This window comes from Phacochoerus africanus, chromosome 6 (genome assembly GCF_016906955.1).
Source record: "Phacochoerus africanus isolate WHEZ1 chromosome 6, ROS_Pafr_v1, whole genome shotgun sequence".
Lineage (NCBI taxonomy): Eukaryota > Metazoa > Chordata > Mammalia > Artiodactyla > Suidae > Phacochoerus > Phacochoerus africanus.
The window spans coordinates 125,206,921-125,783,636 of NC_062549.1; the positions used below are offsets into that span (position 1 = coordinate 125,206,921).

The 576,716-nt window shown below is 45.9% G+C and overlaps 6 protein-coding genes, 1 long non-coding RNA gene and 2 pseudogenes across 15 annotated transcripts in view; 3 read left to right on the forward strand and 6 right to left on the reverse strand.

Annotated features, from left to right (window-relative positions):
* Positions 1 to 4,904: 4,904 nt before the first annotated feature.
* BTBD8 (BTB domain containing 8) lies at positions 4,905 to 96,069 on the reverse strand. Its single transcript, XM_047785317.1, is given in 21 exon segments — positions 4,905 to 6,645; positions 7,924 to 8,137; positions 8,139 to 10,108; positions 10,111 to 10,233; positions 12,077 to 12,216; positions 12,633 to 12,720; positions 13,145 to 13,847; positions 19,254 to 19,315; positions 21,734 to 21,863; positions 22,866 to 23,003; positions 23,671 to 23,853; positions 32,405 to 32,507; positions 32,938 to 33,026; positions 38,114 to 38,210; positions 39,773 to 39,853; positions 51,079 to 51,168; positions 71,276 to 71,289; positions 71,291 to 71,394; positions 77,782 to 78,008; positions 88,498 to 88,692; positions 95,755 to 96,069. Coding segments are annotated over 21 exon segments (5,355 nt in total). The 5' UTR covers positions 95,889 to 96,069; the 3' UTR covers positions 4,905 to 6,175.
* Positions 96,070 to 103,116: 7,047 nt separating this feature from the next.
* On the reverse strand, positions 103,117 to 104,655 carry LOC125128748 (lysophosphatidylcholine acyltransferase 2B-like). The gene has a single exon (XM_047782918.1). It carries the CDS (start codon positions 104,653 to 104,655, stop codon positions 103,117 to 103,119), a length of 1,539 nt encoding a protein of 512 aa, XP_047638874.1.
* A 2,060-nt stretch (positions 104,656 to 106,715) lies between these two features.
* Positions 106,716 to 136,931, reverse strand: EPHX4 (epoxide hydrolase 4). Of its 2 annotated transcripts, XM_047783089.1 has the most exons (7): positions 136,599 to 136,931; positions 134,331 to 134,416; positions 125,314 to 125,471; positions 123,263 to 123,391; positions 117,430 to 117,533; positions 111,660 to 111,808; positions 106,716 to 107,383 (listed from the first exon to the last, which is right to left on the reverse strand). In XM_047783089.1, the coding sequence occupies exons 1-7, from the start codon at positions 136,827 to 136,829 to the stop codon at positions 107,152 to 107,154; spliced, it is 1,089 nt and encodes a 362-aa protein (XP_047639045.1). In that variant the 5' UTR covers positions 136,830 to 136,931; the 3' UTR covers positions 106,716 to 107,151. The 2 variants fall into 2 exon arrangements, with proteins under 2 accessions (XP_047639045.1, XP_047639047.1); XM_047783091.1 differs by lacking the exons at positions 123,263 to 123,391; positions 125,314 to 125,471; positions 136,599 to 136,931 and having other exon boundaries at positions 106,775 to 107,383; positions 134,331 to 134,394.
* Positions 136,932 to 148,880: 11,949 nt separating this feature from the next.
* On the reverse strand, positions 148,881 to 194,382 carry BRDT (bromodomain testis associated). Its single transcript, XM_047783092.1, is given in 18 exon segments — positions 148,881 to 148,949; positions 154,737 to 154,908; positions 155,423 to 155,568; positions 155,570 to 155,629; positions 159,873 to 159,973; positions 166,187 to 166,358; positions 169,111 to 169,172; positions 178,799 to 178,945; positions 179,626 to 179,739; positions 179,837 to 180,126; positions 180,479 to 180,651; positions 181,742 to 181,930; positions 182,623 to 182,751; positions 184,832 to 185,188; positions 185,743 to 185,915; positions 190,541 to 190,655; positions 192,820 to 192,957; positions 194,194 to 194,382. Coding segments are annotated over 18 exon segments (2,796 nt in total).
* Positions 194,383 to 233,954: 39,572 nt separating this feature from the next.
* Positions 233,955 to 251,041, reverse strand: LOC125128749 (prefoldin subunit 4-like; annotated as a pseudogene).
* A 631-nt stretch (positions 251,042 to 251,672) lies between these two features.
* Positions 251,673 to 452,464, forward strand: TGFBR3 (transforming growth factor beta receptor 3). 2 transcript variants are annotated; one of them, XM_047785319.1, is made up of 17 exons: positions 251,673 to 252,020; positions 278,680 to 278,859; positions 337,131 to 337,315; positions 382,188 to 382,325; positions 401,721 to 401,904; positions 406,290 to 406,458; positions 408,433 to 408,580; positions 413,210 to 413,399; positions 415,512 to 415,846; positions 416,251 to 416,403; positions 419,292 to 419,432; positions 419,584 to 419,742; positions 424,786 to 425,085; positions 428,256 to 428,376; positions 436,541 to 436,582; positions 439,164 to 439,271; positions 449,098 to 452,464. In XM_047785319.1, the coding sequence occupies exons 2-17, from the start codon at positions 278,772 to 278,774 to the stop codon at positions 449,214 to 449,216; spliced, it is 2,580 nt and encodes an 859-aa protein (XP_047641275.1). In that variant the 5' UTR covers positions 251,673 to 252,020; positions 278,680 to 278,771; the 3' UTR covers positions 449,217 to 452,464. The 2 variants fall into 2 exon arrangements, with proteins under 2 accessions (XP_047641275.1, XP_047641274.1); XM_047785318.1 differs by having other exon boundaries at positions 251,719 to 252,020; positions 436,547 to 436,582.
* LOC125130034 (60S ribosomal protein L37-like) lies at positions 337,416 to 359,469 on the forward strand (annotated as a pseudogene).
* Positions 452,465 to 516,692: 64,228 nt separating the features above from the next.
* LOC125128957 (uncharacterized) lies at positions 516,693 to 519,144 on the forward strand. The gene is made up of 2 exons (XR_007135358.1): positions 516,693 to 517,548; positions 518,749 to 519,144. It is a non-coding gene; the product is annotated as an uncharacterized LOC125128957 (long non-coding RNA).
* Positions 519,145 to 576,645: 57,501 nt separating this feature from the next.
* CDC7 (cell division cycle 7) overlaps positions 576,646 to 576,716 on the reverse strand; it is a 25,806-nt gene continuing 25,735 nt past the window's right edge. For all 7 annotated transcript variants that reach the window (XM_047785322.1, XM_047785327.1, XM_047785325.1 and 4 more), the window contains one exon: positions 576,646 to 576,716. This exon is cut by the window's right edge and continues 838 nt beyond it. The gene's annotated coding sequence lies outside the window, so the exon portion shown is untranslated.

The following is a 576,716-nucleotide window of genomic DNA, read 5'->3' on the forward strand; positions in this document are numbered from 1 at the left end:
TATGGAAGTTCCCAGAGCCACAGCTGAGATCTATACCACAGCCACGGCAATGCCAGATTCTTAACCCACTGAGCAAGGCCAAGGATAGAATAGGCATACTCAAAGAGACAATATCACATCCTTAGCTACATGTTGAGCCACATTGGGAACTCTGATTTTTTATCTGTTTTTGAGCCTGTTTTGATAATTTATATTTCTCTAGACGTTATTCATTTCATCCAGGTTTTCTACTATATTTGTGTGAGTTGCTCAATATACTACCTTATTAATTTCTGGAGTTTTTTTTCCTACCTGATATTGTATATTTATGCTTTTCTATCCATTAAGCTAGTGTATGGGTTGTTTTTGAGTATCAGCCCTTAGATTTATCAGTTTCACTCTTCTGATTTCTTCTGGCCCCCCCCCCCTTTTTTGGCTGCTCCTGTAGCATGCAAAAGCTCTCAGGTCAGGTCAGTGAAGGAACCCATGCCACAGCAGCCACCTGAGCTGATGCAATGACACCAGATCCTTAACCCGCTGAGCCACACAGGAACTTCCTCCCTCTTCTGATTTCTAATTAAGTTCCACTATTGCCTGTATTAATTCCTTTCTTTTACTTTTTTTGATTCAATTGAATGTTACTTTCTAATTTCTTGAATTTAAATATTCTCTATAATTTCTTCAGATCAAAAAACTGTAGAAGTGTTGTTGACTTTCTTAGCTTTAAAAGTAGATTATGCGTGTTTGAGAGCTGCAGAGATCTAAGTAAAAGGACAGTTTTGTAAAGTGTTAGACATCTTCTTCCCTAAACCTGTAGTTTTTTAAACACAAGTGCATTTCTTTTTAATTTTTTTCCAGCTTTCTTTCCAGACTAAAATTGAGCATAAATTGAATGAAAAGGTAAACCTCATAACATTTTTATGAAACCTTTTAGGGAAAAATACTGTCTTTTTTGGTGTGAAATACTTTTTCCTGCCTTCCTGATTTGGAAATTCATTAATTAATTGGGTAATGTTATTATAAAATATAGAATCAGAATAGAATTTAAATTCTCAGATTAGAATTAACATTCTTGTGTTAACATCGGCTAAATTTGGAATTAAGAAACCACTGTGTGAAAGATGAATCCCAAACACTCCAAGTAGCTTGTGTAATATTAACTTGTATACTTCTCCTATCTAACGAATCTGGATTCAAAATAGTCTTGGTATAAGAATTTACAGTATAAATAATATAAATGTCACTGGAAAAGAGTATGTAGATAATTCCAACACCAAAATAACTCCTGCAATAAATCATTAACCTGAGCCAAACCAAGTTCCCTCCTCCTTCCCCCAAAAAACTAGTAGGGAATGGAGTAGGGATTGGAAAGATTGTAGTTTGTTGGATGTACCATAATTTATTTAGTTTTTCTTCTACAGTTGACATGTAGCTAGTTTTCAATTTTCACTCATATATCTAGCTCTTATACACATTTTTGTAGAAAACTTCCTTGTTTCAGATTCTTACTTCTTTTTTTCTTTTTTTTTCTTTCTTTTTTTTTTTTTTTTTAGGGCTGCACCCAAGGCATATTGGAAGTTCCCAGGCTAGGGGTCGAATTGGAGCTGCAGCTGCCGGCCTACACCATAGCCACAGCCACGCAGGATCTGAGCTGTGTCTTCGACCTACACCACAGTTCATGGCAACACCAGATACTTACCCACTGATCTGAGGCCCGGGATCGAACCTTCATCCTCATGAATACTAGTCAGGTTCCTTACCACTGAGCCACAAGGGGAACTCCCAGATGCCTCTTATTTCTTAAGGGTAGATCCCAAGTGGGGAAAGGACTAGCTTAAGGATATGAGGTTATAAACATTCTTGAAATAGATTTGCCTAGTTACTTCTTGGAAAGGTAGTTTACATCCTGTAGCAACATACAAGGATCCCAAACCCATCTATCAATCTGCTAATGTTGAATTTTTTGTGTGTGTCTGTCTTTTTGCCATTTCTAGGGCCACTTCTGCGGCATATGGAGGTTCCCAGGCTAGGGGTCTAATTGGAGCTGTAGCCGCCGGCCTACACCAGAGCCACAGCAACGTGAGATCTGAGCCGCGTCTGCAACCTACACCACAGGTCACAGCAACGCCGGATCCTTAACCCACTGAGCAAGGCCAGGCAGGGATCAAACCCGCAGCCTCGTGGCCCCTAGTTGGATTCGTTAACCACTGAGCCATGACGGGGACTCCTGCTAATGCTGAATTTTTTACAAGCCTTTAAAAACTCTGCCAACCTGACAGGTTAATGTAGAATCCTTGCCTCGATTTGCTCTTCTCTGATGAGCGTTGATTACACTTTCATCCCTGTCTCCTCTTACCCTTGGCTTCCCGGCTCTCTTATTTCTGAATATTCCTTTTCAGTCTCTTTCTCAGGCTTTTCTTTCTGTCTGTTCCACAGTGTTTTGTCCTCAGCCTCTCGAATGTCCCACAGGCACCTCAAACTCAGTGTATCCTAAATTAAACCCGTCCTCCCTCCTGAGCTTGCTTCACTTCGGGGCCAATGATCTCATCGACCACCCAGGCACGCCCGTCAGAAACCAGACTCATCTCATCCCCACATCAACCACTGTGTTTCTCTGACCCACATCTTAAATGTCTCAAACATGTCCACTCCTTCCTAGCTCCACGGCATTGCTCTAGACCAAGCCTTTCTTAACCCTCGTGACCAGACGCCCTGCTTCGTGGCCCTGCTCCCCTCAGGCATACACGCCGCTTCCAGAGTGATCTTTCTCAAACACCGTCGGACCATCTGACCCTGTGGACTCGACGTCGCTGTCCGGCTTCATCGCTTGCCCTTTCCCATCCATTCCCTCCTCCTCTCCAGCCACGTGGCAAGAATTCCCCATGGCTTCTAAACTCTTTTTCCGCCAAATGTGCCTCTTCCTTTGTTTTGTAAACTCCTACTAGTCCTAAAATAAATACTAAAGCAGCCCATCTAAGTATCATTCCAGCATCTCCCTCTCCCGTATGCAGTGATTACACTTCATACAGGTCTTTGACAGAGCATCACAATTAAATCTTTTTTTTTTTAACAATTTCTCTCTCATTAAGCTGAGGTGTTCAAGAACACATACTACGCCACTCACCTTTTAATCTCTAGAATTATTACAGGCCCTCCAACAGGTGCGGAATAATTTTTTTTTTTTTTGGGGTCTTTTTGTCTTTTTAGTGCTGCACCTGTGGCATAGGGAGGTTCCCAGGCCAGGGGTTGAATTGGAACTGTAGCTGCTGGCCTACACCACAGTGACAGCAACGCGGGATCCGAGCCACATCTGCGACCTACACCACAGCTCACGGCAACACCAGATCCTTAACCCACTGAGCAAGGCCAGGGATCCAACCCACAACCTCATGGTTCCTAGTCGGATTTGTTAACCACTGAGCCACGATGGGAACTCCCCAGATGTTATTTTTGATAGCAATTAAACATTCCTTTCCATCTTCTCTCACCATCTAATCATTTACCAAGTTCTAAAATCTCAATCTACTTAACGTCTCTGTTACCAAGTCCTCCTCCAGTCCCATTTCTAAGGTTAACAAAACTCCTGTAATTGCATCTTGAGACTGGGGTGCTTCTCCACACCAGGCCGTCTTCACTATTGCTGACAGTTACCTTTCTAAAACATACCAGGAAATTCCCCCTGTGGCACAGCAGGATCTGAAGCGTCGCTGAGCATCAAGGTCGCAGGTCCCATCCCTGGCCCAGCACAGTGGGTTAAAGGATCTGGCACGGAAGGATCTGGCATTGCAGCAGCTGCAGCGCAGGTTGAAACTGCGGCTCAGATCTGATGCCTGGCCTGGGAACTCCATGTGTCACAGGGCAGCCAAAAAAGAAAAGCAGAAAAGAAAACATACCATGTTAAAGCTTCCTAATAACTTAAGAAACAAGTTTCACGGCTGTGACTGTGGGTAGGCCGGCAGCTATAGCTCTGATTTGATCCCTAGCCTGGGAACTTCCATGTGCCTTGGGTGAGGCCCTAAAAAAGCAAAAAAAAAAAAAAAAAAAAAAAAAAAGCAAAAAAAAAAAGTTAGATAGCTAGCCATTTTGAGTTGTAACTGGCTGTTTCCCAAGAATGTGTTAACAGATTGTCCATGGAGAGTTAAAAATAAATAAAATAAATGAATGCATAATGGAAAGAGATAGGAGATAATGTCTTGGGTTGCTGCATGCCTCAGGTGCAGCCAAAAAAAAAAGAAGAAAAATCAAAGTATTTTCTATACAAGTGCAGCTTCAAGTCAAATTCCCTGGCCTACACGTCCAACTAGATTGCAGCCACTAAGCCCCTCGTTTATAAAAAGTCTGAAGCAGTCAGTGACTATTACTTGTCCTAAGAAGCTTTCTCTAACCTTCTCCTCCTGATGATCTGTTCATAGCTTTGCCCTCTAAGCTTTTACAACTCCAGCCAAATACAATTATCTTACCAAACAACAGTACAGGGCGCTATTTCTTTTAGATTCTTCTAGGGTAGCTCATCCAGGGTAAGAATGCTCCATCAGTTCCCTCATATGTAAAATAAAGATAAGATGACATATAGAACTGTTGTGAGAATTAAATGTGTTAATGCATATTTAAAGCACTTGGCACAGTGTCTGACATTTAATAAGTGCTGAATAAATGTTGGCAATTATTTTCAATACGTTTGTTGAATGAAGAACTAACCCAAAGTCCCACAGGAAACAGACGGGTGGATGTATTCTTCAAAAAGGGCATGACAAGAAAACATGGCCTTGGAAGTGTCTCACGGCACAGCAGGTTAAGGATCCAGCATTGTCACTGCGGGGGCTCTGGTCACTGCTGTGGCATGTGTTCAATCCCTGGCCCAGGAACTTGCTCATTCTATGAGTGCAGCCAAAAAACAAAAACAAAAACAAAAACAACAAACAAAGAAAAGCACAGCAAATTTATGGCATAAAAGGTTAGTAGTTAATGTTAACATAACCATGTTGTTATATAAGAATAACAAATGACTATACATTAATATGAGTTGATATTCAATATAGTTACAGATTCTCACTGTTGGTGGTCATTTACTGAAATCTTTATTAATGTAGAAAAGGAACTCTAAACCAAAAGGTTTCCTTACCTCCTCTGATGTATCTTAGAGAAATTATGGGTTAGTTACAAAGCTTTGAGAAATGCCAGTTGTACTAAATGCCATCATCCTAACGGCAACATCCACCAAAATCAAGGAGGCATCTATGTGTTTACTCCCCCATAGGATTTTGTATAAAAGATGCTTCTCTTTGCCTTTCTAACAAAATTTCAGACTGAAAGACAATCTGATCAAGGAAATAAAGAACGAGAGCACACAAACAAATGGAAAATGCACCCCCACACACAATTTAACTCAAAAATTCACCTGCCTCATGTACTCATTTTCAAGTTAATATTTCGTGTAGGCTTACTGCAGGTGCAGTCCCAAAACATCTCTAACATGGGGTGGAAAATGGAGAGTGACCACCTAACTATGACAGAAAACCAGACGGATAACGCAGGCGGACAGTTCTCCTCCTTTTTTTGAACCGGGGCAGGAGCCTCTCTGGATATATCCGAAAAAGAGTTAACAGGAGATTCCGCTTTTCCTGTTTTAGTAAAACTGTCAATGAAATCTGAGATGCATTTACTTGACAATTTCCTGGATCTGACTTTGTTGGGAAAGGGAAGGCTTTTTTCTAATATTAAGCTATCAGCCTCAACCGTACCAACCTGAGTTTGGATGTTACTCATAGATTAACTCTACATAAATGGACACAAGCACAATAAGGGTTTTTATTGTTGAATTGCTATTTTACCATATGCAGAGCGAAAAGCAAAGGGACTGTTCTACTGGTGCATTCACGTTTGAAATTCTTGGATGATAAACAAGTAAATGAATGATTAGTTAGGAAAAGAAAAACTGAAGCAAGGGTTTCCTTACAGGTCTTCTAATTTCTCTAATTAGAGAAAACATGCTCAAAACTTTTAGAAGAACACCTTTTTTTTTCCTACATGTGATATCACATTAATAAGCAACCTATGTTTACTTCCGTAAATTGTAAAGAATCTCTTCATAGTAAGGATAGACTATCTCTGGCTAATGCAATTATCATTTGAATATAATATAAGCATCAAAAAATAAAGGAGTGGCATAATTTAATTTTCCAAAATGTTAATACTCTTAATGCTGAGTTTCCAGTTCCAGAATTGTCCATTCCCCTTGGGGTGAACAATCTTCAGAGGAAAAACTAGCCATGGTGATGCTTGCGGAGGAATCATCGAATGGAGATGTTACTTCGCTCCATTTGTTCAAAGTGTCAACATGTGCTTTACCCTGAGGTTTTGAGCTGTCTCGTGCTAAAAGCAGTGTCTGATTGATGAGATACTGTGCTAAATTTAAGTCTTCAGGAACAGAACTTGTAATATTTAAGTCTGAATCCTGTTCAGAGAGCAGCTGCTTTAAGAGTGTCCAATCTTGTTTTGCAAAGTGTTGCTCATCTTCAGAATCCACGTCTGTAACGTGTGTTTCTGATTCCATTTTCTGCTCAAAGGCTTCTGTTACATCCATCTCATATATTGGAGAAAGGGTTTTTGAAGGCCGGTGGTCATACATGTGGGTTTGTGCCACTGTGTCATAATCATCTATGTCTCCTGAAATAATTCATAATACTACACAATGTAAAAATTGCACATGTTGGTACCCCCTCAGAGTTTTGCAGAACAATATTAACACAATATAACAGTTATAGTCAAAAAAAAAAAAAAAAACAGAATGGGAAAAATAACATTTATACAAATTGACAAGATATTTGAAGGTATTTCCTTTTCTATGTCTTAAAAAAAAAAAAACCTCAAAAGTAATGTTTAGCAGCAAAATCAACATAGGCAACTAACAGTAATTCTACATAATTTAATTTGAAAACTTGTGATACAGAAAACAGAAATTATTTAAACAGAAACAGAACGTGCACATATATCTAATTCACTACAATAAAAACTTAAAGAGAAACCAGGCAGGGTTATCTGATGGTGATTTTTAAAGGTAAGACAGTTTCAAAAGGGGAATAAATACATTTTTATCTAAAGGCTTATTTGTATATTGCACATGCAAAGGAGGATGCAAAAGCAAAGACAAAAAAGTACAAATTTAAAGAGCTCCCTCTTCTCGTGATTTTGTTGAACAGGGACTATGGATCAGTATTTTTCTTAGTTCTGATATACAATAGCTACTCAGTCAGCCACTATTGCATATGTTAAATGTGGGTCATAGTTCGAATTACTGTAATAAGGGAGACAAACACACACAACAATTAGACAGGAAACCATCCATACATATGAAAGAAGCCTGGGCTTTTTTCATATGTTATCATTGCTTCTAAATATAATCTCTTTTAGGAAATTTATCTTTTTACTTGAAAATTTTAGAATAGAACTATAGTGATCCCGAAAGTCTTAATCTCTGTAAAATGTATATAAATTTTAATAATCTAGTTAAAATAGTTCAGTGCTTTTAATTACATATTACTATAGTTATTGCACAGCCCTCTTAGATATATATTAGCAGAGTCCACAAGTCACATCCAACGTATGATAAAATTTCTAATAGTCAATTTCTATGTTAAATTCGACATAAATAACTAAATAAGAGCAGACTAAGTTTTTATTCTTTCATGTAAATCTCTTAGTACGTTGGCACTAATAAACAACCAAAGTTTTTATTAGATATTAACTTTTCACTAAGGTTTGAACGAACAGTTGAGTAACTAGCTAATTTCGTTTATTATGAAATTTCAGCTTTCGTTGAAAATTTGAATCTGTGGCTTAAGCAATTATTCTGTCTGACTAAAATATACCACGAAGGGCTACCTACAGCTTTAAAACATAAGCTCACTTTCTTATGGATTTAGCATTTCTATTTCTGTACATTACCTGCAGATAAAGCAATACTGGCTTTTTCGGGGACTGCAGAATGGCTCTGTCTCTCTTGACCTTCCTGAGGCAGAACTTGACTCCGACGGGAGCCCACGGATTTCGCGCAACTGTTCTTTGGCATGTCAGAGGCCGGTTCTCGCCGATGAAGTTCCAAGTGACACGGTCTTTCGTGACACCTTACTTCACCATCTGAGAGTCTGCCGTGTGTCTGAAAGGCGCCCCCCCCCGCGGCTTCCGCTGCCCACTCTCTGATCTTCGGGAGGAGGCTGGCTGCCTCCTTGCGGCAGGACCTCTGCTGGGCTCTTTCCGTCTGCGGCTGAAGCACGCCGTGCATCTTTCCTTAGAGAGTCAGTGCTACTGAGACCCAAGGGAGTGCTTTTGCTTTTAAATACACTGGTGCCTTTATCTTGCTTACCTTCGAAAATACTACCTCCGTGTCCTTGCGAGTAGCCGGTGCAGCTGGTCCTTCCCTGAGGTTCCTGAGAAACCCCATCGAAAACATCGGAAGGGGAGGCCGAATCCACGGGAGGCTGAAAGGGAGCGTGGGCTTCCCCTTCGTCGGATCCGAGTTCTTCACACTCATCTACTGAAAGCAAAACGGACCTTTTGAAATTTTTGCTTGCACGAAACTGATTACTTTCGTTTTCAGTCGCATCTTCAAAAGCTAAATTAATTATCCCCTGAAACTGCTGAAGAGCCGGATTAGCTGTAGAGAAATTTTCTGCCACATTTTCAGCTTCGGACCTTTCGTCTTCCGTTTCATCTGCTGAGGAGGACACCGGATCCGCTTCCTGAGCGAAGGGAACCCCGCCTCGAGGAAGGTGTTCCTTTTCCCTAGGGTGGACCCCTGACGATCGAGACCAAAGGTCTGGCCTTTTCCTAGGAATCTCATCATCACTTGTCGAGTTAACCTGGAAGAGATCACTGCCACTTTGCTTTTTCATTTTCACCTCAATTCTTAAGTTACTGTCATATATTTTTAATTCTTCAGGAGTACTGGTATCGCTGCTGCTTCTCCCCAGAAAATCGTGGCACAGCATGGTGCCGCATTTAGAAATACCCCTGTCATTGGACCCATCATCATCCTGAGACCCTCCTGCGTCATAGTCCTCAGACCTGGGCTTTATGTCATCGGACGATGTGGTAGCGCTGCCACTGTCGGATTCAGGGCTCTCTCTCTGATGGAGAACACGGGTGCTTAAGTGCCAGTGACTCACGAATGGAGCTTCTGGGGTGTCTGTTGTTTCCGAATCTTTGGGAGAATTCTTCCCGGACGTTGGTTCCAGGAAGCCCGTGGAGGAAGTAGTTGAGTCTCCCGTAGCATGTTTGTCCTCATTCACGGCAGAGTCATCAGACACCTGACCAGGGCCTGTCTGCTCTTCGACCTGAACTTGAGGTTTTCTGTCATCGGGGCCAAAATTTAAGGTGCCATTTGTCTTTTCAGGCACATAAGGGAAAACATCATTCACACATTTACGGTTTAATTTTGTGTTCGCATCTCTTCTCCCTACCTGCTTCTCCCTGTCTGAGACGGAATGGACGTGCTCTTCATGCGTTGGGTCCAAGTCACCATCTGGAGTAGAGGTCAAAGGGTTTTCATGTGGATTTGAAACCATGGATCTTAGGGCAGCGGTGCTAGAAAATTCTGGATCAACCTTATCACTCTCGTCAGAAGGACAACGTATTCTAGCTGCGTTGCAATGATCTGGTTTTGTGTGACCAGAAAAATTCGTTTCACTTTTATCCGAACACATCTGTCTTGAGTCCAGTTCATGTTTTATTAATTCATCCAGATGTGAAGTGTTTTGGCATTCTAACACCAACTTCTCTTTTGCTTGATTGTTTAGTGGCTTTTGTGGGTCAAGTATGCGTGATGGCTGGACTGCTCCTGTACCACTGATTTCGGCGGCGAGGCTGGTGAGAGGGTTATGCGGCGTCTGTTCAGAAACACTGCCTTTGCTGCTATTATCACATACGTCATGAAGCATAGTTTTCTGGACAACAGATGGCTCACTTTTTAAAGGTCTTTGAGAAGACTGAGTCTTCAAAATAACCTGTCCAGGAAGCGTTTTCTGTTTTGAATCTTTATTATTCAAAGTTTCACCTTTCTTAGCTTGATTTAAGTTTTTAGGCATTGCTACTATTTTTGCATTAACCTTAGGCAAAGTTGTTTGTCCTTGTTGATAATTTTTTTCTTAGGTGTTTGTTTATCTGTAGCGGTACCGTGGTCCAATTTTTTCACATTTTCATCAGACTGCCTTGAAGAGACGGAAGATTTTACTGAAGTTGGTGACTCTCCCTGGGATCCTAAGAAAAGAAAGTTCAAAAATATAATATACCTTCCAGTTTGTGAGTGACACTTCAGTATTTGTTTTTAAATCCCTTTAGATGAAATAAAAAAGATAAAAGCAATGAAATGGTAACATAGGATCAAATGGAAGTTACAAATTAGGAGTTAGTGACATGATAAAATAAAAAATATTTTACATTACAAATATAAAAAATACAAATAAACCATTCCAGCATCTTAGAAAAATTATTAAAATAAGATTTCTCTTCTTCAAGTAAAGAGACTTTGATCCTTATGCCAGAATTGGATTTGCATAAATACATGGGGGTAGAAAAATCTGATTTTCTTTTATCAAAAGAGCAGTAAAGTCTTCCCTCTGAAGTTCCGGGGGGAGAAGGGGGTTGGTGGGGGGCAGGGGTGGATAGAACACAGCTGAAAAGGAGAATCAAGCTAAACATAAAATAGAAATGTTGAAACTGCTGCTGTTTTTTTCCCCTCCAACAGTAACAAAACTGATTTATTTCTCATAACCAGATCGTTACTGTTGTAGCTCATTAGGGTTAACAACTTAGACCTGCAGTTGACACTAAAACTGCTAAGTGGAAAGAAAGAAGATTAATTTTGGGAATTCATTTGTTTTAATGGTTGAAGCCCTAGATGATATTTTGAGCATTTAAATCTGTCAAATAAAATTACCAAATCTTTTTAAATGTTTCATTTTTTCAGCTCTTATTAGAAGATGGATGATTTTTCTCTGGCTTATTTGTAAATTTACTTTTCAGTATTAATTCATTATCTACGTCAAAATTATGTTTAGGATTTTGCAAACTGCTTTTACCTATTGGAATGCTTAATGCATAATGCAAGTTCATTTTTAAGATCAATTACAGTAGGAGTTCCCGTCGCGGTGCAGCAGAAACGAATCTGACTAGGAACCATGAGGTTGTGGGTTCAATCCCTGGCCTCACTCAGTGGGTTAAGGATCTGGCATTGCCATGAGCTGTGGCATAGGCCAGAAGCTACAGCTCCGATTCGACCCCTAGACTGGGAACCTCCATATGCCATGGGTACGGCCCTAAAAAGACAAAAGACAGAAAAAAAAATCAGTTACAGTAACAGATTTTGCAATCTGATCATTATTCCGCTCTTTCTTACTAGATGGAAAAACAGCAGGCACAGCCCAGAGTGCGGATGGAAAATTCTCCCTCAGTAGTACAGCTTTCCAGACTGTACCATCACTTTTTTTTTTTGGCTTTTTGCCTTTTCTAGGGCCGCTCCCTCTGCATATGGAGGCTCCCAGGCTAGGGGGTCGAATCGGAGCTGTAGCCACCAGCCCACGCCAGAGCCACAGCAACACGGGATCTGAGCTGCTTTTGCAACCTATACCACAGCTCACAGCAACGCCAGATCCTGAACCCACTGAGCAAGGCCAGGGATCGAACCTGCAACCTCATGGTTTCTAGTCGGATTCGTTAACCACTACGCCACGACGAGAACTCCGTGTACCATTACTTTTTAAAAAGCTCTTTAGTGCTGGTTTTGCAGGTGAGATTCTCACCGTTATCACCGATGCTTCGAAGAAACACAGGCATAATATAAAAGGACCAGAAATGCAGATGACCTAGTGCCTCCTTTAACCATTTTTCTCACAAAAGATAATAAAAGCTAAACTCACACCCCCAAATACCAAAATACTTGTCTGAAAGGAAGAAGAAAATCTTCCATCCGTAGTAGGAAGGGAATATGCCAGATGAGTGAAACCAGGTTCTAGTTTGCTTATGTGCTGCTCAAGTTCCAAATCTGAGTTCTGCTTACGCAGTTTAGACAGGGAAGTGATGCCTGGCACAATCACAACTCTACCTGGAGTCCTCACAAGATTAGCTGCGGCGCTCTTTGTCCTCGGCTGCGCTGTGGCATGGCCCGTGCCATTTCCTCTTTTCTTTAAAATGGCCTGTGGTACTGGATCACCGTGTCCTTTGCTGGTGACCTTCCTTAGCACACTAGGACAAATTACTTGGGTTCAGTATGACATTGAGATTCCAGAACATAAATTTTTAAAAGGCCCAATCACGGAACATGCTTTTTTTTTTTTTTTTTTCTCACAGAAGTAAAAAAATATATTCTCTTTTATGAAAACAAAAAAACCGTACGTCGTAAATATTTAAGTTTATAAAATTGTAGATCAACTCATACAAAGCAAGCCATGTATAATCAAGGGCCACGAGTATGCATCATTCTTCTATCACTCTGCATAAGTCATCATTTTGCATAATCAACAAGAAAGGGTTTAAAATATCATTATGTACGTACATTTTCTAACAAAGGAAAGATGTTTTCAACAATACTTGGCCACAAGTTATATATAATTAACTTCCAGAGAAAGCTAAGGTCAGGTAACACATGAATGAAGACTTACCTGTTATTTATATCGGTTTCTTTTTCATGAATACTTTTTTTATTGGGAGTTCCATTGGTAACTTTTGAAACGGGTCGAGGTTTTACTGCTGTAAATTAAGGAAAGTGAGTCATGAGCTAGAACACTGACTATGTCACAATTATGTATAAATTCACTGGTCATACCCTATACACAAAATCAGACATTAATGTGGGAAAAACTGTGCTTTCTCTCAGTTTGCATGGATACATGTAAATACTTTTTACTTATTGAAACTTATTTACTTTTATTTAAAGTCCAAATATAGGGGGTTTTTTTTTGTTTGTTTGTTTGTTTTTTTTCTGGGAACTTTAACTGCTCATTAAAAGCTCCTCAAGAGCTGTTAAAAATGAGAGTGCTGGAGTTCCCTGGGGCTCAGCGGGCTAAGGATTCGGTATAACTGTGGTGCAGGTTCTATGCCTGGTCCGGGAACTTCCACATGTTGTGGGCACAGCAAACAAACAAACAAACAAAATTAGAAGGCTAAAACCCACCTCGAGCGGGAGTTTTGATACTTTCTACGCTGTTTTTCACAGTCTGTGCTGGAGAGTCACAAACGGAAAGCCTGTGGCCAGAAGGCTTCTCCTGCATTGACCCATTTTCTTTAGGTTCATCCAGACAGTCAGCGCCAGGCAACACTTCCACACTTGAATTTGCAGACCTGCTGGCGGGGCCTGCGAGCCCGGGGCATGGAGAATCTCTGCCTGTCACTTTCTTCCAAGGCTGTGCTTTGGCTGGCACAGGGGAGTTCGCAGCAGGTACCTTGGGTCTGGCTCCTGCGACTTGCCCCTCTGGATGCCTCACTCCTTTTCCATTTACTGAATTCTTCTGTCCATCGGCTGCTGCCGACCTTTCCACAACTTGTTTGAGGGACAGGCTTGCTGACTTTGCATTATCACCGTTTTCTGTCTTGGGCTTTATGATAGCTTTGGGCTTTCCAGAAACATTTTTTCCTGCAGTTTTTAATTCTTTTGTACTTGTGGATGCTGTTTTTGTACCATCCTTTTCTTTCAAATCATCATGCTTCAAAGTTTTATTTATATAATTTCTATTAGTACTTGATGAATGTCCAGATGCTCCTAATGCATCAGATTTCATCTTTTGATTAGTAGAGGGATAACGCCAATACTCTTTCTTGTTACTTCCTCTCCAAGATTTGGTTTTTATAACACCAGAGTCAGAAGCTTCTCTCCTTTGCTACAAAGAAAAAATAAATACTTTATAATTTGACTAAAGTCTTCGACACATAATACTTTGTTTCAAAAGCCAGTTTTTCAAAGAGGTAAAAAGCAGCAAAATTCCTATGATGATTTAGAATCTCTTAAAACTTGAATTATCTTGGATCATTTTAATGTGTCTTTGATCACATTGCCTTAAATAAGTCTGAAATACAACATAAAAAATTAACAGGAAATTCTACTTTTTGGCTTTGCCTGCAGTATGCAAAAGTTTCTGGGCCAGGGACTGAACCTTCCCTACAGCAGTGACCCAAGCCACAGCAGTGACAAAGCCAGGTCCTTAAACCTGCCGAGCCACTGGGGAACTCTCAGGAAATTCTACTTTAAGAGGCATATACCCCTTAACTTATGAAGTTACGGTAGAGATTAACACCTAATGGTATCAGGATGCCTTGGGAGAATGACAGCCATATCCAACATTTTTTTGAGGGCCCACTCCCAGGTTCTGTGTTAAAATGCTTTTCAAACATCATCTCACTCAATCCTCACACTAATTCTGTGAGATAGCTCCTGCCGCTCTCTCCATTTCTTACAAGAAACTGGGGATTAAAGTTGGCATGTGATTTACCCCAGGTCACATGCTAGTAAGGGACTGAACTAGGACTTGAGCTCAAGATTTACTGTTTTAAGCAGGTAGTCCTATATATGGTCAGCTCTGAGGAGCATTATAAAGATTTTCACCAAAAATTCTGCCTTCAATCCTAGCCCAAATGCCAGAAATTTCAGCACTAAAGATTTAATCCTGGGGTTGGGAGAGCTCCTGGGAAACAACACATTCCATTTGCAAAGTCTGATTTTTGTTTTGTTGTTTTGTTATGCCCATGCCATGTGGAAGTTCCAGGGAAGGGCCAGGGGATCAAACCCATGCCATAGCAGTAACCTGAGCCACAGCAGCGACAACACTGGATCCTTAACCCACTAGGACACCAGGGAACTCCCTGAAAAGTTTGGTTTGGGGGGGGTGGAAATAGTAATACAGTATTGGCTGTCTGGAGAAAGGAAAAGCAGTCCTTAAAAATAGGTGAAATAGGAGTTCCTGTTGTGGTTCAGCAGGTTAGGAACCTGACATGGTGTCTGTGAAGACACAGGTTTGATCCCTGGCCTTGATCAGTGGGTTAAGAACCTGACGCTACCTTAAGCTCCAGCGTGGCTGCAGATGCAGCTTAGCTCCCATGTTGCTGTGGCACAGGCCTGCCACTCCAATTCCACACATAGCCTGGGAACTTCCATATGCTTCAGGTGCAGCCTTAAACAGGAAAAAAAGTTATGTGAAATAGGCAAAAGGGGAAACATTGAAGGTCACTGAAGATAATGCACCTATTTTATCATTTGGGTTAGAACCAACCTCGTATGGAAGGGAATAACAAAATTTCATTGGTGGGAATTATACAATAAAAATGTAAGATATATTGCCCTTCCTTATGTAAAGGCTCCCCCCCCCCCACCACTCCTTTGAAAAGCTGTGGGAGATCAGAGCGTATGAGGCAGAGCCGGCGTTCATCTCTGCACCCCTGTGCACTGGGTACTCAAAACACGTGATGTTGGCTGTTAAACCTGAGCCTATACTGAAACACAGTTCCAGGTCTGGCTATTTCTAAATATAGAAGGCTTCTAATTACAATTACAATTTGTCTAAGATAAAAATAACATATATGTAAGTATGTGTGCTATATATTCACACACATACATAAATAGTAAATAACCTACTTAAATTTAGGAAAAAGCAAGGTATAGTAATAAGGAATCATCAGATTCTTGTCCTAGTTCGCCTTCTGACACAGGATATTTAAGAAGTTATTATTAACACCTCTGGACCTCAGATCAGGCATGTCTAGAGGGTGGAGGCTGGTCCTTTTAACTGCAATGTTCCAGGATTCTAAAGTTTAAATCGGCTTGGTCCTCATTTTTTTATTTTCCTGATCAAATCTTAGCTCAAAAAAAAAAAAAATAGTAGCTCTCTATTTTTAATATCTAAAGCCAGAGAGACTCCGATGACCTGTTTCCACCCCTAAAACAAAACAACTCCTACTTAGGAGCTTCCTGGTTGCCTAGTGGTGAAGGATCCGGTGTTGTCACTGATGTGGCTCAGGTTAGATCTCTGGCCAGGGAACTTCTGCCTGCTGTGGGGAGGGCCGAAACAAAAACGAAACAACTCGGGAGTTCCCGCTGTGGCACAAGGGGGTTGGCAGATATCTGGAGCACTGGGATGCAGGTTCGATCCCCTGCCTGGCACAGTGGGTTAAGGATCCGGCCTTGGCAGCTGTGGTGTATGTTGCAACTTGGGCTCGGATCTGACCCCTGGCCCAGGAACCCCATATACCACAGGGCGGCCAAAAACCAAACCAAACCAAAGACAACTAATCCTATGCAAGGGGTGAGATCTATATAGTTAGTATGTGGGGCAACCACAGTCTTTTAGAAAGTTCACCTGAACACGGTGTTAACATGGTGGGTATCCGATGTGCATGTATTTTGAGGCAAATCCATGACTTACATCTGCGAAGTTTACACGTTTCTTGTGTACAACTTGTATGTTTCTTGTAAACTACATGCTACCGACAAAAATGAAGAAAAACCCTCAAAAGCTTCCTCTTCTACACACTTTTGAGTCTAGTACGATTCCTTTTTGTTGTTGCTGTTGTTTTGTTTAACTTTTTATTATAGAAAAATTTAAACATAATCAAAAGAAGACAGGAGAGTATCCCTATGTACCTGTGACCCAGTCTTGACACCTACCAACTCCTGGCCGATTCTGCTTCATATGTAAGTGCCACCATTTGATTTTGAGGCAAATCCCAAACATGATGTAATTTTAAGTATGTTGCCATCAGCACGCTTCTTAAACCTTTCTATCTTATTTCATTAACTTACTTCCCACATCCCAAAGCTCTCATCTCTTTCGGAAGAACCATTTATTCATTCCACACTTCCTGAGCATGTCATATATACCAGATAACTGTACATCAATGACTCAATTTGCACAGTAACTTGGCTGGTTTTGATGGCTCCATTTTACAGGTAAGCAAACTCAGACTCACAGATAATAAATGGGAAGTCAAGATCTCTTGAAGTCTTCCGGTTTTCTGTCCGGCACCTGTTTTAGTACCCCACTGCCTTGCGGAGGGAAGCGTACTGGCCTGTTTCTTTCCCACAGTGGTTAGCAGTGTGAACCTCTGGACAGCCCAGAAGTCAGGAACTAAGGAAGGGCCATGAGGTTTTGTTCCATTTTGCTGTAAGGCCAGGAAGGAGGAAAAGCCTGGTAGACAGCAGTTAGTGGAACAGGGGAAAGGCAGGCAGGCGGACTAAGTCCTGGTGGCCTTAAAGTACATGCACACTGCACACACCTGCACATGGGAGAAGAGGCAACGGAGCGCACAGAGAAACAAGTTCTAAGGTGCCATGAGCTAGCGCATGTCCTGCGGTGCCATGAACTAGCCTATGTCCTGTGGAACTATATAATATGCTTAGAAGGGGTTAGAAGGGAGTCTAGTAGTTTTCCAAGGTTACAAAACTTGAGGAAATTCAGGGGAAAACAAAATACGAAAGTGTCCTTTGGTGTTTCTCCGCGATCTGAGGTGCACATGCGCATCAGGAAGCTCTCGGAGGGGCACGGGCAACAATTCTCAGACGCAGCTGACACCAGGTGTTCTCAGGTGAAACACATGACGGAGCTGGGGTACCGGGGAACTCGCTCGGGGCAATGGTCCTAGGAAGTTTCCTAGCACAAAACCCCAGCATCCCCCAGTTTCTCACTGAAGACATCTGGAGCTTGACCTCTGCCTCAAGCCGTGAGAGCGCTTGGTTGTGGCTTGGTTGTGGCTTGTGAGTTCCCATCTACTGGCTGACAAGGAAGAAGAGATTCCCCGTTCCACCCTGCGAGGGCAATATCGCCTTCGCAGTCCAGACTGGAACGCGCCAGTCTGTCCGGAGTGCGTGTCTCCACAGCATTGCAATGCATGTCTAGGTTATTATAATTTTGCACTTCAAATATATTATTAAGTGACCATCTATCTTGGAATGCTATAACCATCCTTAATAACACTTTAGGGGACAAAAAATTATTTCACATTACAATGAATATACCAAGTAATGTGTGTGTGTGTGTGTGTGTGTGTGTGAAAACAAATGACATAAATTTACCATCTTAACCTTTTTTACGTGGGCAGTACAGTCAGGTTAACTACCTGTGCCTTGTTGGGCAGCACATTTCTAGAACTTTATCATCCTGCAAAACTGAAACGCCAACCCCCACTGATCAATTATTCCCTCTTCTTGTTTCCCCAGCGCTTGGCAGCTACCATTCTACTCTGGTTTTAAGAGTTTGACTATTTTAGATACTTCATATAAGGACACCAAGTAACTTTTAAAGTGAACAAAACTGAACTTCTGGTATTCTTTGCCTTTTTCCCACCAAAAGTATATTATGTGAATTAAAATCTTAGTATGGAGAAAACTGGGACAATTAAAGTCTTCTTTTGTAAGAAGTAGGTTAATTAGAACATCGAGATGCCATTAGATTCAGAATTCTAGACAGTTTCTGATCTGGAATAGTTCCAAAATGCTAGTTGCCAAAAAGGTTTTCAAGGAAATTAAAAAGGTAGACAATATTTCACTGCCCGTGCCAGCCTGATTTCAAAAATACACATCATTTAAAAATTTACAAAGGTGTTCCCGTAGTAGCTTAGCTTGTTAAGAACCTGGCATAGGAGTTCCTGTCGTGGCTCAGTGGTTAATAAACCTGACCAGCATCTGTGAGGACGAGGGTTCGATCCCTGGCCTCGCTTAGTGGGTTAAGGATCCGGTGTTGCCGTGAGCTGTGGTGTAGGTCACAGATGCGGCTACAGCTCTGATTAGACCCCTAGCCTGGGAACCTCCACGTGCCGCAGGTGCGGCCCTGGAAAAGACAGAAAGACAAAAAAAAAAAAAAAAAAGAAAGAAAGAAAAAAAGAAGAAGAAAAACCTGCCATAGCTTCTCTGAGGATGCAAGTTCAATCCCTGACCTTGCGCAGTGGCTTCAGGATCTAGCGCTGCTGCAAGCTGCCTCGTAGGTCGAGGTCACACGTCGAGAGGTGGCTCAATCCGGTGTTGCTGTGGGTGTGGTGTAGGCTGGCAGCTACAGCTCTGATTTGATCCCTAGCCTGGGAACTTCTGTATGCCACAGGTGTGGCCGTAAAAAGACAAAAAAAATTATAAAATGTTCACTTGATTTAAAAAAAAAAAGACTCAAAATTATTTTCACCCAGAAACAAACTTTAGTCAATGAAAGAACAGATTTTTAAAAATTATTCTGAAATATAAAATAATAAAATGTGAATTCTTTGGTATCTTTTTTTCCCTATGGGCCTGTGAAATTGTAAAAGTTTACCTGAGAGCTACTGAATACAGGTTTTTTGCCAAGTCTTCGATCATCACCTTTGTCAAATGCAGCTGTAGGAAAAAAAAAGCAATTTATTTTTATAGTAAGCATTATTATGACCATAAAAGCAGAGGGAAAATAGTACAGTAGCAGGAAAAGGTGATATTTTGATGGAAATAACTTTTAAAAAGCTGGAACCAACCTAGTACACATAAATAACTTCCTATTATATTTTAGAATTTTTTTTAAAGAACCTCATTTTGAATTGATTTTCTTATCGCTATGGATTTTATATGATTAAGATTAATAATGAGAAACATCTAGTCTCCTCGAGAAGATTTAAACACTTACAAAAGCCCAGAATTTTCTCAAGCTGTGAAATTTTAGAGAGAACTTTCTTTTAGCTAGTTTTCCAGATTTCAAAAAAATTACAGATTGTGGCAAATATAATATTTTATAAACTATTAAATATGAGAAAGTATTTATCCTAAAAAGTATAGAAAAAACTGTTTAAAAAATCTCATTTTGCATGTATGTCATGAGGAAGGATAAAGAGAAAAAAATAAGGATTGGTGAAAATAAAACCAGTTCCTTTAATCTGTTATCATTTTTTTAGAATTACATGAAAAATTCATTCTATAGATTAGGTTTATATGGGAATTACTATGGAACTCATGTGTATATTCTTCATATACGAATTTAAATGATGTCAGGAAATATATAGGAATAATGGTACGAGAGCTATAAATATAGTTTAGCTAAATGTATTTCTTCCCTTGGAAGGTTATGCGGCTTTAAAATATATTCTGAAGAGACAGATATGTCATTTCCAAAATTTATTCTATTTTTATTAAAACAGCTGATGAAAAAGACATTAGATTATCTGCAGGACCTTGTTACTTCCTCTGTTCTGTAGGAACTGTGTTAGAAGACAAAGCAGGATACAAGAAATAGCAGTACAAGGACTGGCTTGTAGTTAGCAAATGACTTTGCACAAAAATATACAGGAAGAAATGAATACGCGATTCCCCCCAAAGATCAGTAACTCACACTAGGACATAAGGAATGTTACAACAAAGACGACCCAGAGTCACTCCTTTCTCTGGGGTTTCCCAGCGCAGTAATTATGCATAAGTCAGGACTCCCTGTAATTCAACATATCTATGATTAAAAATGTTTTTACGCTGATATAATAGATTGAAAGGTTCTTTATGACAATTAGTTGAATTACCAACAACATCTTGTTCTAGATGTGTGTGTGTGTAGGTATGTATGTATTAACACGTATTTTAAATTAGGACTCTGAAGAATTGAGTTAAAGAACACTGTTTGGGGCTCAACTTAACTCTGAAATCCTCTAAAAAGATGGAGAAAAACAAAGTTTACTCTCAATCAGAAGAGAGCTGAAGGACACCTACTGATGGAATGCTGATCTTATTTTTTCACACTGTATAGATTTTGTAATACAGATGAACTGTCATCTAACAATCAATACAGAAATAGTAACAAGGAAAAAAATGCCAACTTCTAAAGACCGTCTCATGACTTCTGCTGCTCCATGGGTTTTGCTGTATTACTGTTTTGCTGGAATTTCCTAGAAAAGTCATCTTGAGATCACATCTAGCTACACTACCATGCTAGACTCTTAACACAAGACAGAACAAATCATATTCTGACTAAAAAATTTAACATATCCATGTACTGGCGAGAAAATAGTCTATTACGTATGGCTTCCACGTTTTACTGTTCACAAATGCCTGCCTCATAAAATATAGTCTCTTCACTGAAAATGGTTTTAAAAGTATACTTGCTGAATCTGTCAATATTTTTCCTGAGGTACCTGCTTTAACCCAAATATAGCCATGAAGCCATTTTTAGTTCCACAGCCTCAATGTTATATTTTGATATTTTTGAAACAAATACACATTTTGAGCAATATACATCTTTTGTTGAAAGCTCGTATTTCAAATGGTACCTAGTAAATGTCAGAGACCAGTGTGCGGCTCCTGAGGGACACTCCGCAATAGCACACATCATATCACTGAACCGATCGATTGTGAAATAAAGCCATCTAATCTGGGCAAGACCACAAGAAAGGATATCCCCTACAAAAGACGGAAAAGCTTTACAGAAAACTATATTTAAAAAGGGAGAGAAAGTACGTTTGGTGGTCTGTTCTATCTGGGTTACATTTTCCTATACTTCTAATCTCTAATTCTTGTAGAATGCTTTTAAGCAAATTTGCCCACGGCATTGTTGCTAATATAAAGTAGACTCATGTATATTTATATACAAAGGAAAAGAGTTTTTTTTCCCTAAGAACAGAAAAAAGCATGATTTATTAAAACTGCCTAACCGTACTATCAATAGTTTCAATTTGCAAGCTATTACTGAACAGAGGCAAACAAACATTAATCCTGCCACTTACTAGAATTCCCTCGAAATACCTGTCACCGTTATAAGAATAAAAAACCTCCAGGCTAACGTACCTGCTTGGATTTTCTGTTGATCATCTGTGCTCATCAGCTTCCAGCTTTCTGTGTGACGAACAGCATAGAAAGACTGAACCAGGAAGATCCACAGCTTATCACGCAGAGCCTGGATCTTGCACGTAAAACCCTGTGTTCCAGCAACAAATCAGCAGCTGGTGAGAGCCACATTGTCATAGCAACCAGTCATTATTCCTTTCCCAATCTACTTACTCCTAAGCTAGATCAATGATGTCACCACTTAGATTTTTAAGATCGTCGGGTACAAGTTATTTATGAAGGCTTACTGTTCAACAACAGAATTTTATAGTGAACATGAACCCTATCCTGTCAGCTTTGTCCTTCTAACGAAACATTATTTTAAACCGCCTTTACGTAAATACCTTCCGCAGCCTTTTCATTTTGACATTACAAGGTCACTCTCTGCAGTAATAAAAATTACGATGAAAGTTTTTTATCATCCTGTTGAACAGAGACAATTAAATAATTTGCAATGATCTTATTAATTACCATTGATTCACTGCATTTAAAAATAATAAATATTTGAATTTTGCATTTTCCAAGTCAATTCAATGTTAAATGATTTTTTTCTAAAGACAAACAAGAATTAGGGATATAGCATAAAATCACAGAGTTCCTTTGTGATACAGAGGGTTAAGGATCTGGTGTTGTCACTGCAGCAGCTCAGGTCACTGCTACGGCGTGGGTTTGGCTTGGGAACGTCTACATGCCATGGGTGCAGTCAGAAAAAAATTAAAAAGTGAAAAGACACTGATGATTAAAATCTAAAAAATTCTTTAAGTTTTACATTTAGGAAATTTAATAGAGTGACTGGGGAGAAATACTAAAGCTATGCTGTACCAATTCATATTGCTAAGTATCAAACTATGTTTAGAGAATTAGCCAAACATCCAAATTCTAAACTTTCACAGTAAGCCCACCTGGAGGTAAATAAAATGTTAAAAATTTTGAATTATGAAAAATTCCAAATATACATGAAAGTAGACACTCTAACTAACCCCCACGTATCAAACACTTCATTTTAATGAAGTACGCAACATCTGAAACATGCACGTGCTGAAAAAAATCTTAAATACCATATCATTTTCATGAATTTTATTACATTCAGTACCATTTCCTTTGCACTGTCAGAGTTCAGCAGTGTGTCCAGAGCCATAAGAAGAGAGCAGCTCTTCTCAGTGGTGATGTTTTCTTCAATTGCTTTAAAAATTTTGTCCAACAGATCAGCTGTGCTACTCATTGCTTGGGACTACGAAACACAGAAATTGATACTGAATAGGAATCTATGTAAATGTGTAAGAAATGTGAAAGTTGGGTAAAGCAGCAGAACATCCCTCATAACTGGCTGTATGAAGTCGATGAGAAATCTTATTGCCTCTGTTAGTAATAACACACTATTTATTATAAGTATTGTAAGTATTATCATCATTCTATTCCTTTCCTCTGTTAAAAATATTTCATACACACATGTACTATTCTTAAGAGGCAAAACAGTCCTAAAACAGAGCCTAGAAATAAGTAATAGAAGTTCTTTATTCAATTACTAAATTTAGAGAAAGTGGGTCTCCAGTAAGACAGAGAATGTCACATGCACCATGATTGTATTGCTGACCAAAACATTATCTTTATAGCTTCGGTTTCTAAAACACGGCTTATGCTGTTCGAGGGCTAGAGTTGGCCAGAGTTACAATGTGCCTTGCCAGGGCACTCAAACCTGTCCCCTCCTCCCTTCATTATCTTATGAGCCAAAAATCCTGTCCATCACTGCTCTAAATCCTATGCAAACATGCCATCTGCTTTGGAATTTAAGTCATACTAATTTAATCAAAGGCAACCTGCATTTGAAAACGCTTACATAATTACAATCAGAACACAAAGATGGGTCTAAACATAGGATATAATTTTAGACATTGTACCTGTAGGAAAAGAGCAAAATTTTCACTGTGAATGATCCTGGGGAAATTTTCTATAATAAAGGCAATACATTCCTCTTGGAGCTGAGACGCCATGGTCAGTGCTGCTTCTGTCCATCTCACTCTGGGTAGACTGATGATCAGCCTGTCACTCTCCATCAGAAGAAAAGCAGCATTCTCATCATTCTTATGATTTTAAAAATATTAGGGGAAAATAGTTAGATTAGTCTTCATAAAAGTAACTTTCTGAGACAAATTAAGTATTTTGTTTTCTTGTGATGCTTTCCACAAAAAAAACAAAATTCTAGGTAGCTAGTATTTTTGTCATTACCTTTACATATTTACTCATTTGTTCAGAATTATCAAAAAGAATGAACTCTGAGCTGGCAACAAATCACCTTTAAAAGATAGCTAGGACAGGAGTTCCTGTCGTGGCTCAGTGGTTAAAGAACCTGACTAGTATCCATGAGGATGTGGGTTCGATCCCTGGCCTCGCTCAGTGGGTTAAGGATCCGGCGTTGCCATGAGCTGTGGTGTAGGTCACAGACGTGGCTTGGATCTGGCATGGCTGGGGCTGGGGCTGGGCTGTGGCGTAGGCTGGTGGCTACAGCTCCAACTGGACCCCTAGCCTGGGAACCTCCATATGCCACGGGTGTGGCCCCAAAGACAGAAAGACAAAATAATAATAAGTACGAAAAAAAGGCTTGACTTCTCTGAGATTTTCACTACTGACTTAAATTTTGTGCTTATAGATATCATTAGTAACTGCATGGTTATACTGACACAGCCTTAATTCTTTTCTAACTATAAAATACATGCACTTTATTACCAACTTAGAAAGGCTAAAAATTAGTTATAATCCCAGGTGACTATTTTCTTCCTCTCTAATTAGGTAAGGCTCTTCTTTTAACATTTTATTTATTTAATAAGGACTCGTTTTTACGCCATAGGAAAAAACATTCATGAATACTGCTCTCTATGAAAAATGGAATGACAGTTCACAAATAGCATGTGCTCCAAGGAGAAGAGGGCAACTTATAAATTTCTGTATTTTATTCATGTTCGATTTCTAATTCTTAAAAAAGGCTTAGGAAATAACCATTTATTAAATAAATAAATTTACTACAATCAATAAAAAACTACAATCAATAACTGAAAAACATGGTCACGAATTCTTTGCAGCTCCAGTCATCAACAGGTGACATCTATTTCCTCACCCCTTGAATAGACCGGCCTTTTCACTTGCTTGACAAACAGTGGTGGGTGCAAATTTCAGAGCCTAGGGCTCAAACAGCCTTGCAGCCTGTCTTTGACCTCTTGGGTCTGGGACCACGAAGCCACAAAGGAGGTAAGAAAGACCCTGAAAGCAGCCACAGGACTGAGTGTGGCTCAGTGGGTTAAGAACCCAATGGAATGTCTGTGAGGATGCGGGTTTGATCTCTGGCCTCGCTCAGTGGGTAAAGGATCCTGTGTTGCCACAAGCTGAGGCACAGGTTGCAGATGCAGCTCAGATTAGGTGTCGCCACGGCCGTGATGCAGGCCAGCTGCAGCTCCGATTCAACACCTAGCCTGGGAACTTCTGTACGATGCAGGTGTGGCCGTAAGCAGAAAAAAGAAAGTTTCTGGGTCAACACTACTTGTCTTATTCTGGGTTTTGCCTAAAAACCGAGCCTGAGAAACAGGCTTGTGCTCGAGTGATCCCAAGATGATCTGAAGCACTGGGAGCGAGAAACAGGGAAGGCGGGAAAGCCGGTGGAAGCTAAGTTTCCCAGGTCCTTCCTCCTCAAAGTATGACCCACGGCTTTCTACCATCGAGAGCTTGTTAGAAATGCAAACTCTCAGGCTCCAGCCCTAAACTCACTGAATTAGAATCTGCAATAAGCCAAGATCATTTAGACATTCAAGTCTGAAAAGCACTGACACAGCATGTGCTATTGTGGGCAACTGGGCATCAGCCTTGCTGGGGACCCTCTGACAAGCGACCGGGAACACACTTTGAATTAGTCACCAAAGATTGGGAAACATTTCACCACTTAACCACTGGTTCACGTCTCCCATTGACTAAGGTTTGTCCCCTGAGATGTGAATTCCCTTTCACTCCCGGGTTTTTATAGCTGTAGGCAGCCTGTGTGGAGTAGCAGTGACGCCTCAGGACAGAAAGTGATAAGAATGTAAGAGGTGCTCCCAGATCACACCCAGGTGCAGCGGGATGCTGCAGCAATGGCTGGAGCACACGCCAGGGCCAAGAGGACAGGAGGGTCCCCAAACGTTGCCAACATTGTTCAAAGGAGCCCCGTTTTCCAAACCGTAGTTTTTTTCCCTCCCAGAGAAGTATATTTAGTGGCTTATAATCAACATTAGAAAGAAAACAAAAAGGAAGAAAAAGAAAAGAGAAAATCTCAGAACACCCCAGGCATAATGGTAAGTTTTCTTTTTCCAAACTCGTTTCAGTTCTCTATGTGTGAGTGTAGTGGGTTGTAACGTGAAAACAACTTGCTTTGGGTCACAGTCAAAAAAGCTTGAAAAACACAGCAACAGTTGTGCCAGTAAAACCCTTCCTAGGAATGAATACGAGTACTTATCCCCTACATCCTTGTCAACATAGTACGGATTACTTTTTTTTTTTTTAAATAACAAAAGATAGAAAATGGTCTGACACTGTAATTTTGAACATCCATTTCTTTTAAAGAAATGAAGTTAAGGATTTGTTCATCAAATTAAGAGGCATTTATATTTTCTTTTTCGTTTTGTTTTTTTTTTTCTTATTTTTTTAGGGCCGCACCTGCGGCATATGGAGGTTCCCAGGCTAGGGGTCCAATCAGAGCTATGGCTGCCGGCCTACGCCACATCTGAGCCATGAGCCATGTCTGAGACCTACACCACAGCTCACGGCAATGCCAGATCCTTAACCCACTGAGCATGGCCAGGGCTCAAACCCGTGTCCTCATGGATACTAGCTGGGTTCGTTAACCACTGTGCCACGATGGGAACGCCAAGAGGCACTTATATTTTCTTTGTGAACTAGCTAATCTCACTCTACGTTAGCTATTTTTTTTTTTAATTTTATGGCCACACCCATGGCACATGGAAGTTCCTGAGCCAGGGACTGAATCTGAGCCACAGCTGCGATCTACGTGGCAGCTGCAGCAATGCTGGATCCTTTAACCCAAAGCGCCAGGCTGAGGGAGTGAACCCACACCTCTGCCGCAACCTGAGCTGCTGCAGTCGGATTCTTTACTCACTGTGCCCCATCAGGAACTCCCTATGTTAGCTATTTTTAAAAAATCGGCTTGTAGGAAATACTATATTAGAAAAGTTAGAGTATGATGTGAGTTGTTATTTGTCCTCTGACTCTGCTGATGGTAATTTTTACTACATAGACATTTTGCATTTTTATGTAACCAAATTCTTTCCTGGCTTCTAAATTGTGTATCCCCTCCTTCCCTGACAAGGTTATAAAATAATTCTCCAGGGCTTCTCGTCATCTTTTTAATGGTTTCATTTTCTTTCCTTGCAAACCTTTGATCCGTTTGGGATGTACACAGGCCTATCAGGAGGGATGTAGGGAACCAAGTTAGATTTTTTCCAACAAGCTTCCTGGTTGTTGTCTAACACTAGGTACTGGTTAAACAGTGCACTTCATACGATTTAATCCTCATGATCTTCCATTATCTTTGGGCCTCAAGGCTGATAAAGAGCACAAGTATACACGACTCTAGTTTTGCTCCAGTGACTATCCTCACAGCTGCTTGTGTTGTAATTGTCCTTCCTATATTTAAAACTATGCACACCTTCTGCGGCCCCATACCCCAAACAAACAACCCTTTCAAAAAAGGGGCAGAAGATCTAAAACTATTCATAATCTGCTTTTTTAAGAGGACTTACACAAAACATCCTGAAACAGAAAATTTTAACCATGTTTTGAAATAGTTCAAGTAATTACGAGTCCTAACACCCCTCCCTCTTGCACACACCCTCTGCCCTGCCCTCTCCTCCTCCCAAAGGCAGTGGTTTGTCCTTGGTGGAGGGAGTGGCCGTGTCTTGCTGAACTGCTGCACAGTGACCAACAAGGAGAAAACCCTCAGTGTTCCCCATATTAAAATTTTTAAAAACTCTCCATATATAGTCCGATGCAGCACTTGAGCTCCCTGGCTATAAGACAGTGTTGGGCGTATTACTGGAATAAAGCACCCCGCCACAAAACATGTGGGTGAACTGAACTAAAGCTAAAGAAGACTTAAAAAGACTGCTCAATCTTTCTTTCATTGTTTTGGACAATATATTTCAAGTTTTAATTTAAAAAGTTAAAAATATTCTATTTTTATTAATAAGGCAACATATAGCTTATTTGCTTAATAAAATATAAAGAATGTATTAGTGTTTCTTAAAACTTGAATATCCACGAATAAAGACAAAACCCTCAAGTTTTCATTATAATCACCACAAGGCCAAAAGGCTCCTTTTCAAACTGAGTGTCTTGTTCTGATATCCATCTTTATATGTTCATTCATAAAGCTTAAAACGACCTGATTAGAGCTATAAGATCAAAATAAAATATTGTAGGAGAGAGAGAGAGACATCGTATGACGGGCTTATTCTTCAGTTAAACTCACTTACCACCTGTAAAAAAACAAATCAAACTTGTTGAGACACTGTTAAGAACCTTTCCAGCCTGGCCTTAGCCTCTCCTCAGACTCATCTTCTCTTAGGATTCCCGGAAAAGCAGAACTGGCACTGCCCAGTGTCCAGGTCCTTGGTCACATTTTAAAAAGTCTGTCAGGTATGCCCTAACATACTTCTTTATTTTGAAATTGTCCTCTATCTCCAGGTTCATCTCAAATTACTTCTCTTATCCTTCCAATCAGAATCCATTTTTTTAATATAATGATTTTTATTTTTTTTCCATTAGAGCTGGTTTACAGTGTTCTGTCAATTTTCTACTGTACAGCAAGGTGATCCAGTTACACATACATGTGTACATTCTTCTTTCTCACATTATCCTGCTCCATCATAAGTGACCAGACATAGTTCCCAGTGCCACACAGCAGGATCTCATTGCTAATCCATTCCAGAGGCAATCGTCTGCATCTATGAACCCCAAGTGCCCCATCCCTCCCACTCCCTCCCCCTCCCCCTCGGCAACCACACGTCTGTTCTGCAAGTCCATGGTTTTCTTTTCTGTGCAAAGGTTCATTTGTGCTGTATATTAGAGTCCAGATATAAGTGATATCATACGGTATTTGTCTTTCTGACTTCCTTCACTCAGTATGAGAACAGTATGGAGGTACCTTTGAAAACTATACATAGAACTACCACATGACCCAGCAACCCCACTCTTGGGCACATATGCGGACAAAACTTTCCTTAAAAAAAGATACATGCACCTGCACGTTCACTGCCGCACTATTCACAATAGCCAAGACATGGAAACAACCTAAATGTCCACTGACAGATGACTGGATTAGGAAGGTGTGGTATATAGACACAATGGACTACTCCTCAGCCATAGAAAAGAACAAAATAACGCTATTTGCAGCAACATGGATGGAACTAGAGACTCTCATACTGAGTGAAGAATCAATCGTTTTAACTTCTGTGATTTCATGCATATACTTGAATTATAAATTATACTTACTCATGCATTTATTTACCTATCCCTATACACTAAGTGCCTAGTATGTGCTCAGCTCTGCCCTAAGGCTGTACAAAGGGAAATAAGACTGATGAGGAATTTAATGTCAGTATCCGTTGTTGTCTAATCGCATTTTTCGATGGTTATTTGCCTGCCTGTGCCTCCATCAATTGGTGAGTTCCTTCAAGTCAAGGACCACACTTCCTAAAATCTTTGCCCATGTTAAGCATCTATTCTATCACCTTTGGAGCGGCAGCAACGGGTTTTAGGACCTGGCTTTGTCATTTACTGACACCGTGCCCTCAAATAAAGCATTTACCTCTGTGATTCTCTTTTCTCATATATAAAATGGATAAAATAGTACATGTGTTGCACACAATTTCAAAAATAAAAAGTATCTTTTGAACCATAAAAGTCTTTAAAAAAATCCACTCAATAATAACAGCTGCAGGAGTAGCTTCTATTGAACTGAATTACAGCTAGGCCATCTGTGTGCCTCCATGAACAGAGAGGAGCTAATCAATGACCGAAGAAACTAATGCAAAATAGTAAGTGACAAAACTATCAAGTCCTTCATGAGCATAAACCCACATACTTAGATTTATTTTTTTTACAATGGTATCTCACCAGCTGATGGCAGAAACTTATTTTCCTCGTTGGATTTAGGTATTATCTCTATATAACCCAGTCGGACACATCATTCATGGTTCAGTCAGAGAAACAGGGCCACCAGAAGGCATTTACATATCTAAAGGGCTTTGTTAAAGAGATGTGACTTTCTGCGATTATGAGAGCTGGTTAGAGTGACGACGTGGTTTGAAGTCCACGGGGAAGGCAGTGCAGAAGGGACGAGGACGAGCTGGCACCCAAGGCACAAGCTGTTACCCACAAGAATGAGCTCATTTCATGGGAGTTTCCACGGTGGCTCCGCAGGGTACAAACCCGACTAGTATCCATGAGGATGCAGGTTCGAGCCCTGGCCTCCGTGCGTTGAGAATCCAGCGTTGGGAGCTGTGGTCTAGGCCGGCAGCTGCAACTCCAATTCGACCCCTAGCCTGGGAACTTCCATGTGCCGCTAGTGTGGCCCTAAAAAGCCAAAAAAAAAAAAAAGAGAGAGAGAGAGAGAGAAAGAAAATGGACTCATTTCAGGTCTCACTGCCTCTACCTACATGAAATGGGGGTCCTTCAAGAGATGCTAGCACCCACCTTTATGGAGCTAAACACACTCCTGGCCCAGGGGTAAGAAAAACTAAAGAGGACACAGGTCAATGCAGAATGGTACAAAGAAGGGAACTGTGGGAAGCACAGTTCACCCTAGCCATGTGACATGTGGCAGAGATGCCTCAGCCCGTAACTTAAATACAGAGATATAAAGTTAACTGTTATTAACATATTTTATATTAAATGGTAGTGGGAAAAACAGAAATACTTGGGTTAATATATATATAAAAGCATTCATAGGAGTTCCCCTTGTGGCGCAGTGGTTGACGAACCTGACTAGGAACCATGAGGTTGCGGGTTCGATCCCTGGCCTTGCTCAGTGGGTTAAGGATCCGGCGTTGCCGTGAGCTGTGGTGTAGGTCACAGACACGGCTCGGATCCTGCGTTGCTGTGGCTCTGGCGTAGGCCGGCGGCTACAGCTGCAATTACATCCCTAGTCTGGGAATCTCCATATGCCGTGGGAGCGGCCCCCTAGAAAAGGCAAAAAGACAAAAAAGAAAAAAAAAAGCATTCATATAAAGAAGGGAAATGAATGTGTTTATATCTTAACCACTACAGTGCTCACTTCTGTAACTGGTCACCTGGTCATTCTTAGTACTTATAACTACCATTTTCCATAACCACTCCCCGTTCCCTTTTCCCTCAGCAAGTACCTCTGCTGTTCGTAGTTCTTCGTCTGGTAAGGCAGCCCAAACTCTCATGCCTGAAGGGTCTGGGCCATTATCAGTGCTGCTTAAACTGCATCCCAGGACATGGAGCCCCTCGCTCCAGATGTACGCCCCTTCCCCCACACTGCATTTCCCCGTGACAGCCATGCTCAATCTAGTAATAACTCCCCTTCTTCGCCTGTTGATTTACAAAGTGGGCAGAAGGAGGCAATCCCGACTTCCAGGCCATGCGACTGTTGTGTCCCCGAAGTAGAAGCATTCTCCCTTTGCAACTATGACCTCTAGATTGGGAGATCCTAGAGTTACGAAGATAGGAAACAAAAATTTTGCTAGTGGATCACTAGGAGTAATTATACATGGAGCACATCCCTTTCTACACCTTGATTTCTGGACCCAGGGATCCTGGTTATGGGAGAAAGAGCTCCGTCAATCAAAAACTGATACAGAGCATGTACAGCCCCAGTTCCACAAGGCATTGCCACTGAGCTGCACTGTAACCACGTCTCCAAAAGGCCGTCGCTAATAAAAGTTCCTATCATGAACAGTAACAACAAAAACTACTTCAGGATGACAGGAGGCATGGAAGGACAGGTGAAATCAGTAAGCATGGGCCCACCACCATACCTCATTTGCTGGGAAGTGAGTTTTTTAGTCAAAGTGATGGGGTGTGGAATATTATGATGGTGGAAAAAAGCCAGTAGGTCCACAGACAGTGGTTTTCTTAGATACAGTAGGAGTAAGGAAGGCAAATCCGTGTCCAGAGCAGATGTCCATTCCTCTGAGAACCAAGCACTGTCTTTTCCGTGATGAATTCCAATGCAATTCACCTGCCACCAGGTAAATGGCCGGTCCTCTTGGAGAATGGTGCCACTGTTTCGGGGTTGTACCCACACCCACCTTGGTGAGTGGAGGTCCGTGTTCCTGAGCCAATCAATGCCTAACTAACCTTGGCACATGCCCCTTTCATTCGTGAGCCACTATAGGCTTTCCGGTGATTGTGCTCCTCTGACTGCTTCCTGACCACTGCATTTGGTACAGAAGAACGAGGCAGTCTGAAAGACAGGTTCTATGGCTTGGTTCTGGGTTATCTCAAATTGCTTCTCTCATCTTGCTCTTATAATTCTAAGTTGGTATTTAAAACTCAGAAATTACTTACATAAAATTTAAAAAGCTTTTTGATGACAAACACAAACAAGGGTATCCAGCTTATACTTACTAAGGACTGAATCAACATATTAAGACATTTTTTCTGAATCTCAGGGGGTACATTTGCAAAGCTTCTTTCAGACCAAAACCTTGCAAAATGCTTTACAATCCACCTGTTAAAATCAAAGGACCTCAAGTTAAAGAAATGAAAATATTTTTCATAACATTCAGAAACATTTTGTTTTCAATGGTATAGATTTTACATATATGTTTTGACTAATCTTAAGAGTTAATTTTGTGAGCACCAATAATGGACCTAACTGTGTCCCCTTTTCAACAAACACATATTTTAAATCCATTTTGGGCTATGTGCGTGGATTTTAACATAAGTAACCATGGTTCAGCTAAAATAAAATCGAACACAAGCATCTTGAGTAGTATCTAAATCAATACTTCTCCTCAGCTGTTGCAACTAGTTAAGCATTAAGCTATTTACATTGTGCCCAAGAAAAGAGACCAAGTCTAAAATTCCCCACAAAATTCGGAGAATGGAAGAACAAAATCCCTAAATCAATAGTATCAGCACTACTTCAGATCACTTACTTCATGCAGTCAGCAAAAAGACTCTCCACTCCAACTGAGTGAGCAATGATCAAGCATTCCAGTACAGACGCCAACCTTCTGGGAACAGGCTAAAATGGAAAGAAAACACTGCATTTATTCCTTTGCTACGTACAGAGGCTAGAGGACTTGGTTCATAAAAGTGATCTCACTTACATACTTAAGTTGTGGAACAAATACGCGTAACTCAAAGGTCTGTTACTCTTTTAAAAGGATCACTGATAAACTTTAGTTTTTATAGAACAGCATTTGAGTTCTTTAAGCTGCCAGGCTGCATACAGTTCTTATTCTAATTTCTCTTCACTTAAATATTTTCTAGATTAAAAGCAGTGTAATAATTTCTAGCACATCACATTACAATACACCCTATGGTTTAATCTGCTCCCTCAAGTATAAATTTGACTTTAAGTACATGTGCAGAGGTAGAGCCTACACTGACCTTAGACAAAATGACAGCATTTAATTGGATCATGAGTATACAAACATATTCTTTAAAAGCACATACACAGAAGTAATGAACTAAAGTAATAAATAAATCTAGATACAAGTAGTGAGAAACAACTCACTGCTTTTAGGGTTGAGCTTCAATATATGCTACCTATTGCCTGTGCCATGTTCTCAGTTTTTGGACTATGCTCCTAGGCATATCTGTTGCCCATTAGGATGAGAGAGTTCAATTTCTCTTCGTACATATTCATGAGTTGTGATTTGGGGTTGATTCGCTTAATAGAGACCAGCAATCAGCCTACGTGTACAGTTAGTGTCTAATGCGTGCATGCAGAAAAGAACAAGTTTCTTTGGAAATGACTCTAGTACAGTGCTTCAAATAAGATCAGCGACTTCCAACTTTTAAAAGTAAGAACTGCTATTCATCTGATTTTCTAACGCTCTTCTAAAAGGTATTACATAGTATTCAGAAAATTGAATGTAAATATCCTGTTTTACCCATCAACAGTTTAGTTATTCCCTTTGAGATAACCAGAAGTACACTAAATTGTCCTAAAATCAGAAATGGCTATCATTATACAAATTACACAATGATAATTCTACTAAGTTAAATAATTTGGTTTTCTGACCTACTGCAGAGAAGATCAGACTGGTAGGAGAGAAAAGACGACTGGTGTAGACATACGTGACAAAATCTAAAAGCAGCCAGAAGCATTAGAAATTACAACAAGAGAACAAGAGTTAAGAAATCTAGCAGCCTAATTCTATTTAGGAATAACCCGACCTCCACAACAAAAATTCCACTCCTTGGTGTATAACTTAAGAATAATCTCCATGAAAAAGTATGAAAATGCAAAATAATATGCTGCTTAAAGCCAGTGGGTCAAAAACAGGCCCCCGCTGCTTTTGCATAAAGTTTTACCGAAACGCTACCATACTGCTCCACTTACACACTGTCTAGACCTGCATTCGGTCTACAACAGCAAAGCTAAGTGGCTGTGATAGAGACTATGCGGCCCACAAAGCCGAGAATATCAACTACTTAGCCGTTTAGAGAAAAAACTGTAATGACCTCTGGCTTAGTCACTTTCGTTTTCTGAGAATTTTACTTACATGGAAATGCTGATTTCCTAAATGTTTTTATAACAGGACAACTGACCTGTAGTCATATTCAAAACCTGCTTGTAAATTTTGGAAAGACATATTTAAATCATTACCCCAAATATATTTTAAAATCACCGGGGGAAAAAAACCATAATGTAAAGCCCACTCTAGTCCTACAAATGAAGTTCTAAAATTTTAATTTTGTAAAAGGCAAGATTATGAAATTAATGAAATGACTGAAGCTAGCTTGCCATGAGTTCTGGGGCCAGTTACCTCAGAACTGTGAGTGTGCTATTATAGATTTACTATATTTAAGTCACTGCCAAGAAACTGCATACTTGAGGTCTAGAAGTTAAAAATTATACATTCAAAAATATACTTACAAAAATATACGTTGTTAGGAGTTCCTGTTGTGGCTCAGTAGTTAACGAACCCAACTAGTAACTGTGAGGTTGTGGGTTCGATCCCTGGCCTCGCTCAGTGGGTTAAGGTTCTGGTGTTGCCATGGGCTGTGGTGTAGTTTGCAGATGTGGCTCAGACCCTGTGTTGTGTGGCTGTGGTGTAGGCCAGCAGCTGTGGCTCCAATTCGATCCCCAGCCTAGGAACCTGCATATGCTGCAAGTGTGGCCCTAAAAAGACCAAAAAAAAAAAAAGAAATATATATATATATATATATATATATGTATGTGTGTGTGTGTCTTCTTAGAAAATGTAAAGCAAAAATTTAATGATCAGGTCAATAAAAACAAAAATTGTTCTTAAATATCTGTTACCACATAATACAGACTATATTAAAATAAAGCAAAAAAATTTTTCAACAAGATGCCATATTGATAAGTAAAGAGAAATTTCATCTTCTATTGTCTTAAGGGAAACAAATATACCTTTCGTCTTTTAAAATTAAGTGGATTACTGAAAGTAAAATAAAAGAAGCCGCATATAACCTCTGTCTACTCATGAACACAGTAAAAAGGAGAAGCAACTGTCCAAAGAGAATCCATCAAAGATTATTTTTAAAATGTGTGATGTAGGAGTTCCCGTCGTGGCGCAGTGGTTAACAAATCCGACTAGGAACCATGAGGTTGCGGGTTCGGTCCCTGCCCTTGCTCAGTGGGTTAACGATCCGGCGTTGCCGTGAGCTGTGGTGTAGGTTGCAGACGCGGCTCGGATCCCGCGTTGCTGTGGCTCTGGCGTAGGCCGGTGGCTACAGCTCCGATTCAACCCCTAGCCTGGGAATCTCCATGTGCCTCGGGAGCGGCCCAAGAAATGGCAACAACAACAACAACAACAGACAAAAGACAAAAAGACAAAAAATAAAATAAAATAAAATAAAATAAAATAAAATAAAATAAAATAAAATAAAATGTGTGATGTAACTGGTTTATTGAGGCGTCTCAGGAAAAAGGAGATACTAACTTCAACGTTTCCCCCCGGTTGGAGTGGTCAAGGATGTTGTGTCAAATTCCCCTTTTTTCCCATCCTTTAATGATTACAGGAAAATCCAGTACCTCTGGTTCCTTTTGGTATTGAAGTGCAGTGTGGTACTGTTTAAACACCCATTTCGGGAGTTCCCATCATGGTGCAGTGGTTAACAAACCCAACTAGGAACCACGAGATTGTGGGTTTGATCCCTGGCCTTGCTCAGTGGGTTACGGATCCGGCGTTGCCATGAGCTGTGGTGTAGGCTGGCAGCTACAGCTCCAATTCGACCCCTAGCCTGGGAACCTCCAGATGCTGCGGGTGCGGCCCTAAAAAGGCAAAAAATAAAAAATTAAAAGAATAAATAAATAAACACCCATTTCACAGCCTATGTAAATCTTTCACTCCGAGTCGCTGATGACACTTAGAGCTGGGGAGATCTGGAGTGGACAGTAGGGTGTGGACTCCTGCTCCTCCCCTTTGTGGGTCTAACTCCTTGGAAAGGGGCTATGAAGGGCCAGGGTCGCCTTCTGTAACTCACGAGGGACTAGCATGGTAGCAGAAGGGTGTCCTTGACCACTGTAATTCAGATGCTGGTGGCCTCTGCTAACGTGGTGGCTCACCAAGGGACAGACGGACCTGTACCCTAGCCTCTCAGTGATATTCTTCCAGGGTTGACAGCGCTCAGCGCCTCCTACATGGGACGCAGTGTCATCTGCCCCTGTGTTGGTCTCTTCTAACGTCCACGGCATCACGAAGGTCCTTTTCCTCCATGTCTAGCACGCGTAACTGGGCTGTGGAATGGACTCGCCATCATCTTCTTCCATCTATGACAATAACCTCTGTCTCTAGTCACCAGGCTAGGCCTGGCTTCTCCAGCAAGCTTCCTCCTCCCTTGGAAATCTCCATAACCAAGTACACTCTCACTGGCTCCTGAGATATATTCCAGGCTCTTTCAAGGACTCTCTTAGTACTTTCTTTTCTTCTTTGATGGAACCTGCCAAGTGGGCTGGCTATGCAGATACGATGCTGTCCGCCTGGGGGGCGGGAAGGCATCATCTCCTCATTGCAGACAGAGCCACCCCCTCTCCAGCCTTTACTGGGAGAGTCTTGGATCTTCCTCCTCACTCTCACTTGGCTGGAAGATGGGGGAAGAAAGAAAGGGAAAAATCTTTCACCGGGCTTTTTCACTTCCTACAAAACTAGGGACACCACAGCCTCTGCTCTTCTTCTAGTTTCCTTACTTACAGAGGCTGGAATGCTCAAAGGTTGCTGAGGTGTTTCACTGTTTTTCAGTAAACCTTGAAGGACTGAGAGTGGTTGTAGACCCAGTTCATGACTCTATTTTAGCACATCGGGTGATTCTGTCTTACAGAAAGACAGGAAAAGTCCTATCCAACACAAAAATCTACATTTAGATATTATTAAAATCATTAAAATTACCTAATTACAATTTGTACAGTGCCTTTTGTTGCCTCAAGTAGTGAATAAGAGGGAAATACTGATGTAAACAGTTCTTTTAAGATTGGGTTTTTGTTGATTATAAAAGTAATATAGGACCATTGTCGAAAATTTAAGAAATGTAGAAAATCATAAATAAGAATATAAAAAATAATCTATAGCCACAGAGAACATTTAAACAATGGAGAACCTAAGACTAATGTATAAAATGTCTTTGAAAGGCACCATAGAGTATCTTTCTGTAGACAGTACATTTGCATAAACTAAAATGAAAACGTCTGTGTTCTTACAGCACCTGGGGAGAGAAACAGAGGAGAACTCTATCCCTGCTCAAGTTCATCCGTAAAGAGCAGTGGCAGGGAGGAGGAGAGTCCTCTCAGGGTCAGGAACTGAAGAGGCACTGGGTAGAGCCCTTTGCCAAGTGGGAAGGGAACCCCAGATTCCAGCTTCCTTCCTCTTAATTCCAAAGCCCGAGTCCTGGCTTTACCCTCCACCTCTGAATTATGTAGGATATTTCTGTATCTTTTCAATAAATCCCCACCTCAATTTTATTTTAATTAGAACGATCTGAATTAACTTCCATTCTCTGCAAGTATATCCAGAGAGTTATTTCTCAGCTAGAGTTCCCATTAGTTAAAACAATGATACTAACAGAGTTAAAAATCTAGTAGGTAATAACGGGTGACTTTAAACACTGGGTAAACGATTTCCAAGACTCCATAATTACCTTCTGAAAGAAATTACAGTAATCTCTTCTTAAAATATAGATTGCTACTTCTTTTAATCCTTCTAGTCCATACATATCAGCCATATTGAGTATCTGACTAAAATAAAAAATAGATGCACTGTTAATTCTTCAATTTAAAAATCAAGGCATAGTACACAGTAATTTCTTGATAATATATAGTTTGTTTAGAAAAAAGAATAATCTGAATTATTTTCATTCTCACTTTCTACCCTACATAATAGGGTACATAATAGATACTCTGCACAGATTAAAACAGGCCATAGGTCAGAAGTTGAAAGCACTGTCACTTGATTTGATGAACAGAGAGTAACAAGACCTAAGTGTGGCGGTGTTTCAAATTACCCTCCTGTTCTCAGTGCGTATACAGCGAAGCCCAGAAAACTGCTTCAAAGCCTATAAAAGCTAACAACTCTTCACAACCAATACGAACGATAAAAATTTGAGAGGGAGGGCAATTAATGGATGCTCATCATGTTGAAAATGCCTACAGCAGCTCTGATTGGACCCCTAGCCTGGGAACCTCCATATGCCGCTGGAGCGGCCCAAGAAATGGCAAAAAGACAAAAAAAAAAAAAAAAGAAGAAGAAAGAAAGAAAATGCCTTAAAAATGACTACAATATTGGAGACAGCATCTAATGGCCCAGAGGGGTGCTTCCTTCAGTTGGCAGGGACTCTGAGCACAGGCAGGAAACCTACAAGCCATGACACTGTGATGAAATTTCTCGTGGGTTTCCAGGGGCAAATCCTTCGTACCTGATCCCTGCGACTCACTGTATTTCTCCCCCAAATCCTACTCATTCGGTTTGTAACTAAAGGAAGCAATGCATATTTAAAATTAAAAGAGCAACTTTCATTTGTCTGATGTTAACACAGCAAGAGAAGGAGAGAACAACCAGAAAATTAGAAGAGCGAGATAGGATTTCACTCTCCAGTAGGATTTTAGCAGCGTAGATGGCATTTCACGACAGAGTTCTAAAGAATCATACCGTTTTTCATCTACAGGATACCTACATCCTCAAATTAATTTTAGATTGTTTTCTCTTCTTCTGACACCGAAAATGAAAAAATAAAGTAGTAAAAAATACTCAAAATTTGAAAAAAAGTTTAATTTTATTTTATAAAAAACATGTCATTTATTTTCCAAAACAAATATGGGATTTTCCCGACATAATGTACGTCTAATAAAGGCTTTTCCTAATCTTATTACTGTGAATTGCAACTGTTTCTGGACATTTCTCAAATACACACAAGATATGGCAAAATAGGTAATGAAAGTGAAGCTTCTACTTCACTGACACTTTGAAATATAGCTCCACAAAGCAGAAGCCGCAGGAGTTCCTGCTGTGCCTCAGCAGTTAACGAACCTGACTAGTATCCATGAGGACGCAGGTTCGATCCTGGGCCTTGCTCAGTGGGTTAAGGATGTGACATTGCAGTGAGCTGTGGTGTAGGTCACAGATGTGGCTAGGATCCAGCATTGCTGCAGCTGTGGCATAGGCTGGGGGCTATAGCTCTGATTCACTCCCTAGCCTGGGAACCTCCATATGCCTCAGGTGCAGCCCTAAAAAGAAAAAAGAAAAGAAAAAGCCACAAATATTAATATTTTTATACTTAAAATCATTAAAAAATAATACATACCCAACATTAGCTTTTTCTGGGAAGTCCAAAGTTCCTCCATATATAAAATGCATCATAATGTTCATTTCCACATGGCTTATTCTGAAAATAAAAGAAAACTAAACTCAAATTCAGGAATAATTAAGGTTTAATTGATACCAATGATACATTCTACTTTCCCGTAAACTTTTAGCTAAGATAAAGTTTTGTTTTTTTGTTTTTTTGCTTTTTAGGGCCGCACCCGCAACATACGGAAGTTCCCAGGCTAGGGGCTGAATCGGAGTTACAGCTGCTGGCCTACACCACAGCCACAGCAACGCTGGATCCCTAACCCACTGAATGAGGCCAGGGATCGAACTCATGTCCTCATGGATACTAGTCAGGTTCGTTGCTGCTGACCCACCAAGGGAACTCCAAGATAAATTTCTAATCTCATTTTTATCTAAAGAATCTATTCTTCAAATAACATCCATGCAGGTATGGCACTGATTTAAAATGAAGTATAACTACAGGTATGAATTTTTTAAGTTATAAAATGTTATTAGTATGTTATAAAATCATTGATTATTTGTTGAGCATCTTCCATAATAGACAAAGTTAGAAAGGACCTTAGAAGTCATAGTCTAGTCTCTGGCTCATTAAGAAATCTCTCCTCGAGGGTTTGGAGAAAAGGGAACTCTCCTACACTGTTGGTGGCAATGTAAATTGGTACAACCACTAAGGAGAACAGTATAAAGTTTCCTTAAAAAAAACAAGAATAGAACTACCATTTTGATCCAGCAGTCCCATTCCTAGGCATATATTTGGAGAAAATCATAATTCGAAAAGATTGATACACCCCAATGTTTACTGCAGGGCTATTTACAATAGCCAAGACCTAGAAGCAACCTACATGTCCATCAATGGACGAATGGATAAAGAAGATGTGATTGCGTGTGTGTATACACACACACACACATACATATATATACATAAATATATATAAATAACAGTGGAACATTACTTGGCCGTAAAAAAGAAAGAATATTGCCATTTGCAGCAATACGGATGGACCTAAAGATTCTCGTACTAAGTGAAGTAAGTCAGAAAGACAAATGAATTTATTTATAGAACAGAAACAGACTAATAAACTTAGAAAGCAAACTTAGGGTTACCAAAGAGGAAAGGTGGGGGGGATATAAACTAAGAGGTTGGAATTAACATATACCTACTACTATATACATAATAGATAACCAACAGTAACCTACTGTGTAGCACAAGGGAACTCTACTCAATACTCTGTAATAATCTATATGGGAAAGAATCTGAAAAAGAATGGATGTATGTATATGTATAACTGAATCACTGCTGTACACCTGAAACTAACACAACATTGTAAATCAACTATACCCCAATATAAAATAAAAATTAAAAATAAAAGAAGAGGAGTTCCCATCATGGCGCAGTGGTTAACGAATCTGACTAGGAACCAGGAGGTTGCGGGTTCGATCCCTGGCCTTGCTCAGTGGGTTAAGGACCTGGCGTTGCCGTGGGCTGTAGTGTAGGTTGCAGACATGGCTCGGATCCGGTGTTGCTGTGGCTCTGGCATAGGCTGGTGGCTACGGCTCCGATTAGACCCCTAGCCTGGAAACCTCCACATGCCACAGGAAGTGGCCCTCGAAAAGGCAAAAAAGACAAAAAAAATAAGTAAATAAAATAAAGAAGAAAGAAATCCTCTCTTAGCATCTCTGACAAATGGCCTCCGGTCTTCTTCTTCTTTTTTTTTTTTTTTTTTTTTTGGCTGCACCCATGGCTTGTGAAAGTTCCTGGGACCAGGGACTGAACCCATGCCACAGCAGTAACCGAAGTCACTACACTGACAATACCAGATCCTCAACCTGCTGTGCCACAAGAGAGCTCTCAGATATCTTAATTTGTACTGTCTCTCCAGGGGCTCTGGATCTGCCAACATCCTTGTCACAGAGACTTAAAAGTAAGGCTGTGACTTCAGCAGTGGTCTGGAGTGATCATCTCCACGTCTCACTGACCCCTGGACCTCCAACTCCAAATTCATGACCTTCTCCTTCTTAACCTCTCCCAACATTCTGATTTAGTCTTTTTTTCTGTTGTTATTATCTTATTCAAAGCACTGTTACAGGGCTTCTTGCACCTTATCCCACCCTCTTCTTTCTCTGTACCAAGGGGGGTGAAGTATCTGGTTGGACAACCACCACTGGCTGTTGATGGAGAGAAACAGGAGATGAGAGGTAACCGGACTCCTTCTCTCCTTTCCTCTCTGCTGAACCCGTGGTAAGAGGTAATCCGCAAGAGGTGCACCTGCTGTCCAGATTCGGACTTTCTCTCAGGGGGGCTGTCGCAGAGCAGACATGGCAACCAAATCAACTTTGGCTCTTGCGTTAAAACACAATTTATGGGCTCGAACGGTTTTTTATCAAAAGTTCCCAGGCCAGGGATCAAACCCGTGCCACAGGAATAACTAGTAACCAACCCAGTAACCAGAGCCACAACAGTGACAATGCTGGGTCCTTAACCCACTGAGCCACCAGGGAACTCCAAGGAAAGGTTTTCTAAATTCATTTGCTGACTCTTCTGTCTTACTTGAGCAGGAAGAAAGTGTGCTATTTGTTGGGCCCACTTTAAAACTCCACCAAATAGCAGAGACGGACGGCAGATGCCCTCCTTCTCCACCACCTCCTCCCGTGGGTTCGGCAGAGAAGAAAGCAGAAATCCAGGCACCTCTCATCCAGAGATGGTCCTGACCAAGCTCCAAAGGCTGTTGGATAATTCACAACAACAAAACAGGAATAACAGGAAGAAGAAGAATCTAGATGCCTAAGTTAGGGCGGAAGGTTCATCTTAATCTTCCTCATTATATCCTGTCATTTTATACTTTCATAATTTCTTGAATTCAGCCTCTGCTGTCTCTTTCCCCCCTCCCACTGCCCTGGGCTAGTCTCCCAGTTTCTCTCATCCGTACTCTAAGGATCTGCTCATGCAGGCTTCTTGCCTGAAATCATCTCCTCGCATCGCATGTCCCACACTGCTTTGGAGTGACTTTGCTAAAATGTAAATTTGATTTAAGTCCCTGACTTTGAAACCCTTCAACACTTCTGCATAGCATAGGGGAAAGAAACCCAAAATTCCTTAGCTTGATGTATAATGTTCTTTATCATCTGATCTCTGGTTCTCCCTCTCTAGTAGCTGTTCCAAGATAAGTAAAAATAACATTTCCTATACCTAAACTAAACTACTTATAATTCCTTATACATCCATGCCTTAGCACATACTGTTCGCTCTGCTTAAAATTCTCTCCCTACGTAGATGTGTTTCATCTTTTAGACACAAGACATGTGGCTCTTTATCTCTGATTGTCTCCTTAATACTCTCAAAGGAGAAAAAAAAAATCACTGAATGTTAAACATAAATAATAACATCTATTGAGCATTTATGTTTTGAGTGCCATTAACTCATTTAATCCTAACAACTCAATAGTATATATTATCATTTGTCTCATTTTATAGAAGAAAAGATTGAAATTAAGTAACTTGCCCATGGGGGTGGGTGCTGGGGGAAAAAAAAGTAACTTGCCCAAGGCCAAATGGCTAGTGATGGCACTGGAATTTAAATCCAGGCAGGCTGGAGTTCTCGTTATGGCTCAGTGGGTAATGAACCCCACCAGTACCAGTGAGGATGTGAGTTCAATCCCTGGCCTTGCTCAGTGGGTTAAGGAATCCGGTGTTGCCAAGAGCTGTGGTGTAGGTTGCTGATGCAGCTTGGATCTGGCATTGCTGTGACTATGGTGGAGGCCGGCAGCTGCAGCTCTGATTGGACCCCTAGCCTGGGAACTTCCATATGCTGCAGGTATGGCCCTAAAAGACAGAGGAAAAAAAAATTCTAGGCGGATTGCACTGGGATTTTGGAATCTAAATCCAGACTCCAAAGCCTGGGCGCTTAAGCAGTATCTCACCACCACACACACACACACACACACACACTCGTTATCATATCTATCAAACTGACTTGTAATATCTTCATTTACATATTTGTTTCTCCTTCTGAACTGGGCTCTGTAAGAGCAGGATTCATGTCTCATTACCTTTGCATCTACTACCAGCAGGATGTCAGCACTGATCTGTACCCCAGGATGAAAAGAATCTCTTTCCCCACATAATATGGAGGAAGGAAGCAGGATGGGGACAGTGCTGATAAGACCTTCACAGTTTGTTAGGCATCGTCTCTAATGTCTGCTAAAGGAACAGAAGAAGGATGGCAGGAAGAAAAAAAAAAAAAAAATGGAGTCCCACAGGGAAGGACTGAGAAAGGTGTTTGCTTTGCTTCTTTGGCTTTAAATAATATATGCTCAATAAATGTCTAATGAATATTTAATGACTGACTTTTTAGGGTCCTTACAAGCCTCTTCCAAACCTTCAGAAGGAATAATGAGTTAAAAACATATAAATATTTCTCAATTAATTTAATAAAGATTTACTGCCCCCTACCATGGCTAAATACTGGTTCCTGCTGATTCAAAACTCTACATCTTTAATACCTAGAGGAAAGTCAAATCTCTAAATCTTCTCATTTATATACATGGATATGATAAGCTTTGATCTCAGAATAATTGCCTTATTATCTGTAGTCTATTAATCTGAAACACTGGCACAATTGTTAGACTCCATATACTTTTCTCAAAATTTCAAGAGCCATTTGTATCAATGTTAATGAGGATTGACCATTTAGGTCGAAAGAATAATTTCTGCTAAGACTTGACATACTTAAGCAAAGGATGATAAGGACTAAGAAAAAATAACAGTAGCTTTATTAAAATAAATAGCAAAAGCTAGACATTTGAGCTCATTTATCAATATGTATGATAGCTATAAAATCAGCATGAAACTGTTCTCCTGCTGTCTTGATAGCTGTTTTAGTAAACTGCACTCTCACTGTTGTTGTCATTTGTATTCTTACCAAAAATGTTTATAAAGACATGATCAACTGACCTGAAAACAAACAAAACCAACAATGGATTACTGCAATAGCCCATAGTTTCGATGGAAAGATTTAAAGCACTATTCCCATTTAAACGTAATTCAAATAAAGTTTGCAGATGGCATTACATACACTTGGAGTTAGAAAAAAGAAAAGCCTATGAGCGGACAGAGCGCTAAGATCAGAGATAACATGCACCCAGTCTAAAATCTGTGCTTCACATGTGCTTCCTAAAGTTTCAGGTTCCTGGGGCGGGGGGCGCTGGCTAAGGTAAATAGAGACTCATTCACTCATTCAGTTGCTCATTTACACTCTCTCTCTCTATATATATATATATATTTTTTTTGGTCTTTTTGCCTTTTTTAGGGCCACTTCGCGCAGCATATGGAGGTTCCTAGGCTAGGGGTCCAATCGGAGCTGTCGCTGCCAGCCTACATCAGAGCCACAGCAACACAGGATCTAAGCCACGTCTGCAACCTACACCACAGCTCATGGCAACACCGGATCCTTAACCTACTGAGCAAGACCAGGGATCGAACCCACAACCTCGTGGTTCCTAGTTGGATTCTCTAACCACTGAGCCATGACGGAAACTCCTACAGCCAATATTTATTGAATGACAGGCTCTATTCTAGACCTTGAGGATACAAGAAGCTTACATCCCAGAGAAAAGACATGGACAATAAATTCATCCACAAATGCACAAAGAAGATAATTTTAAAAGTGAAAAGCATCATGAACACAATACAACAGAATAACAAAGAAGAAGGTAACTAGGCAATTGGGCTGCAGCTACTTTAGGTGCGATAATCTGGGAAAAGCCTGTGTGTGGCCAGGTCATACCAAATCATACAGGTTCTTACAGACTATGATAAAGATTTGGGTTTAATTCTCACTATGATGGGAAGGCACTGAAGGATTTTAGTCAGAAGAGAAATGTGCCCTGACTTCTAGTTCAAAAGATCATCCTGAAGGTTCAGAGCAATCCCAGAATCTCCCAAAGGAGATGAGAAAATCCAAATTTACGCTCCCAAGCCCAAGCCACCACTGAAAGACTTCTGTTTCTATAGAGTGGAAACATGTGGGGTTTCTTTACAGAAATAGGGGCTGTGGCTCAACTTCCAGTACAGGATGTGGAAAATTTCCCCCTTTCCTCACCAGGAGAACTTCCTTCCAATGCTCTCCCTCACTTCCCAACTTGGGGCCGGGGGTTATAGGACTGGCCTCCTAGGATTATAGGACTCTACCCCCTCCCTCAGCTTACTGAAGGCTGTGCCTCTTAAAAATACCATGTGCATTACATCTTTGAGCTACCAACTCATTAAACACACCGAGTTCTTTTCTGTAAGGACAGACAGGATTTTTTTTTTTTTTTTGGTCTTTTTGTCTTTTAGGGCTGCAGCTGCAGAAACGCCACAGACACAGCCACAGCAATGTGGGATCCGAGCCCCGTCTGTGACCTATACCAACAGCCTACGGCAACGCCAGTTCCTTAACCCACTGAATGAGGCCAGGGATCAAACCCATGTCCTCATGGGTGCCAGTCAGGTTCAGTAACCGCTGAGCCATGATGGGAAGTCCCAGGATTTCAATTCGAAGCTACTGCACTAAACACTCTGCAGACCTGCAACAGGGACGCAGTCCCAAGAGAGGGTGCTGATCAAGCAAAGCGGGCCCTGCTGTCCTGGTGCTGATAACAGCCCTCACCTGAACCCTTTCTCTCTAGAAAACGAGAACATTCTAATCTAGGGAGAGAAGAAAAATGACAAATACTAATGAGCACTACATACTAGATGTACTAAGCATCACGTCAGGTTTTTCCTTACTCTGTCTCATCCCCTTACTGTTTCTCACATCTTGGGAAGCTTAGGAAGGTAAGCAATGCCTCCAAAATCATGCAAAATTTAGGACTGGATATAGGACTTCCTATAAGGACACCAAAGTCCCTCATCTTTCTGCTATACCACACTGCCCCTGAAAGCGTCTACCCAGGCTTATGACATAAATTAATGTGAAAAGAGAAATTGTTTTGCAGATTATTTTGTAACAACATAAAAATTCCTATAAGATGTGTTTTTTTTTTTAAAGTAAAATTCCTAAATCCCCTTTAGCCTTCCGATAGCTTTATACACCATGATACCAATAACATTTGAGGTGATAATTTGACAGTCGATTTGATACGTGATACGAGTGGGAAAAGCAAAACATTCCATGTGATGATAACAATAAAGGCTGGAGATAAAACCCAGAATCTGTCAGGACATACTCTCTTCTTTCATTTCAGTGTTAGAAAACCTTGCTTTATCAAGCAAGATAAAAAAAAAAAAAAAAGTCAAACCAAAAAGAAATGTGTCCTTATTTCCAGTGTGGCAGCATTAGACGTGAATAAGCCGATTAGGAGTGAGCCTCCACTGCTGAAACAGCAGCTCTGGGTAAGATGATCCATAAGGCGGAGAGCCTTGCCCACAACAGAAGGAAAGGAAAATGCTGGGAGGGGAGTGAGCTTGCTCACGGCTGGCACTGCTTCAATGTACAGTCTACTTACTTGGAATCGTGGTTTGAAACAAATGTGGCTACTTCTATTTGGCTTTCGCTTGAACAAACCACTCAAGTTAGTCAGCAGCAGTCAAACCGTATTATAAGGGGAGATATGCATCCGTGGGCGCCGTCATAATGACAGAGGGACAATTACAGGTGGCAGCACAGAGACCAGCAGGTGAGCGGCTACTCCTTTCCCATCTACTGACGTCCTTCTAAACAGACTCCACCTTTAAAAGCCTGTGTGTTTTGAAGGCTGACTCTGATCACTCGTACGTGTGGACTGCAGACTGCCTTTATTCCTGGAGCTAGAGCCAGAGGTCCTCCTGAGCCATACAGGACGGATAAAAGTTGAGCACCTCTGGTTGAAGACACGTCCCTTCCCAAATGGCCTTCTCCTCAAGCCCCAACCCCATGCCATATTTCCCCTCACATTCCTGCCAGGAACTTTAGGGTCCTACGGGAAAACCACTGGCTCAGACAGTGGAGAGGAGCAGTGTGAGCCAGCTCAGGAACACATGTCACGGGACACTTCACATTTCCTCCCTGACGACAGTGGAATGGATTTAGAATGAAGAATCAGCAAACAAACATTCAGCATACGCACCTATTTACCCGGGAACCCCAGGACGACATTCAACTTATCTGACCTCAGTCTTCCTCATCTGTGATATGTGAACACACCTGGGCTCTCAAGGACTGATTCTGAAAACTCAAGGGGATCGTGAATGTGGAAGAAGCCTAGGAAGTCTATGTTATTGTAAAGGTATTATCATCGCTGAGGACAGACTCTATTTGGAGAGAGGAATAACGGTATACGTGATAGAGGTAAAACTGCCACGAAACCTACAAGGCACTAAGATTTCTTTTAGGAAATTAGCCATACGATTGCTATAAATTACCTCCCCCTGCTGTGGAATAATATCCTATGATCACGTACTTTAACCTTTATCTCACTGCACAGAATCACATGATTTATTTAAAATGACTTTTATTTTTTCCAGTACAGCTGGTTTACCGTGTTCTGTCAGCTTCCTACTGTACAGCAAAGTGACCCCGTCACACACACACATTCTTTTTCTCACCTTACCCTCCATCGTCAGTGACTAGATACAGTTCCCACTGCTATACAGCAGGACCTCACTGCTTATATATTCTGAGGGCAATAGTTTGCATCTATTACATGATTTTTAATAAATGCCAAAAAGTTGCACTCTGGGTCAAACTAGGTTATTTCTCCATTTAAATATTTATTGAATTCAGTTCTAATGAGAGTACATTGACATTTTTTAAAAATTATGTCTAGGAGTTCCCGTTGTGGCACAGCAGAAACCAATCCAACTACTATCCACGAGGATGTGGGTTCAATCCCTGGCCTCACTCAGTGGGTCGGGGATCAGGCGTTGCTGTGAGCTGTGGTGTAGGTCGCAGATGCAACTTGGATCCTGTGTTGCTGTGGTGTAGGCTGGCAGCTGTAGCTCAGATTCGACCCCCTCGCCTGGGAACTTCCATGTGCCGTGGGTACAGCCCTAAAAAGAAAAAAAAATTATGTCTAAAATATCTGAAACAGAGTTCCTGGGCACGTTTCTAAGGCTACTCTAGAGAGACTATCCCTAGGATTGACTTACTTCGAGAAATTCTCACCTCTGCCAGTACCATCCCTAGTCTTATATTCAGCAGATGTGTATACACATTTGTCTTTGTCCTTTTACGTCTACACTGCGGCACATGGAGGTTCCCAGGCTAGGGGTGGAATCGGAGCTGTCGCTGCCGTCCTACACCACAGCCACAGCAACACCAGATCCGAGCCACGTCGTCAACCTACACCACAGCCCAAGGCAACACTGGATCCTTAACCCACTGAGTGAGGCCAGGGACCAAACGTGCAACCTCATGGTTCCTAGTTGGATTCGATTCCGTTGCACCAGGACGGGAACTCCGCTTCAGCAGATATTTTAATCACTACAAAGGAAGAGATTATTGGTAGGATACACACATCTTTCGGGTTGTTTTTCAACAGTGATGATAAAATTTCACCAACTGCTTCAACTACACATTCCTTTTACCCTCCGATTAATAAGCTGCGTGACGTGTAAAATCTTCCACAACCAGAAGCAACCTGGTGGTTGCCAGAAGCAGGGGGAGGAGGGGTGGGCAAAATGGGAGACGGTATCCAAAAGGAACGAGCTTCCGGGTGTGAGATAAATCCTGGGGTGCAATGCAGAACACGGTGCTAGAGTCAGCAAAACCGTAGTGCATATCTCAAAGCTGCCAAGAGGACAGACCTTGAAAGTCCACGTCATAAGAAAAAAAATTTTAACTGTGATGATGAATGTCCATTCATTTATTTGGTAATCAATGCACAATACATGTACGTAATACATCCAATCTTTACGTTACATGCCTACCACTAATACAAATACTATGTCAATTATATCTGAATTTTAAAATTTAATAAATAAAAGAGGAGCTCAGATGACAGACAACGGCGTTACTCAGATGCAAATGTTACTTTTTTTAACACTGAAGCAGTTCACATTATGCTTTGATGCTATATTGTGGGAGACTGAAAAAAAAAAAAGAAGAGGAAAAATAAACCTTCCATGTATGTTATGCATGTGGGGGACAAAGAGAGAGGCAGCCTATTTTAGGAGCAACATCAAGGGAAAACTTGGTGATTATGGGCAATTTTACATCCTCCACTATTTTCTCCTTATTACTATTTCATTAGCCTGGTCTTTTCTCCCCCCGTTTAAAAAATACACTGTTACAAAGGCATCCATATAATTCCATGGATGCATAACCGAAATCACTAGTGGTGGCAGTTGCTGAAACCATACCTAAGAGATAGGCAGCAAAACACAGTGTGAGGTGTGCTGAAATTGTGGTAAGTACTGTAACTAAAATGGAACTCTCGAAAAATCCTGGAATGAAAGATAAGGGGTTTACATTCCTCTGCATATGCATTTCATTTCTACTAAATAAATGAAATATGAAAAGACAGAATAAAAACACATTCTATATCCTGATATTTCAGTTTTCCATTTTTTATGGAGTTAGAAATTACAAAATGCAAGGCATTTGGGGATGCTTTTAGTTAGTAGGGGAACCAGACCGTTGTAACCTAGAAGGCTTAAGAGAATAGGCCCATCCGAAAACCAGTCGGAACTTATCAGGCCTTTCCGTGCCTCACTGTTGAGGAATCAGCCCTCTCGCCATTCCACACCCAAGCCTCCAGCCTAGAACGACCCGAAGAAACAGGAGCAGCGAGGAGGAGGCAGGGCTGAGAGGCCCCCTCAACGCCCAGGCAACTTCCTACGAGAAGGTCCTCCCCCACGTTGCCCGCTAGAGCTGCTCACGGGGACCGTCTAGGACCAGAAAACACTCCAGCTCACCATTTCATCTCTGGGGGAGAGTTTCAGCAGTTCCCATCAACTGCCACCAAGTGTGAAGATTCACCACGGCTCGATCGCAGGGCACTGTCCTCTCCACAACCCGAGGACCCAGTGCCAAGGAAAGAGCTCTCACTACTCATGTTGCTGGTACCTGGATCTTGCAGAGCTGTCAGCAAACGAAGTTCTGCTGTTTAAAGCATCCAGGCGGTCTGAGAAGACCAACACTCTCTATGACTACACGCTCCCACATACTCTCCTTTTCCGAGTCTGTACCCTGCTGAATTCCACCACATGAGAAACACTTCACTGAACACACAGGGAAATCAGACTCATGAGAAGTGCTGTGTATGAGGTGTTACTCGCAATCGTTTGCAGGCGAGCTTGCCTTGTAAAAATTATGCTTACCCTTGAAGAGTGATGCACTCCTGGGAGCTTTCGGCCCAACAGCCACTCAGCATGGCAGCAAAATAACTAGATCTGGCACTTAAAATGGCTCTGGAGGGAAAAGGGGAAGAACACAGGCAAACGTTTATGCACAATGGGAGACTCTTCATCGTTACTCTTAAAACATGGTAACGAGCTCGCTTGTTTGTATTCCTGGTATATTATTATGATACAAACTGTTAAGCCTATATTTATAACTAAGTATTTTGATTGCTGGATTAAAACATTAATTCCAATGTCCTTTCCATCTTTTAAATTTTTTTCTCTTGAAAGCGCTTAAATTTTAATAACAATTTCCATGAGTAGCAGAGAGGTAAATCATTTACAAATAGAGAAATAGGGGAGTTCCCGACATGGCGCAGTGGTTAACGAACCCGACTAGGAACCATGAGGTTGCGGGTTCCATCCCTGGCCTTGCTCAGTGGGTTAAGGATCCGGCGTTGCCGTGAGCTGTGGCGTAGGTCGCAGGCGCGGCTCGGATCCAGCGTTGCTGTGGCTCTGGCGTAGGCTGGTGGCTACAGCTCCAATTTGACCCCTAGCCTGGGAACCTCCATATGCCGCAGGAGCGGCCCAAGAAAAATGGCAAAAAGACAAAAAAAAAAAAAAAAACAAATAGAGAAATAAAGACCAAAAGATGTTACTTGATGTCTTGAGGAAGTATCAGTAAGAAACTAGACTCTAAAGGTCCTGAGTTCCAGTTCGGAACTTGCCCTAACCAAGCTCAACAACAGCTCTCTCTGAAGTTTGAGAAAATGACAGGAAAGATACTTATTTCTGAATGTCATTCTATCTTTTCAGAGAGAATGTTACTTCATCTTTTTTTTTTTTTAATTTTATGGCCACACTCGAAGCATATGGGGGTTCCTGGGTCAGCTGCTGAATCCAAGCTGCAAGTGTGACCCACGCCACAGCTGCGGTGCTGGGCCAGGGATTGAACCTGGGCTTCCACAGCAACCTAAGCCGCTGCAGTCAGATTCTTAAGCCACTGTGTCACGGCAGAAAACCCATATTCATCCACTCTTTCTTTCGACAAATATCTACTGACTTCTATTCTGTGCTAGGCACTCTTCTCAGGAATATAACAGCAAACGAGATAGAGAGAAAAATGTGACTATTCTAGCAAGGTTAGGGTACCAGAGTGGAGGCGGAGAGGAAGAAGAAAAAGACCCTTCTGGTAATAGTTTCCTAGGTTTTCTCAGACCAACCCTCCTGCTGAAAATCGCTTGGAAATATTACACACACACACACACACACACACACACACATTAAAAGGAAGAAAGCATGATTTGAAGGCATCAGAAAGCTACCATCGTGGTGGCTTTTGAGACAAACTGTAAGAGGTAAGACAAACAAAGTGATCCAAGTACATGAGCTAACTTTTCCACCGAGGCAACTGCCAGGTCTGAAAGCAAAACCCATGGTTTAGAGGCTAAGAAATGGAGCATAGCTTCTGGCAATCTTCACAGGCTTGGAGGCACACGAATTAGAATGCGGGGTCCAGCCAAGAGGGGAGGATTTGGTGGGTGCCCCAGGATTTCAGTCGGACTCTGAAGGGCTGTACCACTGGAGAAGAATGACTAGGAACCAGATAAGCCCTAGTTAGAACTGAAGTCCGTCTCTGAATTAGCTCCATCCCTGACTGAATTAAAGTGATCTGCACTAGCCTAAATGCTGGCCAGAAGCAAGAGGACACCCTGTCTTCAGTAAAATTATACCGCCCGGAGCATCAAATCATTCCTATAAATTTCCAACGAAACGTCCAGAGGTAATCAAACACAATAACGAATATCTAGAAAAGGAAGGGAAAGAATCTCATTTGCACTATTACCAAAAAAGGTCAAATATGCAGGAACAAATGTAACAAAAAAGCACAATTAAAAGCCATAAGACATCGCTGAGATAATTTATAAAGACCTAAGAGAGACAGCCGAACTGTACTCAGGGATGTGAAGTTCCAAAACTGTTAACGTATCTATTCTGCCTGCGTTAATTTCTAGATTCAACACCATCTTGCTCGGCTTTTTTAGTGTCAATAAGTTGATTTTAAAATGTATATGGAAATGCAAAGGACCCACAATAGACAAATAGCCATCAAACAGAAGAAAAACAAGTTGGAAGACATGAATTCAAGACTTACTATAAAGCTATAATAATCAAGACAATGTGGTATTGATGCAAGGATAGAAAGATCACCGGAATGGAACTGAGAGTCCAAAAACAAAACCACACATATATGGCCAACTGCTTCTCAACAAAGGTGTTAAGGTAACATCGGCATACAGGGAAAAGACAGTCGTACCAACTAAAGGTGCTAAAACTGGGGGTCTGGCGGGAAATATGAACCTCGACAGTCAACCTCACACCATACATAAAAATCAACTCAAAAGTGGAGTTCCCATCGTGGCGCAGTGGTTAACGAACCTGACTAGGAACCAGGAGGTTGCGGGTTCAATCCCTGGCCTCACTCAGTGGGTTAAGGATCCAGCATTGCCGTGAGCTGTGGTGTAGGTCGCAGACACAGCTCCGATCCCACGTTGCTGTGGCTCTGGCGTAGGCCGGCGGCTACAGCTCCTATTAGACCCCTAGCCTGGGAACCTCCCTATGCTCTAGGTGTGGCCCTAGATAAAAAGACAAAAAGAAAAAAAAATCAACTCAAAATTGACTAAATCTAATACTATAAAATCTCTAGAAAAACAGGTGAAAATCTTTGTAACCTAGAGTAGGCAAAGATTTCTTGGGACGCAAAAAGCATGAACCAGTTTTTAAAAAACACAAACATTTAAATTTTAACAAAAAATTTTTCTTTCTTTTTATGGCCACACCTGCAGCATGTGTAAGTTCCTGGGCTAGGGGCTGAATTGGAGCTGCAGCTGCAGGCCTACGCCACAGTCACAGTAGTGCCAGATCCTGGACAAATCTGTGACCTTACACTGCAGCCTGCGGCAATGCTGGATCCTTAACCCACTGATTGAAGCCAAGGATCAAACTCCCATCCTCCTGGACACTATGTCAGGTTCTTCACCTGCTGCGCCATAATGGGAACTCCATTTTTTTTTCTTTTTATGGAATTTTAACAAATTTAAAACTTCAATCCTTTTAAAGTCATTTTTAAGAAAATGGAAAGATGAACAAAATGTTAGGAGGAAATATTTGCAAAACATACACATGCCAAATAACTTTAATCCATAATATGTAAGAACTACCACAACTCTGTATAAGAACATACGCAACCCAACTAGAAATGAGCACATGCAAAAAAGTATAAGGTAAAAGCCAATTGACATAAAAAGGTTTACCATAAAACTAGTATTTATAGCTAGTTATAAAGAATAACATCACATCAGGAGTTCCCTGGGGGCCTAGAAGTTAGGGATTTGGTGTTGTCACGGCTACGGTTTAGGTTTAATCCCTGACCTGGGAATTTACGCATGCCCCAGGGATGGGGAAAAAAAGGAGTAACATGACATTAAGTTTCAAGCATTAGATCAGAATTGAGAAAAGCTATGGTCAGAACAGCACATATTCATTTTAAAAGGAAAAAAAGTACATGTCTGTCTCTCAATAGCTTCTGTGTAGTAAAATGTAAAACAAAATCACCCTCTTTAAGAGGGCTTTAGCTATATCCAATCTCTTGGGCTAGAACATGACAGAAGACAACATGAGAAAACGTATGTCTACGTGTATGACTGGGTCACTTTGCTGTACAGCAGAAATAGGCACAACACTGTAAATCAGTTATGCTTTAAAAACAATGCTTTAGGAATTTTCTGGTGGCTCCGTGGTTAAGGATCCTGCATTGGGAATTCCTATTGTGACTCAGCCAGTTAAGAAGCTAATATTCATGAGGATGCAGGTTTGATCCCTGGCCTTGCTCAGTCAGTTAAAAATCTGGCATTCCCGTGAGCTGTGGTGTATGTGGCAGATGTGGCTCAGATCCAGTGTTGCTGTGGCTGTGGTGTAGGTCTGCAGCTGCAGCTCTGATTTGACCCCTAACCTGAGAATTTCCATATGCTGCTGGCCCTAAAGAGACAAAAAAAAAAAAAAAGGACCCAGCATTATCACTGCTGTGGTTCGGGTTTCATACCAGGCCTGGGAACCTCCACATATTGTGGGCATGGCCAAAAAAAAAAAAAAAAAAAAAAGGGTAACATACACTAACCACATGACCTGGCAATTCCACTCTTGCATATTTACCCAACAGAAATGAAAATACATATTCACACAAATACTTGCATGCAAATGTTAATACTAGCTTTATTAATAACAGCTAAACACTATAAACAACCAGTATGTCCAAGAGGAGAGTGACTAAATAAATCACGGTGTACCCATACAACGCAATATTACTCAGCAATAAAACTGAATGGTACCAACATCATATGCTATCACTGACATGTGGAAGCTAAAAAAAGGACACAATGAACTTCTCTGCAGAACAGACACTGACTCACAGACTTTGAAAAACGTATGGTTTCCAAATGAGACAGGTTGGAGGGTGGGGGGGATGCACCGGGGGTTTGAGATGGAAATGCTATAAAAATCGGGTTGACGATCACTGTACAATTATAAATGCAATGAAATTCACTGAGTAGGAGTTCCCGTCACGGCTGAGTGGTTAATGAATCCAACTAGGAACCATGAGGTTGTGGGTTCGATCCTTGGCCTTGCTTAGTGTGTTGAGGATCTGGCGTTGCCGCGAGCTATGGTGTAGGTCACAGACACAGCTCAGATCCCGAGTTGCTGTGGCTGTGGTGCAGGCTGGCGGCTACAGCTCCGATTAGACCCCTGGCATGGGAACCTCCATATGCCTCAGGAGCGGCCCTAGAAAAGGCAAAAACTAAACGAAACGAAACGAAACGAAACTCCATTGAGTAATTAAAAAAATACTCATACACCTAATAACCAAGGATGAAGCTCAAAAACATGCTGAGTAAAAGAAGCTCAAAAATATGTCTGAGTTCATTTACATGAAATTCTATGACAAGTAAACTATAACTTGGAAAACACAGCAGTAAGAAAACAAACAACCCAATTTAAAAATGAGCCAAAAAGGTGAAAAGTCACCAAAGAAAGCAGATGGCAAATAAGCAAACTCGGTTTCTGCCTGGGGTTGGGGAGAGGGAAGGTACTCATGGCAAACGGGCAGAGGGACTTCTTCAGCTGATAGAAATTCTCTACCTTGATTACGGTGGGAGTTACGCAGGTTTATACTTTAGTCAAAACTCATCAAATCGGACTTTCAATTGTGTGCATTTGATTGCACGTGAATTTTAATTCAATAAATTTAACTTTTAAAAAAGGGTGAAAATTAAACAATAAAGAAAATAACAAGTCAAGATGATTTCCTCAGTGAATTCAAATAAATATTTTTTAAAAATACAAATTCAGTCTTACTCAAATATGTTAAAAAAAGAATAAGATAGGAAAAGCGAAGCAAAGCTACCTCCTAACTCATTTAATGATGTCAACAAAACTTTGAGACCTAAGCCTGACAGGAATATTATTTTTTAATTTAGGCCAATCTATCTCATGAATGAATGAAAAAAACCTTAAAATGTTAACAAACTGAATCCAGAAATGAACAGAATAAATAAAACATCACAACACAAATAAAACATCACAAGAAATTATTCCAGGAATGCAAGATTGCTTTAAAATCTCAAAATCAAGCAATACGATTTAGCACATTAACAAAATAAAAGAACAACACATTAAAAAAGGTGAGAATGTACAATATAGAAAAAGACAGCCTCTTCAACAAGTAGTGCTGAGAAAACTGGACAGCAACATGTAAAAGAATGAAATTAGAACATTCTCTTACCCCATGCACAAAAATTAACTCGAAATGGCTTAAAGACCAAAATATAAGGTTGGATACTATAAAACTCTAGTGGAAAATATAGGCAGAACACTCTTCGACATAAATCAAAGAAGAATCTTGTGAAAAACACTATGGAGATTCCTCAGAAAACTAAAAATAGAGTTACCATTTGACCCAGCAATCCCACTCCTGGGCATCTATCCAGAGGAAACCATGACTCGAAAAGACACATGTACTCTGATGTTCATTGCAGCACTATTTGCAATAGCCAAGACATGGACACAACCTAAATGTCCGTTGACAGAGGAGTGGATCAAGAAGATGTGGTACATATACGCAATGGAATATTACTCAGCCATTACAAAGGAACGAAATAACGGCATTTGCAGCAACGTGATGGACCTAGAAATTATCGTGCTAAGTGAAGTCAGTCAGACAGTGAGACACGGACATCAAATCCTATCACTTACATGTGGAATCTGAAAAAAGGACGCAATGAACTTCTTTGCAGAACAGATGCTGACTCACAGACTTTGAAATATGGTTTCCAAACGAGAGTTGGGGGGTGCGGGATGCTGGAGTTTGGAATGGAAATGCTATATCATTGTACAACTATAAATGTAATAAATTCATTGAGTAATAAAAAAAGAACAATCATACAATCCAGCAATCCTACTCTTGCACATAGATACATGCACCCCAATGTTCACTGCAGCACTGTTTATAATAGCCAAGACACAGAAGCAATCTAAATGTCCATTGACAGGAATGGATAAAGAAGACGTGGTACATGTATACAATGGAATATTACTCGGCCATAAAAGAGAATGAAATATTGCCATTTGCAGCAACATGGATGGACCTAGGGACTATCATATTAAGTAAAGTCAGACAGAGAAAGAACACATATCATATGAGGTCACCAATATGTAGAATCTAAAAAAAAATGATACAAAAGAACTTACTCACAAAATAGAAACAGACTCCAAGATTTTAAAACCAAACTTATGGTTACCAAAGGGGAAATGATGGTGGAATGGATAAATTGGGAGTCTGAGATTGGCATATACATACGACTAGACACAAAAGTGCTAAGTATCAAGGACCTACTGTATAGCACAGGGAAATCTACTCAGTACTCTGTAATAGCCTACATGGGAAAAGAATTTGAAAAAGAAAGGAGGTAGATATAGATATAGAATACCTGAAACCACCACAACATTGTAAGTCAACTATACTCCCAAAAATGTATTTAAAAGAAAAAAAGGATCAAACACCTTGATCGATTTAGATTAATTCCAGGTCACAAGAATGGTTCAACATTATCCAAATTGGAAGGGAAGAGGTAAAACTGTCATGATACACAGATGACATGATACTCTTTATAGAAAAACCCAAAGACTCCAATCAAAAACTATAAGAATCGCTAAATCAATTCAGCAAGGTAGCAGGAAACAAGATTAATACACAGAAGTTTGCGGCATTTCTTGTACTAACAATGAAATATCAAAAAGAGAAAGGTGGAGTTCCCGTCATGGCTCAGTGGTTAATGAACCCGACTGGTAACCATGAGGTTGTGGGGTCAATACGTGCCTCACTCAGTGGGTTAAAGGATCCAGCATTGCAGTGAGCTGTGGTGTAGGTGGCAGACACAGCTCGGATCCCGTGTTGCTGTGGTTGTGGCGTAGGGCCAGAAGCTATAGCTCTGATTAGACCCCTAGCCTGGGAACCTTCATATGCTGCAGGTGCAGCCCTAAAAAGACAAAAAAAAAAAAAAGAAAGAGTGAAAAAAAAAAAAAAAACCCTGTTAAAAACCACATTAAGGGAGTTCCTGTTGTGGTGGCTCGGCTAACAAACCTGACTAGAATCCATGAGGACGCAGGTTTGATCCCTGGCCTCACTCAGTGGGTTAAGAATCTGGTGTTGCCGTGAGCTGTGGTGTAGGTTGCTGATGTGGCTCGGATCCCACATTGCTGTGGCTCTGGCGTAGGCCGGCGGCTATAGCTCTGATTGGACCCCTAGCCTGGGAACCTTCATATGCCAGGGGTTCGGCCCTAAAAATGAAAAAAAAAAAAAAAAAAGACAACAACAACAACAACAACAACAAAACCATTAAAGGAGTTCCCTGGTGGCCTACTGGTTAGAATTCAGTGATTTCATTGCTGCAGCCCGGGTTCAATCCCTGGTCTGGGAACTGAGAACACACATCAAGCTGCTGTACACTGCAGCCAAAAAAAAAAAAAACCAAAAAAGAAAAAAAAAAATCCCATCAAAAAACTCCAAAAAACCTAAGAATACACCTAACCGAAAAAAATAAATACCTAAGGAATGACCTTACATACACTATAAAACATTTAATAAGAAATTAAAGGACATGGAAATATATCTATGCTTTTGGATTGGAAGAATAACATTAAAATGGCCATAATATCCAAAGCAATATGCAGATTAATGCAATCTCTATCAAATTACCCATGTCATTTTTCACAGAGCTAGAACAAGTAATCCTAAAATTTATGTGGAACCACAGAGACCCATAATTTCTAAAGAAACCCTAAGGAAAAAGAACAAAGCTGGAGGCATAACCCGTCCAGATTTCAGACAATAATAGAAAACTACAGTAATCAAAACGGTGTTGCATTGGCACACGAGCAGATGTACAGATCAGTGGAACGGAACAGAGAGCCTGGAAACAAAGCCACATACCTACGGTCAATTGTTCTATAACAAAGGAGGCAAGAATAAACACTGGAGAGAAGACACTCTCTTCCGCAAGTGGTGCTGGACAAGCTGGACGGTCCACGCAAATCAATGAAATCAGAACACCCCTTCACATCATACACAAAAAGCAAACCCAAATGGCTTAAAGACTTAAACATAGGACACGACACCATCAAACGCCTAGAAAAGAACAAAGGAAGACTTTCTCTACCATAAACTGTACAGACGGTTTTCTTAGGTCAGTCAGGCTCCCAAGGCAACAGAAATAAAAGCAAAAGTAAACAAATGGGACCTAATCACACTTTTGCACAGCAAAGGAAACCATCAACAAGATGAAAACAAAACCTATGACTGGGAGAAAATATTTGCAAAGAATGCAACCAGCAAGAGCTTAATTTCCAAATATACAAACAGATCATAAGCTCAGTAACAAGAAAACAAACAACTCAATGGATAAATGGGCAGAAGACTTGGATGTTTCTGCAAAGGCTTACAGATGACCAAGAGGCATGTGAAATAATGCTCAACATTGCTATCGGACCCTAGCCTGGGAGCTTCCATATGCTGCAGGTGCGGCCCCAAAAAGACAAAAAAGAAAAAAAAAGACACAAAAAAGAAAGAATGAAAAGAAAAAGGACATTAGGCAAAAAACTAAGGAATATGGTCTTTAGTTAATAACAATGTCTTAATATTGGGTCTTTGTTTTTTTGTTTGTTTTGTTTTTGTTTTGTCCTTTTAGGGCTGCACCCGCCACCTATGAAGGTTCCCAGGCTAGGGGTCGAATCGGAGCTGTAGCTTCAGGCCTAAGCCTGAGCCACAGCAATGCCAGATCCAAGCCACATCTGCAATCTACACCACAGCTCACGGCAACGCCGGATCCTGAACCGAGTAAGGCCAGGGATCAAACCCGCAACCTCATGGTTCCTAGTCGGATTTGCTTTCTGCTGCACAACAAACGGAACTCCAATATCGGGTCTTTAATTGTAACAAATGTACAATACTAAGACGTACACATAAGATGTTGATAACAGGGGACGTGACTGTGGGGACACATGAGAATTCTCTGTAAATGTGATTCTTCTGTAAATTTAAAAACTGTTTGAAAAAAATAAAATAAATTCTGAAAAAAATGAGGGATTCTGCTCTGACCCATGACAGATAACGGTTATGGGACTGGCCTAACCTCCATGAACAAGTAGAAAAGTGAATGAAATATGACGCTGAAAAAAAGGCAGTATGGGACTCTGACCCCTAAGGGAAAGAAAACAAATCAGGTAAGCCCTACAGTCAAAATACTTCTTCCAGGAAACAAGAAGATCATGTCACAGGGAGACAAACACCAGCAGAGCCTGCTATCTTGCTGAGTTAAGAAGTCAAATGTGGGAGCACAGGAAAATGAGTCAACTGGACTGCATGGGGCATAGTACAACAGAAGAGGAAGTTACGAAGAAAAGGAGCTCCAAAAATTAGAGGAGGGAACCCCCTGAGCCTTTGTCTGCATATAATCTGAGCAGACATAGGGTGAAATTCCATAAAGCCTCGCAAAGAATAAAGGCCAGGGAGCTTATAAGCCTGTTCATTCTGGGCTGCCAGACATTCAAGGTCCTGCCAGCCAGGACCTGAATACTGACTCCAAATCCCAGAAAGTCACACCTCAGTGGAAGAACTGTACACCCTTCCGAGTAAAGGCTACTCTAGAGCCACCCTAAGTTGGCTAAAAACAAATATAAAAAGATAAAGATGATCCACAGTAACTTAATCACCTACTAAAACAAACATCAACACTTTTTTTTTTTTTTTGGCCAGACCCACAGCATGTGAAGTTCCCAGGCCAGGGATCAAACCCATGCCACAACCACGGCAGTGACAATGCCAGATCCTTAACCTGATGATCCACTAGGGAACTCCAAACTTCAACAGTTTTTAAAGAGAGACAACAACACTCAAATACTCAATAGCATAAGATTCATAAAGTCCAGCATCTAATAAAAAAATTACCAGGTATGTGAAGTAGCAAAACATGAACTATAACCAGGAGAAAAATTAGTCAATAGAAATAGACCCAGAAATGAAAGAAATGATGGAGTTAGCTGACACAGCATTTTAAAAAGCTATCATAGATATGTTCAAGGATTTTTTTAATAAGGAACATAACGAAAGAGAGATGAAGATTTTAAAAAAACTCAGACTGAACTTCTAGAGATGAAATACACACTATCTGAAATGGAAAACAATTATGAATGGACTTAAAAGATTAGTTATCAAAAAAGAAAAGGTCAGTGTACCTGTGGACATAGCAACACAAATTATCCACATAAGACAGAGGGAGGGAGTTCCTGTCATGGCTCAGTGGTAATGAACCTGACTAGTATGCCTGAAGACGCAGGTTTGAGCCCTGGCCTTGTTCAGTAGGTTAAGGATCTGGTATTGCTGTGGCATAGGCCAGCAGCTGCAGCTCCGATTCAACCCCTAGCCTGGAAAGTTCCATAAGCTGCAATGCGACCCTAAAAGAAAAAGAAAAAAAAAAGAAAGGGAAAAAAATAAATTAGGAAAAAAAATAGCTTAAGGAGTTCCCGTCATGGCGCAGTGGTTAACGAATCTGACTAGGAACCATGAGGTTGTGGGTTCGATCCTCAGTGGGTTGACATCCGGCGTTGTCGTGAGCTGTGGTGTAGGTTGCAGACGCAGCTCGGATCCCGAGTTGCTGTGGCTCTGGTGTAGGCCAGCGGCTACAGCTCCGATTAGACCCCTAGCCTGGGAACCTCCACATGTTGTAGGAGCGGCCCAAGAAATAGCAAAAAGACCAAAAAAAAAAAAAAAATAGCTTAAGCAAGCTATTGGGCTAACAACATAATTGGAGTCAGAAAGGAGTTATGGAACAGAAAGAAGAGGAGAGCAAGACAATTTCTAAAAATAATAGCTATAAAATTTCCGAATTTCATAAAAACAACAAACCCACTAAGAAGCTCAATAAACCATAATCAGGATAAACAAAAGAGCAAAGTATATCATAATCAAATTGCTGAAAAACTAAGTACAGAGAAAAAAATTACAAAGCAGCCAAAGAAAGAAGGCACATCAAATACAAGCAAAGCTACATATGATCAAAGGCTTCTTGTCAGAGAAAATGCAAGTCAGAACAACAATGAAATTACATTGTTAAAGCACCAAAAGAAATGAAAAATTGCCCAATTATAATTTAGTATCCAGCAAAAATATCTTTCAAATATGGAAGCTAAATGAAGACTCTTCTAGGCAAACAAAAGCCGAGACGGAGTTCCCATCGTGGCTCAGTGGTTACTGTACCCAACTAGGATCCATGAGGATGTGGGTTTGATCCCTGGCCTCACTCAGTGGGTTAAGGATACAGTGTTGCCGTGAGCTGTAGCGTAGGTCGCAGACATGGCCCGGATCCGGTGCTGCTGTGGCGGAGCCTTAATCCACTGAGTGAGGCCAGGGATCAAACCTGCATCCTCGTGGATACTAGTCGGGTTTGTTAACGGCTGAGCCACAATGGGAACTCCAAAAATTACTTAAAATAATTGTTTTAAAAAATAATTACAATTATAATTTTGAATATATATAGAAGTGAAATGTATGATAGCAAGAGCACAAAGGACAGAAGAGGGGTAAGGTACTAACAATACATATGAATGAGGGTGTGTGACACTAATTGAAGGTAAATGACAATAAGATAACAATGCATATTGTAAATCCTAGAGCAATCACAAAGACACAAAACAAGATAGCTAATATGCCAAGAGTGGAGATAAACTGAAACTTTAAAAATTTTAACTCGGTTGATACGAAGAAAAAGTTTGGAGTGGATAAGCAATGAGATCCTGCTATATACAGCACCAGGAACTATATCTAGTCACTTATGATGGAGCACGATAATGTGAGAAAAAAGAATGTCTGTGTGACTGAGTCACCTTGCTGTACAGTAGAAAATTGACAGAATACTGTGAACCAGCTATAATGGAAAAAATAAAAATCATTTAATAAAGAAGAAAAAAAGGAAAAAGGGAACAAAGAAAAAATGAAAACAAGTAGCAAATGCTAGGCTGAAATCCCAATAACATTAATAACTACATCACCATAAGAACTCTAACTTCCCCAATTAAAAGGAGAGATTATGAGACCAGAGAGTAAAAGAGCATGACACAACTACATGCTGTCTTCAGGAAATGAATGTTAAACCCATTTTAAACATAAAGACTCAGAGAGGCTAAAGGTAAAAGCGTAGGGGAGTGAGGGGTGAGAGATGGGCACGTGCCGGAGGCCGCGAGCGCGTTCCCGGGGTGAGCTGCCAAGTGAGGGTCCTTGGCTTCCCGCAGGAAATAACTGAAGACTGAGCCACAAAAAAGAGAAAGCAAGTTTATTTAGAGACATACACAAGCCATAGGCAGAATGTGGGTCTGTCTCCAAAGGCGAGAGCAGCGCTGGGCAGTGGGGGTGGTTAGCTTTTATGGGCTGGGGAATTTCATTTGTTAACGAGGTGGGAGGAACATGCTAACTATTTTGGAGAAGGGGAGGGGATTTCCAAAAATTGGGCCACTGCCCACTTTTTGGCTTTCTGGCCGCCCTTGGCACTGTCATGGCACCTGCAGGTGTGTCCGTTGGCTGGCTAATGCATTACAATGAATGTACAATGAGGCTGGAAGTCAGATCTTCCACCATCTTCCGCCTGGAAGGTTCTAACCAGTTTCTGTCATATCCTCAAAAGCTATTTCATTCTTTTAAAGTTTGTGCCCTGCTCCCTTCCCCTGTCTCAAAAAGATGGAAAAAGCCCATATAAACTCTAACGTAAGAAAGCTGGACTGGGATGCTAACTAGACTTATTGTGATACTCATTTCCTTATGTTATACGCCTGAAACTAAAGTGCTATAATGCTATATGTCAATTGGACCTCAATTAAAAAGAAAGCAAAAGAGTTCCCATTGTGGCTCAGCAGGTTAAGAGCCTGACATAGTCTTCTGAAAACTTGATATGGTCTCTGTGAGGATGTGCATTCAATCCTTGGCCTCGCTCAGTGGGTCAGGGAGCACCTCGAATCTGGTGTTGCCGTGTCTGCGGTGCAGGCCACAGCTGCAGCTCCAATTTGACTCCTGACCTGAGAATTTCCACATGCCACAAATGTGGCTGTAAAAAGAAAAAAAACAAGCAAGCAAGCTGGAGTGGCTCTGTTAACATCAGACCAAAGACTTCACAACAAGGAATACTGCTTGGGGAAAATAATATTTCACAATGAGAAGGGGGTCAATTCATCAAGAAATAGCACTCCTAAACGTGTGTGTACCAAATAATAAATCTTCAAAACATATGAAGCAAAAATTGATAGAACTGAAAGGAGAAACAGACAAGTTTACGATTATACTTGGAGACCTGAACATTCTTCTCAGGAATTACCAGAACAAAAGCAGATCGAAAAATCAGTCAAGGGTATGGAAGGCTTGAACCGAACGCAGTGTGCTATCATTTCCACCTAAATATGACTAAAAGTATCTATGGCTCGAACAGCTATCCTGCCCTTAAGACAGAAACTTAGAAAACATTCCTATTTAATGCAGGGAAGAGCCTCAATTTAAAAAATGATGCTGCACATCGCATGGTGTTTTAAAAACCTTTGCTGGATTTTTCATTTTCTAACATGCCGAAAACTCTCTTCTCCTTTTGACTGAATTTAACCTCAACTGACGAGGCTGCTTCTGGCTCTGCAGAGATGCCCTAGTTTCTCCCTTGGTCTTGCTCTCGCGTTCACTGCCGGCCACCGCTTCCTGAGGTTAACTGAACTAGATTCACTACTCCAGGCAGAATGATGGCCTGGATTACTCAGAGGAACTCTAAATAAAGAATTTTTCACTCAGTCTATTTTTTCAAGTACTCTTGCTCCAAGAATTCTTTTTTTCCCTTTAGTTCCACATAAATGAATAAGGGTTAGACCCAGAGCAGTGAATACAAACTTTTTGGAGCTGTCACTATTAACCATTCCATTTCTTTGGAAATGTTTTAGAAAACCTAACTTGAAAAAAGGTACACCCCCCCCCTTTTGGGGTCTTTTTTTTAGGGCTGCACCCAGGGGATATGGAGGTTCCCAGGGTCGGGGCAGAAATAGGAGCTATAGCCACTGGCCTATACTACAGCCACAGGAATGCTAGATCTGAGTTGCATCTGTGGCCTACACCACAGCTCACAGTAATGCTGGATCCTTAACCCACTGAGTGAGGCCAGGGATTGAACCCGCAACCTCATGGTTCCTAGTCAGATTCATTTCCACTGAGCCACAATGGGAACTCGAAGCATCCCTTTTAACATACACTGACTACAGCTTTAATAAGACTAGCCTTTCCTAAGTTAAAAAGTGAGTTATATGAGTCTTCTGGTGGCACAGTGGATTAAGGATCTGGCATTGCCGCAAGCTACAGAGCAGGGTGCAGATGCGGCTTGGATTTGGTGTTGCCGTGGCTGTGGCATATGCTATAGCTACAGCTCTGATTCAGCCCCTGGCCTGAGAACTTCCATATACCACGGGTACAGCCATTAAAATAAAATAAATATGCATTCATTCACAAATCTTTGACCATAAGGCCAATCTTAATTTTTTTAATGTGGGTTCGCTGATTGGAGCCTCATATTTCTTGCAAAAACTATACCCATAAACACTGTCCATGATTTCCAGTTCAAACTTCTCTAAAGTGAAGAAATTTAAAACTTTTATGAAGCAATCTGAAGTACAGAATCATTTAAGATTTTTATAACTTCCCCTCAAACTTTTATATTATTTCATCCATACTGAATTCGATAGCAGTTGTGAAAGAGACTCTCCCTTGTCAGTCTTTCCAAAGCATTCACTTTGGTCTTCGCTGGAACAGCAATTCTTCTCACACTTCGTGTATCACAGGTTTATACGATGCGTCATTAAGACAAGCCGTCAAAGGAATAAATTCAAAGGCATCAAACAGGTTTGGGAATAAACCCAAGTGACTCTTAGGAGACAAACTCGATTTTAGGAATGGCAACGTGGTAGGTTCACTAGAGAATGGCCTCCCAGCCTTGAGAGTTCTGCCTCAAATGTCAGCACGATCTACAGAAAACCTCTGAAGAGCAGGTTTAGTCAAGTTCGCTTAAGGAGCTTCTACTCTGGGTGGTTTGTTCCCTTCCAGACACCCAGCGGGCTTTCGGGCCCCATCGCAACCTCCTGCAAGGCCCCCCAGATCTCACCCCTTTTCTCTATATTTACCGCACATCTAATTTTTACTTTAAACCTTTCAAGTGGACAGGGAAGACCATTTATCACTAATAAAGTAATCATAATTAAGATGTTAGTAACCCACTTTATTGCATGGTAATTTGGAATTTTACTATCATTATGTCATTAAAGCTTCCTGGCAGTCCTAGTGAGATGGGGACAGCAAACGTTTTCTGTAAAGGGCCGGGTTGTAAACACGAGGCTTTTCGGGCCCCTGTTGCATATTCTCTTTGTTTTCTGTTGTTTTATACAAAAAGAAGCCACTGGCCGACTCTGGGCCATACTGCCAACATCCGCTACAAGAGGAGGCCGAAGAGACACCCACATGCTTCTTCCTAGATTAGGTAATACACACAGAGGCAGGCTGAAGCTGACAGGACGGCCCCACGCACTGACAGTATTCACCTGGTGACTGAGAGCAGGTGAGGCAGGACCGTCACAGAGTCCACGAGAGCAGGGGCCCCGGCGCTGGAGAACCCCAGGAAGCCACACTCAGAGAGGCCGCAACTAACTCTCCGACGGGATCCACGAGCTCTAATGGCTCCTTTGATTATAACCTCTCTCCCCCCACGTAAAATGAACTTGTTTCTCCTTTGAGCAGAAATACTGGAGATAAGCAAAACAAAGATGTAGGAACAATGAAGTTATGCTTTGGTGAGTGAAAGGCCTGGGCAGAGGCACACCAGTGCTGTAAACGTGACTTTCCCTGGAGGCCCACTACTATCCCACGCCTCCTTGGATCGGAGAGAAATGCAACGGATTCAAATCACGTTTCTCGACTTGTCCCATATAAGGAACGGGCATGCAGGCGGTGGCCGCCAGCCACACAAAAGCTCGCCTCAGAGGCCCGTCACCTGGATGATGACGGCAAACACTGGGATGGTACTTCCTGTGTGCCGGGCACGGTCAAAGTGCTTTAAATACGGCAAGTAACTGCATCCTCATAACCACCCTATCAGATGGCTGCTGTGTAACTGCATCCTCATAATCACCCTATCAGATGGCTGCTGTGTAACTGCATCCTCATAATCACCCTATCAGATGACTGCTGTGTAACTGCATCCTCATAATCACCCTATCAGATGGCTGCTGTGTAACTGCATCCTCATAATCACCCTATCAGATGGCTGCTATGTAACTGCATCCTCATAATCACCCTATCAGATGGCTGCTGTGTAACTGCATCCTCATAATCACCCTATCAGATGGCTGCTATGATCATCTCCATCCTCGCTGAGGATGCAGGAGCACAGAATGGTTAGATGACTTCCCGAGTTCCCAGAGCTAACGTTGGTGGAGCTGGAATTCAAACCCAGGCAGACAGGTTACACACCGAGCCCACATCCTCCAAACTATTCCATTATAGACGACGTCTCTGGCTTAGTCGTGCCACCTCAAGCAATGATTGGCATCAGACTGTCTTGCAGAATATAAAGGGTTCCAGGTATTGGGCCAGGGGTCAAGGTAAGGCTGGACAGAGTAACTAGCCACGGAAGACATAATCTTGGAAGACCAGGGATTTTTTTTTTTTTTTGTCTTTTTGCTATTTCTTGGGCCCCTCCCCGCGACATATGGAGGTTCCCAGGCTAGCTATGGTGGAGCTGTAGCCACCAGCCTATGCCAGAGCCACAGCAATGCGGGATCTGAGCCGCGTCTGCAACCCACACCACAGCTCACGGCAACACCAGATCATTATGCTAACCCACTGAGCAAGGCCAGGGATGGAACCCGCAACCTCATGGTTCTTAGTCGGATTCGTTATCCATTGCGCCATGACGGGAACTCCGACCAGGGATATTTTTGAGGAAAGAGCTTGACCATGAGAGGAAGACAGTAAATGGATGAAAGAAAGAGAGAGAGAGAGAGAGAGAGAGAGAGAGAGAGAGAGAGAGAGAGAGAGAGAGAGAGAGAGAGGGAAGGAAAATACCTCTTTATCACATCAATTTGTACTTTAAACTGACAAACTGTTCTAAAATTTGAGACCTAAACTGAACATAATTCGGACCATAAATCCTGGTCTCTGTATTTGCATTGCTCATTAAATACATGGTATATACAATTAAAAATCCAAGCAGCCATTTTACAAACGGACCTTAGCCACACCACTGGACTACGTGCTGGCACTGGTCATCTAGAGCAAGAAGTAGTGCAGAAAGTTCTGATGCTGGGCTTCAGATTACATCGCATGAGTACAGACAGACCTGCCTCGGAGACATCGTGGGCTCTGGTTCCAGACTACCACAGTAAACGAGTCCCGTGAATTTTTTTGGTTTCCCAGCGCATATAAAAGTCACGTTCACACTATACTATAGCCCAGTGTGCAACAGCATTATGCATATGCCTTAATTTAAAAAGACTTTATTGCTAAAAAATGCCAACCATCATCTGAGCCTTCAGCCAGTCGAAGCAGTAACACCAAAGATCACGGACCACAGACACCCCAACAAATGTAAGAATGAAAAAGTCTGAAATACTGCAGCAATTACTAGAACGTGACAAAGAGACAGGAAGTGAGCCAATGCTGTTGAAAAAGCAGTGCTGATAAACCTCCTCGATGCAGAGTCGCCCCGAACCTGGAATTTGTCAAAAACACGCTATCTGTGAAGCACAATAAAATGACTTATGCCTCTGCTTTCTGAGCTACTGACATAACATTCTCTGACCTGATGAATAAAATTAATAGCGACTAAGCAGAGAGCGGTTTAAGTCTGGACCAGGAGGGTGACCTTGGTTTGCCATTTTAACTCACATAAGGGTACTAACAACAAGGTAAACTTAAGCCAGATCTTCCAGAAACAGAGTCTCAGGAAATGGCCTTTCTAGTGAGTATAAATTTAATGGTTATGGCTGGGTGGACAAACTAAGCCAGAAATGCAAGCAAGAGCTGTCCTAAAATACAAACCTAATATTCAGGATACAGCTCCAAAAAAGCCCACCGTCAGGCAGCACACAGGGAGAAGCCAAATGCAGACACTGTGTGAGGACATATTGCAAATGGTCACAGAGTCCTGCTTTCCCCGTATGACAATACCCTTAGGCTCCGTTAGGTAGAACTTTGGTAGGATGCTCATATGGTTTCAAGAAAATAAAATCAAAGTAAAGTAATTTAAAAAATAAAATTGTGTTTTATTTTTTAACCAAAAAGAAAGAAAGGCACACCCGTGCATGTGTGCGCACACACAGCCTTTGGTGATACCTATATTCCTGAATATATACTCATGGTATCAGTAAATACATACTCATGATTTGGAAAATATATTCCTCAATCTGTATTACACTCTCTTTTACTATTCACAATGCAGATTTCATAAAAATAGGAAAATGTGTACATGCACATATTTAGAAAAGTTTGAATTCTGAACGGCAGTCTATAGAACTGGCAATCCTACTGGAGTTTACAAATGTACGACGATCAATTAGCTGGCAAAACCAGTATGACTTCTGAGAGCACAAACATCACTTTATTTGGTTTGGCGGATTTCTGTAATCTAAACCCACTGCTGATTTCACTAAGGGCTGTGCCCCCCTGAACCCACAGACTGACTGTGGACACTGCAGTCTGGTTCCTCCTCTCCAGCAGCACCAGAATAACTGAACATTCTATTCGAAACACAAAGACGCACGCGGGGAGAACTCTCTGGGCTCCAGTTTCCTCCTTCCAGATCTAGCCTATTGTGAGGCCCAGCTGTACCTCTCCCCTTTCAATTCCAACAGAAAATCTGTATTTCTTATTAAATGTTTTTAAAGCAGATCTCAGTTACTTGCAAAAAAGAGCCTGACCAAAACAGGCAGAAGGCTTTAATTTAAGCTCTCAAAGCCTGGAATGTCTAAGCGACCCAATTCTGCAGCAGAATAATGGTTTTTAAAAAGTACATTGAAATATTAAACCTCCTAATCAATGCTATTCATGAGACTCATCTATTTTGAATCAAAGACTTGGAGCCAAAACGCATTCAGAGAAAATACACGTCATTCATGTAGAAATAATCATTTTCAATAACACAATGCCTGTGAAATTAAAAACTGCGCTTAATTACATTTTTTGTGACAGTGGCTTTCAAAGCTATTTTAGGCAAGAGTCTATTTTCTTCTAATGAAATCTCAGGTTCATGCGCAACGCGCAGCACAGATCAGCTCCTGCTGAACATGGGCACCTGTCCGGGCAGGGTCACCTGTGCATAAGTGAGGCTGCAGGCGGAAATCCCTGTCTGATGCCCAAACGCCTCTGCCATCAGAGACCTCCTGAGGCCTCGCCCTGGAACCCTTGTGGCCTACATGAATCAGAGCTTGAAAATCACTGTGCTGGAAAAAGACAGCCACCCTTTACCCTTCACTGTCACAACAAGACACCAGATTAATCACATACCTGTGAGCTTTAAAAACGCTTTCCGTCAACATAAATATCAATATCTGGGCAACACCGTTTCTGGTAAAGTTTCAGGAAATCTTCTCCCAATTCAGATGCAGGCTCCAAGTCATAAATATCTTTAAAAGAGAAAAACAAGACTAAAAAATTTATTATAATATTACATATATTCCAAATTTTCTGAATTCTAATGCCAGCAAAATGTTTTTCCACACAGTTATCTCAATTAGCTACTGAAAGAGAGTAACAGTGGCTGGAATATTTAAGGGGCAAATTCAAATAAAATAAAATTAAACTTTAAAATCATCTATACTTCCTGCTGTGAAATATATATTTCTAACTTCTATTTAAGTATAGATATAACTTTAAATATATATATACGCATTTAAATACAGGCAATATCACAAAATTATACACTAAAATTCAAGCCACTTCATGAACGTCGACAAAGCTAGAAAATTTTCCAACTTTGATATTCTTTTTCACTACCTAATTTCTTCCTATTCCCATTCATGAGTTTATGGCTAGGATGATCTGCAAACCAACAGAAACTCAGCTAAAAATCAATGGGATTTATAGAGTATTTACTACATATGAGTTTAGTACTAAACACAAATATAGAGAGGTATAGAAAATAAACACTTTAAGAACGATCTACTTTAAAAGAGTCACAATTTGGGCAATGGGAAGTGAAATATAAAACTATAAATATATAATATATAAAAGAGAACTACCATACTGTATATGTACAAATTTATATATTTATAACCCAGAATGCCAGTCTCGCCTCTACTATCAAGAGAAATCCAGAATCCAACCACTACTCAGAACCCCCCACTGCTGCCACCCTCACCCAACCCCCAGCATCTCTCATCTGGATTTCCGCAGTAACTTCCCAACAGGTCTCCACCTCTTAAACCTCCCACAGCCTACTTTTAACAGTTCATTCAGAGGTATGTTTTTTAAAGCAGAATTCAGACCATAGCCCGTCCCAGTTCAAAACAATATGGTTCTCTCCATTTCTCTGGGAGTAAAAGCCAGTCTTCCAATGACTGACCAAGCCCCACATCCGGCTCCTCACTACCTCTCTAACCTCACTGTCTCCTCCTTCGCTATTTCTACACTGAACTGTCCCTCTCATTCCTCCAGATGGCAAGTTATCTCCCATGTTAGGATATTCGCACTGCTGTTTCTTCTGCCTTGAACACTCGTGTCCAGGTATCCACGTGGCTCGCTTCCTTACTACATTCAAATCTTTGCGTAAACATCACCTTTTGAAGGAGGCTGACAATGACCACCCGTCTAGAATTGCGATTCCCATCACTGACGTGGTCCACACTCACAGGTTGGAAAAAGAATTTTCCAGATTCATAGTGGGTGAAAAGAAAGAAAAGTTTATTGAGAAAAGAGACGCTGCTAATGTTACAGGCTTCAAGTCCCCTTCGAGCCTGGCCATGTCTCATTGTCATGGCTCTTCCCCTACCTTGAGCAGCCTGGGCTTGGGAAGGGGTTGGCACCCATTCCTCACCTCACCACTCTAGAACCTGTTCCCCATGCAAATAAGGTACCTTGTCCAAAACCAATCAGAAGATCAAATATGCCCCATACAGAGATCAAACAACACTCAGCCCTTATGCACAGCACAGGGGCTGGGGCAGGAGAAATCAGGTCTCCACTCAGGTCTGTGGCGTGGGGATATAAAAATGATGGTAAAGCAAGGCGGGCCCTCTTCTTACCCTGTGCATGCACGTGTGCGCTCTCTCTCTCTGAAAAGGTACTTCCACTTCAGTAAATTTGTAAAATGCCTGCTGCTACCATGCTTGGCTGTGGCAGGGTGGGGACCAAGGGAAACTGCAATTCTATCATTCTGGAACACATTCTATCACTAGCACAGAGAGATGACTTCCTGATAATCAGGGAGGGCCGACCCTGAGTGCATGGTCCCGTCAGTTTTGACGGGCCAGAGAGAGGAGAAGTCTTGCAGCACACCTAAAGAGGGGTCTTACGATACACTTGCTCGTTGGTTGGGGGCATGTGAGGCCCCTATAGGGGCAGGGTGAGGAGTGGGCCACATACCTTTCCTATTAGGGGGCAGGTTGCTCAAGGTGGGGGAGGGGCATTACACTGAAAGGGCGGGGCAGTGATGAGGGTCTGGTCATTTTCGTCTTGGCCAGAGGCTTTGCGCTCTATCTCCTTGAAGACACCTTGAAGTCCCACAATCACTAGCACTCCCCATCCCCTCTTCTCTGTCCTATTTTACCATAACATGTCACCTTCTAACTTCTTTATTACATTTATTGTCTATCTCCACCCTCACCTTACCGTCTCTAAACAGAAGCTAAGTTCCAAAAGGGCTGGAAGTCCACTTTAGTCTTAAAGTACCCCTTAGACTCAGAATAGTCCTGACCCATAGATCCTCAATAAATGTTTGTTGAATAAATTAATGAATTGAAGACTACCTAATAAAGATTTTTCAAGGAAAAACTTAAAACTCCAATGGGTATAAAGCAGGTGAAGGAGGAAGATACTATTTCTACATATTCCTATAGAAGATTTAGAGCACATAAATTAATGGGAGATATTCAGCAGACACAGTCTTCATTTTGATAATTCAAAGATCACAGTATAATCTTTGACACAAAGGGGAAAATCTAGAAATTTCGAAAGACCATCAAAGTAACTTGATAGGTGATTACCCATCTCAACTCACATTTATGTTCTCACATAGCCTCCTGAACTTATGTCAGGGCGGTACAAAAAAGATACATATATTTGGGTTTTTTCCCTTGTTCCTGGCACAGTGCTCCTAAAACTCACGAAATTTCCTAAATTACAAGGAGTGTCTTTTGATATTCATAACTAGCCATTTTCAACCACACCTGAGTTTATGCTAATGTGGTGACTCAGGGTAGGGCCCCTAAATAGCATCATGATGGGGGCTGGTCACCAGAAAGAACAACGTGATTAGAGAGTGGGAACTTTCAGCCCACTACCACCCCCAACCTTTAGGAAGGGCAAGTAGGCTGTAGACTGAGTTATAAAAACTCTGGAACAATGAGATTCAGGGAGCTACTGGGTTGGTGAACACTGACATGCTAGGAAGGTGGCACACCCCGAGCGGGCAGGGCTGTTGTTCTGTATACCCGCCACCCACTCCCTGCCTCGTCCTAGGCATCTTTTGCATTTGTACCTGGCTGGTCCTGAGTTCTATCGTTTATAATAAACAGGTAAACACGAGAGATGTTTTCCTGAGTTCTGTGAGTCATTCGAGCCAATTATTGAACCTTGTAGGAGGTAATCATGGGAACGCCTGCATTTGCAGTCTCTAAACACGAGTGTGGGTAGTGAAGGGCACCGGAATATGTCACCCCAAAACATGCCACTTTGGCATGAGGATTATTTTGAGCTAAAGGTACGTGAGAACTAGCAGATGCAGGAAAAGCTATTTACATCTCTAACTGCCTAAAAATAGAAGTACACATTTTCCCTTTTGTAAAGGAAATTTCCATTTGGAAAGACACCTCCTTACATGAAACTACTGTTCACTTGACTTCTAGCTGCGTAATCAGACAACCCTTGTTCACCACACGTTTCCTCCCCTCTCCTCCCGAAACTGGCTTCTCCTACCGAGCAGCAGCTCCACACCCCTTCCCCTCGTTTAGCCTAAGACAATACCTAAGCCTCAATCATATCACCACTGTCTTGAATCTCCTTTCCTTTCTTTTCTTTTCTTGTTAACTTTTTTGTCTTTTTAAGGCCGTACCTGAGGCATATGGAGGTTCCCAGGCTAGGGGTCGAATCAGAGCTACAGCTGCTGGTCTACACCACCGCCACAGCCACACCAGATCCGAGCCACAGCTCACGGCAACGCCAGATCCTTAACCCACTAAGCAAGGCCAGGGATCAAATCGACATCCTCACGGATACCGTTTGGGTTCTTTACCTGCTGAGCCACTACGGGAACTCCCTTGAATCTCATTTCTTTGTGAAACTGAAAAGTACCAATGGAGGAGACTAAGGAGTGGCCAAGAGGGAGAATCAAGAGTGCACAGCATCAGTGAAGACGGAGGAAGGGTCAAGGGGGGTGGCACTGACCGCATGGAAGACTGCAAAGGAGCTAACAAAACGTGGACACACAAGTGTCTGTTAAACTGGTGGACACGAGGGGGTTTCCATGGAGTGATGGACATAAAGCAGTTGAAAGGCAAGGGGGTGAGGAGTAAATGAGCCCTTTTCACTTCCACTCACAACGGCTTGGCTGCTTTAATAGGCTGCTGTGGGGCCATGGCAGAGCTCTAGACGAGAGGCAGGAAAATGGGTTTCTAATACCAGCTTTGCCAACTGCACTGTCTGTATAGCCCTGGGAAAGGCCCTGACACTCTCTGCGTCTTAGAGTCCTCATCTACAAAATCAGTCTGTAACAACTTACTTCTTAGGGTTGAGACCAAATGAGATAAAACACACAAAAAGATCTACCTCCAACCTAGAATGGGCATTCATTCGTTCACCATAAGGAGATACGGTGAACACATGCAAAAGAAATCTGAGCTTAAGTCAGTTTGTTTTCACTGTTGTTGCACTAAACATCAGTAATAAAAACCTTTAGTTAGTATTTTCATATACACTTGTTCAACTATAACATCTGTTTTGAAAACATGCATTTGATCTGATGTATTAGGGAATAATTTGGGCACAATGAGAGTTGTTCCTTTGCTTGATGCAAGTTAATCCACAAGAAACACTAGATCAACGCAAAAAAAACTGCACCCAGCTGAACTGAGCCACATAAGAGCACACAAAGCACACACAAACACCTAAACATCTACCATACCTCAGTTCACGGGCCCCCATCAGTTTCTGGTGTTACAAATTTCCATCTGATTTCAGATAACAATTGTTGGGAGGCCATTTTCTTTTTCTTTTTTAGGACCACACTTGTGGCATATGGAAGTTCCCAGGCTAGGGGCCAAATTGGAGCTACAGCTGCTGGCCTACACCACAGCCACAGCCGCACCAGATCCGGGCTGTGTCTGCAACCTACACCATAGCTCATGGCTACACCAGATTCTTAATCCACTGAGCAGGGCCAGGGATCAAACCCACATCCTCATGGATACTCATCGGGTTCGTGAGTGCTGAGCCACAACAGGAACTCCAGGCGGCCACTTTTTTTGTGTTTCCGTGTGGTCTGGCCTTTCTGAGCAGGAGCGCTGGCGAATGTGATGATTAAACAACAAACATGCCATGGAAGTTAGAGATAATGGGGTGCTTCAGAAAGATTCAGAAAGTATCCTCCCCTCAAAACCATTTCCTTACACTCCAGGGCAGTGAAGCTACCGTCCCCTCCCCGGACAAAGATTTATCTACCCTCCAAAGTAAAGGTCTTGCTCTCTCCGCAGAGAAGGATCGGCAGGTCTCAGCAGCCTCCAGAGGTCTCAGAATGTTGGTTTCCTCTCCTCGGGTGCAAGGCCACCGCACGTGCACGGAGGTAACACCGGGCCCTCTCCACCCAGCCTCGGGGGGACTGGGCGTGGGGCACTGGAGCTGAGACGCTCTGTAAGTGGCAAGCACTCTGTTCTCGGATACGGGGGGTCTCGAGTTTCCTGTGAGAATATCTACCGTATCTACGTCCTTAATATCCTCCTTCCACCAATTCACAGGAATTCACAAGCTCCGACTCTTCTGACACCCACGTCTACAAACAAACTACAGGTCTTTTCAAGATCAAATGACATGTTTACTGAAGTAGTTATGTATTTCTGAACCATTTAACGTGGGTAAAACTATGCTACCATTTTTATTATTTTCCTATCTTGAAAAAAATGTGTCATGACAGGAGTTCCTGTTGTGGCTCAGGAGGTTAAGAACCCAACTGGTATCCATGAGGATGTGGGTTTGATCCCTGGCTTACCCAGTAGGTTATGGAACTGGCATTGCCACAAGCTGTGGCATCGCAGATGTGGCTCAGATCCTGCATTGCGTGGCTGTGGTGTAGGTTGGCAGCTGTAGCTCCTATTTAACTCCAAGCCTGAGAACATCCATATGCCTAGGGTGAAGCCCTAAAAAGACAAAAAAAAAAAAAGTCATGACACAAGTTTCAGTAATTCTGTGTCATGACAAAATGTACTTGTGATTTTTGTGTTGCATGGCGTTTTTAAAGCAATGCATGTATTGTGTCACAACAGAATTGATGCTATAGTATGCTAAAGATTTTATTGTTATAGATTAGAATAGGACGACAATATGTGGCAAATTAAAAGGAGAATTGTGAATTATGCTACCTTTATTAATAATAAGCCCAAATTACTCAGGAAAACTGGGAGCTGACCATACTGTTATTTCAATTTACCCATAAATTATTCACCTCCATTTATTTTTATACCATTAATTATTTTTTTAAAGAAAGATCAGTAGAGCTGATTTTTGAAGTAGGAGAGTATTTTTCTAATTTATCAGAACTATCTCAGGGCTATAAAATTTTATAAAAATCCACAAAAATACCTCACCAGTAGAAATGAAACTGTCCTCTTTGTTGCTGATGTCTTCTGGAATTTCATGCTTCAGAAGAGACTGACCAGGTGATCTTTTACCTGCAGATGACCTTCCATCATTGTCAGCACACTTTCCAACACTGAAGTCACATCCCCTTGGTGGCACTCCGCTCTCCACCATCGTTTTCCTAAGCGTTTCTTCTTCGTAGTTTTTTATGTTTCTGTTTGAGGAGTACACAATCCTGAAAGACAAAATGCAAGATATTAATAAAAGGAATGTCAGGGATTTTTAAAAGCTCATTTCCCAACATGCTATTTTCATAGATAACGACTATATGGTTTTAAATCTTTTGAATCTGGACTAACTGGAGATAGGTCAATCCAAAATAGCAGAAAGTTTGCAAAGTAGTCTATAAAAATTTAATATTAAAAAGGAATATATGGGAGTTCCCGTTGTGGCTCAGCGGTAACGAAACTGACTAGTATCCACAGGGATGCAGGTTTGATGCCTGGCCTTGCTCAGTGGGTTAAGGATCTGGCATTGCCATGAGCTGCTATGTAAGTCACAGACACAGCTCAGATTTGGCATGTCCATGGCTGTGGTGTAGGCTGGTAGATGTAGCGCTGATTAGACCCCTCGTCTGGGAACTTCCATATGCCCAAAGTGCAGCTGTTAAAAAAAAAAAGGGAATGTACAATGACAACAAATCAGATAATCTAAATGAAAGGGGTAAGTCCCAGGAAGGGCACACACTACCAACCGTGATTTAAGAAAAAAGAGAGTATGTGAACAGACAAAAAGCAAGTGAAGAAATTGAAAGAGTAATCAAAAACTTCCCACAAAGAAAAACCCAGGGCCTAGTGGCTTCACTCGTGAACTCTACCAAATGTTTAAAGAATTAATGCCAACCCTTCACAAATCTTTCCAAAAATTTCAAGCCACTACACTTGCCAACCTTGAGGCCAGTATCAGTGTCCTGATACAAAAGCAGACAAAGACATCACAAGAAAAAGAAAACTACAGGCCAACGTTGCTTATTAATAGAGGAAAATGTTGGAACAATAGCAAAGTAAATCCAGTAACATTTAGAAAAGAATTATACACTATGACCAACTGGGCTTTATTTTAGAAATTCAAGGGTAGCTAAACATGAAAACCAATGTTATACTCCATCTGTTATAGTCTGAACATTTGTGTCCCTTCAAAACCTCAGTGTCCAGAACTGTGAGAAACAGATTTCTATGGTTATAAGTCACCCGGTCTGCAGTATTTTGTTACAGCAGCCTGAATGGTCTAAGACACCATATCAATAGGACAAAAACCTCTTGTTTTTGCAGAAAATACACCTGACAAACTCCAACGCCCAGTCATAATTAGACATTCAGGAAACTAAGGATGGATGGAAACACCCTCAACGTGATAAAGCATATCTATGAAAAACCCACAGCTGACGTCATACTGAATAATAAAAGGCTGAAAGCTTTCCTCCGAAGAGCAGCCAGGGTGTCTATCTGCTCTTATCACTTCTATTTCACATTTAACTAGAGATTTTAGCCAGGGCAATTAAGCAAGAAAAAGAAATAAGCTGGACTGGAAAGGAATAAGTACAGCTATCTCTATATACAAATGACAAATCTGTATACAGAAACTACTTGGAAACCTGCCCCAAAACTGTTTGCTAAACAACTTCTGCAAGGCTGCAAATATACGATCAATATGCAAAAATCAATAGTATTTTTCTACACTAGTAATGAACAATTCAAAATGAAATTAGAAAATAATTCCATTTATAACAACTTCATGAAAATAAAATACTTAGGAATATATTTTGCAAAAAAGTAAGACATATGCTGAAGACAAAATTAAACTTCAGCATTCAAGTACAGCACACTTGTACTACAAATACTTTACACACACACTTGTACGAGCATACACCAGTACAACATACAGCACACAATGCTGAAAGCAAGTAAATAAATGGAAACACTTTAACATAGCAATAGTCTCTGAATTAATCTACAACTCAGTGCAATATCTATCAAAATTCAGCTAATTTTCTGCAGAGATTGAGAAGCCAACTCTCAAATTCAAACACTGCAAGGAACCTAGAAGAGCCAAAACAATCTTCACAAAGAACAAAGTTCTAAGATTCACACTTTCTGAATTCCAAGCTTCCTACAAAGCTATAGTCATCAATACTGTGTGGTACCGAAATCAGGATAGATATAGATCGTGGAATAGAACTAAGTGTCTAGAACATACACTTATGAGCAAGGATTTTCTACAAGGTATTATGATACTGCGATTTCTAATATGAACTATATAGTTGGTCTTTGTCCACTATTTCCAGCACATTCCTTCTAACACTGCTGTAATTTCCCACGTAGAAGCCATAGGACATCTTTTGTTACAGTGCAGAGTTTTGTTTCCAGGTCCTAAAGAGCTCCAGAAGGGTAAAGGTGAAATGGATGTCTTCCGTTATTCACAGAAAGCCCCTTCCAGCCATGCCAGAGTTTACATGAGCGAGGGAGATGACCTTTAGAAAGCCCTACAGATGGGGATGCACTGCCAGAGGAACCAACCGAATGATGAGAAGGCGGGAATCGCCCTCCACCTCTGAAGAGGGAAAAGGTTGGATTAATCAATGGCCAATGACTTCACCAACCATGCCTATGTAATGAAGCCTCCATGAAAACCCTAAAGGATGGGGTTTGGTGAGCCTCTGGGTTGGTGGACACATGGAGATGCTGGGAGAGCAGTGAACTGAGAGAGGGCTTGGAAGCTCCTTCCCACATACCTTGCCCTAGGCATCACTTCCATCTGGCTGTTCCTGAGTTCTTTCCTTTTGTAAGAAATCAGTAATCTAGTAAGTAAAGCGTTTTTCTCAGTTCCATGAGCTGCTCTAACAAATCAGCTGTTCCTGAGGAAGGGGTCATAGGGACACACATTCACAGAAGCTTACCTGGGGCAGTCTTGTGGGACTAAGCCTGTGGGGATCTGATGGTATCTCCAGGAAGATAGTGTCAGAATTGAATCTGGGAGCTGAATTAGGGAGGAGGCCACATCGAGAAGGTAGGAGGGGCGATTACATGATATAAGCAACCCCACACCCACCAGGTAGGTGGCCCGCAAACTGGAAAGTAACTATATCACAGAGGTTCACACACCAGAGTGAGAGTTCTGAGCCCCAGGTAAGGTTCCCAAGCTTGGGGGGTCTGGCATTGGGAGGAGGAGCCCCTGGAACATTTGGTGTTAAAGGCCAAAGGCTCTGGTGTTCACAAGAGCTCCACGGCACTCGGGGAAATGGAAACACTATTCTTGAAAGGTGCACACAAGCTTTCATGAGCACTGGGTCCAAGGGCAAAGCAGGGACTCCACAGCAATCTGGGTCTGACCTACCTGGGGATCTTGGAGGATCTCCTGGGAAAACAGGGGGTGGCTGTGGCTCACGGTGGGGGAAGGACATTGGAAGCAGAGGTCTTGGGAATAAGCACTGGCATGATCCCCTGGAGGTGGCCCTTTTGGAAAAACCTGGCCCCACCAAACAGGGTGAGAAGGGCTGAGAAGCCCCAGATCAAAGAGCAAACAGGGTGGGAACACAGCCCCACCCGTCAGCAAACAGGCTGCCCAAAGGCCAAGCCAGGCACACAGCTGCCTCTAACCACACCCAGAGACACAGCCCCACCCATGAGAGGGACAAAACAGCTCCACCTACCAGTGGGCAGGCACCAGTCCCTCTCATCAGAAGGCCTGCAGCAAGCCCCCATACCAACTTCACCCACCAGAGGGGCAGACATCAGAAGCAAGAGAGGCTACAACTCTATTATCTGCAAAAAGGGGACCACACCAAGCAAAAGCTAAGAGAATTCAGCACCACTAAACCTGCTTTACAACAAATTCTAAAGAAACTTCACTAAGCGGAAAAGAAAAGGCCACAATTAGAAACAAAATTACAAATGACAAGGCTCACCAGTAAATGCAAACATACAGTAAAGATAGGAAATCATCCACACACAAATACACTACCAAACCCAGAAATCACGAGCAGCGTACAAATGCAGGATACTGGAGATGCATTTGCAATTAAGTGAACAGCAAATTAAAACAATCTTGTGTATATATATAGATTCCCACATCAAAACCTTATGGTAAATGCAAACCAAAAATCTACAATAGACATACACACAAATGCCGGGAGACATGTTTCTACAATCTTTTCTTAGCCTCTCTGTTTCTATTTTCCACGCTAAAAACTCCATCTTGTCCCGCTTTACCTTTACCCTATATTCCTGCTTGAAAAACAGTCTCGGTGCTGGCAAATGACTTAAGCTTAAGAACAAAGACCAAAAGGCACAAGTTATTCATATGGTCAGCTGAATGAGGACATGATGCGTTGGTCTAGGCACTGCAGGACCCGTGCAGATAGGCGTGCCATTTGCACAGCATGATATGTCCTCTTAAGAATAAAAGGAAGATAAGCCTCATGGCCCCAAGGGGTTTATGAGGGGGTCGTTAGCAGGATATGCATGAGCAAGGAGAATGAGGTGCAAACCTAGACACCACAGATAGGCATGCGGAAGCACAATGATTCTCTAGATGCTGTGCATAGACAGCTGACACCAGGCTTCCTGGATGCTAATGACTGTTAAATGCCTAAAGGTCAGAATAAAAGCTTAACCATCTACAAGCTATGTGACTTTTAAAATAATAGAAGAACTTTTAAAATAATAAAAGAACTATATCCTGCATCTACAACCCCCTCACTTGATGTCATCCTAAAGAGCACAATAAAAGCAGAGAGCTTTCTTGACGTGGAGCTCTTGGTCCCTGAGACCTTGAGTCCCCCAGTTCCCACCTTTAATTAAGATAAATGTCTCTGTGTCTTGTTTTATGTTAACTTTTTCTTAAGTTTCTTCAGCCCTCACCTGCTGAGCTGGTCTGGCACACAGATAAGAAAAAGCAATCCAAACACAGCACTAAAGATAGTCATCAAACCACAAAAGAAGCTAAGAAAAAAAACCAACAAAAACAAATCCAGGGGTGTTTCCATCGTGGCGCAGTGGTTAACGAATCCAACTAGGAACCATGTGGTTGTGGGTTCGATCCCTGCCCTTGCTCAGTGGGTTAAGAATCCGGCTTTGCCGTGAGCTGTGGTGCAGTATAAAGATTCGGCTCAGATCCCGCGTTGCTGTGGTACTGGCATAGGGCAGTGGCTACAGCTCTGATTAGGCCCCTAGACTGGGAACCTCCATATGCCACAGGAGCAGCCCTAGAAAGGGAAAAAGACAAAATAAATAAATAAATAAAAACAAATCCAAAGCCAATTAACAAAATGGCAATACGAACATACATATAAATAATTACCTTAAATGTAAATGGACTAAATGCCCCAACCAAAAGACACAGACTGGCTGAATGGATGCAAAAACAAGACCCATGTAGATGTCTTCAAGAGACCAACTTCATTCTAGGGACACGTACAGACTGAAAGTGAGAGAATGGAAAAAAATATTCTATGCAAACAGGAATCAAAAGAAAGTGGGACTAGCAATACTCATATCGGCCAAAACAGACCTTAAAGAATGTTAGAAGAGACAAGGACATACATAATTAACAACTGTAAGTATATAAGCACTCAACATAGACACATCTCAATACATAAGCCTTAAAAAGAGAAATTGACAATAACACAATAATAGCGGGGACTTTAACACCCCACTTACAGCAATGGACAGATCATCCGAACAGAAAATCAACAAGGAAACACAGGCCTTAAATGATGCATTAGACCAGATGGACTTAATAGATATTGATAGAGGAGTTCCCGTCGTGGCGCAGTGGTTAACAAATCCGACTAGGAACCATGAGGTTGCGGGTTCGGTCCCTGCCCTTGCTCAGTGGGTTAACGATCCAGCGTTGCCGTGAGCTGTGGTGTAGGTTGCAGACGCGGCTCGGATCCCGCGTTGCTGTGGCTCTGGCGTAGGCCGGTGGCTACAGCTCCGATTCAACCCCTAGCCTGGGAACCCTCCATATGCCGCAGGAGTGGCCCAAGAAATAGCAAAAAGACCAAAAAAAAAAAAAAAAAGATATTGATAGAATAGTCCATCCAAAAGCATCAGAATACACATTCTTCTCAAGTGCCCATAGAACATTCTCTAGGATAGATCACATTCTGGGCCACAAATCAAGCGTCAGTAAATTTAAGAAAACTAAAATCATATCAAGCATATTTTCCAACCACAATGCTATAAGACTAGAAATCAACAAGAAAAAAACTGCAAAAAAACACAAACACATGGAGACCAAACAACATCCTGCTAAACAACCAATGGATCACTGAGGAAATCAAAGAGGAAATTTAAAAATATCTAGAATCAAATGACAACAAAAACACAACAATCCAAAACCTATGGGAACACCCATTCATGATAAAAACTCTTACCAAAGTGGGTATAGAAGGAACATACCTTAACATAATAAAAGCCATTTATGACAACCCATAGCAAATACAATACTCAATGCAGAAAAGCTGCAAGCCTTCCCACTAAAATCTGGAGCAAGACAAGGATGCCCACTCTCACCATTTTATTCAACATAGTGCTAGAAGTCCTAGCCACAGCAGTCAAACGAAAGAAATAAAAGTATCCAAACTGGAAGAGAAGAAGTAAAATTGTCACTCTATGAAGATGACATGATACTAGGTATAGAAAACTCTAAGGACTCCACTCAAAAACTACCTGAACTGATCAACAAATTCAGCAAAGTAGCAGGACACAAGATTAACATTCAAAAACCGGTTGCATTTCTGTATACTAACAATGAAATATAAGAAAAGGAATATAAAAACACAACACCTTTTAAAATCACACATCCCCAAAATTAAATACCTAGGAATAAACCTGACCAAGAAGGTGAAAGACTTATATGCTGAGAACTATAAAACATTCATCAGAAAACATTATGGAGGTACCTTAGAAAACTATACCTAGAACTACCATATAACCCAGCAATCCCACTCTTGGGCATCTATCTGGACAAAACTTTGCTTGAAAAAGACACAGGCACCCTCATGTTCACTGCAGCACTATTCATAACAGCCAAGATGTGGAAACAACCTAAATGTCTATCAGCAGATGAATGGATTAAGACAATGTGGAATATATACACAATGGAATACTACTCAGCCATAAAAAAGAACAAAATAATGCCATTTGCAACAACATGGATGGAAGTAGAGACTCTCATACTAAATGCATTAATTTAAAATGCATTTAGGATGGAACTAGAGACGCATATTAAGTGAAGTAAGTCATAAAGAGAAAGACAAATACCATATGATATCACATATCTGGAATCTAATATATGGCACAAATGATCCTTCCCACAGAAAAGAAAATCATGGACTTGGAGAACAGACTTGTGGTTGTCAAGGGGGAGAGGGAGGAGGGGGGATGTACTTGGAGTCTGAGGTTAATAGATGCAAACTATTGCCTTGGGAATGGATAAGCAATGAGATCCTGCTGTATAGCACTGGGAACTATATCTAATCACTTGTGACGGAACATGATGGAAGATAATATGAGAAAAGAACAAATATATATATATATGACTGGGTCACTTTGCTATACAGTAGCAATTGACTGAACACTGTATATCAACTATGATGGAAAAAATAAAATCATAAAATAAAAAAATTTTTTAAAAACCTGTGGGATGCAGCAAAAGCAGATCTAAGAGGGACATTTATAGCAATACCTCAGGAAACAAGAAAAATCTCAAATAAACAACCTAACTTTACACCTAAAGCAACTAGAGAAAGAAGAAAAGACAAAACCCAATGTTAGCAAAAGGAAGGAAATCATAAAGATCAGAACAGAAATCAATGAAACAGAAATGAAGAAAACCACGGAAAAGATTAATAACACTAAAGCTGCTTCTTTGAAAAGAAAGATCAAAAAAATTGATAATCCCTTAGCCAGACTCATCAAGAAGAAAAAACGACTCAAATCAATAAAATTAGAAATGAACAAGGAGAAGTTCAACAGCCCAGAATAGGAAGGATCATAAAAGACTACACGAGCAATCAAATGCCAATAAAATGGCAACCTTGGGTACACACACACACACAATGGAATACTACTCGGTCATAAAAAGAATGGAAGAATGGTGCATTTGCTGCAACATGGTGGACCTAGAAATTACCATGCTCAGTGAAGTTAGGCAGTGAGAGACAAACATCATATACTACCACTTACATGCGGAATCTGAAAAAAAGGATACAAATGATCTTACTTGCAGAACAGACACAGACTCTAGACTCTGAAAAACTTATGATTGCCAAAGGGGACAGGTTGGGGGATAAGGATGGACTAGGGGTTTGGGATGGAAATATTCTAAAATTAGGTTGTGATGATGCTTGTACAACTATAAATACAACAAAATTCACTGGGGAAAAAGATCTTTTATAACTCAATGCTATAAAGACAAATAATCCAACTGAAAAATGGACAAAGGATTGCGTGGATAGTCCTCCCAAGCAGATATACAAATCACAAACACATGAAAATACGCCAGACTCAGGGAAGCACAAATGAGTCGCGAGCTAGCCCTTCACATTCCTTAGAATAGCTATAATAAAACACAGAAGGTAACAGCAAGTGTTACAAGGATGTGGAGAAACGGAAACCTTTATACATTGCCCTTAAGAATGTAAAGTGGTAGAGCGTCTTTGGAAAAAGATTCTTGCAGTTCTTAAAAAGTTGAACAAAGAAATACCATACGATTCAGCAATTACACTACTAGGTATATACCCCAAAGAAATGAAAACATAGATTCACACAAAAATTTACATAGGCATTTTCATAGTAGCATTAGTCATAATGCCAGAAGTGGAAACAACATAAATGCCCACCAACTGATGAAGAAACAAAATATGGTATTGCCATAGAGCGGAATGTTATTCAGCAACAAGAAGAAATGAAATACTGATATAGGCAGCAACCGGATGAGCTTTGAAAATATTATGCTTAGTAAAATAAGTCAGTCATCAAAAAACCACAATTGTATGATTCCACTTACAGAAGAAGTCCAGAAGAGACAGAAGGGAGATTAGTGTTACCTAGGGCAGGAGAGGGAATGCAGAATGACAGCTACTGGGCATGGGATTTCTTGAGAGGGTACTGAAAAGGCTCTAAAATTAAATTGTGATCTTGGTCGCATAACTCGGTGTAAATGCTAAAACCACTGACCTGTACACTTTAAATGTGTGCATTATATCTGAGATATGTGAATTACATCTCGATAAAGACGTTTTTTAAAACTGGTAACTGACAAATTGGTCGTACTATAGAATGACATAACTGCCAGAATTGGCTTCAAACCGTAGTTACGTATTTACTTAACACATGCAACACTGAAATCAAGAATCACTAGGGTACATAGCTAGCCCTTCACGCAGGGCTCTGCCCATGACAGGGCCAAATAAATATGCTGAGTAAGGGTAGGTCTTGGGTGGGGTGACAGAACAACACTAACTTCCATATATTAGACAAAGGGAAGAAATTTTGGGAGGGCATCATTCAAATTAGTGAAATGAAATACAGTAAACACATCAAGATTCACGGGCAGAAGAAACCTAGTGAACAATGTTTATGGTGCTTGTTGTGGGCCAGGCCCACAGGGATGAAGTTGGAGGCACGCAGCCACCAGACGGCAGAGCAGGCATTCGAATCCAGGCACTCGAGCCCTAGAGTCCGTGTTCTTGAACTGTAATGGGTTAAAGACCCTTCTAAAGTCATTTCGGTTTTTCAAAAGGATATATAATTTTGAGTGATTACATTAGAAAGTACTTCCCTCATGGATACATTGAGCAAAAAGTGAGTATCAAATATGGCAGGTAACAGTAAAGCATTGAAAAGGATTTCTATTCAATTAGAATAGGGATTAATTTAAACCAGTTTCTCCCATTATTTAGTCAATAACAATTCTCTAAGTTCGCCAAACCTGAGTGTCCCAGATTACTAACAAATTCAATGGTTGTCCTATTCAAAAATTTTGCCCCCCCCCCAAAATTTGACCACACATAAGCCATGAGAATAAAGTTATGATCTCTCATTTTTATATACATAATTTATGTAAAGCTTTGCATACCAAAATACAGGATGACTTACAGTATATAGCAATGGTTCCCAACAGGCAGCAATTTTACACCACACCCCGGCCCCCAGAACGTCTGGCAAGGCCTAGAGACATTCTGTGTGTTGTAACCTCCAGGGGCTGGGGGGTGGGGGCCTCAGGAAGGCTAGGAAGAAGTGCTACTGACATCTAGTGGCTGGAGGCCACGGACACCACTAAACACCAAAATGCACACAGCACAGTCCCCATCTCCCACCAACAAAGAATTATCCAATTTAAAATGCTGACAGTGCCAGTGTTGAGAAATTCTAGCATAATTGATTCAAATTACTGGAAAGCATGCCATTTCTCCTCCCTCAGGGTCAATCTCAAGTTACAAATTAGCGTCTCTTAACACGAAGCCTCGAATAGTCTAATACTAATACTTAGCCTCTCCTAACATTGATTCCTAAGACAATGTGCAATTTAAATGAGTGGACCTCTTAGGAGGCTGTGAAACAGATATGAAAACACACGAGATACACACATAAAATGTTTTCAAAATAAACAATTACACTAGATTTAAATATAAGAGAAAAAATAAAGAAAGCACTTACTGTAAAAATGTTCCAAATTCTGAAGCTTCAAAGTTCTCTACAGCAACAGGATCATGATTTGTTAAGTTATTTGTCTGTCCAACAGTATGAAAATAGAAATCAGGAACCCTTGCTAAAAGGACTGCTTTGTGTGCTTTGAACAAGGCACAACCTATACAGAAAGTAACATCTGTATGGACTTCTTCTCTTAGCAGCCTATAAGGAATAAAAAGGAACCACAGCTTAATTAGCGATGCTTAGAAATATACTCATTTTATTTATTTACTTATTTATTTATTGTGGCCATGTGAAACTTCCCAGGCCAGGGATCGAACCTACATCACAGCAGAGACTGGAGCCACAGCAGTGACAACATGAGATCCTTAAACCACTGAGCCACCAGAGAACTCTAATAATATACTCATTTTAATTAAATAAGTTTTTAGAACAACACATGAAGTAAAAAATATAGACATAACAAAATAAGTTAATATGAAAATGAGTTTGTTCTCAGTTCATCCAAAAAGCATTGTTTAATATTGGTTTACAATGCAATTTTCTAATATTTATAATTAAAACAAGGGGAATAACACTAAAAGAGTAAGACTACTTTTTTGAAAAATAACTTTTCCTTTTAATTCCTTTTAATAATAAAATGTATCTTCTGCTACTTACACTGATCTTTCTTTAAAATGTACACACTTTAGATTTATTCTGGAAAGCGAACCTAAAGTAATGCGATTGTTGACTATTGAATCAATTTTTAAAAACCTTACTAAAATTGAAACAAAAGAAGTAAACAGTCAACACCACCAGCAAACCAGATGTGACAAGAGGACAATCCAGTCTAGAAACTGGGAGGCTTTGTCTGACGGCTGTTCAATACCAGGTCTGAAACGCAGGCCTGACTATCAAGAATGTGACACTTGGGCCCTTTTCCTCTCCCCACCCCCGAGATGGAATGCACCCTCCTCAACTCGGTTATGAAAACGATGGACTCGTGTGAAAAGCCCATTCAAAAGCCTGCTGACTTAGTCGCGGTCAGGCTCACACGCAGCGTGACGGGAGAACAGAAGGCTGCATCTTGCTAGAAACCGGCATCATCTTTGTGCTGTGCGGTAACTGTAGCTTTACTCCATACACATTAAATAACACTTGATATCACGCCAACTATCACCAGCAAAGCAGGGACGCTCAGAGGCCTCTGGTACCACGGGATGCAGGGGATGCAACCGGCGGTCACGCTAGGGCACCGTAGGAGCTCGAGGGTGGACAAAGACATCGGGTGCGGCTGGCAGCTTGGGCCGTTGCTCTTGACAATCCCTCCCCCAAGACTCTGCGAACTGCACCTTCCGCTGGTCCCTGGGTGACAGCTTCGGTCATTGCATCATCATTATTTTTATCAACCTTTCCCCCCTACCAGACAATGAACCCCCCAAAGACAAAAACTGTGTATCCTTAGTATACAGCAAGAGTTCAACGCCTGGTTTTGGATTCTGTGGTATTTTGGCCTGAGGATAACAAATGCTTCAGAGCACAAAGCTCTCAGAACCTTGGAAACAATGAGCAAACTGACGCATTTTAGTCACTACTTTTACCAATAAATTATTTTCATAAGTGACTGTTAAAGTTATGCAATAATGTATTGATCTCCCCAAATTAGGTTTTTTTTTTTTCCTTTTACTGTCTCCTTCCCTAACTTGAATCCTAAAATCAGAGGAAATCAACAATTTTTTTTTTTTGTATTTTTGTCTTTTTAGGGCCACACCCACGGCACATGGAGGTTCCCAGGCTAGGGGTCTAATCGGAGCTGTAGCCGCTGGCCTACGCCAGAACCACAGCAACTCCGGATTCGAGCTGCATCTGCGACCTACACCACAGCTCACGGCAACACCGGATCCTTCACCCACTGAGCAAGGCCAGGGACCGAACCCGAGTCCTTGTGGATGCTAGTCAGGTTTGCTAACCACTGAGCCATGACAGGAGCTCCTGATCTCCCCAAATTAATAAAAGCTCAAATTGTCACAACTACTCAATTTATCACTCCTTCCCACCCCGCCTCTACCCATCCCCCACTCTTCCCCAAGTGAATAAACAAAGCATTGCAGCTGGTCAACGAGTGTCACTAGGGAATCTTCCCTGTTTATAATAGATGCTCATGAGTATTTGTCAAATAAAAAAAAGTTAATGTGTTTTAAAAATCATCAATGTGAAAATACAGTGCTTTTTATTTTATAAAAACCACCTGTATCAGTTACAAGTATATTTTTTTATCTGTTACAGGCAACAATATTTGAGTCAGACTTACTGAAACATTAAGGAGGGTTATTGGCTCATCTAATAAAACACTAGAGGAAAGACAGGTTGGAGCAAAGGCCCAAGGGTGTCAAGGCCCAGCTTCTTTTCCTCTTATTTCTCTGTCGAATACTGTATTCACCTATCTAAAGCATTTAGACCACCGACGAAACAGTTCTCACTAAAAATGTATTGAGCATACATTCAATAGAATGAACTAGCAAATTTTTTTCAGGGACAGACATAAGAAAAGATCTTACAGAGGTGGTAAAAACCCAATGGAATTTTAAAGATTGAAGATGAGCTGTTAGGGAAGCAAGGCCTGGGGGGGGTGGCGCCTGCCTCCACGCTCCTTAAGAAGGAACACGTGAGTATGGAGTTACAAACTGGTCAGCAGCGTGCTGAGGGGATGAGAAGTGGCAGATGAGGCTGAAGGGATACAGATGAATAAAAGGTGGGAGTTCCCTGGTGGCACAGTGGGTTAAGGACCTGGTGTTGTCACTGCAGCAGCTCAGGTTGCTGCTGTGGTACAGGTTCAATCCCTGGCCCTGGAACATCTACATGCTCTGGGGGCAGCTCCCCCCAAAAAGATGAATAAGCGGCAAAGAGCTTAACTCTTTATAGTTGCCGTTAAAGGGAAATGACCAAATAGTTTGAAACATGGGCAATTTCTTTTTATTTCTTTTCTTTTTTTGTTTTTGTTTTTTTTTTTTTTTTTTTTTTTTTTTAGGGCCGCACCTGTGGTACATGGAAGTTCCCAGGCCAGGGGTCGACAGCTGCTGGCCTACACCACAGCCACAGCCACAGTGGATCTGAGCTGTATCTTCGACCTACACCACAGCTACGGCAATGCTGGATCCTTAATCCACTAAGTGAAGCCAGGGATTGAACCCACATCCTTGTGGATCTCAGTTGGGTTTGTTACCGCAGAGACACAACAGGAGCTCCTCGTTTTTAAAAATATCATGTTAGTTGTATAAAAGAGCTATTGGGGAAAATGAGATGGGGGGAAACTACTGCACAACACAAATTAATGATGTAGAGGCCTTGATCCAAGAGAGAATCAATGGTGTAAAGAATAAGAGATTAGGAGTTCCCGTCGTGGCGCAGTGGTTAACAAATCCGACTAGGAACCATGAGGTTGCGGGTTCGGTCCCTGCCCTTGCTCAGTGGGTTAACGGTCCGGCGTTGCCGTGAGCTGTGGTGTAGGTTGCAGACGCGGCTCGGATCCCGCGTTGCTGTGGCTCTGGCGTAGGCCGGTGGCTACAGCTCCGATTCAACCCCTAGCCTGGGAACCTCCATATGCCGCGGGAGCAGCCCAAGGAAATAGCAAAAAGACAAAAAAAAAAAAAAAGAATAAGAGATTCACTTAAAATATGTTTAGGTAATAAATTGGCAGGAGTTGGTGGCTGGATGTAGATGGTTAGGGGAACGGAATAACCTAGTACCTCTCTCATAGGTGGCTTAGACAACTGGGTGCTAGTACCAGCCTGTGACCTCTCTCCACTATGCCAAGCTCCCTGCTAAACTCCAGCCGTATGGTCAATTGTCTCCTGGATGCGCCGTGAACATTCACCAGACTCCTCCCTTTCAAGTAACCATCCTCTGGTTTAGCACCATCTTCTATGCTTCTCTTTCCCTGCGTTGTGTGTTTCCGAACGTTACCGGTCACCATCAATTGCAACTGGGACTCCCTTTCATCGTCTCCCTTTTCACTGCCACTATGCATCCCTTGATACATATGATACAGGATATACAATATTTTACATTTTAATATAAATTTTAATGTATTATGTTTTAATATATTATAAAATCTCCTAGCTGTTTTTATTTTTTCCCAATTTCTTCCCTCAATTCAAGATCCAATTAAGACTCTCTTTAAAAAACACCAGTGACTTCCCACCGCTTCCAGAATACATTCCAAAATCTTCACTGAAGAAAGAAGGCCTCTAGGATCTAGGCTTTTTTTTTTTTTTTTTTTGGCTTTTGTCTTTTTAGGGCCGCACCTGAGGCATATGGAAGTTCCCAGGCTAGGGATCCAATAGGAGTTACAGCTGCTGGTCTATGCCACAGCCACTGCAACACTGGATCCGAGCCATGTCTGTGACCTACACCACAGCTCAGGGTAACACCAGATCCCTAACCCACTGAGTGAGGCCAGGGATCAAACCCACCACCTCATGGTTCCTAGTCGGATTCATTTCCCTTGTGCCATGACGGGGAACTCCCAGATCTCGTCTTAATTTACCCATTCACCCTCATCTGTTGTCACTTTGTCTGCCACACCCATAATCCCCTCCCAATTATAGCTACCGAATTGTACCAGATGACTGTGAGGCACACCCGAATGGACAATGGACTGAGCCAAGGTTAACCATCAGCCAATGTGGTAATTAAACAAGCAAACTCTAGCAAAGAGGTTCTATAACAATCAAGAGCCAACTGGTGGTACTCTGAAGAGTTAAAAGAAAATCCAAGGTGAAAAGAAAAAGGAATGGGTCAGGAGAGACGCAGAAAAGAAGGAAAAAAAGTTACTGAAGCTCAGTCTGCATAACTATTGTACCTTAGAGAAGACAGACTGACTGGATCCATAGTCTGGTCATGTGACCTTGGACAGGCCATTTGAATGTCCCTGGAGCCAGACTGCCAAGGTTCTTAGTCTAACTCTACCACCTGTCTCTAATGCTCAGTTTCCTCATCTGTTAAATGGGAATAACAAGAGGTACCTCATAGGGGAGTCAAAACACTGGATGTCAGACCAGCAGTGTCCAGCTAACAGCAGCACAGCAATAAGCATTCGGTTTTTTAGTTACAATGGTCTTGAGCAAGGTCCATCTCTTAATGAGGTCTTATCACCCAGCAGCTGTCATACCCCAAGCGCCTCTCCAATTCTACACCAGATGTGCCTTTTTGATCATTGAAACTGTTCCCTATTTCTCACTTTTCCACATATCCTATTGTCTCTGCTCCTTTCTGTTTGCAATGATCCAATACAACCTGCTTTCCCCAAATAAATCGAGCTCTTCCAAACCGCTATGCCCTTGTAAAAGCCACCCCCCTTGTTTAGATACTGTGACTTCTCACTTCCTAATCTCTAATCAATTTTTAAATCAATCCCCAAGAGATCACTCAAGTATCATACCATCCTATAAAGCCTTCCCCAAATAACCCTGACCCCCATTACTCTGGTTTGACTATTCTCTCTCACTAGAGTGCAAGCACAACACCAAAGTCATGTCTGATTGATCTTTGATTCGTCCATACTAGGTACATGGTGGGTGCTGGCTACTTCCTTCATATTTGTAGAATAGGAGTTGCTGTCGTGGTTCAGCGGTTAACAAACCCGACCAGTATCCCTGAGAACTCGGGTTCCATTTCTGGCCTCAATCAGCGGGTTAAGGATCCGGCGTTGTGGTGAACTGTGGTGTAGAAGCTGTGGTGTGGGTCACAAACACCACTCAGATCCCATCCCCACCCCGAGTTGCTGTGGCTGTGGTGTAGGCCGGCGGCTACAGCTCAGATTAGACCCCTAGCCTGGGAACCTCCATATGCCGTGGGTGCAGCCCTAAAAAGACGAAAAAATAACAATAATATTTGTAGACTAAATCAATGATATTGCTGTGGTTGAAGATTAATTTAGTCTAGAATTTTAAGGTGGCTGGGTGCGCATATGAAATTCTTGTTGTTTAAAAATGAACAAACAAAATACCCTTTGCTTCTAACAAGAACTTGGGCGTTCAGGATCCTATCCCTAATTGCTGCTCGGATGAGGATAAACGGCTCACCTGCTCTACTGTTAACCTCATTTTCTTTATATAAATTAGATGTATTATCTTTCTTAAATTCATAACACTTCAAGGCTCACAATTAGCCAGAAGAATAGAGCCACTGAAGAGGAGCATCTCATCCTTAGAGACTCATCCTAGAAACAGAACCTCACTCTTATTTTTTTTACGTCAATTCCACAGTGGAGGGCACAAAGCAGACTCTCATTGACAGATAGGCTCAAAATAGAAGGAATTTTTTTTTTTTTACTTTATCAAGTTCAGTTTACAGCTTCTGGAGCCTTAAGGGTGGGGAACACTAAGCACTTTCTAAAGGTGGAATACTGCATAACCCTTAGTGATGAAGTGTCATTATGTTCACATGAGTTCAGTAGTCCTCAAAGGGTGACCCAGGCCAGCAGCATCAGCATCCCCTGGGCCCCTGCCAGAAATGCAAACATCTCAGGCCCCATCTCAGACCAGCTGTTACCAGAACTGTCCTCTGGGCCCCAGGAAACCTAAGCCCTCTTCCTGATTCTGATGAACCCTAAAGTTCAAGTGCCAATATTTTGGTGGAAATGGAAACCAGCTAGGGAATATTCCTAAGCTTCATTTTATTCACCACAGTTTTGAGTTAAACTTCACAACGACCCTCCATTTGCCCGAGTTCTCATGGGAGCCGGGAGTTGCTGTGGCTGCTGGGGGTGGCGGAAGAGTCTAGGAGAGGGGAAGCCAGGTTGCAATAAGGGAAGATTTCCATGTAAGCACTCCTGCTAAATCGTTCAAAGAGAGCTCAGCAGAGACCTCCAACGTTCCAGGAATTTGTTCATTTTTCACTCATTCTAAGCAGACATTCACTCCCTCTTCTACTTTTACCATGTTTCTTAGTTGTGTTTAAGCTTATTTAAAAACTGTACGTTTCAAGACCACGAAACCTGAATCCATCTCGACAGGAGCGAAAGTCTTCCAAGACCCAAGCCTGCCCGCGATGGAGGGTTCTGGCAAACGCCGGTGCTGCACAGAGCTAGAGGCATGCCCGTTGTCTTTGTGAGTCCGGTGTGTGCTCTCCGAGGTGCTCCGGGTCGGTGACACAGGGCGAGCGAGCCCGCTTTGCGGGGAGGAAACAGGGGAAGGGGAGGGATGGAGAAACGGCGCGGGCGCCGCAGCTTCTGGGGCGGAGGTGGGCGCCTGGGGCCCCGGAGTTCCCGCCTCCTCCTACCTGAGCAGGTCCTGGCTGAGCTGCTCCGCCACCGCCGCCTTCAGCCGGCGCCGCTCGCAGGGCCCCTTCCTGCCAACTCCGGGGGACCCCAGGGGCACCCCGGGGGCCGCGCTACCCTCCCCACAGCGGGCCATGTCCCACCTGGCGCGGCGGCACCCGCGGGGCCCAGCGCCCGGCCGCCCTTCCCCGCCTCTGGGACGAGGGGGCGTTTCCGACCGGACGCTCGGCTCCAACCCGAACCCGCCCCCTCGCCTCCCGCCAGGGGGTGGACGGCCCTCCGCAGCCGCCGGCCCGCAGCCCCGGGGAAGCTCGGGGGACGGCCCGCGCCCACGTGACCTGGCGGCCGTGCGCAGGCGTGCTGGCTCTGTTTACCTCCGCCGCAGGCGCTCTGCCCCCTGCTGCCCGGGGAGCGAGCTGTCCGCTGGGACCAGCCGGGTCTGCTCTGGATCCAGGGCCCTCTGGCTAAGCGCTCATCTCCACGGATGCTTTATTGGGAGCCTAGTTCAGCTCCACCTGTGCAGCCTTCCCACACCTTGTCGTCCTGGGATGCCAGCGCTTTTCTTCCCCAGAGAGACAGGTGCCCTAGACGTGTCACACTCCCTCCTTAACTTGCTTTGGGCAAGAAAAATTGGGATTGTGGGAGTTCCCACTGTGGCTCAGCACCACCTAATCCCACGAGCATCCAGGAGGCCCGGGATTCCATCGCTGGCCTCGCTCAGTGGGTTAAGGATCCCGGGTTGCCATGAGCTGCCGCTTAAGTCAAGACACCCCTTGGATCCCGCCCTGTTTGGCTGTGGTGTAGGCCGGGAGCTGCAGCTTGCGTTCCATCCCGGTCCTGGGAACTTCCGTATCCACAGGTGCGGGCCTGAATAAAAGACCAAAAAAAAAAAAAAAGAAAGAAAAAGAAAAAAAATTGGGATTGTGAGGAATGGGGAAGAACTTCGTAAAAATCAGCAGAGGTCACAGCACTCCTAAGTCCCCTGCAAAGGGTGTATACAGCATCTAAAAGATTCCTTCTCCTTCTAATCCAGGAACTGGTCCTGAGCTTTAGCTGAGAAGTGTCAATGATACTCCAGAGTTTGCATATAAAGCTATAAAATTTATGAGGAGGAAGAAAGGAAGTTGGATTGTACGGGCAGAGCCTTTAATTGAGCAGGAAAGTGGGTGGATTGATGAGCCATAGAATTTCGAATATGTTAACATGAAGAAAAGAGATGGAGAAAAATCACTTTAAAAGTCTTTTTATATTTTTGTATTTGATGACTTCTTCCAAAGGAAGAAGGCTCAGTTACTCCGCTTCATTCAGAAGCTCTGCACAAGGAAACAAATACATGCTAATTGCTTGGAAAATATGTGGATCTTGTACCCTAAGATTGGCCAAGAGTAGCCATTTCTCCAAATAATGACCTCAATTTTTCAGACACCTTAATTCTAAAAAATATGATGGATAACTGATTCTTAATTACTCCTGTAGAATAGAGGAATGTCAGAAATAACACAAAAGTTAATATTTACTGAGAGTTTTTTTAGGCGAGAAAACTGATCTACCTGCTTTCTATGTATTAACTCAATCCTCATAACCACCATTTAGGCAGGTTCTACTATGGGCCCAATTACAGATGAGGAAGTTGAGGCATGAGGGGGTAAGTAATCTGGTCAAGGTCCCCCCGGCCAGTAGGTGATGGTCTCGGTATTAAAACCCAGGCAGTTCAGCACCAGATTCTTTCCCTTCAAGGTCCTGTAAGATTTCTACCAGGCCCCTTCAGCAGCTGGTGAAGAAGAAATTAGGCTCCTCTTCTGGTTGGGAATGGATGACAGATGGTTTCTGGCCCGTGTGAATTTAATTCTCTTAAACTGCCTTAAGTGGTATAGACATCTAGGTGAAGTAATTAAGGAAAAAATACTGTCTTAAAAAACAAGAAAAATAATGTTAATGGTCCTTACTGTTCCACCATTAGAGGTTTTTTTTTTTTTTTTTTTGGTCTTTTTGCTATTTCTTGCGCTGCTCCCCCAGCATATGGAGGTTCCCAGGCTAGGGGTTTAATCGGAGCTGTAGCTGCCAGCCTATGCCAGAGCCACAGCAACGCAGGATCTGAGCCGCATCTGCAACCTACACCACAGCTTACGGCAACGCCAGATCGTTAACCCACTGAGCAAGGGCAGGGATCGAACCTGAGACCTCATGGCTCCTAGTCGGATTCGCTAACCACTGCGCCACGACGGGAACTCCTCATTAGAGATTTTTTAAACTTAAAACATTATTTCTATTTTAATTAATTTATATCTGTAGTCATTTACACCTTAATGTTCGTGAAATACTAAAAAAAAAAACCTTTCTTCAAACATTTTATGATAACGAAGGCTAGAAAGTCCTGAGGAACTAGCAACAGGAGCTCTGAAGATAAACCTTGTTAAACCCATCATTTTGTTGCAGGTTGGCCTTAATTGTGATCCTCGTGTGTGAAAAATAAGTTTAGGTAACACTGTCTTGGAAGGCAGAGAACTCTTCTGAGCACTACAGTTTCATGGCAAAGGTGATTTTCTTGAATGTATTTTTTTCTTTCTTTAAAAAAGTTTTCAGAGTTCCCATTGCAGCTCAGCGGAAACAAACCCAACTAGAATCCATGAGGATGTGTGTTCAATCCCAGGCCTCACTCCGTGGGTTAAGGATCTGGCGTTGCCTTGAGCTGTGGTGTAGGTCGCAGACCTGGCTCAGATGCCGAGCTGCTGTGGCTGTGGTGTAGGTCGGCAGCTACAGCTCCAATTCGACCCCTAGCCTGGGAACTTCCATATGCTGTGAGTGTGGCCCTAAATTAATAAATACAGTAAAAATGTTTTCGTCAGAGTTCTTTTGTGGCACTGTGGGTTGAGGTTTCAGCGTTGTCACCGCAGCAGCTTGAGTTGCTGCTGTGGCTCCGGTTCGATCCCTGGCCCAGGCACTGCCACATGCCACAGGTGTAGCCAATACAATAAAATAAAATAAAAATGTTTTCATATGAAACGTTTCAAACGTGCAAAGATGTAAAGAGATGTGCCATGAACCCTAACATACCCATTACCAAAACGCGACAATTATCAAGATTTGGGCATATATGCCATATCAAGTTTCCTTTCCTTTCCTTCCCCTTCACTCTTTCTTCCTTTCCTTCAAAAAAAAATTTAAAGCCCCAGACATCATTTCATTTGACTCCTACGTACCTCAGTCCACATGGCTAAAAAAATCTGTGCATTTTCTTACCTGACATATTCCTTATAAATTGACAGTGATTGTTTACCATGTATCCTATTGTAAAACTTGGTTCTTAGATCTTCTGAGTCTCTTCTGATCTAGAGCGGTTCCCTCTCCTGTATCTTCCCTCATGACACTGACATTGGAGCAGAAGCCTGACAGATTTCACCTACAGAGTATGTGCCACCTTCTAATTTTCCTCTGAGAGCATCCCTGACCCTGTTCCTCTATCCCTTAGACTTGCGGGAAATGGAAGTTGCTTTTATTTTTTTAATTTTATTTATTTATTTATTTATTTTTGTCTTTTTGCCTTTTCTAGGGCCACTTCCCATGGCATATGGAGGTTCCCAGGCTAGGGGTCGAATCGGAGCTGTAGCCGCCAGTCTACGCCACAGCCACAGCAACGCGGGATCCGAGCCACGTCTGTGACCTACACCACAGCTCACGGCAACGCCGGATCCTTGACCCACTGAGCAAGGACAGGGATCAAACCTGCAACCTCACGGTTTCCAGTCGGATTCATTAAGCACTGAGCCACGACGGGAACTCCTAAAGTTGTTTTTAGAGGCTTGATTAGTTTCAGGTTCAATTTATTTTAGCAAAAAATATTTTATAAGTAGTCTCAGTTTTCTATTGCTGCTTAACAAATTATCACAAAATTAGTGGCTTGAGCACAGTACACATTTTTTACTTCAATTCTGTCAGTTAGAAGTCCCACATGGATCTCACTGGGCTAAAATCCAGGTTTGGGCTGGACTGCATCCCCTTCTGAAGGCTCTAGGAGAGACGTTCCTGGCTTTTCCCACCTTCTCAAGACGACCCACATTCCTCAGCTCTTGGCTCCAGTTCTCTACCTTCAAGACTAGCAGGTTGGAGTCCTCCTCACATTGCATCATTTTGAACTCTCCTCCCTCCTTCTTCCCTCTTTTAAGGACTGTTGTGATTACCAGGGACCAAGAGGATAATCCAGGATAATCTCCTTGTTTTAAGGTCAGCTAATTATCAGCTTGAATTCCATCTGCATCCTTCATTCCCCTTTGCCAGGTAACCTCACATGTTTCACAGATTCTGGAGTTCGGACATGGACGTCTTATGGGGGAGCAGCCGTTATTCTGCCTTCCACAAGCACTAATTCATTTTGAATCATAATCAGAAGGTGCATAATGTTTGCTTATCCCAGTTTAATGTTGCTAAAATGTATCATTATTTTCCATCTAATGGTTGTATCTATTATGATTCTTTTTTAATGATTCTTTATAATCAGTTAGCTAGGGATTGCAGAGTGATATAATTCTATCATCTTTCTACGTTTATTTACACGAAATCTGTAAAGAATTTTCCCTCATCAATTAGAAATACTGGATATCCGGAAATACACTTCACACTGCAAAAGCAGGGTAACTGCCTCATTCTCTTATTTAAATTGTCCTTTTTTGTTTGTTTGTTTGTCTTTTTAGGGCCGCACACGTGGCATATGGAAGGTCCCAGGCTAGGGGTCAAATCAGAGCTACAGCTGCCAGCCTACACCACAGCAATGTGGGATCCAAGCCACACCTTCCACCTGCACCACAGCCAAAGCAACGCCAGACCTTAACCCACTGCGCAAGGCCAGGGATCGAACCCGCATCCTCCTGGATGCTAGTCAGGTTTGTTAACTGCTGAGCCATGATGGGAACTCCATAAATTATGCTTTTTCAAAGGCCCACCCATAGTATAGAAGGTAATGTGCTTTACTCGGGGTCTACTCATTTAAATATTAATCCCATTAAAAAAAAAAAAAACCTCCACATCTAGAATAGTGATTGACCAAATATTTGGGTACCACAGCCTAGCCAAGCTGACATATATTTAGGAAACACTCTTCTCTTCTTGTGTGTCTCTCCATCACTCTCACACTACTACCATGTTCGCAATGCTTCTCATCAGCTGTGGTGTAGGTTGCAGGTACAGCTCGGACCCTGCATTGCTGTGGCTGTGGTGCAGGCCAGCAGCTGTAGCTCCAATTTAACCCCCAGCCTGGGAACTTCCATATGTCATGGGTGTGGCCCTAAAACACAAACAAAAAAACCAAGAAATAAGTCCAAAGTCCAGAGAATATCTGAGTAATAGCACCGTTCTTTGAATAAAGGTCTACCTTGGTAGCAATTTTGATGTGAAAATCTCTTATTTAAATGAATAATTTCCAGTAAATTTTAAAAAATCATTATATTGGAATCACATGTGTATGCATTGTTATCACAGAACTGTCAAGCTGGGCGGATGCTATAAACTGAATATTTGTGTTCTCCCCAGATTCACCTGTGTAACCTAATCTCCAAGGTGATAGTATTTGGAGGTGGGCTTTTGGGGGATGATCAGGTCTCAATGGTGGAGCCCTCATGAAAGGGATTAGTGCCCTCATAAAAGCGACCCCAGAATGCTCCCTGGTCCCTTCGGCCAGATAAGCACAGTGAGAAGACACCTGTCTATGAATCAGGTAGCAGGCTCTCACCAGACGCCAAATCTGCCAGTGCACCAGCATAAGACCTCACAGCCTCCAGAACCATGACAAATAAATTTTGGTTGATTAGCCACCTAGTGTATGGTACCTTTGTTATAGCAGCCCGAACAGACGGAAACAGTGGGGATTATGATATATCACTTATCTATCTCATTTCCTCAGGTCATGGAAATTATTTCAAAATGACATCTGATTTTTTTCTTTTCCCTTTCCTAAAGCTTTCCCCATCTGCTCACCTTCCTCCCCTCTCATCTCTTCTTCCCCTTTACTCGTGCAAAATGCCAGGAAGCTAACTAATCGTATTTAAGTGCTAAGGGCCCACTCGCACAAGCCCCTCGAAAAGCTTTAGTGGGGGCCCTAAGAATGTGTCCACTTGAGTATGTTTTTGCAAGGTTCGCAAGAGTCAGAGACTTTGACCGCAAGTGATCAAGACTCTCCTTCCCCATGGTCACATGTCCCCTCATATCTGGTGGCATTGAATGGCTATGGGCATCTGGAGGATTCAGCCACGATGAAACTGAGTTGGCGGTTGAGTAGTTTGGGTTAGCAAGGTACATTTATTGGTTGAAATCACTTCCACATCTGGATAAGTTGTTGCTCCCTGTCCTGGTGTAGGACTGGCTTCTGGGAGTACGTCACCGATTCATCCCACAAGGTGACATGAGGGGAGAGGGCTCAATGTCACATCACGATGTGAACATGTCTTAGGGCAAAGGGTGCTGGAAGCACGGGGATAGTGAAGGAGGGACAGGACTGTAAGCAGAAGCTTCCGTTCCCATGGCCCCCAGGCAGAACTAAAGGAATGGTCTCCGTCTTACAGAACATGCAACTGTAAATACAAATTTTCCCCCTGTGGTGAGCATCATACATAACAGAATTTATCGGCTAAGCCATCTATAACTGTTTCAACGGTATTTCTAATACTACATCTTCCTGATGTTTATTTTTATTTTGTCTTATAAAGTAAGAACATTTAGGCTACTTTGAGAAAAAGCAAAGACGCATTTATGCAGCAGATCCTTTTCAGAGAGAAGAATAGTGATAAAGTATTTATTGCCAATAGAGTTTTTTTTTTTTTGGTCACATCCATGGCATGCAGAAATTCCTGGGCCAGGGATCGAAACTGCCCCCCACAGCACCAACCCAAACCACAGCTGTGATAATGCCAGGTCCTTAACCTGCTGAGCCATCAGGGAGCTCCCCCATAGAGCTCTTAATGAGACATTTTCTCTGCAAAAATGAGGGAGAGGTGATGGGCTATCATGTTTCTCTGGCCTGACTTTAGCAAAATAAGGCACTTTATTTCACTTATTTATTTTCTCACTTACTTTAAGCAGAATAAAGGCACTCACTAGAACCATGCTAGGTGAACAAGATTATATGTAGACCTCAAATTTGTCTATCTCTAGGTCACGCTGAAATAAACATACTTTCTTGGGAAGAAAATCAGAATAAAATCTCATTGAAGTATGTATTCCTTAAGCACGTTTTAAATACATTAAGTGCCCAGGCCACGTAGAGTCAAAACTATTATCCTAGTTTCCTCAGGATCATTTTTATTTCAATCACAGTTTTGACCTGGAGGTTTCTTTCCCCATGTTCAGGGCTGATTTTAACATCCTGAGTACAGCCATCAAGCAGTGACTTCTTCTGGTAATGAATATACATAGGCTGCCTGGAGGTCTAAGTACGAACTAAATAACGTGGCGTATTCGGGGTGCTTCAGGGCAAAGTTCTTAAAGGTCATGTAAGAAACGTACTCTGAGTTCTGCCCAGCCATCTCCCGAAAGAGTTGAGAAACATCAAGGTCGGGCACTCCAAAAGCTGCGCGAAGTAGAGCCGCCAGCTCCTGTTCCGTGATGAACCCGTCATTATCAAGATCGAAGAGCCTAAAGGACATCTGCAGAATCTTTTCAGTGCGGGCAGGATTGCACAGCACACTCAGCCCGATCACATACTCTCGGAAGTCTATGCTGCCGTCGTTATTCCTGTCAAAGAGGGCAAAAAGTTGTCTCAAGGGCTCGGAAACTGGGAGTTTTAGATAATCTGCAAACTCTTTAATGCCTATCTTCCCTCCTCTTGTGGCAGCCGCCATCGTAGCATATTCATCCAGGTGCTGATGAATATGATCCCAATCTAACTTCAGCTTCCGGCTAATTTTTGTAAATTCCACCAAACCGGCTTCCATGGGGAGTCGAAGGTTACCTGCGGAAATCATCAGTCTGCAGTCCTCATACGTGTGGTCCGTCACGGGCACCCCAAGCGCATTGGCCATGATGACTCTCACCGAATTGGCAAAAAGGACGGGGTCTCTTCTTTCTCGGTCATTTGGGATGTAAACAGGCATAAACTCAACCTCCACCCTGGTGAAGAGCTGACTCAGGGTCAACACACAGGCCTGGAAGCCTGTAAACCCCTGCCAGGTCCAGGTCACTGTGTCCAGCGTGTTCGGATACCTGAGCAGAACCGGCTGCACAGGAACGCCGGGCGAGAAGGCCCCCAGTTTGAAAGTGACCAGACAGGTGCGGTTGGTACACACGCCTTCGGGGAAAATTAGGATCTGTGGCCACTTCCTATCAGACGTCACTCGCTTCAGGATTTCCTCCCGGGTGAGCCTCCTGGACTCGGGGTCGTCTCGGCTCACCAGCACCGGCTGCATTAACAGTAAGACCTTCCCGGCCACGGGGATGCGCGCGTTCTGACTCGCAGAGACCACCGAAGGCAAGCCCGCCACGACGCACACGATCGCGTCGAAGAAACTGGAGTGCGGCGCGGCCACGAGGATGCGCGCCTCCTGCCGGGGGGCCTTTTCCCCTTTCACTGTAACCCGGAACCCGGCTACAAAAAAAAGCGCCTTCAGCAAGAGCTTGAGGATGAGTCGCGCCAGTCTTCTTCCGCAGCTCCTGGCGGGCGTGTTGGCTCCAGCTCGGCGGCCGAGGGTGGGAAGCAGAGCCAGGGGCCAGAGGAAGATGAAGAGGAGCGCCATGCAGGACACCCGCAAGGGCACCAGGACACTCCCCAGGAGGATGATGGTGGCCCAGCGCCCCGCGCTGATGTGCGTCTGCTGCAGGAAGGGGTTGGCCACTGCCGGCGGGTACAAGGACCTACGCCTTTCCTCGCTGAAGCTGGCGCCCAACGCCCAAGACTCGCCTTTCGAGGTGGGCTGTGCCATAACGTCAAGTTTTCAGTAGTCCCGGGCTGCACCCCTTCCCCATAATGAAGGGCTCTTTCCGTTCACACATGTCGAGAGGCAATTGTGGGTTACTAGGAAATGATGTATTACCTTTAAAATCAGAAAAATCAAAAGTGGTAAATGAAGTCACAGGAGAGTGACAATCTCTTTTGCTTTTTGTAACTAGCCTCCTTTTGACGTATGTAAGCTTAATAAATGACTTTCATGTAACAGTTTCTGACATAAGCGAATATTAAATAGATGGATATTTATGACTCACAACTTCTTAATGCAAATGCCATTACCAGTCAGGTTTACTGTAGGTGAGATGCTTTGGCAGCTGCTAAGTCCGATTCATTTGCTCTCCCTCCAGACTGATTTCTACGGAGAGAGTACTATCTCTTTATGTTAAGAGGTTTACTGATGGCACCGGGAGCCTTTCTAGCTGTTCCAAGTCCTCTTCTACATCCACTGAAAATTAGAAGACATCCGTTATTGTGGGTCAGGATTAGCCATGGCATGTTCGACTCATATTCCTTTTTTTTTTTTTTTTTGCCACACCCTCAGCATGTGGAAGTTCCTGGGCCAGGGATCGAACCCAAAACACAGCAGCGACACAAGCCACAACAGTGACAACGCTGGCTCCTTAACCCATGTGCCACAAGGGAACTCCTTGTATTAGTCTACATGAACTGATCAGCATTCCAAACTAACATAAGGAACAACAGCAGCAAACCTTCAAGCCGCCTTTGTCAGAAACAAGTTTTCATTAAACTAAGTCGGGATTACTTTATTGGGTCACCACGCCCGGTCAATAAAGTCCTATTCCTTCCTTCAGCGCTGCCCTGGGACATGACCAAGAGAGATGCGTAATCAAGCTGGTGTGAACCTGGTAGCCCTTGCAACCCTGATACCCCTATATCGAATATGCCCGTCCTTGCTGATTGCTAATTTACATTCTTTCTCCCAGAAGTCAAAGTCAAATGGCAGATGTTTGAGAGATGTTTCTATTTATTGGAACGCACCAAGTTGCCCAGAAAACAGGAGGAGCCGTGTGGATACCAAAGCCTGTTACACAGAATGTGATCTAAGCGGAAAGATTATGGACTTCACCACCAGATGAATCCAGGTCAGCTCCTGCTTCCAACCCTTCTGCTGTGGGCACTAGCTAACCTCGTTTTCACCTCCATAAAGGGTCACATCACATCCCTACCTGGCGATGTTGTTATGAGGCACGAGTAAAATGTATATAGAAAACTGAGCTTTTATTGGTAAATACACGTTGCTAGGATATAACGATGAGCATTCTTAGGGACATTCCACCTTCTTTTGTCACCATCGGAACTATGCTTAGTGGGGGAAACCTTCCTTTCATCAACTGAGTGTTCTTTGGGAACTCTCTCTAAGGAGCCGTGACTTGGCAATGTACCTGGTGATCTTCCATGCCAAAGGAGAGCAGACCAAGGGCATGAGTAGTAGTTGCCCGAGCTGGTCTCATTCTCTATTCTGTCATTCGTTCCACTCTTCTTTGTAAGGTCCGTTATTACTTTGGAACCATTGTTTAACTTAACTGTGTTGTGTCCGCTTCTTAAGGAAATGATCAATCCTACCATGTCATCTTTCAGATTTCCCCTGCAATGCCCAGCAGTGTAGCAGATACATTATTTATTCATTAAGCAAATATTTTGAGTTCCTGCAATGAGTCACACTCTTATTCTAGATGCTGGATATATGTCAGTTCCTAAGACAAAAATCTCTGCCCTGTGGAGCTTAGATTCTAGTGCACAGAGGAAGTACAGTATTCAATCCTTGTTGCATTAAATGGGTCAAAAGAACATTCTGATCCTTCTTCTAGATCTCTCACCAATTTAGTTGGGGAGTTTTGGCAAGTTATTTAACAGATGTGCTTCCCTACAATGTTTAATGTATGTATACATAAGAATCTTCATGTCATCTCTAGTAACTCTTCCCAGTGTAGGTAGTATTTACGGCTATTTTAAGAATGCACATTCATCTTGTCATATTTGCCTTCAAACTAATACTGTAAATCCGAGAGACAGGATAATAGACTTTTTTAATGGTTAAAAAAAATAGTAAAAGGAACTTTTGAACTACAAAATGAAAATTTATACCATTGCAGGTCTGCCTTTTAATATGGCATAGCTAATCTTTAACAGACATTTGTAAAAGGCACCATATGTTAACAGGGTAAAGAACGCCAGACACCACAACTGAGCAACTTTCCCCAGCTTCCTCTTTGTGTATCAAGCAGTGTATCCACTTTAAGGCAGATGCTTTTCTGTGCAGAGTACAACAGAAGATCCACATTCTGCACAAGTTCACACATTCTCGGATTTTTTTCAATGTCATTTGTCAGGATATTTGTTGACGATAAAGCCTTTGAAAACAATCTTTACCTAATGAAGCTTAAAGAAGTCGATAAACAAATTTTTAAAATCATTTAGAGATTTCCTTTCAGACCCTTCATTGAAAAGGTCAATCTTTTTTCCTTGTTTCTTCTTTTAAAAATGTCCATATCAATTTGTTCACTATGTCAGGTTGTTCTTGCTGGAGCCAGTGACTGGCTTCTGACAAAATAGTTAGCCTGAAATAGTTTTGAACATAAATCTTGGTGACTTCAGCCATCTCAGCCTCCATAAATGCGTCCTTCTCTCCCCACAGTAGTAGTGTTGGCGTGATCACCATGGGATGTTTGAGAGGCAGGTAGCTATAAAAACAAAACAAATGGGCTTGAGATTCATTGTATAAGTTAAAATAACGTCTTCCCCAAAGGTTTATTTAGGCTACACATTTTTAAAGAGGCCAGGGATCGAACCCAAAACCTCATGGTTCCTTTCCGCTGTGCCAAGATGGGAACTCCCCAATAGAAGTTTTAATTGATAAAATATTTCTGATTTTAAAAGTCTTAGTAAAGGAGTTTGCATCGTGGTGCAGCGGAAATGAATCCGACTAGGAACCATGAGGTTGCAGGTTCGATCCCTGGCCTCATTTGGTGGGTTAAGGATCTGGCGTTGCCGTGAGCTGTGTGGGTGGCAGATGTGGCTTGGATCCAGTGTTGCTGTGGCTGTGGTGTAGGTTGGCAGCTGCAGCTTTCATTTGACCCCTAGCCTGGGAACCTCCATATGCCTCTGGTGCAGCCCTAAAAAGCAAAAAAAAAGAAGTCTTAATAAATATAGAAACGATATGCGAAATCTAAGAAACTAACAAGTAGTGATAATTACCACTCTATATTATTAATCACTTAACCTATCAAAATGTATTTTACCATACCTATCAATCTGAAGTTACTATGTTATGCCTCCACTCTGAGTTATCAGATGATCTAAGTATGAAGGTAGCAATTTCCAGTGTTCTATATTCCATCATTACTTTGTTTATGAAAATATTTCATTCCTTTGATTAAAAATACAATGGAGAAAACAGTAACACCCAATACCCACCAGTCAGCTCAAGACATAAAACCCTATAAGTGTAATTGCATCTTTCTGCTGGTCTTTCCTTGATGCCATGACTTTTCCTCGCCTCGCCCTTGGATCTCCAAGTGTGGCTGCCAAACTAGCAGGATCATCATTGCCTGTGAACTTGGCAGAAATGCCAGTTCTTAGGGGTTCAGTCTGTGGCTCAGCGGTTAACAAATGCAACTAGGATCCATGAGGATGCGTGTTCAATCCCTGGCCCCACTCAGTGGGTTAAGGATCCAGCTTGCCATAAGCTGTGGTGTAGGTTGCACACAGAGTTTGGATCCTGTGCTGCCGTGGTTGTGGTGGAGGCCGGCAGCTATAGCTCCGATTAGACCCTTAGCCTGGGAACTTCCATATGCCACCCGTGCGGCCCTAAAAAGACAAAAAAAAAAAAAAAAAAAGAAGAAGAAGAAGAAAAAAAAAAGAAAAGAAAGACATGCCAATTCTTGGGCTCCATCCCAGGCTGACTGAACCAGAAACTCTAGGGGTGGGGCCAGCCAATCTGTTTTAATAAGCCCCCGAGGTGATTCTGATACAAGCTAGAGTGGAGAGCTGCTGTCTTAGGAGTGATGGCTAGGTTGAACTGGGTTCTTACCATCCTCATGAACATCCTAAGGCTTTTTTCATTCGTGTTAGGATACCTCATGGATCCTAGTTGGGTTCATTACCACCGAGCCACAGTGGGAACTCCCAATGCATTCTATTTCTATTATTTTGCTAGAAAAAAAATTACTGCATATATATTATATATGAGTGGTTTCTAACTGTATTTACTTATCTATCATTTCTCTATATGATTTCTAATACTATCATCTTTGTCAAATATAACCTGTCCTTTGTATTTTCACTTCTTTATATCTCTAAGCTTTATTCTAGGTAATGTTTTTCAGATCTATCTTCCAATTCCTAACTCTCATCAGCTTATCTGACCTGTTCTTTAACATACTTGTGAACTTTTATTTAAATTTTGTTTAAATTTTGGCTGCGCTCATGGCACGTGGAAATTCCCAGGCCAGGGATTGAACTCACGCCACAGCAGCAACCCAAGCTGCTCCAGGTGACATCACTGCATCTTTAACCTGCTATGCCACAAGAGAACTCCTTACTTATGGACTTTTATTTTTTTAATTATTTTTCTTATTTTTTTTTTGTCTTTTTGCCTTTTCTAGGGCCGCACCTGCAGCATGTGGAGGTTCCCAGGCCAAGGGTCGAATCGGAGCTGTAGCTGCCAGCCTACGCCAGAGTCACAGCAACTCGGGATCCGAGCCACTTCTGCAACCTACACCACAGTTCTCGGCAACGCCAGATCCTTAACCCACCGAGCAAGGCCAGGGATCGAACCTGCAACCTCATGGTTCCTAGTGGGATTCGTTAACCACTGCGCCATGACGGGAACTCCAACTTATGGGCTTTTAGATTTCAGCAACATACTTTGCATTTCTAGTTCTTTTGGTTCTTTTCCAGCTCTTCCCAGTCTAGATATTTTCTTATTCTTTTCTCATATTTTTTTATTCGTTCATATATTTAATAATTTAAACTTACTTTATAGTTTCGGTTAGTTCTATTATCTGAAATTTGTAGGCATTCTGCTGCAATTGTACTCTGACTCATTAGTGGTGGGTTGTTAATTTTTTTGTCATTTGGATTATCAACTCATCTTCAGTGGACTTTCTCTGTGGAAACACTGTGAGTCTGAGTTGAGAAGTATCCTCCAGAGAGATTCTGTCTTTGCTTCTGCCAGGCTTCTTAGAAAGTGTTACCACTAAGACGAAGTGAAAATAGCATTTTCCCCCTCAGAATGCCAGTGTTATGGAGGGAGCAGACATTCAAGCCCCTAAACCAGGCTATGGCTACTAATTCTCAAGGGAAATGTTTTTCTCCTACGGAGCATCCAAATCCAGACAGACACATCTCATCTTAATCTTTCACGCTATATTTTCTCCCTGGACAAAATCTTCGGAGACAAATGCTTGGTTGTCTCTGTCAGTGACTCCAAGATTTTACAGACGCTCATCCCAGATTCTCTCCTCTGTTCCACAGCCTCGTAGTCAACTGCCTTTTCGTTTTGGTTTGGTTTTGGTTTTGGGTTTTGTTTTTTGCCTTTTAGGGCTGCACCCACGGCATTTGGAGGTTCCCAGGCTGGGGGTCCAATCAGACCTGTAGCGGCCACAGCCACAGTCACAGCAACGCCGGATCCGAGCCGCATCTCTGACCTACAGCACAGCTCACGGCAAGGCCGGATCCTTAACCCACTGAGCGAGGCCAGGGATGGAAGCTACAATCTCATGGTTCCTAGTTGGATTTGTATCCGCTGCGCCACGATGGGAACTCCTCAACTGCCTATTGGAATATCTAATGCATGACTTCCAACTCAACTCGTCTAAGATCAACGAAATCCATGACCTCCCCTCCAAACAAGCTCTAGTATTTTCTGTCTCAGTGAACGGCAGGACCATCCATACGGTTGTTTAGGCCCGGGATTGGGGAGCTATCTTTGACATCTCTCTTCTCATCCAACCCATCACCAACCCCTGTCAACACACCTCTTAAAGAGCTCTTAAATCTGCTCACTCTCCCCATCTCTACTGCCTTCCGATTTCTTCAAGCTACTGTCGTCTTTAGCCTTGACGGCTGCCGTTTCCCAGAGTCGCTTCTCCGGGACACCCTCCATACTGAGTGAATCCATCCCAGTACAAACTGGGTCATTTTTCTGCTTCACTGGCTTCACATTTGTAGCTTTTAAGTCTTTGATGTGGTCTACTGGGCTCTGCCCAACCAGTCACTGCCTGCCTCTCGGACCCATTCTCATGCCATTCTCTTCTCCGCATCCTCACCTCCTGTGCTCCGCCACGTTGGCCTTCATTGTGTCGCTTCAAACCACATCCCTCCATGTCCCCACACAGCTTTGGAAGACGAAGTTTCCTTTTTCTGGAATGCCAGTCTCCCTGCCCCCACCTTTATCTAGTCAATACCAAACTCATCCTTAACTTTTTGGTCAAATATCCTTTCTTCCATTCTCATCCTTTTCTTTCAAGGTCTTCAGGTTAGTTGATAACCATGTATTCCTTAGTGCGGTTATTTGTCTGCATGCGCTGTCCCCACACAGCTACAAGTTTTGTGACATTAGGGACCTTGTCTGGTTTTGCTCATTACTGTATTCCGCGTGCTAACATAGCTCAGAACATAGAAAGTGCTCAATAAGTATTTCTTAAATGAATAAACGACCATTAAAATATAACTGAAAATATACATCTCTTCAAAATAATCCAAAGGGACAGAAGAAGTAAATAGAGTTATGGCTAAAACAAGTAACAACCACACGGGGGATCCATTATATTAGTCTCTCTGCTTTCCCGTATGTTTGAAATTGTCAAAATGATTGTCAAATTGTCAAAAATGATTATGCAACTTCCAAAATCAAAATAGTTTGAGTCTTTGGATAAGCGGTGGACTTCAACTTAAGATACTGGCTCTGTATGGAATGCCTATTTTGTTTAATTAAAAAGAACAAATTACACTGACCTGAAGATATTTCGGTAATGGTTAATTGGACCGCTTAATGCTCCAGGCTGAGAAAAAACATAAATACAAGCTTCAAGATCTTCTGTTGTTAATGGACATCCTTTCCTTCCAGGGCCAGTGCTGTGACCAGTAAACAGATGCCTCAAAGCCTAATAAGTGGGAAGAGAATAATTAAAATGTTTCAGTTACCTACTAGTAACTCGAGTTGGCTTTTGAAAGAGAATGATAGCGTGCAGTGACAGCTTCCGATTTCTACTCTATCAGGTGGAAGACCTCGTGGGTTTTTTTGGTTTTTGTTTTTTTTTTTTTGCTTGTTTTTAGGGCCACACCCAAGACATATGGATGTTCCCAGGCTAGGGGTCCATTCAGAGCTGTTGCTGCTGGCCTACGCCACAGCCACAGCAATGCCCGATCCGAGCCACGTCTGCGACCTACACCACGACAGCTCATGGCAATGCCAGATCCTTAACCCACTAATCAAGGCCAGGGATCAAACCCGTAACCTCATGGTTCCTAGTCGGATTTGTTTCCACTGCACCGCGACAGGAACTCTGAAGACCTCATGGTTTACAAGCACGTTTCATGCATTTCTGCTTTCCCAGCTTTATTTTGACATCCTTCCCTTCGAAATCCCCATGCACACCTCACTCTTATGAAAAGCATCCTGTCTTCTTGGTGTCTGGTCACAAGCCACAAGGCTGAGCTCAAGATCTATCCCTACCCTTAAGTCATCCCAACGTCCTACTGACAACAGTTTCTCTGGTTACTGACGGCCAGTCCGCCCCCACCCCCAAAGCTGTCCCAACTTCTTTTAGAGTAACAGACATATTTCACAGCCTGATCCGGACCGTATCTCTACATACGTGCTTCTGAAACAAAAGGTTAAAGAAACAGCCTTTACACTTAACACAGCATGTACTATTTCTCATTCCATTCTGTTCTACTTTATTTTTATTTTTATTTTTTTTGTCTTTTTTTTTTGTTGTTGTTGTTGTTGCTATTTTTTGGGCCGCTCCCGCGGCATATGGAGGTTCCCAGGCTAGGGGTGGAATCGGAGCTGTAGCCACCGGCCTACGCCAGAGCCACAGCAACGCGGGATCCGAGCCGCGTCTGCAACCTACACCACAGCTCACGGCAACGCCGGATCGTTAACCCACTGAGCAAGGGCAGGGACCGAACCTGCAACCTCATGGTTCCTAGTCGGATTCGTTCACCACTGCGCCACGACGGGAACTCCTCTACTTTATTTTTAAAAATGGAAATTGCAAGCCACTTTACTAAATTGTAAAGCTTATTTCATGACTCATTAACGGGTCCCCACCGACAACATGGAAAACGCTGTTCCAGACCAGCACTTCTCAAAGTGCGTACCTAAACCATCTGTATCAGAGTGAATGGAAATCTTGTTTAAAATGAGACCCCTCAGCCCTAAAACCACACTTGCAAAAATATGAAGTGACAGGTGAAGGAGGTGATCCACTGCAACATTATTCTTTGTAATAGAACAAGAATGGGAACAAATGTCCATCGATGGGGGCTGGTTGAATAAACCATGCGCCAGCCACGCGATGGCGCATCACATGTTTTAAGGACTCTGAAAAAAGACGGAGACAATCTCTGTGCTGACGACGGAGTCATGTGCAGGGCATCCTGTTAAGTGAAACGAAAGGCGAGTGTGGAAAATAGTGTTTATGGCATATTACCTTTTGTGTAAGAAGGAGACAAATATATATATGACATATATAAATAAATATATATGACATATATAGTGTTTATGGCATATTACCTTTCGTGTAAGAAGGAGACATATATATATAAAATATATATATAAATATAATATAATATATAAATAGTGTTTATAGCATATTACCTTTTGCGTAAGAAGGAGACAAATATATATACACATTTTTTCCATTACAGGCCAGGGATGGAATCTGCACCACAGCAGAGACCTAGGCCGCTGCAGTGACAAGGCTGGGTCCTTACCCTGCTGCACCACAAGGGAATTCCATACATATTTGCTGATATTTTTGACTTGGAACCATATAAATGTTTTATAAAAAAATCATAGAAGTTAAGTGAAAATGCCTTTGGAAACATGAATAACATAATTTTTTTTTGCCTAAAAAAATGTATGGCCAAATTCTGTCCCATGGAAAGATCTAGAAGCAATGAAAACTCAGTAGCAATGGGAGTTTCCGTCATGGCGCAGCAGAAACGAATCCACCTAGGAACCATGAGGTTGCAGGTTTGATCCCTGGCCTCACTCAGTGGGTTAAGGATCTGGCATTGCTGTGGGCTGTGGTGTAAGGTCGCATACGGGGCTCAGATCCCACTTTACTGTGGTGTAGGCCGGCAGCTATAGCTCTGATTCGACCCTCAGCCTGGGAACCTCCACATGCTGTTAGTGCGGCCCTAAAAAGCAAAACAAAGCAAAACAAAACAAAACCCTCAGTAACAACGATCACCTCAACACCCAGCTTGTGGTGTCTAAATACTATTTCCTAGTAACAGGAGCTGGAATTCCTTCAATAAATGACTAATTCCAGATCTGGAACAAGTAAAACATGAACCTAGGACATTAAAGAAGCAAGCTATCACTCACTGAAGGGCTTATGCCAGGAGGACAAGGGAGCCAACGTCAATTTGTTCACATGTGATAGAAGCAAGCTATCACTCACTGAAGGGCTTATGCCAGGAGGACAAGGGAGCCAACGTCAATTTGTTCACATGTGATAATTAGGGCATCAAAGAGAATAATGATTGATACATATCAAGTTTTTTTTTAATCATGAGCTCATAAAATTATATATATACACAAATACCTAATTGGAGGTTTCTAGGGCACCAACTCATTGGTTGTTTATAAACAGAAATAATGAAGCATTTATCTTATCATTCTTGTGAGAATTGTATTTCTTTTTTTTGCTTGTTTGTCTTTTTGCCTTTTCTAGGGCCACACCCACAGCATATGGAGGTTCCCAGGCTAGGGGTCTAATCGGAGCTGTAGCCGCCAGTCTACACCACAGCCACAGCAATGCCAGATCGGAGCTGTGTCTGTGACCTACACCACAGCTCATGGCAACGCCAGATCCTGAACCCACTGAGCAAGGCCAGGGATCGAACCCGCAACCTCACGGTTCCTAGTCGGATTCGTTAACCCACTGAGACATGACGGGAACTCCAAGAGAACTATATTTCTTTAGAGAAGAATTCCAGTTAATAAGGCAGAAAGAATAATAAAACTAGAAAATCACGATCTTTCTAAAGAAATAATGAACGTAGGCAATGATGATCAAGGCATGCTAAAATTATTTGTTGCAAGGTTGCTAGGAAATTTGGCTAGGCTGACAATTTGTGAGCCCACTGGGTGGTGTTAGCATTACTGGTTAGTGTTAACATTACTGGTTGGTGTTAGCATTACTGGTTAGCATTACTGGTTGGTGTTAGCATTACTGGTTGGTGTTAGTATTACTGGTTAGTGTTAGTATTACTGGTTAGTGTTAGCATTACTAAAACTGGGACAACTAGACACTATGTGCTTCCCTGATGTGATGCCTTAGGACATACACAGCACTACCTATAAAACATTCCTGTCAAATTAAACCTCAGTCTAGTCAAGCCTCTAGATCAGCGGCACTGATGAAGTAGGAGAGACAAGGGTTAGAGGAACAAGTTAAATAACAGCATGATAAAGCAGTTAGTCCAATCCAAAATGTGGACCACTCCTCAGGACAAATGACCAATCTCTTCATTAAAAAAAAAAAAAAAAAGATGTTAAAAAAAGAACACAATTTCATAGATTTTTTTTTCTGTCTTTTCTGTGCCACGACGGGAACTCCTTTCATAGATTTTAAAAGCCATGACAACAACAAAATAGTAGACCAGTGAGTAACCTTGGTCTACTACGAAAAGCCATACAACAAATGTTTAGACCTTGTTTGGTTCCTCATTCAAAAGTATATAAAGACAGTTGAAATGGGAGCTCCCATTGTGGCTCAGCAGGTTCCAAATCTGACTAGTATCCATGAGGATGTGGGTTCGATCCCTGGCCTTGATCAGTGGGTTAAGGATCCAGAGTTGCTGTGAGCTGCGGTGTAGGACACAGATGTGCCTCAGATCCCAGGTTGCTGTGGCTGCCGCACAGGCCAGTAGCTGCAGCTCTGGTTTGATCCCTAGCCTGGGAACTTCCATGCGCTGCAGATGCAGCCCTAAAAAGCAAAAAAAAAAAAAAAAAAAGAAGAAAAGACAGTTGAGACAGTTAAGGGAATTTGAATGGGCACTGAATGATATTAAGCAGTCGTCATTAATTTGAATGGGCACTGAATGATATTAAACAGTCGTCATTCATTTTGTTAGGTTTGATAATGGCCTTGCAGTTATGTTTTTAAAAGGTCCTTATCTGTCAAATAAGAACATCTATATATGTATATGAATATCTGTATATGTATATGAAGAAGTATTTCTAGGTAAATTAATATTTTATCTCTTTTTAGCCTCCTAAATATCTAACCACCATGTTGGACAAACAAAAAGCAACCAATTAACTTTAGAAAGAAATGAAACCTGTGACTCCTGGTGTCAGTGTGTATGATACCTCAGTACTGCCATGCTTAACTTTGTTCTGGAGTATTTGTTAACACACTTCCAAGGGCTTCTGCTCCTGCCATTGTCAAACATTCTCACTTGGCATTCATATTCCCTCATCTCCCCATGGAATGTTCTCTAGAAAGAGGTATGCTTACAGGCGCACAAGCTGTCACAAAAAAAACTGAATTAACGGGTGGGCCCTCAAATATATAGAGAATGTAAAAATAAGTAAGCCTGCAGATAAAGCCTTAGGAACATTTATTAATGTTTAGCATTTGTCTGGGTTTTCTTCCTTAAGGATGGATTTTAATTTTAAATATTTTATTAATAATAATACATTATTTGTTTGACTTACCTTTTGTTGGCATGGGAGGAAATGCTTAACACAGTGAATAGCACATAACAGATGTACAATAAATGACTATTTAAAACAAATCAGAACAACATAAACAGGACTGGTTTTGTTGGGGTTTTTTGTTTGTTTTTAGTGCTTCAATCTATCTTTATTTTTTTACTTTTTATTTTTATTGTTTTATGGCCACACCTGAAGCATATGGAAGTTCCCCAGCCAGGGATTGAATCTGAGCTGGAGCTTTGACCTAGGCAGCCACTGTAGCAATGCCAGATCCTTTAACCCACTGTGCCAGGCTGGGGATTGAATCCATGCCTCTACAGTGATCTGAGCTGCTGCAGTTAGAGGTTTGTTTTTTTTGTTTTTGTTTTTTTTGTTTGTTTGTTTTTTTGCTTTTTAGGGCTGAACCTGTAGCATATGGAGGTTCCCAGGCTAGGGGTCGAAATGGACCTGCAGCTGCTGGCCTACACCACAGTCATAGCAACACGGGATCCTTAACCCACTGAGCGGAGGCCAGGGATCAAACCTGTATCCTCATGGATCCTAATCAGGTTCATTAACCGCTGAGCCACAAGGGGAACTCCTGCAGTCAGATTCTTAACAGATTGCTCCACAGTGGGAATTCCTCTTTCTTTTAACTTCCTAATTTTGTCATCCTTTTGGGTACCAGTCTTTCTTTTTTAATTGAAGTATGATCGACTTCTGTAACATTACATTCACTTTAAGTGTACAACATAATGATTCAATGTTTGTAAACACCACAAAATGATCACGATATAAGATCACAGACAAAAATCTGGTTAACAACCATCACTACATTTGACTTACCTTGAAATCATTTATGGAGAACATAAATTCTGGAAACCACGGTATTTGGAAGAAGTAATAATAGCTCGATTTGAATAGCTGGGCAGGGTGTCGTAAAATATATTCTGAAATTAAAATGTTGTGTTAGGCCTTATCCAAGGAATATGAATTACTTACTATTGAAATAACTTCTTTTTAAGGTAATTTCACCTTTGAGATGATTCAATAAAAGAATCTACAAATAAGGCTTCTGTGTACTTCTCCTTGGAACAATTTCTGTGTTCTTTTATTTTGACTATTTCTGGTATTGTAAACCCTTTAAATAAAACAGCACTTTAGGAGTTCCCATCGTGGCTCAGTGGTTAACGAACCTGACTAGGGACCATGAGGTTGCGGGTTCGATCCCTGGCCTTGCTCAGTGGGTTAAGGATCCAGCATTGCCGTGAGCTGTGGTGTAGGTCGCAGACGTGGCTCGGATCTGGTGTTGCCGTGGCTCTGGTGTAGGCTGGCAGCTACAGCTCCGATTCGACTCCTAGCCTGGGAACCTCCATATGCCATGGGAGTGGCCCAAGGAAATGGCAAAAAGACAAATAAATAAATAAAAATAAATAAATAAATAAATAAAATAGCACTTTAAATAAAAAGAAAACTTTATGAAATGTTGACTCAAAAAGGAACAGAAAACTCAAAAAATACTGCCTTTTTTGCAATATCATTATCAGCGACCTAATGCTTTCCTAAAGATACAGGGGGAAGTAATTTTCTGTTGTTTGAAAATTTTTTCCTCACAGGCTGATTTGAATATCTTATCCTTTCGGCCTCAACAGAAAGTAAGCATTTTCTTTAAATTCATTCATGTATCTCGAAAATCCCTTCATTCAATGAATCTTTAAATATCCACTGTGTGTGAGGGGATTTAGCAGTGAACAAGAAACAAGTTCCCATTCATGAGGAACTTACATAAGAAGTAAGTAGTGAATACTTAAAAGACCGCTTTAGTTAGCAAACATACCATAAAGAAAGTAAAACAAGGTAATTTGATTGAAAAGAATTGTTGGGGAGTTCCCACTGTGGCGCAGCGGATTTATGATCTCGAGTTGTCTCCGTGGCAGCGCAGGTTCAGCCCCAGCCCAGAGGAGTGGGTTACGGATCTGGTGTTGCCTTAGCTGTGGCTCAGATGCAGGCACTGGCCCAGGAACTTCCATAGGTCACAAGGGTAGCTGGAAAAGAACAGAAGCAAGAGAAAAAGGAGTCACGGCTGGTGGTGTGGAGAGACTGTAACTTCACAGAGGTGGTAGAATGGGCTTCTCTGGGGATGAAGGATGAGTGTTGAATGCAAAGAGCATCAAGGAACAGAAAGTAGGTCCTGGGCTTGGCACACTCAGGAAGCAGAAAGAAGGCCAGCGTGGCTGCAGTGCCGTGAACGGGGGAGGGGGAACAGTATGTGATGAGTCAGAAAGAAAAAGCAGAAACCCAGTCATGTAAGGCCAGAATGAGAAAGATTGCAAGTGCTTTGGGAAGACGCGGAGGTTTTAAACTCGGGAGTAACAGAATCATGCACAGTAAATGTGCATACTTGTTATATATCATGCACTGTACTTTAATTCTCCTTGCTTTATAGTTGCGTTTTTTCTTCTTCTTTCTTGTTTTTTGTTTTTGTTTTTTCTTTTTAGGGCCACACCTATGGCATATGGAAGTTCCCAGGCTAGGGTCCAACTGGAGCTGCAGGTGCCGGCCTACACCACTGTCACAGCAACTCTGGATCCCAGCCGTGTCTGCAACCTACACCGCAGCTCACAGCAATGCTGGATCCTTAACCCACTGAGTGAGGCCAGGGATGGAACCCAAATCCTCGTGGATACTAGTCTAGTTTGTTACCCGCTGAGCCACAATGGTAACGCATTCTTTTTTTTTAATGGCATGTGGAAGTTCCTGGGCCAGGGACTGAATCCAAGCCACACCAGATCCTTTAACCCACCGCCCTGGGCTATGGATCAAACCTGCACCTCCACAGCGACTCAAGCGGTTGGAGTTGTATTCTTGCTTTCTTTCTTTTTGCTTTTTAGGGCCACACCTGAGGCATATGATGTTCCCAGGCTAGGGGGTGGAATCAGAGCTCCAGCTGTCAGCCTACACCACAGCTCATGCAATGCCGGATCACCGACCCACGGATCCAGGCCAGGGATCGAAACTGAATCCTCATGGATACCAGTCGGATCCGTTTCCACTGCGCCACAACGGGAACTCCTGCAGTTGGACTCCTAGCCCACTATGCCATGGTGGCAGGAACTCCTTTGTTCTTCTTTCTGATTTTGTAACTCTATTCAGCAGAGTTGGAGATTGTAGGATTATAATTCTCAGGTAAGCAGAGCACTGTTGGATGCTGTACTTCCTGGGAAGTCATCATCGAATAAGCCCTGAATTAAGAGACAGCAATACCATTAAGGGAAAACACAGTCATATGAATTGAACCAGACCTGGGTTGAACCTGTTACTGATAAGCTAGTTCCGGAAACATCCAAGGATCTTCTTACTGAATTGACCAATTACATTTTGTCCATATAGCAGCACCACTCAAATAACATTTACCCTAGGGCCCTGCCTGATCAATTGAGCAAGCATGTAGCACAACTTCTCCTGCCTGACGCAACTGAGAGAAACACCATGAACCTCAGCTTGATATCTGAATCCTAAGCACCCATCCTGTTACCTCAAAGGAGAAGGAACATGGGATATATATCTACAATTAAACTTCTGCACAATATTTATGTACATTGTATACATGTATGTTCCCTTTCTTCCTCCCCTACTTTAATTTTGAGGAAGAAATAGAAATACGTTGCTCTGAATTTTTTGTTCCCTAGAGAGCTGCTGTGGGTTGTAATAGTACTTAGGCTCAGAAAATTTGACAAGGGTAGTTAAAGAGGATAAAATTATAATTTTTGTCAAAGCCAAATAAAAATGTGCCAAGCCATTGTTCAGGGGTTTTTTGTTTTTTCTTTTTAATCACGCTTAAGATTTTAAGAGTTTCCTTTATAGCAGAGATTCTTAAAACATAGTCCATGTGCGGAGTTTCCATCGTGGCTCAGAGGTAAGGAACCCGACTAGTATCCATGAGCATGCAGGTTCGATCCCTGGCCTCGCTCAGTGGGTTAAGGATCCAGCATTGCTGTGAACTGTGGTGTGCTAGGGCTGTGGTGTAGGCCGGTGGCTACAGCTCTGATTCAATCCCTAGCCTGGGAATCTCCATATGCCTCTGGTGTGGCCCTTAAAAAACAAACAAACAAACAAACAAACATAGTCCATGTGGACTCCTGAGGCCCCAAGACCCTTTCAAAGAATCCAGATGGTCAAACTATTTCAAAACAGTACTATTAGCTCTTCTCATTTTGTTGACATTTGCACTGATGGCACAAAAGCAACAGAAGATAAAGCCATGGCTGGCAGAGCATAAACCAAGGCAGTGGCACTAAACAATCCCAACAGCCATTGCAGTCTTCACACCACACTCTTGCTAGAAACCAATAAATACAGACATGCATGAAATTAAATGCTAGTTTCACTTAAGAATGTCTGTGATGGAGTTCCCATCGTGGCTTAGTGGTTAATGAATCTGACTAGGAACCAAGAGGTTGCGGGTTCGATCCCTGGCCTTGCTCAGTGGGTTAAGGATCCAGCGTTGCTGTGGCTCTGGTGTAGGCTGGTAGCTGCAGCTCCGATTGGACCCCTAGCCTGGGAACCTCCATATGCCACAAGAGTGGCCCAAAAAATGGCAAAAAGACAAGGAAAAAAAAAAAAAAAGAAGAATGTCTGTGACGGAATAGCAAAATGAATAATTTTATTGAATTTCTATCTTTGTGTCTTTTTAACATTGTGGTGAAATAGAAAGTACACATATTTTCTATTTGAAATGATTTTTCTATTGAAAACAATGATCGCCTTGAGGAAAGGCGCTTCTGCAGTTGTTTGAGAAGTTTAATTGGCTGCATTTTTTTTTTCTTCTTTTTGCCATTTCTTCAGCCACTCCTTCGGCATATGGAGGTTCCCAGGCGAGGGGTCGAATCGGAGCTGTAGCTGCTGGCCTACACCAGAGCCACAGCAACGCGGGATCCAAGCCTCGTCTGCAATCTACACCACAGCTCCACCACAACGCTGGATCCTTAACCCACTGAGCAAGGCCAGGGATCAAACCCGTAACCTCATGGTTCCTAGTCAGATTTGTTAACTACTGCGCCACGACGGGAACTCCAAATTGGTTGCATTTTTAATGGAACGCCATTTTTACTTTAAGGTATGACAAACAAACAGAAAATCCATCAGAACTGGATATTTAGTGGATAATCTCTTGAAAATGAACAAAGCCACTTGAAGGAACACAGTCAACAGTGTTTGCTGCCAATGGTAAAGTCCAAACTTTTGAATGAAAATTAGAATTTTGGAAACTTGTGTCTGCCACCGTGAGCTTGACAGCTTTGCAACCTTTAGAGGCTTTCTGGATGAAATTAGGGTGTATTAATGAGTGTGATTCTTTGATATCATATAATGAAATGTGTCAACTTATGGACTATTTGCATAATAACTCAATGAACCAATATTTTCCAATGCACAGTGATGCAAAATCATGTGTAGGTTTAAAAACATCCAAAGTGCTAGATAGACTGATGGATTTTAATGTAGCAGAGTACAAAAAGTTCATTAATATGACATCAGATCCCACACTGTTACTAACCTTTAAGCAACCACCAATTTTTGAGTTTGGTGTAGTATTAAAGAATATCCACTGTTATCTGAAAAGGCTATTAAAATACTCCTCCCTTTTCCAATTACAAATCTGTGCGAGGCCAGATTTCTTCATATACTTCAAATATTTGCAACAGATTGAATGGAGAAGCAGATCTGAGAATCCAGCTGTCTTCTATTAAGCCGAAAATTAAAGAGGTTTGCAAAAATGTAAAAACCATGACATTCTTCTCACTAAAATTTTGTTTTGGAAGATGTAGCTAGTTTTCAGTCCAATGTTATTTATGTTAACATGTACTTGATTTATTACTTAAAAAAATGAATTAATACATAAACATTTTAAATTTTCTCATTTTCAATTTCCAATACTGTGAACGTTTATAGGTATAACCCATATAGACAAAAGCTCATTGGGGTCTTTAACAATTTTTGAGAGTATAAAGGAGACCAAAAATTTGAAAAGTGATGCTTTAAAGAATGCTGCCACTCCTGACAGCCAAAGCAGTCAGGCAAGAGGAAATTTATTTCTAGGCTGTCAAGATTCATTACTGTTCAAGTAATGTTACTACTGCATTTCCCCCTTTAATCAAGTTAGCACTAAAATGTTTTCTTTTCTTTTTTTTTTTTTTTGGACATTTTAGGGCCACACCTGTAGCACATGGAGGTTCCCAGGCTAGGGGTCCAATGAGAGCTGAAGCCATTGGCCCATGCCACAACCACAGCAACACCCGATTCGAGCCTCATCTGCAACCTACACCACAGCTCACGGCAATGCCAGATCCTTAACCCACTGAGCAAGGCCAGGGATTGAACCCTCGTCCTCACAGATACTAGTCAGTTTTATTAACCACTGAGCCAGGATGGGAACTCCCTAAAATATTTTCTAAAAAGAAATAAAATTATGCAAGCAAATATAAAGCTACACTTCCTTTGACTCTTCAGGAATATTTAAAGCCAAGGTATGTGACATTATCCTGTGCTAATAGCATATTTTAGTCATTTAATTTTAAAAATATTATGTTAATCAAATTTTGCTGGTTTTGATCCAAAAGGGTCCATGACAATAGTACGTTCTCATGTTACCAAAGCTGTTTCAGTGGAAATTGAAACTCACCTGTAAATACATTTGGATGAGGGAAGTTAAGAACAATAAGCTTCATTACCATTTCGGGGTAACAGATGGCTATCAGCCAAGCAATCATGCCCCCCCAGTCATGGCCAATAAGAACACATTTGCTGTACCCTGTAATTGAGAAATGAATGCTGGCATCATCGCAAAGAAACAGGTGGGTGCATCATTACCTCACATAAAATCAGGATGCTTTGCAAACTCATCCTTCTACTCTCCTACCTGATTTATGCACTTTGCTCAGATACTCAGTGTGGTATTTCCAAAACCTGCATGTCTTTTTTCTTAATTTTTAAATGATTTTTATTTTTTTCATTAGAGTTGGTTTACACAAAACCTATATGTATGAATCACCTAGGACAGTTTTTTAGAAAATTTGAGATGCCCGGGGTCCATTCTAGACCTAGAGATTCAGAATCTCTCTCAGAAATTTACATTAAAACAAAAATCTGAAGTAGGCAGCTCTGCTCTGGTCACATAAACCTGAATTTGGAAAACCATGGTAAAGACTGTATATAATTGGGTCATAAGCAAGATTACATTATCGATTTGACTACAAAATTGCATGGTAACAAATTTAGGCCCAGTCTGACTGAATGACCAAGAAATATGAATGAAACATGGCTGTTGGAAATCAGTTATCTCTGAGTCTATTTTATTATAATCACACTAAATTAAAATACTGCATGGGCACCTCCAAGCCTCATCCATTTTTTTTCTCCTCTAAGAATATTGGCCGGATGTATGCTCTCATTAGATTATTGAAGAAATGGGTCTTTAATTTGATTTCATGGGTTCCTCATGATGCTGGATCTATTTTTTAAATTTAATTTCATTTAAATTTTAAATTTATTATTATTATTACTTTTGCTTTTTAGGGCTGCACCCACGGCATATGGAAGTTTCCAGGCTAGGGGTCGAATGGGAGCTACAGCTGCCGACCTATGCCACAGCCACAGCCACAGCAACACCGGATCTGAGCCGTGTCTGTGACCTACACCACAGCTCACAGCAACACAGGATCCTTAACCCACGAAGCGAGGCCAGGGATTGAACCCACATCCTCATGGATGCTCATAGGGTTCCTTACCGCTGAGCCACACCGGGAACTCCTGCTGGCACTATTAACATACCAATGGCAGCAGCTGGGTTTTAGTCAAAAGAGATGTAGTGGATCAGATTATTGCTAAAATATAATTTCACCTTCCTTCTCCCCACTGTCTTAGAGGGCTTATCCTTTGCTGCTCCTTTACTGTGAGCCCTGGCAGTATGATTTCCCCAGGAGCTTCCCCCAGGTAGCTACTCCCCTTTAGCTGGGAGCCAGCCCCACTCACAGTGAGAAGCCAGTCCCAGCTGGACCTGTAACCTGCGGCAACGACCCAAGGGATCCAGTCTACAGTTGAGCTGCCGGTCTAGGAGCACAGGAATAAAGGCCTGTGGCTGGTCGCCACTGCATTTGGGGTGGTTTGTTACACAGTATTATTGTGGCACTAGTGGATCAATACAGGAAAGATAATGCAAGTGTTTCTGCATCTGACAACATGTATGTACTTATTATTATTATTTTTTTTTCCCCTACTGTGCCCGCGGCACACAGAAGTTCCTGGGCCAGGGATCCAACACACCACAGCAGTGACCCAAGCCTCTGCAGTGACGCTGGATTCTCATCCGATGCACCACAGGAGAAGTCCTTCCATGATTATTTCGGTGTGAGTTCTGAAAACTTAAAACTTAAATTTTCCGAGAACAAGAATCAAATTTCTAATAGTTCTGTAAATAATAAATAGTATACATTAAGTCAATTTTTTAAAACAAATTTCAAGAGTCACTTTTGACCGGCAGACTGAATAGTTACTTTGGATGTATTATTTAAATTCTCTCTATAAATATTTGGAGCTATATATGCCAAGGTGACAGGATCCAGATTAACAGCTCAGGGTGATGGAAAGGCACCCTCCCCAGAAACAAGGTTGGCAAGTCACAATTTGCTGCGTGTTAGTCCCTTAGAAATAGTACTGTTTTTTTTTTGAACTTACCTAAAAAGTCTAAAATATCCTTTATATCTGTAATTAGACAGTCCAATTTGTAATTCTCGCGATGAAGGGGAGCATCTGTTTCTCCGTAGCCTCTTAAATCCAGTGCTACAACTCTATAGTTGCTTTTAAATTCCCTCAGCTGGTAACGCCAAGAATACCTGCAGGAAATAAGAAGCGTTAAAAATACCACAGTATCCAATACAAAGAATAACATTAGAGATTTTTTCTAAATGGAAAATGGTAAGAAACTTATTTTTGGAGAAAGGTTATACAGCTGGGTGCAGGCAGGAAAGAAAAAGACCTGTATGAGAAAAAGTACTGACATTCTTTATTAAAACTATTCTTTTACCTTTTTTTTTTTTTTTTTTTTTTTTAACCAGCTCCAGTGGGAGTGTTAACAAAGGGTCAGGATTTAAGGAAACTACCAAGTATCAGATACGAAAACTTTGAGAAATGTACTTAAGTCAATTTTCTAAGCTTTTCTTAAATAATGAATCTGCACCTACAAATGCCTTTCTCTACAGAATCATTTGCTTGTCTCAAAAAATTTTGCGAGATGGAAACATAGTTTCCTAAAAGGGAGATTTTACTCACCTTATTCCACTGTCAAATAGGACTCAATTTTTTTTTAAGTAATAACAACAGTTTATTCATGGATGAAAACGTCTGATGATTTAAAAAATGACCATCACTGAGAGAATGCAATAAAACTACTTAAGATACACCTCTGCTTGCTAAAACAAAATTCTTCTGGGGACAAGATCCTGAATCATGAGTACAAGCAAGTGTGATATTAAAAATATTTAAGTGACTGCTAATAAGTACTGATTTGGGGGTGATGAAAATGCTCTAAAATTAGACGGTGGTGATGACTGCAATATTCTGTGAAAATATCAAAAATGACTGTATGCTTTGAAAGGGTGGATTGTATGGCCTCTGAATTATATTTCCATAAAACTTGCAATAAAAACTTGCATGTATGCATAGAAATGTATCTGGAATGATATGCACCAAATGTGTGTGATTTTAGGTGATTTGTAGCTTTTATACATTGCTTGGATTTAAAAGTAAAGACCATCAATACATTTAAAAAAAATATTTAACAACCGGGGAGGTATAAATTAGGAGCTTGGCATTAACAGATACACCCGCCTCTGTATAAAATAAACAACAAGGATCTGTTGGATAACATCTTGTCATAACCTGTAATGGAAAAGAATCTGAAAAAAAAAGTATAACTGAGTCACTCTGCCGTACACCTGAAATGCTAAAATCTGCAAACTGTGCTTCAGCTTAAAAAAAGAAAAAAACCCATGGGGGCGGGGGAAGCATTAATCAACCAAAATGTCCCGGGTGCTGACCAACTAGAATGGCCATAGGGACGGCCAGGTTCTGGAAGGCTCTACTGGGCCAGGTATTCCCCCAGGGCTTGATAATACAACTGCAGAATTAATTGAAAAACAGAGATCCATGCTATTTTCTTCCATTATCAAATGGAAAAAAAAAAAAAAAAGACATGGATTTTTCCAAGTGACTCACCATGTTATAAAACTCAAAATATGCATTAAAAAAGAAAAAAAGCTTCTGCATGCACATCTGTTCATGGAAGCACAGTGTATCATTACCTGACCCAGGCCAAAGGGGAGATCGCAGTCAGAAAGATTTTTAGGATGCAATGGTGAGTGACAGCGGGACCTGGGATCAATACACCAAGAGTGCAAGGGGGCTGCAGTGCGGGGCGACTCAGAGCAAGGAGGACAATGAAGCAAATCCACCACCTTGCTCACATCTGCAGACAGGTTACCAGGGAGGGTATCAGACACACACACCTGGAATTGTGAATGGATACAGAATCTTTGATCTGTACGAGGATATGTGTGGTTTATAAAAATCTGCAAAACATTACCAATTAAGGTGGAGGTGGAAACGTTAACAAAACACGTCCTTCTGAGCAAGGCCATAGCAATCTTGATAATCTTGCCTCGGGGTTGTAATAAACAAATGAAGCAGTTTGACTCCTCAAAGATACTCATCTGTCCAGCCCTCTGATTTTTTTATTTTCTCCTAGCCATACTTAAAATTTTGAATTGATGGTTTTATGTCTTTCCAACTGAAGCCCAGCTCTTCCCTCTTTTAAATCCCTCGTGCTCCATCAATGAAGTGAGGTAGACTTAACCTCTTAAATATTTATTGAAACACTTTTCCCGCCTATCCCTGCTATCACCACCTCCATTTAGGCAGCAGCCTGTTGACTGCTCTAACAGCCCTGATTTCATCTCCCTTGGCTCCATCTTCTACAAAACCAGAGTGATGAAGCAAAAACATAAACCCTCTCGTGTCATTTCCCCGCTTAATGTCTCTTTTCTCTTTTGTCTTTCTTTTCTCTTTGTCAGAAATGTTTTTTTAAAAACATTGCCTCCTGGAGTTCCCATCATGGCACAGTGGAAACGAATCTGACTAGGAACCATGAGGATATGGGTTTGATCCCTGGCCTCACTCAGTGGGTGAAGGATCCGGCGTTGCCGTGCCTGTAGCTTGGATCTGGTGTTGCTGTGCCTGTGGTGTAGGCCAGCAGCAACAGCTCCGATTGGATCCCTAGCCTGGGAACCTCCATATGCCGCAGGTGCGGCCCTAAAAAAAAAAAAAAAAGACAAAATAAAATAAATAAAAATATTGCCTCCCAATATTTGTACGGCCCCCCAACTTGAGTCCAGGAAATAATTGCTCCGTTCTTCCTCAGAAAATAAAACCTATTGTTTTCTTTTTAAGGCTGCACTTGTGGCACATGGACGTTCCTGTTGAGCCCCCACGGGAGCTCCCACTTAAGGTCTCTCCTTGACTCTCTATTCCTTACAACGTGACACCCGAGCATGTAATTCTGGCAGACAAAACCTCCATGATTTGACCTGCCTAATGGTCCTGCCCGACTACTTCACACTCCCTGGCGCTTGCTATATAATAAAGCCAGCGAGCATCTCTATCAGTCTTATTACACGCCGGGCACAATTCTAAGTGCTTTACACATGGTGATGCTGATCTTCAAAACGGGACTAGGAAGGAGGCTCTATCATTATCCCCATTTTAGAGATGAAGAAACAGAGGCACAGACTGGCTCGTGGATGTGCTGAAGGTCAGAGAGGTAGCAAATGGCAGGATCAGGATTCAAAGGCAGGTGGTCTTGCCTGAGGACCCCTGCTCTGCTGCCTCGGTGGCACTGAGCTGCTTGCAGTGAATAAACACGAGTTTTACTTCTCGCATCTCTGGATGGCTTTGCTTATATATTTTCCTCTGTCGGCAAGGTCATCCCTCTCCAGCACCCCCTCCCCACAGTCCCTGTCCTTGCGTCATTGACCTCTTCACGCTAGGAGATCCCCCCGGCTCGCTTCTTCGCAGGGTTGCGGGGGGGTCCTCTACTCTCTCTCACTGTGTGCACACCCTACCAGGTCCTTCATCAGACCCTCAGCCCACTGCACTGGGCTGGGGATCAAACCCGAGCCGCCTCAGAGATGACACCGGATCCCGAACCCTCTGTGCCACAGGTGCTCGCTATTCTGCCAGACGGTCTGGTGGAATAACAGGTGCTCAATAAAGATCTGCTAAGTGAAACAGTGACCAAATGAGAGCCCTGAATCATGATAGCGCTAGTGGTACCCGTTGTTCAAGAAAATTCTGCCCCAGTTCAAACCTTGAGGCAATGACAACTGAAGCGCCCAGATTCCTATTGGAGAATTTATATTCCGTTTCTATTTAAACGTGTATTGTTTTCATGTCTTCAGGATGTGTGTCTTCATGTAATTAGAGACTTCAGGGTAGAGATATGACTCAGAATAAAGTGTATAATCCTGTAACATTTTACCTTTAATGTATGAGAGATTATGCAGACATACTATCTGCATATTTCATTATCTTGTTATATCTTGCTAGTAATTTAAATGGCCTTACAAATAAATTCAACTATTGCTGTGATCAATGAGTGGGGCTCAATAATGTCTTAAACATTTCTAAGAATGTTGAAGGGTTGTGACAACTTAATAAATGACAAAGTAATTTTTAATGTACTCTTCCTAGAGTTCATAAATAAAGCGTGTTCTATTTACACTTTGCACTGAAAAAGAAACCTCCCCAGTGGGGTTGGGTGATGGGAATGTCATTCCCACGAATGCAACAAAAACCACCACCTTGATTCAGAAACGAAGCCTTATAAAGTCAGTGATCCCTGACAAAAATCACAAATAAACAAAATTAGCTCTTGTCATCCATGTTGCCCCCCTGCTTGCCCCCCGCCCCCATAGCTTTAGGTAACAGCAGAGGACACTTCAGCCAAAAGCAACCTCTTTCTCAGTTGATCATTCTTAACACAGCTCCTGATTTACCAGGCTAGCCTCTTTCAGATATAGAATATCCTCCTTCTCTTCCCAACAGAGAAAGAGCGGCAGCCCTCCGCCTCTGTGCTCAGCTGTATGTATGAAAAGCCATCACTTGCCTCAGCGCTTGAGTAATGACTGCATCCCCTACAGCTGCTGTATTGCCTGCATCAGCTCAATATATTTTTAAAAGCAATGCAAACTGAGGTGGAGAGAGAAAGGAAGAAAAACTGTCTCTGACAAACAGCCTTATTTTGGGCTAATTGAACTAAAGCTCTCGTAGATGTCTATCTTGTTTGATGGTTCCTTTATTTTTAAGAAAGGAAACATCGGATTTTATTGTTTCTGTGTAATATCTAATAGTATATATTAAATGTCACCCCAATTCTCCACAGCTTTCTTAGTTAATGATGATAAATGCAAATAACGCCTTGCATTTGTATAGTGCTTTTCTGCTTAAAAAGCACTTTTATACACATTGTCAATTTGTAATGATTTCGTTTTCACTGTATCAAATAATCTTACCTACTTGGTCTATACAAACAAGCTTACAATTTCATGAGTATCAGTCAAAATTTCATTAGTAGAGGAACAGTATTTATCTTTTTGCCTTTTCTAGGACCGCTCCCGTGGCATAGGGTAGTCCCCAGGCTAGGGGTCCAATCGGAGCTGCAGCCACCGGCCTACACCACAACCACAGTCACACCAGACCTGAGCCGTGTCTGTGACCTACACCACAGCTCACGGCAATGCCAGATCCTTGACCCACTGAGCAAGGGCAGGGACCGAACCCGCAACCCCATAGTTCCCAGTCAGATTCGTTAACCACCGAGCCACGACGGGAACTCCAGGAATAGTATTTAAAATTGAAAACTGCAATTGTAGATTGCAATTGGTTTGAAATGCCAGACGTAAGGTTCTCTTTGGCCTTTAAAGAGGGGAGCAGTGCAAGGGAAGGAGCTTTTGGAAACAGAGAAGGGAAAGCCCAAGACAGCCTTGAAATGGCTTAACCAAAAGAGCTTTATTCTAAATGCTGATTTGAATTGACTTTTTCCTGAGCGGAGCACCTGAATGGACTTGCCTAGGTTGTATAACAAGTGCCAGTGGTAATTTGGAAGGCATGACAAGGGTGCATGTCGACAGAGAGGTCTTGGTTTAGGGTCTGACACACTCAGAGAGAAATCTTTGAGTACCAGCGAGCTCCGTGTAGTCGCTCTAGCACTCTCCCTGACCAACCGGGCAGCTTCCAGATTAAAGGCTAGCAAGGCTCAGGGAAGACAATTGGTTCTATGTGAGCAACTGCGTGATCAGGTTTGCTGCTGTTTAAAATTACAGCAAGCCTCGGAGTTCCCGTCGTGGCGCAGTGGTTAACGAATCCGACTAGGAACCATGAGGTTGCGGGTTCGATCCCTGCCCTTGCTCAGTGGGTTAACGATCCGGCGTTGCCGTGAGCTGTGGTGTAGGTTGCAGACGCGGCTCGGATCCCACGTTGCTGTGGCTCTGGCGTAGGCCGGTGGCTACAGCTCCGATGCAACCCCTAGCCTGGGAACCTCCATATGCCGCGGGAGCGGCCCAGGAAATAGCAACAACAACAACAAAGACAAAAATAAATAAATAAATAAATAAATAAAATTACAGCAAGCCTCTTGCTGGAGTAACAAACAGTCCATTTGGTGAAGAGAAGGGGCCTCGGTCCCTGATCTGTATGTATTTCCTCATGTATGCTCCTCAGAAAAAAAAATATCTCTAGCAGTTTTCTCAAAACTAAACCCTTCCTCTCAATGATCAGATCCCTTTTGGACACAGCCAAGACTTGACTTTGCTGGACAGAATGGGTCTGATGTCCAGCGACCAGGGCCGGCCTGGGCCCCTCCGAAGCTGTCTCATCCACTGAAGATTCTAGGACATGGACAAGAAACACAGGTGCTTCTGTTTTGCAAAAGGGATCTTGTGAAGACTAAATAATGGGACGTTGCTGTGAAAATGAGCAAAAGCATCATTTCTCAAAATACGACAGAGAGCATCTACTGTCCTACATTAAATGGGTATTACTGCTATTTTCGGGGACTCCTTAAAACAATGATTAAGTGGTTGAAGTGGTGACCAGTTCATCTTTATCTTTGTATAGATTGTTCCACATGGAAAGAAATGAAGCACCAGGAGGAAAAAGAGCATAGACATGTATTGGGTTTGGTTTGATGCATTGAGAGAGAATAGCCTTTAAGTCTTTTCCTTGTAAAAAGTTAAAAGGTATTTTTATTTTTTTTTCTTTTGTCCTTTTAGGGCTGCACCTGCGGCATATGGTGGTTCCCAGGCCCGGGGTCTAATCAGAGCTGTTGCTGCTGGCCTACGCCAGAGCCACAGCAACGCCAGATCCGAGCCGTGTCTGCGACCTACACCACAGCTCACTGCAATGTCGGATCCTTAACCCATGGAGCAAGGCTAGGGATCAAACCCGCAACCTCATGGTTCCTAGTCGGATTCATTTCTGCTGTACCACGAAGGGAACTCTTCCAAAAGTTAAATATCGGGAGTTCCCTTGTGGCTCAGTGGGTTAAGGAGGAGGCATCACTGCTGTGGTTCTGGTCACAGCTATGGTGCGGGTTTGACCCCCTGGCTGGGGATCTTCTGCATGCTGTGGGCATGACCATCACTACATATTTCTCACTTCATTTTGAGTTCTAGAGATTCTGTGTCACCCAAAGTCCTGATTTCAAAAGGGTCTAGCTCTGAAAGAGGTGTTACCTTCATACACTTTAGCAATACTGTGCCAGTGAAAGGCTTTTTCTAATAAATGCACTGAGAGCTGGCACATGGAGCTCCCCTGTGGGAATGAAGGAAGAAAATGCACATCGATGGGGTACTTAGGGGCCATGAGAAAGGCCTTGAGCGTATTTTGACTCTCTGTATCCTCACGAGTCTGCTGGGTTCCTGGGGATGACTGCTCAGAGTCCATCAACTGGCTGAGGCAGTTAGTTCGTGCTGAGCCAGAATCAACTGCCCACGTTACTTTATGCAGATGCGACTAATGCTTCAGACTGACACTTTATTTGTGAGCCAATCATGTCACAGACCTTTTCCTTCGGAAAAAGGAGGAGCTAGATGGGTTTTTGCCATCCCCCATTCTTTTCTTCAATGCCTGATACTTCCTAGCGCACTGGTACGCTCAGTGCATTTATTAATAAATTCCCTCTCACTTGTAAAGTATTAACTAAAGTGTACTCAGCTAATATCTCTTTCTGAGCTAGATGCTTTTTATTTTTTTGTCTTTTTGCCATTTCTTGGGGCACTCCCCCGGCATATGGAGGTTCCCAGGCGAGGAGGGGTTGAATTGGAGCTGTAGCCGCTGGCCTACACCAGAGCCACAGCAAAGCAGGATCCAAGCCTCGTCTGCGATCTACACCACAGCTCACGGCAACGCCAGATCCTTAACCCACTGAGCAAGGCCAGGGATTGAACCCGCAACCTCATGGTTCCTAGTCGGATTCGTTAACCACGGAGCCACGACGGGAACTCCTGAGCTGGATGCTTTTTAAATCAGGACTTTGGCTGACACAAAATCCTTTAAAAATCTAGAGGAAGAGAGGAACAGACAATGATGGAATTCCGGGTGTTAAGAGCGATAATAAGGGAGAAATCTGGGGACAAGTCATTATCCCAGAACTTTAAAAACATACCACCTATTTTACATTGGAATCAGTTCAGAGAATACGCCTTTTTTTTTTTTTTTTTTGGTCCCTTTAGCCATCTCAAGATCATAGCCCTGAGCTACCAAAAATCTGATCTTCTTTTTACCACCAGACCATCTTTTAAAAATAAATCTTTTTTTTTTTCGCTTTGTTTTTTGGCTGTGCCCATGGCATACAGAAGTTCCCAGGCTACGAACTGAACCCACAGAAGTGACCTGAGCCACTGCAGGGTCAATGCCAGATTCCTAACCTGCTGTGTCACAGGAAGCTCCAAAATGATAGCCATTTTTTTAAAAGTTTAATCATATGTTATTTTTATCTGCACTAATTTTGGTCTGTGGGGTTCAAGGAAGAACAGAACATTTGCTCATAGGTAACCAATATCTGTGTATTTTGACTACAGGTTTTCTTTTCAACATGAAACATTTGGGTCCATAATCTGTCCTTCCATCATCTGAGCCTGTTACTACGTGCACAGGAAGGAGTTCTTTTTCAGTTTCCACGTGTCCTCTTTTCCCTCGGCCTTTCCCTCACCCTCAGCCTCACCAAAAGCTGCCAGGTAACAGCACTCTAAATTCTTTGATTTCTTTCAAAGCTCCTTTTCCATCCAATGTTGCATTTTGTCCACAGTAAGCACTCTTTTGTAATTGACTATTTCAGAAGTTGGAAACACTAAAAGACACTTCTTTTAATTCTCAAAAAAATAATAAATTTAGGATGATAATATGCATATTTCTTTAAAACAAGAGGAACAGCCGTCCTGTGACTGAGGAACATTTAGGAACAACTTAAGCCAGCACCTGATCATAGAGTAGGGTCTATTAAAAGTCATTATACAACTACAGATGTGATAAATTCATTTGAGTAATAAAAAATTTTTTAAAAATTAAAAAATAAAAGCCATTACAAGAAAATGACACTATGATAAGCCCAGTCTTTAGAAAAGGTTAGTTGGTAAGTTTACCAGAATTCTGGAAATCCGTGGAGGAGCAGCATAAGTGGTTTGCCTCTTTCTCCAGCAGCAACATAGTGAAATCTTAACCCTGAATCCTGCAGAAGGAAATAGAGGGCATGAAATTGATGTTTTGTGTTGACTATCAACGTAGTACATTTAGTAAAACTCGCTGGCATTATTTTTAACATCAAAAAATAAAATAAGCATTATTAATTTTCAAAAGAAAAGATACTCATGATTCATCACCAGGGGAAATCGACAGATTTGCTTCTGTTGACATTCCCTTAGAGTATCTTCCTTTCTCCTTCTTCTTCTCAGGTCCATTTATGTATTCTGAGCTTCTGAGACAATGTCCCAATTTTCTGAGCCATGCGTCCCATCTCATCTCATTCAGATTCTGCAGGATCTGTATATAATGCGGATCGGCATCTGTAGTCCTGCCGCATTTACCCCCCTCGTCATGTACTTTGCTCAAGCTTGCTCGTCAAGAGCTGTGCCATCGCTTATATAATTCACACCTCCTTTCCTTATTTTTAGTTCTCTCCTTCCCACATTATTATTTTAAGTAGCGAGTTGCATGTACAATCTCCCTGGCTGCCTGCTCCTCACGCCACGTCCGCGTGTCCCTAACAGCCGCATGCGCGGAGCGCTCAAGCCTTCACTGCACATGCGCGAGACAAGGCTGCCCAAGGAAGACAAGGAGAAATCAAACCAAAACAAACCAAACCGAACCAAACATCCATGGGACGGAGACCGGAGAACAGCAAATCCAAAGCAAACCCAAGCGAGGAAAGTGGAGGGAAAAGCAGGTGGAAAAACAAAACCTCAGAAGGAAGCGAGGAAAGAAACCAAGAACCAACACCAGATAAACCAAGCAATTGGGTTTTCAGGTGTGAAAAAAAAAAAAATCATAAAGGTCATTTTTGCAGAGTTAGAAACTGAGGTCCAGAGATGTTAACACAGGTCATAAACGTGACTGGGAGCTGGGCTGTGGCTAGAACCTCCGTTTTGTCCTACCTCCCAGGACAGTGCTCTTTCTGCTCCTTGGTTCGACGTCTCTAGGGAAACTCTCTACGTGGCCAGAGGCAGAAGGAGGGCATTGTGAGGGATTCCAGATGATTCTTACACTGCTTTTCCTTCTCAGGTTGGATGAAGCTAACTCTGACTTTCCCCCCAACTGCAGAATGCCTTTCTGGAAGTCCAATAACTTCTTTATTGGTGGTGAGTCAGGGAAGATGAAATGCTGTGGATGCTTGGCTGGATTTCGTGAACAAATACTTTCTACCTCACTTACTGTGTGCCAGGGGCTGTTCTAAGTGTTTTCGTTTTGCTTTGCTTATGTGTCTTTACAAATATTAGCTCATTTACTAATTCTCATGTCAACTCCAGGCTGAAGAAGGGTAAGACAGGCAAGCCCTTTGGCCTTCTAAATGCCATCTGCTGGGCAAGCTAGCTCCTACTAGGAATCCCAAACCTGGTGACAAAAATATTCCTTCATGTAGGCTGTTTTTGAAAAGCCTGTGAGTCAGACTGTCGGTGCATCATAAGAAGCCATCTCCCTTCACCACCTGGAGCCTCAGGAAATAGAATACCCGTGGGCTGTAAGAATGCTTAGGACAAGCATGGACAATTAACGAGTCTGCATGCAGAGTTGACATTTACTTTTTATGCCATTCCTTTTGTCTCTAGCGTCAAAAAGCAGCCTCCTTCGCCACTAATGTACCCTATTTACTTATTGTTTCATGCTGCTTGGGTCATCTGCAGATCAGAACAAACTCCTGATTTCCAATGACTTACTCTACTCATGGTTAACAGTCTCTAAAATGTGGGCAAGGGCAGCCCCCGAGTCAGTAGGGCGCCACCAGGAACAATTCCCTATAGCTTATCTGAGCTCTAAAGGGCAAAAAGGTGACAGGAGACAGGAGCTTTCCCAAACAGTAGGAGAGGGAGCAGAATTATTCTGGGTTGTAGCGGTGGAAGAGGGCTCAGTAACATAACAGGACCCTGATTGTAAGAGAAACTCCACATAACTCTCTCTCTCTCACACACACACACACCATCGGGGACCATAGAGACACGCAATCCCTCTCCCTACCCCGCCACCCCGCCTCGTCCCTCCGGCACCCCCGCCCCCCGGTCCCTTCCCCGTCCCCGCCGCGCGCCCTGGGAGCCCCGAGGACACTAGGGGACGCTGGGCCGGGCGTCCAGCAAGGAGCCCCCGGGCGCCCTCCGCCTCGCAAAGCCTCGCCATAGGGCCTGGCCCGCGCCCGCCTTCACCTTGATGCGCACGTAGCAGTGGGTCCCCAGCGAGGGGTCGTTCAAGCCCGCGGGAGGGTGGTCCCGGGCGGCCCGCCGGAAGGTCTGCGTGGGTCCCGTGCCGATGCTCCACAAAAGTTTGAGCAGGTAGAAGGAGGCGCAGAGCCCGCAGTAGCCGTAGACCAGGGACCAGAAGAGCAGGGACCGGATGGCGACCAGCAGGCGGGGCAGGCGATCCCGCAGCGGGGCCATCGGGCGGCGGCGGCGGGCGGCGGCGGCGGCTGCGCTTCCGCGGCGCGGGGGCCGCGGCGCGCACTGCGGCTCCGGAGCGGGACGAGCGCGGCGGCGGCGGCGCGTCAGGCCCGCCAGCCGCTCCGCCGGCGCCGGCTCCGCGCGCGCCTCCCCGCGGGGGCCCCCCGGCGGCCGCGCCCCACCGGGGCCGGGGTCACAGCCCTGGCGCCGCCGCCCCCGCGCCGCGGGGCTCCGCCCCGGTCCAGGCGGCGGTGGCGACCCGGCCTCCCGCCGCAGAGCGCGAAGCCCCGCTGCAACACGGCCGACCCGGGGGGGAAACGAAGGTGAGACACTCCACGTCCATCCCAGGTTCTTTGGAAGGAAGAGCTGCTCACAGTGACCGGTGTTCAAATCCTCCCGTTGCCCCCCCGCCCCCCCGTTAGGCCTTTTTCTGGATCACGGATTTATGGGGCGCGTGGAGGGGGAGCACCAAACGATTTTCACACCGCCTGACATACGTCATTCCTTTCTTTCTTTCTTTTTTTAATAGGCAAGAAATAGATTATTACATAGGACCAGGCGAGGAGGCTCTGCCCAAACATCATTTCTTTATTCATTCCCAACAGTCTTCTGAGGGTGTTGATATCCTCCAGCTGGGTCCAGAGTCATCTATCTGCCCCGCCAGCGATCTGTGGTTCTAAAATCAAGCTTCTGGAAACCCCTGGTCTTTTTTTTCTGTCCCTCTGAGTTTTTCCTTTGCAAGAATATTGTACAAATAGAATCACGTGTGTGTAAGAATATTGTACCTATAGAATCACGGGTGTGCAACCTCTGGTTTCTGGCTTCTTTCACTTAGCACAATACATCTGAGATTCACCTGCACTGTTAACGTGTATTGTTTCTCTGTTTATTGCTTAGAGCTTTGGTGAATGGATATATGATAGGTGTTTAGAGAACAGTCCCCAGTTGAGGGATATTTGAATTTTTCCAGTTTTTGGTGGTTATGAATGAAACTACTCATGTAAAGTTTTTAATGTGAACATAAGTTTTCATTTCACTTGAGCAAATATTTAGAAGTGGGATTGTTGGATCAGGTCGGAAGTGTGCATTTAACTTTATGGGAAATGGCCAAACAGGTTCCCAGAGTGGCTGCAATATTGAATTTGCACTAGCAATGTGTAAGAGTTATGGTTAGGTCATATTCTTGCAAGCACTTAGTGCTGTCAAAAAAAAAAATCCTAATTTTACCCATTCTAAGAGTTGTATAAGTGATATCTCATTGAAATTTTAATTCACATTTCCCTAATGACTAATAATGTTGGGCATCTGTATGCACTTGTGTGCCACCTGAATATATTCTTCTTTGACAAAGCATCTGTCAAAATCTTTCACTGAGATTCTTTAAAAAATTGGGTTGCTTGTTTTCTTACTGTTGAGTTTGGGAGTTCTTTGTATATTTTCAGTACAAAACCTTTACCACACATCTTGTGATTTGCAAATATTCTTCCAGTCTTCCTTTTCATTCTTAGGGTCTTCTGAGGAGCGGAATTTTCTTAATTTTGATGTCATCCAATTTATCACTTTTTTCTTTTATATGCAATACTTTTGGTCTTGCATGTATGAAATCTTTACCTAACTCAAGGTCAACAATGGTCTTTTCCCCTATGTTTTCCTCTAGAAATTTTATCGTTCTATTTTTTATATTTAGGTCTGTGATCCATCTCCAGTTAATTTTTGCATGAGATACAAAGTATGGGTTTCCATTTATATTTCCCATGTGGATATCCAGTTGTTTTGGTGCCATTTGTTGAAAAGAATATTCTTCCCCGATTGAATTGCCTTTTTACCTTTGTTGAAAATCATTCGACTTGTGGGACTCTTTCTGGACTGTCTAGTCTGTTTCATTGATCCATAGGATTATATTTTCTCCAGTACACACTTGTCAAGACTACTGAAAGTAGTATAGTGAGTCTAGAACTCAGGTGGTGTGCGTCATTCAAATTTGTTCTTTATCAAAATTGTTTCATCTATTCTAGTTACTTTCCCACACACATTTTAATATTAGCATGTCAATTTTAGCAGAAGTTATTGATTGGAATACATGGAATCTATTAATTTTGAGAGAAGAGATTTTTTTAACAATATTGAATTCAATCTATGAACATGATATAACTTTCCATTTATTTAGATCTACTTTGACTCATTTTATCAATTTTTATAAATGTACAGATATTGCATTACTTTGTAAGATGTAAACCTAAGTATTACGTTTTAAATTTTATTATAAATGCTACTTTTTCAATTTCCAGTTACTTACTGATTCCAAATGCTCACATGATTGTTTTTTGTTTGTTTTTTGGCTCGGATATGGAGACCTTGGTAAACTTGCTTCCTTGGGGGAAAACCCCACGTGCATTTGGTGACGGGAAGTGAGGTGTCTGTGTCAATAGTAAGGGAGACACACAGGAGGAAGAACTGAGGGTTTTCCCTGCTCAGGAGAAGAAACAATGGAGGGTTTTCCCCCAGTACAAATTAATTTTGGAGAACGCTCACCTAGTATCCCTTCAAATATTTCCCAGTCCTATCTCTCTTTCTTGTTTTTCTGAGATTCCATATTCTTCATTTTCTGGCATTTCCATTTGATTTTTTCCTATAGTTTCCATCTCTGTTGAAATTACTCATCTGAGAACAGTTGTCCATCTTTCCTCTACAACTTTTAATACATTAATCCTAGTAATTTAACATTCTTTAACTTCCTGCTGTGTGTCATCTTAGAGTCCGTTTCTGTTGATTGCTTTGTCTCTTGACAGTGGGATTTTTTTTTTTTTTTTCCCCTCGTTTCTTTGTATGCCTCATAATTTTTGTTGAAAGACATTTTCGTGTTAGACAATAGACAAAAGTGTATGTTTTTATGCCTGGAAATGGACACATGTTTTCTTTTGTTAGGCCTTTAGTGTAAAGGTTGGGTTAATCTAGTCACAAGTTGAGCTGGATTTGGATTTATTTCTGCTCTGATTGTCTTTGGCACACCACAGATTTTAAATTTCTTTGGAGTTACTGTAAGAGTGGGTCCTTGTTTCCCAGTTAATTTTTCTCAAAAGCTGCTACATGTTTATCTTTCTTTATGCTTAAGTCTTTCTTTATGCTTAGTGTTACAGAGATGGTCTCTTTCCAAGCTCTGCTCCTCTGATTGGAGTAGACCATTTTTACTTGTTATTAAATACATTTTACCCTGGTGATAACAAGTGCATGACAGAGAGGAGCATTCTCTGCTGTCCTAATTCAGCCTCATCAGCAGCCAAAATGTCTTTGGATATCAGGGTAGGACCATCTCAATTTTCCTTGCCCCCAGTGATAGGGGGACTCTGATGGTCTAAACTCATCGTGTATTTCCTGCCTCTCTCCCATGATTAGAAGTTTTATTTCTATTTCCTTCCCCCAGCTTTAGTGGGTCTTCATTTTTGCCCTAAAGTTGATAGAGTTTGCTGTTCTTCCTCCAGAAGCTTAAGGCTTGTATTTTGTAGAGAAGATAGGAGAAGGATGGGGGCAGGAGGCTTTGTGCTTTTCCTATATCTGCTGCTCCCTCTTCTAGGCCTGTATCAAGAGGATGGCTTTCTCAGAACACTCATCCTGCTTCCCCAGGTCTTTCTTGTAAGAACTGATGAGGTCTGTGGAGAGGAGCCTGAAAATAGTTTCAGATTCCTCTTGTGCTCCCGAGTTCTGTATTCTCAAGGTAGCCTCCATCCAGCTTTTGGCAATTTGTCACAAGTGTTTTATGATTTTTTTTGTTATTATTGTTGCCAGATGATATAGCATTTGGTGGTATTTTCTCAGATAAACCAGTGCTAATGTCATTTGTCTGCATGACATTTGATGCATTTGTCCTTTCTTAGATTTCAGGTTATTTGGTTATCCTGTAATGTCAGTCCTCAGAAAAGTTGTGAATTAAATGTTTTCTGGAGTTCCTGTCGTGGCACAGTGGAAACAAATCTGACTAGGTACCATGCGGTTGCAGGTTTGATCCCTGGCCTTGCTCAGTGGGTTAAGGATCTGGCATTGCCGTGAGCTGTGGTGTAGGTCCTAGACACAGCTCAGATCCCGAGTTGCTGTGGCTGTGGCATAGGCCGGCAGCAACAGCTCTGATTAGACCCCTAGCCTGGGAACCTCCATATGCTGTAGGTGTGGCCCTAAAAAGACAAAAAAAAAAAAAGTTTCCTGCCTTTTTAATTTATTGTAATGGTAGGAGCAACGCTTTTTCCAGCTTTCTAGATCCCAAGTGGAAGCCTGATTCCCTAATTTTAAAAAATTTGTATATAATGACATATTGTATTAGTTTTAGGTATAGAACATAATGATTTGCTATTTGTATATATTGTGAAATGATTACCACAGTAAGTTTAGTTCTTTTTTTTTTTAGTTTTTAGCTTATAATATTATTGTATATGTAGTTTTCTGTACTCACCACCAGAGTCACGAATACAAAATATGGAATACCTCCATTACCACAAGGTTGTTGTCCTGTAATAACCATACCCACACCTTGTCCCTAACCTTTGGCAGCCACTAATCTGTTGTTTCCAAAATTGTCATTTCAAAAATGTTATCTAGGAGTTCCCGTCGTGGCGCAGTGGTTAACAAACCCGACTAGGAACCATGAGGTTGCGGGTTTGGTCCCTGCCCTTGTTCAGTGGGTTAAGGATCCGGTGTTGCCGTGAGCTGTGGTGTAGGTTGCAGATGTGGCTCGGATCCCGCGTTGCTGTGGCTCTGGTGTAGGCCGGCGGCTACAGCTCCGATTTGACCCCTAGCCTGGGAACCTCCATATGCTGTGGGAGCAGCCCAAAGAAATAGCAAAAAGACAAAAAAAAAAAGTTATCTAAATGAACTCATAAGTATATAAGCTATTCAGGTGTTTTGTTTTGTTTTTTTTTTCTACTCAGCACAATTCCCTAGAAATTGAAGTTATTGAATGTATCAATAGTTCATTCCTTTTTACTGCTGTGTAGTATTGCACAGTGTGTATATGCTACAATTTGTTTAACAATTTACGTATTAAATAACATCTGGGCTGTTTCCAGTTTTTGACTATTACTAAAAAAGCTGCTATGAACATTGTGTACAGGTTTTTGTGTGAACATAAGTTATCATTTATGCTAGGCCATATGGCCTTATATGTTTTGTTTGTAAGAAACTGCAAACTGGTTTTTAGAGTGGCTGTAGCATTTTATGTGTCTACCAGCAATGTGTAAGTGACAGTTTTTCTTTACTCTTGCCAGCATTTCATGCTATTATTTTTATTTTAACCTTTCTAATAGATTTACAGTGATATCTCATTGGGGTTTCAATTTAGTTGTCACTGATGGCTAATGATGGTGAACATGCTTTCATGTGTATATTTGCCTTATGCATATTCTCTTTGATGAAATTTTGTCCATGTCTTTTGCCAATTTTCTAATTAAATTTTTTACAGTTTTGAGAATTCTTTATATATCCTATATGCTGTTTCTTTATCAGATATGTGGTTTGCAAATGTTTGTTCCTAATCTGCAGCTTATCTTTTTTTTTTTTCTTTTTACAGATACACCTGCAATGTATTGAAGTTCTTCAGCTAGAGGTCAAATCAGAGCTGTAGCCACCAGCCTAAGCCACAGCCACAGCAACACCAGATCCGAGGTGCATCTGCAGCCTCTACCACAGTCTGTGGCAAGAGTGGATTCTTAACCCACTGAGCAAGGCCAAGGATTGAGCCTGCATCCTCAGACACTATATAGGGCTCTTAACCTGCTGAGCCATGATGGAAACTCCCCTAATTTATAGCTTATCTTTTCATTAAGCAAATTTTAATTTGAAAAGATCCAATTTATCAATTTCTCATTTATGGGCTCATTCTTTTAGTATAAAATATAAAAATCTCTTTGCCTAGCCTCAAAACTTATGGATTTTTTTTGCCATAATTTTTTTTTTTTTTTTTTTTTTGCTGCACCCATAGAATATAGAAGTTCCAAGGCCATGGGTCCAACCTATGGCACAACAGCGAGCCAAGCCAAAGCAGTGATAACACCAGATCCTTAACACATTGAGCCACCAAGGGAACTCTTTTAGATAAGATTTTTGTATGTTTTGGATTCTGTCATTGCTCAGCAGAAACAAATCTGACTGGCATCCATGACGATGCAGGTTTGATCCTTGGCCTTGCTCAGTGGGTTAAGGATCTGGTGTTGCCATGAGCTGTGGTGTAGGTCTCAGACATGGCATGGATCAGATCCCATGTTGCTGTGGCTGTGGCATAGGCCGGCAGCTATAGCTCCTATTCGACCCCTAGCCTGGGAGCCTCCATGTGCTGCAGGTGCGACCCTAAAGACAAAAAAAAAAAAAAAAGAAAGAAAGATTTTTGTATGCTTTGTATCCTGTGACCCCACATAAATCACCTATTATGTGTAGTTTTTTGGATTTCTTGAGATTTTGTGTAGAAAATTAAATGCAAAATTTTAGCAGCTAATCCTTAAAGCAAAATTAATAGTCTATGATGAAATCCTGCAACCATTTACTTTAAAATTAGAAATGAATAAAACTTTTGTTTTTGGTGTTATTTCTTTAGCTATAATTTCCCAAAACAATGCTAACTAATGGAAGCAGTAGAAGTCATTCATGTTTCTAATTCCTGTGACTTCTTTTTTCTTGCCTTATTACATTGGCTAGAATTTCTAGTACTGCATTAAATAAGAGTGGTGAGAGTGGGTATCCTTGCCTTGTACCAAATGTAGGGGGAAAGCATTCACCAAGTATAACTTTAGCTGTAGATTTTTTTTGTTCCTTATCAATTTGAAGTAACTTCCTGTATTTTTTATTTTTTTATAATTCAATGAATTTTATTACATTTATATTTGTACAACAGTCATTACCAAATTTTATAGCATTTCCACCCCAAACTCTCAATGCATCCCCCTACCCCCTAAACTATCTCATTTGGAAACCGTAAGTTTTTCAAAGTCTGTGAGTCAGTACCTGTTCTGCAAAGTTCATTCTGTCCTTTTTTAGATTCCACATGTAAGTGATAGCATTTGAAATTGGTGTCTCATTGTCTGATTTCACTTTGTGATAATTTCTAGGTCCATCCATGTTGCTGTAGATGCCATTATTTCTTTTAATTTTAACGGCTGAGTAATATTCCATTGTGTATACATACCTCATCTTCCTTATCCACTCCTCTGTCAATGGACATTTAGGTTGTTTCCATGTCTTGGTTATTGTGAATAGTGCTGCAGTGAACATACGGGTGCATGTATCTTTTTCAAGGAAAGTTTTGTCTGGATATATGCCCAAGAGTGAAATTGCTGTGTCATATGGTAGTTCTATATTTAGTTTTCTGAGGTACCTCCATGCTGTTTTCCATCTTGGTTGTACCAATTTACATTCTCACCAACATTGTAGGAGGGTTCCCTTTTCTCCACACCCTCTCCAGAATTTGTTATTTGTGGACTTAATGATGGCCATTCTGACTGGTGTGAGGTGGTACCTCATTGTAGTTTATTTGCATTTCTCTAATAATCAATGATGTTGAGCATTTCTTCATGTGCTTGTTGGCCATCTGTATATCTTCTTTGGAGAAATGTCTCTTCAGGTCTTTTGCTCACTTTTCAGTTGGGTTGTTGGTTTTTTTTGCTTTTGAGTTGTATACGTTGTTTGTATCAAAGTGTATTAATTCTTTTCATAATACATTGTGGATTTGGTTTTCTAGTATTTTGTTGAATTTTTATTATATCTAAGTTCTTTAGAGATGACGGTCTACCAGGTTTTTTTGTTTGGCTTTTTTTTTTTTTTTTTTTTGATACTCTCTTTGATTTCAGTATCAGGGTAATACTGGCCTTATGAGGTGGGAAGTGTTCCCTGTTCTCGCTGATAAAATTTGTCTTGTTGACAAAAATTAGAGAATAGGCCAATTTTGGGATGAGGCATTTTCTGGAATAGATTTTTTTTTTTTTTTTCTGGAAGAAACTATTTTAGATTGATGTTAATCCCTCTTTGGTATAACTTTCTGGTGAAATCATATAGACTTGGAGGTATTCTTCCATAAGCCACTAAACTGTGAATTAAAGCATTTTTAGTGGTGCAGGTCTATTCAGATTATTTCACATCAATTATGCGTCTTGATGGTTTATGGTTTTTGAATAATTCCATTTCTTCAAATTTATGGGTGCAAAGTTATTTGTAGTTTTCCCTTTTATCTTTTTAATGGTTCTGGGGTCTATAGTGATTTGTGTCTTTTTCTTTTTGTTACTCTTGCCAGAAATAGATGTCTCTCTCTAAGCAGTTTCAGGGGTACTGAGCAGCCAGTCAGATTAATAAAGATGGGAGTTTGCCAAGTGGAGCCAACAAAGGACGGGGCAATGGATTAAGAGTATATGCAAGGGGAGTTCCTGTCATGGTACAGTGGAACCATGAGGTTGCAGGTTCGATCCCTGGCCTCGCTCAGTGGGTTAAGGATCTGGTGTTGCCATGAGCTGTGGTGTGGGTTGCAGACGTGACTTGGATCTGGCGTTTCTGTGGCTGTGGTGTAGGGTGTAGGCCAGCAGCTACAGCTCCGATTAGACCCCTAGCCTGGGAATCTCCATGTGCTCTGGATGCAGCCCTCGAAACGACAAAAAGACAAAAAGACCAAAAAAAAAAAAAGAGTATATGCAAGGGAGTGATTATACATAGTAATACACTATGGACTCTAGATAAGGAGAGCAGTGAGAGTGGAAGGGGAAGGTACTGTGAAAAGGCACGGGGACTAATGGATTGTGAGATCTGGAGCAAACTAGAAAAAGACAGAAGTAGTGAGAGACTAGGATGCTTGAAACTGAGACTAAGGAAGAGTTGCTGTTATTGGCAATGACAAAACGGATGGCTAAGGGTGATGAGACTTTAAGATCATTAGCAGAGATCAAGGAACTGCAAAGTGTCGATTAGAGAAGGACTGAAACGCACACTGAAACCTCTGAGCAACAGGAGGATTGAACTTACTGCTGGTAAACAGTCTCATGATCATGAAGAACTGGCGTACTGAGGAAGGGAGAGAAGGGTCTGCAAGTAGCCCTCCAAAGGTAAGAAAACATCAGTGAAAAAAACAGGCACTAAATGAGAGCTTTCAGGAGAGAGCTGGGGTTCAGTGAGACCAGTGGTTCTCAAACTTTAGTAAATATTAGAACCACCTGGAGGACTTGTTCAACTATAGCTTGCTGGACCCCACACCCAGAGGTTCTGATTTAGTTTGGTCCGAAGTCTGATAATTTGCATGTTCCCAGGTGATGCAAGCTGGTCCAGGTACCACACTTCCAGGACAACTCAAGAACAAATAGAGGTGGGGGGAAAAGCAAAAAGGTTGATTATAAAGGGAATGAAGTAAACTTCAGGCAAGAAGTTAAGAGAAACCAAAGAATTTACTAAACAATAATGCATAATATAGGAAGGATCAGTTATCAATCACTATTTTTTCTGCAAAACTGATTTGAACCTACCACAATTTTGTTGAGTATCTGCAAAATGCCAGCCCCCTCACGGACTGAGCAAAGGTTAAGGTGTTAAGTTGCGTAAACTGAACGTGGATGACCATAACACAGTTCTCTCTAAGGGCTGCTCCAAATGCTTATAGGAAACTCTCAAGTAAGCTGCTTAATGTAAATAAGGCTGAACTTTTTTTTTTTTAAGATGTAGACAAAGCAGTCATTGAGCAGTTTTATTAGTTAAAGGCAGTTGTTGAACAATGTAATGTGATTTGACAGAAGTAACTTCTTTTTTTAATTAACGTATAGGTGACTTAAATGATGTGCCAATTTCTGCTGCACAGTAATGTGATCCAGTCATGGATATGTGTGTGTATACACACACACACACACACACACACACACACACACATTCCTTTTCTTCTATTTTCTTCCATCCTGGTCTATCCCAAGAGACTGGATGTGGTTCCCTGTGCTGTACAATAGGACCTCACTGCTTATCCATTCTAAATGGAATAGTTTCCATCTACCAACCCCAGACTCCCCTCCTCACCCTTGTCAACCACAAAGTCTGTTCTCTGTGTCTGTGAATATGTTTCTGCTTTATAGATAGGTTCATCTGTGCCATATTTAGATTCCACATAAGTGATATCATATGGTATTTGTCCTGACAGAAGTCAGTTCTTTATTTTAAGTAAATTCTAATTTTCTATTTTTATTGTCTACAAAATAGAAACTTTCCCACAGATCTTAAAAGCATTACATAATATTTAAGTGAATTAGAAAATACTGCGAAGTCTACAGAAATGAAACAAACAAAACCCCTGTAATCCCATCACCTAGAGGTAACCACTATGCATTTCTGATATATCTAAGATTGTATATACATATATATGGAGTTCCCACTGTGGCTCAGCAGAAATTAACCCACCTAGTATCCATGAGGATGCAGGTTCAATCCCTGGCCTTGCTCAGTGGGTTAAGGATCCAGTCTTGCCATGAGCTGTAGTGTGGGTCACAAATGCAGCTTGGACCTGGTGTTGCTATGGCTGCGGCATAGGGCAGCACTGCAGCTCTGATTCAATCTCTAGCCTGAGAACCTCCATATGCTGTAGGTGTGGCCCTAAAAAAAGACTATATACTACATAAATATAGATCAGAATATATACATAATCTATATATGTTTCTGGCTATATTTTAGCCACTAGTTAATCATGTTTTTAAAATGGTTGATAAGATATTTTTAAAAATTAATCATATTAATTAGATAAACAAATGAAATCAAGAAAACTTTCTATCATACACATCTACTTTGAATTTTTACTTTAGATGATACTGTAATAGTGCCTGAATGTTATACTTTAAGAGCCCCCAAATTTTAAAACACATGAAACTGATACACATGATTTATACACATAGTTGCAACTTGAGAATGATGAAACAAAAATATTTTACAGATTTAAATACTTAGTATAGTTATGTAAAAATTTAGACATCCATTGCTATCACATATGCATATTAAGAAATGTATGGGTTCTTATAGAAATTTACATACATAATTAATAATTAATGTTAGTCATTTTGCCTCAAATTCAACATCTTTCAAACCATAGGTAATATTTTCTTTAAATTTTGGCATAAATTTTGAATATAGAACCAACAGAGAATCTTACGTAACCCGACACTCAACAAAACCAAATGTTATTTGTTTAGAGGTTCTAGATATTTTTCGAAGGCACATAAAATATTTGTTTTAAAAGTTAAAAACTTGTGATCATTTTGTACTGTAGATATACTGAATCCCTATGTGGTGCTCCTGGAACTAACACAGTGTTTAGGTTAATTCTACATCAATTAAAAATAAAGCAAAAAAAATAAAAAATAAAACACTGCACGTAAGCAGAAGTGTGTTTCATTTAAAGAAAGCCACAACAGAATCATGGCTCACTGAAATATTATTTGCATTACAAAAGGACCCTTCACTCCATAAAAGGAGTTGTCTGAACTCCATTAAATGACAACCCTTCAAAAAAAAAAACCCCAAACCAAGAAAAACCTTCCAAAAAACAAAATCAGAACATTTACGAAGACTCATGGGGTTGTCTGGCCATGCCTGTGGCAGGGGGAAGTTCCTGGGCCAGGGATGGAACCCGTGCCACAGAAATGACCCGAGCCATAGCAGTGACAATGCTGGATCCTTAATCTGCTGAGCCACCAGGGAACTCCAACAAGAATTGTATTTTTGATACCCTTATATGGTCTTCTTTTTTTTTTTTTTCATACAAGAAGGGACCATTTCTTTAGGATTTTTATTTCGTAGGGCCTATATAGTATACTATTTGTAAAATGAACAACATTTGGGAACTGATTCAATTTTTAGAGATCCAAAGCTATAAAATTTATGTAAATTATGTCATAAAAAATGAACATATAGCTATTAAAAATGGAAGTGAAAAATTGTTTAATCATTTTAGAGCAGTCAAAATACAATATAAGATTGGTATCTTGGTGTCCGAAAGCAATCATTTTACCATATGCATTTTAATCTTTTGTATTATTCACTTTCAGTTGATGGTTAATGAAGAAAGTTTTAATCGAAGTTGTTTTCAAACATTGTCATAATGTCGCTTTGAAGATTCATATCAATGGTACCAGCCATCTGTAGAAAAGAAAGGAAAAATGTAAATAATACCTTAAAAGTTTATGCCTTCATTATATCTACATAAAAAATGATTATACAACATGTGGAACATACAAAATGAATGCAATTTATTTAATAACACATTTGTACATATTTTTTTATTTCTGTTTAAATACAATCTTATTTTTTTGTTAAAATATTGTTTACATGATAAAACCTAAAACTTTGAATAACACAAAAAACAAATTTAACCTAAGAGAGAAAGTTCTCAGTGTTAATATTAACATAAACTAAGATTACATGGTTTCATGTATCTCTCTAGCCAACATAGTGCTAGAACTTAAAATTATTTTCTGAATGGACTAGTATCTTACCTATGTGAGACCTATAATATTAATGTTAAAGCCATGGACTTTCCATGATTCTGCCAATTACTAACTGTGTATGTAACCTAAGGCAAATTATCTCACCACGTTTATTTTATATACAGATTATTTATGAAGATCAACCAGATTGCTTATTAAACATTAAAAATCTATTTAAAGTAAGCTAAAGTACATGGCAGGCTATTTAAGACAAAAGAAACAAAATGTTTCCTTACTCTCTGAAGCCTTCTCTAAATGCCCATGATATACAAGTTAGTCTTTGCCACATCTGAAATGATACCAACTAGGAAAGTTCACAACATGTTTTGTTTTTTAAAAATTAGTAACAGCGGGAGTTCCCGTCGTGGCGCAGTGGTTAACGAATCCGACTAGGAACCATGAGGTTGCGGGTTCGGTCCCTGCCCTCACTCAGCGGGTTAAGGATCCGGCGTTGCCGTGAGCTGTGGTGTAGGTCGCAGACGAGGCTCAGATCCCGCGTTGCTGTGGCTCTGGCGTAGGCCGGGGGCTACAGCTCCGATTCAACCCCTAGCCTGGGAACCTCCATATGCTGTGGGAGCGGCCCAAGAAATAGCAACAACAACAACAACAACAAAAGACAAAAAAAAAATTAGTAACAGCCCAGAGTGGAGGTTGAAGTGCCAGTCTGCAACCAGTTGCTTGACTCCCTGGAAAGGAATCTCTGGCTCTGTGGGAGAAGATTTTGGAATTATGATGTTATCTACCAAAAGCATATTAAAAAGTTATGTGTGACTCTTTGAAAATTTCTTTAAAGATGCCTTGGACAAAAAAGGATAAGTTCTTTTTTTTCTTCTGTTTTAGGGCCGCATTCTCGGCACATGGAGGTTCCCAGGCTAGGGGTCTAGTCGGAGCTGTAGCCGACGGCCAACACCACAGCCCCAACAACGCCAGATCCAAGCCCTGTCTGCGACCTACACCACAGCTCACAGCAACGCCGGATCCTTAACCCGCTGAGTGAGGGCAGGGATTGAACCTGCAACCTCACGGTTCCTAGTCGGATTCATTAACCACTGAGCCACGACAGGAACTCCAAGTTCTTGAACCTTAACCGAGACTAGACCTGCACTTGTGGAATCATTACTAGTACAGAACTGATTGTTATTACCCATAACAATCAGTTATTAACCCCGGCAATCAGTAGTTAACCCCGGCTACCACTAGTGAAATACTAACTAGTAACTAAGGCTCTTGGCCGCGGACACCACAAGCTTTCCTTTCTCAGTGGTCCTAATATACACATTTCAACTGTTCAAATCTAAGATCAGAAGCAGTGTCAGGGGAACTGGCCTAAGGGGAACTCTCGGGGACTCTGCAGAGGTGTCCATTCACCGCAGCTGTTCACAGTGTGCATCTGTCGTGTAGCAGCAGCCTGAATGTTTGGGGGGTCAAAAATGAGAGTAGGTTGTTAATTGCTAAGCTGCTAGAGGTGGCATTTGTAGTCATATTTCAGTGGGTTCCAGAAAAATGCTTGGATTTTATACATTGCACTGGGTTGCCTAGTTGGGTAGTTAGGTGGCAGGTAGCTTGCTGAGACACCTATCACTTGCGGGTGAATGGAGTGAGGTCCTCGTGAGTATCAAAAGGAAGAATCTCTAGATCACTAGAAAAGTACTTCTGGTAAAATACTAATGGAATTTCAATAAAGAACTCCTAAAAAACAAAAACCCAGACAAATTAATTGAGATTAAAATAAAAAATTTAGTTCCTTAGTTGCATCAGCCACATTTCAAAGGCTCAGTAACATGTGTGGCTAGTTATTGTATTTGATTGCATAAAGCACATTCCTATCACTGTAGAAAGTTTCATAAGACCATGTTGCTCTAAAGTAAATCCCACCATATGGTACAACACTGCTAAATGCAATTTGTTTCTGCCTTCATACTGTAAATAAGAAGCTTTGTATATTATTTCCCAGGAAATTCATTTCTAGCCAAAGCCAATGGCTTTTTTCTTCTGGAACTAATGTTCCTTTAAGTCCTATGAATGCACATGACTTTCCTAGGATTACCAAAACATCCAGCACTCAACATGGTAAAATTTACAACCTCTGGCATCAACGGTTACCAGGTAAGCAAAGAAGCAGAAAAAACATTATCTGTAAAGGAAATTAATCAACCAATCAGAGCCAGTCGAGAAGCGACATCAACGTCAGAATTAGCAGAGAAGCCTTTACCCAGTTATGATAACTGTATTCCATTTGTTCACAAATGTAACAGAAGTACTAAAAACATGGAAAAGACCCAAATCAAACTTCTAAAGGTGACAGCTATAATGTCTGAGATGGGATGACTTCAAGTGGCCTAATATAAAAGTAGCTGGAGTCACTAAAAGCAGAAAGAGAGAAAACAAAAAATATGAAGAACTAATGGCCAAAAGTTTTCTAAGCTTGATAAAAGCTATAAACACACATCTCCAATAAGCTCGAAAAAAGCACACGAAACCGGAAGAACAATTACTGGAAGCCCAGTGATAGATAAAAGTGTTAAAAACGGCCAGAAGAAAGGCATGTTTTATACACAGGAACAAGGACATTAAATTTCTCATTAGAAACAAAGCAAGCAATGAGACACTGAAGACATCGTTAAAGTACTAAAAGAAAAGACACTGGAGTTCCCATCATGGCCCAGGGGAAACAAATCCAACTAGGAACCATGAGGTTGCGGGTTCCATCCCTGGCCTTGCTCAGTGGGTGAAGGATCCGGCGTCGCTGTGGCTGTGGCCAGCAGATGAGGCTCTGATTCGACCCCTCACCTGGGAACCTCCACATGTCATGGGTGCAGCCCTAAAAATACTAACAACCTAGAATTGGATATCCAGCAAAAACATTTTTAGTAACAATAAGTTAATAACATATCCACACAAAAAACCTGCACGCAACTGTTCACAGCCACTTTATTTTAATTGCTGTAACTTAGAAGCAACCAAGATGTCTGCCAATGGATAAGCCGTGGCACACTTCTACAATGGAGCATTGCTCAGCATGAAAAAGACAAGAGCTACCACTCTACGAATACATGGAAGATGCTTAAATGTATGTAACTAAGTGAGAGAAGCCAATCTGAAAAAAGATTGAGCGATTGATCGATCTAGCTAGCTAGCTAGCTATATATATATATCTCTATATATAACGATTCCAACTATATGACATTCTGGGAAATAGCAAAACTATGGTGATAGTAAAAAGACCAGTGGTTGAGAGGGGTTCGGGAGGGAGGCAGTGAACAGGAGGCGCACAGGGGACTTTTAGGAAAGGGAGTGTCTTCTGGTATTACCATAATGGTTGATATGTATGTCATTATACATTTGTCAAAACCTACAGAAAATGCAACACAAAGAGTGAACCCTGCTGTAAACTATGGACTTTGCTTGATAAGCTAAGCGTAAGGATGATGTGTCAATGCTGGTTCACAGACTGTGTAACAAACATACCACACTAATAGGGGGTGTAAACGGTGGGGACGTCGTGTAGTGATGAGGGGAGAGAGGGATGTGTGAGAACTCTTTATACTTTCATTCACTTTTGCTGTGAATCTCAAGCACTCTAAAAATAAAGTCTATTCATGAAAAGTGACAAAGATATTTTCAGGTATAGAAGGGCTGGATTCATTACCAGCTGACCCTGTACCGTAAGAAATGTTCGAGGGAAGTCCTCTAGGGAAAAGGAAAATTCTATCAGAAACCTAGATCTAGACAGATGAATGAAGGGTACTGGAAATGGTAACTACATAGGCAAATATAAGATTTTTTTCATATCGCTGAACACTTTTAGAGATAATTTCACTGCTTAAACAACCGCCTAAAGGCTGGGAGGGGAGAAACAGAGGCTCTTCTACTACATAGAACTTCAAAGAGGACTGTGACAAGCTAAAGTTTATGCTGTAAACACGTCAACAACCACTAAAGGAACAAAGGGTTACTGGATAATGAGCCAATAAAGGAAATGGAATGGAATCATAAGAAATACTTGATTAATCTAAAAGAATGCAGGGGAACAACCCCACAAGAACAGACCACACACACACACAGCAAGATGGACTAAAACTTAAACATATCAGTAATCACACCGAAAGCGTGAACTCCTATAAAGGGCAGAGGTTGGATTTTTTTTTAAAGGGCAAGACTATACTATATGTTGCCTGCAAGAAAATCACTTTAAATATAAAGCACAGGTAAGTTAAAAGGATGGAAAAAATTTTTGCACCATGCCAACACTGGTCATAAAAAAATGAAGTGGTTATATTTCAGAGCAAATAATGTTACCAGGAATAAAGATAATTTTGTAATGAAAAGGGGATCAATTACCCAAGAGAATATAACAATCCTAAATGTTTATGCACCTAATAACGGCTTCAAAATACGGGAAGTACAATTGATAGAATTACAAGGGTAAAGACGTCTGTAATTATAGTAATTAGATGCCCACACCCGTCTCAGTATTTGATGGAACAAACAGACAGTGATGATGGTTGTACAACCATAAATATAATAAAATTCACTGAATTAAAAAAATAGGCAGAAAATTTAGTAGACTTGAAAAACATAAAAATCAACCAACTTGCCGTGTTTAATATTCTACCCAACAGTAGCGGAATTCACATTCACACAGAATATTTATCAAAGTAGATCAAAAGTGGACCATGAAGCAAGTCTTAGTGAATTCAAAGAATTCAAGATAGTGTATGTTCCCTGACCACAATGGAATTCAATTAGAAATTACGAATTTTCTATTATTTTCACTAGCCAGAAAATTTCCAAATATCTGGGAACTAAATAAGACACTTCCAAATAATCCACAGATAAAAGAAGCAAGTCAGTTCTGCTTTGTAAAACATCACTTTCTATATATTGAAGACTCCCTAAACACAAGTCTCTTTTTGGTTTCTTCGTTTCCAGTTTTGTTAAGACATAATTGACACGTAACTCTTCATCTAGTGTTCAACTAAATAAATAGAGATGGCATATCTTGCGGCCACAATTCATAGGTGGTTTACAGATTTTTCAAGAATAACAACTGTGATCTTTAGCTGCCTATGGGCCAGGCATTTTCAGATCCGCTTAACACCTGTCACTTTAGTTCACCGCTTCCCGTTCCTATCCCTACTTTACAGAAAAGGAACCTGAGGCACAGGAAGGTTAATAACCAGCCCAGGCCCCAAAGTCTAGTAAATGGCAGAACCAGGACGTGAAACCAAAGCTGGCAGTTCCAGGATTAGATGTTCGATTATTGTACTACGCTTGTGACTTTTGACTATAAAATCTGAATTTTACTCTGATTTTAGAAACTGATCCTTAAAGAAGTAACTGTCACTGAAGAACCGCCCAGAATACGTCTCTGAACATGCAAAGCAAGTGCTGTGCCAAGTCTTTCCTTTGTTAGAGTTCACACACAACGTTCACTTACTGCTTCTCTTCTCCTCCGCGCCTGCTCCTTCTCCCTTGCCAAATTACGGTCTTTGAGCCAGAGTTTGCATTTATCTTGAGCTTCCAGTGACAGCTGATGTTCTTTCTGCTCTTCTGCAAGACGCTTGTTTTGCATTTTATTTGGAAAAGATTCTTGAGTGAATCCATGAACCCTTAAAGAAGTATTAAAAAGTTCAAAGTAGGTTTCAAGCTCCTTAACAGTTTTCATTACAAAGGGACCGCATTAAATGACAAATATAAAGCAATGTTCTAGATACCCTTTTTCACGTTATGACATTATTTTTAAGATTTCTGATATCAAGTTGCGCATCAGGCAATTTATGTTAACAAAGAAAAGGTTTTGGAAAACTATGGCCAAGGTTTACCACTGTATCCTTGCATATAGAATGGAAACAATATTAAGACATTTCTAGAAAATAACTGTCTTTTTAATTTAGTGATACTAGTATCTTTAAGAGCTTTCGAATCACTTGAATATTTCTATCATTTTCAAAACAGGTACTACTACCTACCAAGAAAGATAAAAAAAATAACTTTTTGCAACTATAATCTTCTCTGTGGTCTACTGAACAGCTGAATCATGATCACTTACAAGCATTCATTTAATGTATTTAAAGTGTATGTCTATTTCTCCCAAAGTCTCCACTATTCCAGTAAATTACAGACCTCTGATTTTCTTGAAGTATTTTTGGTTCCTTTGTATTCTGTTCCAGGTGTTTCCGTATTAGTTCCTGTGTCCGAGCTCTTACTTCCTTTTCTATTGCTGCTTTTCTAAATTGGTTAAAAAGTTCATCTGATGATTTCAGTACCCCCCGATGTCTTGGCTGGCTTGCCTAAACTTTTCCAAGAGTCTGCATTCTTGATCTTTATATCCTACAAGAAATATGTGATTCAGTTTATGTCTGAAGATGTCAGCTAAATTTTGGAAGAAAAGCAGTAATTTTTGATACAGAAATAGATAAAAAATAGTGTGAGCCATGGTGTAGGTGAGCTGCGGTGCAGGGTTGGATCCCACATGGCTGTGGTTGTGGCCTAGGCCGGCAGCTACAGTTCCAATTTGACACCTAGCCTGGGAACCCCCATATGCCATGGGTGTGGCCCTCAAAAGACAAAAAAAATTTTTTTAATAATATATTTCATTTCGCCAAGTATATCCAAAGCATTATTGCTTCAAAATGAAATCAGGATAAATTGGTATTTTACATTTATAGTTAATTTCAATTCAAATGCTAAATTTTGATTAGAAACCATTGATCTGTAATTAGACTTCATAAAACTTACAGTTGAAAAGTAGATATACATGATCAAACTTTCCAAATACCGTTAAGTTTTCCAGTAACTGAACTGAGTTGGAAAATATTAGAAAATATGTTCTACCTAGGTTCTCAGTTGCACTAGACATTTAAAAGGCTCAATAACCATATGTGGCTAGTAGCTACCATATTGGGCACTGGATTTTACATGCCTCGATGGCACTTTGAGTTAACTTGCCATGTTCTCCAGAATAATGTTACACTACAAAACAAGTCTTGATAAATTTAAGAAGACTGAGGTCATATCAAGTATCTTTACAAACCACAATGGTATGAAACTAGAAATCAGTTATAAAAAGAAAACTGGTAAATTCACAAATATTGAGATTAAATAACATGCTACTGAACAACCAATGGGCCAAAGAAGAAATCGAGAGAAAAAAACACCTTGAGACAAAAGAAAACGGAAATACAACATACCAAAAGTATGGGATGCAGCAAAAGCAGTTCTAAGAGGGAAATTCATAATGATAAATGCCTACACCAAGGGACAAAGAGGAAGTTCCCATTATGGCTCAGTGGTCATGAATCCGACTAGTATGAGAATGTGGGTTCAATCCCTGGCCTCATTCAGTGGGTTAAGGATCTGGTGTTGCAATAAGCTGTGGTGTAGATTGCAATGCAGTTCAGATCTGGCATTGCTGTAGCTGTGGTGTAGGCCAGCAGCTGCAGCTCTGATTCAACCCCTAGCCTGGGAACCTCCATATGTCACAAGTGTGGCCCTAAAAAAGCAAAGAAGGAAAGAAAGACATCTTACATAAACCTAATTTATACCTCCAGGAACCAGAAGAACAAATGAAGCCCAGAGTTAGTAGAATGAAGGAAAAAATAAAGATCAGAGTAGAAATAAATGAAATAGAGGCTAAAAAGAAACAGAAAAGATCAATGAAACTAAGAGCTGGTGTTCCGAAAAGATAAGCAAAAATAGATAAACCTTTAGCTAGACTTATCAAGGAAAAAAATGACAAATTAATAATATCAGAAATGAAAGAGGGAGTTCCCATCGTGGCGCAGTGGAAATGAATAGAACAAGGAACCATGAGGTTGCGGGTTCGATCTCTGGCCTTGCTCAGTGGGTTAAGGATCTGGTGTTACCGTGAGCTATGGTGTAGGTCACAGATGCGACTCCAACCTGGTGCTGTGTGGCTCTGGCGTAGGCTGGCAGCAACAGCTCCGATTAGACCCCTCGCCTGGGAACCTCCATATGCCAAGGTGCGGCCCTAAAAAGACAAAAAATAAAATAAAAATAAATAAATAAATAATAAAAGAAATGAAAGAGGAAATATTACAACTGGTACTACAGAACTATAAAGGATTGTAAGAGACTTCTATGAACAATTATATGCCAACAAACTAGACAATCAAGAAGAAATAAATGCTTAGAAACATACAACTTATCAAAAGTGAGTTATGAAGAAACAGAAAATCTAGACGGATCAATTACTAGTAAGGAGACTGAAGGAGTAATCAAAAACTTTCCAACAAAGTCCAGGACCAGATGGACTAGTAAATTCTACTAAACATTTAAATAAGAATTCTACTAAATATTTAAATAAGAATTAATACCAACCCTTTTCAAACACATCCAAAAAACAGAAGAGGAGGGAACATTTCCAAACTCATTTTACTAGGCCAGAATTATCCTGATACCAAAACAAGAAAAGAAAATCACATGCTAATATCCTTAGTGAACACAGATGCAAAAATCCTCAAAAACATACTTCAATTCAACAATACATTAAAAGGATGATACACTGTGATCCAATGGGATTTATTCCAGGGTCACAGAACAGTTCCACAGCAACACCTGCAAGTCAATCAACATGATGCACACCACATGACCAAAACGAAGGTTAACAATCACATGACCATCTTAGTAGATGCAGAAGCAGCATCAGAAAAGGGTGATTCTCCTCTGCTCGGGGATGACATCTGACAATATCAGTAAAGTGTTTGGTTGTCACATGGTAGCAGGGGGTAGGGGTTAGGGTTCCTGCTAAACATCCTACAATGTACAGGCCTGCTCCCAATGAAAACTTATCCAGCCCCAAATGTCAATAAGGCCACAGATGAGAAAGCCTGATTTAAAATGTAAACAGGCAGCAGGGAAATAAGACAGAAGGAATAATAGAGACTATAGAGATGGCAGGAGAGCTCCACAAAAATCTGCTGAATGAAAGCAAAGTAAGGGAGCAGAGATGGATACGTTTCTGCAGGAAGGGACAGCTGTTCTTGAGGAAGAAATACGTGAATAAGAAAAGAACAAAGCTAGTGCTTCTGAGTAAAACAAGAGGGGGGGGGTTGTTGCAATGCTGTATTTTAACATCAGCTCTTCTTCAGGCAAGATGCTTGGACTGTCTGGACCACAGTTTATTCACAAAGACTAATTCTCAAAGCTCTTGTCTAGCACCAACATTCTGTAGCCTATCTCTCCTTTTTTTTTTTTTGGTCTTTTTGCCATTTCTTGGGTCACTCTCGCGGCATATGGAGGTTCCCAGGCTAGGGGTCGAATCGGAGCTGCAGCCACAGGCCTACACCACAGCCACAGCAATGCGGGATCTGAGCCGAATCTGCAACCTACACCACAGCTCATGGCAATGCCGGATCCTTAATCCACTGAGCAAGGCCAGGGATCGAACCCGCAACCTCATGGTTCCTAGTCAGATTCGTTGACCACTGAGCCACCACAGGAACTCCTGTAGCCTCTCTCTTTTGTGGTAACACTGCTGACAGCGAGTGAGCAAGGATAGGAAACAGTGTCAAGAATGAAAAGAAACAGTTGTTGTAAAGAGAAAAAGCCGCTCAATCCCACTCCTCCTTAAGCTTTCACTTCAAGATTTCAGTTCTTACTATGTGCTAAGCATTAGGAATAAACAAGAGTATTTTGTCACTTTTATGTCATTTTTACCTTGAGCATAAACTTCAAGGGTATGGCGTATACTTGATGTCTTGCTGCATATTTTTGCTGTAATCTCAATGCCCTTTTGAAAATTTTCTTACTGTTTTCAAACTTTACTGAGTCAGCCAACATTACAGTTTCGTTAAATTAGAAACAAAGATATTAGTACACAGTAAACCTCATACTTGAGAAACTCTGCTGCACTATTCTTTGCATCCTAAAGGGGACATAGGTGACACTTCCGTTGTTCAAACAAAAAAATGTAAAAAATGTATGTTGGATATCAGAAAACACACTTTTTAAATGGCTCCTGTCAATCACAAAAGATTCAAATTAAGCATGGGTCATCTTTTCTGAGTAGCAGAGCATTATGTAAGAAAGTCAGAGATTCTAAGAATAAGAAAACACAAGGGCTAAAGCAGTGCGCTTCTCGTAGTGAAAAAGAGTGCCCAAACAGCAAGCTGTGTCCCTGGAAGTACTTAATGAACAAGCAAAGAATGGAAGGAAAGGCAGGAGAGAAACAGGGGGGCCCATATGTGAGGACCTCACTCATGGTCGGGTTCTGAGAACTACTGGGTTCAAATGTCTGGAATGGTACCTGATGTATCCAGTGTATCTCAAACATCCAGAATACTTGTTGGAAGCATGACATGGCACGTGGTTTGAGATTAAGTGCACAAAAGACTCCATAAGGAAATCTCCGACAGCAGAGTCTGACAGTTTTATAACATGTTTTAAAATCAGAAGAGCTGACAAATACCAACATTACAGAATTTACACAGGCAAAAATTAGGCTTAGAAACCCAAAATTCACTCAAGTTAGGGCTTAAAATACTTGGGCCACTTGTATATCCAGGTTTCAATCCCTTCAAGATCGGTGAGAAAAAGTAATACCCGCTCTTACCTTTGGCACAGGAACCTGACGTTCTGATTCTAACACCACTGTGTCATTGTCACTGGACGGATGCATCACAGCCAGGTCATTCAGGGGTTGGTCGGAATCATCTAGATGCACACATTTGTAAAACAGTACAGTCAAGATACTTCATCTTGATTCTCCAGAATTTGACTCCGCCCCAACCCCTCCAGGTCAGAAACTATGAAAACAAAATAATTTTTTATGCTCCTTAATTTTGGAATATTCTTGGTTGGGGAATTATTATACTGTAAAATAAACATTTTTCACTTGAAATTTTACCTCATTTCTTTTCTTCTTTTTTATCAGTGTAAAGTATGGCTGAAATTGTGGCTCACCTACCAAAATCTATTTTATCTGTCCCCGTGGTAGAGGGGTCCTTCAGCTTGTAAACTGACCTGAACTCCAGAGATGCGTCTTCATTGACCAAACCAATCACAGTATCCCTACCCCCCACCAGCGAGCCATTCAGAAAAGAGCAACCTAAGCTGCTGTAGGGCTTCCAGGAAGGATGCTTCCTGGTAGCCAGACTGAGAGCAAAGACAATACAAAGAGTGGACAAACTGAGACACCAGACACCTGGGATACAGTGAAGGGAAAGAAGTAAGCAATGCACATGCTGCCTTGACGAGCCAAGTGGAGAGCAAACTCTGCAGTCCCGTTAACTGTAAAGCTTTCATGCAATATTCCATTACTACAGGTGACGATAACCACGGAAAGAGAGTCTAAGTGACGGACCTCCTCTTGGATGGCTCGCATGTGTGCTAACATCCTGGGTCGGCCAGCTTGGGCTGAGTTTGCTGTCGTTGATGACCAGAGTGTCCTGGTGTATGAAACTTCATTAGGTCATTTCTCTTTTGGTTTTCCCCGGTCCTTGAGTTGCTCTCTTTAGCTGGCTCAAGCTCATAAAATCCTGGCGACTTAGAATTATAGGAACTTAAATCCAAGCTTCTACCACCTATCAATTCTGGCTAAATCACACTAGCTGAAGCAGAGCCTTGAAGAAGGGAGTTACATTACAGGATAGGGGTGAGCACAGGAGGCGAACAGACAAAACGGACAGTGGATGCGTGAACGAAAGAACAGTTCAAACTGTATGTTCCTACGGGGCCCCATGTACCTGTTTTCTCAGTCCAACAAGGAATGGGAAAAGAGTACATACAAAACTACATGCCTTTTCTGCCGGGTCAGATATTGATTAAGCAGTAGAAAGAGTAGGTATGTCAAGAGAAAGAAATTCTAAATGACTCGGTCTGCCGACTCTAAGTAAGTGGCGACAGTGCTATCATCAAGATTAAAGAGCTCCCCTGTGGCTAGTCAGGTTACTTCAGTGGCGCGGGTTCAGTCCCTGGCCTGGGAACCGCTGCATGCCACAGGTGAGGCAAAATAAATCAATTATTTTAAAAATAAATAAAAGAAAGAAATTTTTTAAAAACCCCAAAGCAAAACAAAAAAATAATTAAAGAGGAAAGACTTAAACGTGGGGATTAAAGGGAGAAATTCAGTTTTGACGAGCTGTTTGACATGCCTTTGTGCTCTTTAGGGTAGTCAGGAGAGTTACATAAACTTGTCTGGGGCTTGAATGCCGGAGTTGTGAAAATGAGACTCGAAGTCATAGACGCCAAGAAGATGATTCAGGAAGAATGTACCGATCGCGGCCTTCCAACCTTGTGTATGCCATAAGAAGCAGAAAACGAAGCATGTATGGCATGGCACAGCTGGGTAAACGGGACGTCTGCCCCAAGCCTATGGCTAGGAGAGTAAAGGCCTGGAGTAAAGGAAGAAGAAGCTTAAGGATATGACTCGGAGTATCACCAACATTTAAAGGTAGGCAGGTGAAGATCTGTAAGGAACACACAAAGATGGAACAGTCAAGGGAACAGTGTCACAGAGGCCAAGGACAGGCACGAAGTGTACCAAGACTCCCCGAACAACACTCACACGGATGCCCTCCGGCACCTCAAAACACTGCACAACTCACCCTCCTCAGCCACCCGGCCTTCACCTGTGCTCCAGTCTGTCAGCCCGGACCAGTATCCAGCCCTTATCCTCTGAGCCTCCAAAGCGTACACCCCTTTGTTATCAAAACCGAACATGTCTTCATCTTTTGCAGATCTGCTCACTCCACCTTTGTGCTATCTTTCCACTTTTCCCTTTCTTTTTTTCCATCGCTTTACTTCATTTGTTTCCTATTCCTGTAACAGCTCAGTTGGTCTCCTCCTCCTCTGGTCTCTGTGGCCCTCCCTCCCCCTGACCTCCACCAAACCGCAGATACACGACATCGAAGGCCACGCTCTGTTCAGAAAACCCTCATGGCTCCCCACTCACCATACGCTTAAGTTCTAAGTCTCTAGATATTGATGTTCTTTATGACCCGAACCTGCTCCACTTTTTCAAATTTATTTCCTTGGATTCTTGTTTATCCAGCCAAAGTTTTGATCCTAGTCAATTACTGGGCCCTCAACATCCTCACTTGCGGCGTTGCCTCCGTCCAAAATGCCCTTCCGCCCGTATACATAAACACGCATCTCTAAAGAGACGGCTAATGCTGCCTTCCTCACCTCCTTAAATTCCATTTTTTTTCTTTTAGAGCACATTATTTTTACTTTATATACCAGATGTTTCTTTCTCCTACTAGGTGGCAAACTCCATTTACCTACTCTTTTGCTATGCTAATGCACATTGCTGTTACACAGCAATGTGTGTTATAAATTTGGGTTTTTTTAGTTCTTAATATAACTGAATGAAGAGTTTCATGAGCTTGGGAAAGGAGAAATTAAAGATAAGTTTAGTCATCCTTGTGACTAAAAACTTCAACTTATTTTAAGGGAAAAAAAAAAAATCAGACACCTCCCAGTTCCTATGGAGATAATGACAGAGGTTTTGAACAAAACTGATAATACTTAAAACTTCAATTGCTTAAATATTTATCTACTCTCAACACTTACGTCAAACTCTAAGAAAGCTTCAGTGAAAAATGTTCTACTTTTTTTTCTTAAAGGTTTAAGCAAAAGGTTCCACCAAGATTAAATTCTAGAAAAGTAAAATTCTACATACATGGTATGGCATAGAAACATTTGCAGTCTCCCTTGGGCATAGTGCCACCTACAGTTGGCAAATACAAACCACTTTGGTTCTGAAAAGTTTGCTAAGTGCAGTAGAATACCTACTCTCATCATTCAAACTTTCCTTTTACATAATATGATCACATATAAAGAGAAATTGAAGGAATGTAAGAAACTGATCCTGATCGAAAACTTAAGACCAAAAAAGGAGTTCCCATCGTGGCACAGTGGAAACAAGTCTGACTAGCAACCATGAGGTAGAGGGTTCAACTCCTGGCCTCGCTCAGTGGGTTAAGGATCCGGCGTGGCTGTGGTGAGGGCCGGAGGCTACCTCCATATGCCGTAAGTGTGGCCCTAAAAAGACAAAAAGACAAAAAAAGAAAAGAAAAGAAAAGAAAACTTAGATACTTAAAGCCTGACTGTTCATTGATGTTTTCTTAAAATTGGAACAACAAAAAAAAGACTCCTCTTGACTGCATTCTTTCCATTATTTTTCTTCCGGGCAATGACTACCATTCCTCTATTAACTTACTATAATGAAAACAGCAACTTTTCCCAACTCTGGTTCTCTCTGATCTACCTTCAAAGATGTTCAAATCTCTTCCATTTCAAAATTCAAAACAAAACAAACCACTCTCCCACTCCGACAAAAATTAAAAAACCTATCTTCCTGTTAAAGCCACAGCTATCTTCCCATCCTCTTCACCAACAAACTCCTTGAAAATCTGCTTACATTCGGGTTTACTTTCAGATTCTATTACTTCTCAATTGACAACCACCTGCCTTCTGCCCCAATCACACTAGCCACAAAAGAAGCTTTTGTAGGAGTTCCTGTCGTGGCTCAGTGGTTAATGAATCTGACTAGGAACCAAGGGGTTGTGGGTTCGATCCCTGGCCTTGCTCAGTGGGTTAAGGATCCAGTGTAGCCGTGAGCTGTGGTGTAGGTTGCAGATGCGGCTCGGATCCCAAGTTGCTGTGGCTCTGGCGTAGGCCAGTGGCTACAGCTCTGATTTGACCCCTAGCCTGGGAACCTCCATATGCTGGGGGTGCGGCCTAGAAAAGACAAAAAAACCAAAAAACAAAAACCAAAAGAAGCTTTTGTAAAACAAAGAAACCTGTCACGCTGCCCGCTGTGCTCCTCTCCCGCGTTCCTGAGGGCGCGTGACTGCTTCGTGTGAGGACATATGATGCTTGTGATGATTTCCTTCTAGACACACATCTCCTGCGCCTACTGCACCATTTCCCGTTTCCTCTTAGCTTTGATTACCTCTTCTTTTAACTTACTAATGTTTTCTACTTGTACTGAGGGAGGTTGGCTACCTAGTATTTTCTCTGACCTTTCTCTTCCTGCTCTGTACATTTTACTGGGTGTTTTCATTCATTCTCGTGGGTTCAAATAGCTTCACATGGGTAATTCCTAAAAATAGTTCTTGTGATACCCTATTAGTTCCAGAAACTTATTTCTAGGTGTATATTTCCAATTAGAATTTCTCCACATCTTAAACACGTCCCAAATAAGCACTGCCTCTATTTTCAATCCAACTATTGGATAATACTCTGGCAAGACTGGTATCTAATGACGTAGGAATTCTGCCCCCAAAGTCTCAGACTTAGCCTCATTTTCTGTTTTGGGCCTCATCATCTCTTTCCTGGTCTACGGCACTCAGCGTTCTTACTTGGTCCCAGCTACATCAGAGCACCTTCATCTTTGCCCCACCCCCTATAAAACAAGCAGCAATCTCTTCCTAGTGTAAAATCTGATTTGTTATGCTCCTGTTTGAAGCTATGTGTTGTGTACAAAATAAAAGACCCAAATGTAGCACTGGTATTTAAGGTAATTTCTAACCTAGAGCACTGCATCTTCAGTTAGTCTCCTGAGTATCTTGAAAATATTTTTCCAGAAAAGGATGGATATTAGTTTTTCATACTTTGGGTCTTTGTTTTTCTTCCTTGGATGCCTTCTAATGCTGCCTCAGATATGTTCTCTCTTGACCTCCGCAGTCAAGAGCTAAAACTCAAGTTCAATACAAAACGGACACTCATACACACAACAGTAGGAGCTTGTACGGGAAGCGATAAAAGAAGGTCAGAACTTCTCTGTGTCCCTAATTTGGGCTGCAGCAAAACAGCTTAGAAACTCCTCCTGCTTCGGAGAAACGCCTGCCCTTGGAAGCCCTAGTGGAAACCAAGGAGCAGTCTAGAAGGAAGGGGACACAGAATGGAACATTGACACCTTCACTGGCTTTCTAGTCTGGGCTTGAATACGCCAGCGCCTCGAGGTTCAGGCACTCCCTGAGCTGAGCGTCCGTATCAGAGCAGCACCCTCCTGTGCCACGCATCCACAGGGGAAGCCGGCTGAGAAGGACAACAGCTTCACTTCTAATCCCTAACAGTTAAGACATTTATAAAGGCAGGAGTTCCCGTCGTGGCGCAGTGGTTAACGAATCCGACTAGGAACCATGAGGTTGCGGGTTCGGTCCCTGCCCTTGCTCAGTGGGTTAAGGATCCGGCGTTGCCGTGAGCTGTGGTGTAGGTTGCAGACGCGGCTCAGATCCCGCGTTGCTGTGGCTCTGGCGTAGGCCGGTGGCTACAGCTCCGATTCGACCCCTAGCCTGGGAACCTCCATATGCCGCGGGAGCGGCCCAAGAAATAGCAAAAAGACAAAAAAAAAAAAGACATTTATAAAGGCAAATGAGTCTAGCAATATAAAAAATTCCAGTTTGGGAAGGTAGGTAAGTAGGAATTTGGTAAATAAGAATCACCAGCAGGGAAGAATTTTTAGCCCAATTTTCCAATTTTCCTTAACTGTAAACTGTTTTTAATGCTCTAACTTCATTTCTCTGCCGACAGAATCCCTGCGTGTCTTTCCCCTCTTCTCTCCTACCTCCCCGACCCATGTGCACATCACGGAAATTACAGTAACATTTACCAAGCCTGCTCAGAGCTTGCTTTGAGCTACGGCGGTGACGGGTTTTAGATATGGCCCACATGTCAGTTTATATAATCTCTATGAAAGTATGCTGTGTGTGAACCATACATATAATTTTCTTTTATTCAAATGTAATGAGTACCGTTGTGTATAAAGCAATAGGCTTCAGTGATTACTTCTAACCTGGAATTTACTAGTTATGATTTTCAGAATCCCAGACATGTAACATTTAAGATTATCTCGGCACTTTCATACACAGTTTAGAAGTCACTTGTTCAAGCACAGTCATTTGCTTGTTAATTTCTTACCTGACAGAGGCAGAATTTGTAAAGGTGAACTGTTTTCCACACTGTGTAAATATTCGGATTCTTGATGATTAAATACCACCTGGTGGTGACTTGGTGGTACCGCACCTGGGCATATAGTCTGATGAACCTGGGTGGTTTGCCCAGAGACTGTATCTTGCACAGAAGATTGTATCTGTAAAGTTAAACAAGACTATCTTTAGAGCTTTAACCATCAGGAAATATGACTAAAACAACAGAAACATAAGGGGATAGAATATAATTTAATACTACCTTTGAACATGATATTACGTCACAAAAACAAAGTATAGTTAACCCTATCTTACAAATGAAAAAACTAAGGTGTCGAAAGATTAAATAACGTGGCTATGATAGAGCTTGTAAGTAGAGTTAGTCAAAGCCGATGACTGTAGTTACTAGTACACATAAGACTTATCACATGATGGTTGACCCAAAGACTATCAACAAATTCTGGAGTTCCCGTCGTGGCGCAGTGGTTAAAGAGTCCGACTAGGAACCATGAGGTTGCGGGTTCGGTCCCTGCCCTTGCTCAGTGGGTTGGGGATCCGGTGTTGCCGTGGGCTGTGGTGTAGGTTGCAGACGCGGCTCGGATCCCGCGTTGCTGTGGCTCTGGCGTAGGCCGGTGGCTACAGCTCCGATTTGACCCCTGGCCTGGGAACCTCCATATGCCGCGGGAGCGGCCCTAGAAATAGCAACAACAACAAAAAAAGACAAAAAAAGACAAAAGACAAAAAAAAGATAAAAAAGAGAGACAACCTTCCTCCTCCATGTAGTAAAGGGTTAGACGGGGTGAGTAGATAAGGCAAGTATACGAAAGCCTACGCCAGCCTGAATGAGACTCAAGGCCACAGGAATGTTACCCCAACAGTTATACACACCCAAGTCCTGAGACTAAAATCAAAGCTGAGGTTTTAAATCCACAAAACGAAAACTTTCTGAAACACAAAAATATGTGCATTTATTCATTATCCTATAAATGTATTTCCTCTTTTGTCATAAGTGAGCATTTGTTTTTTAGTGAGCGACACTGAAAAGCCTAGCCACAAACAGAACATAAAAGACAGCATTCTACAAACTACACATTGGGAATTATTCCAGAGTTTGTTCACAACTTAGACACAATTTTCTGATTCCACTAATACCTATGGCAAGACAGATCATCTGGATCTTCTGGCTGCTCAAAAACCGTTGCGGGCTCTCTCCTACCTACCAAGGTAAATACTACCACTTCACCTAGGAGTACAAAGCCTCCCTATTAACTCTCCACAGCCAGCTAATCCCTTAGCCTCTGCTACCGTACTTCCCTGAACTCACCGCCTGCGGGTTTTTTTAGCCCTCTTCATGCTACTACCTCTGTTTAAAAAAGTAAGTCTCTAATCAGCATGTCAATATAGTAACCATTTCTTCCCTTTCCCTGTAATTTAAAATGTACTTTATGGATGAAAATTATTGCTTTTGGAATGGATTAGCAATGAGTTCCTACTGTTATAGCACTGAGAACTATGTCCAGTCACTTATGATGGCACATGATAATGGGAAGAAAAAAGAATGGACATGTATGTGTAACTGGGTCACCATGCTGTACAGTAGGAAAAAAAGTTGTATTGGGAGAATAACAATAAAGATAAAAATAATTAAAAAAAACCCCCTACTTTAAGCATTACCTCCTTCAAGCAGTGTGTGTGTGTAATGAGTTTATACTCACTCACAGTGAGGATATTCATTTTCTCACTAAATCATGAACATAGATGATTACAGCATTACTCATACAACCCCGCGTGATTCCACCTCTGCTCCTTCAAGATGGTGTTGTTTATGCTGTATCCCCCTGACTTGGAGAGTGAGATGCTGTTAAACAAGTTTACCATTTAACTAATACTACCTTAATAATTCCTTAATTCCGTATTTGGGATGGGTACAAGGGATTTAAAATTTTTATAATGAAGATCACCTGAATTAGTAGTAGAAGATATCCAGCAATCCCACTCCTGGGCATCCACCCAGAGAAAACCACGACTCGCAAAGACACATGTACTCCAGTGTTCATCGCAGCACTATTTACAACAGCCAAGACATGGAAACAACCTAAATGCCCATCGACAGAGGAGTGGATCCAGAAGAGGTGGTACATATACACAATGGAATATTACTCAGCCATTAAAAAGAACGAAATACCAGCATTTTTTGCAACATGGATGGACCCAGAAACTATCATGCTAAGTGAAGTCAGCCATACAATGAGACACCAATATCCAATGCTTTCACTGACATGTGGAATCTGAAAAAAGGACAGACGGAACTTCTTTGCAGAACAGATGCCATCTCACAGACATTGAAAAACTTATGGGGGGTGGGGGGATGTGCCTGGGCTGTGGGATGGAAATCCTGTGAAATGAGATTGTTATGATCATTATACAACTACAGATGTGATAAATTCATTTGAGTAATTAATGAAAAAAAAAAGTAGTAGAAGATAACATTACTTTAATCCTTTTCAAAGCATGTCAACTACTAATCAAACGTAGGTGTGCTAAAATGAGCTGTTGGTAATTATAAGCTTTTATCTTCAGAAACCCTGGTGACCATTCCCTACTACCAGTCTTTGAGAGGTCCCCCCTCACTATGCACACCTTACTGTGTACACATGGACATGGGGGCACCAAGACCCGCCCCTGGTATTTCAACTAAGCTGAAACTTGTATCATTTGTTCCACTTAATTGTATGACTTAAGTTAGTTTCACCATTCAGTCTTCCTTACGAAGAAATCTTTGAACATTTAGTTCATAAATTGAGTAATAACTCTTCATGTAAATAAACATTTTTTTTAAAAAGCTTCTACTACACCAGTGAGTTATAACCTACATAATTTTAAAATTCTAAGGTTAAAAAGGAAGAATAAACCTACCTGTACTTTCTCTTTAGAAGGAGAATCACTGTGTTTTACTCCGGTAAACATAGGAAGCATTTCTGCAAATGTATACAAATAAATATTTTAATATTTGCTTATGTAAAAACTCACCATCATCTAAGTTACATTTTTTTTTCATATTAGAAACAGAATAATGGTTAAGAAAACAGTCAGCTTCTTAAATCAAGAAATTCTTATATTTACCAGGTTTTTGCTCTCTTGGAATCAGTCAACATTGCTAAAGGGATACTTGCTTTGAAAAGGGATATTTTCTTTTCCACATAATGGAATAAATATCCCCTCACAAATTCCAACTTGGAGTATGAGGCAAAAAGAACACCATGTTACTTCTGAGTAAAGTGATAGTCTAAAAAAAAAACAAGTTCCAGCAGAAATAAGGGTTTAAACAAGCAGTGTTAATTGTACTAAACATCTTTCAGCAAGGAGCCATAAGAGGCTTAATTAAGATAATTAGGAATTTACAAGAGAAGGATATGTCATTATCTGAGAGGATACAGTCTTTTATTAAAAGTGAAGCTATCTGATTATCATGCTAAAGTCTGCTCTACTTGCTAAGCATTAATAATAAAGGTCTCGTGGAATTAACACATTAATACTCTATTTACTTCCGGGTTATCTGTAGCCTCAACTACAGAGCAAGAAATGGGTGTGGTAGTACCTGCTTTACCTCTAGAAATACCGCAACAGCTGACACTGGCGGTAGAGTAGGTATAAAAAAAAAGCTGTGGGAGTCCCGTTGTGGCTCAGTGGTTAACGAGTCTGACTAGGAACCATGAGGTTGCGGGTTCGATCCCTGGTCTTGCTCAGTGGGTTAAAGATTCAGTGTTGCCGTGAGCTGTGGCGTAGACGTGGCTCAGATCCCGTGTTGCTGTGGCTCTGGTGTAGGCCGGTGGCTACAGCGCCAATTAAACCCCTAGCCTGGGAACCTCCTATGCCACGGGAGTGGCCCAAGAAAAGGCAAAAAGACAAAAAAAAAAAGAGCTCTGACTTGGTGCTCACCAGGTTACTCTTTCTTTTTTTTTTTTTTGTCTTTTTGTTGTTGTTGTTGTTGCTATTTCTTGGGCCGCTCCTGCGGCATATGGAGGTTCCCAGGCTAGGGGTTGAATCGGAGCTGTAGCCACCGGCCTACGCCAGAGCCACAGCAACGCAGGATCCGAGCCGCGTCTGCAACCTACACCACAGCTCACGGCAACGCCGGATCGTTAACCCACTGAGCAAGGGCAGGGACCGAACCCGCAACCTCATGGTTCCTAGTCAGATTCATTAACCACTGCGCCACGACGGGAACTCCCAGGTTCCTCTTTCTTGATGCTACAGTTGGTTCTGGTGCTACCCTCCCAATCGCAAGCCTAAGTCAGTGTGGCAAAGCACCAAACTGATAGTTAATGCCTGGATCCATCACTCCAGGCCAGCTTTCATGAGCCACTTGAGCATTATATTTGCTTCAAGCTTCAGGGCACCATGGCTGGTCAACACCAAATCTTATTCAACTTAAAACATTCTAATTTTAATAATTACCTTCTGCCTCCTGAAATGCCATCTGTTTCCACTGGATGTGTTACTGTTCTTTCCTTTCCTAAAATGTTTGATGCTGGACATTGTTAAAATTGCTAAGTGCCACTCAATGACATGCTTTAAGTATTTAAGATGACACGTTCCATCTTAATGTCACTCCACTAAGTATTACTTAAGTGTTGAGGGTTAGATGGAAGGGGAAGGGAAGAAGACAGATGACAAAGATCGAGGCTATCGATCCAGGTAGCTTTCACATTTAGGAAAGAAATTATGATTTCAGCTTTGAACAAAAATAAAAACAGACTTCATTAATATGATCATATGATATACATGCATCTATACATCTAAATTATTCAAATATTTACCTAAACTACATTATTCTAAGATATAAACTCTTAACTATAATTAAAAAATGACATACGGAGTTCCCGTCGTGGCGCAGTGGTTAACGAATCCGACTAGGAACCATGAGGTTGCGGGTTCGGTCCCTGCCCTTGCTCAGTGGGCTAACGATCTGGTGTTGCCATGAGCTGTGGTGTAGGTTGCAGACGCGGCTCGGATCCCGCGTTGCTGTGTCTGTGGCGTAGGCCAGTGGCTATAGCTCGGGATTCAACCCCTAGCCTTGGAACCTCCATATGCCGCAGGAGCGGCCCAAAGAAATAGCAAAAAGACCAAAAAAAAAAAAAAAAAGACATACCACATTAGTGTTTTGCTGAAAAATTCAAGGGCATTATTTTAGTTTTGTAACATAAAACTGAAGCTCAAAACTACTAGAAAAATTAGCACTTCATAACTTAAAAACAAGGAGTTCCCATCGTGACTCAGCTGTTAATGAATCTGACTAGTAATATCCAAGAGGATGCAGGTTTGATCCCTGCCTTGCTCAATGGGTTAAGGATCCGGTGTTGCTGTGAGCTGTGGAGTAGGTTGCAGATGCGGCTTGGATCCCTAGTTGCTGTGGCTGTGGTGTAAGCCAGCAGCTATAGTTCGGATTCGATCCCTAGCCTGGGAACCTCCATATGCCATGGGTACAGCTCTTAAAAAAAAAAAATAACAACAACAACAAAACTAAGAACACCAGCAAAAGGCAAAGAATTTTAATTAAAAAAAACTGAATATAGTATGCCTCATAAAAGTCTTACAGACTATAGACAGATAAACAATGACAACCTATTTCTCATTCTACTCTTTTTTTTTGGCTGTGCCTGTGCCATGAAGTTTCTGGGCTAGGGATCAAATCTGTATGAGCAGTGACCTGAGCCAGTACAGTGACAATGCCAGATCCTTAACCCTGCACCACAAGGGAACTCTGCTCAATATAAAGGTTGATTAGAAAGTTTTCATTTCAGACTAAGAAAAAACATCAATCGTAGACTCAAGAGAAAGAGAAAGATCTGGAATCCAATAATTGGTCGAGTTTGTTAATACTCAGCACCTACCGAAGCACTGAGATTAGTGTGCCAGACACAGCAATGATCAGCAAGGCAATGGTGGCCAGAGCCCTGAGTAACTGAATAGGACTGTAACACCAGAATGCAAAACCAGAATGTAACGCCAGTAGAGCAGGAAGAATTACTGAAGATTTTTAAATCGGAAAACCAAATCACACTTCCGCTTACAGGACAGGTACAGCAAAGTGATTGGAACTCGCAGCCTTACTTTATAGAAAAGCAAGCCTGTCTGGAAATGTTAAATGATTTGCCCAAATTATCACCTGACGTTCTCTTGATAAAAAACCAAGCACTTTGAATGAAAAAAACCTGCCCCTTGAAAGAATGTTTTGGTAACTTTCATTTAAGTGTGTGGAACTTATTTTAAATTTTTATTTTTTATTGATTTATTTATTTTTAGGGCCGCACCTGAGGCATGTGGCATCTGAGGCATATGGAGGTTCCCAGTCTAGAGGTCAAGTTGGAGTTGCAGCTGCCAGCCCGCACCACAGCCACCAGCACCACTGAGCCACGCCTGAGACCTACACTGCAGCTTGTTTGTCACGGATCCTTAACCCATTGAGCCAGGCCAGGGATTGACCCAACCAGCAGAGCCACAATGTAAACTCCGTGTACTTATTTTAATACAGAAGAACAAACCGATTATAAACTGCCTATTCCTTTTACCAAAGTCATTTTGATAGTGTTAGAAAGTGGAAACAGGAGTTCCCATTGTGGCTCAGTGGTTAACGAATCCGACTGGGAACCATGAGGTTGCGGGTTCGATCCCTGGCCTTGCTCAGTGGGTTGAGGATCCGGCGTTGCCGTGAGCTGTGCTGTGGGTTGCAGACACGGCTCAGATCTGGTGTTGCTGTGGCTCTGGTGTAGGCCGGTGGCTACAGCTCCAATTCAACCCCTAGCCTGGGAACCTCCATATGCCACAGGAGCGGCCCAAGAAATGGCAAAAAGACAAAAAAAAAAAAAAAAAAAAGTGGAAACTAAACAAAAAACCCCAGACTGATGGTTTTCAAACACGTTGGCAATGAATCACAGGGTATGTTACGCTCTGAACACAGCCTGTACCGGGCTTCACTCTCCATTCAGTTCAGATTTGGATGCTATTTTTACCATTTTACAGGTGATTCTAATGTACTGCCAACATTGAGAAACACTCTTCTAGACAGCCTATTTAAGAAGACTCATTTTCAACAGATAATTTTTAAATGCACATGACAAAATTTATCCCTATTTCTAAGACTCACAGCTCAAGTAAGGACCTCAAAATATGCAAGTTTTTAATCAAAACTGTGTATTGGAATTTATTCTTCTTGGGCTTTAAAAACACATTAATTGATGAAAAACTAATGAAAGTTTAAAAAATTTAAATGATGAATGCTAATTATTTCTCTTAAACCTTCTAGCTTAAATGGCAAAATTACTCCAAAACTATTATTTCATACTTCCTACATTTACTGTATCATCCTCCCCCTTAAAAGGTAAAATAAAATCTAAACTTGAATCAAGGCTGTCCTTTTCCCCTTGCATGAAAAAAAAAATGCAACACTGTCAATTTACGGAAGGCTTGGGCTGTAGTGCCAAAAAGAAACTATTTTATTTCTATTTTTAAGTCATTCGTAATTAAGAAAGTTTAACAAAGCAACTGCCAAGGAATTTGATAAATTTCTCTTTCAGAACATTACACTGAAGCCAATAAAGACAGTGTAAAGCGTGAAGTGACAAATTCACTTTGTCTTAACCAAGTAAAGGACTGATGCCATAACCATAGATTTTTGTGTGTGTATAACTGTTTTTTGGGGTTTTTTTTGTCTTTTTTTGTCTTTTTGGCTTTTCTAGGGCCGCTCTCAAGGCATATGGAGGTTCCCAGGCCAGGGGTCTAATCGGAGCCGTAGCCACTGGCCTACACCAGAGCCACAGCAACTTGGGATCCGAGCCGCATCTGCAACCTACACCACAGCTCACGGCAACGCCGGATCCTTAACCCACTGAGCAAGGCCAGGGATCGAACCCACAACCTCATGGTTCCTAGACGGATTCACTAACCACTGAGCCACGACAGGAACTCCTGTGTATAACTGTTTTAACAATTGAACTGATAATCATTCCTATAAAGTATTTTCTCCCACACTCATCAAGTATCTTATATTTAGACAATGCCTAAGTTATTAGGTACAAGGTTAAAATCAAGAGCAGTCTTACTTAAGAGCTGCTCCATCAGATTGTTTCTCAGTAATATTATTAGTCACAGGACTAATCTGTTAATTATATTCCTCTCTGTTATATCACTCAAGAGAGCCAACCTTGCTAGGCACTAGAAAATTCACTTGCTTGTGTGTACATCCCAGCTCAGCTTAGCTAACACAGGATCTATGCATATGGAATTTATTTCATTGTCGAACTTCAATTTCATCTTTGATCAGCATTTAATGATATTTTGGGTTATGAAAAAAGTTTAGAAAGGTTTTATATTTATACCAATGTTTAATTATTGTTCTTATCAACACACGAAAATCTGTATACCTAATGTCAGTCCAGAAGGTAATTTAAATGGCAAGATTAAATCACACTGAAATTTGCAACTAGGTACTTTTTCTAGCCTACAGATTTCTTTATTTTTTCAAAGATTCAGGATTTCATTATAATTCTATCTCGGGACTGATCTGATATCTTGTTTGAAATTATAATTAAAGAATTTGTAAAATACATCTTTCCTTGGAACTTACTCCTTTGCCATTTAATTAATCCTGGGTTTTTTTTTCTTTTTTTTTTTTTTTTTGGCCATGCCTGCAGCATGCAGAAGCTTCCCAGGCCAGGGATCAAACCCATGCCACAGCAGTAACACAGTGGCAACTCCAACTTCAATCCTTAACCCAACCTGCTGAGTCACCAGGAAATTTCCTAATTAATGCCATTTAACAAAGCAGAATTAGTCCATATTTTTCAAACATGCATAAAATAAGGTCTAAGATTACACAGACGATAACAATTTATAAACAGCTCTTATACTATTTGCAATACTTAAAATATTTTTTACCCTTAAAACATTTTAGCCTACCTAAACAGAATAATATTGCAGTAAAGAGAGCAACTCATTATTAAGAATCAATACTATTAAGGAATTTAGAAAAGTTAATTGAGAGATCTGTCCTTGATAATAGAAATTATGAAAGACTGTGACTTGGTTAGGAAAACTGCATATGGTCAAACTGCTATAAAAATTTAGGAAGATAGGTATCAAAAATAGATTAAGAAAAAATTACTGAAGCTCAACATCTTTCTATCAGAAAAGAATTTCTTTTTTTTCCTGCCTTCTTTTTAGGGCTGCACCCATGGCATATGGAAGGTCCCAGGCTAGGGGTTCAATCAGAGCTACAGCTGTCAGGCTATACCACAGCCACAGTGATGCAGGATCCAAGCCGAATCTGCAACCTGCACCACAGCTCACGGCAACACCAGACCCCCAACTGAGCGAGGCCAGGAACTGAACCCAAATCCTCATGCATTCTAGTTTGATTCGTTTCTGCTGCACCACAGAGAGAACTTCAGAAAAGAATTTCTCACAGAAGCTTTCAGAAGAGAGTCCACTATTAAAATTTGGGTGAGGAGTTCCCCTTGTGGCTCAGCCATAAGGAACCTGACTAGGATCCATGAGGATGTGGGTTCAATCCCTGGCCCTGCTCAGTGGGTTAAAGGATCTGGTGTTGCCGTAAGTTGTGGTGTGGGGGTCACAGAGGTGGCTCAGATCTGGCCTTGCTGTGGTGTAGGCCGGCAACTGTAGCTCCAATTTGACTGCTAGTCTGGGAACTTAGATATGCCCCAAGTGCAGCCCTAAAAAGCCAAGAAGAAAAAAAAAGAAAAAAAAAAAAAGAAGTTGAGGAGTTCCCGTCGTGGCCCAGTGGTTAACGAATCCGACTAGGAACCATGAGGTTGCGGGTTCAGTCCCTGCCCTTGCTCAGTGGGTTAACGATCCGGCGTTGCCGTGAGCTGTGGTGTAGGTTGCAGACTCGGCTCGGATTCCGAGTTGCTGTGGCTCTGGCGTAGGCCGGTGGCTACACCTCCGATTCGACCCCTAGCCTGGGAACCTCCATATGCCGCAGGAGCGGCCCAAGAAAATAGCAACAACAACAACAACAACAACAAAAAGACAAAAGACAAAAAAAAAAGAAGTTGAAAAGTGTAATTATATGTGTGTCTCCTACCTCGAAGTCTTATTTAATCAGAATTCTGGTTACATAAAGATATTCAAACTATAAGTCTCAGTTCTTAACAAATCAAAATAAAAAGTTACAAAATCTTATTTTCAGTTAATTTTTACTTACAAAACAAGGAATTTGCTAATATACCCAATCTTCACAAATTACATTTTTTCTATAGTCCCATTTCCCTTCACTCTAAAACTAGGACTTGGAGACAAAAAAGACCAAAAAGAAAAAAAAAAGAAGGGGGGGGAGTTCCCATCATGGTGCAGCTAGGAACCATGAGGTTGTGGTGAGGAGAGGTGCCTGGCCTCTCTTAGTGGGCTGAGGATCCAATGTTGACACGAGCTGTTGTGTAGGTCACAGATGGGGCTCGGATCCTGCATTGCTGTTGCTGTGGCCGTGGCACAAGCCAGCAGCTACAGCTCTGATTGGACCCCTAGCCTTGGAACCTCCATGGGCCAAAAGTGTGGCCCTAAAAAGCAAAAAAAAAAAAAAAAAAAAAGGCAAAGAAAAAAGAATAGTAGATGCTTTGCTTATTTTAAAAATAGGTTTAGCTGATGACAGAGTCACAGTTTCTAGTCCTTTTATCAGTTTTTGTGGTTCTCAGAAAAGTTACATATATACGTAAACTGTATATATATGCAGTTAGCTTATACACTAGAAATCAAGAACCTTACAAACCCAAGAACCTCATGTACTTTAATGGGTACAGCTGATGTTAATAGGAAAAACTGCTTCATTTACTAATTTATTTTAATAGGCAAGGACAGAACTGTTTTTTTCCCCGTTAAGCATTGCACTTGCAACTTATACAGTGTTTCGCCAATGAAGTAGGTAGGTGGTTCATAAAACGATGAAAATTTCAAAGATAAAAGATAACTCATACTATCCCATCATTTAGAAGACAAATCGACCTTAGTGCCACAAAACTATACACCATGCCTGATGTAGCTGAGAAATAAAAAATCTGCTCCTTTGATTTTAACAGTTTTTTAAAAAACGGCCTCTGTTACTTGAAAAAGATGACACTAAATAAGAATGTCAGTCATAAAATAAAAATTCAGCAGTTTTAAAATTAGAATTCTGAGGCTGAGTTGTTCTCCTAGAAAGTTAGGAAAACACAGTAGATGACAAACATTCTTTCCTTCAAGCAACATACTGGAAGATTCTATCAGAAACTGATAATTCAAATTAAAATTAAGGTACTTTATTGAAGTACTTTTCCTCTTAATACTCAAGGTAGTTATTGCTCAGTAGTCAAAATATAATTAGATAATTCAATAAGAGTTCTATCCTACAAATAAAACACAAAGGGCTCTAACTTATTAAGCCACAAATGCTTTATTAGATGAAATTACAAATGCTAGTCACAATTTAAAATACTAACTGCAACTTAAGAGTTTTTCCAGCATTTTTTATGCTAAAAGTCAACTATAAGGAAATAATGTATCATCTGAGTCTTTATTTTTTCTTCCATGACAAATTTCAACACAAATAAAAATTCTGCTCATTCTAACAAAAAATGTTTACTACTTTAGAAATGTAAAAACAAAACGCAGCCATCAGGGCCACAAACTAAAGAGAATCAAAAATCAAACAATGCAGGGCAAGGGCAAGGCAGCAGCCCCGACGACCAGATTGAAATAAGAGGTACATGCTTACAAGTGCTAAGAATTCCTGATGTGACAATATTCTGCGTGAGGTGTTCTAAAGAGAACTGAATCTCATGGCAAACAAAAAAAATCTCATTTAAAAATAAAGCAAAATTTTAGGACCCAAAGCGCCCTATACTTGAATTTGCCTTTTGGTGATCAACGATGGAACGCCTCTGCCAAGTCTGTATCCTGGGGGCAGTGACCACCTGTCAACTACATAACCAGCAATGAAAGAGCACCGAGGAAATATGAATGAGTTAAGCTTGACAGAGTTGATGATAAACTATATAAGGGAATCTGGTACTTTAGCATAACTGAGAATCTGAATTTAAAGTACATTTTTCTATAAATGGAAGATAATATATTATAGCGAAGATAACACTGAAGTGGAAAAAAAATCTGCTTTATACTGTTCCTGGGATGGCTGGTTTCTTAATTCAAAAATGATTCTTCAATTTAAAATATATTGTCACAACAGCACATACTTTGAACCTGAGGATGATCTGATGTATCCGACTAAAGTGAAAGATGTCTTCAAATCCCCTTTTACTTTATTAAAAGAGTGAAGATGAGCATTTTATGATTTGACTGTTTAGTTATTAAAATTTCACATTATATATTGAAATGACCCCACTATTTAGTACATTATTTTCGATATTACGTATAATGTGAAGTTTTCTCTTTTAAGAAAAATATTAAGATTGTCAACATGCAATGAAATAAGTAAGTGTGGCATCCAAACCATCGATTCTGAGGAAGTAACAAACATTTCTTCAAACTCTAAGTCTCAATATTATAAGAAAAATCTCTTCCCACAAGCAGAGGCACGCTTAAGGGGGCGGCTAACCTGATTCAGAATCGCTGCTGTCTGAGGAGCTTGAAGCACTGCTACTGCTTTCAGACTCCGATGAGCTACTGCTGCCGCCGCTGCTGCTGCTACTTTCACTCAATCTGGAACCACTTCCAACAGCCACGGGTGACTGAGTCTTTTCAGCTGCAAAACAGGGCAAGACATTAAAATGGCAGACATCAAACAGTCACAGAACAGTCCAAAACTGCTACTGGAGTTCCCGCTGTGGCTCAGTGAGTTAAGAACGAGAAGTAGTTGAAGACGCTCTGACCTAAACTGCAGCAGTATCTTCTCAGATCCACCTCCCAGAGGAATGACGACAAAAACAAAAATAAACAGGAGTTCCCGATGTGTCTCAGTGAGTTAAGAACTAGCAATAGTCTGAACATGCTCCAGACTTAAACCACAGCAACAACTTCTCAGATCCACCTCCTAGAAGAATGACGACAAAAACAAAAATAAACAAATGGGACCTAATCAAACTTAAAAGGATAGAAATGCTATAAAGTTTGGTTGTGATAATTACTGCACAAACTGTAAATGTAAAAATTCATTGAGTTACAAAAAAAAAGAACTAGTAGTAGTCTCCACGAGGATGTGGTTTGACCCCTGGCCTCGCTCAGTGGGTTAAGGGTCCAGCATTGCCACAAGCTGCAGCCGTAGGTCGCAGATGCGGCTTTGATCTAGCTCTTGCTGTGGCTGTAGCCTGGGCCTGCAGCTGCAGCTCCGACTGGACTCCTAGAATGGGAACTTCCATATGCCACAGGTGAGGCCTTAAAAGAAAAAAAATTGAAATTTAAAAATAACAAAAAACTGCTACCTACATTTTGTTTGCCGTTTTCGGGAATTTAACTGATTATTGACATCCAGCAACCGCTTTTCCAACGCTTCTTTTTTCTGTGAATGAAGTTCTTCTTTGGACTTCATTATTCTCTTACCTGTGTGATTTAGGAAGAAAAAAAAAAAAAGAGTGAGTATAACCCTGAACTAACACAAATACCAGACTGATTGCTACTCACAGAGAGAGATACGTACCCTGCGGTTTTAGTGGTCTTTTTCTTAGACATGCAGCAACATATTTCTCCAGTTCTCTCAGTGTTGATGCTTTCAGTGTTTCAAAGTCTATCTCTATCTCATCAGGGTTGGAATTTCTCAGGGAAGGCTCTCTGGACTGTATTATGTGAACAACCCGCCCAAGTTTATCCCCAGGGAGTTTGTTTATATCCAAACTTAACTGCCTTTTCTCATCATAGTTCATAGGTTTAGCATTATCTTCGTCTTCAGATTTCACAGCAAAAACCTGTGGTTTCCTCTTCTTGGGCTGACTGTAACACAAGTTAAAATTAATCAAATGTATGGACTTCCCCTGTGGCCTACAGCATAACTACACAGAACTGTCTCTGCAAAGGCTCTGGTTTGATCCTTGGCCCTGGAACTTCCACATGCTGTGGGTATGGCCAAACACTTAAAAAAAAAAAAAAAAATCACTCCTTTTTTTTTTTTTTTTGGCCAAACCTGCGGGATGTGAAGTTCCCAGGACAGGAACTGAACCTGTGTGATGACCCAAGCCACAGTAGTGACAATGCTGGATCCTTAACCTGCTGAGCCACACGAGGGAACTCTTCATGGGTTTCAGGCAATGCAATTTTAGCAAAATGCATCATAAAAGATACTTACTTGCATTTGGACTTTTCCTTTAACTTCATTTGCTTAAACTTTTTCTTTGGATTTTCATCTCTGTTTTCGGTCTTGTCTTTTTTCTTTTCCCTTTTAGCCTTCTCCTTCTTTCTCTTCAGCTGACGCAAAGGTACTTGGGACAGAACCTGTAGCTGTTGATGAACAGCTCTGAGCTGATGAAGGAAAAATTCTTTAAACATTAACGGCTCTAAATAATTAAAGACAGTAGGAAAAAAAGAGAAGGCACTCAAAAGTCAAGAGTATCCTTTGTGAAATTCCCTTCATAAATCTGCTATTTTGAAGGGCATACTTCAAAGACTATCGTGTGCTCAACTTAAACTTTTATCTAAAAACAGACCAACAATCATTCATCTTGCCAGGTGGTCTTAAGTCTTAAATCACTGATTTGTTAGGACTGAGCTCCAAGCAAGTCAACATTTTATTTTATTTTCGTCTTTTTGACTTTCCTAGGGCCGCTCCTGCGGCATAAGGAGGTTCCCAGGCTAGGGGTCGAATCAGAGCTGTAGCTGCTGGGCCTACACCGGAGCCTCAGGAACACGGCATCTGAGCCGCATCTGTGACCTACACCACAGCTCACGGCAACACCGGATCCTTAACCCACTGAGCAAGGGCAGGGGCCGAACCCACAACCTCATGGTTTCTAGTCGGGTTCGTTAACCACTGCGCCACAACGGGAACTCCACAAGTCAACATTTTAACACAAAGCATTGCAAATGCTAAAGATCTCATTCATAAAATATCTCAGGTTATGTCATATAAATTGTCTCAATGAGAATCAACTATTGTGGTTAGGAATATAAGTAATATAGTTTTAACATGTATAAATTATTGGGTAGGAAAAAAGACTATTACACACTAAAAATATGCCAATAAGTAAAGTCACACTTGCTAAGTGATCTAAATACAACAGCTTTTAACTGCAAATAGGATTTTATAATAAATCAGCAGCAGCTCATAGAAAGAAGATAAAACCTTGTATCATGGTACAGCAGACACAAATCTGACTAGGAACCATGAGGTTGTGGGTTTGATCCCTGGCCTTGCTCAGTGGGTTAAGGATCCGGCATTGCTGTGAGCTGTGGTGTAGGCTGGTAGCTGCAGCTCCAATTAGACCCCTAGCCTGGGAACCTCCATATGCCTTGGGTGTGGCCCTAAAAAGACCAAAAACAAACAAAAAAAAACAAAATAAACAAAAAAACACAAAAAAACCCAAAAAGCCCTCATATCAATATAATCAGCTACCTGCTCCTGAAGCTTTGCAAGGCGCTGAACCCGTTCATCTTCCGAGTCACCAGAAGAAGTATCTTCAGAGGAAGCTTCACTACTGCTTTCTTTACCAAGGGTTTTTGTGGTGTCTGTTTTGACGTAGCATACAGGCATACTCCCAACAGGTTCATCTGGGATCTTTGCAAAATGCATTTCGAATACATCCTATAGTGGAAAGTCAGACTAGTAAGGTCTTTCACATTTCTAGTTTAATGCATCAGTAACACCTTTTTTAAAAAGGTACATTTTCAGTGTTACAGTTTGCTGAGAATTCGATTTTTCTTTGTGGTAGTCGTTGCACAGTATATACACGTATATACACGTATCAAATCACATTGTACAGTATCAATTATATCTCTAAACTGAAGGAAAAAAAGACTTTCCAGAAATACAGTAAGACTCAAGCTTCCCTGCCTACCAACCTGGGCAACTTTCTTCCTTTGCCAGGTAAGATAGGCCTCAGATTACATAGGGGAGCTTCTTGCACCACCTCCTGCCTTGTGGAGATGCATCATTCTACTACCTGCCTTCCAGGGGCTCAGCCTCAAAAGTCCTTGAGCCTTCCCTTCAATGGAACACTGACCCCAGTCTTCTCAATCTGAGCTGTCTACTGTCCTCTCCTCACTATTATTTCCCCAACGTCTTCTCCACGTAGGGCAGCTTCACTAAAAGCTTTACTATCCATGGATGCTATACCTCAGGAAACAAACAACCCCCCACAACTTTAAGAGTATAAATTATGCTTTAGTACTTGGTGTATAGGGTGGGGTGTATTCTTTATCTCTTGAGCTACGGTTCTAAAATTTTTAAACTATGTTCAGAGGAAACTCACTTTGAGAACATAAGTAAAAACTCACCTGAAGCATTCTTGCCATTGTCACTACTTCGTGATCTGGAGGGTTGTATTTGTAGCAATTCATGAACATTAATCTGACATCTGCAGCAAATTCATATGCATCTTTATATTCTTGGTTGTCCATTTTCCCCTTAATTCAGGAAAAATTACAGGATTCACAAACAACATCATTTAAACACCTATACTAAGTGTTTCTATTATGAAATAATTCAAACATACAGGAAGAATAATCCAGATAATACCAAAACCAGATACCCACCATCTAGATTTGACAAATGTTAAAATTCTGCTACATTTGTTTTGCATTTTTAGATTTTGAAAAAAAATTCCAATGAATTTTGACAACTAGAGATGGAGGAGGGCATTCCAAACAAAGAAGGAACAAAATCACAAAAGCAGGGGGAAAAAATGCTTCCAGATAACCTTGGATAGATCAGTTTGATTGTAAGAAAACAGTGAATAAATAAATTCCCTAAATCAGCCTTAACCATCTAAATGAAAGGCTTATATTAAAATTATCCTGGAATGAAAAGACATTCAAATTTAAACAGAAGAGAACCATCAGGATGGTTTATATGTTCAGGTAGCTGCATATCAAGTGGTAGAAGAGTGCAGAGAAGCCAGCAGACAGCTGCTTCTATCCCCTGGAGTCCTGTACGAAGCCTCCTACCCTAGCCGCCACACTGCTGCTGAAGAAATCATTATAAGGGTCAAGTGTGAGTATGTAATCCTCAATCCTCACGTTCGAGGCCAGCTCTCGGCCTCTCCAATGAGCGTCTTTCGTGTTTAAGCCCGTTTCCCTCCCGTCTCACCTTCGCCTAGTCCTTGCTTCATATTAAGGGTTTCACGTTGGCTTAAATATTGCGCTCTGGATGTTCTTCTCACCTACAGGGCCTTCGAGTTGCTCCCCCTGCCTAAAATATCCTATAACTTACTAAGTCCTATTTATCCTTTAAAACTCAGCTCAAGTTTCCTTATTGCAGGTCATGTTTCATGACCTCTCAGTCTAAATAGTGTAAGAAATTAGGGGAAAGTAGAAAAGCGTATTATGAAGAGATAACGGGTAAACTTCTTTCTTTCAGAACATAAAACATGACAAACTTTGGATTGAAAGTGCTAATTTCTAATCAGGATGAATAAAATTAAACGCACAACTAGAAAAACAGATTACCTACAGAGGACTGACAAGAAGACTGACAGCAGGCTTCCCAGTAGCAACAAGAGACACCCAAAGATGTCCTAGTGCTGAGGGAAATACCTGTCGTTTTAGAATTCCACTGTGTTTAAAAGAAGAACCAAACTTCTTCTAGACAACAATAAATCATAGAGGAATCCCCTAGTGGCCTAGTGGGTTAAGGATCTGGCGCTGTCACTGCTGTGGCGTGGGTTTGATCCTTGGCCCGGGAACTTCCACATGCCATGGATGTGGCCAAAAATAAATAAGTAAAGAATATAGAGAGTTCAATGAGCAGTCATTCAGAAGGAAGAATAAGATAAATTATTTTGTAAATGCTATTCTTTTAGTAGTTTTCTGTAAAGTAAATATACATAATTAAATTTTCCAATAATTTAAAGCTTACAAATCAGCAATGACAAAAATTTACCAATCCAGCAGAAGACCAAAAGATGCAGGGAGGATTGGAAAGCACATAAATGCCTTACCAAAAGACCTTTTTGTATTATAATCATGCAAGTTAGAAGTATTTTTGAATATATAAGAAAATATCCACAAAGAGAAAATTCAGGATACAGAGTTTTATTACCTACTGTAATCCAAACATTGTGGTAGAGTCATGAATGTGTTTGAACTGAACGTAAAAATACACATTTTTTATTTTTTATCTTTTTTACTTTGCTTTTTATGGCTACACCCAAGGCATATGGAAGTTTCCAGGCTAGGGGTCTAATCAGAGCTGCAGCTGCCAGTCTACGCCAGAGCCACAGCAACCTGGGATCCAAGTCAAGTCTGCAACCTACACCACAGCTCATGGCAACATGGGATCCTTAACCCACTGAGCGAGGCCAGAGATCGAACCCATATCCTCAAGGATACAAGTTGGATTTTTAAGCCACTGGGGCACAACAAAAACTCCAGAAAGATACATTTTTAAATGTACACATGATTTACTTCAGGTGGTATGACTACTGGTGATTTTAATTTTGTTATCTTTTTCTGAATTTTAACTTTCTTTTCACAAGGCAACATTTACCTTGATGGTTCCAAGATCCATTGGGTTTTTCACAATATCATAGTAGTTATGTAGTCCCAAAGCACTGGCATCGACAGGATTGTAAAAGGGCCATGCATATGACAAGTGTTTCTTTGCAAGCATTTCTTTAAGAATCTCACTACAGTGCCTTAATTGTTCCGTTACTTTAACATTCTTTCCGGTTTTACACTGCTGCTGAGAATCTGGCAAAACAGTCTTTAGTGCATTTTCTTTCATAGGCGGCATTTTCCCTAATTTTTTTTCCGTAAAAAGCTTTGGGGAGGATTCACCACTTGCTTTAACTACAGAGGTCGTAGGCGTTGTTGTATCTGCTTTCCTCTTCACACCCTTTGTAACCTCAAATGAAACAAATTAGCAACAAAAAACAGTAATTAAGGTGACATTCAGAGCAAGAGTTTTCAAACTTTGAGCACCACCCTTATCAGTTTAAAAAGAGAACCAATATTGAGCAACAAGTCTTATTTGTAAATATCAAAGTTAACTTTATTTAATAGTTCAAATATTTCCTTCCCACACCGCAAAGAATTGTCTTGTGCAAACCTCTGAGACCAATGAAAGATGGGGGGGCTATTTCTGAACATTTGAAATCAACTAGGATAACCAATTTTACAAAGAAAATTATCAACTCATCAAGTTGTGAGCCATTAAAAGCTGCATCTCACACACACACACACACACACAAACAAGCTGGATATTAATACTACAAACATACCAAGACAGTTGAAATCTGTCCTTTAGAAATCTCTAAAATTTGGTTCACATCCCAGGTCACTGTTCACAAAGACAATGACTGCTGTCTGCTGAGGACCAATTTTCATATAAATTTTTAGAAAGAAAGAGACATCACAACAACCTTACACTGAAATAGTTTAAAGCTATAGGAAACTTACCTGGGCCACTGTCTGTGAGGTAGAGTTGAGCGAAGCACCTTGTACCACGTTTGAAGGAGAGAGAGTTGTTTCAGGACATACGGCAGGAATCACTTGCTGCTTAAGTAATGTTTCCAGTGCTTTGGGGGATTGCTTTCCTTTAACAGAAGAAATCGCTACATTCTGTTGAGCACCTAGTAAAGTGTGAATGAGGGTCAATATTTGAGTAAAACATAGAACTAATACTATTTTTCTTAGTATTCTACTTTAATACATTTAGTTCAGCTTTTTCTGGAGTTCCCGTTGTGGCTCAGTGGTTAGCAAATCTGACTAGGAACCATGAGGTTGCGCGTTCGATCCCTGCCCTTGCTCAGTGGGTTAAGGATCCGGTGTTGCCGTGAGCTGTGGTGTAGGTCACAGACACGGCTCAGATCCCGCGTTGCTGTGGCTCTGGCATAGGCTTGGCAGCTACAGCTCTGATTAGACCCCTAGCCTGGGAACCTCCATATGCTGTGGGAGCAGCCCTAGAAAAGGCAAAAAGATGGAAAAAAACAAAACATTTAGTTCAGCTTTTTCAAATATAAACACAGTACGCTTCCATTCCTCTCTAAAATCCTCCCAGTGCTAACAGTGTTAGACTAATTTAGATATAATACTGGAGACTCTAAACCTGTTATTAATGGTAGGCTTATTCACTAGTCAAAAAGGTGCCTGGCTTAACCTCAGATCAACAGCTCTGTGACTTTAGTTTCAGGTAGCTGTAAACTCAAGCAAAAGTTCTGGACACCCTGGAGACAACAGTATGCTCTTCATAAATATCCTAGGACAATTGTTTCATGAGTGGTGTTTTTTGTCTTTGGGGGTTCTTTGGCCACACCGCCTCATGTGGAAGTTCCCAGGCAGCAATCCAAACCATGGCAGTGACAACGCCAGATTCTTAACCCACTGCACCACAGAAGAACTCCCCCTAAGACAACTGCTTCAGATGGCCCATCGCTGGCTGACACTGAACAACAGATGTGAACATGATTTTCTTGTCAATGTAGCCTTCAGGGTGACTTTCCCAAAGGAATATGTGTGCATGTTCTTTTGCCCTGTTTGTTCCCAGAGTGCTAGGACTGGAGGCAGCTGGATCACATTGCCCTGAAACCTATTACATTCAGCACTCGGTATCCACAGGTTCCGTATCTGAGGATGCAACCACCTCAGATGCAGTACACAGTTACAGAGGACCACTGCACTATGCCACTTTATATAAAGAACTGGAGCACCCAAAGATTTTGGTATCCATGGTGGGGTCCTGGAACCAGCCCCTCGGGGATTCTGAGGGATGGCTGTATTTCAAAAGCCCATCCTTCCATCAGGGCACCTTCACTCTTCTCTAACTGCTCAGGCCAAAAAAATCTTGGAGTCACATCTTCAACTCTACTCTCACACCCAATATCCAATCCGTCAGCAAATATTTTCGCTCTATCCTCTTACCTAGAATCCAACTACTATTACTGATGATAATAACCCACAATAGCATCCTAAGAGGCCTTCCTTTCTTCTGCTTTTTATATTCTATAGTCTATTCTCAAAAACCACAATAAACATGATCTTTTAAAATTCAAATAAGAACGTGACACTTCTGCTCATTGCCCAGTGGCTTCTAATCTTCTCTCCAAGTAAAAGCCCAAATCCCCACAAAGGCTTGTGAGGACATATGACCTCTCTACTTTTGCCCCACCTGTGCCCGCCTTCCAACCACCCTCGCCCTCACTTATGTCACTCCAGACCACTGGCCTGCTGTCTTCAGGTTGGGGAGGCACAAGCAGACCATTTGCTCTGCCTGGCAGAAGATATCCTCATGGCTCAGTCCAACACGCCCTTCAGGCCTTTACTCAAAAGTCACCTTCTCAAGCCACCCTGTTATAAAACAACCTTCTCTCTCTACCCCACCACTCTCTCGTTCTCTAATTTTTTTTCCCCACATCTTTATCATATTTAACATACAACTCTCCAAATTCTTGCTAAACAAACTCAGGAACCAAACAGATTTGAGTGTGTTTTAAGGTAGAGCTGATATTCCTCAGTCTCCAAATTCTCACCATGAGCTAAAACTTAGGAATCAAATACATGCAGATAACCTCATATCCTTTGATATCCCCAACTAACTCTCTTTGAACTCAGGAGCTAAAAAGATGTGTAGAATGAGGAATACTTACACTGACTTAATTTTACCTATTTCTCCGACTAGAACAGAAAGCTGTGAGGGGAACAGGACTGTGTTTTGGTCTCCACTGTATCTCTTGAGCCTGAGACAGTACTTGGAACCTAAGAGGACTCAATCAATATCTACTGCATGCCTGTTACACGTCAGGCTACCGTTTCAGGTGCCAGGGCACAGTGAATGAATAAGAGAGCCTCAGTCTCTATCCCTGTAAGCATATTGCCTAGATTTAAGAAACAAAAATAAATAATCAAATTGATTACAAGTGATGCTAAGTGCTAGGAAGGATATAAATAGGATGCTGACTAGATTAAGGCAGAGACCTACTAGGAGAAGACAGCCAAGGAGTTCCTGTCATGGCTCAGTGGTTAACGAGTCCGACTAGGAACCAAGGGGTTGTGGGTTCGATCCCTGCCCTTGCTCAGTGGGTTAAAGATCCAGTGTTGCTGTGAGCTATGGTATAGGTTGCAGACGTGGCTCAGATACCCCATTGCTGTGGCTCTGGTGTAGGCTGGCGGCTGTAGCTCCAATTGGACCCCTAGCCTGGGAACCTCCATATGCTGCTGCAGGAGCAGCCCTAGCAAAGGCAAAAAGACGAGAAAAAAAAAAAAAAAGAAGAAGAAGAAGACAGCCAAGGAAGTTCTACAGAGATAGAGGGATGGATAGAGACTGAGGCTCTCTTATTTATTCCTTGTGCCCTGGCACCTGAAACGGTAGCCTGACGTGTAACAGGCATGCAGTAGATATTGATTGAGTCCTCTTAGGTTCCAAGTACTGTCTCAGGCTCAAGAGATACAGTGGAGACCAAAACACAGTCCTGTTCCCCTCACAGCTTTCTGTTCTAGTCGGAGAAATAGGTAAAATTAAGTCAGTGTAAGTATTCCTCATTCTACACATCTTTTTAGCTCCTGAGTCCAAATAAGTAAGATGTTACTAGAAAAGCGGTGGGCAGTCAGAGGCTAGGGAGCAGTAAAAATGCACCCCAAGACCATCAGCAGGGGGGACTTCAGTTGGGTGAGAGGAAAGCAGCTCAGGATGAGAATGGAGAATTGCAAAGGAAGTTAGACTTTACTCTACCATGGGAAGCCAAAGAGAGGTTTTAAGCAGGTGAATGACACATCCTAGTTTATTTTTGAACAGATCACTTTTGCTGTCATGTAGAGAATAGATGGGGCAGGATAATCAGAATCACAGGAAGTAAAAAGATAGTTGCCTAGACTGGTATGGTTCCAAGACAATTTGGGGGCTGACTCCAAATGACTTATTAATGAACAGAATGTGTGAGAGAGAAAGCAAGCAAAGAACCCAGGACAATTTTCTAGTATTCTGGCTTGAACAACTGTTGTCTGTACCATCTTCTTTCCCTAGGAATAATCTGGGGAAGATCAGTGTTTAAAGATGAGATGCTCGAGTATGTTTATAGAGTCATAAGACTAACCTGATGGAGAAGGAAAGATTAGTGATGAATGAAACAAAGGGGCTAATCAAAGGAATACAGTCCTTAAGAAGGTAAGAACCCTGGTGGCCTAGGGGTTAGGGATCTGGCATTGTCACTGCTGTGCCACAGGTTTGATCCTTGCCCCAGGAATTGTTGCATGCCGTGGGCACAGCAAGATGCAGGTCATAAATGAAGACAATGACCCAAAACAACAGAAGAGAGAAGGATCCTGTTGTGGCTGTGGCGTAGGCCAGCGGCTACAGCTCCGATTAGACCCCAGCCTGGGAATCTCCATATGCCACGGGAGCGGCCCTAGAGAAGGGAAAAAGACCAAAAAAAAAAAAAAAAAAGCAAGCTATGATCCATCTTAAAGATTTACTGTCAGGAAAAAAGTACATCGTGTGATCAATAAAAACCACCTCCATCATCTCTTGAAGTGGTGCAAGTCTCCTGTGTCCTAGCCACTTATCACATACTTCACATTCACAACCATGGACGCTATTTTCCAGATATTACAGATGAGAAAACGAACGTGGAATGATTAAAGAACTTTACTAAAGTTTATGGCTGCAGTGACCCAAAGATAAACCAACATTTGACCTATGACAATCTTGGATAACCCCTACTATAAACCCATTTGAATAATTAAGATTAATTTTACAACTCAATATTCAAACTATGATTATTAGCTGTAAAGTAAGTGGTTTTTCCCCCTAAATTTTTGAGATAGGAGCTAGAAAAAGAGAATCTTCAGATTCAACAGTAACATTTCATTCTTAGCTCTGGGATCTTCTGGTACAGACAGCTGGCAACTTTGGCCCTTTATTAGTGTAGCACAGATACAACCGCTACAATAGCAATAGCAGCACTGAGCTACTGGATGCTCACTATGTCAATGGCACTGTGCTATGGAAAACCCGGCTCAAGGCCATAATCTACACAATTTTCCCTAATCTTGTATGACAGCCATCCTCATGCTCAAGGCTCGGTTTTAGCCACCTGTTTAAATGGACATTTTACATCAAAAGAACAGGATGCAGAAGGACTTCTGGATGTCTCTCTCCTTTCAGGGATTTACTATTTAGCTCTAGCCATTATGCTTCCTCAGACACGCACACATGTAGACCCAGAAGAGAGCAGAAAGAGAACACAAACCTTTCCTCGCTTACCTTTCTTTACTCTTTCCTTACCACCCACAACTTGCTCTTCTTGCGGCATCTGAGATAATTTCTGCCTGAACAGCTTTTCCAGAGCTTGTGCCATAAGAACAATGTCATCTCCAGGCTACAAAATATATAAAATGTAACATAAATTTGCATATGGTCATGTTTCAAATTTCTGTGATTCAGGCTGTCTTAGAGAAGGCAGTGCCCTAGTATGCTTACATAGTATTTCCTAAATAATAGTTATTGCTTCTAAATTAAATTTAGAAACTAGTACAGCTGCTCACATTTAAAATTCTAATATCCTACCCCTTTAATTTCTAAAAAGGACTTATGATGCCTTTCTGAACACTAGAGGGTTTTAATCGAACTAATCCTACTAATACAAAAATACATTAGAAATTAGAATTTCTACCTTACAAATAGGTTAAAGCAAAGTACCTCATGGTTTGACTTGATGTGATCCAATCTTCAATTAACTAAGCAATAAAGTGACACTATAGGGCTAAATTTTTAAGTCTTAACTCTGCTTAGAAGTCTTCATTTTGCATTACCTGACTACCGAGAAAAAACTAAACTACAAAGCAAAAAACTAAGGCAGACACTTTTCTAAGTTAAGTAGTTCAGCGAAATTACTGAACTTTGAAAAATTAAATGTAAGAGGACCCTCTGGAATTGTTAAATTAAAATGAATTTGCCAATGGTACTCCCAGATTACCACTAGTTCTTGAGGGGAGCCGAGAAGATACAAGGAGCCAAGGAAGGGAGCTTGCCTGAACAGTACAAAACTGAGGGCAGGCTCCTAATCAGAAAAAGGGGCCTGCCTGAACAGTGCAAGCTATACAGACAGGCTTCTATCCTGACCAGAAGCCCACATTCAGCTTGCACTGTTCAGACAGGCCCCTTTTTTTTGTACCGTTCAGGCAAGCTCCCTTCCTTGGCTCCTTGTATCTTCTCGGCTCCCTGCAAGTTCTGATTTTTAAAAATGTTATGTTGGCTAATAGTCTTATTTATTTATTTATTTTGCCATTTATTGGGCCGCACCTGTGGCATATGGAGGTTCCCAGGCTAGGGGTCTAATCGGAGCTGTAGCTGCCAGCCTACGCCAGAGCCACAGCAACACAGGATCCGAGCCTCGGCTGCGACCTACACCACAGATCACGGCAACGCCGGATCATTAACCCACTGAGCAAGGGCAGGGATCGAACCCGCAACCTCATGGTTCCTAGTCAGATTCGTTAACCACTGCGCCATGACGGAAACTCCTAATAATCTCATACATAAGGTGGCACCGATGGTAACCTTGGGAACCAAACCAAGGTTTCTATTACATTTCAGTGTCACTAGTGATTTTGAATAAGTGGATATAAGCTATAAAATTTTTAAATATCACACAACACCTAGAAAAGGATACAGTACTTAGGGACACAGGAATCTACATGGAGGAACACTACTACACAAATTCAATTTGACAGATGAAGACAAAAGTGAAGATTAATTTCGCATATGTTACCATACAAGCTAAAGTATTAACATAGTACAATTACTACCACTGGGGTATAAAAGAATGTATCTGGTCTTTAAATTAACTTGTATAAAGTTTAGAAGTATGTCATCTGTTTGGCTTCTTAGGTTATGGTCAGAGAGTCAGATATAAAAATTTAACCAAGATGAGTGTATAATAAGATTTATCATTCATCTTATAAATAAAGTAGCAGATATGTAGTAGAGAACATTTTATAGTGAAAATTTAGGAGTTCCTGTCGTGGCCCAGTGGTTAATGAACATGAGTAAGAACCATGAGGTTGCAGGTTCAATCCCTGGCCTTGCTCGGTGGGTTAAGGATCCAGCGTTGCTGTGAGCTGTGGTGTAGGTTGAAGACAAGGCTCGGATCCCAAGTTGCTATGGCTGCAGCATAGGCCGGCGGCTACAGCTCCAATTAGACCCCTAGCCTGGGAACCTCCATATGCTGTGGGAGCAGCCCTAGAAAAGGCAAAAAAGACAAAAAAAAAAAGTACTCACATAAAGCAGCTATCATTGGCATTTTGTTTTTTAAAACATAATAAGCCATGATAACTATTCAGACGAAAACATAGCAAAAAATATGGCAACATGAACAAATATTCATATATAAAAATTAGAAAATTAAGTAAAAAATATTATCTTTAAAAATATGTAATGCAACACAAATCAAGATTTGAAATCTGAAATGAGCACACTTTGTTAAACGCATCTCCTATAAGTAAGAGCAAAGAATGAGCAAGTATAACAGAAGAATTACACACCTTGTTGTATAAATAACAATTGGAGAACATTGTATTGAAGTCTTCTACACATTCTGAAGCCTTCGCATAATATTTGTGTTCCAAGCGCTTCTTAATTGTGTTTAAATCCATTGGGTTTTTTATAATGGTATAATAATCCTATGGTATAAGAAGAAATTTTAAATGTTAGTAGTAAGAGTGAATTTACTACAACAATTGGTACACAAAGAATTTTAAGAAGCCATATACCTATAACCAGAGAGAGCAACTGATTGCCTTTAGAAAGCCATAATATGGAAACCAAAACCTTTAGCAATGAGAAACAAAGCTGACTGCCATGGTATTTTGGTATTTTTCTTGAGAGAGAGAGAGAGAACACCAATAAATAAAGAATGGTAAAGACAAGAATATAAGAGTAGAATCATCCTGGAAAATAACAAAGGGCGTGAAGAAAAAAAAAACTATATAATTTATGGAGTCTGACAGATCAGAGTATAATTCCAGCTCCACAGTTTACTAGTTATATTAGAAATTATTTAACCAATCTTTCATCAGCTAACTAAAAATTCCTAGCATAAAGACCTAAAGTTGAACTCCACGTGAAGCATCTTAGTCTGTCAGGAAATGTCAACAGTGACTTCTTGGAGAGACAATCTTGACAAACATGCATCAAAAAGTAAAGGGAGGAGTTCCTGCTGTGCTGCAGGGGCCAAGAGTCCAGCTGCAAACACTGTAAACGAGCTACACTTTAATAACAAAAAAAAAAAAAAAAAAAGGAGGAGGGAGTTCCCATTGTGGCTCAGTGGAAATGAATCTGACTAGTATCCAGGAGGACGAAGGTTCAATCCCTGGCCTTGCTCAGTGGGTTAAGGATCTGGTGTTGCCATGAGCTGTGGTGTAGGTCACAGGTGCGGCTCAGATCCCAACCTCTAGCCTGGGAACTTCCATGTGCCATGGGTGCAACCCTAAAAAGTGGGGCGGGGGTGGGGAGAAGAAAATCTGACTGCAGCAGCTGGGGTGGCTGCAGAGGCACAGATCGACCCCTAGCCTGGCACAGTGAGTGGGATAAAGGATCCGGCTTGCTGCAAGTGCAGTGTAGGTCCTAATTGCAGCTTAGATTCAATCCCTGGCCAGGGAACTTCCTTCCATATGCCTAAGGTATGGCCGCAAAAAAAAAAAGAAAAAAGTCAAGGAACATATACTATACACAAGAAAATCTATACTATAACAAACAGCTAAAACGAGAATTTCAATGCTCAGAAAAATGAGGCTTTTAGCCTAGGAAAAAAAATACTGAGATATTCTTTAGTGCCACCGAAAAAACTGTTTATTAAATATATATTTCATAATATTTCTTGCAGAGGAAATTCACAGGGTTACATAAGACATACTTACAGGCAACTTTAGTTTGACAGCATCCACAGGCTGCTGAAAAGGCCAGGAGAAACTATGTTTCCATAAAGCCTTCAGGACAATTTTTTGTAGATATTGTAGCTGATTTGTCAGTCGCCCATTTTTCTTCGAATTGATGTATTCTGGCGGTGGAGGGTTAACAATAGCTGTCTGTCGACTTGGCAGAGACATCCTCAACTGCTTCAAATTCTTTTATTCTAATGTCTATAAGAACATGTCCTAAAGAACAAACCAAAAAAAGCAAAAAACATAAAAACTAAGTTACTTTCAAGGCACCTTTAAAATGGTTTTTATAGGAATTGAAGTTTTCTTCAAGAGTAGATTTCATAGGAGTTCCTATGTGGTACAGCGGGGTTAAGGATCCAGCATTTCTGCTGTTGCTGCAGCGGTGGCACAGGTCACAGCTGCAGGTTGGATTTGATCCCTGGCTAGGGAACTTCCATATGCTGAGGGTGCGGTCATTAAAAAAAAAAAAAAGTGGATTTCATATTTTAAAGTATATTATGATTAAGACAGCAAAAAAAAAAAAAAAGGCCAAATGATAATCCATCTGTAAACAAATACAAACCTTTTTCTATATAAGTACTAAAAGCTGTTTCATTATGTATGCCTTTGTTTCAGATGATCTGTTGTTCCAATCTTTTACAGTAACTTCTTTCTGCCTTTCTTAAACACAAATTGAGGTCTTAGCAGGAAAGGCTATAAATTCCTGGTTAAAAAAAAAGTAACAGGGAATGTTAAAGATAATATGAGTATATAGTTATTCTACAATCATTAATCAATGAAAGGAGAAAGGCAAAGGGATTTTTCTGGCTAATTTAAATAAAGTATTTAGTTTAATTAATTAATTTATTATTATTACTATTTTGTCTTTTTAGGGCCGCACCCATGGCACATGGAGGTTCCCAGGCGAGGGGTCTAATTGGAGCTGTAGCCGCCGGCCTACACCACAGCCACAGCAACAACGGGGCAACAACGGATCCTTAACCCAGAGAGGCCAGGGATCAAACCGAAACCTCATGGTTCCTAGTCGGATTTGTTTCCGCTGCGCCACAACGGGAACTCCAAAGTAATTTATTTTAAAAGCTAATTATTAAAAAAATAAAATGCTACTCTTTGCATATTACTACACCTAAATAAAAGTTTAAAGCTTCACAAGTATTTTAGAAAGATGGGATCTAACATTTCTAGACAGCATTATTACCTTAAGGATAAAAGAGCAAAGGTTCTACCTAGTCTATCAGCAAAATGACAAGTATGATTGTTAAACTGTTCATTTTTAGAGACCAGTATTAACAATGAGCCAGTATATCCTTTTTCTTTTTCTTTTTTGCATTAAATCAGTGTTAGCTCTCAACTCCTGTTGCATAGTAACCACTTGTGGATCCCTTCTTTAAAAATGTGGCAAAATACATACAGCATAAAATTTACCATTTTAATAATTTTTAAGTGTACAGTTCAGTGTTAAGTATATTCATATTTTTGAGGAACTAACCTCCAGAACTTTTTCATCTCGCAAAGCTGAAACTCTATACCTATGAAACAGCTCCCCATTCTCCCCTCTCTGCAGCCCCTGGCAATCAGCATTCCATTTTCTGTTTCTAGGAATGTGACTGTTCTATGGGTCTCAGAGAAGCAGGCTCATACAGTTGTCTCTGTGTGACTGGCTTATCCATCTCAGCCAGAAGGTCCTCCAGGTTCATCCACTCCTTACATCCACATATAAGAACTTCCTTCACTATATTCCGGTATATGTATACACATTTTGTTTATCCATCCATTCACTGACGGGCACTTGAGTAACTCCTGCCTCTTGCCTATTGTGAACACTGCTGCTCTAAAATCCTAAGTGTATAAGCATCTCTTCAAGATCTTGCTTTCAATTTTTTTTTGTCCTTCTAAGGCCGAACCCTTGGAGGCATATGGAGCTTCCCAGGCTAGGAGTCGAAATCAGAGCTGTAGCTGCCGGCCTACACCACAGCCACAGCGATGCGGGATCCGAGCCGCATCTGCAACCTACACCACAGCTCATGGCAATACCGAATGCTTAACCCACTGAGCACTGAGCGAGGCCAGGGATCAAAACCGGTATCCTCATGGATGCTACTCAGATTCGTTTCCGCTGAGCCACGACAGGAACTCCTTGCTTTCAATTCTTATGGATATATTCCCCGAAGTACAGAAACGGAACTGTCAGATCATATGTAATTTTATTTTTAATTTTTTGAGGAATCCCATACTGTTTACCACAGGACAGCACCATTCCTATTGTCTACGGGGTTCCAGTTTCTCCATACCTCAAAGCACTAGTTATTTTCTGTTTTGTTTTGTTTTGTTTTTGTTTAATAGCAGCCATCCTAGCGGGTGTGAGGTTTTGTGGGTCATTTAAAAATTACCAATGCCTAGGCCCCAACCTCTAGCGATATGGCTTGGGAATCAGTTTTGCTTCTTTTTTAAGGTCCCTGGATAGTGTGTGTCTAGCCAGGTTTGGAGGACCATCACATTAAAATGAATTAACCTGGAGATGATTACCAACCTTATAATTTCGCCTCAGCATTTTCACTTATCTCCTAGTCTTATACAAATATAAACTAGAACCCAATAAAGTCACTGAGAAGACAGGAGATGTGCTAGTATTGTAACTGTAACGCGCTCTTATCCAGGCTTTGCAATTAACTTAAAGCCAGACTGTCCCAAGGTTGCACCCTCCCTTCTCCACAAAGACCACATTGCTATGATGACTTCTATGTCCATACATTCAACTGGGAATGTTTTTGGAGTTTTACATATAGTATTAATTACTACATATTACATCGTGTCTGGCTTCCTTTCACCAACACTGTCTATGAGATTTATCCATGTTTTGCCTATGCTGTTTGTTCGTTACTGTATAGTATTCCACTGTAAATTTATACTATATATCATGTATTCCTACTGGGACTTTTGAGTAAACAACGTTCCAAAATGTACTAATTTATATGCACACCAGCAGTCTAAGAATTCCAGTTATTCCACGTTCTTGTCAATATTTGGTTAATTATCAGTGTCTTCCGTTTCAGCCATTCCGGTGGGTGTATGATGGGATCTCACTGTGATTTTAATTTCTATTTCTCTGATTCGGCCTCCAAAATAAATCTAAATTCTCACTACTTCCAACCCTATGTCCCTAGCCCCAGTTGCCACCTCCAAGAAGAACTAATGCCATCATCACCTCCCCATGGATCTGCAACCTTTCAGGGTCTGGTTCACTGTTTCTGCCACCTCCACTCCTCTCTCTCACGTTCCTTCACACCAGCCACCCTCCCCTCCAGTTCTCTGCATCAAGCCAGTTCTAGCCTCTGGGCCTTTCCACTGAGGCTGAACGATCTACTCTAAACCGTCAGGGAGACGGCCTTCATTTTAAAAGGCGTATTTATCCCCTTCTCCCCAGTTCCAATCCATCAGACGTCGCCCTGCTCCACCACCACGCTTGTATCTCTTGCCTACCTGTTTTCTGTGTGTCTCCCAACCCACCCTCCCCAAAGGCCAGAGGGTAGACTCTACGCCAGTCATGGACCTTGTTAGTACTGACCCAGGGCCTAGGATAGGGCCTGCATAGGCTGAAGGAGGATGTCTGGTGCAATTTTACGTTAGAGATAGAGGAGACGTGGCTTGTTTATACAGGGGGAAGTAGGGAGAAAAATAAAGTACGTTTTAATTCTGAGTTTCCGCTGCTCAGGAATCTGCCTTCAAGAAAAAAGAATGAATGAATGTACATCAATTATAATATGCTTTCTCCAAACCTGTTCCACGCCTCAAAACCTCCGCCCCCACCGCACCCATTTGCAAAAGATCTCATCTTCACTTATAAGAGAAACTCTTTAGAAGTTAATGTCTTAGCTTATTTCCTTTTCTATTTCCTCTTGTTTCATAAGTGCCCCACCTCTTTTCCACAAAGCCCTTCTTTCCCTTTTTACACAATCCCATCCTTTCATTAATTACTCCATTCTCTCCATTACTGTACTTGGTTTATAAGGTTTTCCTCTACTTAAGAGTAGAACACATGGTTCTATCTCCTTGTATGAAGATTTCATTTTCTACACCTGTTTATCTGTAATTAACTTCTGCTGCTATCTCTGCCTATAGACAGGTTCTAATCGGTGACTTAAATTATTTTTTCTTTTTCTTTTTCCGTTTTATGGCTGCATCTGCAACATATGGAAGTTCCCCGGCTAGGCATCAAATAGGAGAGGCAGCTTGTGGCAATGCCAGATCCTTAACCCACTGAGCCAGGCCAGGGATTGAATCTTCATCCTCATGGACACTGTCAGTTCGTAACCCACTGAGCCACAATGCCAACTCCTAATTTAAAAAACAAACAAACAAACAAACAAACACCTTTCAGAGTTCCCACTGGGACTTTTGAGATGCTTCCAGCTCAAGTGTGAATTTGAGTAACTCATGTCTCAGTGGGTCACAATCCTGACTAGCATCCATGAGATGTGGGTTCAATCCCTGTCCTCATTCAGGGGGTTAAAGATATGGTGCTACCGTGAGCTGTGGTGTAGGTCGCAGATATGGCTCAGATCTGGCACTGCTGTGGCTGTGGTGTAGGCCAGCAGCTACAGCTCCTATTCGACCACTAGCCTGGGAACGCCCGTATACTGCAGGTCTGGCCCTAAAAAAGCAGAACAATTAAAATAAACACATAAAGACACCTTTCCACACAAAAACTTGCATGCGGATGTTTATAGCAACTTTATTCAGAAAAGTCAAAATCTGGAAGGAACAAAGGCAGGACGGGTTAACTGTGAGCTATGTCCAGACAACGGAACATTAGCTAGTGCTAAAAAGCAATGAGCTATACAGCTATAAAAAGACACGAAGGAACACTAAATGCACATTAAGTGAAAGAAGCCCATCTAACAAGGCCGCATATACTATATGATTCCAACTATACGACATTCTGGAAAAGGCCAAACCATGCAGACAGTAAAAAGATCAGTGGCTGCCAGGAGATGGGGAGAGGCAGCATGAAAAGATGGGAACACAGCGGATTCCAGGGCAACGAAGATACTGATACCACAATGATGGACACCTGCCATTGCACATTTGCCCAAACCCTTAGAAAGTGCAACAGAGAGTGAACCCTAATGCAAAAAACAGTCTTTAAGTGGTAACGTGGTGTCACTGTAGGTTCACCTACTGTGACAAATGTACCATTTCGGTGGGGGATGCAGGTAAAAAGGGAGACTATGCATGTGCTGGGGCAGGAAATACATGGGAAATCTCTGCACCTTTCTAAGTTTTTCATGAACCTAAAAGTGACAAAACAAAGCAAAACAAACACACACACACACACACAACAAACCTCTTGGGGGCGGAAAGATTTTGTAAAAGTCAAATGCATCCATCTGATTTCTCTTCTGAAACTGCTCTCCCCAAAATACCTTGAAATACCTCAAACCCCTCACTGCTTTTCCTCAGTCATCTTCCCAGACGCCTCTGAGTATCCGAAAGGGCTACAACACTCTTAAAACTGTTCTCCTCCTTTGCACCCCACCCATCCTTAGCTACCCCTTATGACTGTTGGATTTCAACCACCCTTGTCCCCACTGTCTTGCTTCTGGTACTTTGACCAAACATCTGCACCAGACTATTCAACCCAAAACTGAGATTTCTGTAGTATTTAGGAAAACCATACTAACTAGTAAGAACTTAAAATAGCACGTTAGGATAAAGTACTATGTATGTATATATGTCTCCTGACAAGACAAAAATCAACCCATGTAGCATCTATAAAGGCCTTTTGCCAAAAATATGGTACAAGCTTCTAGATTTAACTTTGATGTAACAGAAAATTCCAGGGCTACAGCTGCTCTGTCCAATGTGACTGCCTCTAGCCACATGTAACTGTACGGTTTGCTTGTTTTGTCTTTTTAGGCCACACCTGCCATGCATGGAAGTTCCCAGGCTAGGGGTCGAAATGGACTTGCAGTTGCACAGCCACAGCAGTGCCAGATCTGAGCCACATGTGAGATCTACACCACAGCTCATGGCAATGTCAGATTCTAATCCACTGAGCAAGACCAGGGATCGAACCTACGTCCTCATGGATGCTAGTCAGATTTGTTTCCGTGGAGTCATGCTCCTAGCCACATTTAAATTTAACCGTAATTACCAAAATTAAAAACCGAGCTACACTGTAAGTGCTTCATCTTGCCACATGCCTCATGCGTGCTGTATGGGACAGTGCGGCTACAGAACACTGCCATTGTTGCAGAAAAGTTTTACGATGGTGCTCGAAAAAAATGAAACAAAAACCCTAAGGAAAGAGACAAATGTAGAATACGGAATATTCCGTAAGATGAATGGCCCACCTTTGCAAGAAGTCAAGATTGCTAAAGAAAATGAGGATCTGCCTGCTCTGAGTTAAGACATAATAACCAAACTCCATTTGCCATCCTATATCAAATCTTGGTTTTGAGATCAGCTATTAAAGGCATTTTGGGGGACAACTTGGGAAATTGAGAGATTGTTCGTTTGACAGGTGTGAGAAGAGGAGGGCAGTTGTGTAGGGAAAAAAGTTTATTTAAATATATGCTCAGAAAACTTGGTGTGAATAGCCACATCTGTGAAATATGTTTAAATGGTTTTGGGGGAAAATGTACATTGACAAACATGGCAAAATGTTGACGACTGTTGGTAGTTGGTACAATTGTTGGTAGTGTGGCAACAGAGGACTGGGAATTTTTGCTTTTATAAAACATTCTTTGAAATTATCCAAGTCTTACTGTTCAAAGTATTTTAATCTGTTTCTTATTTACAATTTTTTTAAAAGGAGCTTATGTGGCTTTAAAAGATACTTGGCAAATTTGTTAGATAGCTGCCAATTTCACTATTTTATTTACATTCTCTACAGACTTTAGTTTTAATTTTAGCTTTTACTCTTAATAGGAAACTGAAAATGCCAGCATAATGGCCCAGCAACATACCCTCTCAAAGATTTACCCTAACTTGACATAATGGTAGGTCGCAATTAGTAAGCTGTCAGAGAAGTAAGCTGTCCTGCAAAAAGAGTGCTTACTTCAAGGTTGTCACTAAAATCATTGACTTACACTTCAGCAGGACGAACTGGAGTTCAAGTATATCACCAACGAGGCATAACTCAGTCTATACTGCCTATGTGAAAATCCTTTCTGTTTTTCTCTTTTTTTTTTTTTTGCTTTTTATGCCCATGCTGTGGCACATGAAGTTCCCAGGCTAGGGGTGGAATCAGAGCTGCAGCTACTGGCCTATACCACAGCTCACAGCAATGCCTCATCCTAACCCACTGAACTTGAGGCCAAGAGAGGCCAGAGATCAATACCCTCTCCTCACAGAGACAATGTCAGGTTCTTAACCCTGCTGAGCCACAGTGGGAACTCCCATAAATCCAATTGTACCTAATGTTTATGATGAGTTGTCATTCTATTGTTATTTCTGCTTTCAAAACGTTGTTTTTACCAGTGGATATATTTCTAAGAAGAAAGAGAGCATGGAGGGATGAAAGAGAATGTTATTTAACAACCACCAGTCACAATTGCTCAAAGACAATGTATCCTAAATGATTGTGAAAAGTTCTGGTTTACTTTGATAATCACATAATGTAGCAGCACCTTGTCTATCACTCTATGGTTCCACGAGTTAGTTGCCTGAAAACTAGATTCCTTTTGTCCTTATTATAAAATAATCTTGGGGATTCTGAAGAAATTCTTAAATACATCATTTACGGAGTTCATAAAAATGAACAAGTTTATTTGCATTTTAACATCCACATGGTTTGAATGGTATACAACAAAGCCTCCTTTCTCACGCCTGTCCCCCAGTCAGCCAGATCCCCTCCTTTCTCTTAGCGATTTCTTGTGTATCCTTTCAGAATAGGATCTTGTATATTTTCACTTAATTCATCTTAGAAAATGTCTGTAGCATGTAGCCTTGAGGATGTGGCCATATGGCTATTGTATACAATGTTGCAACGAACATCCTCATTCATAAGTAGACATATCATCGCACACATACACCAAAACCTACTGAATGCATTTCCTTTTCTCTTTTTCTTGGCCTGGCCCACTGAATTTATTTCTATTGACCATTTCTGGGCCAATGCTTTAAAATTTTGTTAGATGTTTAATTATTCCCCATAGGTTACTCCAGCTTATATTTCTAATATCAACGTACAAAAATTAAATTTTAAACTTCTAACAGAGCCTTTGAGGTGGTTGAGAATATTTCAGTCATTCTGACAAACACATACAGACCAAAGATTTCCTTTTGAAAGGCATACAAAAGCTAAAAAAACTGTTTCCCAAATCTTGTAAGAAACACAAGTTCACCACTAATACAATAGATGCCCTGGTAGATCAGGAAGAGTCTGATCTCTTTGACAAAGGTTTCTTTCAAAAAGATCAAGACTCATCAATTTTGGGCATTTGCTAAGAAAAAAAAGTTTAATTCTTCAAATATTACTACCTCAGTGGTTCCAGTACTAAACTATATTGCCCTGTATTTAAGTCTCAAGGAATTGAGCTGATTAAAAAACAACAATAATCGAAGTTATCATATCTTTAGCCTAGAAGGCTCAATTTTATTTATTTTATTTTTAGGTTTTAGGGCCGCACCCTTGGCATATGGAAGGTCCCAGGCTAGGAGTCAAATTGGAGCTGCAGCTGCCAGCCACCACAATCCAAGCCACCTCTCCACTGCATCTGCAACCTACACCACAGCTTTAGCTGGATCCTCAACCCACTGTAAGGCCAGGGATTGAACCTGCATCCTCACAGATACCAATCAGATTTTTCTGCTGCGACATGCCAACACCAGGAATTCCCAGAAGATTCAATTTTAGAGTTGAATTTTTTTGAGGTATTGAATTTTGAGACAGCTTTGGAAATATTTTCCATCCATTTTGATAAATGTCAGGGAATAAGTTAGTCTGCTGTGTCGTGGCACTTCTGGTTGCTTTCACTGTCTATCTTACACATGCAGGGAAGCAGTACAGCATAAATTAAGGAGTGTGAGTTCTTTAAGTGTTCTCATCACAAGAAAAAAAATTTGTTTCTATTGCTTTAATTCTGTACTTACATGAGGTGATGGATGTTGACTAAATATATTTTGATAATCACTTCCTGATGCATGTAATCAAATCATACCTACACCGTGCTATATGTCATCATTATCTCAAAAACACTGGAAGAAAAAACAATAAAAAAACCTACTGTCTAAGAATCTATTGATCTTGTCTGATTTTCTAATTTCAGTTTGGTTCCATATAATTAACAGTACCTGAAAACAACCTTTGCATACATATTTTAAATAATTTTTGCTTATGGTGTTACATCCCTCAAAGCATTCTATTTTTTTTTTTGTATTTATGCTTTCTTTTTTTTTTGGCTTTTTGCCTTTTCTAGGGCCGCTCCTGCAGCATATGGAGGTTCCCAGGCTAGGGGTCTCATCAGAGCTATAGCTGCTGGCCTACACCACAGCCACAGCAATTCAGGGATCCGAGCCTCATCTGCAACCTACACCACAGCTCACGGCAACGGGGGATCCCTAATCCACAACCCACCGAGCAAGGGCAGGGATCGAACCCACAACCTCATGGTTCCTTGTTGGATTCGTTAACCACTGCGCCACGACGGGAACTCCAATGTGCTTTATGTCTTTATTATGTTTGTGAAAGACTGCTTAATTCTCAATTTGTCAACGACTCTTATCTCCTATATATCCAATAAAAGTGGTGATAGAGGTGGGGGAGGGAGGTTTGGATTTTGAATATCAGATGCCTCTAAAGGCTCTTCTGAGTAAAGTAATTTGCCCTGTGATGAGCTCTATAAATAGACTCCAAACCCTCAGATGAGTCATCTCCAGTTCAAGGGAGAAATATAATCAGGCTTCATACAAGGTCAAACAGGTACTTGGAGAAAATGTATATATTCCTGACAATGATTCAATCTTCTCTCATCTGCTCCTCCCTCAGATACTCTAGATAATACTCTTTGCTCTTGTGCCTGTATCTTCAATATTTCTACACTAGCTTACCCTCAACTTTCGAGTCTTCTTAAAAATTCATCTCTCGCTCCTTTTGTCTCCTTGTAGCCTTGATTTTTCTCTTCTGTACCTCACACCAGAGCATCCTAAAAAATGACAGCGTCTTTGGTCTTCCCTCACACATGACTTTTTCCTGCCTTTCCTCTGGAACTCCCCTTACACTAGGGTAAGTGCTTACCATACTTAGTGGTTAAATCCAATGTATTTATTTATTTATTTATTTGGATCTTATACCCTACTTGACCAACCCCGCAGCTATATCTGTCGCTAGGCTATTGCGACTCTCTTGAAACTCTTTTCTGGTTTCCAGGATACCATTTCCCCCCATCACCAGATTCTGTTTGTTCACTTATTAAATATTTGCAAAGCTCCTACAACGGTGGAAAGCTAGGAATTGGGGATGCAATTATCTCTTTACAGAGACTTATAAATAGACAATCACAAAGGATACCTATAATTACTGCTGTCACAAGGTAAGAACAAGGTGCTAAGGAAACAAAGAGGTGGGTCAGATTAGAATTCTAGAAGAGTCCATAATCTCATCTTCTGCTAACCCATTAATATCCCCCAGGGTTCTCAATTGTCCTCCTTTTACTACTCCCTTTTTGCAGAACTCAGCCACTCCACTCAAATACCTCTACACAACTGACTTCTGAATATAAACTTACATATTCTGAATATTTACGGTGTTCCTAATCTCGGGGACCACGCCTCTGGTTCAGTCACTTGCCACTTCCCGTCGGAATTCATGCAATGGGGGATGGAGCTGCACCTCCCCCTCAAGTGCTGATGTTTGTTGGGCAACTTAAAATCATACCCTTCAGCTATGCCCTTCATGATATACAAATAAACAAACCCTTTCTGGCCCCTTTGCCTATCTCACTAGACTTATCTCTTGCTACTCTCCCAATCTGGGGCCAGCCACATTCAAAATCTGCCTTTCTCCACTGTCCCACCCTACAGGGCTCACACAAGTCCAGGCCTTCGGAAAATTTACATATTCTTTGGGAAATTTACATGTAGTCCTCAACAGAACTCCCCTCACTCTTTCGACCAATTTGACCTGCCTCTAGACCCAGCTCGGTTATCACCCACCCAGAAGCCTCCTTTGCTCCCTTCCAACCACCCAGGTCCTCCAGAGGTCCCAAAGCACCCTGGACACACCCCATCTTAATTCTTAACACAGGCAGCGCCTTGGGGCCAGGCCCACCTCCAGATTCTGCAACACCCAATGGAGGATTTAGTGTGTTCCAAGGGCTTAATAATGTTAGATGACCGGAAATTTCCTGTCCCAAACGATGATGCCCAGAATACACACAATCAAAATGCCAGCTACAGCTAACGCTCCGTGCTGTCTCCTGCATTCACAAAACTACGGTACAAGCAGCGATGCACCAACCCAAGACCTAAGAGAACCACAAAGACCAATGAGTGTTTTTCGAAACGGGAGGCAGTTGCACAACTGGACCCCCCCACCCAACTTCCCTCTTCCCACCCTTCCTTTGAGAAAAAAAGAAGAGAAAAGAGAACCATCAAGCGGTTAAGAGCAAAGCCAAATAAAACTTTAGGCAGTCCACCGTGACAACAAGCGTGCATCTGGTAAGGCCGAAGGAAAGCCCCTGGCAGCTCACCTGGGCTGCAGGGCGCACGGCCGGGTGGCCTCTAACCGCCTTTGCTGTCGCACAGTGTGGAGGGGGGAGGGGGGGGAGGGGAAAGCGGTTCTTCCCCACCCAGGGGACAGCGAGGGCCCGGATCCCAGGGTGGTCCTCCCGCAGGGACACCCTTACCCCGTGTCGAAAGGGCCTCCTCGGATCGCCCTCGGCGGCGTGCACAGACGAAGCGGGCCGGCGGCAGCTCCCGGGCCGTCGCCGCCGGCTCTCACCCCAATGGCGGCGCTAGCGGGCAGCGGCAGGCGCCTTTATGGGAGCCCCGCCGCGGGCCGCCCGCCCATTGGCCGCGGCGCGTCACGTGGCCCGGCCGCAGTCCCAGCGCAGGAACCGCGCGAGGCCCCGGCTCCGCGGCCCCGGCCTGGAGCGAAGGTGGGCGGCCGTTGACTCCCTCCCCCGGTGCAGGGCGGCTGAGCGCTTCTGCGGGCCGGCCCGCCCGGAGCCGAGGATTAAAGGTAGGAGCCCCGCCCCGCGGGCGTTGACCCTCGAAATAACCCGATCAGTTGGTCTCGTGTGGTTCTCCGGGTTCTCGAGTTGGGGCCTGCGCTGTTCTCGCTGTTCTCGAGTTTTCTTGGCTTTCATCCTTTCTCCCGCCCTCCCCAAAGCTCCATCTCTCCAACGCCGGAGTGCTTTACGTTAGGTAGTGGCTGCGGTTGGGGCTGACCTGAACGCACTGGGTTTAAAATGGCACTTAATTTGGACCTCATCAAACTGACAAACTTTTGCACAGCGAAGGAACCCGAAAAGAAACCAAAAAGACAACTTACAGAATGGGAGGAAATCGTTTCAAACGATGCAACGGACAAGGGCTTACTCTCTAAACTATACTAGCAACTTATACAACTCAACAGCAGAAAAGCCAACCACCCAATGGAAAAAATGGGCAAAAGACCTGAATAGACATTTCTCCAAGGAAGATATACAGATGGCCAACAAGCACATGAAAAAATGCTCAACATCCCTGATTATGAGAGAAATGCAAATCAAAACTACCATGAGATACCACCTCACACCAGTCAGAATGGCCATCATTAATAAGTCCACAAATAACAAGTGCTGGAGGGGGTGTGGAGAAAAGGGAACCCTCCTGTACTGTCAGTGGGAATGTAAATTGGTACAGCCACTATGGAGAACAGTTTGGAGACACCTTAGAAATCTATACATAGAACTTCCATATGACCCTGCAGTCCCACTCTTGGGCGTATATCCAGACAAAACTTTCCTTAAAAAAGATGCATGCACTTGCATGTTCATTTCAGCTCTATTCACAATAGCCAAGACATGGGAACAACTCAAATGTCCATCGACAGATGAGTGGATTCAGAAGAGGTGGTATATATACACACAATGGAATACTACTCAGCCATGAAAAAGAACAAAATTATGCCATTTGCAGCAACATGGATGGAACTAGAGACTCTCATACTGAGTGAAGTAAGTCAGAAAGAGAAAGACAAATACCATATGATATCACTTATAACTGGAATCTGATATACAACACAAATGAACGTTTCCACAGAAAAGAAAATCATAGACTTGGAGAATAGACTTGTGGCTGCCCCCCCCGGGGGGGGGGAGTGGGAGGGATGGGGAGATTGGGGATAATGGATGCAAACTATTGCTCTTGGGATGGATTTATAATGAGATCCTGCTGTGTAGCACTGAGAACTATGTCTAGATACTTACATCGCAGCATAAAAATGGGAGGAAAAAGAATGTATACCTGTATGTGTAACTTGGTCCCCATGCTGTACAGTGGAAAAAATAAAATAAATAAATAAAATAAACTGGCACTTAAGGTCTGTTTCACCACCCATGTGGAAGGAGGATGAGTTTGGATTTTGAACATCTTGGCCACCCCTTCCTCGTTATTTATTTATGGACGTGAATTACTCAGCACAGTGGTTGTCTTTTGGATCCAATGGCAGTGTTTCTAGATGGCAGGATGGACGAGGGAGGAGAGGACAAAAACCGCCCATGAACGGCTTCATAAACCCCTCGAAAACCAATCAACTTCCAGTTTCCTGAAGCACAGATCTGAGGGTCATTAACCTGCTTGGGTGGCTTGATTCCATCGTTTTTATGTGAGAGTGAAGGTCCTCAGGACCAAGGGTTTATAAGAAAGCCAGGCACAAAAAAAGAAAAAAGAAAAGAAAGCCAGGCACTACTAGAGGTCAACATAAATAACAGCTACAGGCATTTTTACATTAGAAAGGCTCTTACTTTGCTTTAGTCAAAGAAAGAACTAAAGGCCTTTATTTCCGAGTAACCCAATAACCAAGAATTGTATGGAAGGAGCTCCCGCTGTGGCACGCAACGGGATGCGGGTGGGGGCCTCTTGGGAGCGCTGGGACTCAGTTTCTGGCATAGTGGGTTAAGGATACAGCTCGAATCTGATCTCTGGCAGGGGAACCCTGTATGCCGTGGGGCAGCCAAAAATAGGGGGAAAAAAAGAATTGTATGGAAGTCATACCATAGCATTGCAACCATGACGTTGCGGGTTCGGTCCCTGCCCTTGCTCAGTGGGTTAACGATCCGGCGTTGCCGTGAGCTGTGGTGTAGGTTGCAGACGGGGCTCGGATCCCGCGTTGCTGTGGCTCTGGCGTAGGCCGGCGGCTACAGCTCCGATTCGACCCCTAGCCTGGGAACCTCCATATGCTGCGGGTGCGGCCCAAGAAAAAGCAACAACAACAACAACAACAAAAGACAAGAGACAAAAAAAAAACCCTTTCATTAAAAAGAAAGAAAAAAGAACACGAGAAAAGAATAATGTATTTTTAAAAAGCTAAATCTCATCAGGTTAACACCTTTAAAAACTATTTATTTCTTTCTTTATTTTTTGGCTTTGCCCTTGGCTTTCAAAAGTTCCCAGGCCAGTGATGAAACCTGCGCCACAGCAGTGACCCAAGCCACAGCAGTGATAATACCAGAACCTCAACCCACAAAGGCACCTGGTAACTCTTCCATTATGTTTTTAACTTACAGTTGATTTACAGCGTTGTGCTAGTTTCTGCTGTACAACAGTGATTTAGTTATAGAGATAGATATGCCTTCTTTTAAAAAATTGCCTTTCCATTATGGTTTGTCCCAGGAGATTGGACATGGTTTCCTGTGTTATGTAGTAGGATCAATATTTTAAAGATGGAGGAATTGACTTGTGTCGAAACCTGTTGAGGATCTGGTTAAGGATCCCCTGGGTTGTCACTGCAGCAGCTTGGGTAGCTGCTGTGGTGTGGCTTCCATCCCTGGCCTGGTGCTGCAGGCGTGGCCCAAGAAAATAAATAAAAAGATACAGATCGAAACCCTTGGAGTTCCCTTGTGGCTCAGTGGTTAACGAACCTGACGGGCATGCATGAGGATGCGGTTCCATCCCTGGCCTCGCGCAGTGGATGGATTAAGGATCCAGCTTGGATCCCACGTTGTTGTTGTTGTGGCTGTGGTGTAGGTCTAGGTCGCACACGCAGCTTGGATCCCGAGTTGCTGTGGCATGGGGCGTAGGCCAGCGGCCGTAGTTCCAGTTGGACCCCTAGCCTGGGAATCTCTATATGCCGCAAGGACAGAATCCTTGAGGATGAGCTACAAGGCGGGGCATGATTTATCTACAGCTCCAGCCACCCACCCACAGAGCTCCCACTCACCTTGGGCTGTCCCAGTGCCTGTCCTCTCGCTCTGCCTCCATGTCGATGTCGGGATCTCCTTTCTTTTCCTTCCATCCCACACTCAGTTATCAACCCAAAGTCACTTCCTTAAGGAGGATCTCACTAGATTAGATCTTCCTATTAGGCACTCTCATTGCAGCCTAATTACATAGGCTTATTATTGCGATTGTGCTTATATAGCCAGGGCTATATTTACGTCTGTTTCCGCCACTTGACAGTAAGCACCGTGAGTGCAAAGTATCAAAAACCTCCAAAGTGTATTATCACTTAGTACATTATCTTTTGATCCTCCTGAGTTATAAGGACTATGATAAATCAGATTTGAATTAAGGGTGTGGATGGGTGGGGGGAGCAAGAGTGATAAAACCAGATGTGAGTTTGTTTTTTTTTTAAGTTGCAAAATAAACATGGAGAATGGATTTATTTGGGAGCAGACTCACCAGGATTTGGCATTAAATTGGATGTAAAGATGATTTGGGGTTTCTGCTTGAGCACTGAGAGGAAGGCACATTTACTGGGAAGGGAATTGTAGGAGGAGAGCAAATTTGGGGGGCGGGGGGAGAGCATTTGTCCAGTTTTGAATATGATGAATTCAGGGTGCCTGTAAGGTTTCTGGATAGGTTTCCGCTGTGGCACAATGGGCTCAGTAGTAGCATCTCTGCAACACCCCGATGCCGTTTCCATCCCAGGTGGGCACAGTGTTGAAGGATCTGACGTTGCCGAATTTGGGCATAAGTCTCAACTGTGGATGTGGCTTGGATCTGATCCCTGGCCCAGGAACTCCATATGCCCCAGGGCAACCAAAAAAGAAAAAAAAAGATGTGGGGGGAGTTCCCATTGTGATTCAGTGGGTTAAGAATCTGACTAGTATCCAAGAGGATTCGGGTTCAATCCCTGGCTTTGCTCAGTGGCTTAAAGGATCGGGCACTGCCACGGGCTGTGGTGTAGGTGACAGACTCAGCCTGGATTTGGCAGTTGCTATGGCTGTGGTGTAGGCCGGCAGCTGCAGCTCCGATTCCACCCCTAGCCTGGGAACTTCCATGTGCCACAGGTGCGGCCCTAAAAAGAAGAAAAAAAAAAGATGTCTAGATAGAGATTTTGAATAGGGAGCTTATTATACAGTTCAAAATACAATCTAGGCTGAAGATGGGAGAGAAGGGCCAGAAGGAAGTCAGGAGAGTGAAAAAGTTTTAAAATAATGATGGCGAACAGGAGAAAATGCTGACCGAGGCAAGGTGTTGGTACTACACCTTTGAGACTGTTGAGACCCAGAAATTGGAAGTAAGATAGCTGCTTTTATCCAATATTCAGATTTGCCAGGGCTGCGCGGCAGAAAGACAATATAAAGCAGCTTCTAAAACATTGACAAGAAAGTGGCTGAAGACCAGTGTGGTAACACGAGGATATCACAGGACTCTTCTATGAAATGTGGAAATAGTTCTAATTACATTTTGAAGAAGAGATCGTAGGTCCATGAAATACATGTTTTAGTTCAAATCAAGATATCACAAGAACAGGAGTTCCCGTCGTGGCGCAGTGGCTAATGAATCTGACTGGGAACCATGAGGTTGCGGGTTCGGTCCCTGCCCTTGCTCAGTGGGTTAACGATCCAGTGTTGCCGTGAGCTGTGGTGTAGGTTGCAGACGCAGCTCGGATCCCGTGTTGCTGTGGCTCTGGCGTAGGCCCGGGGCTACAGCTCCTATTCGACCCCTAGCCTGGGAACCTCCATATTTGGGAGCAGCCCAACTAAATAGCAAAAAGACAAAAAAAAAAAAAAAGATATCACAAGAACATAGCTCAAAGAACATTTTAAAATTTCCATCCTTCATTCCAGCATCAGATTCAACAAGATTACAATAAAGATCACAAAATAGGAGTTCCCATTGTGGCCCAGCAGACGTGAACCCGACTAGAATCCTGGGCTCACTCGGTGGGTCGGGGATCTGCTGTTGCCTTGAGCTAGGGTGTCGGTCGCAGACGGAGGCTTGGATCTGGATCCCGTGTTGTGGTGGCTGTGGCCTGCAGCTGCAGCTCCGATTTGACCAACCCCTAGCCCAACCCCTAGCCTGAGAACTTCCATTTGTCACGGGTGCGGCCCTAAAAAAGCAAAAATAAATAAATAAATAATAAAATAAAAATTTACAAATAAATAATTTTGGGAGAATGGGCAGTAAACAGGGGCTCCATCTGTGAAGAAAGAAGCCGTAAATTTTGTGTAGTGCTGCCACAAAGCTTGAGAATTTAATCAGCTTAAGAAAATGTATTGGTAAAATCCTGCCCCATTGATCCTGCATAGCAAGCTTATGTAAAATAGCAAAATAACGCTGGAAAAACACTAACCGTTAATCTTGCATCTAGGATGGTGAAACTATAGGACACATCGGGTTCCATAGGACTGTCTCTGTGAAGGTGCTGTAACCTAAGCTGGAGGTCTCAGAAATTCCTGCCCCGGTTGAATCAGCTGGGTCATGACTGGGGGTCGTTTAGCCTTGAGTGCATTTTCAGGCACCTCCTGAGAAAAGGAACCGTTTCGGAGGCGTGTCTGGATTCCTCCCGGGCTGTTGGTGAGCCCCCCCCCCTTTAAGAATGGAGAGTCCAGCTCCAGTGGACTCCGATTTCCACCCTGGAAGAGAATCAGGAACTCACAGGACCCGTCAGTCCTTCGCCTCCCTGGGATCGTGGATCGTCCACCTTTTCCCTCTCCCTCACCTGCTGCTGGGCCTCCCTTCCTTTCCAGCTTGAATGCTGCGGTCAGCCAGGATCTCCCACCTGCCAAAGTAAAAAGTAGGTGACGGTGCCGGCCCCTGGGCCTGGGAAGAGGCCCCGGGGTCCCTGACAGGGCTCTGTATTGGCTGCAGAAGAGAAGACCTCGTTCTGAGGAGGGGTTCGGGAGCTCCTAAATACTTTCTGGGGTTGCCCAGCAATTTCAGCGGGAACCAGCTTTCAGATATCGTTGAAAATTTTAAAACTCTATGTAGCTACACTTCTGTTATTTGGCTGGAAATCGGCAAATATATTCTCTATTGTGTTGAAAAAGCAAACAAACCGAAGGAAAAATTTACACGTGGAGCAATGACTTCATCTTCTGATTGCCTTTGACAATCATACTCCATGCCAGCGAACTGAGGAAGATTCTTTCAGGGGTGCAGTGAGTCTTTCTTGTGTCCGAATTCTTTGATCAGAACCCAAATAAGTGGCTCATAAAAGGGAAAAATCCCTCTGACCAAATCAGAGAAAGAGCCAAGATAGCAAAGTTAGTTACAATGTTTAAAACTAATTTAGGGAGTTCCCAGCGTGGCACAGTGGTTAACGAATCCGACTGGGAACCATGAGGTTGTGGATTCGGTCCCTGCCCTTGCTCAGTGGGTTAACGATCCGGCGTTGCCGTGAGCTGTGGTGTAGGTCGCAGACGCGGCTCGGAGCCCGCGTTGCTGTGGCTCTGGCGTAGGCCGGTGGCTACAGCTCCGATTCAACCCCTAGCCTGGGAACCTCCATAGGCCGCAGGGGCGGCCCAAGAAATAGCAAAAAGACAAAAAAAAAAATTTTTTTTTGACTGTATTAAATATGATAAAATTACTTGATTGAAAAATTTTTGTAGGAATTCCCTTTGCAGCTCAGCAGTTACATATCTATTGTGGTGCAGGTTCGATTCCTGACCTGGGAACTTCTACATGCCGCGCATGGGAACAAAAAAATTTCAAAAACTTCAAAAAAATCTTAGAATTCCAGATGGGAGGTTTAGCTTTGAGGGCTTTGGATCATGTCCCTGGGCTGTGCCCATGCCAGCACGTGTGTCCTGGGAACACTGGAGACCTCCAACCTGACCCTGCAGGGGGCTGAGCACAAAGTAATGAGGTCACTGAGGTCGCTAGCATGAAGGACGCTGGGCTCTGAAGCAGCTGGAACAGAGTTCTCGCACCTTTCCCGGTATTCGATCCCTTCCAGGCAAAGAGCAGGGAACAGGGAACTGGAAATGAGGCTGTGCCCCTGGGAGGATGGAGGAGAAGGGCCGGGGGCCGGAATGATGGGCGGGGGGAGCAGTGCAGTGAGCTCGAGGGTGCAGGGAAAGGCCCTCGGAGGTTCTGGGGGCCATGCAGTTCTAAGTGAGGACAGGGCCACGTGGAACAGAAATGCCCCCCCCCCCTCACCTCTTGTTTGTAGAAAAGTTGTGTCTCCTAGGCCTTCCCTGATTTTTAAAGAACAGCTTTAATCAGAGAAATGAGAAAATAGAGAAACCAAGGAGGAGAATAGCCAAGCAAGGCAAAATAGTAGTTTAGCCATTTAAAAAAGTCAAGGGGAGTTCCCTTGTGGCTCAGTGGGTTAAGGACTAGCATTGTCACTGCTGTGGCTCAGGTGGCTGCTGTGACATGGGTTCAATCCCTGGTCCAGGAACTTCCACATGCTGTGGTCACGGCCAAAAAGAGTCAAGGACCCTTAGTTCTTCCTCTTGGGCTATAGATAACATCCAAGGGCCATATCTTTGAGTAGTTTTGCCGTCACTAAATCCCCCACCAGGTGGAAGAATTTAACTGCATGTTGACCACCAGCCCTTAGACCCCCAAACAGCTGGAAGCAGAAAGCTGATGACAGATTCCTGAAACATCACCCTGTAACCTCGCCATCAGCCAGAGAATTGTGTGCAAGCTGATCACCTACCCTGTGACCCTGTCCCTCACTCTGTCTTGAAAAACCCTCCCCTGGAGCTCCTGGGTCACTCAGTGGGTTAAGGACCCAACATTGTCTCTGCGAGGATGCAAGTTTGGTCCCTGGCCTTGCTCAGTGTGTTAAAGATCCAGTGTTGCTGCAAGCTGTGGTGTAGGTTGCAGATGCGGCTCGGATCCAAGTGGCTGTGGCTGTGGCTGTGGCTGTGGCCGGCAGCTGCAGCTCCTATTTTGACCCCTAGCCCAGGAACTTCCACATGCCTTGGGTGTGGCTATAAAAAGGAAAACAAACAAATAGGCCCTTCCCTGAGGCCATTGGCCAGTTCGGGCCTTTTGAGCCCTAGCTGCTCCTTCCGGGCGGCTCACACGCAGCACCTCAAAGTCCTCACTATGCTTGGTTTGGCCGCAGCCCAGCATCCGTAGGTTGGCTTTGCTGTGTATCAGGCAAGTGGACTCAGATTCGGTTTGGTAACACCGGGTGGATAAAAAGCAGTGGGAATAAAAGTCTCTTTTAGGAGATTCAGAAACTGGGAGGTGAGAGTGTCCTGTGGCAGGGCCATCTCTGCTGTTCTCCAGAGTCATTCATCTCCCTCCACCCATGGCTTCTCCGTCTCTACTCTCTCCCACTTGTCTACTTCCTTCACGAAGGAGACGAAACCCCTAAAAAGTTAGCGGGTAGTTACGTCCAGGTTTTCACTAATGCAGGTTTTATTTCATTTTTGTCCTTGCCCATGGCATGCAGAAGTTCCTGGGCCAGGATGGAACCCGTGCCACAGCAGGTCCTTAACAGCTAGGCCACCAGGAAACTCCTACTAATTCTGATTTTAACTTAACGTGAAATCTATGTTGAAAGCCTGCAAAGTAATGGACTCAATTATGGAAGCATTTCCCCAGTGACCTGAAGTACTTCACAAACAGCATTAAATAACAGGAATCTCATGGTCTTAAAATTATTTTATCTTGATTCTCTTTCAGTCCCTCTGTCTATACCCGGGAGAATATCGCTCCTTGGGGCTGTTTGTCTTAAACACGAGCTTCCGGCAACAGCGTTTAAGGAAGTTCCCGGGGGACTGTGATGCAGAGGGCTATGGCTGGCCCTGGAAACCCCCGGCTTACACAAATCCAAAATGTTTTTTCTTTATACCCCATGGGTAAAAATAAGTTTAGCAAAGTACACCCACAATATGTAATGTACTGGGTGATATAGTGAAGGCAGGGCAGCATTTACATCTATTTTCCTTCTTTCTTTTTTTTTTTTTTTTCATTTTTGGCTGCCCCTTGGCATAGGGAATTCCCAGACCAGGGACCAGATCTGAGCCACTGTTGTCACCTAAGCCACAGCTGTGGCAACTCTGGATCCTTAACCCACTGTGCCAGGCCAGGGATCGACCCTGCGTCTCTGTGCTCCCAAGATGCTGCCAATCCTGTTACCCCATAATGGGAGCTCCTACACATATTTTCTATTTTAAAAAAATGTCTTGGTCTGGTATCCATGAGGATGCAGGTTCAATCCTTGGCCTCGCTCAGTGGGATAAGGATCCAGCATTGCTGTGAGCTGTGGTGTAGGTCACAGACATGGCTTGGATCTGGTGTTGCTGTGGTTGTGGTGCAGGTCGGCAGCTGTAGCTCCAATTGGACCCCCAGCCTGGGATCCTCCATATGCCTGGGGTGCGGTCCTTAAAAAAAAAAAAAAAAAAAAAGTCTTGGTTAACTCTTTCTGATGAAGATTTAGTTCAGTCTGCTTTGGTATTTAGCTTTAAGGACAGCCCTAGCTGATAAAGATATCTCACCAAGATAGACAAAATCAAATGGGAAAATACAGGTATTGGAGTTCCCGTCGTGGCGCAGTGGTTAACGAATCTGACTAGAAACCATGAGGTTGCGGGTTCGATCCCTGGCCTTGCTCAGTGGGTTAAGGATCCGGCGTTGCTGTGAGCTGTGGTGTAGGTTGCAGACGCGGCTCGGATCTCACGTTGCTGTGGCTGTGGCGTAAACTGACGGCTACAACTCCGATTCGACCCCTAGCCTGGGAACCTCCATATGCCACGGGAGCAGCCCTAGAAAAGGCCAAAAGACAAAAAAATAATAATAATAAATAAATAAAAATACAGGTATCCATATTTACTGAGTCTTTTTTAAAAAAGTAATTAATTTTTTGGCTGCACCACAGCATGTGGAAATTCCTGGGCCAGGGATCGAACCCGAGCACAGCCGTGACCCAAGCCGCTCCATGGACAGCACTGGATCCTTTACCCACTGAGCCCTGAGGGAACTCTTGTACTTACCTAGTCTCGATACTCTTTCTTTAATTAAGTCCACTAATTTTGCAGTTTTTATTAAAAACTGCCCAGTAAATTTCTTTCTTTTTTATTGTCAATCAGTGGTTTTTTTTGTGAGCCAGGAGATTTTGCATTTTTAATATTTTAAACAAATAGGTTCAAAACGCACTGAAGTTTCCAGGCCAGTGATTGAATTACGCCTCCAAGGTGAGACTCTAGACAGTTACTTCGTTGGAGGAACGAAATTACCAAACAATGGAAGTCATTTCCCCCATCCGTTTTCAAAATGTTCTTTCAGTAGCGTGAGTTTCTTTTACAAAGCTGATATCTTCTTATTCATTGGATGACTGTAATATCTAATTAGATTGTCACACTCTTGCCTGGTGATGGAGAGCTCATAATATGTCAGTTTTGTCATATTCTTACTCTCTTTGTGTTATTTTCAATATGTCTTTGAATCAAACCAGTTAACATGCTGTGTGGGTTTTTTGACATTTAAAAAAAACAATTATCCAACTTTCCAAAACTAACCGGGTTTCCAGTAATTGAATCCAATTCTGACATTAAACTGCCCAGCGTTAGCACGGAACTCACAGGTGAAAGGTTCTGGCCCATCGGACTGTCCCTACATCAGATGCCATCCGTGGGTAGGTTACCGGGGCTACCCCACTTCTGCCCAGGCTGCTACAAATCTGGGGGCTCCCATGACCCCTGCCTGAGATTTGCAGTTCACCAGAACAACTCACAGAACTCAGAAAAATGTAGAGTACTTACGTTTAAAGCTTTATTGGAGGCGACAACTCAGGGACCATCAGAAGAGATGCCTAGGGTGAGAGACAGGGAGCAGTGGCACTCGTGGCACAGCCTCATGCCCCCTCCTGGCCGCCGTCTCCCCGGCTCCAAGACTGTGGACCACCAGCGGGGAAGCACTCCGTGTCTCCGGTTTAAGTCTCCAGGGAATTCCATCCTAGGCCCTCCTCCCCTCCCTGGAGGGCAGGGTGGGGGGAAAGTTCCAGCCCCACTTGTCAAGGGTTTGGTCTCTCTGGGAAGCAGCTCCTATCTACCTAAGGGGCCCTACCCTGAGCCACCTCATTAGCATAAACTCAGGTGTGGTCCCGGGGCCTCTAGTGAAGAAAGTTCAGGGGTCAACCGCAGGAGCTCTTGCGAGCTGTGTGCGCCGCGGGATACCGTCTCTGCAGTCACGTGGGCTCCCAACCAGCCCGTGCGCGATGTGCTGAAATGGATGAGGAGCCGGGTCGCGAGCCGCTCGCTGTTAGCTTCCACGTAAACCCAGGATGTCCCACGGCATCAGTTAGGGTTTCTTTCCTTTGAGGGCCCCACCCGAGGCTTATGGAAGCTCCCGGGCTAGGGGTCGAATCAGCGCTGTAGCCGCCGGCCTACACCGCAGCCACAGCAACTCAGAATCCGAGCCGCATCTTCGACCTACACCACAGCTCACGGCAACGCCAGATCCTTAACCCACTGAGCGAGGCCAGGGATCAAACCCGAGTCCTCATGGATACTAGTTGGGTTCATTATCTCTGAGCCATAATGGGAACTCCCTGAACACAAGACTTTTTTTAAAAAATTCTCATTTTTAAAAGTTCTATCGAAGTATAGTTGATTTACAAACTTGTGCCAATTTCTGCTGTACAGCAAAGTGTCCCAGGAATGTGTGTGTGTGTGTGTATTTCCTTATTTTATTTATGTCTTTTTAGGGCCGCATTCGTGGCGTATGGAGGTTCCCAGACTAGGGATCCAATCAGAGCTACAGCTGCCAGCCTACACCACAGCCCAGCAGTGCAGGATCCGAGCTGTGTCTGTGACCCACACCACAGCTCACGGCAACGCCAGACCCTTAACCCACTGAGCGAGGCCAGAGATCGAACCCGCGCCCTCACGCGTACTAGTTATTTGCCAGCACTCTCCACGGAGGAATTGTAGCGGGGGCGGGGTGGGGGGGGGGCAAGTGAATCTGTGTGTACCCCCCCTCTTCCGCCCGCCCCCTCCCCTGTGACCTGACCCGGACCGTCTCTTGCTGAGCTCTTCCGCCTCCCGTGAGAGCCTGAACCCTGCTCAGGTTTGCAGGGTCAGGGCTGCTCGCCCCTGCGCGTTTCAGACGCGTAACGTCCATGCCTCAAACTGCTGCTGGGCTGCTCCCCGGAGGCCGGGGTGAAGGGCTCCGGTGCCCAAGCCCCCCTCCCCTCCCCGGGGGCGGGTGGGGGCAGGGCTTCGTTCGGCAGCTGTGACACCATCTACCTGGAAGCAGCGTCGCCTCCGCGGTGAGCGCTCGGTCCTCCGACGCCCCCTCCCTCCACCCGTGAGCTCGGAAGCCAGTCGTGAGTCCAGGTTGTCACCTGTACCTCTGACAGACTGACTGTTAGATTAATCTGAGGTTCCCACCATCCCCTGCTTGGGTTCGACGGATTTGCTACAGTGACTCGCAGAACCCGAGGAACCCGTTTACCTGGCTTTAAGAAAAGTGTTAGGATAAAGGCAGCAGACGGCCATCCTGATGGACGAGATGCCCAAGGTGTGTGGGAAGGGGCTTCTGTGCCCTCCCCAGGGGCCCCGCTCTGCCAGCCCCTCCTCTTCGCCAACCCAGAAGTTCCCTGAACCTATACTTTGGGGATTTCTTACGAAGGCCTCATCACACGGGTGTGACTGATCATTAACTTCGCTTTCAGCCCTTTTCTCTTCTCCAGAGAATAGGGGGTGGGCCTGAAAATTCCAAGCTTCTAACCACGGCCGCTTCTATCTGGGGACCTGCCCAGGAGGCTGTCCGGGAGCCCACTCAGAGCTGCCACATGCCTCAGGAAATTGTAAGGGTGTCAAGATTCGGGGTCAAATATCAGAACAAAAGATGCTCCTAGGGCTCTTGGAGTTCCCGTGGCAGCGCAGCAGAAACAAATCTGACTAGTATCCATGAGGATGCGGGTTCCATCCCTGGGCTCCCTCCGTGGGTGAAGGATGTGGCATTGCTGTGAGCTGTGGTGTGGGTCGCAGACGCAGCTTGGATCCAGCGTTGCTGTGGCTGTGGTGTAGGCCAGCAGCTGCAGCTGCACCCTGGCCTGGGAACGTCATCGTCTTCTTCTTCTTCTTCTTTTTTTTTGCTTGTTGGGGCCGCACCTGCGGCGTATGGAGGTTCCAACGTGTATTTTCCATTATCTCACATCTAGTTTCTCCTTTCCACATTGCTGACCACCCAGCCCCAGGCCTGCATCTTTCCAACCACTGCAATGGCCATGTTCCCCTGGTCCCAGGAGATGCTAGTTCAGCTTCGTTAGTAATCCGGGGAATCCCGTAGGCTCACTGTCATTTTCCTGAGGGTGACGTGTCCAAAAGCAATCAACAGTTGCCTCTGTTTTAGGTCCAGCTCTGTCACAAACCAGTGGGATCTTATTTTTTTACTTTGTCCACCCTGGGGCATATGGAGTTCCCAGGGCAGGGATCAGATCCAAGCCCCAGTTGCAACCTAAGCCGCAGCTGTGCAATGCCAGATCCTTAACCCACTGTGCCTGGCTGGGGATCGAACCTGGGTCCCCATATTCCCAAGACACTGCCCATCCTGCTGCACATGTGGAAGTTCCCAGTGACCCGAGCTGCTGCACTGACAATACCAGACCCTTAACCCACTGTGCCCCAAGGGCATTCCAGTGGGATCTTAATTAATCTGACTTTCCTCTTTTGTAAAACAGGAGCACCAGATTCAGTCATCTCTGATTTTCCTTACAGTTCTTTTTTTCTTAGAAAAAAAAAAAAAAGATGTATAATTGGCATGTGACATTATTTCAGTTTCAGGTGTAAAACACAATGATTCAATATTTGTGTGTATTGCAAAAGGATCACCCAGTCCATCACCGTACATAGTTACAAAATTTTTTTTTTCTTATGACGAGTTCCTTTCAGACCTAAAATTGAGTCAGTAATCCCAGGCCTAGCCTCTTGCCTTTCTGGGCCATTGTCCTAGAGCCAGGCCACCTCCCCTGTCCCTGCCCCTGTCCTGTTTTCCTGCCTCAGTTACTGCTGAGGATGCAGGTTCGATCCCTGGCCTTGCTCAGTGGGTTAAGGATCCGGTGTTGCTGTGAGCTGTGTCATATGTAGGTTGCAGATGCGGCTCAGATTTGACCCCTAGCCTGGGACCTTCTATATGTGTGTCCCTCTCAGGGTCATACGTGAGTTCAGCCTCTTCTTCCAAGAGCTGTGGCCTTGGCCCCAGCTCTCATGCATTTACAAAATGCCTTGTGCTCTCTTTTTACGTGCATGCATTTTATCTCCTAAGGTGTACCTTAGATGTTCTTAAGGATAGAGCTTCAGAGTTCCTGCTGCGGCACAATGGGGACTCCGTGCATCTCTGCAGCGCCAGGTCACACGTTCGATCCCCAGCCCGGTACAGTGAGTTCAGGATTGGACTGCAGCGAGGGTGGAGGTTACAACTATAGCTCGGATCCGATCGCTGGCCTGGGAACTCCGTATGCCACAGGGTGGCCAAAAGGCAAAAGCAAGCAAGCAAACAAAAAGCCAGAATTAGAGCCTCAATTTATAATCCAAACCGACCTTTCCATGTCACCTGCCTATAGCGGACATTCAGTAAATATTTATTTCTTCATTGAAGGGTGTCTTGAGAACTTTTATATGCCATTGTTACGCAACCTTTTTTTTAAAGACAGTCTTGAGTAAAAATAGCGTAGCTTTGGTTTGCCTGACTTAACTTGTTTCAGTGTAAAGATGCTATGCATTCTTCCTCTCTAACCCTCCCTGTGAGTCCTCTTAAAAGAGCTCTTTTTATAAACGTTTTGAAAAATTTATGTTCTTATGGGAACCGTCTCTCCCCAGGCATTCCATTAAACTCGTCTGTCAGGTTATTTGGTATTTTACATTGTTTGTCAGGGAGTTACTCAGAATTATGAGGTCATTCCTCTACTTAAGCCCTCTAGTGCCTTCCCGCCTCACTCAGAGATCCCGGTGCCAAGGGTAAATTCCTAACCAGGGCCTGTGCCGAGCTGGCATCCTCACCACCTCTTCGACCCTGCCACCCACCACCTCCTTGCCCTCTGCTCCCCTGGCTTCCTCGCTGGTCTTCAATCACACCCAACACATTCCGCCTTCAGGACTGGGTACTTCCTGTTGCTGCGGCCCGAAACACTCTTGACCCCCAAACAGCAGTATGTTGCCTCTTCACTTCCATCAGAGGTTTTTGTTTTTTTGTCTTTTTAGGGCTGCACCTGTGCCACATAGAAGTTCCCAGGCGAGGGGTCAAATCCAAGCTGCATCTGCAAACTACATATGCCACAGCTCACAGCAACTTCAGGTCCTCAACCCACTGAGCGAGGCCAGGGATTGAACCTGCATCCTCATGCATACTAGTGGGTTTTGTTACCACTGAGCCGCAACAGGAACTCCCTCCACCAGGTGTTTTTGTTGAAAGGCCTTCCCTAACAACTCTGTCTGGAGTGGAACACACATCGCCTTGCTGGTCTCGCAATCCCCGCACTCTGCTTGGTTTCTCTTCACAGAATTCATCATCCAGCCCTATATTCATCAGTGATTGTCTGCCTCTCCCACCGCAGTGTAAGCTCCATTGAAAGCAGGAACTTTGCTTGGCTCTCTGCTGTCGAGAACCAAGAGCTCTGGCACAAAGTAGCGCCCTGTAGTTACTCTCTTGTTAAATGACTATGTGCCGGGGAAAAAAACAAACCCTGATCTAACTTGAAAAAATGGATCATAAATTTTCATTCAAGTAAATTATAGTTATGTAATTATATTGCTCGTGCTGGTTTCTTTTGGCTGCATCAGTGATATAACATGGATCAAGTCAGTAAAAATTGATTAAAATATGGCAAATCCAGAGGATTGGTTCCATGTGGCTAAAGATATTAACAAGGTTCATTTCATTAAATGTATCTTAACATTATCATAGTTTAAAAAGATTTCTTTGTGCGGCCACTAGGTGGCAGAGTGCACACACACATACTTGGCACATGGACGGCTGTCTCAGGTTCCCCTTGGGGCTGCACTGATAGGAAGCCCCTACACTTGAGGAGTACTTTCTAGTAGACAAAACACTTTCCCAAAAACTGTCACAAAGCCCCTGTGAAATAGGTCAGAGGTGTTTTTTTTCCGTTTATTTTTAATCTGTTCTCTTTTAAAGAGGAAAACAGCTCAGCGTTTAAGGGATTTGGCCGAGGGAGGAAACAGCAGAGCTAGGACGAGAACCCATACCCTGGGCCTCCTAGTCCTGGGCTCTTTTCACAGTTCCACTCGAAGAGGGGAAAGTGACCTTCCTGGAAATTTGCTCTTGGGTCTAAACTTGTCATATGCAAGAGCCTGAAAATACGAATGTTTTTTAGCTTTTAAAAAGTAAATGGACCATTAAAATCTTCCCAACTTTCCCTTTTGACTTGGGATCGATGCTGAAATGCATCTCTTTTTGGCTCTCCCCAGACCTCAACGTATGTGTAGGGGAAAAAAATAACATCTGGTATGAAGCAGAAGTCTCCGTGGGTAGCAGGGTGCCCAGGGCCTGACACTTGGAAGGGTCTGTCTCCTAAATGGTTGAGTGCCTTGGGGGGAGCTTTCTTTGTGGAGCTGAGGTGTGGGATCCCTCTCAGTGGCAGCGGCAACTGCAGGTGCTCTGAACCCGGTGGGCGCTGGAAGAACCCTCAGGTGGAATCGTAGAAGAATCACCCGAGGGAGAAGTAAATGCATTCACCATTGCTCTTGGGTTTTCTAGGTTTGTCAAAAGCAACCACTTGGCGTACCTTTAGCACAGAAATGCGGTAAACCAGAGTTCACTTTATTCACTGCATCTTGCCATCGTGCCAAGTATTAGAAATAAGGTAGGCTTTGAGGCAGAATTCTGGGGTGGGGTCCTCATTTAGCTGCCTAGGGTTGTGTGCTCATCAGCGAGTGATCCCGCCCTCTGAACTGGTCTTTCCTTGCGTGTAGACTGAGTGTAATAATACCTGACTCACTGAGTTGGTATGAAGATGAAGTGAGAGAGCAATTAAAAAAAATAAACCGCACTTCTTATGTACAGAGTGATTGGTTTTGATCAGAGAGGTGGAGGGAAAGCACATGTTTTCGTTTGTTTTGTTTTTGCTGTTTTTACTTTTCTATTTTTTTGAGCTGGAGCTCCTGGGCTTTGTCACTGCTAGCTGTTGACCTTGGGTTACTTTATTCAAATTGCTGAGCCTCAGTTTTCTTGCCAGCGTGAAAAATACGAAGTAATCAGCAACTCATTTGTTGAAGACCAAGTGTCCAACATGTGTCTAAGTTCCTTATATAATAACTGACTGACTCTCTACATTTAGTTCTGAAATAGGTTTGTTAAAATTAGTTATTAAAATCTTGGTATTGCAGAGTTAGAGAAGGCTTTACTAGTAATGGTCTAATCCTTTTGTTTGGTCCATGAAGAAAACGAACTCAAGAGTTGAGGTTGAGGAGTTTCTGTCGTGGTGCGGTGGTTAACGAATCCGACTAGGAACCATGAGGTTGCAGGTTCGATCCCTGGCCTTGCTCAGTGGGTTAAGGATCCGGCGTTGCCGTGAGCTGTGGTGTAGGTCGCAGACATGGCTCGGATCCCACATTGCTGTGGCTGTGGTGTAGGCTGGTGGCTACAGCCCCGATTACACCCCTAGTCTGGGAATCTCCAATATGCCATGGGAGCGGCCCTAGAAATGGCCAAAAGAGACAAAAAAAAAAAAAAGAGTCAAGGTCGAAGTGCGTGAGCTCACAGGGCTGGTTATGGGTGGAACCAAGACTAGAAACTAGCCAGTGGCTGGTTTCCAGGCAATTTCATTGTCTCAATTCCTGTAATGTCATTTCGAAGAGGTGTGAAACAGAGGGTTTTTCTTTTACTTTTCAGTCCTGTTGGAAGGGTGAGTGGGGTGAATTGGGGAGCAGCTGGGAGAAGCAGAGTAGGGAGAGAGGATAACACAGGTGGAAGTGGTCTTGGAGGGCTTCCTGGAGGAGGAGCGATTTGAACTGGGTGTGGAAAAACAGCTGAGAGGTGGGAAACAAAAGGAGGAAGTAGATACTGGGGAAGAAGACACTGGCAGAAATCAAAGCGCAGAGGAAAATAAGAACACAGGATTTACAGGCAGCAAAGCTCCCCGTTAAGGAGAACGTACAAGTGAGAACGTACAAGGAAGGCTGGTAGGTGGGAACCAGAGGAGAGGGACCTGGGCCACCAGGCAAGGTTTGCTCTTCGCTTTTTTTTTTTTTTTTTTTTTTTTTTTTTTGCTTTTTAGGGCAGTACCTACAGCATATGGCAGCTCCCAGACTAGGGGTCTAATCGGAGCTGCAGCTGCCGGTCTACACCACAGCCACAGCAAGGCGGGATCTGAGTCGCATCTGCAGCCTACACCACAGCTCAGGGCCACACCAGATCCTTAACCCACCGAGCGAGGCCAGGGATCGAACCTGCGTCTTCATGTCCTCTCTTCAGGTAGAACCCAGGGAGATTCGGGAGCCGGTGCACACAATGGTTTGGTCCACCTGTGGGAAACCGCTCAGTCCTTTCCTTGCTGTTTTTTTCTTTTTCTCAGCTCTGCTGCCCATGTGTTGGAAGAGAGGCAAATTATAGGGCAAGCATGACTGACTGGGGAGGTTGTGCCATTTCAGGGTCAAACACTGCCAGTTTGCCTCCCAAATACTTTCTCTGTTGGCTGCCTTTCCTGATTTGGGGGGGGGGTGTTAAAACATAAATGTTCATGGGGAGAAGGCATTCACCACGTTCTCTTTACCTCTCAGTGAGCGTTTATCAGATGCTGTCCCCAGAGCAGGTGAGGACGCGTGGTGGTGGCAGGAGTGGGAGAAGCAGAGCGTGAAGCTGGGAGGAGCAGCTGGGCAGCTGAGCCCAAACGGGCAGAGCCCTCGGGGACCCCAGGCCAGGGCGGGTCTGCCCCCCTGCGGTTGGAGCGGCACAAAGCGCTTCCTCCCTTCGGGCCAGGCAGGCGGTGGAGGAGGGAGGAAGCGCGAGGGCCTGGAAACCTCCTTCCCTTCCCGCCCGCCGAGGGCCACGCGTGGCGTCTGAGCTGCCCCTCCCCGGAGTGAGAGGGAGCGTCAGAGAAGCACGAGTGGCGCGCGGCAGACGGCTCTGCCCAATTACACAACCGCGAGAGGAAACGTCTTGCATGGGCTTCGCAGGGTTCGGAGAAGGGCTCGTCGGAAGGGTCTGCTCGCCAAGGCGAGGGGTCCGTTCACCCGGCGCGGGCGGCTCCCGTCCCTGCGCCCCCGCCCGCCCCCGCGCCGCCCCGGCCCCGCCGGGACCTGGCAAGTGGGGCGCAGATGCTCACACCCCGGCCAGACGCCCCGCAGCCCCTCCACCTGCCGGGAGCCCCCTGCCGGCCCTGCGGCCAGGCGGCGGGTTTCGACAGCGGGCATGCGTCTCACCCGTTCCGTGTCTCCCCTCGGCTCCTGGGGTGAAAAACTGTAAAGCTGGAGGCAGCTAGGGCCTATGCTTCCGGCTTCGAGCCCTCGTCCCTCCCTACCCGCTTTGCTCGCTGGGATCCGGCGGTACCGACCCTCAGTCCGTTTTTCCAGCTCCATAGCCCTCTCCTTGCTGCTCCCTGGGTCTGGAATGTTCTTCCTGCCTCCACCCCCACCATTCTCTTCCCCTCTCCCCTTCTTCACCCCCCCTCCCCGTACAAGAATCACACACTTCCTTAGGGACGCTGTCCTGACGTTGCCCCTGCGCCCCCATCCTTCTCCCCTATTTTCAGTGTTACAGCGCTGTGTACGTTCTCTGCCTAGTCCTTCTGAGAGTTGTGATGGTATATGTAATGATTTTTATTTTATATGTTTGCGTGTATACACACACACACACACACAGTTAGTGGGATTATTGGATTAATTTCCCTCGCTACTCAGCTTCTATCATCCTGTTCAGGTGGTGTCCTTAGCACCCAGCCACCCTTGGCCTGTGACAGGGTCCCACTGTATGTTGGCTGAATAGACGAAATGAGCGGACATATGTTGCCACCAAGAGCAGAGCCGCCAGGTGAGGTCTAAAGGCTGTGGGGATGGGTCTCTCCTATGCGGCTCCTCACGGTTTCACACGTGGTTGGTAATGACATTGAGTCTGAGTGGCCCCCCTGCAGGATGCTGATTCCCAGAGCACAGAAGGGGGAATAAGAGTCCCTCTCATTTTCGCTTGTGAACGTCATACCCCCAAACAGGAGAGGAATTCTTGCCAGCCCCAGGAGAGGTGGAGTTGCTTTGGTGACAGCCACTGGCAGGCTGGATGTCTCTGAGCCCAGAGAAGGGTTTCTAGAGTATCCCCAGCCCCCACACTCAGGCCTGAACCATGCGCACTGGTTACTTGAGACTGTGTTTGGCCTTCCTGAAAGAAGCCACTTCTAGGGGTTAAGCTGGGTGAACTACCAAAAAGACATTATTTTAGGGAAAGCCAGTAACTTGTCTCAAATGTGGTTCAAATGTTTTTTTCTTTTGAATATGAAGTCTCCAGTACGTGTCTCCAGTCCTCAAGAGTGATGAAAATATGGTGTACATCTGTACATTTGTCTTCTCATGGCTTGTGTTTAATTATCCACAAAGAAAAAAATTCACAAAATGTTTCATGGTCTTCTCTTTTAAGTGCCAAAGCAGGAACTTCTGAGGCTTTGATAGAATTGGTTGCAATCCCTTTGAAAGTTTTATTAATGTAGCCAGAATATGTTTTTAATCTTTCATATTCTGATCACTGAAATGTATTTTCTATGTTCACGCATGTTTGTTTCTACCATATTTTAAGTAAAGAAGGAGTGAGCAGGTCTTACCTTGTAAAATATATTGATTTTTTTTACAGTGCAGAACAATGATGATTGATTGATGAACAAACTATTAAATCAGAGGATTCTTTGCCTAGGACAGAAAGGAAGTTTGAGAACCTTTGTGAGATCAGTATCTGCCTTCATTTTAATGTAAACATCAAAGACATTCCACTGTTGACATGTATGTTCCTCTAAAAAAATCCTGTATATGGACACTGTATTTTCTGTGTATTTGTGGATGTAGAAATATAAATAAATGAAATTGCTTACGTTTTGGTCTCAACTAATATTTTGAATTGACAGTTGAAATTTCAACAAGTGTTTTGTTGCTGTTGTTATCGTTGTTGTTTTAGCTGCACGCATAGCATATGGAATTTCCCAGCCCAGGGTTTGAATCTAGGCTGGAGCTGTGACCTGTGCCACAGCTGCAACAATGCTGGATCCTTAACCTACTGTGCTGGGCCAGGGATTGAACCGGCTCCTCCACAGAGACAAGCTGGATCTTTAACCCACTGCGCCACAGCAGGAACTCCCTTAACAAGTATTCGTAGAAGAATACTTTAAAAAATAGGAGTTCCCGTCGTGGCAGGAATGAATGGTTAACGAATCCGACTAGGAACCATGAAGTTGCGTGTTCGATCCCTGGCCTTGCTCAGTGGGTTAAAGATCTGGCGTTGCTGTGAGCTGTGGCGTAGGTGGTAGACACGGCTCAGATCCCGAGTTGCTGTGGCTCTGGAGTAGGCTGGTGCCTACAGCTCTGATTTGACCCCTAGCCTGGAAACCTCCATATGCCGTGGGTGCGGCCCCAGGAAAGACAAAAAAGACAAAAAATGAAAATAAAAATAAAATAAAAGTGTGTATGAGGTAGTATTTAATTCTTACTAGAGCAACTCTGTTATAATTGTCTTTGTTATTCATGTTTTTTAAAGATTCATTTTGGTTCCTTGGATCTCATTGTTTGGGGCCAGGTTAAAGTATTTGGAGGATAAATAACTGCCTGAACAGAAAAACAAGATGTCTTGTCTTCTGGATGAATTTGTAAGAAGAGTTTATTTCAAATGAAATAGAATTCTCGGGTCAACAGTCTCAAAATAGACATAACTAAAGTGGATTTAATGCAATGCCCAAACAAGAAGGTACTTAGTGAAACTGAAAGCAAAATAGTTGATTGCATAAAGGGTAATGCTATCTTTTTAAAACCAAACGTTTATTTTTGAATTGGTTGTTTTGACTTTGTAGAATCAAAGCCTCAGATCTTTGTTTCTTTATTGTTGTTAAAAATCACACTATAGGAGTTCCCGTCGTGGCGCAGTGGTTAACGAATCCGACTAGGAACCATGAGGTTGCGGGTTCGGTCCCTGCCCTTGCTCAGTGGGTTAACGATCCGGCGTTGCCGTGAGCTGTGGTGTAGGTTGCAGACACCGCTTGGATCTGGCGTTGCTGTGGCTGTGGCGTAGGCCGGCAGCTACAGCTCTGATTAGACCCCTGGCCTGGGAACCTCCACATGCCGTGGGTGTGGCCCTAAAAAGACAAAAAGACATAAAAAGAAAACAAACCACACTATAATCTGTACACACATGAGTTTGTTTTTAATGTACATGAACAGGAGTTTCCATCATGGCTCAGCGGAAACAAACCCGACTAGGAACCATGAGGTTTCGGGTTCAATCCCTGGCCTCGCTCAGTGGGTTAAGGATCCGGCATTGTTGTGAGCTGTGGTGTAGGCCGGCAGCTGCAGCTCTGATGCGACCTCTAGCCTGGGAACTTCCATATGCCGCATATGTAGGCCTAAAAGGAAAAAAAATCCCTAGATTTCATCATGGATTGAGTTCATGTATACCTATGGGATAAATATTATATATACCATAATCCGTTACTTTTCTTGATTTAAAAATGTATGAAATTCATCCTGTTAGCTCACTTGAAATTTACCATATAAGTGATTCTCCATGATTGAATTTATATACATCTTGGAAAATTATGCTTTTCTCTGTATTTCACCCAGTTTAAAGTTTAAGGTTACCCCGTGAGTTAGTGGCAGATTTTGATGTTGTAGCTGCTACCCTTTGATCTTAATAATCACTTTAAATTTAGAACCTTATCAGAGTGATCAGCTCTGACATTGATGAAGGAGCTGCTAGGAGCCCGGTACTTGACTTATGTGGAGAGGCAGCTGTGATCAGAGATAATTCACAAAGGAGGAGACTTTTCTTTTTCTTCTTCTTTTTCTTTGTTTTTAATTTTATGACTGCATCCATGACACATGGAAGTCCCTGGGCTAGGGACTGAATCAGAGCCACAGCTGCAGCAACGCCAGCTCTTTTAACCCATGGCACCAGGAAGGGGATATACACCTCTGCTGTGACCCCGGCCACGGCAGTTGGCTTCTTAACCCACTGTGCCACAGTGGGAACTCCAGGAGGAGATGTTTCTGAATGCAAATAGATAATAGGTAACAGGACAGAAGTTTGGTAAATGTATAGCTAAATGAAAACCTCACTTTCCTCAGCCATAAAAGAGGGATAATAATTGTTGCTGTGAAGATTAAATGATACATTCCATGTAAAGTATCTAGCACAAGACTTAATAGTTATCAAGAGTTCCCTGGTGGCCTAGTGATTAAGGATTAGGAGATGTTACGGCATGGTGAGGGTCACTGCTGTGGTGCGGGTTCAATCCTTGGCCCAGGAACTTTCATGTGCCGTGGGCATGGCCAAAAATGAAAAAAAAAAAAAAATGCTTAGAGAAGAAACTTGATAATTCAAATCCAAATCTAACAGAATTATCCAGAATAGAATACATATCTCTCTTGTGCTCTACACTGCAGCTGTGGCCACAGCCGAATGCATCCTTAACCCACTGTGCTGGGCTGGGGAGTTAACCTGTGTCCCAGCTCGAGAGACACCGCAGATCCTGTTGCACCGCAGTGGGAACTCCTTATCTTAACTATATCAACTGAATAAATTGCCCAGTCTGTCTTTCACATTGGTTGTATAGATATTATCACTGAAGGATAATACACTTCTCCCCTGTTTAGGTAAATAAGTTACTAAAACTCTCAGTAAATATTTTGAGACTATTAGATGGGAAATTAGATTTTAATAGAGGGAAAATTACATTTTGATAGGGTGGTTCTCGTTAATTACTGTGTATGATAGGGGATACTATGTCCGTTGTCCTTCAGAAGAGCTCTGGATATAAACCAACAAGGCCTCGACAATTTTTCATTTCTTGGTGTCAGCTTATTACATATTAATTAATTAGTTAATGTTTGAATATGATGCTTCCAGATGAGATTTCTTTTTTCTTTTTTTTTTTTTTGGGGTCTTTTTGCTATTTCTTGGGCCGCTCCCGTGGCATATGGAGGTTCCCAGGCTAGGGGTCAAATCAGAGCTGTAGCCACCGGCCTACGCCAGAGCCACAGCAACTCGGGATCCGAGCTGCGTCTGCGACCTACACCATAGCTCATGGCAACGCCGGATCCTTAACCCACTGAGCAAGGGCAGGGACTGAACCCACAACCTCATCGTTCCTAGTCGGATTTCGTTAACCACTGCGCCACAACGGGAACTCCCAGATGAGATTTCTTTTATGCAATGTCATAGCGGTTTAGGAAGGCGCTTTCACGTTACCAGGAGTAAGGTTTCAAACTTTGGATGTGTCACTCTTGGAAAGATATCTTCAGATGGCTCATCTCATTTGTTTTTGCGTTTCCATTGCAAAAGGTGACTTTGCTTTTTTCTAACTTTTTCCCCATATTCTGTGACTCTTCCTTGCTCGGGTTGTGTACCCCTATATGCCAAGTTCAGAGAGTTTATATATATATATAGCACAGATTTCTTTGTTTTTTTTTTTTTTAAGTTTTATTATGGATCTTATGTAAATATTTCCCTTTTTCTCCTCCCCTGATCGTAAACTTGCCCTCGCTCCTGGACCTGGAACATAACCAAGCTGAAAGATGAGATCATGTTTGCACAGAGCACAGTGAGGTCTTAGCAAGAATTTTTTTTTTTTTTTTTTTTTGGTCTTTTAGAGCCGCACCCGAGGCATGTGGAGGTTTCCAGGCTATGGGTCAAATCGGAGCTGTAACCGCCGGCCTATACCACAGGCACAGCAAAGCCGGATCCTTAACCCACTGAGTAAGGCCAGGGATGGAACCCGTATCCTCATGGATGCTAGTCAGGTTCCTTAACCGCTGAGCCATGACAGGAACTCTCCTCAAGAATCTTCTAATTTGAGAGTATTAGTATTGTACCCACTCATAACAGCAAGAATGAAATCAGGAGTTTAAAAGTTATTGTCAGTGTTGGGACTCAACAAAGGAGATAAGATTTTCCCTTTTGGTTTTTTTTTTTTTTTTGTCTCTTTGCCTTTTCTAGGGCCACTCCCGTGGCATATGGAGGTTCCCAGGCTAGGGGTCTAATCGGAGCTGTAGCCACCGGCCTACACCACAGCCACAGCCACGCGGGATCCAGGCCGTGTCTGCAACCTACACCACAGCTCATGGCAACACCAGATCCTTAACCCACTGAGCAAGGCCGGGGATCGAACCCGCAACCTCACGGTTCCTAGTCAGATTCGTTAACCACTGAGCCACGACAGGAACTCTTGTATTTTTTGATATTCAAGATAACTTATTTTCCCTGGCAAATATAATTCTGTTTCACTTAGAAAAACTGACTTGAGGTGGGGTGGGTGGGGAGATGGGCTGGGAGTGTGGGATGGAAATCCTATAAAATTGGATTGTGATGATCCTTGTACAACTATAAAGGCAATAAATTCATGGAGTAAATAAATAAAATAAAATACATAAAATCATATTATAAAAAAATTGACTTGATAGGAATTCGCTAATGCAAATAATGATGTCTTCCTTTAACTGTATTTTTAATATCATGTACGTTGGTTATAGAATGTTAACCCTTTTGTTCTTATTTTTAAAATTGGCAAATTTTTAGGCTATTATTTATTAATTGCCTGATTTGCTCTTTTAACACGGAGACACTTTCACCTTTGTTTCCTTTTCGTGTAGTGGTGCGTGATTATTATTTACGAATGGTCTTATTTGTTTCTTCAATATGGAAAGACAAGCTCCCCCCTTTTTTTCATGTAGTTACACATACTGCTTAAGATGCAGAACAAACGAGGATAACTATCTCTTTTTTTTTTTTTTTGCAGATGTTTACCACATGTGGAGATGAGCATGAAGAATAAGCATGAGTCAAGAATGTCCCACCCCAGTGCCCCTTTGAAACATTTTTATGTGGTTCCGTGAAATAGTGCATGTTTTAATAGTTGCCATGAGGCCACGCTGAGGTTTTTGTTCTTAGACAATCAGACTCAAAACATTTACTGTGGGCATCGAGCGGTTTTACCTACTCACTCCTCCGTCTTCTTTTATCACGAATCAGGTCTTGATTTTCTTCTGGGCATTGCCTCTCCCCAGGCCCTGCAGTCCAGTGAAATGATTTACAGTGTCCCACCTACTCTGAGATAAGATCTTCTCTGCCATTAGGTTCTGGAAGATTTATAGCTCCCCGGAGGGAGAGAGCGGAGCTCCTTTTCTCTGGGCTCTCACGCTGAAGGAACCACCCATGCCTGCAGCTCACGGTTCTAACCCCAGGGCTCATGGCAGTTCTTTGCAAAACGATGCCAACACACAGAGAGAACGTGAGCTCTGGCGGCATTTTGCATCATTAGAAGCTAGATCAGCCCTCAAAGTTCCCAGTTCCTGCAGCCGAAGCCTTCCCTTTTGCTTAAGCTACTTTGAGTTGTATTTTTATCATTGTCCATCAAAAGAAACACTTACTGCTTATCCAAAAGAAGCCAGAGGTGAGAATGACCAACTTGGTGCAAACGAAAGTAACTCATCAACAGTTCTGAGTAATAGAAAATCCTAACAAAAATCTCTTTTGGATAAGTAGTAAGTGTTTGTTGGTTTGGGATCCTAAATTTAGACAGCTCAAATAACTAACATTTTCTTGTACCCTAGAGACAAGTGTTAAATAAACTGACTGATCCCAAGGATTGTTCAAAGATGTAATTTCAGGGTATGTCTGAGTGTGATTATATATTCAACTTAATCACCTACATTTCCAGCATTAATAGGATTATTCTACAGGAATCGATGCCAAGAGAAATGATCCTAAAGCTTGGTGCTAATAATAGCTGCAACATATTGCCCCATTCTCTGTGCCAGGAGGTGTGTAAAGCCTGCATTATTTTACACATAATCCTCACAGAAATTCTAAAAGGTGGGTGTTTCCGTTCTCCTTTTACAGATAAGAAACCTTAGAGAAGTCCAGCAATGTCCTCAAGCCCAGGTCTAATTCCAAAGCCCAGGCTTTGAACCACTTTTTTCTCTCTAAGTTTCCAAAGTTCCTAAGAATTCTGCAGTTGATTTTTTTCAACACATTTTAGAGATACACCTGGCTCTTGTAGTCATCATATGTATGTACCCAGATGTACTAGATAATATACAGGGGATAGCTATGGGTTCTTATGAAAAAATATACGTATACACACACACATTTTATATATATATTCAGGCTACCATGAGCCAAGTATAAGAATTTCTTTTTTTTAAAACAATATTCAAGCTTATTAAACAAATTTAAAAAGTATCATAAAATGTTTAGCTTTCAGCAGCTTCGAGGTTTGTTCCTCCCAAATTTAGCATATAACTGAACTTTCAAATCTGCTAACACCGGCTGAATTGATCCCACTTTGGATTCTAAGGCATCCGTTTCTTCTGACCGATTTTTTTGTGCTTCTTCTAACATTTCTTGAGTTTCTTCTTGAGAATGGCTAATGACAACATCACCAATCTGAGAAGGTGTCATTACGCGGCCCTCATCCGCAAGCACAGTGTCCTCACAAGCATCTTCTGGATTGTGGAGTTGTTTCTTTTTGACTTCCATTTCTCCTGCCGGCTCTGTGATTCTTCTCGGATTCTGTGCAGACGTGTTTCTCTTTTGTTGATCCTCAGAAATAACGGTGACATCTTCCGCAGCACGCCTTCCTCACGGTGGCCGCCGTCTTGAGCCAAGGATAAGAATTTCTCATTCACCTGACAATCCTATTGCAAAACTCTTACGGATAAACGATTCCCTATCTGCATTTTAACTTCTTTCTCGCATAAGAGAAAGAGACCCCACCGGCATTAAAACCAAAAGCGAAGCAGGTCCTCCTGCAAACAGCCCGCAGAAATTGGGGGGTGCTGCTTTTTCCAAAAATGCACCAGCCCTCGATGGTTCTGGAAGATCCAGGGCCTCTCTACCCATCTGTGAGATCCGGGCACAGCAGGCAGGAAGGCGCAGGGCAGCATCGGGCCCTGGCGGTGTCCCCACCCGTCTTTCCTGAGCCGAGCCGGGGGAGGGGTGCTTCTGACCCGCACCTGGCCGTGTCCAAACAGCTTGTTTGCACGTGGAAGGTCAAGGCTGGGAGCTGTATTGGCACTGCATGTTTGTTTTCACCTCCCCACAGACACCGCATCCAAAATGTAATTAATTGAGCCCTTATTTGGAAAAAAAAAAAAAAAGTTTCATGTATTTAAAGACCTTAAAAAGATGTTAAAAATATTTTCAAAACTAAACGAATTCAAATAGAACTATGTTTTCTAATGGGGTGAAAACAGAAAATAGGGATTTAGAGCCAGAACACCTCACTTTGTGTTTCAGTCATAACCACTGGTTAAATACATACCTTTGGGCAGAGTGTGTAGCTCGGCTTTTCAGTAATAACACATGGCCCACAAAGATGCTGGGAAGATCAAGTGCACGCTGGCACTTCGTGGGTTTTAAAACCTTAACTGAACGTTGTTATACATTAATAGACCTTCTCAATATTGACAGGAAGACTTCCTAGAAATCCAGGTATCAGGGAATACACACCATTCATCATGATGTGTTTATGTCCGTAAAATCTCGTGAACTGTTGAAAAAATGAGTCGAAATTTAATATATTTGGAGTTCCCATCATGCCTCAGCAGTAAGGAACCTGACGAGGATCCATGAGGACGCGGGTTCCATCCCTGGCCTTGCTCAGTGGGTTAAGGATCCAGTGTTGCTGTGACGCTGGTGTAGGCCAGCAGCTACAGCGCCAACTTGACCCATAGCCTGGGAACTTCCATGTGTCACTGGTGTAGCCCTAAAAAGACAAACAAGTAAAAAATAAAATTTAATATCTTTAAATACATTACAATGCAGCATACCATAGTGTTTTGCAATGTTTGACTGTATAGTGCTATTATGTAAACAAATAGCTAAGTACTATTAAAAATAAGTTTAAATCCTTGTCATCTTAATCACATAAATGGTCAGGCAATTGCAAAAAAGATTAACTTGTTTCATTCTGATTTTTTTTTTTTTTTTTTGGCCATGCCTGTGGCATGTGGGGGTTCCTAGGCTGGAGATCAAAGCTGCACCAGAGCAGCGACCGAGCACAGCAGTGACAATGCCGGATCCTTGATGTGCTGAGCCACTGGGGAGGTCTTCATTCTGAGTTTTGGGTGTAGTTTCCCTTTTTTTTTTGTCTTTTGTCTTTTTTGTTGTTGTTGTTGTTGCTATTTCTTGGGCCGCTCCCCTCGGCATATGGAGGTTCCCAGGCTAGGGGTCGAATCGGAGGTGTAGCCACCGGCCTACGCCAGAGCCACAGCAACGCGGGATCCGAGCCGCGTCTGCAACCTACACCACAGCTCACGGCAACGCCGGATCGTTAACCCACTGAGCAAGGGCAGGGACCGAACCCGCAACCTCATGGTTCCTAGTCGGATTCGTTAACCACTGCGCCACGACGGGAACTCCTAGTTTCCCTTTAATTGTCTATTTGTAGATCCTGGCTCTTATTGTGCTTTCTTTCAATGCTGGAGAAACAACTTCTCTTTCTTTAGAGACCACAAGTATATGTTCCAGGTAATGAACTCTTTAGATTGATGAAGCGCTATTAGATATTTTGTGCATAATTAGCACCAATAAAAATGCACCTAATAAAACTATATGTAACTATGAAAAAAGCAAAATAAGTGTGAACATGTGGAGAAATTGGAATCCTTGTGCACTGTTAGTGGGAATGTAAAATTGTGCAGCTGCCATAGAGAACAGTATAGAGATTTGTCAAAAAATAAAAAATAGCATTGCCATGTAATCCAGCTGTTCCACTTCTGGGTGTGTATCCAAAGGAATTGAAAGCAGGATCTCAAAGGTTGTTGCACACGCGTGTTCATTGCAGCGTTATTCACAAGAGGCATGAGGCAAGAGGCGGAAACACCTCAAATGTACATCAATGAGTGAATACATACAATGAAATTACTCAGTCTTCAAACAGAAGGAAATCCTGTCACATCCTACAGCATGTATGTATGGGCCTGGGGACGTTAGGCTACGTGAAATACGCCAGTCACAAAAAGACAAGTACTGGATAATTCCATTTTTACGAGGAACAGAGAGTAGCCAAATTCACAGAAACAAAAGTAGGGTGGTGGTTGTCAGAGGCTGAGGGGAGGGAGAAATGGGAGTTATTATTCAGTGGGTGGAGAATTTCAGTTTTGCAAGATGAAAAAGTTCTAGAGAGCTGTTTGTACAACAGCGTGAAAGTCCTCATCACTGCCGACCTATAAACTTCAAACATGGGTAAGCTGGTAAATTCTATGCTAAGGGGTTTTTAATCACAATTCAAAAAGCTGTATGTGAATGCGGTTTAATTTAGGAGATGACTCCTGTATTATCTTTCAGGCCTGACGGTAATTCCTCTTCACACTGGGGCTCAGGAGAAGCCGATTACAAGGGATAGAGGTACAGGGGTCCTTGAACCCAGTGTTTGCCTCAAGGGAGGGGAGTGCGGGGGTAGGGTCGGGACAGAGGGTTTCTTATCAGTTCGTAAGGCCACTTGTAGTGGGGAGACATGGGGAGAGAAAAGGACCCCAACTTTGGTCTGGAACTCTTTCTCTGAAGCAGGTGAGCCAAGGAAAGCATTCCAGAATCAATAAAGGAAATATTTGCTGATGAAATACACTGATGAAATTCCTCGTTTAAATCCAATAAGAAATTGTATTTGTTATTATACATGAGTTTCCCAAATTGTTCTGTAGAACATTAGTTCTGTGAGTATTACATTTTATTGTATCTTTTGGGGGGGAGCACACCTGTGGCATGTGGAAGTTCTGGGGCCAGGGATTGAATCGGTGCCACAGCAGTGGCTTAAGCTGCTGCAGTGACAACGCCAGATGCTTAACCTGCTGTGCCACGAGGGAACTCCATGGGTATTACATTTTTAAAAAGTGTTCTGGGGTCAAAATGTTTGGGAAATGTAGGGTTAAAAAATGTAATTTTTTTTTTCCCCAGAACTTCTCAAAGGCTTTACTGTGTCAACATTCATGATAATGTTATTATACCAATATTAGAAGTAAGATTTAATGTTTAATATGTTGAGATTAATGTTAATGTGTTAATACGTTTAATATTTTTTTCTTTTTTGTCTTTTGTCCTTTTAGGGCTGCACCTGCAGCATATGGAGGTTCCCAGCTAGGGGTCTAATCAGAGCTGTAGCTGCCAGTCTACACCACAGCTCACAGCAACGCCAGATCCTAAACCCACTGAGCGAGGCCAGGGATCGAACCCGCAACCTCGTGGTTCCTAGTTGGATTCGTTAACCACTGAGCCACGACGGGAACTCCTAAATACGTTTTATTAATACATCTTTCCTAATCCCATATCCAAGGAAGCATTTCTCAGCCCACTAGGGTGAGAATACTGTCTTATAAAAGTTACAATATTTTTGTCAACTGCTTTCCTTAAGATAGTGACTTTCTTTCATTTCTTCTGAATTTGCTGTAAAGCCCATCTCCTACCCCAGGAGCTCCCCTGGAGGATGCCCAGAGAGCAGGGAAGTAGTCATTTTAGTATTTATTGTTCTGAGATACTGTAGAGCTTGATGATAATTCAGCTTTTCTGTAACTTCAGCTATTTTCCAGAGCATTCATCTGGGACAACCTTGTCAATTTTGCACAAGTATCAACAGAACAGAGTGAGTCAGGGAGAATACAATTGGAGTTCCTGCTGTGACACAGTGGGTTAATCATCAGCCTTGTCTCTGTGGAGGCACAGGTTTGATCCTCTGCCTGGTGCAGTGGGTTAAGAATATGGCACTGGTGGAGTTCCCGTCATGGCGCAGTGGTTAACAAATCCGACTAGGAACCATGAGGTTGTGGGTTCGGTCCCTGGCCTTGCTCAGTGGGTTAAGGATCCTGCGTTGCTGTGGCTGTGGCATAGACCGGCAGTTACAGCTCCGATTCGACCCCTAGCCTGGGAACCTCCATATGCTGCAGGTGCAGCCCAAGAAATGGCAAAAAGACACACACACACAAAAATTACTATTACTGAAATGATGATAGCTTAGAAATGTCCCACTTAACAGTTAACAGGTTAAAATTAAGCTTAGTATGAATGGAATAATCTCTAGCGGGAATATATTTAGGAATCTTAAAAAAAAAAACCCACTACAAGTATCTACACAAAATTCAAGTCAACTGAACAAGAAGAGAGTCAAAGCTCTTTCATGATATTGTGAGAAACCTGATATGTGTTACTTTTTTTCAGCTGAAAACTCAGGTTGCTACAATTACAGGCAATTAATGTTTGTTTTATTCGTAGTCAAAACCAAGGACACAGCATCAGAGGGAGGGCAAGAAAGCCTTGTGTGTAGAACTTTGACGGCGAGTCCCTGATAAGAGTCAGCTTGGCTAAGACATTAGCATTAGAAGCATTTTATTTTGACCCTGAAAAGTGGAATCACGGATCTAGGTCACTACAAGAGCAGTGTGACTAGTATAGTGACTGTGTATTTTTAAACTTTTTTTTTTTTAGTGTCTAGCTTTATCATAGCTCTAGTTCTGAAATGCTCCTGAAATTACCCTTTGCCCCACACTTTTTGTTATTTAATTTAGCAGGTATTGATTGAGCACTACTATTTGCCAAACATTGGGTTGAGTACAGAAGATATTTGTTTGGCTCTCATATCGAAGAAGCATGTTTTTATTTGCATTAAGAAAAATTAAAATAGGAGTTCCCTTGTAGCACAGCAGGTTAAGGATCCAGCATGGTCACTGCTGTGGTTCAGGTTGCAGCTGTGGCTCTGGTTTGATCCCTGATCTGGGAACTTCCACATGCCTCGGGCATAGCCAAAAAAAGAAGAAAAAAAAAGAAAAAAAGAAAAAAGAAAAAGAAAAAAGAAAAATGCTCACTCTTTCCTAAACAAAGTCTTGAGGATTATGACATGCCAGAATCTTGGAGAAGAAGACGTGAATTATAAGGTAGAGAAAGGTAGATTGGGAGAAATTTACCCAATTCATGATCCAGTGACTTTCTGGAGAAAAAAAAAAAAAAGTCAAAAAAGCTTATTCCCCATGATGCACTAAAATGAAAACAAATACATTGATACCCATTTAAACATTAACTTCCCCATGATGCACTAAAATGAAAACAAATACATTGATACCCATTTAAACATTAACTACCTAGGAGTTCCTGTTGTGGAGCAATGGAAATGAACCTGACTAGTGCCCATGAGGATTTGGGTTCGATCCCTGGCCCTGTTCAGTGGGTTAAGGATCCAGCGTTGCCATGAACTGTGGTGTAGGTCGCAGATGTGGCTCAGATCCTGCATTGCTGTGGCTGTGGCCAGCATCTACAGCTAGATTCAACCGCTGGCATGGGAACTTCCATATGCCACATGTGAGGTCCTATGGGGAAAAAAAAAAAAAAAAAAGCCTCCAAAACATTAACTACCTATGTGTCAAAATTTTTAGTATGGTTGGTTTTTAAGAGACTGTTTTTCAAATTTCTTTTAAGATTTGTTTTGTCTAGGAACTGATCACGGATCACAGAGGAGGAAAAACCTGAGTGGTTAAACATGAAACCATGCTCAACTTTACTAGAGCCAGAGCAAAACAAGTCACTGTTCATATTTAAGCAATTGGACAGTCTGATGGTGTCAACTATTGGCAGCAGTGTGGACAAGCAGAGTGGCCCGTTCCATCAGTGAGAATCGAAATTAGTACACTCCTTACAGAATACACTTTGTTAAGACCTATACAATTTTAATTGTTTGTACTCATCAACCCAACAATTATACTTCTAGTTATACATCTTAGGCTAGAGAAATTGCACATCTGTGAACTGGGAGACAGATACAAGAATCTCTTGTTCATGAAACATTGTAATAAATAGAATAGAAACAATTTCAACAGGAAACTTGAAATTTAAATTTAAAATGGGATAGGAAGGGGTTCCTGCTGTGGCACAGTGGGCTAAGAATCCCATTGCAGGAGTTCCCGTCGTGGCGCAGTGGTTAACGAATCCGACTAGGAACCATGAGGTTGCGGGTTCGGTCCCTGCCCTTGCTCAGCGGGTTAACGATCCGGCGTTGCCGTGAGCTGTGGTGCAAGTTGCAGATGCGGCTTGGATCCTGCGTTGCTGTGGCCCTGGCGTAGGCCGGTGGCTCCAGCTCCGATTCGACCCCTAGCCTGGGAACCCTCCATATGCCGCAGGAGCGGCCCAAGAAATAGCAAAAAAAAGACCAAAAAAAGACAAAAAAAAAAAAAGAATCCCATTGCAGCAGCTTGGGTTTCCGTGGAGGCATTGGTTTGATCCCCAGTCCGGTGCAGCAGGTTCAAGGATCCAGCGTTGCCGAAGCTTCAGAGTAGGTCGCAGCTGTTGTTTGCATTCAAAACCCTGGCCCAGGAACTTCCATATATCACAGGTGTGGCCATAAAAAATGTTACCTATGAGATAGGAACTAAGTCCACACATACCACAAAGATGGATTTAAAAATTATAACATGGAAGGAAAAGGGCAAGTTGTAGATTAGGTGGTTACTTTTTAAAATTTTTTGTCTCTTTGTCTTTTTTCTGGGGCCGCACCGGCGGCATATGGAGATTCCCAGGCTAGGGGTCGCATTGGAGCTATAGCTACTGGCCTACACCACAGCCACAGCAACACCAGATCTGAGCCGCGTCTGTGACCTACACCACGGCTCACGGCAACGCCAGATCCCTATTCCACTGAGTGAGACCAGGGATTGAACCTGCAACCTCATGGTTCCTAGTCAGATTCGTTTCCACTGAGCCATGACGGAAACTCCAGATTAGGTGTTATTTATGTAACATTTTAAAATGGACAACATATTCCCTCATATTGTAAAGAACTGTACTCTTTCTATATGTATTTCTATGTGTATATATATATTCATATGACTATCAGATGTACATACACACATATGTACATGTAAAAGTATAACAAAACCCACTAGAAGTATATACACTATATTCATGAAACTGGTTTCCTCTGAAGACACTGAGAGGGTAATTGATTTGAACTGGAGTTGGGGAAGTCAAGGGGGACTCGAATTTTTTTTTTTTCTTTTTAGGGCCACACCTGTGGCATATGAATTTCCCGGGCTAGGGGTCAGATCAGAGCTGCAGCTGCCAGCCTACACCACAGCCACAACCACACAGGATCTGCAGTCTTTGACGCAGCTTGTAGCAACGCTGGATCCTTAACCCACTGATGGAGGCCAGGGATGAAACTGGCATCCTCACGGATACTCGTAGGGTTTAGGGTACTTAGCCTGCCGAGCCACATCAGAACTCCAGGGACTTGAATTTTATCTGTAATGTTTTGTTTCTTCTATAGAAAGACCAAGAATTTGTCAAAATGTTAACAGTGATCAATTCTGGGTGTTGACACATATGGGTGTTTATGAATTCTCTGTGTTTTTCTGTGCTTTGAAAATTTCTTATAAACAAGATCTGTCCTTCTACTTTGTGCCTAGCTTTGGTAAATTGTGCGTGTTTCAGCCCATGAAATGGTAATGAATGAGCCTTGGAACGAAACGTATATAATCCTTTGCACAGCTGCCCAGCACATTCGCACCAAGCCAGCCTAAAAATAACTGAAGAGTAAAGTAATTGGGAGAGAGGGCCTCTCAGTTGACCTTTAGGACTTTTGGATGGTCCGTTAGTTCATCTTGTCACCTTCATGGAATTAAGAGGTTGGTTTGAGCTTAACGAACCCCTGTATACAAGGAAAGTGCGCTGTCACCAGAACTGTGCATGGCAAAGCCCTTGGGACAGGATGCTTTCTGGTGTTTTCACATGAGGTTTTCCTAAAGATAACGAAGCCTTTGAAAGCTTGCTTTTCAGGGGATCTCACCCTTCCCTAAGAATCTGCCTCCTTCCCAAGCCAAGTTGTGTTTTCCCCCAAAGAGGGGGTTGCTGCAGTGTCCTTTACATAAATACCCCCGAGGCACACCATAACCTAGCAGGCTCCAGTTTGACAGGACAATGCCTTGAAAAGCAGTGGGGCTGCAGAATTCTATTGAAAAGACCATTATATCCTTCCCTGAAAGAGAATCTCATGAGCTGAAATACCAGGAAGGTGAAAGAGGAGGCAGGCAAGGATGCAAGTGCACTCAAGCGACACTCAACATTCCAGCTGAATTGAACTTGGACTTCGTTAAGAAAAGTCACATATCTGAAGAACCAGTTCGGGAGCCTCAGTGTGTCTTTTTTTTTGGTACATACCACTTAGCTCTCCGAAAAAAAAGTTGAAAGAGGTTTCTATCTAACAGAATGAAATCTGAAACTGGAATCTCAGGTCAAAGGAAAAGTTATAACTCAGATTCCCAGTAAGTTTTCTTCCCTCCAAACTTTGTATTTTGAGAAATTTCAGGCCTTGAGAAAAGTTGAAAGAATACAGAGTGAGGTTTTGAATGTATTCGGCACAATGAGAGACTAGAAAATAATTCGTATGAGAAAAAAAAATCTATAAAATTTATTAATTCATGTTTATTTTTATAAATGTGCGCGAACTCTGCAAATGGATGTGCTTTGCTTATGCATTTACATTTAGTTAAATTACATTTACGGAAAAGCAGAAAACTTGGCAAAGAAAAGAGAAGAAAAAAGAGGTAGGAACGAAAAGCCATGTAGAATGCACAGAAGCCTATGAAACTTTTGATTTTTAAACAGAGCCTGAACAACCGGTTTGTCTGATTTTTAAAAGCGTTGACGCTACTTTAGGATCCTATAGAGGACACTGTAAGGCAAACTGTGTAAGTCTGGGACCGATGGCAAAAGAAGGAAGTACATGGTCCTTTCTCAAAGGGCAAAGTGAGTGCGAAGGCTTCCTGCCTTCCTCTCTTACTTCAGGAGAAACACCTGCTTCTTTCTCCTTTGCTCTCCGTGCCTGTGTCATTTCAAGATGGCCAGTGTTTTCCAGCCACGATAACGGCAGTGCAGATGTGACTTTGCAAATCTCTGTCAACACAGGAGAAAGGTAAGAGGGGTGTGCAAAGCATTGCACGTGATCTCCTCGGCCGTTGGCGGCTCCTGGCCCTCTCCTTTCTGCACACTGAGTCAGCAGCCTTATTTGGTCCAGGCGGAGGGGCTGGGTTCAGCACTCTTTGTTGACGGGTCTGGCTGTGATGAGGAAGCGCCTCCCTCAGGCTGACCCTGTGGCATCCAGGTCAAGCTTCATTCGTGTTATTGGTACCACACTCTTACTTCCTGCCCCCGGGGAAATGGGTGCCAATTCTTCTGGTCGGTTGTATTCTGCCTCCTCCTGAGCCCTGGCTCTCATAACACCCAAAGCCCTTGGGTCAGTCTCTTGGTGAGTCTCCAGAGGGGCATCAGTCTCAATGGTAGTTGCAGACTTCCCACTACCCTCCATCTCTGACTGTGGCGTGAAGCCATTCATTACTCCAATGATGTTTATTGGATTCTGGGTAGAGGCTAGGACCACTGCCTTCTGCTGGGAGCTGGGGATACAGTGTTGATTAAGACAGCCGCGGTCTGTGCCCGCATGGGTTTTGGATCTAAGGTGAGCTTATACCGAAAGCCTGCTCCAAGCCTGATGTGACCTGTGCATAGAAAGTGCTGATTAAGTACATGTGTGCACACGTGTGTGTATCAGTGGGTGGGAGGCAAGATTAGAAGCAGAGGGCTTGGCGATATCACAGTCACGTAGGTGAAAAAATTGCATCGTTTAGATGGTATTGTGGCGGCAGTGGAAAGAGACGTGGTCATCCGAAGGAGAAGCCAGCAGGACTGGCTGATGGATTTGAGAGACACACAGGAAGCAAGGAAGACCCATCTGGTTTCGAGCTGGACCACTGAGTGGCGGGTTGAGCTATTTACTGAGCTGAGGAGAGAAAAGATGTGTTTACGGGAATCAGTTCAGTTTTTGACATGTAACATTCGACTCTCCTATTGAATGTATAGAGCGAAGATGCTGGGATGTCAACTAAAATACCTGAGTTTGGGGTTCAGGGGAGAGGTCCAGGCCGGAGAAAAAATTTTATAAGTTTTGGAGTTCCCGTCGTGGCTCAGTGGAAACAATCCTGACTAGGATCCATGAGGATGCAGATTCGATCCCTGGCCTCGCTCAGTGGGTTAGGGATCGCGTATTGCTGTGAGCTGTGGTGTAGGTCACAGACGTGGCTTGGAGCTGGCGTTGCTGTGGCTGTGGTGTAGGCCGGCAGCTGTAGCTCTGATTCGACCTCTAGCCTGGGAAGCTCCATGTGCCTCGGGTGCAGCCCTAAAACACAAAATAAAGAAAGTTGAGACTAATCATGGTTGCAAATGGTAAAAAAAAAAAAAAAAAAAAATAGGGACAACGGATTAGAAATCCTGGTGAGGTCAAAGCATTGCTGGAATCAGGACACTAGAGGCAACCAGTTGGATCAGTAGAGACTGGTGGTCAGAGAAGAATACTTGAAATTGAGATTTGGGAGGCTGGAGCAGTTATTTCTGAGGACAACAACCTGGGCAGGATCACGGCTGCACGTGCTTGAGGTGGAAGGGAAGAACGGGTGGGTCCCTGGAGGGGAGACAGTCAAGGGACCGCGATGCCAGAGTTTTCCAGAGGTGGAGTGTACAAGGGATCTTCCTGGTAATTTGTCCTACGTTCCAGAGGTGGAAAAAGGGAGGAAGATTGCTGAGGTCAGGGGCGCCCAGAGCCACACGGTCGTAAGAATGCAGGTGAGCAGCAGTGACGTGGAAGGCTCGGCTTTCTCGTGGAGATGGGAGGGAGCGGCTTGAGGGGTCCCCAGAGCTCCTCCTGCGAGGTGAACAGGCTGTTTCTACTCTCAAGTCCCACTGGGGACCAGTCTCTCAGGTGCTCCTGCTTTACAGCCATAGGGTCCCTTTGCCATTGTCCAGAATGTTCTTTCCATCCTCCGCGTCTGCAGAAGACCCGGCTGCCTTCTTTTCTTGCTCTGATCATCCAGAAAGGACCATCTCACTTCCAGCACTCACAGTTACATTGGATGCTTAACATATACCGCGTTCTGCTCTTTATCTTTTTATTATATCTTCTGTACGTATCTTTCACCTCTTAATATGGCTTAGCAAATGTCAATGAATATCGGTTGGTTTTTCACGAAAGAACTAACATCTCCCAAAAACTATACAGGGGACGACATCGTGAAGGAAATTTTAATTAAAACTTTGTAGCAAAATTTTCAAACGTTAACACTGTAAGGACTATTTTTTTAAGAAAAAATTCTTAGGCACTTCTGGAAATGTTTCCCACTTTGAAAAGCATGGACTTAAGAAACTAAATAATCTTTTATTGGAGTTCCCGCCGTGGCTCAGTGGTGAATGAATCCGACTAGGAACCATGAGGTTGCGGGTTTGATCCCTGGCCTCGCTCAATGGCTTAAGGATCCGGCATTGCCGTGAGCTTGTGGTGTAGGTCACAGATGCAGCTTGGATCCTGTGTTGCTGTGGCTCTGGTGTAGGCTGGCAGCTACAGCTCCTATTCGACCCCTAGCCTGGGACACTCCATATGCCACGGGAGCGGCCCCAGAAAAAGGCCAAAAAAAAAAAAAGTCTTTTATTTATTTTTAGGGCCACACCCAAGGCATATGGAAGTTCCCAGGCTAGGGGTCTAATGGGAGCTGCAGCTGCTGGCCTACACTGCAGCCACAGCAACCCAGGATCTGAGCCTTGTCTTTGACCTATGCCGGATCCCTAAACTACTGAGGGAGGCCAGGGATCAAACCCACATCCTCATGGATTAGTATCTTAACCCACAGAGCCACAGAGGGAACTCCTAAATAGTCTTTTATTATGAAAAGGTCCTTGCCTTTTACTTATCTGTCTCCCTTCCCCCCAAAAGAGGGTAAAACCCTGTCCTTCAAGATTATCATTAAAGCAAAAATCCAAAATGAAAATGAATTTCCTATTGAACTCATGACTAAACTCTCAAGCCTACCTCTGGAGGACCTCCTCCTTAGATTACATGTTCAAAGCACAGTGGATGGGGAACCTGAAGAAACATTGTAGCAGGTGATTTTAACAAATACATGGAATTATTCATTTTCAAAATATGTTAGGAAATACATTTTATGAGGCCAGACTTATAACTAGAGCTCACTGGAGTAAGTGCTCAATAAAGGGCACTAACAACAACAGCAGGGGGTCGATAACGACAGCAATAACGATTCTTCAGTTGGGGTGTTTTTTACAAGTGGAGTTTCAGTATTTCTTGTATTTGTTAATTGCAGGCAAAAGCTTTGTGACATCTGCAAATAATATCCTAGGTGCTCCTGGTCTTTTTTGGGGGGTGGAGGTCCCTCTGAACCCAAAATAACATGTTGGTGATTTTTCTTTCCCTCTTCCCAGGCCAAAACAAAAGTTCCCTGTGGGGCGGCTGTGGAGGCGGGGGTGGGGGTGGGGGTGGGAGAGGTGGGGGGCAGGGCAACACCTCCCCCCGCAAAACCCCTCCTCCTGAGGCTCTGCTGCCGTCCCTGCAGAGGCTAAGACCACAGCCATCTCAGGGGGTTTTGCTGTTACTTTGAAATGGTGTGAGGTTTCCTGCTTTGTCAGAAGACCTGCTGAGGGGGAAATTGAAGGTGCACTGTGGAAACGGCCTTTGGAGGCTCTGCCCAGGCACAGGAAATGACAAGTTTGCAGGAACCGGGCCTTCCTGTGAGAGAATTGGCTTTGGATTTTTATTTCCAAATTCTCTGGGGAATTCCTCAGGCCTGCATCAGGTGTCTGTTTGGGGCTCTGCTCTGCAAACAGGTTCATCTGAGAGTATTCTGCTCCTCATTAATTTGAAATTTGACAGCTGCAAATTTTATCAGTGGAAACACCCTATTGTAATCTTGCACAGAGACGCAGACCATGTGCCTTTAGATTATGGTCTTGGCTTATGGCGATGCAGAAAACACCTCCAGGTATGAATTGGAATCTTTATGGGCAAATTTTTGAAATAAAGTGCTAAATCTGTCTGTGACGATAGGTCCACCGAGTGGAAAGTAGGAGCTCGTCCTGTAATTTGTAGGCAGGATCGTGTCCCAGCAATTTCGGAGCATTTGGTTCATGTTCTGTCACACATTCTTAAGACGAGTTGTGCAATTGCCTTCAAGATGTTGGTTGTTTTAGACAAATTTTAGTGTCTCTTCTCTTCTCTCTCCTGGGTGAAAAGACTCCCCTTCTCTGTGGGGGTGGTGCGGTGATATTTCTCCTCAACACGTTTTTGTTTTCATCTTTTGAAACGTTTAAAGAATTGAGCTTAAAAAAAAAAAATTAGACTTTCTCTCCAAGGGGAAGGGGGCTCCATCTCGCCTGAAGCAGCACCAAGCGGAGATCCAGACTCTGGAGATGAAGGACCTGGCTGTGCCACCTGCTCAGACTTTGGGCAAGTTACTTAACCTCTCTGGGCATCATTTTCTAATTGTGGAATGAGGATGATAAAGCTGTTATGAGCGTTTAATGAGTCGGGAATTGTAAAGTGGAAAGCGTGTGCTCAGCACTATATGAGGACTTATTCAAAAAGAAAATAACCAAGTGGTTTCCTTCCTTCCTCCCTCCCTCCTCGTTTCCCCTTCTTCCTTCCATCCTTTTCTTCTTCCTTCCTTTCTTTCTCTCTCTCTCTCTTTCTTTCTTTCCCTCTACCTCCCTCCCTTCCTTCCTCTCTTTCTTTCTGCCTCATCCACGGCACATGGACATTCTCGGGCCAGGGATTGAATTGTCACAGCTGTGACATATGGCACAGCTGTGGCCATGCTGGATCCTTTAACCCACTGCACTGGACAGGCCTCGAACCTATGCCTCGGCAGCGACCTGAGCCACTGCAGGTGGATTCTTAACCCACTGCACCTCTGCCGGAACTCCATGCAGATGATTTTGTAATGATACAGTCTTTCCGAAATGTGATGTGTTTGCTTCTGTAAGGATCATAAACAGATTATTTGGAATTTGTTCAGTTGTCTGCTGATCAACAGACTCTAGATAGGCACACGCCCTGTCATGAAGAAGTGGGCCCACGCTGCAGAGTGGTGCTTTGTGAGACACACAGCCTCAGTAAGTTTGACGCTCTGCGGTCGAATGTTTTTACGCAAGGAAGATAGAGGGCATTTCTTAATCTCACACCCTATCCTCCTTCACTTGCACTTGTCTTTGAAAAAATTTGGAACAAACCACCAAGACACCACCTTGAACCAAAGAAAGCTTGTATCTTACAGCAACAAATACTATAACCTGAATGAAGTCCTAATTTGTAAAAAATCAATGGGCAGATTCATCCCCCTAGAAATCAGTTAATATCCAATTATTAAAATTTAGGGGAACCATTTTTCTGGAGCTTTGCTAAGGAGCAAAAGTTTTTATTTTAAATTGCTGTATGCTTTGGGTATCTTTATTTCTGCAAATAATAAAAATAAATATCACATTGTGAGCATAAAGATTTAGAGAAAACACCCACGTAGACATTGTTAGGGTTTTTGTTGTTGTTGTTTTGTCTCTTCTAGGACTGAACCCACGGCATATGGAGGTTCCCAGGTTAGGGGTCTCATTGGAGCTGTTGCTGTGGGCCTACACCACAGCCACAGCAACGCAGGATCCGAGCTGAGTCTGTGACCTATACCACAGCTCACAGCAATGCCAGATCCTTAACCCACTGAGCGAGGCTAGGGATCAAACCCGCAACCTCATGGTTCCTAGTCGGATTCGTTAACCACTGAGCCACGACGGGAACTCCTAGACATTGATAGTTTTTCATGGACTGATATAATTTCTTGTGTTTTTCCGTATCATCTATGGAAACTAATTAAATAGCCTTGAATGTTAAAGATGGTTTGCAGAAAAAAAAAACAAAAAACAAAACCTAAAGGATCAAACTCCCCAAACTGTTCATTTTGCAAATAATGTAAAGCTTTTGGTGACAGGTGGTATGTCCTGGTGGTTGTTGGGCTCAGAGCTAAATGGTTTTGAGTTTGAATCCTGAGCTTCCCACCTATCAGCTATGCTATCTTAGCAAGTTATAAGGCCTTCATGTATAGGTAGCTTTATACATAGGCCTGAGTTTGTATACAGCTTTATAGGCTGTGAGAAGTAAGTGCGTTCATATGTATAGACGATTCAGGACTCTTCCTGGCACAGAGGAAATGCTCCATAAATGTCGATGGTTACACTTTTGAGAATCTGACTATTGTGAACAGTTAGCTCATCACTCTTTAAAGAGAAGACACTCTTAATTTATCTAGGACTTGCTTTTCTCACTCTGCTTCTATGCCATTTTATTTAGAAGTTAAAAAGCCTTGGAATTCCCATTGTGGGGCAGTGGAAATGAATCTGATTAGGAACCACGAAGTTGTGGGTTCAGTCCCTGGCCTCGCTGAGTGGGTAAAGGATCCGGCATTGCCATGAGCTGTGGTGTAGGTGGCAGATGTGGCTCAGATCCTGCATTGCTGTGGCAGTGGTGTAGGCCGGCAGCTATAGCTCCGATTTGACCCCTAGCCTGGGAAACTTTACATGCTGTGGGTGTGGCCCTAAAAAAAAAAAAAAAAAGAAAGAAAGAAAGAAAGAAAGAAAGAAATTAAAAAGCCTTAACAGGATTGATACATTTAAATGTATTAAATAGTCACACCCAGGTCAAGTGTTCCTGTCTACTCTTGAAAGGAAAAACTTGATAATTTGAGGCATGTATACGCTGTAATTTGAGTCTGTGCCTTACCTCTAGAGAGACTTTATCACAGCCAAGGCTAACTCCAGCTAGACTGTGTGTTTCTCCTAGGCCCAGCTCCAGCCTCTCACACAGTAGGCGCTCAGTAAATACTGGTCAGAAATGACTGGTTCATTGAGGAGGTTTTTGCAGCCATCCAAGGAATCCAGATGACTTGACTTTTGGGAAAAATATCTCCAGTTGAGTGGGTTCTCTATGTATCCCTACAAGAGAAAATGGGCAAGAAACACCGCCTCTTCTCTCAAAGTAGGGACCCACTCCACTTTCCAAATAACAACAGTGCGGACGTAACAATCTAAGACACCTCTCCACTCCACTTTGTACCGTTTTAAAGGCCTAGGACCATAACATTTTAGAGCTGGAAGAGGTCTCCTAGGCCACGCTCCTCATGTCACAGAGGAGAAAACAGACTTGGAGCGCTTAAGCCAGTTGCCCAAGGTTCCACAGCGAGTCCAAGGCCAGAGTCACGACTGGAAGTCTGGCCTCTGACACCGGTCAGCCCAGAGTCACTTCACCAACCTGTTGATTAAACCGTGTCCTGTGTTTGCAGCCTGTCTTTTAAGAGAAAAACCACTTCTAAAAAAGGGGTATCCAAGCGGTGTTCCGAGGTCCGCGTTTGGCACCTCTCGCGGCGACCAGCTCACCCGCACACAGACACAGGGAGTTGCGCGTCGCCAACACCTCCGCGGACATCGCGCCGACCTTGGGGTGAAGCCAGGAATGCTGCCCGCCTCCTTTATTTGTAAGAATTTACTTGGGGGGGGGGCGGAGAGCGGCTGGGGACCGCGCTCTCAGCTGTTCGCAGGAGGGAAGACCGCGGTCAGAGCGCATCTGGAGAGCGCACCAGGGACAGCACGAAGGGAGGTGGGGGGGCTTTGCTAGGCGGTGGGCAAGGGGGGGTGACCACACTGTTGGAGGTTTTACATTTTTGGACCAAGACGCAGGGAACCAAATAAGCCAACTTCGCCAGGAAGCCCTGGAAAGCTGCAAGGACTTCGTAGGAGGGAGGGAATCCTTGCAGCTCGCGCCCACGTTGCCCCCTCGCCCCCATCCGGCCCTTCCCAGACCCCCGGCCCCCTCTGTGTTCGCTGCCCCAAGCTGGGCGCGCGGCAACCCGGCGGTTCCCGGGGCTCCGCGGCTCTCCCGCCCTCCTCGGTCCGAAAGGAAACGCAGGCTCCGGCAGCGCGCGGGGTTCATCCACCAGCCGCAGAGGAAAAGGGGGAGGAGAGAGAGGAGGCGGGCGGCGGGAGGAGGAGTTTCTGGGCGGCCGGGAGTGCGGTGGGGACCGCGGAGGAGGAGCGCCCTTCCCCCCGCGCGCTGATTGCTGTGGCCTCCTGCCCGTCCCCGCCCGCGAGTGTGGGGGGGAGCGGGGGCGCGGGGTCGGCCCGATGGGGGTAATCGAGGGTTTCGGGGACGCCGAGTGGCGCTTTCCTCTTCCCAGCGAGTGACGGAGGGAAGTCGGCGGCTCGGGTGCGCGGCCACTTTCCCTGCGCGATTCCCCGAGCTCCCTGCAGGAGGAGAAAGTCCCCGGCGGGTCCGGATGGCGTAGTTGCGCTGCGGCGCAGCAGCTGCCGGAGCTTCGCGGCCGCCGGGCGCTGGGCGGGGAAACTTCGCTCTGCTTTTTCCTCCAACTTGTGGCGGGTGGATCTCCGCTGGACACGCCGCCTCCGAGGTACGTGCCGGCCGGGCCCCGCGGCGCTGCAGCGGGCGCCCGGACGCCCTTGGCCGCACCGCTCGCCCCAGCACCCGTCCCCTCCGGGGGCTCTGCAGGCTGCGCGGTGCCTGTCGGCGCTGCGCGGGGCTCCCTGCCCGTCTCCCGGCCGGGATCGCTCGGGCCACCGGGACCCCCGGGCCGGTGGGGGCGGCCTCGGTCGGGTCGGGCGGTGTTGACGCTGGAGGTCGTGGGGAAGCGGCCGCCCGGGCTGGGCAGCGCGCGGGGCGATGCGCGGTGCTGGGGAAGACATCTGTTCCGCTCCTGCCCTCACTCTTCCTTTCCGCGGTTTCTTCTGACCTCCGCGGGGGCGCGCTGGCCACTTCCCACCGGGCGCGTGACAGCGTTGGTGGGCAAGATTGGTGGTGGGTTTGCACTCAATTGCCGTTGCAGAGGCTGCGGGCCCGGGACTCTGGCACCGACGTGAGCTGCGCGCCCCGCGGGCCGCGTCCTCGGGGGGCTCTGCCGGCCGCTGCAGCCCGGAGCCCCGCGGAGCATCCGCCTCGCCCGCATTAACTTGTTAGCCACCTTACCCAGTTTATTTTGAAGGCTTCTCCTGGCGCCTTCATTTGGTTAGAATAAGCTAGGAACTCACGGGCTGTCGCTAGGAGAACGTGCTTGCAGTCTTGTTCTTATTAGGGCATTTGCCCCACTTTCCAGAATCACTTAAGGGTAGGAACGGGCTTGTCAAGCGTGAATTACCTTGACAGAGTAGAACTTAGTGGATTTGGTGTCTACAGAAAGAGCCGAGAGACGAAAATCGCTCACATTTCCTTCCCTGTGAAATGGGAATACTAATAAATAGTATTGGCCTCATAAGGTTACTTGAGGATTGAATGCTTTAGCATATGTCACGTACCAGAACGATCGATGCCTGGCGCCCAGCAAAGGGCGGCTGGGCTCTTAGCGCTGCTTGTCCGAAGCCCGGCGGCGTCCGGAGAAGGCCGTCGAGGATAGGGGGTGGTAGGAATGACAGACCGAGACCGGGCGGCAGGCTTTTTCTGAGTCCACATCCCTTCTAAGACAAGTAAGCGAGTGGTTTGGGAGGAGAGAAGGCTCTACAAGCAGCAAAGCATCTGTCAAGTCCTTTTCATTTTCCCGAAATGGTACTTTAGGTTGCCAGCAGGTACCTGTGGGTGAAAATAACTATTTCTTTCTGGTGATAATGATAGCCAACGTTTATTGGGCGCAAGCTGTGTGCCAGTTACTGTCCTCGAGGCCTTATGGACACTGAACCGGGACCCCAACTCTGGCAAAAACACTATTAGTGGACCGATTTTTTTAGTTAAGACTCTAGAGTTTCGTTACTTGCCCAGGCTATTACACAGCTGTTCTGACTTGGAAAGCCCGGCTCAGACACTCAGCCGAGAACAGCAAGTGCAGTGCGATTCGTGTGCAGCAAATCCCAGCATCTTCTCCTGTCTTCAGCTCCTTTAAGGTGAACCCATTGCTTGGAAAGCACATCAGGTGTCTGAGATTAATTTAGGTGAGCTACCCATGCCGGGTGGGGTCAAATTCTGGCGCCCCTGAAACTGACTCCAAGTAATTATAAATAGAACTCTGATTTGGAGTAATTAATTTGGATCTTTAATCTTCTTTTCTTTCATTAATTCTCCAGACATTGTTGGTCAGTGTTACTTGGCTTCCTTAGGAAACAGCTTGGGGTTGGCACAGAAGGCAGGGAAATAATTCTTACCCCCTTAAGGGCTATTAAAATGAAATTGATTTCATGCCATTGTGTCAGTTAAAGGATGTTGCTCTGTTTCTTGATGTTCTCTGCTTTTGGCTTTCATTCTGCATTGTTTAGTGTTTCAAGGCTTCAGCATAGTTTCAGCCCTTTAGTTTGTCTTTGTCATTTGTCAACTTTAATTTTTCCTGTTTTGATGGAATCTGACCATCACATGGCAGCTTTGCCTCACAACTGTTGATCCAGCTCATGTTTTTAAGCATTAAAATCACCAACTTACTTGTGAACCCCAGCTCCTCAAAGGCAACCCCTGGGGAATTCATTGTTATTTTGAATATTAGCCAATAGGGGGAGCATAACACATTACCTATTGATATCTGTTAGGCACCCAAACCAGTTTTTATAGAGTATTAAACATACATTTCAGAAGGGGAACCTGTTGTGGTTTTATCTAGCAAAATGACCAAGTTGCCTTTTGAGTTGACTTTGGAGAACTGGGTGTAATTTCAACTCATTATCGTAAGAATGACTTTGAGGACAGAGCCTACGTGGTGGATATATGTCCAGAGCTCTGGTGCCGGGACAGATGTTAAATACACATACCGTTTATTTCCATTTGTTTTCCTTAGGAGGTGTAGGTCAAATAATTTTGTGTCCTTTGGGTAATATTTCAAATTATCTTGGAGAACTGGGAGTCCAGAGAGAGCCTTCGTAACTCCTTTTGCAATGGCCCTCGTTGGTCTCGTGTAGAAAATCGGATGGCGTGAGGTTGTTCTGGGGAGGTGGAGGGTGGTGGGCTCACCATCCTGTCATTATCATTTTTCACTAACATCTGATTGCAAGACACTAAGGGATTGTTATTTTGAGTAACAGCCTGTCTACTCCTGTGCCTTCTTCACAGGCTTATATTTTAGTGTAGTAACAGGTCAGAGGTATCATATTTGCTTAGTATGGATGCATGTCTACCGATAAAGATATAAACAATATTTAGGAATGAGCATGCTTGGAAAAACAGTTAAATCGGCTTTTAAAAAAGGTTTTCAATCTTTGTCTACAGTTTTGTAGGCCAGTTTCCTTTCTTGTTTCTAGAATATCAGGTAGTATGGATTTGAGTTCCATTTACCAAGTGAGAGTCAAGTGGATCCTATGTTAAAATAACTTTCAAATTGAGTCTCTTCTTTCTTAACCTCAACATGGCACTTATACATCCGAGTGGCATTTTATTTGGGGTCTAATTTAGGCTTCCATGCTCTCATCTGGCTTGCTTATTGAGCAAACATTTATCAACCCCCAACACCTTAATAGGCTTAAGGGCCCCGGTCTTGGGAGTTTGGCACATTAGCAGCCCTGTTCCAGGCCCCTGCTAGCAGCTGGCTAAGATGCCTTAGGGCTTAGGAAAGCCTTTACACAGGGCCAAAATGGGTTTGCTTAAAGGAAAGTATTGTCGGCGATCCCACTGTGGCTCAGTGGTTAATGAATCAGACCAGGAACCACAAGGTTGCGGGTTCGATCCCTGGCCTTGTTCAGTGGGTTAAGGATCTGGCGTTGCCATGAGCTCGAATCCTGCGTTGCTGTGGCTGTGGCGTAGGCTGGCAGCTACAGCTCCGATTGGACCCCTAGCCTGGGAACCTCCATATGCTGCGGGAGCAGCCCTAGAAAAGGCAAAAAGACAAAAAAAAATTTTATATATATATATATAATTTCCTTTATATATATATATATATATATATATATATATATATATATATATAGTCTTTTGGAGACTCGAAGGAATTAACCTTTCTTTTTTACATGCAAACTTGATGGTATCTTGTAAAAGTCCGGGGGCTCTGGCTTTTCTGAGAGCCTCGTCTGGGCGTAAGCACCCCAGGAACTCAGATGTCCTTTGAGCACCAAGAAAGAAGGCGATTGCTGCTGACTTCCTTAGTGCCTAAGTTCCTGGGATCATAAATTTGTAGAAATTTCTGACTCTACATTGTAAGCTTCACAGACAGAACAGGTAACATTTAGGGGATGACTGGTAAGTATTAACATTTTTTGCTGTAATATTTGTCCTGGATGAATTTGCTTTGTGGTCATTTTGAATTACCCCTGTTCTTGAGAATCCAATTTGAAACTGTATTTGTTTTCTTCCATTGCTGTTGGACAGAGACTAATTATAACTGTCAGGTTCATTAGTTAATGAGGACAGTCCTCATTTTTTTTTTCTTTTTTGTACTCTTAACAGTTATTTAAAAGGTGATTTTATTGCTGTTTCAGTCCGTCCCCTGGAGTGTTTTTCTTATAATTTTAAACTTCTTTTGGAATTGTGGAACTTAAAAAATGTTAACTCCGTTTTGAACTTTGCATGATTCAAGTTAGATAATGTTTTTTAGGCGTCTTTAACTTCAAGGCAGTCTTGTGTTGCCTTTAGGCACATGTATGGTTTGGAATATAAAAGAGTGAATCTAGGGCACTGGGGGCCTTGGAAGGAAATTAGTGCACCAAGACCCATGGCAGTAATTTCTATGGTGCCACATCTTCAGAGGAACTCTTGGGATGATGGCATTGTCTTTTTGTAGCTTTGCATAAAGCACAAGCTATTGTTAATTTGTTGGGTCTCTAGTCAAGCTGAAATAAGTCAACACAGCTTGGAAGTGCCTTACGAAATAGGATTTGGGTCCGTTTCCTGGGCTCTGTCCATTTCTAAAGTTCTTGTTTTAGATCTTTTGAAATAGCACATTTGTTTGTTAACTGACATGGAGATTTATTTTCTCTGTTTGCAAAGTCTTAAGATTGAGCACAGATTTCCAAGCAGAGCATTCTTCCTTCTCTTAGAGTGCAATTGCTTTTATCTCTCAATCAAAACGTGTGCAATCTTGAACCTTGAAGCAACATTCATGAAAGTTCTGCATGAGGCCACACCCACTCGGACCTTATCGTGTGAACAGCAAGACCTAATGGGGAGTTCCCGTTGTGGCTCAGTGGAAACGAATCTGACTAGCATCATGAGGACATGGGTTCGATCCCTGGCCTCGCTCAGTGGACTAAGGATCCGGCATTGCCACAAGCTGCAGCGTAGGTCGCAGTTGCGGCTCGGATCTGGTGTTGCTGTGGCTGTGGTATAGACCGGCGGTGGTAGCTCTGATTGGACCCCTAGCCTGGGAACTTCAGTGTGGTGCAGGTGTGGCCCTAAAAAGACAAAAATAAATAAATAAATAAATAAAAGACTTCATGGGCTGACATTTAGGGGGATAAGGGATGGAGACCCTGTTTAAAATTGAGATTATCCCTGAAGGTCTGAGCTTGGGCTTCAGAAGCTGCCCTCAGGCTGTCCTCATATCTCCTGCTCAAAATAATTATAGGAAGAAAAAAAATAATGTCTCTTTTTTGGTGCTGGTGATTCCTTTAATGCTAAAAGTTTCAGGTCTGGGACTGGGACTCTGAGTGATATGTAGAGCCTGGTAGAGTTAATTTTTAGGATTTAATGTTAGATTGTTGCCACGATAACAATTTAGAATTGAGTCTGAAATGTCAGCTCTATCTTCACTTTAAGAAAAAGGATAGTACTATGATATCACTTATATGTGGGATCCAAAATATCATATAAATGAACTTACAAAACAAAAACAGACTCACAGACATAGAAAACAAATTTATGGTCACCAAAGGGTAAAGGAGGTGGGAGATCTTGGGATTAGCAGATACAAACCACTACAAAATAGATAAATAGCGCAGGGAACTATAGTCAATCCCCTGTAATAAACCGTATGGAAGAGAAAATGAAAGAGAACACACACACACACACACACACACACACACACACACACACACACACACACGCACGCGTATATATAAAACTGAATCACCTTTTGCTGTACACCAGAAACTAACCCAACACTGTAAATCAACTATACTTCAATAAAAAGAAAAAGGATGAAATCCAGAAGCATATACTTTCCCTCTCTCTTAGACACTGGACTCTGGGAGAAAGGGGACCTCAGGGTTGGTTGCTGTTTGCAGAAGAAAGAAGCAGCACCTGCTTGTGTGTCCTTCCAAGCACAGAATTCATTTTCCTGGTACATGCTGAAGGTCAGGTTTTTGTGTCAAATTGCAGATGGACCATTTGTAAAAACACATTTAAGTTGATTAGTCCCTGAAAAAAAAAAAAAAGATCTTTAGAAAGTCCTTGAGCTTTCCTGTGATCAGATCACCCCGGGAGGAGAAGGTCTGGAGTGCACAGGCGTGATGACTAACCACAAGTGATGGTAAGAACACCAAACCAGGTGGCGAGTCTAGCAGAATTTTGGGTTTCTTTTGTATTCTTATTATACTGTTTTATTAGTGGAAACTTGATGAATACTTAATTCTGTTTGGGGTGTGAAAAGATTCCATTTTGGGAATATAATTCTGTTAGCCTTTTTAGTGATTTATGTGTTTTGACATGTGAAATTGGTCATTGGATGCAAAAATACACTGGTGGCTATTTGCAGATTTCATTTCATCATTAACTGCATGATGATTGCTGGAACAGAATGTTGCTTTTTTTTCTTTTATACTTGGAAGGGTATTTGAGGTGAAATACTTAGATTCCAATCTCAAAACCATGTGTTCATGTGCTACCTTAAAAACTTTCGTGTGATAATCCCCTGTGTTGACTTATTGCTTTTCTGTTTTGTTTTGTTTTTTTTTTTCTTTAAAATAAAACATGCTCAAACACAAAACTCTCCTTCTGAGTGTCCATAAAGAAAATGTCTCGGAGTTCCCATCGTGGCTCAGTGGTCAACGAATCTGACTGGGAACCATGAGGCTGCGGGTTCGATCCCTGGCCTTGCTCAGTGGGTTGGGGATCCGGCATTGCCATGAGCTGTGGTGTAGATCGCAGATGCGGCTCAAATCCCGAGTTGCTGTGGCTGTGTCATAGGCTAGTGGCTACATCTCCGATTCAACCCCTAGCCTGGGAACCTCCATATGCCACGGGAGTGGCCCTAGAAAAGGCAAAAAGACAAAAAAAAAGTCTCATTGTGTTATATTACACTGTGCAAATGAAATTCAACTTGAGGGAAAGCACCATTGACTCATTAGATATATTTTGCATCATTGCAGTGTATGGTCTTCCCTATGTGTGTGGGAGAAGTTTCTCATCTTCTAAATGGGCATGTTTACCATTGGTGCTCTATCTTTTTTTTTTTTTTCTTTCGGTCAAAGCCTTTCCAAGCAGACGTTCCTCTTAGTTTTCTTATGTTTGTGTCTTTATAGAGATAGTAATGTGTATTCTTTATTATATGTGTGTGTGTAGTTTACTTACAATGTTGTGTTCGTTTTTGGTGTACAACAAAGTGAATCAGTTATGCATATACACACATCCATTCTTTTGCTTATTCTTTTCCCATATAGGTTATCGCAGAGTATCGAGTAGAGTTCCCTGTGCTATACATAAGCCCTTGTTGATTATCTTTGTGTGTTCTTGTTTGTGTGTTTGTTTGCATTTTAGGGCCGCACCTGTGGCATATGGAGGTTCCCAGGCTAGGGGTCCAGTTGGAGCTGTAGCTGCCAGTCTACACCACAGCCACAGCAATGCGTGATCCAAGCCACATCTCCGACCTACACCACAGCTCATGGCAACGCCGGACCCTTAACCCACTGAGCGAGGCCAGGGATCAATCCCACATCCTCACGGATCCTAGTAGGGTTCGTTAACTGCTGAGCCACGGAGGGAACTCCATCTTTTTGTGTTCTTAAGATGCCATGAAAAAAATGTGTGGACTAACAGCCCATTTTGTGAAGACGCACCTTGCCTTTCTGAGTCCTTCATACCCATCCCTTACTACTTGGCAGCACAACCACTGGATGCATCGTGTGTTTGACCCAGGAGCCTGGGGAAGGATGCCCTACTTGCTACATTTCATATTTTTTTTGGTACGAGGCTTTTTTCAGTTTGCGGCATCTTTATTTCATTGTCAGAGTGGCTGCTCTCTTAAGTATTCAAAGTTTTAATTTCATTCAGTGTGTGGGCTCAATAGGGAGGTTTCCTGTAGAAGCAGTTCTACTAAATTAGAGAAGGAAAAAAAAGCTTCCAGCAAGTATCGCACAGACATGCTTTGCTGGGTGAGACTGGCAGTGTTCAAATGGGAGATAACGGAGCACAAAGCAGGATTCCACTGAGCTTAACTGGGTAGGGAGGCTGGGAGAGAAGGGCAATGTCTAATTTGTTAGGAGAAAATTCATATTTGCATAATACCAAGGCTTTTAAATGTTTTCTTTGGAATCGATATATACAGATTTTAAGTAGGTATATAGGTAAGAGATTTGCAAAAGCAATTCTGCTAAGGTTGAGGTTCTGGAGTTGGCAGTTCTTACAACCCGAAGATCCTGTTCTCTGAAGCCAGGAAAAAGCGGTCTGTTTCCAATTATAAATCACAAAAATTGGGAAATTAGGCCAAGGAAAATGATTATTTGGGGGTTGGGTTGCTTTTTTTGCAGAGGGTAAAGGAGAGCAAATCATAGACACACATCTAAAAAAAATCTGCTAGTTACTCTGTTGGCTTTCACATTTTTTTCAAGTGTTCTAGTTTGGAAATGAAGACTCAATTTAGGATTAGAGACTCTTGGTCCTTCAGCTCCTTTTGGTTTCTCAGTGAGCAACTAGAGGAGCAGTGAGGCAGCCTCCACTGACACTAAGGGGCTTGGTGCCAGTCTTTTGGGACATGGCTGGTGTGACTGGTAAACCTTTTCCTATCAGAAGGGTGCCAGGTTCTGGGCTCCCAGCATCATCCTAGGTAGTTGGTGCTGTTTTTGTTTGTTTGTTATGCTCTTTCCCATGCTCGCAATGGAAATGCAGCCCCCGTGGCTTCCTATTGTTCTGGGGGAGAAAGACACCGGACGCTAGTGTGGGAAGAACTGGAGGCGAGAAGCCTAAGGGAGTTGGATGATGTGTGGGCGAACGCCTTGTCCTCAGCACTTGTCGGAAGCAGCTAGCCTTTCTGAAATAAAGCTGCTGCTAGTTTCAGGATTAGTGGTCCCCCGAGACCCAGGTGTTCACTGCGACTCTCCTTTCTACCCCCAGAAGATCACCCCCAGCAGATGCTCCTGTTTCTCACACCTGACACCTCCAGAGCGTTGAATAAGACTTTCCTGGTGGCGCCGAGCCTTTGAGAACAACCAAGGCCGCCGGCGCTGGCGGCGGTTAGCTGCTGGCTCTTTCCTTTTCACCGCGGGTTCGGGCCTCCACCTGCAGCCGCGGGGCTCCCACGCCCCCCCACTCCCTGCACCCCACGCTCGGCTAGAAAAGGTGCGAAGTGCCAAACCGCGCGCCCGTTTTCAATCGGGCGTCTTCACCGTCCGCTCGTCCCCTCGCAGGTGCCTCTGCCACGCCCCCTCCCTTCCCCTCCCCCTCCTTATTTGTTTCCTGGAACTGCTGCTCCTGGTTTTGCCCCGTTTCCAGCCCCATCTCTCGGTTTCCAGGGCTCCTCCCACCCTTCCCCGTCTCGCCTCCCCATCCCCCATCATTGGGTCCAGGCCTCCGTGGCCACGCCCACTATGCTACTTTCTTTCTTTTTTCTTTTTGCCTTTTTTAGGGCCGCACCTGCGGCATGTGGAAGTTCCCAGGCTAGGGGGGCACATCGAGCTGCAGCTGCCGGCCTACACCACAGCCACATCCAAGACCTACACCACAGCTCAGGGCAAGCCAGATCCGTAACCCGCTGAGCAGATGGAACCTGCGACCTCATGGATACTTGTCGGGGTCTTCATCCCCTGAGCCGCAGGGGAACTCCCCTGTTTTCTACTTTCTACCCTTATTTCCAGCGGCCACTTGGCTATTCTGCAGGTTTTTCTGTTAAAACGAAGTCTCAAACCCAACATACCATTTCTCTGTGGTCCCCAGTCTCAACTCCTTTATTTCCCATGTCAGTAAATGGCACCAGTTACCAAGCTAGTAGCCTCAGACGCACCTCACTGCCTTCTGCATACCTCCCCCGCGAGTCACCCGTTCCCGGATGTCTGAACTTTAGCAGGTGTCAGCTGGCATTTTTTCCCCTTGAGTTCCAGGAAACCTTATGGACATGGAAGTTGGAACTTCATATAAGTTTCACAGATCACATATTACTCCTTTGACTTTCCTCCATCATTTTGACACGTAAACACCAGTCTTAGGAATCTGCACACTAGGCCTGTAAGTCACATCCTACAATTGGCGTTTTCTTCTCCTTTTCCAAATCACCATCTCACCAGGGCTATCACAGGCATTTGCCAGTTGGTTTTCCCGGCGTTGGCATCTCCATCTCTCTCTTTCTTTTTTTAATTTTGTCTTTTTAGGGCCAGGCTAAGGGTTGAATCAGAGCTGTAGCTGTCGGCCTACACCACAGCCACAGCGACGCCAGATCCGAGCCGCATCTGTGACCTACGCCACAGCTCACGGCAACACCGGATCCTTACCCCCCTGAGCAAGGCATCCTCATGGATACTAGTCAGATTCGTTTCTGCTCAGCCACGGTGGGAACCCCAGCATCTCCATCTCAAATTGTTCATCCATTAAGATTGGGACCTTCGAAAACATAGACCTGTGTTTCTTTCGTTAACGCTTGGGGGAGGAGTTCTCTTGTGCTGCAGCAGGTTAAGGATCCAGCGTTGTCACTGCAGTGGCTTGGGTCACTGCTGTGGGCGCAGGTTCGATCCCGGGCCCCAGAACTTGGTGGTAAGATTGCGTTTACAATTGATACAAATTCTAACTGTAGAAGAGATAAAGGAAATCGACTCAGAATCATAGAGTTTAGGGTTAGATTGGGGCTTAGGAAAACTTCTCTTCAGGTCCCTCTAAAGATGAGGATGCAGAGAGCGCAGGTGGCCGTCCCGCGCTGGGGAGCAGGGCCTTCCTCTGCCGCGTTCTCCGCCCAGTAGCCAGAAGGGCCCTGATAGAACCTAAGTCGATGCTCTCATTCCTCTGATGAAAACCCTCGACTTGATCCTGTCTTTCTCGGAGTAAAAACCCCAATCTTTGTAATGAGCCCTAAAGCCCTACGCAACCAGCCCTGCCTCCCTGGCCTGGGACCGCCTTGGTCTCACCCTCTGCTCTCTGGCTTGTTCCCTTTTCCAGAGGCTTCACCTGCTTTGCCTTCCCTGGACGCTCGCTCTCAGGGTCTGCGCAGGTGCAGTTTTCTTTGATGGGTGGGTTTTTCTCCCAGATATCTAGCCGTCAGTTCCTGTAGGTCCTTACTCAGAACAAACAAAAACAAGCAAACGAACAAAACGAACCAAAGACCCCCCCCCCAAGTACTTCCTTTCTGTCTTCTCTGCTTTGTTTCCTTAGCATTTATCTCTGCCTCATATGTTCGTATATATTTTGTTTACAGTCTCTCGCCCCTGGCTAGGATGTACACTCCACAGAGGCAGGAATTTTTACATGTTTTATTCCCTCTGGAGCCCCCACGCCTAAACAGGCCCTGGCACGGCCTGAGCCGGCATGTGACACAGGTTTTGTTGGCCGAATAAATGAATGAGAAGAAGCAAGATTGTGTGGGGTTTGTATAGATCCAGTTAAACATATACGAACGGCATTAAAAAGGAGAAAGTGTCAGGTATGGCTGGGAGAATCCGATTTTTTTTTTTTTTTGTCTTTTTAGGGCTGCACCCACAGCATATGGAGGTTCCCAGGCGAGGGTTTGAATTGGAGCTGTAGCCGCCGGCCTGCAACACCAGATCTGAGCTGTGTCTGCAACCTATACCACAGCTCATGGCGACACCAGATCCCTAACCCACTGAGCAAGGCCAGGGATCAAACCCGTAACCTCATGGTTCCTAGTTGGATTCATTTCTGCTGCGCCACAGTGGAACTCCAGGAGAATCTGATTTTTAAAAACCCTCATTCAAGACCCGTCAGACTAGATCACTGACCTCTCTGTAATTATCTGCCTTGAAGCAGCACCAACCAGGGCCTCTCTTTAGCCTTGAAAGTGGTTTGGGAAAACTCCCATTTTTCCTCTGACGGGCTAGGGTTGGCTGTGGTTTCTCTCTGCCTGTGGTTTGCCCTTTAACCCATGAGACTACTGAGATGACAAGTAAACCCAGCACCACAGAAAAGACCAGAGTTTCCTTGTGGCCCTGACGTCTTCCTTTGACCCTGGGCCCATTTGCAGGGCCGCTCACCGTACCTTCTAGAGTTGCTTCGGGGCTGGGTTGAGGAACAGTCTGGATCTGCTGGGCCAGACTCTTGAGTTTTGCTCTGCTGTTCTGATTTCTGTGAAAAGAAATGTTTCGTTGAGACGAAGGGGACATGGGAGAAAGGATGCTTGGGGAGTCAAGGCTGCTGAGATCTGAAATCAGTGACTTCAATCCGAGGGGCAGTCAGTACCCTTCTGAAGAAGCATCTGATTCTTGGGGCTGGGGGCTCAGCTGCATGTAGAGCTAATTTATACGAGTGTCATGAGATGGTACGGGCCTGGCCTCTCTCTCTTTCTGTGGTACCATCAGTGGGGTTCCTGTGCAGCCCTCCTCATCGGGGCCGGGAAGAGAAGCCAAGAGGCTTGGAAGGATGTTATTGGCTGTGGACAAAGCAACAGCGTAATTTAAGGCCGGCTTTCAAAAACCATCGAACTGAAAATAAATTGTTTTGAATGGAGCTGTTGCTAATGGCCTCGTTAAACATCAAAGCTGCCATTTCCTAAACCCTAGGCACGTGAGTATATTCAGTGCTTTATATGTTATCAATTTACCAAATCATCATAACAGCCCCATTAGGGGAAGAGAATCATTCTGTCCACAGACGAGGCTTGGAGGTGGTTAGTAAGCGGCCCGCAGTGAGCCCCTCTCCCGGCACCTCTGGGTTCACCCACCCAAGCTCCCTAACCTCATCCTTTTGGCTTTTTATGGAGGCTTCTTCCCAGAGACGATTGAGTAGATCTTTGGCCACCAGTGATTGAGTTGACCTCCAGCCCCTCTCCCTCCTCCAAGGGTGGGTAGGGGTGGGGCTGAAAGTTCCAGCCCTCTGATCCCAAGGTTGGTTCTCCTAACAAAAACTCCCCCTCCTTAGGTGGGATCTAAAAGTCACCTCATCAACATAACAAAACTACTGCGGTCCCTCTCCCCAGTTAGGAAATTCCAAAGCTTTTAAGAGGATTTTGTGCCAGAGATGGGATGGGGGTGGGGTGAGGTCGCGAAGACCACATGTATTTCTTTCTTTTCTTTTTTTTTTTTTTTTTTGTCATTTTTAAGGGCCACATCCACGGCATATGGAGGTTCCCAGGCTTAGGGGTTGAATCTGAGCTGTAGCCACCGGCCTACACCAGAGCCACAGCAACTCAGGATCCAAGCCGTGTCTGTCACCTACACCACAGCTCATGGCAACGCTGGATCCTTAACCCACTGAGCAAGGGCAGGGACCGAACCCGCAACCTCATGGTTCCTAGTCGAATTCGTTAACCACTGCGCCACGACGGGAACTCTCCAAATGTATTTCTTATAATTCTCAATCTCACACATCCCCGACCACCCCATCTGAAATCATATCTCTTATCATTCCTTCTCCTTCACCTGCTTTATTTGTCCTTCACTGGATTAACCATCACTTGACACATTTTCTGTTGTCTGTCTCTCCCCTTAGAAGGTGTCTCCATGAAAACAGTGCCATGTTTAGTTCACTGCTGGGTCCCCAGCTCCCCAGGCAGTGCCTGGCACATGGTGGGTGCTAATAAGAAATGAATGAAGGAAAATTGATGATTAAGCCTTGTCGCCATGGTTTCAAAACAAAATAATGCATCCCTTATGTCGGGTCCAGCAAGTGACGGCAGGATCTGGTTGGCGTCCACGGAGGAGGAGCTCCTGGTTGAGGAGTAAGGAGCTCGGGCTGCTCGGTAGTTGGTAATTGAGCTGTTTTCTGGGGTCAGAGGAAGAAGAAAGCAGGGTGTTAGCCTCTCCTAGGAAGGGGAATCTTGTAGAAACACATGAATGACCGCAGAGTAATTACAAAGCAGCCTATGGACAAGTCTTGGCTGTGCTCTCACTAGCTGTGTATTGGTGGCCCCGTCATTGAGCCTTGCTAATTCTTGGTTTGCCAATCTGCAAAATGAAAGGGTCGGAGTGGATGTTATCTATTTCCAACATTCTCAGTTGGCTCCGAAGAGAAGATGACAAGGAACAAATTATACCCAAAATGTTAAGGAGACAGAGTATAGTGGGATGGAATTAATCCGAGGTGGCTTTTGGAATGTGCTGAGGGGTCCCGAGTAGAGTTCATGGGTTTGAGGGGTAGAATAAATATGGCAGTTTTGATGCGGTGGGCAGATCTGACAAAGTTCGGGTTTTGTGGTTGCTTGCAAGACAATTCATTTAAATATTTTTTGTCTATACCGATTTTGTGTTAAAAATAGCTAATAGCATTAGTATTTTGGTCACACTTAAATTGTCCAGTTGAACGTTTTTCGGGGATAATACCTTCCAGGTTTGTTACCATTCCAGCCAGCCATCACAGGAACATGCATTTCAAATTGCCACCAGCGTGTTTGCAGTCTCAGTGTATGGGAGGGATTCAGGATTAGTTGCTAGCCCTTAGAATGACAGGCATAAGTAAGGGCTCGCACTAAAGATTTTCTTGGTTCATCTCTTCATACTAGAGATGAAGAAATTGAGGCCCAGAAGGCGGTGACTTGTCTGAGCTTGTAAAACAGGTTGGTCCCAGAACTCCTGCCTCTCTTGTTCCTTGGAGGGTCTTGCTTTCTGTTTTAGAACATTATTTTATTAGGGAGTTCTTGCAGTGGCTCAGCAGGGGAAGGAGCTGACTAGTATCCATGAAGATGCAGGTTCGGTCCCTGCCCTTGCTCAGTGGGTTAACGATCCAGCATTGCCGTGAGCTGTGGTGTAGGTTGCAGACGCGGCTCGGATCCCGCGTTGCCATGGCCCTGGCGTAGGCTGGTGGCTACAGCTCCGATTGGACCCCGAGCCTGGGAACTTCCATATGGTGCGGGAGCAGCCCTAGAAAAGGCAAGAGAAGAAGAGAGGCTTCCTTAAAGACGTAGTGCTTATGCCAAGACCTCAGGCCTTGGAGGCGTTGGAAGTTAGCTGTGTTGGGGCCCGCAGAGGGCCACTGAGTTCCAGCACGGTGGCCATCGCTCCCCGGAAGCAAAGGGCCTAGACCTTTTGTAGAACTGAATTAAGGCGAGTGGAGCTGGAGCACACCCATGAGGAGCTTGGACGAAGCTGACAACGACCAGCAGCCACACAAAGAGTTTTGGTCTTTATCTTGACAGCATCCACGGGCAACCATCTAAAGGTTTTAACTCAGTGTTTCGCATGCCTGGCTGCTCAGCCCCCTCCTTCCCGAGTGATATCAGCTAAGTGATTGAAATTTGTCTGTTGAAGAGTTCCTGCCGTGGCTCAGTGGTAACAAGCCCAACTAGTATCCATGAGGACACAGGTTCGATCCCTGGCCTCGCTCAGTGGGTTAAAGGATCCGGCGTTGCCGTGGCTGTGGTGTAGGCCAACAGCTACAGCTGCGACTTGGCCCCTAGCCTGGAAACTTCCATATGCCATGGGTGCGGCCCTAAAATGACAAAACCAAAATAAAATAAATGAAATGTATCTGTTGAGGGATGACCCTCCCCCAAGAGAATAATTGTGTATTGGAAATCGGTGACGTGAAAAAAAAATGTGCTTAAGTGTGATTAGCAAGAGTCTATTTTTGGAGTGTTTTAGTCAGAATTCCTGTATTTGCAGAATCCCTGTGAATATAAAGATGTGACGAAATCGTTTAGTAAATTAGCATGTACTTTGGGCAGTGGTGTCTGTTGGGGGTTAATGATGTAGAGCTTCCCCAAAGCTTTTTTTCACGGCTTGGTGCTTGCAAGGGCCGGAGAATATTCAGCTGTGCTGACTTTGGCTGGAATAATCGCAGCTTCGTGATTTAACGAGCCCTTTTGGTAATAGCTGATTCCTCCCTCCAGCCAGCTGGGTTGGCTTGGTGGCAGCGAGTGGCAGGCTGAGCTCTGCAGCCCCCTGGCTAAACCCCAGAAGCTGATTTGGGACTCAGGTAGAACTGAGGAGGGCCACGTGGCCAGATGGGGGTCACTTGCACCAGAGCTGGGGAGCCAGCAGCTTGACCACCCTTTTAGGGAATAGTATTGGAATATTCTGACTCTTTTCGCGTCTTTTTTTTTTTTTTTGTCTTTTTGCTATTTCTTTGGGCCGCTCTGGCGGCATATGGAGGTTCCCAGGCTAGGGGTCCAATTGGAGCTGTAGCCCCTGGCCTACGCCAAAGCCACAGCAACGCGGGATCCGAGCCGAGTCTGCAACCTACACCACAGCTCACGGCAACGCCGGATCGTTAACCCACTGAGCAAGGGCAGGGACCGAACCCGCAACCTCATGGCTCCTAGTCGGATTCGTTAACCACTGCGCCACAACGGGAACTCCTCATTATTTTTTGGTAATGGGAATCTTTGAAGTTCTAGATGACAAAGTCCAGTCCTAAGGCGAATACAGTTACTTTGATGTAAAAACTGCTACTTTTGGGGGGCTGCAACTGCGGCATCTAGAGGTTCCCAGGCCAGGGACTGAATCCGAGCTGCAGCTGTGACCTGCACCGTGGCTGTGGCAGCACCAGATCCTTAACCCACTGTGCTGGCCTGGGGATCGAACCTGCACCTCAGCAGTGACCTGGGCCAGGGCAGTCATCTCCTTAACCCCCTGTGCCACAGTGGGAACTCTGTCAACTGCTATCTATAATATCTTGTTACTGGTAGTTTGCTTGGTTTTTGGAAAGTCTACATGTACTTTCACCGCAAAAAGTCCAAAGACTATTATTTTTTAAAAACGTCCTGGGCAGGCCAGGTCTTCTTTTAGGTGTCACGCCCATATTCTCATGTGTTACAATCAAAATACCATTACTCTTTTACAGAGGAGGGGTGATGGAGGCCAAATGACTTGTCCATCCTAAGCCTTCTGGGTGAGCCTGATTTGGAAACCCCGAGAATAGTTCTCTATTAAATCTCGCTTAAAATTATAAGTAACTGAAATCTTTGGAGGCAGAAATATTAAATATGAAAGGTGGTTCTTGGAACACTGCGGAGGTGGGTGAAAATCTGTCCTGTTTGTGAACTTGAACAACACCTGGTCTTTCACAACCGTGGGAGAAGGATCCATGCCCACACCCCTCTTTTTGCTGTGTTTGGTTGGGCAGTGAGGTCTGTTGTGCTCAGGATAGACGGAGGGCTTTTAAGGACAGACTGAAGGTCAACCCTAAAAAGGCTAAGGATGTGGGGGCCAGAGATGTGTTGGCTACACTCTCAGCCAGGAGTGCGGGTGGGCCAGGCCCTGCAGGAGCAGGGGAGACTGGAGCCCAGCTTCTCTGCACATCCTGTACCCTCTGTGCTTCCTGCCTCCCTTCCTCCTGGGTCTTCACGTGGAATTGTGACCCACAGGTTCAGGTGGCTCAAGAGTAAGCCTCGTGGGGTTCCCGTCATGGCGTAACGGAAACGAATCCGACTAGTATCTGTGAGGATGTGTGGGGGTGCGATCCTTGGCCTTGCTCAGTGCGTTAAGGACCCGGCGTTGTTGTGAACTGCGGTATAGAGTGCGGACGTGGCTTGGATCCTGAGTTGCTGTGGCTGTGGTGTAGGCTGGCAGCTGAAGCTCTGATTCAAGCCCTAGCCTGGAAACCTCCAGATGCCACCCGTGTGGCCCTATAAAGCAAAAAAAAAAAAAAAGAGAAGTAAGGCCCCTTTTTTTCCCTACCTTTGGCCGTCGTGGCATATTGGAGCTTTAAGTAATCTTCAAGATAATAATTCTCTTTGGCAGAGACAACCTGTTAATGATAAGAAACCACAGCTTTTATGCTCTTAATGTACAGTTTCATTAGATTCTTGTAATGACCCTGTCATGTAGGAAAGGTTCGTTTATTTTCTTACAATTGAAGAAACTGGGGCTCCACCCTGATCTAAAGAAATCTAAAGATCTCTTGTCTTACCTGCTGAAAGAGGCTTAGCTGGTCATCCAAACACAATGGGCTCCCCTTGTCTATGCTCCACGTGGTGCCCGGGGAAATCTTTATTTTTTTTAAATTAAGGACATTTTTTTTTTCTTTTGAGGGCTGCACCTGCTGCCTATGGAAGTTCTCAGGCTAGGGGCCAGATCCGAGCTGCATCTTTGACCTGCACCACAGCTCATGGCAACGCTGGACCCTTAACCCACTGCGTGAGGCCAGGGATCCAGGGATCGAACCTTCGTCCTCAGGGATACTAGTCAGATTGGTTGCTACTGAGCCACAGTGGGACCCCCTGAAATCTTTATTTTTAATTTTAACTTTTTTTCAGTTTTCTTATATAGGTCACACATTACATTGCGTAAAATACAACATACTGCTTTTGTGTGTGTGTGTATTTCGAAGTGATCACTGCAGTAAACTTGGTGAATGTCCATTGCCTCGCGTAATTGACGATTTTTTCTTTTACTTGTGATAACTTTTAAGGTTTACTCTCTTAGCAATTTTCCGGTATATAACACAGAACTGCTAATTGTTGTCACGTTGTGCAGTATGTTCCCGGAACTTATTTATCTTGTAACTGGAAGTTTGTAACTTTTTATTTTTTAATTTTAATTAAATTTTATTTTTTGGCCCTGCCTGTGGCATGTGGAAGTTCCTGGGCTAGGGATCAAGCCCACACCACAGCAGTGGACCTGAGCCACTGCAGTGATAATGCGGGATCCTTAACCCGCTGGCCACAGAAACTTCTGGAAGTTTGTACCTTTGGACCACCTTCACCCATTTCTCCCCCTCTGGTAACCACTGATCTGTGCTGTTCTGTTTCCACGAGTTCAGTTTTTTAGATTCTACACATAAGTGAGCTTATACAGTATTTGTCTTTTCCTGTCCAACTTATTTCACTTAGTGTAAGGCCCACAAGGTCCATATATGTTGTTGCAAAAGGCAGGTTTCCTTCTGTTTTTATGGCTAATATTCCATTGTGTATGTACCATATTTTCTTTTTCTGGTCTTTTTAGGGCCACACCCACGGCATATGGAGGTTCCCAGGCTAGGGGTCAAATTAGAGCTGTAGCTGCTGGCCTACACCTCAGCCACAGCAACTCAGGATCTGAACCACATCTGTGACCTACGCCACAGCTCACAGCAACACCGGATCCTTAACCCACTGAGCGAGGCCAGGGATCAAACCCTCAATCTCATGGTCACTGGTTAGATTCGTTTCCGCTGCGCCACGACGGGAACTCTGTGGATGCTTTTCCTTTGGAGTTCTTATGGAGGCATGGAATTACATATTTATGATGACTTGTTGGTCTGTCTCACCATACTCTGAGCCCATGAGGGCCAAAGAAGAAGTCTGTTTGCCTGGCTATTATATTCCCATTGCCTGGCACAGAGTAAGCTGTAAATAAAGATTTATTGAAGGGAGAAATGAAGCCCGGGAAATGAAATATCTTGCCTAACATAATAAATGGTGTTACTTTTACTAGAATATAAGCACCATAAGGGCAGGATTTTTGGCTCCTTTTTCACTGCTGTATCCTTGGTATCTTCCGTGGTGCCTGGCTCTTGGTAGTAAATATTTGTTGATATTGATTGTGCTTGGATGCGAGTCCAAAGATTTCTTATCCAAATTTAGGACTCTCTCCCTCTTTGTGCCAATTCTGTCTGAAAATGGGCATTTGGCATTAGCCAGTTCCTCTGAGCCGTGCCGCTGCGACTCAGCGAGGTGGCTTTGCTTTCTCTGTGTCCAGGTCTTAAAGCGCATCTAGATGTGGTCAAACAGCCCTGCATCCTGTACACCCCTTTTACAGGCGGCCAAGCTCGATGCTGCTGTCAGCCTTCCCGCCTCTTTTCTAAATCCCTTGAACAACAGGCTGAATATCCATCAGAACAAGTCCTCTACCAGCTTTTATTTAACTGTTTGCAGACTTAGTCTACTTTTCTCCAAAAAATTCACTTAAATGGCGGACGAATAACCTTTTAATGATCTGCTAGAAACCCATTTCCTGTGGAAGGTGCCAGAAAGCCAGGTGTTACTTACTATTTGAGTTTAGGCAATGGTCATTATTATTATTATTATTATTATTTTGTCTTTTTGCCTTTTCTAGGGCTGCACCCGCGGCATATGGAGGTTCCCAGGCTAGGGGTCGAATCGGAGCTGTAGCCGCCGGCCTACCCCACAGCCACAGCAACGTGGGATCCGAGCCACATCTGCGACCTACACCCCAGCTCACGAATGGTCATTATTTTTATTCCACTTGGTCGTTATTACCTTTACCTTTGTTGACTGTTTTCCTGACCGTGGGCTGGACCGTCTCCACGTGAAGATACCACGATGCCCCTCCTTCCGTCGATGGCTTCGGAAGCCGGGAGGGCTGGGAACATGGTGTACCCTCTGTGCCAGCTGGGCAACCCCCAGCTCCGGCCCTCTCCTGCCAATTTCTTCATCCGGCTGGTGTGGCCTGGCCTGGCCCAGCCCGAGGGTACCGTGCCGTTCTGGGTCCCCACGGAGGTGACCAGGGTGGACCTCAAGAATGACCCAAGTGCATTTACAACGTGCCCGTGACCGCTGTGTGGACCGGGTGCCGCAGGTTCCACCCGGGGGCGGGACTACAGAAATGTCAGGATAAAGAGACTGGGCTCCCACGTGGCACCCGGTGCAGAGGCAGACCTTCCTGTTCCCAGAACTCTTTCTCGAGAACAAAATCCCTGCAGGCAGTTCTGTGGACGGCGACCTCCGGGACCCGCGCCTGGAGGACCAGGGGCGGAGGCAGAGCCGTGACCCTCTCAACACCCGGCCGGGTTTGGTCTCTGATCGGCGGCTGAGACAGTTTGAATAAACGCGCTGCGGGTGGAGACAATGACAGCAGAAAGACAGGACAACGCACAGATGTGTGCTTCGTCTTCAAAGAACTTGTCCGCAGCATCACCAAGGACGGTTGATTTATTATCAGCTATGATGACCCGCAGTCCTGAGGTCAGGTCACAGTGTGTGGTCAGTAATGACTTGTGAAGAGTACACGTGGCAACGTGGAAGTACCAATATCTCGTGGCAGCCGGGGCAGGCATCCCCCGTTTTCGGGAAGAACAGTCTCTTTCCAGAGACTGACTATCGAGGGGGGAGAAAATGGATTCTAGTTTGTGGCCACAGACCTGGAACTGGAGGTAGACTGCTGGTCGTGGAAGGAGCTGGATTCTCGTCTTGACTCCGCCATGTTATTTTGGGCAAGTGTGGGGCTCGGAGATTAGGCTCCTCTTCATCCATGAATTCTGTGGACCTCTTCTAACTTTGGAAGCTGTTCATGTCATCTTTGGTAAAATTTATTTTGGCTGTGCCTGTGGCACGAGGAAGTCCCCCAGGCCAGGGAGGGAGCCTGCACCAGAGCAGTGACCTGAGCCACCACAGTGACAAGGCCAGATAATTTACCCACGAGGCCACCAGGGAACTCCAAAAGATGCTCATGTTACCGTTAGCATGCCGATTCTTTTCATTGGCTGCAAGTTAATTGTAATCGTAATTGTGATTCTGATTTTGAATAATCTCATGTATTTTACCAGTGTGTTCGCCAACTAAGAGGAAGTCAGTGGTTTTTCTTGCTGGCTTTCGCCTACTGCCAAGACACTCTTTCTCTACATTTTCCTTCTAAGATAGAGTAAGATGTGCTTTTTAAAGAAACATCATGGGCGTTCCCATCGTGGCTCAGTGGTTAACGAATCCAACTAGGAACCATGAGGTGGCGGGTTCGATCCCTGGCCTTACTCAGTGGATTAAGGATCGATCCATTGTTGCCGTGAGCTGTGGTGTAGGTCGCAGACGTGGCTCGGATCCCCCATTGCTGTGGCTCTGGCATAGGCTGGTGGCTAGAGCTCCGATTCGACCCCTAGCCTGGGAACCTCCATGTGCCACGGGTGTGACCCTAGAAAAGACAAAAAAAAAAAAAAAAGACAAACAAAAGAAACATCATGGTCTGGAGTTCTCTTTGTGGCTCAGCAGGTTAAGAACCTAACATAGTTCAATCCCTGGCCTTACTCCGTGGGTTAAAGCATCTGGTGTTCATGAGCTGTCCCAGATGCAGCTCCGATCCCGTGTGGCTGTGGCTGTGGTGTAGGCTGGTGGCTGTAGCTCCAATTTGACTCCTAACCCGGGAACCTCCATAGGCTGCAGGTGTGGCCCTAAAAAGGAAAAAAAAAAAAAGAAGGAAACATTCTGGTCCGTTCAGGGAGCATGGTTCCCAACCAGTTCCTTTTGAACATTGGTTTAATCCATGGTGGTTTTCAGGGCACGTTTGGGTGGGGGTTTTCAGCGAATCCTGGTCTTTCTCTGTGAACTCTGTTGGATCACGAGAGACTGTGGGGCAGCCCGCTTAGTCTAATGGCCTTAAAATAGACACAGGGGAAATTAGAAGAATTAGCATCACATTCCTTTCTTTTCCAATCCATTAAGCTCTCAGAATTATTTTTCTGTTCATTCGTGAATGCTAAAATTCTGGTACCCTTTGGTGGAATATGTTACTTTGTTGTTTTTTCATTTTTTCACAGCCTTTCTTCTGTAATTATCAGGTTTTAGAATTCAGAGTCTGTTGTTATAACACAACAGAGTTATAACAGAGTAAAATGGAGTTCACTTTCTCAAATTCCAACATATGCAGTAACCAAACAGTAAAATAAACAGGAAACCTCCTTATAATACATCAATCCAAAGAAATAACTATATACCATGACAGGTATGGAATAAGTTCCTTTGAAATGTGGGCAGGGAGTTGCCTTGTGGCACAGTGGGGTTAAGGACCTGGCATTGTTGCTGCTGCGGCTCTGGTTGCTGCTGATGCCAGGTGGATGCCTGGCCTGGGAACTTCTACCTGCTATGGGTGTGCCCCCCAAAAAAAAGGAAAAAAAAAAGAAATGTGGGCAAAATGATTATTACACAGTAGACCCCAGATTGTTGTTTCAAAACTGTAGAGTATCTGTTTACATTTCTAAAGGAAGCATCTAGTTCTGCAAGTCCAAAGAGACACAGTGAGGTCAGAAAACCAGGGTGGGAGTCCCTGGTCTTTGCAAATTGGGTGTGATATGATTTCAGAGAAGAAGCGTTTGTATTTCTGTAGTTTTATTCCGGATCTGCGACTTTTCCGAAGCCTTTGATCCCGCCGGGTTCTTCTCGTTGGGGAACCGATTCCTAAGCCGTGTGTTAAGGCGCTGATGTGTGTGCATCTCAGCCAAAACTGGAGCTCCACTGAGGGGAACGGCTTGCTTCCCTTTTCATCCTCCTCTGCCTTAGGATCCTGTCACCACGTTGGGAAGATTAGACAGAAACTTTCTGCAGTTTATTTTCCTTTTGAACAAGTTACATTCTGGAGGGACTTTGTTACATTCTGGAGGGACTTCTTTTAGAAGAAAAGCTTTGTGAGAAGCGGCCGTGTGTAAGTTTCAACTTGTCGCGGACTTCCTCCTCCGAGATGTTTTAAGTTCTGGTGTAAACTTGCCGTGGTTTGCCTTCGGGCATCCAGCTGTTTAGCTTGGCTCTATTATATCTGTAATTGCTGCATTTTAATAATTGCCCAATATTCTTGTCAGCAATTTGCTGTCTGTATTTTTAACAGAACCATCTGCCTTTCTTTGCCATGGGTTCATTCTGACGTGGTTTAAGCCCCGGATTAACCTGCGCAGCAGCCCCATGACCCTCTGTGGCTGCGGGCAGGGGGTGGGTGATACAAGCTTATTACATGTGCCCACGTGCCTTGTGCTAATTATACAGTCGGTGGGCACCATAAAAATCCTCTGGAAAGCCATCCTTTTCTGAGACCTCCTTACAGGGTTTTGCTTTGTACAAATTGCCCTTAGTATTTGCTGAAATAGCATATTCTTTTAGAGAGAGTTTTCCTTATCAATCCACTCAGGAAATCTAATTTTCTGAAGGGAGAAAACGGGGACACATCACCTTGGCTGTCACTGACTTTTACGTTGGCAGAGGTGACTTCTGTTACAGCTGAGAGGATGGAGGATTTTGGTGGCAGAAGTCTCGGATTTCCGGGGATGGCGGAGGTCAGTTTCATGGTGTCCAAAATCATCTCTTGCCCTTCAGTCTGTTTTTGACATGAGACCATTGTGTCAGCAGTGAATGGTGCCTCAATTTGGCGATTTTGTTCTTTTAGGGAGTCCACTCTTGATCTCCTTTTTGTGTCTGTTGTAATGTTTATTTTGCAGTCAACAAAAGATGAAAGCTCAGAATTACAAAAATAACCACACTCTCATTCTCCACTTTATGGGTATAAACATACTTCGAAAGGCATGGGCAAGTAGTGATACTGATAGCTAATATTTATTCACTGCTTCTCCTGTGTCAGCCGCTATTCTAGATAATGTATATCTATTCACTCATTTAATTCTCACACTAGCCCATGGCTAGGTTCATGTGTAAAGAATAATCTGCTCAGGATCACCCATTTGGTAGGTGGCAAGTGGGTTCAAACTAGACAGGCTTTTTTTTGTCTTTGTCTTTTTAGGGTCTCACCCCGACACCTGGAGGTTCCCAGGCTAGGGGTCTCATTGGAGCTGTAGCCGCCGGCCTACACCACAGCCACAGCAATGCAGGATCCGAGCCGTGTCTGCAACCTACACCACAGCTCAAGGCAACGCCGGATCCTTAACCCACTGAGCAAGGCCAGGGATTGAACCCACATCACCATGGTTCCTAGTCGGGTTCGTTTCCTCTTTGCCATGATGGGAACACCTGGGCAGGCTTTTGACTGCTGTCATAATCCATATTTCACCCATACTAGGCTTTTAATCACTACCATATACCAGGATTGAACCACGGTGCCTCCTGCATGTGAAACAGTTTCGTTTCAAAGCATATTTAAACTTTAGTTTTGGCAATTAGAACTTTATTATGATTTCTGGGTAGGTAACACTTAAAAAAACCCAAATGGGAGTTCAGTGGAAAGGTTCCCACCCCTCCTGCAGCTGGTCCCCAAACCCCCCTGTGTCTCTTCCGCTTGGAGACATTAGTATTTGCAGCTCCAGGGAGCCGTTTACAGTATCTTTCTTTTAACACTTGATGCAGTGAACTAGGACCATTTAATGAGAAACTCACTTTGCCATTGCTTTTATGCTTTTGTACTGAGGTTACAAGTGCCCAAACTGGCTTTATCTCTGAAGGTGGCTCTGGGGATGCTCTTTCCTGGGTGAGGGCAACAGGCCTGCCATCTCCAGTGATTTGAGGGGGCCCTAGACGCTCCATGATGCCTGGGGCTTAGATCAGGCAGCGTCTTTATACTTTTATCCGGTTGTTGGGTAGCTTTTCCTCCAGATAAGAGGAGCCATGTTCTTCCTCGATGCCGGGAACATAGTAGGTGCTCAATAAATGTTTGTTGACGTGAACAGCTTCTGTGGGTTGTGTCAGGCTCAGGGAAATAAGGCTGGAAAATATCCTTTGGAGTGTCTGATCTTTAGGGCCACAGGACGGATATTCAAGGTAAGCAAACCATCACGCTGCTCATCATTCAAGCCTCTGGGCAGGAGAAGCTTAGAAAGGACCTGCTAGGTTCTCGAGTCAAGTAACCAGATGGAGTCTCAGATGGGGTCGAGAGACAGGGAGAGACAACATTTTCGCCTGTTAAAATGTTGGCAAACAGTTGAAATAAGAATCTTTGTGTTTAGTGGTTCTTTATTTTTTCATATTGATTCTAACTTGATTTTTAACTTGATCCTTGTGATAAATCTGTTACTGTAACATTGGGTTGAGCTTCTAATCAGAGGTGTTTGTGTTTTCTTCCTGGCACCAGGGAGCTTGTGTATCAAATGTCATTGAATGCTAGTGCTCCAGTGTAACTGGTGATGCTGTGTGATCAGTGTACCTTGGTTTTCTTCTGTATTCTTGAAAATGTTATGTAAAAGCAAAGAATTAAAATATTGAAAACCGGGAGTTCCCGTCGTGGCACAGTGGTTAACGAATCCGACTAGGAACCATGAGGTTGCGGGTTCGGTCCCTGCCCTTGCTCAGTGGGTTAACGATCCGGCGTTGCCATGAGCTGTGGCGTAGGTTGCAGACGTGGCTCGGATCCCGAGTTGCTGTGGCTCTGGTGTAGGCCAGTGGCTACAGCTCTGATTCGACCCCTAGCCTGGGAACCTCCATATGCCACGGGAGTGGCCCAAGAAATGGCAACAAGACAAAAAAAAAAAAATTGAAAACCAGTATGTGTCTGCAAAAGTATTTGCTATACAAATTTTTATTAGGTAACTACCGGAAAAAAAAAAAAAAAAAAAGAGGAATTCCCGTTGTGGCGTAGTGCTTAACAAATCTGACTAGGAACCATGAGGTTTTGGGTTCGATCCCTGGCCTCGCTCAGTGGGTTAAGGATCCGGCATTGCTGTGAGCTGTGGTGTAGGTTGCAGATGCAGGCTCAGATCCCACATTGCTGTGGCTGTGGTGTAGCCTGGCAGTTGTAGCTCTGATTAGATCCCTAGCTTGGAACCTCCATATGCAGCAAATGAGGCCCTAAAAAGCAAAAACAAAACAAAACAAAACAAAAACTTAATTAGGTAACTACCATCTCCACCCCCTACTCCCACCCCAGCCCTCAGTTTGTTTGAGTTGCTGCCTAGGCATATTTTATTTTATGTTAAGTTATTTTGGGGGGGCTGCACCCTCAGCACATGGAAGTTCTCAGGCTGGGGTCAAATGGGAGCTGCAGCTGCTGGCCTTTGCCACAGCCACAGCAATGCAGAATCCGAGCCTGTCTGCAACCAATACCACAGCCCAGGCAACGATGGATCCTTAACCCACTGAGCAAGGCCAGGGATCAAACCCGCCACCTCAGGGTTCCTAGTCGGATTCATTTTCGCTGCACCATGATGCAGCAAAACTCCTATGGGCATCTTTTCATTTTATCCAATACTTTTTAGAAATTCATTTCACTTTAATGTGTATTTATGAAAAGAAATTCCTGCATTAAGTTTTCTTCTTAAAATGTTTATTTTTACAGGCAACTTGAAAATTGGAAAGAAGGACTTAAAGGCCATTTCTGATTTGCAAAAATTGTCTACGATCTGAAGAACTACAGGCTGAGGTGGCTGAATGGGACACCCTTTTGGAGAAATAAAAATGACTTTTCATTGTGTGGTTGCCCTGTTTGCCCTGATAAGTTCCTGTTTAGCAACAGCAGGTAAGTTGCAGCATATAAATTGCTTGTTCATTATATTCTTCTGGATATAGTTTTCTTTGATCTTTGCAGTCTAGAAAAATCTAGGCTATGTAATGTTTATGCAAAACTCGAGTATTTATATTCTTCAAGGCAATAAAATTATTGGACTGCTATAGATATATTTGCCTCTATTATATTTTACTAGGCTGCTGCTAGACATTCTCATGCATAGGTTACATTTACTTTCTTATCCTGAGTAAGAATTTCAAAAATGCTTTTTTGTTCTTTATTACAAAGTAAATAGATGTTTTACATACAGGGGGTGGTCCTGGCATAGGCTGCTTGGGAGATCCATCATTTTGCCCATTTCAGGTATTTTAATATGTAACTTTTAAAAATGTACAGAAATGCGGAGTTCCCGTTGTGGCTCAGTGGATTCAGGACCTGACATTTTCTCTGTGAGGATGCGGGTTCGATCCCTGGCCTGGCCCAGTGGGTAATCCACTGGGCCAGCATTGCTGTAAGCTTCGGTATAGACGGCAAATGCAGCTTGGATCCAGTGTTGCGGTGGCTGTGGTGTAGCCCCCAACTGCAGCTCCAATTCTTCTCCTAGCCTAGGAACTTCCATATGGCAGGAAGGTGGCTGTAAAAAGAAAAAAAAAAACAAAAAACCAAAAAACCAATGGGAAATGCATTGTGCTTCCTAGAGGCCATCAGAGCATGAGGCGGGAGATGAGAAGAAGCAGGTGATTTGGTTGAAACATCATTGCTTAAGTAAGAGTCTCAGATCCCCCCACCCCAACATCTGTCTTAGTGTTGGCAGCCAAGCTTACTTCACAAATCTGGAAATTTAATTTGCTCTATTGTGTTCTAATTTGCTTTGTGTCTCTTCTCGCATGAGCTACATAGAACTAATTTGTTGGGCCAGTTCTGGAAACGGGCTGGCCTCAGGAAGAAACACATTGACTTAAAAAATGATCAGCCTCCTTGTTTCGGCTGTAGAATTGCACCTGCAGGTGACACGAGAGTGATCCCAATGAGCGCCACGTATTGAATGTGCACTCTAGCAGGTGCCGGGTACCTGAGCTAAACACCAGTGGACCAGGGCCATGACCTTGGGAGCAAGGATGTCCTTATTTCAGGAGCTCACTTAGTCACGACGCTGAGGGGGGTGTGGTTGTGTTCCCCATTTTACAGATGATGAAATGAGATGTGTAGAGAGCCGGTGACCTGTCTGGCGTCACGGGGCTGGGGCACGGAGGGGCTGGGTTCCCCATCTGTACAGACACTTCGCCTCCTGGGAGATGCTGAAGATGCCAGACCACCGTTAAGTCTCTTGTCCACTCAGACCAGGAGTCCTTGGTAGCCACAGACCAAATGAAAGCCAGTTTGCAGAAATGAGTTTATGAGACTGGAAAGCAGAACGTCCCCCTGCTTGCAAATATCTTGAGAGAAAGTTGCTACTTTTTTTTTTTTTTTTGAATGCCAGTGTGTGATTTTGAACTGCCCGTTCTCTCTGTCAGCAGTTTCATTTTGTCTCATGATTGAAAAGTTATTTGCCTTTGAGCCTGTGCATTGAAACCAATCTTAATTAAAATCTCATTGAAAAGTAATAGCAGAGAGACTGAGAGAGCGAGAGAGAGAGAGAAACGGGGGTGGGCTATGGCTTGACGGAAAATGGGCTGTTTGGATGATAAAAGATGTATGGGTTCGAGGCAGAATTTTCATCTTTCATTGATGAGAAATGTAACTGAAGAAGGTACTTCATGGGCACGTGGTGAGTCTGGGGGCTCTGTCTGTCGCCTTGATGTATTTGACAGTGAACCCATTTTGCTTACGGCTTCCCTTCCTCTTTCAAGCTAGGGGTAAAAGGTATGTATTTTTTGAGTTGTGCGTACCCTCAAAGCTTTGCTGAGCTGTACAGTAAGGTCGAAGGTACAGAAGAATGAACAGATTATAACAACTGGAGGCAACTGATGAGCGGGACAGATGTCGAGGTGCTTTTTTGAACAACGTCATGGGCCGAGTGAGTGCAGAAGAAGGGAGAAGTGTTTTGTATGTACTGGCATCCAGGAATTTTCTGTGTCAACTCAGCATACTTTACAAAATGCTATTGTAGGGCATTTGGGATGAGTTGAACTTCAGAAAGCTAGTATAATAAGGAACAGTTTAATTACTGTGTGCCAGGCCCTGTTCAAAGTGCTTTTCCTTTCCTTTTTTTTTCTTTTTCTTTTTACAATTGTACCTGCAGCACATGGACGTTCCCAGGCTAGGGGTCAAATTAGAGCTACATTCGCCGGCCTCCACCACAGCCACAACAACACCGGATCTGAGCCACGTCTGGGACCGATGCTGCAGCTTGAAGCAAACACCCGATCCTTAACCCACTGAGTGAGGCCAGGGATTGAACCCACATCCTCATGGGCCCTATGTTGGGTCCTTAACCTGCTGGGCCACAATGGGAACTCCTCAAATACTTTAAAGGTATTATCCCATCACTCTCTTAAGAAGTGTAGGTTCTTTCTTATCTTCCTGTTGTAGATGAGGAAACTGAGGGGCAGACAGGTTAAGCAACTTCCTCAAGGTCCTGCAGCTACGACGTGGCAGATTCAACCATCAACCTACCTAGCCTGGGTCTATAGGTCGAGCCTTTAGTCGCTGCAGTAGGAGGGAGGATTGCTCAGAGAGGTGGTTGTTGTGAAGAATGATGACGGCTTTGTTGGTGCCACCCGTGTCCTTCAGAAGCATCAGGCGTTCACTGAGTCCTGCTAAGTGCACAGCCCAGTACTAGTCACTTAGGGACATGCAACGAAATAGAAGATTCATCCTTCTTTTGTGCTGCTTGTACTTTAGTTCGGCCTATGAAATGCCACCATATAGCAAAACAATCAAGGCGCGTAGGTGCTGTGTTGACGCCGGAAGACCTCAGGGGGTCGGGGGTGGAGGGTGAGGAGCAGGGGCGGCCTTTGTGGTCTTGAGCTTGGTTTGGAAGACCGGGCAGGACCTCGGAAGGGGAAGGCCCTGGGGTGAGCTGATGGGAAAATAGGATGTGGCACGTAACTGCTTGATGTTGTCTTCAAGAAACGGATGGCGCGGAGAACTGGCTGGGAAGGTAGGGGCGTGTGTTCGCGGAGGATCTTAAAGGGCAGGACGAGGCTGTGGGTTTCATGCTGAGATGTGGATTCGCTCTTTCCCACCCCCTTGTAGCCACAGGCACGCACTGTTTGATTTAGGATTTGCACCGGGGCCTCAGAAAGTGAGGCCTCCTCCTCGGCTGCAGAGGCGGCCTCCCTGGCACATAGGCTGCCAGTCACCTTGCTCTTGCCCTCTGCCCGCTGATGGATTGTGTCTTTCTAAGGCAACCCTGCGAGGTGGTCTTTGTATTATGATCACCATCTGCATCTTATATGCAGGGAAACTGAAACTCCGTAACGCATAAGGGGCAGAGCTGGGACTGGAACCCAGGCAGCGTGGCTCTAGAATCCAGCCTGTCAGTCACTCTGCTGGAGCCTCTGTGGGGCAGGCCCTCCGTGCAGAACGAATGATTGTGCTTGCTGATGGATGCAAGGGCAGATGAGTAGCTGCCAGTGGGATGCCCTGGAAGCACATTACCGCCCCACCCCAGCCTCAGAAGGGACGTGTGTAAGTCGTCAGAGTGGAGGGACCCCCAAACATGGGCCTTGTTTATTGCATGCTTATTTCCCTGATGCGGCTCCGAAGCTCCGCCGTGCGGTTCTCGGCAGCAGACGGGCTGAAGGCCTCGCTTGGCTGTGTGGCCCGAGAGAAGACGAGGACAGCACAGCACAGCGCGTAAAACCAGCCCGGGTTAGAGGAGGAGGAGCAGCCTGCGTATGGGCCTTCAGTGAAGGCCTTTCTTCTGGGCTTGTGGCTCGGGGTGGGGTGGGGGGCACAGCCGGGTGCGTCCCAGGGCTGGTGGTGGCTTTGGCAAAACTCACACTCTCCCTTCCCCCCTCGTTCGGGGGGGGGGGGTCGCCCAGCGTCACAGGGAGGGAGGGCCACGCTCTTGGTGAACAAACAAGAGCTGGGCAAGGACCGGAGCGCCTCCTGCTGAGAAATTACCATTGGTGTTTGCGGCCGTGTCTTGGGTCCTGTCACCCGCCTAACACAAAGTGGGAAGTTTAAGAAGTAAATGCTAGCTAGCTCCGATGGGCTTCAGGCTCATGAAGTTTGCCCTTTAAAAACTGTTCTGCTACACATCTTTTAAAAACCTCAAGTGCTGCCTCTGAGGCTTTTGCCAGCGTTGCTCAGGGCCGTGTTCCTAGGAGCCGTGCAACGAGAAAAAGAGGCACACCTGGAGAGTTCGGGGACATCGGTTTAGAGAAAGCGAGGGACCTGTCTGGGCTCCACTGGCCCCTTGCGTCAAGTCAAAGGGTGCTGCTGGCGCCTGTGTCAGCCGGGAGGTGAAGGGGGGGGGGCTTTTCCTTCCGTGGGTGCCACGCAGTGCCCAGGTGCCCAGGGGCATCCTTTTGGAGGGTGGCCCATGGCCTGCACACACACATCTGTTGAGGAAACGCATTTCTTTTCCTCTTTATTGAATGTACCTGGCATTCCAGGTAGAGTCCACAGGAAGATAGAGATGTTTTTACTTGGAGCTATTTTTCTGCTTCAGAAGATCTGAACCCTTTGGGTCCAGAGATACTCGCTGGTTCATTCTGGCTTTGGGACGGGACGAGCTCGCAGCCGTGTGAGGAGGCTAAATGAATGATAAAGTCATTGTAGTTTTATATCGTTTTCAAAATGCTTTCATGCCTCGTGTTCATTGGCTTCTACTGGCATTTCCCGGGTCGACGGGCTTGTGTTTTTCATTTGTGGAGTGAGAGTGTTGTGGCTTTAGAGAAGGTAAGCAATTAGAACGCTGGTCCACCTCTTGAACTTGAACTCAACATGCTTCTGCAGACCAGCTGCACCGACAGGCCATAGGGGCTTTCTCCTGCAGTGCCCCCTGCCACCCCACCTCTCAGAACAGTGCCAGCCGGGCCCTCTGCTGGTACTTTGCACGACTCAGTTTATTTCATCCTGACAGAAACCCGCTGAAGTAGGCATTTGTCATTATCACTGTTTCTGTAATTATTATGACTGCCACCACTCCTGCCACGAGTACTGTTATCTTGATACTGATTTTACAGATGAGGAAACTAAGGCTTAGAGAAGAAAAAGGTCACCTTTGAGAAGTTAAAGTGGCCCTTTATGTGGTAACAGTCAAAGGACAAGTGGCAGCAGAGCCAGAGTTCTCGCGCTTTCTGCAGGGCTGCCCCGGAGGGAACAGGTGCTCTTGCTCTTGGCCTTGAGATCAAAGGCCTGAGGACCACAGGGTGGTCCTGCCACAGCGTCGCCCTCTCTGCCAGCAGAGGACCCAGAGGCTGTAACTCGGAATGGCAGGAAGGCGGGGAGGGTGCCGGCGGGACCGCCACCTGGGGATGTCAGGGTCAAGGGCGAGAGACGTGAAGGGTCGAAGCGAATTCACAACGATCTTCTCAGGCGAGCCCCTGAGTCCCGGGACACAGCTATAGTGGATTCGGTCTGTGATGATCAGATCTGCTTTTAGGTGGTCATTATAACCGCCTCTGTGTTTAATTCCACTTTTGGATACACAGGGAAAAGATACTGTCCGTTGTGATGCCAGCTCTCCCTGGGTGCCAACCTTCGATTTATTTCTAAGAGCAAAGAACGGTAGTTCAAAGACCCAGAGCGAGTAGAGTGGCCTGCATTTTAGGTTGTGGTCCCTTGGGGGAGACCCCGCACGGCCAGGCGTCGTGAGGTCCCTGGCTCCCTTTCCTTAAGTTTTTACACAGAAACAACACAGACGCACAGACACACAGACACTTACCAAGACAAACAGACAGACAGACAGACAGACACAGTTGGGACAGTTAACTGTAGTCCAGGAAGAGATGAGTTCATTTCTCGAAGATGACCTTGCCCTGCGCAGAACCCAGGTTTTTCTCTCCTTGGCGTCCTTTTCCTAGACTGTGGAAGAGCCGCCCAGCTGTCTGGATTCTTGATTTATTGGGGTTATTTTAGGACACCAGTGATGGTGCGTTTTGTACAGGCCGATTGACTTTTCCATCAGGGCAGAGCTCTGTCTGTGGCCGTGAGGCTGCAATTGCTCAAGGCGAGTCCTCTCACACGTCCGAGTCTCGGCTTGTTTGCTTTGATAACTGAGCCCTCCTCCTCTGGGGCCGCCTCGAGTCCCGGCGAGAGCTCGGAGCTCTGAGGGCGGGTTTTGGAAGTGTGCTGGGAACAGGGAGCGTCCCTCAGGACTGGCCCCGCAGGTGGGGGGTGTGGGGACATCTCTCCTGGCCCGGCCTCCACCTGCCTCCACGAGAACCGCTGACGTTCATTTTCTTTAAAACGTTCTCTGCCAGAGTGGCCTGAAAAGATTGACCCTGCAGTCTGATATAGTCATATGTTTGTTCTCTGAGAGGACACTGTAAATCAGGCGGAATTCTAGAGGCTGAAAAACACACTCGCTCTCAAAATATTCCTTCCAAGGACTAGCTAGCCTGCAGGTGCTCTGGGGCCAGAGGCCCGGCTCTTCTCCTGCCCTGTCCTGCCAACACATGGAAGTCTTACAAAATAAAATAACATAAAGAACTAGAGTGGAATGTGGACAATCTCACTGCCTTCAGAGGAAAATATTGATTAAAAAAAAAGTTATTCTCTCTGTCGGCAGTGAAGGGAGCAGGGTCGTGGTAAGTGGCAGTTCTGGCAAAAGGAGAAGTCCCAGCACGGCTGCTCTGAGTTCCTGGCGTTGCCTCCCTCTGCGCTCATGTGCCCAGTAACAGTCCTGGTCCGGATGCCAGACCAGTGTGCTGGGAACAGGGAGCGTCCCAGCTCCATCAAGAGTAACACCCCCCCTTCCTCCCCTCCCGCCCCATCCAAAGGCTTCTGGGGAGCAGAGGCCTCAGGAGAGAGCAGAGCACTGTTGCTGGAGGCCGTCCCTGCCCTGTCGTTTCCGTCACGGTGCCACCGAGCTGCAGTGCTTTCCTGCGACGGCCCAGGCTGGCAGGACCGTCTGTGCCGCTGGCTCCGGCGGGTGGTGGCTGCACCGTGAAACAAAATGCCCCGTGGTTCCCTCGCGCCCTTTCTTTTGAGTTAGAGGGAAGAACCACTTACCGTTTCACCTTTTCTTTCACCTTTTCAATCCTGCCTTGTTTAGATGAGAGCTGGTCTTCTGGTGAATGAGCATCTTTTGTTCCTTTTTAGGGCTGCACCTGCCGCATATGGAAGGTCCCAGGATAGGGGTTGAATTGGAGCTGCAGCTGCCGGTCTATGCCACAGCCACAGCCACACCAGATCCTGAACTCAGTGAGCGAGGCCAGGGATCCAAGCCACATCTTCAAGGATACCGTTTGGGTTCTTAACCCATTGAGCCCCGGTGGGAACTCCTGGTAAACGAACTTTGAGGGCTACCAGGTCCCAGGTACTTGGCCAGCTTCCGAGGCACAGGAAGGGGGACTCCGATGATGCACAGTGAGTTACTTCTACCTTCTACGTGGTTAAGTTTCCTAACGTGTTCATTGATTTATTCAGCAAGCATCTGCTGAGCGTTCCAGATGCTGTTCCAGGTATTGGAGATACAGCAGTGAACAAAACAGTCAGAAATCCTCGTGCACCCGAAGCTTACATTCTAGTGAAGAGAGAGAGAGACCAGAAACAAACCAAAAAATTACAGGTATTTTAGCAGGTTCAGTGGAGGAAAAGCAAAGGGGCTATAGGAATTTTTAGTAGGCAAGTATGATTTAAAATAAGGTGACTAGGGAGTTCCCGTTGTGGATCAGTGGGTTATGAACCCAACTACTACCCTTGAGGATGCAGGTTTGATCCCTGGCCCCTCTCTGTGGGTTAAGGATCAGGCGTTGCCACACGCTATGGTATAGGTTGCAGGGGTGTCTTGGATCCTGCGTTGCTATGGCTGTGGTGTGGGCCAGCAGCTGTAGCTCCGATTCATTCCCTAGCCTGGGGACTTCTGAATGCTGCAGGTGCCACCATTTAAAAAAAAAGAAAAGAATCCAACGCAGTGGCTCTGGTCACTGCAGAGGCACAGGTTCCTCCCCAGTGCTGCAAAGTGTGTTAAAGGATCTGGGGTTGCCGCAGCTGTGGCTTGGATTCAGTCCCTGGCTCGGGAAGTTCCATATGCCACCCCAGCGGGCATTAAAAAAGAAGTAAGGTGATGAGGGAGGGCCTCACACTGGGAAGGTGACCTTTGCGTGACCATCTGAGGGAGGTGAGCTAAGCGGATAACCGGGCACACTGAGCACTCCAGGGGGAAGGAGAACATGTGCAAAGGTCCTGAGGCGGCCGCTTGTCTCAGGGGTCAAGCCATCCTTCCAAGGCAGGTGGCTGTTGGGTGGAGAGTTGGAGGGTTACCTGAGGGGCAGGGGTGGAGCTGCACACAGCCTTGTGCGCCACTGTCAAGTCTTCGCTCCGAGTGAGAAAGAGGCATTGGAGGATTTGAGTAGCAGAGCGATATGATCTGAAGGGTAGTTTAGATCCTATCTCTGGCCGCAGTGCTGAGAATACCCTGTCGGGCGAGGGTGCGTGCGGGGACACTGTTGTAGCAACTGAGCCACGAGCTGATGGTGACTGGGATCTGACTTGGAGGGAAAGACCCTTGGAAGTAAAATGCTTTTGAAACGAAGATGATTTTGTGGTTTTCTTTCAATCTGTTCCTTTTTTGGGGAGAAAAGAGAATAAAGACTTACACCTCCTATCAGTGGAATACCACGCTGCAACCTCGTGGTAAAGATAGTTACTTCCAAGTAACAGCAAGTGCACCCCACACCCCAGACCGTCCAAAGAAATCTCAAGGAGTGTGCCTGTCCTTGAGAAAGCGCGGTCGTGAGGCCCTGGATTCTCTCGTCCTGACTTATCTACCATCCCGATTTCCAAGTCGCATCCTTTTCAACCCCCAGGGGGTCGGTCTGCTTTTTAGGATGATGGAATCCGAGGGTCTTAACCACCTTTTGCAAAATTGCTTCTCATAGCAAAACTAGTGTTTCAGAGAAATGCGGTTGCATCCAGCTTTATATAATAAATATGCTGTTGGTAAGCTCATTTTTATAAGTTAAATTCCATATTAAGTGTAGCAAGGAGCTGGATACTTACAGCAAACTTTTTTTCTGTAAAGCCAATAGTGACTTTAAAATATGGAGTTCCCGTCGTGGCGCAGTGGTTAACGAATCCGACTAGGAACCATGAGGTTGCGGGTTCGGTCCCTGCCCTTGCTCAGTGGGTTAAAGGATCCGGCGTTGCCGTGAGCTGTGGTGTAGGTTGCAGACGCGGCTCGGATCCCGAGTTGCTGTGGCTCTGGTGTAGGCCAGTGGCTACAGCTCCGATTGGACCCCTAGCCTGGGAACCTCCATATGCCGCGGAATTGGCCCAAGAAATAGCAACAACAACAACAACAAAAAAGACAAAAGACAAAAAAAATAAAATAAAATATGCTTCATAATATGGACATTCATATTGCTTTTTGCTTGAGAGTGGAATAGCCATCTTGCTTTTGCAGTTGGAAGTTCTAAACAGAACTGAGGTGGCAGGCTGCAGGTGTGGTGCACCTGCAAAAACCAGGTACGTGCATACAAACCACCTGGGGAGCTTCTTACCATGCAGGTTCTGTTTTAGTCAGTCTTGATGGGTGACAGACTGCATCCTTTTTTTTAACAGGCCCATATGGTGTTGATGCTGCTGATCCGAGAACCCTGTTTGCAGCATAGATCGTCTGTTTTCTCAACGCACAAACTGTAACACAGAACCTGCACACACCTTCTAGAAAAGTCTTACTGTCGCACAAGGAGGTTGATTTTAGCATGGCTTTGAAATAGGTGCCTTAAAGACCTCTCGGTGAACTCATGTGTGGCAGAGAGACCTCTGTGCTGGAGGAATTGCTTTGAGGGAGTGAGATCCACAGACACCTTGAGTTGTCCAGCTGTAGGTATGGTGCACCTGCAAAAACCAGGTGCATCTTTTGGCTGGGGCCACACCTTGACATAAGGATCATAGCTATTACGAAAAGGAATTTCCGGAGTTGCTTTACGTTACATCGAGCTAAGGATCCAGCGTTGTCACTGGTGTGGGTTCGATCCCTGGCTCAGGAACTTCCACAAGATGCAAGCATGACCAAAAAAAAAAAAAAAAAGAGAGAGCGAGACAGAAAGGAATTTCCCCCCGGTTCTTTATAATGTGCTTCTTTTGCCTTTTTGCATTTCTTGCTTTGTGACTTAGTAGACCAAGTTCGGAGACTTGTGTTGATCCATTGATGGTGGGGACACTGGTACAGGCAGCTATGGCTGAGAGAGGGACCAGCTGACTTGTTAAAAGGGGGAGTTGAGGTAGGTTGACAAGGGTGTTCAAAAAAGTTACTGTTAGGAGTTCCTGTCATGGCGCAGTGATTAACGAATCTGACTAGGAACCATGAGGTTGCAGGTTCGATCCCTGGCCTTGCTCAGTGGGTTAAGGATCCGGCGTTGCCATGAACTGTGGTGTAGGTTGCAGACGCGGCTCAGATCCCGAGTGGCTGTGACTGTGGTGTAGGCTGGTGGCTACAGCTCCGATTGGACCCCTAGCCTGGAAACCTCCAAATGCCTCGGAAGTGGCCCTAGAAAGGGCAAAAAGACAAAAAAAAAAGAAAAGTTACTGTTAAGTGAGGCATATACCTCGTTTCTGTGGAGCTGTTCTAAGTCTTTATCTTCAGCCTCCTCACTGATTCCTGTTTTATCCCTGTCATCAGATTCTAGGCTAGAACTTGAAAAAAATTAACATTTTCCATCAGGGAAAAGAATTCCCCAGAGTTTTTATTGATATTTATTAAGCATCCCGACATCATATTTATTAAAAATTGGGATAAGATGCAGAAGATTTTACCTCTGTGCCTAAAACATTGTCGACTTCTAAAATAACTTCTGTTTATGTATTTTGCCAGTGAGGAGTTCCTAAGTTTTCCGATGTGCCTTCTCAGATCTCATCTCTGTCAGGAGGAGAGTCACAGCCCTGGCACTGGCCACAGCCCCAGGTGGTGGCCGTTGTGTTTTTGAAACTGGAACAGAAAAGTCCAGAGGAATGCAACAACGTTTTTATTACTTCTTGCCCCCTGCCAGCTTTTTTCTAGGCCTCCCCAAGATGTGTTTGTCTTGCTGACCATGCGTGTGGAGCAGTCTGGAATTCTGTTTGGCATTAGATAGCTGAAAAAAAAAAAAATAGATGTCCCACATGATTGAGGCTATGGGAGTGAGAGTCTTTTTTTTTTTTTTTTTGCCTTTTTGCCTTTTCTAGGGCCGCTCCTACGGCATATGGAGGTTCCCAGGCTAGGGGTAGAATTGGAGCTGTAGCTACCAGCCTACGCCACAGCCACAGGGACGCCAGATCCGAGCCACATCTGTGACCCACACCACAGCTCATAGCAACGCTGGATCCTTAACCCACTGAGCGAGGCCAGGGATCGAACTTGCATCTTCATGGATACCAGCCAGGTTCATTACCTCTGGGCCACAACGGGAACCTTCCCGCCCTCCTTTTTCTAAAATGCCCCACCCCCATGGCCTATGGAGATTCCCAAGCCAGGGATTGAATAAGAGCTGCAACTTTGACCTGCAGCTGCAGTAATGCCAGATCCTTTAATCCACTGTGCCTGGCCAAGGATCGAACATGCACCTCCACAGCAACCCGAGCTGCTGCAGTTGGATTCTTAACCCACTTTGCCACAGTGGGAACTCCCTTTTTTTTCTTTTTTTTTTAAGTGTTATTATCTCTTATTTTGTTTTATTTTTTTGGCTGCCCCCATGGCATGTGGAAGTTTTTCCTGGGCCAGGGGTCAAACCCTACAGCAATGGCAATGCTAGGCCATCAGGACACTCCAAAATTTTAAAGTATCAAATTAAGAATTCCCACTCCGAAGAAAAACAGTATCTTTAGGGTGAAGGAATAATTTGAACTTTCAGAGCCTGAGGATTTTACATAATTTGAGAGCAGCGTCTGAGGACCCCAGCGGCCCTCCACCTCTGTCACCCCAGGATCTTTGGCAAGGATGGTGTCACTGTCACCAGGCTGGTCTCAGCCTGGCCGTCTCCGGTGGCTGGGGAGTCTGTGTCCTCTGGTTTGCCACATTTAATTAGCTCTGGAAATACGTTATCAAAGGCTGTCTGGCAGTGTTTCATTAGTGGTACGGGGTGAATTCAAAAGCACTAATTAATTGTTTTAGATTATTTGCAAAGCCCATGCTGAAAAACCTAATGACTCTATGAGAAAGTTGGCAGAGAAGCCGTTCAGAGATTAGCCTGGACCTTCCCCGGCTCAATTGCCTTTTGGAGTTGGGCCAAGGGGAGTTGTTTTTCTTTTCGGAGACGTGCTCGTGGCCGCATTGTTCCCTAAATTCCCAGTTTACTGCTTCAGGCTCGTGGCTGGTGGAGCCCATGCGGACCTTGCCGAGCAGAGGAGCTCAGAGAGCATCTTCTAGAAGTTTTGTTTGTTTTCTGTTTTGTGAACACAGTTACTTGACATTCATTAACTAAATAAATACTTCCCAAGGGCCTCTTCTTGGAGGAAAAGGAGCTCTAAGTTTGTTATGAAACAATTCAGGTTCGAAGCGTTCAATGTTCAAAAGCACCAGGATCAGCCCTTGAGTCGGGCCCCCCCCCCCCCGCCCCCGCTTCTCAAAACAAAACAAATCAGATTCCTCATTTCCTCGCTTCACCTGGCCCGGGACAGCAAACTGCTACTGCATCTGGAACGTGGTGTTCAAAACCCTCAAATCAAGGGCACACACCATCAATTCGGAGTATACTGTATGTACGAAGGGGAAAATGGCCTTGTGTAGTTTTGCTGCATTTGACGTAGGGTATAGAGTAATAATAACACCCAGACTCAGCTCAGCCTGACGAGTGCTAGGGACATAGTGGAAGTCCCTGCCCTCAAAGACGAGAGCGTTGAGGCTTGCGGAGCCGAATGCCAGTCCTGGTGACGCTGAGGGCAGGGGAGACACCTGAGGGTGACAGCACAGAGTATTTCAGACTTATCTCCCAGCCAGTCGAGTGTTGTGTCAGGGAGCTCTTTGGCAGGCCGTCCGTAGCTTTGCTGAGCGGCCTTCCTGCCGGGACCTGGCAGGTCTCGGGCCTGGCCCCGGCCTTCCCTCCTCCGGACAGGCCTCCGCGCCTTCTCCCGGCCTGGGCTCCGGCCGCCTGTGACCGAGTAGTTTCGTACGATGCCGAGGCCCAGCGGAGCTTTATTAACATGAATCAGGAGAAAAGAATTCTAGTGAAAAATACCAGAGGACGGTGCTGAGTTGTTTTGTGATATTGTCAGATCTTCTTCCTGAAGTCCTGCACGGCCCGAGGAGATCTGTTAGTTCTGTTGATTCCTCGACTTGGAATCTCTTGGAAAAAGCTTTGCATGAAAACCTCCGGGGAGCGTGTGCTGGTGGAGGAACTTCTTGGTCCACAGCGGCCTCTGTTTACTCTGTGTGAGGCTGGCCATCCTGAGGTTTCCGGCCGGCCGGGCGACCCACCACCAACCGGCCTCCTCCTCCGCCAGCAGGCCTGCTGCAGGAGCAGCTTGGCCTCTTAACCCTTTGCGCAGGTGCTCCCCAGGCGACGGGATGGAGGGGACACGAATGCAGATCTCAGAGCTGGGAGGAATCGTGAATGATATTTTTGAAGTTGAGACTAAAGCTTTTGAACCCATAAATGACTGTGATTTTTTTTCTTTGCTGCTTTATTTTTTTTTCAGTCTTTTTACACTTTTATTTTAGAAAGTAACGTTAGGCTACAATGTCAAGACTTACTGGTGTAGCCTAGTTAAGTTGTTAAGACATCATGACTAATGTCACAATGAATAGTTAAGTTGATGACTTTTTTTAAAAATCTTTAAAATTAAATTTTTTTGAAAGGATTAGAGTTGATTTGCAATGTTCTGTCAACTTCTGGTGTACAGCAGAGTGACCCAGTGTATACGTGTGTGTATATTGGAAGAGAATACGAGATAGAAGATGATATATATACATATACACACACATATGTGTATATATATTATTTCTAACTCATATTCTCTTCCATCATGCTCTATCACAAGTGGCTGGACATAGTTCTCTGAGCTCTGCAGTAGGACCTCATTGCTTATCCATTCTAAATGTAATAGTCTGCATCTACTCACCCCAAACTCACAGTCCATCCCACTCCCTCCCCCACCCCCTTGGCAACCACAAGTCTGTTCCCCATGTCTGTGAATCTCTTTTTGTTTTGTACATAGGTTTGTTTGTACCAGATTTCAGATTCCACATGTAAGTGGTATTGTATGGTATTTGTCTTTCTCTTTCTGATTTACTCCACTTAGTATGAGAATCTCTAGTTGCATCCATGTTGAGGCAAATGTCATTATTTTGTTCTTTTTATGGCTGAGCAGTATTCCATTGTGTATAGGTACCACATCTTCTTAATCCATTCATGTGTCAATGGACATTCAAGTTGAGGACCTTGAAGAGTGGTTTTCTTAAAAAAAGACAAAATTCAAGTTGACCCCAACTGTGGTTATTTGCATTTAAATGGATTCGAGTGGGAGAGAGAGGCGTTAGGATCCCCATCGATAGAATGAAAAGCACACACCTTTTGGAGCAGGTCGTAGCTATTTTGCTATCCATGAACATGGTATACGCCTAGGTTTGTTTAAGTTTTCTTTAAATGCTTTCAGTACTCCTTTGGAGTTTTCAGAAATTTATTTTGAAGACTGCAGTGTGTCCAGATGTGAACAGTGTTCATTATGCATGTCTGTTTCATTAGAATTAGGATTGAGAGCCTCTGTTTTAGAGCTATAATTGTATCTTCTTTAAATTACTCTTGCTTAGCAGTGATAAAAACTAATACTCCCTCTGGCCATCTGGAGAGTGAGCTCAGCCTCAGATAACTAAGACCATCTGCTACAGTGAGTTATTGGCCTGGCTGGCTTTGCTCTAAGTTGCAGGATCTCAGAGCTCAGTGTGTGCTATGAGAAGTATGTTCTTTTGCTGAGGCTCAAGCTGGTGTTGCTGACCGAGGAGACCTCACATCTCTTCCCTGTGGTCAAGTGAGCATCCTTGTTCCTTTGGATGGTCTCAGAACCGAAAGATGGAAAGTTGTACTCTTTTGCCAGGCCCTTGGCTTTTCCCAGCAGATTTTTGCTGAAGCATAGTCACCGGTGAAGCTTTATTTGGGACCTGTAACTAAAGAGTTTTGTAGAAATTTTACCCTCCAAGTGTGAGGAATGCTCGAGGAGTCCCGTTACACTCTCACACTTTTATGTAGGAAAAGTAGTTCTACCACAGTGTTCACTCTTAGCAAAGGTGTGTTAAAGTCAGAGTCAGGATCCTGCAGTAGTTGTGACCTTGGGCTTTGGATTCAGACATAGGTTGAGGCCCAGGCTTTGCTATTTGCAAGGCCATAGCCTCAGTATCCTCATATGTAAATAGAGATACTGATTATGTCCACTGCACGGTGTTCTTGTGATGATTATAAATGAGATACTGCATGTAAATCAAATGGTCATGTTTATTTTATTTGAAATCATTGAAAATAGTGTTCTTTGAAAAATAGCATGGTGAGAATATTCACCCAGCCTTTTAGGTTGAAAGCCTAAATTTAGGCATATTTTTAGTGCAAAAATCAGATCTGACTCTGAAATACGATGTTGAGATAAGGCAGCCCGGTTTCATTTTTCCTTTCCTTTCCTTTCGTTTTCTTTTCTTTTCTTTTCTTTTTCTGTCTTTTTAGGGCCACACTCATGGCCTATGGAAATTCCCAGGCTAGGGATTGAATTGGAGCTATAGCTGCCAGCCTACACCACAGCCACAGCAATGCCAGATCCTTAACCACTGAATGAGGCCAGAGATCGAACCCACATCCTCATGGATACTAGTTGGATTCTTAGTCCGCTGAGCCACAGTGGGACCTCCTGTGCTCAGTTTCTTTATTTTCTACGTGTTCTGTGCCAAAAGGTACAGTGAGACTAATGAAGTTGGGAGGAAGTTGTGAATAAAAAGCTTTCTTCTTTTTTTTCTTGTTTTGAAGATTTGAATTTGAGCCCCAAGTTTATGCCTTTCAGAGCTTCTATTGCCGTATCTATAGATGACTGCTAATTATTCTTACTCTGTTGCTTGTTAGGAGAATGGAATATCATGTAAAGCAGCCAGCGTTTTATGGCCCATAGTAGGTCTTCATAAAGTCATTCCTTACTTAGAGAATCCGTGTGTTTAGAAAAAGTGAGAGGGCTAGCGCAGACCTGATGGACAGAATGAATTTGCCATTTAGCTGTGTGCTTCCAACAGAGAAAACACAGATCAAGGTATTTCTCTGGGGGACGGCTGATTTGCTGTTGGCTGAAGCAGGGCTCTGGTGGCTTTGAAATGAGAAGAGTTAAATCTGGGGCCTGGATGGAAAAGACTTGATTCCTCTTGAGGGAGTGACTTGGCCTTTCGTTGGAAGTTGGAGGGTAAGTGTGGACCTTCAAGAAAGGCAGTAATGGGAGTTCCTGTCGTGGCGCAGCAGAAATGAATCCGACTAGGAACCATGAGGTTGCGGGTTCGATCCCTGGCCTCACTCTGTGGGTTAAGGATCCAGCGTTGCCGTGAGCATATGGCTTAGATCCCACATTGCTGTGGCTCTGGTGTAGGCTGGCAGCTGCATCTCTGATTTGCTCCCTTACCTGGGAACTTCCATACACTGTGGGTGTGGCCCTTAAAAGAAAAAAAAGAGAGTGACAATTTTGCTAAAATAATAAATCTGAATCTTAATGTAGGTATTCTCTCTGGGGGGGATGTCGGTGTTAGGATAAAGGCTACTCCATGAAGAATGGGGGGAGGAGTCCCTTTTTAAAAAATTTTTGCTTGTATTTAGTATGCATTGTGTGCATTGTGTGCATTTTATTTTATTTTTTATTTTTATTTTATTTTATTTTATTTTTTATTTTTATTTTATTTTATTTTTTATTTTTGCTTTTTAGGGCCGCACCTTAGGCATATGGAGGTTCCCAGGCTAGAGGTTGAATCGGAGCTGTAGCTGCCGGCCTACACCACAGCCACAGCAATGCAGGTTCGGAGCCGTGCCTGAGACCTACACCACAGCTCCTGGCAGTGCCAGATCCTTCACCCACTGAGCGAGGCCAGGGATTGTACCTGCATCCTCATGGATCCTAGTCGGGCTCGTTAACTGCTGAGCCACGAAGGGAAATCCCTTTTTAAATTTTATTTTAAGTTGAATTTTATTTAAAACAATTTTATTGGAGTATAATCGACTTACACTGTTGTATTAGTTTCAGGTATTCAGCAAAGGCAGTCAGTTACACGTATACCTATTCTTTTTTCCCATATAGGTTATTACAGACTACTGAACAGATTTTTTTATAACAGTGAGTGACTTGTCGTTGATTTAACGACAGATGCTGGCTCTTTCAGTGGGTTGTTATGAGTCTTTGACAGCAAGAAGGTATTGTTTCTTGGCAAACATTCTATAAAACTTAGCAACAGTACTCTACGTATTGGCTAAAATAGTGATGGTATATTTTATTTAGGAGCTGCACGTGAACTCAATAACCCAGGGGTTCTCAACGTGAGAATTGTGGATCTGAGACCTTTTCAAAATTTCTGGGAGGTCAGAACCATTTTTATAATAATTCTAAGATACTGTCTTTCCATTCGCAATGATGGTATAAAAGCAATATTGGAGAAAACGGTGGCGGCTTCTCAGGAATTGAGGCAGTGCTTCATTGCCGCACAGCAACTTTGTTTGAAAAGACTCCTGGTGAAGCAGTAAAAACCCTCCCACACATGTCTTTTTCATGTTCTGTCTGATGGAAATGGGAAGGATGCGTGTAGCAGTTCGACAATGCAGCGTGCCGTGGTTGTCTTGCGGAGAAGCATTTGTGTGATTGCCTGACTTATTAGCTGGACTGGTCTGTGTTTCATCGAATACCATTTTACTGGAAAGAACAACTGACAGACAAATGATAGTAATCCAGACTTTGGTATCTGGCAGACATTATTCAAAGATAAACAGAGGAAGCATGCACGTCAAGGAAACAACTGACAGTATTTGTTGCCAATGATAAAATTTTACTGTTCAAGAAAAAATTAAAATTTTGGAAAATTTATACCCGTCACCATGGCCATGGCAGTTACTCAATAGCTAAAGCTTTTCTGATGAGATTAATGGAGGTACTAATAAATGTGATTTTTTTGATACTGTATAAGAAATATCTCAACATTGGCATATTTGCATAACTCAGTGAAGCATTATTTTCCAGATGACCAATACATGATATTGTAAAACCATGTGTGGGTGACAGATCTCCCATCTTGGTAGTTATAAGATAGAACAATTGATTTTTTTTTGTTTTCAGTGGTCGCAGCCGAGACATGTGGACGTTCCCAGGCTGGGGTCGGAATCTGAACTGCAGCTGCCACTTATGCCGCAGGTGTAGCAACTCCAAATCCTTAACCCACTGCTCCAGGCTGGGGGTTGAACCTGTGCCTCTGCAGGGACCCAAGCCGATGCAGTTGGATTCTTAACTCACTATGCCACAATTGGAACTCCAGAGCAATTGTTTTTAAAAAACTTTATATTTTGAGAAAATTTTAAACTCACGGAAAAGTTGCATTAATACTGCAGAGAGTTCTTATAAACCTTTCACCCAGCTTCACCTCTTAACACCTTGTATACTCAGAACGATTATAAAAACCAATAAATTAATCTTGGTACAATATTAACAACTGAAGTATAGAGTTTATTTGGAGTTCGCCCACTTTCCCACTAATGTTCTTTTTCTGTTTGAGGATCCAGTTCAAAATCTCCCATGTCATTCAGTTGTCGTGTCCCCCTAGGCGCCTCCCGTCTGTGGCCGTTCTCTGTCTTTCAGTGACCTTGAGACTTTTTCAAGCATACTGGTCAGTTTTGGAAAATGCCCCTCAATTTGGGTTTCTGTGATGGGCTCTCGTGATTGTGTTGCGGTTGTGTGTTCTCGGGAAGAATTCGCAGAGGTAGTGGTCTCCTCTCGGGGCGTCAAATCAGGGCTCCATTCTGTAGATGAGTCTTATTACTGGTGATGGTAAACCTTGATCTCGGCTACAGTGGTGTCAGCCAGAAGTCTCTGCTGTGAAATTCCTCCTTTTCCCTTTGTCATCGCTCAGTATTTGGAGAAGAACAATGGATTTTTTTTTTTTTTTTAGTTTTTGGGGCTGCGCCTGTGGCATATGGAGGTTCCCAGGATAGGCGTTGAATCGGAGCTGCAGCTGCTGGCCACATCACAGCCACAGCAAGCTGGATCTTTAATCCACTGAGCGAGGCCAGGGATTGAACCCGTGTCCTCATGGATACTTGTTGGGTTTGTTACTGCTGAGCCACAACGGGAGCTCCGGAACAATGGACTTTAATGTAACAAGGTGTGCAGACTTCATTATGTGACTCAGAGTTCCCTGAGTGCGTCTGTTCCCTGAGTTTAGGTATAACACCAAAGAAGAAGTAGCCACAAGTATATGAAAAAACAACTAAGATTTGCCTCTCCTTTCCAACGACATATCTGTGCGAGGCCAGATTTCTTCCTATCCTTCAACCGGAACGTTGTATCATAACAAATTGAATGCAGAAGTAGAGCTGAAAGCCCAGCTGGCTTCTATTAAGCCAGACTTTAAAGAGATTTGCAAAGATGTTAAACAGTGTCACTCTTCTCACCGAAGGATGCTTTATTTTGGAAAATAGTTATTCTCCATTAACGATACTCTTTATGTTAACATGCAGTGGGTTTATTATTATTGGTTTTAAATAAACGAATAAATAGTTTCAAATCTCTGTTTTAATTTCTGCGGTGGTAAATGTTGACATGTGGAGCTCATATCAACACTAGCTCCTTGGCGTCCTGAGTAACTGTAAAGCATAAAGTATCCCGAGACCCCAAAGGTTCAGAATTGCCGTTTCCTGAATCCTAAAGAGGAGCTATGGTGCTGGGGGCCGGGGTGGGGGTGGGGTGGCAGGTGGGGGGTGTGTCTGACCGATTGAGCAAGTCTTGCGGCCCAAGTGAAGATACACAGAAGAGCTGCACTAGGAGACAGGCCTTTACGGAGGTCACGCGCTGAGCATCTCGAGAATCCGTTCCCCCACCTGGCAGATGAGGGCGAATGGCCTAAGGATTGCCTTGTCTCTTTCAGCTCCCAAAGTGTGGCTCCGGGTCACGGTCACTGTCAGAGAAGCCACGCCAGCAGGGTGGGTATTATGGAGCAACACAGATAATGGCTAGACATTCAGAAGGTTAAAGACAAGATCTCTAGAGGATGTGACCTAGTGTTGTTTCTGAGGCCCTTGTTCTGACTTTCAGGGCCTGTTACATTGTTGCTTTCACTATCCCATTCAAAAATTTATAGTTTTATTGTTGAATTTTACTATGGGGAGTAAAGGAAAGATTTTACATTATTGCTGAAGTTTTTTTTTTTTTTTTTTTTAATCTTTTCTAGGGCTGCTCCCGCGGCATGTGGAGGTTCCCGGGCTAGGGGTCCAATCGGAGCTGTAGCCACCGGCCTACACCACAGCCACAGCAACACCAGATCTGAGCCGCGTCTTCACGACCTACACCACAGCTCACCGCAACCCCGGATCCTTAACCCACTGAGCAAGGCCAGGGATTGAACACTCAACCCCATGGTTCCTAGTCGGATTCGTTAACCACTGAGCCACGACGGACGGGAACTCCATTGCTGGATATTTTTGTTCATTTATGTATATCACAAATTAAAAAGTAAATGTATGATTTCCTAGAATCTTGCGCCACAAAGTGGTCTGTGTGTGTGTTTGTGTAAACTTTTTATGTATGAATATTTATAAATACATAAATCACCTTTATTTGTTATTGGCTCTAATGTACCACTGATTTCTATACTGAAGCAGGCTCGGATTGTATATGCGTTATATACTTACTTATACGCTTCGTAAAGTTCATTAGTTATGTTGGTACTTTGGTTTTTTTAAAAAAGTGGTTATTAGGACTCTTTAGATGTCATTGACATTTACAAATAAAGACTTAGAAAAATGCCAGGTGGACTGCGTTAAGAATCTCAAACTTTGGAACGAACGCTTTTCTTTTTTAGTTTAAATGGAAAGAGTCTTGATGGCTTAGTTTTCCTTTGTTGTTGGCCACGCCCATGGCACGGGGAAGTTTCTGGGGCAGGGACTGAACCCAAGCCACAGCTGTGACAGCAGTGAGTCTTTAACTGCTGGGCCACCAGGGAGCTCCCTTGAAGGCTTAGTTTTTAAAGATGAAGAAACAAAAAGGAAGAAGCCAATAGTGAATTGTCATATTAAGTATCAGTCTACATCAGATTTTTAAACAGGATCCTGCATTCCTGTAAAGTGGATTTTGTTATGGAAACTGCCACAGTTGAGGGCCAGCTCTGTCATAATCACCAATTTGGGCATCTCTGATGTTTAGCAGAAATATAAATATCCAATGCAGCATGTGTTTGTTACACTGTCATAGGAAACTTTTGTAACTGATTTTGAGCCAGATTCTTTTAGGGTTTAAGCTACTATTTGAAGTCAGATTTGGAACCCAAACTAACTTTCTGAGCCCTTCTATAATTTAGCAAATTAGAATAAGGTAAATTTTAGTATGTATGCTATCTAGAACAGAAATCTCTGATTATCTTCGATCCAAAAAGCTTCATTCCTCAGACTTCAAAGTTTCCTTTAAGTAGCTATTTTAGGGTATTTGTGTCATCCAGGCGAAGAGGGAAGTGCTCCCCGGCTCCAACGAGCCAGTCTAGTAGAGAACCGTGCTTCACGCCATAGACCTGAGGCCTGCTGTCCAGATGCAAAGCCGAAGTCTGTCATTAAGTAGCTGTGTCGCCTCAGTTTTCTTCATTTCATCTGTAAAATGGAGCTAATGATAGCACCCATCTCACTGGGTTGTCTTGATGATGTAATGCAATGCGGTGCTTCCAATGCTCAAACCACTGCCTGGCACTTACAAAGCACCAATAAGCCAGAGCTGTTAGTATTTGTGTGCTTTGAAATTATTGCTTAGTGGAGGGAGTGGGATGGACTGGGAGTTTGGGGTTAGTAGATGCAAACTGTTGTATTTCGAATGGATAGACAATGAGGTCCTGCTCTAGAGCACGGGGAAGTAGGTCCAGTCACTTGTGATGGAACATGCTGGAGGGTGACATGAGAGAGAGAGTGTGTGTAGGTGTGTGGGTCACTCTGCTGTACAGCAGAAAGTGACAGAACAGTGTACACCAACTATAATAAAAATTAATTAAAACATAAACGGTAAAACAGTAAAAAAATATTGCTTAGTTAATAGACGGTGTATTTTAGGTTGATTATTTCTTCATGACATCTAAATTTTTATCTCATTAGCAACATTATCCTCAAGTAATGGTAATGTTTTTTGTTTTGTCTTTTTAGCCACAGCCACAGCAACGCCAGATCTGAGCCTCATCTGCCACTTGCACCACAGCTCATGGCAATGCCAGATCCTTCACCCACTGAGTGAGGCCAGGGATCGAACCTGCGTCCTCATGGATCTTAGTCAGATTCATTTCCACTGAGCCACGACAGGAACTCCCTCAAGTAATGTTTTAGGATGAGGTACATCTGAGAAGATTTTCCATTCATAGGGCACACGAGAGTTCCAGCTAGATTTGTGGTACGTCGCTGGTATTTTAAGGATCAAATTTAAGGACGAGAGATGATCTGGTCCAACTCAGCTTCATACATAAATCGTCTGTGTGACATTCTGTTGACTGCGCCCCTGGCCTTTGCTTGAATCCAAATATCTCTGACTCTCGGGAAACTCTTCCTTGTGTTGTGTGGTCCACCTGGCTGTCACCTCCATTCTCTGCCCCAAGTTTTGCCTGGTAGAAATGTGTAGAATTTGGCTAACAAACAACCCATCCGAACAGTGACCCTGAAGCAGAAGAATTCTGGGCAATTCAGGGTTGTCTAGAATTGACCAGATAGGGTTGACCAGATAGCGGATGTCAAAGCTGAGGGGCCCAAGGGACTTTGCTCCCTGTCGGTGGAAGAAGGAAGGCTTGTATTTGTGGATGGAGTGGCCCTGAGCTGGCTGGGACACCTTTGGCGTAGAAGTTTGTCCCACGGAGCTGGGGCGTGGCTGTGAACCAGACGGGAAAGGCAGGGTCTCTGGGCCCCACTTGCACAAAACACCCCCGTGCATTGCTGTGCCTGTCCCTGCCTGGAAGTGGAGCTTCTTTGTGTTTGAAAAACTTGCTCTTCCATATTTTTTTTTATTTTGTCTATTTCTCCTCCTACGTAGAAGGGAAGCTCTGAAAACAGGAGAAACAGCTTCTCTTGGTCACTTGCTATATCTCTAGCAGCTCCAAGACCTTGGAATATAGTAGGTGTTCAGTATTCAAGTGATGGAAGTAAAGCTCGAACACTCAAATGTGAATATATTTTCAATTTAAGGCAGTAAGAAAAAAAGTCATTCATTTCATACCACCGCCCACCCATTCTTTGGGCCTGAGCTGAAGGAGAGCCCATCGGAGGATAGGAATTGAGCTCTCAGGAAAAATATCTGTTATTATTATTTGCAATTTTCAGATACGCCCAGAAAAAAGTATCTTTTCTGTTTTGATAGGTGAGGATTTCCCAGAGAGTAAAGGTTTCTGATTTTCTCAAAGCCAGAGGTGTCCCTGTGCTATCAGAATTGGGTTTTTAAACCAGCCCAGCTGGATAGCAGCTTTAAACTGTAGCCGGGGCAATGACATATGAACTTAGTTCTACTTCGAGTGCTAATGAAACAAATCTGCCAGACACATGAATTGTAAAAAGCCATCAAAACATTACAATGTAGAAGAAAAATGTCATGAAAATTCCAGCATGTAATGTCCAGATAGTTCCTTTTTCTGAACGCTTTGACATTTTTCCTTAGGTAATTTGCAAAGACTATGTGAGGTTGTAGAAAATAGATGTAAAATTAAAGTGACATTAGTGGAGAACTTCGAATAGAAAATTTAAGGAAATCTGAGCTTCCTCTTCTCTTTGGTGTTTGTATCTCTCTTTAATGTGCCAGTAGCTGAGTTTTCTGTAGCTTGAAGATAATTATTTAGGTCCAAACACATTGGCATATTCCTTGGAATACTTTCTTTTTTTTTTTTTTAGGGACGCACCTGCGGCATATGGGGGTTCCCAGGCCAGGGGTTGAGTTGGTGCTGCATCTGCGACCTACACCCCAGCTCATGGCAACACTGGATTCTTAACCCACTGAGCGAGGCCAGGGATCCAACCTACATCCTCATGGATACTAGTCGGGCTCCTAACTTGCTAAGCCACAACGGGACCTCCTCCTTGGAGTATCTTGATTCAGCATCTTCTCTGGGAAGAAATGCCCCTGGATTTTGGGACCAGGAGGCTGGTTCCTGCCTCCTGGCCCAAGTGCCCTGAGCCCATGCTGGTCTTGGCTTGGTCATTTGACTCTGTCAGTAACTTATGAAGTCAATAATCAATAACTTTGTATCTTCGAGGGAGATGTTCTGTCTGTAAAGTGGAGGCAGTAATAGTATATCTCAAAGGTGTTGCAAGGAAAACACACATAAACACATGTAAGGGCCTTAGAGGGGAGCAGGATATCCTAAATACCCCATAGGTCATAATAGCGTGGTTGTCAAAGGTGCTATTTTGAAGGTAATACGGGGGAAAATGGCTAAAAGAGCTTTGGAAATTTAAAATCTCTATACACATTCAAAGGAATATTATTTGTCTCGACCTCAGTATTTGCAGAGTTATTTTACATTTAGGGCCACTCACTGTGTCGCCACTTCCATGTCTCTTTGTGGGACTTGGCGTTAATGTCTAGGTGCCCCTCAGTCCGGAACTAGGAATGCTTTGAGGCAAAGAACATTAAGTATGGACGAGTCAGAAAATGAAATACCTTTGTATTTTCTGAATTATTTCCTTGACGTGCAATTTTAATATCGTGGAATTTCTCCGTAAGGGGATAAAACCTACTCTTTTCCATTCTTAGCATCCCAGTGTTTACAGGAAAAATGGAAAAAGTAGATAATATGAGGAGAAAAATGACAATTTTAAAGGGAAACCTTTAAAAAAATAGTTGTCTACATTAATCAAATTCCATAGACGTTGTATCTTAAGCATCATGTCATCTGTGCAGAGAAGGGAGTGGATTTTGAACCTCCTTTTTTCCTTAAAGCCTATTGGCCATTCTATTGAATAGGAGGCAAAGGAAGCACATTGCTTCGTGTAAACAGCGGTTAATGCGGAGTCTTTGAAGCCTACATTGTTGAACGAGTTGCCTAAGGACAAACTTTGTATCTGTTTACATTTCCTCTGGCCTGCAATAAACCACAGGGGTGGGAAGAGCACAAAACCATCTTACGTGTAAAACATTTGGGTCCTGTTTGCAAAGCGGGTTTGATCCAAGTTTTCAGGTGTATCTGTGCATTACGTGGACGGAATTAGGGACCTTTCATCCCATTTTCCTCCCCTTGAATTGGTCTGATTGGCTCATCGTGGACAGAGACAGAAGCATCTGTGTCTGGGAAAGGTAAGCCTTCGTTTGTTCGAGTTTTAAATGATCACTTGCCTCTGGAACTGGCACTGCGACCAAAGGCTGCTATTACTTCCCAGTTGTTAACAAGCGAAGGATCTGAGAAACATTAAGTGAGGCTCCCATCCAATTCTGTGCTATGGCTTCTTGGGCCCCAGCCAGGGTGACTCGGTTTTGTCAGAACCAAGAAGACCTTCCTTAGTGAATACATTCTGTTTTAGAGCAGTTTTTATCGGAAGTCATCGACCTTGAGGGTAGAGCAAAGGGACCCACCCCTGGGGGAGGTGGGCGGGGGCACATGGGTGTGCCTCCCACCTGCTCTGCTTGCGTCACTGGTCCAGCAGATCTTGTGGCCTTTGGATAAGATTGCCTTGGGAAGCTGGAAGTACAGAGTGTTGCTTCTAACTTAGAAGGACCTCTGGCACTCCAGGCCAGAATCTTGTTTGAGCTGTGTGTGTGCCTGGTGGGAGGTAGGATGTGTGTCCTGCTGTGGGGGTGGGGAGGATGGTGTCCCCCCCCCCCCCGCCCCTGCCCCCCGCCTCTTGGGGAAGGGAGAAAGCCTCTGATTGGTCCACGGGATTCTGAAACATCCCTTCTCAACTGCACATTCACTTCCCCAAGACCCTCCTCTTTGCCCTGAGCTGGGGCCCTGCCCTCTTGCACAGCCCCAGGGACCCTGGAAGCTGCTGGGAAGAAGTCGTCACGCTTTCTGCCCTTTACTCTTCCTCCCCCCCTCCCCAGGGGCTGAGATCTGTCAGGTGGGTCTGGGCCCCACCCAAAGTCCCTTGTGTTATTTAGCAGCCTGCTGGGCAGTTCCCTCTCCAGGAGGACTCCTATCTGAAGTCCTGGCTGGCGTGGCTGCAGCTCCTGTTGACCCACTGTTCAGGAGGCCTAGGAACAGATAGACCCAGACTGTAGAACCCAAGGAAAGTTCTGGGTGACCTCTGCTATTTAGCAGCTGCTCTTAGCACCGGTCACTGTGGCAACTGGGCTCTGTTTATGAAAATGAACAAGGACCTCAGGCCCGGGGCGTCCACACCATGGACAGAGCTCCCCCTGGAACTGCGTTGCCTGCCAGATTGCCAGGGCCAAACCCAAACAAAGATGAAACCAAACAAAAGTGGCCAGGGATGTGTTCTGCCCTGGGGAGACAGGCACCACAGTTTAATGGGCTGATTATCCTTCCTTACCAAGCAGAACCGAGCCTGGGGGAGCTTATTTTGGTTATGCCAGAGGGCGACGGGGGCAGAGAGCCTGGTACGGGGCTGGATGGCTTGCTGAGCTCACCCTTGCATTGCACAGGGCCTGGCCTTGGGCTGTGGGTTTAGAAAGACGCAGGGTTTGGTACCAAGGATCTGACTTCTTGAACATCTTATTTTAGGTCCTGCCTTTACGCAAATGTACAGCTGTTTTGGGGTCTGCGCTTTTGGAAGGAACCTCGTCTGGGGCGACAGGGGCTGTAGTTTGTCCTCTTCGAGTCCTTGCTTCCTCAGTGGTGCTCCTCGGTGTCCACAGCACCCTGGGTCGTTAGAACTCCATGCAGTGAAGAATCAGGGATGTCTTTGAGAACCCTTTGAAACCGGGCTTCCTTTGAGGGGGACTGCTAGGTTCTGGGTGCCTCTAGCATCCTTAGGTATTAGGAGTCTATGGCTGGACCTTTCCAGCGTATGGGTCCTTTGGCCCCACGTATACGCTCACTGTTATTTCACTGAAGGACGGATGCTGTGGAGCTGGAAGGGGCCGTAGCAACAAACCTCACTGCACTCCCTTATCTTACAGCTGGGTTCGCCAAGGCTGCCGGTCACGTGGCTGGTTTGGCAGCGCCAGAGCTAGAGCACGGGTCCCCTGATGCCATTCCCAAGCTCCCTTTTCTACACCGTGCTCGTCACTGTGACAGCCTGCCTGGCTCTGGCCGAGGCATTGGGTGGTGGGGCGAGGGGCCGGGAGGTGGAGAGGTGGGTGCTGATGAATCAGCGCCGACAGAACAGAGATGCTCAGGAACGAGCCGTCGGGTCAGAGGGGGACTCGTTTGGTCCGTGCAAGTCGGCTTTCACTTTACATTTCAAAACATCTGTTGGCTACATTAGTGAGGCCTCGAGGCCCCCCGCCTGCTCTTCTTGGTCTGATCAGATGTCAGCAAGTTGGGGATCGAGGGGGGTGGGGACCCGGGGTGAGGGTGCTACAGGTGGTGCCCGCGGTGAAAAGGAGGTGGGCTTGAATCCGGCTTCTTCCTGAAAGAATTCGAGTCCCTCTCCCTCCAGCAGCCCTTACCTTGCCTTCAGCTGTGTGTCCTGGGGTTTGAGCAGCTGCTTCCCCCTCATGAAGGGGACCTTCCAGAGGGACCCCTGACTGTGGGGAAGGGAGTGAAGCCAAGCCCGTAGCTCCTCCTTCAGTCTCAGGCCTCTGCAGTTACTGAGTGGCTGCCACTGTTTGTGGGTAATTATTCCTCATCCTGGCTCCTGTTGCTCCACCAAACCAAGTCAGGCGGAGCTGTCCTTTAACTGAGGATTGAAGTTAAAGTATAACCACGAGTGTCCTGTTGGTTTTCATTCATGTCAGGGCTGAACATTTGTACCCTGGGCTGTGGGTTTGATGTTTCTCTTCTCTTTTGGCTGGGATACTGGGTGACCTGTGAGTTTGGCGAACTCTTGTCCCTTGGCTGGTCAACGAAGCTGAAAGAGACCAGTTGATGGCTTATGTTTGAGATTTCTTTGGGGGTGTGAGTACTGGTGCAGGTGACTCGCGTGTTGCGCTCTGAGTACTTGTCATCAGGGGAAGAAGGACATGCTTGTCCTGCAATTGTCGTGACATTCGGGCTCCTTGGGGAAGAGACAGCCAGGGAGGGGCTTGTTAGCGGCTGCCCGGTGCTGTCAGGGGCTGTCAGGCTTTGAAAAGCAGACCTCAGGGTGAGCTGAAAAGCCAGGACCCTGAACTGGACAGAGCCATCAACCACAAGTGTTCTGGACACTCTGAAGCTGAGCAGGTTTCTCTAATATCTACTCTCCGTTAGCCAGCGAGGTTAATAATGAGTTAGCTGGACGTCAGGGCTTCACGGGCCATAACTCACTTGCAGTGTGGATGCGGGTCAGAGGCACTGAATAGATTTATTCATTCAGGGAGCGGTAACAGCAGCCTTTGCTGCGGACCCAGCTCTGCTCAGCTTTTTTGATGACATGTCCTATTCTTGTCGTTGGCAGGTTGGCTAAAAAGTAAACCTGGGAGAGGGTCGAGGCTTTTGTTCCTCTGGGTCCAGCCCTCGGCTGCTGTCTCCTGGTTTCCTGTAGTTATTCAGTGAACAGCGATCAAGGGCCTCGTGTGGGCCGGGGGCTGGGTGATCACCCTTAGGAACTTGCTCTTGGTTCATGGGTGACCCTCATGCGGCGGGTGTACAAAGAAGCCTAAGAAGAGGCGGGGATTGCGCTCGTCTGTATCTCTTCCTTTCCATCCTTGGCGCCTTCACGCGGGGGAAGGGAGTGGACGTCCCCCTAGATTACTTTGGTAAGAAGAGTGTGAGAGAAGGTTTGGAGAAGGAAATTGAAACTGCAGAGACATAGAAGGTTCGGGAAGAACTGCTGGAGTTTTCTTACTCTTCTAGCCCGGGGACTCGGTCCCCGTTACCCCTGATTGTGGGCGTTTTCTGTTTAACGGTCTTGTCAGTCAGTCAGGGACACATGCTGAGAATAGGAACCAGCACCACTCGTGTTGTAGCTGCCAGTCCACACACGCCCCACTGGTCCTGTTGTTGTGATGGTTGCTGCGATGCTTCACGTCAAACGCCAGCCCTTTGCCCGCCTGGCAAGGACGTCACACCTGCAGTAGGTCTCAGGGCTGTGGCTCGGTCTCAGCCCAGGGAAGGGTGATGCTGCCTTCAGCTCTCTTTGGAGGAGTCAGCCTCTTTCCCCAGACTCCCAGCCTGCCTTGCCTTGGAGTCGTGGGCTGAACGGACCCAGCCCTGCCCATGGGTGAACCCGTCACCGGCCAAGAGTAATGGGGTTGTCGTGACTGGTTCAGAGCATCAGCTGGAGAATCAATCCTGCTGCTGGCGGCAGGGGCCTCCTGCCAGCGTAAATGTGCGTGTACCTTGCAGTGGGAGGCGTGTGCATCCAATAGGACCCTGACACGGGGATAGAGGCCAAGGACAGAGGAGCGGAGAGGAGCCCGTGCGTTTCCTCGGTTCCCTTGACGTCCTTCTCTGGCGCCTGCGAGTGTGGCGCTGCCCTGTGCACCTGCTCGTCTCCCTCCTCTTAGAGCACAGCTTCTTGATCCCCAGTGTCTGTGGCCACCGTACCTGGCTCATCACAGGGACTTGATGGAGGGTTGGAGCAAATTGAGTGAAAAAGATGCTTCACATTCCTTCGTGTTTAACTTTTATCGAATCTGCCTGGCAACAGGCGGGCCGTTGACTCTTCTTGTTCTTTAGTTTATTTGATAACAGCTTTAAGTTAGAATTCACATACCATTCGGTTCACTCCTTGAAAATGCACGATTCGGTGGTTTTTCGTATGTTCACAGAGCTGCGCAGCCACCAACACAGAGTCAGTTTCAGAACTTTTTCCATCAAAAGAAACTCCATGCTCATGACCAGTCGCTTTCCACTCTCACCTTCCCCCAGACTGGCAAGCACTAATCGGCTTGCTGTTTCTATGGACTGGCCTATTTTGGACAGTCCATATAGGTGGACTCATCCAATACGGGACTTCTTGTGTTTGGTTTCCTTTACTCAGCATCGTGTTTTCCAAGTTTATCCATGTGGTAGCCTGTGTGGGGACCTCATTCCCCTTTTATGGCCAAATAGTATTCCACTCTGTGTGTCGGCCCCCTTTTGTTAACCCATTGTTGGGTGACGGACTTCTGTCTTGCTTCCAGTTTTTGGCTCTTACGAATAATGCTGCTGCGAGCCTTCGTGTGCAAGCGTTGTGTGGACATGTGTTTTTATTTCTCTTGGGTATATCGTGTATACTTAGAAAGAGCTAGGTCGCTGGTAACGCTATGCTTAACCTTTTGAGGAACTGGCAAACTGCTTTGCAAAGTGACTGTGCTCTTTTTTTGTTCCCAGCAGCAAGATTTTGAGGGTTCCAGTTTCTCCACAGCCTTGTCAACCCTTGCGATTGTCTGTTTTTCGATTCGAGCCATCCCAGTGGGGGTCAGGTTCTATACCTCGTTGTATGTTCATCATTAAAAAAAAAAAAAAGAAAAAAAAAAAGCCACTTAATTGGATGTGTCAGAAGCTCTCTGTGAAGTGAGACATTGAGCTGGGTAACCTGGAACCATTTCTGCCTTTCTGACCTCGTCTCTTTCATGTCTTTCCTCTTCATTCATGTTCTGAAGACGCTAAATCATTTTGTAGTTCCCTTCACTGGTCTGCGTTGTTTCTAACCTCTAGGTCTTTGCTTGTACTGTTCCTGGTGCCTGGAATGTAAATACTGACGCTAACGCTAATACTAATCAAGAATATTGGGTAACTCTTACATAGCCAGTACGTCACAGAGCTGGCAGTCTGGCTCCAAGCCTGTGTTCTTTTAAATTTAATTTAGTTTTTTAATTTTTATTTTTTATTTTTTGTCTTTTGGTCTTTGCTAGGGCTGCTCCCGTGGCATATGGAGGTTCCCAGCCTAGGGGTCGAATCGGAGCTGTAGCCGCTGGCCTACACCACAGCCCCAGCAACGCAGGGTCCAAGCCGTGTCTGCAACCTACATCACAGCTCACGGCAACGCCGAATCCTTAACCCACTGAGCAAGGCCAGGGATTGAACTCGCAACCTCATGGTTCCTGGTTGGATTCGTTAACCACTGAGCCACGACAGGAACTCCTAAATTTAATTTTATTTATTTGACTTTTTTAGAGTCTGTATTCTTAAATACTGTGCTATATATATTATATATATATAAATATTATATATATAATAAATACAAATATATATAACATATGTATTTTAAATCAGTGTTATTGAAGTACGATGAAGTATAATTTGCACAGATTCAAGTGCACACATTTTAAGGGTATATATATATATATATTTTTTTGTCTTTTGTCTTTTTTTTTTTTTTTTTTTTTGTTGCTATTTCTTGGGCCGCTCCCGCGGCATATGGAGGTTCCCAGGCTAGGGGTTGAATCGGAGCTGTAGCCACCGGCCTACGCCAGGGCCACAGCAACGCAGGATCCGAGCCGCGTCTGCAACCTGCACCACAGCTCACGGCAACGCCGGATTGTTAACCCACTGAGCAAGGGCAGGGACCGAACCCGAAACCTCATGGTTCCTAGTCAGATTCGTTAACCACTGCGCCACGACGGGAACTCCTATTTTCTCCTTTTTACCTATTTCAGCTATTTTGAACTCCATAAGGGTATATTTTGATGAGTTTTGATAATGTGTATTTATCTCTATATCTGCCGCTGCCATCAAGATCTAAAAGACGGACATACCGGAGTTCCTGTTGTGGCTCAGTGGTTAACGAAACTGACTAGTACCCATGAGGACGTAGGTTTGACCCCTGGCCTTGCTCAGTGGGTGAAGGATCTGGTGTTGTCGTGAGCTGTGGTGTGGGTCGCAGACGCAGCCTGGATCCTGTGTTGCTGTGGCTCTGGTGTAGGTTGGCAGCTACAGCTCCAATTGAACCCCTGGCCTGGGAACCTCCATATGCCACGGGTGCGGCCCTAGAAAAGGCAAAAATAAATAAAAGATGGACATGCCTTTTGCTCCCTTCTCCCCTACCATCTCAATTCTCTTATGCCCTTTTAGAGTCAAGATCCCCAGGCCCAGGCTTTTACTGATCTGCTTTCTGTCACCATAGATTATTTTCTCCTGTGTCGAGATTTCACGTACTCGTTCGAGCCTGGCTTCTTTTGCTCCGCAGAATGTCTTTGGGAGATGACGACCACGTCGCCTGTGTATCAGTGGTTTGTTCCTCTCGGATGCCCAGCGTTTCCATGGGATGGACACCCCTTCGCATGTTTATTCATTCATCGTTGACAGACATTTGGGTGGTTTCCTTTGAATATTGTGGGCAAGGTGGTTATGAGCATTTGCAGACATGTCTTTTTGGTGCACATGTGTTCTCATTGCTCTTGGAGAAATACCTACGAGAGCAATTGCTTGGTTGCATGGTTAGTGTATGTTTAAGAGAGACTGCTACCAGTTCCATAGTACAGGTATATTGATTTTAATACAGGTTTGTCCTTTCCTGTCCTTTCCGCTGGGATCACTTCCGCTGAGACCTCCCCTGCAAGGAAGCCTTTTGGGACCCTATCCCCATCCCCTTACTCAGGTAGGCTGGGGAGGCCCGTCCTGTGCTCCCGTAGCGCCTAGGCTATTGAAACTGTTCACTCGCCCGTCTTTCCCGTTAGACCGTGGGCTCCTTGATAACAGAGGCGTTATTATTTATGTATCCCAAGGCCTTGCATTACTTAGCATCTAGCTAGATGCTCAATAAATGTTTGTGGAAGGGTGACAATTATACATGATTTGGTTTCCAGGAGGGTTTATGGCCCTGTGAGGGAAGAAAAGCAGGCACACAGAATGGAAATGTACAAAACCAAAACCAAAAGGTGCTGTGCAGTAGAAATTGATGGAGTTGAAGAACAAAGTCTGTGTGAATCCCAAGAGAGAGATGACAGTTTTTAAAAATCTCTTTAGGGCTGCACCCACAGCATATGGAAGTTCCCAGGCTAGGGGTCACATTGGAGCCACTGCCTACACCACAGCCACGGCAACGCCAGATCCGAGCCACATCTGCAACCTACACCACAGCTCACAGCAACACCAGATTCTTAACCCACTGAGCGAGGCCAGGGATCGAACCTGTGTCCTCATGGATGCGAGCCAGGTTCACTTCCACTGAGCCACGACCGGACCTCTGAGAGAGAACTTTTAATGAGGAGAATTTGGGAAGGTTAATAAGGGAGGTGGAAGCTCTGCTGAGCCTCAAAGGATAGACTTAGGTGTGCGGAGGTATTGTGATGCCTGGGTTCGAGAGGAATTTGACTTCAACTTCTGCCCCAAAGAGGAGAGGCTGGAAAGCGACGGCTGTGTTTGGGAAGGTCACACGAAGGTCACCTATATCGTAAGCTGTTCCCAGCCTACAATAGGCACTAGGGGATGTTTTTTTATTTGGCAGTAGAAGAATATGAAGGTGTCTGTCTATCTTTCTGTGACCTCTCCAAATTCTAAGTCTTCTGGGCTGGAGAAAAAGCCTTTTACCTTCCCCTCCTCTTCCCCCGAGTGGGAACCGTCACACAAGTGCCACCATTACCCAGGCCCTGCTGAGGTGGCTGTCTGAGCAGTTTGGTCCCGGCCACCCAGCTGCACTTGTCGGCATGTGCTTGTCCACTTTCTTCTTTAGCACATGTTCGTAGAATATTAGAGCTTTCAAAATCATCAGATAACAGGCTCTCGGTTACCAGATGAGAATTGATCCTGAGACCAGGAATTGCCGGTTAATTGTAGTAATGGTAAGAGCTGCCATTTGCTGAGCACGTAGTGTGTGTCGTCTGATCCTCTTGACAGCCCCGCAAAGTGTAGACACGTCCCCGTTTTACAAAGGAGAAAACCGAGGCAAAGTCTCAGTTGGTCCCCGGCAGAGCCAGGAGTCAAAGTCAGGTCTTTTCAGGACAGCATCCTTCTGAGCCCAGGCAGGACCCCAAGTCACAGACCACAGAGGAGGAAGGAGCTGGGCCCAAGTCCTCAAATAAAGGAGAGGCTGTTGTGCTAGTGGAGGAGACCAGGCTTCTCTGCTGCTTAGACATTGAGTGGTGGGTTGTTTGGGACCCCTTCTGAGGCTGTCACAAAACAGAGACATCTGGAGCACGAAACTCATCAACCATCAACTTGGCTTTAATCAGAGTTATTTAGCGGATCGAGAGTGGCATATGTTCTTAGTTTTTAATTATGCAAATAAAAACTGTTTCCATTTTGTAAGTAAAACGTAAAGTCCACTTGTGTGCTAAGAGGGTTCATGTGGCGACACAGTTATGTGGCCATCTCCCGGATCCCGCGCTGGCATCAACCGCCCCCACCCTAGGTAAGAACGCTTTACAGTTAAATTATGTGCCCAGTCCTTTTTCTATAGAGTTATGTACGTCCACGCCCTGGTTTAGGGAGTGAATGAATTGTAGCATTCTTTACCTATTTCTCTGTAGTTTTAATGAAAGCTTTACCAATATGTCACTCAGATTTTTGTCAGCGCTAATAGACTGTTTTTTAACAGCAGCATAGCTCGTGGTACAGACGTACTCTTGTGAGCGTTTATGGTATTTCTGGTGTTTCTCTGCTATAAATGCTGTGGCAATTAACACCTATGCGTGTAACAGCTTTACAAGAACGTTGTAAAGTTCTGGTGTCATCCGGTTGGTGTAGTTGCAGTTACACCTGTCATGGTAGGGAGCGGTTGCAGTTACAGTCTGATACCTTTACACGGATGTCTTTCACTTTGGCTACTACCCAGTCCTCTCTGAGAAAGACCGTAATGGGTTCAAAATGTTCCTGGTGGCCTTTCTCATGGAACGATCACACCCTTCAACAGGTGTTAATTGAACATGATCATTGTTTTATGGGTGAAGCTTAGTAAGCACTCAGTATGTGCTAGGTACTTTCTGTATGATCTCATTTAAATTTCTCCTGGCTTTCTGCCCCCTGAAAAAGATGTTCCCGTCCCCCGCTTTCTGAAATTGCGACTCAGAAAGACCGTGACTTGAGTAAAGGGATGTGGCTTCTAAGAAGCCAGTTCAAAATCTGAGCCCTTGTCTTCTGTCAATTCCGTGGCTCTTTCCCCATATTGTTCGGAAGCCGATCCATTTCCTTCTAAAAGACTCTAAGGAGAAAAGTTATAGCAGGTAAAATGTCTTTGAAATAACGGAGTTGTCATGTGCGGAGGGAGGGGAAGGCTGTGCCTCCCTAGACGGGGGGCGGGGGGGGGGGTTTGCCCTGTCGTCAGGCCTGGAGGCGACTTTGATGACTTCAGGAGGCTGTGGCCGTGGCGGCAGTGAGGGGCTGTGATGCCTGACAGCGGTGCCCTGCTCTTGGAAGCTGTGGATTTAACATCGTGCTGAGAAAAATAAATCTTCACCAGGAAAGGCGGTATGCTTAGATGCAGCTGGCTCCCTCCACGGACAAAGTGTCTCTGCTTCCTTTGCATGTGGGTTTCTGTCCAGATCAAAGAGTTATTCCCAGCCTGTGGGTTGGCTTGGCTCTTTGAGAAGTGGCCCCTTTGATGGGGACAGTGGAGTGGGGTGATGGGCAGGATTTAAGGGTTGGCTCGAGCTCTTCCTGGTCCCCTGAAGTATGTGTGAGTAGCCTTTGCTTCCAGAGGCAGGATTTGAGCAGCTTGGGTACAGGGAGTCAGTTCCGCCTTCCAGCAAAATGACTTGTGTCCATCCATCCTGTTGGCAGTAAAAAAATGTGAAAATAAGTCATCAAATGTATTTGAGGAAGAAAGCTAAGAAAATCTGAAACAAAACACAAGAGGGAGTTCCCATTGTGGCTCAGTGGTAACAAACCCAACTAGTATCCATGAGGATGCGGGACCCTGCTCAATGGGTTAAGGATCCGGCGTTGCCGTGAGCTGTGGTGTAGGTTGCATCACAGCTCAGATCCTGCGTTGATGTGGCTCTGGCTGTGGCGTAGACCGGCAGCTGCAGCTCCGATTTGACCCTTAAGCTGGGAACTTCCCAATGCTGCAGGTGCAGCCCTGAAACACAAACAAAAACAAACAGAAAAAAACCAAAAAACCCCCAACCCCCCCCCAAAACCTGCAACAGAACCCAAACCATCACAGAGTAAATAACATTCTTGTAACGCATGTGTCAGCATTTTTCAGAGACGTGTCCTCAAGTGTGTGGTGATGCAGTGTGTGTACAAAAGTCACAGGCACAAATGTAATCAGTGTTTGCAGTCAGCCTCCCACCCCCAGAACATTCCCCACAGGCCCCCACGTGTGTGTGTGTGTGTGTGGGTGTGTATGGGGGTGTGGTGTGTGAGTGTGTGTGTGTGTGCATGGGTGTGTGTGGGTGTGTATGTGTGTGTGTGGGGTGTGTGTGTGCGTGTGGGTGTGTGTGGGTTTGGGTGTGTGTGTGTGTGAGTGTGTGTGTGTGTGTGTGGGTGGGTGGGTGGAATCCCGTCTCTGAACACTCCCCTTGTCCCCTCTCCACCCCCCTTTCCTCAAACACCTATTTTGGTCACTTCCCTAAAGCTACGTGATGTAGATGAGGAAACGGAGTCAGTGGACTCACACCTCTCTGAATAGTGTCTAAAGTGGAGTGTTTTGAAACACCACGGACACGGGTCCACCAGGGGTCCTAAAAGCTGGTTTCCAGCCACAACCGTGCCGGAATGAAAGTAGAAAACCATGAGGCATGTGCAGCGTCAGCTTTACGTTGTGTCTCAGCTCAGCAGTTTTCCTGCTGTCCTAAACTTTCCTTGAAAAAAAAAAAAAAGACCAGGGAAAAAGAGGAAATGCTCCAGTTTAAAAAATCTTAATAGCAAAGAGGGAGAATATCAAATAGCAGCTAGGGCTGTGGGGACACTTCTAAAAGAAAAAAAAAAATCAAAACTAAATAAATAGTGAAAAATCTCACAGTTCCTTGCTGGGTTGTGAGGACATGCACGTGTGTGTGCACACACAACAGAGCTCACAGCCTCCACACAGGCAAGTGCAAACACAGTCATGGGGTTTCATGGCGAGACGGTGCAAGCTGTGTTTTGTCATCACGAAGCACTGGTTTTATTTTTGCTGCTGCTGCCTACTTGCTGTGGAATCTTGGAAATGTCACTTTTATTCATTAATCAAATCGTTCCATGTAACAAATATTTATTGAATGCTGATAATATTCGAGGCCCTATCTAGGTGCTGTGGAGGGTTAGACTCCTCAGAAAACACTTTCTCTGACTTTGATAGGCTTCGATGCTGAGGGCATCATGAAGAAATGTTTGGCTTTGCAGCTTTTGCTGCTACGGTGGGTGCCCATCAGAGGAGAACCAGCCTGCTGCAGGATTCAGGGGAAAGGGGGTGGTGAGGTGTAGCTGAAAGAGGTTTCCTCCAGGTCAAGCGGACCATTGAGATGGGCTTTTATTTTTTTTAAATTTTTTATTTTATTTTATTTTATTGTCTTTTTGCCTTTTCTAGGGCTGCTCCCGTGGCATATGGAGGTTCCCAGGCTAGGGGTCCAATCGGAGCTGCAGCCGCCGGCCTACACCACAGCCTCAGCAACGCAGGATCCGAGGCACATCTGTGACCTACACCACAGCTCATGGCAATGCCGGATCCTTAACCCACTGAGCAAGGCCAGGGATCGAACCCGCAGCCTCATGGTTCCTAGTTGGATTGGTTAACGATTGCGCCATGATGGGAACTCTGAGACGGGCTTTTAGCAGAGAGTGAAGCTTAGGTGCTGGGAGAGGCAGAGGCCACGCCCCAAAAACAGTGGGGCTGTTGTGGCAGGTGCTGACTGCCAGGCTCAAGTGCCCCTTAATTTCTCTGGGCATCAGTTTCCTCCTCTGCAAAAAACAGTTGCCTTTCTTTTGCTTTTGTGTGCCAAAGAAAGAGAGGAGTGTATTTGTGAATAGACACGGTCTGCGGCCTTTGTGCCTGAAAACAGGATTCTTAGCCCTTTAGAAGACATAGACATCAAAAGGCTTCCCCCCCACACACACCCCCTTTTGTATTTTCTCATTTTAGCCCCCTTATCACTAGGATACTATTTATAAAGGACGGACTTGTGGAAACTTTTTGGTAAATAGAAAAAAAAAAAACCCTTAAATGATGCATCAAGCCTTTTTCATGAATGGCACAGAAATCCAAATTTATGTGATGTGGTTTACCTTGAAAGATGGGTTATTTCAAACATCTGTGTGTGCATGTGTAAAAGGAGAAAAAGCCAAGGCGGAGGAAGCTGTGAACAGCAAGGACATTCGTGTTTTTCCCCCCTCTTATCAGTAGCATCCTTCAGAAAGTACTGATTAAAAAGGAAGGCCATTTCCAGTTCCTGGTTTGCTTGCCTCAGCATGCACCAAGTCAAGGCTGAACAGGGGACCCCCTTCCAGAAAGCACAGACTTCCTTTCCGGCTGGAAATAATCCATATTGTGTTTGACCTTCAGTGTATTCCTGGCCTTGCTGGAATATAGGGGCCACATTTGTCCCGGCAAAGCCAGGGCGGTTTCAGATTGGCGTCCACAGGGACTGCTTTACAGGCAGTTAAAAGCAGTGGGAGGAAGGGTCTATAGTAACTCAGATATTTGCATCCTTTCTGGCTTAAAAAGCAAGAGGGTGATTTAAAACCGGCACAATTTGAAAACAAACAAACAAAAAAACCCCCATTTCTCATAGTTCCTATTTGTCTAAACCTTGGAGAACGCTGCCAAGGTCAGAATGTTCTTTCGCAAATGACCTTGCCTTGAAGAGGGGGTTGCATCTCATTTATGACACCGCGCTCAGGTCTGCAGTTCTCTTCTGACGGTCGAATAGGGACCTTGGAAAGAGCGCAGTTTCCACGCCTTTTGAACAGTATGTTCCTTAGGAAAGTTTGTTTGTAAAAATACTCTCATATGGTTAGGATTTGCATTAGCATACTAATGCGAACTGGAGTTTGGCCTCCTGGTAGCTTTTTTGGAGTAGGCTACAGAGGCAGGTTCCAAAGCCTAATATAGAGTTAAAAGTTAGTGTTCCTTTTAATTAAAAACACATGTTTTTCACTTTTATGGATGGTACTTTTTTTCCTCCTCCAACTGTAACGAGATAGAATTGACATTCAGCCCTGTTGTCAACTGGAAAAAATGTACAACCTAAAAGTTGAGAGTTATGTTTTATTCAGTGGACAAATGAGGACTTAGGTCCAGGACATAGCATCTCAGAGAAGTCTGAGGGACCGCTCCAAAGAGGTCAGGGAGGGACAGGGACATACAGGAGTTTTTGCAGCAAAGACCAGGTGGTCGGAACATCAAAAGATGACTGGTAGTAAAAGACGACCAGGTTATCTCAGGTTAAGGAATTTAGTACTTCATGTCTGGAAAGATGCAAGCGTCTGGGTTCACTGAAGTCATTCCTTTGCTGGGCACCCCTGCTCTCTGGGGCCAGCATCCTGTGCCTCCTCAACCTTGGGGTACCCTGGTGGGGGTGGCTGCCAGCGCTGACTGTTGGATGGCGGGCATCCTGTTCCAGCTGCGCTCCCTCAGGGCTCACCGCTGGGAAGGCTGTAATGAGATGGCCTGATGGCTGCAACATCCTTTGTTGACTGATGGGGAGGCTGCATTTTTTATTCACACTGTTTAAGGTGTGTGGCATCCTGATTGGACTGACATACGTCATGAAGTGATTATCGTCTCATCAAGATACAAGAGAAGAAAGAAAACATTTTTTTGTCTTGTGGTGAGAACTTGTTAGGATATACTAACACCGCAGTGTTAATTATATTAATCATGTTACACATTACCTCCTAGTTTTTGTTTATCCTATTACTGGAAGTTTGTACCTTTTGCCTTCGTCTAGTTTCCTTTCTCACCCCCCTTATTATTCTTGTTTTAAAGCAGATATGCAGCTAGAGTTATTGTTGTTTTTGAGTGATTAGCGAGGTTGCTAATCCTCAGTCCTTAGGGCCAGCTTGATTCTGTCAGATGTGTAGTTGTAGAGATGAGAAATGGTAAGGCATTTGGGGATGCGATGAAGCCGGCATGTGGTCACATGACGATGTTCTCTTTAATAAGAATATACATTATGTGGGAGGAACTGAAAATAATCATATCCTCATATAGTTGAAATCCTGTATAATCAAGGGGAGGAAAGTAAAATGGGTGCTTTTTATTCTGCTTCTGTAAAGGGATATAAAAGAATCCATGTAATTAAATTCCTTAATGCTTCATTTTGCTTTGGACGCCCTCACAGGTAAAGGTACCCCTGAGTGTTTAACACTTGGAGCGCGCGTCCAAAGTGTCACTTGCGGCCCATAGATGGCAACCAAGGTCTCTAATGATTTTCAAAGGACAGTCCTGTAAAGAGGAAGAGACCCCACTACGGAAACAGGGGGCGTGCGCAATTCAAGTGTCCGTCTGGGAGCTCAGAAAGAATCCAACACTGTCTAATGGCTGTCGGGAGCGATTCCAGCACCAGCGCTGTGCACCAGCCCGTGTTGCTGGCTGTTAGTTGTATGGATGTTTGTTGTGCACTCAGTGACAAGAGTGAGAGAGCAAAAAAAAAAAAAAAAGAAAAAAAAAGAAAGAAAGAAAAAGGATATAAAAAAATATGCTGGAATTCCCGTCGTGGCTCAGTGGTTAATGAATCCGACTGGGAACCATGAGGTTGCGGGTTCTATCCCTGGCCTCGCTCAGTGGGGCTCCAATTAGACCCCTAGCCTGGGAACCTCCATATGCTGCAGGTGTGGACGGCCCTAGAAAAAACAATAAGTAAATAAAATGAAAAAAAAAAAAGAATATGCTGGATGCTGCATACTGTCTGTTCAGTCCAAATTTATACGCATTTGCTTTCTGTAGTCGAGGAAGCAGTAGTGGTAAGTGGAGCTCAGGGGTTAGGTATGAAAAATAATTGAGAAAAATGAGTAGAAAGAGACACTGATGTTTTGATCATCTTTGTCAAGTGTTTTCTCCAAGACCAACCTCAGATTTAAAGTATTATGTACGTGTTGGCTTTGGCCGCCAATAGCTTTTTGATAGGAATTCAGCCTTGAGTTGAACTTTGATGTAGCTCCTTTCCTTTCCTTTCCTTTCCGTTCCGTTCCGTTCCGTTCCGTTCTGTTCCTTTCCTTTTTTTTCTTTTGAATTACCAAGCTGCCAATCTGTTTTCGTTTGTGGATCTGTTTTCTCCTCTCACTCTCTTTCTGTTGCTTTCTGCACGAGCCGCTGGCTGTTCTGGAATGCTGGACAGCCACGGATAGAATTAGCCTCTGTCTTGACTGGGAGTAGAGAGAATCTGACCCGGTATTTTAGTTCACAGTTGGAGTGAATTCAAAGCGATTCTAGTCCAGTTCCAATTTCTAAAGCTCCCATTTCTTTTTTTTAAAAACATTTTAAATTTTTTATTTTTATTGTTATTTCCCCGATACAAGTTTTTTTCCTATTGTACAGCATAGTGACCCAATTACACATACATGTACAAATTCTTTTTTCTCCCATCATCATGCTCTGTCATAAGTGACTAGACATAGTTCTCAGTGCTACACAGCAGGATCTCATCGCTTATCCACTCCAAAAGCAATAGTTTGCACCCATTAACCCCAAGCTCCCAATCCATCCCACTCCCTCCCCTTCCCCCTAGGCAAGCACATGTCTATTCTCCAAATCCATGAGTTTCTTTTCTGTGGAAAGGTTCATCCCATTTTTTTAATGTAATATAAACACGAGTTCCTGCTGTCTCCACTCCTCTGTCTTTGCTTAGCCTTCTGCCTTCAGGTGTTGAGGGAAGGTCTGATCGCACCCAGCTCCTCTGTCCATGGATTTTATTTAGTTATTTATTTTTCTGTTTTCCCTTTTTTTTGGCCCATCGATTTTACAATAAACCTGTTAAAGTCCAAACCCTTTCTTAAGCAAATCTTAATTCACCCGAATCTCTTATCTAGGTATTTCACTTTATAAGAATTATAGAATTCTTTAAGACTGATAAGCTTAGAGAATTCTTTGCTCTCCATTATGTTAGTTCATTTTGGCAAAGCTAGGTCGTATTAGCCCCAGATGATGGGGAGGTGGCCAAGTGAAGTGGTGGTGAACGAGGTCAACCAGCTTGTTAGTGGCCGAGCTTAGCCTAGAACCCAAGGCTTCTACATCCACAAGTTCTGCCTTCTTTCCTCTGCGTTTCTGTGGTTCATATTGTATGTTGGGGGCTTCTTTTTTGGAGGGAGATGGTGAGATGATAAGGAGAAAGAAAGTTCATTTCTATTGACTTTTCTTATGTTTGTTGGCAATTATATTTGTATAGCGCTTCCTGATTTAATTTATATAAAAACCTTTCAAATGCACAATTTCATTTGTTTCCCTCATAACCCTGGGGATTAGCTAGGATAAATATTATCCTTATTTTAAAGATGAGAACAACTAAGGCTCAAGGAAGTGATCTGTTATTAGCAGAATTGGAACCATAGCCCAGACAGGGTTGGACTAAGACTAAAATGAATGAGAATTAAATGTGAGTCTTTCCTTCCTGTAACAAACATGGCGCTTCTATAGTGTGTCGGTTACATGTGAGATGCTGTGGATTCAAAAATACTTGTTATGAAGTTTGTCATGATATAGTAGAGGTTTTTAGAGTTTGTGGGGGTGGCGCGGGGGGTTAACTTTGTTTAAGGAAATCATTTTTCTAGTATGGAGGAGGGGATAAGCTTGGGAGACGTGTTATAGAACTGTCGCCAGGTATGTGTTTACTTTGGTGAGCGCCTGTTTTGTTTGCTGGTTTACTCATTCCTATGCATTAGGATAGAAAAATAAACGTAGTTCTGTTTTGGCTCCCTGAAGTAGTTTTTATATTTTCTGGAATTTCCTTACTTATTGTCTTTAATATTCCAAGGGTTTATTATGACTCATTTTGGCCATCCAATAATAGAAGAAGTAGGTGCAGGCCTGTTTGAAGAGGCTCGTTAAGTACTTTGGGGGAAATATGTTTCTGAAGCCTGTAAATGTTCATTTTTGCTGGTTCTTGAGGTTTGTGTCATGGGTGTCAGCTCTGCCTGCTCTTGTATGTTTTGGATGGGAGAGAGTAACAAAATCATAAGTTAAAAGAGCTTAGTTTGAGTTTTCTCTTTGGCTCAAATATGTAGTTTTACCATAAACTACTGAAAGTTTCCTGTTCTTGTTTGATAAGAAGGCCACTTCCATTCATTGTTTCTCTGCAACTTCCTATACTTTTTACAGTAAAAAAGTTGAAATTGAGGATAAATGTTGAGTTCTCTCTGGGGGCAAGGAACTCGATTTCGTTCAGAAAAAAAGTTCAAAAAGTGAGCCTCCCTGAGTCTGTGAATAGCAGGAACCCTCAGTGTATTCTTTCCCTTACATAACTGTGGCTTTGCTAGGAGTTCAGTCAAACGGCCATGAGAGGGCCAGGACCTGTCATGTGAGGACCTGACGTGCGGAAAGCTGCAGGGTGATTTCGTTGTGCAGGAGAGGGGCTTTTGGAGTGGCCTTGTGTGTTTTCCTTGTGCACTGGCCCTGTCCAGCACACAGCCTGCCCTGTACGCTCTTTACACGGTGGATCGTTTGTGCCAACAGGGAAGAGAGGCCACTGGTAGGAGGGTCTGAGCTCCCTGATGGTGTCTGCTGGCATAGACGGGAGAATGACGATGGGAAGGGATGCTGATGACAGGTTCCACTGAGGAGCAAATGGAAGCGTGAATGAGGCTCAATTGGGATTAACCTGACATGGGCACACTGAGTATGTCTCATCCATAAAATGTAAATGAGTTGATATGTGAGACCTAGTTATACATATATGTCCATGAGACCTAGTCTTTCATTTGCTTTCTCCTCTTCTTGAAAAGATGAAAATTCAAAAATGCTTGAAATTCTGGAGCAATGGGAGAGTAGGGCTTTTATAGAATTTCTTTTCTTCTTCCTTCCTCCCCCTGCTCCTTCTCTCTCTTTCTTCCTTCCTTTCTTCTTTCTTTTCTTTCTTCTTTCTTTCCTTTCTCCTCTCTCTCTCTCTCTCTTTCTCTTTCCTTCCTGCACCCATGGCACGCAAAAGTTGATGGGCCAGGGGCTGAACCTGCATCACTGCTATAACCTGAGCCACAGGGACAATGTTGGATCCTTAGCCTGCTGAGCTGCCAGGGAACTCCCAGGAGAGTAGGCTTCTTAGCACAGTCTTAGTGTGAACTCATTTCCCAATGCTTCATTCTTAGTGTGGAAGCTTCACTTTCTTTGAAGCCTGCCCTTCACATTACATGAGTGTGGACAGTGTTTCTAATATTGTTGCTAATCTTGTTGCTGTTTGCCATTCAATTAGACGAGTGTGGACAGTGTTTGTAATATTGTTGCTAATGTCTTATATTGTTGCTAATCTTGTCACTCATATGGTTACACAGTGTCAGTGTTACAGTAGGTTTGTACCTCTGGAGCCAAACTGTGTAGTGAGTTATAAAGCAGGTAGCTGTCAAAAGTCCATATAGCTGACTCTGGAGGTGGAGTGGTCCTCAGCCAGAGCTTGTTGGCTTAGAATTGAGTGTAGAAGAGGGTGTGCCATGGGCTTGAGGCACAGACCCAGGTCTGCAACCAGAGCTGAGAAAACAGAAGTATTAAAAGTACAGGCAGAACTATAAAACCGAAAAGTACGAGACCACTTGGTGTAGAGATAAAAACTAAAGTACCGTATCAAGTTTAATCACTGTAATTAGTATTCATAGTGGTGACCCTATGTCCTCCAAAAAAAAAAAAATCAACAAGTGATATTTAGGATGCTCAAAATAAGATATATAAGATGGCCAGGAAGTCATTATGTCTGTGGTATGTTTTCGGCAGGTTTCCCTTAGAAATGGCAAAAGTCATGTTCTTTCTTGAGAGGAGTAAAGCCTTAGCTATTTGAAAGATTTGCTTCCTTGGGCTGTTCCATCGCTTGTCAGTGCTGAATAAATGAGGCATTGATCGTGTGGTGGTGAGGTGGTTCTTGGGGCTAGAGGCAGTAAGGATGACATAAAATGCTGGGATGGGGAATTAATGATTACCGTAAATAATGGATTAGTGTAACTGTGGTACATTTTTTTTCTGTGCATATCTGGAAACAAAGCCCTTTTTGTTTTAGGACTTGGCATGCAAAGGATTTTATTCTCAAACTGACCATTTGAAAGCATTCGAACTTGTCTCCATGTGAGAAAAGGTGAATTCCCTTTGGAAGAGTGGTTTCCGAAGGTTTACTTGAGGGGAAAAGAGAGGAGCCAGGGGATCCAGAGTGGAAAAATACCTGAGAGAAGTTTTTCCCCAAATCACACAGAGATGCCAGAAAAACAGAAATTGCTTTGATTGAATGTGACAAACTTAAAAAAAAAAAAAGCTGAGCTTTGAAACATCATATGACACATCTGTTTTGAAAGGTTGCTTTGTCAGATACAGCTGTGTGTTCGACAGTGCTTCACTGTGTGTGAAGTCTTGTCCGGAGCATGCTCAGTAGATGCTTTTCTGAACAGGTACCTCATTTATCTCAGTTTTAAAATTTAGGGGGGAGGGGAGAGTTTATTAAACAACAGTACATCAGTTTATTTTATATTTATCTTTAGGTTAAACACAATTTCATTGCATCACTCCTCTCTTTTTAGCTTTTAGTCAACTGATATTGTGTTTAGAGTTTATGCTTTCAGAAGTTGCTTATTGACCCAGAACAGAAAAATCCAAAACTTTTGATTTATTGCATGGCATGATTTTAAAAAGTGAGACCACAAAACCCCTAAATGCCTTTAGCAAACTAATGCCATTTCATTTTTGGGCCTTCATATCTACATGAATGTAAATTATTGGCTGAAAAGTGAAAAAAACAACTTCCAATTTTAGAAAAGGAGTTTTTGTGCATTCTAGAGAAAAGTACCTGAAGCCCAGATGAAATTCACTATAGAGTATATTCCTTCCATTTTAATGAGGCTGTATAAGAAAAGTTATGCACTTATGCTTTTTGTGAAATAACTCTTAAAATCACTGATAGGCCTCTTAAATTCAGACTTGGGAAGAATATATTCTTATCCAAAGAATGGATTTGCTTCCTTTTTAGGAGATCTTGTAGACATCCCGTTTTCTTTTTTTCTTTCTTTTTTGTCTTTTTAGGGCTGTTCTCACAGCATATGGAGGTTCCTATGCTAGGGGTCGAATCTGAGCTATAGTTGCGGGCCTACACCACAGCCACAGCAATGCAGGATCTGTAACCCACTGATTGAGGCCAGGGATTGAACCTGCGTCCTTATGGATTCTAGTTGGGTTTTTACTGCTGAGCAATGATGGGAACTCCCACATTTTCTTTTTCACCTTGACTGCTAGGAAGTTCAGAGTTAGATGTGGTGTTCAAATGAAATTGTTTCCTTTAGCTATGTTTTTCGACAAGATTTTTTTTTTTTTTTTTTTTTTCCAGTAGCTGATTTTTGACTGGCAGCTGCAGTGGTTTTGGGGGTCTGTTTTTTTATTTTTTAATTTTTTATTACCAGCCCTTTAATTTCTTTTCTAGAAGTAGTTGAGTAGGTAAATAGTAAAGGAATGTAGAGCATGTCATTTTGGTTGGATCAGGAGTTTTTTAGGAAGAGAGCCATTTAAAACTGGGGACTCTCAGAGTTCCCTGGTGGCTCAGCAGGTTAAGGACCTGGTATTGTCACTGCTGTGGCTCAGATCACTTCTGTGGCATGGGTTCGATCCCTGGCCCAGGAACTTCTGCATGTCATGGGCTTGGTCAAACCAAAACAGAACTGGGAACTCTGGTCAGATCCCATTACTTTTGCATCTCTGGAGCCTGCAGCCATGGCAGAACTTGTCTGAAAATTAGGAAGAATTGGAAGCGAAGGTCTTTCTACCAACAACTTTGTAGAAGTCTCTTAAACTCTGTGTGACAGTGAGGGCATTGAACTACAGAGTGCCAGCGGTCCTTTAAACTTGAATTGTCTCTGATTCCTAAAGCTAAAGGAGGTTGAGATAGGTGAAAAAGTATTTTTTTCAGAACATATTCCGAGTTGGAGAGAGAATAATAGTAATAATTATAGTTATATGATAATAAAAAATACGAGTTAATCTTCAGAACAGCTTTTGGTTGTTTGAAGAATTCATCCCTCAGCAAGTCTTTTTTTTTAATTTTTAATTTTTTTTGGTCTTTTTAGGGCCGCACCCATGGCATATGGAGGCTCCCAGGCTAGGGGTCAAATCAGAGCTGTAGCTGCCGGGCTACACCACAGCCACAGCAACACCAGATCTGAGCCTCGTCTGTGACCTACACTGCAGCTCACGGCAATGCCAGATCCTTAACCCACTGAGTGAGGCCAGGGATCGAACCTGTGTCCTCATGGAGGCTAGTCATGTTCGCTAGCTGCTGAGCCACAACGGGACCTCCATCACTCGTCAAGTTTTTATGAACACCCGCCACATGCCATATGCACTGGGTCAGTTCAGGATGAGCAAAGAAACATGGACCTTGCCTTCATGGGGTTTCCAGCTAAGCAGAAGACACACAACACATGCCAGAATAAATGAAATGACAGGTGTATAACTTAAAGGTGATATTGGCTCTAGAGGAAAAGTCTAATAGATACAACGGGCTATTGGGGTCTCTGAATTTAATCAGGTACAAACCTGTGGTTCAGGGTCAGGGCTGCTTAGCTGGGCACAATCCTTCTGTCTTTCTAAGGCCCGTTGTTTCCAGGTTGACACTGAGACGTCCCATCCGTGGTGCTGTTTATTGGCTCATAACTCCTGTGAACCCTGGAAATCCCAGCACCAGAGATCCTCTGGAGCCTTTTAGCTTCCCTGTGAAAGAAGCGAGAGAGCTCTAGCTGTTCGTAGATGTCACTACAAGCCATCAGCTCTTTCTCAACCGAAGCCCAGAGCAGCGAGCTGGCTGGCTGGCAGAGGAGGGGGGTGTACTGTCATCGGGCTGGACGTAAACTCGATGTTGGTAACGTGGCCTTCTTATTAAGCCACTTCCTGCATTCCTTTAACAACCAATTGTGGAGTGCCCTGACTATATATAAAATCCTTAAAGTAAACGTGTTTCGGTTCATGGCCCAGCGTGCACACATGACTATAATTAGTAATAATTTGCATGGCCAAACCCAAAGTCGGTAGATTTTCCTTTTTTCATCTCTTGCCTTCTATTTATAATCAGGCCCCGTGGTTACCCTGTGATTCAACTCCCCAGCACTTGTGGTCTCCCGCTCTCGTCCGTCCTGACCACCCCTCCACTTAGAGCTTCCCATCTTGCCACTTACCCAGACCCTCCCCAGCCCTCGCTGAGGGCACCAGTCGCAGTGCAGTGTCTTGAACCTTGGTGTTTCTGTGCACGTCCTTACCTCTGCTTCTCCCATTTTTTTTCCCCTTCTCATCAGACACCAGTTTACTAGAGGTTAAAAAAAGATGAGTTTAGCAACGGTCTTAAGTACAAGTTGAGGTCAGAGGGATGAGCAAGTTCGATGGTGTTATCCCTCAGGGTTCATGAGGGGCGGCTTTCCAGAAGTCCTGCCACTATCACTTTACCCTAAAATGGTGCATTCATAGGAATTAAGTTATCCTTCTCTGGATTAGATGCCTGAATTGAATTTCATACTTTGAATCCAGATCAGTTGTTTTCTTTTCAATAAAGAAGTATACTTTTAAACACGTATTTTGTGTATCTCAGAAACACAGGAGGAGAAAACAGATGATTTTCCTCCACCCTCCGTCTTCAGATTTGAGCTCGGTCTTTGTGCTGAACCATTTAGGCAATAACATTCCATAAATTCTAGTCTCCCCATATGGGAAGAGCATGGGTATTTCCTTCATTTCCAGCTTCTCTGAGAGCTGGTCCAAAGAACCGGAGCAGGTGTACCATCTTAGGGATGGAAGGTAAACAATAAGAAAGTTGGCCAAGATGGTTACAGATGCCTTTCTTCCTGGATTTTGGGGATCCCCTGGAGGCAGGAGCATGGACTCTTGTCACCTTTGGGATTGTGCTTGTGAACTGTGCTCAGAGAACGGGAATGTTTACTCTCATTTTCTGTAATACTGTACATAGTTTTATTTTAAATCTCCCCAGTGCAATTCTTAGAAATAATTTTGGGGGAGTGATGGCTAGGGAGTAGCCGAAGAACATCTTATCTTAGGTATCTTATTAATCATACTAAAAGCTCATAAAGGAAACATTTTTTTCCGTTGGAGGAAATATTTTCATTCATTTACTTCTCCTCCCCCCAGGGACTTTAGGTCACTAACAGTAATTGAAGTTTGTGAAGTATTGGCATATATAGGGTCTCATTTGATCTATGAATTGAGTCTGTCATAAAATAAGAAAGAGAGACAGCGAATGGGGAGCTTAACTGCAAGGTTGAACATTTGACACATGGCAGCCTTGTGTCTCCTGGTCCTAAGCTCCTCTGGGCCTCTAACGCAAAGACTCTTCTCTTGGGATGCCCAGTGGTGACTTCTGGGATGTGCTCCTTCCGCTGTCTCTCTGTTCAAGTTACAAACAGGCAGGAAACAAAACAGCCCCCTTTCCTCACAGAGAAGCCTACACCCCCTCTGGGCTGTGTGGCGGTCTCCAGCTCGGATGGCTTCTCTTCCCTTTGAGAAGGTAGATTCTCAAAGCAGCTCTGCCCATTGTTTCCTTTTGAACGTTTACAAACTCAACCTGAACACAGGAAGTTCTTCAACACGGTTGAACCATGATTTCAACACAGTAATATACAACTATGCACTGGCCTTCGGCCCAACAAGTTGGCGGTTGACTTCTTGGAAGAGGGTTGGTTTGTCAAGAGAAAGGTTTGATTTATTCACTTGGAGAATGAAAGAAATTATGATAAGATATGCCTAAGGAGTTGTTCTGTTAAAAAAACAAAACAAAACAAAAAACAACAACCCCACAAACCTGGCTGTTTTTTCCTGAGATATCCCTGTTTCGGGTTTTAGAACATGGTACACCCGTCTCACTTTTTCCTGTCGGGGATAAGCTTCAGCCGCAAGGCTGGGGCTGGGGTCCAAGGGCCCCCTTTGGATTTTAATGGTGGTACATTCCAAGCTCCAACCCCAAGGGGCGGGAGCTCCAACGAGCGGTAATTGGAGATGGTGTAAGCGTGAACACATGTCGTGTACACTGCGTGAGCTCAGGGCCTTCCAGGTGTTTCTTCCGGGAGCTTTGTTTTTGTCTCCCATCCTGGTGCAGGTCACATTCTCTCTCCGAAAGCTCAGTCAGAATCAGGCCATGCCACTGGCCGACACCTCGCCTTGAGCGCCCTTTCGTACGGATTCTTGCCTCTTGGGGGAGTCGAAGGCCTTTCCGGCCCAGGGGGACCATCGATCCTGCCATGCCCAGTCCCACAGGCTGTGGCCGAGGGTCCCTCTTGGCAGCTGACAGCATCTTGGGATTCCCTGTGGGACAGGGCCAGGCACCCTCATTAGCCAACGGTGTCGTTGGAAGGCGGTCTCCCCACGGCAGTGGCCTGGTCCCAGGCTATAGTGTGCCCCGTTGATTGCCTCTGCACCTTTAGCCCCTCTTATTACGGCCGCACACACGCTCCTCATTAATGCTCTGGGCGACATGGAGAATCGGCGAGCTGGAAAGGAGGTGGAATCGGTACCAGATGTGTGTGTCAGCTCCGTCAGCGCTGGCATTTAGCATGCTTAAGGATCACATTTATTAAATGTGAAAATTACGTGCTATACCTTCCCCCCAACAATAACTCTCCCCCTCCCCGCAGCCCCCCGTATTTCACTCTGTGTTGCATGAGGTGTGATATCAATTTCTTTGGGGACAGATTAAATTGAAAGTGTGTGCAGCAAATGCATCTGTTCCCAAATGCTTCGTCTGCATTTTGTCAAGGCTTAGGGCTGGCCCGCGGCCAGCGGGGTGTGGGGCTTTTGCAACTGAGCTTGGAATGCGGTGTTGTCGCTAAAGGACATAATGAAAGGGTGAGTCCATTTGCATTTTTTTTCTTTAAGTGGACCTGGGAATTTAGACACTGATGTTATGGCCAGAAATGAAAGGGTGAGTCCATTTGCATTTTTTTTCTTTAAGTGGACCTGGGAATTTAGACACTGATGTTATGGCCAGACCTCAGGAACATTTCTCACGTGTGCAGATAAGCAAGCACGGGTGAGAAAGAGGAAGACCTTTGGTAAAATGAGAAATGAGCTTATGCCTTCTCATTAAGTCTAGGAAGCCTTTTTAAGTCAACCCAAAGGTTGCAAGTGTGAACCAAGTTGTATTTTATTTTATTTTATTAGACACGAATGAACGTTGTGTTTGGCCAATATGCTGGCCTGTCGCCTGAGTGCTGAAGTGAAGGACTGGAGAATGCAGGGTAGAAGCAGGCAGTACCTTGTCAAGGGAAGAACTTGGATCTGGAATCCAAGAGCCCCAGGTTCGAATCCCACCCTGCCACTTACGGGTGCTGTGTGACCTTTGGCAACTTACTTAACCTCTCTGAGTCCCAGTTCCCCCCACTCTAAAGTGAGAGTTTTAGCACAGTCTTTGCAGCGGTGTTAGGAGGATTAGGAGCAATATGTGCACAGCATGCGGCCTAGTTCTGGATGCAGGAGGAATTAAACCCTGGCTTATCGCAGGAGGTGGAGGCCAAGGGCCCCCCATCTGCCTCGGGGTGTGGCCCCAGGTGGCCCCGCTGCTGAACACAGGGCCCTGCTTGTGACGGAGGCCACTCGGTCGAGGCCACCTGGTGAGGTTCTCACCACGGGGCGTACCCGCATCCGCACTGTCTTCAGGTCAGTAGATGTTTGTCTTCACTGGAGGCAGCATCTCCTGGGTGAGCAGGGCTGTGTGTCTCTCCTGGTGGCCAAGGAGGATGTACTCAGTGGGAAGAAAAGAGTCTGACTCAAGTTAGACTTTTTTGCGGGGGGAATTAACCCCAAAGCGTTCTAGACAGGCCGTGCACCAGGTGGCCGGGGTACACAGAAACATCCGGATGGGGAGGCAGCAGTCAAGGGCATCTCTGAGGGTGTTAACGTCCGAAGCACTTACTGCACCGTGCCCCTGACTCTGCGGCTTGCAGCCGTTCACTCACCGGGGGGAGTGGTACCTCTTCCCGGCAGAGTCTCTGGAGGCTTCAGATAAGGATCTGCCCATGTCTTTTCATTGCCAAGTACGGTGCAAAGTCGGCTGGAGTGTTGTTTCTGAACATTGTCGCTTTGGGCCAGCACTTGTTTCCATTCCCGCCTGTGCCCCGCTGATGCCTCCTGCGAAAGTAGCTTTTGCTATGCTGCTCAGCATCATGATCAGGGCATTCGGCCCCCCTGCCTCTTGATTCGGGGTGGGGGGGAGGTGGCTCCGGGAAGGAGGGGCTGTGGGTTTGCAGCAGTGGCCACAACAGAAACCCCCGTCGTTGGAGGCTGCCAGCGAGAGTCTATACTGGCGGGTCACCGTAAAAGTCAGCCTGTGCGTCAGATGGGGTTTCACAGCCTGTTTTCCTGGCTTCTGCACCTTGGTGACCATGCAGCACTATACTTGGGCCCTGCAGTGGTCTGGTGAGAATCACAGGCTCCTTCCCACCTCGGGCTCATGTGCTAGTGCCTGGGGGGCCGGGGGATCCCAGTCTGTCCAGGCGGAAGCTCTTCTAGCCGGAGATGGGTCTGGCCTGTGTGGGCAGCCTGCTCTAGAAACCCACCGTGAGTCCCGTGGAGGCTGGGAGACGGGTTCAAGGCTGTGGCTGCAGGAGAGGGGCAGGAAGGCAGGGCGCTGACCTGCGGGGTGGTGGCAGGATGAGGCTGGGGTGTGCTGTGCTGATGGGGTGGTCGTTGTGTCACCTGGAATGCAGGGTCTTGCCAGAGAATGTTTGATACGAGAGAACAAAACCAGGTTTGTGTTTCCTGCCATCTGTGACATTTGAGGGTGGGGAAGCCCGGATGGGGACTTAATTCTTAGCAACCAAAAATGCCACCTCCTTCAGCTCAGGACTGAGTTTTTTCCCATTAGTATGAGGTGGAAGCTTTGGCGACTGGGTAAAGAGTGAAAGACAGAAGTCTAAGATAGAGTTCCCTCTTTGGGTGGAATCTTTGGGGCATGGATCAGCTCATGGTCCTTTCTCTTCTCCCCTCCTCCCCCCCTTCCCTCATTAATATTCAAGTGGGTCCTAAGTGCTAGACATTAGGCTGGGATACGTGATCCAGCAGTAAACAGAGTGATTGGGTTTCATTCTTGGGTGGTGTTGGCAGTATTTGGTGCATGCAGATGTGAAGCAGATGATTGCACAAATGATTATATAAGTATAATCACGTGGGGTGCAGTCAGAGAAGCGTCCCTGAGAGATCTGAGATTAAGGAGGAGTTCGTTACACTGAGACAGGGGAATGGGCTGGGAGTGGTGGGAGTGGTGGCTGCCAAAGGAAACTTTGTATGTGCAGGCGCTGGTGGGAAGACGGTTGGCACTTTTGATGAAGTAGAACAAAGTTGGAGTTTTAACTAGGTAGGTTAAGTTGCAAATGTCAGAAAACCCCAAATAATATTGGCTTGAATAAGAGAAAAGTTACAGGTGTTTCTGATATATATGTATATATCAAACAGTACAGAGCTGATCCAACAGCTCTGTGTTCATCAGTGACCCAGGCAACTTTTGTCTAATGGCTTTGCCTGACTCAGCAGCATATCGCTTCCCTCTATGGTCCAGGATGGCTGCTTGAGCTCTATCCATCGCAACTGTATTCCAGCCAGCAGGAAGGAGGAAAGGGCAAAAGAACACAACTCCCTCCTTCCTTAAGAAACTTCTTAGAAATTTCATATATCACCTCCGGTTATATCTTCTTAGCCAGAATTTGGTCACATTGCCATACCTCGCGGCAAGCATTAGCTAGAACTCCCAGAACAGTGTTGAAAAGAAGTGGTAAGAGGGGATGTCCTTGTCTTGTTGATCTTGGTGGTCGCAATCTTAGTGGGAAAACGTTTAGTTTCTCACCATTAAGTACGACGTTAGCTGTGGGACTTTTTTGTCCACGTCCTTTATCTGGTTAAGGAAGTTCCCATCTATTCCTAGTTTGCTAAGAGGGTTTATCATGAATAACTGTTTAGATTTTGTAAGATGCCTTTTCTGCTTCTATTGATATGTTGATATGATTTTTCTTCTCGCTTTTCTTCTTCTAGTCAGGTGGTGAGATGGATTTTACAGTGATTGATTTTCAAGTCAAAAATGTTGCGTACCTGGAGTAAATCCCAGTTGATTGTGGTGTGATTGCTTGTCTACATTGTTGGATTAAGTTTGCTGATATGTCGTTGAGGATTTTTGCATCTGTGTTCCTGAGAGTTATTGGTCTCTGGTTTTCTTAGAGTGTCTTTGTCTACTTTTGGTACTAGGGTGATGAGTTAGAATAAGTTAAGAAGGATTCCCTGTGCTGCTGCTGTCTCATGAACGAGGGTGAAGAGGGTGGGTGTAATTTCTTCCTTAAATGTTTGGTGGAATTCACCAGTGAGTCCATCTGGGGCCAGCATTTTTTAATGAAAAATTTCACCTTACAGAGATCCAGATTTGAGTCTGAGGCCTTGGGTGGCTGGGGGAACCTAGGAAGAATCCACTTCTTTGAAGTTGCTGTCCTGTGCTTTAAAATGGGGTTGAGACATCCTCTTGTGGGGCTGTTGGAAGAATACACAGCACCTAGCACTGCCCGGCCTAGAGCAAGCACTTAACGGGAGCTGTGTGTGTGTGTGTGTGTGTGTGTGTGTTTATGACTTACTAGACCAGATGGACATTGTGTGTTGAACTGGTGAAGGCACCCTTTCTTCTCTACCCTTGGAGGGTGGGGGGCTAGTTCCTGATTTCCCCTCCCCTTCCTTTTGCTTTCCTTCCTTTTCCTCGTCTTCTCCTTGCTCATCTTCCCCCCTTTCCCTTTCTTCTCCTTCTTCTCTTTCGTCTTTGGCTTCATCTTTTTGGCTCGAGGATGTATTAATCACGTTATTATGGCTTTTTTCTTTTTTAAACTTGGAGGAGAAGAATGCCCTAAGGAGCCTCAAAGCCCAGCCCTGTGCTGTGTCCGAGGGTCCGGGGCTCCCTGTACTGAGGGTGTGTAACACCCGCCCCAGTGGGGCTCCGTGAAGTGTGGCTGTTGTGTCTCCTGATCAGAGTGTGCTCTGTGCCTGGCTTTCTCTCCTTTGACCTTGGACCCTGCCTCCTAACTCATGGCTGGTGCTGCAGCCCGTGAAGTGGGCTGTGTCCTGTCTTGGACCCTGGTAGGACAGAGAACAGAGACTCTTAAGGCAAAGAGCACGTGTCTTCAGCTGGGGCAGCCCCTCTCTGCTTCTCTCCCTCTTTGGGGAAGACCTACCTGGTGCTCTGGCAGTTACCAGTGAGTGTGTGCTCTCACCCCGTGTGGAGATGAGTGATGTGGGGACTTACGGGAGCCCCTGGTGGGTGCTGGTGGCATATAAGGCAGATTGCCAGCCCTGTGCAGGTGTGCTTGGGGCGGCTCTCCAGCCCTGTCGGAGCTTCGCACCTACATACAGAAATGAAAGTGAAAAGTGTTTTTGTTTGTGCTTAATTTGTGACAAAGACGAATTCGTGGCAGGAGGCTGTGAGCCAGGTCAGGAGGGCCTCCTGGTGTGGCAGCAGTCGCCCCTGCTCAGCCCGGAGCCAAGGAGGAGCAGGGGAGGATTCCTGGAGCTCTGGGGTGGGGACTACATCCGGCGTCTGACTGCGGCTGGTGAGGGCAGGAGGGTGGCGGGGGACCCGCTGGGGGACTCCAGGGAGCCCTGTGTCCAGTACCTTCTGCCTTCCCTGCTGGGACCTCTTCCTTCACCACTGCTCTTTCTCAGAGAGCAGCTGGGCACGGGAGGGCGGTGCGGAGGGTGGCAGTGGCTCTTTGAGAAGGCACACACTTCGTTTCAGACCAGCTGACCATTTCAGCCTAGATAATTTCCCTGAGTTCTGAAATGGACTTGGCACACCGGGCAGGCTGTCTGCTTATAGGACCGCAGTGCGGAGGCAGGAGTGCCTGCTTGTGACCTGTGTTTGCATTTGCGACTCGGGCTGTCATCCTGGAGGGACTTCTCTTGTGTGGACGTCAGGAGGAACCAACTGGAGCGCATTCAGGCCTTTGATCGGCTTCCATCTGGAAGGCTGTGGTTGAGAATATGCCATGGTGTTCTGTCTCCACGGCGTGATGGGGACAACACCAAGCTTACAGAGGTGTGTGAGGTTTAAGTGTCACCACTTCCTTCTTGTTTCTGGATGGCCCTCTATCAGTTCAGCTAATGGACGTCCCATTACTGTCCAGTCTGTCTCCCACGTTAGCTCCTCACAACCAAATCCAGGTCCCTAATCACCAATCAGAAAGGGGGCATTTTTTTTTTTTTTAAAGCTCAATGATTTTTTGAGCATCTCGTGTAGGTGAGGCGCTCTGGTGGGTGCTTGAGGATACAGAGAGAGTGACCCAGAGCTCCCAAGGAGGTCACACTGGACTGGCAAAGACAGACATATGAACTGGTGGTTACAGTGCAGAAAATGGGACAGCAGAGGGGGCAGAGACGTTACAGGGGACAGAGGAAGGGGTGTTGGTTATAGGCCTGGAGATAGAGCGGGAAAGGCTTTGGGAAAAAGGAAACAAGCTTGGATGAAGACATGGGGTTGAAACCTTTAAGCCACTTGGGCTTTGCTGGAGGCGGGAGGGCTGAGGCCAAGAGACAGGACGGTCAAGAAAGGCCTTGTGGGAGTTCCCGTTGTGGTGCAGTGGTTGACGAGTCCGACTAGGAACCATGGGGTTGCGGGTTCGATCCCTGGCCTTGCTCAGTGGGTTGGGGATCCAGCATTGCTGTGAGCTGTGGTGTAAGTTGTAGACGCGGCTCAGATCCCGTGTTGCTATGGCTGTGGCATAGGCCGGCAGCTGCAGCTCCAATTAGACCCCTGGCCTGAGAACCTCCATATGCCATGGAAGTGGCCCTAGAAAAGGCAAAAAGACCAAAAAAAAAAAAAAAAAGAAAGGCCTTGTGTACCAGGCTAAGAGCACAGGCTTTATTCACGGGCCACGTGCCCAGAGATGGGAGGTGTAGGTCTTGGCATTTGGAATAACCCTTCAGTGAGGACCACCCCGCATTAGGTGAAGGCAGTTGTAGGACTTGAGACCAGAGACGCCTTTAAGGAAGATCTGCAGTCGTCCGGGACAGAGACAGTGAGGGCCGATGGAAGTGGAGTCGGGGCTGGGGGGATGGCTGGATTTGGGATTTCAGTTCTGGTTGATTAGAGGGAGGGAGAACGAGCAAGCAGGACGTGGGTATGACCAGGCCTCTACTCTTTGTGAGGCTCTGCTCATGTCCTGCCCCTCTCCGGGGGGGGCGGGGAGGGGGGCGTCTTTCTGTCCACGCCCCAACGGCTGGTGCCCCTCTGGCCCCAGCTGCCTCTGCTCCGTTCATCTTGCTTTTGTATGTTCTTAAGTTTGTTTGGCTTTTCCCTAAGAAGGGGAAGCTCTTAAAAGGTAGGATGGGAGTTCCCTTCGTGGCGCAGTGGTTAACGAATCCGACTAGGAACCATGAGGTTGCGGGTTCGGTCCCTGCCCTTGCTCAGTGGGTTAAGGATCCGGCATTGCCGTGAGCTGTGGTGTAGGTTGCAGACGCGGCTCGGATCCCGCGTTGCTGTGGCTCTGGCGTAGGCCGGTGGCTACAGCTCCGATTGGACCCCTAGCCTGGGAACCTCCATATGCCATGGGAGCGGCCCAAGAAATAGCAACAACAACAACAATAACAACAACAACAGCAACAACAAAAAAGACAAAAAAAAAGGTAGGATGTGCATATTATGCTTTTTGGGGTGCAATGTTAGGTATTGAATGTTACTTATGCATAATATTATGGGGGCTTGGGAATAACTTCTTCCATTGAACTCTGGCTTTCTTCTGAGAAGGAAAAATTGAACACCAGTGTCAATAGGAGGCTTCCTCCATCCAGAGGAATACATTTGTGACTTGTGTGTCTCAAGAAGGCATTTAAACAAGCGGATACACGCCCCGATCATCCCAAAGGAACTGAAGAGATGGGGGGTTTTAAGGAATAGACTCGCACTTTTGTCATTTAGTTCCGGAAACAGCTTACCTGGAACGGCGCCTCTGGTGGGTTGGCAGATCACCCAGGACAGTGCATTGAATTGTGGTCCAATTAATTTCGTGTTTGTGGTTCCCTCGGCAGGTCCAGAGCCTGGCGTCCCGTGTGTGCTGTCGCCTGTCAATGCCTCCCACCCAGTCCAGGCCTTGATGGAGAGCTTCACCGTCCTGTCGGGGTGTGCCAGCCGGGGCACCATGGGGCGGCCACAGGAGGTGCACGTCCTGAACCTCCGCGCCGCCGACCAGGGGCCCGGGCAGCCGCAGAGCGAGGTAGGCGCAGGTGCCAGCTTTCTGCCCACTGCCCCTCTGGATCTGTAATGTCCCTTTTCCGAATGAAGAGTCCTTTTCTTCCCTTCTGGGTGTCGCGAGGATGCTCACGTATGAACGTAAATGGGGAGGAGGACACAAAAGTACCCTCGAGAGAGAGAAGGATGTCAGATCATCCAGAAGCCTCGCTCTCTGGGCTGGGCAACTCTGGGGCTTCGCGCTGGAGAGGTTTCTCAGCTTTTCACCTCTCCTGCCCCACCCCCACCCCACCATTGTTTTTAAGAATTGCATTTTTTCAACATGGTTGTGAAAAAACAAATAAGGTGCCATTTCTTTGTTATTATCAAATGTCTGTCCCATCTCCTGCTGTGCCCCGTCTTTCTTCTTTCTTGGCTTTGTCTCGTGAGCCTATTGCTCCTGCAGGATGGGTCAGGGGCCAGACTCTGGAATAAGGATGGCCGTACCTTGTATTTGCATGGAGACGCCCTGGGGGCGGGTAGCTCTGTCTGCTCTCCAGGCAGCTTCTGGAAGATGGAGGTGGTCTTGGTGGTGGTGATGCTCAGAGAGCCTCGGTCTTTCTTCTGTCCTCGGCTCGGTCTGAAGCACCCATACACGTGCTCCCTGAGGTCCTGTTACTGTCCCATGTTCCAGGGGACAGCCAGGTACAAAGCTAACTCACCTGCTCAAGGTCATTACCTTAAGAGAGAAGTGGCCTCCTCTCTCTTGTGGCTCAGAAATGACCTGGGTTGTGGCTAATGAGCTCCTCTTTTTACGATTACACACAGTTGTCGCTCTTTCTGCTTTTAAGCTTCTGGGTCAGAAATGTTATTACTCAGGTAGTATCCCTCTGGGGAGAGAGAAACCACAAAAAACCCTGATCCCAGAGAAGTGTAGAAAATCTAACGGAGCGTGGAATTTATCTTGGGGTTTCGTTCTGGTCAAGAACGTTAATTTCCAGAACCATTTGTTGCTGTGCCTCAACCACTCTTTGTTTTGAGGGGGGTGGGACTAGGAGAGGCGAGGGGTCCAGAAGGATGAGGAAACTGATTTTAATCTTGTGCAGAGTTGGCTCATTTCAAAGACGGATCATCGCATTCTTCCAGCCATGCTGGAAATTATTGTTAATACTCTTGGTCGCTTGTCAGTGTTGCTGCAGCACATATTTCAGGTTGGATTTCTTTAGCCCAGTAATGCCTCTTTAATTCTTAACTGATGGGGGGAGAATTTGTGGTGGGAGGGAAGGGAGGAAGGAGGAAGTGCAGTTCCTATGAAGCATTGCTGACTCCAGTGATTCTTGAGCAGCAATAATTATTCATTTTATATATGCTCTCTCAGAGGAGCCGAGAAAGAAAAGCAAAGCCAAGCTATTACCGAGGCAGCCACGGGAGAAATTCCGTGTGTTAAATTGTGCGGCGCGTGTGTTGATTCTGCAAAGATTCACCTAAGACTCTGTGGAAGCAGAGGAATGACAGCCGGACTCTGCCCCATCGGTAGTCACTGTGTCAGATCAAAATAGCCAGGGTGGCACCGAGGGTGCCCACGGTTAGTGGGGATCAAGGACATGGTGTGTTCAGTGAGGAAGTGAAGAAAGCGGGCACGTCAGGCGTGATCCCTCAAACGTGGTTAAAAACCTGGGCATACGCCTCCCCCTTCAATATTTGTGTACGGATATATGATTTGGGGTTAGTGCTTTGCAGATATTTCTGAGATCAGGCACCTGAGGGAAATTGCCCTCTTTCCTTCGTTGAGGGGCTTGATGCAATTAGATGGTTGTACTTCAGTCTTGTTTGCAAACAAGATGGGACACGTGGTCTTTGGCAATTCGCTCTGGCTCTGAGCTCCTCTCGTTCGGTCGCCCGGGAGTGTTTCCGGTCCGCAGAGCGAGTGTTGAAGATGCTCTCGGAGCACGAGGGCCCTGGCAAAGAGAGAAAGAAGCAGAGTTGGCATGTGGACGGTGAGCCGGGGATGGGGAAATATGATAGCTCTGTTCACCTTCCTCCCCGTGACTGCGGAGACACAGTAGGGCAGCCACGCCAACCCCGCTGAACAGTCATCTGAACTAGACGACCCCGGGATTCTACCCCGAAGTACATACCCAAGGGGAAGGAAAACGTGTCCCCACAAAAACGTGTCCGTGGATGTTCGTGGGAGCGGAAGAGAGGGAGCAACTCGGACGTCCATCAGCTGAGGAGTGGACGAGGCCACGCGGCCCGGGCATCCGGTGGAGGTTATTCAGCAACAAAAAGGAATGAAACATGCAGCCTGAAAATGTTATGCTGAGTGAAAGAAGACAGACGCGGAAGACAGATCCTGCCTGACTCCATATGTATGAAATGTCCAGAACAGGCAAATTTAGAGGGATAGAAAGTAACCCAGAGGTTGTTGGGGGAAAAAGAGAGAAATGGGAGCTGACTGTTCATAAGCACAGAGTTTTATTTGGGGGGAGGGAACAGAAAGGTTCTAAAATTACAAACTGTAGTGATGGTTTCACAATTGCATGTGAATATACGGAATACCAGTGGTAAATGTGAATATACTAAAGACCATTGACTTGTACTTGAAATGGGTGAATTTGATGGCATGTGAATTTTATCTCAGTAAAGTTGGTAAAAAAAAACCAATTCAACCTCATTCTAATTACCCATAAAATTTACTTTATGGCTTCCTCCTCCAACCTAAACCCACCCAACTCTTTTTGCTGATATTCTCAGTGGATAAGTTGACTTGGATAGAGATGCTATTATGTATGGTCTGTGCTAAAAAACATCCCAACCACTTGGCTCTAGGGGGGTATTAGCGGGAGGACTAGAGGCAGCCTTTGCGTGCGTCTCTACCAAATATTAAGGGCAAATGTTTTTCGAGATGAAATGATAAATGTTGTTTATACATGAGAAAAGAATGCCCTGCTGGCTCCACGCCATAACTGCTTTGACTCCTGTGACCGAGGTAGTTGTTTTTCATAAGGTCCTCCTTCCACGCGAGGGGGTCACTAAATCAACCCTGGCCCCCTCACCCCCACCCCCACCCCACCCCCGGCTTGTTATTGGTGCAGATCAGCATTAAGATCTATTATAAATCACCCCTTCTCACTGAATTCCTGCCCCCCAGGCGCCTTAAGTCTCCCAGCCGAGGAGAGGCTGCAGCTTTTCCTGTGGGGAGGAGGTGACAGAGCCTACACCTGGAAGGAATAACGCCGCAGGTTGACCGACTTTGGGGAAACAGCTACGTTTAAGTTAGATAAACAATTTGCTAGGCCACCAGGGAATTTGTATCAGAAACATACTTGCTGTAATAACGGACCCCCAAGCCCTCGGTGCCAAAGCGTGGTTTTGCTGTTGACCCGCCTGCTGGGTTCTCCTCAGGACAGACCTGTAGTTGGGGATTTTCCATCCGAGCCCACACCTCTCATGTGTGACCATCGGTTTTGGAAGCGACAGTCCTGGAAGTGAGCAGCAAACGGGAAGAAGACTGAGGAAGGCGGAAGAGGATAAATAGCCCTGAGAGATCAGCCTTGTTGTCTAGAATAAGGGAGCAGGTGTCATCGTTTTCATTCTCTAAAAACCAACACCCTGGTGCCCTTTAACGGCAAAGTCCCCCCCACCCCCCGCTTCCTTCCCTGTCCTCTCCCTCGACCCCCACCCCACCCCGCCCCAGTCTGGTCCCTCTGGGTGTTGTTTCCTGATTCCTGAGAAGCATTACACACCGCTGATGGCGTGTTAACAGATACATACTTTCCTTAGTTGCTGGAATGGCAACAATTTTGTGTCCTCTCCTCTAATTTTTATTGTGACCTGCTTTTTTTGTTGTTGGAGATGCTGCTTTTCTCTTTGCCGTGCAACTGCTTGGTTATTAGGAAAAGCCCTTAGTTAGCAGCATATGTGTGTATAAAAGATATGGGCGTTTAAATTTATGTATTTGTTTTGACCTTAAAGAAGTGACTGTTTATGGGCCTGCCAGCGATTGGCTGGAGGGGTGCAGTGAGCATCTGGGAGGACCCACTGCCATGGGAAGGGGGCCAGGTTTAATAATTTGATCCTCACCCGGCAGAAAGCTCAGAATTCTTCATTCTTTATATATTTACTTATTCTCTGATTCATTCCAAAAAAAAAAAAAAAAGAATTTGGGATGGGCTTCTAACAATAGACATTCCAACAGTGTAAGCAGAAATGCAAAACGAGGACAAAAGGGAGATGTAGGTTGTTAGAAAAGTGTTGTTTGTTAGCCGTACGGGTTAATGGGGTTGGTATGTGGAATCTGAAATTTGGCTCCAAGCTTCTTGGTGGGCAGGGCCATTTGGGATGTGCGGTTAATCACACATGTGGCTCCAACTCACTTTTACTTTGTCCCTTCTTGGAGGACTGTGGCATAAGCTTGTCCCTTTCTTAGTTCTGTTTGAGGGCAGGAGAGACCACAGTTGGGAAACAGAGAAGTAAACACATCTCAAAGGCTCACTGTTCTGCTGGCCTCTTAAAAGCTGCCTGACGCCTGGAATAACAGTAACAGCCACAATAGTGGGGGGTGGCGACGTGCCTGCTCGGGCCGGCCACCTGCCTGGCACTTGCGTGGTCTCTGGCCATCCTCAAGGTCAGCCTCACTGGGAGGGAGCCTTAGGCAGGTGGTACGGTGGCCCCCGGGCGTGGAGCCCGCCTCTGAGCCGGCGCTGCTGGACTCTGCAGTCCCAGCCTTTCCCACACTTGAGTCCACGTCCCTTCCACCTTGAGCTCCCACCTTGCTCCTGGTGCTACGGAACCTGCCAACCTGTCTCGCTTGACTCTACCTGTTAGCTGAGCCAGCACATCTCCCACGGAAGGGCCGGGTTTCCTGCACATGCTTGTGATCGCTCTTTCTGATGCTCAGCGTTCCTTTTCATTCCCTTCCTTGTGGCTTTGGGGCCGTGTGTCAGGGGGTTTCATGGGTGGCATCGTCTCTTTCTTTTCTCCTTTTGGGCGGGCGTTGAAGAGGGTGGCGTCTAGTGGCAGGGATTATAAGGGCAGGGCTGAGCGCAGGCGCCCTCGCGCTCCGTGGGGTCTTAACCCGCCCTAAACGCCCCCTCCCGCCTGGGTTTTGATCATGTCCCGCCCCCTGCCAGTCCTGACCCCAAAGAAGGCTTCCAGCTTTTCACAAAGGTAACTCACCTGTCCTCTCTAGTAATCCACGGCTGGTCCCCGAACTTGTTGAGCTGCGTGACCAGGGAGGCAGACACGTTCAGGGCTCTTCCTGCTGGGGGTGAAATGCAGGAGCTTCTGGATGCGGACTTTGCCTTCTGAGCCCACATCTTTTTTGCTTGCTTTGAGCCATCTGGCCCTTTAGGGAGTAAGTGGTTTTGAGATCCCTACTACATGCCTACTTACCTAACTGTTCTTACTACCTACCTACTTAACTATGTAGCCTTACCAGCTACCTACTTACCTAACTATCCTTACTACCTACCTACCTATCTGTTTATCCTTACCAACTACCTACTTACCTTTTTATCCTTACTGACTACCTTCTTACCCATCTATCTATCCTTACTAACTACCCACTTACCTACCTATCCTATAGCCACAAAATTACTAGGCGGACAGCTTCTCTCTCCCTCCCCACTCCCCACAGTGACTAAAATACACACAGAACGGTGCGGGGGTGGGCGATGGGTGCATGTCCTACCTTCGCCCATCCCCACTAAAAGAACTGATCCAAAATTTCAAGGCTGGTTTTTTTGGTGAGCCTGCCTGTGAGAGCAGAAATAGCCAATGCCCGCCAGCACGGGCGCACCTTCCTTCTCTTAGCTGGGCCCTTCCCCTCTGCTCTTGTTCAGCAGGGACTCCCCATTGCTGGTCCTGTGTATGTGCTGGCCAAACGCCCAAGCAAACTCCAGGCTCTTTATGTTTCAGAGATGTTACAGGTGGCAGGTGCCAAGCAAGTGTGAAAGTAGACCCCTCGCACACAGACACTGTGTATTAGGGAAATTCAGTTACTGAATAAATACCTTCCGGACGTAAACACTGCCTGGGGTCTGTCTAAATAGTGCTTGTTTTGGAAGTCACTCTGCCCCACAGGTAAGGTTACCGCTGAACCGGCCCATTCGTCACAGGCCTACAGCACGTTGAGCAGGAGGTTGCACGGACCACAGGCCCATGTTTCTGAAAAGGCATTTCTCTCTCTGTGCCTTCTCCTCTCTCTCCTTTGTGCTCCCTCAGCCTCTCTCCTCTTCTCTCTCCCCTTTCCCTCTCTCCCTCCTCCTTCCTCCATGCCTTTGAGTATTGCTGGGGCCATTATGTCATTAACTTGAAAGGCAGCTGAATCCGACTTATCGTAGCTCAGCATGAATGAACCCAACTACTATCCATGAGGATGCAGGTTCTATCCCTGGCCTCGCTCAGTGCGTTAAGGACCCAGCGTTGCCGTGAGCTGTGGTGCAGGTCGCAGACGTGGCTTGGATCTGATGCTCCTGTGGCTGTGGTGTAGGCAGGCGGCTGTAGCCTGGCAACCTCCTAGCCTGGCAACCTCCATATGCTGCAGGTATGGCTCTAAGAAGACCAAAAAAAAAAAAGAAAAAGCAAAAAAGAAAAAGACGTTTCCTTTGGCTTGAAGCTGCTCAGGACGGTTTAAATGATGAGACTGTCCTGGGCAGCACAAAGGTGCCAGGCCAGGACTGGCCAGAGGAGCTGGCTTGGGGGCCACGAGGCAGCCAGGCCTCTGGTGGCTGTTTCCACAGAGGACATTGCAGGCCAGGTTGAAGTAGTCATGGATGGTCCCTAACACATTGGGTCAAGAGGTCCAGGCTGCAACTACAGCTAACTCTTGAATAAGAACGCCCCAGAAACCCCTGTCTTGGAACTTTAGAAACAGTGAAGGCAGAAGCAGAGTGATAATAGTCAACATTAAGATTTAGCAAACACATTAGGACATAAGAAGTGAAGAAGTGGAGTTCCCAGAGTGGCGAGGCGGAAACGAATCTGACTAGGAACCATGAGGTTGCAGGTTCGATTCCTGGCCTTGCTCTGTGGGTTAGGGATCCGGCGTTGCTGTGAGCTGTGGTGTAGGCGAAAGCTCGGCTCAGACCCTGCGATGCTATGGCTGGGGTGTAGGCCTAGCCTGGGAGCCTCCAGATGCTGCAGGTGCGGCCCTAAAAAGATGGGGAGGTGGGAGAGAAGTCAAGAAGTTACAATGTTCCTACCAAGACTGTCTGGCCACTTGGCTCAAACCCTGCCATCCATCACAGGGACGGCCAGCTGCTGTCACACTGCCCTAGGAAAGCACAACCCTCTGCCCGCAGGGGGATTCCGCCCGCTTGGACTCTGCCCGTTTGGCCTGAGGCAGTGCTGGTTATGGCCTCTGCTGGCTGGGAGCTGACAGATTGGAAAGGCCTCTCCTGTTACTGCCTCTTCGCCAGGCTGGAGAAGAGACGGCCTTGATGCCTTCTAAAATGCGTCCCCCGGCAGATTTCCCAGCCGGTGTGGTGGGGAAAAAAACCTCTTTACAGAGGTTGGGGTTTGCCCTCCCGATCCATACTTCTGTGGCCGTGGTGACTTCTCTTTCAAAAATTGTATAATTTCCCCAAAATGCTGTTAGACAGTGTTTCTATAGGAGCACCCTCTACATGCGAAAGTGTGACTTTTTGCTCTCAGAACTTTTTGGAGACCATTTTATAAAGCAGTCGAGGGAGTTCCGTTGTGGCCCATGAGGATGTAGGCTCCATCCCTGGCCTCGCCCAGTGGGTTAAGGATCTGGTGTTGCTGTGAGCTGTGGTGTAGGTCACAGATGCGGCTCGGATCCTGCGTTGCTGTGGCTCTGGTGTAGGCCAGTGGCTACAGCTCCGATTCAGCCCCTAGCCTGGGAACCTCCATATGCCGCAGGGGCACCCCTGCAGCACAAAAATAAAACAAAAATAAAATAAATAGAAAAGCAGTTGACCAAAGTAAGGAGCAGGTGTACAAATCGGAGCCCCAGACGTGCGGATTGGGCACACGCCCAGTTTGTTTTGTGTTGCAGAATATCGATGTAGCCAACTTGTATTTCCTTGTTTCCATTGCTTATTTGTTATCCTGACGTTTTGCTGGAGAATGGCAATTTACTGCTAGTACCTTTGATTTAAATTCTCAGATCCTGGAGTTCCCGCTGTGGTGCAGTGGGCTAAGGATCCTACGTTGCTGCAGCTGTGGCTCAGGTTGCCGCTTCAGTTTGGATCCGATCCCAGGCCCAGGAACTTCTATGGGCCATGGGTGCTGCCAAACACCAAACCAAACCAAAATTCAGATGCTGCAGATGTATTTCTGATACTACTTTCCAGCATTACCCGCACTGCGTTTTCCAACTACTTCCTTGAAAATTAGACACGTGTAATTATTCCTCCCCCCCCCCCCCCCGCCGCAGTGAAGAGGCCGTGCATGAACTTGGCCCTCTCTGCTGCATCTTCCTTCCCTCTCCTTGCCCACAGCTTAGATGGCGCGTCTGTGCATCCCGCCTTTGCCTTCTTTCCTCTCTGCAGCCTGCCCTCTCTCTCCTTGTCTCTGGGGATGCCCTTTTGACCAACACGTGGGATGCTGGGGCTGGGGAGGTGCCCTCGAGAGACAGTGCAGTCCTCATGGCAGGGCCTCCCCAGGCTTTCCCCAGGCTTCCTGTGTAGAGCTCCAGTCGGAGCTCCAGGGCCCCCTGCCTCTCTCATCCTCCCTCAGGTGCCCGTGCTGTGCTCTGGGGGGGAGGGGGTGGCTGCCAGCCTCGGGCAGAGGGCTGAGCTCAGCGCTGTCACCTCCCAAGCCTGTGGCTCTGGGCGAGTCACTTCATTCTCTGCGCCCCAGGCTCCTGTCTGTAGGTGGAGAGGCTAAGAGTGTTTTTTTGGAGGGTTCACCAGGGCTGAGAGAAGGCTCTGGGGCCGTAGGGCTGGCGTGTATGCCAGGCACACAGGGCACCTTCACACACTAGCTCTTCTTCTCATCTCTGTGCAGCCTTCCTAAGCCCGTTTCCTCCCCGTGCTGGGGTGTCCAGCCTACCCCCTGTCCCATCAGTGGCTCTGCTACCGTCTGTCTCAGGACTTCGGAAGCATCTCGGACTTAGCCATTCACTCGAAGCCTGTGTTTGCTCAGCCACCGCTTTTCTTCCTGCTCCTCTGAAATCTCCCCCATGTCTGTGCTCCTTTCCTCTCACCTGCAGCCCCTTTACCAGTCTCCTGGGACAGGTGCCTTCGGCACGAGGCCCTGGCTCTTTCCGTCCGGCCTGTGGACGGCTTCATCGACCTGCCTTTCTCGAAAGAACTCTCCTGTAATTGATTGCTTGGGGCCCTCCCCTACAGACACGTTCAGTGAGTTACGCCCTGAGACCTACTGTGTCCTAGGCGGGCGCTCTGGGGCTCCCTCCTCATCTTCACATCCTGCGCATTCATGGGCTATTGAGGGAGAATAAAGTTAGTGCAGTGTGACAAATAATAGGACCATTATTTGTGATAAAATTAACAGTAATTTGCAGGCGCCCAATAGAGGGAGTGGCGATTCCACCTGCAGGTGAGGGGTAGGGCTGAGAAGAGAGCATCGGGCGAAGGGCTTGAAGGTCAAGTGTAAGTCACTGGGCAGAAGCGCGGGGAGGCTCCTTGCGACACGAAGGGAAGGGCGGGACCGTGTGCGGAGGCAGATCCTTCCTTGTTCACAGTGTGGCTGGTGTACACACCAGGGAGTGGCAAACCGTGGGCCACTCCTGCCTGGTGCTTATTTTCGTATGTATGTAATTTCCGTACCCTAAAGTTCACCTGTTTACCGCATACAAGCCAATGGTTTTCAATCTAATTTTAGAACATTTTTAGCACCCCACATCAGCCCCGTAGCAAGCACTCCCCATTCCCTAGGTTCCCACGCCTGCCCGAGGCCACCACTAATCTACTTTCTTTATAGATTTGAAATTCTGGACATTTTAAATAAGTGGAACCGTGCAATATGGGTGATTTTTAAGCCTGGCTTCTCTCAACATAATGCATTTGAGGGTTCATCCGTGCTGTCACATGTGTTAAATTATTTCATCCTGTGTTATTGCTGAATAGTATTCTTTTGAATGGCGAGAGCATATCTTACTTATCCATTCATCAGTCTGATGCCCGTTTTTGTAAGTAAAGTTTGTTTTTCGGAGGGGGGGAATAAATACTATTTTATGGGCACCTAGCCATGTGCGTTTGTTTATCTGTCGTCTGTAGCTGCTTCCTCAGGACAGTGGAAGAGCTGAATAGAGCCCCAAATGTTTACAGTCTGGCCATTGGCAGATAAAGCTTGCCCAGCCCTGGCGTAGAAGATGGGGACGGCGACGGGGGCCGTGGTGGGAGGGCTGGGGTCTGCAGGGGAGATGAGGCTGGAAAGGCTGCACGAGCCAGGATCTGGACTTAATCCTGTGCATCAGTGTTTCTCCAAGTGTGTGTGGTATGTGACCCCTGCCTCTGAATCCCGGGGAAACGCTTGTGTGCAGATTCCGCAGCCTCGGCCCTGACCTTTCAGTGGAACCACTGCCCACAGCTTTTTCTTGATGCCACCTGAACCGCGTTCTTAACCCTGTCCATCCCGGCCGCGGTGGAAGCCCACGCGTGAGTCTGGACACTCTGGCGATCCCTCTCCTGACTGCTTTGTCCTCCTCCATCTCCCTCTCGTTGCTCTGAGTCCCCTGCCTCCCCCACCACGATCTGCACTTCCGCCGGCCCGAGAGTATATGGTTTCTCGTGGTATGTGCTCCCGAATCACGGGGGTTAGTTTGCATGCTCAGCTGATGCGTGGGCTTCGTGAGGGCAGGAACCACGCTGGACCCTTTTGCATTTCGATACTGGGCTTTTGCATGATGCTGAGGGGGTTATTTAAAGTGTCACCTTAGGAGTTCCCGTCGTGGCTCAGTGGTTAACAAATCCAACTAGGAACCAAGATGTTGCGGGTTCAATTCCTGGCCTCGCTCAGTGGGTTAAGGATCCAGCGTTGCCGTGAGCTGTAGCAGATGCAGCTGGGATCCCGTGTTGCTGTGGCTGTGGTGTAGACCAGTGGCTACAGCTCCGGTTGGACCCCTAGCCTGGGAACCTCCATATGCTGTGGGTGCGGCCCTAAAAAGACAAAGAAATAAAGTAAAATAAAATGTCACCTCCAAGGAGTCCCCATGTGGCTCAGCACATTACAGATCCGGCATCACCACTGCAGTGGCTTGGATCACTGCTGTGGTGCAGGTTTGATCCCTGGCCTGGGGACTTCCACGTGCCACGGGTGTGACCAAAAAAAGTAAAAAAATAAAGTGTCACTGTAGGTCTTCGTAAATTACTCCCCGTTTCCACAGTGTACTTTGATTTGATTTCATTGCATCAGTGGACTTGACATTGTGTTCCAGGCCCCTCCGAAGTGCTGAGGCCGAGCAGGTACCCTCCACTTTGTATCAGTATGTTGAGTGATTTTTCTACTGAAGACTCATGCTACTCACTGCATCTACCTTCCTCAGATCTGTTTCGGTCTTTCCCTACCCCGTTTCTCTGTCTTTGTTACATTTTCTTTTACTGGGAAGGATTTGAGTCCTCTGCTGGTATACTAGTTAGTCTTGCCCTCCGCGGGGCAAGAGCTATAAATGGTTTTTGACTCCATGCTGCTCCCCTGGGCAGCTCATTTGATCTGAGCCGGGTTTGAAGTTGGGCCACTGCGAATGATCTGTCCTCCTGCTGGAGGGGTGATTCCCAGCCAATTCTTAATATCACTGGAATTAATTACCCTTGATGCCTCCAATTGAAAGAGGACATTTGCTGGACCGTGTATCGTTAACTACTTAATAACGCGATTTTTAAAAATTGTGTGTTTCTTCTTTGCTCAGCGAGCCCTTAAAATATCCCTGCCTGGATAGTAATTTGTTCCCTGTTTCATGTGGCTTTTTCCTTTGTTTACTCTGGACTCAAGTCTTTGTAGCTTGTTTTCTAAGTCAGCTCAAAAGTTGCTGGTCATTGGATTTGGCAGCCTTTTTAAGCTTTACCCACCAGAACCCTACAGGAAGTTGTGTGTCGGCCAGAAGAGTCTGTTTATTTAGAGCATGGTGTCCAGCAGAAGCAATCCATTTATGAGGGTCTGGTCTTAAAGACACAGGGCTGTGACTGTTGGAAGGGCTGCTGCTCTGGCTGCCATTGTACTTGTGTGTGCTGTGCCTTCTCTCCAGGCTGCTAGGGCCTCTCAGCGAGACGGCCGGCTAATTAAAACAGTCCTGTCCCTGAAGCTCCTTGGCCTTGTCTGAAATGCTAAAATGTCAACGTCCAGATGCTGGATCGCCCTTTCAGACTCCTAAGAGCAAGATTCATTTTTTAAAAACCAATTGTCTTCTATAAGCTTAGCACCGTTTTTCTAGTATCCTGATGGGATTTTGCTCCCAGGAGGGCCGTCCTGACTTAAAATTTTAAAACAGAGTTCCCGTTGTGGCTCAGTGTGTTAAAAACCCAAGTAGCACCCCTGAGGATGCGGGTTTGATCCCTGGCCTGGCTCAGTGGGTTAAGGATCCCGCGTTGCGGTGAGCTGTGGTGTAGGTCTCAGATGTGGTTCGGATCCCCTGTGGCTGTGTCTGTGGTGTAGGCTGGCAGCTGCAGCTCTGATTCCACCCCTAGCCTGGGAACTTCATATGCCACAGGTGGGGCCCCAAAAAGATGAAAAAAAAAAAAAAAAGTAAAAGAAAGAAGAAAAGAAAGCTAAACTAAAACTAAGGTGAAACAGCTGTACATTTAACTCCGGGCTGTGGTTTTTTGCCCACAGTCATTTGGAATTATCTGGATTCTCATCCAAGGCACCCTATGACAGTACTTTCTATTCATGGCATTTTCCACCTGAACGATGGAGTCCTTTGACTGAATCTAGAATTTGAACATTCCGTGGTGGAGGAGAGGCACATGGCAGGTATGATTTGGCTTCTTCTGAAGATGGACTGGATTAAATGTCACCGGGGGGCCCCCCCGTAAGCCAAGGAGAACGGCTGGAGGAGCCGGGATCACGGTTAGAGCCCCGTTCTTGCCTGGAGCCCAAATACTCCCTTGGGTACATTGAGGTTTAATTTCTGCTTGTTGACACAGGTGTACCCTCACGTGATTCTTGTTGAATGTGCTCCCACCAGTTGGTGCGGTGGCCGCAGCCTTCACGTGCCCGCCGCTGGGCGTGCTGCACGTCGGCTCTCAATACCTGTGCACGGATTTAAAGGGCAGCAGCCTTGGGATCTTAAGAGGTGAGCCCCCCACCAGTGTGGCCTCGCCCTTAGGGCTGTGGGCACGTCTGCAGGTGCCTTGGGAGAGGGGACGGGGAGATGTGGCAGCTGCTGAAAGGACGGAGAGAGGAGGGGCAGGGGAAAAGGAGGCGGCGCGTCTCCGCTCCAGCCACGCTCCTGTCGCATCAGTGGCCAACAGGTGGATGTGTCGAGAGGTGGAGGTTCTACGAGGTTTCTCCTCCCGAAGGCATTGCTTTTTCCCGAAGTCTTAGGTAAATTTAAAACTTAATGAAGTTAAAACGAATACCTTGCAGTTTCTCTCCTCCCCCTCTCAACCTCGAGTAGATAGATGTGCAGGCAGGATTGTCCTCGGGACTCAGGAGCTTCTGAAGATAAAGGGAGAAGCCCAAGTCTGTCTGGATGGGGACTATGCCTGCTTTGCTGGGAGACACGTCTTCTTTGCTTGACACTCTATGTCTCAAATGTGGGGGGCTTCCAAAATCAGAGGCGACTGGTGAGCTGCATTTTGGGGATGAGTCAGCCTCTGTCGTCTGCCCCAGAGGACTTTGGGAGTGCAATTTCCCTCCGCTATACGCTGCGCGCCCCACAGTGTCATCGGGTGCTGTGGACCCAAGGCTTCTGCCTCTTCCCCAGTGTCGGTTCTTTCTGCTGAGCCGAGAGGCCTTTAGAGGCTCCGCTGCTGGCCCCTGATGGCTCTTTGTATGTCGTCAGTGTTGGTGTTGCCATTTGTTTTTGCTTCCTGCTTTCATAGGGGTTGAAGATTCCAGTCTTTTCCCTTCTTAATAGATTCAGATAGTGAGAATCTAAATGAAATGGTCATAGTACCGTGGCGAACACGTATTCCCCCGAAAAGATCTTTTTTGTTCAGATTTAATGCCGTTAATATCTAATTCCCAGTGTTTTAGTTGGAAGCTGTTCCAATTTCCCAAATCATAAAATCTTTCAAAACCGACTCCAAGTTACTTTTTCTTGATTCAGTTCGCCTCCTTGTTGCGTTTTGTAAAAAGCCCATTTCCAAATAGGGAAATGACCTATGTTTATAAGAGACCCGAGTAATAAGGACCCCCTGACTTGCGGTGAGTTTTTCTGATGTTTTTGGAGCCGTGTGTGTGTGTGGGGGGGTGTTTCCTCCTCTTTTCCCCATGTGTTCTCATATGCGTTTCCTAAACACTTTCCCTGGCCTGGTACCATTACTGTGTATATGTCCTACATGTGTTTCCTATTTTTTATGACTCATGCTTACGGTACCCATAAAGGTTTATCCTTTGTCTTGGCTCCGAGTAATGAGCCCACTTGCACATTTCCAGCGGAGATGTGGGTTGGGACTTTTGCATTTAATCCTGCAGAATAGGCCTCCTGAAAGCAAAAAGTGCAGGAAGCATGACATAGTCATTGAAGGCTTTTCTTCTCCCTGAGGAAGTGGCCAGCTCCGTCTTTGTGACTTTCTTAATTTGTGTTTTCCAGGTTTTCTCTTCTCTTTGCCCCTTCTAAGCCATTTCCCTCCTTATGAGCAAGCCCACCAGCGGGGGACTAGCTGGGACAGGTGCCTGTCTCCCTCCCCCTGCCGCTTCCTGTGGTAAAGGGTTTGGTGGGGGAGGAAATGGAGATAATTAAACTGAAATGGTATCTGTATTACATGTGGCAGCAAACACCAGCGGGTCTTCTTGGATTCAAACAAACATTCAGACCCAAGAGATGGTCACAGGCCACAGGTGGTTTCAGTCCACTAAGGGATGTGGGGAGTGCCCACCGTGGCACAAGGAGGTCGATGGCGTCTCTGCAGCGCCAGCAAACACAGGTTCGATCCCCAGCCAGCACAGTGGGTTTAAGGATGCGGCGTTGCTGAAGCTGCGGCATAGGTTGTGACGGCTGCTGGGATCTGATCCCTGGCCTGGAGACGGGAAACTCCATATGCCGAGGGGTGGCCAAAAAAGACAACGGATGTAGGGCAGGGTAGCCTGGTCTTCCTCATGTTTGGGTGCCTGTGGCTGTCTATACATTAGTTCATACTGTCATCTGGAACTCTCCAATGGACGCTCAAATGCTAGATCTGCATGGTGTGTGCGTGTGTGTCTGTGTGTCTGGGTCTCTCTGTCTGTCTGTCTCTGTTTTGGATGCTTCACACCTTCCAGGAGCTAAAAAGCATCTCTATAGGAATAGTTTCCATGGTGCCCGAGAAGGACATGCCCGGTTTCCAAGAGTCTCTGCCCTCAGAGAAGCCCCTAAATCTCTCTTCCTGTCAGATAGTTTTAATGTTTCTAATGCCTATACAATTTACCAATCAGGAGTAATTTTTCTTATAAACAAATTGTCTTTTATTATAGTTGACGTATTGTTTTAAATTAGGGCATAGAGAGATAAGAGCGTTAACACAAGATCAAATTCTCACGTGGAAGAGGAATAAATGTTGCCAATTCTTTGCCCACACCCGTGAATTTTATTATTCTTATTGTCATGTATTCCTGACTAGGCTAAATAATGGCTCTCAAAGACATGCCCACATCCTAATCCCTAAAATCTGTGAATGTTACCATGGGAATATTCTATAGAAGGAGTTTTTGCACACGTGGTTAATTGAAGGAATTGGAGGTGAGAAGAGTCCCCTGGGTTATCCGGGCGGCCTCTGAATGCAACCACATGGGTCCTTATGGGCCCAAGATTTGACGTAGACAAAGAGGAGGAGCCGAGGTGGCCGTGGAGGCAGGGACGGGAAGGACGGGCCCGAGAGCCACAGCTGTGAGAAGCTGGGAGAGGCGAGGGATGGGTCCTCGCCCAGAGCCTCTGGAGATGCTGGTGTCTCTGCTGATGCCTTGATTTGGGCTCAGTAACACTGATTTTGGACATCTGGCCTCAGAACTATGGGAGAATAATTTTCTGTTGTTTTAAGCCACCACGTTTCTAGTGATTTGTTACAGCAGCCACAGGAATTCAAATAAACCCTGTCTCAGCATAGCTCAGGAGATGGTCTGGAGTTCCAGGCAGCCCTCCTGTCCCCATTTTGTCCACTCTTCCGTTCTCCATCTCTGTAAAGGGCACCATCACCCAGTTGCGAAGGCCAAAATCCTTGACATGATCCAGGACTTCCTGTTTGCTCAGATGGCACACCCAATCCTGTTTATTCTACCGTAAAAATATATTCGGAATCTGCCCAGCTTTGATCCCCCTCCAGCCTCCCCCCCGCCACCATCGCTGGTTTGAGCCACCATCAGGTCTTTACTCCGAGGCACAGGGGACCCCTAACCCAGGTCCCTTAAGAGCACAGGATCTGGAGCTAGGGTGCCTGTGCTGGAAGCCTGGTTCCCTCTTTATGATGGAACCGGGCTTTTTAATTTTCCTTCTGTGAGGATAATAATAAGCATCTACCTTGTAAGGAGCCCAACAATGACACAGCTAAACTGTGTCAAGGGCTTAGAACAGCGGTTGGAATATAAAAGTACGCAGTAAAAGGAAGCTGCGGTCATTATTCGCTGATAGGACCTATTCTCCACATAGCGGCCTTTAAAAACTCAAGTCCAGCCACAAAATTCACCAGTTCAGCTTCCCGTGGGGGCTTGCCATTGCCTTTAGAATAGAATGCCCAGTCCCCAGTGTAACTGTCACCCGTCTCCCACTGCTCTCACCATTTTGACCACATCGCGGTGGCTGGCTCAGATGTCCCTCAGAGGCTCAGGGCGTGTTCCTGCTTCCCATCCTCCGCCCGGAACACTTCTTGGTTATTCAGAGGACTGGTTCCCTGCCCTCCTCCGGGCCCCGCCCAGCCATCCCCTCTATATCAAGGCCTTCACAGACCAGCCCATTTAAAATAACCCTACCCCCTGGCCCCCCACTGCCTCCAAACCCTGTTTTTAAGAATAACTCCTATCACCACCCAATATTTATATTTTTTCCTAATATTTATATTAAAAGGTATTTATTGTCTGTCCCTTCCATTAAAATATCCATGAGATATATGTTGTGCACTATCTCCAGTAATTAGAACATACCCAGCATGTAGTAAGCATTCAATAACTATAGGTGAAATAAAGGTTTGAATGGACACGTGAATACCTTGATCATAACAGTTTAGCTTTATTAAATGAACAGAGTTCATTTAATTTCTTATATTCATTATATTTTCCGGAAAATCCGGTTATTGATATTGCTATGTATGGTTCAGTTATAAAATAATCTTACCTGTAGACCCATGTGAGTCTCAGTGCCTTCGTTTGTCACTGTGAAGCGGTTGGGAAGATTGAAATCTAGTGTTTCCTTCAGTGTTCTTTTTTTTCTTTTTTTTTTTTTCCTGCATCTACATTGAGAGTTAAGGGCATATTTTAAAAATATAGTTAGTTCAGGCCTCCAAAATGAAAAACAGCGTAACTTGCATTTAGTAAAAAATACTGATTGAAAAGCAGAATGAAAGTGTTTCTGGAATTGTTGAACTAGAAAATACCCTTAAAGACACGCTCAGCCTACAGTGGGTTAGGAACCACCTAATAGCTGAAATGTAAACGAACAAAATCTGATGTCTTATTGCTGTTCTTCAAATTATTTTTTTAAACCTGGATTAAGTAGGATTTACAGAGCGGGGGGCAAATCTGGCCTCCAGATACTTGGGAAAATGCTTTGGAGGGTGGAACTCGGAGTTCTCGAGGGCTTAGATCCTACGGCCTCGCACAGTAGAACTTTCATGATTTTCCAAACAGCTCACTGTTTCCTCAGGACAGAGTACACACAGCGAATCCTTCTTCCTCTCCCTCTCTTATTTATTGAAATACGGAAGATTAGAGGAACTAATCATTCCAGTTCGCTCCAGCGAAGTCCCCTCCCCACGTAATTAGAAGCAGGCCGCTGGACCGCGGGTCAGCATCCTCCGCGAACTGCCCGCAAGGCATTGTGGGAGTGACGAGGGCTGCAACCCGCACAGCGGCCGCTCTGAGATGCAGACGCGGGCGGAGACCACCACCTGCGAACCGGGAGGACAGACCTGGAAACACGTTATTGCCCTAAACACACAGGATAGAAACGTAACCAACTTGATTTAATCAAGTGCAGCTGGGCCCAGATAAACACACAAGCGCTGAGGAGTCAGGCCTGCTAGAAGGTTCTGGGGCTCGGGAGGCGCGTTGCTGCAGTAATTGGAGCCAGGTGTGCTTGGCCTGGCGACGCTCTTGGGAGGTGAGAATTTGGAGAGGTTTGAAATCGGGATGTGGTTTGGCTGAGGGCAGGAAGCAAAATTTTCCAAGACGAGGGGAGGAGGCTGGTAAATAAAACGGCCGAGGTGAGGCGTCTGAAATACGTTAGGACACCGAGTGCCCTGGCGGCTGTGGAAGCCTGTGTCTGATGGCCTCGCCTGGTGGTGTTTACGGCGGGAGGATGGGTGCCCAGCTGTACGGATGCAGGGCTTCAAAGCCAGACGAACTGGTACAGCCTTTAACGCTGGAAGGGGCCGTGTGGGGAGACCTCTAGAGATAAATGTTTGTCCCCAAATGTCTCAGCCTCAGACTGGGAGAAACGTCTAGCTTTACCTCATCCAGTGACTTCAGCTGTTTTGGAAGGACTTCATGGCTTTAGCACATCCTGTGTCCCTGTTTCTCTGGAAGGCATACTCCAGGACCAAAAGTAGGTGATGGAGTTTCTGTCCAGAAATTTGGGGTCTCCTCCGAGCAGATGTGGTGTTGGGGTTAAGTGTGGAATAAACGTGGTTTCTCAGGACTGGTCTTGGTTGGAGTCTAATCATTGTACAACTATAAATGTAATAAACTCATTGAGTAATAACCCCCCCCTACACACAATGCCCCCCCCCCACGCCCCATTTGCAACGAAATTTGGAGAGTGGGACTTGAGCACGGCTTAGCCTTGCCTCAACGGGAGTAACTGGTGAAGGTGACCGCGTTGGTGCTGCTGGTGGTCTGTCTTTCAGGCCTGGTCTTTGATGAGACCCAAGTCCCAGAGGTTGAGGGGAAAGCTCAGAAATGGCCAGAAAAGCTGCTTGTGTTTTTGTTAGGAAGCTAAGGGTCATGTATGCAGCCTATTCAGTTTGTCCTCCTGCTTCAAAATCCAGGGACCTGTAGGCACTGATGCAGCCAGAGTCAAACATTGTAAATGGTTTCTTCAGAGGATTAAGAAAACCCGCATCCTGATCAGTCTTAGCAGCACCCCCTGCAAGGATGTTGTTAGCGGTGGTTTACAGACAAAGCAATTGAGGCTGAGAAAGGTTAGGTTGTCTCTGCCCAAGGTCATGAGCTGGGGAGCAATTGGCAGAGCCCAAGCTTGAACCTGCAGCACACATCTGCTATAGATGGGGACAAGGCGGGCGTTCCCAAGGTTGAGACATTTGCTCAGTCATTAAATCAGTGTTTATTAAGCACCTGTCGCTTGGCAGTCCTGATGCCCCTTGAGAATTTGCCGAAGGTAGCAAAGAGCATGCCTAGCCAGTTCTCCGTGTTCCTCCTCCTATTTAGATGACCTCAGCTGCCCTGCTCTCCTGAACGGGGGGCTTAAGTCTTGCTCCCAATGTTATCTGTTAACTTTAATCCTGGAGGTAAGTCTTTGAGCTGCACTCAAATAGCCATCTGCTGAGAATTACAGGTGAATAGCTGGGTTGTCATCTATAGGTTAAGAAAGGGGCAGGTTGGGGCACCCTGTTGCGATGGCTCTGTGCTATGCAGACAACTCTCTTTACTGGCTTATCTGTGCCAAAATATTACCAAATAGCTTGGAAACAGGTTGGTGTTTTGCCCTTTAGGGGAAAAAAAAGACTACGGAGTTGAATTTGGAAAGGAATCTCGGAAAATATTTCAGTAAAACAATGTATCATTCACATGCCTAAAAATCCAGCACTTCAGGGCTCCTGCTGGCAGAGTCAGGTGAACTTTGAGATATATTATGACTTGATCTTGAATTCTTGCACATCTCGAGTAAGCTGAAAGTTGGCTATTTTAGTTTTCTTGGCAGTGACCTTTTATCAGAAATGCTTTAGGAGATATGCCTTAGATAGAAGCCAAAAATCCTTCTGGTAGCTTTCTCTCCTACAGCTGCCTTCTTGTCCTTTCAACTTTATAAAAACATAAATGGAAGGCTATCCCAACACCAGGATGGGGAGTCACTCCACGTGTGGGTTCATCTTGCCTTGGTCTTCAATACATTCCTTCACTTTATTCTAAAAGTGTGCGAGTGTTTACCACGTGCAGGCACTGTTCTCGGACCGCAGATGCAGTGCTAAGAAGGCAGCGTTTCAGCCTTTGCGGTGCCTCCATGGTTTTGAACACGAGGTATCTGGGTATTCAAGTAGCACTTGAAGGGGTGGTGGTTGGGGAGGTGAGAAAGGCTCCCTTGAGAAGGTGCACTTGCTCAGAGGCACAAATGATGAAAAGGAGTGAGCCACGCACAGATCCAGGGGAAGAATAGGCCTGATAAAGGACCTGCTTGTGTCATGACCTGAAGCTTGGAAGCAGCTTAGTGGATGTGGCTGGAGTTGAGCAAGTGAGCAAGGAGGAAAGCATGGCGGTGGGATTCATTAGTCTAGGGTCAGGTCGTTTTGCCGGAGGAGAAGCCGTCTTTGGCATTCCTTATGTTTGTGTGTTCTTATCCAGGGGTTAAAAATCTGAAGGTTCAGGGAACCCTTCTTTTCCAGTAACAGAGGATTGGTTCTAAAAGGAGAGACATGGATAGTTCCACGAGCAGGATAAGTAGAGGCTGGATCCCTAGGGTGGATATTTGGGTTTTGGTCCCAGTGATGCCATAACCAGCACTCGGGCACACCATCACTGCTCTGGGCTTCAGTGGCCTCTAGAATAAATATTTGGAGTAGAATATATCCAAAATCTCCTATATCACTAGAGGTCGATGATTTTATTTATTTATTTATTTATTTTGTCTTTTTAGGGCCACACCTGTGGCATATGCAAGATCCCAGGCTAGGGGTCGAATCAGAGCTACAGCTGGCCGGCCTATACCACAGCCACAGCAATGCAGGATCTGTGAGCTACACCACAGCTCATTGCAACGCCAGATCCTTAATCCATTGCGCGAGGCCAGGGATCAAACCCAAGTCCTCATGGATACTAGTTGGGTTCATTACCGCGGAGCCATGACAGCAACACCAAAGATTTTATTATAGACAGATTTCATTTTGTGTTTTATCCTCTTGCTTCTTTCAGATTTTTATCCGCACGGCTTAACCAAGTCCCCTGGTTTCTAATTTATTTTACGCCTTTGCCTATTGCTTTGCTTCTGGAACAGCCAGTGAAGGACGAGAAAAAAAAAGTGCGGGAAGAAATGCGGGTGGGGGCGGGACATGAGAGAACTTTATAACGTCTCACCTGGGATCCAGATCGGCCTGTGCGCCTGCCTAGCAGTGCCCATTCAGCACATTGCCCGTTGGCCTGAAAGAACTCCCAGGCATCAAATGAGTTCATTGAAAGGCCTGAGACGTGGCCTCAGGCGAATGATTTGCAGTATAACCGAGAGCAGCCATTGTCCTCCTTAAGGAGCGTTACGGCTCTTTGGTCTCCCTGGCGGAGGTGAGCAGACCAAGGGAACCTCATCGTTTGGAAAGCATCAGAATAAGAGCAGCTTTGTGCCACAGCTGTGGCTCTAAGGCCTACCGTCTCCAGAAGTTGACCTGTGGCAAATGTGGCTACCCTGCCAAGTGAAAGACAGAGTACAACCGGGGTGCAAAAGCTCAAAGATGAAATACCTCTAGGACTGGTCGAATGCGGCACCTAAAAATTGTATATGGCAGATTCAGGCATAGATTCTGGGAAGGAACAGCACCTAAACCCACGATGGCAGCTGTTGTGGCATCTGCTTCATCGTAAGGGTGTCAGCAAAGTCATGCAATAAATGTTCTGGTTTTAAAAAAATTTTTAAAAAGAGGGTTATCCTCTCAAAATAGTGTTTTTAGAACCTGACCGTGTAATAATGTTTGCATCAACTCTTTTTTTTTTGGTCTTTTGTCTTTTTAGGGCTGCACCCGCAGCATATGGAGGTTCCCAGGCTAGGGGTCGAATCGGAGCTACAGCGGCCAGCCTACACCACAGCCACAGCAATGCCAGATCCTAGCCGAGTCTGTGACCTAGTCTGATTAGTTTCTGCTGCGCCATGATGGGAACTCCTGACTCTTTTGTTTTTAAATCATATTTTGATTTATTAGAAGCTCTACATTTTGACAGAATTTAGAAAAATCCTCCAGTCTTCCTGAAATTCAGTATAATCATGCAACTCTCTCATTGAAAAGTATACTTAAAAGAAATTAACAAAGCCAAAAAAATCACCTTGTCTTAGGACTATTATCTTGTCGACACTACCTATTTTAAAAGACATTGTAAATCTTGATTTACCTTTAGGATGTAGCTTGAGTATTTCATGATTTATTTTGCTTCTGCTAAGCATAAAAGACTGCAGGGCACACACTGACCCAGAGTTAAATTGAAAAAAAAAAAAAAAAAGAATGGAATTCTTTAAAAAAATGCCCAAATTGGTCTGAAAAGTTCGAGAAATTCACTTTTGAATATTTTCCATTTTTGAAAGAAGAAAGGAGTTCCCATTGTGGTGCAGTGGAAACGAATCCGACTAGAAACCATGAGGTTGCGGGTTTGATCCCTGGCCGTACTCGGTGGGTTAGGGATCCGGCATTGCCATGAGCTGTGGTGTAGGTGGCTGATGTGGCTCAGATCACATGTTGCTGTTGCTGTGGCTGTGGAGTAGGCCGTCAGCTGTGGCTCCAATTTGAACCCTAGCCTGGGAACCTCCATATGCCGAAGCTGCGGCCCTAAAAAAACAAAAACAAAAACAAAAGAAAGAAAAAAGTCTTTTATTATATTTACTGAGGCAGGCTCAACTAAACTTCTGTCAATCTCTCCTTCTAATTGAGTGCACAAGTCATTTCGTGTGATGTGGCCTGTCTGCCTTTTTTTTTTTTTTTTAGGGCCGCATCTGTGGCATGTGGAAGTTCCAGCCTAGGGGTCGAATCAGAGCTATAGCTGCTGGCCTACACCACAGCCACTCAGGATCCGAGCTGCATCTGTGACCTACACCGCAGCTCACCACAACGCCGATCCTTAACCCACCGAGCGAGGCCAGGGATCGAACCCGAGTCCTCATGGTTCCTAGTCAGTTTGTTTCTGCTGCACCACGACCTGGCCTGTCTGAATTGATGATTCAGTCACACCAGCCCGTTCTTTCTCATCAGCCACATCTTTTCCCAGGGATCTGTCTTCAGCGCCGTTACTGACTCCATCAGTTGGTCAAAGAAACGTGGGCTTTGGTTTAGCCTCTTCATTTATGGGGAAACTGAATCCCAAAGTAAGATACTGACACAGAGCTTTTTTTTTTTCCTTAAATGAATGACGTGTCCAGAATCCTACACAAGGAGGAAGACAAGTTGGTGAAGCACCAGTGTTTGTGGTTTAGAGTGAAAGTTACTTTTCTCTGTTCCTCAGGCAAAGGATCATTAACTTCTCCTCCCTGAGGGCAGCCAATAGATCATTTTCTGGAAATCAGCCAGTCTTATTTTCATTCCAAAATTGTTTACCAGCAATGCACTCTCTTTCTCTTTTGAAAGAAAAGAGAAGAAGCTGTGAGAGAGATTATGACCCAAATTTGTTTCGGGTGTGTATGGAAAGGCTGCAGAACTCATCCTTGGGTCTTTGCCGGGATTTACGGGGGCATCTCCGGAAGACATCCCTGGGGTGCAGCCTGGAGACTGTGTTCCCTTTAGGTAGCAAAGGGAGCGAGTGTAAAGACTTGGTCTGTCTGGTTCATTCCTCGCACAGCAGAGAACGAGGGCTGGGGTTTAAAGATTTTTACATGAAATACCATAACCAGGACTGACTGACCAGCCCTATCAGTTATTCCTTGTAAAAACGCTCAAGGCTGGTAACTTACAGTAGTTGCCTGACTTGCCCACGGTTTATGGTTAAAATATATCCCAAACTCAGCAAGTGTTTATTGAGGGCCTTCGAGCTGGGGACAAAGCCAGGGAGCACATTCCTCAGGCCTGGGAGATGTGGCGTTGAAGATCAAGATGGAAGTTTCTCCCCTTGTGAGATACTGCCTGGTAATTCCTGAATAGTGGTAACTCTGCCCCACCTGGAGTGGGACCCCATACCAAATGGGATTTTTTTTAAATTTTTTATTTTTTCCAAATGGGATTTTTTTTAAAAAATTCTATTCCTGATGCAATTTCTGTTGGGCGAGTAAGGGAGGTGATTGAAGAGGGTTTAATGAATTAACGTCCTAATGTGATTAACTAAGTCACACTTAATACGCCCGAAGCTGATGTGCCCCGTATTTATCAAGAGGGAAGCCGTGGTCACAGCTCAGTGAATTATATTACACGCTGTTCTTCCGATTGCCTTCACTGATTAGCTAAGCTCGGTTTTCACAGCCCGTTGAGATCGGCCCCCGCCTGCCTTTCCAACTTCCTTTCTCTCTATTTGGTGTGTGTCCTCAGCTGCCTCTGAATTAAATGTTCCCCAGACCTGCCCGCGCTGGGTCCCCTGCCTTGACATTGCTCTCGAGGTCCTCGCTGCCCTTCGCCCTGTCCTGTCCTCTCAGTTCTGCCTCTTCCGCCCTCTTCACCCCCGGGGTGCCGCACAAGTGCTCCCCAGTCACGTGTACATCCGAGCCTCGTGTGTTAACCCCAGAACTTGTGCACGGTCGAGCCCGGAGGCAGCAGCATCCGTGGGTCGCATCCAAAGAGGAACGTGATGTGTCTGTTCACATCGCATTTTGCTCGAATCAAATTTCTGAAGGTTCTGTGCAGGGTGCTTTGAGGTACAGATTCCTGCCCACCAAGAAGCGGGTTCTTTCTTTTCTTTTCTTTTAATTAATGCATGGCATGCTGCCAATGTAATTGCGGTTCTGAGGATTCCTTCTGTCAGTCTTGCGAGTGGCAATTATATATTTTTCTTACCTAACTTTTAGGGTGCTCCAAGGCTACTTAGGCGTATCACCTTGACTGTCTTAAGATAAAGATGTTTTGTATATTAAAGCCGTAGGAAGCATAGTTAAGAATTAACTGGAATGATGTTGATAAAAATTGAAGGTTTCGATAAATCCATGAAGAAATTAGTTTCTAAGTTGCTATACTTTATAGAGTTGCTGTTTCTGTGTCGTATAGGTATCAACTTTGCTGTTTCTAAGTTATAGCGTATAGATTGGTGACGGTAGATCAGAGACACGAGCTCATTTTCTCACTTAGTGTTAAATAAGGTTTAGATAATTTTTCTTAAGTTTATAGGTATTAGTCTAGGGAAGGTCAGTATGGAATAAAGTCTATCTTTTTTTTTTTTTTTTTGATCTTTTTAGGCTGCACCTGCAGCACATGGAAATTCCCAGGCTAGGGGTCAAATTGGAGCTGTAGCAGCCAGCCTACACCACAGCCACAGCAACACGGGATCCCAACTGCGTCTTCGACCCACACCACAGCTCACGGCAATGCCAGATCCTTAACTTAACCCACTGAGCGAGGCCAGGGATGGAACCTGCATCCTCATGGACACTATCAGATTGGTTTCCGCTGCACCATAACGGGAACTCCCTCTATTTACCATTTTATCAGAAAAACCACCTTCTCTCTTTCTCTCTTTCTAAATCCAGGGTTAGGACCAACAGCTGTTGTAGCATGGGCAGGGAAACTTGATATAGTGGCATACATTTTTACCCTGGGCTGCTCTGAGAGCAAATTTGAAATGGTTGTTTTGGAAAATGTGCTGTGAACTTATCTCTAGACCTTCGCACCAGGGCAGTGAGTTCAGCCTAGCAAATCCCTGGTACTTGATGTGCATCTTTCAGAACAGAACTCTGATGCTGCGCCTCGATGCCTTGAAATCAGCACAACAAAATGGTGCTCGGAGAGCAGTGTTTGCTTTGATCATTTTTCAACTCCTGTGCCCCAGCCTTTTCACGGAGTGCAAATTGCTTTACCAGAGTTACGGGGCCGAAGCCCACGGACTGTTTTTGTAGTCTGGTTGCTGTGGAGATTCTTAGCCTTCCATGAAACTCCATCTCCCGGGGAACAGAAACCTTTGCAGCTGTCTCAGCCTCTGTGGTGGTGCCTCTGGTGGAGCCCTTCACCAGGCTTGCAGCAAAGCCCGCGAGTGGCGGGTCTGTGTCGGTGTAAACAAATACGTGGAAACGGGACATCTCATGCAGGGCATGTCGTGTTTCGAAACACACGGCTCCCCTGGCCTTCCCCAGGTCTGGCTGAAGCCAGCGTTCAGGGAGCCGTGTTGGTCGTGGCAATGATGCGAGCCCGAGCTTTGGAGAACCGCCGATAAACTTGATAGGATTGCCAAGCGGGGAAGAAAGAGTGATGGCAAAGGGGCAGCTTAGCGGGGCTTGCGCGTGCCCCGTAAGCGGGGGGGGGGGGGGGGGAGCTCAGGTCGCCAGCCCCCTGATGGCCAAGGAACTGTGAGAAAAACGATTCTGACTTTCAACTCCAGCGGAGGGTAGTGTAGACAAAACCATCCTTCTGCGGAACCCAGGGAATGGAGAAACATCACCATGGTTTTAGAGGGCAGAGGTGACAATAACCCACACTCGAGGGCCCTGCCTGGGTACCCGTCACTCTTCTAAGTGTTCTACACACAGCACCCGTCTAATCGCTGACCTCTCGTGCGACAAGCACAGGTGTTATCCCGCGGTTACAGTTGATGAAACCAATGCCCAGAGAGTCTTAACGTGCTCAAGGCCCCAAGGCTGGTAAGTGGGGAGTGGAGATTCCAGCTGGGCCTGAGTCACGGCTCTGAACCACCAGGTCAGACTGCCTGGAACTTGGGAAGGAAGGCAGAATGACCCAAAGGATTGGATTCCAGGAGACACTGGCCAACGTGGAAGAAAACGCAGATCTCGGAAGAAATCAAATTATGCCCTGAAATATGTTTATGGGCCCACTCGGTGGATGACTCATTCATTATTAACTATTATGTGGTGCCTTCGCGGTGCCAGGTATTGGACGAGGCTCTAAGGTGATAAGAAGACAGGTCCCACTTGCTCCTCTAAGATCGTTTGTGTGGAGTTTGTATGGGCAGAGTTAACATAATGCAAGTCAGCAGGTGCTGGATGCTGTGAGAAGGGTCAGCGGGATGGGGTCAGGGCGTTCACTGAGAAGTGCTTCCTTCTTTCTCTGGGGCACCAGGGATACAAAGCCTTCTTAAAGACTGTGGCATTTTTTTCTGTGAGGTGAGCAAAATTGATCCCAGGCGAAAGTATGAAGCCGTAGTTAAGTTGTCTGTTCATACAGAGCTCTCCTTCTTTCTAAACAGACTTGAGAGGTCTCATTTGCTGAGTTTGCATGTAGGTGCCTGTAGTTTGAGAATTTCCAAACCACGGTATAGCAGCGTGCCCCATTCGTAAACAGCGCTGGTAGGAGTGGGTTCCAGGGTGATGAATGGAGAGCACGTTACAAGAGAGAAAGGGCTTGAGAAGGCCTGGGAGATCCATCTTCACGGGAAAAGTCCTCAGATGAGGACTGTGCAAAGTTCCTGAGATTCGTTGAGGACCTGCCTGTAGCTAATAGCTAATTTTTAACTACGGGGTAAGCATGTTACTACCGCTTTACAAGCATTAGCGTATGTGCTCTTCATACTAGTGCTAAAACCTAGGCACTTTATTGTTTTTCAAGTTGAAGAAACTGCTGCACAGAGAGGTCAAACAATTTGCCCAAGGTCACACAGCTAAGAACTTAGTGGAGCTAGAAGCGAACACAGAGAGTTTGGTGCAAGGGCGTGTGCTGTCAATTATTATGCAGTGCTGATTAGTCATCTCTCACTCGATGGGTCCCCTTTTGAGCCGGAAAGTATTAATCAGAGGGCAGTCCCTAAGCTGCTAAGGCATTAGTACGTTTGGCTTGAGGCTCCTTTGAGACCCTCTCCTTCCCAGGAAACATCTGGTCATTCACTATCATAAAAGGGACAGTATCCGTTTTGTGCATCAGGCTTTATTTCTCAGGGCTGACCAGGAACCTTCCATGGTAAGTGGATAATTAATAGAAAAAGAAACAAAAATCATAGAGTTTAGCTACTTGTTAACTCTGGTTGAAAAGTTTATTTGCTTAAGGATGTGGAATCCCATGGTGACTTTGACTTTATCAGCGTTTTCTATTTTAAAAAGCAAGTGATTTCAGAGCGTTAGCCACTGATAATGGTCTGAGAAATTTAACTTTTGATTGTCTTTCTCTGAGAAAATAATAAAATTGTCCTCACATGTTAGAGGGTACAGAGAATGATATTTATCATAAATATAAATTACTTAACCTTCTCAAGTATCCTGTGTGATTGCTCTGATCTCTTTTAAGGTTAGAGGAGATTTAATTGAATCTTAGGAAGAATAATGGCTTGTTCAAAGCTAGTTCTAAGTTTAGAATCTAGGCTTATCAGCAAAAGACAGCAGGCTCCCACGGACTCCCGCAACCAAGACACGGACGGATGAGACTTGAACCGGCGGCAGCCGTGTTCTGAGCGCTTTATGAAACGCGAAAGAACTGTCCTCGTGTTCCTAGTAGCATTTGCCTTATTCTAGTGTCCTTTTCTTTAGAAATAACTGCGGTTGAGCAGCACTCTGAGGTGTTTTACTCTGTTGTGCACCAAATCTATGGACCCTTCAAAACAAATTTCACCAAACTCTTTAGAGACTAAAAGAAATAGGGAGGGGTGGAGTGATCCTGAGAGTCTTAAGAAAATACCCAGGAAATGACGTCATGGAGTCCCTTGCCTCCAGGGTCCGAAGGGGTCTTCGTGCCCCTCCCGTCCAGTTTACACTTGGCTGTGCCGTTTGTTTCGAGACTCTCTGATGAGAGGTCCACCAGCCAACCCACGTGGTTCAGACGGTGGGGAAGCAGTGGGAGAAACAGGAAAAGGTATCATGCTGACAGATTTTGCCAGTTTCTTTCAGGGAAGCGTAGGTCCTGGTTTGTCCTGCTTGGGGGCCCAGCCCAAGCTGTTCTCGCCTCTCCCTGCTCTGGGCGCCTCCCTCCCCGCACACCCTGGGCCCCTCTCAGTCTTGGTGTCGCCTGTCATCGTCGTCCCTTCGTCGTGCCTGCTGTCCCTCTGGACCGTGGTGAGCACGCTGGGGAAAGACAGGCCTCGTCTCACCCGTGCTCCTGGTGCCAGCAGTGGGCCTGCTGCCTGGCACATCTTAGGTACCGACCTGATGCTGCCTGAAGAAATGAAAAACACATGCAGGAAGCCGGGTTCCTGCCTGAAGCCAGCTGGCCGTGTGCCTCGGCTTTGAGCCCCTGGGACCTGGGGTCCTGAGGACCGTGCGCCTTCTGAGGTTCTCTGGGCTCCTTGCAGTATCACGTGAAGCTCTTTCTAGATGAGAGTTAAAACTCAGGCCTTGGTCAGGCTCATCTTGTCTGAAGGTTCAAATCACAGTTTGTTCCTGTGGTGGAAACACGTAACGTGATGCTTACCGTTTTCGCCACTTCGAAGTGCTCAGTGCACTGACACTGCTCGCTCACCACGTGGCACAGCCATCACCACCATCTTGTTCCAGAACGTTTTTGCCACTCCAGAAAGAAGTGCCATCGCATGTGCCAGTCAGTCCCATTCTGCCCTCCCCCAGCCTCTGGCAGCTACTTCCTGTCTCTGGATTCGCCTGCTCTGGACAGTCATGTAAATGCAACCGTCTAGCACGTGACCCTTTGTGTCTGGACTTCACCTCCCACACTGTGTTCAGAGTCTCCTGTGTTGTAGTGGGTGTCGGCACCTTATTCTTTTGATGGGTGTCTGGTGTATGGATATACCACATTTTGCTTCTTTCAGATCACATTTTTTTTTTCTTTTTTTTGTCTTTTTAGCTATTTCTTGGGCCGCTCCCGCGGCATATGGAGGTTCCCAGGCTAGGGGTCGAATCGGAGCTGTAGCCACCGGCCTACACCAGAGCCACAGCAAAGCGGGATCCGAGCCGCGCCTGCAACCTACACCACAGCTCACGGCAACACCGGATCGTTAACCCACTGAGCAAGGCCAGGGACCGAACCCGCAGCCTCATGGTTCCTAGTCGGATTCGTTAACCACTGCGCCATGATGGGAACTCCTCAGATCACATTTTGATGGAGATTCGTCGTGAGTCAGATTTCTTATTTCTGGCCAAACATCGTGAATGGCAGAGAATATGAATTATTTCTATGAGATCCTGATAATTTTGGAATATTTAAACTCATAATCGAATCTGCCCCTCCCCCCCTTCGGCTTTTCCCATTCTGGCTCTACTTACTGCTCATAGCAGGATCTCCAAAGGATGAGAGGCAGAATGTAGACTGTAATAGTTGTGCTGGCAATGAGAAGTAGAAAACTAGTGACTGTGAACTTAAAGGCATTTGGGACACCACTGAGTCATCAATCAGCTTAAGCTGTCTGACCTTGATGCATTTTTTTTTTTTTTTTAGGGCTGCACCTGCCACAGGAGGTTCCCAGGCTAGGGGTCTAATCAGAGCTGTAGCTGCCGGCCTACTCCAGAGCCACAGCAATACCAGATCCGAGCCGCATCTGCAACCTAAACCACAGCTCTTGGCAACGCCAATCCTTAACCCCCTGAGTGAGGCTGGGGATCAAACCCAGACCTCATGGTTCCTAGTGGGATTTGTCTCTGCTGTGCCACGACAGGAACTCCCTGACCTTGATGTCTTTTAGGGCCTCTGTACTTCAATCGGGATTAGAAAATTTCATTTCCTCCCTCCCTCCTTTCCTTCCTTTCTTTCTTAATAATTCGCTGGCCGCACCTGCAGCGTATGGAAATCTCTGGGTCAGGGATTGACTCTGAGCCATAGCTGCGACCTTGGCTGCAGCCTTGGCAACAATGCCGGATCCTTTAACCCGCTGTGCCTGGTTGAGGATCAAACCCGCCCCTCTGCAGTGACCCAAGCCCCTGCAGTTGGATTCCTAACCCACCGCACTACAGAGGGAGGTCCTGGAAGATTTCTTTAGAGACGTATTACAGACGAGTAATACGTCCTGCAGTTTCCTGGGAAGCTGAACCTTTGTAATACTCTTAAACTCTCTTTAAATACAAGCGCTCCTGCTATGCCTTCCATGTTTCATGTAGTGAGTAAAATTCAGAGATTAGAGGCTTTTTTAAAAAAATCATTTTACATATAAAAAATGAGACCAGGTATAAAAAGTTAAGACAGTCTTTCCAAATGTTAAGGCAGGACCTTCTGTTTCCTAATGTCACATGGGGCAACAGTTTTAATGATTCGCTTGGAACTGGATGGATATTCTCCCCTCTCTCTTCCTGGCACTTTTGCGTTCACTAGTTCCCAGTAGTATGACTTGATTTGTCAGGGTTTAAATTTGCTGACTATGTGTATGGTGTTGACAGAATTACAGTCTCTTCATTATTGAGAAACAAATGACGGGTATCGTGTTAGTTACGTAACCTGAAAGTCAAATGGCTCGTGTCAGAATTTGCACATGTTGCATTGTGAGGTAACATCTATTCCTAGCCTCGTCTGTGACACTCGAGTCTTTTTTTTTTTTTTTGTCTTTTTGTCTTTTAGGGCCACACCTGAGACACATGGAGGTTCCCAGGCTAGGAGTCAAATCAGAGCTACAGCTGCTGGCCTACACCACAGCCACAGCAAGGCGGGGTCTGAGCCACATCTGTGACCTGCACCACAGCTCGTGGCCATGCCAGATCCTTAACCCACTGAGTGAGGCCAGGGGTTGAACCTACGTCCTCATGGATGCTAGTGGGGTTCATTAACCGCTGAGCCACGAGGGGAACTCCATGACACTCAATTCTGAATTACTTGTAAATAAATGCCAAGAGGATCATTCTTTTTTTCTTTTTCTTTTTCTTTTTTTTGTCGTCTTTTTAGGGCCACGGCCGTGGCCTGTGGAAGTTTCTAGGCCAGGGGTCTAATCGGAGCTGTAGCCACAGCATCGGGATCCAAGCTGCGTCTGTGACCTACACCACAGCTCACAGCAATGCCGGATCCTTAACCCACTGAGCAAGGCCAGGGATCGAACCTGCAACCTCTCGGTTCCCAGTCGGGTTCATTAACCACTGAGCCACGATGCAAACTCCAAGAGGATCATTCTTGATCTAAATAAGGAACATTGTTCAGACTTCTCACAACTTAGTCTTTTGCTTCTTCCACTGTTTATTTTCCTTTTTCCTTCGGGTTGTTGCTAAGTGTTTAAAGGATTTTTAAGGGTATAGAGTAACTATAATAAATTCGTTACCAGGTGTTCCGTTCTACTGTAGTTTTGCCCCTTTCCAGTTAGAACAAATGTATCGCACTACTTTTAATGCTGCCTGAAGAGAATAGGAAATTTAAACCTTTCGGTACTGGCTTTAGGAAGATACGATCCCATCTTAGACACTTATGCATCCCAAATGCTCGATGCATATTTTGGCAGCTTTCCCTCTGCTTTCTGTAATCCTAGGTCTTACCCCAAAAACTCACTGCAGGGCCTGGGGAAACTGGTTCTGAGAAGGAAAACAGGCAAAAGTACTGCGACCAGCGCCGCAGGGCAACGGGAGATCCTGGAAGAGGGACAGCGTGGTAAAACAGAACCCACTTGACGCTCACATTTAGAAAGTGGGGGACCAGGGAGCACTCTGTTCCGCAGAACAAAGGCCCTAGGCTTCAGCCCCCAAGGCTCTTATTAAGGAAGGTGACGAGGTTAATATTTGTTTGATTAAGGGAGGTGACAAGATTAGTGGGCAGGGCCAGGCATAGGCAATGAGGTTACCTTAGGGATATCGGAGGGGGCATCCTTAGGACGAGTGCAGCTGTTGATAGAATAACAAGGGAATGCCTAAGCCCTTTACCTTGTCTTTGAAGGAGGCTCTGTGCTCCAGAACTCTGCGTCCACAGATCTTTGCCTTCTGCAGAGTTCGGCGGCTCCGCGGTCTCCAGCATCTCCCCCTTTTTTATTTATTTGTTGCATAAGGATGGTCACTCTAAATTTTGATTGCAGGGCGTTCATTGGGTTCCTATGGGTCAGGCCATGATTCTGCAGACTCTGTCCGCAGCAGGGCTCCGAGGTGACCAGTCACATTCAGGGGGCGGGGGTGGGAGTTTGTCTCCATCCTCCCGGGAACCCATCATTCCAGGCTTTTTTTTTTTTTTTTTTTTGTTAATGGGATAGTGGCGATGTTGATAGAATAAGAGATGGAAACCCTAACCCTGACCCTAACCCTCTTCTGTAGCTACTTCCTGCTGATTAGGGGCAACGAGTACTGGGTGTCTGGACGTGGTAGGTTCCTCCTATGGAGGTCAGGTTGGGAAGAAAAGAAAAATGAGATTAAGCAGAGGGTTGGAATTTAGGTCGATAACCCAGTACTGTTGAAGGAGGAGTGTGGTTTTAAATAACAGCAGCTCCTGGTCCTTATCCCTGTTGTCTCCTTTCTGTTGCTAAGAGGACACCTTTAAAATGTTAAGGTTGCAGCTGCTGATGCTGCTTTGAGAACAGCTGGTGGCATCCAGTCTGACAGGGCTCACGCCCTAAGTTCTCAGCAATACAAAGACTTGTCTAAAATTACTCCCATAATATTTCCCAGTATTACCGTGAATGTCTGACCCACAGCTGCTCCATTCTGCCTTTTCTCTCTACTGGCCAATGCAGATGCCACTGTTAATGCTTTCTGTTTTTCTAGATATGAGACGATGCAAGAATGTGGGCCCATAAAAATCCTTACCTAAAATCTGACTATCTGCAGGCCTGTTCGGTCAGTGTTCCCAGCGCACAGAGCACCTCCCTCCTGGCCTCCACGCTGAGCCCTGCTCAGGGGGCGCTGCAGGTCGGCAGCCGCAGTGGCTCATGTTTTATCCATGTGGAGGCTGATGCCAAGGGCCAGGCTTCCGTTCCTGGGGCTCGCCCATGGTCACACATCCGACCGTAGTTTTGGGAGGCAAATCATGACCATTTCGTCCCACGGTGCTAGCAATGAATATTCCTAGATCTGGCAGAGATTTCACTGACAGGCAACTCCATGTGCTATTGCTAGACTCGGCCTTATTATCAGGAGCCAAAAGTTTCTGGACCACCTATCTTTCTCGTCTGTTACGGTCCAGGAAAATAGCCCCTCTTGTTGCATTTTCCCCTGTCCAGAGACCACTGACTTCAGATGGAAGGGCATATCATTGTATCGGAGACTCAGCTACAAATGTGGCAGTGCAAGAAATAGCAATTTTGTGCAACAGTTAATAAAATATAGACAGCAGTCTTCGTAAAGTCATAATGGAAAATGTAAGAGCTTTCATCCTGTTAACATTAAACAAAGACGTGTTTATGGTCTGGGTCAGAGCGGGTATGAACCAGCCAGGTGAGGGGATCCCACCTAGTAGCATCAATAATAAGAGCCTTGGAGGGGAGAGAGCCGCCAGGGTAAATCGGAAGTACAGCAGATAACCACTGTCCGGTGTGAAGACCTTGGGAGCGTGGTCTGCTTCTGATGTTGCCTTCTTTGTGTCCACGCGCTGGTGTTTTCCTTACTAGACCCTTGTTTTAGGACGAGTTAGAAGTTTGGTAGTTCCCTCTCTAGACCAGTCCAACACAGAGGCCCTTCTTAAGTGAGAAATATAAACTTAAGAGTTAATTTTCTTCACCCCTTCATGTGGCACTTAAGAACGCCTGATATGGAACTTTTTGTCTAGGCTGGAGACAACCCTTTAAATGACACTTTTCCAGAATGTATATATATATTCCCCTGGTTATCATGGGACATCTGATATTCCCCCAGAGACAGATTACAACAGTTAGCTTCAGAAACAAACTTGGATTATTTTTCTTAATAATTCAGTTAAAGTTTATGATAATGTAACAGCAGCAAAGAACTATTTGGGAGGTGAGTTTTAGACAGTAAACACTAACCTCAATATACAAAACTAGAATATGAATCAACAGGTTTTTTTCCCTCATATTTACCAAATATAGCCAAATTAGGACTGTAGAAAGTATATCCCAAGTGGACAACACATTTTCTAACCATTTCTCTTTCATCGTTGGGTTTGCCAGGGAGCCGGGAAGAACCAAGCGGCCGTCTTGGGTTTCCCATAGCCCCGACTATTGAAGTCACAACTATCGTGTATCTGTCTTAAACTGTCTACGCAGCATTGCTGCGCCTTGATGGAGAAGTGCCTGTGAAGCACGGGCCGCTTCAGAGACAGAAGCCACAAGCTGGTCCACCGTTTGGTGGTGCCCCATCCCGTAAAGCACCTGATAAAGACGTAGGAGAACGTACATGCGTCATAAAAAATGGTGAGGGCCTCTAATAATTTGTTGTGTGCCAGAAAATAGTTGGAATGACGCTTCCTCATTCAGTTCTTTCAATGTTGCTGTTTCTAGCTTTTGTACGAATTGTGCCACATATTGAGACTCTGAAACAATATTACAATATTACCAGGATACGAGACCATTTTTAAAACTTGTCGAACAGCCACGAGTTCTGCCTTTTGAGCTGAAGTGTAAGAAGTCTGTCTGATTTTAGTAATATTTGGACCTTGAATACCAGCTGTACCATTTAAAGATCCGGGTCTGTGAAATAAGTAAGAGCTTCCACAATAGGCTGTGAAGGTGACGAGGTTAATATTTGTTTGATTAAGGGAGGTGACAAGATTAGTGGGCAGGGCCAGGCATAGGCAATGAGGTTACCTTAGGGATATCGGAGGGGGCATCCTTAGGACGAGTGCAGCTGTTGATAGAATAACAAGGGAATGCCTAAGCCCTTTACCTTGTCTTTGAAGGAGGCTCTGTGCCCTAGAACTCTGCGTCCACAGATCTTTGCCTTCTGCAAAGTTCGGCGGCTCCGCGGTCTCCAGCACAGAAGTACTGGCCTCCAAGGGAAATCCTGCACAGCACATTTCTGTTGCACAGTAAGCTGTTCTGACACAGTTCATTGCCTGAATTAAAAGCGTTTAAAATCCCATGCCTCTGAAAGATAGCAGGACGGCTGATCAAAGAAAATAATGCATTCTCAGGGAACGTGCTCCCCAACCAAACACAAGCAGGTAACATGTTCTTGCCCCTTTGACCTCTGCGTGATTCGTTCTCCTTTTCTCAAGGAAGACCGTGTAACACGGAAACTCAAGTTCCTCTAAACCCTTTTCCACTTCAAATGATGACCTGGCTGGATGAGACCAGGATACCCTGAGGGGGGCTAGTACCGTGAATTCAGGAGTTGTTTTTGTTAGAGCTTTCAAAGGAAACCAGACCTCACAGAATTCCCAAGCTTTGCCGACCGTGACCAGAATTGAGTTTCCTCGGAGAGTCCTTTGGTCTAATCCACATAGCAAGGGAGTCCCTGGGGCTCCCGGAATGAGCGGCTCACACCTCCGCTGGTTCCTTGGCGGGTAGGGATCCAGAGGAGGGGAGTTTCTGCAGATGGGCCCCTGTCCCGCCCCCAGCGTGCTCACGGCCCTCTCCACTTCCGGAGTTGAAATTCTGCATGTGACATGCCTGCGAGATGCTTGGTTCCCCTGGATTCAAAATGTGGCCAGTACCCCCCTCACCATAAGCACATAGTGCATTCGGCCATAAGCACAGTGAGCGTTAACCACGCTTTGGTGGAGGAGGTAACGAGGCAGCTCAGAGAACTTTCGCTGGCCCTGTGGACATCGCCGCTCGCCCATCCCCGTGGAGTCTCACTGACTGCTCAGCTTGTGCTTGCTCGCAGCTTGGTCCTCGTCCTTCCTTCTGTATTGTTCCCTCTCTTTCAGAAGCAAAATAGCTCCTGCCTCTTCCTCCTGGAGAGCAGCTCCCAAGCCACGCTGTCCCATAGCCAACACCCAAGATTAAGAGTGGAGTGGGGAGGTGGGGCAGAGAAAGGTGCATTGGGTTCTAGTCTGATGAGCAGGCTGTGAGTGTTCTTATGAATGAGAGACAGTCATTCTCTTCTTAGCACTGCCACTTTCTAGCCATAGGCCTTTGGACAAATGATTTACCTCTAAGCACTAATTTCTTCATCTTTCAAATGGGAAGAATTAGACCATTATGCAAAGCATCTCTTGGTGAGAGCGGCAAGTCTTAACCCAGTAGAAGGACCCGTGCACCTGCCTATTGTCTTTCCTTGGGAGAGAGTATTAGTGTCACTATTTTGGCACCGCTGTTCCTATTAACAGCAGTACCCAATGAAGTATTCTTGAGCATCCACATCTTAGAAGTTACTCCTCTCTAGATTTCTCTTTTGTGCTAGAAAGGCAACACAGCCTGCCCATTCTGAATTCCTTACCTGCTTTGGTTCATATTCTAGCCCAGGGGAATCCCAATGCCATCCTTTGATGCTTAGAGCATCAAATTAAATCTAAGCGCTACCTGAACAGTGGTGCATCTGCTGACTTTAAGACAGTGTGTGAGAAGCAAGCCTTATGAGATCCATAGCTGCAACTGGCAGATGGAAATCATGAATCCAGTACTCAGATCATGTGGGAATTGAATTCCTGCTGTGCCTACCTTTTAAACTGGTTTCTACGGGTCACGCCATGACTCTCTTGATTACACAGTTCTGGTTACCATGATACAAGTAGGCCATCCTGACATCCTGTTATTCTAGACATGGACATGTCTGAGGACTGGCTTACTAAACAGTTGAGTAGCAAAAACAACTTCAGGCCCGGTATTAAAAGTAGAAGTTGAGAGGAAATAAATAAACACAGTGTATATTCTATGGGCCTTTGGTTATATATTTGTGTTTAGCAATAATAATAAAGTGTTTGCAATCGATCTGTTTGTTAAGTGTGATGAAGAATCTAAAGAAAAAAAAAAAAGCAAACCTTTTTTTCCCCCACATTGGTCAATGCACAAATATTGAGTTCCTTCAGTTCATCTTGAAGTTTAATTTCTGATGGTTCTAACACAGCTCATTGCCTGAATGAAATCACTTGAAAGTCTGTGCCTATAAAAGATAGAAGAACATGTGGTCAAAATGTTATCTTTGTTATTAATCCCTGAGAAGGAAAAAACATGCTCCAGAGGTTTTTTTTTTCCCCCCACATTTTAACATGTTTGCATTTGCATAACTGAAAAAAGTCTGGCCCTGTGTTAGGCTCAACGATGCAAAAATCAAAATGATATACCCTCCCCAAATAAAGAAAATAGTAACGGAGGCACCAAAGGACAAAACATGCAGGACCTACAGAAAACATAGGTAAATGGAGAATTCTGTAGATAACATTCTGTTTTCTCTGCCTCGTGTGGCCCCCCACGTGGCGCAGGTGCTGCTCTGCTCTGTCCCGCACCCGCCGCAGAGGGCGTTTCTTCTCCCGCAGCCTGGGCATGGCCTCCAAATGCGCCACGCACCTTCCAGGCAGCCCCTAGCGTTTGCTCTTGGCACCGCTTGGAACCTGTTTGCTTTGCTTGACTGTGGTTTCAAGTTCAAGTAGAACTTGAGAGGGACGTTATTCTCTTTGCTGGATGCCACGCCACCCCGACCAGAACTTTTCGGCCAGGAAGGCACAGCGATGGCTCTGGACCGTTACTTGAGTCACATGTCATGACTAGCTTTTCTTGAGGATCCTCTTTCAGAAGACTTGTTAACTGCTTACCAGATGCCTGGCCCTGTGCTGGGCGGGAGGATGCATAAATGAGTGTGACTTGGCTTCGCGCTTGAAGAGTGTCAGGGGCGGGGAGCCAGTGACAAACATCCAAACAAGTCATTGCAGGGCCACGTGGGGCAGAAGCAGGAGCAGGGTCTGTGGGGGCAGTAGGAGGGGAGATTTCAGGGAGGTTGCCCCTTGAACTGGACGCCTGTACTCACCTGGGGGGGGGGGGTGCTGCAGGTGAGAATCCTGAAAGGCCACATGGTGTCTTAGTGACAGGGACAGCCCCTACTCAGCTGGCAGATGCTCAATACTCAGGGATGATGGGGAAGTGCCCGGCGGTGCTCCCAGACCTGCCAGCAGCAGCATCCTCAGCATCTCACACCTGGGGTCCCCTTTCCCAGCCCTCTCCCCGGAATGGAGTGCCACGCTGCTCTCCCAGGGCGGGGCTGGGGTCCCTGCAGGCCCCCGTGGCTCTCCCAGGACCCCGTTAGAGGGTCATGAGCTGTAGATTCAGAAATATTCTTCTGTTTATATGAGCGCTTGTCTCTCAACCCCCAACCCAAATTTAGTTCTGAGTATTTTTCCAGGGCGTTCAAAATATAGAACAGAGGGGCAGACTTATTTCTGCCTTGGACTTCAGACTGTCATGGTCGGGCTCCCCTCTTTTGTGGTTTTGTGGGATTCTTTTCGGAGGCTCCCAGGGCATCCTGATTCCTGTCCTGTGGAGGGGAGTTTTGGACTTGCCCCGCTGTGTCCCTCGCATGGTGTGAAGGGTTACAAGACAAAACCGTCGGGAAGGGCCGTGCTGGTCATAGGCGTGGGGTCCGACGTTAACCCTGGGGACCGGGCATGGTCAGTCGGCGTCTCGGTGGCGGTGGAGGCACGTGGGGGTCCAGATGCCTTGGATTCGGCACCAACCGATTGATGTCCCTCTGGAAATTCAGGGAAATGGAAAAATGAAATCGTAAGGACATTCTTTAAAGCTCCAAATCCAGCCCTTCAAGAATATTTTAAGGGAATCTTTTTATACCAATTCCCAGATGGTGAAAGGCAAGCACCAGTGAATAAAATGTCAGCTGGAGGGGTTCCTCAGACTGGAACACACTTGGTAAAAACGCAGAGCAGCTAACTAGCCGCTCCGCCCCACGTCTGGCGATCGGTTGCGTATTTCAGGTGCATCTGGGGTCAGATTTGAGCTCCTAAAGGTCCTGTTGCCCGGATGTATGTGAAATTTGAGTTCAGCTGTGGTTACCCTCGCGCCCTGCGGTGGCTTCATGTCTCCCTGTCCGTCCGTGTGAGTTGCGGGTGCGACGGGGACCCGGATTTAGGACGTCTTCAGCTCCAGCCCTGTTGCTCTGAAGAGGGCACAGGCAGGACCATACGCACACGGGGCTGTGAGTTTATGGGGCGTCCGTGGTTGCCGACACAGGGCTGGGGCGCTTTCTTATCTGCCTTCGTGTCAACTCATTGTTGGATCATCCATTTCGGAGCAGTGTTTGGTCTGGTTTTAGAGAACAGAAGTCCCTCTGGTAGTGTTTGGGATGACTTCATTGTTTCATGGGTCCACTGGGGCTGTTACGAGAATCAGAGATGTTGAACTGGAACCTCACTGACACGTTAGCAAAATTGGACAACTGTCAGACTCTCGTTTCAGTTGTTTCCCTCGCTTTGCCTTTGTTTGTTTTGACAAACCCCAGGAGGAGAGGGTCTAACTAATCAGAAAAACTTGAAATCATCCTGTAGAAATATCTTGCATCTTACCATGAATCCTGGTAAACTGAAAACCATTTTCACATGGCATCTTTCCATCAAGAGTGGAGGGTTTGGTTTTTGTTTTGTTTTGTTTTGTTTTCCTTGTCTGTAAGAAAGTACGCAGTTCATTTAGATAAAATGATGTGCAGAGTTTGCTGCAGTGTATAGTTTTTGCTTATCAAAGTTAATTTTTGGAGAACTGAGAGTCTTTACCCAAACAAGGTCCAGAGAAAACCACCTGTGGTTTTCTGGTGATAATGTGCACACGGTCGTGCTTCCTACACGGGAGGGAGAAAAGTTTGTCTTTTCCTTGGAGACTTCACGCTCCTGAGGGTTGGCCTTGACTTTGGTCAAAACTGTGTTCAGATTCCGCAGAGAAGTAGTTGCAAAAGATTTACTTTGAATTTCTTTGTAAACTGGAAGGACTACATGCATTACATCTAGTTGTTTCTTGACGTGCACAGGTCACCTCAGAAGACCTGGTATAAATTTATGTCACGGAGCAGATTAGACCAGTCGGCTCTCCTCCCCTGGGGGGAGGGATCGGCCATGTGTGAGCACCCGTGTCTACAACTTGGGGTGCGACAGTTCAGATTTACTTGCATGTCCTCGTGATGTTAGGGAGCCTGACCATGCTGTCCTGTTTGAGGCAAGTGTGATTAGAGTTGGAGCTTTGGAACTGCGTTTTATGGGCCACTCTGTGGTTAAAGTATAGTTTCAAGAAGTCACTGAACCCCCCGAAACGGCATGTGAGCATTTTTTGGTTCTGAGTTGTCATCTGTTGAGTTCTTTCCTGGGGATGATGTCTTAAGTCAGGGGTGTCATTTATAGTTTATTTAGAGGGAGTCATTTCTTTGGGGGGGGGTTGGAGTGGGAGAGGGTTCATAACTTGCGTGGAGTTCTCGAATGCTCTGACTCCCCGCGGTTAAGGAAGAAGCCCCTCATCTAGAGAGGCATCACTGTTCCCTCACTGGGGACCATCCACCTTAGCCCCGCCGGCCTTCTCAGTCACAGGGCCCCGGGTTCAGTTTGTTATTACGTGTGAAGCCCATGGACTGGGTGAGGGCCCTTATGTTCATGTGCTTTCTCCTGTGCAAAATTTGACGTAGGATTGAGTCAACGCTTTACTTTTTATTGTTCAAATTATTTATTTATTTATTTAGTCTTTTTGCCTTTTTTTTTCTAGGGCCACACCTGCAGCCAATGGAGGTTCCCAGGCTAGGGGTCCAATCGGAGCTGTAGCTTCCAGTCTTCACCACAGCCACAGGAACGCCAGATCCAAGCCGTGTCTGCGACCTACACCACAGCTCACAGCAACGCCGAATCCCCAACCCACTGAGCAAGGCCAGGGATTGAATCCATGTCATGGTTCCCAGTCGGATTCGTTACCCACTGCGCCACGACGGGAACCCCGCGAGTCAACTCTTTACACTTTTGTTTGGATTTCCAAGTTGCACGTGACAGCGTCCTGGGTGTACCCCTTCTCCTTAGGCTACTTCTTGGCTGCAGTCGGTCTCAGCTCTGGGCTTCAGACCTTTCTCACTGGACAGTCTCCCTGAGGGCTGGGGCGGGGAGGGCTCGAGTCTTTGTAACTAGCGTCCATCCTGAATTATAATTGCTTCTAAAGTGGATTTTCTCTTCTTCTTTGCTTCTTCCTCTTTTTTTCAGCCAGAGAGAAATTAGGCCCCTTAGCCAGGAATTCTTTAGGAGCTATTCCGGGTATGTTCCCCCCACCTTTCCGGGGCTTGTCTACCTTCATGCTTTTGTTGGTTGTTTTGGGCTGCCCTCTAGCTCCCCGTCAGCAGGATTTATTCAGGTGGAGGAAGGTGGCCGAGGGATGAGGTGAGCCGGTGCTTGGGGGGCGGGGGGTGTCTCTGTTCCTGCCAAGTGATCTTTTTAAAAAAAGGATTGAGTATTTTTCTTTTAATTTCCCAATCACAGTGTCAGTTCTTCTTTGCCAAATGGTTCTTGGGGCCTTGCCTTGGCCCCATGTGCCAGAGTCGGGGATTCAGCTTGGCCAGACACGGCCACGTATTGAGGAGGGAGCCGTTTCCAGGAAAGCTCGGAGCTGTGGCTTCTAGAAACCTTTCCTTGACGGTGCGAGCCAGGCCTCGATGCTTCTGACCATCTGGAAAGTTTTGGACCTGAGCACCAGTATCTGTCGCATACATATTTTTCTTTTCATTTCCTAAGGGTTTTGTTTTTGTTTTTGTTTTTAATTCTTACTCATTTGAGACATATATTTATTACTATTTTATCTGTGCGTTCCAAGCAGTATCATGTGCCTGAGGGCTGCAAAGAAAATCGTCAGAAAAAGCCTTGATGTACCTTCTATGGACATGCGTTGCTCTTCCTGGTGCTCAGTAAACAGTTTTGGGATGAATGGACCTGGAAACTTGTCCCATACGATTAGTGGCAGTGTTTCTTTGCAATTTTCAGGTACCCTGGGACAAGTAATGATTTCATCTGTCCTTTCTGTCCTCTCCATGGCGGGAGCTTTCTATAGTGTGCATCTCTCTGTTTGGTTAAGGCTGCAGTTTGAGTCTTTGCTCGGCTCTGTTGCTACAGCCTCTCTTGTTTATAGGGGCGGTTGGCATGTTTATTTCTAGATATGGACAGCATCTCCAGTGCTGTGAGGTGAATTCGGTTCAACCAAGAAACATGTTATTTTACTGCTTTTGCCATCCCTGTTCATTAGTCCTTTGCTTCGAGGACCACGCCTAGGCCAATATAAAAGTGATCCCAGCAGTGTTGCCGAAATAGCTCATGACAGTTGGAGTCTTGCTCGTGTGTGTTTTCACTTTTCTGTAAATTAGCTAGCGAAATCCCTTTGTGCCTAGGAATCCGCCTTTTCTTCTTTAACCTTTGAGATGTCCCAAGTTTATGGATTTGCTGTGATAAACCATTCATTGAAAGAAGTACCTACTCTGCCTTAAGCACAGTATTAAATGTAAGACATAGTTTTCCCTACTGTGTGCTTCCGGTCGACTTCAATGCCTTTTATTTTTTAAAGATTTCTTTTATGGGAGTATAATTGATTTACAGTGGTGTATACAGGCTCTTTTGAAAAGTAAGACACGTGAACACCGGAGGAAATGACCGAGACGGTGTTATACACTAGAGTGCAGTGTATTGGTGAAGTGCTTCTGTAGCCTTGAAAAGCAGAGACCTAAACACCCCCCTGGCATTTACTGAGTGCCTGCCGCCTGTAGCTGAGGCGTGGGTATTGAACGTGAGCTCAGCGCCTTGTTATCAGTGACCCGAGAGTACACGGTGATGAGTGATGCTGGTGTCACAGGCAGTGCCTACAACGAAAGGCAGAGATCGGGGCGGGCGGGCAGCCCCTGGGAAGAGGTGGTGTGAAGCCATCCCGCCTTGAGCGCCCTGCCCCTGCTGGCTGTCTAGGTTCGGATCTGCTCTGCGGATCATGACCGAGACGGGCAGTTAGCCCGTGGATCACACGGTCTGTGTCTTTTCAGCTGCACGTCCTCTTTTGTTCTTCCCTCCCTTACCACTTTCTGGTGCTCTTTGGTGAGTTCAGCTTGTTGAAATACGCGAGTCTCGGGTCTCGCCTCAGCGCTCCGTCCAGAGGGCTGGTGTGAGATACACTGATACGAGAGCATCTGTTGAGTAGCGCTTCATGCAGCCTCTGCTGTGGTCTGTGCTGCCGACTGACCTTGGCTGCGGCGCTCTGGGGGGATGGCGTTTCCAGGTCTCGCAGGTGCCTTCGGGGGATGCTCACGATGACAGCGTAACCCACGGCAGCCCTTCATCTGCTCTCAACACTGGCCACAGTTTTCGAATCCAGGCTCGTGGTCTTCTTCCCTGCTTTTTCTTTTTTTGGATCGGGACTCCATACAATAGTTTCTATTCTGTGTGTTCTCTGTGCTTCGTTTCTTTGGAAAACCCCTTCGAGCTAAGAGCTGGGATGATGAAAGCACTGGCAGCTTCCCCTTGGCAGCCCCTTCGCGTTAGCTTTCGGCACTTTGCTTTGGCAGAACTCACTTAACTTTATAGGGGTTAGAGTTTACCTGGAAGAGAACAAAGCCATTTCTTTGGCCATCCGGAGGGGTGACCTGCCCCCCAGCAGTTCTGAGCTCTGGTCTTGAGCTAACTCGTTTGATTTGAAGGATAAGGCGGTTCAGAGGGAAGTTACCTTTTACTTTGCCTTTGCCAACTTTGGAGAAAAAGCGTCCTGTTTATTTGTACTCAGCCATTGCTGGGAGCTGTGTCGTGTTTTGGGTGAGATGAGTGCGGGTTGAACCGCACAATACAGCCGTTTTTGTGGTTTACCATGGTCAAATATTGGCAGTATCATCTGCTTCAACCTAGTGCATCTTCTCCAGAGAATCTAAACTTGCTTATAGCTTGTTTCTGTTAACAGTGCGCTGTGAAAAGTATTCTCTACACTGTGCTAAATGACTTTCACGGAAAGCCAGTGCTAAAACTTCTCTTTCTCTTTCTGTCTAGGTCACTCTGCACCTGAATCCCATCTCCTCAGTCCATATTCACCACAAGCCTGTCGTGTTCCTGCTCAACTCCCCGCAGCCCCTGGTCTGGCATCTGAAGACAGAGAGACTTGCAGTTGGGGTCTCCAGACTTTTCTTGGTAAGCGTTTGAAGCCCTCCCAAAGTGATCCTTAGCATAAGGATATAATGGCCCTAAAACTTTGCAAGGCTTTTCAAAAGGCTTATTTCATTGAAATAATCCCAGAGTGCACCGTGTATTACATTTGGATTGTGCTCGTGGTGATATTTGGATGGCATCGCTAAGCACTCCCAGGAAACAGATGCCACTCGCGTGTCCTCTCTGTGGCTGGAGAGTCCTTGGCACATTCGAGCAGGATCTGCAGTCATACTTGTGTGGTCTGAGCTTCGGTCTCAGCTCTGAGACAGCCCCCCTCTGTGGCCCCAGAAGCAGGGTAAATATTGTAAATAGCCGTGAGGTGTGTGGTCTCTGACCGCAAATAAATACACTCAAACCCGTTCTGTTTGTATATAAGACAGGACTCATTTCTGATACGAGGACCTGTTTGTTGAGAAAGTGACACAGTGAGCTCCAAAATGAAAACATTTGTATTTTATAAAAAAGCTGGAACCCAGCTCTTGTGGAAGGATCCAAATATTACCTCCTATTTGTAAATCATGTCCTTTTGCGTTTGCCAAAACATTCAAGTTTGCTGGTTGTGGAGAAATTGATGGGTTGTTTGGATGGGATTTTTGGGGTGTGATGTCATGTCTGATGACGAGCAACCCTGGGCCTCAGCGGCCACTCACACTGTCCACTGCTGGGGCTCCACGCCGTCCTCAAGTGCCCAGCCCTGGACGCGTAAACCTCGCTCCCAAGCAATCAAGACAAGAAGGCAAGAAAAGCAGTAATTGTCGTCTTGCCTTCTGCCTAATTAGTGACCTGTAATTCAGATCTGTAGCGACAGGAACCTATTTGAAAAGTACTTTTAAAAACGCAGCGTTGTGAATCACCCATTTGAATTACCCATTCAATCGAGTAAGACTCCATAGTCAATACCGTTACTAAGGAGATAAATAAATGAGTATGAGGGAGAAGGGAAACTCCTCTTTCTAGAAGGCTGCCAATCAATAGTACAGAAGGAAAGAGGGAGTTAGAACATCATCCGTTTGTAGCCGGCATAGTAAAAGCCCCCTAGGCAGGAGTCATTAGTAGACACGACATCTGACAACTAACGGTGGTGGAAGGAGTTTGAGGAACAGTATATTTACATGGCCTTAGTTATGCTCTTAGCCCCAACTGCCCATCACGTGAGTCTGATCGTGGGGAAACACTGGAGGACGCCAAAGGGGGTGGCATTCTGTGAAAATAACTGGCCTGAACTCTGCAAAGGTGTTAGTCCCGAAGGACAAAGAAAAGCTGGGGGGGCCATTCCAGATTGAAGGAGACTAAAAAGACACAGGTGATCCCCGCGTAGGGCCTGGCACCAGTGCTGTAAAGGACATTATTGGGACAACAGGTGAGGTCGGAATCGAGCCTAGAGATTGACTCTTGTATCCGTGTTGTATTTCTTGAATTTAGTCATTGCACTTCTCTTATACGAGAGAATATCCTTCTTAGGAAACACAACACACTTCAGCCTTACGGGATAAAGGGCCGAACGGCTCAGAGAACAATGACGTATAGAGGGAATAAGGCGGCAAACATGGCAGGATGTCGTGGGGATTTAGTTCAGGAGCGTATGCCAGTTCTTTGAACGGCTTTACAGCTTTGAAAATGTGAAGTCTTTTCAAAATAAATTTTTTTTAAAAACTGAAAAGGACATTTCCAAGAGTTACTGCTAAATGATGGCCTTTTCTGAGGCTCGAAAGAGGTTACCTGGGTCGTTGCTGGCAGAGTTGAGCCTCACACCTGGTAGGACTTACTCTCCGATCCCTTATGCTGACCTGGCTCCCTGCATGCGTCTGAGCATGGCCCCTCTCCCGTCATTACAGGCGGTTGTGACAGTGGGACTGATGGCCGCCATCAAGAGGTCATGGACTGGTTCGGTGTGTGTGGTACAGCGCTATGCCCTTCCGTGCTGCAGGTACGAGCTGTGTGCGGCTCTTTCAATTTAAGTGAACGAAGCTCAGCAGTACAGCTCCTTAGGCCCAATGGCCGTTTCAGGTGCTCAGTCGCTACCTGAGGCTGGTGGCTACCCCGCTGGGCAGGTGATGGAGCGGTTATGCGCAAAGGCTGTGCCCGCCCTGGTTGGGATCCAAGCAGTGACCTGGGAGAAGTGTTTCATTTCTCTGAGCCTGACTTTCCGCAGCTGCAATATGGGAATGGAAATAGTTCCTACATCGTGGGGTTGTTTTCTTGATTAAGTGAGACTGCGTGTAAGGCATTTGGTGTGGGGCCTGGTGCTGACAACTTCGTAGACGTCACGTGCCATTTTTGTGGCTGGTTATTATCAGTCATAGTAAAGAGCCCCTGGGAAGGATGTTGAAGTTACATTTTTAATTCTGAAATGTCTAGCTTGGCTGGCCCCTGATTGAACGGAGTTCCCATTTCTCTGGGGTCTGGCCGTAGGTCCAGATGAAAAATATGGGCCCCATATATTATAGTTGGACTTATTACTTTCTACATTCCCTCTTTAAACCCGCCAGTCCATGACTTTTAAGGGAAAGTATCTTACTCCTAGTTATTATTTATTTGCTTTCATTTTGTTTAATATCTGTAAGAACTGCTGCTGGGCCATCAGCTTAAGACGCATTAACAATGAACAACAGGAGCCGAGTTTAGTAAACACTTTAACGTCACCCCTATCTGGAGTTTATTCCATGTAAGGAGATTGCAGATCAAGTGAGGAACCCAAAACCACCAACATAGGGGAGGCAGCGTTGGGAGAAATCGAGGATTTAAAGTCCAGGGCACCCGACCTCTGCCTTGCTGTCCAGCAGGCGTTCTTCGGGGGACAAGGTTTTCTTCAGGTATGCATTTCTTCAAGGCCGAGAAGGTTCTCAGCTTGTAGGACACCGAGTGACACACGTTCTCTCACAGGCTGGGCAGCTCTGCCGACTAGAGCCGTGCTGACGGCAGAGGGCAAAAAAGCCCTTCCCCTGCTGGTCGGTAAACCTGACAACGCACTTCAGGGTCTGCTCGTCCCCTAGGCAGCCTCGCCGAGACAGCTGCTGCAACAGAGGGGCCTGGAAGCACATCAGCGCGGGGTCCCCGGGGCCATTTATTATAGTTAAGAGTGAAAGGTTAGGGATTCCGTGGTAGCTCAGCGGTTTATGAACCCAATTAGTATCCATGAGGACGCAGGTTCGATCCCTGGCCTCGCGCAGTGGGTTACGGATCTGGCATTGCCATGAGCTGTGGGGGAGGACACAGAGGTGGCTCGGATCCCGCGTTGCTGTGGCTGTGGTGTAGGCTGGCAGCTGCAGCTCCAATGCTGCCCCTAGCCTGGGAACCTCCATATGCTGCAGGTGGGGCCCTAAAAAAAAAAAAAAAAAAAAAAAAACGAAAAGGAGTTAAAGGTGAGGGATGAGACGACTCCATTACTTTACATACAGTGTTTCATCCAAACCCTTCAGCAGGCCCGTGGACTCTTTGGAAACTGAGGCTTAGCCATTTCTGTCACTGTCTTCTCCAGGGTCACCCAGAGAGCGTAAGGGAGCTGAGGACAGAGCTTGGGTCTCCCGACTCTCAGTCTAAATGTGTTTGTTCTTGCTTCTGCCCGCAGGTCCCGCTGGAGGGTTCACTTTACTGTCTTAAAGCTGTCTTTGTTTTCTGGGGAGTTACGGGACTTGAACAGTTAGCATGTTTTTTTAAGGAGGGTGGTGAGAAAAGTGTAAGTGATGGCATCTCCTCATCTATCAGGTGACCTTTTAATTAAGCTGCATGTCTGCATTATTGTAACTGCCTGAGCTCAAAGAGGAAACCTTTCAGAATTAGTTAGCAGGACTTTGTGTTACTCAGAAGGTCTCAGCCACCCAGGAGGGTGATGAAAAGCATATTTTAAAAGTGTCTCAAAAAGCTCTCTGTTTTCTTCTGTCAAATTGTCTCATGATTCCGCAGTGCAGGCAAGAGGGGGTGTGTCCGGCAGGGAGAAAGCGGATTGCGTTTCCTCTGCAGCCGCCGCTCCTTTATCTGGTGTTCTGGTTACCTAGGGAGTGGGAGTGGATGAAGAGTGGTTATTGCAGGCTGAGTGTCAAGTAGTGGATCTTTGAGTTTGTCACACACACACACAAATGATGGAGTTGTCACAGCCTTACAGGTTGTCTTTTGCAGGGTGTAGGGTTGGCCCAGAGGATATTGGGTAGGATAGAGACGTCCATCAGTGCAATCAGAAATAAAAATAATCCAGAGTTCCCACTGTGGCTCAGTGGTGACAAACCTGCCTAGTATCCGCAAGGATGTGGGTTTGACCCCTGGCCCCACTCAGTGGGTTAAAGATCCAGCATTGCTGTGAGCTGTGGTGTTGGTTGCAGATGTGACTCGGATCCTGTGTTGCTGTGGCTGTGGTGTAGACTGGCAGCTGCAGCTCCAATTCGACCCCAGCCTGGGAACCTCCAGATGCTACAGGTGTGGCTCTAAAAAGCAAGCAAACAAACAAAGATCCTACTCTCCCTGTCGTGTTGAAACTACAAGGAAAACTCTCTTAGATGGATCATCTAAGCTTATTTTTATTTCTGCGATTATTTCCATATTGAAGAAAAGGTAGCGTAGCTTAACTGTGCAACAGATGTCTGAACTTTTAACCTGAGTTTGCTAAAAAAAAAAAAAGGCTGGGAAGAACCACAATACTAGGTTGCCTTTAAGACATGCTACAGTTTGCATAGGTATTTCTCCAAAGGAATAACACAAATGGCCAATAAACACATGAAAAGATGCTCAATATCATTAGTCGTTAGGAAAATGCAAATTAAAACCACAATGAGCTGCCACTTCACACCCACTAGAATGGCTGTGATAAAAAAGGCAGATAATACCAAGTGGCATCAAGGATGTGGGGAATTTGAGGTCTTAGATGTTGCTTCTGGGAAAGTAAATAGTGCTTTGGAAAGCAATTGGGCAGAACATGCGTCCATAGAAAAACTTATGTTTTTCTAACACATGTGCACAAATATTCATAACAGCATTAGTCATAATAATCAAAAAGTGCAAATAACGCAGATGTCTATAGGCGGATGAATGGATAAAAAAAGTGGTGTGCCCGTAAGATAAAATATTATTTGGCCATTAAAAGGAATGAAGTGCTGATACATACCACAACAGGGATGAATCTTGAAAACATCATGAATAAAAGAAATCAAACACAAGAGGCCACACTGTGTATGATGCCATTTATCTGAAATGGCCAAAACAGGCAAGTCTGCAGAGATGGAAAGTGGGCGAGTAGTTGCCAAAGGCTGGTGGCAGGAGATAATAAGGATTGACCATTTAATGGTGTGGCATTTCTTTGGGGGGTGATGAAAATGGCCTGGAATTAGATAATGGTGCTGGTGATCACAATGATAAATATCCTACTAAAAACACTGAATCCTGCAGTTTAAAAGGTGACTGCTAATGCTAGCTCAATGAAGTGGATGAACATGTATGATTTTGTGGCTGTAATTTATGTAATATAATTTAGTAAGGTTGACTTATATCTCAACTTGCTGCAGCCTTCTTTTCAACAGTGATGTGAAATCAATAAACCAAATTTTAAAATCCTTCTACTTCATTCCATGATTTTTTTTAAAAAAATCTTGCTTACTTTGTATTACAAACCTGAGCACACTCTCCTGCAAGGATTACAGACTTATAGTCCTGGGACAAGCAGAAATTTGCAAGCTGAGGCCCTAATGCCTGGCTTCTAATAACAAGAAAGGCGTCATCCCGGAACCCTGACAGCCTTTTCACGTCAGGCTTGTTGCTGTGCCTGCTCGTGAGGGAAAAAGGTGTTTTTAAGATTAGCGGAAATCTCAAGACATAAGCCGCAGCTTCTTCCAACCTCATTCGCTCTTGGGATTTCTGTGCTGCGATTACTTTTTTTCAGCCACTTAGCAGTAAAATCAGGAAAGAAATTATGCAGATGTGTGTGTCAGAGTGAAGGTGGGGGGCTGAAGGAGATGCTGGCCTGCGAGGCCGAGTTTCCAATATGTGGGGCATATCTGTACTCAAAACGTATTCAGTGTTTACCTAAAATTCAAATTTAACTAGGTGTCCTGTATCTTATCTGATAGTTCTACCCAGAGGAAGCTCAGATTTTTGTTTCTAGTTCACACTCTGGCCTGGGTGTCAGGAGGCCCAAGCACTAGTTGGTTCTGCCACTAAGTAGTTATATTTCAATCACTGGACTAGTCTCGGCTCTGCCACTAAGTAGATATGCTCCCATTGCTGGACTAGTCTTGGTTCTGCTCCTAGCTAGTTACACTCCGATCACTGGACTAGTTTTGGTTCTGCCACTAACTAGTTACACTCCAATCATTGGACTAGTCTTGGTTCTGAAACTAACTAGTTACACTCCGATCACTGGACTAGCCTTGGTTCTGCCCCTAAGTAGTTATACTTCAATCTCTGGACTAGTCTTGGTTCTGTCCCTAACTAGTTAGGCTTCAGTCACAGGACAAAGTCACTTAACTCCCCAGGCCTCAGCTTCCTCATCTCTAAATCGAGGTGCTGGTACCACTCAGTCTCTCGAGTTCCTCCCAAACTCTCGTTCTTTGATAGTACAACTGCTAGATATTAGAGCCCCGTTTAATTGGAAACAGAAAATGGCAAATCTGAATGTTGCCTCTTCAGCAAATCCAAGTAAATACCAGGGCAGGGCCACTGAAATAAATGAGAGAAACTGAACTCTCTGCTTTTGGCTTAGGATTAAAAACAAATAAAAATTTAATCCTAATGAAAAATGTAAATTAATACCAGGAACAAGCTTAATATTTAAAGCCTAGTTTTGTGTTTCTGAGCAGGGTGGCTGGGTGGGTGAAGCAGCTGAGGTTGCCAAAGTCGGTCTGTTCCTTTTACTTAAACTTGGGGAGAAAAAGGTCCAAATATTTTGGGCCCCTGCCACCAAACCACAGGCAGTTCTCTGGTCTGCACTGCAGTTTGGATGCCTGACAAGGCTCAGTGAAAAACAAGTGCTATTTGTTTTCCTGTGCCCAGTATTTAACTGGAAATCAGAAGGCCAAATTTCCAATCAGTTGTTAAATAGCCCCAGATGTGTGCTTAGCGCGGCTCTAGGAAGGGCCACGCACGCCCGCACCACCGCGCATGCCCACAGCCTCCTTTCCTGAATCCAAGGGATGTGTGGCTGCGCGCTGAACGTCCAGGATGCCCTCGCAAGAACTCAGACATTCAAGTTTGCTTGTAGAGGAGGGAACTTTAAAACTTTGTCCTGAATTCTCTCCTGGGCTGCATTTAAACACCCGGGAATGCTTTTTATCTTTTCGAATTTCCTCCTTTCCGTCGTTCGGCCGTTCCCCGCCCCCGTGGAGGACAGCGTGGCGTGCGCGCCCCTGGTGTGATGGGTGGTTTCCGCATCTACCTGTGCATTCCCCGCCTCCCCCAGTTTCCGGTGCCCGCAGGACCCTGGGCGCTGTGCTGACCAGGGGCTCCAGGTTGAAGGGGGCTGCTGGATCGCCTGTCCTGAGGGGCTACCTGTGATCTGGGAGAGATGGTTACAGATCGGAAGTCCACTGGATCCTGAAATTGGAGACGGTCCTATTCCACGTGCAGCCAGGGCAGCTCCCTCTGGGGTGAGGGAGGAGCACTGCGTGGTAGATGGTCAGGGTTGCAGCCCGGCATGGCTTTTGGGCTCAACCAGAAGGGTCATCCGTGTGTACCCGGGGTCTGGTTGTAACATTTTGGATTTTCCCGTGAGGTCTTTCCCCAAATAAGTGCTCTCTTAAAAAAAGGCGGATGAAATCTAAACGTTTCAAGATTGGTTCTTCGTTTTTCTTTTTTAAAAACGTCTCTTGTGGAATGACTCACTGTGCCCTGTGGGGTGATCTGACTGGTTGTGTACCGGGCAGTTTTGCTCCAGAGGCTGCTTATCTGTTGGTTTTGTGGCTTGTCCATGAGAGCCTTAATTATAAGGGGCTTGATCCTCTCATGAACTAGGGTCAGTCAACTACCCGATTTCCTAGGAGCGAGTTTCTGGCTCTTTTGTGGTGAGAGCTCTTCCTAAATGGCACTGTGGTAATTAGCGCCTTGGAAAGAGGCCAGTTTCAGCTGGTAATTCTGGTCCAGAAAGAGTTTTCGAAAGCCTTGCTAGAATTTATCCTAAGCGGTTGTGTGAAAGCTGGGAAATGTTGCCAGAGAGTGGCCCCCTGGCCCTACGAGGCTTCCTGGGCGTGTTCCTCCAGATCAAGACGTCCTGTCCTGAAGGGTTCATGCAAGCATAGACTTTTCCTGCCTCTGCTGGACGTGCTGGGTCACGTCTGTGTGGGGGAAGGTTGGTGTTGCTTTGTGTCGAATCCCTGCCGTCCTTTAAGGCTTTACTGGGTAAGGCTGATCTGGTAATCTGATGAATCTGCCCTTCCCAAGCCTTGGGCAATTGCATCAGATGTTCCGTCTCTAGTGTCCTTGGTTCATGTGGTGGGCAGCCTCCAGAGAGCCGTTTGGTCGAAAAAGCAAGTGTTTTGTTAAGGAAGATGGCAGGGTATTTTTTTCATGCCGTGGGATGGAGGAAATCTGTCTCCTGGGAAAGGCTCCTTTGCTTCCGTGACAGTCATTTTGACTTTCCCTCCGTGCTTCCATCCCCTTTCTCCTCCGCTTTCACCGGGACGACTCCTCCCTCCAGCTGCTGGGGAAGCAGAGGGCGGAGAGAAGGAAAACCGCCCTCGGAGAGACTCTGTCCGGAAGCAGAGGAGGCACAGCCCCCGCTCCGCCTGCCTGCTTCCCTGGTCACTCTTGTAAACGCTGGGTTCGTATTGCGTGGTTTCTGGCATCCTGCAGATGCGGTTGAGTGGGCACTCGTTCCTTGCTAACGTTACGCAGCGGGGCTGACCCTACCTCTCGGAGCCCCGTTGCCTCAGTCAGATGCGAGGGCTCAGAATCCACGAAGCGTGCCCCACGTGGAAGCCCCTTTTTTAGGGTTTCCTCTTCCAGGATTCGCCTAAGCCAGGGTCCGGGGCCCTCTTGTCTATCCTGCTGTACAGATTCCTTGAGTTTAGCAGCGACTGCTCCTTGCAGCTAGAGTAGAAAGAGCTCCAGGGTGAGAAATGAGGTGTTGGGGTCTGTTGTCAGCCCTGCTTTCTGCCAACGCTGTGCCCCAGGCAGGTCCTTGAGTCTCTCCGAGCCTCAGTTTCCTTGTCTGTAAATGGAACACAGACTGTTCCGCCTTGGCAAAGAGGAAATCTGTCCAGAGAATTCTAGGTACCTACTGGGAGTCAAGTGTTTGTGAAATTCACTGTGTGCCCTGGAACCTGGGTTGGCAGGTTGGCTGTGGCGTAAAAGAAAAATAGGAGACAGACCCCTTCTTCGGGAGGGATTTCCCAGAAGCACAAGTGGAGGTCCAGGCAGATGGGCTCATGGCGAATAGTGGTCGGGATGCCAACATTTTATTTGTTCCTGAAAGACGTCCTTTGGGTGCCCTTTATACCTTGGGCTCCGCTCCTTCGGACATCACGCTACCTTGGAAGACAGGAAGGGGTGAATTTAAGCTTCCAGAGACGATTTTGTAGGGTTATCGAGGATCCCCTACGAGGCCTGGGCCTCTACTTTGGAAAACCCTCTATTACAAAGCAGCTCATCCTTCATTAACTTGCTGACCTGTGGGCACTGAGTTCATCTTTGAGACACAGTGAGTTATTTTCGCTTCTCCCTGTGTATGCACGTGTTCACATATGCCGTCATTTCTGTAGCGTTTCCCTGGGAGAGACAGCGTATTGCTTTTGCACCAGCTCATGTTCACGTTTGTGTGTGTGTCTGTTCAAAGGGTAGCATCTCAGAGCTTTCCTCTTGGACCTGTGCCCACGTGTAGGGCATTCTTTCCTTCTTTCTATTTCAACAGAAATAAAAATTCAGGACAGAGGGTGATGGTCATGAATCGTTTTGAGAAAAATTAGCGAATATGTTGTAAGTCATTCTGTTGGACAGAGTCATCTGGTTGTGGATACAAAGTGGAAACATCCAAGAATTCTTAAACGGTCGCATAGATTTGTGTTTCTTGAGTGCACAGTTGGCAGAGACCCTAATCACGTGGCTCATGAATATGTAGCTTTGTAAAATTATGGCTGTAGGTTCATGGGCATGGAAGTTATTAGTTCTTTAAAAAAAAAAAAACATTGAGTCATGATATATGGTTAATAAAAAACATGTTTCAGATCACATTTCATACCACGTGGCTTCAGAGGAAATAGGCAAGCATGGTCCTCCTGGGAACTGGGTGGAGAGACGTGTGATATGCCTCTTGCAGAAAAGGGTCGGGTTCTGTCCTCATCTGGGAGGTAAATACTGTTCCAGCACTTCATGCAAATCTGGGTTTGCTGGACTTGGTGCATAAAATCTTTCAAAGCGTGATCTCCTTAGTGCCTGTCTGTGTGGGCACTGTTACACGTTCTAGGGCCAGTCTGCATAGATCCTACTTCCACAGAACTTAAACTCCGGAGAAATGCCTATTCCATTTCACCATAAGGCTTTCTTTTCCCTAGCCTTCAACTAGCAGATTCTTGGCACGGCAGGTCTTTCTCAAATGCCGATGTGTTTTCTTTGCTTCATTTGTTTCCCTTGTTTTGCTCTTTCTGTTGTCCTAAGCAGGCATCTCCAGAAAGAGCTCTGTCGGGGCAGGAGTCAGGAAAAAGAACCTGGAATGGTGAGGGCTGAGTGTCTCGTGTCGCAGGACAGAGAGGGAGAGGAGCGGATCCCGACTGTGCGAGTGCCGAGGCTTTAGCAGTGCTGGGCCACACCCGGGTGCCACTCGGGATGGCCTTCCAGAGCTGCACCCTGAAGAGCAGGCACTCACGCAAGCATCAGCTCAGGCTCCAAGTGGACACAGCCCAGCTCTTGGGTGTGTGCGTGTGTGCGCACGTGCGCGCGTGAGAGATTGATTCTTGGAACAGATTTTCCTCGGAGACCCCAGCAGGCATTTCTTTATCATCGGGGCACTGTGGCTCCTCTTATCTCACAGGGCCCACTTCTGTCTTTTTTTTTTTAATTTATTTTATTATTATTATTTTTTTGTTTTTTAGGGCTGCACCTGCAGCACATGGACGTTCCCAGTCGAATAGGAGCTACGGCCACTGACCTATCCCGCAGCCACCTCAACACCAGATCTGAGCCGCATCTTTGACTTATGCCACAGCTCATGGCAACATCGGATCCTTAACCCACTGAGTGAGGCCAGGGATCGAACCCACACCCTCATGGTTCCTAGTCAGATTCGTTTCTGCTGTGCCACAACGGGAACTCCTCTATCTTTTTAGACGCATAAGAGGGTGACTTCAAAAATGCCGTGGCTTTACTCTCACCTTCTTGGCTTTGTTGTTTTTTTGAACCAGTGCAGGGGAGTCTGTCCTTGCTTGTTCTCCTAGCAAGCCTGTTTATGCCTGACAAAGGTGGCTTGGAGTTCATGTAATATTTTTATCTATGGCTGAGCAGTGACCCTCAGGTGTGCGTTGGAGTCACAGCAGGATGGTAGGCGGAAGATTATAGCGCAGCTTCATGGACCCACCTTGGAATCTGCATTTTAAAACTCTTTTGCCTGTGATACACTGTTCCGAGATCACACTTTGGAAAGCGGAGAGATGTCTTCTTAACATTGATTTTACTGCATCTTCCAAATCTAGTGTCTGTTTTACATTTGCAACAATGTCCGCTTAATTAGCTACCTTCCAGGCTCTCACTGGCCAGTGGCTACTGTCCTGGACAGCCATGGAGCAAGCAGGGCCTGCCCTGAGCCACTGGCACACCCCCCTTCTCCGTTGCTCCTCAGAGTTCTTCCCAGCGCGGAACTCCAGGCAGGCCCTTCCAATGAACTGACCTCAGGATTCATTCATTCATCAAACAAATACTTACGGGGTGTCTTTTCTATACCCACCGCTGTTCTAGGTGCTCGGAATATACCTGTAAACGCACGCTGAGATCCCGGCCTCTGAAGGTGCTTACCGTCTAGTGGGAGGAGATGGGCCATGAGTTGCCTGGTGGTTTAGAAGGACACTGTCCTCCACTATAGGAATGAGAACATGGAAAGCAGCTTGGAGGAACCCGAGCGCTCGAGCGGGGGCTGCAGGACGGCTGGGTTGTGATTTTAAATAAGCCCCGTCAGGAAGGGGATGTTTGAGTAGATGTGAGGGAGACGAGGGGAGCCTTCAGAAGAAACGTAGCTGGCCCCCTTGCAGTTAAGCCCGGCCTGCGTTTCCATCGGGACCCTTCCTCGGGAAGCATCCTTTAGAGGGGGAGGCGATGAGGCAGGAGGAGGCGGCTAGGGCCAGGAGAGGACTCAGCGTCTGGCTCTGCCCTCGGCAGAGATCCTCCCTCTCCTCACTGACGACCCCGCCAACCTGGGGGAGGCCGGAGGGAGGCCGCGGTGCAGCTGCCGGGGCTCTGAGTCAGCCGATGTGCTGAGATAAGTGCTAAAAGGAAAGAGCCCCGGCTCCGGGAAAACGGGGTCTGCAGCCATTCGCGCGCATCCGTTGGCGTCCCCGAGGCTTGGGCCATCCAGCTCGGGGCCTCGGTGGGTCCGCGTAGGGCTCAGAGAGTTAAAGCTTCCACGCAGGTGTGGAAACAAAAGGGCTGGTGGCCTCCTTTGCTTTTTGCCTGCTCTTTTGGACAAGGTTGTTGAATCCGGTCCAGAAAAAATAATAAACTTGGCTCTTGTTGCCTAGCCGTAAGTTGTTGTAATAAAACTCCCAGCGCTGGCAGAGAGACTAATGTTCTGCTCCTCAAAAAAGTCTGGTAGCACAACCAGTGTTTGAAATACGAATGCTGTGCGTGGCCTGAGGAGGGAAGGGCCAGGGGCAGGGGGTGGGGGGGCCCCTCAACCTCCACTTGGAAGCCCGGGGGTTCGCTGTGCCCCGCGGCGCACGCTTGCTAAGATTCGGGATTCTCACAGCTCAGGGCAGGTTTGTTCCCACAGGAAGATGTTTCTCATGTCGGGAATGTCAGAGGATTGGGTTTCAATTAGCAAAAGCAGGAGGAAAGTTCAGCGGATTCGGAGGAGGGGGAGGCAGGGAGCTACTAAATGCTTGAATAATTGGTTTTTAGGTGGAGTTATTGGGTGAAAAATCAAATTGCTAGCTTTAAAAGCCTGGCCAAACCATCTTTTCCTGGGCAGCGAGGAAAGTAAAAGTTATGAGAATAAAGAAATTATGGCAGAGCCTTTCCTGTAAGTCCCAGCATTGAGTTTTCACTCGGCCAGCAAGCACCGAGTTGCTGCTTTGTGCCAAGCCCTGTGCCAGCCCCAGGCGATTCAGAAGGACCAAGGTGCTCTCTTGGCTTTCAAGGTGGTGATCTTGGTCAAGCAGGGGCGGCAGGTTTGCTGATAAATAGTCGAGGTCAGGTGAAGGAGCGGTGGGCAGCTCCGTCCTGAGCGGAGGAAGGAAGCCTGGGAGGTTTTACAGAGAAGGTGACACCTGCGGAGGACAAGGAGCAGTTTGCAGGGAGGGGATGAGCAATCCAGGTGGAGAGCAGGCTGTCAAAAGGCCGGGGCCTGAAGCAGCATGAGGCTTGTGGTTCCGTGTGACAGGCACACAGGAGCTGTGGGAAGTGGGGCGGGCAGAGGCCCTCCTCGCTGGTCAGGTGTCACTTAGGATGCTTAGATGCTGTCCAGTATCATCACATGTTTACTCTTTAGAAAGATCTCCCAGGTGACAGTGTGGAGGAGGGATGGAGGGGACAGGAGGGCAGGAGGCTGAGATGCGAGGGCAGAAACGGGACAGCAGCAGGAGGCAAGAGCCTACAGACAAGGTGGACGATTGGAGGTGGGGAATATAAATAATTTTGGAAGTTTCTGCCATTCTACCCAAATATAAAATCCTTACTCTGGGAGGTCCCATCGTGGCTCAGTGGAAACGAACCTGACTAGTATCCATGAGGATGCAGGTTGGATCCCTGGGCTCGCTCAGTGGGTTAAGGATCTGGTGTTGCCCTGAACTGCGGTGTAGGTCACAGATGCAGCTCGGATGCCATGCTGCTGTGGCTGTGGTGTAGACCAGCAGCTGTAGCTCTGATTCCGCCCCTAGCCTGGGAGCTTCCATGTGCCACAAGGGCGGCCATAAAAAGAAGGAAAGAAAGAAGACTGGTTCATATTGGAAGGATGCCAAGAGCCTCGAGCTGATCAAACGAAGACCTGCGGCTTTAGGTACTGTCAGCTCCCCGGTGTGAGCTGCTGTTCTTTCTTCCCTGGATTACTCCAGAGTCTCCTATGGTCTCCTGCTCGTCTCCCTTCAGTGTAGACCAGCCATACCAGCCAGCGTGATCCTGTGAAAACCTTTGTTAGACGTTTTCGTGAACTCTCAGTGGCAGCTGATCCCATCTAGACTAGACGTCACAGTCCTTACCCACGCTCTGCGCGGTCCTGCTGGACCTGCCGGCCCCCTGGCCTGTTCTCCTTCCCGCCCCCTCCCCCCGGGCTCCAGCCACCCCCACGGCTCCTTCAGGTCCTGATTCAGAGACTCCTGGTCGCAGCACCTCCAGGCAGCGCCCTCTGCTCGCCTCTGTCTACACCCGTGGCCCTCCTGACGCGTGTTTTCAGCGCTTATGTTTTCACTCTGACCTCCTTATTAGACTGTCCGTGCCGCAGAGGCAGGGAATCTGTCTGTCGCCTCCTCGCCCACCGCCCCAGCGCCGGGCCGTCGGTAAACACTTGCTGGACGAATGTTTAGAGCATCAGTGAACGAATGGGAGGTACGAGCAGGGCACCGCCGACATAAAGGTCGTGTGGCCTTGGGCCCTGGTGGGCTGCATGCGCCCACGGGCCTGCGAGGTCCATGCCTGTCCCACTTTGGGACGGAAGGACCAGCCAGAGTCAGCAACGAGACGGCGGTGGCTCCATGGATAGGGGTGCTGACACGTCTGGGGCAGGTCCTGGAGCGACACCCCACCGTGTGTGGCTGATGGCGGGCAGGACATGGTGGCAGTTTTCACTCCGGGAGGGGGGCATGGCCGGTTATAGGGAGATTACAGCAGGTTGGCTCATTAGTTACCAGGGAAACCAGCAGAGGGGCACAGCCCTCACTGCGCCGTTGAGTACCCCCACGAGCTGGGGTCTGGGGCACGTCCTGGGAAGGTCAGCCGTGTGAACAGGTTGAAGTGAAGCAGGTCCTGGTCAGGCAGCAGACGTACCGAGAGCAAGGGAGCAGCCATCTTGAGTGGCCTGACCGTAGAGGCCTCATGCCGTGGCTTCACCTATCTGTCTGTCTGTCTGTCTGTCTGTCTGTTTGTCCGTCCATGTATCTATCTACCTATCTCTCTGTCTGTTTTAAGGAATTGGCTCACATGGTTATGGCACCTAGCAAGTCTGAATTCTGTAGAGTCAGTTTCCCAGTTTCAACCCCAAGGGCAGCTGCTGCTGTAGAACCAGGAGGAAGATGCTGGCCCAGTTCAAGGCTGTCAGGCAAGAGAGCGCTGTCTTCCCCAGGCGCAGGGGCAGCCTTTTGCTCTCTTCGGGCCTTTGACTGATTGGGTAAGGCCCACCCACATCAGGAAGGGCACTCGTTTTCCTTGGTCTACTGACTAAATGTTGATCTCACCCAAAGCACTCTCACGCAGATACTCGGACGCGTGTTTGACCAGGTATCCGGCACCCCGCTGCTCAGTCAGGTCAGCGACCTGAAAGCCAGCCTTCACAGTCTCTTGTCACACCACACCCCGAACCCCCCGTGTCCCAGGCGCCACTGATGCCGATGAAGATCTGCCCACCGTGGTGTCTGGGGAGGAGCTGGGGGCCGGGGATGCTGCGCCGAGGAGGGGTCATGGTCAGGGTCAAGCGACGTCTTCAGATCTCCGAGGGCTTGACTCGTGGAAGAAAGAGGCAGGGACTCTCTGGTCTGGAAGGCACAGCTCAGACAAGCAGGTGGAAGGCGATCTTACAGGTAGAAAGGAAGAACAGAGCCCTTCTGCCTCGCGAGTGGGCGAGGTCTTCTTTCTGGAAGGGTCTAGGCAGCAGCCAGTGGGGACCGGGAGTCCCAGGTGTCCTGTCTGGTCTGGCCCAGGGGCCGATCCTCTGACCTTGGGGAAGCCCTTATTTTCTCTGAGGTTTTCTCCTCTGGGCCGTGGACAGCAGCGTGGCCTACCTCATGGGTGGCCCACCTCATGGGTGGCCCCGAGGGGCGGGGGAGTAACACTACCTTGTAGGCCTCAGCAGGGTTGGAGGAGGCCTTTGGCTGCGCGGAGAAGGAGGTCAGGCTCATCCCCTCCCGTGGCAGGAAATCTCCATGGCCCCGCAGTGGGGACATTCACTGCCAGCAGCGTCGCTGTCCTCTCGCTGGAACGCACCTGCGAGTGGCAGCTGACTCCTGTCCAGAGTCCTCAGCCCTGCAGGTGGGACCTGTGCTGCTGCTGGGCCTGGAGAAGACACACCTGAGGGTGCGAGGAGGGATCGGGCAGGCGCTGCCCCTTCTCGAAGAATCGGCGGTGCCATGGCATTGCGTTTCCTGACTTCAGAGTAGTTCCCGGCTGGTCCCCCCGCTTCTCTTAGTTGCCCTCGTCACACTCAGAACTGTGCTGGCAGGGGACAGAGGCCTCTGGACCGTGGTGGGTTTTGTCTGTGACCGGCTTTATAAAGATGACTTTTTAGCACAAGTGCTTTTCAGCGGAAAGATTTTATTATAGTGCTTAGGTCAGATTGTTTGAAGTTCCGTGTCGGTGAGTTACTAAGCATTAACACGTAGGTTGTTTGGCTACAACCTAAATGGTTCAGGAGCTTTTTCGTAGGCCAGTGAAGTCAAAACAAGGTTCAAGCAAAAGGATGCCTGCTGGTTTTCCTTAAAACTGGCACCAGGACAGGTAGCAAATGTCACTGCCACACTTAGTAGCGCTTTATGGAGATGTGCAGCGAAGGCTAAATGTCGTTGGTGGTCCTGGTCCGCAGCCAGCTTGTTAGTGATGGTTCAGAGTTCCCGAAGCCGATGCAAGCCCCAAACAACCCAGTTTCTGGGGCAGAAAGCACTGTCCCTCGGGGGATCCAGTGCCGGGATCCAGTACCCGTTGGAGTGGTGGTAACATTCGGTGAGTCCGAAGCATCGGCCAGGGTTTCTCGGTCGTGGTGCTGTCGACACTGAAGAGAATTCTTGGTCGTGGGGCTGCCCTGTGTGTTGTAGGGCGTTTCCCAGCATCCCTGGCTTCTGCTCACTCGATGCCAGAAGCTCTCCCTCCCAGGAGGGACCATCAGAATCATTTTCGGCCATTGCTAAACGTCCCCCAGGGGACAGGAGGGCCCCTGCTTAAGAACCACGGGTGCAGAGGGAGCTGGGAGGTGCCCACGCTGACTTTTCCAACTGTGGCCTTCGGTACCCATGAAGGTCAGGCTGCTCAGCTGTGGTTGAGCATTGGAACCATCCGGGGAGCCCTAAAACAATCCTAAAGCCTGGCTCCCCACCCCAGAGTCTCATTGATTGAGGGCATGGCCTGGACCTCGGGGTAGTTAGAAACTCTTCAGATGCTTCTAGTTTTCCGCCAAGAAACCACAGCACCAGTAGGCGAGGGAACAATTCGGGGAAGTACTTCTTTGCTAGCATTTAAAAAGTGTACGTACACATAGCTCGAGAGAACGCATTAATGCCTCGCACGGCAGGGTGAATGTGAGTAAGTATTTTGTACGTGTTCAAGTTCAAAATGCTGCTCTACAGGGTAGAGCTGGAAGCAGAATCCCTGCCCTCAATCAGCCTTTTAGGCTGACTGTAACCACTTCAGAAACGCCGGGCTTTTTGTTAATGATGGCTAATGTGAGAAAATTTTTATTGCGGTGTAATTGACACAGAAAACATTAGTGTCAAGTGTTCAACGTAATGATTCAATATTTGTATAGAAGTCAAATGAGCACCACGCAGAGTCTCGTTAACGGCTGTCACCATACGTACAGAATTAGTTGTCTTGTGATGAGAACGAACTTTTAAGACCTACTGTCTTTAGCAGCTTTCACACATGCCACGCGGCCCTACTGGCTGCAGTCCCTATGCTGTATGTCACATCCCATGACTTCCTTATCTTATAACGTGAAGTTGGTGCCTTTTGACCCCGTCACCGATTTCACTCACCCCCTGCCTCCCGCCTCTGGCTAGTACCAGTCTGTTCTCAGTATCTGTGAATGTGATTTTTTGTTTTGTTTGTTTTAGATTCTGCCTATAAGGAAGATCGCCCGGCATTGGTCTTTCTCTGTCTGATTTGTTTCACTTACCATAAGGCCCGGGAGGCCCATCTACGTTATTGTAAAGGACAAGCTCTTATCCTTTTTATGGATTCAATATTCCATTGTATCTATGCCACATCTTTAACCAGAGACACTTCGGCGGTTTCCCGTCTTGGCTATTAGACAGGATGCCGCCGTCAACAGGAGGGCGCAGGCATCTTTTCAGCTAGTGTTTTCGTTTTCTTCAGGTCAATACCCAGAAGTGCAATTGCTGGATCTTAGGGTGGTTCCGTTGTTAAGATGAAATTTAAACCAGCACATGCATAGCTCTATGGCTTGGGAATTTGTAGGCCCTTTTGCTCACGTTTTGAGGTTCCGCTCTGACAGTGATAAAAGTTGGTTATAAATGTTCAGTAACGAGGACAAGCACCTTTTCACCAGCAGCTGAATGTAATGGCACTGCGGCCCCGAGATGACCATTGTCTGTGTTGATTATCTACGCCCTGAGAATGCGAGGTCAGCGATGGTCTAAATACACCCGGCAAAAATGTGGGATTTGCATAAATCATCCGGAAAGTTTTATAAGGATCAGCCCAGCAGCCTCTAGCCTGTGTAATCTATGGGAACTTGGGGGTCTGAGACCATCACCTGTAATACACGCTCATCTCCCCACGAGGAAGTACTGTCACATAGCAGAAGACTGGCAGAAGCCTGGGTGTCCTTCGATCTCAGTGCTCGGAGACCTTAGAGCAAGGGGACTCTGGCCTTGTTCCCGCCATGGGGGCTGCTGGCAGAGGCTGCCGCTGTGGGAGACTTGGACGTCAAGTTCAGATGCTTCTCGTGTTCCTGCGAGCATCCCTTCGGGATCCCTTGCGCTGGTCCTGAGGCCCGTTACCAACCCCTGGAAACACTCACCAGGGCTTTCCACTTGACTTGCGACACGTTACTTGAAAGGTTGGCCTTCAGTTTAGATTTCTGGAAAACGGCAAAGGCGAGTTTCGTGATCCCTCCCAGGGCATTCTGGGGTCTCTCCTCAGAACGTTCTTTAGACATTGGGAGGAACAGCCTGCATTGTTTGTAGGTTCGTCATGACCTGGGGACGTAAGCCTGGGATGACAGCTTGAATCAGCTGCTGAAACACCACGGTCTGCCTGTATAACGAAGGGAAGACGTTGGATGGACAGATATCCATTCATTGTCTGACACGTGCTTTCTCTAATTATGATTCAGTCCCAGGAGCCTGCATGACACTAAATACACAATTCCCTTTCTTGTAGGTATCCGAGGGCTCTGTGGTCCATTTTTCCTCGGGAAACTTCTCCTTGTCAGCAGAAACAGAGGAAAGGAACTTCCCCCATGGAAACGAACACCTGTTAAATTGGGCCCGAAAGGAGTATGGGGCCGTCACGTCATTCACCGAACTCAAGATAGCAAGAAACATTTACATTAAAGTGGGGGAAGGTAAATTTGATGTGGTTTTGATTGAGGACTGATTGATGACAATCGGCTGTTTTCTTTTCGGAGCCCAGGTGGTGAGGGCAAGGGATGCGGGAATTACGGGCTGCTGGAATGGGCAGGGACCCGAGGGATCGATCACCGGGCCTGCTCCCCACATGTCCCCTCCGTCCCCTTTTCCTTCTGAGGAGACAGAATGGAAACGGAAGTGGGGGAGACGTGAGCAGGAGCCGAGTGGGGAGAGGCGGAGGTCGTCATGGGGGAGTTAAGAAGACACCCACTCACACCAGTCGGGAGCGAGTGGAGGCCGAGAAGCTGGGGAGGCGGGGAAGGAGGGACAACCGGTGGATGCAGGAAAGTGGGCAGCATGGGTCAACCAGGAGTGCTTCCTCTGACCCGTTATTCGGCAACCACCTGAAGCCAATGTCCGTTTATGGCCTTGAGACCTCAGTTACATTTGGACAATAGCAGAGGAAAAGTGTTTGTGTGTATTTTTACTGCAAATGCCTGTGGCAAGGACACATTATTGGAGAAAGGAACTGTTTAGCCTTGATAAGAAGTTGCCCGTTTTAATTTCCTTGCCCTGCAGAGGGATATAAATATCTGGTGACTCAATTTTGAAAGCAAGTGATTTCTTAAATAACTTCTTTATCATTATTTTTAGTTGAGTCTATTTGCAGCTCTCGAAGAAGTTGCTAGAAATAACAGCTCTTGTGAATGGGCCCTTGTCCTAGTCAGGTGATGATGTGAAAATGGCATCTCAGATCTCCGGGGCCCATCGGCTTTCTTCTGAGCTCTTCGGCACGCGTCACCTCTTCCATGGGCAGCGTGCAGCCCGGGGCAGTTACTGAATGTGCTCGTTCCCAGTCTGCTTTCGGATCTGGGATGTGTGTCGAGTCGGATGCAGGACACGGCGGGCCCCGACCTCGAGTGCGGGCCGTGTGCAGAGACCACATCAGGTGCCTTCACGCGCAGCCCCCTTAATCCTGCCAGTGATCCTCAGAGGAAACCCTGATTCACCCCATTTTGCAGAGGGGTTAGTGGAGGCTTATCTAACTTGCTCAAATCCACATTACTAGCAAGCAGCAAAGCCAGAACTAAACTCCGGTTTCCTGACCCTGCAGTCTGATGCTTATTGCCTGATGCTGCATTTGAAATCTTAGCCAAATAAGCAGAACTTAAACATGAAGGTGGGCTACCTGGATGGAAGGACTTGCTGAGTAGAGGGAGGAGTTTTAGGTGAGGATTGGGTTCAAAAAACTGAGGTTTGTTATTAAACTCTTATCAAGGTCCCTCATAATAGAGGTCAGGTCCCATTGGGACAAAAGAAAAAGTCTCTTTTAATAAATATTCTGAGCCCTGGCCCCTGGCCTCCGTTCCTGAAGCAGGATTCTGGTGGGTGAAAGAACACACTGCTGACCCTCGTGGGATGGTCACACACGGAACGCCGGGCTCTGTCCTCAGCAGTGCACGAGCTTCTGTGGAGGAGAATGAGGGGTCAGTGGCTTCTCCATGGCTGCAAACTCTGGGGCGGGAGGAACTTCAGGGATCTCGTGTCCTTCCCAGGAAGAAAGTGGTTAACTCCTTGGCGACACCTTTGGAGCCCCTGAACCTTGACTCCAAGCCACCGGCTAGCTAGAACTCACGGGTCCCCACCATGGGGAGGAGCAGCTGGGGCAGTGAGGGACCTGTTGGGTTGGTGGATCCCTAGGCGATGTCGTCTGTCACCCCGGATTGGACTCTGCTGGGCACGCCTCATCCGTGGCTTTCCCAGACCTGACCTGTCTCCACCCAAAGGAGCTGGGATCCACGGCCATGAGCCTTCTCTTGCTCGGCCCTTGGGGGTCTCAGAGGGCGGTCCTGCTCCAGCAGCATCCTCATCCCCTGGGAACTTTGTAGAGATGCAGTTCTCAGGCCCGGCCCAGACCACCTGAATTAAAATCTCTGGGGGTGGGTCCAGGGTCCAGCCACCTGCATTTTATTTAGCAGGTACTCCAGGTGAGTCTAACGTTTCAGAACCACTGTTCCATCCCCTAGACCCAGAGGGGAAGAACCAGGGCTTTCGGTTCTGCGCCCAGCTGCTCTCCTTACCTGTGAGGCTCCAGGCAGCACTCTGATTGGCCATCAGAGCTTCAGTTTCCACAGCAGGAAAATGGGGTGTGTACACTGCCCCCGGGTGCTAGCTAGTGTTCTAGCTCTCGGAGTCACTTGTCAGTCCTTCCTAAAATACAGAGGCGCACGAGGCCTCCCCTCCCCCAGAGCTGCCAGGCCTCTGCGCGGGGATTCCCCTCTGTGGTTTCTTTCTGCTTGGCAGTTGCCTGTGAGTTCTGATGCCAGGCGTGCGGAAGGTCACCTGGGGGAGAGAACAAACCACACACATGCCTACACACGCAACCAAAAGCCATCAGCTTATTCAGCTCGGGAACCATGGCATCTGGGACTTCAGCCCTTAACAACAGCAACTCTGAAACAATTAAACCTTTCCTCGTGGCCTCGGAGGGTCACCGCGTGGGTGCGTGGCTCGTTACTTGTCTCAAATCTCACCCTGTTGTTTGTTAATTCCGGAAGCCTGTGCGTGTGCCAGGTGCACGCCGGGCACACCTATGAACCGCACGCACAGGCCGGAGGCCCGGGGGAGCCTGGTCTCTGGGGTTCTGGGCTACCCTGTCCGTGACCCCTTCACACGCCCTCTGATTCTGGACTAGGTTGCAGCCTTGCCACCCCAATGTCACTTTGCATCCTGGGACCTGGGGGAGGCCTCCGCAGCTGCAGCTGCAGGGCGTGCCGCCTTCCTCTGCTCGTCTGGCAAACCCTCTGCAGCTGCGCAGGGAGGCCGCCCAGCAGCCTGAGCCGGCGACGGAGCCCTGCCTGGCCCCTTCCCTCCTGGGGGGCTTCAGGGAAGAGTACAGACTCCAGAGCCAGGACTTCATCCTGAGCGCACCTCCAAGCAGGGGCCTCATGAACCCCTCCGGTCCCCTCTGTTCTAGAGCTGGCCCTGGGGGCTCTGTGTGCTCGGAGCCAGGATGCCACCGTGTGCGTCATGGACTTCAGCCCAGGGGAGGTGGCACAGCTGGGCAGGGGCCGGGCAGGGGCAGGAGGTGCCCACCCCATCTTGAGACCTGCTGGGCTGATGCCTCATCCTGAGTGAGACTTGCATATGACTTTGAACCCTGGCATCCTGTCCATTAAATGCAAAAGGCAGGAGTCTGTTTCATGAAAGTGCCAGGGCTCTGATTAATTACCCCTGTGAAAAAAGTTTGCTACACCTAGAACTTCCTTGACACTGGTCCCAGCTGTCACATGGCCAGCAGTGTCAAGTTCTGTTTAAACATTTAAACCGCGGGATGGAAATCCCATCACCCACAGTGCTGTGTAAGTAGCATGTGCCGTTGGGGGAGTATCTTCAGACACGTGGTACTTGCATCACTTTCCGTGGGGGAGGTGGGGCGCAGCCCTCGGCGCGGTGAGGTCATGCTTGCGAGAGCACCTCGCAAACTATCAGGTGCCATCTAAGCATTCGTGGTCTGTGTCAGGACGGTGGGAAGGAATGAAGGCTGCCCTGAGTGCTTTTCCCCAAACGTCCACCTTCCGCCTTCAGAATATAAATTGCCGTGAGGAATAAATAGGAAGGACTGGTTAATTCTACGTGGTGAGCCAGAGAATTAATTAAGTCACTGGTTCTTCTATAGATCGAAATAGCAAATAGCCAAGAGGAGCCTCATGGGGTCTCGGCTGGGTGGTTGGATTCAGTGCTGAGCATGTTGACGAAACAGCCATTGGGTTTTTCGGTGGAAGGTCTTGCTAGACCGGTGACCGTGCCGGTTGTGGCTCAGAAGAGGGGTTGTGATCGAGGTATAAGTGGAGGCCGAGGGAGTGACTGAGAGCATCTGCTGGGACGAAAACCAGGTAAAAAGAGGTTTGAGCAAGGAACCGAAGCTCTTGGCCTTGGCTTATATCAGGATTAACTGTGGAGCTTTTCAGAAAGAAAACTTCCTAGGTCCCACCTAGATCTTCTGAATCAGACTCCCTGGATGGGGTCAAGCAGGTGGCTTGTGATATGCTCGGAAGATGAAGGACCGCGGCATTGAAAGGATGAGCAGAGGAGGAAGAACCAGTGCGAGACGGAAAGACAGGTCCAGGGAGATGGGTGAGGGCAAGGCAGAGTCACAGACAAGAGGAAAGGAGGGGCCGGAGGCCGAAAGAGGCCGCCCGAGTAGGTCGGTGGGAGACCGCCGGTGACCCTAGCGAAGGCGTTTCAGGGCGGAGCTTGTGGACTCGGAAGCCTCTCCTTGGCGCGTGTGGCCGCCAGTGTCCTGCACTTGCGCCGTGTCACGGTCACATTCTTTGCAGTCTGGTTCCCACACGGTTCAATGTGTCTCTTTCCTTTTCAGATCAAGTGTTCCCTCCCACGTGCAGCATAGGGAAGAACTTTCTCTCCCTCAATTACCTCGCCGAGTACCTCCAGCCCAAACCGGCAGAGGGCTGCGTGGTGTCCGGCCGGCCCCAGGAGAAGGAGGTGCACGTCATCGAGCTGATCGCCCCCAACTCGAACCCCTACAGGTGGGTGACCGGTGCGTTGCCTTCGGGCGTTTTCTGAACTGACGGGAGGCAAGAGCAAAGATCTGGGGGGACCCAGTGTGACTCTGGCTCAGCCCGCCCTGGGCGAGAGAGAGGGAGCCTCCAAGGCTCTGGGGAGCTTCACGCAGGCTCTGCGGAGGGGAGTCAGGTCCCGGGGTGTGTGTTATTGCTGCCTCTGTCTCTAGATGCCGTGTATGTCAGATGAGGTCCTGAAGCCTGACCTGGACGCCTTGGTATGGCTGTGCATTGATGGCTGCGGGGGACTGGTTCCAGGTCTCTCTCCAATACTCAGATCCAGAGATGCTCAAGTCCCTCATAGAAAATGGCATCGTATTGCATATAATATTCTCCTGTATACTTTAAATCACCTCTAGATTACTTACAATACCTAATACGATGTACATGTCTTGTAAATAGTCGTGACTACAAAGCAAATGGCATATAAATAGTCGCCCGTACACGGGAAGGTCCAGTTTTGCCTTTTGGAACTTCGTGGAATTTTTTTGCCCGGGATTTTCTGCCTGTGGTTGGTTGGATTTGCCAGTGTGGAACCCGCGGGTACCGAGGGCCGACTGTACCATAGGACACCGTCACGCTTGCCCGTTGCTATCTCCTTTGACGGAGGTTATCCCTGATGAGAAAAAATACAAAATGGACCTTATGATCAAACTTATCATTTTAACAATAGTATGTTTTTTAAACGAAATTGTTTCGAGTGTCCCCAAAACACTTTTGCACACAGTATGTTTATTTCAAAGCTGTGGGGAGGGGGGAGTGGCCCTTCATGGTGATGCACCAAAGAGCCACTGAATACCATTGCCTCTCTCCCACCCTCAGCGTCCTGCACCAGGACTGGAAATTTAACTCTTCCTATCAAGAATGATGAGGGGATTTAAAATCAAAGAAAGAGAGGTAGACCTTCTCCCACTTTGGGCTACGTTTCCTGTGGGCCAGTGAATTCAAACGTAACTTATATTGTGCAGGGATTGCACCGTTGAACTTCTCATCAGACTTTGATTTCAAAAGTCAATAAATCAGAGATCAGTTTTGGTAAAGATTCCATCCTGTCCCATGGGAAGGATTCCGGGGAAAATTAAAAGTGGGGGGAAGAGATTTGGCACATGCGCTTAGATATTAAGCCCAAGGCTTCCTTGGAGTCCATCATTCATTTTATGCTTCACGAGTGTGTAAAACCGAGATGGAAATAAAGACTTTCCCCTAAATCCAAAATGACGGAGATGTTATTCTTTGGTAAAAATCCTCTTTTGTGCTGGCTTCTTAGAAGTTTGGGTTGTGCTCATTAACTTTCCAGTGATCACTTGGTTGACATCTGGTTTTTTTATTTGCATAACTGTATATCCAGAATTTGGGGAAAGTAAATGCAGATAGGGTTTTGTAACAAATGTTAATGGCTTAAGCAAACCTTACATAAGTCAAGAAATTCTCTAGCCCTTGGCCTCTTATTCTACTCTGAAGGTACTTAACTTTTTTCTTTCGCCTCCATGCCTCCCTTTTCTGTCCACCCTGGCACCTTCTAATCACTGAACCGTCACCCGCTTCTGGTTTTGAAGGATTTTGAGCAGCTGGCAAATGAAAATGTTGTACATTGAAAGTGTTAGAGGCTGAAAAGTGCAGTGATTCTGCTTCAAAAGTAAACTCTTTGGTGTGTCCAAGTCCATTTTAAACAGTGGCTGCATTAAGGAACCACCTTTTTTTTCCAAGGAGGAGAAAAATGTTAGGGTCTAATTATCTGCAGGCACATTTTCTATTGTTATGTAAAACTGTTTTGTTATGTGTGCACTAACAATCTGTTTTGCACATGTCATTTGCCTGGGACCCACTCCAGCTTTTTAATCAACTGGCCAGACACTGGGAACATGAAGACTTGGAAGAGGGGAGAGAGTTGCAACTTTCTGGCATTTGGGTCGTAACGCTGCCTTTGTTTTCCATTCACAGTGCTTTCCAGGTGGATATAATAATTGACATAAGACCTTCTCGAAAGGATCCTGAACTGGTCAAAAATCTCATCCTGATCTTGAAGTGCAAAAAATCCGTCAACTGGGTGATCAAATCCTTCGATGTTAAGGGAAATCTGAAAGTTCTTGTAAGTTGGTTGAGCATGTCTTTGTTTTGAGGAGTGGCAGTCTTTTGAGCCGTGTGGGTTATTGTTACGTTGATGACGTTTCTCTCCAGGATTTTTCCCTTTGTAAAAAATAGGCTGCTCCTTGACTTCTCCTGACCAGGGCAGGGGGTGTGGTGGTTAAAAACATGGCCTTTCAGGTCAACACAGACCCGGATGTCAGTTCAGACGCTGCCATTTACAGACCGTGACCTTGAGCGAGTCCCTTAACCTCTCTGGACTCCGCTTGCCTCGTTGGTGAATTTCCTGAAATGTATGCAAGTGTTTTCCAGTCTTGGTGTCAAGACAGTTAAGCCTTTCGTGGCTGAGAGTCCTGCAGGGGCCTCAGGGTCATGGTCCTGAAGTCAGCCCCCGCTTTGGGGCTGGGTCTTTAAGGGGGTGGGGGGACCACCTGACTCCAGCTCGTTTGGGGCTTTGAGATAAATACCTGTATTGGCATGTCTTTTGGCTTGCTTCTAACTTCTAAGGGTAAAACACAGAGAGTCACAGAGGTTAATGAGATGCTACTGGAAAAGCATCCCAGTGGTACCCTGAGCATCCATTTCTGAAACAGACTTAATGTGCTTAGCTGGGCGGCATGGTAGGCAGATAGCAGCTGGTTTCCTCAAAAGTTGAATGCCGAAATGAATTTGGTAAAAGGAATCTTTTTCAAGTGTGTTTATAGAGATTTAACTATTTGACAGACTGTGGATCACACTAGGTTGAAAGTTAAAGAAGACGTCCCCTTCCTCATTTTTAAGAAGATAATGATCTCTTTAGCGTCTTTTTTGTGTTTGGGGGGCTCCAATCTTTGTGCCTTGTCTTTTTAAAAACCTGTGGCCGGTTCCTCTTTCAGTACCTGCATCGAATCAGTTGGAATGGGTTTTACGTTGTCAGCATTTGGGGAGAGGGGTGACTTGGGTGTCCTTATTGTTCATTCGGGGGGATAAAGCGGTGGCAGAGCCAGCAGCCCCCTGGCAACGTCATGTACGAGCATCTGCCAGAGGCAGCAGCAAAGCCACCAGCACATGCATGCTAATTTTAAAGTAATCGTTTCTAGTTCCTGTGGGTTTGTTTGTTTGGTTTGGTTTTTTTTGAAACTTTGGGAGGATCCCAATAAGCCATCCTGTGTAATGGTGACACACTAATTTGGTACCGAGCACAAAGCCCAGCAGTGATTTTCTGAAGTCAGAGCTGTTTTGATTACCTTCCCTGGCACGGCGTGAGGGTGCTGGCGATCCGGAGGGGCTGCAGCCTGTGCTGCCTGGCACACCAAGCGAATGTTTTTCATTTCAGAATAACAAAAACAGGAAAGGGAATCATGCTTTGAAAGGCAAACACATACGGTCCGTTTTAATCCCCTGCTGGAGTCCTTGTGTAAATGCGCTCTTGGCCCTGCCCTGCAGAGGCTCTGTCTCTCCCCGAGTCCCCGCGCCCGGCCCAGGGCCGTCCTGGAGGTCGCTTCGAGCATCCCCACTTCTCAAGTGAATCGGAAAGGCTAGAAATGAGATTGCTCATCCCAAAGCAAGAGCTGTTTGTATCGCTCCCCTTGGCTGAACTTCTGCTCCAGGCCAATTTTGGACAATGCTTGACAACATTGCTAAACAATTAGGTAATGTTTCACGATGTCCTTTTTACTCTCCCAGTCCCTTTCGTGCTTTGCGATTTCTTAACTCCCATCTCAGATGTGAGCTCTGACTGCACTGGGAGGGAAAGTTACCTGTTAAGAAAAAGAATTATGGAAAGAATCCTGGCTTTGCAGGCAGACAGGGCTGGATTCAAATCCCATTTCTCACTGACATTTCTCCCAGTTGATCCTGAGCAATCTCCCTGAACGGTTTCCTTATCTGTGAAATGGGTACAAATGATCGTACGCACCTTGAGAGGTGTCGGGAGGGTCAGCAGGGGCCATTCATTCACTCAACAAGTATTTGTCAGATGCATATTTCATCTAAAGCACAGGTGCATTTTGCCTGCACATGGTGAGTTCTCAGCTACGTGTGCTAATTCTGTGAGCCTCAGGTCCCCCCCTCTCTCAAAAGGAATAGTAAGGCCTGTCTCCGTAGATTTTGGAGGAGAATTAAATAATATATGTAAAGCACTTAGCACAGTGCCTGCCATAAAAAGGAGGTTCATATCATTCCATAAGCAGCTCTTTAAAAAATTGTCTGTAGGAGGAGTTAACAAGGTGAAAACAAAGACAAATGTCTGCTAAAGGAATTGTGTGCAACTTGACGGGGTAGAGAGCTAAAGAAGAGCATCAACGTGTGTGTATTGGGGGGGGGGAAGAATGCAACCTCTAAATGACAGGCTGGTCCAAAGAGATGCAGAGTTGTGTTGTGGGCAAGATTGGGACTACTGCAGGTGCCCACATCTCCATGCCCAGCTCTGGCTTTTAAATCAGATCCCTTAAGGGGGTTATGCCTTTGGAAGAACTTCTGAAGCAAAAAAGAGGAGATGGAGGAACTTGTTAGAAGTTTCTCATTGTACTATTTACGCGGCCTGGGGGCTTCACGGTTGGAGATAGCTTCTTCCTTGAAAAGACGTTTTTGACTCCCAGTGGGATCATGCACTGCCGGCTCTGCCCAAGCCCTCCCCCAGGTGCCCCTCCAGACTCCAGCGCTTTTGACGCAAGTGTGTTGGGTGGTCGGGGGGCGGGGGGAAGGCTCTCAGACCCTCCTCAGCTTGTCATCTGTCAGGAAGATGGGCTGGGAAAGGTGGCCGTGGAATTTGAGACCCCCTCGAACACCCCCACCCGGCGTAGCTGCTGAGGCCCTGGAAAAGCCTGGGGACCCCCCGAGATACAGGATCACGAATTCCCTCATCGCAGGGGACCAGCTTGCCCGCCTTTGTCCCAAACCTGCTGCTTTACAAATGTGCAGAGGTCCAGCCTTGGGAGTCCCGAGCTGTGATCAGTAAGCTGTGCCGACAGCTCCTGGGGTTGCTGTGGGAAGGTGTACACAGCCATTCCGTGTTGGTCTGAACGGGCCGGTGGCAGTTGGGACGACAGTATTCTGGAAATAGGGCATTTTCGCAGCTGTCCAGCAACGTGAAGGGCGGAGGAGGCCGAGCCGTGTGGTTTCGGCCAGGGCTGCGGCTCCAGCCAAAACCCAAACCACGGGCTGCCGGCCTTGAAAGGCTGGAGGAAGCGCTGCCTAAGATGCTGCTGCTGGCTCAGCGGACTCAATGCACGAGAGGTTCTGGGGACAAGTTGGGTCCTTCCTGACTTCACTTTGGTTTCCTTCCTCCCTCCCTCCCTGCCTCTCTTCTGTCCCTAAGGAGTTTTCTCTGATTATGATGCAGAGTAGAATAATCCCAACTCATGAAACTGAGTTTTTTGCAAATGGCTGCACAACTAGGTTCAGGCTCTCGGGTCCCTTGGCGTGTGCTGTCGTGACTGGCCAGTCGGGCAGTTTCTCCTCAGATACGCCCTTCAGGTAGCAGAAAAACATACCGTGTGTGATCCTTTAAGCTTTGAATTGAACACGTGTGTCCTCGGCCCGTCTCCCACAACCAGAAAGGCTGTGAGTCGACTATGCTTTTCCAGTGGGAAAGGATTAATATTTAGTCATGTCAGGGGCAAACAGAATGGGAAACAAATGCGGAATTTAGGAAAAATGCTGCATGTGTGCAGAAGAAAATAATTGGGCACGGAAATTAAAGTGATTTTTCTACAGCATGAAATGGCATGATCTGCTTGCTGGAAGAGCCTTCCACCCCGCTGAGCAGTTGTTGAAAATGTGTTGGCTTTCCTTTGGGGGCCCCCGCAGCATTCAGCTCCCTCCCCATCGGAGAGATCCCTGCCGTGGGCTGGGCGTCAGGAGGTGATGTGCAATGCGCCTCCTGTGTCCTTGTTCCTCAGAAGCCTTTCCTGGAAAGATTTCCGTCATTCAGTTTGAATTTCATAACTGATTACCCAGTGAAAGCTCCTTTTGAGACTTCTATTGCCGGAGAAAAATATTGGTACCTAGAGGGATGGCAACTTAATTAATAGAGAATAAAATCTAAGCACATTCTGTGCGTAGACTTGTTGAATAGCTACCATTCCAGGATGGCTAGATTGGTCATACATTGTAAATGAAATGCAGGCATTGGTGGTTTCACCGCGTGGAATTCAGTAGTTTACAAAGATGGGACCGTCTCCGCCGTGAAGTGACCAGGTTGTGCCTCTTCTTTCACACGACTCTAGGGCCCAGGAAGATGAGCACAGCTGTCTGGGGCCACGTGACATTCACATCTGCATACTTTACATATAAAATAAACGCAAGGAAAAGTTTGTCGCACATATTTGGTAAAGGTGTGCCCATGATTGAAACTCTGTAGCGACGTGCTAGGTGCACTTGCGGTACTTAGATTGTCAACCAGTGCAAAGCGTGATCGTCATTTGTGTCAACCTGAGCAACCCACGCGGTGTGACGACCCAGCATGAGGAGATGGTCCTTCCTCTGCTGGTGAAGAGTTTCTCATCAGTGTTCTCAGCCCAAAGAAACAGGGAATCAAGAGAATAAATAACTCTCTCACATGCACTGTAGAATGTACTTGCTGCAGATATTTAAGGACCTGTGTAATTTTATAGATTCGTGAGCGAAATCTTCCTATTCCGTTTTCTAACAGGCTCCCAACAGTATTGGCTTTGGGAGAGAAAGTGAAAGATCCATGATAATGACCAAATCAGTAAGAGATGACATTCCTTCAACCCAAGAGAAGCTGCTCAAGTGGGCTTTGGACAATGGCTACAGTCCAGTAACATCGTACACGGTGGCTCCTGTGGCCAACAGGTTTCATCTTCGGCTTGAAAACAATGGTAAGAGTGGTTAGCGTATGTAAAAATAGCCTGTAAATGAAATTTTCCAATGCAGAACTCTCATTTTGACTTAGATGATGCTCTTTTTCTGTTGCAAATATTAATGATTCCTTTGACTCTTTTTTACTATAAAGCTTGAGGTTATCTAGAATCGTGCTACATTATTTTGGGGAAAGCATCTGTCACACAGATTCGCCAGTGACGTAGAGTTGATTGCGTGTTGGAGAACTTGGTTAGAGGTGGTTTCCACTGTGATTTTATTGAGGAGAAATTAGCCCGGATTCGTTTCTCAGAGATGCGTAATGATCACTTGGGGCTGAGACACAGAGGCATTGGGGCTGCAGGAGAGAAGTCTTAGATCCGGCTGACTCTCAGAGGAAAAGAGTCACAAAGGCTAACACTTCTGCTTTCTCGTTCTTACCCGGAGAGAAGGCAGCAGTTATGACCCCACTCTGATGGAGGAGGAGGCAAGGGCTTCACAAGTTCTTGAGGTTTTCCAAGGAGTTCCCTGGTGGCCTAGTGGTTAAGGAGTTGGCATTATCATTGCTGTGGCTCGGATTCAATCCTTGGTCTGGGAATATCCACGTGCTGTGGACACGGCCATAACAAAAACAAAACAACAACCAGAATCCCCCCCCCCCCAAATACCCACAAGATCTTGAGGTTTTCCTAGAGTCTTATAGATGGTGAGACTTGAACCCCGGGTTTTCTGATTCCCCAGATCTCTTGCTTACCACCTGGTATGGCTACGGAGTGCAGTGCCAATAGCACAAAGATTAGGAGCACAGGTTCAAGTCCCAGCCCTGCCATGTGTTCACCGTTTGGAAGTTGTCTAACCGCTAAGCCTCAGGTTCCTCCTCAGTAACACGGGGAAACAGCAGGACCCACCTCACACGGTGGTCACAAAGTTTTTTATCAGTGTAGACGCTAAAACCTCCAAAGCTCCGACTGGTTTTGGACTCACACAACTGTGCCATCCTTTTCAAAAGGAGTATTGAAGATGTCCTCTGACAAAGCATATTGAAGAAGAATAGTTTTTAAGCAAAGAACGAGTAAGAAAGACTATGGCAGAACACGGAGGGGGATTGTATGGGAATCCGTCTCGCCCGAAGGCGTGAGTGAGTTTGCCTGGGCAGCTTTTTATTTCTTCCTTCGGGACCAGGTTCTAAAAGCCCAGGTGCCCAGACACACCTGCCAGAACTCAGCAGTCAGAAAGGAGAGAGCAAAGGAATTTTTTCTTTTTTTTTTTAATGGTGCTTTCATTTATTTATTTATTTATTTTTGCTTTTTAGGGCCACACCCACGGCATATGGAGGTTCCCAGGCTAGGGGTCCAATCGGAGCTACAGCCTACACCACAGCTCATGGCAACGCCAGATCCTTAACCCACGGAACGAGGCCAGGGCTCGAACCTGCAACGGTTCCTAGTTGGATTCGCTTCCACTGAGCCACAACAGGAACTCCGCCAAGTAATTTTAGAATACCAATATTGTTTCATGAAATCTTTAGAGAAGCTGTTCTAAAAACTCTCTCCATTCAAGGGAAGTATCTCATTGGCAATTGAATGGAACAGTATTGTCCCACATAACATTCCACTGGTAGATTTTTATAGCCGGAGAACGTTAGAAATCACCGAATCCAGTGGTTCTTCATCTTGGCTGCCTGTTGGAATCAGATGGGGAGCTTTAAAACAGAACGCTTGGGTACCACCCCAGAGAGCCCAGTTTTTTGTTTTCGTTTTCGGGGTTTTGTTTTGTGTTTTGACCTGGGGGGGCAGCCTGAGCATAGGAATATATATATATATTTAAGCTCCCAGAGCAATTTCAACACGCAGCCAAAGTTGAGAACCACTGATCTAATCCAACATCTTAATTTTACATACTGGGAAGCCAAGGCACAGAGGAGTGAGCCGCTTAGCCAGAGGCACTCAGCCCACTAGGAAGACCTCCAGGACTGGAGTTCAGGCTTCCAGGCTCCTCGTGTCTTGTGGACGTTGCTTGTGAAGGGAGCCTTTACACCTGCCGCCCCTTGCCAACCTGCCCTGTCTCCTGTCGCGGGGACGACTGGGGCCTGGCCTCAAGCGCTGATGCTTTGTCTTCCTCTCTGCCCGCAGAGGAGATGAGCGATGAGGAAGTCCACACCATCCCTCCTGAGCTCCAGATCCTGCTGGACCCTGGCGCGCTGCCTGTCCTGGACCACCCACCCATCCGGGGAGGGGGCGGCCGGCATGGAGGCCTTCCCTTCCCTTTCCCTGATATCCCCAGGAGGGGCCGGCAGGACGGAGGAAAAGACAGGCTCCCTCGGCCAAAGGACCCTGTTGTCCCCAGCATCCAGCTGCTTCCTGGTCCTGGAGAGCCCCAGGAGGCGCAGGGGAGCAGGGATGTCGCCCTGTCAGTCAGATGCGACAGTGAAAAGATGCTCGTAGCCGTAGAAAAAGATTCTCTCCAGGTTAGTGTGGTCCCTTAAAGCGAGATGGGCCTCCTCCCACCTTGCCTCCGTCTGCAGTAGTGGTTTCCCTCCAGCTCTTTCACTTTGAACCCGGGAGGCTTGATAGTGTTTTCTCAGTTGGACGGGCTCACTTCCCCTTGGCTGGGATTCTCACCCGGTTCCTGTTGTTCTCAGTGAGGGGGGTTCCAGAGCCTTGTGTGTCAATATTTTGCTGTCACATTTCCAAGGCCAACAAACACAATTCTTGGGCTGTTGAGAGATGGGGGGGCTGGGAAGGCGTAAGCGGGGAGGGGAGACGCAGGCCCCCAGCAGCCTGTGCTTGGAAGAGCCGGCGAGATGTGTGCCCCATGTGCTGTGGGACTGCCTGGGGCCCCCCTCTCAGTCTTTGGTGGTTGTTGCTTTAGGCCAGCGGCTACCCCGGGCTGGAGCTGACCCTGTTGGATCCCACGTGCAAGGCCAAGATGAATGGCACGCACTTCATCTTGGAGTCTCCCCTGGACGGCTGCGGCACTCGGCACCGGCGGTCGGCCCCCGACGGAGTGGTGTACTATAACTCTGTGAGTGCTCGCCCCGCGCCAGAGCCTGGCCGGCTCTTGCTTGGAAATTAGTCTTCGGGTTCCGATGAAAGTGGAGGGCAGGTGCCCCAGGCTGAAGCGTCAGCTCGCAGCCAGATGGGAGGCACCTGGCCCTAAGCCCTTGTTTCTTTTGCTGCTGGTCCGTGGGAGCTGGGAGGCCCGTTTCTCGGCTGGCGCCCTTTCCCACCCTCCTTCCGTCTCCTGGTGGCAAAGGGCTCATGGCCAGGCGATGGTGACTTTCTGTGGCTCAGCTGTGGGACCAGATGGCCTGGTCCACATGACGGTGCAGCCAAGCCCGTGGGCTCTGAGTGAGCTCCTGTGTACAGCTGAGCGGCCCAGGTCCGAGGCTCTCTGGCCCCGGGAGAGTCTTGTCTAGAAGTGGGGTGCCGCCCTCCCTCCTGCACTAAAGTGCCCAAAGAGAGAAAGCTGCAGAGGGCCTTCGGGATTGTTAAATCTCTCGTCTCTAAGAAAGCCCTGAATTGATACCGTCTCCTCCTTTTGAAGTCACCTGGGGAGGGTCCTCAGACGCCCCCAGCGACAACCCTTTGCAGCAGGCAAAACCTTCCCCTCCCAGACAGCACTCCCGTCACTTCGTCTCAGTCCTTTCTATTCAGCTAGAGCCTATTCTTTTTTTTTTTTTTTTTTGTCTTTTTGCTATTTCTTGGGCCGCCCCTGCAGCATGTGGAGGTTCCCAGGCTAGGAGTCGAATCGGAGGTGTAGCCACCGGCCTACACCAGAGCCACAGCAACGCAGGATCCGAGCCGCGTCTGCAACCTACACCACAGCTCACGGCAACGCTGGATCCTCAACCCACTGAGCAAGGGCAGGGACCGAACCCACAACCTCATGGTTCCCAGTCGGATTCGTTAACCACTGTGCCACGACGGGAACTCCAGCTAGAACCTATTCTTACAGACGCAGACACTAAACAGTGGAGATTGAAAGAATGGGAGCATGAGATTTTGAAAGGACTGTAAAGTGGTCATTTGCAACCAGAGTTGTCCTTTTCATGGTAGCAAGTCAGGCTCACAGCTCGTGTGTCCAGCTTGGACAGGGCGTGTGCCTGCTCGGCGCCCTCCCCGGTTCCGGCCTGGGCCTGGAGGGCGGCAGCCACTGTTCATTCCGCAGATAGGCCTGACCCGTCGAGAGAGGGGACTGGCCATCCGGTCCGTGTGGCCCGTGTGGGGACTGAGTCTCCCGTGAGCCAAGCTCATTGTTCCTCAGATCATCTCCGAATGTTTGAGCTGGAAAGAACCTTGAGATGATCTCATTCGACTTCCTGCTTCGCAGGTGAGGAAATTGAACTCCAGGGAGTTCAGAGCCTTGCTTGGCCCTGAAGTGCTCGTGATTGGTGGAGCCAGGACTGAATCCAGCTTCCCGACCTCTCATGCACGAAGCTCGCCCCAGCGCTAGGCTGGAGCAGCTAACCTCCCTTCATTACTGGAATAACTTACAACCCTTGACCTGTGATGAGCACTTTCCTGCCAAAGCCAACGCTCCCTTTCTTGCCATTAGCCAGTTTTTCCGGATGTAGTGAATGTTGCAGATAATTGGTATCCTTGATTTTGGAATTTTAAACGAGTATCTCCATTCATGCCAATAAGAGGCCAGGGTAATTTGCATATTAAGTTAAAAGAAAAAAACGGGTCATCTGCCTCAGGAGAGAAAGGTGTAACCCTTCTTTTTCAAATGAGGATAGCGAGGGCAGGTGATAACCTGGTTCGCTTCCAGTGCTCAGTGCTGTCTTTTGAGGACCGGTAAGGGCTGGAGAGGCGGTCTCCCCTCAATTCCCTTCCCCGTCTACTCTCTTCAGTGGCTAGTTTAATGGTTTCTTCCAGTTCTAATTGGTTTTCGGCAATTTTCACCTTCCCCATGTATTTACATTTTGCAATGTATTCAAAATCTAAGGAGGTGAGGCGAAAAATCAGACCCCAAAAGGCATAGCTGGCCAACACGTGCAAAGAAATTAGGATTTTATTTATGGAGTCCTGGCCCTTAGGCATTTTTTTTCCATCTTATCTGGAACTAATCTAGAAGTAATTGTTTCAGCCAGCGTTAGGATGAGGGTCGTGGCATGAAACGATGTTCTTTCCTGCATGTCTACACCATCGGAAGGTACTGGGGAAGCCGGGGGAGTGTAGGAGAGAGGCCAGGGGGGACTGGCTCAGCGGGAATCATGAGTCCCTTTGCTTCCAACACAGGCCAAACTTTATCAGCCTCGATGGATACAAGTAACACGAGCTCCTTGGATTCTCTCCATCGTAGTGTGTCTTAGAGTTTGCAATATAAAGGAGACCCCACAGACACACCTACAGTACTTGGGGGCCTGTTGCCAATCCCATCCAACCCCATTCCAGTGTCAGGTGTTTTCCCACCATTTAAGATTACTTATGTTTTCTCCCAGGGGAAAATACATATTTTAGTTTAAATCCTCATTTAAATATGCATTGAGCGTCTTCATTTTCATCTCTTTGAGAAGGAAATCGTAAAAAAAAACTTGGTTTTTTTTGGAGTTCTCGTCGTGGTGCAGGGGAAATGAATCCAACTAGGAACCACGGCCTCCACCAGTGAGTTGAGGACCCGGGGTGGCCGTGAGCTGCGGTGTAGGTCGCAGATGCGCCGCGATTCCCCATCCCGCGTGGCTGTGGCCGTGGTGTAGGCCAGCGGCTGCAGCTCGGATTGGAGCCCTAGCCTGGGAACCTCCGTGTGCCACAGGTGCGGCCCTAAAAAGCAAAAAACAAAGCAAACAAACAAAACTCGGGTTTTTTTTAAAGTCAGATTTTCAGTGTGCCTCTGGTGTTTTGTGGGGGTGGCCGAGCGCCTGTGACTTGGGGTTTTTCTGACCCTGTGTCCACTTTCCTGCCTTTTAGATCGTCATCCAGGCGCCGCCCTCGGGGGACAGCAGCGGCTGGCCAGAAGCTTATGAGGACTTGGAGTCCGGTGATAACGGATTCCCGGGGGACATGGACGAAGGCGACGTGGCCCTCTCCAGCCGGCCGGAGCTCGTCGTGGTACGTGTGTGTCTGCAGCAGGTGGTTTGTGAAGCAGGCTGTCTGTCTGGTTGCTTTCAGCCGGGGCGCGTGGGAAAATCGAATCACCTGCGATGGGCCCCAGGTCGGGGAGCTGCAAGCTAACGCTTCGTTTGCCTGGTTTCTTCCCCAGTTTAACTGTAGCCTGCGGCCCACCAGGCATCCCAGCAGAGCCCAGGACCCACCCACCAGAAACGTCACCTTCAGCATGGACCTCTACACCACGGACCTCTTTCTAGCGCCCGCCCAGGGCGTCTTCTCTGTGGCCGAGAACGGACACGTGTATGTGGAGGTGAGAGCCCCCTGTCCGCCCCGGCTGTCAGCTCATCGTGGCCGTGTCACAGCTCCCGAACGGGAGCGAAGACGGCTCTTCCCGCCCCTCCCCTCGGCCTTGACCTGCTCCGGGTGAGGGCCTGGCTCAGAACCCGCTTCCAGGTTGATTTCCAACCAAAGCAGGACCTTTCAGGATTCAGTTATGGTAAACGGAGAGAGTATTTTATACATGAATGGATGCTTGTTAAAAAAAAGAAATCGGCCGTGTGAATTCTCGTGAAGCCCTGTCCTAGCGTTTTTGAAGCAGTTGTTTAGTAGTTACAGCATCAGAGTTAACCAAAGACTATTTCGTACCACCTCACATATTATCGTTTATTTTATTTTATTTTTGTCTTTTGTCTTTTTAGGGCCGCACCCGTGGCGTATGGAAGTTCCCAGGCTAGGGGTCGAATTGAAGCTACAGCTGCCGGCCTCCACCACAGCCACAGCCACGCCAGATCTGAGCCCATCTGATCTCAGCAGGTCTGAGCCGTGTCTGTAACCCACACCAGCAGGTCTGAGCTGCGTCTGCGACCTACACCACAGCTCACGGCCACGCCAGATCCTTAACCCACTGAGCGAGGCCAGGGATCGAACCTGCAACCTCGTGGTTCCTAGTCGGGTTCATTACCACAACGGGAGCCACAGCAGGAACTCCTCATATCATCTTTTAAATAGTGCGCGCTTTTGAGTGAAATACTGTGTGCTACCATATCTCATAAAAAATGTTTTTATCTAGGTCATTGTCCAAATGTATCTATAAATGTATTAAAACTGTTTCTGTGTAGAACAGTAATAATCACACATAAGGTACATCTGTGGAATGTCTACAAAACTATTGGACAGCGGTGCTGACAACAACAGCTCACATTTATTGAAGATTTCTTTTGTGCCCAGCTCAGCCCTAAGTATTGTAGTCATCTACGCTTGGAAGCAATTCTCTGAAATAGGACTAAATCAATATTCTCATTTTCTGGATGAGCAGTGGAAGCACAGAGTTGTCTAAGGTCACATGGGGAGTACCTAGCAGCGTTCAGAGTCAGGGTTCATCCTCGGGTCGCCTGGCTCCAGAGCCCACCCCGTTATCCGCTGGAGGCTCTTGTTTGTCCTCAAAGGGCCATGTGAGGACGGGGGAAGCCGTAACCTCTTAGCAGGGCAATGATCCGGGCTCCCAGATTCTAGAGACGATAAATATCCTTTTGGCCCCAGGAGGTCGGCCGGTTTTACAGGGACGTTGTCCCTGGCCGAGCTGGTTTGGGTTCTCTGCTGCAAGCTGGTGTCTCCGTCACGGCGGGAGAAGTGAGAAGCCTAAGGGCTGAGATGGATACAGCCACGCATTAAAAGTGGCTTCGGTGCACATACTTCTATTTAAAAAAAAACAGAGAATGCTCGTTTGTACTGACTCTGGGACGGAGCCTGCTGGCTCTAGACATTTTCCTGGATCGTCTCCTCTTTTTTGATCCCTCTTCTGAGAGATCTTCTCTTTCTGGGGGTGTCCCCGCGCAGAGGCCTCTCCTTGTCCGGGGTCGGTGTTTTCTTCCTGCTTTTCCAGCTGCACAGTCCGCAGGCACATTGGTCAGTGACTGTCTTGTGCTGTGGATTTTAGGGGTGCTGCTTAATTCCAGTCTGTTCTTTTCCAGATGGGTGCCTGGCCTTGCCAATGTGTGGCTTTGCTGCCTTGGGCTGATCAGTGGCCAGTCTTTCTCGTGTCTCCTACCCGGGTAGCCTGGGTACTTTGAGTTTAACCCCCATCTCCCCCCATCCCCACCCAGTGCTGGCTTACTTGAAGTATGTTTTCTTTTTCATTCGTATTTTCCCATTTATATATCATCTCTATTGTTCATCATTAAATTTAATCAAAGACACGGTCAAGTGATTAAAAAAATTTTTTTTGTTATACCTTTTTTTTTTGTCTTTTGTCCTTTTAGGGCCACACCCACATCATATGGAGGTTCCCAGGCTAGGGGTCGAATCAGAGCTGTAGCCACCAACCTACGCCAGAGCCACAGCAATGCCAGATCCGAGCCGCGTCTGCGACCTACACCACGGCTCATGGCAACACCAGGTCCTCAACCACTTAGCAAGGCCAGGGATCGAACCTGCAACCTCCTGGTTCCCAGTTGGATTCGTTTCCGCTGTGCCACGATGGGAACTCCGTGCTATATCATTTTAATTAATTAATTTATTTATTTTTAAAATTAAAGTGCAGTTGATTTACGGTGTTGTGTCAGCTTCTGCTGTGCAGCAAAGTGACCCAGTCATCCACCATTTAAAATATCATGTACATAGAAGAGAATTTGGGGGGGGACAGAAGGGTTTAGGATGCTTTATTTTAAAGTGACTTTAAAACACTTAAAATATGGGAGAAAATCTGTAAATACTTTGCTAAATAGGATAGCAGCTGTGCCTAGTCTTTGCTTCCCAGTTTGGGCTCCACTGGTGATAAGATTTTTTTGTTTTTATTGGGGGGGGGGGATAATAAGTCAAACTTACTAAAGCCTTGACCTGGTCTAAAGAACTATTTTCCAGTTTCTTCTCCCAGCCATCCCATCATATCCCCTTCCAGAATCTTCTGCTTTCTCTAAATCACAGTATCAAGACATTATCAGTTTTGCCACCTGGTCTGTGGTCACCGCGGGGGGACAGTTGGCTGTTTTTCTTTTAGTTTGTTTTGGGGAATTTTTAAGAGTATTTATAACCTCCCCCCCAAATGTAAATCTGGAATAGCACTACCACTAGTAGGTGACATTTATTAACCAGCAGGGAACTGTGTTATTTGCTGGTAGCTTTGGCCGTGCAGGTACACTGGTAGGTGCTAGTGACCTGGTCCTGGGGGTGGGGTCGGGCAGAAACTGAGGTTTGGCGCTCACAGTGCGTGAGCAGCAGAGCCTGCGGTTTCCCTGGGCTGGTCTCACCCCAAAGCCTGAGCTCCGGCCACTCCCCATTTCCAGACCACTTCAGAGTGAATTTTGACAAGACTTTTTTCCTCTCAAACAACGTTTGGGGATGCGCTGGACATAGAAGCCGTTGCACTGCCTGCATTTTTGAGATTAGCGAAAAGGTGTGCATGTCTTCCGCCACACATTTTCCACTGCGGGTCTGAGTTCATATGGTAAAGGGCACTTTTTAGTAAGTAGAGACGGTGCGATTTGCCATTTTTCCAGACTAAAACATCTACATTTTCAGAAATAGTGTAAAAATAAGGAAGCATGACTATTTGGACTACCAAACCCTCCTTCTGGAAGGACTTCTTACCAGGCACCCTCCCCTCCCTGGCCACGTCTCGAGCCGCTTGAATTGTCCCCGTAGCTCTAGTGAAATGGTGACGGGAAGATGGACTTGCATTCCGAAGACCTGGGCTCAGGCCGTGGTTTCACCCAGTATTTGCCAGACGTGATCTTGACCAAGTCGTCTGTCCCTTGCGTTCACGTCCTCCTCCATGTTTGAGATGAAGACGACAGTGTTTACGCGTAAGCTTGTTCTCAGGGTGTAAGCCTTAAGGCACAACAAAATGACACGGTCACAGCTTCCTGTTGAGCATCTCGGAGTTAACCACGTAGGAATCTTCCAAACTAGGGCCGTGGACTGAAAGCCCCCGCGGTCCGGGACTTCCCCTGGGCATCTCAGAATGAAACGTGTGTTTATATCTTCATGCCTCTGAAAGGGTTCTGGGGTTATTGGCCTATGGTTAAGCACCAATGTTCTTTCTAAAGCGTTTAAGTTTATTTTGATCCTTAGTTGAGTCAAGGAATGAGGCAATAGAGGAGACAGGCCGGTCACCCAGGGAGCCATGTGTCACCAAATGGAGAGCCCAGTGAGGGTCGGGGATTTGAGCTGAGTTCAGGCGAGCAGAGATGTGCATTCTGTGTACACTTGGCCAAACACGACTTCCTGTTTCTAAAGAAAAGAACCTTAACCAGCTTTGGACGCAGCCGCACAAGTGTTCTGCAAGAGGGAGGAGCGTCAAGGAGTCGGAAACGTTCCTGATGAGATTTCCCTGAAAATACCCTTGGGCTTAAAGAGTGACGGGGGGAGTGCTTGGCAAGGTCTGGTGTGGCCCTCTGAGCAGCTGGGACACTTGGCCAGGCCCCCGACGGCCACCAGGCTGCACCTTTCCCCAGTCCAGCCCCGGAGCACCTCCGCTGCTTCCCCACGAGGCCGGATTCTAGAAGGAGCTACGGCTTTCCTGCACCGTTTAGGCTCACGCTGACCTGCTGCTGCTGAGACGCTTGGGCTTCCCTGACCAGCCTAAATAGAGTCTGCTTCTGTCCTTTGTTTTTTGAGGAAATTTTAAGAAGCGCTTGCCTCACACGTGATACACTATTATGACACCAGGGCCTTTGCCTGTGGGGGGTTTATTTATTTTGGAAAATCCACTTTTTTAAATGTTAATGATTTTTATTTTTTTCCATTACAGCTGGTTTACAGCATCCTGTCAGTTTTCTACTGTACAGCAAGGTGACCCCGTCACACATACATATATACATTCCTTTTTCTCCCATTATCATGCTCCATCATAAGGGCCTAGGTATAGTTCCCAGGGCTGTACAGCAGGATCTCATTGCTAATCCATTCCAAAGGCAACCGTTTGTGTCTGCTAAGCCCAGATTCCCAGTCCGTGCCCCCTCCCTCCCCCTTCCCCTCGGCATCCACAAGTCTGTTCTCCACGTCCAGGAGGAAAATCCACTTTAGGGGCATTGAGGCGCTTTTATTTTTATTTCCCAGGGGACTTAGGAGGGGTCGCAAAGACTTATTCGTATCTTATATTAGAATCTTTCAGGCTGGCACTGGAACAAAATAGAACTAGTTCACTCTTGTCAGCCCTGTCACGTTTAAATGGGAACCTTCTCTTTCTTCAACCAGCGTACGTTGCTTTTGTCATTAGAAAGAAGACTCTCTAAGTATGTTATGAACATCCAGCAGCATCTCTCATCGGAAGGGCTGCGTTGGTACGTCACCCTTGTGCCTAGACGGATGCTGAGATGCTAACCCGTTGCCAATCCATCGTTCTGTGCTGTTGCAGGTGTCTGTTACCAAGGCCGACCAAGAACTGGGATTTGCCATCCAAACGTGCTTCATCTCCCCGTACTCGAACCCGGACAGGATGTCTGATTACACTATCATCGAGAACATTTGCCCGAAAGATGAATCTGTGAAATTCTACGATCCCAAGAGAGTCCACTTCCCCATCCCACAGGCCGAGACAGATAAGAAACGATTCAGCTTTGTTTTTAAGCCCGTCTTCAACACATCCCTGCTCTTTCTGCAGTGCGAGCTCACGCTGTGTACCAAGAGGGAAAAGGAGCCCCAGAAGCTACCTAAGGTGAGTGGCTTCGTCCATGGGTGCTGCTATTTTGACATTTTTAGTTGTATGTGTGTGGCGGCGGGGGGACCTCCAGAGACGTCGAATCACAGCTGACTGCAGGTTGAGGTTTTTGATTTGGGACCTGCCCAACTGAAGTAATAAAGTCTGTGTGAGCAGGGGACTGTGCGTTTTATGGAGTCTTAGAGAATAAATCCTGACAGTGTGATGTTTTTGTTCCAATGCATGCTACTCAGTAGTATCTTGCAAATGATAAATCAAGACTGTTTTCCATTGAAGGAGCGCTCTGGCTTTATCTTCGCTTTTCAGATAGCGTGCGATGCCAAGAGCGTGGAGAGCCGAAGGCCGAGCTCAGTGTGAGGGTTCGTTTTTCCAGGTCCCACTGCGATTTGTATTTGCAGTTGTTTTTTGACCTTCTCCGTGTGAGTTATAAGGTTGACTTGTCTCCTGAGGGCTTCTAAGGGAAACGAACAAAGACTTTAATTTTTGTGGGTTTCACATCGGTTCGTCATGTTTGCCTCATGTCACTCCCTGCATGGAACCAGGATGTTCTGTTGCCACAACAGAAATCAGAGCCCTTTGACCTGCTGGCGTGGCCACGGTAGGGGGTCTGAAGGGTGGTTACCTCATGCTTTGGGCCTTGTGCCCAGAGGGTGTCGTCTGCTGCAGTTTTGTGTCTGTGATCTGCCACGATTATGTGTCATTTCATACAGGCATTTATTTTTTTTACATATCTTGCTCAGCGTAAGCCCACTTGTAATCCTTTCATAGTCTCGTCTCAATCAATGTCTAAAAGTCTGATAATTGAGCTGTATCATTGGACCTGTGTGAATGGAATTCTCTCACCTCGTATAGAGGTTGTAAGAAATAGGTGTAGAGGTAGAAGGAAAAATGATTACTGGGTGGATTACCATTTATTTGCATTCTTTTTACATTTTTTTGGCCTCACCCATGGCATGTGGAAATTCCCCCACCAGGGATTGAACCTGAGCCACTGCAGTGACAATGCCAGCGCCTTAACCTGCTGAGTTACCAGGGAGCTCCTGGATGGATTACAATTGATCCAAATTCCTTGCACTATTACGTTCCCCTGAGCGTCCATTTCTCCATAAGACCACAGGAAACTGTGTAATACACGTGAAAATACAGCAAAGCCCATCACAATCCTTAGGGAACATGTGTCTGCGAGGTGATTTAGGCTCTGTTCTTTCGGTTGCCTTTGGAGACTCCGGGGCCTTAGCCCGTGTGCCTTCACGTGCAGTGGCCATCCAGGTGGAGTGTGGTGGACAGGCGGTGGAGAGGCTCGCGGAGCTGCACGCGTGGCTGTGGGGCCAGAGGGTAGCTTTTAGGAGTTAGGATCTACGAGGGGAGGCCTGGCAGTGACCAGGGGTCTTCAGTGATGCCTGTGGCCGTCACCTTCTCATGAGGCTGGCCTATGGCAGCCCGGCTTCCGAGTGTGTTCATCTGTAATTAGTCCTAAGATTTCCTTCCAGAACATTCAGAGGAGAGCTCCAGTCCCAGGGGATGATATGGGACATGACCCTAAACCTGAAGTCACTGTTCATGCCCGAGGCAAAAGCTCGTGCGGGAAGAGCGTGGCGGCTGAGCAGGCAGGTCTGCTGCTTAGTGACCGGCCTTCAAGCAAGTCCCTGACCTCTGACCTCTCAGAACCCACTTGGCCTCGTCTGCACCATTGATGCAGCTGTACCGCCTCCTTCCTGGGGGAGGGGCCGACAAGCCCACATGCGGAGCTGTCACCCCTGCTCCCTGTTTGTCGCCTACGGGTGATATTTCCACATTTCTCGGAGTACTTTCTGTGACAGTGGACAGAGCCAGAGAATCTTTTTTTTTTTTGCTTTTTAGGGCCACACCTGCAGCATATGGAAGTCCCCAGGCTAGGGGTCGAATCGGAGCTGCATCTGTGACCTGCACCACAGCTCACAGCAAACACCAGATCTTTAACCCACGGAGTGGGGCCAGGGATGGAACCCACGTCCTCATGGATCCTAGTCGGACTCGTTACCACTGAGACATGATGGGAACTCCCAGAGCCAAAGAATCTTCTGGGAAGAGTTCTCAAAGATCATTGGGTCCAACCCTGCCCATTGCTGACCACGTCGAGGCTACAGAGCTCCATGTTTTGCCTCGGGTCCTGCAGTAAGTCTGTCATAGAGTCAGAGACTCTTGTTTGACCGAAGAACTAGCCGGAAAGTAAGAAGGTGTTTCTTAAAATGAAGTCTTTTCAGTAATGATTCCTTTCCATGGAAAGGCCGTTGTTTCCCTTTACCAGAGGGCTATTATAAAGGCTTTTCTTGTTTGTTTTGGTTTTATTGGGGGGTGGGGGCAGTTTCCTTCATGCCGCTCAGAGCAGCAGTGACAGTAGGGCTGCAAGTCTTTGGTCTTTTGTGATTGGAAAAGCTGGAAGCTACTTAAGTTTACGGGGTGCCTGCTGTCTATAGACATTTAAAATCCTTCATATATTTCCTCTTCCAACAAAAGTGAATGAATGTCCTTGACATTGGAGGTTCCCCTATTGATGAAGGAGGCAAAAGGTAATGGACTCTGCTCCTACGTTTAAGGAACAGCTACCCTAGGCTTGGGCGTGAGAGCTGTATGTTTGGAGCCTTAAAACAGTTGATCGCATGGCCTCTGCACCTGGGCACAGCTCCCCAGGACTTTATTTGGGAACATTAAAAGCAGATGACCCTGGCAAGCTTCCTTTCGCATGACCCTCTACCAGGATTAAAAAATCAAACACACTCGACAACATGATTATCGTTTTGGACAACAAATGCAAAAATCTGTCACCCTCGTAATGCAGTACATGAAGTTTCCCACAATCACAAATCACAGACACGAACCGTTGATGCGACGCCAGCTTGGTGACGGGCCAACATTCGTCATATAGTTTCTTTATTTTTCAGACCAAATAAACGCTAAAACCTCCCGTTGTTTTGTGGGAAGCCGTCCAGCAATATTTGCATCGTTAAGCGCAGCTGAGAACACACTGGGGCTGCTCCCATCTCCCTGATTGTTTGTGGTTCTTTGAAAACCACCCCAGTCTCCTGTTTTGCTGGGTAAACAGCTGTGGGCGGCCCGCTCAAGGGCCACGGGGCACCCGGGAAGCTGTGGGCCTCCTGGGTGACTTGCTCTGCTCCGCTTCTCTGCAGTGCGTGCTGCCCGATGAAGCCTGCACCTCGCTGGACGCCTCCATGATCTGGGCCATGATGCAGAATAAGAAGAGCTTCACCAAGCCCCTGGCCGTGATCCACCACGAAGTGCAGTTCAAAGGTGCGTGGCGGGGGGCTCGTCGGGGAGGAGGGCCTGCGGGCCCCTCCGGTGGGAGCCCCACTGCTCTAAGGCCAAGTCCAGGTTGATGCACAAGATGAATTAATGGCCGGCTAGCGACTTTAGAAAAGGACTCGTTGCCCAAGGAGCCTTTTCTTTCGTTGCTTCTCCTGCTGCCATGCGGTTAGCGCTGCATTTGCAGATGAGCTCCTCTCTAGCTCTGAGATCAGAGTCCAGGTTGGCTGTCACAGTGTCACCCTTGTGTGCAGATGGGCAGGAGAGGGTTGTAGAGCTCCCTTGGGGATTGCAAGTCCACTGCGCATCTCCCCGTCATCTGCTGGCTAAAGCCGTCGCAGGGCTTTGTCAAGGTCGCGTGCCTGGCGGGGGGGGGGGGGCAGGTACGATGTTGGTTGGTGAACACTGTGCCTTTTGGTGTCTCGGGCGGAAGGGAGGGCAAGGAGCATTGTTCAAAGGTGTCACCGTCCCCGCCAGCCGGCAGTGGGCCTTCGCCGCCCTCCCCTCCAGTCTTTGAGTGTCTTTTTCTTGATCTGGAGAAGGACGGATTTGGACCGGAGGTGACCCCCAGGGGCCCGTTCAGCTGTAACGCTCCACGAGACTGTTCGAAGGAGCACGACAGGTTTCACGCGTCTCCCGGCCGTCCTAAAGTTGGTGTGGGATGCGCAGATTCGATGTGTATTGGTTCCTCACCCATGTTTTTGTGGTGGTTGTTTGTTTTACTTCATTAGTTGGTTTCCAACCATTTGAAACAGTCATAACAGCCTCTGTCTTCCTGTAGATGGATTGCCCAAAGGGTTAGTTAATTACGTCCAGGGAAAGAAATAAGACTAAATTCATTGTGTCGCAAAGTGTATCATGATGGGACAACAGCTGGCTCAGTTTTGTGCTGTGGAAGGGGTTTCACAACAGCGGCAGCCAACTCGGACTGCATGTGTTCCTCTTACCTATTTTGAGAGAGGTAATTCTGCAGCTCATTGCAGGCAGCAGCTTGCTTTTCCCTATGCCAGACAATGATCAGGCATTCATACTGCAGCAGTATAACTTCCAGTAATTCATTCATTCTTCTTTTAAGTCTGGTGGTATTTTTCTAAGTAATTCCTCTTGTAAATTAGGTAATTACTTTTATTTAAACTTAGAGTGTAATTATCCTGAAAGTTCAATGTTTTCTTTATATAAAAGTCCAAGAGGAAAGTTTGACTGAATATCAAAGCAATTTCATGAGATTTGCTAATTGAGACTAGATTTTAGTGGAGAAGCGTGTGGCAAAGAGAGTTTATTGCTTAGATTCGTTAAACAAATTGAGAAGGTTAGACTGTAGGCAGGTTCCCAGGGGCTGAATGCAAATATGCTTTCTGACTTTACATCAAACTCGGTAGGTTTTCTGGGCTTTATGAGTGACTCCTCTTTTATGTTTATTTGCCTTTGACTCTAGAAACCCTTCTGCTCCATGCAGGCTCCTGGAGTCTGTGCTGTTTCCCTCTAACGCTCAGAGCACTGGCATAATCATTTATAAAGGGAATATGACCATTTGCCTGATAGCGCTGGTTCATTTGAAAAACAGCCGGATGGTGCATGTTCTTCCTGCTGGTGAGCCTGTGTGTTACCGAGTGAGATTCAGATCCTCTCGGAGCTCGGGCAGTGGGCAGATCTCTTCGTGGGAATGACTTGGGGTTAAAAACGTCCCAACCCGTGGGATGGTTTCCTGCCCTCTTACCTCGCAGGTGCTCTTTGCAGACCACGCCAGCCTGTCGCTCTCCCTGCCCATTTGCTGCGTCTTATTTCTCCGCCCTCAGGTCGTCTGGGGCAGCAGACGGAGGCTCTGGTTGTCCACTTCACAGCCAGCCAGAGGGCTCTCCGAGGCTCCCACACGTGCGAGGTGGTGTTTCCTCCTTCTGTGGTCGGGGAGAATGGGCCACCAAGACGAAAAGAATCCTGGAGCCCTCCTCTGGGGATCGTCTCTCTAGAGGGACGCCCCTGAGCTCTGCAGTGCATCTTTGCCACCTTGGATCTCTCGGTCCCCTGGGGACCAGCATTGGGTTATCGTTCTCTTGCTGCTTAAACGTTCATTTACTGAGCATCTGCCCGGAACAAGGCTCTGGGCTGACTGCTTTCTGCGTATAATAGTAGTGCAGGGGGAGGGCGAGGCAGTGGGAGGGACCGGGAATTGGGGGTTAATAGATGCAAACTATTGCCTTTGGGATGGATTAGCAAAGAGATCCTGCTGTACAGCACTGGGAACTCTATCTAGTCACTTATGACGGAGCATGATCGTGGGAGAAAAAGAATGTACACATGTAGGTGTGACTGGGTCACCTTGCTGTACAGTAGGAAATTGCCAGACCCCTGTAAATCAGCTATGAGGGGGAAAATAAAAATCATTAAAAAAAAAAAATAGTGTTTCATCCATCTGGCCCCTCTGTGAGGCAGGCATAGTGTAGAGCAAGGCTGAGTGACTTGGCCAAGGTCACGCCACATGTAAACAAGCGGTGGCTCTGAGATTCGGATCCAGGAACGTTGATTCCGGACCCTGTGCCCTTAAAGCCTTTGCCTCGTCCTCGGTGGAGGGAGATTCTAGTTTCTAATAAAAACTGCAAGCAGCGTAGCCATCCACCCGCTCATCCCATCTCCCCCCCCCGCCCCCCCCCCCTGTGTTCACGCCAGGGCACACAAGGTGGCACCCAGACGACGGGCAGTAACGCACTGAAAAGCAGACGAAGAATCTTAGGAGGAAAGTCTGTTCCCCCCAAAGGGTTAAGATGTTGGGAAACATGGAGACTGTTTTAAGACGTGTTAGAGTTCAGGGGAAGTTTTGTAACTTTGAATTGTCACTCGCCCCAAAGCCCAGGAAACACGAATAGTTTATGCATATGATGGTTTATGGCAAAACAATTAAAATAGTTGAGGTGGTGCCATCCTATCATATTTTCTGAAATATTTTGAAGTACAGGCATGTTAGGGCTGTTTGCTTTGGGTGCTGTGACTACTTTTTACAGCATTTGAGAGTACCTGGGCTTACATAATAAAAATGATTACACCACGTCAGCGATGATTTTTTTAAAAAAATGGTGAAAAAGTCATCACTTCTCTGAAATTTAGCACACATGTGCAAAAAAAAAAAAAATGGGCACAAAGGAACATCCCCCAATGTGCCATGATTTATATGCAATCTGTAATTCTTTGCAAGGTAAGTGTTCAAAATCCTGACTTTTCTCCATATTTCCAGCACATAACTTTTTAAAAATTAAAGCGTGCTCAGGACAGCACCTGGCATATCATGGGGACACCGTAAATGTCACATTTCCTTTCCTTCCTCTTAACGTCTCAGCCAAACTAAGGTTTTTTTTGTTTTTTTGTTTTTTTTTGGTGAGGGGGGCAGGATTAGAAGGGAGTGGAAGGGAAAGTTGTGAATGTCAACTGGAAATTAATCCAAGAGAGGCGTTGCTTTTTGGAACACATTTGATTTTTCCAGAACAAAAATACACTAAAGCACCAGCTAGGTCTTATCCTCAGGCTGAGGTAGAGATGAGGGGAGCTGAGGAGAAAGATGCTAGAAAAGCCTAATTAGCAGACCAAGACTTTTATCTCTATCCCGTAAGGGAGAGGCATCATAGGGATTTTTTTTTTTTTTTTGTCTTTTTAGGGTCACACCCGAGGCATGTGGAGGTTCCCAGGCTAGGGGTCAAATCGGAGCTGCACCTGCCAGCCTCGGCCACAGCCATAACAACACCAGATCCAAGCCACAGCTCCCGGCATCGCTGGATCCTTAACCCCCTGAGCGAGGCCAGGGATCAAACCTGTGTCCTCATGGATCCTAGTCAGGTTCGTTTCTGCTGAGCCACGATGGGAACTCCGTAGGGTTTTTTTTTTTAAATTCAATGTGCTTTACATTTTGAAAATTTTTTACTTTCGAAAATGTCAAATATAAACAGAAGTAGAATACTAGAATGAACTCCCACAAACCCTTCATTTGGTTTCAACAATTATCAGTTCATGGCCAGTTTTGTTTTATCCCTTCCTGTCCCTGGATTGTTTTGACGGAAACCCTGACATTTCATGTTATCGGTGCCTGTTCCAGTATGCACCTCCAAAAGCTGAGACCCCCCCACGAGATCTCCAGTAGGAAACCCATCGACGCTTCCCTTAGGAAGACGGCGCTGAAAGCGTCGTGGAGGTGGAGTCGCTAGGATCTTATGCAAGAATAAGATACACGTGACCTTTATGGTTATTTAGTCCCAAAATGTTTCTTATGATCTGCTAGGTGTGTCGTAAGCAGAGTTCCTTATTGCTGAGGCCTTTGCAGTCTAATGCACGACTGATGCTTTGGGGCTGGACCACTCTTTGCTATGGGGTGTTGTCCTGAATCATAGGTTGTCCAGCAGCATCTCTGGCCTCTACCCGCTAGATGTCCTTAGCAAACCCTTCCACCACCAGCTGTGCCAACCCAGATTGCGTCTGGACATTTCCAGAGGTCCCTCGTGAGAGGGAGTGGGCAAAATCACCCCCAGGTGAGAACCGCTCATGTAGTAAAATCATATGCAGAAAAGTGAACGGGCGATTGCCGTGAGTACCGCAACGACCGAAAGAACCCAGAGAAGGGAGTCGTTTACAGCGCAGTTCGGGCTGCTAAGAACTGCGTCTTCCGTGGCCTGCACAAGGTTTATCTCCCCATCCTTCCCTCTGGGCCACATACCAATAGATGTGGGCACCAGGTAGACCCCTCATTTCCTTGTGGGCCTGCCCAACCCTTCCATGCTCCGGAGAACGGAATTGAAAGCTGGAGGCCAGAAGCTGAGGTCCGTTCCTCGTGCACAACCCCAGAAATAAACCTTTTAGGAAAACCACGCCTGCCGATCACAGGAGGGGACCCTTGGTTCTAGAGGCAGACGGAAGTTTGCTGGGCGTATAGGAAAAGATTGAACTCCGCGTACTGGTGATGGTTTGTTCTTTCTGTAAAGAAATCTTTATTGTTAGAATTCTCTTTACAGCCACAGCTAGGATTCCTTCCTTACCATCTTGCCCTAAACCAAAAGTAAATATCGCGCTGTCCACTCTTTTCCTCTCGGCATGCCAGCTCGATTAGAGGGTTCCGGTGGAGAGCCAACTATTTTCGTTCTGCTCGGGTTATTGGGAATTTTGGAACGCAACGGCTAGAGGATAAAATCCTTTCACCTCGGTTCTGCAGCTTGTGCTTGTTATTGTTGCTGCACAGAGATCTCGGAGGAACCTCAGCCCTGGGGAAATCTGCGAGAACTGGTTCTGCTTAGGCCTGGGAGAAGGCCCCTCTTTGGGGTGGGGTAAGAGGATTAGGTCATCACGTGAAGCCATTAGGAATTTTAAAACAATTCCATCTATCACAGAGGCCTTGCTGTAAAACCTACCTTCATACATATGTGCCGTCTTCTGGGGGGGGCATTATTTAAAAGCTCTTGGGGGTTCTGAGTGCCAGGGTTTAGCTCTGGGGGCTTGTTTGGATGGAACGCTTCCCACAAGTGTGTGTATTTCTCGCATGAGGAACGCTAGAGAGACCTTTAAATGCCTTTGAACTTAGTTCAGCGTATCAAACCACTACTTCTTGAAAAGAGGAGCATTTTGTGGTTAGAGACCCCTCCTTCATAGGACTCTTGGGAGTTTAAAATGAGAAAATGTAAGGGAAGCTTTTGTCGATTGTAAAACACTGCACAACTGTGCAAATGTAAGGCGTCCCTGTTGTCACTTTCTTGCTGCCAACGAGGCTGGCCCGGCCCGGCTCCCAGCATGCAGTCTCTCGTGTGTGTTGTGTAGTTGGTGTGCGTTCTGCATTCTGAAAGAGACTTTCTTAAAAACACACAATCATTTTAGCTTTCTTAGTCATCTGATCTAAGTCTCACTTTCAGGTATCTCCTAATCCCAGGGCCACCACGCCGCACAACTCCAGGGGGCGCCATTCAATTGGCGTGGCTGTGATTCCTCTGCTGGCATTCCTTCCCCTAGAACTAGACCTGCTACCTCATGCTGCAGGAACATTATCAACTAGCTGACACGGTTCATGCTGAGAATTTCCAATCCCATCCGGCTTCTTTAGTTTTACAAACGTCCATTCAAATGCTGCAAGTTTGGGGTTAGTTTCTCACAAAGTCCTTTTGCTTCACTGTGGGTTCCAGCACAAGGTGTGTGTTCCTTCTTTACTGAAGGAAAACGGAGATGAAAAGAGACACTAAACACTTATCACTTTTAAACTCTCCAGAGCAGGGCAGGGGCTGTGCCAGGGCTCAGCATGCTCTTTCTATAAAGGGCCCGATGGTGAATATTTTCAGTGTGTGGCTTATGGAGTCCCTGCCTCAGCGACGTAGCTGCTGCTGCAGAATGAAAGCAGCCGTGGATGATATAGAAGGAGTGTCATGATGTTGAAATAAAGCTTTACTTATGGAATTGATTTGAATTTCTTATAATTTTTGCATGTCCTAAAGAGTCCTCTTTGTGGCTCAGTGGTTAATGAACCCAGCTAGGATCTATGAAGACGTGGGTTCATTCTGTGGCCTCGCTCAGTGGGTTAAGGATCTGGTGTTGCCATGAGCTGTGATGTGGGTCATGCGGCTCAGATCCCTCATGGCTGTGGCTGCGGTGTAGACCAGCAGCTGTCGCTCCGATTTGACTCCTAGCCTGGGAACCTCCATGTGCCGCAAGTGTGGCCCTAAAAAGCAAAATAATAATAGTATTTTGATTTTTTTCAGTGACTTAAAAATATGAAAGTTATCCGTAGTTCACTTATACAGAACTAAGTGGTAGGCAGTGCCCTGCTCCCCCTGGTCTGCGAGGCTCTCAGCGTTGAGGCTGGCCCGTGACACGCAGCTGTGCCCAAGGTGCTTCTCCGCTGGCGCTGCCCCAGCTACGGACAGAATGACTCTCCCCAGCCAGTCTCGAGGCAGAATCTGGAATCTTGGGTCAGGCCCGCCCTGATGCTTCCCAGCTGTGACCTTGGGCTAAGTCCCGCAACGGTCTCAAGCTGCTCGTTTGTAAAATGGTGATAAGGCTTCTTGCCCTGCCTCCCGCGGGGGTGGCTGAAACCTCAGATGAGATCAGGCCCACTGTCTGAGCACAAAAGCTTTATGTAGAAATGGAAAGCACGCAGGCATTTTCGTACCGTCTCATTCCAAACTTCCTCCGCTGCCTCCATGTACAAGAAGAGAATCAGTCTAATCCTCCTTCACCTTGCGTTTCTGGGAAGGCTGTTCTGTGCCAGGCTGAGTCCTGAGGCCACGCAAATGAGAAAGAAGCGAGAGAATCCCGGTGTGACGCTAGATGAAGCGCATCTCTAACAGAGAGGGAGGGCGCCAGCAGAACTGGGGAGACTTGCCCTGCTGGGTGGCACCAGGTGGGGTGATGGGAGCGCCAGAGATGCCCTCCCCGGGAAAATGCCAATGGAGCAGGTCTCGAGGGTGGCTTGGAACTTGCAAGGACATGGAACCGCATGGACAGTGGGGGGACTTCACCATGAGGAGCCCGGCCTGGGCGAGGAAGCCAATAGCAAGGGTGGCTGGAGAGCGGTGGGCAGAGGGAGGCAGACCTGGGTGCGGGCTCGAGCTGGACTTTTTCCCCATAAATGAAGGGAAGTCATTGAGCGGTTTAATCTGGGCAGCAGCATAGTCAGCTCTGGGCTCTGGAAAAGTCAGCAGTAGTGGAGAAAGGACACCAGGCAGAAAAGGCTGTGAGGATGAAGATGTGCCGTGAGAAGCCGAACCAGAGCACGACAGCACGGCGGTGGGAGAATGAAGACACTTAGAGCCCTCGGGTGCCTTCACATAAGACTTTTTTGAAAGTGGAGTAATATTGAAAACACTGGGGAAACACGGTATTTCAAGGTAGGGGACCCTTTTGTAAATCGATATAAAGGCATGTCCCCATGCACGAATTATCAGACTCCGATGCCTTAGGTTGAGGCATTTGCCTTCAGAAATCAAGCTGGAGAAACAAAGGACAGGGCTTAAAATTTCTGAGTCCTCCCTGGTGCGGTCTTTATATCCAAAGATGACCATTGAGTATTCCTAACAAACAGAAGTCTTACCAACCGAGGAGTGTCAGCCTCTGCTGCAATGTGGATAACCTTTTACTTAAAAACTCAGTTCCTTTGAAAAAAAATCAGAACGCGTCGTGATTTATGTTTTTGTTTCAGAAACAGGTCCAAGCATGAAGGAATCGAATCCAATTTCTCCACGTAAGTCTTTATGCAACTGTTTCGAAATAAAGCCTCCTGGGCTTTCATAAGAATGAGTTGGTTATGGAACGTTCGCCAGACTTGGAGGTTTGATAAGGAGACTTCTGCTCTCATTCTCTCTCACTCCCCCCCCCCTTTTTTTTTCTCCTCCTTTCTTTCTCCCTTCCTCTTACCTTCCTTCGTTCTTCTTTTCTCCTCTCTACCTTTGCCATTTTTAAAGATGAGCACGTGTGGACCCATGGCTGTGTGTCACCTTCATGAGAAGGGAGTGAATTTCTTAGTCTTAGAGAGACAAGGTCATTATGGGCCATCCTTACATGGGTTGCGACCTGAATGCATTAACATAGAGCCATGCCAGTGTTGCGCTTTGTGTGTCATTAAGGATTTCTAGCTGCTCGGAGGAGAGGCTAATGGAGCCCGTGGCTATACATTAAGACAATCACGAGTCCCAGGGGTGTGGAGAGAGGGCTTCTAAGACCAAAGGAGCGACCAGCTGCAACAAAATGATACGCTGGAGATGATCTGGGCCAGTTTCATTTCTCTCCACAGAAGAGCACTCTGACCCAGAAGTACTGAAGTGATTTCCCTATGGTTATAATTGGCCCTGAGGCAGGGCTAGAATCTGGGCTTTCTGGCTGCACGCCCAGAGCTCTTCCAGATAATGTTGCCTCGTTTTTTTTTCTTCTCTAGGACTTTCCGGATTAGTCTCCATGGCTGACCCCATCCCGTACACATAGTGGGCAGTCTGGAGAGTTCCTTCATGCTAAGTGCCTCATCAACCATTCTCTGAAGAATATTCTTCTAACAGTATCATGGGGCGGGCTTGTGAACCCTGAAAGAGACGCCTGAGGGCACCTTCCTCCATAGTCGCCTAATCCGAGTCTCAGGGTTGACACGTGCGTCTGTAGACATTTAGAAAGTCTTCCCCAGAAACTTGTCATCATGCCCCACTTCTGCGCCTGTGGACGTGGGAAGACACGTCCTCTTTTAATCCCTGTCCTGCAGACTCGATTAAATGAGACGGATGGCTTGGGTCATCTTCACCTCCGTGGGGGGTCTTCCCAAGTCTTCCTCCCTCTGAAGACACCAAACGCCTTTTGGATGCAGCAGGTGCAACAGGGCTGTCCCTTTTGCTAGAAGTCAAATGAACACCAGAGGGCACGGGGCTGGAAGCGTAGGGACCAGAACTTGGGGATATGGATCCCCCAGAATCTTCTCCGAATCCTCCTTTCCCGAAGGAGAGCCTCTGAGTGCTGGCGCTGCCCGGGGCTCAGACTTGTCTCCAGCTGGGTCTTCCACGCAGAGCTGAGAGGCAGAGGGATGGGATTCGCCGGGAGATCAGCCGGAGTCGCCTCTGATGAGTGGAGAGGAGCGCAGACCCAGTGTGGAAACAACGGAGATGGCATAGGCTGACGGGGGAGAGAGACCTTAGAAATTCTACTCCACCGAGAACCTCGCTCCCTTGGAAACGGGTTTTTCCTTTTTATAAGTGATTCAAAGAAAGTAGCTCTCTTAAATGAAGGGAAATGTTTTATTTCTGTGCCTGGAATTAATTTCACATGCAAAAACCTTTGCCAAGTGGAGGAACAATTGGTTCTATTTATGTTTTGCTGACCATAAAATTGACATCGCTCCCCACTGAGAAATATTTCCGTTCTCCTCCTAGCAAGAGCAGGGTTGGAAAAAAAGAAAAGAAGTGTTAAAAAGCGGCTTGTGACACCATAGGTGGTTGTCGAGATGGAGGATTGAATGTGAGGAGATGGGTGACACGTGATGACTCGTAGGAACGCTCGAGCCTTATGTGCTGTTCTCTCCTTCTCACCATTTTCCTTCCTGTTGTCTGTCATGCTTTTAAATGTGCACGAAAGTAGGTTTGCAAAGAATTTGAACCGTGTTTTTTCTGTAGCGCCTCACTGTTGGAGGTGTTCAATGAAGAAGAAGCAATGAATCACATTTTGATCTTGAAAGTTCTCCTTATTTTCCTAAGGTGTTTTTGTTTTTGTTTTTTTTTTTTTGGTCTTTTTAGGGCCGCACCTGTGGCATATGGAGGGTCCCAGGCTAGGGGTCGAATCGGAGCTGTAGCTGCCAGCCTACGCCCGAGCCACAGCAACGCCAGATCTGAGCCACATCTTCGACCTACACCACTGCTCACGGCAGCGCCGGATCCTTAACCCACTGAACGAGGCCAGGAATCGAACATGTGTCCTCATGGATGCCAGTCAGATTTGTTTCCGCTGAGCCACAAGCCGCTTAACCTCTGAATTTGCAAGCTGCTTTTTCATTCAAATGGTAGGTCCTCAGATGGAGGACCACAGACTTGGGATTTTTACAGCGGCGACACATGTTTTAATAAGTCTGTGGCCCAAAATAAATTTCAGACTTGGGGATCTCTTGGAAATCTGAGAGTTTCATTTTTCTCTTGCAAAAGTATCTGCAAACTACACACACAGTGACTTTAACATGTGTCCTCCTGTTTTATGAGTCACTTCTCATCCTTTCTGACCTTCCTTGTGAATGAAATGTCAGGTCGCGGGGTGTGATGCCGACGGACTCAGCGTGCCTTGGTTTCTCTTCGTTGCAGCGATTTTTCATGGTCTGGACACACTCACCGTGATGGGCATCGCGTTCGCAGCGTTTGTGATCGGAGCTCTGCTGACGGGGGCCTTGTGGTGCATCTATTCTCACACAGGTCAGTGTGGCCGCGGCGTTGGAGTTGCTGCACCCCGTGCCTCTGCCGCACTGGGTGGCTGCTTGGTGTTCGGCGGCGCGGATGAAGGGATGCGGGAAAAGGGAGTTCATCCCCCCACTCGCTTCACATCTCTGCCTTTGGTATAAACGGGGTTTTGCAAGAATTTAATTTCCTTTGAGCAGTTTTAGGAAAGGAAGGTTTGTGTTCATTGCAACTGAGATGGTGCAGACGTTTCGCTCCTAATGAAGCTATTTTGTGGTTAGTTAAAGAAAGCTAATGTAGACAAACTGGAAACAGAGAGCGAAAGCTAAAGGCTTCAGAACAGACACATCACTGGCAGGAAGTAAAAGAGGGAGCCAAGATCTTCTTACCTTTCAGCACCTTATCTGCCAAAGGTGCTGAGCGCTGTCCACTAGCAGCCCCCATCAGTGGCTTACACCACAAGTTCTTGACCTTTTAAAAACCCACCCCGTGTCCTTTCTGATAAACTTAAAATTCTCGTCTTTATAGAAAGTTATTTACATTTTCAAAATATATCCTCATAAATTATAAATAGGTAAAAATGGTAAAACGGGAGTTCCTGTTGTAGCTCAATGGTTAAGAACCCAACTAGTATCCATGAGGATTTGCGTTCCATCCCTGGCCTCGCTCAGTGGATTAAGGATCTGGCGTTACTGTGAGCTGTGCTGTAGGTCACAGACGCGGCTCGGATCCTGCATTGCTGTGGCTCTGGCGTAGGCCGGCAGGTGCAGCTCCCATTCGACCCCTAGCCTGGGAATCTCCATATGCCGCGGGTGCGGTCCTAAAAAAAAAATGGTAAAAACAAAGCCCTTTGTCTTCCAGTTATGCTCTTCCATTCCTAAAAGGGCTCCTGTGCCTTTCTCCTTGCCTCTTACCCCCTGTCCCCATGTGGAAACATTCTGGCCTGAATAGAGAACCTGCACCGACCCCGAGACAGAGGGCAGGCCAGGCTCAGGGAGCCCGTGGGGCACTGGGGAGGAGCCAGTGGACTTGCCTCTTCCTTCAGGGCCTTGCAGATATGGGACGGACAGACGTGTACTCTGAGACATGTCCAGCAAGCTAGTTGGCACCGCCCGTTCCTGGGTGCTTGTCGTTTACACTGTGAACTAGGTAAGCTGCTGGAGACAGATCAGTGAGTGGCCAGTGGTGGCCCAGACCTTCTGCTTAGAATTGCGTTGCTTCTCCATGGATCCAGCGTCTGCCCGATCTTTGGCCTTTCCTTGGGTCGTCCAGCCATGGCCAGGCTGAAGCCATGACTGCTGGCGAGGGAAGAGAAGCACTGAAGTGCATCTTGAGAAATCGCATCTTTCACTGTATTTTATTTTTGGCTGCATCCATGGCATGTGGATGTATCGGAGCCACGGATCAAACCCACACCACAGCAGTGACAGCATCGGACCCTTAACCCATTGAGCCACCAGGGAGCTCCTGAGACGTCAGATCTGAATCCTCATCAGAATCTTTCCTTCAAATTCCTTATTGTCCCACGGAGTCATTCTGGAGTGTGGCAGAAGGAGGGGAATCACCTCTTTGGTGTCACACAGTCCCCGGCACAGGTTTGGGAGGGTTAGTCGTAGGGCTCTGAGTCCTCAAACTGTTGTCCCTAATCGGCAGCCGTGGACTAAAGTCCAGCTGGCTGTGAAACAGTGCGGGTTTGGACTGTGTGGGTTCCCGCACGCGTGGCTGTTTTTCGGGAGTGGACCCTGCGGGACAGCACACACACAGCCCGGTGGACACGGAGAGCGGCCGGTAAAAGGTACATGCGGATCAACTCCCGTGTTGGTCAGGGGTCACCTGCGTATTTCAGTGAGCGCGAGGAAAAGAGCCTCTTCCGTGTAAGACCCTGAGGGTCTATGAACATCCGTTAAGCAGTTTAGGAATTTCCTTTCTCAGGAACAGCTTATATAAGCCCCAGAGGGGACAGGCTTTCCCGGAGCAGCATCTCAGAGTAAATGATCTTGTCCCCGGAAGACCGACACATTCGAATCGCAAACTCACAGCTCTTTGCAGCGTTTCCCGAGCTCTCGCATGGCTGTAAGGGGCTAGGGCTCTTGGCAGCTTAAGCAGAACATGAGGAATGAACTGGAAAGTGCGCCAGTGGCGTTCCATGGTTAAGGACCTGCTGTTGTCTCTGCTGTGACGCGTCACCTCTGTGGTGCCGGTTTGATCCCCGGCCCAAGAACTTTTGCATGCTGGAGGTACAACCATAAATAAATGAATAAATAAATAAAAGATGCATTTTTTTTAAAAAAGAAAGTACTCCAAGAAGACCCCCCTGGCCCTGAGGCTTTTCTTTGGGGTGGTCACCCACGGGTGCTTACCACATACCTGCTGGGCTGTGCCTGGACTTGGTTGTAGAGCTGCACCCCAAACCCTAGAAGCTCATCTCGGGCCAGCAGGCCAGAGAACCAGGTCCAGGCGGAAGAGGGCGGCCAGGTGGCACTCACGATGGGAACACACCCACCCAACTCCCTCGAGTAATCCCAGACTCGCATCCACGCTCACAAACCTAGTTTTACGGCACATATTGCTGCTCATTAAATTCCGAGGTGTGTTGGGGGTTCCTGCTGTGATGTAGGGGCTTAAGGACCTGACTGCAGTGGCTTGGGTTGCTGTGGAGGCACAGGTTCCATCTCCAGCCCGGTGCAGTGGGTTAAGGACTCGGTGTTGCTGCAGCTGTGGTGAAAGTTGCAGCTGTGGCTTAAATTCTGTCTGTGGCCCTGGGACCTTCCATGTGCCATGGGTGTGGGGAAAAAAAAAATCCAAGGTGCGTTGTTACTGTTCTCTTTGCCCCCCAACCAGAGACTTAAGGAGGAGTTTTTAAGTTTTGTTAACTTAGAAATAGGTCTGTCAATAGATTCGAAAACAAAAGCAAAACCCCAAGACTCTTCTTGTGATGGCTTCCTACAAAATAAATTATGCTGATTTGGAAGCTAAATGGTTTATAGATACAGTCATGAGGGCCCTAAACCTCTTAGCATCACATATGATAACTGCTTCAAGTGTCTTCTTCTTTTTTTTTTTTTTTTTTTGTCCTTTGTCATTTTAGGGCCACACCTGCGGCATATGGAGGTTCCCAGGTTAGGGGTCGAATCAGGACTGTTGCCGCTGGCCTATACCACAGTCACAGCAACACCAGATCCGAGCCACGTCTGTGACCTACACCACAGCTCATGGCAACACCAGATCTTTAACCGGCTGAACGAAGCCAGAGATCGAACCCGCAACCTCATGGTTCCTAGTTGGATTCGCTTCTGCTGCACCACTGATGGGAACTCCTCAAACAACTTTGTATTAAAAGCTGTAGCCCCTGGTTCATTGTAACAACTGCTCGTAAGGCGTGCCAGCCTCATGCAGGCAGGAGAGAGGCTCGCCTCAGGATCAGGTGGTGGTTTCCCATCCAGAACCCCTTCGTTTCTTACCTGGGTCAGCTTGCAGCATGTTTAGATAAGAAAGAGAAGATCACAGTGCAGTGGCCAAAGGCAAGAGGTGTCTATACACTGACTCAGTCCATTCAGCTCTGCAATAATCTAAGCTGTGCAGCTCAGACCTTATCCGGTATGTTTAGGGTTTAGGCAGCACCTGCCTCTGTGGCTAACACAGTCCTTATCTTAGACCACTTCCCTCTTCTGCTTTCCCTTCCACCTGCAAGAGCACAGAGCACAGAGCAAGCCGCAGGTGTGGCCTGTGAAGGCCTCTTTACATACTGGCTTGGGTGTCAGTCCAAGGAAGCCACGTCCTTCCTTTCTTCTATGACAGCTTTTAGCACAATAAGGGACACTTTCTTAAGGCTATATTCACTTTTCAAGATTCATTCCTAAATCTGACAGTTTCCACGAGGATGGTACAGGGAGGAGGGCCAGTCAGGGTAGAAATGGTGCTGAAATGGAACCATGGCACCTTTAAGCTGCCGGGAACCTCGCTAGGTCAGGGGTCCCTAACCTCGAGGGGACTCATGAAGGTCCCCAAAGTCATGTGCAATATTATACCTGTTTTTGTTTTTTGTTTTTTTGTTTGTTTGTTTGTTTGTTTTTGAGCAGAGGAGTGAAAGCATTTTTATTTTTTAAGAAAGCATTTTAGTTTTATCACAATGTGCACGTAGTTTAAAGGCTGTGATGAAAAGTACGGGTCTGCTACTGCCTCCACGCCTTTTTCTCACCCCCAGAGCACCACCGTTTTGGACTCTTAGCTAACCTCTTGGACATTAATCCACATCTCTAAGTAACATGAATATATCGCTACTTCCTGACTTGTCAGTTTTAGGTCTTTTCTGCCCACCTCTTACTATGGAAAATGAAAATTTAGTTCTCTTTCACCCCTGGGCCCCAATTATACATGCATGCCCTTTTCCGTCCCCCTTTCCCTGCCCCCCGCCCCCCACCATCCTCCATGTAGAATTACACTGAAATTTTTGTTAGACCGGCATTTCCTGTTTTCATTATCATGACTGCCTAAACACTAATCACCACTTGACCGTGTGGTATAATAGTATTGTTTCTCCTGCATGACTTCCAGTGTTCCCTAGAATTAATCACTGTCTCTCCCTCCACCCCCTATTCCCTGAGTTTTGTATATACTTGTCGCAAATTCATTTGTCACCTCTCTGCCAGGTGTCTCCCTCTCCTCTTACACAAACACGTTCAGACGTCAGGTATTCTACTAACGCATTTTCCTCACTACTTGTGAGGTGTGGGTGTCCTGGGCCCTGTATCCCATGCCTTTCTTCCTCTCAGTTTAAAGGGAGCAAACAACGTAAGAGGTAAATGTTTTTCACACCTTGCATGTCCGAAAATAGCCTCATCTCATACAAGCACTAGGTAGATAGTTGAGCAAGGTATGGAATTTTAGATTGTAAATAATTTTTCTTCAGAATTTTGAAAGCACTCTTCACTGACTTTTGGCACTGAAGATTGCTTTTGGGAAATTCAAAGCCATTCAGATTCTGGACCTGTTTTGTTTTGTTTTGTTTCTTCTTTCTGGAAGAAACTTTACAATGATAGTGCTTGATTCAGGTGTATTTTCATACATTATGCTGGGCATTAATTGAGCCTTTCAGTCTAGAAACTATGGCCTTCATTTTTTAGCTTTTTTTTAGAATTGTTTACTTTGTCTCACCCCTATTTTCTCTGTTCTCTTAGTCTAGAAATCATTTTCTTTGAAAGTTGAACTTCTTGAATCATCCTCTAACTTTCCTTCTCTATTTTCCATCTTTTTCCTATCTTTATTTTCTAGGAAATTTCTTCATCTTTATCTTTCAGTTTCTTATTGTGTTTTAAATACTGCCTTCAGATTTTTTAATCCCAAGAAAGTTTCCCTGTGAATTAAAAAATATATATTCTATTCTTGTTTAATAGGTGCAATATCGTATCTTCCTGAAAATATCTATATGGCATTATTTCAAAATGGGGATGTTCTGAGCTGTGGGTGGGACACGTTGATGGTGAGTTTCCTTTTGGGTCATCTGGCTGGGCCTTTTACTGAGGAACTTGTGGTATCACATCTTTGGATCTTTCCTCTTGAGCTCCTGAGGTTTTCTATGAAATAGGTTTTCCTGTTTCCTCCATGGAAGATACAGATCCGGCTGTCAGCGTTCAGTGTTCAGGTGTTGGGGCGGGGGCCGGGGGGGGGGGGGGCAGAAATGGGTCCATAACATGTAACGTGTAGATGTTGATTTAATCCTTCTCTGTCATTGTGGTTCCCTACCCTCAATTGTGCTGGTGTTGGTTGTTCCTGGAACCCTGGTTTCAACCTCGTCAGAGAGTAAGGTCCTGATTTCCTCTCAGATGAGGGAGGGGAGGGTTCCACCACCCTGGCGTAAAGAAAAGGGATTTAGAGAACTACGAAGTTCCTCCAGGCTCCCAAATGTAGTCTAAGTGAAGAGAGTCAGAGCAGAAAGATAAACTAGGTGAGAGGCTAAGTCCCAGGGGTCAGGAGATGCAGCCGGAACAAAGGGGAGCCCTACTGGGACTGGAAGGAAGGCAGAATCCACACTTTTCACCCACGGGCTCGGGTTAAGGTAAAGCAAGATGCCCACAGAGAACCCAACTGCGGCTGCGAGCAGGTTGGCCGAACTGCAGGAATGTGGAGAGAAAATGGGAGCTGGGACATTCTGAAAGAGTTTTAATTCCTGCCTCGGAAAAAATTTTCCCTTTCTTCATAACTTCTAACTACATCTAATGCATCCCTCCTGCAGAGATGTGCCTACAAAAGGAAAGTCTTAGCTTGAAAAGTGAAGAGGGGCAGTTTTGGAAAATAACTAGTGATTGGAAGCGTCTCTAGGTGCAAGGTGGTCTGATTCACTCTCCTCCCTGGAGGGAGCTTGGGAAATAATCGCAGCTAGGATATCAAGAGACAGAGACAATAATCAGTACAAAATTGCAACCACCACATAGAGGAGAATATCTTTGTTAGCTCTGCAGCATCCAGTAATATTAAGTCTAAATCACCCCAAGCATACGGTTTTCAATCCAGTGCTTAACTATCTCCCAGGAAAGTCCATAAATTCCCTCTATAACCAGTCCGCATAATCAGCAAGTTGCCTTCTGTGTGATCCAAATCCCTATCACTGCACTGCCATTTAAAGTCATTTCCTCATGTTCTGCCCTCCAGGGAGAACCCAAACAGCTGTCTGCTCCTCTTTGTCATAAGCCGCTGTGGACAGTATTTGCAAGCTGTCTGCTTTGGGCTGAATAACAGAGATTCCTCTCACCTGTCTTTGAGCCTCCTCTCCTGTAGTTTCCCCAGGGAGCTTCTCCAGTTATTCACATCTTTTGTAGATAAAATTTCTTCCCCAGGACCTGCTGCACCGAAAGCCTCAGGGCTGAGGATCCAGTTGTAAGGTCGATTGCTGACAGGTGGCAGGACGTCAGATCTGCACAGCTCCGCGCAAGCCGGAGAGGGGAACAGTCACCCCTTAAAATGTGTGTTTTTCTGTTTCTAAGAGCATCTCTGGCAATGTCCAGGCCCAGCCACAGGCTCATAGGTGGCCTGGGTGGCAAGAGGCCTTGTCCTCCCGAGTGTCCAGTGTACTGGCTGCCTCCTCCCTCGGTCCCCCTCTCTCCCCCCACATGCCTCTTCCTCAGCGGTTGCGCTGTTAGGAGCAAAGCGTGAAAACGGACCACATTTCTGATGGCCACGTTTGCTGTTTAGCAGCGAGGGGCCTTCCTCGCACGCCTTGCATTCGCTAAGTGGGCCTGCTCTGCTAGCCCTGAGGTCCTCCCTGCTCAGCGTCTCCAGAAGTAGGCTGGTTGGATTTGTCACCCAGGGGATATCTCAGAGAAAGTCAGTGCTCCAAGAAACCAGAGGTCACTGTGATCGAGAGCAGACAACCAGAGGACCCAGCTCGGAAAGCCTAAGGGACTCCACTGGCTTTTTTAAGCAGTGACATTTGCACATTCGACTTGCTTTCTCAGGGTGAGTTTTTCTGTAGCGCCACTCGCAGCTGACGATGAAAGGACTTTTCTTAATTCCTCAAACGGTGAACGTGTTTAGCAACTTGGTTGTGGTGACACAGCTTATGTCTCACTTGAGAGCAGAGCCACAGAGCTAGGGGGTCTTTTCAACATTTCCAAGCAGATTCTCAGACAAAGCTCGCCCTTGGCACACGGTTGGCGCCACGCCAGTAGATTATGAGGTTAAGCTGACTTGTCCACCCCGTGAAGGGTACCCCGCAGTCTTGAGGGGGGGCTTTTTGTTGTGTGTTGCGGGGTTTCGTTTCGGACAGTGTTTTGCCCCAGCAGCCCAAGGCTTTCCGAAGCTCTGGAAGTTGAAAGACCTTTTAATGGGCCGTGATTAAAATAAACTGACATGGCAACAAATTGTATTTGGCAAATAGACATCGGAAAGCAAATATTCAGACTTCCTGGACAGGGAGTAGCACTGGCGCTTTTCCCGAATGTGGAGAATCAGGCGCAGGGCAGATTCGGGCTGAGACAGACTTGTGCGCTGTCAGCAGAGGAGCCAAGGCCACCTTGCTTCGGCTGCGCTCAGGCCGCAGAGCCCAGGCGAGCCAGCGGGGACTCCTGACCTCCCGCTTTTCCGATGGATCCTCTGTTGCCAGCGGCAACGATATTTTCAACACGTGCTTCACACGCAGCCACGTGAGTTCTGCTCATGGATCACGTGAGAATCCGGCTGGGTGTGGACCAACCCCCGGGTTGTAAGGCGGCTGAATTTTTTCAGTCTATCACGAGTTGCTCCAGTCTCTGGAGGCTTGGGGGTGTTTGGGTTTTGTTGTGTTTTATGAGTTGCAGGGAGGTTTTTTGGGGGGGTGGTGTTTTGTTTGTGTGTTTGTTTGGCGGACCTCAGAATTCAGAATCGCGAACAGATTTGATCTCCTTCTAGAAATGAAGTTGCCCCCTCTGGGGAACGTGGGTTCCTGGCACAAAGTCCCCGTCCCTGAGGCAGCCTTCCTGCCTTTAATCACACACACACACACACACACACACACACACACACACACACGAAGGCCAGGGGCAGTGCGGGGAAGGGTGCAACACACAGGCGGCCAGCAAAAGAGGAGTGAAAAGGCAGCGCTGCTCTGCCTCCGAGGCGTGTCGTTGACCAGCTCTGGCCCCGCATCCCACAGACCCAGGGCAGATGCGGCGAGGACCCAGCGCAGGAGCGAGTGCGGCCCCGAGCTGGAGGCAGAGCGGGCGTGTAGCCGTGCGGTGCAGAAGAGGGGCGATGAGGAAGCCTGGAACCAGACCGAGAGGCCGGAGTCGGTTCTTGGTTCGGGGAGCTGCTGTTTGGCAGAGACTCTGAGGGCCCCCAAGGGGACTGTGGAAGGGCCCGGCCTGATCCCGGCTGCCAGGGCAGGGCCCTGCTGCTGGGTTTTGTTTTAACCCGGAGGCCAGAGGCTTGCTTATCTGCGGCTGATGGCTGTGTTCTCGAGCCCGACAGGAAAGAGGAGGCCGATGCACACACAGGCCGGGCCCCCCTCCGGGGCTTCCTGCACGGCGGGGCAGGGTGTGTGTGTGTGTGTGTGTGTGTGTGTGTGTGTGTGTGTGTGTGAGGGTTCTGCTTTGACTTTTCAAAGCAAATGCAGTGTTTGTCCCAGAGGGCCTGTTCCCTTCTCCCTACCTGAGCCGTTCCTTGAGGGCGGCCCCGAGGTCAGTTTCCTTGAAGGAAAGGTGACTCTGGAGCCTCTTGCAGACCAAGTGCAAACTACGGGTAGTGAAAAGGGTGTGCTCATGTGTCAGGGGACCCTCAGGGCGGAGGGGTGTTGCCTGGCCACCACCGTCCCCCTATGGGAGCAGCTACCCCTTCGGCAGAAGCTGCTTCTGGGGGCAGGTTCCTCGTGCCTCCGTTTCCCAGGCAGGTGCTGTGCTGGGCACACAGCGCGCTCTCTGTGGCGCTGAGGGCAGAATCCAGCGTCGCCAGCCCCGTCCTGACCAAGGCCGTTCAGAAAGAGGCCTCTGATTGCCCGGGTTCTCTTACTGCAGCTTGAAGGTCTCACCTCCAAAGCCCACGGTTCCTTCAGGAGAGCTGGTTTCTGAACGCCGGTGCTGGGCCGTGGCTCTTCCAGGGTTGTCTCACCCAAATCCCGGGGACCTGTCCTCAACCACTGGGGCTCTTTGCCCCCAGAACTGTCTGTCCATTGGCTTGAAAACCGTCCTCTCTTCCCCGTGGCAGAGGCTTTAGAAACCAAAGCGAGTATACCAACCCGCGGAGCAGCCTTAGGGTGTCCAGCCGTCTGGTCTAGTTGCTGTGCCCACGGTGGCGAGAACATCTGCGAAGGTGGTCTTTCCAGAAATGCACACGTGTGACCCGCGTCTCTCTCGGCCCTGTCCTTTGTTAACTGCAGGAGACAGCGCAGGAAGGCAGCCCGTGCCCACCTCGCCGCCAGCCTCGGAGAACAGCAGCGCGGCGCACAGCCTGGGCAGCACGCAGAGCACCCCCTGTTCCAGCAGCAGCGCCGCCTAGCCCGCCGCCCGGATGCCCGCGCGTCCCCGTCGAGAGCCAACGGCAGTGGAACGGGCACCTGCTGTGCTCACCCCCCCTCCCAGGGCGAGGCTAACCGCGACCCCGGGCTTCTGTAACACCCTAGATTCATATGAGAAAGCTAAGGTGGTGGGTTTCTCCACCAGCCCCTCACAGGCCTGGGGCTTTCAATGTGAAACGCATGCCAGTTCTTAAAATGCTGCTTTGTCCAGGTAAGAACATCCATAAGCTGGGGCCCTGCGTTTGACCCGGACGCAAGGAGCTGGTAAAAGTGTAACAGCCAGGTCGTAGAACCAGGGAGGGGATGTGGCCCAACACTCTCTTATAACCAACGGAACCAAGGCGTAAAACGAAAGAAGCGTGGCAAGACTTTCTGCGTGTGTCCCTCCCCGGCTCCTTTGCACCTTCTGGATGCACACGTCCCACCTTGCTGGCACACGGGTGGGGACCCGTGTGTCGGCTCGATGGCTGCAGCCCTGGCGGGCTGCATCCTGACACACAGCCAGGTGACATTCCTTTCGCGTGCCCTGGGCCAAAACCAGTGCCCGGCGCAATGTCCGTTTCCTCCTCCCCACCCTCCTGTACCCACTGCAGACATGTCTGAATGCAAATTTTGTATTTCGTTATAGGCTTTGGGAAAGCGAAAGTGGCCCACATTGGGGACTGCAGATTCGTGCCCATTTATGACATTGTGTTCTACTAAATGAATGTATCCATGGGGGCACCATTCAGCTGTAAAGTCAAGGAGGAATTTGCACAGTGATGGACGTGCCAGTCCAAGTAGGTAATTTGTCATCTGGCACATTTGTTTTCTCAGTTGAAGAGAAAATTCATTCCCGTTTTAAATATCCTACCCTTTCAGAGTTGGAATTTATTCTTAAATATATTTGGGAGAATTAGTGTTTCCCCGCACAACACGTCAAGCGTTTGAATAGACTCTTTTGTAGAAACCAAGCTCTTGTAAGATGCCAATGCATGGCAGATCCTTTTGGAGTCCAGTTGGTTATCTGAACAGTGTCACCAGCTCTGCCAAGAAAGCCATGGGGTATGGCAGAGGGGCCCTCTTTGGGATTACTTTCGTTCTTTGCTTAAACGTATTCCCCAAACTCAAAAAGGATTTGAGGTGAATTTTAATTAAAATGGAATAATACGATGCCACTTTGCAGCTAAAATAAGCTCAACTGGTACCTCTCTGTTAAAAAAAAAAAAATGCCAGAAGAGAATGTCCATCCCGTATCATTTGCTACCGAAGGTGGCTTCATTGCAAGCAAATGTTATTCTTTTCCCGAAATTTCCCCAAACAAGAATTCTACAAATAGAATTCTACCCTCAAATATTCACAAGCAAAGCCAACTGCTCTTAGCACAAGGACGATGTGCCTGGTCCTGCGAATGGATGCTTAAGTAGGCCATGTGGATGCCACCCAAGACCCGAGGGCAGTGTCTCCAGGGCACATCAGCAGGTGGAGATGGACAACCACTGTTACCGCATCCTAGAGTGATACTCTGAGCGACTGACCTACAGACATTCAGCCCCAACAATTTTCATCAAAACGATTGAAGGCCACCATTTCCAGGCTATCTGCATTGGTCGTTTTGCAGATTTCCACAGACAGATGAAGATGTGCCATTAGAAAAAACGTTCCCTTCAGTTATTATTTTTTTTAACATAAAGGTATCGGGGTGGGGGACCTAGATTACGCTACCTGTGTTTGAAAATAATGCGCTTTGCCTAACCTTCAGCAGAATGTATTGTGTTAGCATAGTCTATGTATAAAAAAGTTTAAAGATGTCTTCAAAGAAGACTAGAGTCTTTAAGTCACGTATAGCTATATTTTACTACAAAAATCTGTGTATAAAGATATATTTAAGTGTTTTAGATAAATTTAAGTTACTCCATATGAAATGTTTAATTTCAATTACTGTGAATTATTTTGAACAGTTCTTTGCTTTAAAAACAAACAAACAAAAAAAACCCTTTCCATCCTTAAAATGAAAATTAGCTCTTCAGAGGTATTAAAAGATTCAGTTCTGAGATGGACAGGGTTAAAACCTTTTGTAATATATTTAAATGTATATTTTTGAGAGAGATGCTACCTTGCCAATGATTTAATAAATAATTTTAAATTAATTTACAAATTTATGGATACATACCAAAAGATTTTAAAAGAAAGAGAGAGAAGCAATCATCCTTTATTTGTTCAGGTCTTAACTCTCCAGAATATTCTTCAGATCAAGAAATCCGTGTCCGTGAAAGCTGATCCCATGTTAATTGGAGAGTAAATGTTATTCAGTACTTCTGAAATCATTTCTAAAAAGTTAACATTCAGAAAAAAAGGGTTTTCTCCATAGCTTCTGAGAATAGCTTCATACATCACAGTTTTAATACAAAGTATAAGCTCTATTTTATAACACGTTCTGCAAGTTTCTTTAAAACTGTTATATTCCAGTTAAACTTCTCTGTCTGCAGTCTTTTGTTACCTCTGCAGGCTACCCCCCCTTCATGTGCAGAGGCCACTTTGTTTGGTTTGTTTGATGCTAAAGCTATTGTCGTGATGCTGTAACCCCAAAGGCAGATTATCTGTGTCATAGCCTATGGCTCCTCACCGCGTGTTTACCAGCTGTTTCTCTGTATTTGAAAAGTCAGATTCCTTCTGTTGAAGCTGTCTCTATAGCATTTTCTAAACAAAACAACAACAAAAAAAGGTCTTTTCCTTGTCTGTAATGAGCTTGTAAACCCATTTTCCGTGTGTGTTCTGGGGTGGGCATGGTTGAGTGTGTGTGGGGGCACTGGTGTGCCAGTCTTTTTGTACCGTAACTACCTCATGGGTTGAGTGATGGTTGCACTGCTGGTTGTGATAACAGAGCACATTTTGTTGGGTGACTGGTGTGTGTGATTTTTTTTTTTCCTGTTTGTTTTAGCTGGGGGTTGTTCATGAAACTGACAGATGTTTTTCTAAAAAGGACTATTATCAGTTTCCAAATACAATACTTCTCTCTTCTGGTTTTTCCTGAATGAGCCTGATTTTGTTGCTGTTTTTCATCGTCGATGAGGGTAAAAAGAGTACCCTTAAAAATCCCTGTGGCCAGTTTGAACTCCCCTCTCGTACGCTTTTCGCTGTTCAGTGTGTCGGCAATTTTGTGACCATGCTTAGATGTATAGTTTTGATAACCACAGTTTTAAGTCCTTTATCAAATGTGCATAATAAAAAGATATATATCAATTATTAATATGTGTCTTGTTTGGTCGTCATTAAATTCTGCCCTCAGGCAGCTAGAACCCTTTCTCTTTGTGCCTTTCTCTGAAATTTATCAACCGCTGTAACTGGGAGGAGGAGGGAGGGGCAGGGCTAAGCAGTGCCCGGCTGGACAGACCGGCGGGGGCACGCAGGAGCTGCCACTCAGAAAAATGTGGCAGGAAACCTGGAAGTGGGCGTCAGCCCTGGACCCCATTCAGGGCTTCCTGTCAATCTCCTAGAGGCAAGGAAAGAGAAAAAATATGTATTTTGGATCTACTGTTTCCTCCAAAAACTGCAGCGCTGCTTCCAGCATTTTCTATTGGTTCGGCATCACCATTGACCAGCTGCCTAAACCAGAAACCTGGGAATTAATCTAGGCTGGTTTTTTGGACTCTCAACCCATCGAGGTAATAGATCCAAGTTTATCCTACCTTATTTTAAATTTCTTTTTTTAAGGAGTCCATGCCCTTTTGTTGTTATGACCTCTAAAGTAATTACTTTTTTGCACCTGTAGTTCCCGTTCCCATTGTGGTTCACCAGTAACAAACCTGACTGGTATCCATGAGGTCAAGCGTTCAATCCCTGGCCTCGCTCGGTGGGTTAAGGATATGGTGTTGGCGTGGGCTGTGGTGTAGGTCGAAGATGCAACCCCTAGACCGGGAACTTCCAAATGCCACGGGTGGGGCTCAGTGGGTTAAGGATCCTGCGTTGCCTTGGGCTGTGGTATAGGTTGCAGATGCAACCCCTAGCCTGGGAACTTCCGTATGCCACAGGTGGGGCCCTAAAAAGACAAAAATAAAATAAAAATAAATAAATAAATGCAAACCGTTGACATGAAGCCGTGAAACGCGCCCCCAATCCTTGAATTTAGAGAGAATAATACTGACTTGGTGGATCTGTTCCCAGCCATTTCCTTTTGCTCATATCAACACATACATGTCACTACAATGCGTGAGATTTCATTCTAACACTTGCAACTTGCTTTCTCCACACGGCGCATCTTCCTATCAGGCTTCATAAGATGAGCGCTCATCATTCCATGTGCCCTGGACTTGCCTTAAATTGCCAAAGTAAAACATGGCCATTAAAGGGGAAATAAAGGTTTTGGCTAATGCTATTTTCCAGCCCCTTCAGTCACTTCTCCGGAGGAACTGACGGTTTTTCTGTCTTTTTTGAACCCAAACGTATTGATGTAGGTTCACAGGAGAGGGATTTTTGTTGTTTACACCATATGTGTACTCTGAAACGCCTTTTTTACTTAAGGGGTACCTTCCTCTAGTTAGTCAGTGTAGAACAAATACATGCTTTTTAATGGCTATATAATATTTCTTTTTTTTTTTTGTCATCTTTTCCAGGGCCACACCCACGGCATATGGAGGTTCCCGGGCTCGGGGTCTAATTGAAGCTGTTGCTGCTAGCCTACACCACAGCTCATGGCAATGCCGGATCCTTAACCCCCTGGGCAAGGCCAGGGATCGAACCAGCAACCTCATAGTTCCTAGTTGGACTAGTTAACCACTGAGCCACAACAGAACTCCATTAAGGGCTATATAATATTTCATACAACGAATTCAGCCCATTCCCTAGTGATGAACATTTAGCGGTGTTATTTTCAGAGGTCTGCCAATATACTCTGCTGCAATTAATATCCTCGTATGTGTGCCTGGCATTCCGGTACTTTAAAACAAAAAGAAAAAAAGAAAAAAAAAGTGACAGAATCACAAAGAGAAACTGACAAATTTATCACAGTAGAAGATTTTTATCACTCTCAAAATCGAATGAATCAAAAAATTTGGACGTGGAAGATTCAAACAATGACATTCAGCTTGATCTACTGGGCATACATGGAATCTGTGACCCCGAACTTGAGAACGTTATACGTAGGGAATATTTATAAAAATTGACCGCTACTAGACTCTGAGCCCACGTGGCTGTGGCTATGGTGTAGGCCAGCAGCTAGAGCTCTGATTACACCCCTAGCCTGGGAACTTCTATATGCCATAGGTGTGGCCCTAAAAAATAACTTAAAATACAAATAAAATCTATACACAACAAAACAGAACAGAAAACTAAAAAAAAAAAAAAAAAATGCTGCTAAGCCCAAATGGTTTTACAGGTCAGTTCTACCAAGTAGTCTAAGAATTAATAATAGACAGTGCCGGGATCACAGTGGTTCTTTTATTTGGGGGGAATAGCAAGTCATGGGGAATAGATTTTTGAGGCCCATAAATAACCACATGGCTTTTTCTAAGGTTGTAAGAAATCACAGGCTCCCCATCAGCCCCGGGCTTGTGGAAACAAAGCTTAGGCTCCCAGACTGTAGAGATTTGTATACTGGCTTTGCCGTTTGCTAGCTGAGCTATTTTCCTAATTTAAAAAAAAAAAAAAATTCTACTGCTTAGCCTTGTCGTGACTATTAAATGAGACAATCTCGTTAAGGCTATATTCCCCATAAATATCGCTTCATAAATATCATCTGCTATCTTTGATACCAGCATCCCTTGTTTTAAATTCTGCCAATCTGATGGTTGGAAAACTGTATCTCCTTATTTGAATCTGTATTCTCCTCATAGTCTGTCAGTTTTAAGTTGTTATAAATGACTGGCCTTTTCCAGTCCCTTCTGCACATTTTTCTATTGAGTTGTATTTTCTTAATAATTTTCACATTAGGAGTTCCCGTCGTGGCGCAGTGGTTAACGACTCCGACTAGGAACCATGAGGTTGCGGGTTCGATCCCTGGCCTTGCTCCGTGGGTTAAGGATCCGGCGTTGCCGTGAGCTGTGGTGTAGCTCGCAGATGCAGATCAGATCCTGCATGGCTGTGGCTGTGGTGTAGGCCGACAGCTACAGCTCCGATTCGACCCCTAGCCTGAGAACCTCCATATGCCATGGGAGCGGCCCTAGAAATGGCAAAAAGACAAAAAATGAAAAACAACAACAACAAAAAAACCAATTTTCATATTAGCGACATTACATGTCACATATCATGTATGACCATTTTTTTTTTCTAATCTGTGATGATATTTTCATTCATTTTGTTTATCAGAGATATTGCCAAGATAAAACGTTTAATTTCTGTGTAGCTGACTGTGGACATTTTCCTCTGGGTTCTGGGTTCTCTGCCTTGATTAGAGTCTCTAACTCAGGACACCTGCTGATACATTATTTTTCAAGGTTAGATCTTCATTCCATATTCTGGTGATGGTATGAGGGGAGGGGTCTGTTTTCGTTTCTTCCAGTTGCTTATTCAATTCCACCTGAAGCATGGATTTAAAAGTTCATTTATTTTCCATTAAGATATTGAAAAAGAATGGTCAGACGCTCTAGTCTTAGCAAATATTAAGATTTAGCATAAAATCTTATCATAAAAAAAGTGTGGTTTTAGCATAGGAATAGTTAAATAGATTTCCCAAACAGCTAGGTAGAGCATTCCCAAAGAGATCTTATTCTTTGGGACCTTAACACATGACAACTAGTCATAGTTTGCAGTTGATTTTTCAACAATTCCATGGCCCCAAAATGGTTATAAAACCAAGAGCCAAAGTATGAGAGAGCCGTTGTCCCATTTTCATTGTAAAATAGCAGATCTGATATTTTCCCCCTGTTATTTAAAAAATTGAACGGTGCCATGGCTGTGGCATAGGCCGGTGGCTACAGCTCTGATTTGACCCCTAGCCCGGGAACTTCCATCTGCCACAGGTGTGGCCCTAAAAAGACAAAATAAAAAATAAAAAGTGTAGAGCAAAAGTTGTCCGAAGAAAGAAAAATTGGATTAGCATTGGGGTTTGCCCCAAACTTTCCATGGTTCAACATTGTCAGACTGTGGGGGTGCTGTTGCCCCCCAGGGTCGGGAGGGAAGAGTGTTAAGCCAGAGAGGACAGTTTTGGATATTTACGGTCCCATGGGATTTGTTTGACTAGGTTTTGGATGAGCTTGGGTCCTGTTGCCCTTTCCTTTTTTCTTATTTGTCCTTTTTGGAATGGGAATTGTGGGGGAGGGAAAAAAAAAAATCCCTTCTCCCCTTCTGAGTTCTTAGCTGAGACCTCTGAAATAAAAGACGCAGTAACAAAAGAAAAATAAGCAGAAGTTTATTAACATGTATGCCTCAAATACACATGGGCAAGACCCAGGGAAAAATGAGTAATGATTCGAGGAAGCGGCCTTAGAATTCGGGCTTAAATACCATCTTAGGGAAAGAGGCGGGGCAGTATAGGGGGAGCAAAATAATTTTTAGGAAAGATATACCGGCCCTTAGAAGAAGAGATGAGAGGTTGTGACAACATTTGAGTTTGACGTTGACTTCTCTCTCTGTTTTTTTGGGTTTTTTTTTTTCGTCTTTTTTTGCCTTTTTTCTAGGGCTGTTCCTGCAGCATATGGAGGTTCCCAGGCTCGGGGTCAAATTGGAACTGTAGCCGCCGGCCTACACCACAGCCACAGCAATGCAGGATCCAAGCTGCATGTGCGACCTACACCACAGCTCACGGCCACGCCGGATCCGATCCTTAACCCACTGAGCGAGGCCAGGGACCGAACCCGCAACCTCATGGTTCCTAGTCGGATTCGTTAACCACTGCGACACAACGGGAACTCCTGATGTTGACTTCTCTGCTCCTCTCCTGCAGTGATTCAAACGCCTCTCATGGCTAAAAGTCCTGGGGAGAAGATTGATGACAGCTGAGTTCCTTTTGGAGGCTCTTTCTTCAGGCCGATATGAAGGGATGCAGAGTAAGCTTCTTCCTGGTTGTTTTTCAAGTACCTACCGCTCCAAGTAACCCATTTGCCTAAGCGGCATCTTTGGGGGTAGGAGGACTCCTGCGCTCCCACAGCCACATCTTGGGCTGGTGTGTGCTGCCCTCCAGGATGTCTATCCCGTGCCGGCCCCACTGCTGTATTTCGGAAGCACATAATTTGTTTGCCTTCACAGGCTCACAGCCGGAGAAGAAGTTGCTTCAGGATGAATTCTACCTACCTTGATGTTCGCAGATATCAGATGATATCTAGATGAGATGCTGGGCTTTGAAGGTGATGCTGGAATGAGTTAAGACTTTGGGGGCTGCTGGAATGGGTACCTGCTATGTATTTGCAGGTGAGAAGGGATGAATGGGGTGTGGGACTGAAGCTTTAGATGCTCCCACAATTCGCGCGTGGAAGCCCTAATCCTCAGTGTGATGCTATTTGTCAAGGGGCCTTTGAGAGAGAATGAGTCCTGAGGGTGGGGCCCTTACGATGGAATTCGTGCCCGGAGAAGAAGAGACAGGCCCGGGCTTGCTTCCTCTCCCTGCCACGTGAGGACACGCTGTGAAGACAGCCAGCTACCGGCCCGGACACAGGCTCTCACCAGACACCAGATCCACCCGCACCTTGATCCCGGACTTCCAGCTTCCAGACCTGGGAGAGAGAAATGTCTGTGATCTGGGCCATTTATTCGACGGGAGTTGTTGTAGCAGCCTGAGCAGACAAAGGTAGGAATCAACCATTTATGGTGATTCACTGCTGCTCCTTCCTCCCACGTAAAAGTTTATAGGAAAATTAATATTAGCTCCTCCAACTTGTTTGTAAAGCGTTGGCTTCTTCCAGCCACTTGTGAATGTTACAATAATTCTGGAAAATGCAAAAATATTCCCGAATGCCATTTTCAAGGAAAATGTAGGCAGCTTTCCTGTGTGTCAAAGCAAAAGCCAGACCTAGAGCGTGGTCCTGCCCTAAGGCAATGTGTTTGAAAACGGGCGAGTGGCTGCTTTTCACTGATAACTGACAGCCTGACGTTTTGCATGTTTTTACCTTTGTGTCTAAATTTCAGTCTCAGCTCTTTCAGAGGAACTGAACATTCACCGTACGTAGATTTTATTTCACTCTTAAAATAAAGGTTATATGCCATCACCTCCGCTTCTGCAGAAGGCCACAGCTTGAATGGATTTTTAAGGACCTTCTCCACGGATCACCTCTGAGATTTCATTATAAAAGAGAAAAGCCCTTTCAAAGTCGAACTACATGCCTGGGTTGTACTCTACCTTGACTTAAAGAGAAATGAGGACGGAGAGTACGTGTGTGAGCTCGTGCTCGCTCGATCTCTCTCGCGCACGCGTGGGCGCACACACACACACACACACACACACACTTACATCCCAGCCGTTTAGCGCTTCTTAAAAAAAATTAATATGCCCTCACTATTCTTTTTCGTCTCAGAAGCCCTAGAACTGGTGGTCCTTTTATGGATCACAGCACACCGTGCACACGAGAGGGATGGGCAGGGAGAAAAAGAATTTCTCAGCTTTAGAAACCAACTGGGTGCCTTCCATCTGACCAACCCAGGATCCAGAGCTGAAAGTCTTCCTAACTAACTCGGGTGGAGCAGCTGCTGCCGGCCTGTCACGCGTCCTGGTTCATAACTGGTGTCTGACACGGTTCCTGCAAAGAACACAGTGCACTTGACAAGAGTGTTGAAATAAGGTTGACATTTAAAAGCAGAAAAACCCATGGATTCTGTTGGGTGGTGGGGTGGGGTAGGGAGAAAACTGGATTGTTGGGGTTAGAGCCCAATCCAGATAATCACTATTGACCCCCCCAAAATGGAAACCAGCGTTTCAAGTATCTTCTTCAGAAACACACATTTCTGGGACCACGAGTCGCTCAAGATAAGCATGGAATCTGCAGAGGAATCTCCCCATTGAGGAATCTGGTTATCAAATCTTTTTCTGGAATGGAGTGGAGAGGTGAGACCAAAAAGCTGCTTAGCCTATCAATTAGCCTCAAAAGCAGACGCATTTGTTGGCGTGTCCAACCTGGACGCCGGGGAAGCCACCATTCTTCATGGTCTCACCGCAGTTGGCAGTTTGCAAATAGATTCCAAGAGAAAGTCATCCAGCCATTGCGCCAGCAAAAGACAAAGTGACAAATCTTTAACCCAGCCAGCCAGTCCCCGTGTGGACTGGCGGGTTTTTTTTTTCCCTTTTAGTCCATTTCTCAGAAGGCCAATGTGTGTGTGTGATAGAAACTCTTCAGTTACTGCAAGACAGCAGTCACGGGAAGGGCGGGGAGCAGTTAGAAGAAGCGTGTCATGGAAATGGGGGATTTGGTTTCAAGTCATTTCATGCTCTTGGATCTGAGCTGAGCTGCGATGGAGGAAAATCAGAAGCAACTGTTAGGAGAAAGACCCGTCCCTCCCCTCACCCCCACCTCCTGCCCTGTGCCCCTGCCCTGTGCCCCCTGCCTGGCCCACCCCTCCTGCCCATCTGCCTTCTCACCATCTCACCATCTCCTCGGACCCTAACGTCCGTCGAGGTTCTGCTCTTATACGATCTTCCCCACGGAAGCTTATGAGCTGCCCCACCGTGAGTTATTTTATCCCTTTCTGAGCTCTGGGAGCTCTGTCCTGCTACCCGTTGCTCCAGGCACACACTCTCCTTTTCTCCCACCCCACACAGCCGGCTCACCATCAGCCAGTCCTGTTGACTTTAATTCCAAAACAGGTGGCTTCTCCCCACCTGACACCTCATCTGAGTCTCAGCTGTCCTGATCTCAAACGTGAACCAACACATCCATCAGCCTTCTGCATCCCTCTTGGCTCTGCACAAGGGGTTCCCCACTTGGCTGCTAACGCAACACGCTTCACACACACGAGGCCTTGGGATTCCCATCATGGCTCAGCAGTAACAGGATGCTTGAGGATGTGGCTTCAGTCCCTGGCCTCCCTCAGTGGGTTAAGGAGCCAGCATTGCCGTGAGCTGAGGTGGAGGTCGAAGACATGCCTCGGATTCCACGTTGTTGTGGCTGTGGCGTAGCTCTGCTTTGACCTGTAGCCTGGGAACTTCCAAGTGCTGCAGGTGGGGCCCTAAAAAGCAAAAATATAAAAATAAAACACATGCTATGTCTCGTTGATCCTCCACTGAAAGCTCCATAACAACGTCCATCACACTTAGGATAAATTCCGAATTTTTCCCATCACACTTAGAAAAAGTTCCAAATTCCGTTTTTTTCTTAGCTCAATCAGTAGGTTTTCTTACACACTCATTTTCGTCTTTAACTTTTTTTATTTTTAAAATTTTAAGGAAAAATACAATTTACGTGATTTGGAAATCTGAAAGACATAAGAAGCTCTGTGTTAGTAAGTCTTGCTCCTATTCCTGATTTTCTCCGCTCTTATTCTCCCCTTAGGTAGCCACTTTCATGAGTTTGCCCTGTTTCTTAAAGTAAATGCAAACACGTAAGAATTGCTTCTTCTTTTCTTCTTTGTTATACAATTGTAGCACACCGCATATGCTCTAAATTTTCCTTTTCTCACCTAATGTATTTTGTTTCCATATTAGAATATAAGGCAGGTCCCCACTCCTTTCTTGTGTGTGTGTGTGTGTGTGTGTGTGTGTCTTTTTAGGGCCGCACCCGCGCCATGTGGAGGTTCCCAGGCCAGAGGTCGAATCAGAGCTACAGCTGCTGACCTACCCCACAGCCACAGCAACGCCAGATCCAAGCTGCACCTGCTACCTACACCACAGCTCAGGGCAGTGCTGGGTCCTTCACCCACTGAGAGAGGCCAGGGATCGAACCTGTGTCCTCGTGGTTCCTAGTCGGATTTGTTTCCGTTGTGCCATGGCGGGAACTCCCCACACCTTTCTTTTAAATAGCCATCTAGGGTCCTACTCTGGGGATATACCATGTTCCATCTAACTGCCCCTTTCAAAGCACTCTTGGTTTGTTTCTACCTTGTGCTCTTGCAAACAAATGCGTGGCCTTATATGTGGGTTTTTTGATTTGTTTGCAGACAAATCTCAAGGGTAAAATCCCAGAGGTAGGATTACCCGGCCAAAGAGTAAATGCTTTTATATTTCTAATAAATAATACCAAATTGTATTTGATGGAAGTTGTACCATTTGATGCTTCTAGCAACAATGCCTGTTCTCTTACAGCTGCTCAAGCCCGGTGCTTTTATCCCACCTTGGTATTTTTGCCACTTTGATGGATGAAAAATATCATATCTCAATGTAATTTTAATTTACATTTTTCTTATGAATGAAGTGTGCATCTTTTTATAAGCATATGGATCATTTATTGTTCGCTTTCTGTGTCTGTCCTGTCCTTTGCCTGTTCTGCTGAGCTATTGTTTTACCTTCTCAACTCCTAAGACTTCTTTACACATCAGAGAGATGAGTCCTTTGTCTGTGATGTCTTGGCATTTAAAGCCCTGGGGATCTGACCTTGCCTTATCTCTGGCCTCAGCTAATATAAACGTCCCGCCCACCTGTAATGCTCCAGCTACGATGTTCTATGAGCCCTTTCTTGCCTTGAAGGCCTTCCAATGTGCTGCCCCTCTGCCTGGAATGCTCTTCCCCAGATCATCACACAGCTGGCTCCCCCTTACTACTCGGGGCTCAGCTGGAGCATGGATGGGAAAGGCTTTCCTGGATCCTCCAGTCTACCGTAGACACCCAGTTCTGCTTCATCTCTTCATTCAAGTTCAATTCTTTGCGTAGCACTTATTTCGCACACATCTTTTTTCTTACTGATTTTAGTTTGCTTTTCGTCAGTCTCTCCCCGTCCAGAATGGAAGCTCCAAGAGAAACAGGTCTGTCTTGCCCATCACACTATCCCCTAGAGCTTAAAACAGGGCCTGGCACATAGTGGATGCATCAGCCCAATTGCATGATTAATGAATCTTTTCAGCCTCTCTCCAGGCTTCTTCACGAGCCTTTACAAAGTGCATCACCAGACACAGTCTGTAGAAAGAAGATGGAAAATAATGCGGTTTTGTTTTTCTTTTTGTTTGATACCCACATGTGCCAATCACTGGGCCAGGGTTACTAGGGGATGGGGGGTGGCGTGCTCCTGTGGTGTGCAGAAGTTTTGAGGCCAGGGATCAAACCTGTGCCACAGCAGCGACCTGAGCCACGGCAGCGACAATGCCAGATCCTTAACACGCTGCGCCACCAGGGAACTCCTGGGCTAGGCTTTATTAGGCATCTCATTTCATCCTGGTCACTCTGAATCTCGTCAGCAGGATGTTGACTTTTACCAAAAAAGCTAAGACTCTAATAAGCCCCAAAAGAAGCTGCCCAAGAAAATCTGGTTTATGCATGTGGATCCGTATGGAGCAGCTGGCTTCAGAGACCCTTCTCTTCTAATGACAGCATACCTAGACATTATCTTACCTCTTAAATTTCCGCATGGCACTCACTGGATACAGGCATGTTATCCTTGCTCAATAAATCAGATTCATGATATATCAGAGCCTGACAAGGGCTTCATGGTCACCTGGACTTGACTAAGGGGTACCAGTAAGTTAGCAGTAGGTGCAGGAGGCAAGCCTGAAATCCCGGAGTCATCACTCGTCTCCCTCCCACCCCCATTTCCTGTTACCTTGGTTACCTCGGTTACCTCGCTTAGGCCAAGCTCATTCCCACCACAGGCCCTTTGCACTTGCTATTCCTTCTGCCTGGAATGATTTCCTCCTAGATTTTCACATGGCCGCCTCTTTGTCATCATTCAGGCCTCAGGGCCCATGACCTCCTCAGAGAAGCCTTCTCTGACCCCACAAACCCGATTACACACCTCTCTCACCCCAATCCTTCTCCATCCTGTTTTTCTGCTTTTATTTTCTTCCGAGTACGTCTCCCCATCTGGAATTCTTAATTAGTTGTTTTCTTGTTCGTTGCTTGCCTTTCACACTAGAATGTGAGCTCCCGGAGAAAAGAGCCTTATTCAATTTGTTCATGGCTGTATGGTCAGTGACTAGTACAGCAGAACTGTAATAAATGCTGCGAACATTAAAAAGCCACACAATGGCTCTAGAAGCAGCATGGGAAAAACACAGGCCGAGGAAGCTCAACTGGTTCCGTGATGACCCGGCTGCTGCATGTAGCAAGTCGCCAGCCTTGGGTTTTCTCATCTCTCAAGTAAGACAGTGGATGCTCTCTGGGGCCCCTCACAGCCTGATGATTCTACGAGGTTACGAAGAATTCATATGATTCAAGAGTGAGTTTCAAAGACATCGTTTACCCCTCTCAGTAAAAACTCTTTTCCTAATTTTTTTTTTTCCATGTGGGGTGGATATTGATCCTAAACATTGTCATCCCTTTCAGCTTGGAAACAAAGTCGCCAGAACACCATTCGCCTGCTTATTGAGTCCAAGTTCTAATCCCTAAAAGCACATACTGTACCATGTTGCAAGGAACCCTCGGGAGTGTCTGTTCCTATTGGAGTGAGATTTCTCGTCATGATGGGCCACGTCTTCCTGCTCCTTCAGATGCCTGATGACTTTGGATTGGCTGGTGGCCCTTAGGAACGCTCTGCTGTTGAATTGGGATTTGTCATCGTCTTCAGCAGAGGCTTGCATTTTGCTCCAGCAGGCAGTTAACGTCCGTGTGGCTCAACGTGGTCTTTCCAAGAGCTGATTTTAAGCCTTGTTAGAGTGGCTCCAGAATGGCCTTGCCTCGAGGTTAGACTGACCCCTCTGCTAAGATGTGGCCTTCCTGGGTCTCTGCTCCCGGCCTGGCGTGTTCAAGGGAGACCTCTCCGTCTGGCTGGTGAGAACCTCCATGCCTCCCAGCCAAGTTTGGGTTTCAGTTGTTATCCAGCTCACGGTGCCCCATGGTGGTTCTTTCCCGGGGGTGGGTCTTTGCCCATCCTTGTGGCATCTCGCCCCTCCCCTCAAAAAAACAGCTTAATATTCAGCCAAACTCATGGAGACCCCTAAGCAGATGTCTGGTTCTTTCTCTGCAGAGGTCCTGCCTCTCCAGGGCCTCCCCCGCTGAATCCCATTCACCTCAGCCACCCTGAATTCCGATCCCTGTCTCTCAGCTGAGCAAGAGTGACCTGAGTGCTCAGAGTGTCCCCTCCCCGTCGCATGCCAGGTAAGGGCATCCAGGCAGAAAGCTGGGGCAGCTGAGGCATCCGTCTCTTTTGTCCCCCCCTCTTGAGGATCCCAGGCCTGTCTAGTGTCTGAGGATGACTATTTTATACACTTTGACCAGGTTAAGCGTTGCTTACACTGCGAGGCCAGTCTGTATCACAATGGCTAGGAAGGGAAGTTGCTTCCTCAGAGCTTCTCAGGTGTATAAAATCGATTTGCCCCCCCAAAAAGGACCCCAGTGTGCTGTGTATTTTTACGTTTTTCCTGGGGATGAGTATGCTGTTTTATAAAGTTCAGAGAAACTCAAAAGATACAAACTGATGTAATAACGAGAGAGGCCCCTGGTGTAAATCACTAAACCACAGAGCACCAATATTAGATAAAATAATGACCAAGGGGACAGGCCCGGGGACAGGAACATGAGTAGGCGTTTGATAGACACAGTCTTTCTCTTGCCTAGGAGAGATGTTTGAAGTCAAGTCCTATTTTAAAATCATGTGGTGAACTGGTTACTTAAGGATTCCTGCGGTGAATCCTTTCCCAAAGCAAAGCATCCTTTTGTGAAATGCATAAACTCCTCCTAATCTTTTTGTAAATAAAGATCTCAAATCCTCGGTAAGCTTAATGTGTTCGGTGAGGAATGTGTTTGCTAAGGCTAAGTGTGGGTGAGCATGTGGATGTGTATTTGGGAAATGGGTAAGAAAGAAGGAGGTTGCTTGGTCTGGGTAGAAGCCATGAGGTTTTAGAACTTCATTTTGAATGAGATGATTAGACAGGAACACATGCAGGATGGGAAAGCCCGAGATGGCACAAGAGAGGAGCTGGGGCACCAGTTTCTGTTGTTACCCGCCACCCTTGGGTTTTCACGGAACGTTTTTGAAGAACCTGGAAGCAGCTTGCAGGTCACATCTTGGCCATGCCGGTTGACGCATCCATTCATTTATTCGTGCTGCTGACACCTACGGAGCTCTTGCTGTCTATCAGGAACTCTTCCACGTGCTGGGGACTCATCAGTGAGCAGTAGACACGCTCAGGGGACTTAGATTTTGGGGGGGGAAGACTCTCAAATAAACAAAGCACAGAAAGATAGAGCAAGGTAATAAGAGAGCTAGGGAATAGGCAGGCTGGTAAGAAACGCCTTTGTGATGTTGGCAGGGGCAGCCAAAAAGAACCCACTTGGATGGAGACCAAAGGGAAGGGGGGAGGAGCTGGTAAATATCTCTGAGGACACAAGACATGCAAAGAGGTGGGAGCAGCCTCCCTGGCATGGGAAGTGCAAGGAGGCCATGACGTCCAGAGAGAGGCGAGGCGAGGCTGACAGGCGAGGGGGTGAGAGGAAGGTGGGGGGCTCGAGTGGTTCCTGGCGAGGACTTGGGATTTTATTCTGGGTGAGACAGGAAACCATTGGAAAGCGAACGGCAGAAGGCTATGAGCTTACATTTGTAAAGGCTCCCTCTGGCCCTAGAGAAGCAACAGGTAAGAAAACCAGTGAAGTCACTCTTGCCCCAGTGCTGATGAGAGCTGCCGCTGGTTTAGGCCAGGAGGGTCGCAGCAAAGGCGGCGAGAAAGGGTTGGATGCCGCATACATTTCACAGGAAAATCTGATGACAGGTCCTAGTGCCTTGGACGTGGGGCATGAGAGAAGATGCCAAATCAAGGATGACACTGGAGCGTTTGGAAGAACGGCAGTGCCATTTTTTGTTAAGAATGGATGGAATGAAGGTGGTGAGATTCGGAAGAGAAGATCAAGAATTCTATCTGAGGAGTTCCCGTTGTGGCTCAGAGACTGACATGATCAATGTCCTGAGGAAGTGGGTTCAGTCCTGGTCTTGGGTTAAGGATCCAGCGTTGCTGTGAGCTGTGGTGTTGGTCCCAGAGGCAGCTGGATCCCCTATTGCTGTGGCTGTGGTGTAGGCTGGCAGCTGTACCTCTGATTTCACCCCTAGCCTGGGAACTTCCATGTGCTGCAGGTGCGGCCACAAAAAGACAAAAAAAATTCTGCTTTCAGCTGTCAAGTTCATTTCTAGATAGCCAAGTAGAGCTGGGAAGGAAAAGAAATATCCAGGCTCGGAGTTCTGGGGGGCATTTTGGGCTGGAGATATACATTTAGAATCATCAGTGTAAAGACGGTGCTGAGAGCCATAGGACGTGGGACGAGGCTCCCTCGCAAGTGAGCTGTTGCAGGGTTTAGGGTCAGGACGAGGAGGGTGCAGCAAGGTAGACTGAGACGGAGCTGTTACTCTGGAGAGACTGACTCGGGTGATTGGCTCTGACCCCCAGGCTCTCTGCAGCAGCAACAACTCGGCTGTGATTGTTAAAAGAGCTAAAGCGCCGGCCAGGCCCACGCAGCCCACGGTGGGGGTGGGGATGGGATGGGGGATGGGGGATGGGGGAGAGGGCTCCGTCCCCTGGGGTTTCTGCAACGAGCATCACAGGATCAGACGGAATCAGGTCTCAAGCCGCTCAGAGATGCTGAGGATTAGTCTGTGGCCCTGGGAACTTGTGAATTTCCCAGTTCACGGGGACCCCCAAAGCCTGATTCCACAGGGCTGACAACAGCTGTGTCCCACAGGTCTGAGGGGCTGGCATCCGTGTGGCGAGGCGGCAGAAGAGTGAGCGAGGGTAGAGCTGGGTCACAGAGGCCCCGAGGGAGAAGGTGAGGAATACCGGCCCCTGGCCCAGCCGCTGGGCCCCCCAGCCACTGTGCTGTCAGCCTGAGGGAAGTGCCAAGGAGCAGCTGCATCGGTGGGTGCCCTGGGCCCTGGCCTCAAGACAGAACGACCTGCAGGGCCAGCTGTGGGTGGTTCCCCAGGGAAGAGCTGAGGTACTGCTGCCACAGCATAGCCAGCGGTTCAGCTTCTCTGCCCAGTGCGGCCTCCCTCGCTCCTCCCAGGTTTGGCCCCAAAGGCCGCTTCATTAACCCCCTGCCTACAAACCTCAGAGTCTTGTCACCTGCTTCTCAGTGCACCTGCGCTACGGCAGCTGGAGCAGGAAGTCGTCTTAGGAGGCAGGCTCTACGATGGGGTTTTGAACGGCCTCATTCATTGGCAGGTTGGCTATGAAGACCCATGAGGGGCAGTGGGGAAGGACTCACAGCCTCTGGCCAGAGGTGGCAGTCACTCTGGGAACCAAGAACCAGGGTCACGTGTAATTATTCCAGCCGGGGAGCCCTGGGCCTGCTGGGAGAAGAAGAAAGATGCTGCAGGCCATGGCACTGAGAGAAGCAGAGAGGGCCTGGAGGAGACTGCCTCCCCAGAGTCCCAGTGCTGGGGATGGAGCAGGCACAGGTGGTTGGAGAAGGCCCAAGAGGGGTCCTAGATAAAGAGGGACACCCCGGGGAGGCTGGGAGGCCACTGTAAGTTTAGGAAAACCATCAGCATAGGGCAGGCTCGCTTGACTCGTGGAGGTGTGAGAATTGCCTCAGGTGCCTGGGTGGGGATGGGAGGAGGCCTGCGGTGGAGTGGAAGAGGCGGGCCTTTCCCACCCCCACGCCCCTTGGCACCCAACTGTGGCCCACCCGCTCCTCCTCGGGCAGAGTTCCTTGCCTGCCCGCTGGCATCCTTCACAAGCGTCCTGTCCTGAAACATCTGTTTCTCCCCTGTCACTTTGTCCCTCGCTGAGTTCCTTCTGCGCGGAGGCGTAAAGAACCTGAGCCTGGGTGAGTCCAGACAAGGGGGATAACTGGAAGTTAAAGCCGTGGGTTCAAGTCCCAGTCTGGGTTTTGGCCGGGTTCGAGTCCCGGCTGGTGGGTTCAAGTCCCAGTCTGTGTCCTGGCTCGGTTCGGGCCGTTAGTGCTGTTGGTTTCACCAGCTCGAGGATGGGCTGGGGAGGGGGGCAGGACAGAAGGTGGCGGTCGTTATCTATTGTTGCGTAGTAACACTGCTACAAGTCTGGCTGCGTAAAACAACACAGGTGCATTTTTCTGCAAGGCTGCAATCCAGCTGGCCTCCCGGGCGGAGGCGTTGTTTAAAAGATTGACTGGGGAAGGCTCCGTTTCCACGCTCACGTGTTTGTGGGCAGGATTCCGGTCCTTTCTGACCGTCTGTCGGCCTCGGTCCCTTGCGGTGGCGCCTCCTTAGAATAGCTTGCTCTTCAAGGCCAGCGAAGCAGAGCGTCTCCCGTTGAGACCGGCATCCCGATCTCGTGTGATGCGATCACACACGTGTCAGCACCTGGCGGGGCACCCTGGGGGGGAGAGGTTACACAAGCGTGTGCATGCCAGCAGGGGGGACTGTGGGTTCGCCTAGAGTCTCTGGCCCCAGGGAGTTTACTGCCAGGGCCGCCTTCGCCTGGGCCAGGGCTTCCCCTGGTGAGGACCCCAGAAAACCGTGCCGATGCGCTGCTCCTCGGAGAGAGCCGCTTCCCACACCAAGTGAAGAGGAAACGTCCCACTGCCATGGCAGGGGCGGAAGAAGGGACCAGAAGGCCCAGGGCAGTGGGCGTGCAGGAGGGGCTACTCCATGTAAGGCTGGAAAACCCACCAGGTCTGTTCTTCATGAGGGCCCGGAGGACACGAGGTTGACCAAAGGGGCACCGAGCCCACGGAGGAGGGAGGCGCTGAGTGCCGCTCCCGAGGCTGAGCTTGATGAGGGAGAGGGCGGCAGACGCGGTGAGAAGCGGACGGATGCTGGACGAGAGGGGCTGACAGTCTGGAGGCAGGTGTGAGAGAAGAGGAGGAAGGAAAGGATGATGCTGAGGCTTCGGGCCGAGGAGCAAACGAATAGCGGTCCCTTTACTGAGCCGAAGAGAAGTGTAAGGAAAACTGCTTTGTGGGTGTTAAAAAAAAACAAAATTCAACTCAGTCCATTTTAAGGATCTTCCTGGCTTTCCTGGCTCAAGAAGCATCCGATCCAGCAGATACACCAACTCTGAGGAGCTGTGCACAAGGCGAGACCTTCACAGGCAGAAGGGAGCAGGAGCAAGGAATTTATTCTGGGCAAGAGAGCAGGTGGGTTATTGCCCAAGGTTCCTTTCCTCTGGGGGTGGCAGGGGTCTGGCCGGCAGGTGACCTAACTCATGCCGATCCTGTGATTCCTGACCGACTGGCGTCTAGTCCATTTCTGGGAGAGCCGAAGCGAAGTCTCGCGTTGGTGATGTGGCCTCAGCATAAGGAACGCAGGTTTGGGTCTGTTGTCTTGCTTTTAACACGGGCAGAGCCAGAGGTGTGTTAAGAGCGCGAGGGCTGGCGGACCTTCAGACAGATGCAAGCAGGCTGTGTGGGGTTCAGGAGACGTCTGAGCAGGGGACGTGGACGTGGGGGGTACGGGCTTATGGATGCAGAGCATGCGGATGACACATCACCTTGGGAGGAAGTGCAGAGAAAGAACGGGTCAGAAACCGGGCCCCAGAGCATTCCAGCATTCAGAGACCGAGTGCGAAAGCTGGGGTCTGTCACAGGGATAGCAGAAGCGGCCCGGGGAGCAGGGTGGGGATGGGGCACGGAGGGGGAAGGGAGGGGTCTGCAAGGAATGGGGGGGTGCAGGCTAAGAGGGACCGCGAGTGGAGAGCATCTGCTGACACCACGAGCTTCAGAGCTGAAGGTTTGAGAGAAGCGGGAGAGCCGATGCTCAGTGGAACAGGCAGGACTGAGGGCCCGGGAGGAGCTGAGTGCTCGGGGTGCAGCCAGGGTTCAGACGCAACAAGCCATGAAGGGAGCGGTCGGAGAAGACGCTGGGGATGTAGGGAATTCATTGATGATGGATCGAGAGATTCCACCTCTCTGGCCTGCCCCCTCCCCAGGCCACCAAAGAGCTTCCAGTAATTTCCACGTCATGACTCTCCAACCTCGGCCCCATCTTCCCAAGAGAATGCCTCAGTCAGACTTCCATAGAAACCGTTGCGCTCAGTTGTGAGGTTTTGTGGTTTGTTTTTTTGGGTTTTTTCCTTGCTACCTAGCTTTGTTTGACTTTTAACATTCTCCCCATATTTGCTTTAGTTTTTTAAAAAACAAATAAAGCATCTCATATATACAGCAGTAAAAAGGAAGGAACCCTTGATAACACACTGCAGCTTACGTGAATCCCCAGGGAGTTTTGCCGATTGAACAAAGTCAGTCCCAAAAGCTTACATATTCTATGATTCAAATAGTCATAGTGTATAATTTTCATACATTCTTAATGCTCAGAAGTTCTGAGACAAGAGAGACTCAGAGCAGGGCTGAGAGAAGGAAGGGGTTTTAAAAGGGGTTAATTCCTAATAAATAGCTGGGGTGGGAGAGGACACTGGGGATGTGTTGGGGGTGGGCTTGGGAGAGAAGACATATGAGGAAGGCAGTAAAGAAAGGTCTAGATTGATCTAGATTCTTGTGGGGCCACAAGGAATTGGGGTCAAGAAAAACAGTATGAGAAGTCCTTGGACTCTTTTGAAGGTCAAGACATGCAGAGCAGATGAAAGTCTTTTTCAATAATTTCTTCCTGGAACTGCACTTCCTTGAATGCAGTAGCACTTTGCGGCTGGGCTGTGGGGACCGGTTAGGGGAGCGTTTAAGAGACAGAAAGCTCCTTGGATCCTACCTTGCTGTACAAGCCAAGGTACTGGTCCCTGGAAGAGGCAAAAACCAAGCAGATAATTCTTTTTTTTTTTTTTTAGTCTAGGGCCATGCCTGCAGCATATGAAAGTTCCCAGGCTAGGGGGCGAATCAGAGCTGTAGCTGCCAGCCTATGCCACAGCCACAGCCATGCCAGATCTGAGCCACGTCTTTGACCCACACTGGAGCTCACACCAATGCTGGATCCTTAACCCACTGAGCGAGGCCAGGGATCAAACCCCATATCCTCGTATATACTAGCCGGGTTCATTATGGCTGAGCCACAGTGGGAACTCCCAGGTAAGCAGTTCTTATAGAATATTTTCGTGGAAGACTTACCCAAGCCTATCCATTCATTCATCAACACATCCATCCATCCATCCATCAACCAACCCCTATAAAGTCAGCTCCAGGGGGTGGGGACTCTGGGCCTCTCTTACAGCTGGCGCAGCTGGAGGAGGGCTTGGTCCCCCTGCAGATGCGCCTTGCCTGCCTCTGCCAAGTACTGCTTTACACTGGCTACGCAGCAGACGTCCTGTGCTGCCCGTGCTGATCCAACTCTCTATCGGAATCACAAATGAACAAATACATTTATAACTACAAGATGTGGTTCTGTTAAATGCTGTAAAGGAAGCGCATGTGTCGGTGGCTAAAGAGTAAGGGGCGCCTGGAATTAGGCTGGTTCAAGCAGCCCTCTCTGCTTGAGCCTTGAAGAAAAAGACATGGCCACTCATGGTGGTGAGAGAAGGAATGTTCATTTTCCAGGCAAGGACCACGGCACGCCTGAGGGCTGTGGGGACAGAACGCGCAGGTACCCCTGGCTTGATGGCATTTTGCTTCATTGTGCTTTGCAGATGGTGCATTTCTCACCAGCGGAAGCGGGGTGGCAACCATGCCTCAGGCGGGTCCATCTGTTCATTTCCCCAAGAGCGTTTGCTCACTTTGTGTCTCTGTGTCACATTTTGGTCCTTTTTGCAACATTTCAGACTTTTTCGTGGTGATCCGCCATCAGTGATTTTTGACATCACTCTTGCAGTTTTTGGGGGGCAACACACCATGGCCTCTTACGACGGGAAACTGAAGTGATAAAAGCAGTGTGTGTTCTGGTGGCTCCACCGACTGCCTTTCTCCCCTATTTTTCTCCCTGCTTGCGCCTCCCTATTCCTCGAGATACGACGATTGTGAAATTAGGCCAGCGGAGAACCCCACAGTAGCCTCTAAGTGTTCACGTGAAAGGGAGGGTTGCATGTTTCTCACTTGGAATCGAAAGCTAGAAATAATTAAGCTTGGTGAGGAAGGTGTGTCAAAAGCTGAGAGAGGCCGAAAACCACTCAGCCAAGCTGTGGACGCAAAGGAAAACTTCTTGAAGGAAATTCAGAGCTGCTCCAGGGCCGCCCCGTGATAAGAACGGGGAATTGCCTTACTGCTGATGACGGGGGGAGAGTTTCAGCGATCTGGACAGAAGATCAAACCAGCCACAACGGGGCGTTCCCGTCGTGGCTCAGCGGTTAAGGAAGCCGACTAGCATCCACGAGGACTCGGGTTCCATCCTCGGCCTCGCTCAGGGGGTTAAGGATCCAGTGTTGCTGTGAGCTGTGGTGAAGGTCACAGACGTGGCTCAGATCTGGTGTTGCTGTGGCTCTGGTGTAGGCCGGCAGCTACAGCTCTGAATAGACCCCAGCCTGGGAACCTCCATGGGCTGCAGGTGCGGCCCTAAATTTAAAAAAAACAACAAAAAAAAAAACCAGCCACAACAATCCCTTAAACCAAAGCCTAATCCAGAGCAAGGCCCGAACTCTCTTCCAGTCTATGAAGACTGAGAGGTAAGAGGCAGAAGACAAGCCCGAAGCTACCAGAGGTTCATGAGGCTTTAGGAAAGAAGCCTTTTCCATGACATACAAGTGCAAGGTGAAGCTGCAAGTGCTGACGTAGCAGCTGCAGTGAGTCACCCAGGAGATCCAAATCGGATGGTTAGTGGAGGTGGCTGCACTAACCAGCAGATTCTCCACGTAACTAAAACGGCCTTGTATGGGAAGAAGATGCCATCAAGGACTCTCAGAGCTGCGGAGAAGTCAGTGCCTGCCGTCAAAACTTCAAAGCTGGTGGCTTCAAGTTGAAGCTAGTGCTCATTTTCCATTCTAAGAAGACTAGGGCCTTTAAGAATTGGGCTAAACAGGAATTTCCGTTGTGGTTCAGTGGTTTAAGAACCCGGCATTGTCTCGGTGAGGATTCGGGTCAGATCCCTGACTCACTCAGTGGCTTAAGGATCCAGCGTTGCTGCAAGCTGCAGCGTGGGTCAAAGATGTGGCTCAGATCCGGTGTTGTGGTGGCTGTGGCGTAGGCCTCAGCTATAGAGCTCTGATTCGGCCCCTTGCCGGGGAACTTCCACGTGTCCCAGGTGTGGCTTTAAAAAAAAAAAAAAAAGTCAGGCTACAAAACAAAGCTGGAATGACAGCACATCTGTTTATCACATGATTTATGGAATATTTTAATTCCTCTGTTGAGACCTACAGCTCAGAAAAAAGATTTCTTTCAAAATATTATTGCTCATTGACAATGAGCCTCATCACTCAAGAGCTTGGATGAAGATGGACGAAGAGATTCATGTTATTTTCATGCCTCCTAACACAGCATCCATCCTGCAGCCATGGATCAAGGGGTCATTCCAACTTTCGAGACTTATTGTTTAAGAAATACATTTCAGGAGTTCCCGTTGTGGCGCAGTGGTTAACGAATCCGACTAGGAACCATGAAGTTGTGGGTTCGATCCCTGGCCTTGCTCAGTGGGTTAAGGATCTGGCGTTGCCATGAGCTGTGGTGTAGGTGGCAGACACGGCTCGGATCTGGTGTTGCTGTGGCTCTGGCATAGGCCGGTGTCTACAGCTCCAATTAGACCCCTAGCCTGGGAACCTCCATATGCTGCGGGAAGTGGCCCTAGAAAAGGCTAACATAAAAAAAAAAAAAAGAAAAAGAAAAAAAAAGAAAGAAATACATTTCAGAGTACCTGTTGTGGATCAGTGGGTTAAGGATCCAGCATTGCCACAAGCTGCGGCATAGGTCGCAGATACAGCTTGGATCTGGAGTTGCCATGGCTGTGGCGCATAGGCTGGCATCTACAGCTCAGATTCGACCCCTAGCTAGGCACTTCCATATGCCCCAGGTGAAGCCATAAAAAGAAAAAAAAATTTCATAAAACCATAGCTGCCAGATGCTGTGATTCCTCTGATGGAGCTGGGAAAGGAAGCTGAAAACCTGCCACAGCATTCGCCCTTCTAGATGCCATTTAGAACACCCATTCCTGATTCATGGGAAGAGGAAAAATACCAACATTCACAGGAGTTTAAAAGAACTTGATTCCAGCCCTCACGAAGGATTTTGAGAGATTCAAGGCTTCAGTGGAGAAAGTACCTACAGAAGTGGTGGACATAGCAAAATAATTAGTATTAGAATTAGAGCCTCACAATGTGATAAATTGCTTGCCATCTCATGAGAAAACTTGAATGGACCGGGAGCTGTTTCTTATGGCTGAGCAAGGAAGTTGGTTTCTAAAGAATACTTAGAATAATCTAATCTACTCCTTGTGAGGATGCTGTGAAGATTGTTGAAATGAAAGCAAAAGATTTAGAATATTCCGTAAACTCAGTTGATAAAGCAGCGCAGGCTTTGAAAGGATTGCCTCCAAGTTTGAAAAAAGTTCTGCTGTGGTTAAAAGCTGTCAGATAGCATTGCTTGCTACAGAGGAATCGTTTGTGAAAGGGATGAGTCAGTCTGTGGGGCAAACTTCATTGCTTATCTTAAGAAATGCCCATAGCCAGCTCAGTCTTCAGCAGCTACCCCCCTGCTCGGTCAGCAGCCATCAGCCAAGGCGAGACCCTTCCCCAGCAAAAAGATTATAACTTGCCAGAGGCTCAAATGATGGTTAGCCTTTTTTAAAATAATAATGTATTTTTTAATTAAGGTGTGTACGTTGTTTTTTAGACAGAGTGCTATTGCACACTTAATAGACTACGGCATAGAACACTTTTTTTTTTTTTTTTAATAGCTGCCCCTGCAGCATATGGAAGTTCCCGGGCTGGGATCAAACCTGCGCCTCCACAGCAACCTAGGCGGCTGCAGTTGGATTCTTAACCCATTGTGCCACAGCAGGAACTCCTATAAACACTTTTATACGCACTGGGAAACCAAAAAATTCATGTGACTCACGTTATTGTAATATTTGCATTATTGCTACAGTGGAGAATGGAACCCATGTACCTCTGAGGTATGCCTATATATGTATATTTATACTGTTTAATGAGAATATTATGCCCAGAGTTCTCAGTTCTGTATCTTCCAATTGACTCTCTCATTTTCCAGTAGTTAAACTCTGCAAATAACATCATTTCTCTCCATCCTTTCCAATCCAAAGGACACAACGGGGTCTCTTGTTGTTTTGTTTGCATTTCTTTGACGATATTGGGGGCGAACCTCATTTCAGGCGTTTACTGGGTGTTTGTTTGCCTTTCGTGAGCTGCCAGCTTATATCCCCTGCCAACTTGTCTATGTGGGTTGTGTCGTGTTTTTATTGATCCATTAAAAGAATTTTAAATTCATTTCCATTTCAAAAATAAATATTTTTGCATTCCTTCTGCCAAATGTCACCTGTCAGGGTTCAGATGCGAGCAGTCTGGAAATGTTGAGAATTGCTGCTGGAGGCTCCTTGCCTGCACACTGACCTTTGGTTCCCTTGGTCCTTAAAGGCCAGTGCGAGGGAGGGAGGTGACCGTGGGCCCAGAGCGAGGAATGTTCTGGTCCACTTGAGCAGCGCCAGCCATGTTTCCCCCCCCCCTGCCCCCGCCCCCAGTTCCCATCCACTGGCCTCCCCATCCCCTCCCTCCCACGGTGGTCTCCCTGCCAGGCTCGAAGGGATTATCCTGGATCAATATTTGAAATCGTTGTAATTTTTTTTCTAACTGGAGTTAAGTTTATAAGCTTTTTTAATTTAACCACCAAACACCAGAAATAAAAGTCTGGAAGGGAGCCAGTTTGACTCGGAGCCAGTACACTGCCTCGGAGCCAAGCAGCTCACAGCCCTTCTCCTTGTTTTTCCCCCGGAGTTACTGACATTTCCTTTCAAAAGCCGACTCCCCAGCTTCTCAAATTCTTCAGCTGAGCCCTTCAGACCCCAAATGATTCCCAGGGAGCCCGCCTTCCCAGTCCAGCCCCCAGCCCAGCCCAGCCCAGCCCAGGACACCTGAGCTGTAACCCAGCCTGGAGCCACCTCTAGCTCCAGGCCTGCCCCAGGGGAGCTTTAATCAGCTCTGCAAACGCAAAGCAAAACGGGGCCCTGGTCAGCGGGGAGGGGGAGCAGGAGCGGCCGAAGCATCTGAAGGCTGGTCCCAGCAAGGACAGGCGGGTGGGGAAGATTTCCTTCTTGCTCATCCCCAAGGGCTGGAATAAGTCCACACACTCAGCCCACTCAGCCCCATAATTGGTGTTATTAACATGATACATCATATTATCAACCATCAGCTATGTATCGGGCACCAGCTGGGTACCAGACAGTCTCCTGGGTACCGGTGAACAAGACTGAGTGGACGCTGATGAAATTCACCACCCAGGGGAAAGACGGACCTGGAATAAATAATTCCATCTCTCAGACTCAATCGTGTGACAATCCTGCTTCGTCAAGTGGGAACAGTGTCATGGCCTAGCTCACCAGCATCTTTCTGAATCCAGGCCCCGAAAAGACACGGCGCGGGACTGTTTGCTGGCTTCTCTTTCTTCTGCCCCATATTTTAGGGGGGTGCTCAGTGTAGGGAGCTGAGTAGGGAGACCCACAGGAGAGGGCAGGGTGGAAGTCAGCACACGGCGTCTCAGGGTTCAGCCTCGCAACTCTCCGGAGCCCTCCCAGCGCCCGCCCGGTCGGACTCATCGCGGCTGCCGCCTGGAAGGGGCTCTGAGTCAGTGCTCACTGACCCGCGCGTCCAGCCTCCTTCCCTGTCTCCCGCTCGCTCTTTCATGCTCAGAACTCATGTTCCAGATGGACACAGCTGGCAAGTGTTTGAGACGTGTCTCAGCATCTTGTGATGTGTTTCTGGACCTCTGGGCCCCTGAGTGGGGTGAGTCACAGGCTCTGACTTGATCCCTGCCGCTGCACATGGGCCCCTTCTTCCTGGGTCGGTGAACCCAAGCCCATCATCTGAAAGGAGACCCGGGGTCTCCCTGCCACGGGGCCCAGTGGGAACAGCTCCGGAGTCAGGCACAGCCAAGGTGGCTCTGCCCTCCCAACCGTCTTTTTTTTTTTTCCTCGACACGGATTCTTTCTCAGATTTCATGTCTCAAGAGACGGGGAGAAAAGCACCATCCCCTGGGCGTTTCTCCCTCCCAGCTCCATTCTTCACTTTTCTTATACCTGCGCTATGAGGCTGAACACAGCTGGGGATTTGGGCAAAGCAGGAATGTTGTCTTTCCATCCAAAAGGGGAATTTCCTTTTTTAGTAACTTGGGGGAGGAGGCAGTTGGTGAGATCCGGGAAATGGGAGGAGAGAGAGCTTTTGTCTCCTGGTTAAGAGACTTCCAGGATTCAGATCCTGGCACCGTCACTCCCTAGCTGAATGCCTTTGGGCAAGTTGTCCGTGCTTCGCTTTCCGCGTCCATAAAATATAAACAAGCACACAATGCAAAGAACGATTGTGAAAATAAAAAGAGTTAAAACATGAAGAGATCTTAAAAAAACAAAACAAAACAAAACGAAAAAACCTAGGAAGTTCTTACGTGGTGCAGGGGGTAAGAATATGGCATTGCCACAGCTGTGGCAGTACAGGTCCCAACTGTGGCACAGGTTTGATCCCTGGCCCGGGAACTTCCATATTCTGCGAGTGCAACCAACACCCCCCCCCAAATAGGTGTTAGACGTGGTGCTCTTAGGCATTTAGGGAGGCTCCTTTGTGTAGATTTCTTGCAGCTTCAGGTGGGTAACACCAACATGGCTATATGGCTGGCCTCCTCCTTTGTGCCTTTTCTGGATTAGTACTCCAAAACAGCCAATCTGGTATCTTTCCTTCCATTTCTGTCAACCCAGACCAATAACACTTGACTGGACTGATTCCTTTGCTCCCATATCTCTAGGCGCTTCTTCACCAAAGTTTGGGTGAGGGCTGGATTGGAGAAACCCATTCATGATTGAACAATTGTTTTCCCCCCAAGCCAGTCAGTTAGGCTCCTCTCCTCCATGGCTGATCCCCAGCGGGAGCCAATTCGAACCATCCATTCCTCAATCCATTTATTTACTCATTTATTCCACATGCAACATTGGGCACCTGCCGTCTGTCAGATATTGTGAGAGATACCGGGTCTAAAAAGATGACAAGCCATGAGTTCCTTGCTCGGGAGCACAAAGGCACAGGCAGTTATAACTCTGGTATATTAAGTGCTATTATGAAGATGGTGGGTTCTTTGGATACACGTCGGAGGTCCCTGCCCTGATGCTGGGTATGAGGGGTTGATGGTGTTCCGTGAGGGGCTCTGGGAGACTAGGAGGATTTGACCACTGAAATGAAGGGAGGGAGATTCCTGGCCAAGAAAGCAGCAGGTGCAAATGCCCAGAGAGGAAAGAGTAGGCTCAGAGCCAGGATGCATTCACTGGGAGGAGGGGTGCCAGGAGAGCGTGGGGGGGGGGGGTCCTCTCTAGTTTCTTCACTGATGCTCAAGATCTATCGGATTTCCCCTGCGCCTTCGTATTTCTTAATATTCCATCTCCAGCGGGGGTTTTTGAATAAAAAGCCAGACAGACAACTTACCACCCTAATGAAGATGACCAGGCAAGAATCTGACCGATGATCCCATAGCCTTTAATGCTTCACTTTCAAATATGCTCAGAAGGTCAGTGATCATACTTGTATATTTAGGGAAAAACTCAACATGAAAGACAGTTGCAAACCAGGTAGATGGCAAAAAGAACTCAGAGGAAGCAGGCAGTGCAGGAAGCAAAAGAAAGCAACAAGGGGCCAAAAACCCCTCCGTGCCTTCAAAGATATGCTAGACAATGTTGCATTATTGAAATAAGAATTGGGTGCTGTAAAAAAGAATAACTACAGCGTAGGAAAAATTACTGCTCACTCATAGGAGTCCGATCAGTGGTAAAAAGGCAGCAGAATGAGATGGGACTCTGCTCCACAAAGTTATTCAGGGCTCAGCTGACCAAGTCTGTGCCGTCTTTACCACATAGCTTTCAAAGTCACCCTGGTGAAGAGAAAGAGCATCTCTGAGAGGGTTTTATGGATCACATCTCTAAGTGGTGAGTGAGCATCCTTCGCTAAAATAGACATGGCTTATCTCTGTTTGGGTGAACACACTGTAGTGTCTGCCATAAGAACGTTGGAAAATGAAGTCAGGCAATTCTTACAGAAGACCTGGACATTAACTCGTCCAGCTTAAAGCAGCTGTTAGAAGTCTCCGGGAGGGATTGTTTCCAGGAAAACAAAAAAGGACCTAGAAGAATATCAGATACTTAACTAAAAAAAGAACGTGGAATTCAAGGGAGTTATACTGTTCTTGTGAATGTAGGTAGAAATTATGATAGTGAAAAATGAGCAGATAATAAATGGGAGACAATTATCCCCTATAGAAAAAAAAAACAAAACAAAAAAACCCCACCAAAACCGCAAAGGGAAGATAATCATTAACTAGTGACTGAACCAAAAGTTGTAGTGTACAGGTTTTGGAAGAGTGAAGTGGGGTGAGGGATAATGAGAGGCAATAGTGCTGACGTCTCATCTTCTCTATAGACAGTCAATAGAAAATGTGTAAAAGTATAGACCTAAGAAGGAGCTGTAAAACCCTATTGGTTAGAAATACAGACAGAAATACCATACAAAGGAGCAGAAAGCACTTCAGATGAAGGTATGAGAGACAGGGAAGCGTTAGAGGGATTTTTGTGGTTGTTGTATATGCACCTTGTAATATTTTTTGACTTTGAAAACTATGTGTATATATATACTTCAAAAGTAATAAGACGTAAAAAGTCCCTGCATAGCACCCGCTTCAGGTGTGAGTGGATCCAGGAACCCATCCAAAGTTATCAGCACTTGACTTCTCAGCTTGGCTCTCTCTGTTTTGACTTCATTTTTAGTTACACCCTTTTCATGGGGCATAGGACCTCCTGGCCTATGGTATTTCCCCTTCCTTCTTTCCTTCCTTCCTTCTTTCCTTCCTTCCTTCTTTCCTTCCTTCCTTCCTTCCCTCCTTCCTATTAAAAAAAAGTTTAATTGTGCTTGCAAAACCCAAGATTTCCATCTTACTCATTTTGAAGTGTGCGCCTTAGCAGTGGGAAGTATATTTGCCCTGTTGTGCAGCGCAGCTCCAGAACTTCCACATCTTTGCAAAATGGAAACTTTATATCCATGAGACACCAACTCTTCCTGTCCCCCTCCCCCCACCCCCAGCTCCTGGCAAGGCCCCCTTCTACTTTCTGCTATTTTCTTACAGCTAGTAGTAGCAGCAGAAAGAATCCTCACTTTCCTGATAAATATGACAAAAGTCTCAGGATTGTTCCACTGGAGTGACCAGGGCTTGGCCAGCATCCCCAGAACCAACGCCCTGAGAGTCAGGGGTGAGTGGTTACCCAAGGGGTGCTGGCAGTAGGAGGGGCGGGGACTCCAGGCCAACAAAGCCTGCAGAGTCCTCCTCAGGGACAGTGGGAGGGCCAGTTTGTGAGACGCTGCTCTCATCCTGCTTGGAGCTTCCTGCCTGTTATCTCCATCATCTTTCAAGCAAGCAAGTTTATCTCAGCCCTCCCCCGGACTCTTAAACCTCTCTAATATAACGCTTCTTTTTCTTTTTCTTTCTTTCTTTTTTTTTTAAGACTCATTGTTTGGATAAGTAGGAAGTTGTGCTTATTAGTAACGTTAACCTTCTTTGGAAATGTTCATTGGTTGTTTCTTTTCTTCTCTTCTCTATTCTTTTCTTTCTTTCTTTCTTTCTTTTTTTTTCCTCCTTTTTAGGGCTACACTCGCAGCCTATGGAGGTTCCCAGGCTAGGGGTCAAATCAGAGCTACAGCCGCCAACCACAGCCACAGCAACACCAGATCCGAGCTGTGTCTGCGACCTACACCACAGCTCACGGCAACGCTGGATCCTTAACCCACTGAGCAAGGCCAGGGGTCGAACCTGCAACCTCAACCTCATGGTTCCTAGTAGGATTCGTTTCCGCTGAGCCACAATGGGAACTCCTATTTGTTTCTTATCTTATGAATTGTCTGTTCATGCTCTTTGCCCACCCGTACTGTTACTAAATATATTTATCAGGCTTCCCAACTCTAATAAACGTGCAGAAACATGTTTAAAAAACATTTCATAGCACCTCGTACAAGATTTTAGCGATTCCCTAGATGCGTGACTCTCATTTTACCCCCAAAAAAGAAAACCAAAGCATGCAGAAGTGACGGGTGAAGGCAGCTCTAGAACCCTGCTGGTAAGGAAGACACAGGAAACCCCGTTTGAATGATGCCACCCTTTCAACGACTCCGAAATCTGGTTCCCTCTCCGAAGTCACGTTTCCTGCTCAGTCAGCATACTCTGTGATTACAGAAAGCCACCTTTACCTTCCCCCAGTTTGCAGCGTTTTTAAAACACTGCCGATAAATAGCTGAGACGATTTTTAAGCCAGCTTGAGGCCCCTGTGATTTCAGGCTACGTACAGTCTTGCCTCCTCCCTCAGCCCCTTGCAGATCTTGCTCAGCCAGCGCCCTATTGAATTGCATTTTGCCATTGAAATAATACAAATTTCAAGAAACCAAAAAACCCCCAAGATTAACCTTGTGGCTCTGTCAGAGAATGCGAATGAACTGCAGATTGACTTATGTTTTGGTAGGAGGAAGGGATGCAGAGGGCAGAGCAGCCATGGCAACGCTGCCCCCGTGTCCCCGCATCTTGCTGCGCTGCAGACTGGGCGTCTCACAGATGCTCTTGACCACAAACGAGATGGAAGACACCCTGGCTGGAACAACGTGGACTCCCCGGGCACTCGTGACACAGTTGTGCGGGTCGCAGCAGAGGTGACATGCAGCATCGTACCGGGGGGCTAGCGTTTCAACCTGTCAACTGCCCTCTAAGGAACACGAGGCATTTGGGCAGGATGTTCTTTCGCTGAGGAAGTCTCTTTGTCCAGAGTAAACGTTCAGCAATTGTGTTTTGTTGACTCTGAGTTTCAGGACTTAATCGAGAAGCTGCTGTAGCTGGGGAGGCTCTGTTATCTGTGAATGTCGTGCTTCCTTTTTCCTTGACGGAGCGCACACCACTCAAGAGAGAGCACGACCGGTCCCTCGGTTGGGCTGCGGGCAGGAGGACAGTAGAGGGGTTGTCTCCCCCATGGACGACAGAGAGCTCTGGAATGCTTGACAGAGGGGGCGAGGGCTTCAGACGGACGCGTCTTCAGTGGTGAAAGCAGGCGGGCAGTGTTAGAGCTCTCATAATAACAGACGGAGCGCTCGGTGTGTCCCAGGCGGCGCAGGAAACATTCGCAAGTGGGATCTCATGTAATGCTCCTACAATCCACACTCACACACTCGGAGCAGGAAGTCACACAGCGAGAATTCTTGGGGCCCCAGAGAGCAGTCCGGCTGTGGGACCCTGGGCTCCCCGTCTTGATGTTTAAAAGCTCCTTGAGGAGTTCCCGTCGTGGCTCAGTGGAAATAGATCTAACAAGAATCCACGAGGATGCAGGTTCGATCCCTGGTCTCGATCAGCCGGTTCAGGATCCTGCGTTGCCGTGGCTGTGGTGTAGGCTGGCAGCTGTAGCTCCCCTTGGACCCCTAGCCTGGGAGTCTCCACATGCTGCGGGGGCGGCCCCAAAAAGCAAAGAAAAAAGCTCCTCGATTGCCTTGGAGGTTGTAGCCCCTGCTCCTGAAATAGTTGGGTGGCACACAGTAGGGCCCCCCAAATATTAGCCAGCTGGATGTATGAAGCCGCCGTGCCGCCTCGGCCTGGCCTCATTTCTGTGCCCTGCAAGCCAGGGAGGCCTGAAAGCTGCCTATCGATGGCCTTTCAACTTCTCAGAACTTTCTGCGCACACTGAGAACGGCCCACTTTGTTTTGGCAGAATCAAAATGGGTCTTTCAAAGTGGTAACGCAGAGTTTAAGGTTAGCCCAGAGGTACTTTTTAAAGTGGGAGAAAAAAAAAAAAAAAGAGGTAATTACCAAATGTCCAATGGCAGAGAGCTGGTTAAACAACTCCTGGAATGCAATGATGGAATACTTAACAGCTGTTAAAAATCAAGCTGCAGACTACCACAAGGCGCACCACGCATTCTCAATCTATTGTTCAGGGGGAAAAACAGGTTACAAAATACTTTGTAGAGCATGAGCTCAATAACGCTAACATAGCTATGCACAGGCAAAAGTCTGAAAGAAAATACACGAACGTGAATAATAGTTATTTTTGTGTGGCAAGAATATAGGTGATTTTAATTTTCTGCTTTGTGAGGTTTAAATTCTTTTTCAAATTTTCTATGATAATGATACATTTTATACTCAGAAAAAAACATGATTTTTTTGAAAAAGGACAGCTATAAATTAGATTTTGATTCTTATCTTAAAATTAAGATATGAAGTTATAGTTAATGAGAGATGACATGGCTGGTCGGAGCATGACCAGTGGAGCCAGACTGCCAGGGTTCAAGTCCCTGCTCTTCCATTTATGAGTCACGTGGCCTTGGCGAAATTACTTCTCTAGGATATGGTGTCTAGAGGTGTAAATGGAGAAGATATGACTTCCTACCTTGAAGCGTTATTATGAGGATTGAATGAATTCCTCTATTTATGCTATATATACATATCTAAATAGAGCAGTCTGAGTTTACTGTTATTTTATCATTTAAAATTCCCTCAAATTCTTTTATCCCACCTTATTTTATTTTTTTGCTTTTTAGGGCCGCACCCAAGGCATATGGAGGTTCCCAGGCTAGGGGTCGAATCCGAGCTGCAGCTGCCGGCCTCCACCACAGACACAGCAAGACGGGATCCGAGCCGCGTCTGCAACCTACACCACAGCTCATGGCCATGCCAGATCCTTAACCTACCAAGCAAGGCCAGGGGTCGAACCCACGTCCTCATGGATACTAGTCAGATTCGTTTCCGCTGCGCCACAATCGGAACCCCTAGGTCAGGCATTTTAAACCCTCCTTGTCTGGGACTCCGGGTCGAATGTGTGACTAGGATATGCCGAGAGGACCTAGGAAGAGGCCCCATGAGGCCTCGCAGTCCATGTCAGCATGAAAACTGCAGATTTGCAAAAGCTCAGATTGATGATGTCTTTACTTATTAGCCAAATGAGCCCAGATATAGTTAGAACCAGGAAAAACTCTATAAAGTACAGAGGAGAGAAACATTTTCCCTCTCAACCCTTAAATCACCTTCTCGCCTGACCCTTGACCTCCCTGTGTCCCCCAAACATAAGCCCCCTTGTGAGCCCTTCTCCTCCCTCACCCCTCACCCTCACTCACCTCACACAGCCCCCCTCAGCCAGAGCCCCACCGCCGCTCCCAGGCTTGGCTTTAACGACTGACCCCCCACGGGGGCTGAAGAGGCTGAACTGCAGCCAGCCTGCAGCAGCCCTGACCTCGGCAACCTTGGAGGGCCTGGGAAAGGGAGCCTGAACCTGACCCTGTCAGGACAGCGGGACGTGGCAGTGAGACGCCCCCCAGGACCTGCTCCCCCGCTGCCTTATCCTGGTGTGGGGGCTGGGCTTCCTGCCCTGAAGCGCCAGGCCCGCACACAATGGGAGTTATCAGTCCCCGTCAGGCGATCAGACCACAGGGCAGCGGGAGCCCATGTAGCTGTGGGGTTTCCAGGACTTTCCTGTGTGAATCTTTACTTCCATGGAAGCTCTTGCTTTGGTCTCTTCCAAGATGGAGGCCCTCCCCCCAGCTTCCCACCATCATCGTGTTGGCTCAGCTGCCTTTCCCCCTTGGCCTCTGGACTTTGCTTTGGGTTTAAGTCAACTTGAGACAGAATGACCAGAGCCTAGGTAAGGAAAGTGTTTCCACACCTTCTGGATCTAGTTTTCTTTCTTAAATGATAGGTGAGGGAGTTCCCACTGTGGCTCAGCAGTAATGAACCTGATGAGTATCCACGAGGACGCAGGTTTGATCCCTGGCCCTGCTGGTTTAGGATCCGGCGTTGGTGGAAGCTGTGGTGTAGGTCACAGAGGCAGCTCAGATCTGGCATTGCCATGGCTGTGGTGTAGGTGGGCAGCAACAGTTCTGATTTGACCCATAGCCTGGAAACCTCCATATGTCGAGGGAATGGCCCTAAAGAGACCAAAAAAAAAAAAAATAGGTGAAATGATATATTAACTTAATTGTCTTCCATGGTGATACCATGATGATAAAAATCATATCATCCACTGAAAAAATTAATGTTCTATCTGCACTGAGGTTTACATTCTTAATACAAGAGCTTGTTTGGCTTATTTTAACAGTTTTCAATAGAAGGTCTTTCTAGACTGAAAAGCAAAGTGTTTTTTAAAACTTTCTAGTTTACTTACAAGAAAATTTTTTTCTTTCTTTTTTATTTTTAAGGCTATACCTGCAGCATACGGAAGTTCCCAGGTCAGGAGTCGAACTGGAGTCGCAGCTGAGGCCTACACCACAGCCACAGCCATGCCAGATCCGAGGCACATCTGTGACCTACACCGCAGCTCACAGCAACACTGGATCCTTAACCCACCGAGCGAGGCTAGAGATTGAAGCTGCATCCTCATAGAGACTCGTCCGGTTCTTAACCCGCCGAGCCACAATGGGAACTCCACAAGAAAATATTTTAAAGGCACCATAATTGATCCTGTTGCAAGTCTTAATACAAACAGCAGATGTGCTTTAAACACTTTGTGTTACAGAACAATAGCATCATGTATTGGAAAAGTGCTGTATGTGCCAGGTGGTTTACTCACGTTAGCTCCTCCAGTCCTCGGGCAACCTGTTCTCTGAACGACCAAACTGAGCCTCAGAGTCGTCAGCGAGATTCCCCCGGGATGCAGACATCAGAGCTGAGTTTTGAACTCAGCCTGTGTGATGGAACACAAGGTCTGGGCTTTTTTTTAAAGTTTTTAAAATTTTTTCATCGCTTTTTTAGGGCCTCATCCGCACGGAGCGACAGCTGCCAGCCTACACCACAGCCACAGCAGATCCGAGCTGCATCTGCGACCTACAGCACAGGTCACAGCCACGCCAGATCCTTAACCCACTGAGGGAGGCCAGGGATCGAACCAGCAACCTCGTGCATCCTAGTCGGATTCATTAACCACTGTGTCATGACAGGAACTCTGGAAGGTCTGTGCTTTTAACCTTACACTCTGCTGCCTCCAAAGTAACTGAGGCCAACAATCTACACAACCTACCAGCAATCACGAGTAGCACTGTAGCACTGGATGTGGCTTTAGGTCTGAAAGCTTGTCTCCACTCACCCGTACACACCCCAGCCACGGCTCATCAAAACGCATCTCGCCGGCTGGATTTTAAGCTCAGAAAAGAGGAAAAGGTGACGATGTCTGTTCCCACAGACCCCCCTGTGATTCAAAAGATAAACTCCACTCAACCAGAAATCGTCACCAAGTTAAACAGAAGTATGACTTTTCTGATGTGTGTATCTGGCTGTGGCTGTGGAGACGAACATGATACAGCAGCAGATTATACTTTCCAAACAGATTTGTGGGATGCGCCTATCTTTCTAGACTTTCCTTCTCCCCCGATAGGGTAACGGAGTGCTGCCCACACCTGCTGGGTGCGGGAGAAGAGAAAGGGACGCAAAGGACAAGCAGGCAAGGCGGAGGGACAGAAAAGGAGGAAGAAAGCGGTTGAAACTGCAAAGACGACCAGCTGTCCCCTCCCCCCCAGCCCCGGGTCCCCACCTGTCCTCTCCTGCAGGAGGGTGAGCCCCTGTGGGCAACGAGCCCCGTGCAAGGCAGGCGGGGCAGCGGGTCTGGGGGACTCCGGGGCGGGGGAGGGAGCCCTGCCCTGACTCCGAGGGGAGGGGGCGGCCCTGCACCTCCCTGGGTTCCGCTGGGACCGCTATGCGATGACTCAGCCCAGCTCTCGCTGCACCCGAAGCCGGAGGGGAGGGTGCAGGTGCCCGCCCGAGGTTAACGCCCTCCTGTCAGTTTCATGTGCGTGGTTAATTTTTGTGACATCCAGCCGGGCCGCCTGAAGGGTGGGTCTCTGAGGTCGTGACGACACATGTGCCTGCCGCTCCTCCTCGGGTCTCTGCAGAAGCTGTGGTTTCCAAGGAACCCTGAGTCACACGCGGGGCCACCATGCACTTAGAGCAGCACCCCGCCCCGAACGCGGTCCAGGTGGGAACCCCGGAGGACCGGGGGCCCCTTCCAGGCAAAGGCGCCTCTGCCCTGCACCCTGCCGCACCCCGTAGGCTAGGGGACCTCAGGCAAGCAGGTGCCTCTGTGGCCTCCATAGAAAAAAGCAACCAGGGGGTCCCTTTGGGGTGAAAAGCCACGTGCCTTCGGGAAGCCTGGAGGTTTTCCAGGGGAATCCGAATTTATGAGATTTCCTGGAGATGGTTGAGTGTGGTCAGGGATCTTTCTTCCATGTGTTGGATCATCGGCTCAGGGTTTGGTGAGGTTCATGGCCTGGAAGCCCTGGCGTGATTCTGTGTAGTGGGAGAAAGCACGGCTCTCTGGCAGGCTTTGGAGGGCTTGTGACCTGGACAAGGACAGAGTCCAGCGCAGGACTCCAGGGCTGCTTCAGCCAAGCAAATGGCTTCAGTTCAGCCACAGCAAGGAAGGTTGCCTCCACTAGCCGACTCCCGCAGGGCTCAGGCCTGGGGCGGGGTTGGGGCAGGGGGAGGGCTCTCCCCCCAGTTACAGGAGCAACACGGCCTCGACACCCCCTTGCTCTGACCACTCCTGTCTCCTGCACCTCCTTGGAGGCAGCCTGACACCACCTTCCCCTGCTGGGGTGAGGCTAAGGGCCTGCTCCCCGGTCAGCTGGCTCAGCCCCACCTACATCCCAAGTTCAACATGCACCTGATGCCTCAGTGGACCAAGTTCTTGTGGCTGATAGGACAGAGCTCCCTGGCTCCTCCCCTGGACCCCGGGCTGAAGCACCCACTCATTTGGTATTGAAATAGCCGCACTGAAAAATAGAGAGGTAAAGTCATTTCACAGCTTCCCACAGGAGATAAGGGCTGCACCTGAAGTTCTTTTAAGTTTGTAATTCTGTTCTACCATGTTCCGCAAGGAGGAGGCCTGGGGCAGGGGACCCAGGGGGTCTTCGGGTGTAGAATGTATGTCCTGGACCAACTGGATTAAGTTGGTGGCATCATGTGACACAAAGTTTAAGAATGCACTTGGACCCAGCAGCTCTGCTTCCAAGGAAGCTCTTCTGGGAAATTAGAGCTGTGCGAAGATATAGTTAATGATGTTTATCACATGGTTGCTTCTAATACCAGAGACTATTAACAACAGGGAATAATTGTGATATATTCATTATGTACCATTGAAAATGATGTGGGAGTTCCCATCATGGCGCAGTGGAAATGAATCCAACTAGGAACCACGAGGTTGCGGGTTCGATCCCTCGCCTCACTCAGAGGGTGAAGGATCCAGCGTTGCCGTGAGCTGTGGTGTAGGCTGCAGACACAGCTCAGATCCCGCGTTGCTGTGGCTGTGGTGTAGGCTGGCGGCGACAGCTCCGATTAGACCCCTAGCCTGGGAACCTCCATATGCCTTGGGTGTGGCCCTCAAAAGACAAAAGACAAAAAAAGAAAAGCAAATGCTGCTGTGGAAGACTATTGACAAAGAAGCAGCGTATTGTCAAGTGAATAGGCAGGCTTCAAGACAGTATGTGTAGTGTGACCCCAGTTTTAATTTAAAAATGTGGATGTGTTTCAGGAAACGGAGTGATATTATTTCTGAGTAATTAAAAATGTTTCCTTTATGTTTTCTAAATTCTCTGCATTGACTATGCCTTTAGTAAATATACACCTAGTGAATATTGTAAAAACAGAACTCAGGAAAGTGGCTAAGCTTCTCAGCACTGGGAGGCAGTGAGTGTGGCCACTTACTGTTCTTACCCAGCAGCCTGAGCAAGGACCTGGGCAGGTCATTTAATTCATCTCCAAGGCTTGCCCCTCCTCACCTGCCCGTTATCCAGCCTTGGGGAGGGGCACCAACTCCTGTCTCTTATTTAGAGTTTAATAGTGTTACAAACACCTTATTCTAGATACTACGTACAGCTTCCATCCATGACCTTCTGCGACTCTCACAGCAGGAAGTAGTAGTAATAACAACAGCTGAAATGGATTCACCGATTTCTAGTTACCAGGCTCTAGGGTAAGTAAGCATTTTCCATGTATTAACCCATTTTTATTTCTCCTTTATTGACTTCTCTCTTTCTCACGTTCCAGTGCATCTGTCAGCAGATCCTGTGGGTTCTTCCTCCGGTACAGATGCGAATCATCCGCCACCACCTCCTCCACGGCCCCCGCTCTAAGCCACCTCCTCTTGAGCCGAGGCCACCGCTACAGCCTCCCAATTGGTGTTCTTGCCGCTGGCTGCCTGCAGTCTGTTCAAGTGTAAGTCAGAGCCTTTGACTCATCCGCTCAGAAGGAAAGCCATAATCCTTTAAACAGTCTAGATCTGCATGTCTCTACACGCCCCGCTCCTCCCTTGTCTCCCTCACAACACCCCACTCTGCGCCCTCATCAGCCTTTACCCTACAGCTCTGTCACTCAGCTGTGCTGCACTGGCGTTCTTGGCTAAAAAATGTTCTACCTTTTAAAGTGAAAATTGTATACATTTAAGGCACACAGCATGGTGATTTGATGTACATATTCATAGTGAAGTGATTACTATAGGCAAGCTATTAACATATCATCTCACAGCTGCCTTTTTTTTTTTTTTTTTGTGAGTGTGATGCCTGCACCTGAAATCTACTCCCTCGGAAAGAATTTCCAGGGATCAACACAGTATTATTAAAGAGAGCCTCCTGCCTGTGGTTAGAGTTCTAGATTTATTCATCCTACATAATTGCAACTTGGTACCTTTGAACTAGTACCTCCCAACCCCACCCCCCTGCCCCGGCCCCTGGTAACCACCTTTTCCTCTCTGCTCCTAGCAGTTCCACGTTGTTAAAAAAGATTCCACCTATCAATGAGATCATGCAGCATTTGTCTTTGTCTGACTTATTTTACTAGTATAATGCCCTTCATGCTTAGCCATGTCCCTGCAAATGGCAGCATTTCCTCCTTTCTCAGAGCTGGATTATCCATTCACTCATCAATGGATGCCTGGGTTGTTGCCAAGTCCTGCTCTGTGAATGGTGCTGTGGTGAACATAGGTGGGCAGCTGTCCCTTCAAGGTCCTGGTTTTATTCCCTTTGGCTTTATATCCCAAAGCGGGATTGCTGGATCACATGGTAGTTCCATTTTAAATTTTTTTGGAGGAAACGTCATCCTCTTTTCCGTGGTGGCCATACAAACTTGCCAATACTTACAGTGCTGTGCAAAGAGTTTCCTTTCTGCCACATCCTCGTGAATACCTGTTATTTGTTGTCGTTTTGATCAGAGCCATTCTAACAGATGTGAAGTGATAACTCATTGGGGTTTTGATTTGCATTGGCCCGATGAATAGTGATATTGAGCACTTTTTAATATACCTGTTGGCCATTTGGAGGTCTTCACTGGAAAAATATCTATGGGTCCTTTGCCCATTTTAAAACTGAGTTATTTGTATTCTTGCTGTGCGTTTTTGAATTCCTTATATATTTTGGATGTTGACCTCTTATGAGATGTGTGGTTTGTCAATAGTTTCTCCCATTCTGCCGGTTGTCTCTTCGCACTGTCGACTGTGTCCTTTGCTCTGCGGAAGCTTTTTAGTTGGAAGTGTTTCCTCCTCTTCAGTTTTTTTTGGGGGGGAAAAGTATGGGAAGGATTGGTATTCCTTCTTCTTCAGCAGTTCGGCAGAAATCACCTGTGAAGCCATCACATCCTGGGCTTTTATTCGTCGGCGGGTTTTTGATCCCTCATTCAATCTCCTTTCTCTTTATTGGCCTGTTCAGGTTTTCTATTTCTTCATAAATCGGTTTCTGCGTAACCTCAATGGTAGAGGCTACGTGTTTCTAGGAACTTGTCCTTTCTTTAAGGTCGTCTAATTTGTTGGTGTATAAATGTTCGTAATAGTCTCTTCTGATCCTTTGTATTTCTGTGATATGGGTTCTAATGTCTTTCATTTACAATTTTATTCATTGGAGTCTTTTTTTCCTCGGTCTAGCTAGGTTTTTTTTTTTTTTTTTTAAGTTAAAACAATTCTTCGTTCCATTGATCTTTTCTGTGGTTTTTCAAGTCTCTGTTTCATTTACTTCTGTTCTGATCTTTATTATTTACTTTCATATGCTAACTTTGGGTTCAGTTTGCTCCTCTTTTTGTAATTCCTTGAGATATGAATTTAGGCTGTTTATTTAAGAGATTCACCCTTAATATAAGCATTTATTGCTATAAATTTCCCATGCTGCATTCCATAAGTTTTCATATGCTGTGTTTCCATTTTCATTTTTCTCAAGATATTTAAAAAACTTCTCTGTTGGTTTCTTCTTTGACCTGCTGGTTGTCTAGAAGTGTATTATTTAATTCACATAGTTAAGATTTTTCCAACTTCCTCTAGTTATTTCTAGTTTCATACCATTATAGTCAGAAAAGATACTTGGTATGAGCTTAATCTTCTTAAATTGGCTAAGACTTGTTCTGTGGCCTGACATATGGTTTCTCCTGAAGGATGTTTCATGTGTGCTTAAAAGGAATGTGTCTAATGGCATGTTCTGTTATGTCTGTTAAGTTCATTTGGTCTAGAGTATGGTTCAAGTCCAGCATTTCCTTGTTGATTTTCTGTCTGGATGACGTAGGCATTGTTGGATGTAGGGTATTCAAGTTCCTACTATTACTGTGTTGCTACCTATTTCTCCCTTCAGTTCTGTTAATATCACTTTAAATATTTAGATATTTTGTTGTTGGGTACACACACACACACACACACACACACACACGTGTGTGTGTGTGTGTGTGTTTATATATATATATATATATATATATATATATATATATATATATTTAAAATGGCTATACTCTCTTGATAAATTGACCCCTTCATCATTATATAGTGACTTTCTTTGTCTTGTGACAGCTTCTGACTTAGTCTGTTTGTTTGATATAAAGACAGCCACCCCTGCTCTCTTTCGATTACCATTTGCATATGGAGTATCTTTTATTCTCTCTACACTTTCAGTCTATGTATGTCCTTAAAGTGAAAGTGAGGCTTTTGTAGGCAGCATATTTTTGGATTTTGTTTTTGTTTTTGTTTAATCTATCCAATTACTCCATGCCTTTTGAGAATTTAGTCCATTTACATTTAAAGCAATGATTGATAGGCTTTACTATTGCCAGTTCTTAGGTGTTTTCTGGCTGTTCTTTAACTCTTGTGTTCTTTCTCGCTTGTTGTCTTCCTTTTGTGATTTGACGCAGTTTCGTGGTGGTGTCATACTTTGATTCCTTTCTCTCTTTTTCTAAGCCTGAGCATTTCTTTAAGAGAAGTTTTAAAATTACTAATTTGATCTCTTTGCTTGTTACAGATCTATTCAGATTTTATACTTAGGCTCACATCAGTTTCTGTAGTGTTTTCTAGAAATTTGTCCATCCAAGTTGTCTAATTTGTTGACACACAGTTGTTCACGGTATTCCCTTAGAATCCTTTTTTGTTTCCCTAAGATCAGTAGTGATGTCCCCTCTCTCATTTCTGATTGTAGCTGCAGTTGCGTTTCAATGCAAAGACAGTGCGTAACTGTGGGAACCCGAGACATTTTTATTGAAGAAAACAAATGTCTTTGTAAGATTTTAAAAGGAATAATGTATATTAAGGAGCCAATAAGATCACCTGCCTTCATGAGCTTTTATTCCAGCAATTCTGGGACAAAATTCCTAAAAATTGTCTTACAGACCTGGAAAACTAGAGAGAGCATCTCTGTGCACTGGGGCTGCCACCACTGGAGTTTCACGCATTACCAGAAAAGTCACGCAGAGCAGCTGAGAGTTATCTGATAATATATGGAAGTCTTTTGTGGGCAAAATAATTTGAAAACTAGATTAAAGTTATAAAATTAACCACCCTTATTCATTTACATGATAAAATCACAAAGAGCAGAATTCACTAACTTTTCATTGCTCTTGAATTGTTTTCAGAAAGGCAGTTTAGAAGAAAAGGAAAATCATACGACTTCCTACCTCCCACAGACCGTGGAGCACAAGCAAGTCTGCTAATCATTAACCGTTTAGCTATGAGATTAATGTGCCATTATTTGGGAATGAGTTAGAGTATTTAGAAGAATGGTAATAGAGGTTCAAGGATTTTTACCAATTGGGGGATATTCCAGTATGTTCAAACTATAACCAGTGGAGGTTGAATGTATTTCCTATTTTTCTTATAATTTTGCAAATTAAAATGATCGATTTTTTTAAAATATGGTAAAATCAGATCCTAAATCAGACACCACTCTGAGCTCTGCCACAATACTAAAAATCAAATGTTTGTCCCACAATGGCAGCAGTTTTTGTTGGCTGTTATTTCACAGCTGTGTCCCAAGCATAGGGCTCAGACCCAGACCGGCACCCAGCACTTAGCTGTAGAATAAGTAAATGATTAATAGTAGCTGCTCATCATTGAGGTTCCAGAGTAAATAATAATGACGGAAGCCTCCTTTTTGTTGAAGGGGTATCATGGTTCGAAGGCACCAGCTTCTCCCAGCAACGTCCCAAGTGCAGCTGCACAAATCCCAGAAGCATGAGTCCCCTGAGTGATCAAGCACCCGAATTCAAGGTTCCAAAAACTCAGCCTGTCGGAAATATCAGAGTCTTAAAACAATCACGTTTGAAAACACTGTTGTTGTAAGGATTTTCTTTGATTTAACTCTTGTTTCTTTTGGAAAGGGCTTGTTGTTTTTCTAAGCAAGTTCAGTCATTGAACTGGGCAAACCGGGAAAAGGGAAGATTAAAGAAGACATTTTTAAAAACAGAAACTGTAGCCACTTTTTGGTGTATGTCCTGCTGCGTTTCTGCTGCCTTACATTTCATTTTACCAATCAGGGCTTTTTATTAAAAGTAGATTGAAAATACAATCCGATATCAAGAATTTTCAGAAGATATTTGACCCTGCTTTCCTACGGGGTCATTGTGAGGAGGAAGTGTGCTCGTGAAGGTAGCGTCCCTGAAATACACGGGGCGGTTTTTCAGTCTGGGGTGGGGGGGGTTATTGCTTTGGTTATGGGCAAAGTCGGTCCTATTTAACCTTTCGATGTGGTGTTCGCTGCGGGTTTTCCCGAAGTTCTTTTGCTCCTTTAAAACATTGCCCGAAGATATCATCTCCCTTGATTACCAAGTGTTCAGGCGCTCTCTGCATTTTGTGCCTGACTCAGAGGCTCCACCTGCTCACTGTAATCCTGGCCCTCGGGCAGCTCTGTGATTAGGGATGGCTTGGGTTTTACAGGGTGTCCAACCCCATCCCCTATACAGAAAACCGTTCCACTCCGGCCCTCGTGGAGAAGCAGCGTCATTTGAGTCATTTTGTGTCAATGACCAGGGTGCTTCCCAGTAACTCTTGACTGGAGGGAGTGATCACCTAAACCAAAGACATCCAGTCTGTTGACAGTCCAGTTGGACGGCTAGGCTTGGAAAGCCCAGATAAGGCAAATCCGATTCCTCTTTGATGGAGAAGAGCTATCTGAAAATACGGAAATTCCATAAAAGTAGAAGCGAAGTGAAATGATTTCTGGGATTTATTTTAAAACGTTCTAATGAAAAAAGGAGAGCTAGGCAGAAGTTTAGCAAAATGTTGACAAGCGAAAGCAAGATGGTGGGTTTGGAGAGCTTTACTATCTGTTCTCTCTCTGTTCTTATCTATTTAAATTATAGCTAAGATAAAACCAAGCCAATGAATGAAGGCAAGAGTCAAATATCTATATCAAGAGTTGCCATTAGATGGAGTTCCCTGGTGGCCTAGGCGTTAGGATCAGTGCTTTTACCTCTGCAGCCTGGGTTCAATCCCTGGTCTGAGAACTAAAATCCCACACCAAGCTGCTGTGCGCTGCAGCCAAAACAAACAAACAAACAAAAAAGAATTACCATTGGTTAGGGTCCTGGATCGCCATGAAAAGCCATCAGCATTTCAAAGTTCTGAGGGACATGAAAGTCTGGGTAAGAAGAGGGAGCTGGTCAGCTTGAGGAGGAGAATGGCGTGGCCATTCAGAAAGAGCCAGATGCTCCGGCCCAAGAAAGTGGCCTCTGACCCTCATAGATTTGCCAGTTTCTGGTGCCTTTTCTCGTGGGACCCAGCTCTGCTATAGCTTCTGCTCTTGAATTCCTCACCCCTTTGTGCTTCATGTTTATCTTTAAAAATTGAGTCCTCCTTTATTGAAATGGCTGGCGTCCAAGCTCTGTTTCTGCACATCAAAATAGGCATCCTCAAAACAGATGATTCTTTGTACCTGTTCTAGTCAGAATCTGCCCCCGTGGAGAGGCCCTGCCACTCTTGGGTCAAATGGTGTTCGGTGTCTCATGGAGGAGGGTTAGGAGAGACCATTGTAGAAACCAGAGTGTCAGGTGAGCCAAGCCAACCCCATCTTCCCGCAGGTGCACCTGTACCAGGAGAGAATTAAAAGCATTTTCTTAAGAGGGCTTATTTTTGGGGGGTGGGGGGGCTGTACCTGAGGCATATGGAAGTTCCCAGGCTAGGGGTCAAATCGGTCCTGCAGCCACTGGCGTACACCACAGCCACAGCAACGCCAGATCCGAGCCGTGTCTGTGACCTACACCACAGCACACAGCAGCGCCGGATCCTTAAGCCACTGAGCAAGGCCAGGGATCAAACCCATGTCCTTATGGATACTAGTTGGGTTCGTTACCACTGAACCACAACAGGAACTCCTTAAGAGGTCTTGACAATGAACCACAGAACGAACGGGCAATTTGCCACGGCAGTTTCCTGGGGACCCCGCTGGTCTAAGAAGTCACTGTGGTAACTGGACAGTCAAGCCGACCTGCAGGCTGTGTGCTTGCCTGAGGTGTCTGACATTCTGAGTGCCAGCAATTTAGGGGGCCTCCCATTTAGATAAAGACAAAAGGTTACCACGAGCACAGGATGTCATCCAGGAAAGTTGCCAGAAGAAGAATTCCAAAGGGGAGGGGGGTGTCAAGAAGCCAGTTCTCAGAGGAAGTGAGAGGGCAGGTGAACTAGGCAGAAGGCAGTGTTGGTGGCAGGACAGTCCTCAGAGGTTCCGGGGAATGCCAGGGCACCAGCAAAGGGAGGGGGGCCAGCGCTGCAGCCGTGGAGGAGGAGGTCTTGCCGGAGCCAGACGGTGTGAAGCTCCTTCGTGGAAAGGAACTCCACGTGCCCTTCGGAGCCGAGCGGAGGGGGCACGGCCCCCTTGGCTCCTTGCAGGAAAGTGAGGTTGTGCCATGTGCTTTTGTCACATCTCGCAAAACAAGGACGAGGGTCGGCAAAAGTGAACACCAGTAACTCTACACTTAAAGAAGAAAATGAGAGTCCCCCGTGCCCCATCACGTCGAAGGAGTCACCCTAAAAGATTTAATTTCTTAGCTTTTTTAATCTCCTATGCATTTACTAGGTTGAGATAATAATATATGTTGCTGTTTGAATGCCATTTAACACAGGAATATTCGCGAATTCTGTACGTTTGGAAGAGGCATTTAATGACATGCAAGGTCCGTCCCTGGGTGATTTATTGTCTTTCTTCGTTAAAAAAGTGCCGATGCGTTAGGTCATTCAGCACGAGGCTTAAAGATGCGTTAAAATCATTTCTCAAGTTCTTCAGCGATGAAAAAGTCCATTATGTCATTTTATGCAATTCTGTTTTCGCGAAGAAGGAGAGAAAAGACCTTTTGTTTAGTAATTTGCTTGGCACAGCGTCTTCATTATGCAATAAGCTTGGCCATTGTTAGAAAAATCTGGACAAGAACAGCGCCAGTTATTGTTATAAGTGACCGTCCAATAAGGGAAGAGATGCGTATGAACTGTAGGTTGAAGGGTGTGACTTATGAGCTTCGTTTCGGGGTGTTGAGGGAGGAGTGAGAACAGGGGAGGGAGCAGCTGCGTTAACACTCAGGGCCGTGGACTTGGGATGCCTTTTTAACTAAGTGGCAGAAGAATCTGGCTCGTTTGTATGAAATAATAAATACATCTAGTGTTACACGGAGGCCCAGGTTTGGTTAATTCAGCTAATCCATGATGCCAGCCAGGACCTAGGCAGCTTCTACTCATCGTCTCACCTTGTGGGCGTGGTCCTCCGGCCAGCTCCTCTCCAGGCTGTGTGATGACTGCCTGTTCTCAGATGTGGGGCAGCCGGACATGGCATTGACCAGGAAGATGAGTTTGTCTTCTAGGAGGTGTCTCTTTTCTTCTTCGTCTTCTTTATCTTTGTCTTCTTAGGGCCACACCCACGGCCTAAGGAAGTTCCCAAGCTAGGGGTCGAATCAGAGCTACAGCTGCCGGCCTGCACCCCAGCCACAGCAGCACTGGATCCTTAACCCACTGAGTGAGGCCAGGGATGGAACCCACATCTTCATGGATACTAGCCAGGTTCTTTACCACTGAGCCACAGCGAGAACCCCCAGAAGTGTCTCTTTGGAAGCGCGGGGAACCTTTCCCAGACGTGTCTCCCTCCAGCTGTCCGTCCCGTCTCATTTTACACTGGCCAGGGTTAGGTTGTGGGTCTGTACCGAAACCAATCTCAGACCGGAGGTAGCCCAGTCCCAGTCCACACCCTGTGTCTGGGGATGAGGCTCGCTCTCTTGGAAGCTCAGGGCCCTGTCGGGAGATGGACGTGAACAAAATGGGGATGGTGTTGGAAAGGAGAAAGGAAGGAAGATGCGGGTGACAACCAACCACGTCCCTCGCAAAGGCTAAGCAGTCTCTGAGCTGCACGATGTTCCAGAATTCAGACACATGCTGGCCATTGAATTCCTGAGTATGGTTCCAAACTGTGTACGAGAAGCCTGAATTCTTTGTGCCTGGCGTGAATTTTGATCCTTTTATCAGGTGGTCGGTATATGTCTTCAAAGACCTAGGGCTAATCTATTTTTCTGCATCCGTGACTATCTGAGCATGTCTTTCTGTTGCCTTGATTAATCAATAACAACATGCTTAGATGTAAAATTCATAGATCACAATCCTTTTTCATCAAAAGTTTATGTATATATGGTTGCACTGTTTTCTGGCAGTTAGCATTACAAAGAAGTCAAGGATAAGACTAGTTTCTCCTCCTTTGTAAGTAAATTATTATTTTTTAACCTTGAGTGTCTGAAAGATTCTTTCCCTTTTTTTTTTGCTCTCTCTCTCTCTTTTTTCTTTTCTCACGGCCACACCTGCAGCATATGAAAGTGTCTGGGCTAAGGGTTGAGCAGAGCTGTAGCCGCCGGCCTATACCACAGCCACAGCGACCCTGGATCTGAGCCACATCTGTGACCTACGCCTCAGCTCACAGCAACGCTGGATCCTTAACCTGCTGAGCGAGGGCCAGGGATGGCATCACATCCTTGTGGATACTCGTCAGGTTCTTAACCGCTGAGCCGCAACGGGAACTCCCTCCTTGATTCTCTTAACTCACAAATGTGCTCAGGATACACCTGCATGTGGATCGTTTTTCTTTAATTTTACCTAGAACATAACGAGTCTTGTCTCAACTGTTTCTCATAACAAGAAAGCAGTTTTCAGTTAGGTCCTTGATTTGTCTGTTTCTCCTGCTCTTCTCATGCTTATTAGGGTGAATCATGTTTCCTGTCCTCCAGGGCTACCATCTTCTCCCCTGGCATTTTTATTTCCTCGTCTCACACAGAATATCTGAGCATCATCTCCAGAACGCGACCTTACTTTTCCGCAGGCCCGGGGCTCCTCTTACTCATCCCAGGGAATGCTTGCATGCCGTATTTTTTCATGCGAAGCTCATTCTGCTTCTTGGTATTGCTAATATTGGTATGTCCCCAGCCTGGCTCTCACCGCTGTGCATCCCACGCTTGTCTGTGCATCCCATCCTTCTCCCACTTGCTGATTATCTGCATCTCTTTCTCAGAAGCCACATGCCTTCTTGCATCTTTCAGAGGCTGTTGCATCGTTTTTGAAAAATGCTTTCTGTCTCCCCGGCAGGCGGTCACTTTCAGAGGAGGGCTCTTCATCGGGTCTTCTTCTGCATAATTGTTTTTCATATTTCCTGTGACAGTTTTTCTTTTGCTGATGACTCATTTTTGAATGACAAGCGAAAGAGCCAGTTTCAGATTCACCCACGGACATGGTGTGTAGATTGTATTTGTTTCTATTGACTGGACATTTGGATAATGATGGAATCTTCTCAGACCTGTGAATTGATGAGACCTGGGTGTCTGCCTGGTTCTGATAATTTAGCTCGCATTCCTATGGTACAGTTCAGCTCCGCTGAGTTTCCACCTCACCCTCTGGGTCTGTGGCACCTGCCTCACCATGTGTTCCTACTGAGATGCTTCTTTTTTACGTCGCTGGCTACTGCTTTTTATTTTTGGTGATTATTCTTTGAAGAATGCATTGAATCCAACGCTACCAGTACACTTCCTAGAATTAGTCTCTAAATAAATGTCGAAAGATGGAGATGGCAACTCAGAATGTCACACCCACATGGCAAGGGGATAGGTACCAGGGTTCTTGTGGTATAGACCCCAGGTCTCTAAGTAGGAGAGTGGAGCGGCCAGGAGGAACTAAAACCTCATCCTGCTTTTTTTTTTTTTTTTTATCTTTTTGCCATTTCTTGGGTCGCTCCCACAGCATATGGAGGTTCCCAGGCTCGGGGTTGAATTGGAGCTGTAGCCACCGGCCTACACCAGAGCCACAGCAATGCCAGATTCAAGCTGTATCTGTGACCTACACCACAGCTCATGGCAACACTGGATTCTTAACCCACTGAGTGAGGCCACGGATCAAACCTCATGGTTCCTAGTCAGATTCGTTAACCACTGAGTCACGACAGGAACTCCCATTTTTTTCTTTTTTTTTTTTTGAAGCTGCACCCATGGCATATGGAAGTTCCTGGGCCAGAGAGAGAATCTGAGCCACAGCTGTGGCAGTGCCTGATCCTTGACCCACAGGCTAGGGATCAAACCCGCACCTCTGCAATAACCTGAGCCGCTGCAGTCAGATCCGTAACCACCTGTACCATGGCAGGAGCTCCCATCCTGCTTTGTTTTAAGTGGTCGGAGATCCTCTGTTTCTTGGGGGAAAGGCCAGACTGGTAGCTAGCTGTTTCCCCTGCTCATTTAAACATCTTACGTGTAAATTCCTTCTAGATATTGGCAAGGGGTTTTCTGTTGGTCATAGCCTTTGGTGGTAAATGGGGTTTTTATCTTTCTGTGGCTTCCTAGGTATTTTAGAAGAAATGTAGGCAAGTTTCTCCCAGGGCAGCTAGTCTGGAGCTGTTTAATATCAGAAGTAAAAACCCGTCGTTTTTGTTGAGTCAAACTGGATCTGAGCCAATAATGCACTTGGCTGCTAAGAAAAGGGGAATAACGTTTTCCTGAATATGCAGATCAACGTTGGTAGCATTCTCGTTGCACACTCTGCCTTGTTTGGGGTGCATCTGGGAGCTTTGGGCTCATGCATGGCCCCTTTTGTTGATAAAATCTCAAAAGGCTCTGATGAGTAGGAGCAAGTTCAAAGACGGACAAATAGGAGGGGAAAGCCTGTGTGTTATGTTGGGTCAGATGACGTGGCTACAGCGTATGGCGAGGCCTGAAAACGGTGATGAAGTATTTCAATGATGGTCATGTGAGAATGGGATTATATTTATTCTGATTTGCTCCAAAATGCAGACCAGGGGGTGGTGGGAGGAGGTTGCAAGAAGGTGGATTTGGCGGTAGAGCAGATACCTCATGGGGAAGGCTGTGAACCACCCAGCTGTTTCTAGAAGGTCCTAGCTGATCGGCCCGTCAAGGAAGCTGTGGAAGAATTCCTGCTATTGGGTGGGAAGTTGGGTGAGCCTGTGATCTATATTTTAATGATCTTGGTTTTGGAGTCCTGCCCTTGAGGTTTGTGCCTTTTGGTTGGACGAGTGACTCTGCTTCTGCAAGGAAGGCACTGAACCATGAGACCTCTGCTGCTTCCAATGCTGGGCTCCATCCAGACACACAAGGACCCAGGAGAGGCAGGTTCCACTCTCTGTCGTGCTCTACGACTCCCGGTGCACATGGCAGCAAGGCTACTTCCGAAGCAGCCTGGGACCAAGCTCGTGCCCCCGAGAAGTGGGGAGTGGAAGCAAACAGGTGGCTTCTAGGTCATCTCATGCCGTCCTTAGCCTGGTCCTGGGATGCTGCTTCCCAGACAAAGAACCTAAGACTGAGGGGTAGACCACGTGCCAAGAGCAGGAAGACATTGCCTCTTGGAGCTCGTGGAGGCCCCAAGTTCTGACACATGAGGGGCTCAGGGCAGCAGCTGGGTCGCAATGAGCCCTTGGAGGCATAGCATGAAGCTAGGTTTGCTGCTTTTGCATTTCCTTTTCTTTTTTCTCAGACCCGGACTTGCGGCATTTGGAAGTTCCTAAACTAGGAGTCGAATCAGAGCTGCAGCTGCCAGCCTGCACCACAGCCACAGCAATACCAGATCTGAGCCATGTCTGCGACCTACCCCATGGCTCACAGCAACCCCGGATCCTTAACCCACTGATCAAGGCGAGGGATCGAACCTGCATCCTCATGGATGCTCATTTGGTTCTTAACCCACTGAGCCACAACGGGAACTCTTTTTGTTTTTTTATTAAAGTATAGTTGACTTACAGTGCTGTGCCACTTTCTGCTGTACAGAAGAGTGACCCAGTCATACACATATATACATTCTTTTTCTCATATTATCCGCCATCGTGTTCTATCCCGAGAGACTGGACACAGGTCTCTGTACAGTAGGTCCTGATGGCTCACGCGCTCCAAATGCAGTCGTTTGCCTCTACCAACCCCAGGCTCCCAGCTCATCCCACTCCCTCCTCCTCCCCCTTGGTAACCACAAGTCTGTTCTCCATTTAATTTCAACAGTCACTTTTTGTCCATAAGTTTCTGCAGCTCGGGAGGGTGAGCTCTGCTCATGATGTCTCACCAAGTTCAAAGCCACCTCTTTTGCATTTTCCTAATGATGCATTTGGCCCTAGCCTTTTGCAGTGTTGATAGAGGTGGTGCTATTTTTCTTTTGTCCTTGGGGTGGCTGGTGGGAGCCCTCGGAGAGGGGGATAGAGCCCCTCCAGCTACCCCAGCACTCCTCGACGTCCCATGGGGTGAGTCTAGGTTTGAACCCTAGACTGGTTCCAAGGTTCAGGCTGACTTCATGGGGAGCGGACAGACCTCTTTAAATGTTACTAGGGATTTGTTGTGTTTGGGCTTTGGAGAAAGCAGACGGCATGATTTGGCCTATTCCCCTGAAGACTCCCCACATACAGAAAGCTGGCTAGAGGCTGGCCTGTCTTCGCTCCTGCTCCAAGCTGGCCCTGGGTCCTCGCTGGCCCCTTCGTCCGACCTACAGGTGCTGCCCTTTGTTGCAACCCAGGCAGCAGGATCCCCACCTGCTGCTTTCCAGGCCGGACACAGCAGTCAGTCTGGGTCAAGGCCAGAATTCTTTTTTTTTTTTTTCTTTCCTCCGACAAACAAAACTCCCTCCCGGTGCGTCCTATTGGGCTTGCAGTGCCAGATGTGTCGGGAGGTGGTTCTCGTAAAGCAGCCCCAGCGCGGGGCTCTTCCACGGCATTACCTCATGGCCGGGTTCACGTCACTTTTCCATTGGTTTGGACGGTGCTCTGCGGTCCTCTGGGGATGCGCTGAAGCTCAGGCTCCTGCAGAGCCAGCAAGGAAAGCCCAACAGCCGACCAAGTGGAAAGAAAGGAACACTGGCCACGTGGTCTCGGGTCTTCTGAAATGCCTGCCCCGGTCTGCATTTTATTTCTGGAAGGTTGCTTGCCGTCGTCTTAATGCTTTCGGTCTCCTGTTTTCTGCCCTCCTGTTCCCTCCTCGGCTCCTGTCGTTGAACATTTAGTGCTGCCGAACGCTGCTGCTTTTCTGCTCCAGGCCGCTGCCGCCTGGATTTCTGTGACCCTGCCCTTTGGAATTCTTCTGTTCTCTCGTCACCTCCTTCTTTCCTCAGCCGAACATCCTGCTCCTCTGTCCCCGGCGCCCGGCCGTTCACCTTCCACCTGCCGTTCCAATAAATAAATAATTCCAATAATTATAATGGCTCAATCACAAAAAAAGTCTATTTCTTGGCCAAACCTGCAACATATGGAAGTTCTGAAATCTTAACCCACTAAGTGAGGCCAGGGATCAACCCCACATCCTCATGGATACTTGGTTGGGTTTTTAACCTGCTAAAGCACAACAGGAAATCTAAGAAATCTATTTCTTTTCTTTTTTCTTTTCTTTTTCTTTTTTTATTTGCCTTTTAGGGCCACACCTGCAGCATATGGAAGTTCCCAGGCTAGGGGTCAAATCAGAGCTGCAGCTGCTGGCCTATGCCACAGCCACAGCAACGCCAGATCCTTAATCCACTAAGGGAGGCCAAGGATCGAACCTACGTCCTCATGGATACTAGTCGGGTTCTAAACTGCTAAGCCACGATGGAAACTCCGAGAAGTCTATTTCTCTCACTCATGTTTTAACCCACAGTGGCAGGTGGTTTTCCTCTAGCCAGGGAGCCAGGAGCCTTCCATTCTGTGGCCCCACCATCCCACTCAATGTTACCGCCACAGCCGAAGGGGAAAAAGAGAATGAAGGGCACGTCTGCTTTAAGGTTTTGGCCTGGATGTGACGCATCTCGCTTCCGCTCATTCTCCATAGGAGACAACTTCTAGATGCCAGGGGAGTTGGCATCAGACGTTCACAGCGGGGAAGCCCCTTCCTCAGCAATGACTCTATGCTATGATAGCGGAAATGGAATTTGGAGGCCAGGTGCCATCTCTGTTGGAGGCCAGTTACCTTGAGTTTTCTCATAAGACTCTCACCCTTGGTGTACTCATCCTTTTTCATAGCTTCTATCTTTATCTCGGCATTAATGATGCCTAAATCTGTTTCCAGCATCAACCTCACACAGATGTCTAGTCTTCTATCTTCAGCCTCCTCCTAAACATCAGCCTCCTTCCCCTAAATGTAGAATCTTTTCCATCAGAGCTGGCTCTCATTCTGGTCCTCCCCAATTCTGTCAGTGGCTCAGCCTTCTTCTGGCATCATCTGGAATTCTTGCCTTGCCTCTGGGCCCCGTTTCCAGGGCATCTCGGGGGCCTCTTTCGTTTGTCCCCCTTTCCTCACTCCAGTCTCTCCCTCTTAATGATCTATTTAGAATGCTTTTGACAGGCTCATCCTTCTGAAATGCTTTTATTATGTCACTGCCAAGAAATTCTCCTTAAGAACCTGTGATTCCTTGTTGGCACTTTAGAAATGTGAAGCAGTTTAAAATAGTAACAGCCTATAAAAATAAGACAGCTTGTTAGGCAAAACAGTTATTTTTTATTCTGAAGGGCAAGTCAAGTTCGGTGTGATGAGCTATAACAAGCATCAAATGAGGAAGCAAGAAACCATAATTCTAGCTTACCCTCCATCTCTAACCAAATCTCTGAGCCTCAGCTGTTTGTTTTATAAAATTAAGAAGGGAGCATCTTTCCTGCCTGAAATCTGTGAGCTAGGAAAGATGATCTCTTTGGTTCCTTCCAGCACCAGGACTGATGGTTTTAAAAATACAAACTCCCCTGCCTATTTTTTAAGACCTTTTATAATCTGACCCCACGTTCTCTCCCCAGCTCACACTGTCCCAGATGCTTCCTCTAGTCCATTAGGTTGTTTTCTCTCCTCATCCCAGCTATGCCCCCAGTTCGACCTAGCGTTCTGTGCCATGCTGCTCCCTCATCCAGAGGCTCCCCCCTCCCCCCACCCATCTAAGTCATGCTCATTCTTCAGTCACCTATGGGGCCAGCTGGGCCGCCTTGGAGGGTCTGAAGCATTTAGGAGGACATTGCCACCCACCCGGCTTTGCCTCTTAGGAGCTCAGGGACCTTAATAACACATGTAAATTTTGCTTTGTAGGTGCCATCCCTGCATGCATTACTCTTCCAGTTTTGTTCCAGTTTTGTTTGCCCAGTTAACTGTTGGGCTGGTTGGATTAATTAATGATTAATTGACTGATCCAATCAGCATAAAGTCTGCATAAGGCTGAAACATGTGAAGTTGCTGATACTTGACTGCTTCTGACCTACAAAAAAAAAAAAAGAAAGAAAGAAAGAAAAGAAAGAAAACAGCAGTTTTCCATGTAAACCGAATCAAGTACTCTAAAAATATTTGTTATTCTTTCCACTCAACTTAGTCAAATCCTCCAAGGCAGGGAAGCCAGCATCTGAGAGTGAGAGCTGAAGTCACTGTGGTTGTAACTGCCACGTTTTTTTCCAGCGGTCACGGTCTGCACTGGGATTCAGGGCAAGAGCCACCCCAGAGGAATGGCACGTTCCAAACAGGGGCACCCACCTGGGAAGGCTGGTCCTGGGGGCAAGGAGCGGCAGGTGCCTCCATACTGTGTCAGAGGATTAGGGCGGGTACCCTGCAGCTAGGTCCGAGGCGGCTGCGGTTTCATCTGTACCAGACCCAGGGCTGCTGGTATTTGGAAGGAGGGTTTTGGTAACTGAAGTCCTTCCCAGGGAAACAGAGGCACTGGAGTCAGGAGCTTAAGAATCCTGGTCCTTCTATCCTTTCCTTTTCGTTCCTAGACTTCAGTCCTTAGAACTGTAAGGACATGGCCGCTGGGCAGTGCATGAGTGCTCCTGGGGGAACTACAGTTTGAGTTTGGGAATCAAGCAGACCTAATGTCAAATCCCACCTCTGCTACTTGTAGATAAATAAACTTGGAGAAATTACTTGATTTCTCGAATCCTCAATTTTGTCACTTGAAAAAGGGATACGAATGGGGTAAAACAACCAAGATTTTCATGAGGATTAAAAGAGCTCTCTACAAATAACAAATGCTAGAGGAGGTGTGGAGAAAAGGGAACCCTCCCACACGGTTGGAATGTAAATTGGTGCAACCACCATGGAACACAGTAGGGAGAGTCCTTTAAAAACTAAAACTAGAGTTGCTGTATGATCCAGAAATCCCACTTCTGGGCGTGTGTCTGGAGAAATCTCATTTGAAAAGGTACATGCCCCCCGATGTTCATTGCAGCACTATTTACAGTAGCCAAGACATGGAAGAAGCCAAAATGTCCATTAACGGAGGAACGGATAAGAAAAAGTGGTACATACACAGTGGGATATTAGCCATAAAAAAGAATGGAATAACACCATTGCAGCAACATGGGTGAACCCAGAGAGTCTCCTACTAAGTGAAGTAAGTCAAAAAGAGAAAGACAAATACATGAACTCACTTATATGCACATATATGGTACAAATGAACGTATTTACAGAATAGAAACTCCCAAACTTAGAAAACAAACTTATGGCTACCAAAGGGGAAGTGGGTGGGGAAGGGATAAGTTAGGACTTCGGATTAGAAGATACAAACTGCTATATATAAAATAGAGAAACAGCAAGATCCTAATGAATGGCACAGGGAACTAGACTCATGGTCATGTGATAAACTGTAACAGAAAAGCATATGTACTTTGCTGCGCACCAGAAACCGACACCACATTGTAAACCAACCACATCTCAATTAAAAAAAAAAAGATGAGTCCCCTCATGGCATAGCAGATTAAGGATCTGGCATGGTCACTGCAGCAGCTCAGGTTGCTGCTGTCGTGTGGGGTGGATCCCTGGCCTGAGAACGTCCACATGCCGTGGGCGTAGCCAAAAAAAAAAAAAGATGAAATGAATTAATGCAGGCAAAATGGCTGGATAAGATCTGAAGCATAGAAAGCCATCCATAAAGCATAGACATTATTATTCTAAAATGTGAGGGTGAGCAGATCAGGCCTTTATTTTTCTTTTGTCTTTTTGTCCTTTTAGGGCTGCACCTGTGGCATATGGAGGTTCCCAGGCTAGGGGTTCAGTTGGAGCTGCAGCCGCCAGCCTACACCACAGCTGCAGCAACGCGGGATCCGAGCCGTGACTGCGAACCTACACCACAGCTCACGGCAATGCCGGAGGGTTTGAGCCTAGCTGACACTGCTGGGCTTCTGTTAAACACTCAGCCCCCACCCCCCCCCGCCCCCCCCACTTTTTTTTTTTTGGCCTTGCCCAGAGCTTGTGGAAATTCCCAGGCTAGGGATCGAACCCAAGCCTCAGCAGCGACTGGAGCCGGGTCCTTCACTTGCTGCACCACAAGGGAACTCCATCAGCCCTTCTTACTCAGCCACATGCTTTGTTTCCAGACTGGCTCTGGGACACCATCTCCAGATGCGGTTAGGCTCCACGCCAGGTCGACCTGGCTGGCTCTGTGGTCTGCTTCCCTGACCATGGACCGCAAGGCTGGGACATCTTAGCTGCTGCTGACCAGCCCCCTCAAGCCAAGGGAACCCCCAACTTGGCCCCTTTGGTGTCCGCTGTGGAACAGCTGCTCAGGGCTCCGGAGCGAGGGCTGATGCCCCATTTTCTGTTTTCTTCGTCTTCATTGCACCGGGAGAGGACAGGAATTGGGGCTGAAAGGGGAGGCAGGGCCAGGACAGAAGCTTATCTCCAGGGGAAGGCATTTTGTGGCCCCAGCTGCCCGCTTCGCGCCCCGGCCACCTCCATAGTGGGAGATGCCTTTCTGAGCAGCTTTGCCTACTGAGCCCCGGGCTGCAGGGTCTAGGAGCCTCTCTAGGCAGCCCCCGGGGTATGTGGCCACTCATGACAGTACACGGAGGAGGGGCAGAGGGATTCTGAACCAAGCCCACTGGCCTTGTCTCTTTAGATCTAAGGGCAGAGGCTCCCGAGATCTGGCGACAAGATGGTATTTGGAAGAGACCGTGGGTGCCAGGGGTGGGGTCAGGGGGTACCTGGCGATGTGCCGTGACTGTGACATAGGGGACACTCCAGCTTCCTTGCGAAGTTCAGGGCATCAGAGCCCAGTGACTTCTGAGGTGCTGGAACCCCACCGTGGCAGGTGCCTCCTGCCATATACCGTCACCAAATACGCCAGGGATGCCAAATCTCAGCCCTCATACGCTTAAATTCAGAGCCTGGAAGGAGGTTCTTATCGGGCCCGATTTTAGGGTCTTGCCTTGTACTCTTTTTTTTTCCAAAGAATTCTGTGTGTTGGCGAAGAGCCGAAGGCCAGAGAACTGAAAGCCAGGGTCCACAACAGCAGATGCGACAGAGGCTGAAAATGACAAATGTTAGAAATGGAGCAAGGAATGTCATTATGTGTATGAGGAAGGAGCAAACGTTAAATATGACTTCGGGATGCGTGGAATATTCGGGTAATGTTGGATGAGGAGAGCACACATCCCTAAACTCCCTTTCTAGGAGATGAGCCCTATTCTAAGTATTTTTCATGCATTAGATCATTTATTCCCCACAACAGCCTAATGAAAAAATTGCTATCATTATTCTCATTTTATAAATGAGGAACCCGCAGCTCAGGGAGATTAAGTAACTCGCCCAGTGTCTCAGAGCTCGTAAATGGCAGATTCGGACCCAGGCAGCCTGGCACCTCAGTGCCCAGTCTTGTTCACCAGCGACCTTGCCTTCTGACATGAGGCCTTCAAGGTCATGGCTAAGTTCTCCGAATACTGCTTTCTATTTCTCTTCTGCCAGCATTCAAGCAAGCGCAGCTGGGTCGGCGTATTAAATACACTTACGAGTGAGCCAATACATTAATGAAAGACTTACCAGCAGAGGCAAACCCTTCTGTTAAGCATCCCTTGGCTGGTCTGTCTCAACTTTGTGCCCTTCTTCCTGCGATAGCTCAAAGCCAGTGGCTCATTCACGACCTCGGCCTCGCCTTCCTCTCTGTACCTGCCTCACGCGCCCCACCTGGATCGCCCTCTGAGCTCCTGCACAAACCACCAACATACCATTTCAACTTAATTGGTTTTGTAGTATATGGTTTTGCTTATTATATGGAACAAATCGAGCTCAGGAACCACAGTGACCCTGGGAAAGGCCCAGCATCAGCCCAGAGTCAGCAGGGAGGCCCCGAGTGGTGTGTACACGTGACAATTTTTCAGTGAAAACATGTTAAGTCTTTACTGTTTCACAAAATAAAAGGGGGCGGGGTGGGGAAGCTGTGGCTCTTCCTCCCATTTTCGAGAAAGGGAGAGTGAGGAACACAGGCCTGGCTGCGCAGGCTCCGGTGGGGGAGCGCGGGGTCCCTGATGCCTGCTTGGGAGGCTGGCTGCAGGCCGTGGGGTCCCCACTAGGCACATCTCCAAGGGCTCCCTGGACACTCTGGCTTCCCCCTAAGTCCCTCACGCCACCCCTTGTCCTGGCCGAGGGTCACGGCCAAGTTCTGCTTTTGCAGAGGAAGGGAGGTGACGAGTTATTTGTGCCTCCGCCCCTTCATTCATCCTGACTCTTGCTATTTGGCGGAGCCAGAAAGTGAGGCGAGTCCAGGCTGGTGCTGGCGATGCTGGAGCCCCTGGGATTCCCTGGCGGGCTCGGAAGCGGAGCCAGAAAGCTGAAAGCTTGTCTACCATCTAGTCCAGATGACATGGGCCTCGTCCAGGTCCCTCTGATGCTTAGGGTGGGTCCAAGTTACACTGAAAAGGATCCAGAGAGTTCCCAGTCTGGTCCACACCCGTAATTCCCGGAGTCAAGTGACTCAGGGTGTCAGATGATACCTCAGGGCTAACTCACCCCCCCCCCCCATCGAGGAAAGGGTGTTTCATGTTAAGGGCTGTGTCACCTGTGGGCTGGAAACAGGTTCTAGACCTTTCCACCCAAGCTTTTGCACTCATCCCCGGGGTTCTGCTACTGGTGCCAGCCAGAGTGGCAGTGACATTGCCACATCCATGAAGACGCCTCTGAGGCTCCCAGTGTCCTTGACCACACGCTCCTCTCAGCCAGTTTTTAAATTTCTTAACCAAGGACAGAAGAAGGGTAGGCGGGGGAGTTCCCCGCGTGGCGCAGCAGAAGTGAATAGGACTAATATCCATGAGGATATGGGTTCGATCCTTGGCCTCACTCAGTGGGTTAAGGATCCGACATTGCTGTGAGCTGTGGTGTAGATCGAGGATGCGGCTCAGATCTGGCGTGGATGTGGCTGTGGCTGTGGCTGTGCTATAGACCAGCGGCTACAGCTCTGATTAGACCCCTAGCCTGGAAACCTCCATATGCCTTGGGTGTGGCCCTAAAAAGACTAAAAAAAAAAAAAAAAAAAAAAAAACGGAAGGAAGGAAGGAAGGGTAGGTGGTGTACGTGGGATGTGGGATAAAGTGTTGTCTGCACAGCCCAGAGGCCTGGCTGCGGGGCATGTGGACTCCGCTCAGCCACGTGCTGCTGTGCCCTCCTGCTGAGCCAGTGCTGACCTCGGTTCCTTGTGCTCACATACGGCTGACCTCTGGCCTTTAAGCTGAGTATCTGGGTTCAGTTCCAGCCTCTGAAGAGGAAACAGCCTTCCCTCGGGGGGTGGTGTAGCCTCGAGGTATCTTCTGAAGCCCTGTGTCAAGAGTCTGCTCAAAGCCTCAGCCACAGGCCCCTTGGAAGACGTGCTTCTAGATTCAGCTGAGATCAGGCTGGTGTTTGAGCTCAGAGCACACACTGACCTTCACAAACACTGCCCTCTGGAACTTCCTCTCTCTCTCTCTCTCTCCCTCTCTCTCTCTCCCCCCCCCCCTCTCCTCTCATTTTTTTTGGCTACACCCACAGCATATAGAAATTCCCAGGCCAGGATTCAAACCCGAGCTGCAGCAGTAACCAGAGCCACAGCAGATCCTTAACCTGCTGAGCCACCAGGGAACTCCCTTGCTGGAACGTCTCAAGGGGAGGAGCAAACACTGAGGGCCGGCAGGAGCCCTGTAGGTCCACGATTTCCAAAGCTATGGTTATTTATAAATCTATATATATATTTTAAAACGGTTTACCTATAAATTCGACAGGATCCAAGGTGGATACTGCAGGGTGCAAGTGTTGGCAATAAGCACACAATTTTTAAGTAGCCTCTCAGCTTTCATATATAGGTGCCTTTCTTTGACTTACAATGTATGTATGTTACTGCTGTATTTTTATTATATTCATAGATCACAAGTTAGTGCAAATGCCCACCTACGAGGATGTGATAAGGTATAGACAAGGCACGTCTACACAGCGGGATGATCTGTAGCCATTAAAAATCAGATTGCTAATGTAGAGAAGTACTTAATATTTTGCTAAGTACAAAAAGCAGACTAAAATTCGATAAGAGCTGAATTTGGAACCCCTCCCCCACCAACCCACCCCAAAGCAATGTTTTATAGATATTCGCTTTTGCATATACTAAAAAAGACTAAACTCATATATACTGACATTTCTGTAGTTATCTTTCCCTATGGTTTCCGACAGTTGTTACGTATTAATTTTATAATTAAGGAGTTCCTGAGTGGCTCCAAGGGTTAAGGATTCGGCGTTGTCACTGCTGTGGTGTCGATTTAATCCCTGGCCTGGGAATTTCCATATGCCATGGGTGTAGCCCTCCCAAAATTTTTTTTAATTTTATCATCGAAAAATGTTACTGCTTTTTTGAAAAGGACGCTTGCAAATTGCGTATTTTGGAAACTCACAGAATGAGACCCTGGACCGTCCACCAACACACAGCGTGTGCCCTGAAATCAAATGCTGATGACGTGGTTTGGGCCCAGGGAGCACAGGCCAAGGCTTGCCAGGGTCACGGCTGCAATGTTCCCCTTCATAGCCCTGAGCTGATTAGTCCTTAAATCCACCCAGAAAGTAAAACACTACACTTTGTTATTAAGGCAGCATAACTCCCGTTTGTTTAACCCTGTGGGTTCTCCAGGCCTGTGAGGGTCTGTGCGTCTGTTTGCTGCTCCTCTCGGCAGGAGCCAGTCCACGTTCAGGGACCAGCAGGCAGTGCTTGTGGGGCAGCTTCAGCCCCTTCTGGCGGCCAAGGTCTGCTCGCCCACATTAATGCCCTGAGGCAAAGGGTCCTACTTACACCGCCTCTTAACATCTGAACCAGATGACCCCCAAGGGCAAGCTGGCAGGACGAAAGGCTGGTGACACTCAGCCTGAAAGCTCTGGGAGAGGTTGCATGGCAAGGGGCCTGAGCTGCCATGGTGGTGGGGGATGGCCGCGAGTGGGGTTCCCGCCAGCTGCGCTCGTGGGGTCCCCGGCGCCTCTCACATCAGTCAAAAGTCCTGCTGATCCGTTGCCCAGAGGCTGGCCATAATAAAGCCCCCGCCTTTGTCTCTCAAAGGGACAAACATGAGACCCAGTGCTTTTTGGATGCCTGGGTCCCTGAGGGGATTTAGGGTCATTTATGGGATTTAGCTTTTGAGAGTCTAGAAGGCAATGCAGGTGCTAAGGAAGACTAACCAAGGCCACAAAAGCTACCACGTAATCTCGCATTCATTTGTTCAGCTACTGCGTATAGAGGGCAGACTCCGTTCTCTGGGCTACAGCGGGGCAGGTAGCAGGTGAGGCCCCGCGTTCATGGAGCTGACATTCCAGGGTGACAGGAGACGATCAGTAGGTAGATAACAAATGACACCAGGAAGTGTTAGAACGAAGCTGGGACACCGTGACGTGATGGGGGGCCGAGGGCAGGGGCGCTGTTTCCTGCCTAGTACCCGGCCCATCATGTGTTGTCTATCCCCGTAGTTCTGCCTTCTCCAGAATGTTCCATGTTTGTGTGTGTGCCACAGTCTGTTCCTCTTTTGCTCGGTGGGGATCCACTGTGTGGCTATAGCACGGTTTGCTCACTTTTTCACCTCCTGAAGGTCACTTGGGTTGTTTCAGTTTCGGGCCTTTAGAAAATAAACCCACGAACAATATTGACGTGCAGGGTTTTGTATTAACAGGTTTTCAGTTCCCTTGGGCAGATTTCTAAGCATATGAGAGTAAGATGCCTAGTTCCAATAAATGTTTATAAGTGTATGCTTCACTTTATTAAAAATAAAACACTGCCAGCCCCCTTTCCCAAGCAGCTGAAAGATGTCCCGTTCTCCCCAGCCGTGTACAGAAGTTCCCGTTACTCTGCCTCCTCACCAGCTCTTGGTGTTGTGTTTTGTATTTTTAGCCATCACTCAGAGGTGTGGAGGGGAGTCCCTCTGTGGCTGTCATCTGCATTGCCCTAATGACTAATGTCTCTGAGCATCTTTCGTGCCGGTCTGCCATTCTCCCGTCTTTAGGTTAAAGATCAGCTTGCATCCATGAAAGTGACCTGGTCAGAGTTATGCTCTGGGAAGGGGATCCTGGCGGCAGAGCGCTGTCTTGTTGTGTGTTGAATGAGGCCCAGTTGCACCTGCCTCTCCTGGGTGTTTATTAGAAAGGCAGCGCCTCGGCCCCAGCTCCAGGAGATCTCTAGGGGGTTTGTATGCATGTTAAGACTTTGAGCAGCACTAAATTGAAGGAAAAATAAAAGCAGGGGCTTATTTAAGAAGCTGCTGCGACACAGAGACCTCAGGGAGGCTGAGCCTCCGGAAGGCTAAGGAAAGAGTCCACGTGTGTCTTGCTGACCCGCCTGAAACCTGGATCAGGGTTTGAGCGCCTGTCTGTCTCTTCCCTGGGTGCCCCCGCTGGCTGGAGGCCCACGTGGCAGCAAAGAGGGTGTTCGGAGGAAAATAGTCTCCTGGGATCCCGGACACATCCTCCAGGCCTCCCGTGTCGGCCTGTGGGACCAAAATGCAGGGAGGAGGCTGTGGGGTCAGAAAGCGGAACAGGATCCTGTTGCTCCAGCCAACACTGACAGCCGTCTGTGCGGGCACCTGGGCAGGGCTCAGCGCTCAGCTAAGAGTTCACGGTCGGGGGTGGGGGGGCAGACAGACGCAGCTGGCACTAGGCGTGGTAAGAGTCATAGCAGAGACACAGAGAAAGTCCTGGATGAGCCCAGAGAAGGGAGAGACTGATGGGGTGGAGGTTGGAGGAAGGGCAGGAGGAGGCGGAAAGAGTCAACAGCTGATGTGGGATTTAGAATCTTAAATTAATAGCTAACATTTCCGGAGCAGTGGCCATGTGCCAGACCCTCTATTTTGGAGATGATTGCCTTGAACCGCCCCCCCCCCCACCCCAGAGCCCCATGGGCAGAGACTGTCTTAGCCCCATGGTGGATAAAGTATCACGGGCATGGGACCCAGGAACCAGCCCGGGGACCACAGTGCGATTCCCACTCTTCCTGGCTCTGAAGTTCGCATCCTTAACTGACCATGCATGCACCGTGAGCCTGGCCTGGAGAACCCCAGGGGGACAGATGCAGAAACCCGTCCCTGGCCCCAGCAGCTCCCCATCCTCACCCCGGCCCCAACTCTGCCCAGCAGGACTGAAGACAGTGAACAGATGGCTGGACCACGGCTCCTGGCTGCCTGCGGAAGACTGGGCCTCGGGGGGGGGGGGGGGGGCCTGCGTCTCCCCGTCGCTGGGGAGCTGCACCACGGTCAGCCTCGGCTCCAGCCACGGCCTCGCCCCGCAGCCAGGGCTGGACAGTATCAAAGGCTTGGCTCTGTTAGATCCCACGTGACGGTGGATTTCTCTTCTATCTGAGGAGATAACGCCAAAGGCAGGCTCTTGGTGTTTCTCAGCCTCCCCTGACAGCCTGGAGGCCTGGGCATTGTGCAGATTTCCAAGAAGGAACTGCTACAGTTGTGAGAACCTGGAGATACCTGCTAGCCACGACCCTCAGCGTGTCTCTGTCAAGGCCTCATGCCCCTCGACCTGTTAGTTGGACCAGGAAAGCTGCTTGGGTCCAAGGACACAGAGCCCGTTATGTCAAGGCCTTCCTGCCATGCTGGCCCGCGATGGGCACTCAGGAGGTGTTGGTTGTGCTGACTGCTGAGGAGGCTGGAGCTCACGGGGGTCTGGCATGCAGACCCTGGAGCCAGGCTGCGGGCTGGATCCCGTCTCTGCCACTCACTAGCTGTGCGACGTCAGGCAAGTTACTTAAGTTCTCTGGGCCTTCGTTTTCCTCTGTGAGTTGGAGATAAGAGTCCCTCCTCCTAGGGGTGTCGTGAGGCTTAACTGAGTCATCACCAGTTAGGAGCTTAGAAGGGGATCTAGCCCAAAGTAAGCACCCAGTAACAAGCGTCAGGGAAGAATTGGAAGGCTGTCTCCGGAACTAGCCCTGGGTGGAAGCCTCCGCTCCCGCCCCTTCTTGCGATAACGTCAAGCAAAGTGCTGAGCCTGAGCTTCAGCCTCCACATCTGAAAAAATAAGGATGATAACACCTGCCCCGGAGGATGAGGCGGAGGAGGAAAAGGGTGACCCAAGCAGGGTGTGCAGCACCCACCCAGAGTGAGCCGGCTCTCATTGTCTGGTTTCTTTTTCTTTTCTCTTTTCCTTTCTTTTTTTCCTTTTTGCTTTTCTTTTTCTTTTTTCTTTTTTTTTTGGCCATTCTGCGGCACATGGATGTTTCTAGGCCAGGGACCGAACCCGAGCCACAGCAGTGACCCAAGCCGCTGTAGTGATGACACTGGGTCCTTAATCTGCTTCACCACCAGGGACTATGTCATCATCTGGTTCCTTTCTTTTCTTCCTCTTTTTTTTTTTTTTTTTTTTTTGGTTTTTAGGGCCACACCCTCGGCATATGGAAGTTCCCAGGCTAAGGGTTGAATCAGAGCTGCAGCTGCCAGTCTACACCACAGACACAGCAACTCAGGATCCAATCTGTGTCTGTGACCTACACCACAGCTCAGGGCAATGCCAGATCCTTAACCCACTGAGGCAGACCAGGGATCGAACCTGTGTCCTCATGGATGCTAGTCAGACTCATTATTGCTGAGCCACGACGGGAATGTCTCCATCATTTGGCTTCTTGAGTCTCATGTCCACTGATCAGAGGGTGAGAGGCTGTGACTGGCCGGCCTGGCCGGGTGCCTTCAGCCAACTGGGGTAGGACTGTGAAGCAACCGAAGGTCATGGGCACCCGGGCAGCGGGCATCCAGAGAGAACCTGCCACTTGTAGGGCAGAACTAGCCAGACCCAAGGGGGAGGCCTGAGGAAGGCTGAGCAAAATTACCCCATTCCAGAGCTTCAGCACTGAAAGGGTGGCAGCCGCAAGGCCCCAAAGGAGGGGAGGGCAGACCTGATGGCTCAGGGTCAGAACCTCTGTGCCCTCCGCCCTCGGCCACGTACCTTTCAGGCTCCATACAGGCCAATCCGTGTCCTCCGCTACTGCTGGGCTGGAGCACTCAGCAAAGTCCGCAGACAGCGTGCGCGGTCAGAGCGCTTCCCGCACCGGGGTCAAGTACGAGGGCGAGGAGAACTAAGAGGCCAAGGTCAGCTGAAGGTCAGTGGAGGGATCCCTTGGGGTGGCCAAGGGCACGGGCTGCCGGGTTTCTGCGCCGTCGGCCTTGGGCAGATGGTCTAAGGAGCCTCTTATCACCTTGGCCTTTCGAAACGTCCCTGCTGCGGCCACCGCCGTGGGACTCCTTCGACTCCTTCGGGTACAGCCTTCGTGAGTCCCTGGGGAGGGGGCGCACGGGAGGGGCATGGAGCTGACTCCAGAGACGTGGGCAGCACAGGGTCACAGAGGATCCTGACCTCTGACCTGCAGGCAACAGGCAGCCAGGGATGAACTCGAGGCAAGAAGCAGAAGGATTCGACGGGGTTTTAGGAATTCGCTCCACAGCTGCGTGAAGGATACCCCCCTTGAGAAGATAAACACTGGCTAGTATTTTTTCTTAAATGTGCTTTATTTTCCAGGGGAAGCCTAGATCACTGACTTTGTTTTTCTCTGTGTATTTTTGATTTACTCTCTTTGAAAGCTTAAGGAAAACGTTCATTATCTTAAGCCTTTGACGGTGCCCTAATCTGTCCTCTCCCCTCCAGGTGAAGCCGGGCACAGTCATGAGGCTGCTGTCCCGAACTCCTGCCGTGCGTTTCGGGCGCCACCAGGAAGGATTTCTCAACCTTCCGGAGTCTCCCTGTGGTGCCCTGAGATCCCCCTGCCCCCCGCACACCCCCCAACGCTCATGCTTACCTCCTAGCAAATCCCTTTAGACTTAGAAAGAACCCACCCAAGCTTTGGACACGCGGCTCTGAGTCCGAGACCCAGGTTGGACATTTGCAGGTCACCGCCGCAGCGACTTTGCCTCACCTCTCTCTGGCTGTGGATGCTTCTCAGCAAGGCTCCTTCGATCTCTTGTACATGTACACACTGTGCCAACGTTGGCTCAGCCCAGTGTGGCCGAGTCCCACAGAACATCCTTGGGAAACACGAGGCGTGGACAGACCCTGCCTATATCGAGGTCACTGCTGACAGCCTTCTCTTCCAGGGTCGCCAGCCCACCTCTCCCTTTGCCGGGACCATGGGCCGTGGCCCCATCAGGTCAGCCGTTTGTCCTCGTTGGCTCGGAGCTGTGACGCCTGCCGCGTGGTCCAGCCCACGGCCGTCCGTCTCCAGAGCCCGCCCCACGGGAGGGACCCGAGCGGAAAGGAAGTTCAGGAGGCTCCACGAATGATGCACTGTGGCTTCACGTCAACGCTCCTATAATTCCAAGGAGAGAATGGTGTACCGCCTGTCGCTTCAACTAACTGATCTCAAACTTCATGCTGTTCCCGAGGGCGACGTAACGTCACGGCTCTCCGTCAGGCAAAGGGGTCCCAAACTGTACAATGACAAACAGGTAGGTTTCTGCATCGTTTACTCTTTCCATGATAGCATATCCCCACCCCCAGCCCTTGGGTCTGTCCATGAAAACAAAAACCAGGTTCAAGGAGTTCTCATCGTGGCTCAGTGGTTAACGAATCTGACTAGGAACTGTGGGGTTGCGGGTTCGATCCCTGGCCTCGCTCAGTGGGTTAAGGATCCAGCGTTGCCGTGAGCTGTGGTGTAGATCACAGATGCGGCTTGGATCCCATGCTGCTGTGGCTCTGGCGTAGGCCGGCGGCTACAGCTCTGATGAGACCCCTAGCCTGGGAACCTCCATATGCCTTGGGTGCAGCCCTAAAAAGACAATAATAAACAAACAAAAACCAAAAAACAAAACAAAACAAAAAACCAAATTCAAACCCCTAAGTACAAAAAGTAAGCAAAGTCTGAGTTCTTAAAATAGGATGCTGTTGGACTCACCCCTGGCCTTTGGACTAAGGTGAATGAATAAATGGCAGTTTTTACTGCAACCCTAGGCTTCCAAAGAAAAATACAGCAAGCTTGAAAAGAATCAAGCTTCAGGCAAGTTAAGGCTTTTCCCCAAAAAAAGAAAAAAAAATAGAAATCTGCTTGTACCTTTTGAGCAACACCGAGTAAGAGGTTTTCAGTTAGATTAGTAAAAGCGTGTTTAAACCTGTTTGCAGGCTCATGAAAATGTCCTGGCCAGGAAGCAGAGATGGGAGTGTGGGAAGGTGGCAGGCACATTATTTTCCCTCCGAGAACTAAGCGCGGTCCCAACGGGATACAATGGCCCCGTTCATCTGAAGGAAGCCCGGAGCGGTACGGCCTGGGCTGTATTTCAGTGTGACACCATCTGGCCCCTGTTCTCCAAGCTCAGCATCCGCATTTTCTCCAAATGAAACACTAGCCTGGAACAAGCCTGTGCTTCCAAGAGGACCCCCCTTCAGCGAAGTCCCCGTGGGAGGGGGCGGCGAGTGGTGACCAGAGCTGGCAGTGGTCCAGGTGGAACAAACCCGTCCATGGGGGCCTTCCTTCCAGAGGTCTCAGCCAGCCAGCCCTGTTGTCCTGTGAGCCTCTCTGTCTTGATTTTTTGAAAATCTCGGAGGCGTGTTTATTTCCAATCAGTCACGTATTTTTTTTCACTCTGGGGTGTCTTTCCATCATTAAGGGATCATTTCAAAACTTTGTTTTAATGTTCGTCTTTTACCCCAAGCCCCCTTCCTCAGGCCACATGGGGACCCCGAAATACAACTGCCGTCAATGACTGTCCCCGGGAACTCAGGCTCCACTGGGAATGATGTTCTCGAGGTCCCGCTCCAGCATCAGCAGTGAACCGCAAGCCTGAATAGCTCTTCCTTTTGCCACGAGAAAAAATAATTCACTGGAGAAATCACACTGCTGATGAAACTGAAACGCGAGCAGAGTCACAGGTTCCCCCTCAATCCTCCATCTGGGAAGTGAGAGCAGCTTCCCGAAAAAGGGATGAGGCTGAACGGCATTGTGCTGTGGTCCTGAGCTGTGCTGATGAGACCCGAGTTTAGGGTAAACCCTGTGATATGGGGACAAAACCAGTATTTGAAAAATTCAATTAGAGAAAACTGTAAATTGACAGAGGGCTGGAAGAGTGTTTTTTTATTTTATTATTTTTATTTATTTATTTTGTCTTTTTGCCTTTTCTAGGGCCGCTCCTGCAGCATATGGAGGTTCCCAGGCTAGGGGTCTAATCAGAGCTACAACTGCCGGCCTACACCACAGTCACAGCAACGCCAGATCCGAGCTGTGTCTGCGACCTACACCACAGCTCATGGCAACACCGGATCCCCAACCCACTGAGCAAGGCCAGGGATCAAACCCACAACCTCATGGTTCCCAGCCAGATTCGTTAACCACTGTGCCACGACGGGAAGTCTTTTTTTTTTTTTTTTTTAAACAAATGCAAAAACAACCAGGGAGTTGTAAAGCCTATATACCCAAATTTCTAAGTTAATATGAGAATTCATTATTGACATGTGATATTGACACTTGAAAAGCCACACCATTCACTTAAACCAGGCGTGACTCACACAATGTCTTTACTGACTTTCCCCCTACATTCTAACTATGTGTCATGTTGCCTTTTTTCCCCCCGGTTATTATATAATAAGTATGTTCTATATTAGTAGTCTTGATAAATTATTCTTTATACATTAATATTCAAACCACTGAGTCCACCATAAAAACAGTATTTTTTGGTTACTTTTTAGGTTGTTTCTAATTTCTGTTATAGTGTTGCAATGAACATTTTGAGGACTTTAGCTTATTTCAGTATTTGAATTATTTCTTTAGGATCAATTTCTAGATGTAAACATAATGAGTTACATAGTAGGTCCATGTGTTTATGCCTCTGGATACATTTTGCTAGATTCTTTCTCCGAGAGATTATACCTTGTTACCCAGTCGTTGAGCATTGAGTGAGACGCCGCTCATTCACACCAGCTCTGGGTACTAATATGGCAAATGTGCCCATTTATCAAATAGCAGAATAATTTACCTGGAAGCTCTAAGGCAAACCCATCCCTTTCTCTCTTCAACTGCACTGGCCGAGGAAGTTGTTCCCTCTCCATCCTTCCCTCTCGGGCTCCAGCTGATGGCTTTGTGCAGCCAAGGCTAAAGACCATTGGCCCAGAAGGTGAGGCTGCCAGTCTGCTTTCAAGGGCCAGATAGGAAGAGGTTGCTGGCGAGGGGGAGACAAGTTTCCCCACCAGGGAGCTTGATGGAGCGTGAAGATACCAAGAAGGTTCTGAGGAGGCAGCAGATCAAGGGGAGGGGCCTTTAGCAACTCCATAGGTGACCCGCAGGTGTTTGCAGGATTCCCTGGAAAGGCGGAGAATGATATGAGAGGCTGAGAGAAAGAAAGGGAACGAGGGAGCGGGGAAGAGGGCTCAGCACGGGGCAGGCGGCAGCAGGCTCTTTTCCAGGGAGCCGGTCCTCTCCTGGGAGTGGAAACCACCACGGGCACAGCTATTGTGGAGAAAGGGAAGAGAAATAAAGGGACAGTGGACTAAAAGCCGCCACCACCACCGCCGGTCAACTGGTCAACACCGGGCTTGATGCGAGTTGCCACGGAGAAAGGGAACCACACAGTAAGGACGGAAATTAGGGCTGGACATGACCGGCTGTCCTTTAGTCACCTTCTCTCTGCAAGTTTTGTGCCAAGGAGCCAGCTCTATACATTGGATCAGCCAGGCTTCCCTCAGAAAGGCTGAACCACCCTGTGTAATGTATAAGGAGATTTTTAAAAAAAATCTGGGTCAGAACTGCAGCGACCGTGGGACCTGATGGGGACACCTTGCAAGACTACTGCCTCTGCATCCGGTGTTGGGATCAGAGTCACGGTAGATCAGCAGGGACTGGGAACCGGATGTGCGACGAGGGAGAGCCAGGACAGGCTGGAGCTCCTGAGGATACCTGGTAGCCCCGTCTGCCTCACCGTCCCCAGCCCTGAGGATGCGGGCAACGTGCAGAAGCAGCTCGTGCCCTTTGTCAGTCACGCATGTGCCTTGCTCAGGACCTGGAGGAGCGGGGGCCCCACACTCACAGAGTTGGCTGGCAGATGCTCACAACCCATGCTGGCTGCCAATGTACCTGGTGCCCACCACGGCCTTCAGAGCATAAAAATAGCTGTTGCCTCACCCTCACCCCCCGAATCTCACCGGGAACCATACAGGACAGGGAATTCTGGGAACTCGCCTTCCCTGTGGCTGAGGTGACATCTTTCAAAGTCACCAGGCACAGGCTCTCTTTGCAGAGGTGCTTGAAAGCACTCCACAGAGACATGCAGGGATCCAGTTCATGAAGTAGGCTGCAAGCAATAGTTTAGTTTTACGAGAGCCAAAAACCACCAGGCCCAAAGTTATACTTTGTGTCCAGAGTCACATCTCATTCCCACAGGAAAGGTGACATTTAAAACTGAGTTTTCTGGTCCTACAGAGGACTTTTAGACCCCAGGTGCCCTCTCTCCTCCCCGGCAGCCTGAGTGCCGAGGAAACTCCTCCCACAGCTGTCACTGCAGTAGAAGTTTGGGCCATGGGCTTCCCAGGGCTCTGGGCAATTCAGTGTCACATAATACTCTTTCTCATCTCAGTGCAGCCTCCAAACTTAGACCCTCGGGGGGCATCACGCGCACCTCCACAGCCAGCAAACAGTGCCCGGGGTAAGTGGGGGCAGCTCAGCTGTGATCTCGAAGACCCAGCGAGTCTGGGATCCTCATAAAACCGCTCACATATCTGCCGTCCAACGAAGCTGGCAGAAATCACACCGTCTCCCTGCTGCAGGTCAGGGGAGCTCGGTGTCGGCCAGCGCCTGGGCCCTGGGGCTTCCTTTCTGCTCTGTGGAGGGGCCTCTTAGGTTCGGAGGGAGAGGGGCCACCGGCTGCGGCCTGGCCCTGCCTGCTTCACCATACATCTGGCTTCAAACGCAGAGGAAAGGACACTGAGCAATAACCAAGCAGCAGCTCTTCCCTCCTGCCTTTCAGCTCAGCGACCACAGCCGCTGCCTTGGAGAGGGTTACGTGTTAGACATAGTTGAGTTGAACTACACATGGGCAATCAAGCCCAAGTGGAAAGCAGAGCCATTTAACACGACCTGGGTTGGAAGATTTTGGAAAAATGTTCTTGGAACCAGAAGCTGGCTTCCCGAAGCTTTGCTCAGTCTCTCTCTCTTTTCTTTCCTCCTCCTTGCTTCCTTCCTCTTCTCCTCCATCCTTTGTTTTCATTCCAGAAGCATGAAGCTAAGGGTTACTGGGATCAGGCCTGTGAGGGGAGCTGGGTACCGAGAAGACACAGCCTCTGTCCTCAGAGACCAGATGGATATCACGGTGTTGCCCCAGGCAGGGCGTGGGGCGCGGGCGCAGGGCTGGGTGGAGCTGAGTCTTGAAGCAAAAACAGGAGTCAGCTAGTGGTCTCCTTTGTTCTTTGTTCGGTTCTCACTTCTCTGTCCGAACGTACCCTTTGCGGACCACTGGACCACCTGAAAAAAGGAAAGGGGAGATCCTGGCGGCAGGAAGTAGCCCTTCCTGTGGCCACCTCTGGAGCCCATCTCCTGGGCAAAGAGATGGGTCTCAAATGCTAAACCTTCTAACCTCCTGGCTCTCCACAAAGCACCCAGAGTCAAGTTCCACGTGCCCAGTGACCCACCCGCTTTTATTAAAGCCGCCTATGTCCTCTCAGTTCTCTTGGCCTGTTAACGTTTCTTCATTTCTCTTAACACACAAATGCCCTTCGCTTTCAAGTCTCTTTCCTGTTATTTCCAGCCTTCCTGGCTGCCGTGCTAGGTCTCGCTGAGGCCTTTACTTTCACTCATGCCCTGTCCACACCAAAGCTCGTAAGGTGTCCAGAAACGGTTTTCAACCTAATTTGGCTCCCAGCCTGGGAGCTGAATTGATCACCCACCGGTCCCCCTCGTGTCATACCTGTCCTCCACACAGCAACCACTGGTACCTGGCCCAACTGCAGCCTGGAGGCCTTAACTGCCAAGGAATCAGCTGTTAGGGGAGGGGCTTTAGAATGATGACGTCACAGCCACCAGAGCTGCAAAAGGTGGCAGAGCGTGAGACTGTTCTGAGTTTGAAGGCTCAACTCAGTAAATATGTGAGACCCTGAAATGAGGCATCCAGAGAGATCCACTTTTTACAGACTCTTGAAGGAGCCGCGTGTGTCACTTACCTGCACTGCCTTATGGAAGCTGCAGCTGGACGACTTGAGGGCTTTGGAGGCCTCTGATGACCAGGATGACGCCCTTATGCCATATAGCAGCGAATCAGAAGGGTGGGGGCTGGCTGTTGTCCCAGGTCCCGGGCCTGGACCAGCAGTATCTGCATCCCTAGGGAGCTTTCAGCAATGCAGCATCTCAGGCTTCAGACCTGATCTATGGAAACAGGCTGCGTTTTAATAAGATCCCAGGTGATTCGTCTGCGAGTTACTGTCTGAGAAGCTCTGCTATGGAGTTTACGGCTAACAAAGCCCCATCGCCCACATAAACCATCCCCCTGAGGAGGCAGAGGGAACCAATTTGAGGTGAGTGACTTTCCAGGGGCCACCTGGCTGGACCGAGAAGCTTCTTACCTTCTGCTGGCTTGGAGCCCTTTCCACTGTGACCCGTTGCCTCCTGCCAACACTCAAGAGAGAACAAGAGCTGCAACGGTGCTCTTACTGAGCGCCCGCCACACGCTGTGCACTGTTGTCAGGTGTTTAATTTCATTGGCCCTACAAGGAGAGGGCTTTTCCTTGGCTTATTTTTCAACTAGTCAAGTGGTGGAGCACCAGGAGCAACCAATGTTAGAGTTTGGATTCCCAGTCGTAACTGGGAAGCACCGAGGGACCAGGGAAGGAGGCATTAAACAGGAAACTCCTGAGTGACGCTGGACAAGTGGCCTCGCCTCACAACACTCATCTAAGAAACCAGGTTGAACTAGATGATTTTTTTTCTTTTTTCTTTTGGTCTTTTTAGGGCCACATCCGTGGCATATGGAAGTTCCCAGGCTAGGGGTTGAATTGGAGCTACAGCTGCCAGCCTACCCCACAGCCACAGCAACACTGGATCCTTAACCCACTGAGCGAGGTCAGGGACTGAACCCGCATCCTCATGGATCCTAATCAGATTCCTTACTGCCGCGCCATGATGGGAACTCCTAGATGAACTTTACGGCGTTTTCCAGGCCTGAAATTTTAGGATTCCAAATCCTTTTCTTGGTATCTACTGATAACTTTTCTTTTGAGCCGCTTGGATCTAGGATCAGGAATTATCTGCCCAGACCAGGGGGTGGGGGATGCGGGCTGGAGGCAGAGCCATATTTTATTGCGACAGGCCAGATGGCAAGCCTTGTCCAAATCCCGTGCCCAGCCTGCTGGCCAGCCTCGGCCCAATCTGCTGTGCAGCATCTTGGGATAGTTTCCAAGGGGTATGGCTGTCCTGGAAAAGTTTCCGAGAATGACTTCAAAACACCCCCTCGCAGCTGCACCGTACCCTTCCAGATTAAGCTGGCACGAGGATACCTTTCAAGAGGCGAAGGCGGTTGGGCCTGGAGTTTTTCCCACATGCCTCACACCACAGAATATGTTAACTGCCAATGAATCAGAAACATATGGTACTCAACACGCTTCTCCCAGAACGTGCAATTTAATAAGCTAGGGAATCGCTATGTCTCAAAACAGTTGGGGCTTGTTACCAAATCCAGGACCTCTGAAATCCAGTCTGAAATATATTGTCAAACACAGCACACTCTCCAGAGCCAGATTAATGCATTTTTGCTCCATCCGCAGCAGATTATTTTCCAATCGTACCATTTGGTGATTGTGACTCAGAACGGGGCCCGATTGGGTCCAAGGTTTAAAAGACACCTGACCAATTACGGCTGAGTAAATATAGCTTAAAACAAATCACAAGTAAGCGCTGCTTTAGTCACAGTGCAAAAGAACCCACACTTGCTGCTTCTATTTTCAGAAAATTAATGAACAATTTCAGTTATGGCAAAACAACCCTGCAGAACGAGGGCTAGTTTGCTCTTTTAATCAAGAAGCTTTGCCAAATATTTACTAAAATAGGGCAGACTCCTTGTAAAAGTATAAATAGTTTTGTTTCTTATTTAAAATAAAAAGGTCCCTGGCACCGTATATGGCCTGATCCTTTGATAGCACTCGAGTGTTTTTATAGTAGGATTGCCATTGTGGGCTCTGCGAAGGAAAAAAGCAACAAGATTGCAGCACGAGGTCAGAGAAAAATGATGCTTCACATAAAAATCCGATAGCAAATTCTGCAGAGTAAACTGTGAGTAATGTGGTCTGGAGAGAATAAAGCCTGTGGAAAGGCGGTGCTCAGACTCCATGAGACCAAGGCTTCTGCAGCAGACCTGCCTGGTGCCTCGTCTAGATCCATCCATCCTCCTCCTCCTCCTCCTCTTTTTAGGGCTGAACCTGCGACATATGGAGGTTCCCAGGCTAGGGGTCCAACTGAAGCTACAGCTGCCAGCCTACACCACCGCTACAGCAATGCAGAATCAGTGTCTTCGAACTGCACCACCGCTCACGGCAATGCCAGATCCTTAACCCACTGAGCAAGGCCAGGGATCAAACCTGTAACCTCAGGGTTCCTAGTCCGATTCGTGTCCACTGAGCCACGACGGGAACTCCATCCTCCTCCTCCTTCCCTCCTTCCTCTTAGAACCCTGATTCTGCTCAGCTCTCTGTCTCTCCACCCCCCCTCCCTGCCGCATGTGATTCCGGGGTGGGCTCCGTGAGCAAAAGCTGTTTAAACCAATCATGGGAGTTTCATTGATTGGTTTGGGACCAGGCATGTGATCCAGTTATGCCCCATAAAAGGTGAGAAGTCTGCACAAAGGGTCTGGAGAAAGGTTTCCTTGCTTCCAAGAATGAGGAGCAAGGAGAGACAGATTCTTCTTCCTGTGGGTGTTGTCCTATTTGGATAGGAAGCTGGCAAAGTGGCAGTCATTCTGCTCTTGGGCAAGGGCACTGCTGACATGGGTTGGGCAAGTCAGAGAGAGTCAGTGCGACGGGGAACAGAAACCTGACATGTCGCATCTGGAGCCCACCTGCCTTCAGATTTCCTGTTTTGTGAAATAATAAATGTCCCTATTGTTTAACTCAGTTCAGGTTGGCGTGTGCCCCATTTGCTGTCCAAAGCATTCCAACCCATCCAATACAGTTTTCAGGTCCACACCCAGACCTGCCAGCCATCTTTCCCATTACAGCCCTGAAAACCTCACCTCACCCATCATTATGCCAAACGCTTCTGAAAGGTTAAAATTCCCCCAAATCCTATTAACATAAAGCTGTAGGTTAATCAATACGTCCAAATGCTGATTCTCTACTGATGATGGCTTACTTCATTTGCATTTCTCAGATAGGCAGATCTGATTGGTATCCTGAAGGGCCTTTTTATCAAAAAGATACCATCAAGTCAGTAATGCATGCCTTTCCAGGATGGGTCAAGCATAAATTCATTCTCTCTCACGTAGACCCCCTGTAATGACTTGCTGGAATTGTCAAATTAGCTGAAGGGGGTCAGAGCTGACGGTGGAGGCCCTAGAACAGCAAGTCTTACTGGTTCACCAGGAATCCAACCTCTGGCCAAGGCTTCAGAAGCAGCTTGAGCCCCAGAAATGGACATGGGCTTACTTCCCCAAACCCCATTTTGGGACCTCAAGCTCAAGATTCAGAAAAATCTCTTTTGCACAAGGAACTCTATCCAAAATTCCGTGATATCCCACATGGGAAAAGAATCTGAAAAAGAAAGGATGTGTGTATCTGTAAAACCGAATCACTTGGTTGCACAGGAGAACCGTTCATAACGTGGTAAAGCAACTACACTTAATAATTAACTTTAAAAAAGAAAAAGAAAAAGCTCCTTTGCTCCACGTGCAAAGTAAACATTACGAGTTCTCTTGAGGGTCATATTTATGCCTTTGTATGTATCCCAGGAACGGGCTTCTGGTTTTTCCAAACAAAAATTTGTTCTCAGAATTCCCATCGTGGCACAGCCGAAATCAATCCAACTAGGATCCTTGAGGTTGCGGGTTTGATCCCTGACTCCGCTCAGTGGGTTAAGGATCCGGCGTTGCCGTGAGTTGTGATGTAGATTGCAGACGCGGCTCGGATCTGGTGTTGCTGTGGTTGTGGTGTAGGCCGGTGGCTACAGCTCTGATTAGATCCCTAGCCTGGGAACCTCCATGTACTGCGGGTGTGGCCCTAGAAAAGACACACACACACACACACACACAAAATTTGGTCTCAAATTGTCCCTTCTGCATGGAATCAGGGAAGTAACATAACAAACACCAAATAAATCCTGTATTTTACTTTCAGAATTTCTTCGCCCCCTTTTTCTCTTTTCATTACTTGCATTCACGGTCTTTATAGTACAAATACTCCAAAATAAAACCATGCAGTAAAAAGAATCAAGGAACATTCTAGATACATTCTCTGCCTATATTGGGTGTATGAAAAAGTTAGATCTTCCATCTTCAACTTGGTTTATGGCCTCAATTTTCTGCTTGCTCGCGCCTGTGCAGACGTGGTCTAGCGCTCTCCGGCAAATCCCTCGCAGCAGGTGGTAACTGAGTGCGCTACCAGCTCTAACCAGGAAAGGCTCCAGGTTTAACTCTATGAGGGCTAGATGCTGGAATGCTAACCTTTGCTCCTATATTCACTCCAAATTATAAATGAAGTAGAGGTTACCTTTTTGGGGGGCAGCACTGGGGCGGGAGGTTGTGAGAAACTGTTGGCTAAAGAGCCAAACTCACAAATATTGTTGACGCATTCTTACCGCGGCAGGGCGATCTGTTTGCACCAACATCTGGGCACACATTATCACCCTCTTCAAAGACTGTAAACAGAGTGGTGTGAGCTCTGCTCAGGAAGAATTACTACTCCGTAAAGTCAAGGGGGCACTAAGAACCTTTCGTTTCTCTTCAGCGCCTGCCTTGCAAACATTGCTCTGAGCAGCCCGATGCACAGACTCAAAAGCTACCCTCTGTAACGTGCACAGCTGACCCCGTCACCACCTCGGGGGCTCTTCCCTTGGATGCGAACTCTAACCACAGGGCTCCTGAGTATCCATTGCATTCGTTCCCATTCCAGCAAAGGGCAAGTGACACGGGGCCGTGGTCCCATGGGACCACGGGCTTTGCTGACAGTCACCGTGTCTTCCCGAGCACGCTCAGTTTGCAAAATGATTTTCCATACATTATTTTACATGAGTCTCTCAATAATCCTGGTGGGATTTTAGAGACGGGAAAAACAGAGATGAAATCAAAAGGCTCGCATTACTTGCCCAAGCTGACACTTGGAGGCAGAGCCGGCTTTTGAGCCAAGTTTTCTGACTCCAAATCCAGGACTTCTGGATGGTATGATTCTGAAGAAAGTGGCACAGGGCAGTGTGATGGGATCATTAAGAGCACAGCAGATCTGGGTTCCAGTTCCAGCTCTGCTACCGGCTGGCTCTGTGAACTTGAGAAAGTTCCTGAGCCTCAGGGCCCTGCCCCGGGTTTCCCATCCATCAACGAGGAATAATACTATCACTAGGTTTGGGGGCTGAACTTAATGCATGAAGAACCCTAAGCATAGTGCTTAGCACAAGGCACAATCCTTAGCAGGTCCTCGCGGAGTAATAGCTGTTAATAAAGGAGGGAGACAGAGAGGGAAGGAATCAGTCCTGGTTGAGAACTCTGAGTACAAATCCGATTTCTGCGGCTTTTCACCGTTATGGATGGTATTAGTCAAAGATGTTCTGTGAGCTCCAGTTTCCTGTCCCACCAACTGAAGGCAAAGGAGACGATGAGAAAAAGTGGAAGACCTACTCTGACTTCCGTTTTTAGCACCGGGCCCTCCACTGTTGTGTGTGTGTGTGTGTGTGTGTGTGTGTGTGTGTGTGTGTACCTACGTGTCTGGACAGGAGTGAAGGATGCTGGTATCAAATTTGCCAGCTTTTCCTTCATGTTAACGCTCACCCGGCACCCAAAGAGCTTACAGGTCAGGAGATTCAAAGGCAAAGGAAAGTGGTGATGTTTGGAAAGTGTTGTGGCTCCCCTGGAAAAGAAACACCAATGCACAGACAAGGTGACTCTTGATTTCCAAAGGCTATGACTCTAGGTTGGCAGCAATATGACTTGACGGAATACCTAAATGTACCGCATGTGATGAAAGTACCACGGGGCACCGCTGAGTGGCATGAACCACAGTATGTCCACGTCACCTGGCAGGAATGAGAACCAGACGAGACAGCCACGCAGAGGCGAGGATGTTTCAACGCGGCTGGTTTACCCTGTGCCACCAAACCACTCTGACCAGGGCTCGGGGCGTGGGAGGGGTCCAGAGACTCCAGGTCCTTTCTCCAATCCTTTTAGGGTAAATTGAGCCATGGGATGTGCCACACACGAGGAGAACAGGAATTAGGACAAAGTCTGGCACAAAGTCAAAGCGATTCTCGAGGATGAATCAAGGGTTCTTCAGGGTTTGATTTGGCTGGGGGTGGGGGGGCACACAGCTCAGACTTCCAAGCTTATAACTGTTTGCACTCAGTACTTGGTGGCTCCCAAGGAGCCCACCAGCATCATGGGGTGGAAAGTGGGGAGGATTTCAGTTTGTGCCTTGACACGGTCTTCCTCTCGGCCCGATGGACGGCCAGGCCCCAGTGTGGGTTCCAGGAGCCACCCACCCCTTCCTCCCTGTGAAGTTGCACTTAGAGCCCCGTGGTGGCCTTGCCCCAAAGCAGACCTGGTTTGGACCTTCTACCCTCAGACAAACTCTAATAAAGTGAACCTCTGTGTCTTGCACTTGGGTGGGCAGCCTTTGTCCAGCCTCAAGAAATCTCAGTTACCCTCCTCTTCTGGGTAAGGGAGGGTTTTAAGGACCAAAGAGGGACCATGAAAGTGACTCTTCTCAGAGCAAAGATTTACTCCAGGCAATGTGTCGTCTCTGCAGCATCGCTTGGCAGCTTTTTTTTTTTTTTTTTTTTTTGTCTTTTGTCTTTCTTAGGGCCACACCCATGGCATATGGAGGTTCCCAGGCTAGGGGTCGAATCCGAGCTGCAGCTGCCGGCCTACACCACAGCCCCAGCAACACTGGATCCAAGCCACATCTGCGACCTACACCGCAGCTCATGGCAATGCCGGATCCTTAACCCACTGAGCGAGGCCAGGGATCAAACCCGCAACCTCATGGTTCCCAGTCGGATTCGTTCCCACTGCGCCACGATGGGAATTCCTGCTTGGCAACTTTCAAACAAACAGCGCTTGCTAAAAAGAACTGTCAGGGTCTGCTTAGCCAGGTACCCTGAGACATTAAAAAAAAAAAATGAGTAGTTAGAATATCGTCCCTTTTCATCACTGTGATTTAATAGGCTTTCGCCATCTCCAGTGATATTTCTGAAGGTCCGGTCTGTTTTCTTCAGAATCACCTGCAATGCTTGTTAGAATGAAGATGCCTGGCCCCATCTCTGACCCAGTGAATCAACCTTTCTGGGGCTGGGCGCAGACATGGGCAGGTCAGTTGACTTGGATGCACATCAAAGCTTCTGCTGGTCCATGAGGATTGGTCTTGTCTGATATTCACTTACTCAGTTCGCAAAGATTTACTGAGCACCTTGATGCTATGCTGGATTCCAGACTCTGGGAAGACAGCTGCGAATAAAACAGATACTGCTCCAGTGAAGTTTAACTCCTAGAGGAGGAGACAAATCAAGACATAAATAGACATATTTTAATACGGGGCAGTTCTTAGTGTCACGGGGAAAACGGGTGAGGAGACAGAGGCGGGAGCGCTTTTTTTTTTCTAAAGTGATAGGAGAAGGACTTTCTGGAGAGCTGTTAAGCCGAGACCTGAAGGCAGTGAGGGTCAAGCCAACGGATGTCTGAAGAAAGAGCTTCAGGCAAAGGAAACAGCAGGTGCGAAGGCTCCAAGACAGAAAGGATGCTTGGCATATCCGAGGGACAACAAGAAGGAGGAAGATGCAGCAGGAGCAGAGGGAGGCAGGGGCGGGCGGGCAAGTGCAGACATCCAAGGGCCCAGGAAGACGCTGCTTTCGCTCTAGGCCTGATGGGAACCGAGGTGGATCTGAACAGGACAGTGACAGGCTCTGCCCTGGGATGAAGGCGCTCTTCCAGCTCTTCTCTCCCAGTCTCCGTCTTCTCTCGAGGCGTTCTCAGCCAAGGCCAGGGCTGGTTAGTGAACTGATCAGGACCAGAAAGAGCCCTTTCAAGACACACGTGTCCATGGACAATGCATCCAGTTCTCGTACGTGGGGCGAACGGGATGACCACAGCGCTACGGAAATGGGCCGCATCCTTGTACGCGGCAGGGGGTTAATTCTATGACATAGGCACAGCGTCATCACCTCTGTTTTATAGACGAGGGCGTGGGACTCAAAGAGGTTATACAACTTGGAAAGTCAAGAAAACCGGCTCAAACCTCAATGTCTGACTTTAAAGGTTACGCCCCACTGCCTCCTCTGATAGAACCATGAGGCTTCACAGCACCTCTGTGGGCAAAACTCAGCATGAAAGCATTGATTGATTTGTTTGTTTTTTTAGGGCCGCACCCTTGGCATATGGAGGTTCCCAGGGTCAAATTGGAGCTGTAGCCGCCGGCCTACACCATAGCTCACGGCAATGCCTGATCCTTAACCCACTGAGCGAGGCCAGGGATCGAACCCACAACCTCATGGGTCCTGGTTGGGTTCGTTTCAGCTGCGCCACGACGGGAACTCCTGAAGATTTAATAAAGAAGAGAAGCGGGGTGTGAAGTCATGACGTGTGGGAGAGAGTTTGAAGCAAAATACGCATCTCAAAACCTGACAGGTTCAGCTTCATTGCCTTCAGTTTGCGATTTAGTTGCCACTTTCTTCATAGTGAGTCACGTCAACCCAAAGTCACAGCCCTGAAAAGCCACCTGAGCACAGGGAGTTTGACCATACCTGCCATTCCCCACCGGCTTCTCTCTCTCCCTTCCTTGTATCCGAGCTGCCTCCGGCTCTACGAATCGTGACCCCCACATTGTTTGAAACTGGTCTTTCTTTTCAGGGAAGCATCTCCGCACTTTGTACCCCGAGGTGGGAAAGCACATTCTCTACCCCTCTCAGTTATCCAAGAAGCTGAGACCCAGGACCCATCACACTCCAATGATCGAAATTGCTCTCTCAGTATCACACCACATGGTGGGCCCAGCGTCCCGGAAAGAGAAGAACTTTCCTCGTAGTACTTTGTAGGAAGCTTTAGTTAGCCGCGCGCTGCCTCATGGAAAGGCATGGAGTGTGAGTGAATGACTTCTGTGGGTTTTAATGTTTAAACAATTAACTGGTTGCTTCTTGTGTAAGTGACAGAAAAGCCACCAGGAAGGAGTCTCCCAATCATTATTGAGGCAGTAACATGAAATTATCAGCCCCTCTCTGACCCCCCCGCCACTCCTGCAAATTTTGAATGAAGTAAACTGCATATATGCCTATGGTCAATTTAGTTGTCAGTAGAGTTTGTATTTTGGTATCCGTTGGGCTAGGAGCAGAACTAGATTTTTGTTTGTTTGTTTCAGCTATGAGGGGAAAAAAGGTAAGGAAAGCCAACTTCGAGCCAGCTGTGCTTCTCCTTCAAGAGGGACCACGAGGAGGTGGTGTTTAATCTCAGAAATGTAAACGGAGCGGAAGCCTGTCACAATTCAAGTTAGACTCTACCCCCTAATTAAGTCTGATGCAGCATAGCGGAGATTTAGATTTAGTAAATATTGATCCTAAATGGCTCTACTCTTTGCACGCATCTCAAATTAATCTTAATGTAAACAAAGAGCATGAGTTCTTTTCAGAGTAGAGTTTGCTCGTATCTGTGTGCTAAGAGAAATGAGATTGGAAACCACCATGGGATTACATTTCCCAGGAATGTATATGAAAGACCACAGCCTTGGAGCTGTTCTATCTGTATTTCTGCAGTGCTGTGTGGGGCCTGTCCATTCTCACAGACCAGCAGCAGATGGCTGAGGAATCCTGGGTGAGATTTCTCTCTCTCTCTCTCTCTCTCTCTCTCTCTCTCTCTCCTTCTCCCTCTCATACAAACAGACCTAAGGCGTTATAGCCTCCAAGAGTTTAAGATCTACTTTTAAAGGTTGGTTGCATAACTGGAAGAGTGTATTCAAAATATCTGAAAAGAAATTATAATTAATCTACCAGGGACTGCAGCTCCCATTTCAGTCCTCTCTGAGGCTAACTGAAAATCCAGATTGCCTTTGAGGGCACGGAGGAATAAACAGTTCCTGAGACTTCACAGAAGAGGAATGTATTTAACGCTGCTGAGGGAGTTAGCGATGGGCCAGTTTACTTTGAGGCCATCTTTGTCATTTCAAAAGAAAATACGTTCTTGTCAAGTGTGTTAACCTTTAGCTCTTATTTTTATGTAAAAATGATAAACCTATATTATCTTCTTACAGTTTTACAATTTTTCAAATAGTTGGCATCAGAGAGGCAAAAAAAAAAAAAAAAACCTCGCTTAAAATAGGTAAGTGATTTCCCGGAGCAGGGATTTTTGCCTCACTGAATCGATGGATATATCAGGAAATATTTTGGTAGATGGAAAGTATAGCATCTTAAGTTTTATATCAGAATCCCAGAGCTGGCAATCCCATCCCCCCTTTTCTGAGCAGGGCTATCCCTGTAAGAAGTTAGGATTTCTTTTAACAGTTTGATGACCAGGAGTTTCCACTGTGGCTCAGCAGGTTAAAAATCTGACATAGCGTCTGTGAGGACGTGGGTTCTATCCCTGGCCCCGGTCAGTGGGTTAAGGATCCAGTGTTGCTGTGAGCTGTGGTGTAGATCACAGACGTGGCTCAGATCCCTCGTTGCTGCGGCTATGAGGTAGGCCGGCAGCTGCAGCTCTGATTTGACCCCTAGCTTGACCTCCATATGCTGCAGGTGCAGCCTTAAAAAGAAAAAGAAAAAAAATTATTATTTTTTATTTTTATTTTTTATTACATTTTCTTTTTTTCCCCCCACAGTACAGCATGGGGACCCAGTTACCCATACATGTATACATAATTTTTTCTCCCATGGTCATTCTCCGTTGTAAGTATCTAGACTTAGTTCTTAGTGCTGCACAGCAGGATCTCATTGTTAGTCCATTCCTAAAGCAATAGTTTGCATCCATTAACCCCAAGCTCCCAATCCCTCCCCAAATGTCCATTAACAGATGATTGGACTGGGAAGATGTAGTATATATACACAATGGAATACTATGCAGCCATAAAAAAGAACGAAATAATGCCATTTCAACACGGTTGGAACTAGAGACTCTCATACTGAGTGAAGTAAGTCAGAAAGAGGGAAAAAAATATTTAAAACAAACAGTTTGATAACCAAAATATAAATTAAGACAATAAAATAGCTGGGCTGCCCATTTCGTTGATGAGAATGACCCAGTGAACAGATGAGAGCTTAGATGAGATCCAGGATGTAGGTCGGAAGAGGAGCCCACGAGAACTGGCAATGGATGGGATGTGGGGGAGAGAACAGGGGACCAGGGAGGACAGCTACGTTTTGATGGGAGCAGCGGGGGGCGGGTGATGTCACTCCCAAGCCAGCGAGGCCTGGGAGAGCAGGCTGGCAAGGTGGTAGAACGCAGGGTTCTACTGTGGACACTGTCTGAGGTACCCATTCACTATCCAAGCCAGACGCCAAGCAAGCCTAGACTCTGGGCATCTGGAAGCTCTGGGAAGCTCAGGGCTGGAATAAAAACAGGAGAGGATTCAGATGAAGGTTACACGCAGGCCCAGAACGGATCTCTGTGTAGAGAGAAGTTCTAGCAGGAAAATCAGGATCAGAAAACTCATCATTTTGAGCTCCTCTACTGAGTGTTTTTATTCCTTTGTTTAGAGTTGTGAATTCCTAGAATAACACAATGGTGTTCAAACATGTATGGTTCAAATTTATGGACAAAAGTACATTCTGAGGTCAAGTGTTGATGACTTTTTGATTAATTGCTCTAGGATTATTTTTAATTATTGCAAACCGGGAGTTAACCATACTCACATTTCATAGCCGGTAGCAACTAGTTTGATGAATTTGACAAACCTTGGGTAACTGCCTTTAGAATCTGACATCCTGGACTTGGGTGTTAGTTACGCCACTTAACTAGCTGCACCCTCTCAGGCACCTCAGTTAAGGCCGGGGCCCTGGGTTCCGGAGGCCTCGAACGGCTTTGGGAAGGTTCAGTGAGACAGCTGAAATAAAATACCAGGAGAATTCTGGGAAGCACTCAGCCATGAGGAAGCTGTTGTTATTATTCAGGTCAGGTGTGTTCTCCCAGGGACGGCAGCCGGGAAAAGCCAGCAAGAAGTGTGCACAGTGAGAAGAGTTCCACGGGCGAGGAGGCCTCCTTGGGACACGCTTGCTCCCTTCCACTGACCAGCGTCGGGAGGATGCTCTCAGCCTCCTCTGCTCTCCCAGTTTTTCTTTCTTTCTCTTTCTTTCTTCTTCCTTCCTTCCTCTTTCTCTCTTTCTTTTTCTTTCTTTCTTTTTTTAAAAAAATCTTTTTGGCATACACAGTCCCCCAGGCTAGAGGTCCAATCAGAGCTGCAGCCACCGGCCTACACCACAGCCACAGCAATGCCGGATCCTTAACCCACTGAGCAAGGCCAGGAATCGAACCCGCTATTCGGCTTTGTAATCTGCTGAGCCCCTCCCCTGGGGCTCCAGCCACTGGAGGACACTGACTCCTCAGCACCTGGAGCCAAGGGCAACTGGCTGGGCCTCTCTCTGCCCCTTCCTTCCCTTGTGCGTGTCTGCCTTCCCACCGGCCTCCCCTTACTGGCCCGAGTTTCCTCCCAACGGGAACTTTACTCCACCCCACCCACCCCCAGGGTCACCCTGATGTCCTGACGTGCTGCTGGGTCCCGAAGTAATTACCGGTTTCAGTTCCCACTCTGGCCTGGGGTTTCCAATGAGAAAAGCAGCCAGGGGATATCTGCTTTGATGCAGATCTTGCTGCCAGACTGGGGTCCTTGCAGCTGAGCCTGCGGACAGCCCCCTGGCCTGGAGATGCCGAGTTCACAGAAAAGCTGTCTGGGGACCTGGGCCCAAGCCCGTGTTTACGTGGCCTGTGCTGGTGTAAGGGCTGCCTCTGCTGAAATCGCACGGCTCCACGGCACGTGGGGCTCTTTGTCCCCACGGCTCTGACTACCTGGCTCACTGGTCTAATTCACTGTGGATCCTGAAATATTTCCTTCTTCTCCTCTCATATCCCAGCAGCTTCAGCAGCCAAGGGATTAAATCTAAGCAGGAGATGAGATGTGCTTCCTGCCTAAAACTTGCCCCGTTGGCAGGCAGCCCAGCCCTAAAGGCAAAGGCACAATGCCGTCCCTTGCTCTGCCGGGCCCTCAGAAATAGCTCATCTGCTCCGGTGCTGGGTCCCAGGGCACTGGGTGACGTGTGTGTCCGAGGATTTATGCGAGTGAAGAATGACAGCAGCGAAAACAGAAATCTCTAAGTGCAAAATGCTGATTGCTAGTGAACCATATCACCTAAGAATATTTAAAATAGTACATATGCTGCATAATACCTTTCTAAAGTTATCTTTCGAAATGATTACTCTTGAGTTGATTTGAGTTAATAGTCATCAGCCTTGTACAGTTCCTTTTTCTTCCTTTTTTTTTTTTTCTTTTTTAGGGCCACACCCATGGCATATGGAGGTTCCCAGGCTAGGGGTCCAATCAGAGCCACAGCTGCCGGCCTACACCACAGCCACAGCAACGCCAGATCCAAGCCGTGTCTGCAACCTACACCACAGCTCACGGCAACTCTGGATCCTTAACCCACTGAGCGAGGCCAGGGATTGAACCCTCAACCTCATGGTTCCTAGTCGGATTTGTTTCTGCTGTGCCACGACGGGAACTCCCCTTTTATTTCTTACTCTGAGCTTTGTAATTTCCACCCTGAGCTTGAAACTCAACAATGAGGCATCTCTATGTGCCGAGGAACAGAGGTCAAGCCTTTCCTCCCGCCACCAGGCAGAAGCTGTCAGAGATCTCAGGGGGTCAGAATAGTCAGGAGCAGAAGTGGCTTTACTGCAAAAGCAGGGTTAAGCTTGAGGGGGTTTTTCTCCAACAGACCCTTCCCAAGGCCCCTTACCTGATTTTGTGTTTGTAGTTTTGCATTAAAAAAAGAAAAAGAAAAAAGGGCCAGAAATGATAGGAGCTTGAGGCTTCTCCCAATCTGATCTTACTCCTGGGAGGAGCCAACGGGCTCCAGGACCAGCCCAGGGGTTCTGCCATCCCTGGGATCCCGGGGGCAAACCATGTTGAGGGCGGGGGTGGGGTGCTGAGCTGTGAAATGCTGTCGGGCACAGCAGCCAGGGCACTGCCAAAGGGCATGTGGGGAGAAGGGTGCTAGGGCACAGGTTAGTGCTGGGGAAGTTTGGATGAGGCGAGGCAGTGGACATTTCTATCCATTGCTAAGTACCAACTGGAAGTGGGTATTGGTGGCATGTTGGAGAAACAAAACCTACGCAGAATGCAGGCTGTGAGGTAGGACTGGACATGGATCTGGTCCCTAAAGGAGACCCTCCAAGTCCTCCTGTCTCCTTGATCTCGTCCCCATGCCACCCAGAGGCTCTCCATTTAGGGGACTCTCTTTAGGGGGCTCCTGTTCTCCACATATCCCACTGGGGTTCCTGTTACATTTGCTGTCGATTTTGTGGTTTCCATTTAATCCCGGCCGTTTCCCCGGAACTCTGGCCAAGTTCCTAGACCCCTGCTACCTGCGTGGAGGTCAAGGAGTGGAAATGGTAAGAGATTTCACCCAGAACGCTGTAAATGCTTTATGGACTGTGTGTTACAGGGAGTAGCTGAGCTGTAAAATTGGAATTAAATCTATGTGTTTACATAAATGTGCCAGTTGTAAAACTCCGCTTTCTAAATATAGCCTTTGTGATGCGAAGCTTTGGAAACGCAGAGGGTGGTTCAGAACCGGGAACTCAGGGGCTTTGTGGCAGCCTCCTGGGAGCGGCTGAGACCACATCGTGGTCCCATTTGCCCCATGGTGCTTGTGGGGTGTGACCCTGCTTGTGGGGCACATAGGGCCCCCACTGAGTCTAATGCATTCCTGGTCAAATCTGCTCCACTCCGGGCCCTTCCATGGGGGCAGGAAATGCCCTGCCCTCTGAGGTGTCAGCACCCCTCCTCAGAAGGCACCTGCTTCGTGAGTGATGGGGGCGGGCCCCACCCATCTTCATGGCTCCATCCTCTTCGCTGACAAGCCATCTGGCAATAGCCTTCGGAGTCACCAAGACCGCGGCAGGAGAAAGCAGCCTTTCCTCTCCATCCTTCCTTCCTTCCTGAATTCCCCCTCCCCTTCTTGCCTCTTCCTTCCTCTCTGCCCCCCCTCCCTCCTTCCCTCCGTTCCCTCCCTTTCTTCCTTCTGCTCTTCTTTCTAAGCCGTCTACCTCCATAGCCTTACTCCTGCCTTGCCGATCACTCCATCACTAATTCGGTCACTGACTGGCTCCAGGAGCAGTGTGTAAAAGAAAAGGATTCTGTCCTGGGCCCGGGGGACCCCCATTCCCACCTCCCAGCAAATACACACACATCAGAGGAGCCGAGGCACGGAGGTAGCTTAGAATCTTCCAAAAGAAGGCAGCCTTAGCTTCAGATTCTAGACACTTACCAGGTGGGAGACCTCAGACTTGTCCGGCACCGTTTTCAGAATGTTCATCTACCATGTCGCCTGAAATCAGGGCTGCATGGGGGTGAGGTGACAATCTGAATGCCAGTCGGCACAGTTACTGAGGGAGGGGGAGTTTGCTCGGGACACAAGCGTAATGGCCACTGCAGACTCCGAAACTAACCTTGAGACCTGAGCCCTAAAGGATAATTTTTCTCCCTTCTGGGTAAATATCCCTGCCTCCATGTTGAAGCCAAAAGGTGACTGGTTCTCCATCAAGAAGATGTCCACGTGATGACAAGCAAAAGGGTATGATGATGGGGCCTTAACAGGGGTGAGTGGCTCTTTCGGAAAGGGTACTGTCTGTGTGGGATACGGGCAGGCCACCTGGTCCTCCAGGAGTGGCCGGGAGGAGAGCTTCCAGAGCTGTCCCGGGCAACGTCTGCACCACCGTGGGGGCCTGCTGATTGATTCCCAGCAATTTAACTGGGGCTGCTGGCAGGGGCTTCTGTATTGTTGGTGGCCACACGATTTGGTTGACTCAACCAGGCGAGAGGGGCCTGGGAACACCAAGGTCTGACTTGGTGGCTAAGAGGGTGAGTGCTTGGGTTGGCGCCTGAATCTGCCGCTCATGAGGAGTGTGAGTTTGGCTAAGTGGACAAACCCTGCTGAACCCCGATTTCTTTATCTGTCAAATGTGAGTAATAGCCGTCCCTATACTTCATCAAGGTATTGTGAGGATTAAGGCATGAAAAGACTTAATAGCGACTCCAGCATATAATAAATACCCCAAACATGTAAGCTTTTCATGTAATGTTGGTTTCTTCAATATAATATGGTGTTTCTCAGCTTGGGGCAATTCCGTGCACCCTCCCTAGCCCCATAGGAGATTTGGAAAAGTCTGGAGACAATTTTAGTTGTCACAACTTGGGGGTGGGGAGTGCTACTGGTGTCTGGTTGGTAGAGGCCTGGGGTGTTGCTCAATATGCTTCAATGCAGAGGACCAGCCCCTGCAGGAATATTATCCCTCAAATGTTCACAGGGCTGAGGCTCGTAAAAACCAAATCATGTGGATCTTCCATTGATTACCAAGAATCTGGTGAGCCATTTGACCCAACATGAGACTGGACAAGCTGGATTCAGGAGGTGAGCAGAGGGCCTCTTTGGGATGGATAAGCCAGGCTGCACGCCACATCATTTTGACCCAGTTCTCAAATTCTGCTTGCAGGATTGGTTAATCTGTTGCATGTGTCAGTCAAGGAATCACCAGCTGCTTCGACTCCTATGCTTTTCCTCTTTCTTTGCAAAGAAGATACCCAGTGTTCTGAAAGACTGGTGAATAACCTTAGGGAGTAAAATCAGCCACCGGAGTTCCTGAGGTTGGACGGCAGTCCTTGCATGTATGGGGGTCCCTACCACCAATGGCTTTTACTCATTACACTGGCAGAAGCTTTTATAACATCTTACATGCATGGCTTTGTCCAAGACATTCCCTCCCCCGAAATTCTCTGGTCTTCTCATGCCCCAGCTCTAGTTACTTGACTGCTGAAATTGAAAATGGTATCATCATCTTTTAGCGTCTACCTCACACGTCACCTCCTGTAAGGTCACCACTGCTGTTGGAGATTGCTTCTCCCTCCTCTCAACTTCTTCTCGGCCATGGTCTGATCATACCTTGGCCTACATCGAAGAGCAAAGACTCTCTTCTCTTCGCGGACCTCCTCCAGAGTTTCTGATGCTCAGACTCAGTACGTGCTTGGATGGAGAGATTGCATAAGGATCCCAACGGGGCATGCCCTTCCCGTGAGCTCCGTGCAAGGCAAGCGCCAGCTCTCGGGACCTGGGCCAGGCCTGGTCCTCCACCAGGCATTTCCGGGGCACCATGGCTCGCTCCGAGGAAGCCATTTTCTCTCCGATCCCTTGGTAAAGCTTCCCAGGCGTGTACAGGAAAAGTCACCACTCTGGACAGGAGAACGTCCAGCTGAATCGATGGTTTTCCCCTCAAGGACCACGGAGCTAAACTCCAAAGAGCACGGGGCTCAGAAATAAGGGGAGATTGTGGTGTGAATGCCAGCGATTTAGAGCCCTGGGCCCCCTGCCCCTGCTGCAGCCAAAGGGCACTGCCCACTCTCTATAGGACCGTTGTTAATGGCCAAAGGGTGTCGCCTGAGTGTCAAAGGAAAGTTCATATTTCCATGGGAGGCCTAGAGGCCGAGGGAGAGGTCGGGTGCATCTGTGGGGCTTTTGTCCGGCTGCTCTTTGTGAAAACCCACATGCGGGCCTGTTTGGATCACGCAGGTCTCTCCGCATGTGTTTCTGGGTGGACGGGAATGCAGTGCAGCTGGACCCTGAGTAATGGTTCCGGCCCTCGACGGGCTCCACGGAGGAGCCGTTTAGACAGGGTTGCGCTCTGCTCTCAATTTCCAATTTGGCAAAGGAAACTGCATATTCATCCCATCAAGTAAGGGGAGAGCCACGGGCGTGGCTGCCAAATTCTTCTCCCTTCCCACAGGAGCAAAAGTCACGGAGGAAAAGCTCTGACGGTGTTTTGCTGGGGCCCGTGCATGACTTAGGTGTGTTCACGCCGGCCTCGTCCCTGTGGTCTCCGGTAGGTGTTATTTTCTCACTTTGAATTATGGGAAATTCCAAGCATGGGCCAAGATAGATAAAATATACAAGAAGCTTTCAGGAATGTAGAAAGGGACCCATCACTCGGTTTCAACATCTACAAGCCCATGGCCGAGGTTGCAAGTGAGTGGGCCAAGCCCCCTCATTGCTTTCTTCGCCCCATCTGCATTATTTTGAAGCAAATTCCAGAATCACTGAATCTCTTCCATAAACAGTTCTGGACTCTTTTTTAAAAAATGGTATTGCTATGTTTTTTGTTGTGTATGTTTAAAGATATGTACCATATCTTAAAAAAAATAAAATAAAATAGATAGGTACCATATCTTGAACCATTCATCTGTTGATGGACATTTAGGCTGTTTCCGTGTCTCGACCACTGCGAATAGTGCTGCTATGAACATAGGGGTGCATGTACCTTTTCCAATTATAGTTTTGTCTGGATATACGCCCAGGAGTGGGGTTGATGTGGGTCATATGGTCATTCTATTTTTAGTTGTATGAGGAACCTCCATACTGTTTTCCATAGTGGCCGTACAAACTTACCTTCCCACCCACGGAGGGGGAGGGTTCCCTTTTCTCCTCACTCTCTCCAGCATGTGTTATTGGTAGACTTTTTGATCATGGCCATTCTGACTGGTGGGAGGTGATATCTCATTGTATTTTTGATTTGCATTTCTCTAATAATTAGCAATGTCGAACATTTTTCATGTGCCTGTTGGCCAAATGCCTGTCTTCTTTGGAGAAATGTCTACTTAGGTCTTCTGCACATTTGGGGTTGTTTATTTTTTCCGGATTATTTTTTAAAAATGTAATCTGTTCCCATCATGGCTCAGCGGAAACGAATCTGACTAGTATCCATGAGGACGTAGGTTTGATCCCTGGCCTCTCTCAGTAGGTTAAGGATCCAGCATTGCTGTGAGCTGTGGTGGAGGTCGCAGATGCAGCTCGGATCCCCGTGTTGCTGTAACTGTGGTGTAGGCAGGCGGCTACAGCTTCCATTCAACTCTTAGCCTGGGAACGTCCATATGCCTCGGGTTCGGCCCTAAAAAGACCAAAAAAAAAAAGTAATCATAAAATATTTACACTGTTTAAAAGTCAAGTCTACAAAACCAAGTATCTTGATAGTAGTTTGGCTTCTGTTTCATATCTTCTTCACTCTTGTGTTCCTACATCTTACGGGAATCATTTCTCTTTAAATTGTATGATTTATTCTTCTGTAGCTTGTCTTTAAAATTTACAGATACACATGGACTTGGAGAATAGACTTGTGGCCGCCCAGGGGGAGAGGGAGGGAGTGGGAGGGATCGGGAGCTTGGGGTTATTGGACACAACTTGGAATGGATTTACAAGGAGATCCTGCTGAGTAGCATTGAGAACTATGTCTAGATACTTACATTGTAACAGAACAAAGGGTGGGGGAAAAAATGTACACATGTAAGAGGAACTTGGCCCCCATGCTGCACAGTGGAAAAATAAATAAATAAATAAATAAATAAATAAAATAAAATAAAATAAAATTTGCCGACACACATTCACGCGGATGCATAGCTCCTTTTCTGCGACATACCGTTGACACTTGAACACTGTGGGCGTGGGGTGCCCACCGTCCATGCACTAGAAAATCTGCCAACCCCCAGAGTCCTGGTTTCTCATAAGCGGTTTCAACCAACCAGGGATGGTGTAGCGAGGCAGCATATACGTGGACCCTCACAGTCAAGCCTGTCTCGTTCAAGGGTCAACTGTATAGACACAGTTCTAGCTATGCTGATTTTATTTTTTGCTTACTATATCTTGGAGATCATGCCATAGTGGTACATAGAGATATCACTTATCCTTTTTTTCTTCGACTGGTTGAATTTACTCATCAAATATCCCTTGATATTGGATATTTGAGTTGTTTCATCTTTGGTGCAAAAATAACAGCTTCGTCCTCCTCCCTTCCTCCCTCCCCCCTCCCTTCCTCCCTTCTTTTCTTTCTTTCTGTACTTTCAGTATATCTTTATTTATTTATTTATTTATTTTGTCATTTCTTTGGGCCACTCCCGCGGCATATGGAGGTTCCCAGGCTAGGGGTTGAATCGGAGCTGTAGCCACCAGCCTACGCCAGAGCCACAGCAACTCGGGATCCGAGCCGCGTCTGCAACCTACCTACACCACAGCTCATGGCAACGCTGGATCCTTAACCCACTGAGTGAGGCCAGGGATCAAACCAGCAACCTCATGGATGCCAGTCAGGTTCGTTAACCGCTGAGGCACGCCGGGAACTCCATCATCAGTACATCTTTAGAATAGGTTCCTATAAATGAGACTGCTGCATCCTGCGCAGTTTAAAAAACTTTTTAAAACAATCTCAAACTTCAAGAAAGTTGCAAGCAGAGTACAAAGAACATTTGCTTCCCGCACCATTTGAGTAAGTGCTGACATGATGCCCATCTGCACTGAATACTTTAGAGCGTATTTCCTATAAACAAAAACATTTGCCCATGTAACCACAGTACAACTATCGCAATCAGGAAATTAACTTGGTCCAATACTACTATCTAATCCTTGGACTCCAGTCAATCTTTGCCTATAATCATCTTTAAAGCCAAAGGATCCAGTCCAGAATCCTGCATTGCATGGTGGTGTCACATCTCTTTCGTCTTTCATTTTGGAACTGTTCTCTCTTTCCTAAGCTTTCATGATCTCAGTATGTTTGATGATGACAAGTCAGTTGTTTTGTTGTTGTTGTACGTTTTTCAATTTGGGTTCACAGCGCTACTCTTTTTTTTTTTTTTCTCCTGATGTATATTAATATGGACCAAGGTCTCCTTAATTGGTGTCGGGACCTTGGAGGAGAGAGTGGAGCAGGATGAAAGAAAGAAATATCTCTAGAAGAAGGAGGCCCATCCCCTTTGGAAATGTGTTTATCTCACTGTACACAAAGGATCAGGGCCTTTTTTACGGAGGGTGCAAGTGGGGAGAGGAAGCAGATTCCCCAGGAAGCTCTGCCAGATAAGAAATCTGTCTCTGTAAACTCATCCGCTTCTGTGTTTTGGTCTTGTCCCTCCTTAGCTTCCTCCTTAGTTCCAGTAAAATTACGTGTGGGGAGGAAAAAAATCCCAGCTTTATTTCAGCCGAACTAAAGGGAGAAGGATGGATCAAGAGAGCTGATCAAGAAAGAGAGGGCTGGAGTTCCCGTCATGGCTCAGTGGTTAACGAATCTGACTAGGAACCATGAGATTGCAGGTTCGATCCCTGGCCTCGCTCAGTGGGTTAAGGATCCAGCGTTGCTGTGACCTGTGGAGTAGGTTGCAGATGCGGCTCTGATCTGGTGTTGCTGTGGCTGTGGTGTGCGCTGGTGGTTACAGCTCCAATTCGACCCCTATCCTGGGAACTTCCATGTGCCACTCTCAGGGGAGGCCCTAAAAAGACAAACAAACAAAAAACAAGCGTGTGATTAGCTCCTTTTCAAATCCAGGGTGCCGGAGCCTTCAGAGGGGCCCAGTTTAACCAGGAGCCCCCGCAACCCAAATCTAGCCAGGACTGGCCCTGGGACGTGAACCCCTGAACCCACCCGAGAGCTTTGTAAGGCAGGGAGCAATTTATGGGAACTGAATTTGTAAAGCCATGTTTTTCTTCCCAGGCCCAAAAAAAAAAAAAAAAGGAAAACCACATACCTTTAGTTGAATCCAGGTGTTTGCATCGTTTGCCAAAGATAGAACAGACCCTGTTTCCCCTAAGGAAGAAGGGTGATCGTTTGGGGGATGGTGTCTGTGTCTGTATTTAGTTGGATAAAGGCCCCAAATAGAGTGCGTCTTTTTTTTTTTTTAACCTATAGGAACGCTGATCCACTCATCAAGGAAAAATCAAGGTACACCTTCAAACAACAGCTCTGAGATAACCTCAAAGTCTTGAACGTCAATATTTGCTTATAGGAACCCCAGGTACATTCCACATTCCAGACATTTTATATGCGAGTCTCTCTAAATTCCTCGTTTCTGATGGGGCATTGCTTGGGCATCGCTGCTCATGGGAAAGAGGTCCTTACTCCCCTACCCCCACGCCCCCTTCAGGTTTTTTTTGGACGAAGCCTTATTTTTTATCCCTTTAATGATTGGTATTTGGCTATAGTTGGAGCTCTCTTGATAAGAGAGTTTTTTGGCATTTAAAAAGATCTGTGTATCATTCAATGAATTGGGGAGAGAACAATTTGATTTTCGATTTAAAAAGACTTTTTTTTTTTTTTTTTTTGTTAAAACACTTGGAATTGAAAAGCTCTTCTTGCCTTGTGGTGAGTCCTTTGAAAGACAATCGGTTTGGGACCCTGCGGGGTTTCTGAGGAAACACACAGCTTTGAGGGAAATGCTTCGTCCCCTGGTGCCACAACTGCGTGGTTCTCAGCCTGATGTGTTAGCTGGACTGCTCAGCTTCCTGATGCAGGAATCAGATATTCTGATGAAGACAATTTTAAAGCCTAATCATGGTGTAGGAAGGAAAGTGGGGTTTCTTTCCTTGCACGTTTTCCTCAAAAACCAGGTATCGCATTTTGGGGTCTCACAGGGGAAGCCCAGCCCATTACTGCAAAAGGGCCCCCAGTCTCTGCCTGGCGAGAGGTTACCATTCAGAATGGAGGGGAGGCAGCCAGCCACATAATTTACACGTGTGGTAATGGCAGTAAACTTTTATTAGTGTTGTCAGAGCATTTGACACATTTATTGCATTAACTGAGCCCAGTGCCTGGGGACACAAAGGCAAATACTAAAATTTATCACATCTATGTTATATATTGCAATCACATCAGTGCTCTTAAAAAAAAAATCTCACCAAGAGAGGAAAAAACACTGCCAATTGTAATATAAATGCATCTTGATTTCTGAGATGCTAAAAAGTTGAAAATTGGCATCTTCAGGGAATGAAATGCAGTAATTGCCTCCAGATTTACCTGGAAGACAAGGAAACAATCACGAAGCAAGCTGAGAAGCACATGAGAGAGGGCTGAAAAGGTGCCAAGTTGGTCCAGGGCCAGGAACACCCGACGCTAATGACAGGCAATGCGGGTAGGCTTCCCAGAGGAGGTGACATTTGAAAAAGGTCTTAACAAATGAATAAGGATTTGCAAGCGGAGTAGACAGGGTGTTTGGGGCTGAGGAAATTACACGCGCAAAAGCAACGATGAAGGATAATCACATTCAGGGCTTCAGATACATGTCCCAACTTAAGGCTCCCGAACCACGTTAGGCTGTATCATCCTTCTCTCTTACAGAGGACATAGCTCCAGGTTTGGTAATTTGCCCAGAGCCTCTCAGCCAGTAGTCAAGAAATGCTAACTATGGCTATTATTTCAGCCCAGTCATGTGGGCCATTGTTCTAAAGCTGTGGATCCATTATGGTAGCCTGTGGCCAAGAGTGACAATTGAGCGACACATATCCACTCGAAATGTGGCTATTCCAAGTTGAGATGTGCTACATGAATAATGAGACATCGGGGAGTTCCTGCTGTGGCTCGGTGGGTTAAGAACCTGACATAGCGTCCGTGAGGATACGGGTTCAAGCCCTGGCCTTGTTTAGTGGGTTAGGCACTTGGCATTGCGGTGAGCTGTGGTGTAGTTCTCAGTTTTGACTCAGATCCGGAGCCACTGTGGCTGGGGCGTAGGCCAGCAGGTACAGCTCAGATTCCACCCCTAGCCTCCTGGGAACTTCCATATGCTGTGGGTGCCAGACCTAAAAAATAAAACAAACAAACAAACAAAAAAACTAGACACTGGACTTTAAGACTTACTACCCAAAAAAGGATATAACTCCCCCCAAATTTTATATTAATCACATGTTAAAAATGATATGTGGGGTGTCTTTGGTTAAATAAAATATACTTGGAATTTCAATTTACTTTTCTGTAATCAAGAAAAGCTTTTACTTAACGTATGTGGCTCACACTGCATTTCCGTGGCTCAGTACTGAGCCAGGGCGGGCTACCGCAAGGAGGCGGGGTGTGCCCTAGGGCGGAGGAAGGCAGGCGTGCCCAGGTGCGCTGCTCTGCCAGGCACCTGCGCCTGCAACGCCCCACCCACTGGGGCCTCGCAGCTTAAGCAGCTGGCCCCAGGCTCCACGGCTGCAAGTGGCAGAGCTGGGCTTTGAACCCAGGCAGCCTAGCCCCGGAGCGAGCGGCCTTTGAGGTCCAGAAATGTGAGTGACTGAGGTGACAGGGCGCGAAAGGGGGCGGGGGCGGGGTGCTACCCCCTTCAGGGAACACGTACACATTTCCAGAAGGCCTCTGAGGAGTGACTGGAATGCTGGGAATTTCTGGCACCAGTGGCCAGGCCTGGAGGAAATAACTCCCATCCTGAACCAGGCTCCTGTGAGAACCAGGTGCGCACGGGGCGGTGCTGGAGCCGGGCCAGGATTAGTGAGCTTCCGCCTGCAGCCTAGGTCCTGAACAGGGACCCAAGCCCCTCCTCACGCAGGAGCCCCGCTTTCTATCGTCATTGTCCTAGCATCTGCCCCATCCCCTACCCACCACACACCCCGCTCTGTGGGGCCGAGCCCTCCTGAGCGCTCCCTGGGCGGATGCGCCCTTTCTGGTCCTGCCCACAAGGCAGCTCACCCCTGAGGACCCAGCTCAGACATGACCTTTGCCACAGCTTCCCCGACTCGGGACAAAAAGCATCCCTCCCTGCTCTGTTCCACACTGCAGCTGTCCACTTCCCCGTGGCCCCCGCTTGACGAAGCACTCACTGGGCCCTGGCAGTGTCCTCCTGGTCCTGGCCGCCCAGCAGTGCCAGTGGGGGCGCACCAGAGGCTCCAGCTGCTTGGGAACGGAATTGCCTCGAATCATATTCAACCACTTGAAGGAGAACAGGCTGGCTCCTTCACAATCGAATTCCCCTTGGCCCATCCTCAGGCAGGCCCGTGGCTCTGCTCTTTGCCTGCCTGGTAAAATGCAGGATTCAGGAGTTCCCGCTGTGGCACAGCGGGTTCACAACCGGATTGGTATCCTCGAGAAGGCAAGTTTGAGCCCTGGCCTCACTCAGTTGCAGCTCCGATTTGGAAACTTCATATCTGATATGGGAATGTCCACGTGCTGCAGGTGTGGCCCTGGAGGGGGGAAATCAGGATTTAAAGAGGAAGCAGGTAGCCGTTGCCGTTCAGCTTCTGAAATGGTTGTTCCAGAAGCCAACCACACAGGGGAAAAAAAACCCCTGATAATTCACCAGTGTGACTCAGCAACCAGGCACATTCCAGGGGAACAAAACGCAGCTGGTTTGGCTCACAGGCTCTTAATCCGCACAACTCAGTCTGGCTCCATCACAGGGGTGTCATGCTCGGATGTCTCAGGGTTCAAGGCACAGTCAGGGGCTGTTCTGTGCCACCGGAGGCTTCGACGCCCGACTCTGCATTTGATTTCAGTTGCTTCTCGCAGCAGCCTCGTGGCGTGTCAGACAGGTGTGGATATCTTCACTGGTCTTAACGTTTCCTCGCGTAAATTATCAACTTGGGACAGGCTCTCCCACCTCTACGTGGTTGGCTGCTTTTCTTTCAGACCCGCTGCTCGTGGCCGTAGTGCTTTGCGTCAGGGCTTTTGAGTCAGTACCTGCCGCCCCTTCGGCAGCCAGATGCTGACAGCTGCAATTAAGTGCCTGGTGATGACTTGAGGATGGTGGCCGGGCCTGGAGCACGAGCCACAGGCCCTGAAAAGAGCCCCGCGTCAGACTTAGGAGTGGTCCGTGCAGCTGTGTCTGTGAGCAGCTGTCCTCCCACCCCTGTTCCTACCCCACCTAAATAAAACTCTTATTTGAAGAAAAAATGTGACAGCCCCCCCCCCCCCCAAGCACACTGTTCTTCCATCCCAGGAGCCTGCCCATCCATCACCTGGAATAAGATTTTGCATAAAAGTTTCAATTATTTTCTATAATGTCCAACAAGGATTCAGCACCTCGAAGCCAGACAGCTCAACAGGACTGCGTCACCCAGTTTTCTTCCTGATTGTGTGTGTGTCTTGTAACTGCTGGAGCTTGTACAGTTTAGAGGAGAAAATCTGCCTTCTGCTCAAAGCGGGGGCGTCTGCCTGTGCAGTCAAGGTGTAAAGAGCTGTGTAGTGGATTGATCTGCTGACAGTTAGCTTCTCCATTTTTTGTTTTTTTGTTGGTTTTTTTTTTTTGCTTTTTTTTAGGGCTGCACCCACGGCATATGGAGGTTCCCAGCTGAGGCTTGGGTTGCTGCTGTGGCACAGGTTCAATCCCTGGCTTGGGAATCTCCATATGCCGTGGGTGTGGCCCTTAAAAAAAAGGATTCTTTGAGATTTGGACAAGTCATGGGGTGGGAGACAGCCTCATGACAGAGATGCTAGACTTTCTGCTAATCCCACAATCTGCTGACCCATGGGAATTTAAGCCACTTGTGTGAAAAAAACTAAATATGACAGTAGTTCCTCCTCCCTGGATTTGTGCAGCAATCCTAGTGGTTATTTCATGCAAGATATGTGTATATATGAACAATTTGAAAGCCAAGAAATTTTCACCACTATCCCCTAAATTGAAAACTGGTGAAGGTACTGACCCCAAGCTTCTGCCTTGATGGTTCTGAGATCCATTGAGTCAAAAACAGCAGAAGCCACTTGATGTTTATTTTGTGTTTATAATGAGAAGGGAAGACGATGCTAAAACAACATGAGCGCCTAAGACAAGTTTTGCCCTAGTCATTCTGCATTTACTAAACGTCCATTGTACCTACCTCTGCCGTGCACTGTGCCAGGTACTAGGGAATAAAATGATAATGCCAATGCTGACCGTGATATAGAGGTGGAGAAATAATTAATGAAGTCATTGCTTGAAAAAGTAACTAGCTGTAGTGAGCACTGCGGACCAATTATTATTTATTTTCAGACTGATGATTTCCCAGTAAGAGACAGGGTCGATGAGATTCTGTGTATACAGCTTAAAAGAGAAAGAGTTAAAACCCTGCTCGAGGGCTTGCAGAGGCTGTCCCAGGGGAAAAGAGGGGCCCATTCATCAGTCCTGGGGCAATGGGTTGGTTCTTCCTCTTCTGTCATTTCAGAGGATGTATGTTCCCTCCGGCATCTTTGCTGGCCCGGAAGGTCACTGCAGGCTCAGGGTGCCACAAACACAGGATTGTTCACTTTCTTTGGCTGGAGAACTGGGCTAGAGACCAAACTGGCTCACAGACTCAGGTTTTCCCATTTCATTTCATGGGCAGCCAACCTCAGGGCCTTAAAAACAGGCTATGGCAACACGGAGTGATGGTGAGGGGAGCCAAAGTCAATGCCATGGATAGTCCATGCTGTCAGAATAATTTCCCAGTCTTTGCAGCAACTACCAAGTGATTGCCAGAGGGTTCAGAGGGGAGGAGAGTGGGAATGCCTTTGGCTAACAAGGTTGTATGTTGAAATAATATGAAATAATAAAAAGAATTTCCTAGGAATTCCTAATCTAGTCTCTTCTTCTCCAGTGCGGCTTTGGTTTCTTCCTCTAACTCTTGGGGTGTCCGTGCAATAAGGAATTTGCTATTCATTAGCTAGTCAGTTGAATGCATATTTATTCTAGTCTACCCTTTGACTAGCCATATGACCTTAGGTTACAATCCCTCCCTCATTCCTTCCATCCAACCAATCATTTATTTTGTGCCCCCTGGAAGTCAGACTTGGCGCTAACCCAGTGTTCGCCAAATCTCATTTCAGTCATCACTTTCCCATGCACGTGGGAAAACTACATTTCCCAGACCCCTTTGAGAGTCCTTAGGTTGTGGCCACATGACTGGATTCTGTCTAATAAGATCTAGTAGAAATGAGGTATGTTGCTCTCAGGCCTGGGCATACAATTCATCGTGCACTTGTCCAGGTTCTTAATTTCCCTTCTGCAGTGAATCCACATGGCAGCAAAATGGGGCAAAAGCAATGTGGATCCCTGAGTCACCACTTGGAGGAGAGCCACAGAAAGACTGGTGTGGAATTTTTAGTAACCTAGCCTCACTTTCCCCAACCAACATACCGTTTCTAACCGTGGGAGGCCCACGTTTAATACTGAAAGTAAAAGAGACATTATCTAGGCTCAGTCAGGTCATGTGACCACTGTGAATCATATTTTTTTTAGCTAGGAAAAAAAAACACCATATAAAAGTTGCCCAGCTTACCAAACAAAGTCTTTCTTTTCTTTTCTTTTTTTTTTTTGTCTTTTTAGGGCCGCACCCACGGCATATGGAGGTTCCCAGGCTAGGGGTTGAATCAGAGCTGTAGCTGCTGCCCTACACCACAGCCACAGTAACACCAGATCCTAGCTGTGTCTGCAAACTACACCACCACTCATGGCAATGCCGGACCCTTAACCCACTGGGTGGGGCCAGGGGTCAAACCTGCATCCTCTTGGGTACTAGTCAGATTCAGATTCGTTTCCACGGAGCCACGACGGGAACTCCCCCAAACAAAGTCTTGAATGAACTTCAGGTTTCAGCTTGAACAACTGAGTCCAGTGGTTGCATTCATCAAAGTATAGTTTATAGAAATTTCCTGAAAAACTCTGATTCACACTTTAGAAAGGTTTAGCAAGGCTGAAGGAGGTAACAGCTTAGTTGAAGGCATCGCTTTCTCATCATGCAAATAGATCACCCACTTCTTGACTGTTTGGCGTGTAAGTGGTAGAACAGATGAAAGCAGGGAGAGCATATCAAGTGCATTGAAGTTCTAGAGCTTTGAATTTAGATCCCCCCCCCTTCAGGAAAGTTCTTCTTGTCATTTGCTTCCTCGAAGAATGCTTTGCTGACAGCTTGATATAAAGTAGTCAGTCACTCAGTTTCTCCCTATTGAATCCCCCTTACTCCAGGTCTCTGTGTAGCACCGCACGATCGGATGGTCTTCTTGCTTATAAATTTTTTTGTTTTTTTAAATTTTTATTATAGTTGATTTACAATGTTCTGTCAATTCCTGCTGTACAGCAAAGTGACCCAGTTATAAGTACATATACATTCCTTTTCTCGCATTATCCTCCATCATGTCCCATCACGAGTGACTGGATGTAGTTTCCGGTGTGGTACAAGCAGGACCTCATTGCTCATCCACTCTAAATGCAGTAGTTTGCATCTACTAACCCCAAACTCCCCGTCCATCCCACTCCCTCTCCCTCCTCCTCAGTTATCTCCTCTCACTAGAATGCGGGAAGAACGCTGACTCAACACCATCTCCAGCATGGTGAACAGTGACTAGCACATAGTGGGGACTTATGTTTATCAAATAAATGCAGGGCAGGCAGCCAAACAGAAGGGAGAAATCAAATGTTTTATTTTGAAACAGATTTGCGAATATACTGACTGGCCAAGAGTGGGGTGTGTCTCAAACCAGAGCTATGAGGTCACCATGTTTATCATGGCCCGTCAAGGAAAAACCAAGGTCAGCGGACATCAGCATCTTGCAGAAATTTCTCAAATGATACATTGGAGCAGTCTATTCCTGGAGAATACCTTCTTTCGACTTGACAGCGTTCCAGAGATGTAAATAGTTTTGCATGTAACATGGTTCATATATATTAAGCCTCTCTTTGGTGACATGTCTCGGATAATTTGATGCCTAACATGCAATTTTTGCTATAGAAGCTGAAGGAAGCAAGATCTCTCCTTCAAAAGGGATATGAGGGGTTTCCTGGTGGCACAGTGGGTTAAAGATCTGGTGTTGTCACTGCATGGCACACGTTTGAGCCCTGGGGGCGGGGGGAACTTCTGCATGCCATGGGCATGGCCAAAGAGGGGGGGTGGGATATGAATTCCTGGGCTTGGGCCTCCCCTACATAAGCTAACTTCCCTGGACCCTGAAGCATGGGTATTCCAGCTCTGCATTACCAAGAAATCATAAGAACAGGTTCCATGACCTAATAGCACCTTCAGACCATCAGCTAAAATCTCAATTTTGAATGTTCACGTCTGAAATGAGTCTTAAAGGGATGTGGTTGCAATCCTGAAGCCAGAAGCTACAGACAGAAAATAGGTCAAGAAGAAAATCGACATGAACTGCCTGGAACTGGGGGCTGCAAGGGCCTCACTGGTTCACCAAGCAAGTAGGACTCCTCGGGAAGTGGCAGAAGCTCATTTCAAGCCCTGTTAACCAATCAAGTACTAAAGATAGCCTCATAGAACAGTAGCTTAGCAACAATTACAACAACTACCAGGTATTTGCTGTGTGCCGGGCACTCTGCCAAGTGCTTTCCATGCATCACTCAGATAAATCCTCATGACATGTGCCAACGAAGGAGGGATTCATAAATGTTTCCAACTGAGGTTCACCAACTCGCCCAGGTATAGACAGATTTTCCCGATGCTAAAATTCAAGGTTTTAAATGCAACTTAGCATTCACTGTGCATGCATGAAAAATGATAACGCTTCTAGAGTGGCCAAAAAAAGAGAAGAAACATGGAGATGAAAATATATTTAAAAATGGATATATTTCATTTGATTCTTCTTAAAATAGAGAGGATGGAAATATTCAGTTCAGGAGACAACTTACGATGTGGTGGAAGTCAAGTTTGTCCAGGCCTGCGACCCGCCTCACTTCTGCTCTAACCACGCCTGTGACTCCAGGGTCTGCATTGACTTTCTGTCTGCCTCAGTCTCCTAGTCTGTAAAATAGGACTACTCTCCGCTCTGTGTTTCCCAGCTCTCAGAAAGCTTTCTGGAAGGCCTAACAGCAGAAGGATTCTAACTTAGCTTGTCAGAAACAGTTTGATCCATTTTAGCCTCCATGATTTTTTTCACTGCCCACAAGGTGCACAGGAAAAAAAAAAAAAAAAAAGCCACCGTAAAATCACAATAAAAATCTCATCTGCTCTACAGGAAACCTAAATCATTCTCTGTGGCCTATATTGTGTTCTTTCCCCTCTAGAGGAATAGAAAAGGTAAAACCTTTTTTTCTTTCTTTTTATGGCTGCACCTGCAGCAAACGGAAGTTGCTAGGCCAGGGGTCAAATTGGAGCGGCAGCTGCCGGCCTACACCACACCCATGGCCACACGGGATCTGAGCCACATCAGCTTTCAGCAACGCCGGATCCTTCATCCACTGATCGAGTCCAGGGATCGAACCTGTATCCTCACGACACTATATGAGGTTCTTAACCTACTGAGCCACAATGGGAACTTCAGGAAAGGTAAAATCTTATGAGCAGGCAGCATGAGGTGGCTTGGAAAAGGGTGGAAACCAGGCTTTCACCTCCAGCCTTTGCAGGAGGCACCTGGCAGAGCATAGCAGCCTACCGAGTGCCAGGAGAGTAGAGGCTATGCCATATCCATCCCTCAACATTTCTGTTATCTGCTGTATAAATTATAAAGCTTCAGGATAATAGGGTTTTGGTGTTTTCTAGGCAGGAATCTTGGATGAACTGCATATGTATTGGACAAGATGGAAGCAGTCAGTTTCCTGGTCTGCCTGCCTGGGTCTGAGATTTGAAGATAAATCGGAGAGGGCCCGGATGCTGGGCTGAGGGCCTAGGGACCAAGGACACTGTGCTGTCCAGAGGTGATGCTGGGGGACCTGGGCCTGAAGGGCTCTGCGGTTGAAGTGTGGAATCCAAGGGGTGGTTCAAACTATGTTTGTGCGTGAATGCTGGCTGTGGGGCTCACGTTCAGGCTTGTCCTGAGCACGGGGGGTACAGTGGTGAAGAAGACAAGCTTTTGGGAGTTCCCGCTGCAGCTTAGCAGGTGAAGAACCTGACGAGTGTCCATGAGGTTGCAGGTTCGATCCCTGGCCTCACTCAGTGGGTTAAGGATCTGGCGTGGCCGTGAGCTGTGGTGGAGGTTGCAGATGTGGCTGGGATCTGGCGTGGCTGTGGCTGTGGTGTAGGCCGGCAGCTGCAGCTCTGATGCGACCCCTGGCCTGGGAACTTCCATATGCTGCAGGTGCGGCCCTAAAAAGAAAAGGGGAAAAAAAAAAAAAAAAAGACAGTATTTTGGAGTTTCCTGGTGGCTCAGTGGGTTAAGGGTCCAGCATTGTCAGGACAGTGGTTCAAGTCACTGCTGTGGTGAGGGTTGCCTCTCTGGCCCTGGAACTTCTGCGTGCTGTAGGCATGGCAAAAAAAAAAAAAAAAACCAACAAAACAGTCTTTAATATTCAGTTTAAGATAGACTTGTGAAGCCATCAGACTTGGGCTTAAACCCCTCCTGCACCACTAACCGGGCGAGACCCTGGGGAAATTTCTTGGCTCTAAGTTCAGCTTCTTCAACTAGAAAGTGAGGGCAACCTCACTGTTCCGAGTGTGAAACTTCAGGTAGATTATGTAAGCGAAGCACTGAGCACGGCCCCTGACACGCAGCGAGGGCATCCAGCGATGCCGTGAGCCCTGTGAGGCAGGAATTGTGTCTTGGACTCCCTTTGAATCCTCAGAGCTTACCTTAGTACACAGACGTTGCCAGAAGTGAAAGCAGCTCTTTCGCTCCTTTCCTGTTTACCCATTTCTGTCCCCATCTAACCTTAAAAACCCAATTATAAGAATCAGATCACCAAGCAATGGAAACTAACTCCTGACTTTTGCTCTCCTGAGGGCACACCATGCTTTGCCTAACCTGTTGATTCTTTTCCTAGATAAAAAGAATGAAGCATCGAGTAGTTAGAGAATGATTAGCCCTCTACCCACAAGTGCCCCCTACGCAGTCCTGCAGGCAGATCATTCTGGCAAGATAACATTCTGGCAAGATAACATCTGTAGCAAGAGTCAGCCAGTCTGCACGCAGTGAAGGATTCAGAACTCAACCTCCTGCCTTGATGGTTCCCTGAGACTCTCCCCTCCCCCCATTTTTTCCTTTAAAAACTGTCAGGACTGAGCAGAATCTTTGGAGATGGTCTCAAGATATGAGTCCACCTTCTCTCTGGATCTCTTTTTTTTTTAGGGCCGCACCTGTGGCATATGGTGGTTCCCAGGCTAGGGGTCAAATCACCGCTGTAGCTGCCAGCCTACACCACAGCCAAGCAACACAGGATCCAAGCTGTGTCTGCGGCCTACACCACAGCTCACAGCAACACCGGATCCTTAACCCACTGAGTGAGGCCAGGGATTGAACACGCAACCTCATGGATCCTAGTCAGGTTCATTAACCACTGAGCCATGGAGGGAACCCCTCAATATTGTTGGATATTTGTTGATACCATAAGTTGCAAATTTTGCACGAAAGGAACACCAGATTGCTGGATTTTCTGATTAAAGCACCTTTTCTTTCTACTGATGCTTGACTCGCAAGTTATTGGCTTTTGAGGAGTGCGCAGCCAAACCTGAGTATGGTTTAAAAAAAAGAAAGAATTATGTGTTGAAGGTTTGAAGGTTAACAGAGGAGTTAGATCGGCAGCCAGGAAGCAAGCTAAGAGTTTGGGATGGGATTAAAGCCAAAATATCAAGAACTGGAAAAAAAAAAAGAGGGTGTGGGAAGAATAGAACATTCATAGAAACTAAGGTTACAGACGGGGAGGCCTCCGTGCGAGGTGGCGGATGTACGGGGGCCTGGGATAAAGGCTGAAAGTCCAGCCCATCGGCACTGTTGACCCCTGAGGCTATGGACCTCCAGCTTGCCGAGTTTAAGTTCACGTCCCAGTGTATCATTACATGGCAACCAGCTCGAGGTCTTGCTACCGTGCACATTCGGATTCAGTAGGTCTGGGTGGGACCTCAAATTCTGCAGGTGAGGCTGAGGTTGTTTGTCCCAAGAACCACAACTTGAGCAGCAAGGATTGACCATTGATTCTCAAAAACTGTAGTCAGCATCCCCTTGGTTGATACTGAGGCCCCCGTCACCAAGCTGGTGTGCGTCGAGCTTCTGAAATCACTCCCCTTAGGAGTTTCCACTTGCCTTTGCTACCCAAACTTTTCTTTGGGTTAAGGAAGTACAGATAGAAACGCCACCTGGTAACCTCAATGGCTACACCTTAGTCTAGACGCAGGGGACGCTTCGGGGGAACCTGGCAATTCTGAGACGGCGGGGTGGGCACCAGGAGGCTGGCAGATCTGCCAGGTCTTCAGATGTCCTGGGGTCAGTTTGCGAGGCACAGGCGGGGCTTCATGGGAGCTAGTTAACTACTGTGGGCCAAGAGCTGAAAGCAGCACTGAGCAAAAGAGGGGAGGAAAGCCGCAGCTCTGGCTTCGGGAATTTTAAATTAAGAGATAGGATTTCAGATCATTTCAAAGCCCTGGCTAAACACAGGCATAAGAAATCACCCAGAACACTTGGGTGCTGAAAACACAAAACCGTGAGGAAGTGAGCTGGCTCGGGGAGAGGAGTGAGACTCGCAGGCAGATGCGAATGTCACACTGGGTTTTGCAGGAGTTAATCCAATGGGCTTAGTGGGAGTGGAAGGAGGACGTTGCTGAGTTAAAGGACTGAAACGTGCAGGTACCCAGGCAGGAAGGAACAAGCTCCAGGAGGGCTGCCTGCAAAGCCACTGGGTTTTAAAAATCGGAAAGAATGACCTCAATCTGTCACGGACCCGCGGGACGCGGTCCTCTAACTGCTCCCAGTGGTGAGAGCCTGGGCAGGGATCAGACCACATCCTGCCCGCCCGCCCAAACCAGGATGGTCCAGTAACTACAGCCCAGCTTTGGGGACCTCCCCAGGGTGTTATTTTGATCATTCTTGCCCAGCAGTAAAATAACACCCAACTGATGAGCTGCCGGCTGCAAACCGTTCTGACCCCTTCGTCCCTCCCTGTCCCTGTTCCCACCTATCCTGGCGTGGCCTCACCTGGGCAGAAGGGAATGGCAGAAAGAAGATTTTCCATGCACTTCAGAGCAGGGTCAAATGAAAGCACCATGAGGACTTCGATGGAGAGAGGAGGGCAGATAAAGGGCCGCTTTACCACAGGACAACGCTGGGAGAACAACTGACTCTTTGCCTCATGGACAAAAGAGAATGAGGGCCTTGTGCCAGCCTGGCTTAAATCGACTGGAGAAAAGTAACTTTTGTAATTCACGACCCTCTGCGTGCTGTGGAAGTGCTGGCAAGTGAGACAGGCATGCACCCTGCAGGGAGAGAGAGCATGAACTGTGAGATAATTTCAAGTGCCAGGGTCAAGGGTGGAGTTGCCGAGGGTTGCCTTGGGGAAGCAAGGACTTCTGGGGCAGGGGCCTGGCAGCCCCTGCAAACTTCTATGTCATTGCTGACCTGGCACCACCTGCTGGGCTAAAAGGGGCTGCATTCTGGGTCGGCTAACCTTGCCCCATGTCTATCATCACGTGGGGCAAGGTTAGCCAACCCAAAATGCCCACTGCCAGCTGCGGGATATCAATGAGAGCTGGGAGACCTCTTCGTAGGGAGGGAAGGCACAATGGACAAGTCAGAGGGTGGCGGGAGGGAACCAACACTATCTGTCCATTGGTCAAAAAGACTATTGGGTGGGGGCACTGGGCTCAGCAAGGCGGTTGAATTTGGCTCCTACTGCCTAACTAATGGGCTTTTTGGGGTGATTAGCAGTGATGGGGTGTCTTGAAGGCTTGGCCCACAGCCACACACAAACCTCAAAGAAAAGGAGACCCTCCTGTTGGTGGCCCATAGTGGATACTTCATCAGTGCTGGTAAGTGTGGCCAAGCCAGAGGTCATGATTCAGAACAAATAAATGTGACGTTCCTCACACTCAAGTGGTCTGGGAAAATCCCTATTAATTTTACAGTGCAAACCTGCTGTGAACATGTGCTAAGTTGGGGGGCAGTGGAGTGCCGCTGTGGTGAGGTGACATGGTGCCTAAGGGCCAGAGTGATATCAGGAAGAGTTGTGGAAGAGGAGAATGGGGTTTGGTGCTGATGGATGGGCAGGCTATGGACAGAGGAGGGTGGAGAAGCATTCTGGGAGAGAGGGGCAGCATAACCACAGCCCCTGAGATGGACATGGTGAGTTTATGGGGCTTTAGAGGGCTTAGGGTGTTTGGAGTTTAGCAGATGCTCTGAAGAGCAGGGGAGAGAAGAGAGCACAGGCAGCTGGCGTTTAGAGAGGGGCTCACGGCAGGACCTCACAGTACTTGGGGGGTATCAGAGTCTTCTCCTGAGGTGCATCCTCAGCCCCTTTGGGGGTTTAGGGAGATCTGGGAGTTACAAGCATTTCAGTTGATTTTCAATTCTCCCTCATTGAATCCCCATGGATGGGGCCAAGAAAGCAGATGCCACTCATCAGAGCTTCTAAAACTCCGGTGCTGGGAGGATGAGGTGCTCCAAAGAGACCTTTGTGAGAGAAATATGGGTGTCTTAGGAATTTCAAAGGTCTTTTAGGCATGGAGCCAAGAAGGCAGGAGGAGATGCTGAAGAGACACCCTAAAGAAGCAGAAAGGCATTGAGGACAGGTTCCTGGGCTGTGGGGCCAGGAACCTGGGCTTTAAGACAGGGGCAGTGGGGTGGGGAGAAGGGAGATAATGAGAGTCTCAAGTCACTGCTAGAAAGGTGCTGTACTGTGAGATCCTGGGGATCTACAAGGCCTCCTCCTTTTCCGCAAGAGACGTCAGGACTCCCTGGAAAAGAGAACATCCAGGATCTGTCAAAAGGACAGAACAGAAAAGGGAAAGAATGTTTACTCTCACCGCTTCTATTCAACTTCATACAAGAGGTCCTAGCCAGTACAACTGGAGAAGAAAAAGACATTAAGGACAGACAGATTTGAGTGGAAGAAATAAAATGGCCCTTATTTGTAGATGGCATGATCTGGTCTGTAGGAAAGCCTAAGGAATCTCTAAAAGTCTACTAGAACCAATAAGCAAGTTTTACTGGTGTTGTGGAATACACTATTAACAACCAAAAAAAATGAGATGAAGATAATAATTCCATTCACAATACTATAAAAAAGAATAAAATACTTAACAATAACGTTAATGAAAGAAGTGCAAGACCTGTATGCTGAAAACCTCAAAACATCTGAGAGGAATTAGAGAAGATCTAAACAAATGGAGAGATATACCATGTTCATGGATTGGAAAAGTCAATGCTGTTAACATAGGAATTGTCCCCAAATTGATCTAAAGTTTTGACACAATCCATATCAAAATCTGACAAGCTGGAGTTCCCGTCGTGTTTCAGTGGTTAACAAACCCGACTAGGAACCATGAGGTTGCTGGTTTGATCCCTGGCCTCACTCAGTGGGTTAAAGATCCAGCGTTGCTGTGAGCTGTGGTGTAGGTTGTGGACGCAGCTTGGATCTGGCGTGGCTGTGGCTGTGGTGTAGACTGGTGGCTACAGCTCTGATTAGATCCCTAGCCCGGGAACCTCCATATGCTGTGGGAGGGCCCTAGAAAAGGCAAAAAAAGACCAAAAAAAAAATTTGACAAGCTGATCCTAAAATTTATATGAAAATGCAAAGGAGCTAGAGAAGTCAAAATAATTTTGAAAAAGAAGAACAAAGTTGGAAGATTTATTTTAATGCTATAGTAAGCAAGACCGTAGATTTATTATAAAGCTATAATAATCAAGATACTGACCCAAAGGTAGGCATGTAGATCAATGGGACAGAGTAGACTCCAGAAATAAACCCTTACATTTATAGTCAATTGATTTTTGACAAAGATGCCAAGGCAATTCAATTGTCTTTTCTATAAGTGATGCTGGAACAATTGGCTATCCATTTGCCAAAAAAAAAAAAAAAAAGAACTTATACCCTTCCCTCACATCATATGCAAAAATTAACGCTAACTGAATCATAGAGGAAAAGGTAAGAGCTAAAACTATAAAACTTCTAGAAGAAAACAGTGAAAAAAGCCTTTGTGAACATGGATTTCTTAGCTATAACATCAAAAACATGATCCTTAAAAGGAAAAATATTGATAAATTGGATTTTATCAAAATAAAAAACCCATGCTTTTCAGAAAATACCATTGGAAAAAAAAGAAAAAGAAAAGGCAAGCCACAGACTGGGAGAAAATATTTTAAACAAATTGATTTTTTTAAAAACATGAACAAAAGACTTGAATAGGCATCACATAAAAGCAGATACACGAATGGCCATAAGCATATGAAAAGATGCGCAACATCATTAGTTATAAGGACATGCAGCATTCCCGTTGTGCCTCAGCAGGTTAAAAACTTGACACAGGGTCCATGAGGATACAGGTTTGATCCCTGGCCTCACTCAGAGGTTTAAGGATCTGGCGTAGCTGCAAGCTCTGCCATACGCTTCAACTGCAGCTCTGATTCAACCCTTAGCCTGGGAACGTCCATATGCTGCAGGTGCAGCCATTAGAAAAAAGAAGAAAGAAAAAAAAAAGAAAAAAAGGAAATGCAAATTAAAAAATTAAAGCTACAATGAACTGCTATTACTCACCACTAGAATGGCTATAATAAAAGATCGATGGTATCAAGTATTGGCAAGGATGCGGAGAAATTTGAACTCCCATACATTGCCTTTGGGTACGGCTAATTTGGATAACATTTTGGCAGGGTCTCAAAATATTAACTATGTATCCACCATATGACCCAGCAGTTTTACTCCTAAGTATCTACCCAAGAGAAACAAAGATATAGAGCCATATAAACATATGCAAATGCTCATAACTGCATTATTTATAATAGCCCTTGAAGGGTAGCAAACTATGCCACCCCAAAATATAGCTCTTTGGCACAAGGATTGTTTTAAGAAACATCAGACACAGGAGAAGCTCTGAAAATAGAGCCCAAGTTACTCTTGGAAGTGAAACTGCCATGTATGAAAGACCTCCCTCTTTGTACCAGGAAGAAAGGACACCTCTAAATCACAAGAGCATCTTAATCACAGAGAAAACAGGGACTTAAAGCTACACGTTGAATGTGACCCCCGTTAACCATACTTTTCCTGGTTTGGTCTCAAAACTTCACTACCCACCTCCCCGCACACAGCTTTCTTTTCTCTTTAGTTGAAGATGGTATTTAAGACAGTAGCTTAGGCCACCTCCTCCCTGGGGGGTTACTAATTTTTTCCTGAGTATCTCCCATATATACTTGAAAGCGTACATGTTAGTCAATTTCTGTTCTGTTTTTCTTCTGTTAATGTCTTTTTTTAACAAACGATTTTTATTTTTTCCATTGCAGTTGGTTTACCATATTCTGTCAGATTTTTACTGCGCAGCAAAGTGACCCAGTCACACATACATATATACATAATCTGTCTTTTATTACAGGGGTCTCAGCCAAAAACTCCGAAGGGCAGAGGGAAAATTATTTTCCCTCCTCTACACCCCAAGCTGGAAAGCACCCAAATGTCCATCCCCTTGATGTATAATAAACAACACTGAGTACGGCCATACAATGAAATACCGCGCAGCAACTTAGAGGAATAAAATACCGACCCATGCAACAAGATGGATGAACTTTAAGAACATGCAAAGCTGAAAACGTCAGACGCAATGGACTCCATTTTGTATGACTTCATTTACGTGAAGTTTTTAGAAAAGGCAAAAGTACGGAGATGGGAGGCAAATCAGAGGAACAAAAGTGGGAAGAGGAGTTGACGGTGTAAGAAGTAGAGGGAGCTTCTGGTGCCATGGAAGGGTTCTTTCCTCAAGCTGGATTTTATGAGGATGGTGCTGATTGTACAAGTGTTTAAAGCTACTTGAATCAGCAAGCGATACACTTACGAGGGTGCATTTTATAGCATATAAATTATACCTCAATAAAGATGTTTAAAATAAAGGACAGGAAGACGCTTCGATTTTGCAGGAGAGGGGGTTGGGTGTGTGTGTGTGTGTGTGTGTGTGTGTAGTTGTGACAGGAAGAGAGGAAACATCTATGGGAGACAGCCACGCATTGAGAGGCGGTGGAAACAGCACACGCGGTAACCTGGAGCCAGCTTACGGGTCTGAATCTTGGTTCTAACCCACCACCTGCATGAACTGGAGAGGAGCTACTTCCTCTCTTTGGGCCTCTGTGGAATGGGGCTAGTGATAAACACCAAGAGGCTGGTGAGTATTGAAGGCGATGCCTGTGAAGTGCTTACCCCACAGCCTGACGCCGCATTAAGGTACGTGCCGAGGGGAAATTCTGGACCAATTATTTCAGGACATGCAGGGCTTTGTAGTAACGATGCGCTCTCTGGTGTTGTGGTAGAATTACAAGCCTCTCACTGACCTGAGTTAGCAATTTTCTTAATGAAGAAGCTGGGGACCATGGCCCAGACGGCTTGGCATCCAGCAGTGGGTCCACCATAACCATACCAGGTGACCATAGCCGGGTTCCTTAACTTCTCCAGGTTCCTAAGAGACCCCCCATCTCCGGACAGGACGGCCGGGGTGCTTCAGAAGTCAGAGCTCAAGAGTTCCTGTCATGGCGCAGCAGAAACGAATCCAACTAGGAACCATGAGGTTGCGGGTTCCATCTCTGGCCTCGCTCAGTGGGTTAAGGATCCGGCGTGGCCGTGAGCTGTGGTGTAGGGCTCGGATCTGGTGTTGCTGCGGCTGTGGCGTAGGCCGGCAGCTGTAGCTCCAATTCGACCCCTAGCCTGGGAACCTCCATATGCCGTGGGTGCGGCCCTAAAAAGCAAAAAAAAACCCAAGTCAGAGCTCATGGCCAACATCAGGTGTCCTGGGTAAGGTAATGATGGGACAGAACACAGACTGGGGGCTGGAGCGCAGTGTGAAGGGACTATAATCTGACCAAGGTCATGGAGCCTCGGGGCTGGGATACATGAGCCTTAGCTTAGCAGGAGGCCATGGAAATTTTCACAAACCCGAATTGGCATCTGGCGCTGAACTGGAAAGCGGTGAACACAGGATGTTACTGAAAATGGTGCCGGCCGGGTTGCTACCTGAGGTTTTGGCAGCCTTCACCCCCTGCAGTTGAGTGAAGACGGATGTGGGATCATCAGGAAACAGGGATTTTAAATGATCCCACAGGAAGGTGTGGATAACAACAGAAACAACAAACAAAGCCAGCCCGGCGGGCGGCGGGGGTACCAGCGAGCACTCACCTCCTCCCGCACTTTAGGACCGTGCCAGCAAGAGCCCAGCTGGCAGTGGAAGGTGGCTTTGGCATGGATTCCACCGCCTCCTCTCCCTCCTCCTGTAAGTCTCCTGGAGGAGCAGAGGGGAAGGGGATGGCCCGAGGGTTGGGCCCATTTCTGGCTCAGGACACTGGCATCCTCCACGTGACAGTGGGTAGGACCCTTGCCATACTGCTGGATGCCCAGCGCATGCTCCTACCTTTCTCTAGTCAGATGGCTGGGATTCTTCTGGGGGGAAATCTCTCCCCATGACGTGGGGTTTGGGTGGGGCTGTCCGTACAGGTGCACCGTCCCCCCGGGCCAATTAAACTGCCTCCTGGACTCTGAATTGAGCTGAGTCATGGAAAAGGAGGGGAACAAAAGAAAAGGCTGGAAAGGAACTGACATCAGGCCCCCCCTCAGCCTTTACTTAAACCCACTCCTTGAAACCCAGCTCTGCCCCATTTCTTAACTCCCATCTATTTTGTGAACCCCTGATGCCATTCCAGAAATTCTGGTTTTGTTTTGTCTTTTTATGGCCACATCCACGGCATACGGAGGTTCCCAGGCTAGGGGTTGAATCGGAGCTGTTAGACGCTGGCCTACATCACAGCCACAGCAACACGGGATTCTTAACCCACGGAGCAAAGGGATCGAACCGGCATCCTCATGGATGCTAGGCAGATTCATTTCTGCTGAGCCGCGACAGGAACTCCAGAAATTCTGTTTTGCTTAAGGTAGCTGTGCTCCATTTTCTGTTTCAACGAACAGACAGAGAGCACGGCTCTGGCACTCTTGCTTAGGGGCTGTTTTTGCGGAGGACGTGCAAGGAGAGGAGAAAGAGTCCAGCGTCCATCACCGGCTTCAGTTATCCGACTCCTCGGCTGTCTGTGTGACCACAGGCAAGTCATCCAATCCCTCTAAGGCTCAACTTCTGCAAGATGGAAATACTATCTTTGCAGAACTATGAGGATTAAATGCATTTGTTGATTCGCCCATTTACGATTTACCCCGGGGCCAGCCTTTTCCTGGCACTCTGAGCACTCGGAACAGAAAAGAGACAAGACAGAGCACAGTCCCCGTCTTCAAGGAGCACATGCTCTGGGGGGAAGAGAGGCATGGAGCTCAATGTCTACGCTTCTGTTTTTCCCACTCCTTCTGCTTCCAGACCAACCTTGAGATGTGCCCTTCTCCTGGGACCTTGTGAATATAACTCTCTTTTCAGCAGCTCTCCTCTCCTAACCAGCTGTGCTGGCCATGCCCACAGAAAAACAAAACCTCTACTTTATTTTTTTGTTTTTATTTTTTATTTTTGCCTTTTCTAGGGCCACACCTGCGGCATATGGAGGTTCCCAGGGTAGGGGTCTAATTGGAGCTGTAGCCATGGGTCTATACCACAGCCACACCAGATCTGAGCTGCATCCGCGACCTACACCACAGCTCACGGCAATGCCGGATCCTTAACCCACTGAGTGAAGCCAGGGATCGAACCCACAACCTCAGGGTTCCCTAACCACTGAGTCACGACGGGAACCCCTAAAACCTCTACTTGAGAACGAGGAAGGCCGTGCCCACAGGAGCGCCTTCTGCCTCCCGCACAACCCTTGCCTTGCCTTCTGGGGAGCGGGTCTTCGCCTGGGCTCTTTTTCACTCTCAGATGAACTCCCTCGGCCGCGTCTGTATCGCACGGTTCTGTCCATGCTTCAGTGTGCGTGTCCCAGCCCTGGCTTCAACCGCTGGTGAGGTAAAGATGAGCGTGCAAGGTTGAGTGTGGTTCACGAGCGGGGCTGGATCACACCATAGGTAGAAGGCACGGTCAGGCTTCAGAGCCAGGTAGGCTTTTTAGTGGCCTTTTTGGTCACTGTACTTGTTCCTGTCCTTGGAATATGTGCAGCAGAAACGGACTTGAGCACAAAAGGGATTTCCTGGGAGGATGTGGGGGCAGCGCAAGTAAATTGGAGGAGCTATACCCTAAATCAACTATAATAAAAACATTAAAAATATAAAAATCGGAGGCGTGGAAGGACCAGACAGACCCTAGATGAAGTGGGAACAAAGTCCCAATGACCTAAACCCTTGAATCTTCCCTCAAGATTCCAGTCCTTGACTGGACTCAGCTCAAGTCCCCTCCCTTAAAGTTTCAAATATCTGGAAGTGAATTTTGAGGGGTCCCGCCTGGTCAAATGTGAGCCCTGGACCGGGGGGGCCGTGGAGGGTGTTTGGGAGGAAGCAGGGTACCCAAACGCTGAGGTGACCATCAGGGGACCACCCCGTGTTTCACACCCTTCCCAACGACAAAGGGAGCAGCTGAGACCCTGACACACAGCCTAACTTGAGTCACCTACAGCCATCTTTCTCATATTTTAACTTCTCTGTTCCCCAAATAAAATTGGCTAACAGGAGGGTGGGAGGAAAAGAGCTTCGAGCAAAGCACCTTGAACCTGATTCCTCGAATAGTCCCTGAGGGCTTGCTCTGTGCAAAGTGCGATGCCAGACCCTGGGCGGGAAAGAAGCGAGGCTGGGATGTGAAAATCAGCAAGACGTGGCTCAAGGCCAAGGCAGGCGTGTAGATCCGGACCGAGCTCATCAGGATACAGAGGTGACGCCCGAGACAAGGTGACACGACGAGGTGAGGTTTGACAATATGGAGAGGTTCCCCCGATTTGCATCCAGAGGAAAACCAGAAACCTCAAGTCCATATTTTCATTCTCAGTGCAACTCCATCATCTGCTGGAGAAACTCTACATGACTCCACCTGGGAAGAATGCAGTGTCCACGTTTCCACCTACTGCAAGCCGGCCGCCAGTTCAAGCCTCTGTCACCCCTGAAATGTGCCCTCGGGAAGCATCGGCTCCAGGGGGCTCACGTGCCACGGCCAAGGCCCTGCCTAGATCCATTAAACACGGTTTCTGGGAAGGAAAAGGGGACTTGCCAGCAGAGAGTCCTGCCTATAGTCGTGCGAGCATTTCAGATGCTACAGCTGAAAACCTGCGGGCACAGACAAGAAGAGAGCCCGGTGGGTGGTGTTCTTACTGATGGGGTTAAGGACAGAGTTGCGGGCTGATAACATCGCAGCACAAGGCGTTTCATAACTCATGCGCTTCAGGGCCAAGGCCGTGCGGTTGAGACATATTTGGCTCCACCCCCTGTTGTGGTGCTGAGCGCGAGGAGAATTTAAGCATCTCCGTCCTGCCGGGCTGATCACAACCACTCGCTACCTGGGAGCACCAGGGACACCTCTGACCTCTCGGGGTCAGGACAGAGCAGCTTAGGGTCTGATTATGGGGTGGGGATGCCACGGCTTCTGCAATGACTACCAGTGGTTTGGTGTGTCTTTAGCCGGGGTCACAGGAGGAGGCGGGGACGAAGGAAGAAGGCCGAGGAAGCCAGCCAGCAGGGAGACTAAGGACAGAGGAGGGGGCCTAAGCTTGGGAGGGCTGGTGGGGAGGAAAGACAGGTGCTGTTCAGCTCGGTTTTCACGACGTTAGTGGGCAGAGCGCGCAATCCATCCGTCTCCATCTCCAGCCGAGGAGAGCGAGGAGGTGATGAGGTGCGGGGGAAGACAAGCCAGTTAATATTTTTGAAAGCCCACTTTTTTTTTTTTAAACTACCGTAGGTACTGCTGCATTTTCTTTGACTTGGGGACGTACTGAGGGACAGAGACGCCCCCAGCGTTTGCCCTGGAGGCTCACGGGTGTGAGTCAGACACCTCCTGGCCTTCGGTGTACACAGGCTTGTCTCCAACACGGAGCGTCCTTCCAGCCGGGCGGTCAGCCTCAGCCCTGGGCCGGAGGGCTTAGGACGCTCTGGTTGGGAGGTTGAGAGCGCATGTTCACGCACAGATGAGCCGTCCAGTCGGTCCTGGCGGAGTCAGGACGGGCGGGGGTGGACCAACCTCACCGTTAGGCGAAGGGAGAGAGCCTCCCGTTGAGACTGCAGACGTGTCTCCAGGTGAGGCTCTCTGAGGTCCAACTCTACGGAGGAGGTGTTTTTCAAGGTGAAAAAACAGTGGAAGAGCAACAGTTTCACGTGGCTCGCACTTCTGTGACATTGTCCATTCCATGTGAAAGACGTTAACATGTTCGCTGAAATATTTAAAAATTTACCATTTTCATAAACCTGCTTTGTCGTCTTGTCTTTCTTTTAAAAATAATATATTGGGGAGTTCCCGTTGTGGCTCAGTGGGTTAAGAATCCCTGGCCTCCCTCGGTAGGTTAAAGGATCTGGCATTGTGAGCTGCAGCGTGGGTTGCTGTGGCCGTGGTATAGGCCGGCAGCTGTGATACAGGCCGGCAGCTGCAGCTCTCCTTCGAAGCCCTGGCCCGGGAACGTCCATGTGCTGCAGATGTGGACCTAAAAAGAAAGAAAAATTTAAAAAATAAAAATAGTATATGGAGATCTTTAAAGACACGGACGTGGCCTGGGTCCTTCTTGACTCTGGCTAAGGCTGCTTCTGCCTTCATCCTGGGGCGTCTGACAACACAGGTCCACAGGCCTGCTGTGCGGTTCGAGACCCAGAGCGCATCCTTAGAAGAGTTCAAATTGGAGTCTTTTTCTGAATGTTTTCCTTCAGCCTCGTTGCTATAACTGTCCCAGTCTCATTCTCCTGTTGCCTATTTTTATATCACCGTTATCTGTTTGGTCACCAGATGGCCGCTCACATCTTTCTACCTCCTCAAATGTTCTGCCATCTCCCAAACTCATGCTCTGCATACCACGTTTAACTTCCTATGAAGCCTGACGTTAATTCTAAAGCCACTTGAGAATTCAGGCCAACCTAAAACCCATTCGTTTAGTGCTGCTGCTATCAAAAGCCCACCTGGCTGACTCAACATACAGATGCTGTTGCAGGGGGAGGGGGCATGGGGGACGGAGGCCTAGAACAGGTCCCTGCTCCCATTCCCCTTCCTCTGCTTCCCCTGAAGTCTTCAAAAAAGCACAAAACAGGAGTTCCCACTGCGGCTCAGTGGGAACAAACCCAACTAGTATCCATGAGGACGCAGGTTCGACCCCTGGTCTCACTCATTGGTTAAGAATCCTGTGATGCTGTGGCTGTAGGCCGGCAGCTGCAGCTCCTATTCTACCCCTAGCCTAGGAACTTCCATACACTGCACGTGCAGCCCTAAAACAGCAAAACCAAACACGCCAACAAATCCAAAATTATTTACATCACTGTGGCCGTACTTGGTACCTATGTGGATATTAGAATGCGTGATCATTTTCAGCAAATATTCGTTGAGCCGTGATTATGGGCCAGCATCAAAGGTAAGACGGTGGATCCAGTTGACACAATTCTTGTTGTCGTGAAGTTTACCATCTAGGAGGTGACACAGACAAGACTGACTTGTGCCACACAGGAGTGCCCAGAGGCTGCACGGTGCTGCGGGGCACAGCCATGCCTTTGCCGTGGAGCACTTGTCCTGACACCGTTGGAGATTCTAGGGGAAGAGCTGGCTAGCAAGTGGACTGGGAGGCCAGTGTGAGGAGGCAGCTTCTGAGCCGGGGACTAAAGGGTGACAGGATCCAGGAGCAGGCAGGCTGCGGTGACTCAACCCAGAACGAGCAGTCAAGGAATGAAAACCTTCCCGAAGGTGGTGATGGCTGAACTGAGCCCTGGCGGCGGTACCCCCGTGACGGTGGCTGAGGTCTGCTGAGAAGAGTTCCAGGCAAAGGAAGCAGGATGTGCCAAAGCCCAGGAGAGAAGCAGCAGAACACAGGAGACGTTGGTGGCTGGAAAAGATGAGCGTGTGCTAGATGCTCACTAGCTCCTCCTTTGCCTGACAAAGTTGTTTTGATTGTGTAACGGCCAGTATTCGTGTGTACCTTCTTGTCTGTTCCAGTGGCCTCACGGATACATCAGTCCAAGTGCGTCTAGACGGCGGTCCGAATACGCCAGGGGAATGCCTGCCACCTGCTGGACAGACGAAGCATCACCGTGCAGAGAAAATTAGATTTACGGCACTGTTGGGCTCACAGAATCCCAGATGATGTGGCCATTTTCACTCAAAGGTTTAAAAGAGCTGATGTGCTGAAGTTTTTTTTTAAAGGTCAAGGAAGAAATATGTACAATATTCTCAGGCCCTGCTTCCCCGTAGAGGGGAGATGAAGGGAAAATTGAGGCAGAAAGGGAACCCGTGCCCTGTGTCAGCAATATCCTTGGGGCAGGCCCTCACTCATTCCCACAGACAACAGGTAGGCACAGCAGCCCTCTCTGCCGCCGAGCAAGCCAAGGCTCACGGTAAAGAGAGAAGGCCACTCTTGGCCAGCTCCTTTCGCTTAAGCTGCCTCCAGTCAGGCTTTATTCTGAATCAACAAAAGGCAAATATGGGGCATTAATTCTCCAGTTGTGATTAGACCTATACTTTTAAGTGTGAACGACCTCAATGGAGAGACCTAAGGCCCCATTTGGTGCTCAAAAGGCATTAAAAGGCTCTCCAGTTTACTCCCTAACAGACACACCAACTGGTTCCCAAAAGAGACCCGCAGATGCCGCACGCATGTGGACCTATCTTCAAAGCTGAAAAACGTGTCCGCCATTTCTAGCAATTTCACACCACTTCTTGTTAAGAGAGACACTCCATGCCATTTAGATGCAGAAAATGTTGGAATTCTCTCAACGCATCAATGAGGACTGACATTTCTGTAAGAGGAGCTGCCTCAGAAAACTCCAAGATGAATAGGGACTTGCATGTACGAAGATGAATCGTGTTAGCAAAGCATCATCCAGTGTGTATATAATGACTTCCCAAAAGAATTTACTCATGCCTGTAAGTTCTTATGACAAACTGACTTGGTGGTGGTGTTGTTATGGCGACTGGCACACAGCAGGAGCTAAAACCATGACTATAATAATTATAAAACCTTTGCTCACTCGCCTCTGACATGAGGACGTTAAGGGTTATGACAAATAGAACGTCCACCAGCTGTTCTGTCTCCACCGAGGTCAGAGCAATGGGAACTGGGACAGCGGAGAACTGGAGTGGAAAAAAAATTAGAACTGATATGGATGGGAAACAGTGAGGAGCTGGGGAATCTCAGGACAAACTACCACGGAAAACAGCATGAGCCTGTAGATGCTTCAGAAGAAAAGGGGCTGCCTTTAGGCTGAGATTATTCTGGTGGGATTTGGAACTAACCCCTTCGTCAACCCCGAGGTTCTGACTGTGTGTTTAAGTCTCTAAAGTGCTGCTAAGAAATGTTGGGGAGGGGGCATAAAATAGTCTCTACCTTCTTGTGATCTGGGTACAGGAAACCAAGAAAAGGGTCTTGGCGTTGATCGGGGCAGGTGTGGCAAGAGACCAGGGGGACCCCGGGTGGCCTGGGAACGAGGACTGCACCTGGGACAGGTGAGGGACAGGCAACTAACTCAAAGTCCAAAGACCCCAGGAGGACCAGACTGAACCGAAAGCCCCACATCAGAACCTTGCCTTCACTTAAGTTACGTATTTGTTAGGGGTTGGGGCTGGGAGGGGACGTCAACCGCCAAGATATTATGAAAGGAGGAGTGAGGCGTTCCATTTTTTTTACATCTATCAACTAAATTGTACCAAACAGGAACACAGGCACCCTTATTAAGAGATGTTCTTGGGAGTTCCCGTCGTGGTGCAGTGGTTAACGAATCTGACTGGGAGGAACTGTGAGGTTTCAGGTTCGATCCCTGGCCTCGCTCAGTGGGTTAAGGATCTGGCGTTGCCGTGAGCTGTGGTGTAGCTTACAGTCTCGGCTCAGATCCCACGTTGCTGTGGCTGTGGTGTAGGCCAGCAGCTACAGCTCTGATTACACCCCTAGCCTGGGAACTTCCATATGCCGTGGGAACAGCCCTAGAAAAGGCAAAAAAAAAAGAGAGAGAGACGTTTTTGATTTACAGCTTGCCAAAAAAGCAAATTAATTAAATGTAACTTAAATGCACTCCCCCACAAATATCACTGAACACTCGCTCAGTAAATGCCAGGTACTGGTCTAGTCCCGCCGCACAGGGGCAAACAGAAAAGCTCCTCCTGCACAACGCACAGCAAAGAGCCGCAAAGATGCTGATGTTTACTGCACAGCATGATAACGAGTAATTTTAAAAGAGGAGCTATCATTTGATATGGCCATTTACGTACAGAGTTTTAAAATAAAAAAGTAAAATGATAGAAAGGCCACTCACGGAACACAGAGCATTCAGGTCACGAAGCTGGGGCAACGTGCAGAGGGAATTGCTAACATTTGTCTGAAGATTCCTCATACACATACATACACGGCGGGCGGGTTTTGTTTTCAGTCAGTGCTTCTGCGTGTAGGAAGACCAGGAACACGCCAGAAGAAACAAAGAAACGCCTATTGGGTAAAAAAGCATTCAGATGAGCATCGAGAGCCACTTGAAGGTGGCTGGATTCCCGGGCCCCCTGCGCCTTTTGCTTACGGATGGCGCTGAAACAACAACCTGACGTTGCAGAGCCAAACATCTGTTCCTGATTTTCGGTCTGAGTCTTGTCCTGGGTGGAGCTCCTTCTAGATCATACGTGACAGTCTTCAGAGAAGTTACAGAAGGAATTTACACAAAGGGTGAATACATGATTAAATACACAAAAACACACACCATGAACAGAATGTAGATAAGACGTGTATGCAAAAATTCTGATTAGAAAGAATGATCAGATGGCTCTTTCGTTTTCTGATTTGTGCCTCTCACCCCCGCAGTTTTGTTATGACTCCTCTGATTTCAGGATGTCAAAAGCCCATCCCCTTCATCTTCTTGGTTCCCTACTAGAGTGAGTGACCTTGGCCTCCTCTAAATCGAGAACTAGAGATGAATCTAGAAGCTATTTATTTTCCACTTCCCTTCATAAGATAGGATTAAGTTTTCTAGTGCAAAACCTGTCATCTTCCTCAAAGATTTGTCGTAGCAGGGTTCAAGCTGGAATCTGCCTAAGGACTAACACAGCATCATCTGTTAAATGCATTGTTTTTAATTATGATTGCTCTTTAGAGCTGCACCTGGGGCATATGGAGGTTCCCAGGCTAGGGGTTGAATTGGAGCTGCAGCTGCCGGCCTACGCCACAGCCACAGAAACACCAGATGCGAACTGCGTTTGCAACCTACGCCACACTCATGGCAAGAGCTGGATCCCCAACCCACTGAGCGAGGCCAGGGATTGAACCCGCATCCTCATGGATACTTGTTGGGTTCACTTCTGCTGAGCCACGACAGGAACTCCCATGCGTTCAACTTTTTTTTTTTGTCTTTTTGCCTTTTCTAGGGCTGCTCCCGCAGCACGTGGAGATTCCCAGGCCAGGGGTCAAATCGGAGCTGTAGCCGCGTCTGCGACCTTCGCCACAGCTCACAGCAACACCGGATCCTTAACCTACTGAGTGAGGCCAGGGATCGAACCTGTAACCTCATGGTTCCCAGCAGGATTCGTTAACCACTGAGCCACGACGGGACTCCCATGTGTTAAACTTGAAAGGGCACATTCTGCACGTGCTGAATGTTTCCATCAAGTCCCAAACCATTAGGACACTTTGTGATCATCCCTCCTGGCAGGTAAAAGCATTGAACACACTCTGCAAATGTCTTCTTTGCTCATCCTTTTGAATTTTTCACATAGTTAATTTTTTAAAGTACTCAAAAGAGGGGTTAGGGGAATTCTATTCTCTTAGTTCACTTTCTTCTATTGAGGAAAAAAAATAAAACTAGCCGTCCGATTGAGCTCAAACTTTCTGGCAATCACTTTTCTGATCTTTATAATTTTCTCACCCAACCGGCGACTGCGTTCTGAAGCCCATGCCTCTGCCCTTCGGCATCTGAAATGTCATTATTTACTATATACCAGCCTTAGCACTGACCTTTGCGGTTAGTTTGCTGAAAACCTCACAGTAATTTGACCCAGCCTTAATGACTTCTGATTACTTATCTCGTACACGGGTGATAAAATCCACCTTTCAAGAGAGGGAGACAGTTCACACACACAATTTGACAAAATTAGGGAGTGGTAACATCGGCTCTAAGGACACAGGAAAAACTGAAGCGAGAACTGCCGTTTCTGCCTGGTGTTAGATAGTGCTCTTTAGAGAGCACAGACAGCGTGCACAGATGTGGGCGGAAACAGGACATCTGTAGACACTGGCAGACAGCATCCCCCGCCAAATTTGGCCACAGTTTCTTAAGATAAATAACTTTTCGGTGACGCGTGGGGCTGAAATTACACAAACAGCAGAAATTACTAAGACCGAAGCCTACAAGTTTAGTGGGTTTCAAGATTTTATGCAATCAATATTCTGACATCTGTAACACCATTCTGTTGCTAAAATGCTGAGGCCAAAAACTGGAGATTTAATAATGTTGCTTAATGACTTTTGCTCAGATTTTGAAACCCACTAAGTTTAATTCTTTGGAATAACCACCCTTGAGCCACATTTTTATTTAGGTCATTAAGAGAACCATCGTCATCTCCTTAAAAGGAAAAGTTTCATTAAAAAGGCTAGAGAGCTGCTGCCTGTCTCGAAAACCAATACTTGTAGCTTGTTATAGTAATAGTTCTAAATGTCCAAGGCTTATTAAATGAAAACAACCCTAACAGTTTTATCTCAAGCGTCTGGGCAATAAGAATTTTAAAAAGCTGACAAGGAAACATAGCTGAATATTCCGGGAACTTCCATCATAACGGGAAATGGCATTAACTGGTTCCCTTCGCAATCTTCCCCTAGAAAGGACTGTTCAGGCTGATTTCTTTTAGGGACCCATCTGCCCTTATAAATAGTATTCAGAAGGCTGAAGGACCCGAAGACGCTCTGCTGATTTTTATCTCCGTAACACCCCAAACAGAGGCAGCCCTCCCTAGCAGGACTGAAATTCCCTGCGAACTAATTTGTAACACCAGATAACTTTTAAAACATGAGCTCGCCCTACCTTCCCTTGCTTATCAACCAAATTCTACTCAAAAACATTAATGGAAGGTTGAAACAACAGCCCTGAATAGTCAACTTTTTTAGAGACTGTCTCTTCACCTGCATGTCTGGTAAGTTTTTTCCTGTTAATTTTCTGAGAGTCTGTTAGCTTGATTGTGAGCCACATTTCTATGAAAAAACATCTTATCTCTCATGTGTTACTTGAGTCGGGTCAGTGTCTGCTATCCTACTACCTACTATTTGCTGAAGAAAGAATTTATCCGTCTCCGAAGGAAAATACTCCTTAGTGGCCAGTACTTTATTTTGCTTTTTAGGACTACATCTGCGGCACATGGATATTCCTGGGCTAGGCGTCGAATCAGAGCCACAGCCACACAGGACCCGAGCCATGTCTGCGACCTGCACCACAGCTCATGGCAACACGGGATCCTTAACCCGCATCTTCATGGATACTAATCGGGTTCTTAACCTACTGAGCCACAACAGGAACTCCCAGTCAGTACTTTTTTTTTAAAAAAAAGGCATTTCTGGAGCTCCTGCTGTGGCACAACAGCATTGGTGGCGTCTCAGGAGCACTGGGACGCAGGTCTGATTCCGGCCCGGCACAGTGGATTAGGGTCCGGTGTCGCCACAGCTTCGGCTTAAGACTGCAGCTTGGATCTGATCCCTGGCCCGGAGGCTCCATATGCCACGGGGAGGACAAAATGGAAAAAAAAAAAAAAAAGGTATTTTTCAAATGAGTAGTCTGATGTTAATGTAAAAAATACAAAAGGATGGCTTTATTAAAATACAAATTCAAGAACATTCAAGTTTGTTTTGTTTTTTAAAAGTCAGCACGAGAAGACAGCAGCTAAGAGGTAAAGGTCCAACGGAGTCCTAGGCAGCCGGACACCGACGCTCAGAACAAGACGGACGTGCCAGCTCCCCAGGCTGTGGACACCCTAGGACGACCAGGTGGGAAACCTCTCAGCAGACCGCACCCCTGGTTTATCTTCCACAGTAAATGTGGTACGTGTCACTGGTAAGAGTCTTCTGGAATGTCGTGACACAGAAATCGCTATCCTAGTTCCTTTCCTACTGTGCCTGCTCCATTCCCACTCTTCCCTCCCACCCAAGCCTCCGGCAAGCATCCTTCTCTGAGCAGGACCAGCTTGGTCTAAGCAGGATGCAGAGATCTGAACAGCTCAAAGCAGAGGAAAAACCTCCAACGATATCCTCAATTCTGTACTCCCTTTCCCTTTGAGCAGCTACCGAATTCTACCTAAGGTGGGGTGAAAGGAACATAAATATTCAGAGGAAAAGCAAAGCACTGGGGATCATCGATCTTCGCCTTGGTCCTGCAGCTTCCCTTTCTCAACCCATGAGCAGCACAGTATTTCAATTTCCCAACCATGAACACAGGCGAGCCTAACAAGCACCCAGAAACGGTGCGGAGAGCGCCATAAAGCTGCCAAGAACAGTGCGCTCGGTGGGGCTGGCCGAGGCAGAACCACCAAGGGAGAAACCCATTAAGAAAAACATGGCAATTCACACAAAAGATGCTCTCACAGAAATGTTTTTAAAATAAATTAGCTTCAGCGGTAAGTCACACCACCCCAATGCTTCTTAGT

Bases quoted from the DNA above. Each gene is read 5' to 3' on its own strand.
- LOC125128748 (XM_047782918.1), bottom strand. From the start codon at position 104,655: ATGGCACAGCCCACCTCGAAAGGCGAGTCTTGGGCGTTGGGCGCCAGC.
- TGFBR3 (XM_047785319.1), top strand. From the start codon at position 278,772: ATGGGACACCCTTTTGGAGAAATAAAAATGACTTTTCATTGTGTGGTT. The intron at 415,847-416,250 runs GTTAGTGTGGTC...TTGTTGCTTTAG, and splicing joins TAGAAAAAGATTCTCTCCAG to GCCAGCGGCTACCCCGGGCT. The intron at 416,404-419,291 runs GTGAGTGCTCGC...CCTGCCTTTTAG, and splicing joins GAGTGGTGTACTATAACTCT to ATCGTCATCCAGGCGCCGCC.
- EPHX4 (XM_047783089.1), bottom strand. From the start codon at position 136,829: ATGGCCCCGCTGCGGGATCGCCTGCCCCGCCTGCTGGTCGCCATCCGG. The intron at 123,392-125,313 runs GTAAGTTCAAAA...TCTCAATTACAG, and splicing joins GGATATTTTAGACTTTTTAG to GGTACAGCAAATGTGTTCTT. The intron at 107,384-111,659 runs GTCAGTGTAATT...TTGTTTTTATAG, and splicing joins CATTACCGAAATATCTTCAG to CTACCTGCCTCTCAAACATC.